The sequence below is a fragment of the Lonchura striata genome, chromosome 1 (assembly GCF_046129695.1).
Source record: "Lonchura striata isolate bLonStr1 chromosome 1, bLonStr1.mat, whole genome shotgun sequence".
Lineage (NCBI taxonomy): Eukaryota > Metazoa > Chordata > Aves > Passeriformes > Estrildidae > Lonchura > Lonchura striata.
Window position 1 is genome coordinate 118,765,622 of NC_134603.1, and position 487,587 is coordinate 119,253,208.

Below are 487,587 nucleotides of genomic sequence, written 5' to 3' on the forward strand. Positions count from 1 at the left end.
ACGTGCTGGCATTCCATTAACACAGATCTGGGAAGCGGTAACGCCTCAGGGGCACAAAGCAGGCGGCGAGCTGGCCGGGCGATCCAAGCGGCCCCAGGGACGCTGCGGCAGCAGGGGCTCCACGGCCAGCACCCCCGACACCGCCGACCTCCCCGGCTAACGAAGCGGGAAGGGAGCAGGGAGCGGGGAGCGCGGTCGCCGTGCCCGCGGCCGCCCTCCCGCCTCACCCCATTCCACCGCACCGGGGCTGCGGCTTTTCCCTGCCGCGGTCACGCGGCGCCGGGGCTGGAAGAGCCGGGCCCGCCCTGCGCTGCCCCCGGGCCGCCCCCTCCCCGTTACACAACACCGCCCCCGCGCACCGGGACGGGCCGCGTGCCGCCGCCGCCGCACACGGCCGCACCGCGTGTCCCCCCGCGACCCCGCGCGCTCCCCCGCAGCGCGCCGCGCCGCCGGCCGCCCGCCCGGGCCCCCCACCCCGCGCTCCGCCGCGGCGGGGGCGGAGCCGCGGGAGCCGCGGGGGCGGGGCCGCCCGGCGCCGCAGCTGCGGCGCGGCCCCACGTGTCCCCGGCGCGCCCCCGCCGCCGCCGCCGCCCCGAATGTAGGTCACCAAAACAGCGGCCGCCCGCGCGCCTCACGTGTCCGCGCCGCCCGCCGCCCCGCGCCGCCGCCCCGCCGGTATTATGCAATGCGCGCGTCACCGCCCCGCGCGGCCAATGAGCGGGCGCGCCGCGCGGAACGTAAACACAGCGCGCACATGGCTCGCCCGGCGGGTCCATGTGAGGCGGCGCGGGGCCGTCCCGGCCACCAGCGGGGCCGGGGCCGGGCAGCGCCGCCGCCCGCCGCGCTCCCCCCGCCCCGCCGCGCCCCGGCCGACCCCCGCCCGCACGCCCGCGCCCGCCCGGCCCCGCGGGACCGTTCCGCACTGCTGCCCCCCGCAGCGGCCGACCTCGCTTACCCGCACTGACTTCCATGGCGACCTCCTCCCGCAGGGGCACGGGCGGCGCCGCGCTGGGTTCCGCCGGGCCCGGCTCGGCTCCGGTCGGCGCGGCGCGGCTCCGCTCGGTCCTTGTCTTCCCAGCTCCGCGTCCCCGCCGCAGCCCTACATGCAGCCGGCGGAGGCAGGCAGGGAGCGAGGGAGGGAGGCGACCGCGCTGTCTCCTGTCAGAGCAGCGGGTGCGCGTCCCCGCCGCGGCGCCCTCCCCTTTACAACAAAAGCGCTCTCGGGGAGCCGCGCAGAGCGAGTGCGGCACCGCCGCCCGCCCCGCCCCGCCCCTGCCCCGCCCCGCCCCGGCGGCCGCCCCGCCCCGCCCCCGGCCGCCCCCCTCACCCAGTGACACACTTTCCGCGCCGGCGGCCCCGCTCACGTGCGGCGGGAGCGTGCGGGAGCGGGCGGCGCTGCGGCGGCGGGGCAGCGCGCCCGGCGGGGTCCCCCCGCCCCTCGCCGCCGGTGCGGCGCGGCAGCCCCGCCGCGGTCGCTGCCGCAACCGGAGTGGCGCTCGCCCACCGCGGCCGCGGGGCAAGGTGAGGGGCGGCGGTGTGTGTCAGCGGCTCCGGAGCCGAGCACCGGCAGGAAATGCCACCGCTGTGACTGCCGCAGCTGACGAGCTCTCTCCTATCCCGACACGAGCATCTGACAGCTCCCAATTCCAACTGTCAGCGCTCCGTGCCCTCTTAGCCGCGTGTTTGCTTACTGCCGGGAAAAGGGAATATCCGGGAGAGACCCCTCTCGGCAGCGCACACGCACCGCTGCAGCCATAAGTCTCTCCCTCTGCAGCCATAAGGAGAGGCCATCACATAGTTGATCCCAATCTCAGTCTCTCCTGTTTTCTGCCAGGACGGGATTTTGTCACTCCCGGAGCGATTCCGACCTCTAATACCTTATACCATGCAGTGATGTCTCTGGGAACAGATCTCCCGCAACGGGGGAGGCATGCGCCCCCAGAGGATCGAAAGCAGGGGTGTCCCAGTCGGGGTCCTCATACTCCGGCTCCCAGAGGGAAACCCACGAAAAAAAATGCACAACAAAAAAGTGAGCAGAAACCTGGATGAGACTCTCCATTAAGCGAATACAGAGCCCAAAATGAAGCTCTGTCCCCCCCGACCCCGGGATTCAGAGGCAGATGCGTAGCTTCATGGACTATATTGACCTCCAGACTGAGAACGAGGCAGTGGAGTTAAATGAGGTTAAAAAGTGGAGGTTAAACGCAGCTAAATGTAGTTTAATGCCTCCTAATTTGGGTGAGTTTCCTCTCAAATGAGGTAAACAGGTCAGTTTGTGTGAGCTTCATCGCTTCTCGAATAAGGTAAGAGGGTGAGTTTTCCCATTTTTCTGTGCATGGTCAGCAGATGGGAAGCATACAGCTTTCCTCTTGGTCCACACTCAATATCCATCACTATCTCCAGACCCTTCACCCCCCAGCTCCAATCTCCTACAGAAAAAGCTCCTCATATTCCCAGTTCTCCTCCTCATAACAATTTTAAACTACATTTCCTAAGGCTTGCCATGCTGCCCTCTGGGCTCCTGTTTAGTCCCTTCCTGCATGACTGGCAGCCAAGCAGTGCTGCCTGCTGTGGGCACGGTCAGGTACAGGGCACAATGGCCCACCCTCCCTTCTCGTGCTCAGGGCTCTGTCTTGCCCCTCTGCCTGGCTGCCAGTCCTTGTGGACAGAGCAAAAATAGAATGTATTTGATATCAGCCTATCATGGCTTCTCAAACCTCTCAACAGATTAAATTGACCTACAGAGTCAAAGGAGAAGGTAGTGAATATATCAAATTCTATTAGAAAACTAGTTTGAATGTCAGGAACAACAGTAGAGCAACTCCTCTCTGTCTGTATAGTCTGCGTCTCTGGGGTTTCTAATGTTGTATTTGAATTTTAACAAAACAGATGTTTGAGTAATGTTTATTAACTGGTGGGTCATCAACCCCAGGTATTCACTGGGTCTGCTAAAAAACCCCTACAGAACTCTTGCTTTTGGATAAAGCTTCAATTTGCAGGTGGTGGTGGAAGCACCCAAAGATGAGTATGGAGGCACTGGCACTCAGATCAAAGGTCCACCTGGCCTGCAGGCCTTTTGTGGTGCTCAAGGGAGGCTCCAGGTTTTTCAGGTGCATGGACTCCATTCCTGAGAGTGGTCAATAAAGGGAAGGACTGCTTGTTCACTTCCTTTGTGGGCAGGGATAAATGCTGCTGCTCCTGCCTGGCGGGACAAATGGGAAAGGCAATGTACGCAGGTTCGTAGGATGCCATAGGGAGAGGCCATCACATTATTACTCCCAATCTCAGTCTATCCTATTTACTGCCAGAATATGATTTTGTCACTCCCAGAGAGATTCCAACCTCTAATATCTTTTACCATCTACTTCTGAGACTCTCTGGGTTCATTATAGCAGTTTCAGCCTGCTCTTTCCTCTGGTGCTGCACCATCTGTCTTCAAGAATGTATTTATTTTGCTTCCCTCTCCTGTCTCAGAACAACCCATCCAGACCTAGGAGTGCTCTCCATGCTCCCATACTCCATCCTTTCTGATTCCTCCTCTGAGGTGGCTACACACACACACATGGTTTGCAAGAGCCAAGCACTTCTCTTAGGGATGTAGTATGGCAAAAAGCAAATAATGGGCCCACCACCCAGCCTCACAAGGATCCTTATCCACATTGAGGACACCAAAAGGTGTATTTCCTGAGAAGATCCAGCAGGTAGAGCTGGCTGTGGGTGGCCATGGGATGCAAACAGTGTGACTTCTGTCCTGGAGTTTCCAAAGGAGGTCTCAGAGATGGCCCATCCACTCCTATGCTCTAGTTCTGCTGTTCAGAACAAAGCTGTGGACCATGAGAGGCACTTCAATGTTTGGAGAAGAAAACTGTCTTAGAGAGCATCAAGATTTTTATTCTGCCCTCTAACCTGGAAGAAGACTCCACTCTGCCAGTGAAATAAGAGGGTCAAATTTTTCTTAGAGCCTCTTTCTGCCTACCTCTTCCAAACCCACACAAGCAAACACCTGGCTAATAACTTGTGGTTCTGGGTGCTGGCCAAGTCATGGTGCCTGGGCTGCTTCTTGAGAGGCTTCTCTTTGACTCTAGTTTGGCTGCTAAAGCTCTAGTGTTACTTGCTGAGCTGCAAATAACATTCCTTTAAAGATGTGATGCGCAGTGGCTATTCCCTGGTCCCCACAAGGGTCTGTGATTCAGCTTTCCATGAGGGGCAAAACAAATCCTAGCACTGTGGAGAGACAGTGTACTGCTGGCATTCACAGTGGCATGGTGCCTCTCCAACCTGAAGGCTGGGCAGGCTCTTGAATGATCAGTGGAGGAGTGATTGGGAATTTGTGTGTTTGGTCAGTCCTTAGAATCCTTCAGTCTCTGTTTACCGCTGCTGCCTGCAGAAGACTTGTGGTTCTGGGAACAGACTGAAGTGAGGCATTGAAACATGAAGGAGCAGAGAAGGGAAAAAGCACAGAAGGTGGGACAGAAAGCTTCTTCAAACCCCTTCCCACTTCTGGGAAGGAACACAAACATTTATCCCTCTTTTCTCCCAGCCCACACACATGGAGCAGCTCAAGCAGCACGTTTAAATTCCACAGGCTGCAGAGTGATTCCCATCTGTGTTACCTCTGGATAGGAGATGGCACAATGAATGTTGTTGCAGCAACTAATGCTGACTTAAATGTTAAGTGCAGCTGATAGCTGGTTGGTGGGACAGGATGCACTTTGGCCACCTCAGCAGAGGTATGTAGAGGCCAATGACTTTTTCCTCAGGCCTGAAATGCTGGTGGTTCCTCAGGTTGGAACTGAATGCCTGCACCTCTCTGTCCCCGTGGAGAGGCCCTCCTAATCCTAGTAAACATCCACACATCAGCCAGGGGTGCATGAGTTTCCATCAGCAGGCATTTGTTCTTTCGGATGAGTTTAATTTCTTCAGTACCTGGTATATTTACAATAATATTAGTTTGATCCCAAAACATAAACTTTGCTAAGAGAAAAAAATTGTTTGCTTGAAGAGTGCCAAGGAGCAGCATTTTTTCATGCCACAACAGTCCCTGAAGTTCTCTGTTTCTTTTTTCCTTATTACCTCAGGAAAAATCTTAACCTCATATTTGCCTTTTTGACTGATGCTCAGAACAGTGCTGACATTTGCACAGCTCCACAGTAAGTCCAAGTTCTCTTCCCTGGTTGTTTACAGCATGCAATGGTTTAAATAGAATAAAAGATATCTTCCCCCATATAGAATTCTTTGTCGTTCTTTTTCACTCTGGTCAGTCTGTGTGATAAGATCCTCCTGAAACCCTTAGTAATGTGTCTGTCTTGAATAATTTGTGCTCCACAACTGCAGATGGAACTAGTTCACACAAGTACACTTATGTGAGGCAACTGATACCAAAGCCATGCTTGCATTTCCAGTTTCTTTAAAGCAAAGATTCACTTGCTATCTACAGTTACTACCTTAAATACTGCCCTCTAAAAGTCTTTATAAAGATAGCTATAACTGTGACTTTCTTTCGTACATTAAATTATATAAATAGCCATAACTCATCTAACTAATCTTAGCCTCTGGAAGCCAGTGGAAACTTTTCTATCGATTAGAGTCAGCTTGGGTCAAGCCCTACACAGTGTTTTCTGACCCCCTGCCCTACTTTTTCTCCATTCCAATTTAACATATATATCTCTGACTCTTTCACTTGGTGCACTTTTTTCTCTCTGTCAAACAGAAATCCTGATAAGGAGGTCCCAAAGGTCTTTAGCTTGTCATCGCATCCCTTCATAGGCTGAATGTCTGCAGAATGCTTTAGGAAGAAGCAAAAGTTAAATATAGAATAATTTAAAGCTGCCCATTAAGGGCATGCCTACATGACACAAATGCAGCTAGCTTAGGTACTGGGAGTGGTGCAGTCACAGAGCTAAGTATAACCAAGCAGAGGATGTGGCTCACAAACCATCCCCTCACACTCACATCCTGTCTCTCGGTATCAGAGCCTTGGAGGAAGATATAAAAGCTCATAATAGACAGTCATATACTAACTTGCCCATAGGGTAACTCTCTTCCTGATTAAGCCCCTCAGCAGTCAGTTTATAGCCTGAAGCACATAACCCTGCCACTTTTTTCTCTTACCCAGCATTATTGCAAGCGTGCTTTTTCTTCACAGACTTTGGTAGTACAACTGGTTGCCTGGGCTGGTCAAATTGATGGGAAATAACTTCATGCAATAGTAATGTATTACCACTAGCCTCATCTGCCCCTGTAGATTTTAATGGAAGGTGGTGACTTGGACTTTTAGTCTAGAAGGATAAAGCATTAATTCTATGTTAATTAAGCCTGTCTTATATGGCAGTAATATCATTGCCTACCTTTTTATTCTTGTGCTAGAAGTTCCTTAATATGTCATTATATCATCTATTTGTCCAGAAATCAAATCATCACCTAATAAGAAAAAGATGAGGATATATACTGCTTGTTTGGGCCAAATGGGATTTTTGGGAGAGAAGCAGAATGGACAGTGCAAAGGATGTACAAGGATCTACCCTTTGTCTTCACTGAAAAAGACACACAATTTAGCTACAGGTGGTTTCTGACACATTGTACTGTCTTGGAGAAGTCATCAGCAGTGCTGTATTGAAGGCACAGTCAGAATACAGCTGCTGCCTTATACTCTGTCAGCTGCTAGTCCCTTCTCCCCACCACCCAAACCTCTCCAGGGGCAACTGCATTTTCCACTCTGGTGTCTTTTGTACTAAATACCCTTCTAAGTCTGGATTTTTGTATTTTCCTCTGGCTTTTCCCAACTCATTTATATCACAATGTCCTGAAGAGCACCTTATTTCAAAGCACTGATGCTCTCTAGGAAGTTAGCTAAGCTGGAGACTGGCAGCAATCATGTTGGCATTGCGTGACATGGTGCTGGCAAGGACATCTCTGGTGTGGTGTCACTGCTGTCACCAGATCAAAACCATTGTTTCAGAAGCCTTCTCATAGCTCAGCTCCACCATTTCCATTCTGAACCCTCCAGGCCACCAAAACATAAGCCCAGTTTGATTTTTCTCTTTGTAAGCTATGTTCATTCTTGGAGAGATATAGTGTAACACAAATATAAAGCTCAACCTGGGCAGAGCAGAGGTGCAAATGATGCCTTCTCCTTGTTTTGGGGAAATTCTGCATGTTGTATGAAGGGGACACATAGACAGAAATGATAGCCCCAGCTCCTGCAAAGTTTTATGTATCACTCTTTCTTCTCTCCTTTGCAGCAGCACAAACTTACTGTGATTACTGGTGTGTTTTACAAGGAAAATTCCAGCGAAAACTCAGCCCGGTCACCACCAGAGGCAAACACTACTTGCATCTGGGCCTTAAGTAGCACAAGTTTGTAGAAAATTAGTAGCTTTCATTTGTGCCATTTGTCACTGTGCATTGGCCCAGAGAGTGAGAACTGCCTTTTACATCCAAGTAAAACAAAAGCAACAATAGTCAAATCTGAAAATATTCTCTGAGAAATAAACCAAAATGGTTTATTTTGACCCTAAGACTTAGTACCTGTAACTACCCAAAAGATAGCTGGCAGCTCAAGAGCCAAGACAACTCCAGGCTCTACACAGCACAGTGTTTTTTCCCATGATCATTGTCTCACCCTGGCTAACTTGGAGGACAAAAGATGACTTACAGCTTCAAGGTGCTTAGCTGAATCAAGAGATGATGCATGGGACTCTGTATTGGACCTTGTATGCTGCTGGATTAGGCCCAGCTTGTCAAACGCTTATTCTGGCTTCTGTATTCTGCTAAGAGCCTAAAGAGTTAAAGTTATTAACTGGCTTCTGAATAAAATGCATTAGGAATAAATATGCTTTAGGATAAACCTATTAAATGGATAAAAATGCCATTACTAAGGGTGAAATATGATTGTGTGACCTTTTAAATAAATAAGCTGCTATGCACCAAATTATGTCAGATAATAAGCTTTATACATGATAAAGTCGTGCAGTAGGTCTCAATCTTCAGGCATTCAATGAAATATTGCTAGCCATAAAGGGCTCCTGAAATGTTACACTAAAGAAAATTGCTTCAAGCTATAAAAACTTAACTGTTAAGACAAATGGAGTTTCTCTCATGAAACCCTTTGCAAGGCATTGGTAGCAAGAGCAAACGCTTACTAGAAACAAACCTGAGGCTTTTGCAAGTACACAATGCTTCTTAAAATAACTCAGATTCCTGATAAATCTGGAATAACTCTATTGAAAGCAGAATGGTATAACCCCAAAACACCAGCATGAGATCCAAATTATATTTGTAGGGCCTTAGAAATATGTTGGTGGGATATCTCTGGGTACAAACATTGGTGTGTGTCCAAACTAATCTGCACTTGCAGTTTTGGCACTTGTACAAGCAGTGGAAATGCTGACCTCCCTGTCTGTCCTGAATCTTGGGTCTGGCTGTGTTATGCCTCAGCAACTTGCCCAGATTACTCCTGACACAATATTCCCACTAAAGGACCATTCGTATTTGATGGGATGGAAACAGAGCTGGATATTATCAGCCTTGTGAATAAAGGCAGATGTGCATCTAGCCAGATTCAGCTACCAGCTTCACATGCAGCAAAACTGGCTCTCTGCATTAAGTCAGAGTAAGAATTTTTTGCTCTAAACCATTACAAATAGGAGGGAAGGAAGCCAATTCTCTCGTTCCTTCTAGTAATCACAGGCAAACCAACAAAACCTCCTGGCGAGGCACTTGCAATTTTAATAAAATCATCATGTTCACTTAATCTCTTGTTACGTGAACATCAGCAAATAAACACAATTCCCAGCTTGGGGTTTGTGCTGGTTTTGGCTGAAGCAGAGTTAATTAGTTTCAAACATAGTTCCAAGGACTGGAAATACTCTTGGAATTCCCTGACACAATCAATTATCTTCTTAAAAAGTTGATATCAGACACTGACAAAAAGGACCGTTCCTGTTTCTTCTGGGTTTTCATTTTTTTGTTTGTTTTGTTTGTTTGTTTGCAGAGTATTCTTGTGTGGGGGTGTTTGTTGCTTTTTCCCCCTGAATTGGGAGAATGCATCCTTGAAAGGGTCTTCTTAATTTTCATCTACAAACGCTGATAATTTTTACCAAAGCTCAATCCAGTGCAATTTTTCCAGGAGGGGAAAGAGCCATTAAAAAGAGATAGCAAAGAGGCATAGCAAAATTCAAGCAGACAAACCAGCCTTGCTCCAATTCCCAAAGAGTTCATTCTCTGAACCTTAGCAAATAAAGAGGTACATTCTCCACAACTAGTTTTAGTGCTCCTGCTAAATTCAGAGAGGTACACTATGGCATTTTAGTGCTCCTGCTAAATTCAGAGAGGTACACTATGGCAAACACAACTGAAACAGGACCACTGCAAAGGAATGGGTGGCATCATGAGGCTAGCAGGGAAATTTTGTCATGTTTTTCTGAACTGGAACGCAACGTCTAGAAGCAAATAATAGGCAGGAGCTCAGCTGGATCCTGAAGATACCTTCAGGCACTTGCCATTTTGTTTTATTGCTGTTCTTCAACACTAGGGAATTGTAAGCATCAGTCTCACATAGAAGACACATTATCAGGGTGAAGGACAACTGCTTGTTATATAATCCTGCCAGATCCTTGATACAGCAGTTGTCAGCAAACAACCATCTTGCTCTGAGTCATCTGGAAAGTCTCTGGTTCAGTGAGCTTCCAGGAGTAGACCATCAAAACAGGTTGTATTTCCACTTCCCATTTCAAATTACAGGAGGCACTTATGAGTCAAGGCAATAATTTTCTCTTTATCTACTTTCAGATGCCATCCTGCATACGGATCCAGCCCGTGCACATGCTGAGCCAGAAGCTCTGTGGGAGTTCCCAGCCATTGCTGGATGTCACAGCTTGCAGCTGTCCTGGGTGGCTGCTGGCATGAGGGCCACCACAGTGTGAGGAAATCCTTACTCTGCTCTTCAGAGAACTGGAGATGCTACATGTGGGGCTGGACTTGCTCCACATTCACCAGCCTTTTTCCAAATGCCCATCACTGTTCCCTGTCAAAAGCAGGCACTGTGCCCATTAGATCTCTGGACTGGCCCTGCATGGCTATTCACATTTTTTTCTTGCTTTATTTCCCTTTGAGGCAATGCCAAGTCTTAATTCAGTGCTGGGTTACAGATCCCAGCAGGACACATTGCCCTGTGTCTATCTTGGAATTAGGAGGTTTCCCGCCTCAGAGCTGGCCAGCTCAGACCCACTGCTCTCCACCTCTGCTCCTCCCCGCCGTGCCTGACAGACAGAATCAGCTCTTGTGACAACAGCATTGGCACAAGAAGCTGAGCATCTCATCTTTTACAAACCAAACAACTACAGCTTTGGCAATCTCACTCCTACTGACTAACAACAACAACAAAAAGAACCTAGTCAGCAGCAAGCAGTAGCCTATTGCACAGAGCTGTAAATAAGCCCAGGAGAAACAAGATGGGTCAGCTTGGGTTGGCTGGTGGGTGCTGAAAGAGCTGGCCCAGGGTTACCACTTCAGTGTGGGCCAAAGTGGGGGAAGATGGAAGGCAATCAGTTCCCTGGTTCTCTGTCTGACTCCCTGCATAGAACAAAATTGCTTCAGCCTTTACTGCTATTACAAACTTCCTATGAAAGTACCATACAGTTCAATGCTCAAGCTGTAATGCAATTAATGTGATTTTAGGACAGTTTGCAGAATCTGCAAAAACCATCAAGTTTCATATCTGTGGTTCATTTCAATAGTCATAATTTGGCTAACAGAATTATTCATGCTCAAAACTTCTCTTTTTTTTTTTTCTTAAAACAGGTTAAAATTGCAGAATGTTGTCAGAATAGCACCTACTAGATGGTGAGATTGTTTGCTAGAGAAGAATTTTGAAGTTTTCAGTTCTAAACAGATGGGTCCATCACTGGAGAAAATAGAACTCATGTATGCCATATGCTTTACATAGTTTTATGACTCTTGTATTTTTTATTAAACTAGCCAATGAAAGTAATAACTATACTGGGAATTTTAATTTAGCCTCAGGAATCAGAACAGTGATTCAGTTTTTCATGGTGTTTTTATTTCTATTTTCCTTCTCAGCATCATAAATCATAAATCTAAGAATCGGGTTTTTAGTGCAACTTACAGTAATCAGCTTATTTTGTGCTTCCCATTGATATGGTATAACTATTGCTTTAAAATTGCTGTTTACAATGGACAGCAATCACTTTCCCAGCACAACTCATTGGTCTAAAATTAAAAACGTAGTATCTTACTATTAGCTCATATGGGCTTTTAGTCTCTGCCTCTTAAGAAAAGACTAACAGGCATCTATCAGAAATAAAACTACTTAAATTAAGATTGGGGATTAGATTCTACAGATTCAACAGAACCAATTGAATCAAGTATTTTCTATAATACTATTTTTAAAAAAGCAAACCTCAAGACAAGTCCTTTTACTTGCATGCTGACTTTCTGTGTGTAGTTGAATCTTATTTTGTGTCTTTTTCTGTATAAAAGATCTTAAGCAGATGCTCTCCACCAACATCCATAGCAGTAACTTGCAAAGTGAAAATAATACAAATGTTTCTGTTTTGCTTAAAAGGTTCACTATGACTATTTTAACTGTGCCTTGGCAAAACCGCTTTCCAAATAGTTGCAAACAAAGCAACTTATAAAACATTATTTTTATATATGGCTCTGAAAGAACTGAAAACACAAAGTTCAAAACACATAATTTATAAAGGTTGTGTAACTTGCTATCTAAATTTACCTGAGTAATCATGAAACCTGTGAGAGAGCAGGTGGATTGTAACAGCAGATGAGTTGAAGTGCCACGATTCTCATACAAGGAAAGGGTTCAAGTAATTGCTTGTTAGTCACAGAAAAACAATGCTGCAAGAAAACTGTATGAATAAATGAATGAGTGAACACTGGACTAATAAGCTACTTCCTCTGCTTGGTGGATGAGCTCTCTGGGGATGACAACTCATTTTCGTTACACTCCTGAACACAGTGCAGAGTTAACAGGGTTTTGGTTTCTGCCTGCTGCTCTATTGACACACAGCCTAGTGACAAGACCTGGGACAAGGAACGCTTGAGCACTGGACACAGGACATTTATTTCACAGCACCAATTGAGAACTGTCCTCCTGCTCTGGGTTTGGTGAAGTGCAGCCTCTGCCTGGTGTTTCAGGAAAGCAGATTGATACCAGAGACACGGTGGAGCTATTCTGATGAGCTGTAGGTTTGTTCAGCCAGGTGTATACTGTGGGCATTGCCCCACACAGCCCTGGCTGATGAGCCCTGAGGGACCCTGGCTAGCTGTAGCCTTGTCTACCAGGTGTTTCTGTCCCTGAGCAGCACCAGGGTACTAACAGTACTAACAAGCACAAGCCTCACTGAAAGCCAGCTTACTTGTTCTTTTTTTTTTTTTTTTTTTTTTTTTTTTTTTTTTTTTTTTTTACTTATCCTTAGGTTTTTTTTTTCAATCCTCATTTTCATGTGCCTCTCCATTCCTTTATTTCCAAGAGAACTCCTCAGCTTGCACAGGGACAGCCAGCTTGGGTCCAGAGGCACTCCTCTGCTGCTCTTGTGCAAGGAGATACAGACCGCAAAACCCCTATGGAGTCAGCTAGGGTCCAACATACTAACTAGCGAGGTTTTCCCAAAGCCTGGCATCACAAGTGCAGGGAGACCTGAGAAGGCTTGGAAGAGGGGTACCTGCCATTTGATAGAGCAGTGTCAGCCAGCATTGGTCTTATCAGAGCCAGGCTTAATTTAATCATTCATCTGCTCTCTGATCTCCAGGATACCCCTGCTCTCCATTTCCCTGAATGATGGAGAGATGACAGTATTTAACGAGATTGAATGTCATCTTCATTACAATAAGAGCCTTTAATTACATCATTGAACATCATTTGATACCAAAGAAAAGCATGCTATCTTAAATTTCAGGCAGTGATAAGGGGTCCAGAAGAACTGGGTTCCAGTCTTGGCTTTGCCAGAGGCCTCCTCTGGCCATTAGGTAAGAGCAGGATAGCCACTGAATTAAAGGTTGTGTAAGCAGTGTAGCTCAGACACTTCCTAACTGTAGGGAGCAAGGCTCTGCAACCTAAACACTCTGTGTGTAATTATTAAATTGAAGCTGATTCAGAACCTTGACACATAAAGAGAACAACCTACAGGCTCTCCATCTTTTTATATAGCTTTATGTTTCTAACAATTACTTTAAAAGGGTTGGATCAAAAACTTGGTGGTTGCTCAAAGCCCCAGAAAAGAGCATTCAATTCAAATCCAAATTGGATTTTTTTTTTTTTGTGGCTGCAGCAATGTTTCCATCACTCTGAGTATTTTGGCTTGATACTCTCCGAACGAGACTTGTGTCTGCTGGAAAAGAAAATGGATGTACAAAAATATGGTGTTTTTTCCCCAGCTTGGAGAGTGAGTAGATAATAGAGTAGGAATCAGGCTCTAATTTTAGAGCTTAGCTTTTTAATTCATTAGCTGTACAGAACTCTTCACAGGCAGTCACTTTTCTCTACTGGGTCAAGGCTAGGGAACAACTGCTGCATTACAAGGACAGAGATAAGTGAGAAAGTCGAGCTATAACTCTCCCCCATCGCTAATTACTTCATTCTAAGGCCCCCACAAAAATCACCAGTGAAATTCCATGACCTTCTGCTGCAAGGAAGGAGCCAGCTGCCTCCTCCACCAGCATCTGTGCCTTTCGCAGGCATCATGCCAGCATGCCTCTCCCAGCAGCACACAGCTGCCTCACAGAGATTCCCAATGCTTCCGAGACAAAGCAAGGAAACAATTGCACTCGCTGTTGATTAGTGAGTCCCTACTTTTCAACCTAGCTAGTGTTGCCAAGTAATGAGCACTTCTATTAGCTATGTGGAAGGGAGTTTCCTACTTGCTTATTTAAAGAACATCCTAAATCACACAATCTGTTTTTACACATCCCACCCTTCAGGACAGAAATAGTGCCCTTGCCAGGGCCTCACCTTGTACCAAAAGCTGAGTGATTAGCTAATCTAGGCAGCTGACACAAAAGTGAAATCCAGCCCAATAAAAGCTTACAGTCAACTATTTTCAACAGCACCTAAAACCAGGCTGAATCAGCCTGGTACTGTACAGCCCCACTCCTCTGCAGTTTAACTGTGGTATTCATTTTGTCTTGCCTAGAAACCAGACAGCTCTTTTAATTACATCCAAAACATGCCTGCTCAGACTGAGAAATGATCAGTCCTGCAAACAGAGCCAAGTAGATGGCTTGGAAACAGATGACGAGATTCCTCTGTCTTAATAGATTTGTCTAGTGAAATTCCTGAAGCTTCCTCTTCCCTCCCCCCACCCTCCTTCAGCTACAGCTTAGTGTCCCTGTCTCAGGCAGACCACCCTTGGTGTCTGGGGAGGGTTGAACTCATGTTACAGCCTCTCACTAGGACTGTCTCAGATGACTGGCTTCTACCACAATCTTCAGGAACACAGACTACCTGCGATCTCTTGAACTTGCACAACAGGTTCAAGAAGCAAGTAGGAAAGGCAGAGATAATAACCTCTCTCTACCTCTGATTTCTCAGGCCCACAAATTCAAACAAAAAAGCTCTTCCCCAATGCTTTTCCTTTTTAAAATGAAGATTTTAATAAAATATGTCTTTCTGCTTCACATAAATTCTTCACAGTGATGACCCAAAATCCTGTCTAAGAGCATGAGACACTTCCAGCGTGGAAAGACACAAAGGCAATCTGACTTCTTAAAGACTTGGAATGAGCTGTACATACCCAGAGCATCTTCTGAAGGCAACACCATCTGTTTCAAATTCCTTCACTGGTTTGCTAGATACCACGCCCTTTTAGATACACTGTCATCAGCAGTTTTCAGTAAACTTTGGAGGGGACAGTATTTTCTTTTAAATTTCAAAGAATTACAGGACCACAAGGGTCAATGTAAGGTAGATCTCACTGAAGACACCTGCCAGGTGCTGCAAGGTTTGAATGCAGGCAAACGACACAGCATTAATGCTGACTGCCCTGTCAACTGCTGTCACCCTCCCCCATCAATGCCAAGGGTCCCAAACAGCATAACAACCCCCAGTACAGTATCATCACTCTTGAAGTTGTCGCCTTAAAAAAAAAAATCCTAGATTTAGGTTGAAGGGACCTTGAAGATCATCTAGTTCCAAATCCCCTGCCATGGGCAGGGACACCTTTTTCTAGACCATGTTGCTCAAACATGCTCTGTACAGCTAATGAATTAAAAAGCTGGGCTCTAAAAATAGAGCCTGATTCCTGCTCCATTATCTAAAATAATTCCAAAGGAATTGACACACTGGCCACACTGGCTCTACCTGAAGCCGTTATATCTACAAACCAGACAGATCAGCCCCTCTCTGCAACAAACCCCTCCATGCTCAGGGGAGACCTCACTCATGAAATTTGCTCTGAGGAACTTCCACTTCTTGTCCTACAACATCACAGGACTATCTTTCCAGAACATCAGTGATCAGCTTTAAGGAGGCTAAAAAAAGTTCCCATATTTAGAGCAGATAGCTTTAATACTTTCTCACAATTATTTTGCATTTTTCTTGTTTGAACCAAACAAAACATGTAATCAAAGAATTGTCACCTTGAGCTATAGTTCCTGGCTTTGAGAACACACTGCCAAAATGCCTCTTCTTCAGACTACCACCCTCCTGTAAGAACTTAAACTTCAGTATGAAGTGCATTTCTCAGTTGAAGGGAAAAACATTCCACATCCCAAGATGAAGTTCCAGGAAGACACAGCTACTTCTTGGGCCTTCTATCAACCTCTTTTCCTATCATTACCTAATGGATATGATACAGAATCTGTGGAAGCTACAACAGCCATCCACCTAATTTACCAGGAACTGCATTTAATCTCCCAACCTTTATGTGCAAACTGACTTCATGCTGAAAAGGTCACACTGTTATTTCACAAAAAGTAGTCTAAATACATTAATCTATATAACTGTTCCTCAAATGTGTTCATTTCTACCTAACCATGCAGAGTAAATCAGAATGCAGATTTTAACAGACACAGGTTTTCTGTTCTGCTATCAAAAGGAAGGTTTAAGAAACTGTCCCCCCTCAATCTTGACAAATGGAAATACCTACTACTCTATAGTCAGTATTTCATTGTTCAGTCTAAAACCTTGTAATTCTTTGCAATGTGCTCACATTTTTAATTCTGTGCGCTGCAACGAACAGAGCAAGCTTTACGTTTCCGTTCTGTGCTTAGCTGATCTAGACAATGTTTGAGACGCCCAAGAGCTGGTTTGACACTGAAGAAGTACAAAAAAACAGAACTTGAAAAATAAGATATCCATTAGTATTTAATTATCCATAAAAAATAAATGAGTACTTTCAGTTTACATCTCATTGCACAAGATCAAAGCTGGCCTTCAGTCCAAGCACAGGACAAACAGAGACCCCAACCTACAAACAGTGACTAAATAAACTCAGACCAAGAATTTATGGACCAGCCCCTGACATGTGAATACACATTGCACACGTCCTTCCTTGCTATCAAAAGTGAAACCCATCACAGAACTCCATACGCAGGGCCTACAATCTCTGTAAGTATCAAATTTCATTTTCAAAAGCCTGTCAAAATATGGAAACACCTGAAGCCCCGGAGAATTCTACACTTATCCACATAACCCAAGAAGCAGCAGAAGCACTGTTAAATTGAAAACCTGCATGATCTTTATTAGATGGCCACGTGTACAAGAATTAGCGGTAGCGGTGCAGCTGCAGGGTGTTGCGCCTTCTCCAGGCCGCACGGCGCGAGCCACCGATGGTGTGGTGGAATTTGTGGCCCTTGCCGAGCCCACGGCTCTTGCGCCCGGCTGACGTCAGCCCACGCATCTCTCTGTGCTTGTGGACGGGCTTGGTGATCCATTGGGTGTCAGGGTTCCGCCTGATGGTCTTATGGAAGGGATCGATCAGGATCACTTCAAAGAACTTGTAAGTGGAATCTTCTCCCACCCAATATGAGTTCAAGACTCTGAGAGCCCCGCAGTGACGGCCAGCACGTTCCTAGAGGAAAAAAATAAATGCAACAGGCTGTAAAACCATGGGTGCAGGACACTCTTCATGCAGGAAGATTATTAACTCAAACATAAAATTTCAATTTTCCCTAGGAAAACCTCTTTTCTGGTAACAACTCATCCCCCTCCAGCTGCAAAGGTGCAAGAAAGTAACAGCTGAAAAAAAATGCTTTTACAATTAAAAAAAAGGCTGTTTGGATTCCTGCATGAAACAGGTTTTAAAGACCATGAGCAGGAAGGTGCTTGGTTGACAGAAGAAAGAATTTTGTGTACACAGAAGCACCCAGTCAGTAAAAACACAATGTTAAAAATAACTTCAACGTGAAGATGAAGAGCATGAGCTGCACTTGGGGTCATGGAACAATCTTTTATGGGAAGTTATGAAAGACTGATTGGTTTCCACATCCAAAGCTATAGGGGAGAAATAAATTTCTGCAGAGTGTAAGCCTGTACTGGTGGGAGTACAGGAATCGCTGATGCAACAGACCTTTGTAATTCACTGCTGGTGAATTAGTGTGTGCTATTCCTATCCTCACTTGTGGTTAGGAAGACACAATCTTAGTTCAGAAAACAAAACTAAGTAGCAAATAGCAATTCTACAACTCAATCTGCTTCTTCTGTCACGAATGTTCCTTATTTAAAATACACTAAGTGTGTTTAATTGTAGGACTTTATCATCATCATGGGGAAGCATGAACCAACGGACCCTATTCATCTTTTTCCCCAATGTAACCTTAACCTATTGTTACAGGCTGTCCTACACAGCTTGACTATTTTCTGCACATGGAATAACATTTTCTCAAGTCCTTTTATTCTAGTGTGAGAGCAACAGCTGTATGAAATATTAGAACACCAATCACCATCAACCAGCTTCTATTCAAGGATGGGAGCTCCAATGGAAGCTTTGCATTTCTGTAATCTGAAAAAATTAAATATTCTGGAAAGACTCTGTCAGATTCAGAAAATTTGAAGCTAAAGCTGAGGGCAAATAACCTCTTCCATAGCTATTCTAAATGAGCATGTGATTAGCCATTAGGTAGCTGGGAATAACACATATGAAGAGAATGCCATGAGCACTGATAACAGAATAACATTTTTAATTCAAACTCATCACCTGTGTTTCTTTTAAATAAACATGTCCCATTTATATTTTTACCCTGAAAAAAAACATTCCACCATATTCAACTTGCAGAAGTCACTCAGCAATATTTTCAAAGTCCTGAGAACAGAAAAGTCTTCTGCTTCAAGATGGAAAGGCAATGACACCCTTCCTCCACAACATCTAGTTTGAGAATGCAGCCTGGTATTAACTAACCCACTGAAAAAGGTTTTTTTTTGTAAAGGTGAGAAGTCTATCTCTTCCAGACTACAACTGTGATAGCAATGAAGCTTATAAGATCTCATCAAATCCAAGTTTACATTTTGAGTATTTCAGTAACAAGATCTCACCTAAAAATAAGTTAACCACCAAGCTGTGTGCTTGTGAGGTATCAGTTTTTTATAAAGCAGCAGAAGGTCTCTGGCACACAGCCTTCAGCTCCTGCAATACAGCTAAGCATGCTGCGCAGCACTACTACACAAACAGGTGCTACAGGCTTTAAGACAGGAACTCACGTGTACTTTGTGAAAGGACCATCACTAGCAGCTGGTGACCCACAGCACACAGCAGAGAACACAGGAGTGGGATTTATTGACATGTCAGACCTTAGCACATGCAAGTTCTTACTTCTCATGCCTAGCTATTTTAGTGTGGCTTGGACTAGTTATGTGTTTTTCATAACAAGCATTGTGGCATACTTGAGAAGTATGAACCTCACTAAACCACTCAAGTGGTTCCCATAGACCCCATTTTAAAAGTCTGAACAGTTTTTTTATTGTCTCAATAGAGCTTTTAAAGACATGCTGCTTTCCTGCCACCATTATTCAGAATCTTACTAAAAACTTTATTAACAAAACAGCTGGTTCGGCATTGTACTTTTTGTCTTTGAGTATTTTCAGCTTTTACAGACTAAAACTTTCCAACCCAAATTTGTGAGCAACAACCAAAACACTCACCTCTGCTACAGACTGAAGACTCCGGGCAAACTTGAGCTGGTTAACACCATGATGCACAGGTTTACCATAGGTTGCACCTTTGGGGACCGGGCGTTTGCGGCCACCACGGCGAACACGGACACGGTAAATAACGTAACCTAAAACAAACAGCGACTCAGGAACTAGAACAATTCTAGTAGCAATTGTACTGCATTTCCAATCCCCCAGAATTTACATGAAATGCCACAACAAAGTCATTTTACCAATTTTTACCAAAATTTACAGCTTGAGGTGGATAGTGCAAGGCAATTTTGTTATTTTCATTACAACTGAGTAAGAAAAGTGATATCCTGTTCCAAACCAGAGCTTACGGCACCCTTCCACTATCCAGTCCCAAACCAAATAAGATCAGCAAAACCACTAACCAAACTGCACAATTCAGAGGGCACCACTCAAAAAGCACAAGCCATCCACAAACCCTGCTGAAATCTGGTCACTGAGAAATGACAAAACTAGATAAACAGTAACAGAAGTGTCACATCTTAGCTTTTTATTATCTTTGTGAATAAATACATGGATTTCCACAAGTTAACATGGATAGCCACTTTTCCCATTTCTTCCCTGACCAGTAACTGTTTTTCAATGACAGTACAAATTCCATCATCTTGCTCAAGAGCATGCAGCTGTAATAGTTATAATATGGCTTGGGTTGGAAGGGACCTTAAAGATCACCCAGTTCCAGCCCCCCTGCCATGGACAGGGATACTTTCCACCAGACTAACTGGCTCAGAGCTCCATTCAACCTGGGCTTGGACATTGCCAGGGATGGGGTATTCATAACTCCTCTGGGCAATCTGTTCGTTCCAGTGCCTCACCACCCTCACAGTTTCTTCCCAGTATCTATTCTAAACCTGCTCTTTCAATTCAGAACCATTCCCCTTTCCTGTCACTCCATGCTCTTGTGCAAATCTCTATCCAGTTCTCTTGAAGCTTTTTTCAAGGTCACAGTTCAGTCACCTGAAAAAGTCAAAGTAACACATGACAAAACTTAGGTAGAGAAAGGACATCCCCCAAACCTAGGATACTAAAAACCCTTCTCAATTGGGTGGCACTAACATTGCACAAGAACAAAAATTGAGGCCAAAGCCCATTTGATCTTCACCTGCCAGAATGGCAACAGAAGGCCATGTGAAATTAAGTGAAGGTTCTTAGGCTGTGGGCACTGCTACCAACTGAGGACATTTAGGATACTCTGCTCATTTCATTCAGGACACACCAGTTTATCGGGGGATACTTCAGTTTCAGACTTTGTTAGTCTGCTGTCACCAAAGGAAGCCGATGTCACTGCATCGTGAGGCACACAGACGGCACCTGCCCGTGCCAGTACCTTGCTTGGCCTTGTATCCCAGCCTGCGGGCTTTGTCCGGCCGCGTGGGGCGCGGGGCGCGGTGCAGGGCCGACAGCTGGCGGTACTGCCAGCAGCGCACGCGCAGCAGGAACCGCATCACGTCCGACTGCTTCTTCCTCCACAGCTCCTGGATGTACTTGTAGGCACCCATGTCTGTCTACCTGCTGGACAGAGAGCTCGGTGAAAACACTGCACCAAAAACAACTCCCAGCAGGAACATCTTCCAACAGGGGCACTGCACCAAATCACACATGGAACAGCACTGGAAGACAGGGAGCTCTCGCGCTTCTCTGTACCATTGACACATCTGGGAACATGGATCACACCTGGCAGCCTTCAGCATGACACCCTGCAGTCATCATTCCCAGCAATTTTCTTCCTTTTGTACTTATTCTGAAGTGTTTAAACTCCTCAACTGAGAAATTTTCGGATGCGCTATGTCTGATACTACTGAACCCAATAATTAACACCTAAATCGAGTTTTACATACTACCAAGAACTACAGGGCTGTGAGAAGTCTGGCCTTTGTTGTTTACTCTGACTTTCCTATAAAGGTTTTACTTCTAAATGAAAGCTTAACAGTTTTATTAGCAAGTGGCAGTTTAACAGTTGCTTAAGAAATGAACTGGATTGGGACTTTTGCTTCCTTGGAGCTATTCACACAGTGTCTACCACATCTCAGAAGGACAAGGCCTTCCCCGATATCTGCTGGAACTGGGCTTTAAGTAAAATGAGGCGTACTGACTGTATCATACTAAAAAAGAAGTGTCATAGCTCAGTGTCCTACTGCTGCTGACATTTGTGTTTTACTTCATAGATGCACTGTGGGCTTTCTTAAGAGTTGTTTTTAAAAATCTTTTGTGCTGAGCATCATCGGGGGTAGTTTGTATTGACTTCAGCAGAGGAAAGGCTAAAGACAAAGTTTCTACAGGTCAAATTTTGTCCTTAAGAAAACAATGATTATTACAAACTCCTTCTTCCGAGCTGAGTATGTCTTAATAGTATAAATACAAATATGTGTTAAATGAGTATGTCTGAATAGTTGAAAGCGTTTCAAATATCACGTATTACTTTACTTTGTCATCACGTTTACTCTGTTTTCCTAAAAAGCTGAGGCCTCTGCAGCAATCAGCACATGTACCTGAGCTCCATCAAGTCCCCACCCAATTCACCATTAGCTACACGCAGCTCACTTTATTTACGTGTAAAAACACGCCATAAACAGTTCGTGTGTGATTTTGGATACCCCTCGCTGGAACCTGCCCAGCTGTAACTCATCCATTCCCATCCCAGCCACCCCACCTGTTCAGGGCCCAATTGCACAAAGCCCCGCGATCAAACCGCAGGCCCGAAGCAAGCCAGGGCGCGCCGTCTGTCACGGACCCGCGCCGGGCCCACCGCGGCTGCCCCGCTCCCCTCCCGGCGCAGCCCGCGGGCCCTGCTCCACCGGCCCGCCAGAGGCTCCGCGCCGCAGGAGCAGCCCCGTCCCACCCGGAGGCGGGCGGGCGCGGCGGCGGGCCGGCCGGATGGGCGCCGGGATCCCGGGATGGGCGCGGATTGAGGGAAAGGCCGCGCGCGGACCGGCCCTCACCTGATGGCGCCCAGACACGGAAAGGAAAGGCCCTACTTCCCACAAACCCTGGGGCCACACGCACTTCCGCCGGCGGCAGCGGCGCCTCATGGGTAACGTAGTCCTGAGGGGGTGCGCGCCGCGCGTCCCGCCCGGCCCGGCCCGGCCCGGCCCCCCGCGCCCGCCAATGGGCGGCGGGGGCGGGGCCGCGCGCTCCGGGGCAGGCCGGGACCGTGCAGGTGCGCGCTGGCGGCGGGGGCGCGCGCGGGGCCGGGGGCGCGCGCGGGGCCGGGGCACCGGGGCACGGCCCGCCCGGGGCCGCGCGCGGGGCCGGGGCTTGGCCAGATGCGGCGTCCCCCGAGACACCCCCTCTGCCCAGCCCCCGGGGCAGGGACGGGGGGGGGACTTTGCTTAAAACCCTGAAAAGCAGCCTTAAAAATATCTCTAGAATAGTAACTATTTTAAAAATCGTAAGAGAGAGAGCTGGGTTTGTTTAGTTTCGAGAAGAGGAGGCTCGGGGGGAGCGTCATCCCTCTCTGCAGCTCCCTGGAAGGAGAGTGTAGTGGACTGGGGGCCGGTCTCTTCACTGTGACTGCAGTGAGAGGACCAGCGGCCTTCAGCTGAGACAGGGGAGACTCAGATTAGGTATTAGGAGAAGATCTAACACTGTTAGGACAGTGAGACATTGGAATAGGTTGTCCAGGGAGGTTGTGGAGTCACCATCCCTGGAGGGGTTTTAGAGGCATCTGGATCTAATGCTGGATGATGTGGTCTGGGTTGATGTTTGGACTGGATGGTGTAAAAGGTCTCTTCCAACCTAATGATTCTATTCTATTCTAAATAATTAATGCTAAGGAAAAAAAAAAAAAAAACCAAAACACAACTAACCCTAAAACCAATCCTAAAGCATTTTCAGTGGAGGGTATGGAGAGGGCACCATGGACTCCCTGGTTCTGCAGTCCCTGGCTTTACTCGCTGACCTACTCCTATCCTTGCCCCGCTCCCTCCTGCATGTGGCACAGCACAGGTTGGATGGAGCATTGAGCGATCTGGTCTCATTGGTGGCATCCCTACCCATGGCAGGGGACTGGAAGGAGAGGATCTTTAACTTCCTCCCAACCCAAGCCATTCTATGATTCTATGAGTTAGGCTTTCCCAGCCTGCAAGTCCTTTCTGCCTCCCTGCCTGCGGCTGCAGGATGACCTTTCTGTTCTTCAGTGTATGCTTTTCAGAGCACCCTGGTTTGTGAAGCATTACCTGGTTGAACGGGAATTGAAGCAGGACAACGCCAGCCTCTCCTGGTCCAGAAAAGGTACTCTTCAGCCCTCTTTGTGGGAAATGGCTCCAAACAGCAAACTGAGTCAGGGCCTGCTTCCCTGCATGGCTCACTGGCATGCCCATGGAAGTGCTCACTGGAAGTGCCCCTAGCTGCTGGATGCCTCCTGCTAGAACCAACACACATCCATCAAACTGTTTTAAAGCAGACCAAAAAACCTGCTTTCTGCATTTGCTTTCCTGTGCTTCTGCCTTTAACGCTCCTGCTTTGTAGCTTCTGGTCCATCCTGGTACCATGAGAGACCATCAAACCCAGTGCAAACCCAGGAAGCCCGATAACGCCGTGCACACACACGCCAACACACACGGCCCCTGCCCCAGGGGTGTGCATGCTCCAGCGCTCCCAGTCTCCCCAAACCTGACAGGACAAGTGTCGAGGCAAGCACCAGCACCACTGGCAGCAGCCTAAAACCTGAAAAAATGGTGTGGGAGGAAACTCTAGTCCTAAAAATATCAGTCGCTGGCAAGCAGTGGGAGGGAGCTGTGCCCCCGCTGCTTCGCCTTGCGCCTTCTGTGGGCTCGGCTCCCGCCCGTGCCCATCCCTGTGCTGGGCTCACAGCCTCCCCTGTCTGCACAGGGCTCCGCCGTGGAACCGGCCCTCGGGAAGCATGGGAAAGGGCTACAAGGTGGTGGTTTGTGGAATGGCCTCAGTGGGAAAGACTGCGATTTTGGAGCAGCTTCTCTATGGAAAGCATACTGTCGGTGAGACATTTTTACTTCTGGGGGGAGGTTGTTTCCTTTTCTAGCATCTTGTTCAGTGTGGGCCCCAGAACACCAGTAATGGAGGACTGCGAACTGCGCTGAGGTGAAGGAGGAAATTAATATGATTTTGTGGCATCTCTGGGCTGTTCTTAAAATTCATAGTTCCTTGCTTATGGATTTTTAAAAGTCTTGGAGAAGAACCTGTTCCATGATGTTCCCAGTAATAAAACACAAGAATGTTTAAAAAGAAACAAAGACTGAAAGTAGGTGATGTGCCTGCTGCGTATTTACAAAAGAAATATCTTGTTCCCTGAAAGATGCTGTAGACGCCTGGAAAATAAATAGCTGTCACATGATGAGGGTAGACACTGTTTAGACTTTTGTTTCATCTTCTTAAAGCTTTATTTTGCTTGGTTTTGGCTAACATTTAATCAAAGCTCTGGAAAGAAAAACTGCTCAGCTTTAGGTTCCGCATTCTATGCTGAATTTCTAAGGCCAAGTGTCTTTGCTCTTTAAGAAATCCCCACGAGGAAAACAGACTTGACAGAGGAACAGGGGATGCCTGATATTTGCTGTGCACAAAAAGGGAACAAAGGCAGAGCCTGCACGTTTCCCTCTGTTTCCACATTTGGCTTTGAAAGGAAGGGCAATGATCATCAGGCTGACAAATTGTTCCTGCCTCACCTAGAAACGAGGGGTGGCACCAGGGCTTTGACAGAAGATGTTTAGTCACTTGGCATTTTTTTCTTGAGCCAGTAAATTAGACGCTGGGATAAGTTTTTAAATAAACAGAAGGATTTCTAGCATGGTGCTTTGCAGCATTGCACCTTTAAAATGTGTGGATGGGAGGAATTTGCTGGCAAAGCCTGATGCAGAACTGTGTGCTAATACCCGTGTTTAAAAGGAGGATTTCCTCTAATGTTGCAGCAACATCTGTTTCCAGCATCCTACTGAGCACAAGGCACGTAGCCCTGTGTAGCTTTCAACGTGAAGGTTGCAAAGCTGTGCAGGCTGAAGATTTTTCACTTTGCTACCGACCTGCCTCTCCCCTGTGCCAGGCTGGGTGACTGTCAGAGACACCCGAGCAGCATGAGCAAGGCCACGTTACTTAAATCGTATTGCCTTGCATTAATTCCTGCCTCCTATTAGCAACCCTGGCAGGAAGGATATTTGGGTGTTGCTGATCAGAAGAGCTATTTATGGAGCCAGCCATGTACATGATTATACAACGTCATGAACACTGGCTGACATAACCTGAGGGAGGCCTCGTGCCTGAGGTTTAGCCGTGGGTGTCCCTCTGTCACTCCCAAATGTCCTGCTGCAACTTGGCCATTGAGCAACGTAGACCTCCCCCCCCCCCCGCCCCCCCTGCACTTAAAAAGATCATTTTTCCTTGCCTGCAGCTCTGCTCTTATTTTTTGGAGTTACTAGTAAGGGAAGGAACAGCTGATAGCAGAGGGGGAGTGCAAGGGGAAAAGGTAGTTTCCTGTTTTCTGTGATTTTGTCAAATCATATTCCTAAGACATTCAGAGAAACAGGGCAAGTAGTAGAGACAAGATCAAGATATGGAAAGGGTCATTACGGAGCTGCTGCACCCCCAAGAGAAGAGTGGCCATGGCCCAGGAATTTTGATATCCCCCACACAGGCCACCAGGCACATTTGAGGGCACAGACCAATAAGCTGGTGCTTTTGGCAGTCCTGCTGAGTGGTCACCATCCTCCCTGCCCCTTCCTCAGCACATAGGCAGTTGTGGCAGGGGTTGCCTGGAGTATGGGTGGAAGTGGTTCTCAGAAGACCTTCAGCTGCTGTTCTACTCTGTATTGATTTAACTTCTGAATGCCATTGTGAGGATCTCACTACACAAGGACAGAGTTTGAGGAATGGCAAGCCTTTGACTGCTCCTTAGCTGAGCTGCTTTAAACTGCACAATAGTGCTACCATTGCAGGGATGGCCCTTCCACACCTGAAACATGATTACAGGTTCCTGATCCTTGCTTCCTGAAGTTTGTGAGAAACTTTAGGAATGTCTCCAGAAAGCAGACATGTACATCTTGGCTGTTGGCCTTTTTGGCCGGAGGCAAGAAGGGAGTAGTGTGTTTGCTGAAAGCCTGTCTGTTCAGAGCCAACCAGCAAGGCAGCTCACCAGGCATGGCAACATGGACACAAGCTGTTTCAAAACCTGTGCTTCCTGACTGACGTCAGGAGCAGCTCCAAGGTGGGGAGGATGGCCGAGCCAACACAGAGAGTCTTTCCGTTCTGATGGCAGGCACATCCTCCTCTCAGTGACAAGAGGCACACTAGAACTTGGTTGGAGGCTCAGAGCACAAGGTCTGCTGCCGTTCTCTGAGGTGTCGCAGCCACTGTCATGAGGGTCTCCTCCTGGTTGTAAATCAGCCGTGAGTCTGTCAGTGCTCACGTGTCTCCTGTTTCCTGTAAAAAGGAGTGGTGGCACAGCTGGTGTCAGGGAAATGATTAGAGTCCTTGGAGGTTTCATGCTGCTATGTAAAGCCCTTGGCTTTGAGCCTGTGCTCCTGGCTGTGTGCTTGGTGATGATGCTGTAAACCCAGTTGCACTGTTTCTTTTCCTAGAAAAACATGCACCTTCAGGTCTCCCTGGTTTGTCATGGATAAAGTCCCTAAGTGCCACTGTTACATGGTCAGCAGCTACACTCTTGCAAAGGCACTAAGATTGCTTGATGTCAAAGAGGAAAAAGTACCCAGGAAGGAGGAATACCCCAAAAAGGGACTATCTGTGTCTGTGTAGCATGTGATAAATGATGTCTGGTATTGGATTTTGTTCTAGGCTTTAAACTGCAAAGGAGTTTGCCTTGTGTCCCAAGATTGGAAAGGAGAGGACAAATAGATGAGAGATGCTCTCAGAGCCACGTGAAATAATGTAGCTATTGCAAGGCAGACACTCTTGCCAAACTAATACAAGGAATTAGAAAAAAACAAAACAAAAGGAAATGTTTGAAATGGGTGCAGATTTAACATTGAGTCATGTAGGGACTATATCACCATGGGTCAGGGCAAATAGTTGCTAAGGATTGCACCTCTGTCTGTGGTACATATGCAGGTACAGCAGTGTGCCAGCTGGTCAAGAAGGCTGATGGCAGCCTGGCCTGTATCAGAAATGGTGTGACCAGCAGGGCCAGGGCAGTGAACATCCCCCTGTGCTCACCACTGATGAGGCAGCACCTTGAATTCTCTGTTCAGTTTTGGGCTCCTCTCTACAAGAAAGACATTGTGGGGCTGGAGTGGGTCCAGAGAATGTCAATAAAGTTGGTGAAGGGAAGGGTCTGGTGCACTGCTGTGATGAGGAGCAGCTGAAAGAGCTGGGTTTGTTCAGCCCAGAGAAAAGGAGGCTCCAAAGGGGGACCTTATCACTCTCTGCAGATATCTGACAGGGGGGTGTAGCCAGATGGGGGTCAGTCTCTTCTCCCAAGTAACAAACATCAGGACAAGAGGAAATGACCTCAAGTTGTGCCAGGGCAGGTTTAGATAGGATATTAGGAAAAATTAGGGAAAGGGTGTTCAGACATTGGAGCAGGCTGCCCATGGAAGTGGTGGAATCACCATTCCTGGAAGTTTTCAAAAACTGCGTAGATATGGCACTTGGGGATGTGGTTGAGTGGTGGGCTTGGCAGTGCTGATTGAGCAGTTTGACTTGATGATCTTGGAAATGTTTTTCAGCCTTAACTAGTCTCTGATTTGGTGATTGCCTGGTACCTGGGATGATCTCTCGTTTTGTGACTTAAATGTTGTGTTCATCCAAATCCTCCACCTTGCTGTCCTGAAGAAAGAGGAGCCAGTCTTCTCTCCTGAGTTATGAAAAGGGTCCTAGCCTGGCAGGAGGAGATTGTCCCACTAAGTACCTGTGGTACCTGGCACTGCTTGGCCTGACCTCTCTTGACCTGGCTAGCAGCTGAGCTTTGGCACAGGACACGTCTGTAAAAAACATAAAGGAGTACTTTTCCTTAAACAGTGTTCCTGTTCAGTGATGGTGCAGAAAGGAATCTTTCTTCTGCCTTTAAAATATTTCTGGCCTCTCAGCCTATACTAAAGCTTATCAGTTCAAAAGCAGAAGATGAGGACTCTCCCTTGTAGAAAACTTAACTCTGCCTCCTGGCTGTGTAAATAGCTGGTATGGTCACGTTATTCATAAGCAGTTACTTCAGATCCTCTTACTAGCTAGGAATGAAAACACCATATATTACTGTGGTAGAAGCCATAATGAGAGAAATTGCCTCACTTGTTCCAGCTGGAGGGATTTGGGGTTTTGGCTTGTTCACTTTGGATGTGGAGGCCAATTAACCTAATTATGCATTCATAGAATCATAGAATGGTTTGTGTTGGAAGGGACCTTAAAGATCATCTCCTTCCAAGCCTCTTGCCATGGGCAGAGACCTTTTTCCATCTTCATTTTTTAAATTAAAGCTACCTGGTGATAGAGTTGCAGTTAGCTTTGCATTTTAGAAATAGATGAAAATGGAACTGAATGTGTGTAACTGAGTCTCACAACCTAGCTATTTGTTGGTGGGACTAGTACTTCCCTAGCAGCTAAATCTAAACAGATCAGCTCCTCTTGAGGTTTGTCCAGCTTTTTCCAAAGTCAGGGATCCTCTGATACACAGTCTTTTGAAATCTAAATAAGAAAAGCCTGTTATTCTGCAGCTTAGAAACATAAGGAATAGCAGGTTTCAGGAGCTCTTTGCTGAATTCCTCTGGAAAAAGAGAAGGAGATTACAAAAGAGATCTTCAAAAGTACCCAAGAAGACATGAAATTTATACTGCATTAATTTTCAAGATCCAGCTGGGATCTTCTGAAATTCCATCCTTCTTGAAATTTTGATTTACTTAGGTATTTGCAGTGTATCTGCTGAGCCTACCCTGAATGTGCAGTATTCATTAGTATATTGAGCTTTTTCTTTTCCTCATTGGGAAGCCACAAGGGGTTGGAACAACACCCAATTTATGACCAAGGCTTCCCGTTGCAGTTCCTCTGTGGCAGCAGTCGGTAAAAAATAAAAACCTTTCTGCCTCTCCTAAGATTTACACCGGCTAAGTAGGTACTAGAGAGTGGCATCACTTCTGTCTATTCCTCTTTTCCCACTCCCAATTTTTTATATCTTTAGTTTTAAAAGGAAGCGTGACATTGTGCACTATGTTCTTAGTTCCCCTTCACCCCTTCAACTTCTGAACCTGAAAGCTGGCCCACTGTAGTGCTCTGCTCCACAGAAAAACCAGTCAAGCTGGCAGCAGTCTGCAGGACAGTAACTTTCCAGCACAAGCTGCCCTTGCCCACCCAGGTAGAGGTGGAGGAAAGATGCCTGAGGATGCCAGTGACAGGAAAGAGAATCGGGATCTTTGTGGCAGGGAGGATGGGATGGTGCCAGCACCTTTCTAGGACACTGACTAGTGTTGCTTTTCTTACAACAACTTCCCGACCCATTTTGAATGCAGACCTAGGAAGTGTTTGAATGGGATGCTACTAACAAGAAGTGTAAACATCATTGTCAGCAAGATGTGGCTGGTACATGGTCTGGGCTTTAGGAGCAGGGCCTAGAATAAGGTGACACAGGTATTTCTAAAAATTATCTATGTTTGCTTAGGAAACTACTTGTATATACTCCCTCCCCCAGTGCTTGTAGGTGAAATTTCATCTCTGGAATCTGATACTTGTGCATAAATTTTAACTCCCTCCTAAGTGCCCCCCCCATTTCACATCAATATTTGCTGCTCTATTCTGCTAAATTAAGTCCTGGGTCTTAATTTTTTTGCTTCATTTTAAAATAGGATGTTAAAAGACATACTTTTCACTGCTGCTTTTAATGCCATTAGGAAGAGATTGTCACAGGATAACAAGGATATATTAGAGGTTGTTGGATTACAGTGTAGCATTTAGAGGATGAAAAACTGTACAATTTGTTGCTTTTAAAAAGAAAACTTAGATACTTATGGCTCCTTCTTGCCAAAGCTGTGTTTACCGATGCTAGATATTTCCTTGACCTGTCTGTACAATGCAGCAAGGCAGAGCAAGAATATAGTGCTGTGTCTAAACAACACTGCTATATCCAGAAAGGGCTTTGTTCCTACTTCAGTCTTTAAAAGTGACCCTTTAACACATTCTACAATCACACAGGATGCATTTGTTCTTCCTCTTTTCATTAACCTTTGCTTTGTCCTTAGTTTTGCTCCCACACATTAGTGTGGCTATATTTGGAGGCAACATAAATTAAATCTTTGGAAACCTAATGAGAGTTTGATCTATGAAGACTGCACAGAGAGGGGCAAAAAGAACAGCTTGTGCCACTTTCCTGCACAGGAATGCTGCATACATCACGGGAAACCATCAGCGTGGGTGGAATGCTTTAGCTTGTTTGTCAATGTGAAGTGTTTTGAATAGTGTCATTGAATATAGCAAAATCCTTATTTTCAGAGGCCAGATAATCCCTTGTGTTGTCTTAAACAATACACTAAAATGGTCCCTTTTTGGCAGACAAAGAGAATAAAGCAGGACTCATTATTGTAGTCATGCAGCAGCAAACAATTGTATATAGGAGTGCAGTGGAGGCAAAAATGTGGGTTGTAGAGGGCTTGTATGAATACTTAAAACCAACTCTGAAAGTGGCCCAGATACATTATACATAGATTGTTTCGACCTGTACCCTTATGCACCTGCATCCAGGAGGAACAGAAAGCTAAGGTGATTGATGTGTTTTCAGGTTTGGCTTAGGAAAAGAAAAAATTAATTAGTTCAAAGCAAGCTGCCTTGAATTACCTCACATTTACTGTGTGGAGAGGAGGAGGGAAAGAGGGCCAGTATGCTGATAGTCAGGGTGGAACAGGTGATATATATATGAAACCTTGTTACCTTGTACATGCTCTTGCCTTGCAGTAAATGAACTTGTTTCTATTAACAAATCTGAGTAATTTTAAAATCCCTACGGGATGGAAAAAGCTCACTGTGTATTTGAGTAAATATCGTATGCAACTTTGCCTGCAAACATCCCCTTCCCTTTCTGGCTTAATTTCACGTATTGGTTAGTTATACCACTAACACACATTCATTTCCAGAATTTGGCTCCTGCTTTTGCAGTATGATCCAGCTCATTATGAGGCAAAGAAGTAGGCTTAAGATTTAGTACCTGACTATCTGGTGTTCCCTGGCTGTTGTTCCAAAAGGGTATGTTTGGGCAGGCTCGTTTTGCGGCATGTTTGGCACAGAACTGGTACAACTGGGTGGTTGGAGTTTGGAAAACTTGGGAGGAGAGCATATATCTTATCCTATTCTGAATGTGCATGTTGCATAGATTATTTTTACAGGCATAATCATGTGCTTATGTATTAATATATTTACAGTGTCACTATTGGAAATAGCTAGTGCAGTCATCTAAGAATGCAGCCCTCCATGGAGATGCCAGGCAAAGTCAAGGCCTGGTCAAGTCACTCTGTAAAACACACACAGAAAGCTACTGTGGGGCAAAATTCTGCTGCACTGCAAAGAATTCTTATATTGAGGCTGTACTTAGAGCAGTGGGACATTCCTGTTTGTTTTCAAACAGGCTTAGAAGAGGGTGCCACAATGGAAGATGTGTATTTGGCATCAGTGGAGACAGACCGAGGCGTGAAGGAACAGTTACGGCTTTATGACACCAGGGGTCTGCAGGAGGGTGTGGAATTGCCCAAGCACTATTTCTCCGTGGCCGACGGCTTCGTCCTGGTGTATGCCGTGACCAGCCTCGAAGCATTCCAAAGAGTCGAACTGCTCAAAAAGGAGATCGATGTCTTCAGGGACAAAAAGGAGGTAAATGCATGCTTGGCTAAATGCTGTATCAGTGATAGGAAGTTGAGGTTGCAAAGCTCAACTTTTGTTTCTGTAAACATTGTTTATAAAGGAAAATGAATGTACCCACAGCCTTGGGCAACCCGGCAAAAAGGAGGCCTTTACATGCCAGGGAGCTTAATTCACATGCCATGCAGGTTGTGCAAAAGAATGTTTTTTTTCCCTCCTTATTTCCTCTACTACAGCTAAAATTCAGTCAGCTGAGTGCACCAGCCAGGACACTTATGACTAATAAAACATATGGTCTACACAGTGCAGCTCATGTTTTTTTAGATATTGTACAGGGGAAGTCAAGTGCATAGAATAATGTAACGAAGGGCATTATCTTTGTTTTGTATTCATGTACTTGATGGCTTACAAACTAGTGTAATTGACAATGGGTCTCTCAGACATTACTCAATTGGCAAAGCAGCTTTAATGTATCTTAACAACCATATTGAATCAATTCAATTGTGTGAAATGACTGCTCTATTTTCCCTTAGAAAGCAGCTAGTGTTTTCAGCTGACAGCGTTCCAGCTTAGCTAAACAAATATAACTTGCATGTGGCATTAGCATTATGGCTTTTCCTACAGTATCTATATTCTGGAGTAGTTTTCCCTGTTAAATGTCTTTAGCCTACAGCTTTCCAAATGCCTGTTTTATGCTGTTTAAAAGAAAAAAAAAAAGCATGAAGAATTAATTGGATAATGGTAGGGAGAGACTTTACAAAAATGTAACTTGTTTTGTACTGACAGCACACAGGGTGGTAGAAGAAGGCAGGCTCAAGTTTGACGGCAGATGAATGTGCAGTCACAGGAGAGGTATGTTAGGTGGTAGGGCTGGTGTGAGCTGCAGACTGTCATGTATATCAGGAATACAAGAGTCAAGCATAACTCCCCTGCAGGGCAAGGAAAGGTGGACAAGCAGGAAATTTTTCCCAGGCACTGTGTTTTGCGATGGCCCTGATTTGGTACTATACAGCATGTTGCAATGCAGAGAGGGTGTCACAGCCCCAACAGGATCTGTGTCCTGCTCATCTGTGTTACCTGTCAAAACTCTTCTCTCTCATTGCATGCAGGTATTTTAGAAAACAGCCAATTTGTTTATCCTTTTGGAGAGCTCAAAATTGTGATTCTGACTGAGGATAACATGGTTAAAAAAGTGGTGGCCACAGTAAGATGGATAAAATAGTTTTCATTCCTATGATAAAAAATAGGCTTTAAGGTGTACAAGGTGAGATCAGGAGTCCCACCTTAAGGCAAATCAGCAGATTAATGATTCTGTGACTTAAAGTCTAGATTCTACTAGAATAAATTCTTTACTGAATAGGGATATATCTACACACATGGTGCTTCTGAGCTGGCAGAACTTCAACTCGTTGAGTGGCACAGTCCCCTGTTGCGTGGCAGATGACAGAAAGCACTGATGGCTGGTTCCTTGCCTCTGCTGGCTGTGGGGGCTCTCCAGCACACACCTTAAAGCCTGGCCAAATTTTATACTAAATAGAGGTTTTGTTCTGTTATACTGACAGAGCTTTGCCATAGCAAAAATTCAGCTGGAGCATGCGGTAGATACACATGAAGATTATGGCTTCTTTCAAAGCCCTCAGAGAGGGGGAAAAAAAACCCTAAGCAGCATTTTTCCAAACACCCTGGACTGCTATAGAAAAGAAAGGAAGTCTCAGACCTCAGAGGAACAGGACAAACATCTCTAGCTGGAAAGAAGCATAAGGCATTCTGGAGTTAGCCTGATGAACAGGAAAGAGCAAGCAGGTGTGGCCACACCAAACCCCACAAATCATCATCAAGAGAGGACTTTATCACTTGATCTTTGTCAAACCACTAGTATAGAGATGAAAACAGAGTTTGACTAAGGACCTTGAACTAAAAATGACCTTGAACTAACTTAAAACAAGGAGGAGCAGTTGCTTCACGTAGCCAGCACTGCCTTTGGCACTTCCTAGAGCTGAAGCACTGGGAAGGCTTCATGTACCTACCAAGCTGAGCCACGCTGGACTGTCTGGGCAATAGTGAAACAAGTCACAACATGGATCCTTACAACTGCAGATCTGAGTTGATACAGCTGTGCTGCTCTTGAAACTGCTCCCCCGAAGATGCTGCTGGTGCTTATTTGCCCCTCTCAGCAGACTGCTCCCTTCAGCCCTTCGGGTGGTTGTTGGTGCCTGGGGCTGGGCAGCCAGCAGGGCTGAGCTGGGAGAGGGGCCCCATAGCCCAGCCTGCCTGACTGCTGGCACGGTTGCCTTTATACTGGGGGATGGGGCTTGGGAAAGAAACAAACAGGGCAAAATCCACCAGTGTGGGATCCAGGCTTTCTCTGCTGCTGTGCATTTTTTCATCTCTTGAGCATCTGCTGCTGTGACCTACTCAGATGTCATGCTCTTATCATTTGTCTAGGGCAGCTCAATTGCCAAGTAAGTGGAGAATAGTGTTGTTTAACTTTGGATCTCTTGGCTATTATTTCCCTTCAAGCAATCATAGAGGGAGGGGAGTCCTGCATATCCTATGATTAAAACAAGCTTCCAACCCATAAGTAGATAAATCTAATTCAAATCCCAGACCCAATCTATGTGCAACTTACCTTGTGCCAGTGCTAAGTTACAGAACAAGACTGAACTGTGTTGCTCCTTGCTCACTGTTTAAAAGGATGGTGACTGGTGGATAGTTTTGGTATAAAGCTCACCCTCTTGTTTGGTTTGTAGGTTGCAGTTATTGTCTTGGGAAACAAAACTGACCTCCTGGACCAAAGGCAAGTGGAAACAGAAGCAGCACAGCAATGGGCAAGGGCCGAGAAAGTGAGACTGTGGGAAGTGACTGTGACAGATCGGAAAACACTGCTTGAACCCTTCACCTTCTTAGCTAGCAAACTGTCCCAGTCCCAGAACAAATCAACATTTCCCTTACCTGGAAGGAAGAGCAAAGGGAATAACTGTGAAAACTAGACTAGCTTAGCATTGTCTCCTGCTGCCAGGTCACAGTCTAAGTCCTTTTTGTGCCATTTGCTCCTCACAGTTTCACTTAAAGCAATAATATCATTCAGCAATAAAATCAGCAAGCTTATAGCTAAGAGGTATCTTTCCTTCTCATAGACTTGGCTTGGAAAAGCTGCTGGTGGTAAAAGTCTCAAAAAGCACTTTATAAGAGCCATTATTTTGCAGCCAGGGTTACGGAGGAAGAAGGGATAGATGGATACCTCTCTAGCAGAGGCTTTTACTACACCTGGATAGAGCCATGTTGAGGGACAAATCAACAAGCTTACCAGTATATAATCCCCCTGCAGATCTATAGCCTGTAGTCACAAAAAGTATTAGCTGCAATAAAGCATTCAATTTGGAAAAGTGATATATTTGAAATGGCAACAGCTCTTTTGCCCTGACCTTAAACAGGGCCACAGGGCTTTTTGATGCTGCAAGAGGCTGAGATCAGTGTCTTGCTGTAGGAGAAGGATATGGAGCAGGAGGAACAATTACCAGATTTAGCCACCTATGTTTTGCTAGTGTCTGGAAGAAAAAAAAAACCCAACAAAATCATAAAAAACCCACCCCCCACATCTTCTGGGAAATACCCCATCATGAACCTTGTCAACAAAGTCTAGTAAGCAGTGCTTTCAGGGCAGGAATTAATTTGTAGAAACCAGAACAGCTCTCAGAGCACTCATTGATTGAACAACAACCTAAGGACAGCATAACTGTGGGTTTGTTCCAGCATGTACACTACAAATCAGTCACATTCCCATAGGTGGTAATTTTACTGAGAATTATATGGATCGATTTTGTATGCAGGAGGCATTGTTGGGCTCTGCTTAGGACACGCTTACCTGGCTGCTCAGGCAAGCTGCAGCAATCCAATCTCCCTAGGCCAGCTAGCAGCTGGTTCAAAGTGGTGTATGACTCTGCAGGTTGGGGCTAAGGAGGGTTGGAGGCTGCTTTTTTGGAGATATCCCTGGGCAAACACCCAGAAATACCTGTACAAATGGCCCTGGTCTTAATGTGCTGCACATGGTGTGGCTGCAGGAGCACAACTGCATGTGCAGTGTTTGACTCAACACTGGCAAACCTGTGTGCTGCAGGAATCTGCTGTCCCGGGCCAGCCTGGCAGTAAATTGGACAAAAGGGGATAGATATATAGAGCAACAGAATGAGCAACTTTTCAAAGAGATGGGCCAGTTTTTGTTATCTAACAACCTCTGGTACTAATTGATGCTAGCTTTTCTTTATATTTGAAGGCAAGAGCAGGAAGAGGGAGTGAAGTACCCAGTTTCTGCATTTTCCACTAAATTAATCCTCTTTTGAACAAATACTGAGAATTTCACTGTGAATCAGCAAAACCACAAGCAATATTTGCACTGTCATAGCATAACTGCTAAATAGTGTGCTTAATGATCACAATTAAGCTCATTGTATTGCTCTTCTTGAATACTGATTAATAAAGCCTGTCAGCATTACTAAAGTCTGTCAACATTATTAATGTCAGAGCAGCAGTACATTTCACTAAAAATTAAACAGGAATCCCTACCATTATAATGCAGGTAGACGAAACTGTTTATGTGCTTTGCTCAATATAGTTTGAATTGCTGTGGCCAAGGAGTAAGATAAGAGAGCAATTATGAATGAGCAAGCTCTTGTAATGCCCTGCTAGGAACATACAATTGTTTCCACACTGCAGCTGAGTAAGCACAATAGCACGACTTCCCCACACCTGGCCAGTAAGAGTCATTGTCCCCAGCCATGCTGCAGGACGACACTCCCTCCTCACTCATTTCCTACTGAACACACGTGTACTCCAGGCTTCTCCCTACCCTGAAGACTCTCCCTGTCTCCATGCTGCTTCACTTCTGAGCAGCAGTGGTTCACCTCCTCACTGCAACCTCTTACCAAGGAATGAGTTATGTTCCTCTTCTTCAGTCTGCACAACCCTTCTGGAAGGGACTTGCATCATCCTTGGATCAATCAAAATAAGTGAAGATGTCTACTAACAGCACAGTACTAAACCTACCCTTGAGCCAAGGGAGTGCAGGTTGACAAGTCAGAATTAACTTAAAATGCCTGGAGATGGAAAGAATGAGGATGACTAGTTCCTGTCCAGCTCTGCGTGCTGCACACTTGGTGCCAATTCTTCTGCCAAGACTGATGTCACCTGTAGGCTGCCAGAGCTGTGCAGTGCAAGTGTATCTTGCTCACTCGCTCCACTGGACTCCTAGGACTTGACAGTGTTTTAAGACAGGCAAAAGAAACAGTATCTTCTAAATTACTAAGGCCATTTTTCCAAATAGGCTACATAAAGGCAAACACATTTTCTTTGATTTGGCTAAATTTAGAGTTTAGATAATTTGAGGCATTCATATAAAAAAAATCACCACCCACTGTTTTCTTTCATAAACTTATTATGATGTTTTTCTAAATATCACAGTGTTTTCTGAGAAGTGATGCAAAATCTAGTGTCTCCTCTGCAAATGATATGCACATGGTGGTTGGTACTGAGTAAAAATGAAACTTGCTGTAGTAGAGTTTTACACAGGGTAAATAAGCAAAGTACAGAGTATAACATAGTAGCTAATGGGCAGAATACCTATTTTGTTCTTCCTGTTCCACTGACTCAAACCCTGTTCTAGGTCACTGGGATCACTTACCTTCTGCAAAACCAGAGTCCCTTCACAAGATAATGGAGAAAAAATACTATAAAGAAGAAAAACAAATTAGTAAACTAAACCATCTTTCTCTGCCTCTACCCTGCTGAATAAACACTGTACAAATCAGTCACCCCCACCAATTACAACAGTTTATCTGACATGTCCTGGTGGCATAAAGCAAGAAGCTGGCAAAAAAACTACTGAGATTAAGCCATTTATCTCTTTACTCAGTAGAGGAGAAAGAAAGATTACCAGAGGTGCTCTTAGTGTGATGTAGCTATGGACCAAACAGGTAAACAGCTGAGGGAGCTCATACACCAAACATGCACTGTGTCACATGTTGGCAGTTCAGCCGATGAGGGTACGGTGCTGCTACCCACCTAGCGAAGAAAAGGACACCTCTAATTAACAGATTACTTTGAACTAAGTTAGATTTGCTCTGTATCTAGATAGGAAGAGAAGTATGTAAATGAAATACATCCAGAATTTATTTTAAAGTACCAATCCAAGTCTGAGAGTACAGGTGACCACCCAGCACTCACAAGAATGTTGCAAGGTGAAGCACTCACCGTGAAAAATGAATCTGTGCTTCCGGCCTTTACCTTAAGGGAGTGGTCAGAAATGCCATATCCACAATTAACTGCCCTGTTGCTACACACCTCAATGCAAACACTATGTCTCTAGGAGATAATCTTTACAGGTAGTTAAAGGATGTACAGATACTCCTTTACGGTGTTGTCTGCTACCTTACCAGGACACGATTCCTTCTCTTCCAAGTGTGAATAGACTACTCCACCGGAAAAGCATCAAGACATTATTTTCTTCCTTTTACTTACTGTCTCTTTCCCTTCCAGATGGCTTATACTTTTCTAGTACTTTCAAATATGCCAGTCCTGCAGAGGCAAGGCTGTGAAAACTTAAGCTAAAAAGTAACCATCGTGGATGCTGTGGCAAGTTACCTCCTCATGGCCAGGTCCCTGCACAACACTTAATGAACAGTTGTGAAGGTCTTATGCTGACATTCATTGTATGTTTGTCTAGAATTGTCTTCCTAAAACAGCAGCAGCCTGTGCAGATCTCCCTTGTCCTTAACCACAGCATACATTCTCTAAAGCATACAGAGACACCATTCTGGGAAAATGACAAAGCAAGGGACTAAGCAGAAATCTTTTCTTCTTCACTTTTTTTTTTTTTTTTAAACATCTTTTTATTAGCACAGTAACAAATGCAGACTTAAGTAGCCCACAACATACAACCAATCCACTGAGTGACTCCTATTCCACACCTTACAGTTAACAGCTTAAGGTATTTCACTACAGGTTACCATAAGTCCTGATTAAACCCTTTATTATTTTCACAAAGATAGATTGGCTTATAAAATAATACATTAACTACTTCTCATTTCATATATGAGGCCATATATCCACCTCTCCATATCACAGATCATGAGATGACAGTCTTTAAAAAGGATTTGTTAAATACCAATGTGCCCTCCATAGGGAAAAACAATCCAAACATCTTTTTACAAAAAAAACCAAAAAACAAAACAAAACAAAACCAAAAAAAAAAAAACAAAAAAAAAAACCAACCTAGAACAAAATAAATCCCTCAAACCCAAACAAAAAGTGAAAACAGTGTGTAGAGTCTTGAAAGGACTTTTACATAAATGTCAACCTATGTACCTGTACAAAATTAAGCTGTTTTAATCTTTTACATATTGCAAGCAAACTGAAAACCAAAGAAGTCTAAGAAGTTTACATTCTTCTCGGTACTATATGTGAGCTAATATTGCTGAACTAATTACAGTCTTAAAGTATGCTATTCCAAATCCTAGCCGTCTACTGTAGCAAGATACCTTAAGTTACAACAACAAAATCTTAGGAAATAAAAGACTGAATAAAATCTGTTATAGAAATACCCTACTCTTTACCAGCACCCTCCCACCCCCCACCCCTTCAAAATCATAAGCAGCTCTTTCCATCACAGACAAATAATGTAAGAGTTTGATGAAAATCCAATTTATGTAGCGTATCTTTTGGTCCATTGTCTGGCCATTCTGTCATGCTCTGCTCTGTTAGTCATATACTGAGTGGCAATGCTTCCAACCAGGGGGTCAGCTGAAAAGGAAACACACCGCTTATTTCAGACAAGTTACCCAATAAAAGCTTTTAAATAAAGATGAAATGTGAATTTCATACAAGGCAAACACATGGGTAAGGTACACTGTAACAGTCTAAACATACTGAATTGATAAATCTGTGTCTTCTCTGATTTTGTGCATTTATGGCGATGTACTAATCTGTAATTTAATAGCGTGAAATGCCAATAAAGTTTTAAGAAGTTTAAGACACAACAATCAATCATATTTTGCATTACTGAGGGCTTTCACCAAGTCATGCATTTCAGGTTTATTTTATTCCTTCCAAGGGTGCCTGAGATACTCATGCTAAGTGTACTTGTAAAGCTGCCTTCTAGGAAAGATAAAATTTCAAAAAGGGGTTTAGTACAACAAGTTTAGTACACGGTGAAATCTGGCCTTTCTCTCCTCTTTAGACATATAAAAATGCAACCTGTAAAATGACTTTGGAAGCGAAAACATATTCCTCTTAACTTGTGTGGACATCAGGTGGGTTAGAGCAGCAGTGATGACCACTTGTGGCATAGTTGGCCCCTTGTTTTAAATGGATGATGGAAAGTAAAAGGTTTTCAGGCTGGGAAGGTCTATCTCCCTCCACCACCTCTGACTGCCCTGGAGAGGGAAATGCGCTCCACCGGAGGCATGAGCTGAGCTGGCCATACCAATGGAATGAGGAGCGCCACGTTATTTAGGTGCTGGGAGGAACTCAAGGCGGCAGGTGGACTTACCGGGGTTACAGTCTGTGAGGAGGGAGCAGATGGAGAGGAGAACTTTAGAAATGGTTAACGCTGGACTCCAGTTGTCCTTTAAGATGTCCAGGCAGATGACGCCTTGGCTGTTAATGTTACAGTGGTAGATCCTTGTCCGGAACGTGACCTGCAAGAGAGGGGTGTGAGCGGCGTGCCGGGTGCCGCCGGGAAGGGAAGGGAAGGGAAGGGAAGGGAAGGGAAGGGAAGGGAAGGGAAGGGAAGGGAAGGGAAGGGAAGGGAAGGGAAGGGAAGGGAAGGGAAGGGACGGGACGGGAAGGGACGGGAAGGGACGGGCGCGGGAGCGAAGCGGCGCCGGGCCGGGCTGACCCGCCGGGCTCCCCGGGCCGCCGCCGCCCTCTCGCGGCGGAAACGGGAAACAGCCGGACTTGGAACACGAACGAGTGACAGCCTCGGGAGCCAACTCCCACGGTCACGCAAAACCCAGCTCGTGGTGGGTTTAATTTCTTTTTCCCACTTTTTTCTTTTTTTTTTTTAAGTAATTTTTGTCTTTTTGTTCCCAGTGACGAAAGGGCCAGGGCCTTAACATCAGCATTTTTCTCCCTCTAGACTCCCAAGGATTTATAAAATCCTCCAGACAGGCGCTTGGAATCACAGCTTCCATCATTTCTAAGAGGCTCAGCAATGGGGGAAGTTAGATTTACTTATTTTCATGATATGACTGAGCTAGGCAGCTTGCCGCAGAAGTTATCCAAAAGGGAAACACAAGCACCAGGAGCTGTGCTCAGAACACCATGGGACCTGCACAGAGGCCTTACTCCGACTCACTGAGTGAACAGCAACCACTAATTTGGTGCAATTTGCATGGATTAGGATTATGAGCATGAATAAAGGCTGGTGAGTTCATGTCCTAAATCCTCAAAATCTGTCAGCTATCCACACCTAGAAATTTTATTGTCTATTTATAGGTCACAGAAATATTTGCAGAACACACTTGGTAAGTGTGTGGTATGACAAGAACACACCAGTGCTTTCTCTAGAGATGGGACCAGCCCACACATAAAACTTGCCAGTCAATCCTCATTTTTTCTACTGCCTTTCTGATGCAAAAAATTTTTCTGTGACCCTTGCTCTCACAGGCTTGGGGAGCAGGCACAGGGTGGGGTGACAGCTACAGAACTCTGGTGACTGGCATGTCCCTGTGTACTGAATCCATGCAGTGTTTCCAAGAATGCTCCCAATGCACAGAGCACATGGGCTATTTTTGGACTTCCAAAAGCGGTTACTTGTCACACAGGAGACACCCACACTGCATGCTTGGGGAGATTTTACGCTTATTTCTTGTGAGCTGCTTGGATTTTGGATTAAAACAGGAAGCAAACAAAGGAAACCCCAAATCCCTGCACGTTTGCACATTATGGGGGAAATAGCAAAATGACTGCAAGAGAGCAAAGACGTGTTACCCTCCCACACCTTCTGCAAAAAGCTGCCACTCCAAAACCAAGAACTCCTGATGCTTTCTACCTAGGGAGCCTTAGAGGTATAGCAGACAAGAAGCCTAAATGACCTTTGCTTCCCAGATCATCTAATCTTCGGAGGAAAGGCAGCAATTACTCTCTGCAGTCATGTGGAAGTCCACGTGCAGCAGCCTGAGCAGAGGGCGGATCTGCCTCTGCTGTACCTGCCCCAGCCCACACTGTTCAGGGCAAAACACATTTGTGGCATTTGCAGCTGCTGGCAATGGCTCTGCCTCGGGTTCCAGGCTCTCCCACAGCCCAGCCCTGCTCAGTATTTCTGTGTCTGACCTGCACCTTTGGTCTCCTTCCAAAAAGGTTTCTAACTGTAAGTGAGGTAACCATTTTGACAGTTTAAACACTTCCAGAAGGGAAAACATGGACTATTTCCAAGTTGATACAATAAGGACCAAACTAACATAGGTCAACAGTTCTAATTTGTAAACACAGAAAGTTGTTAATCCTGATTCGCAGCACAAAAGCTAAATACTCTATAGACAGTTTCTCAGTCCGGTTGACTAATAACTGATAACAAGGCATGAATGCTGTTTGCCTTTAAGAGTAAGATTTATTTTTAAATTACTTTTCATGAAGGAGGGGAAATTGAAAATGAAAGAAGACTCCCGTATACTTGCAGAACAGCCTGGTTCCTTAACACACCTTAAGATACAATCCTTAAGGGATATATCCATGGCACTAAGAGCAGTTTTCACCAGTGAGAGGAACTCTACCAAGCACTGTGGAAAAAAAAATCTAAATTTGTTTTCACTTTAGCAGCAACTCAGAACTAGGATGGTGTCTGACACTTACAGTCCAGCTGTTTGCCATTTATGATTTTAGCTGATGGCACAAAAGCCAGCAGTGCAGAGAAACCAAATGGAGCTGGAAGAGGGAGAAACTGGAAGCCCATTTGAAAACAAACAAAAATATTTAAAGAAAATGCTCATTACACCCTAAAGGAGAAAAAAAAAAATCTCACATCAACCTAGTACATTCAGACCAAAATCAAAAGAAACTGAGTTACTTGGAAGGTAGTGAAGAGAACAGCATGTGGAATAGCAGAAAAATATAGTGTAACTGAACAATTTGGAAATGTCCCACCTGAGATTACATTAATGCAGTAACTACATGAAGTTAAGCACAGCTTTTGAAAAGACATAAAAGAATCTAATCTCAACCTTACCCTGAAGTGATAGCAGAGGTTAATTTACACAAGCAGCAGAATAGGAGTGGGTGGAAGGAAGTGGTTAGAGGTTATTAATACAAATGATCAAAGCACACACACCAGGTCAACACAAGTTACTGTTTTCACCTCAGTAAATGAAATCTAACCCAGCTATAACGTAACTCTTGGGAAAATGTGCATTTTAATAGTACAAATACTGAACTCTTAAATTCTAATTATACTTGTTTGCTGGATTCTCCTAAATCCAGGCACACCCAGCACGTGCCTGACTCATTTGCTGTCTAAAACACAGACAAAACCAGAATGCAACACAAAAATGAAAAAACATAAAAAGCAGAAGACATTAACACCAACATTTTCAAGGTGTTGTATAGAATGCTCAATTAAATGCAAAAGAACTCCATTATACATATTTAGGAGATGAGAGTATCTGTCCCTGTATCAGATTTCTCCCACTGAAGTTCCTTGTACCATGCAACGCATTTCCAAGTCAAATTTTAAGATCTTTCATTTCTCCATCCTCAAGCACAGTAGTGCAGTCCCTCTTAATATCCTCACGGGAATCTAAATATTACTTCTAGCAGTCTTTTGGCTCTCCTACAGGAACATCCTCTCCAAAAGCATCTGCACCATACTGAATCAAGCCCTCAGCTGGAGCTAGACCCAGTCCTCAAAGGCTACACCTGTATATCACACATCTCTAAGGTGCTCATCAATCACACAGCATTTGTCAGTGTTTATGCCTCAACACCTCTCTCACACATACTCCTAAGGGCTTGGAAGCTTGCCAGGATGACCATTTTCACCTAATTTTATTTAAGAAAGTAAATCCTTTAATGACATTTCAGTTTCAGGTTATGAAATGTGTTCAACTATAAGCACTTCACCATTGGGCAGCCCACCACAGCAGGAACTGTCCTCAAAGGAGTTACCAAAGACTCACAGAGGTTTTCTTCCACTGGTCTTACAGGGCTTACCAAGGAAGATTCTAGGATTGCTAGTCCTTTTTCCTTACTGAGCTTCATCTTTTCAGAAATCAAATCTTTTAAAATGACATTCTAATCTATTTTAAAATGACTTTACTGTTCTGTTAGTGCTCATTATCAAAGTGATATACGCTGGATTTTGTTTCAACTAGCTGTTTCTTTATTTCTTGCCCTAAAAGGCACTTGCAGGAAGGCTACTGTAACTACATTAGCCTACCACTTAACCATGATCCACAGACAGTATTTACTCTCTACTGCAAGGAGTTGGAAAGTCTGAAATAAACAAAATAGCAGGAATAAAACAGGAGCAATATGATAATCATGTTTTCCACATTACCACTGATTAACACTAGATTTTAATACAGGAGCAGCTTTGATTCTCAAAGGATGGTTCTTCATTTCAACCTGAAGTGTCCAAGTAGAAAAAGTGTGTTCTATTATAGTACCACCATGCTTTCTCCTATATATCATCTCAATGAGCCTGAAGTTACCTGGATTTTATTTCCATGCCTACATGTGGTTTGTAAACTGACTTCGACTTTGCTAGAAAAAAGACTCCGTTTAAATTAAACTGCTCCAATACAGTGAATCACCACTAAACTCATCTTTTAAGGGCTCAGTAAGTGGTGCCTATCTGTTTGGTGCTTTAATTCCACCCTTCTCTTCATCTGGGTGAGGGTTTAGATGCAAAGATAAAGGCAAAGCGATCCCAGTCAGAAGCAAGGAGCAGAAAGCAGGGCTGAGCTGGAATGACATAACTGTGTACTTGGTTCTGCATGAGGGAACCTGGCATATAGGGCTGTCTATAGTTCTGGCAGTGTGGTCTTGCAAGGCATCCTACTTGAGCCTCGAAGCAGCATGGTGGGAACACATCTAAGAGGAAGGGCTGCAACTCTGGCTGGGGCATTTGCACCATCTACCCTGCCCATGCAGACACTTCTGCCTAGGTGGAGCTGCAGAAGGGAGAGGCTGCAGAGTGGATCTCAGACTGCAGGCAGTGTCAAGACCTTTCTCCTGAGCAGGACAGCCAGCAGGCCTACCTGCAAAAGGTGTTGCCCAGATGGAAAACCTCCTGCAGCAGCTGGCTGAGCTGTAGGAGGCAGTGAGAACATGTGTGGCATCAGGGCTGCGGAGAAGGAGATAGACAGCTGTTTCCAAACTACACTGGACCCACATCCTATAGCCATACAGCCAGAAACTCCCATCAGCACACAGGGAAGGGAGGGGGATCTGCAGGAAGAGATTTCCTCCCAAAGACTGAGGTGTCCCCTCAGAACCACTCTGCTGCTCTGAGACTGGAAACACCCATTGTATCAGAAAAGACACTAAAGCCAAATAAGGCAGTCCTGGGACTAACAGGAAAGGACTCTGGAGCATGGGCAGTTTTTTCATCAATCCTCCTGGGTCAAAGGGAAAGGGTTCAAATGGGCTAGTCAAATCTAGCAAACCAACAAATGGTTATGGGACTGGTGCCACAGACAGGGGTTTGGCTACTTAGACCATGGGACTTGCTTTGGGAAACCAGGTCTGCTGGGCACTGATGGGATCCATCTGTCAGAGGAGGGGAAGAGGCCTGCATGGATGAACAAGGAGCTCCTGGACAAACTCAAACACAAAGGAGCTGTACAGAAAGTGGAAGCAAGGACAGGTAGCCTAGGAGGAATAGAGAGAGGCGGGCCTGTGAACTCATGAAGTTCAATGAGCCATGTGCAAGGTCCTTACCCCTGTGTCTGGCAATCACAAGCACTTGTGAGACCCCACCTGAAGCACCGAATCCAGCTCTGGAGCCCCCAACATGAGAAAGACATGGACCTGTTGGAGGGAGGTCAGAAGAGGGCCATCAAGACAATCAAAAGGCTGGAGCACCTCTCCTATGAAGAGAGATTGAGAGAGTTTGGCTTGTTCAGCCTGGAGAAGAGAAGGTTCTAGAGAGACTTTAGAGCGGCCTTCCAATACCTAAAAGGGCCCACAGTAGAGCTAGAGAGGGACTTTTTACAAGGGCATGGACAAGGAGTCACGGTCTTAAAATGAAAAAGAGTTAATTTAGATGAGCTATGAAGAGGAAATCTAAGGGATTTCCTTAGATTGTGAGAATGGTGAGGCACTGGAACAGGTTGCTCAGAAGAGTTTGTGAATGCTCCATCCCTGGAAATGTTCAAGGCCATGTTAGATAGAGCTTCCAGCAACGTGGTCTAGTGGAAGGCATATCTTCCCACAGTAAGGAGGTTGGAACTAGATGATCTTTAAGGCCCCTTCCAACCCAAACCCTTCCAGGATTCTAAGATGAGTCTGAACAAGCCTGGATTGATAAATGCTCCTGACCTGTACCATAGAAAGCAAAGGTGTAACAAAGCACACATGGAAAAGCAAAAGATCCCTCTTTTAAATGCTTACTGGGCTCACAACATAATAAATTGCATGCAGTTGGCTGGACAACAAAATATTCAGCAAATAAAAGGAAAAAAACAAACCCCAAACTGAAATAAACAACAAACAAACAAACTACTCTAAAGTGAAGTAAATTCTGACATGAGAACCACCTGTTGCCAGAGAGTCTCCAAAAAGAGATGGAAAAATGTCAGCAGAAAAGCACTAGAGATGTCCTAAGGTAGACCATGCTGTATGTCAATCAGAGCCCTATCTTAGAGGTAGAATTTAAGGACCTGTTGGTACTACCAGAAACCCTGAAATTATGTGAACAAGAACAGGCAATCAGTTTCCTTAATTTGGCAAGCTTTTATTAATTTGTTTTGTGTAAACAATTAGCATTGCTCTGTTGAAATGGACTGATGGCCTGAAGAAGTCCTTTCTGCTGCAGACTACACCAAAGTCTGAAAGATGGAGCAGTCATTGGCATTTATCTCATTGATCAAACAACTTTTAAGTAGAAAGTTAAGCATGCACATAAATGCCTTCAGATACAAGACAAACACCAAGTGTATACAAGCTCCTCTTGTAACCCAACACTTTTCCTGTGGCCACATATTGGAACTACTGGATAACATTCACTTGCACATTTGCCTCAGAGCACTGGAACACAACAACACTGGAATGTAAGAGCTTCACAAATATAACACACCTACAGAAAGTTTGGTACTGTACAAATAGGTGAACAACACAAGTGTCCAACAAAACTGAAAAATTAAATACTACTTTGGTGGCCAAAACACATGTAGCTTATGCTTACAGTACCTGAGTTATTTTAGAAATAAGTGTGTAGCATTTCTCATCTTCTCAAGTTTACTTACTTTTCAGTTTCTCAGTCTTGTCTCAATGCTTGCACTAAATGCTTAGGACTTCTTATAAACAGAAGCAGGAAGAAAGAAAACAAGCTCTAGGATAATTATCAAGAGGACTGGAAGAGCTGTTAACATTAGCTAATAGAAAGTCCTGTAATGTTCAAACTGAGCTTAAGTTTTTTCTTAAGAAGAGTGGCTTTCAAATGGGCTGTGCTCCATTAACACTGCATGCTACCCATGTTTAGCACTCATGACTTAAGATGTTAGCTACAGGTCTCTTACCTTTGGAGGCTTGAAGGGATATTCTGGGGTAAATGTGATGTCAAGGAAGAAAACACCTCCCTCATAGACTGAACCTGGAGGTCCTAGAATGGTTGATCTCCATTCGTAGATGTTATCACCTTTGGGGCCAGCACTAAGAGATAAAAAACAAAATAATTTAGAAATACTACCAGAGCTCAAATAAATATGACTTCTAACATTTGCCAAGTATGATATGGAAGAAATATTTCAGTGTTACTATTCATACACCACCTGAAGTAGAGACAGGGTTTAAAACAATACTGAATGCTTTCAAACACTCAGACATCTTGCCTGAACTTATCAGTGTTCCAGACTGTTTAGCAAAGCTGAGAAACTAGAGGTGGGGTATGATTTCCATTTTCTCTCCCTTGACAGTTACAAGAGCAGCATTGCCCAGAACTACTCCTAAACATACTACACCATCAATACAATACAATAACTAAGTTTAAAATAACTATTTCCTACTGTATTTCAGAAATGTCTCTTCCATCTCAGTCTTATTAGAACTGTACCACATTAAAGACCATACAAAACAAATTAAGGATATACGTTAATTTTATTAATCTTATGTGTTCTTCAAAATTAAAATATATCCTGCATTATTGTTAAACAAAGGCTCATAGTATAATGGAAGGAAGCCAAATTAATGATGCTGCTATTAAATGTCAAAATTTTCTACACTTTTATCATTCTACTGCACTGATTTCTAAGATGAGGCCACATGATCTTACCCTGTTGATATTGCTTGCATTGTGGAACTGCATTTTTTTAGGGGGAATTAAAATCACTGTGCCAAGTTAAAACAGCACTTTCTCAAATTAGCCCTGCTTATTTGATATTCTGCCTAACCTGCCAGCAGCTCACTACAAGCAGTACAAACTAAAGGTGTTGCAGAGATCAAATGTCTATGTCAGTAGAGTGCCATATGTCACCAAGAATTCCTAAGTACAGCTCAACCTATAAAGCCATTAATGGTGTAGGACTCCTTTGCTGGCTCTTCCCTTCTGTACTGCTATGGCAGTATTTTGTTTGTAAGATGCCAGAGCTGGAAAAATATTTGCATAACAGGAGGTGCTGACACAGCTTTTTCAATCATGGATGTACCATGGTTTCAGAAATCTCTTCTCCCCTTGTTCTGAAGGGGATGGATCTTAACATTCCTAATACAATTAAATCTAGCCTTGCTCTTCTTTCCTCCTTCTTTTAACAAGGCTCCTCTAAGACAGAAGGCAAAAACCAGGCTCTTTTCATACTATTATAATCGCAGAGCAGTATCACTTGAGAGGGAAGGCAATACAATAAATTCAATATACATATGACAATGTGCATTTGATTAACATGCAGGGAACTAGAGTAATCACTAAGTGTTAATAACAATGTTACAAGCAGAAATACAATTGCAAGAACATAAATTGTAAACAGAGATCAGAGGCATTTTTTTCCCCCCTGCTCTTCCCAGTACTGGTGAACATATTCTTGACAGCAGGGGAATCAGGAGAGAGAAACAGAATTAATTCTGTTATCAAACCTAACATTTTTTTTCCAGATTAACCTAATAAAATTTCACAATATGTTGGTGCTAGATAATTCAACAATGGTGAAATTATGACAAAAAGCATGCTTCTAGGGAAAGGAAAGCATGTAAGAAAGCAGTAGATAGATTCTCTGCAAATGATGCACCAGCCACAAGGGAAAGATTTTTCTCTCCAGAACACAAAACCCCACACAGCTCAAGATCAGTATTAAATTAAAGTAAAAGCCATTCCATCCTGAACACTCCTGGTATCCCACTCCACCTTAATGACTTGTCCCTGTCTTATGCAGGTCCATATATTTGGGCACTCAGTATTCTCCAGCTACCACTTGTGCGTTAGACTGGAAAAGTGCTGTATTTTGAGGGAAGCTCTGGCTCTGGAAAGACACCAAATAACTGTGCAAACTTACTGAAAAGGACTCTCTGGAGCACCCTTAGTCTCTGTTCCAAGGAATCACATCTTTATGTACCTATTAGCAACCTACTGACACACTGTCATTACTGCAGGTTGTGCTGGCAATCATCCTCCCCCCCATCCCTCCCCTAAAGGTGGAGCTACTGAACGGGAACAGGTACTTGAACTTCGTTAGCACCGATTTACTGTTGGAATTTATATCACCAGAACTGCCAACAGAGAGCACTTCAGCACTCAAGAAATGTGATGTGCGATTAGCACTGAATACAGCCCTCTGAGGCACTGAGAAATATTTCAACATTTCGCATTTTATTTCCAGCTTCAGCCCAAGGGACTGTCAATAAAAAACTCCCACAGACTTAAAAAAATATATTATCATTAGTAATAGTCGTAGAAATCTCTTGTATCCTATTGGGTTTCCAATTAGAGCTATCACTGCAAACAAGTAATACTGCCATATTGAGAGTGCAACATCTTTGTAAGACATCAGTAGGCTTTAACAATGACGTGTTAAGCTTTCCTTTTAAGCTTTTCATAATTCAATTAACAAAGTAAAAGAGCTGTGCATGTCTAACTTTTACACATTAACATTGATTTACTATAAAAGGACTGAATGAGGATGATGCAAGTCAGCTTCAAGTATGATACTGCTTAGATTCAATTTAGGATTAGTAATATCAAACAGCTCACAAAGACCTAGTGCATAATAGAAAAGTGACAATACTTGACCACAGTGTAAGAACAGTGGCATTAACTTTTGGCAGAGGTATGGAAACTGTCAAAGGCTAAAGACTACATTGTTTGTTTAAAACCCTTGCCATTATCTGCCTCAAAAAGAAATTCACTGATGCATGGACACAGGGCTCACTGGCACAGCTGTCACCTTGCCTGATATGTGTCACCACTGCTCAAATGAAGTGTCTAGATCTACTAATACAACATTTTAAAGCTGTCCAACATATGACCACTAGAAAGACAATTTTAACCAATTAAATAGAAATTGTTTCCGCTCCAAGAAGAGAGTATGTGAGCAATAACTTTCTGTATTAACTCAGCAGCCCACAACCTCTTCACTTCCAAAGGAAGAAATGAATAAAAGACCAGCAATTCAGAGTGAAAAATGACTCCAAAAGAAAACTGAAAAGATCCCAACCCATTATTATCCTATCAAGCAGCATGTGTTACACTGCAGTGCAACTGAGATCTCTCTTGGAAAAACAGTGATATATTCAGTGAAGATGCACTGCATTCACTGTAACAACTGATCCCGATTGTTCCCAATGATGCTAGCTTATCCCCAGACTGATGTTATGTCAGAAACACTCTTTGGGAAACCTCCCAGAGCCAAGGTATTGTTCAATGAGTATTTAATTTTCCAAGTCTAGAAGCAGGAAAATGCAAGGCATTACCTCTTGGTAAACACAAGGCAGAGAGAAAGTGTCAGCACAAGTGAGACAAAGCTCAAAGTCCTGCACGGGCCAAGTCCTAACTAGCATTGTGCTGCTTTGGAAAAACCTGATCTTGCTCTGCCTCTCTTTGCTGGCAGGAGCCATATTCTTTCCCAACTTAAAAATCCAACAGGTAAATTAGAAATGCCCGGAGCAGAGGCTGGGGAGCAGAACTATGCCTAGGCAAATTAGCTGCAGATGCCTTGTAGTACCGAGCAACTGTTAACACAGACTCTGTCTCAGAGGTTCAGTCTTCATGGAGAAGACACACACACAATACACCCCCCCCTCCCCACACACACCCCCTTTCACAAATGGAAAAAGCTGAAATGACACAGTCTGCAAGAACATCCACCCTGTGGCTTTTTTGTATTAAGCCTGCCAGATACAACCTCCACCACAGGTCTGTAATACATAACCACCCTGATATTTTGCACACACAAACTCAGCTTCCTCCTCTGCCCTGGCATCCTGGGCAAATCACTCAAAACATGCCTATGCCACAAGGGAAGGCATGATTTTTTGGTGTTTACCACCTATAGCTAATGTATGAAAATTCCTGGGAACACAGTGATGGTACTTTCCAGGAGAATGACTCAGTAAGAGTCCATTGTTTATGTAAATGTGCTGTTCATTTAGAAACCACCTGGTCCTTTCTAGGAGTTGACCAAATGATAATGTAAGTGCTCCCTTTTGCGAAAATTCAGACTAGCAAATAGTTTCATTTCTATTCTTTGAGATGCAGAAGACACAATAGCAGATCACTGCAGTGATAAATCAAAATAGTTGATGCTACAGACACTAGGTCAATACCCTGATACACCAAAGCAGCACATATTCCTTTTAAAAGCTAACTAATTTAGCAGAGTAGTTTAGAAGTGCCACAGACTGCTATCCATGCTATCTTCTCAGCATGATGAGAAGAAGGGCGATTCCATGGTATGATGAACGAAATAACACCTAATGAAAACCTACAATATATATCAGTTAAAATTGCAAGTAAAAAACCCATGAACTCATACACCACCTACTCCATATCCCTAGGTGCTATTTTTGAGGCTATTTCCCCCTAAACACGAAGAGCCTGATGCTAGTAGCTAAGCTGCTTTGAAGTTGCACACCTGGGGAAAATAAACATAAATTCTAAAAACACTGCAGACATGACCTTTTCCAAGGGACATAGCTCAAATCAGAAAGCAAACAACATACTAACACCACATGGGAATTTCAAGGTGGCAGAGAATCTAATGATCTCCAAAGTAAATCTTCACTATTACAAACTGACAGCAACATCTATTTTTTTTTTTTTTCCTGTTGCTTTGTTTTCTAGTAAGAAACAGTTAATGTCTGAACTTGGAAGTGTGTCTTAGTAATGGACTTACTAGGCAGCTTTAGGAAACAGCTGACTGTTAGAAGGTCCCTTCCCCTCCCCCCCCCCCCTTTTTTTTTTTTTCCTCTATTTTCTTCTCCAAAGAGGTAAGCCCAAAACACATTAGAAGTTTTGGCTGCCAGGCAGGCAGCACATCATTCTCACATGAAGTTCTGCTGCACCTCGATTTTTCTGACCAACTCACCCCACTCCTGACCTCAGGGTAAATAAACTTTCTTTCCTCATAGCCCACCGGGCGGGTTCACCCCTGTACTTGCTCACTTCTGTTGTTAAGCTGAATCTGGTGAAGAGATGGGCAAAGCATACCAGAAATACTGGATCACTGAGGAAGGTAGGTGCCACCTTTACAAAGAAGCAGGACAGCTCATCCATTTTAGCCACTGAAAACAAACACCAAATCCCCCATTCAGAGAAATTTTGCTCTACAGATCCTTAAGCAAGCTGTCTTAAAATGGAAGTGTTGAAGGACAGAGTAAAAACCCACAAAACAAAATGCAGCTAATCCTTTGGCCCAAACATCACTTCAAAACCTTAATATTAATGCACAGTTCTAATTTTAGAAATAAATTGTCACCTTCTGCAAATGCATCAGCTACCAAAATCTATTATTATTATTTTGATTACTATAGTACCGAGACACTCCATTCACAGGCACGACCCCACTATGCCAAGCCTGCTACAATACAATCCAAAGACCTGTGTACACAATTTACAAAGGTTTTTCAATTATAAAATAAGCATTAAAACATTACACAGTTATTAGGAAGAAATCCAAATAGACAAAACAGAAGCAATTAAAAGGATACCCCAGGCCATCCATTTAATTGCTATTTTTTTGGCAAAGTAGTTTAAAAGTGAGATGCCTCTCATTTTTAAGTCAAAGAATGGAAATTAAAGGAAAATAAAGGAAAAAGAATAATCACAACACAAGAAAGCCACTCCTGGGCAACGGCAGCAAATTAAAGGTAACATACTGAATTACCACGTGCCTACGTAAATCAGCAGCAATTTTTGCCCACTTTTTTTTGTTTTTTTGTGTCATTACACACACCCAAGCTGCTCCTCTGTGTTAACATAAAAATGATGGATTGATATCTGGTGAAATTCCTGCAGGCTCAATGAGAGATAGAGGGAAAAGACAGCAAGAGAAAAAGTTGCAGCCAGCTTTAGTTAAAACATAAGAAGGGAGCAAAGGCAGTAGAGAGGTAAGTGAGCAAAGATAGAACTTAGTATTCCTACAGCAACCCAAACATGGAATTTTGAAAATAGAACTTAATTCTCCTTCTAGTTCATGTTCAGGGATACGATTCTCACGTACAAAGCTATAAATATTATTATTTTTCTTGTAAGTCATTGAAAGGATTGTGTTTTCTGTCTTCAATTTAAAATGCAGTCACAATATTATTGCACAGCATAAGTGCCTTACAAATCCCACCACATTTCCAACAGAGTTAGAGATAATATCATTCTTCTCTGCATTTTTATGCACAAAATTTCTGTTTTAACATCTGGGAAAGCTTTTCCCTTAAGTATCAGCCTAATGTAAAATTAGGAAGGTTTGAACAATTGCACAAAGCTTAAACTGGAGGATAAATGGTGCAGTGAATTACTTTCTTACTAGGTTCAAAAAGGAACTAAATAACTAAATAGCTCTGATAATAGAGCTGATAAGGTGTACTGCAGGGATTTATGGGACTTCAGGTAAAACTGATCAGGGGGATTTCTTTGTGGGAATAAAAAAAAAAGACTACGTTTTCCAATATATATAAAAAATACTTGGCAGTAAGATCACACAACAACCAAGAGTTACCACAGCCAAGATCTCATTCTTTTTCTATTACAATAGGAACAGAAATGCTATGCAGTACTTGGAAATTTAGGACTTTCACATGAAATATTTCAGTTTCTACCAAATATTACTGTGAAGTTACTACTAAGTTACCTGGTGATTTTTAAACCAGGCTTCAAAGAATCAAAATAAAATCTCAGTTTTGACCTCAGGGAGGTCAGGAGGAGTCTTATGATGTTCTCAGGAGTGTGCTGCAGCTCTATTTAGTTTAACAATAATCACTCCAATTTAGGAGCAATTCTTTATAAAAGGGTTCAAGAGAAATTAATCAATTTAGCATTGGTTCCAAAACTGAAAATAAATCCAGCCTGCTCAGTTCTCAAGGGTTTCAGTTTTTCTTTCCAGTGGCTTCTTTGTAGCCTTCTCTACTGCAAAGTACTGGAAGTTTGTCCCACTACATACACGTAGAAATATTTTGAGTATCATATGTAACTGCAGAAAGGCTATTTCTGTAAATCTGAGACTTTAGTATGTACAGTACAGAAATACAGAAAATGCCAGACTAAGTAATGAGTGAAATTATTTTCATTGTATGCAAATATTTTTCTTTTCTCCTCATATATTTAGTTTGAGGCTGTGAACAAAAAAATAAATTAATTAAAATGTCCTAGCTTATATGTGACCTTACACGTCCCATTAAATAATAATCTGTTTAAGAAACAATAAAACAAATTGGGAAATAGTAACACAGAATCTGACCCACCTAACAATAAGCAATTTCTCATTTAAAATGACAAGAAGTGATGGTAGAATCGGAGGTCTGCCAACATAACCTCATGTTATTTTTAAATCAGTTTCCTTCCTGCCATTTGTCTGTTGACTATCAACTACCAACATGGAGACAGAAATTATTACACATCATCAGACCTAATTTTCAAATTATTTATGTATTTATAGCACAGATGTGTAATTTACAGTTGGTAAGCAAAACCAGGCAGTTTCACAAATGCACTATTTCTGCAACTACACCATTTTTAGGGGGCCTCTTCATATTCCGTCAGGTTTTTGGAAAATGACGTAAAAGTATAACTAGTGAACCTATTGATTTCCATAACTTTAATGATTGCATAAAGCAAGCATACCCTAAACTGGTTGCCTAGAATCAAATTGACAGACCTATAATTAAAGACAAATAAAAGACAATCAATACTACTGATAAATATGAAAGTTCTTGTTTACTAATCTCAAATGTGGTATATTCCTGAAAAGAAAGCAAATCTACTTCCTCCTGGCATTTACTGGGATATGGTAGGTTCTTCATACGCGGAAAGGCAACTACCCCCTCTGACAACTAAACAGTTCAATAATATCCCCTTCCCCTCCATAAGCTCTAGAGGTGCTACACTGAATGATAACAGGACTCTTTCCTAAATACTGTGCTTTATCCATTAAGGAAAATAGAAATCTACAACAATTAACCTGCCATTCCAGAATCAAACTGGGGCCTACATCTGTGTTTCTGTCTATCATGCCCATCTCCTCTCCTGCTCTCACCAGTGTGAGAATACGGCAGGTGATCTCACTAAGCAGATAAAACTCTTCAGTACATCATAAATATTTAGGAACTCTATAGTACATCAATTGTAAAAGTAATAAATTTGAACCCACATGATATGGATACTTCTGTCTCTTCACAAGTTGCTTGTCCTGTCAAATCAAAGAAACCAAAAAAACAGAGAATCCCACCTATTTCATAAGCCTACCTATCCAGCACCAAGCTAACATAGTGCGCTGTTTATTTTGGACTTCATCATCCATTTACTCTATTGATTTCATTATAATTCTATAGAACAAGAAATACATGCCCTAAATAAATTAAACTGAAAGGGCAACAGCAGCTACAAACCAACTTGAAAAAAACCAGACCCAGAAAGTTAAAGATGCTAGGTAACAATTGCCAAGATACCTCTGCTATGCTGAAAATTGAAAGCAAACAAGACTCTTGAGCTTCCTCACACTAATAAGGACAAGGTTCTTGAGGCTTTACCCAACTGCCTCCTTGAACTAACTTTCTTACTTCCATGTGGGGGAAAAGTGCTATTTGAAAGAGAAGAGTCAATACATTTCCAGACTAGAGATACATTACCATCTCTCTTGCACTGAATGGAGGAATTCTGCTTAAAGTCTGTACTAGGAACAGATGAAATAGTATTTTAAGATTACTAGTCTATATGCAACTTCTAAGTTTTCAAGAGAACATAACCTAAGGGAAAAAAAACTGCTCCTGTACCACATGCTCCTAAACTGATTTACCTGTCCCATCATCTACCTACCAACAACTTGCTCTTAAAAATATGTTACAAATTAGAACAATCCATCAGCCAATCAACAAAGAGAGGCCCTTTCCCATTAGATGTAGGATAGGTAGAGTCAACATCACTTAACCAGAGAAACATCCCATTATCTTGGCTTCACATCTTTCTATTGCTTCCCATCAGCATGCCAATGATGATACTGATAATATTATGTTGCTGAACAAAATACAGTATGTCTTGAAGGACATATCTTAAAGATACATGAAAGATAGAAAGAAAAAAAGAGTCTAATCTTGATGTCTTCTCCTTTACCTACATTAAACCTCCTTTCATTGCCACTCACTAAATAAATGAAGATCACTGCATTTGAATGAACCTTTTTCACTGTGGGTGCTAACAGCAAAACTACACAAAACAGCCAGCAACAGCTCAAAATTTGGTTACTCTTCTCAAAACAACAACAAAATATTGTCAATTATGCTGTACTACCCAGAGAGAAAAATCTTTCCTGATTTTCACAGTTCTGAACTATCAAAATTACCTGGCAGAAAAGTAAAGTAATTTGAAAACACTGCCTTTGAGTTTTGAAACTCTGGCATGCACAGACTAGAAACAGAAATCTAATATGAAAGTTTGCTTTAAGTAAAACAAGATTACCTATACTGTAATATAGCACAGCTGCCAGCCAACTACACAGCAGCCACTAAAAATTGTTTGTATACCATTGCAAGTTGTTCCCATTAATAACACGAGACAGTCACAATAGCTAGGCAACATTTACTATAGTAGATACAAATATTTCTAAGCTGGTTAGAGGGAAAAACCTTCAAAACAAACCCCAAAATCTATCAAGAGATTTAATAAGAAAAATAGAACTTTGATTTTTGTACAGCAGATTCACATGCATAAAGGACAGCCTAAAGAGGTTCTTGCAGTGACTTTCCAAACTTTTGTTTATTTTTTTGTTTTCTAAGTATTAGGAATATTAAACTTAACCCTCATTAGGAGCCACAAGAGGCCAAATCAGTGCTCTTAAACAATGTATACAGTTTTGTGGCCAACTTCCATGCCTAAACTTGAAGAACATATATAGTCTTCACAAATAATCTTTTTTTCTTCAGAACCCTATTTGGCAATTGATGTAAAGCAACTTCCCGGTGCAATGCAAAAAACCTCATAGATTAATTTCAAACTTCCCAATACCTTTACTTTGTGAACCTTTTATTTGGAAATGTCAAAATATAAGGAAACATCAATGACAATGAAGAAATGAAGTGACAAGCAATAATAGTTTCAAATTAGGGCATTATGTCACTTACACCTTTTATGAAAAACATGTTACATTCACACAAGCCAACATTTGGTGTCTTCTCCCTGATTTCCACCAAAGAGGGATGACCTAGTAACAATTTAATAAGCTGAAAGACAGTTCCCATGTGTGGCAGTTTAGTTCTGCTAACAGAGAACAATGGCAGGCAGGGAACAGGCAATTGCTAGGGAGCACAAGAAATTCAGGTGTCCTCTTCAACATCAGTCCTGGTCCCACATGGCTAAGGAATTTGCTTCTTCAATTGACCACTGATATCCTTAGTTTAAAAGAAATTTAAACTTTTTGGTGCCACGAAGAAAACAAATCGTGCTAAACTCACACTTTAATTACCTTAAATCACTCACGTTAAATAATACCTCATGTATGTTGCCATGGAGGCTTTCATAGTCAAGACATTTTCCTCACAAACTTCTGGTACAGTCTAACAAATGTACAAAAAAGGGTCTAAAATACATATTTCTTCATTGGATGATGGTAACACTTGAAATGATAGTAGTTCTAGCGAGTGGTTTTCTATTGCAGAGGCAGAAGGAGGAGAGCACACCTCACAGAAACATGCAAGTGTCTTAGAGAACAGCATACATTTTCTAACCTTTTAACCTCAGCATTGTAACAAATTATAATTTGAAGCAAAAGTGACAAGATTAGGTGTATGTTTTGAGTGCTGAGCCTTGCTTTTGTTATGCTCTAACCATTTCCATAAATGCCGAGGAAACTGCAGAACTGACACAGAGATAGATGAGCAGTTTGCACCTAATATTACACTATTAAGTTTCTGAACACAAATTGAACACGTTGCTTCTAATTAGCCACAAATATGAAAACAGCATAATAGCACACAGTGGTATGGCAAAACACCTGGAAGAACTGCCAGCCTTAATACCCATGCTTGATGCAATTTTCCATACATAACAACATAAGATAAATAAATCTCTCACTAGCTACAAATCGCAGGGTTTTCAGATATGAAGGTAGGGAAAAATCTCTCTAAGCACAAAGAAAAGTGTTTTGTTTCCAGTCAATGCAGATTCATTCACTTTGATTTTTCTTACTAAAAGGCATTTAAAGTATTTCTTGTAATGAAATGAAGATTTTCAAACAGCAATATTTTTACAATGTAAATATATTTACACTGTGTTGGAAAATTTCTCATCCAGTCTAGACAACCCCACCTGAGCTTTCAAGATAAAATAACAAGCAAGTATTAGTGTATTTAAGTTTCTATGTCAAGACCTCAGTTCAAAAAGGCCAGTAAATAAAACTCTTAGAGTACACACAAACCGCCTTTGTAACAAATTTGTGAGAATAAACAATTTCCAAAGGCAGCTGACACTCCCATCATTAAAAGTGACTTAACCCATTATTAAAAAAAAAAAAATATATATTTGGTTTTTAATCAAATGTAGTTACAAATTATGATGAACCAAATTTTTTCCAATTAAGGCAAAATAGCTGAAACTAACACTCTTCTGCTGAGTTTGCAAGCATCAGAAGAGTAGAACACATCACTCACAAAAAATCATCCCAATGACAGTATCATTCACAGATTAGCAAACTAACCAATATTACTATGTTTTTTTAATTACATAATTAATACATATATTATTTATGTAATTATTACATAATTACATAAATATACACAAAACACATGCAACTTTCAAGCCAGGAGTTAATGATACTACAAACTTGAAATCTGATCAGGTAAAGTCAACCTTAAGTACTGAAGTGAAATACCAATGTGAGTCCCTGTTTTGTGCTTTAAGACTCAATTCTCTAAGACATACTAATCTGACAAAAATATAACAGAAAATACTTTTAGAAATCACTCTTAATAGTGATTTTGTTATATACACACACACACACACACATATATATATATGAGTGTGTTTCACACAGCACAGACCTTTTTACAATAACTTACAAAGATTCTTTTCTCTAAACACATTTTTCTCCTATAGAACAATGTTAAAATAAAGTTCAGTTCACACATTAGTATACTAGAGATAGTATTACTCCAAAGATTTTGATCACAGGTCAAGTGCAAATTTTATCTACTAGCTTATCAAATGGAATACAGATCTACCAGCCTGGATCTGATCTGAATCCACCTAGTTTAACACCTCATATCTCACTGGCTTTCAGTGTCATAAGGGTCAGAGAAGGGCATCACCAGGTTTCTGCCAAGTTTTCTGTTTTCCTCTACCATAACAACACCTTCAGTGGTTACTGCTTGAGCCTCAACACCAGGCATCCATGTTTTCCTTCTGAAATCAGTATTGTGAATCAGCTGCAGTAATTCTGTCTGATTTTGCCCTCCATAGGAGCCTAAGACTTCTTCAGGTTTGCTTAATTCCTGCTTTCAGTAATGTAATACAGCATGGAACCCCTGTACCCCATTTTGTTCTGTAAAAAGTGAACAAATTAAATTTCACTACCTTTTAATCTCATTCCATATGCCTTTGTTCTTGTCTTAGAAAAGGAAAAAAAACCTTTCCTCTCTATTTTCTCTCGAGGTTAAAAAAATGAGGAAAAGGCTCAGGCTCCCTAGGGAAGGAGTCACAGCACCAAGCCTGATAGAAGTGTTTGGACAATACTGTTGGACACATGGTGTCAGCCCCTGAGGATAGGACTTTGGAGGGCCAGCAGTTGGATTTGATGATCCTTGTAGGTCCCTTCCAACTCAGCATATTCTGTGATTCTGTAAATGCCACATTTGTTGGTTTGGTTTTTCAGGGTTTATTTTTAAGGAAACAATCCCTGTGTCTTCACATGACAAGTCCTCCAGCTCCTTTTTTAAATAAGTTCCATCTCTCCTCTCCAAAATCTGTTTACTTCTCCAATACACTCTTTTAGATAAAATGGACAGCATTCCACAGAAGCTGATAGATGAGCCATTACTTTGTATGTATTAGGCATATGTATTATGAATTAAGCCTTTTTCTCATTCACACAATCCTTTTTTTTAAATGGGAAAACTTATCACCATAGGTGATAATGCCCCTAGTGAGTGCAAGGCCAGTAAAGAGTAAGTTTCTTTCCCTACTTCAAAGTTTGTAGCAAACCACTCATTGTTAAAGGTCTATCCTGTAAACATACATTTGTATGCTTCTAAAAGCAAGTACATCTCTATCAGTCTGGACTAGCTGAAGTTAATGACAAAATTCCACCAAGTTCAACAGAACTAATTCATATGCAATGCAGGACACAGAAATCTCTTGGGAAACCAGCAAAACCCCTCCAACAAAACCAGCAACAACTGCAAAAGCCAGATCACTGCAGAGCACTTAGACTGGGAGGTTGCTTCATCACAGTTAGCCCAGTCAGGAATTATGGCATTCCTAGTTTCTACTGTCAGCCAAGAACACTTTTGAAAGCATCCTTGTTGCACCTGCATCCCATGAAAAGACAAAATACTGTATTTTTATGCAAGAATAAAGTCTAAAAGTTTGTTGTCGATCAATGCTGCTGCTCAACATCTTTAAAACAAGAAACAAGCTTTGTTTCTGTCATTAAACTGACAGTAGTTTATAGATAATTACAGAAGAGCAGACCTTATAAGGAAAGCACAGAGCTTTACAGAGAACTGAACTACGCTACAGGAGAAATTTTAAGGTTCTTTTGTTTAAAGCCACATGATTTATTGAAGTTACCTTTCCTACGCTCCCAATATGAGAATTTGGAGGCCAGGAATATTTTGACTAAAGCCTAGGTATTTATATTTTTTCTTTCAATTAGTTTTTGCTCAACAACCTTTTTCTTTTCTCTCTGAATCGACAGATGTGGGTTTGTGTTGGGTTTTTCTGTTATGTGGGTTTGGTTTTGTTTTTTTTTTTAAGGGGTTTGGTTGTTTTGTTTTTTTTTAATCTCCTCCTTAGCCCCAACATGTAGAAACTGTGTAGTTTAAAGTCCTGCTGAGATTTGCAGTCATAAATGTCAACTACAATAGTCTAGCTTTTTAACGTATTTCCTTCTTCACTCCTGGTATTTTAACACTCTGTGGAATTAGTTCTGTAACCTGAAGTGCCACTTATTAAAAAGGCAAGCCATGGTAAAGAGCTTGCTACCATCATCACTTCCTTTACAGAAATATAGCGATTTCACTCATTATAGCACACTCAAGTTTAATCAACACTCTGGCTTCCGCTCTGTGTAGGTATTAATAATTTATAAGTCTTTGGATTCTATTGCTCACTTTGTAGGTCATTTCTGTAGGCATTCCCTTGCAACCTGATCAGACATGGTGCATAAAATTAATTTCTGAGATGACCTGATATGTGAAGGGATGAAGTCAGTATAGGAGGAGGATTTCTGGTCCCAGAGATACAAGACAGGTGTGCACATGTGTATGTGGAAGGAGGGAAAAACACTCTTTGTGCAAGCTGGGACTGAACAAAGATTTTAACATAATGCTCAGAATTAAAGCAGATTTTAGTCTATAGGCCAGTTTAATTGGAAGAAACAAACAACTCCCCCCCAGCACCAAAAACCCCTCCACCATGCTCTTCTGGTACAATATCTCAAGGTATCTTGCTTAAATCTAGGATCTGAGTTTAATATTGCTCCCAAATCACCGTAATTAATAACGCTGACTTTGAATATTGATGATAGCCACATGCCTGCCCAAATTTATTTCAAATTCTGTTATGTTCTTGGCCTCAATAATTTCCTATGACAGTACGTTCGAGAGACTAATTATATGTGTGAAATACACACATAATACCTTCCTTTTATTGCTCTTCTATTTGCCATCTTTGATTTCAAGAGAACATCTCTCTTGGTTCTTCTGTTATGAGAAAAAGAAAACAGATGTTTCTAATTTATTTTCTCTTACACTAGAATTCAGTGCAGCATGAAGTTAGCAGTTAAATGACTGAAGTATTTCATCCTGATTGTGTTCTTCCAGACAGAGTAAATGTCTGTTCTTCCAGAGTAAACTTACCTACCTACTAGAAGAATTGGAGAAAGATGAGCAAGGAATAAAGAAATTCGAACCTATGAACTTTAGGTATACAGTTTATGAGAGAAAATGAGAAACCAAATACAAAAACATTTAGAAATGCTCCCCTACTCAATACTGGTATGTCTATATTTGGAAAAAAACCAAACCAAACCACCCCAACAGACCACAAACTAACCAAATGAAATACAATGTGTATGGCTGACAGTGCTAGTGAGGGAGAGGGACAATTAAAAAAGCAAAAGAGCAGACAGAACTTTATATGTAACATCACCCAAACCTCTGGCATCACACATACTCAGCATGCTATTTTAAATCTTATTGTAGAAGCAATTAGTCAACCATTGCAGCTTCTTCTGCGAGCATAAGCAAGTTCTCAGATGCCATCATCACGGCCATGGACGAGCAGCTTAATAAGGGTTCGATGCCACCATTTTGCAATAACATTTCTGGGCACTTGCATGAAGGGTGTACATCTGTATTTGCGTGTAACTACTATTATCTGGGTGTAAGCTGCATCAAACAAAAGCATGACTTCAACCAAAACACTTCATTAAATAGGTATGTCCATGCAGAGGCAAGGAATTTTTTAAAAGCGTGGAAGTAGATTTTAGAGGGAACATACCAGATTGAAGACTGATGGCATTGGTGTTAAAATTTCAGTGGAAACCTTGCCTCATTTAGTTATTGTAGGACAGGAAAGGACAATTCAGAGAAATGACAGAGCTTTTATGTTACTTCAGCTATAGGACTGATCGCTAAATACAAAGGTTGCCTGTCCTTACATCCACTACCAGCCCACACTGCATCTTACTATACCAAATTCCAACTTTCCTCATTTATTTTAATGGAAACAACATGGCAATTAAGGAAAAATACACACTTTGATGCTCCTTTCTGCAGGACAATGAGATCCTTGTTCTTTACACTAGATTTAATAGCATATATTTGATACACATGAAAAAGCTTCACCTATACTGCCCAGCTTTGAGGACTTGAGAACAAACTTATGGAGCAGAGAAACTCTTGTTGACAATATATATCATTTGGGTCAGATCTTTTTTAAAAAGTGTGTGTTTTCAACAATGAAACAGATACTAAATAAACAAAGTGTTCTCATACCATTAGGAAGTTCATTGTTCCAAGTTAAAACACTGCAAATACTAGAAGAAAGCCACTAGTCTGCTATGATTAGCCAAGGGTAGAAGGGCACAATTAGTTGTTACTTGATGACAGGATCAGATACAAAAAGGAAGCCCAGATGGGTGATACACAAAATGAGGCGTCCCGATTGAGTGAGACAACATTCAGATTGAATTTTCTAAAAATGCCATATATCTTTTAACAAACTTGTGTGATAATGGTCCTGTTATATCCTGATATATCGATCTATCCTGTTTGATCATACGAACACTATTTCATGTATAAAATTGGGGTACACAAAACCTCTACATCCCCTTAGCTGTACTCACAATGTTCAGTGACGTGATCATACACACTCCCATATGGTATTCCATTACAGCGAATCTAGAATTGTATTATCAGTTTTGCTACAAAATAACAACAAGAATATACATTATGGTAGCACTGATCCCCTCTCAATCAGGAAAAAAAAATTGACTTAACCCTTTATACCACTGATATTAACTGGCAAGTCAGTGTTACCCTTGGAGTCTGTTTTGCACATCCCTAAGAGACTTTCCTATGTGTGTTTCTTATCCTGAGAGATGCAATGTTTGCAGTTTTTATGAAAACACATACTCTGTAAACTTCTACAAGTCAAATTAAATGCCAAAAAAAGGAACCTTGATCTTACAGTGATTCTTTTCCACACAGCTACTTCTGCACACTTAAGAGGGAAAAAATAAAGAAAAAAAAATCTTCTCTACTTTCTCAAAACTTCCACTGCACTGTGGTAAGTGAATGGAAAATATGTGTTTGCACACACATACATGCTTTAAATACACTGCTGACAAAAAGCAGATCTGATTCAACACTGTTCCTTAGAGCTGTTGTCCCAGATAGCATCAAACAGTTTTAAAATGTACAAATTACTATGAATTGCCTCATAATTTGCAAAATGAAATGGCAGGCAAAATAAAAATCAAGCTAAAATCTACTTCATAATTTCAGAATTGAAGTCTGGTAGTGGTTCAGTCTTCTTGAACAATTCAACTACTGCAAAACACATATTGAGAGGCAGCATTTAGAGTCTTCCTTACTGTAAGGGATTTACTTTTAACTGCTGACAAAATCCAAGTACATGTTCCCCTCCTGAGCATCTTTTAATCTTTATAGTTTCTGGTTCTTTAATCCATGTAGAACAGACCCCCACCAAGTAGGTATGTCTCCCCAGGCCAGGTTACAGAGGGAAGGCAGCTCTGGTTCAGTATCAACTGAGTTCAGGTATATTTCTGAAAAGACTAGAAAGCAAGATCTAAGCTGTGCAAGCCCCAACTAAACCAGAAAAACAGCTTAAACTAGGAAAAAGTCTACCTATTAAAAACATCTTAGCAGCTGTGACCAGAATGGATGAGAAATGGTGAGAGAGGTTGCCCAGTGGCTGTTGTGCTGCTTTCACACACTTTTCTCACTAGGGCAAAGAATGATTAACAGACTCACCATCCCAGTGAATACTCCTATTGGAAACAGCTTTTGTGGAAAGTCAGACCCTTAAATGTATCCATGTCATAGTTTTATGAGACATAGTGTTCTACTACATACTTAAAGACATACAGAAAGAATCAAAAATATAGGATAATTTAACCCCTTGTTTTCTTCAGTACTACTTGTAAAGAGAAACCTGAACACATAAGGGAAATCACCTTTCATAACCGTGGGAGTGTGCTAAGGATGCACATAGGCCTGACTGCCCACAGGCATGCAAGTACTAAAGAAAAGTTAAATAGACCTTCCCTCATCCAGATCAATATTGAACTGCACATAAATTTATCTTCTTCCTTTGTCTGCTGTATGGCCACTAGGTCGACAACTCCTGAAGTCTCGTAAAATCAGAGGATTTAACATCAAAAGCAATGCAAAGAAAAGACAAAATCCCCAATCCTCCCACCAAAAATCACCCCAGCACTGCATTTGCTTCCTGTCTTTTCTTATACTGAGAAAGAGAATAGTAAATGAGTAAGGAAGCAATGTGAATCTGTGCATAGCATTACCTTTCTTTTTTAACAACCTATGTTTGCTTTTCATTAGCTCTCTGTGGTGGCAAAACTATAAATGTAAGAGTTAGAGACATAAAGGGAAAAAAAAAGTAGCCAATAGCAAAGATTTCAAATACATTTACACAACCACAGTTTGTTTTACAGCTGTTTTACATAACAATAAAAATGTAATATACCATGGGCTTTTGGCAGTGTGTAGAGAGGCAGCATCAAATGGCAATAATGGAGTAAGCACAAATGATCTCTTTGGAACAATTAAGCAATTTTAATAGGACCATTATGTCCAACAAGTAATGGGTCCAAAGAGACAGAAAGGTCAAAAGTGTGAGTTTCTCTGTACTGACCAGAGATCACATTTATAACCCTCTGGAAGAGAGGATAACTTCATAATCATATAACTCTTACTAGAAAACAACTCTGTTTAGCACACTAAACAAAATAGAGATCTTTCCTGATCTTTCCTTCAGATGCCAAAGGCAAGAATGCTTTCTCCCATCCAGTAGTATCAGCATAATTAATAAATAAATACTTAAGGACAAAAAGATGCTTACCCTCTTTGCATAACCAGCTGAGAAAATCATTGCCTATACGTAAAACAGTGCTTACACAGCTCAGTAAACAGTCTGGCACTTTAAAGAAAAAAAAATCGGTAAATAATACGTATTGTACATAAAACTCTGCAGAACTGTTTTAGTGACCTTGAACTCTAGTAATATAAGCAGGGACATGCAAACCCACTTATTTCTGGACACAGTTCATTCACTATCTCCAGCAAGGACTGAAATTTAACACTGGACCTAGTGTGTCATTAGGATATGACACATTATCTTTCAGGAAAGCCAATCTAAGCAAACATTATATTTTCATTACTTTAATACCAAAAAACTAGATTCTCCTTCTGAAAATAAATCATTTGCTAAAACAACAACTAAATGACTTTCCAGGTGTGACATTTAATGTGTACATGAGAGGAGGGTTAGTAAAAATACTGAGCAAAGAATCTTTCGTTTGCCTGGCATATAGTTGTCTGCTGTGTAAATGCTCATACAGGCTCACCTTCTGCACAGTCAAATGTCCTCATAACTCAGAACTGAAGTTTAGATGTATCATCTTGACTAGAAACGTTTCAAGCTAATAAAATACTTTTCCAATGACCAAGGAATAATACATAAAGAAAGATAGCAAATTTCAATTTCTATGTTACCTTGCACTCAGGATTATCCCATTTGCCCATTTAAGTACTTTAAAAACACTTTCCTCATTCCCTTTCATCAAGCCACTCTGATTTATGACCCAGATACTTTACCAATTTTAAAAAAAACAACCAAACTATATACACATTCAGTAGTGATCACTGCTACTTCATTTGCAAGTAAAGTAATAAAACAGGAATGGTTATGTCTGCTTATTTTTTAATTCCTAATATACATTTCCTTTCTGTCAACAGGACAACCTTTCCTCTTCAGTTCTCTGTAGGCATGGGCGTCAGACTTTGACAGATGCAATGGCTTAGTGCTGAAGGATCAGTGAGCCATCAGGAAAGAGAGGGCACCAGAACATGCTCAGCTTGGAAGGGTAAGGAGGCAGAAAACACTAGGACTGTTCTTTACAAGGCAGAGATGGCTTGCAGAAAGAGGCCCAACTCCAGGGGCCAGAACAGGCACTCTGGCTCTTTCTTCCAGAACTTGCACCACACTGGTGACTTGTATCACACTGGATTATGAAGGAAAGGAAAACCTAGAAGAGTAGCATAGAGATTGCTCGGAGTCTCTGGAAAAGACGGTAAGATTTACTACTGGAAAGGGATCTGGCAATATACTCTTCTTCTCTCTTGTTCCCTGATTTTAAAAGTTACATCTAATCCCACAGTATATTTTCATTCTTTCCTGGTATGTCATAGTTCAGCCATCAACTCTAGCTCCATCCTTTTTTTTCCTCATTTGTTCCAAATCATTGAAGACTGTTGCAAACAGAACAGACTTCAGTAGGCAAAAGATAGCTCTCCTTTCCAGATCCAAATCTAAATCAGCACTCCAATTTTACCTCTCTAAATTAAGCAGTGAATCTCACAAATCTCACCCAGCTGTTCAGCCAGCCACAAAAGAGGTCATGGCACATACTTACCCACAACATTTTACTCTGCTGCTACCACTTACAGCTGGACCCTGCCACCTTTTTGTATCCCCACTGCAAAATGTTACCACACAAGCCTCTACAATCCAATCCCTACTTTTCAGTCTTTCCTGATAAAATCCAGTACTAGTTAATAAACACATCCTAAATGGCTAGTTCTGTGGTACTCAGCATGCAGTGAAATGTGCACCTGAACAATCCCAATGCTAACAATGTCTGGACTTTACATTTTCTCATAAGTAAGACTCTTCTATGAAATACAAGGCAAAATCCTTGAAATGCAATGCAGAAACTAGAGACTGCATAGTCTACGGGATTAGAACATTTGCATTTTCTGTGGGAAAAACAATGTACAAGACATAGCTAATACATTACAGAACCTCATATGTATTTATAGTCATTAAGAGTATACACACTGAATACTAAGTACTTGAAACTGGAATGTCTCAACACATGTAATAGCTATGCATTTTAACTCATATTTCCCTAACAAATATTTGTAGTACTCCTAGATATCAAGGTAGAAGGTGAAGTAGGAACACAAAGACACCAAAGAAAGAGATTAGCTATTGGACAGCTTCATTATTTCTCTGCCACTATCCAGGAAGAAAAAAGTCCCCTACACTAATATATCTCAAAATACACTATCCTATTACAAAGTAGTAGTATCACAAAATAATAGCTGTGATAACCTTAGTGTGCATAAAAGCAGAAAATAATAAAATCACATATTCAAGATAATACAACAGCTGCTGAATAAAACAACTCGCTTATTTACCTCCATCAGATAAGGGGGGGAAAAAGGCACTTTTGCAACATAAGCAGAACTTTTCTGGGGAAGGGAGGATAGGGTGACACCTACAAGCCCAAAGACTAAACCTACTTTATTAACAAAGAACATTTAAACAGAGATGGAAATTTACATACCACTTTGCCAACACCAACAAAAATTAAGGAAGTGCTTTACTCTGAAATGCTTACAGTCTAAATTCAGCAACACAAATGCATGAAGGTTAATCCTTCACAAAAGCAAGGAGAAGTGGCTAAGTGACAGGAAACAAGAGCTTGCTTTAAATGGCCAAGCATAAAAAGAAGAGAGGCAAGAAGGGCAGAAGTTGAACATTTTCTGTGGCTAAAAGCCATGTCAATTCGAACAAGGAAAAAGAAAAGAGCCTGAAGTTAGTGGAGTGGAATGAAGGACAATGGGGTGAGGGAAGGAGGTCATTTTGTGGGTATGCCACATAGAACATAAAAAGACCATTTGGGGTCATTTAACTCGGCACCCTATTCCTGGCAGTGGTAAGAGCCTACTCCTCAGAATAGGTGACAGCAGACACTCTCTGTAGTCCATTCGCTTTGTACTCCCTCAGAATCCACAGCCACTGGATTAGGGGTGCTAAAGGGTACATGCCTGACTTTTCTCTTTGTAGCTGTTTATGGACCTGTTGCTCATGAATTTGTTCAACCCACCTTTGAATATGCTGATACTATCTACCTTCACAGCCTCCTGTAGAAGCATTTCCAGAACCTCACTACCTACTGGGCAGAAGAACTTTAACTGTTCTAAAATGACCTTTTAACAGTTTCTGTGGATATGTGCTTCCTGTATTATGGAATTTACTGAATAACAGCTTTTGTCGTACTTCTCTTCCAGTAGCTAAAAAAACCAGGTGTGCTCCTTTGGGAGATTCAAATTCACAGGGCCTTCAACAAAATTAATTTCCAACTTCCTATCTTTAATACTGGTCTATTTGATTGGGATTGACTGAGTCACTTGTTTCTCTCTCTGTTTTCTGCCCTCTTCCTCCATTTCTGTGCCTGCCTTTCACTCCCTCTGCTTACTATCACTTCCCCAGTTTTTTTTTTCTCCCACTCCTCACACTTCACTGATGTGCTTCTAGGAGGACATGGCTAAAGAGTCACAAGTGACTCAAGCAGCAGTTCAAGGAGGTCTGCAAAGATACAGTAGGGCACCTATTACATACATTCTTCAAGGTATAGCATATTGTTCTCATGATAAGGTCATATAAGTGCATTCACTTTATTACTAAATTAATATTTTATCTCCCAAGTGGGGGTGCAAAACAATCACCATAGCAAAACTATTGTTGCAGCTTGTATGCTTTACTGTTTCAAAAATCTACTCATGCCCAAGAAAAGGGTGGCCCACAGATGGTCCTCCCCATCCATCAAGAGAAAGATACCCTATGTCTTCTGTTCCTTACAGTCCAAGGAGCAGAAAGTAGAGCTAAACTGCTGAACCAGATAAAGCATCAGTCTTGTCTCTATTTCCACCTTTGCTACAACTATTCCAGCAACCAGTGCAAAATCACCTCAGCCACCCTGATGGGCCACGTCCCTGCTGTCCCTTATAGTCTCCATTAATGCCTTGTATCATCTTGTTTCCATTAATTGTTTTATGTCCTTTTCTGTTCCTCATCTGTAACTCATTCATCTCTTACAAATACCTGCAATCTGATTAACCTCACAAGAGGAGTGAGGGGATGGAAAAATTGGAAAGATGCTATTTAAAAGAAGACATTAAGATTTCACTAGAGATTTCAACCCTGGGATGCAGCTGAAAGACAAGCAGCAGGGCAGCTGAGGACCTGGCACTAGTTGTGTTCAAAATTTAGATTTCCTGGGTCACTCTTGTCACTACTGTATATCCTTCTGCCTGATTTCCTATGTTACAAAGGTGCTGTTGAAATTCAATTTAAAGTAGGAAGGAAAGCATTGCCACAACTTTAATGCAATGGAGAACTCAGTGAGATTAATGATATTTTGAGACTTAGCATAGCTATTTAAAGCCTTCAGTCTTTTCTCTCTCCCATAGACACCCAAGTGTAAGGAGGCATAAATACTTGTACCAGAACTCAAAGCACTACAAAATATAATGAGAATCTCAAATTAAGAATTATCCCATCAAAAAGAAAGCTAGACAATTCTCATTGATAAATAACTTATAAGGAAGACACGGAGGATACTAACTACAAAGGCTTGTATACATCACATAATTTACCTCCTTTAAAAAGGTTACAAAGACATACAGAAAACACTGTGGAATACAGTATTACAACAATCTGATTGATCAGAAACTTCTGATAAAATGACCTTTTGTGGAATCCTACAGTATTGATCTAATTACTTGAAACCTCTATTATTACAATTGCATACATTTTAGCCATCTTTCAAAACATTCAGCAGCAGCTAAACACTGCTTCAATGAAATAAATTGCACTTTCTCCACCATTTATATGTCACTTCTCAGAGCTGCTACACTCATTCAGAATATAAAATAACACTGAATTAAATATAAATAATATAAACAGAACACTGAGACTTTCTAGAAGTTGTCCACTTGAGAACTGCAAACATATGAAATCCATAACAGTCAAAACCTAAATTAGCACCTTAAAATGTTAGTGAATATATTCAAACTGCATCTAAAACCTTCGAGACAATTGCCCTGCCACTTTTCCTTGTAGAACAATCACTGTCTCAAATAAATCTGACAAAGTTCTTAGACTGTATCAGAAGTAGTTTTTTTCTTATCAATACACACAGCAATTGTGAAAAGACACTTCTGATTTCAGAATTAAATTTAATGTCTGGGGGCCTTTTCACTCCTGTGTGCAACTCCTGTATGATCCTAGGCATCAAAGAAAACACACCTCTCCTGATTTGTCCCAGCAAAACACTGAGATTAGCACGCTGACCAAAATATTGCTCAGATACCCACAGCAGAAAAAACATTAAATATTAGCAGTCCACCTGCTCCAGAAAGCTTGTCACCATTTTGCCTTTACAGTTCTCAGTACCAGAACAAAATTCTCTGTTTCCAGCAAGTCCAGCAGCTCCAGAGGGAGAGATGAGCAATCTTTTTAAACAGTCATTTAGAATGATACAAAGTACAAAACACATCTACTAACATGCTTATCTGATTAGGTCCACACTTCCTTTTGACTCTAAAAGTTGAAGCTACTGAAGGAATTGAGACCTAAATGCTACACTGATTCACAGAAACACAGAAGCAAAGAAATCTAACAGGACTCTACATCATTAATCGCACAGCCTCTTTAATCCAATTACTTTGTATTTTGTCTTAAACAAATGAACTGACAAAACTTGGCCTGGACACAGTTCTCAAAACAGCTCAATTTCATCTTATCTGACCCATATTTTCAGCTGTGAAACTATGGAAGAGACTGGAGGGAGTGAGGAGATTCAAACACCACATCTGCCCTGAGCTACAGTCTGCATGCCCCACTCTTCTTTTCTCCCCCAGCTTCCTTCCCCCAGAGTACAGGTTAATAAAGAGCAGTGCAGATTGGATATTGAAGTTAAGCATACAGCTCTACAGCAACTCCTTGTAATGTCAATTAGGCCCTTACACGCAGAAAATATGTATTAAATGCATGGTTGCAACCATTACACTTTCCCCAAATGCCTTGGAATTTTAACTGCATGTTGCAGAAATTTGCAAATTAGCAAAAGAAACAAGAAAACTCCTCTGAATTATTGAGTGCACAGTGCTTATTTTGACAATTGTAGTTTATTTATAGTACTTGACAATACATGTTCTCTCCTCAGTTTTGTAATATAATGAAGTGAGCACTTAAACCTCCACTGTTAAGCCTCAGAGGGAAAAATAAGTATAAATTTATTTCATTCAAATAAATGTACAGATTGGCAAGATTTTACTTATAATGACTAAATTGCATCATTAATTTAACTTAGTTTGAAGCACTTTGTTTTGTGGAGAAAGCATAGCCCTTAACTTTGAGCATAATGTGTGTCTGCACAGGTGTGCAATCTCTTAACCCATTCACATAAAATCATATCCTATTTTTTAGTACAATAAATGCTTCTGAAAAGGTGCTGCATGGAAGGCTGGTCTGTCATGTACAATTACAGAAGAGCACAGGCAGAGGCTGCAAAAGTTTCACTAGACACAAACTCACTGATAACCTTAATTCTCTAATGTACTGGCACAGTGAACTCTGTTTCCATCCCAACACAACCCCCTCCAACAGCGGGACCAAAGCAAACATCTGCCAGACACAATAAGACTGGCTCTCAAAACCAACCCGTTCTTCAGAAACCACAAGGGTCTGGCAACCTGCTCTTTTTGAAATCTTCAACACAAAACCATCCTCCTCGATCCCCTAGACAAGCCAGTTGTCCATGGGTAATTTTGTCTTCATATAAAAAGGCAAGCTAGATTCAGGCCCTGAAGTATAAACAGCACACATACATTGTTTCCCATTTACCTTTATGAAGTATCATACACATACAGTGTATGTTTATTAAAACAAAACCAGACATAAACTGCTGCTATACACATATCCAATCTAAAAATCTAGACCAGTAGCACTGGAATAAAACTGAAAAGCCAAACAAGACTGTGAAACCAAGAGGAAATATAAGAATTTGTCAGATAAAACATATATGCAGCATCATAAACACAGTTGCACAGTGCCCTCCAAGAGCAGCAAAACTGAAAGTCAAATAATAAAATTAAGTGGTATACAAGGGAGTGTGCACAGAAGGGATTTCAATCCTCTTTGTTCTTAGCCATGCTACAATTTCACAGCCGCTCTCAAGATACATCGTGTCCATGTTTGGCATGCAAGAGCACAGAATGCAGTTCATTTGGGAATTACTGAGCCAGGACGTGCAAAGCAAAATCTAACACAGCATAAGCCGGCTCCTGCCACAGTGTCTGAACAGCCTGGCCATCAAAACATTTCTGACAGTTAAAATAAAAACAGAAGTGGCTTCAGAAAAGTTAATTCCTGTAATATTAACTAATCGATCCTCAGCAAAGACACTGCTCCTGTGCAGCCTTTGTCTGAGTACATCGGACAGAGGACTTTGCCTGCAGGAGCTGCTACCTCCACATACTTAAATTCAGCCAGTGTAGAAATGTATTATTTTTATGGTTTGCAAGCTAGACCATACACAGCTGCAGAGGATTTCTAAATTAGTTAATACACCATTTCAAAAGGAAGAGTTATTTCTCCAGGGATCATGTGCCAAACAAAGCAAGAAAGGAATGGTGAACCACTGGTAGTTTATATGACAAAAGGTATTTTTCAACTACACACAGCACTAATTATGTAGGTCCTTCCTATCCTGCATCTGGAAACCTCTCACAGAAAACACTCAATTTTCAACACAGTATGAGATGAAAAAAGAAAAAAAGACTTCTAAAACCACTTTTGTAAGCTTTTAATTTCACCTTCCTTAAAGGTGATAGTATTTTTTTATTTCTACAAGGAAGCAAAAGCTGGCATTTGTGTCATTCTTGACCTAATAATTTAACTGGGCATACTAAGGAAAAAAGTCATAATGAAATTAAGCTCCTTACTTAGAAAATGTAAAACCGGAAAGTTTATGCTACAGAATACGATTGTGCTCAGGAAGGGCTATTTCACACATGAAAATATAATAAAAACAACACTGATATTAGAGTTTAACAGTGACAATCTATCCTTAAATAATATCCAAGCTTTAAAAGCAAAAGCACTTAAAGCATTATTGGAGTTGAAAGTATTGAAAAAAAAACACATTTGCAAAAAATTACAAGCACCATAAAAAACAAATGTAAGCAAGACAAATGCCAGACCTGCATGGTATGTAGACGAAATATATTAATTATAATATGAAGCTGTTGAGTTCAAAACTGCCTTTGAGCCACACATTTTATGCAGACTTCTCTCAAGCCAAGAAATCTTAATTCCACACTGCAAAGTTTTGAAAACTATTAATTAAACTATTAAACTATTAAATTCCATTAATATGAGAGAGCACTTCTCCCCACCATCTTTACTGAGACACGTATTTATTAAGTGCTGACAGTTAACTTTCACGAGACTCTCAAGGAGATCTGGTCCTTATTCTGCAAATTTACAAAAACTGGGCTGAAGGTGCCAAAAAACACAACTGTATTTTATTATTATTTAAATAATGAATTTGTGATAGCATTTTACTCTGAAGCAATGGAAAGCCCTGCAGGGAAATGCCTCCTTCAACAAAGGTTTGAAAATTATTTTTGTTTAAATAACAGCTGGTCTTGCCTATATGGACTTAAATGAGCCATGTGGAGACAAACTTGTTTCAGTTTGGCTAAGATAGATTAAAAAACATTAATTCTAGTTAATATCCATCTTGGTCCCTCTACACAGATGGGAAAGATAACATTAAATTACCATGCTTACATACAGTCAATACCAGACACCCAATAAAGCACAAATTCAAAGACCTGCTCATAATGCAACTGATGCACACAGTTCCAGCAGAACAGCTCAGCTGCAAGTTAGCTTGAAACAAAAGAAATTTACATGAATTTCTCCACTTTGCCAGAGACTTCCTGCATGACCTTAGACAAATCACTTGTTTTTTGTGTGCTATAACTCCTCACCCCTAAAAATGGGGAAAACCACTTGTTCCATAACCTCACATCAATAAGCAGATCTACCATCAGGAGATGCTTAGATACAGAGGTAGAATAAATTACACACAGTGAATAAAGAGTACTTAAAGTTTGAATTAATTTCTCTTAAAGCTTTGGACTTTTCATCACAGAGACAGAAGGAAAGCTTTTGCACAACACTCCAAAGTGTCACCAGCAAACAAAAGTCAGGTCTGCCTACAAAGCAAGATAGAAGCATATTTTGACATGTGCAGACTCAAAGCAAAGGCATGACACCTCCTCTGTTACCAGCATATACTAAAGAACAAAAGTAATAAATTTCTAGTTACTTTCTTTAATTCCTGTTTTAGAGTTCAAACTCTCTGATATAAAACCAAGTAGGAGATCATCAGATACACTCTCAAAAGAACTTAAACACTTTAGGTCCAAACAGTCATTGTCCAATTCATATTAACCACTAACTACCTTTTGAACTTGAAAGTCATATTTAACTTTCATAACTCAGTATTAATATTGGGAATCAAACAATCTTGCAAAAATTAAAGACCTCCAGAGCACTGGCCTACTGAAAATAATGAAGAGGACTAAAATCCATTCAGACGTAGTTGCCAAACACACATTACACCAGGACACTTATGAGGACAGCATTGCTCCCAGCAGGAACCCACGAATTTGCAACATGTATTAAATGTATATTTTTAGAAAATGTTTTCAAGTCCAAAAATCTACATTTTGAATGCAAGCCAAACAGAAACTGTTTCCATGCACGTATTCTGCACTGCTGCACAACTATTGTGCTAGCCTGTGAAAATCAAAATCACACCCTGAGGAAGGAGACACAAATGCACAGGGAGTATGATAAATGAAACAGCCAATGACACACAAGCCCAGGTAAACTTTTGGAGGATACAGGTAAGCTATGGAAAAACCAGAAGCAAGGAAAGTGCTGAGGAGAGAGGAAGTTTTGGAGTAAGCTTCCCCTCATATTACCCACATATGTGTAAAAACTACACAGCTGCTCAATCACAGCATATTGAGTGTGCTTGGGGTTTGGGTTTTTTTGGTTTTTGTTTTTTAAACAGATGCTCTGTGGGTTACATACATGAAAATACAGACACTAAAAGCTACAAAAATAAAAATGAAACATTTATTTTTAAGCTATTTTGTTTGAAATGTCAAATGGTTGTCATTATTTGTAATTGCATCTTGTATGTCATATTTTATAAGAAGAAAAATACCTCATGTAAGAGATGGTAAAACAGTTCTTACTAAAAATCATTCACAACCTGAACCTTTATTTTTCAATATGCAGAGCTGCTCTGGGATGTGTTAAATATCTTAAACTCCCATTACTCCCAATAAGACTGAAAGAAGTATTTTGCAGCGAGACCAAAAATTAAAGCACAGCCAACCATGAACTTATATCAAACACCAGACATAGAATAGGGGAAAAGACAAACATGGTGGTGGGGGGTGTAAGAATAGATGTCCAGAAAAAGAAAAAGGATTATGATGTTTCCAACATAAAACAGGATACAATTTTGGACAAACATTTTCAAATGTGACTTGAGGCTTTGGCAACCCCTAAAATTGACAGTACAACAGGTAATATGTGGCATCATACATAATGCTCTGAATATGTAAGTTCAAAGATTAAACTTGTAGGAAAGAGCAAGATGCCTAAAAGGAGAGGACTGGCCTCTCCTCCAGTGACACCTGAAAAAAGTCTGTAGAGGCACAAAGGCAGCAGAGTTATGAGGGGCAGGAGGTCAGTAGAAAGGTTAGAATAAGCAAAGTCATAAAGGCAGGAAATTGGAACTAAGTTCTCAAACTATGTATTTAATACCTCCTTCACAGCATGCCAGTAATGTTCATACGAAAGGAAAAAATATAAAGGAAAGCAGTGACACTGTTAGCAGGCTTTCCAAGAACAAATTCTGGCATCTTTAAATATCATGCAGCAACTAGAGTCTCTCATTTGCTTAATCTCCTCAGTCATAAATTGACTATTTCTGTTTGTTTTTTTTTTTTTTTTTTTTTAGGCTTTTTTTCACAAGAGGTGAAACTTCCCCACAACTGCAATACCTGAAACTCATCTCACTGTCGTGGCAATTGACACCTGCCTGCCTTTTTACAAACCAGCTGCTACAGAGGCAAACTCCCAGTGCTTGACTGCACAACTGGAACCTTGTTAACCATAAGCAGAGCTGCTCTTCTTGGCTCTCAGCAGCATGCCTACAGAAGTAGGATGACTTCTCTCCAAGATCAGCAATACCAAAACTCCTTTGGTCACACATATACACACAACAAACCCCTCCACTCACGTTTTCCTACCTATCAACATATTAAAAGGCAGTAACAACTACACCAGATTCATTAATTACTTGCAGGAGTTGCCAGCCTTCAGAGTCACTCATCTGGAAGTCAAAAGAAATGCAGAATACGTGTAACTCCACTATGGATGAAGATTAATTATCACTATTTGTACTACAAACTAATTTTTACTATTATAAATATTTGTAAAGGCTGAAATAACTCAAACTTACTATGTGGGCCTTGAAGCACATTATCCTCAATGGCCTATGTAATTAAAAAAGAAAAACCAAAACTATACTGTATTTTAACAAGTAGTCTGCTAGTTCATCTTTACCTGTGAATGAATCCAATTGAAACAAGGACAAATCAGGGTTCTAACATAATTTACACAAATCTTCAGAAGAAACACGCAATCTAACATACTCATACACTACCACAGCTTTTGGATAGACTTGGAAAGTTCAGTCTGAAGTCCCAGCACCTTGACCATCCAGAAAATTAGTGTTTCTGCCTAGTTTCAAACTAAAACTACCACACTCAGTTTTCTAGAGAGCAAGCAACAGTGCCTGAGATGTGTTTCTTTCCCATGAAAATCATGTTAAGGTAGGAGGAGGAAGGAAAAGCATGTGGACTTCATCCTGACACAGAGCTAGGATGTACATGGGATAGACATCTCCAGCCCAAGAACTGGAAATTTTGTAACATTCAGGTAAGTCATTACTGTCCCTAAAACAATATTGTCACAACTAAAATTTCAAAACTTATCATTCCAACAGCAAATCTTCTTAGTATCAGATTAGATGTCACACATCACATTTAATCTCTCCTTCAATTAATTATGATCCTAGGGACTGGTACTGAAAGCGTGGCTCTGGACGTGTCAGGCTAACTCTTGTGCTAATGCCTCCCCACAGAATAGCAATGACAAAAAGCTTCAATAAAAAGGTTCATGTACATTTATGGGTGGAAACTCAATATGAAAAAGACCAATTTAAACAGTTATTTATAAACATAATTTTCTCTGATTTCTGCTATTACCAACATCAAAACACATAAAACCTCAGCTACAGCAAGAAGATGGGAACAGAGTTATGCACTGGCAACTAAAGCAAACACAGACTAGATTGAAAGCCTCTTTCCTCTTGGATGAGGCAAGTATAACCAAAGATGTTACACTAGTACTGCCTCCTCTCCAAATACAAAGAGGTTCAGCAACACCATGCAATGAAAAAAATCAACCTGCCAGATGTTTTAGAAAAACAATATAAGTTTCTAAAACATACTTAAAAACAAGCTACTTTATAAAGGGCAACAGAATATCCCTGCTTTCTGTTTCATCAGGTAAGATGTACATTCCAGTGGGGCACCCACTGAGTGACAAATTTGCACTTCACTTCCACTGTCAGCTGCTGTTCACAACAGAACCCTGAGCTAAAAACCTCAGAGCATTCTCTGCTGCCTTGGCAGGACTCTTATTTATATAAGATTAGTGCAGTCAGGCATTAGATTTATAAACGAAAACCAAAAACAAACAAGGAGAAAGTTTTCACACTATTCTTTATAGACCAGTTTCTAAAACATACACACACAAAACAGTATAATATATTGAAATGCAATTGTTAAAAAAACAAAACAATCCCCAAAACAAACAGAAAACTGATCAAAATACATACAATCTCTGGAGGTACCCCCACCTGGAAACCATTTAAAATCAGGCAAGCATTCACAAAAGTACTGTTGGCCACCTAAACAGCCATTCCTCTGCTCCATCCAGAGCCTCTGAGTGCAGTTACAACACACAGGCACACTTCAGCCCCCCACCTTCTCCCACCCTCCTCAGGTAAGGAAAGGGCACCAACCTGCAGTTGGGAGGTGGATCTAAGGTGATGTCAGCCAATTCCTTCTGAATCCTGTGGTAATAAAGCAAGAAGGAACATAAGGTAAGACACTGTGTGGGATAGCAGTTAACACATTATCCTTGCAGACATACTGTCACTGTGAGCTTGCCACAGTGTACATAAGAGAGGCACTCTCAGATGTGGCCTCCCACCAGTCCAAACCCCCTAAGCAGGACAGGTGCCCTGCCCTGTTAAAGAGACAGGCAGAAAAGCAGACAGGCATCGTGCACTGAACCCAGACAGGTGCACTGCTCTGCCCTCCCACAAAGATGCCAGTCACACAGTGGAAAAGACTGTCCTCTTTGCTCTGCCAACCAGCCTGTAAATGAGGGGAAACCTCTGCAAATATGATGCACCAAGAAGCAACTGCAGTCTGAAAAGGAATTTTGTCTTACAGAATTGAGAGAAACAGCCATTGCCAAACTGGCTCCCTCCTCTCTCCCCCAGCTTCTCATCACCATCCTGAGAAAAAAAAATCCACAGCCCTGAGGGAGTCAATAACTGCGCCATTCTCAAGGACACTTTAAGGAAGGTGAATATCTATTTCCGAGGCTTCTGCACTTCCTACCACCTTCAGTTCTCCCTTCTCTTCACCCTCAAGAGCCACACATGTCCCCTCCCTAGGACTCCAGACGCTCCCTCTCTCCACTGTGCTCAGCCAACACCCTGTTCTCCCAGCCCAGACTATTCTGGGCTTATGCTGCTTTTGCCACAAAACGCCCAACCAGCTATCATCCCCTTCCCTGGAGTCCCATTACTGTCACTCAGGCTTCCCTTCCAGATTTCCCCACCCAGCACTCAGCCTGTCTCCCTTCTCCTTTAAACTCAGCCAGCATCTCCTGCCACTTGTCACACACAAGAACCGCAGCCTTTCAACAGGAGGCAGTTTAAAATCTTCTCCTTAAAAGAGTGAAGGGCACAACACGTAAACACTGCTTGCCACTATCTATGTCAGTTTGCCATGGAAACCTGCTGAGTGAAGATCTGGAATAACCAAACTGCCTAAATTCTACAAAGCCACAGAGAACTTAGTTGCTACGACAGGGCATTTGCATAAAACCCCAGTCACTTTAGACACCTACTGATACAACCTCTCTGCTGCTTGGCAAAGCTGTTCAGTGAGATGGTTTATTATTCTTACTGAAGTACTGCAAGTTTGCTTGAAAACCTCCATTTGTCAGCTTAGCTCCCTGGAGCAGGATGGTGCTGAATTCAGGTGACACACAGAATAAATAAAAAAGGGAAACTCTTTTTTATTTTTTTTAATTAGTAGCTCAAAAAAGTCTGTCTAAATGAAGAAAACTGACATAGCTGTTCTGGAATTCCTATTCTATGCAGGTGTCTCTCCCTACACATTATTCTGGAATAAAAATTACTTTATTCTCAAAAAAAGCCCAAACTCACTCTGTGCTTTGAGCAAAGACTATTTTAGAGCAGAATGTCCACAAGTGGGCCTGCTGTGGATTATTTATTCCAGTGAGCATCCAACCATACACAGAAAATTCAATATAAGTGATGAGCAGACAAAAGTAACAGTAATGTATTTGTTGGTAAAGATCTGGGGCTATATTACACTCCTCGCACTGCAGTGCACTCCTCCAAAGCAAGCAAGCTCAAAACTTCACAAACATTAATTAATCTCCAAATCAGTTCTGGAAAGAAAAAAAGACACTCTAGACTCCAACCCAGATGAGAGTGAAACAAATGTTGAAATGCAATGCCTTACTTGGGACCATATATTTTCCAGTATTTTTTCCAGTAGCAGAGAAAAAAATAAGGTCTAAATGTCAATCCTACACCATTCCCATAACAAATACTACTAAGGAAAAGGGAAAAGAGAGCAGAAAAAATTGAGGGTCAGAATAACAGCCCAGAAGAAAAAAAGCCAGGAAAATATTTGGAATAAGAAGGAAGATGGACCACAAAGCAGTGAAGTTGGTCAGACACTCACTGCAGCTACACTGAAAAAAGAGACAATAGCAGCTTCACGTAGAAAGGTTGAGCAAAGGGCTAGAGATGAGGAATGGGAGGAGCAGGGGAATAGTGCAAAATAAAATGAGGATGAAGGGAAGACGCAACAAATCAGTGAGAAAACTGACTGTAGCCTCACCTCTTGGCACTGGTAGACAGCAGTTTAGAGTTTTTACTCATGCTGACTTTGCTTTCCTTCTTCTTAGGCGTGCTTGTCTCTTTCTCTGTCTGTTGGTTGGAGGATGAAGATGAGGAGGAGCTGGTGCTGGCCCTCGAATCGTCATCCGACATAGCGACCCCCCCACCACACACCCCAACCTGGAGAGGAGACACCACGGGGCATGGGGAACAAACAGTGAACACAAACACACACAGAGAAAGGCTGCTGACAATCTCGCTCTGTGTTTGGATCATGCTCCTTTTAAAGGATCCTCGTGTCTCCCTCTCCTCTCTAGGCCCTACACCCATAGCAGGAGGGGCAGTAGCTTCCCCTGCATTAGTAACACTGAGGAGCAGGGGAAAAAGGGACTTTAAAAGCTTCCTCTCCAAAAAGCAAGTGTGGAATGAGAGGAGACTGGAACGGGGACAACTGCGAGGATCAGGGAAGCTCAAAGCAATTCTTTCTAATCTCCCCCAAACTGCACACACAAGAGGAGCCATCACCACCCACCACTATCGAGCCTAGGGGTGTAGGAGATAAAAATGGAACAGCTCCGGTCCCTTGGGTTCCCGGGAGGCACGTGGGGGAGGCAGGAAGGGATGGGGCCAGGGGGGTGCCCGTTGCCAGTTCTAAAATGGAAGTGGGGCATCACTGGCAACACAGGGAAGACCCTGGCAGATGTGTGACCTGTGGTGGGGAAACCCCTGCCTGTGGGATCGGGTGCTGGAAGCCGTGAGGGGAGGCGGGCAGGAAGGGAGCAAACCACAGGGAAGGGCTAAGCAGGGAGTGGGGTGCACTGCTGGCACCCCCCGAGGCCCTCCGCACCGAGGGGCATATGCCAGCGGAGGGGGAAGGGAGCAGAGGGTCTGTGCCCGGGGGGACGTGGGGGAAGCAGAGCCAGGGCCTAGAGGGGCGAGAGTGGAGGGCCGGGGAGGCCGGTGTCGGGGAGGGGGCAGCGGGGGCCAGGGCGGGCAGCCCGGGTCTGTGCGGGCACCCCGGGGGCACGGGAGAGGAGGGCGAGCACGGCGGGCTGCCGAGGGCAGGTCCGCACCCCAGAGGGGCGAGAAGCCGTCGGGAGGGATGGGGGGCTGGCAGGGTACCCCGGGAGAGTTCGGGGGAAGGGCTCGGGGTGCAGCCGCGGGCCCGGGGAGGGGGGGGTGCGACACACAGCCGCCTCCCTGCAGGGCTGCGGCCCCCGGGAGCCCCCTGTCCCCGCCGGCCGAGAGCCGGAGGGCGCCCGGCCGAGCTGCCCCGGCCGCGGGCCCTCAGGGCCGGGGGACAGCGGTACCTGACAGCCCCGGCGCGACCCCCCTGCCCCGCCGGCTGCCGCCCCATCGCCGGGCCGCGGCCGGCCCTGCCCCTCGCCTCTGCCCCCGGGGAGGGCGGCGGGGGGTGCCCCGTCCCCCTACCTCTCCCTTTGTGTCTGGCTGCTCCTCCTCGGTGCGGCTGGGCCTGGCCACTCGTGTCTCTCTCGCTGGGAGAGAAGCGGAAGTGCTGCAACAGCAACTATTAAACAGGCAATGGCTTCCCTGGCTGCCTCCCCCACCGCCGAGCGGGGCTGGGGGGCGGCGGGGCCGGGGCGCCACCCGGTGCGGAGCGGGGGGCGGCGAGGGCGGGCGGCGGAGCCCCAGCTCCGGGGATGGAGGGGGATCCCGGCCGCCACGGCCCCCTCCCTTTCCCTTCCCCCGGGGGAGGGGAGAAAGGGGCACACGGAGGGGAACGTGAGTTTTTAATGGAGACCCTCGGAAAAGTAACCTGCAGGGTGTCGGGGGGCAGAGGGACAGGCGCCCTCCCCGGCTCCACTGCTGCTTCCGTGCGAGACCCCCGCGGGGACGCGGTGGAAGCAGGTGGCTGGGAGAGGGGCAGCTCCCGGGGCTGCTTTTTTTAAGGCTCAGAGGGGGTATTAGGCTCGGCGCGGGGGCTGCTTGCTTTCCTCCTATTCTCACAACTGTTTTCAACCCCAAAGCTTCTCCCCTGCCTCACCTGCTTTGTCCCTCCGGCGGCAGCAGCAACTTGTCACCTGTCTCAGTTTGAAAGCAATAAGGGGAAAAAAGAAAGAAAGAAAAAAAAGCCTAGCCCAAAGCCCACTCGCCCCCACCAATCCAGGCAAAAGGAATCCCCGGCAGCTTTCCCATCTCTCACCTGTTTCAGCCCCAAAGCAGCAGCTGTGTCCTCCCTTCCTCCCCCGGCTCAGCCCTGAACCAGCAGCAGGAGCAGCCGCTTCCCACTCGCCCTCGCCCGGAGTTCAGGATTCCATTGTCCCCCACACTGCATTTGGTGACATCACTGACACACAAAGAAGGGGCACTTCGTGATGTCATCAACGCATGCTGGGAGAGAAAACAAAATTCTAGGCTTGGCAGCGACAGCACTAACACACAGACGCTCACAGAGACACACACAGACCTTTCAATTTTCCAAAGGTAAAAGTATTAGGGAATTTTTTTTTTCCCCCCAGTCCCCTGATGGGGAGCCCGTCTGCGGAAAAAGGCGTGTTGTATTCGCTAGCGTGTTGTAATCGCGAGGCGATTTACTCGTTTCTCCGAAACCTCTGCTGTCCAGCTCTGGCTCCCTGTCCACCCAACGGAGAAAAGTGATTTGGCTGGAGCGACCCACCGCCCCCGGCCCAGGCGCGGGCAGCAGCCCCGGTGGGCAGCTGCGGCTCTTCCTGGAGGTGCCGGACCCACTCGTGAAGGGACAATGGGGACCAGCATTCCCACCGACCTCACCCGGGGCACATTTGGCTCGCTGCCGCCAGTTTCCACAGCCTATCGAGGGATCGCCTATCGAGTTACTTGGTGTCTTCAGTGGCCGAAAATACACTGGACTGTCTCCACCACGCACCACGGAGTTTGCATGTCACCCTTTCTCCCACGGGAGGAGCTCGAGGTGATCCGCAGGCACACAGGACTGCTGGCTCCACAGGGCGCTGTTACGACACGACACATGGGAGTCCCGAGGGGTCAATTACAAAACCGAAGCCGCAGGAGCGGCGGGGGACGGGGGCGGGGGGACATCCCCGGGCTTGGCATCTCCGCTTCTCAGCGACCACGGGGGGGAGCGGGGGCAGCCGAAGCTGGCTCCTCCTGAAGCTCGGGCTTCCCGTCTGACGCTGCCAGGCACTGCCCGTTCCCGGGCAGCCAGCACGGCCCCGGCGGCGGGCCCGGGTCCGGCGCCCCATTCATTCCCCGCGGCGAGCGGCCGTGCCCAGCTGCTGCTCCCGTGGGACCCGGCCTGCCCGCCCGTGGGACCGAGGGTGTGAAGCTCCCCCCCAGGAAAGAGCCTGCCGCTTAGCTAGGGCGGAGGCTTGCATGGGGATGAAACCCTTCAGGCTAGGACCGGGTAGCGGGTGCCCGTGTCTTCTTTTGGGGTCAGCTGTCAGCCTGGGCATGCTGAGTCCTTCCTCCATGGAACAGCAGCTTCCCACTTTGTGACTCAACACAAGGGTCTGCTCATGGCACTGACCTTTCACCATTTATAACCTGTAATCTTTGAGCCGCTAGAGTGGAAATCCTTGCAGGGACAGTCTTTTCCTCTGTCACTCTCTCCTCTGCATCCTTGGACTTCTGCATCTGCTGTTTTTCACTCCTTACCCTTTCTCTTTCTCGTCCTACACCCATTTTCTGCACACATCTCAGCAGCACCTCATTTCCCCTGGGCCAGTCCCCTACACTCCTCAAACTTGCTGCCTAGTCTGCTGTTTGAGCCATTGGAGTGTGCTAGATATGTACACCCCAGTGACACTGCAAGTGTCACCCTGACAACAGAAGGAATTCCACTGCAGTGTCATGCTTAAATGGTCTTTGTGTGTGGGTTTTAATTTTAGGGCTTTTTTTTCCTGCTAACCATGCTCTTCAATCTTTATTACCTGTAGTACCAAGTATTAGGCTTCAGTGAACTTTTAAAACCAGTTTACTAGCAGAGACAGCCTGTCCAGTTTGACCTATGGGAATGACACTTGGGAAGCTATAGTTATCCTACCTTCTAGGAACTGTGGAGCTGTGGCATCTCCACCATTGACCATGGCCCTGAAGACATATAAAAATGTCATAAAATCTGGCGTTTAGATAAAGGTAGATGATCTGATTACTTCATGCTCCTCATTGAACAAACAGGGTCAGAATTCAGCTCCTGAAAACTGCTATGAGCTCCTCTGCCAGCATTTTCCTAACTGACCCAGAGGGCTGTGGAGGATGGAGCTGGCAGTGTGGTGCTGTGTCAGGTGACAAATGCAAAAGATGTGAGGACACAAAGCCCCCCCCAAAAAAACTCCAGCCCTTTCCTGTTGTCACAGGAAACCTTCAACAAAGTCAAGTGAGACAACTGATATTAATAATGAAAGCCCTCCATTTCTATAATAAGGGGCAAGGAAAATGTAAATATTGCTATAAAATCACACAGGCACTTTTGCTATATAATGTTAATAATCTTGGTGTAGGGGGTGTATCTGTCGATTAAACTTTTCTTTAGCACACAACCCTTGCTAACCCTATTCAAAGTAATAATATGATAACCAGCAGCAGCAAATATTTACTTCGAAGCCTACACAAAAAATGCTTTTCCTGAAAGCACCTGCTAATGTCAGCGCTTGAGCAGCTGTTACAGTGGCAACTCCCATTTTATGACTCACCTCCTAGGTCATGGCTAGGATCAGCAATGGGCTGTTCTGTGTTAGCCATGCCATACCCAGAGCCCTGGAGGGAGAGGGAGCCAAGAAGCTGACTTCTATGCCCAGAAATGTTTTTGCAGCTTGCCCTTCTTCCGTGCTTAGCCTCTCAGCTCTGCCTGGACACGGAAAAAATGGAAGAGAGTGTCGGACATGATTATTTTTCCACAAAATGGAAGAACTACCTCCTCTAATACATCTCATTCCACCTTGGGAATTTTGACAAAATGTCACTGATCTGCTTCTGTTTCTTTCGTGTAAAGTGTGTGCACTTTATTGGGTGAGCTTTCCTTGCTTTCCTTCTTATCAGTGCTTCCTCTTCCTGTTTCCTTAGTTTTGTTTTGGTTTATTTTTTTTTTATTTTCTTGGCTAAGTTGTGCAAAGGACTTGCAGAGGAAAACTAACCCAGATTATTCATTTTCCCTGTGCCCCAAGCTTTTTAAATTGATGGCACTAGTTCAGTGCAGCAACTGAATAGGATTAGTCACTTTTCCCTCTGGATTGAGTTTGGAAGAGGCTGAAAAGATAGATGACTGGAATCAAGTTGCCTTTGGGGCTTTGAGCTTAATTCACAACAGAAGGTAGCCAGTTCAAATCGCTCTGTGCCTTCTGCTAAGGGAAGGTGACTCAGATTAGTCCTTTTGTACCATCTCAGTTCCAAATACCTATTCAGCATTATTTCTGGCTGGTCTGTTTGGGTTTGAGCCAAAATGCCTTATATTTCCAGCAATTCCAGTGAGTTCTGCATCAGACCTTTTGTGGGGAGCAGAAAGAAATTATAATTTCTTTGGCTCTCCTAATGTCATCTTGGTGGTAATGTTATGCTTGCAAGTGACAGCGGCAAAGTGAGAAACATGCTGAAACCTCACACAGCCCTGTGATGACACACTTTGTCCTTTCTGTGTGACCCTGTGATACAAAGTGAGGTGGCAAGGAAAAGTTACAACAAGCTCAGGACTTACGATACAACTATTTTAATAAAACTAGACAGAAACTCTTCCAAAAGAGGAAGGAACTTCACTGAAATGAGACAAAACGTAACAGAGAAACTACAAGTGGCTTATGTATGTGACATAAGATGGTGAATTTACACATTGGTTTCCTGTTCACAACTATCTTGCCATAACTTAATAAAGCTGTCCATCTTCCCTTGCTGTAATTTTCTCACACAATACAGCTTGGGTTAGTCCTTAGAATTGTATTTTTTTCAGTTCCTTACAGAAAAATGAAAGGGTCCACAAGCAGAAAAATACTTGTTTCCTCTCCTTTTATTCCAACAAAAGAGGACTTAGTTGTGACAGACAAGTTTAAGTCTCATTGTCAGATTTTTGCTATTTACTACTTGGTTTTGGTTCTGTTTGAGGTTAGGCCTGGGATCTGTAGGCTTGTCTGGGAGACTCTCATTGTGAACAGAAATACCTGAGATCTGTTACATGTTTTTGCCATGTTAAAGCCCTGGCTGAATCCCTATAGATGCAGAGACTGGCTGGCAACTAATTCCAACAGCTTAAGCAGAGAAATATAGCTGCCTATAACTACACGTATCTGCTGCCTCTACTGTGCTCCTTTTGAGCATCTCTTGGTATATGGTCTGGTTCATTTTGGTAATTGAAAAACTGGAGATGCTTAGATCAATTCAATTTCACAGCCTCATAAGAAGTTTCACAAGATATATATCCAGGGGATTCTGCCTCACTTCCAGGTGATAAGATGGAGTCTTAGAATTGCTTTACCTTGAAGATACAATGATTCACTGCTTTCTCGATTTGCCCAATCTATAGCTATTATGTAGCAATCAAGACTGAGCTATGTGGTGCTTCCCTTGTCTGTGTTTCTGGCATTGACTCAGTATTTCTGATTTTCATTTTCCATCCTGTAAAAGAAAATAATTATATTTATCTGGAATTAGACTAAAAGTATAAATAGAGGTGCACATTCAGACTTTGCTCATAGCCACTCATTAGATTTTTTTTTGTCACTTCCTTTTTGTGCCTGATGGATTGATCTCCTTTTCTGCAGAATGCTGCCTCTCTGTGCTACCAGTGGTCTCTGTGCTTCCTTGGGCTTTGCAGTAGCTGGCTCTGCTTTCCTTCATGGAATCATAAAATATTATAGTTGGAAGGCACCTTAAAGATCACCTAGTTTCAACTCCCCTTCCATGGGAAGGGACACCTTCCACTAGACTAGGTTACTCAAAGGCCCATCTGAGTTCCCTGGATTTCTGTATTACAGACACTGACTTTTCTGTTCTGGCAGCGCATGCTCCCCTAGTTAAGATGTTTTCCCTGTATCTGCCTATTTTTCAGTTTACAGGAACTGTTACTTTATTGATCATCATCAGCTTTCCATTTCTACATACCCCTTTTCCTTGGTAGCAGTATTCAGGTTCTGAAGAAACTCAGAATAGTGGAGGGATTATACTAGCTTAAGCAGTAAATGGACTATCATCAAACAGTAGTGCCGCAGGTAAGATCCCAGGGTGATGGCATTCCTGTTGTCAAGCGCTCTGGAAGAGATGAAAGATGTGGGCCAACATGACCCAGACAAATGGATTCCTGGAAGTGATCAGGGTCAAACTGCATCAAATACACTGCTTTTGCTTCTCTTGCTAGCATGCAGGAAAGTAAAACTTGTAATTTAAACTTGCGTTTGCTTTTTATTTGTCACCATTAAGTGGCCAATGGCAATGTCCACTGCTGGAGCAAATCCACATATGATGTATGGTTAGGTTATAACATGCCTATGCTGGAATAACAGCAAGTGTAGCCCAGTAAAAGCCCATCTATAAGACTGGTTTGCCAGCACAGAGTGCACCTCCTGACACTGCATTTTGTCTGTATACAACTGTATTGCCTGCACAGCTATCCAAGAGATTTTTTTTCCTGGTGTAAGCTTCACCTCAGAGTGCTTCTGTCTTAAAACAAAATAGTCAGATAGGAGAACTACTGTAGATGGCTTATTAATAGTGTAGGCTCACAGTTTATGCTTCTGCCTCTGATTTTATCACTTTGATAAAATCAGATGAAAAAGGACAGTATTTATCATATAGTCATCAGAATGTTAGATTAATCATGGAATATATACCCTGGAAAATGACTCTGGAGATGCAGATCTGCAATAAGACATATGGAATGTCAGTCAGTTGTACTGAATAGTCTATTTAAGGACTCAGTAATAAGTGGTCAAAGTAATTTTCCTATTTTCCTATCTCAAAGTATTTGAGATAAAAGGTTTTCTTGTTTTATAAATAATATTTTTATTTTAAGTAAAAAGGACCTACAGTCCTTTCTTCCTGCACTTCAAATATTTCTCAGTGTCACAGTAAGTGTCTCTCTGGCTCAGATGGGTTAGTACAAGAAATTCTGCTTTGCTTGCTCATGCACTGAATTGGTAATATTCTAGTTTATTCTTTCTATTAAAAATGAGAGATTTCCCATCTGCTACATTTCTGTGGATTTCTAAATCCGTGTGAGAAAAAAAATCTACATGTCCTAACTTCTTAGAAAATGTATTTAGTGAGAATTTCAATTGAGTCTTTCAACCTCTGGCTCCTCATCTAACAAAGGTTCTTCTCAACAGAGAAGGATCAGGAGAGGTGTTCAGGGCTCAGTAATTTCACTCTGTGGCTTGACTACAGTTCAAGACTTCAATGGTCTTCAACTGTAATTTTTCTCCCTAGGACTTCTTATTATCAGAGCCTTCAAAAGGAAGCAATAGAATCACTCAGACTTTTACAGATCCCTGATGCTGCATTCTTGAGAAACCAGTGTATTGCAATTCTTTTCTTCTCTTTTTGTCTGACCAGTACACGAAAGCAAAGAATAGAACATGTATCTGATTGTTAACCAGTACTTATATTTAACACCTGAATAATATAGTTTTTAATCTTTATTGAGTGATTAAGTATTCTTCATTTTCCATGTAAATAATTGAAACAAAAAGTGTAAGCTGTTAAAGACTCAACTTTAGAGAGCCCTTCATTTTAAAATTTCTTAGAAGTTATTGTCTATTTTTTTTTCTTCCTGATGTAGACCATGGTAGCTCATAGATTATGCCAGAGGTTATAGATGTATTCACAGCATGGACTAAAACTTCACACATAATATATTTTCATTATCCCTTCTCTCATTCATGTTCATGAAAGCTCCACCTAGCATATTCAGCAATTACTGACATAGAAGTATAAGCTTAGGAAACTTAAATGTTTCTGAGTACCTGTAGAATATCTTTTCTGTTGTTGTTAAATAACCTTGTGCTGTTTTGTTCTGTTCCCATACCACAATAAAAGGTGTATTTGAAATGTGACTTCTTGCTAAGCTAAAGAACATTGTGTCTATGATGTTATGTCATCATTTATGGCCTGAAGGGCAGCTAGATATTTCAGACTTTATCCACACAGACACGTTTCACCCTTCACATCAATGCAACCATCCAGATACAGTTAAAAAAAGCATAACCCTAACTGTGAACTCCTGTCCCACCATGAAAAGGCTGTCTCTGGTTCAATTAATAGCCTTTCCAGAGCAATATAAGTCCAAATTGGAAAAGAGTTCACTTCTAGAGTGTTCACACAAGGTACTGTGTCATTATATAACATTATATAATATAACAACATCTTTGGTTGCACAGACATGTTTTGGAAAACCTTATCCATTGTGTAATGAAGTTTCCTCGCCAATCTCTTCATTCAACATTTCTGTTGAATTAGAACTGGAGCAGGATGAGCTTCCTTTAATGCTGTGTTTGCAACTCTTTCTCAAAGAATTTATTGTAGCTTTTCTACCCCTCTGTATTTTTCTTTTCTTTACCTCTCCTGATAGCCTGAAGCACTGGGCTTTCTCCATATTTGTATGACCACAATTCTCTGATTGTTTCTCACTTTTTCAATTTCTTTTTCCTTTTCTCTTTACTTAACTCTCTGCAAATGATTCCCTGAATTTTGGTCAGTATGTCCAGTCAGCCAGATTTTTCTCTCCCATTGTCTCCAAGCATACAAAATGGTCAATTAGTTCCTTTTCCTGTTCCTTCCCTAGTAAATGCCTCTACATGACGTCCTTCTCCATATTTCCTGTTTCTTCCAGGCTTCCAGGCTGCTATCTTGAAGGGCCTTGAGGCTGTCCATGGAAGCAGCTTTCTCTAGGTTGATCAGTAACACAAGAAATGCTCTACAGCCTCTCAAGTCCACAGAGGCCTGCAGTTTGAGAACCACCACCTTTTGTATCAGTTGATTTGGTACAAACAGGAGCCCTCTGGACATGAACTTTTCATTCCTACACCATAATTGGGCTTTAGGCTTTACCACAATATGAACAGGCCATAATAACATAATTGCAGAATTTTAAGTTATTTTTCAAGGGATTTGAATCCTTTATTTTTTTTAACCATACCCCAAGTCAATAGATATTTTCATATAAATGAATCTATTGGGGTAAGATGTCTCCTAGCCCAGAGACATGTCTGGTAAGACTCCAGTGATGTGTAAGCTTAGAACAAAGCAGAAGAACATGCCTCCTACAGAGAATACAATGTTTAAGGTGTCAGTGAAACTGCACAGCTCTGTGGCACTTTGGGTGGCAATTGTACCACACCCTAAAAGGATTTGTTTTCAAAACTGAGGTTGAAAAAAAACATATAAAAGACACTGAATAACAGATGTCAAGAGTACTTCCTCTGCTATGTATAGTCATAAGGAGAGTTGCTCTTTGAAGGTTTGCACATAAATTGTCGTGTCCTCAAAAATGAAATTTGCATTTCATATCTCAGAATTTATGTATTGAAACTACAGGCAGTCTTTACAGTGTAGGCTGATATGAAAGGCATATTAATATGATTTTTTTAAAAACAGCTAATAAGGAAATGGCGTATTACCATTTTTTCTAGGAATTTGTTGGCAAAGAACTTGGAGATTTTCCAAATAGCATAGTTAGCACTAACACCTTTCCAATGCCACTTCTAAATTCTGCCATTATTTTTGCTTTAAACATCTGCTAATCTCAGAAGATGCTTTTTTTTTTTTTTTTTTTTTTTTTTTTTTGTCTGTGCCACAGAGAGACAACATTCACCCTACTAAATATACAGCATCACACAGGACAAACAATGCAGTACAATCATCTGCAACCTGAGAAACTGTGGGTTTATTTAAAATGATGCTATTTCACCAGTTTGGATTTTATTTAAGTTCATCGAGCCTCATCTACTGACTGATGAAGACAACAAGATTCTTTTCATTAGTTAAATCTGTTTCAAATCAAGCCATTGGATAGGAACAGATTTTTAGAAGCAACTCATTAGTGGAAATGCTGCTGCTTTCTGCAACTCGAAGGTTGCCATTGGGGGAATCCTTTAGTTACAGCCTTAACCTCTGTGCTGTAGCTGTGTGTTTTGGATGTGTTACACAGGTATTGTGGGTCTCTTTAATTTACCTGGCTTAATACCCATTAAGTTATGTTTTTTTCCACTGCTGTGAAATATTATTTTCCCGTCTTCCAGTTTCTGTGCTTTTGGCAGCCCTTCCTCTGTACTTATCAAAAAAGCAAGATAGGGGACAGAGTCACACTTGAATGACTTTTTATAAGGTTGGGAAAATATATATACTGTGGGATATATATACTGTGGTTTCACAATAAGATAGCCTGGACAATGGAGTTTGTATATAGAGATTTTTCAGTTTTGTTACATCTGTGGGATTAAGCAGCACAGTAGAGGAACAAAAGGAAGAGAGGGATTCTGACTTTGCCTTGGCATAACTCTACTGAGTTCAGCAGGCTTACTCCAGTTTTACACTGGAATAAACGGAGCTCAGAGTCAAGCCCAACAGATCAGTTTACAGTGCTTTTGGAAGCATCAATTTACTCAGTCACTTGGAAAATCTTACTCCCTTACTGCCAAAGATCTGGGACAATTCACAATTCTAATATATTTGTAGGTCTGCTCTGTGGTGTGTAGATGTGTTTGCTTAGTAGAATTAGGAATCTGTTAAGCAAATTTCATACAGCAAGCCCTTCCCTCTCTTATGCTCAAGGGCAAAGTAGAAAATAAGATGCACAGGGAATTTCCCACCCCTGTAGGAAGACAAAAGACTAATGAGTGCTGCTGGCCTGTAGCAGAGGTGGATGTGGCCTTCTAGCCACTGTTTGCTTACACAGCTCTCAGAAGCAAACTCACACTCAGAGAGGTCTGAGTGCTGTTGTTCATGGGGAAAAGGATGCCAAGAGCCCGCTGTGAGGATCCCTGTCCTACTGATAGGATTTCTTGCATGCTCAACAGCAGCTTTTCTCCCCTTCATTGGATGGACAGTATTTTCATTTGTCTATTCAATAGCTTAATCTACTACATTTGTTCTGTAATTTAACAGGCTTAAGCAAACTTGGAGATGTGGGCAAAAAGGCTGTTTGCTTCCTGTGTCAATTCAGCTACATGAAGTAAGTTTTCCTGACAGATTCGGGCTTTTTTTTGTTGTTGTTGTTTTTGCTCCTCCCCAAGGTGTGAATTGCCACTTGGCAGAAAGTATCTGGACACTAGAAGGTGTAATTTGGTGACCTAAATGTTTATGTCCAAATCCCTGCCACTGATGACACAACATGCTGCAAGAACAAAAGTCTGTTGGCTGGAGTCCAAACTGGTTTTTTAATTCACACCTGTGCACTGGCAGACAAGCAGCCATCAATCACAGACTCTTGCATATCCTGGGTACGTTGTTATGGGTAGGGTTGAAAACATTTCTGAGTGCTGATTGTAGGGATTGGGTAAGAAAAAAAACAATAGAAGAAAAGGAAGAAAGCGAAAGTAATAGATTTGTAGGGAACAGGACTGTGAAGGATATTAGGAGACTGAATTGACAAGGCTGGTGTAATTCCTGACAGACTAGATTAGAAATTATCTCTTGGAAATGCATTATGGCCACAGAGCCACAGATAAAATTTGTTAGAAACAAATTACTCTCTACATCTGCTAAATCTTAAAACACCTTCCCACAGTGCAAGACAGGATTTTGAGTTGCTGTACAAAAGTTGTTATATCTTGTTTTATTTGAGTATGTATAAAGTATCTGCATAAAATATTTATCTACAGGATGGAAGAGTATAGGTGTGCATGATTTTTGTAACACTCTGACAAGAAATGGAATTTTCCTAGATTAGGGCTTGTGTAGCATGCTTGAAATTGGGCTCATAACCAGGTTGTATATCTTTCAGGTTTATGGATGGATTTTGTGTTTAAGAAGTAGAAGTAAATAAAAGCAGATAAAAAGAATGTGAATACCATGCAGCTAAATCATCTTTAGGGAGGTATCAAGGCCAGGTCTCCTCATTAGTTTCTTTCTTCATTAGTACTGGAAGAACAAAGAACAGCATTTACTCTATATTCTAAAGATTAATTGAAGTGGGGGATGGAGCAGTGAAATTGAATTAGTAAATTATTAACCAATTTCTAAGTAATAAGAAATAATCTATTACAGAGGCTATCCCTCCATCTAGAGATTTGTCTTAAGTATTTGTCTTTGGGAGAGATGGAAGGAATAAAGGGGTACGGACTAGAGACAATCCATCAAGTCAGCTATTGGAAAATGAATAATGAAGACCTTTGAACTTGGCAAATCTTCCAGATCTCTCTCTCTCTTAACTGTGACTTACAGATTGTTTCAGGCTTGCTGCTTAATCTAATAGCCTCTTTTTAATTTTTCCTCCTCCCCCCCCCTTCCCCCCCCCTCCCCCTCCCGTGACCTCCCGTTGTTAAAAATATTCCTGTTATAATCTCAGCATTTGACAGCCAAAGCAACAGTTAACGAGGCCCAAATCTGGCAGTGTGTCAGCTCAGGAACTCCCTCCAGCCTGCAAATACAACTCCACCCACTCACATTTTCAGAAGAGGAGCCTGGTGCCAAGGCAGTGCTGGCAAGGTGGCGGCTGGGGAAGTGGAGGTTCTGGCTTCTTTGATTTCTGAAGCTGCCTATGAACAACCGCCTTCTTTCTTCCTTTTTGAGTCAAGCCTCACTTTGATGGCTGGAAGGTTTCCTCATTGCCTGTTTCTAATATTAAAACTCTGATTTACTTTTAGAAACCAAAATAAGTAACATTAGTGTCCAACTGAAACCAGCAAATTTGCCTCATGTAAAGTTCTGACTAACAGGAAGGGTCTGACTCTCACTAAGAATATTTCTCATTAGCTCTTTGGTTTAAAGGTGCTTTGAAGCAGCTCATGGGGATGAGAATTTAATCTGTCCATCCCTCCTGGCTCCTGGCTTATCGGATGCACTTCCAGTATGCATGAAAATATTTGGAAGGAGGAGGGGAAAAGGCTTATGGGGTATTCACAAGCATCTTCACTCACCCCAGCTGCCCAGTGAAGGTTATGGCTGTTCTAAATCTACCTGGTCCCCTGGTTTGGGAAGGGTTAAAGCCTTTATATCAGGTGTAAAGCTCCTTTCCTCTCTGCCTGTACGGTGGTCTCCTTCTGCCCGTGTTCATAGATGCACCTCTCAGCTCACAGCTGCAGCCCACAATAAAAGCACAGTCTCTTCCCACAAGTACAGATGTGTTTTGTCCCAAGGTCTAACTGTGCTCCACAGTTTATAGGGCCCTATGAATGTCCTTGATGGATTTTAGAGATGGAAGTGGGAAGGACAGAAGTTGGATTTTTTTGGAAAACATCTAGCCAGTGGTACTTGAGCTGTGCCAGATTTCTCTGGCTGGGTTGCAAACTGTGCAAACACACATTGCTGTCTCTCAGGCCTTTGCTTAGGCTTCCGTGCAAGCCCACGAATGATGTACTGCATTCTTTACTCCCACCTCCAGTGTTAAATGAATAGCTGCTTGACTTGTACTCTATGCAGATTTTTAATTAATCACTTCAGTTCCAGGGGTGAGCCTCTCTCCCCAGCCTGCTTCCCCGTGTGTTAACACCCCTGGGTCCTCCTCACACTAGCCCAATGGCTGAAACCATCTTCCATTCATTTCCAGGGCCTGCCAGGAAGTTGCAAAGGGACACAGGTGAAATTGTTCTGTTCCTGGGGTTCTTTTTCACCTCAAATGGTGCTCCTCTTGTTCCCTATTAGCCTACAGCTCTCAGCTCATATTCAAGAGGGGCCTGGATTCAATTTCTCCCTTACTCCTCCCCACCCCACAATGATTGTTGGCTCTGGTTTGTAAACAAGAGAACAGCTACACCCCTCAAGTATCTGGTTCACAGTTTCTTCAGAATATGCCCTACCTCTGAAAAAGTGAGAAGAAGCTCTTGGTCTCGTTCAGTTCAGCTTCACTGTATAGTTGGGCTCTAAACCATATCAGACCCAAGGGTAGATCCACAGCGATTGCCTGTTGTCTGGCAACACTAACTGGTGATAATTTCTCAGCACAGCTTTCACTTGGAAAACTTAATTCCTTCTTAAAATGCTCTCACCACACTCTGAGCAAAGATGAGCTTCAGCAGCATCCACAGCAGATGCACTTCTGGATCCGGCTCCCCCATCCCTCATGTCTCATGCAAAGTTCTGCTCTTCTTCCTGCTGTACAGAGACACACTGCATCTAGAATGCGTAGATGGGGAGAGCCTGCACAAAATTTTTCTGAATACAGTGCATGTGGTGCCCTCTCTCAACACTAGTCTGCATTCCTCAGGGGCAGGCTTACAGTCTCTGAAAAATTCTGTTTTCTCCTTCTTATATCCCAAGCCCTTTGAGTTAAACCATGACAAAGGAAGATACAGAGATTGCAAAGAAACAAGGGATTTTCTTGTAATTTCAGCATTTATTTCCTTCTTAAATATGCAGTTGTATAAAATAAGTGATGTCCTGGCAAAGGCTAGTGTTATGCTGTGCCAGACAATTTTATCACCCTAGCCCATGAAGGCTCTAGTGTACGGCATAAAGCTGCTTTGCTTTCCAACATGCCAGTTTTTTTTTTTTTTTTCAGTGCCAGACCTCACTTGGCTGCTCCAAGGAGTTTTCCTTCAACATTAGCCCCTGTTCAGCATCCTTCTGCCCTGCCGCGGGTACCACGGGCGCCGCGCTGGAGCCGCCCCGGGCGGAGCTGGGCGGGACGGCACCGGCGGCGTCTCGGCGACAGGAGGGGGAGCTCGCAGCGCGCCGGCTTTAATCGGCGAATTCGTTCAGCAGCGCTGCAAAATCACCGCTGCGGCTGACATGTCCACAGGGCCTTTCTCCACACCTCCTCCCCCATCCCCCGCAAGAACAAACAGAAAAAAAAAAAAAAAAATGGAATCATGGGGCTTTGTTTTGGGGTTCAGGTTAGGATGGAGAATCAAACTAAATTCAAGGGGAGGTGAGAGCCAATGCAGCTCTCGGGAAGTGATGGAGAGGGTGGATCTTAATATTTATTTATGGTGCTAGCAGTAATGAGTTAGATGCTCCCAGCAGTCAATGACACCTCAGGTAGACTGGGACAGGTTCACAGCTGGTGTGGGCTCCTCAGCTCCTCTTCAGCTGAGTGATCGAGGGTTGTGCCCATTTACACTAACACTGAACTTACTTGTGTATGTGCTAGGAGACCTGTGAGGAGAGCAAAACCCATACCGGTGGAGAAGTCTTTGATTCCAGAAGTGAGACAGAAAAGCCTGAGCTACCAGTCTCAACAAAAAAATCACAAGACTCATCAAGCTCTCCTCTGGAGTATGAATTCAAGAAAGGGGTACTCAAGTTTGTACTGTTACATGGAGTAATAGGGGCAGAATTTGGGTTCATGTGCAAACTTCCTAACATATCTTTTGGCCTGACCCCAGGCTCAGCCCAAGTTAACATGAATCTTCTCAAAGCTAGGATGCGTTTCTGAAAAATTCCTCTCAAACTTGGGTGCACCACAGTTTACTTCTTTTGCTTTTGCTATTTTTACTCTTTTCTCTGAGTAGTCAGCTGAAGGCAGAATCTGGGAAAAATTTCCTAACCTGTCAAAGCACCTTCCTGAAGACATTTCACCCCAAGAATGCTGAGGAAATTGCAGCTTTCAGAGTGCATTTGTCCAGACAAGCCTAACACCTGTTGTTATGGATCTAGGCCATGAAGAAAACCTGTGTTGGTTTCACAGCAGTAGTGAGAGCAGGTTTTCATGGTGGTAGGACCAAGCCCTCCCTGCCATTGTGCAGAGCCTGCTGGTGCAGTACTGCAAATGAGCTCATCTCTAAAGTGGGCAGGGGTTTTCCTGATGCAGACAGCCCTGTAGAAAGTTAATTTCCAGATATTGTAATGATAAATTGGAGAGAGATTTCTTTTATACCCCCCCTTAAGTGTCTGCATAATTTTTCTGTATAAAATCCATGAAAATTCCCAAAGTTGATATTCGGCAATCTCTCATAAGATAGCTTTTTAAGGTAAAATATCCCCCTCCTTATCTATAAGCTCATGACCCTCATTATTAGAGCAAGCTGAGCCTGTGACTAGTAAAAAAGAGCTTACCTCTTGACCTAGAGGAGAAAGAATCTAGAGAGATCAAAATATATAGTGCCAAATTAAATAATTTCCTGATGAGCTCTCACAGATAGCGGGTTGCATCTTCCCTTGCTGTGGAAAAGGACTAGGTTCTCGGCAGGCACAGAAAGCTTTCTACAGACACAGCCCTGTGATACATTTAAACAGAATGAACCTCATTCTTAAACCCATCTAAAAATGTTAGTAGAATCATGAACACTGACCTTAAAATGAAAAATGATTTGCAACCTTTGCAGAGGTGTCTTTATCATAGTGCCATATTTTAAAGTATTTTATCCACTCAGCTACACAATCTTACCATTCATTTGCCATTGTCATTTTACCTACAAAAGAGTTCACTTAATATCCCCCAAAGCAAGAGAAATGTAACGAGTATTACAAGAGGAAAATTATTACTAGCATATTATATAGAAAGGCTGTAAAGTTCAAACAGAGGGAGTTGTGTGTGCACACCACGATTCATGCAAATTACACTTAATAGTTTAACGCTGCATTAAATTTTGCCTCCTGAATAAAATGCTACTTTAGTTATTTTTCTAATAATCTATGTAACTTTGGGGGAACTAATTAAGGCAAACCATTTCCAATGTGCCTGTTTAGCTGCCTATATCAAGTGGCCTGATTTTTAAAAGTGCTGACTACTGAAGCTATAGTAAATATTTTGCATCCCTCACTACCTTTATGTGGTCAGTGTAAATTTAGGAGCCCTATGTCAGCTACCTATGTGATACTTGTGGTTTAATTATTTACCTGTGAGACCATAGCTCCCAGTAAAAAAATTAAATCTAAGAAACCTTTTTAGTAAGCTTATTTCTCCTTTCCTTTTCCCCCTTCTGCACTAGGAAAAGATGCCAACCTATAAGATTTTCAATGTGAAGGTGCTTCTGTAGCTGCAGGAAAATGCTGATGTTACTTCTTGATTGCAAGAGGAGCATGTGACACATAATTAATCCACATATGGACAAGGATGTTTTCCAAGACTAGAAATGGAAAACTAATCAAGAGCACATATGACACACTGGATCCAACACACATGCTTCCCTAGGACTTCTTGGCTGCTTCACATCTGGCTGGCTCAGAGTGCAGGCAGAGCAGCACATGAGTGCCTGCCTGCTCTCATGGAGATGATTGCTGGTCTGAAGCCTGGCTTTGCCTGCAAGGCTTTAGATTCATCAGCTCAGTGAGTGCCACGGTGTGGTTTATCTTGCCTGGACTAGGGTTTTGAATGTATTCTTTTGCTTCCAGTGAACTAACACTATCCAAAATGAATGTTTTTAATCCTAAGCCTTTGACCTCAGGTTTTGTACTGATGTAACTAACACAAGTGCTAACATGATTTTAAAAACTTTTTAATGTTTTGTAAATCCAGGGACATATCCCAGGGAAGAAAATTCCTGCTGGCATCTGACTTGAAAACTGCATACAGAGACCTTATTTTGACTGCTGATACAGATACTGAATTCTCATTGACTTTAGCAGAGGAACTGCTTTACAAAGGATGGAGGTGTCATGTTTTATATCACTGTGTTGGCTACTGGAAGCAGCTGTGCTTTTCAGTCACAGGGAGAATCACTGAGGTCTCGAACAGGATGCTGAGGTTCCCATGCCTGAGCATCTCTGGAAAGGTTTAGATTTGGTTTCCCAGGAACTTACATCTTTCCTTAAAATGTAGATGAACAGGAAGACAAACTAATTCTTCATTCCTGGATGTCATATGTTATATAAAGATTTACAGAGCAGTTAGTAGCAAGTGCTTTGGCTGTGCTGTTTACTGCTTCAATGAGAGACCAAGTAAGATTTTTATATTCCTCTTCCATAATATTTAATGAGCAATATTTATGCTTGTGTCAGAGATATGCTTTGAGCCGTGATTACTGTCTGCAATTTTGCACTCTAATATGATGTCCAACTTCAATACTCACTGTTATGAGGCACCATTATGAGTCAGTGGTCCTTGTCGTCTGATCTTACAAAACATAGAGAGTGGTTATGGTTTAGGAGGCTGAAAAGGTCTGGGAATGTGAGTAGTGAATTATGAAACTGTTGAATTTTTGTATCCTGAATATGAAGAGCAGCCAGCCAAAGCAACATACCTACAATAAATACATACACACACATAAAAATGCACACATGCACACACGCAGAAACAGTACAGGTACAGGTACAGGTATGGAGACAAAACTTCAACTCCGTACGTGTGTCCTGAATCAAATATACTAAAATAAATCTCAACCACATTGTCTCAAAAGTATCCCATAAATAGAAAGGTGCTCAGACATGTTTGACCCTGCTAGCAGGATACCATGCTTCTGCTGCTTTGTAATACCTCACTTGAAGTATCTGACCCATCAGCCATGCTGCCTCCCTTGTACAGCGGGCCAAGGGGATGGGCACAATCTCCCATCTCATGGGAGGCTATTGCTGGGCCTTGTGTTGAAGGCAAGAGTCTGAGCTCTGTTTCGAAGGGAAAGAGATGACACAAGGCTAATTCAAAGAAAACGTAGGGGGCAAGACCTTGGTGTGACCAAAACACTGTAATTTTATTAAAGTGGAAATTTGCATCACCTCAAGACAAGGACTGATGTACTTTGAAAACTGAGAACCTTAATGAAACAGGGCATCTTTTCTCTTTATATATCTGTTATCTATTATCTCTTACAGGTCAGATTCCATCAGCATTTCAAAACGCAATTGATAGGAAATGATTGAAAAGGTACTTCAGGCTTCCCTCACATATTCATCTTACTTGAACTGTGTTCAAGGTACAAAATATCTTTGCACAGAGGCTTTTAATCCTTCTCATGGAAAGATGGAAGGAAAGGAAAGCAGAGAGTGAGCAACACTCTTGCACAGGTTTGTGAGAGGGGGAGGGAGGGGATTTAATGTCAAGGAAATTGTCAAATCCGGAAAAAACTATCAAAAAGGGCTTTCACAGTAGCTCTTTCGGCGAGAACAGTTTTTCAAGCAAGTTCTCTTGGGGCTGAATCACACAATTCATTAGAGACAATTGGTGGGTAAAATAGTACCAATGATCTTTGAAAAAGAAAGGTCCAATTTCCACTTCCCATTTTGTCATAAGCTGTCAGGAAGTGTTACACAGTGCTATTGAGCAGCTGTTGCTGTTCTTCTTAAAGATGGGTGATGTAATGCTGGTAGAGAGCCTTGCTTTCAGGAGATCTGTGAAATGGGATGGAAATACCTCTGACCCCTCCTCCATGCTGTGAAATCTTAATTGCCCTGTTTTTTTTTCTGAATTCAAGAAATTCCATTTTGTTCCCTGGGGCATTTCCCGGGTTGGAATGGGTTTTTTTGCAGGGTTCTGTCACCAGCAAATGTCACTTTGAATGGTTCCAGGTCTGTGTGAGGAGGCAGTGGAGAAACAGGAAAGAGGATGGTGGGAGAGAAGATGATGGTCATTCAACTAATCAAAGCAGGTTTTTTAATAGCTATGCCAAGGTACTACTTCAGCATGATTTTGTTTGACTGCTGTCAGGCAATTTCTGTAGTGACATCTACACTCTGTTAGGAGATTTGGAAAGGAATTAAGACTGCACTTTGAACATGGTCTCACTAGCTCTTGTTGACATCCTCCTGATTGACACCAGCCAGCATAGATGAGAAGAGAACCAGTCCTTAGGGATTATAAAAAGCCCCCACATTACTAAACTAATATTTTTCATGTAATTGTAAGCAGGCAGAGTGTTGCTGCTACCTCAGAGAGAACTGAATCAGTACCTAGTCACTTTAGTCCATATTCCTGCTGTTCTTTGGCAGCCAAATGACAGTGAGATGGAAGAGCTGTGATGTAGGGGGGAGAGGCAAGCAACTCCCTGCTTCAAAGCACCACCCAGCAAAGACTTCTAACTCAGTGGTGCAGCTGAGGCTGTTAGCCCACATCTGATGGAGATGGTTTGGATGGCTCCACTGAGTTGTTCAATGTTCATTCCACTAGATAAGCCCCGCTGATGCTGTGAGGCTTGTATACCTGTGTCACCGTCAGTCTGTCAGTCCACTGCTGAAGGGTCCCAGCTGGCAGAACGTTCCTCCCACTCGGGTTATCCCACCTGCAGCAGCTGTGGAATGTGTTTTACCAGGCATCACTAGGCACATGAGGAATGAATCTCCCACTGGAGATGGATCTTGGTGGAACCTCCAGTGGACAGCCTTGTTCTTTAACAAACTCAGCATCTCCCTGGTTCGTGTACAAAGAAGACATTTTTATGCCTGCATGCAGATAGTAGGTGTTACTTTTTGGGAGTTTATATTTTAAGGTCTCACAGCCATTGGTTTATATGAGCTGCCAATTCAGATTCTCCTTTTATCATGCAGCTGCAAAGGAGCTACTATTGGGACACCTTTACTGCTGATCCAGTCCAGCAGTCTCTTAAGAGGAAAGAGCTCACTCCCACTGCCACTGAAGACAACATTGATTTTCACAGTGTAAGGGATCAAATGCCAGCAGGAAGAGCCAAGAATTTTCAGGCTTCTCAGAGGAATATTATAAACAAAGCAGAGTAAAAGCAAAGGTGCATAAAATGCCTTGACAGTGCCTTTAAAGAAAGTTGCTATGTGTTATTTTAGCCAAGTCTTTATTTTTTTCTACTTAATGTTGTTTTCTAAAGTTCTCAAAGCTGCTGGCAATACTCAGTGGAATAATTTTAGAGCAACCTTAATAGAATGAGCAGAATAAAGGATTGTTCAAATATATTGTAGCAAGATAGCTTTTTAATAGAACAAGTTATTCAAAACACTGATGGCTAGGGCTTGTGAATGGAAAAAATCTCCCCTGTGTTTAATTACCCCAGCCTGTCTTTATTTCCTTTGTATATTCTAAACACTGCTTGCTTGGGCTGGATGTAGTCCAGTTGGAAACTTGGTATTTGTTCAATGATGTGTCCTATGCACAGGCTGGAGATCCGTGCTGGATGACTACAGCCAACCATCCTAGCTGACCTCCCACATAATGTAGGTTATGCCATTCCACCCTGCAAAGCCTGCAGTGGAAGGAGTTACTATTTGCCGCTATTCTGGATTCAGAAAAGAATTTCTATTTAGAGCAGTACTTAAACACACACTTAACTTTAATGATATGCTTAATTCCAATTTAAATATGCAGTGAAACACAATTTTTGAGTTTGCACCTTTGTGAGCAAGCATTATGGGGTCCAGTAACTTGGTCATACTGAAAAGTGTACTTCATGACTCCCAGAGCAATGTTAAATTTGAAGAGTTTATTCAGAGAAGTCAGATGGCTTGCTGATGTGACCTCCAGAGAGGTCAATTTTCTGGGGAGATTTTCAGGTCTGTGGAGATGCAGTGATGCTGCCATTTGCAGTATGAAGCTGCTCAGGAACTATAAGCGATATCCCTTTTCATTTCACTTAGTACAAAGGATATATGAATCAATAATATTTCATTAATTCAGTAACAACCTCTGTTAAACCTCTCAAAAGACAAGAAAGAAGAGAAGCTGATTTTGTCTTAATTTCCAAGGTTTTTTTCACTTGCTTGGGGAATGGAGAAAATCTCTGCTGCACCATAATACCCTACCTAATTGAGCTCTTAGATTAATGTTTAAACTTCATTTGCAAGTCCATTACCAAATCTAATCAGTTACAAAGGTACCATTAAGGAAAGGATTTTTTTCAAATCCACTCTAATTCACATTTCCCCTCACAACTGTCCAAGGCACTGGCAGTGGCTGCAAGTGCTGTGTTATAGATATTGTACTTATACCAGGAGGGAAAAAGAAATTACAGAATATTTTCAGTGGACATAATAATATATAAAATTACATGAAGTTCATATGCTGGTATGAGCCAAAAAGGGATTGGTTAAATGTTGAATCTACTGAAGAAAAGCAATACTCCTGTTCAGCCTCTTTTAAAGAGATGATACCACCTTTGAGAAGGTGTTAGATTGATTGCACTGAAGACTTTTCCCTAGATCTATTATCTACAAGAGATGTGCAGCATTATCCACAGCTTCTTCCTCTGAAATGAAATCCTGGCACAGCCCAGAATTTTCAGGTCTGCTTAATTTTCAATGCTTATATAGTCCTCAACCTTGTTGCTGATAAATGCTCTTGTTGCTGATGAATGCTCTTCACATTCAAAGTGAAATGTTCCTTTTGAGCTGCACATCAGAACAGGACCACCAACTTCTCAGTACTTGGGATAGCAGACAATATAAATGCTAACACAAGGCTGATCTGACCGAAGCTGAATGGGTGACTTCAAGCCAAAGACTGTCTCTCCCATTACCTAATCCCTGAGACATCTAGACTCTCATCCTCACCAGCACTTAAAAAAAAAAAAAAAATCTGGACTTTATTTTTATAACTGTTCTCAGAAGATAAACAAAGCAAGAAATGAGCAGTATGATATTATACAGACACCACTACTTTCAGGCAAATCAAAATTTTGCTGCTGTGTCTGTGTAACTGGGGAAAGCTCTGCCTACACAGGGTGGTTGGCCCTCAGCTTTGGAAGGCAGGGCTGTTTAGAGGTAGCTGCTAATAGTCAGGGGTTTAGTGACCTCTTCTAAATCTCCTGAAGCATATATTCATTTCCTAATCCCTATGCACTCTTTGCAGCCTGCTTACCATATCAGCCTAGCAATGTCTGCAGAAAGCAGTCATTGGGAAGGAGTTTTGCAGAGTGCTGAGAAGAAAGTAACCCTTTTGCTACAGTAAATATATTATTTGTGCTGTGCTGGCTTGTCCATTAAAACAAGGATATCTTCTGCTGGTCGAAAGTTCTCTGGTGATGGACAAGAGAGGCCTTTCCACCAGGCTTCTTGGCTTAAGAAGCACATAGCATAGAACTGAGGAAACTGTAAGGTCTCTCGCATGTTGTATCACTGACCTGCTGTGTGCCCTTCAGCTTCTCTCTTAGCATCACTCCTCTGGTTCGACAAAACCAGGAATGATAATTGTTGTATTAGCACTTACTTCTGTAGAGCACTTGGAGATCTGTGGATAAAAAAAGCGCTGTGTAAGTACTTCTGCAATGAAATGCTGCTGCCTTTCTGTCTCCATGTGCAGAAAAGAACAAGAGCAAAGAACAAAAAGAGAAACAGGTAAGAACGATCAATAAATATTCAGCCTACAATGGCCTCCCTCCCCAGATAAATGTAATAGTGACAATGAATGCAGAGGAGGAGAGGGGCCAGTGTATGGCAGAAATGAAAGTGTAGACAATGCCAGGATTATATCCACAGATCTTTGTCTCCATGGACTTCAGTCACCGCTGTGTGCTTGAAGCTGGTCAGAAGAATCCCCAGCAGAGGTATCTGACTACATGCCCTTAACATAGGATCACTTTGCCTGCTTTAAACATGAATTAAAAGGATGGAGGAAGAGCCCCAGGGTTAAACGTCAACAAGATCTAAACTACTTGACATTCTCATTCTGAAATGCCAGCTCTTAAATTATCAAGGCCTTTTTTCTTTTCTTTTTTTTTCCCCAAGAGCCCAAGAGCTCTGTATTTCCCCACATAACAGTGTGCAAACATTTTATCAGCAAATACCAAGGGGGTGGGGTGGGGTGGTGTGTGTGTGTGTGTGTGTGTGTGTGTGAAAAATCGGCTATCTAGAACTGATAAAGTAATTTGGCACCAACACAGCAGCTATCACTTCTAAATGGCTATGGGCTTTCTGAGGTTTAACAAGTTGCAGGGATAAAATTCCGGGGACTGTCTGCTCTGAGGGTGAACGGGAAGCTGTGCTCGCTCACCCTGTGACATTCCTACTTGCTCCACTGCCCCTGTTACTGGGACTGTGCTCTAATGAAAGGGGTTTTGCTGCCCTGCCATATAGCAACAGTCCGTGACACTGTGCTAACAGCATGCTTGGGACCATTACTTAAGTGATAATCTCACTGCTTCTTTGTTTTATGAGGCAATAATCTGATTCCCATGTGCATAAAATGAGGCCAAAGGGTAAATAGTTTGTTATAATGAGGGAACAACATTAAGACTGATGAAAACTAGAGGTCAATGTTATTATTTCTGTTATGACACCCATTCATTTAATAATCCTTCTGTTCATATCCTATCAGCAGGGATCCATGTCCTGGCTTTTCAAGGCAGTATCTGTCCCCTAATAAAAGCAGATATTATCCTGCTGTCTCTCGTATCTAACTCCGCTCGCTCTCGATGTGGTTCCTCATTACAATCACATCTGAGAGACTCCCAATACGGCTGTGTGGTGAAGGACTACTGGAGAAGGACCAGAGACACTAAAGAGACATTATCTGCATGGCCTCGAGGTATCAGCGGCAGGCTAGGGAAGAACTCAGCACAGCTTCTCTGTTTCACAGTGATCTTCCCACTTAGAGGATTCTCCTTCTTTTCTGCTGCATCTTCCCCTCCCCCCAAGGTATCTACTGTCTACTGACAGTTTACCATTTCCAGCTGGGAAAATATTCCCAGTATGTGTTAGTACATCAGTGAAGCATTTCTATAGAATTTTTTTTTTTTAAGAGAGAATAGTAGCATAGTTGGTCTACTTAGAATAGTAGATCTGAACATAGCAATATTACTGGGTGTTCTTAATCACAGAATAAAATAAATAATGTCAGGCTTTCTGAATGGGAAAAATTTCCATGTGTATGAAATATATATAAAGGTATGTATAATTTTGTAAACCATCTAAATAAATAAAATATTTTATATAGACACTTATTATAATATACAATCTGCAACTATCCTGGATCCACCTATCTTATTCTCTTGTCACCCAGTTAACCTCCTGTTAGGCAAATTTCTTCTTCATCTTACTACTGGCACATATTCTTGTGCCTTTGGAGTATTTATATATATATATATAAAATTATTATTACTATTGCTATCATAATTATTATTATTATTATTACTTATGATGCTGTGTGCTGTGCTGGCTAGCAGAGGCAATATACTGGAGAAATATACATGGAAGAGTATGTACATCTATTTTTTTTTTCACGTCAGCCATCTATTTTTTTTTTCACATCAGCTATGGGAAAGAACATTATTATAAAAACAGAGGGGTGATAGAAAATCCCAGTAGATGAATAGGGGCCTTATTGTATATTTTCTAATTCATTTAGTGTACAGAATTCGGTATTAATGCCACTTACACAAATATTAATAGTGACAAAATTTGACTTACAGTTCCAGTGAAATCAGCGGAAGTAGAGTTGGCTCTAATGGTCCACATCTAAGATATTTACTTTGCTTAAACACATTTTTTTCAGGTAGTCCTAAAGGCCAGGTTTTCAAGAGGTTTAGTGAAACAGGGGCAGGTAAGACAGACAAAAAATCATTTTAGAAAAGGGTATTTTTACTATAGGAGTTAAACAAAAACAGTTGGAATGAATTCCATTCAGATCTTCTAGAAAGTTTTCTCTTGCTTTTGGGAGAAATAAGAAAGTTGAAAACCAAATTTATTTCGTACTGGTATGGTGAAACTGATGGAAGCCGACAGCTTCCTAGTGGTGGAAAAGATACTGTATCTAGAGAATAATCCAAATCTTGGCTGCATGGTTAATTAAAAAAATAAAAAACCAAAACAAACCTACAGAGTGCAGGGTTTGAACCAGTGTAGATAGGCATCCATGATGTGCATCCAGATCTATGCCAAAGTAGCTGAAGGGTATTCTATTAAACAGATGTGGATACCAGACAACTGCATAATGGCTGACTGAATGTCAGTGAATCTGATAAAACTTCTATTCAAAACTTCCATGGAAAGTCCCTTTAATTTCAGTGGTCTTTGAACTGAGCTTAGTATTAGCTATTGGTCACAAATAATAATGGGAATCCCCAGATTGTTTCATTTGCTAAGCAAATTAAGACATCTGTTTAAGGAAAAATTCAAAGCATAAATTTTGGGTTAAGAAAATAAAGAAAATCTGTTTTTCAAGCCTGTTGGTAGGAAAGAATTTAACAATTAAATTCTCACCCCCCAAAAAAAAAAAATTTCTTGCCCTGTAATATTATCACTGAAGAGTAAAGTTAAAACTAAAGAATCAATCTTCTGGATTTTAGAAGCATCCTCCACTCCTTGCTAGAGGCCAAAAGCACCAGTTCATCCTTTTCCAGTTGGCAATATCCTGTAGTGCCAGAATCCATTCCTTTAATTTACTGATGCACAGAATTTAAGGTGAAAAGGGATCATTAGATATTTGGCATAGCCTCCTGTGCATCACAGACCATTAAATTCCTTGCAGTTATGCCTGTAATGAAGCTAATAATTTGCATTTGGCAAAGGCACAGCCTAAGTTGAAGATGCCATGGGACGAAGAATGACTTGTTCCTTTGGTCATGTACTCCAATGGTTGATCACTTTCACTACAAAAACAAACAAATAAACAAAACCCTTACTTATTTGATTTGAACTTGCCTGGCATTAGTTTCCAGCCATTAGTCCTTACTACAATCTTCTCCACTAGGCTGGAGAGCACTTCTATTTTCTGCCTACAACAAAGGTAGATACAAAGGTATTTCATCCTATAGTTCAGTGCCTTCAATACGCTTTAGAACCAGCTAAAACACTAAGCCCTTGCAACTCCTGCTGCAAAGATTTCTCTCCTTTCAGATTTGTTTCAAATACCCTTTAAACCCAAGGACACCAAAACCAGATGTTGTATTCCAATATAACTTGCCCCAGTGTTCTACCAAGAAAATCACTTCCTTAGTCCTACACAGTAATCATCAGTTTAGAAGTCTCAGAGTAAGACTGCTCATGTTTTATCACACAATTGCCTTTGGAGTCCATGCTGAATTGCTTTTCTGCTATAATCACTTTCAGATTCATTCTTCTACAAGATGAAGTCTATAACTTTGGCTTGATTCCATACTGCTAAATGAATTGCTTTGCATTTTACTGCATAAAGCCACATTCTGTCAGAAAGATCCAGGATTGCTAAGCTATTGGTCAGTTTGTCATGAGTGGTCTGTACTAATAATTGTCTTTATGTCATCTGCAAATTTTATTAGTAGTGATTTTATATTCACTTCCAGGGCATTAATTTAGGGATTTTAAATGCCGTGATCCTAATGCTGATGCTCACAAAAACCTGATAGAAGCCTCTCAATAACATGTTATACAGTTATTATTGCTTTTTGAACTCTTAGTAGTGTGTTTCCGAGTCCACTGTAGGCTATCTCTGTGGAAATTGGCAAAATTTAAACAAAAATGGCACAATTTAAATAATTTAAACAAAATGGCACAAAGCACTGTCAAACATATCAGCTGGTAAAAATAACTACATAGCTATAACACATTCAGTTTGCCTGACCTATTTTCCACAATGTCTCCTGGTTGGTGATTATTATATTTTGGCCCTCCAATTAATTATTAATTGAGTCTTGCAACATAATTTTCTTTTTTTTTTTTTTTTTTCCTTTTCTTTTTTTTCTTCCTGTGATTGAAACCAGCCCAACCAGTCTGCACATCATGTGATGACCCTGGAACCTTGGGGTAACATCTGCTGATGACCAACACAACACCTACGCAATTTATTGTCTGATATATATGCAAACTTAATACAGGGCAAATCTCATATATAAACTATAGTCATGAAACTTCTGTGAAAGCCAGCTTTGTAGCAATTGAACTCACAGGTGCTCCTGAAGATCAGGCATGGCTCACCATATAATATCTGAGGACACAAACTTCTGGGGAGCCAGCCAGGCTTGTGTGGTCTTGAGATGCTTGGAGCTGCCAGCATAGGCTCAAGCTGCAAAACTGGGACAGACTGTCCTGCATCACACCAGGACCCCTTCCAGCATCTGAAGCAGGCAGGACCATGAGAGCATTCAGGTAGCTCTCTCTTTCCAATGACAAGAACCTTTCTGCAACTCCTCTCAGTACATGTTTGGATGGGTTTTCTGCCTCTGTACTGCTTGACACAGATGTATATTAAGCACTTGCTGGCACTTTTCACAAGGCTAATGTGATGTTTGCTCTCTCTCTCTCACTAACCCCAAAAATATATTACACCAAAAATTAGCATTAAAAATAAAAAGGTACCTGAAGACATTAATGCTTTATTAAATTGTATATGCATCATAAGATATATGAGCAGTACTCACAGACAACTGATGGTATCTTTTGTTCCATCCTATCTACAAGTCATTGCAATTCCGAGTCTCAATTTCTCCAATTTTTATAGCCATTAGCACCTGGTGTATTTTTATTCTGTGCTTGAGAAAAAAAAAAATAGTGATAAAAATAGAAAATCCCCACTATAAAACACACACTAATACTATTTAGTATTCTGAATAAAATCAGAACTTGTTGGAACCCTCTAAGTATAGATAGCTGATATGCCTGCCAAGAGTACATCATGAGATTCCTTGAGCTCCGTCAAGGTTTCAAGGTTTTCCTGGTTTAGCTGGATAGTAGAGCAAAGGTTGTTTTGTTTTTTTTTGGTTTTTTTTTTTTTTTTGGCTTTTATTTTTTTTTTCCCTTATGACTTATATTTATTCAACATGAGTATCAAATTAAAATTGCCTGGATCAGGATTTGGATAATTTGTTTTCAGTGCCACTGGGGGAACAGCCCTAACATGAAATTAGGCCTGAAGTGTAGTGGTAGGAACACACCAAAAAGGTGCACATGGAACACCTCCTGAGGACACGTGCGGTAGGACATTTGCAAAATACTACATGTAGCTCCACTGATGAAGGAAAAGAAAGCCCAGTGGTTCCGTCCAGGGGATTAGGAAACCATGTGTCCAATGATGACGATGCTGTGCTGTGCTGTGGGCTTGTTTCTCCATTGCCAGTCTTGTTTGCATTAGGCAATACAGCTTTTTGTATTTTTAAAGAAAATAGAAGCAGCAATATGGTATTGCAAAGTCAGCTGCCATCATATATGTTATCGGTGTTTATCTGGAAACACATGAAACAACAATCTCTTTTCTCACACCGTCTCTTTGCTGCCTTCATGTGCAAAAAAGGCTTGAACATGAGGAGCTGAGAGTGGGTTTATTTTTCTTTCCCTCTGTGCAATTCTTTCATGACTTGTGCAGCTTTATGTCTTGAAGAGAAGCTCCTGCAAATTTGGTCCATTCCCATGAGCACTTCTGAAGGCAATGGAGGTGCCACTGTGGGAAGCACCATCCCTGCACCTTCTGCAGGTTTTAAAGGAGATGTTGCACCAACAGTTCAGAGGACAGAGAAATGAGTGGTGCTGGCCTTCTCCAGTTCTTTTGTGACTTGTCCAACTCACAGCAAGCACAGCAGCAGGAACATCTACCAGGTAAGATGTGGACTAGATCTATCTAGTGTTGGTCTTAATACAGGTTGTCTCCAAGCAGCAGAAATGCCCTCCTGCCTCTATTTCTCTGCCTCTGTGGGAATCAATTCTTTGCAACAGATGAAAAAAAAAGTTTTAAGGCAGGTTAGTCACCCTCCATTGATGGGTGGTACATGAAGCCTCACAGGTGTGAGAGGTGCAGCCCCTGCTGACCTGAATCTGTCCCCAGAGGTGAGGCAGGCAGAGGTGCTGGTTCTGCTGGCGTGGGCAGCCCACGGTTTCTGTAGGTGTGCAGCCTGTGCAGGGATGGCTGCCGCAAATTCCATTCATGGGAGGGACAGGAAACGCCGTCTCTAGTGCAGCGGAAAGCAAACCATTCACTGCTGTCAGGGTTTCATCTTCTCACAAATAAGATCTTTGTTTAGAAATGTGGCTTTGTAGTTCTGTGGGAACCAGTAGAGTTTCACTTCCAGGAAAATATTAATGATTAACAGTAAATGAGTAAAGAAGGATGAGACCTTTGTGGTATCTGCTGAGAGATAGCAGTTATTTTGTCATAACTGACAAAAATCCCAAACCTCTGGCCTGTGAATGCTTAGTTCAAACTTCCACTTACCCCAAATCAAAGCATATTTCACATCGTTACTCTCCAAATTTATGCAGAAAATTTCTTTCCTCACTCAATACATAATCCTGGGGATTCTTAGCCCAAACCTCCCCTAGTCCCCTGCAGCAGATCAAGGAGTAAAGACTCAGTGAAACTGGGCTACAAAGTTTACTAGTAATTTTTCCAAGGTAGGAGTTAGTACCTGTTCTTCCTCCTTATTCCTTCTCCATCAGCACCAGCTGCTACAATGTGTATTGCCCTATAAAACACTTTTTGTTGGATCCTGGTGCCCTCAGGTGCCCTCCTCCTCCCCCATCCTCCCAGAAGAACACCTGTGAGAGGCAGATGGTACAGCTAATCCAAAATATATTTCTTGAGTCCATGTAGAGATGCTGCCAAGCTGCTGATTTTTTGGCACCATGCCTTGTGGCATCCATGGCTGGTGAGAGACGCAGATGCTGCCTGAAAATAGCTGAAGAGGAAATTCTCCCAGTGTCTCTGGAGGTCCAGGAAAGGTGGCTGCTGCTGCTGCAGGGTTCATGGGCAGATGTCCCACCGGAGACCTTGCCGGGAATACCTTGTGAACAGAGCTTCTTCTCTCATGTCTTAATCATCCCTTCCTTCAGCTTGACTTCAATGGGCTCCATGGGCACTGCCTTTCCTTCTCCCACTGAATGGTGAGAGGCCATTTCTTGTTGGACATGGCCTGGCAAAAGAAGGAAATGTGTTTGCATAAAGCTGGGAGCTGTTGTTGGGAGCTGTTGTTTCTTCCTGCAGATTTTGTGTCCATGCACACTCAGAGACTCCAGCAACAGACATTTCTGTTAATTTGTTTTCAGAAAAGATAAGCAGTGGCACATATATATGTCTGCCAGGGGTAAATAATACCCTCTTAACCACTGTGCTTTGTCAGAGTGGTTGCACAGGCATGACAGGGCAACTCCTCAGCAGCCAGCACCCTCAGCCCTCTGAGCTGCAGTGACAGGGTCCCTGGCACAATCCACCACAAGTTGTGGTTCAGTTCCCTCCTGACAGGAAAAGTGCTTTTTCAACATGTGGTTGTGCCTGGGAAGTAGCCTGGTTCACACATGAAGAAATGAACCCTGTGGCAGGATTCATGCTCAGGCACAGTAACCCCCCTGACATTCAGATATTCATCAGGGCCTATCACAACAGAAGCTGGAGGACAGCAGTCTTCAGGAAAAGGAGCTGAGACCAGTGCACTAGCCCATAAGGCCAATAGAAAATATCAAAGAGTCAAGATACTGTGCTCTTCCTATTATGTGGGGCTTCAGGGAAACGCAAGTCCTTGCACTACCTGGCTGGTTCTGAGAGGTACATTCTTATTGCCCAGGACCTTCCAAATGCTTTGTGGACAGAAAGGAGATCACTCTCCTTGCCTGATGGGGATAATGGTCATTGGCAGGCTAACAGTAAAGGAAAAAGAACAATTAAGATGAAAAAGGCATGTCAGTGTTGGAAAGTGTGTGGTTTGCCCCAGTATATTTTGAGAAACTGGAAGAAAATGATAATTTTATTTTCACTATTTATTCTTCCCTAGTTCTATAGCCTTAAGACCTGTAACTAGGGCTCTTAGCTCCTTCATTTCCAGTATTCAGTTCTTTTATGCATATTTTGCAGGAAAATACCTCTTGCTTCTTGCCCCCTCTTTTTCCTGCTCCAAAACCAGAGCACTACACCCAGCTCCTTAAAAACACAGGGGTACCTAACCCCACTGAGATCAAATAGGCTTAACCTGATTTAGGTCTCTAAATACCTCTGAGGATCTAGGCGTTAGTCAGCTCATTTAATGAGCTCCTGTAGTCAAAATGCACAAACAAGATCTTAAAGCCAGTGGCTCTGAGACCCAGTCCAGAACAGGCTCCCCAAATCCAGATGCCAAGGCAAAGGGTCAGGGAAAGTCTCAAAGAGTAACGCTGAGATGGATACAGGTATCCCACTTCCAGAGCAGAAACTGTGTCTGCACTGGGTGACACAGTAACCATCAAACCAGAGCAGCATCTGCAGCAGACCTGCTTTCTGCATTCCCTGTAAGGCAGCCCCTCCAGAAGGAACCTGATTTTTTTTGATGAAAAGCAGGTGATCCAGAAGCAGGAAGGCACCATGGAGAGTTTCAGCTGTGCCAACACAGTTTTGGGAAAATCCTTCTTCCCAAATAACAAATTAGCATCAGCCATGAGCAATTTAGTGAAGGGACTCAAAGGAACTCACAGTGGTGGCTGCTCTTGCTGCCTTACCACAGAATGGAAAAGAAGCTCCTTCTTAAAAATAATAATGCTATTCTCATTACCACAGAGCTTGCACACTAAACCCACTCCACTACAGAATATAACTCAGACAGGTACTCTATGAACAGAAAACAAAACTAAAAAGGGGAAAAAAGGTGCCTTTTGGCTGGAGAAGTTTAAAAGAATAGATGGTGCTATAAGCAACAAGAGGCAGTATTGCTGCAGCAGCAGCTCAAATAGAAACAAATCTGGACTGTGGGTTTTGGTAAAGTGTCATAAGAAGAGACAGGGAGAAATTTTAGTAGGAAAACAAGATTGCTTTTTCAGTAGTTTATGGGCAGCCTGTGGGTATGAAAATGTAGATGGTAAGGACTAAATAGTGCTATGCTATGAACTGTGGCAGTGCCAGCCCCAAGGCTCAGTGAGGACTCTGCTCTCCTGAGCAGATGGCAGCTAAGCACGAGGGCACAGACATGCACAGCAGCACCCAGCCTCTCCAGGAAGCCACTTACCTGCTACCTTGCTCAGGAGATACACAACCATACACACATGATTCATACTTGGGGTGCTTTGCTGAAATGCAAACAAGTGTTATAAAAATATGAGCTAGTCCTCTATGTCTTTCACAGAGGATCTTGGCTTTGATCATATAAGAAATCAAAATTTTATATTATTTTATATTATTCAAAACAATGCCTCTGGATTGGCTGATGGGTCTCAGGAGTCTTTTCTAACAGTCATATCAGGCTGGGATACCATGGACCCATGACTTAAAATAGTCCTGCACCGTGATAACAATTTTCACTCTAAGTTCATCTAGAAAAAGCCTTTCTCGGTATTATTACATAGAAGGGTACACAGGTACTAAGTTGTGTGTGACCTTGGAAAATGAAGAGGTAATTTAACAAAATCTAATGCAGGAGCTGATTTCCACAATAATCAAGACAGGTGACAGTAACAGTTCACAGTAATGGTTAACCCTGGTGAGTCAAACTCCTGGATTTACTTTCTCAAAGAAACATTGAATGAGCTGGAGATATGAATTAGCCTCATGTCTGGCAGAGATGTCTGATGCTTCTCTCTGTTCCTCGGGCAGGACTGGGGTGCAGAAACTGTTTTATAAGGATTGCAGCATTTCATGAGGAAACAGAGTCCTTCTATCTAACCACAGCCCGGCCCTTCAGCGTTGCCTGCTGCACCTGAAGATGCTTCACTCATACACTTCAGTACGGGGCACAGTTCACCTGCTTTGGTTTATCTGGTTGCAAAGGGCCCTGCTACTGTAGCAGTGTCTGCAGGAGACATTAGAAGGGGCAGAGGGAGCTGGGGTAACCACAGCTTGAGTAATGGTAGTTCTTGGAAGAGTTGACCCTTTTGTTTTATTCAAGTGGCTGTTGCCAGGCATAACTTCACTAAGTTGCTGTGCTGGTCTCCTTCAAGGCAGCTGTTTTAGAAATCCTTGCATATTTCATAGATTACTCCCCATTTAAATCCAGTGCCCACTCCAGCCCTTTTCTTGCTTTAAGTGATGTGAGAATGCTCAGGCCAACAGATCTGGAAAAGAGTAAATGGCACTGAGCACCTTTCCCTAGGTACTTGTGGAAGCATCACTATACCTGACCCTACTCCAGGTTACTGCTCTCTGTAAAAGATCTCATTTTGGGGCTTCTAGCCCAAACCTCAACCCCTCTGACACAGCAGCCTGGATGAGAATCAGCTGTTCCTTCAGATGAAGTCAAATCCTGCTGGACAGCCTGATCCCCTGCATGCTGGTGGCAGGATTTCTCAAATTAGGAAGGTACCTGAAGACCGGTTTGGCACTTCCACAAATTCTGTGAACTATTGGTGCAGGAACAATGCCGAACTCTTGAAGCCAAGAAGAGCTGAGAACTAAACCTGAAGAGACATCTTTAGAGTGCATATATCTTAAAAACATGTCCCATCTGCATTTTCAGGAAAATATCCTCCTTTCAAGATCATCCTCCATGGTTTCTTTTTCATTCTAGCAGTGCTCAGGGTGTTAGGTAAATGTCACAGCACTTCCAGTGAAAAGAGGCATTAGTGCAAATCATAATCAGGCCTGAGGATTCAAATCCTCCCTCCAGGTACATCACTGTGACCCTGGCTCCAAGGAGGGGCACTGCTCCAAGCATAAAATGGGGAGTTCTCTGAGGTCAAGATGAATTAGAAATTCAACTCAAGCCCCACAGAGCTTCACTGCAACCAGTATGGGAATGCCTGCATACATATTCACCTTTTAGATTAGCTTTCACTGTAATTAATTTCCTTTCATAATCTCAATTTTATGTATACCAGCATCAGATTCTGAGCTGATGTAGATCAGCAGTGATCCATTGCCATTGAGTGGCATTATTTTATAACTGTTGAGGGGATGGCCCCTGGCTATTAATTTTGCCTTTCTCCTCTCTCTTGACAGGAATAATTTCTTTTAGAATTTGAGACTAAATAAAAAATCACTCCTTGGTTAACTGAATCCTGTAATTCCCTCCTGGCCTCCACTTCTGCTTGCTGCCAGTGGAAAAGAAGAGTGCTGAGCACCTGGCAGGATCAGGCCCTCAGGTGGCTCAGTGGCTGTGCCATCCCTCTCATTCTGTGGTAATGATAATAATCAGGCTTGCACCAAGTGTTGACACATATTTATTAATTGCAAGGTGCGGCTGGCTCTGCACTTAGTGCTAAGACAAACACTTGCAGAACAATGTGCACAGAGGATGCTGGAAGCCATCCAGCCATGTGTCAGCAGCAGCTGAGAGGGGAGGAAATTGCTAACTGTCCCACACAAGGAGGCAGGGAGCTCAAAATCTGTCTTGATATGGAAGGATCTCCTTTCCTCGGGTTCAGCTTTCCGTTTGGAGAAACTTTCCTGCTCCACCACAAAGCCCCTGACCTCGCTGCGGCCCCAGCAGCTTGTGACACAAGACCAGGATGACACAATTGGAGCCAGGCTTCGTGCCAGGGCTGGCAGTGATTTAATGGCATTCCTAGAGAGCAGGGGGAGGAAGGCCCTGGCCCACAAGCTCAAGGTTATTTGAGCAGAGGTAAGGTATGAATCACATGAATCCCAGAGCAGTAGAAAGGGAAGGGAACTTGCCTGCCTGCCTGCCTGTGGAGTGGCTAATCCTACAGAGATAAACTGCTGCATGCTCAGGGGAGAAACCAGCAATGAGACTGTGACAGAGAAGAGCTTTCATTCTTACTTTAGTACTAAAATAATAAGTAACAAGTGACTACACAGAATTTATTTACTGCCCTGTAAATGGGGCCCAGTGACTCACTCCTTTTAGTGCTTTCCTTTATCAGTGATGAAGTTACTCTCTCTTGTGAGCAACTACTTTCCTTCCATTTCCTTCAGCCTGAGGATTTACATACAGCAATACCAGATAAGCAAAGACAGTGCAAGACAGCTCACTGAGTTTATACTTCAGCTTTGGTTGAGTTATGCCTGGCAAAACTGCAGCTAGATTGAATGTGTCTGCGGGCTCTTCCTCACTATGCCTCTGCCTGCTTTCCCACACAGCTGAGACCTCTTAGAATCTGCACTTACTCATGTCACTTAGAGCAATTTTCAAAGTCCACTTAACTTATCTGCCCTGTCATAGCTGCGACCAGCCTGGCATTAATCCGGATGTTCAAGAAATATCAGCCAGTTACTCACAGCTGTCTGAATCAGCAAAGAGGAGAAACTTCCTTTCTCATTTTAAGTAGTTTCTATATGTCTAGAGATGTGTTACAGAAACAGAAACTATACCTGATAAAGTGCCAGCATTAATCCATTTGATGTATTTAAGTGCAGCTGTTTAACAGCAACATATCAAGTTAATGTGATACTGATGGAATAAGAAATGGCATCAGAGGGTTTCAAAAGATTTCTTATCACAAGGGAAAAAAATTGATTTTGACTTCCCATTTCATTTCTCAGTGAATGAGAACACCTTTGCTATTTACATTATTTACTGTTTACTGTAGTAGAGTCACTGCTGAAAATCAAAGTGATTTGCAGAGCCCTGCCAGTTCTTTTTATATCTCCTTTGCTGACTCAATAAACATCTGACACTCCAGTATTGTAACTAAGTGTACTGATTCTGCCCTCATTGAAAACATCTTTCTAAGAGAAAGGAATTGTTCTTCTTCTGCTTAAAAATGTGATTTGTCTGGTGAAGCATTTGTAAAAGCTTTTACCCTCCAGTGTTGCTGTGGCAATTCTAAGCAGTTAAGCATGTACAGTAACTTGAGAAGCTCTGTGAAATCTTCTGATATGCAAATACACTGCTGTATACATGGCAAAGAAGAGTTTTGGGCACATTTACATGAAAGAGAGTTACAATAACAAACTATTCCCTCATATGACACTTTGAACTAAAACTCGATCCTGAAAAATGATGCAAAGTAAATATTCCAAAAATCCTGTGGTACTAAGGAAATGGTTCTGAGTTCACACCAGTTCTGCCCCAGGCTAGTTCTGTTTCGCCTGATACAGCCATCTTTAAACAAAATAGAGCAGGACTGAAGCCAAGACCTTGAGCAAGGTGCAGCAAGTGAAGATATGCTGGTAGCAGCTGGCAAGGAAAGGGCCTTTCACGTCTCACCCATCACTTGGCAGAATCAAACTGGATGGATGCCCCAATGGGAAAAGGTGGCCTTACAGTCTGCAGAGGACACATTGCATCTGGTCTCTTACATGCAAATTCAGGCAGAGACAAGAAAATGGGAAACCAGAAAGAATAGTCTAACACAACACCACTATGGTGTTCTTGGATGGCAGCCACAGGCGAGTCTTCCAGGTAAGCATGGAACACAAAGGAATTTATAATCACATAAATCATAGGAGCTGAGGATGGGAAAGACCACTGGAGGACCAGTTAATGCAGGCCTGCTTTCTACTGGGAATTTCCCAATTGACAGTTTTAAGAATTTCAAACAATAGGGCTTTAACTTCCCTTTGGAAGCAGTTCAAGGTGGTTAGGGATCTATCTGAACCTTTCATCATCTATGTGTGTTTCATGACAGTAACACTATATAGATTCCTATAGGCTTTTAGATTCAGATTTTTTTTTTTTTTTTTTTTTTTTTTTTTTTTTTTGTTTATTTCAGGCTCATTCTGTAATGAAGCAAACCCAGAAGTGGAGGTAGTCACTTCAGGTTTGCCTATACTGCGGTTTTCCCCATATTTCCTCTCAGGTAAACTGAGTCAACAGGAAGCAGTGTTGTGAAAGGCCCTTGAGCGAACAACCTGGGTTACAGTGAGCTGGGGAAATGTATTAAAATAATGGAACAAGAAAGCCTGTATGTAGCATTATTGTGGCATGGCTGAGATGTGTTGCAGTTACCCTCTACTATAACGTAGTCTGTGCAGCAGGTCCCTAAGATTTGAGCCACTTCCACAAATTGCTCCTAGAAGCTAGGCTAGGCTGAGTTTCAATAAGGCAGATCACATCTTCAAAAGGCTGTACTAGGCAGGCTGTTCATCATAAGCTACTCCACAATAGATTCCCAAAGAAGAAAGAAAGGGCACGCAGAAAGATTGAGGAAACCACCTCTGCCCCTTGAATCTGAGAGTAAGACTGTTTGAACAGGAACAGAGACCTGCCTGAACTTAAATTCCACTTTGTGTTCTCTGTAGAGATGAATAGAGTCTGTTGGCATTTTGCAATGACTGTGAGGAATTTTAGTGGTTAATTATATCCTCCCTTTCTTGCCTTGCTATCTCTATGCACATTCACACAAGTCCTAAAAGGAGTTTACTGTTCAAGTGCCTAGGCTCAGGGCCAGGAGCAGTGCCTAGATAGAATACTGTGAAACATCTCCTCATGTGCTGCGATAAAATGCTTGGGGAGATACTATAAAGAGCTATGAGTATGCCTGCAAAGTCATGAAACGTTATGTCATCGGTCCTGCGAGCGCCACAAGGTTGTGATCTCAGAGCAGGCTCTCAGCCAGAGTGGGAGAGTAACAAATCTAGTCACCATTAAGCATTCAAGGGTTGTGTCGCCATTAGATGGTTGTACATTTGAACTGGCTGGGCCCAGCATGGGACAGAGGTGGTTGGCCAAAATGTGCAGGTTAGTGCAGTGGCAGAAGTGGGGACTAACTTAGTGGGTGAGAGGAAGGAAAAGGTGAAAAGCAGGTGACAGCAGTGCTGATATAGTGGCAGGACAGGGGGAAGCCAGCAGAAGATTTCCAAGGCAGTGATGTGCTTAACCATTTCTTATTGCCCTGGGTTGGTCATTTGCTAGTGACGTGTGAAAGGGAAGGCAGTGGTGTGCCACTGTGGTCTGCCACGTGAGAGTCAGGAAGTGGGAGAGGAAGGGGATTTGGGGTGTGATAAAGCCACAACTCCAGGAAGAGGGCTTGTGTTAGCCTAGGGTTTGTTTGACTTGATCACCACTCTTCACCTTCCCTTTCACATCAGTCTCACCACCATTTAAATTTAAATGAAATGTAAAGAAGGACAGACACTTTCTACTGAGGTTCCTTGCCCTGGACTGGCAGTCTGCACATCCATGCTTGTGCACAATCTGCCCTTTCCACATGTCTGTCCCTCCTGTGTTACAGGGACATCCTTGCTTGCAAGCAGGGATTCCCTTGGGGCCCAGCAATTGAGGCTGTCCCCTGAAACCCTGGAAAGGTGAGGAGAGAAAGACAATACAGTCAGCTAAGAGAGAAAGCAGTAAACATCCAGTGCTGAAATGGAAGAAGTGACTTACCTCTTAGCTTTCCTCAGTATACTACAATTCTCTGGCTAGGTCTCACCAGATACCCTGCCAGTCCCAAAATATTCAGCAGTCTTGACTAACCTGAGGCAATCATAGTACAATATAGTTTAGTAGGAATGATCCATGACAAAGGCACCTCTCACCCATCAGCATTTGGCAGGTAGCACAAACCCTGACAGAATCTGACTTATTTCTTTACAAAGCACTTCACCTCCAAGCTCCTGATTAAGAGTTACAAGGTGCCCTGACATGTTCTTGCTCCAACAGTTCATTAGCTGTGTCTTTCCACAATGATTGCTGTATTGCAGTATTTCTTCAGGGCTTCCTGGCTCTCCCCAGGAGACAAGGAGATGCAGGATCAGCGGTGGGGCGGTGCATCAGGCAGCACAGTTGTGTTCTTAGCAGAGCTCTGCTGCTGATTCCAGCAGATTGCAGCCATGAGAGAGCTGCACTTGAGTGCAAGCCGGCACACTGAAACACAGGCTTGGCCATCTGGCCAGCGTGACTGCAAATGGATGTGCAGGTACTGATGCATTTTGGCATGACACAAAAGAGAGCGGGAGGGCAGCTGGAGGCCAGTCAAACCAGCTGAGATGTGCTAATCCTCACTCACAGCGTGTTATTAGTGAGCAGAGCACCGACTCCAGTGTTCATACCCACCGGAAACTTCACTGTGTGGGTGCAGGGAATTTCAGCGGGGATAGAGCTGGGCTTGCTGGGAGTCTTGTGTCAATAGGTTCTGACAGTAATAGCAAGTGTGGGATATAGGGAGCATGCTGTTAATTACTGAGGGTTTCCTGAGACCAGGTCCTTCCTCTTGGCTTTTTGCCCTCCTCCCTGATACTGGATCTTTGTGACTCCTTTGGAGCATGTTCTGTCCTTTCAAATGGGTGTGAGCACAACAGCTTGAGGATCTGGTTTGGATAACTTCTTCTGCACACTAGGAAGCACAAATATTCAGAGCGAGGCCCTTTCTTGCTTAACTGCCAACCTGTACTAACCCCTCTGCCTGTGTATCTGTGTCACAGTGGCAGAGAAATATGTGGCAGGAAAGGGTTAACTTGGTGGGGGTGGTTTGCAGGCAGAAGGGAGGAGCAGGGTAGTATTTCTGTATTAACATGCAGCTGGTTAATGCAGCTGAATAGCCCTGGCTCAGCTGTTACCTTTCTCAAAGCCAATGGCAAATGATGAAAAACCGTGGTAATATCTATTAAAAGTTTGTGGAAGGGGCCTGCTCAGTGGGAGCTTTTCTATCTCACATACAAGTGATGATTTAGAACAGAGAAAGATCCCCTCGAGGGGATTTTGTGAACCATGCAATGCTAATTAACTCCATTGTTGTATTTTGTTTTGAACATAAGAGTCCCTCTGGGATTGCAGCACTCTTTCCTCCTGCAATAGATTTCCATTTTGCACCACTGTATAAAATCTTCTCCACATCCCATCAGCAAAAGGGATTAACAATAGGGAGAAGCATATGTGCATAGTTTTATGGGGTTCTAGGGAGGAATGTCTCTCCCTTCACCTCCCAGATGCATTCTCAATGGGGGTCATTTTGTACATCCTTGTTTTCGCTGTTTCTTTAACCTTGAATTAAGAACAAGTGTTCATCAGACCCTGGGTAGCATCTCCCTTTGATCTTTAGCATATTCAAACAACTTCCAAACATGCTGTGCTAGAGTTTGTTTTACTGGTTGTGCTGTTTGGGCAGAAATGCAAAAGTAAAAAAAAAAAGGAAAACCATAACCCAGCTCCACCAAAAAAAATCAACAAAAGCCATCAACGCCAAGAGTGGAAGCACTGATGAATGAGTGATTTGCTCATATACAGTACATTCTGAAAGGAAAGTAAGAGAATAAAAGCTCTTATCTGTTTAAAGCCATTATTGGCTTGTGCCAGCAATGTTCAGAAGAAATTTTACTCCCTCTGTGCTGGATCAGCTCTTCATTTTCTGGACTTCTGGTGTCCCACTTCAGTTTGCCCCAGTTTGCCCTAACCCTTTTCTCTCTGCTCACTCCTAAAGTGGATCCTGACTAGGCCTGGTGCTCTGGTTATTAAAATTTAGCAGCAACTTCAGTGAAGTCAGGACAAGGACAAGAACAAGATCTTTCAAGTGAATCAAACTGCTTCTTGATTTGTCAACTTCAGTCTCTGGCCTCCCTCCACTTTGAGAAAGCCCAGATCTTCATAGGGTGTCTTGGATATTCTCTTCTCTCCACGGCCTTAAGTTTCAGCTTTGTACAGCCCAAAATTTACAGTGTTGATTCCTCCTTTAAGCAATTTTGTTGTTTCATGGTAAGAAATACTTAGCAAGCTGTCCCAAGGGAGTTGCTATTAATGTACTGGAGTCTCACTGATGTCTTCTGGATGGTACTGGAACTGCACTGAGAGCTACCTGCCACCAGCTGTAATGGAAATTTTGCATGAATGCGACTAAGAGAAGAAGAGATTTGCAAATAAGACACTTTTTTGTGCACCTTATAACACTGTAAATTCTTAAGTCTTGATTCTTCATTCATCCTGGAAATTGGGCAATTTTTGAGTCCTCTGAATGAACAGCTGGACAGATATTTAACAGCATCTTCAGGAGAGTAAACACAAGTCATAGAGGAGCCCAAGTACTACTGCCTTTGCATTCAGGCCCTTGGGGGCATGACTGCTGCCTGCAGATCTGGGTGGAGCTGCTGTCCATCAGAGACTCAGCAGAGACCATCACCCTCCCATCACGTCTTCAGTCAGCTAAGCACAATCCTGTGTATTTTATACAGCTTTATCAGGGATCCTGTAAGGATGCTCATTGAGGCAACAGCCTCTGTGTCATTGGTACTAGACTGATGAAGTAAAATTTTTCATGTGAAACTTCCCTACTTCACTGCTAACTCCTGTTTTGCTTTCCAAAAGGAGGGGAATGAATTAAAACTATTTATACTGCCTCCACCCCAAACCTTCCAGCAGCACATAGCTGAATGTGTTTTCTCTTGGAGTGGTGCATTCAGTGAACCCTGTAGAAGGTGCTCCTGACACCCTTTTTGTTCAAATGTTATGACATTGTCATATGCTGTAGGCTCTTGAGGGCTATTACTACATCAGTTGTAGTTGTCTATCACTGTCTGCAGAGCATGCTAGTGTGTGTAAAGCAACATACTGAAAGGATACTGAGAGTCAATCTTTCTGAAATTGCTGCCTAACCTTTTCTGCTTGAGTGTTACAGGTCCATCTAAATGCATATTCTTCTCCTTTTCTTTGCAGTCCCTTTATTGACAGAATCAAAAAGGCAAAATTCAAGGGAAGAGTCTTACCATTCTAAATCCTTAGCTTACTTCAAACACACCTAGTGTTTTAATGACCTCAACTTCTTCTTACTCACATCTGTACAAAAGGTTTACCCCACTCAACATCCAGAGAAGGAATGCTAAGAGCCATCCTATTTTGGAGAAGCATTTCCACTGCAGTGTTCTCATTAGGATCCAATTTGTTAAATCCTGCTGGTTTTTTTTACCTCCTAGTTTATATAGCTACAAAGGAAATTTCATGAACAGAAAACAATCCCACAAATAATTTTTTTCTAGTCCAGTCTCTAACCTGGTCTTTATCTCTTGCTGGATGCTGGCTTGTTAATGAGCAGGAGGGGGGAGCAGTGAAGGTTCTGCCAGCATGGTTCTCATCATGCCAGCCTGACAAGTGTGCAATGGGAACACCAAATACCCTTTGGTGACTCCTGAGACACAATAAACCACAGAAGAGTGAAGGTTTTCCACAGATATAGGGAATGTACTGGCTGGAGCTGCTCCTGCCCCTGGCACCATGGAGGCATCACACCCCTCACCCTTTCTCTCCCAGGCTAAGTGTGGAAGACAGTTGAACTCCCAGAAGTTTCATTGCCCCTTGTAGTTTGGCAGCACAGCTCTCAATGAGAAATCACATCGACAGAAGTCCAGGGAGGTCTCCACCAGGTTCTCTGGGGCTCTGCAAGAGGCTGCACATCCCCAGTGTGCAACCCACAGCTGGGCCTGCCCACCTTTGGTTTCCTTCTTTCAGCAGCAACATGGAAATTTTTTTGTATTTTTCAAGGTATGGATGCATAATGCCAATGTCCATTCGTCCTCTGTAACATGATTTTCCACACTCTCCTAGAACGGGTAAGAAGCAACTCTACTGCTACTTGAGCAGCTTTTGCATACTGTTGGGAAGAAGTTGGATGCAGGGAAGGTTGGAGCTTATTTCACAGAGCCTGAGCTTTCTTCCAGGAAGTTTCTGAGCTCTGCATTTCCATGTGAACATTTTTCCCTGTCAGACAGAAAAGAGTAGAAGGGTAGCTAACCCTGAACATTACACCAAGCACAGGGTACTTGCAAATATTATTTTAACATGTGCCTGCTCTTCCCTGGCTTGCCCTAATATTTGCAGTAGATAATTTTTAAAGCCTAAATAACATAGGCTTGTGATTGAACATGCATTTTCTGAGCTAAACTCAACCCTGTCCCTGAGTAATTTCTTTGTCTCAGTTGCCCTTGTTAAATCCTCAGGAGAACAGGGCAGAGGTTCAACCTCCAAGCCTCACAGCCAAGACACAAAGCCCAGCGGTCACCCCATGTGCCTGGGGACTCTGGCTCCCCTGTGTCACACCTCAATACAGCCCTCTGCCTTTTGCTGTCCCTTTCCACTCCACTGCCATGAATCAAGCCCAGATTTATTTTTTTTTCCCAGGAGAATAGCAGCGCCCTGCCTGTGTTGGCAGCCCCACAGAACTCCCCCAGGTCAGGTCCCTGAAGTGCCCAAAGTCTCCCACTCAGCTGCCAACCAAGAGCCAGGAGGCAGAGGCGGGTGTCACGCCAGGATGCATTTCAAAGCAAAAGAACCCTTGTTTTAAGTCTGTGCAACAACCTTTCTCCCAGAAGAACGGCAAAAAAGCTTTTAAAATTAATTTGCATAATTGGATCTTTAATTCTCTTTAAATGAAAACCAAAATGGCACTGTTCTCAACAAAAAAGATTTTCACAAAAGCCAAAGGATTGGTTGCAAGGTGGAGATGTGTTACTGAGCTGAAACTAAGCCTAGATAAAAGATAATTAGGCAGAGTGAGCAAAATTCTGCTTACAGAGAGAGGGGAAAGTCTGAGGTAACAGCACAGACTTCAGTAAAATGACTTTGCATTCATGTCACTGTAGCTGAGCCTTGGTCTGCAGTAACTACTTCAAGTTTTCAGCTCTGTGGTTAATTATAAACTCTTTTCAATAATGTGGATTTTAAATTCAAGAATGTATTAGATTAGTAAACACTGCAGATATGTTTCTAACAGCAGGGCAGAAGTTCTGTTTGTGCAGAAGACCAAGACACCATTTGAGTCAATCTGACTGTAACCACTGAATTCAGTGGAAATTTTGGCCCACTGAGATACTATTAGGAGAGCTGTGCATAGAAAACCAGAAAGAGTTCAGCTAGTAAAAAGCTATTTTCATGTGCTTGTAAATGAAAAGCAACCTTCCTCATGAAGAGCAATGTATTTTATCTCCCATCCTTTCCTGAGTTACATGTGCAGCTTTATATGGGGATTTACCTTAAAATTTTTTTTAAAAAGAGGCAATTTTAGTGCATATAATCTACCCCACTTGTTTGTGAAGAGCTGTTTTCATTGTTAAAAATATCCAAATGGCAAGGTACAAACCTGTTCTACAAGAGAGCTTGGTTTTCACCCCCTGCTTGCAACAATTAATTCTTTAATCAAATACAAAGAAGCTCCATTGGTGTCCTCACCAGGTCTTTTAGTTACCCAAAGCCTGAGCACCAGCTGAAGGCATACAACCATAGCCTCCTTAGCCTTTGCTTTAAAATAATAGCAAAATAGAAACAGAGGAGCTGGGGCAAGCTGGCAGAATACAAATGGAAGAGCTCTGTGACTTGTCAATCCTCCTGGGTGTTCCATCACTGCCTGTGCCATGGAAACGCAACAGGAGCACACGGAAGCTCACAGCTAAATTCTGCTCATGAGTAGCCCAGTGTAAATCCAGAACACCACCAGAGCCATTGGACTTAACTGGGATTTTCATCTGGGCAACCACAATGCCTGAAGAAGTAAGACATAGCTGGACTGCTGCAGACACTGCCAGGAATAAAGCTGAGCTGTCAAGGTTAGTTATAACTAAGTACTGCTGCCTCGATAAATTTTAAATAGTTTACAGCTTTCACAGATATCAGTATTGCCTTTTGGGGGGGTGTACTGTAAAAAAAAATTGTGAGAATAAAAACTGTGCTGCTTTAAATTAGAAAATCCTCATGAAATACAGTGAGAGCAACACATACTACACTGTGGCAACAGGGATGCGATCTGTTTTAAGAAACACATGGCTTTATGCTTAATGAAGGGAGCCTGTTGAAAGATTTCAGACCAGGAGGGCACACTAGATTTGTTGTTTTATTAGGTTCTGGGTTATGTACTTCTCCTTTTTCTGCATATCTGACAACGTGTGCCAAACTGAATGTGCTGGGGGAAGCAGGGCAGAAACAAAATCATGTTACAGGGACATTTTCCCTGTAACATAATCATTTATGAAGGACTGGAGCACTTTATTTTCTACCTTTTGATAAAAGTGCTAAGGAAAATAATTTTTGTCATTTTGTCTAAACTAGAAACGGAAACAGATGGAAAGAAAATGGAATTTAAACAGATAGAGAAGAACAATTGCTCTCCACAAGGAAGGAATTGTTAGAAATACTTAAGTACACTCACCTGTTCATTGAAATCATAACCTTTGGATGCAGCAAAAATCCTCCATTATATCAGGGCCAGATCCTGAAAATACTTACTGAAGGATGAGTTGGATGCACTTTCCATCCCACATGGGACAATTTGCACTTTATGAGGCCAGAAACTGCATGGCTACGATCAGACTGCTTACAGCTATGTGTTCCATGCTCCATCTCTGGAACTGCCTGAAACTAGGGACTAAGGGGCACTGCTGGGGCCGGCCTGTGCTGCCCCTCCTCATCCAGCACCGTGGTAGGACACTGCCACAAGGGTCAGTCCTGAATTCCTCTCTAGCACTGGCTGTCTGCAGGGAGGTGTTCTCACCACACTATTTTGGATTTTGTGATCTGGCAACCAGTGCTACTCCATTGCAAGTTTGCCAAGGTCCCCTTTGTCAGAAAACTGCTCTTTCCAGACATACCTCAGAAACCTCTTGTCATCAGGTTAGCAAGTTTTGCTGGTTTGTCTACAGATGTGCAGGGGTGAGATTTGAGGCAAAAAGTGATGAATTGGAATCTGTGGCTGAGGAACAGGAAGGGCTGGATCATCCCTTCCAGGTCACATATGTGTAACATGAGGCCATATGTCTAAAATGTGATTCAAAACACCCCTCAAGACATCCAGGCCCCCTGTCTGTACACTAAGGAGCTGCCAGAATGATCCCACAGAAAATACAAACAAAACTGGGCTCCAGAATCCTTTCCCAATCCCTAACTTTACCATTGGAGGATGGATACAGGAAGGTTTGCTTCCACTTGTTTGAGCTTCATAATTCCAGGCTGACTCCTGAAAGATGTAGAAACCTCCTTCAGCTTTTAACATAACCTTGCACTTAAGACACTGATTTGAGATGTGTAGGCACTTGGGCTGATCTCCCTTCAAACTCAGAAAGGAGTTTGACCCATGCCTCTAGAAATTGAAGGAATAGGTGGGAGTGGGGAGAGGGTATCCTCCTCTTGATAGTCTAGCGCTGTGTGGCAATGAACACAAGCTCATAGAGCTGCAGCTAAGCAGAAAGGAGCATTAATCTCTTCTCCTAGGTCACTGATTAGGGTAATGAGTGTGAATGTAAATTGCTCTTCAGCTCTTCTCCTCAACCCCTGTCCACACCTGAGCCTGCTGATCTCTTCAGAGTATCACAGATTTCATGCCTTTGGTGGTTTGGTGTAGCAAAGCACTTAACACTGGCAGGACTTTGCTGAGTAATGGCTTTGGTTGGAGTGCTTTAAGCCTATTGCACAATTATGACACTCTGGTTCCACAACATCATCACCTCAGCTGGCAATTCTGCATGCTTCCTGCTCTCTCCTTGAGCCCCTTGCAGAACAGCTTTTAAACTGTTTGGTAAGAGTATTCTACACAGGCGCCAAGATATTAACAGTTGGGTTTTCTCACTCCCCCACAGTGCAAATATCCTTTTATTAGCTGCTAGAGCTACTGCATATGCTGATGACAATGTCATAACAAAGCTCCAGTACTAGTTCAACTAACAGACCCCGTATTTACAGCCCTTAGTCTTGGATATATAAATAGGTGAAGGCTCTGGAAATCAAAGATTTTCCCCTCACTGTTTCTGCCAAAGAATAGTCAATGAAGAAGTTGGCCAGGCAGAAGTGTGGGGGTTCCCTCTCTGGTGCCCCAGGCTTCTCTCTGGTAGGGAATGTGTGCATCTTTCTGCTAGAGATCTGCATGAAGCAACACTGCAGTGATGGGTGTCTATCCCCTGGGATCACCCCTGGGGGAACATCCTTCACTTTTAATGGTAGAGACAGATTTCAGTTTTAAATTCATGCCACTTTTTTTCTCATGAGCTCAGAATAATAAGCTGTGACTCTTCAGTGAGAAAACATTTTAACATTTCTCTATAGACATTCAGAGAAGTCCCAAGCCCATGGGGTCTTGTTTATAATTGCTGCTAGCCTGATAAATCCTGGTGACAGAGGCATCTACAGTAGCACAGGAAAACTGTGCAATACCAAGCTATCATCACCTTCTGATAGACAAAACATTTACAGTTTATTGTCAGGAGGACTCTGGCTACAAAGCCTTGCCTTGAGCCAGAGTGAACTGACCTTTTGCAGTATGCACAATAAGACAGCAAACACGGCTGAGCTGTCAGAACTTCTGCAATAACCCCAGATCCCTTTTGATAAGGGGAATCAAAAGCACACAGCACTCCACCACCTCCTAATAATGCCTATGACCTCAACAATGCCTTACAAATCTGCTACATAGTTTGAGAGCTAGGTGCAACACCTGCTTCCTGGCAGCAGCCATTTGGTTTCCTCTGGATTGGTTCTTGGGAATCTCACATCTATTTCTCCAAGCATCAAGTAAGAGAGTTTCCTTTGTCTGACATGCTATCCTAATGCAACCTGTCCAAGAAGCCTCATCCATATGACAGTGGTGAAGAGCTTGACAACTTCGTCCTAAATAACACCCTCCCACTCTGCTTTGTGATCTGTGGTTCATTCCTCACTGGGGACTGTAGGAATTCTGTACATGCAATTGAAAGTATGCAGTCTTTAAGAGTCCAGGTGCATTGCCCTTACTCCTCCCACCTTTTGAGGCACTTTTTAATAAAGAAACAACTCAGAGAAGGCACCAAACAAATCTGAAATGGGTATAATTGCTTTTCCCTCTGTAGTATGCACGTATATATATAGATATTTATATATGCATAATAGAAATATTTTGGTTGGAAAAGACCTTTAAGATCATTGAGTTCAACCCTTATCCCAGCACCAATGTGTTTACTACTAAACCATATCCCCAAGTGTCATATTCACATGCTATGCTTTTTGGACATTTCCAGGCTTTGTGATTCCACCACTTTCCTGGGATGCCTGTTTCAATGCCTGACCACCCTTTCAGTGAAGACCATTTTCCCTAATATATGTATGTTGCGCATGTATGTGTATATATATATACACACATATATATATATATACACACATATATGTATATGTATACATATATATATGTATATGTGTATATATATATATGTATATGTATATGTATATATGTATGTATATATATATCACACTAGGGAGTTTAGCAACTGGTCCCTGCAGCTACCTAGCATACCATAAAAGCAGCAATCCATTCAAACGTTTTGTTTGAGTTGCATCTAAAGAGACTTTTTTTTTATTTCACAGAAGTTCACTAATATGGGGAATGGAAAAAAAAGAAAAAAAAAAAAAAGAGAACTTAAGGAAAAAGTGAGAACAAGCCAGATAATGAATCATGTTGGGAAGTTACCAGCCTTGGGTGGTGGACATGAAATGCAAGTCCACGTTTAGAACTGGAGTACCATTACCTAAGCCACAGCACATGTGTTCAGCTGTCAGCTGTAGGGGAGTTTAAAACCAAAAGGGACTTTAGGCTTTTTGGGTTTGCTATTTAAATTGGTTTAAACTGTTATTTAGATATTTGAGTTCCACAGATCCCTAGAAGTCCCTAAGTGCTCACTACACCAGTTTGCTCAGTGTCTTCCTTACACCCAAACCCCTTCCTGTTCTTCAGTCATTCCTCTGCCTGTGTGGGGAGTCCTTTGCAAAATCATCCTGAGGTCAAATAATTAAATAACTGGATATGACTTCTCTCCTTAGAAAATAAATGCAAAGAGGGTAGGAGTTCTTCCATGTGTCTTTGATTCAGGAGTGAAATCCTAAGTAGAAGGCAGCCTTCTCTGTTTCACATTTTTTGTTGGCAAAGTAGAAAATTCTCCATTCAGCACGCAGATTTGCTGCAGTTTGCTTAGACACCAAGTCTCCATCTGCTCTACCAGGGCTGTAAACCTCTTGGCTTGGATTCTGCTAGTCCTTTACTTCCCTTGCCTTCTTCCCTTCTCTAAGAGTAAGAAACAAACCATAGAATCATTTAAGTTAGAAAAGACCTCTAAGATCATTGAGCCCAACTGTAAATCCATTACTGTCAAGTCCACCACTAAACCATGTCTGCAAAATGCACATTTAATATTCAGTTCCTGTCTGCAAAAGGAATTTCAATTAAAACAAACAAATTGCTGAACGAAAGTGAGGATAATAGTGTTTTATTGCTGCACAGCAGGGCTGTAAAGGTAAGTAAAGGTTCTGAGGTTGGAGTAAATGGAGATGTATATGTTACCTAGACAGATGAACTAATTTGTATTTAAAAATATAAACCCAAAAGATGACTGTGAGTGTACATGTTTCCCTCCTCAACCCTGGACAATTGAATCCGTTTACCTAGAGTTTGATCAAGTTACAGCACAAAAAAATTCCTATTTAAAAACAAGGCACTCCCCCTTTTTACTCACATCTTAATGCTTTACAAAGCAAAACTCCAGACACTTTGTGAGTCACATATCACTACCAAATAAGTTGCAGTCATTGAATGGTGCCTCATAAAGGAGGCAGGAAACAGGAAAAGCTCAAAATAAAGCTGTTTGTAAATTAAAGAACTGAGGGAAAGAATGGATAGGAAATGAGTCCCTTATTTCTTCAAAATTATTCTGATTAATGAGGAGAAAGATCAATAGCCTATCTGCAGCTGCCACGGGGAAGACAGGGTGAAGAGTGAATCCAGATCCAAGTATCCCCGTGGTGCCAGCACATCACATTCTGCACAAGCTCGATATAATGAGCTGCAGGGTGAGATCTCATGCCACTGCATTACTTTACCTGTCTGTCCATTCAGTTCCTCATTATAGCTCTATGTGCTCAGTTACAGGGTACCAAAAGGAGAAATGTATGGCATAGATTTGTGAGTAGTCAGAGAAAGGATTGCTTTCATTCCCGTAGCACTGCTTTCCTCCTGCTGTAACAAGAGCCCCAGACACACCAGGCTTCCTCCTGCACTGCTGCTGCATGCAGCTGGGAAGTCATGCATACAGCGTTTCCACAGCATGGGGCAACATCCAGGGCCACAGCACATTGAAAGCAGCAAAACATTCCCACTGACATTTCTGGATTTTGTTTTTAAACCAGCCCCTAAATGAAGCACCTCAGATATCGCTGCTTCCTTTATTAATGTTTGATTTGGGGACTTCGTAATTGTGTTTAGCAGCTTTTGTGGGCCAACAGATTCCAAGGCAAAATGACCTGGCAGGATGCTGAAGCCATTTCCACTGTTTTTGGAGCGCTGTGTAAGGACAGAATGACTGTTTTTTGGATGGAGACCCTGGGTGAAACAAGGCAAAGCATCATGCTTCCATCCACTTTGGCTTGCCCAAGAGACAGGGATAAAGTACCCAGCACTATTTCATTAAGGTTTTGGCATGTCCCTTAATGGCATTTGTGGTAGTTACAGGCACAAAGGAAGCATTTATCCCCGGTTGTTTTTCCCATCTGCAGCCATTCATTTGCAGATTTGCCCAGAGATCAATTCACACTGGCGAGAGAGATAAGAGGGACCTCTGACGCTGGATTTGAGAGATTACAGCAGCCAGGAGTCTCCTAGGGCAATTACAGAGCCGCAGAAGGGTGCTGTGTTTTTGAGCATCCCCTAAAACCAGCGTCCCCTAACCGGGCAGCCCAGGAACGCTGTCCCAGCCGATCTGCTTGCTCCAGGCTCTGCAGGGAGCTGACTACACAGCCCTCAGGTGCAGCTGGGGAGGGATTCCTCCCTTCTACAGCAACTGGCTACAGACGCGGCAACGCACAGAGAAAGGCTAGTGCCAAAAATTATTACCGAAACACATTTGTGAGGCAAAACTCGGTTTCCATTCCCAGCTCTCCAGAAGACACGGTCTCCTCTTTGGCAGAACTCTGCTCCAAACGGGGAGGCAAGCAAAGGGCTTTTAGTTGAAACCTCTTAGCAAGGAGCACTGCTCCCGCAGCCACAGGAGTGACTAGTACTCAATGGGACACAGTTCTTAAAGAGCTGCTATGAACACTTTCAACATTTAAAAATGCTCAATGTGTTTGTGAAATCAACGAAAACAGTTATACAACGCCCATATTTAGATTTACTGAAGAAAATATTTTAATTTGGTCCTTAACTCTAGCCTTACACTTGGGTTTAAGCCACCTCTAAAATTGGCTCAAGCTGCCACAAAACAACAGCTTAAACCAATTTAATTGCTGTCTGCTGCAATCCCACCCGACTTCCCACCCCTGGCTGCACATTCCCCATCTGCTTTCTTACGCCAACTCTCGTGCTTGTCCAACCCTGCTCTGAGCCATTTGGGCATACAAGCCACACACACACCCTCGACACCCTAAAACTCACCCTTTTCTACCGATTTAGCACGCTGGGGTGACTCAGCACCAGGTCAGATGCACACTAGAGCCGGTGGAAAGAAAAGCGTGGAATTGCTCAGCTGAGGCAGGGTGGGACCACGAGGGTCAAAAACATGACAGCTCATCCCCGTAGTCCTGCTGCCTCCACCTCTGCCCAGGCCCTTTAGTCCCATCCCGTGCTAAACTATCCAAATTTAACCTGACCCTCCTCCCTAGACACACACAGACCCACAGACACCCACACAGACACGGTTTCTGCAAGGTCAGTAAATTCACTCAGCTCAGCGGGAGTCCTCACCAGCATGGAAATGCATGGCTGGAGGTGAGAAGGGCTTCTCCCTTTCAACACCACGGAGCCATTAGGGCATCTAAGCGCTGCTGTCAAGCCACTTCCTCAGGCTTCTGCAGGCATTTGAATCCCTGATACCCTAAAATCCGGGCTAGAGAATTAGAGACAAAGCTTCCAGCTGAAGAGAATCGAGGAGCTGAGCAATAACCATGTTTCCTAGGGAAGGCTCCTGCAACCATAGCCTTATAGCAGCTGTTCTACCTGGTTATTCTAATAGCCTGTTCTGTTATAAGGATACCAAGGACTAAGTCACATCTTTCTGGAGGAGATGAATTTACAGGAAATTCAAATATGCTCAAGTAACCAGAACCTAGTAAAAATAAATGCAAAGGGAAGAAAAAAGGGAAAAGAAAAAAGAAAAGAAAAGAAAAGAAAAGAAAGAAAAGAAAAGAAAAGAAAAGAAAAGAAAAGAAAAGAAAAGAAAAGAAAAGAAAAGAAAAGAAAAGGCAACTAAAAGCAAAGCCCTACAGTAAGAAGACAGCTGAGATTTCTGACAGGATATCCTTCTCCCAGTCTGGATTTATCAGTGTTTTGTGACATAGACAGAGTCTTAAATATGAAGATAAGTGCTGAAGATAAGTGCTCCTCTGTAAAGAAGATTTCTCATTCATTATGCATCACTGTCTCTTCCACACTTCATATACATCTGTCTGTACCCATAAATAGAAATTACGTTTCATGTACATTATCATAATGTACATACAACCTCTGATGATGTGGTAAAAGAAAGGAAATAAGCAAAGTAAATAGTGTGCTTCACCAGATCATGCAAACTCCACAGAGCCTTGGTTAGTCAGCTTTGGGCAAACCAGTGCTGGAAATAGTACAAAAACATGTGGAAAAGCAAAGTACAATGTGGAAAAGCAAAAGCATGAGAAAAAAAGACAGTAAACCAATGGGTTTGTTGCATAACAAGCAAAAGACCAAGTAATCTTGTGGAGAGGCTAGAAGACCAAAAAGAAGCCTTGCATGCTTAAAACTGGATTATTGCACAAAGTGGTACAGCACAAGTAGGGAGAACAGGCCAGAACAGGTCTGTGGGCAGCACTGGGAGGAAGAAGACAGGATCCCTGCAATGCTGAGGCCAAATCCAGAGTCAAACCCCAGCTCTCAGTCAGAAAGATAGGTGCCTGAACTGCTGATTGCTTTCCTTTTTCAGAATGTGTCACCTCTGCATTGCTGGAGGGCTTTTTGTCCCTTCAAAAAAGAAGAAAAATCTTTGCCCTCATGCATTTTATGAACTGATGAAATATCTTCGCAACTTGTTCTCATCAGTGTTTACTTGTTTAGTATTTTAACTTGACCACAGTGCCTACGGGGCTAATGAGCCATGGCTGGCAATACAATTAAAGATAGATTTGATAGCATCCTGGCAGAAAAAAGTGTTTCAATTAAACTGAAAGAAAATTGTTGTTTATGGGCCAGGAGTCCATACTGAATAGACAAAAGTAAGCCTTTTGATAGGAAAAATCAGTGCCACTTCTAAGGGATGGGGAACTTGAGGATAATTCTTGGCTTTAGCAGACTTCCAGCAGAGCCCATAACTTTAGACCAAGGGCATGTTTTGACTTGCCTTTTGGAAAATGTGGAGAGCTCAGTCTCACCATCCCTGAAACTTTCTGGCTATTTGCACTAAGGAGGGCTGAGCAGAACCCAAAGGAAGCTCTACACTGGTTAGCAGCAGCACCACTTCCTAGTTCTTCCCACAACTTCATTTTACAGTAAAACTCAGAGCTCAGTTGTTTAAAGGCCAAGCTAAATCCGAACCAGCCAGGGTTACATTGAAAACCACAGGATTTATAAAAAGCAGTTCCCTCTCTCACCCTGTTAAGGCTCAAACAAATAGCAAAACTTGTTTTGACTTACCTAAAAGTAAAGTTAAAGCCTCCAAGTTTGTTTTGTTAATTAACTCCTGTTGCTCCTCATCACCTTTGAAAATAGCATTGTTTTGAGCATTGCTTGATTCATTGTGGAAGGAGATGGAAGGAGATTTTGGAAAGAGAAAGAATGGTAATGTATCAATTTCTCTAAGGCAGAATTACCACATATAGGAATTTTAAGGCCAGATAGGCAGCTTGCCCTATTGAAGTTGTGCAATACTTTGCACTTAAATACTATCACTTGCTTCACTTTATCAGCTTTTACTGCTTGGTCTGAAAGCTCTCACTGGATGCCACAAATTAATTACACATTTTCCTGGTTTTTTCTAAGGGATTCCTTATTTTTAGCTTTGCCAGAAAAGAAAACCAAACCAAAATCAAACCAAACCAAACAAAACCAAAACAAAACTAAAAAAAACAAACACACAACCCAAAACAAAGAAACAAAAAACCAGGGAAAAAAAGTGATATTAACAGTTTATAGACCTCCACAGGTATACATTAATGGTAATGGTATACATTATATCAGGAGTCTGACAAAACAATGACCTATGAAGTCTATGAAAGACATGAGGAAAGGAAAGTTACAAGACTGAAAGTGCAGCCCATCTGAGTTCACTCATGAGTAAGTGAGAAATGTAGAGTCTTCATTTACACAAGAAGTGATGTTGATTCAAGGGCACCATTACAGTGGGCATCTCTCTTTCAGTTCAGATTTAAAAGCTACAGGGCTTTGCAGGTCTCTCATACTTTCTCTGGGTGTCCTTTAAGCTGCAGGTAAATCCTTCCCTTTTACAGTAAGCTTTCACCTGAAACAGAAAATACATCCTATGGTTTTATCACCTGTCATCTAAGAACTGAGGCACCTCCTGTGGCTTCAGTTGCTGAAACAAAACAGTGTTTTATTTTGCAAAAAGGCTCATATATATAAATACTCATAATCCTTTCTCTTTTTTCCCCCTTATGTGACACAAAAGGTCAGAAGGTACCTATAGTCCACAACCTCAGATGACACTGTTGCCTAAATACACATTCAGAATACACGGTTTTAGTTGGAGTTAACTCAGGAAGAACAGGAATACATTTAAGCTCAGAGAACCAGTCTAAAAAAACCCAAAAGGAAACTAAAAACCATTGCAGCCAAATTTCAATAAACAGAAATGGAATCATGCCACTAGGCAGCTCTCTTTAACCTCAAGTAAAAGTCCTACTTACCCCGGCTCAGCAACCAGCTTTTTTCATAGTCTATGCATGAACTGGTCAGCATGGAAAGTCTTTACCCCTCACCCACTCCCCACCCAGCTTCCACCTCCAGCACCATCTGTGGTGGCCATCAGACCCCTGAGGAAAATCTCTGGAGTTCACTCCTCCACTTCCAGATCGCTTCCTCCTGGCAGAGTACAGCTGCTTAGAGCATCAGAGCCAGGCTGAACACAGCAAGTAGTACATCAACACCTCTCTTTGCTTATGCTGCTAATGACACCCCAGATTATCAGCACTTAACTGAATTTACTTTTCAGTGTGTTTTTTACACTTTGTTTTTATATTTTATTTATTTATAAATAAATAAATTTATTTATAAAAATAAATTTCTGTAGGGCAATTTAATTTAGGTTTACATGGTGTTTTATATTCAAATTTTCAGTGTTGCAACATTTGTGTGGCAAATCTGTGCAGGACTGTTTTTAAAGTACGTCTGTAAAATTAAAGTAAACCCATGCTTACGGTAGGCACCTTAATAACCAAAATACTTCAAAACAAGTAAATATTTAGGAAAACCAATAAAATGGAAAAAAGTTTTTTGGCCAACTGAAGCAGATTGGTTAGAGAGATCTTATACACATGCAAGAAATACAGTTACCTATATAAATATTTGGAGGACTGTTGACACAGATAAATAGTTAATAACTTTTTTCCTGATGTGTTTTATATTAGATTTGTTACAAAATACTGTTGAATTGGTTTCCCCCAGGCAAATCTACCTACCATATATAAGGTCTCATTTGTGCAAAACATCTTCACGTGCTGAGCTTTGTGGATCAAGGATGGCTGTGCAGATCTACAGGCTGGCTGTAACCCACAGCCCATGAATTTAACCATGGAGCAGGCTGGTTGGGATTGTGCATAGGTCTTGTGGTCTGTCCCTCCTGCTCAGGAAGGGTGAAGCACTGTGGTAGGTGCTGCAGGGGAAAGGGAAGTAATTTCAGCACTACTTTGCACCCTACCATTTCCCTGGAGAACAACTGACTCTAATATATTTTACTTTTTCCAAATGATTTAATAGGGACACGGAGATATTGAGATATTTGTAATTTTCTCCTAGCTGATGGGCTTTGCTGCTGTCTGGGAGCAGCAATGTTTATTTAGAGGAAAAGGTCTTTAAAAGACAAGTCTTTAGTGTTAGGAAGTTCAGCCTGAGGAGTGATTTTACTTTAGTAGATTTAAATGTTTCTAGTAACTTTAATCATTCTTATTCAACTGTGCAAAAGCATGTATGGATTAGGCAACTAGCATTTCAATATGTTTCTCTCTCACTGAACAAGGCAGCTCTGTACATTTCAGGGCTTTGTACTAGGTCTAGCAGAAGTGTCTTATTCCTGTTTTACCGTGGTTTAGGGCAATACTAGACAAGGAAAAGCTGATCTGTACTTTGAGATAATAATTTATGACTGGAAGGTGACATTTTGATCCTTAATTCACCTATTCAGACAAATTTACTTCTGTTAGACCTACAGATTTGTACTGACATTTCCCCCTTTTTGAATTTCTAAATGCCTCACCATTAGTTCCTGTTAGCATTGCTTTTTTAATTTCACTTTCTGTGTTCACAGAACCAGCCTTGTAGGCAGCACTGGAGGTAGTTGTGCTTTCACCCAACACCATTGGGGGCACTTGGAGGTTTAATCAAATCCTCTTTGGTCTTGGAGGTACCAGCAGGTGTCCAGAGCAGGGATATGTATATTAAAAATGCAACAATTCACACAGTTATCTACTCCTGGGGGCTTAACAGGGAAGAAGCAGAGGGAAGAAGAGAGGAAAGGATGTATATATATATTGCTGCAGGAAATTTGTAGTGCATGAGTGTAGTGTTTATTTCTCTAATTACTTTTTGTTTCTTCTTGGCGTTTGACTCCTGTTCTTCTGCCTCAAGAGTTTCAGTGCCTCCTCTGAAAATTAGACAGAGTGGTTACACCTAACAGCTCCAACCAGCACATTAGCAGGGCTCAATGTGTTTTCTTGGCATTTTTTGTTTGCAGATCTCACTCAATCTTTTATTCAAATTGAAAGGAAGAAGTTACAAATAGGATTATGTTTTTAAGACAAGTAAGTCTGCACATGCTACACTGCAAAAGAAATAAATATTCTTCTTCCACTAGAAAATTCTTGATCAAAGTTATTCCAATCTGCATTTATTTTAAGTAGATAAAATGACAAATGTACATGGTAATGAAATATAGTATTTCATTATGTATATTATGGAATAGAAGAGAATGAGATTATTTCTTTAAGCATATAAATTATTAAATTATCATTAAAATGTATGTATATAAATAATTCTATGAGACTTTCTGATTAGATTACTTTGCTATGAAAGAACACATTATGATTATTCTTTGATGCTTTGCAATAAGGATTTAAATTCTAAGTAGATTTCAGGAAGATTTTCTTTTGAAACAGCAGCAAGAGGTAATGGGTGGACAATACTTAATGAAGCAGAACAGGAAACAAGAGTGACTTTTAAATTTACTCAGTTTCCTGTGTAAAAGATGATGAAGTTACCATCACAGATTTTTCAGGGGAAGTTTCAGTCTATTAGATGTTCAACATTCAAGGCATTTAATATAAAGTCTTTTGCTACTACTTGCAATACTGGAAGACCAAAGGAGAGTGCTGTTATGAACTTCGAGATCAGGAGATATGCAGAGAGGATTTGTACCTTAATGGAAGTGCTGAGCAGCAGGAAGATTACATTCTCTTCTACATAAAGGAGAATTAAGCAGGTTTTCATCTCTCTTTTTGCAAAGATGGCAGCAATCTCTAGTGGTGGAGTTGACTTTTCCCTTCTTCAGTGAGATGTTGGAGCACCATACTGAGACAGCGCTGGGCTGTGAGCAGGCTGGAGCAGAGGTGACTGGTGTTTGCTGGGCTAAAGATGGGATTTGGGTGCCTGAAGCCTGAGAGAAGAAGCAGGTTTAGGAGATGAGGAGCAGCAGAGAGGAGGAGGGATGAAGGTTTCATGAGGTCCAAAGGACAAAGCAAGCAGGATTTTTGCAGATCCCTGGCACTGCACAGTGACTACTTGAGAAATGTTCATATAATTGAGAGGTGCCCAAGAAATGTGAAAGGAAGAGTTTGAAGGTGGGCAAGCACAGAGTTCAGCTGTGCTATCAGCAAGGTGTATCAAAAGCTGATGAGCAAAGCACTTCCTTTGCCTCATTTATGACAAGTGAGGAAAGGAGCAGGGCTGTATTGAAATATATGTGGTAGGAGCCCCATTCATGTGAAAAGGCTGCATTCAGGGCCTTACAAAGGCTATGAGTCAACTGCAAAGAAAAGAGGCATTTCACAGAAACTGAAGTGTGACCCTTTGTTTTGCCCAACCCCAAGGTCCTCAGTGACACAAAAGGGGACCCCAGCACTGATTCTGCAGCAACAAATGCCTGTTGTGAGTGAGTGTATATGAGGAGCAGTGACAAAAAGGAATGACCCGAGGTTCTTGTTTCCAGACCTTGTTTCCCAAGGGACTGTCAAGGGGGGAGTCCTCCGTGCAGCCTGACTGAGGTGGGGAGATGAAGGTGCTGGAAGGCTCTTCCTGGTGGATGCATTTCCCTTGAAAACCTCTCCTGAACTGCACGATCTGATCATCCACATGTATTACTCTTAGGACATCTGGATAATGAGGCTTTTGGACTTTGCTCTGCAAAGTGTATCGAAATTAATATGTCTTTTATTCAGCTGTTATGTGAAGTGGGGTTTTTCTAATCTAGCACTGGCAAGGTGTTAGTGTCTTACTAGCCCTGCCTTTCTTTTAACCTTCCATTACTCCATGACTACTTTCTTTCACAATCAAAGCAGACATGAAAGGGATGTTTTGCTTTGCTCTTTTCATTATTCCAGAGAGCTCTAAGTCCCTATTAAAATTCATGATGGAATCAGGGTGAAGAATGATGGATTTAAAGGTATCATAAAACTCTTCCTGGTAGTAGTAGTCCCCAAATATATTCCAGTTGTGACCTGAGAGAGGCTGCTGGAGGCATCCCAAGCAGCCATGCACTGGGTCTAGAGATCCTTTGAGCTGAGGAAATTCATTTGCATATGGATGCCATGCTAAGGAGGCTAGCCTGGATTTCATTACTGCTAATGATGTGTGTGGGAGAAGTGATTTAGTTTATAGCTGTGTCAGGCATGGCACAGTGAGGAAGTACTTAATTCTTACAAAGCTCTTTCTTGCTTCTAAGACCTAAAAATCAGGAGACTTCAAGCAGCTCCAGTGTTACAGATGCGGTGTCTTCATGATCATGAACAGGGCTGTGACTGAGGCAAGGGAAGGAGAAAGAAGGAAATATCAAGATGTTGTATTGATGTCATAGGGGAAAACATAGGAGGAGAAACGAAAGGGAATGAAAAGCAGAAGAAAAGAAAGACCAACAGGGGATGAAAAAAGTCAGCAGGAGAATTGGCTCTGCTGGAACTGTGGCTGCCAAGGCTGGATGTTTGGACTTTTGAGGTGACAGAATTTTCACTGGGTCTCTGCTATAGACTTCACAATTCAAAATGCAGGCTTGCGGTAAGATGCCCATCTTTAGAGATAAGTTTCTGAGAACTGGAAAGGAGAAAAGGGATCCCAGGATACCACTGGAGTTGGAGTAGTTGGGAGTTGCTGCACTGCCTGAAAGCATCTTCCTACTCCCCTGGAGCCACCTCTGCTTTTCTAACAGACATTGCCTCAGACAAAGGGGAAAGGAGAGAGGCCTGGGAGCAGGATCTTGGCATCTGCTTCAAGGGTCAAAGGGGCTACTATGCTCAGGCAGCTTCAGGAAGAGCTATTTGAACTGGGATCAGTGTCTTAGTAGTCTCTCAGCTGTGAGTGATAAATTCATCAAGCAGAAGAAATGATCCTGAAAGAAGGAATGGGTGAGGCAAATAAATCAGAGGGATTAAGGCACACCATACCAGCATGCTGAAAGTGTCTAGAGCATGCACTGTCCCCAGGACAGAATTTAAAAGGTTGAGAAGGCTTGGAGCAGGAACCCAGTTCTCAGGTTTATGGGTCCCAACCCCTCTGGTGTTTTATACTCCCCTGCTATCATTGCACAGGGTAGCAGGGAAGAAGGGCTGTGAGCTGCTATCCATTGCCTGGGCACGGGATCTGACCATCCGCCCGCAGCCCACAGTATAAAAACCTGAACAAAGATCTTTCAAGAGGAATTACTCCTGCCTTATTCATGGCACAGCAGCTGGTTGTAATGAATTTTAACTGTTTGGCTGCAATCACCCACAATGCATGCAATCAAAAGGGTTATGGCCCTGCTCACTCCTACAGCAGCCTGGAAATGCTGTCTCTGAAAATACAGGACAGTTTTGGGAACCTTGATTTAAGCATTGTTGTTCTGCAATTTTCTGAAGAGGGAAATCAGCTGGTCAGTTGGACAGGGGTATGTGAACACCACTTCAGTAATCTGTGAATGGGAAATGCAGTTTGGAGAGTTCCCTGATTTCTGCTTCATCTGAGTTGAACTCAAAGGGTATGGAACAGTGACATTTAGCTGGGGTTACTGGAAATTAAATATTGTTAACTTGATATTGCAATTGAATTCTGAACAGCTGTAAGATGTCCTTAAAGAACAAGTCCCAGCTTTAGCATTTGTATGTCCCTGAGAAAATACTGAGATTTGCTGAACTCGTGGCCTTTGCATGTGGTTTTAGGCCAAGTGTCACCTCCTGAATGTTTTAGTATGTGCAAGTCGTTTAAGATCTTCATACTCAGCTGTCTGAAAACAGCACACAGATTTCACCAACTAGAAGAAATGAGAAAGATGATTTCTCATAAAAGAAGAAGCAGGAATCAGCTACATTTAGAGATAATCTGAAGAGCAAAGGTGAGACAAAATAAAGTGCAGTTATTTCCTAGACCAAGGGAAAAAAAAGGAGAAAAAGAGATTATGCCAATGCATTATTTTTACTGGGCCTCTATTGGCAGACTGAATTGTATTGTGGATGGCTCATTTCTCCTCAGCAACAACAGCAGGTTTTAAATAATGCTTCATATTTCCCAGGTCTAGCAGATGAAGAAAAGTAATTGCTTGGAAGGCAAATAGAGCAGATTTGCAAACAGAGGAGAATGTTTTATGGCCAGACTTGCAAAGATTTGGCTCCTGCAGATGCCAGAAGACTCTGCATCTGCTTTAATCAATGTGGATTGGTCCTTGCTGATTATTTCTTTAAGATCATAATTGTTCTTAAGGCAGTAATTTTATTTTATCTAGGACAGTGTGACTGTACATCTTCACAGAAAGGGCAACTTACCTGCAAATTTAAAGTGCACAGCTTTTGAACTGTAAGAACTTCTGGTTCAGAGAAGTCTGAGTTTTGTGTTTTGTTTTGTTTTTGAAATGTCATTGTTCTTTCATGTCTGTATTTAGGACCCATTTGCCTTGAAATGTTGTGTGGCTGGGCTTGCAAACACTTGGCTTCTACAGCCAGCAGAAGACTCCCTATTTGCTCTGATCAAGAGAGTGTGATTACTTCTTTGAGATCCCCATGGTTCTTGGGGGGTTGTTATAGACCAGCTACAACGACATCAACATTCAGCTTTTCTTCACACAGAGGGCAGCTCACCAGCAGATTGAAGCTGAATGTCTTCTCAGTTTATTAGCAAATGACCAAGAGAAAACCAAAAGAGCCTGGAAGTGCTGAGCAATGCAGTGGTGGGTGTAGAGACACCCTGTGGTGTCACCTTGACTTTAGTTTTCATGAAGGCTGAATTGGGTTGGAGTGTGATGGGATTTGGTCTCCCTGCTTGTCCTCCCCGTCTCCCTGTTTGTAGTGACCCTGCTGTAATGTATCTTCTTTAAGATAAGATCTTCTTTAAACATAAGAGGCAAGGAGAGAGGGGAGAGGGCAAGCAAGCACTGTATGTAGCATCTGTAACATTTAATTATATGAGACAGGGGTTTTCCAATAGGCCTTGCAACACAAAGAACATTCAGCTATCAGCATCACAGTATATATTTTCTAAATCGCAACACCCACACATTTCCTTAGCCAAGTAGAAGTTTTTCCTCCATGGCTGCATATCTAAAATTAGCCTGAAGGTCAAATCTGAATAGAAATACCCTTATCATTGAATGTGCTGGGAATGATTGGTGCAGTGGGCTCAATTTTCCCATCGAAAACCTTCATTTATTTTTTTTAAATAACAGTTCCTTTTACAGTCAAAGAGCTTGGAGAAAAGCAAAATGAGGCCCGCTGTATAAAATCAACATCAATATTCTGCTTTCACTGCAAGGCTATTTTTATTGCCAACTATTTTAAATGTAACAAGATGGATATAGTGAAGCCACAGTGTAAAAGATGCAGCAAGAGGCTTCTGAATGGCAAATCTGAGCACAGACATATGAAAGAAAGGCCTTGAAATTTGGAATATGTTTGTATATGAAGAAAGACACAATGAAGAATTCTAAGTTAAGAAATGCATTGTTGAGAAGAAGTGAATAGTTCAGGCCTAAAGATAGTTTTTTAACCTGCAGTTGTATTATATGAGGACTAAGCAGCCTATGCTGCATAAACGCAAAAGCACTGTCCTGCAAGAAGTGCATTTATCAGCCACAGTGTTTTATTGAGTGCTTTAATAATACAAGTGTACATCAACTGATCCACAGTCAAAAGTGGCAGGTCCCTAAGAAATTTACAAGCACTTTTTTTTTTTGTTTTTTAAGTAAATCAAAATACATATTAATTTGTTCAATGCAATAGCCTTTTGTGTGGGAAACAGAAGGCTAGTGATAAACACAGTCTTAGTAATGCACAGTGATTCTTGATTTTAAGCTTTTATACAAAACTTGTTCCCAGTAGCATGCACCCACCATTAAAGACTTCAGTACAAAAAAATAACCCTAAACACTACATTTAAGTAGAAATGAGATATAATTCTGAATTTGTTTGTTTTCCCCAAAACCACATGAAAGAAAAAAAAAAAACCCACACATTAATACAAAGCTTTCTGATAAAGCTCTATACTATTACAGATCCAACATTCTTTGCACTGATAACCAAAATTCCCTTTCTACATTTGAGGGAAACAACTTTCAAGTTAACAGAACAAAAAAACCCAGAAACAATAAAAATAAACCAAAGTGAAACAAACAAACAAAAAAAGGAAGTAAGGACAACCTTTTGTCACAAAATGGTTCAAGATTTAATAAAAAATAAGAATGAAGGGAAGGGCTATTGATGCACTTAGTGAATGTGCTTGCACAGGTCCAGCAAATCCTAGAGAAGGTTCCTATGTGGCATATCGCTTGGTCCACTGTCTGGCCATTCTGTCGTGCTCTGCTCTGTTAGTCATGTACTGAGTGGCAATGCTTCCAACCAGGGGGTCAGCTGAAAAGGAAACACAAACCGTGAAACACACATCAGCCCCAGGAGGATGAAAAAGCTATTTTTAGACCCACATTCATTCAGTTCTCTTAGGTCTAACAAGGTGCCCACATATATCAGCCTTGTTTTCAAAGCAGGGAAGGAAGGAGATGAAGGTGGGATGGATGGCAATTAGCTGTACATGTCTCGTAAACATATAACTGAAACAATTTTCAAAAGTACTACCCCACAAAAAAAAAAAAAGTTCTGATAATTTTATTTTGAGCTAAAACTCACCTTCAGGTGATGTAATTTATTTATGGTATTAGACTCCCACAACTATTCATATTCTCACTTAAGAAGAGTATAAGCTCTAATTCTGTTATCAGGTTGAATATTACTTTGGTTTTTTTTTTAATACTTTAATTTTAAATCATAAAGAAATGTAAGAATTTAGGGCAGCAAGTACTATTTTCAAAGGAAGAGAAGTTAATTCCAGACTTTGGGATTTTTAATTTAATTTATGGGATTTTTCTGAGCGTTCGTATGAATAGAATGCTGCATTACATGGTCTGGATCTATGAATTTCTTAATAAATAATTAATCAAAACCAATCAGTCACCTAAAAAAAGCAATCCAATACAAGACATTCCCATAAGTGACTGTATTTCATCAACAGTTTTCTTTTGCAGACAACATTTTTTATAATTTTAAGCAGACAAAATTTATAGGTTCCCCTTTTTTTGAGGGGAACACATGCTCTTGATGTTTCTGCTGCGACAGTAAATGGTCTGAGGCTGTACTCTACAAGTCCAGAGACACTGATACCACACTTTTCCCTGACTTAGGACAGAGGAAGATAACTTCTTGTGAAAGCCAGGTATTAATCAGCTTTGTTGTCTGAAGATGGTGCCACTGAACAATCTGTGCATCAGCTTTCTCGGTACAGTTGAAATCTGAGTGTGGTGCTTGCACTGTTAACCACGGAAATTCCTGGGACAAGATGTCAGGCCTTATGTCAAGCAGAGGAAATCTGGGCTTTTTGTTTGGTTGTTGATGATAAGAGTTTATGATAGGGGAAACATACTGGCTTAGCCAAAAATGGTTTGATTGGCTGACTGCCAATCCCACCGAATATTAGTGAGTAATATCTAATAAAAAAAATTCTTTTGCTTTCCATGCATAACCTGCACTTTCAGGAAGAGCCTGTGATTTGAATGTTAAGTTTGCAACTCCTAAATTAGTAGGACAAGTAATCACTGTGACTCCAGTGTACTAAATCCCTGAGTCTCAGCCCTGCAAGCACTTACTGCATGTGCTTACCTTTAATATCTTAATATATCCAGAGGAGGTCACTAAGGCCTGGACTGGATTATTTTTACATGCATGTGAGTAAAAGAAGTATCTGGTCTATGATTAAATTTAAAAGCTGTAGACTGGAATGTATATCACTTTTGAATCCACAAACAGGGAGAAAAACTGCATAGGGGATTATCTGAGGGATTTTGTCCCGTGCAAGTAGGAGGTTAACGGGCTCTTAAGTAGCAAAAAGTTATTTGTGGCTGGAATGAGGTTTGAGAAGCACTGCAGGGTAAATGGGGAACCTGAGCTCCAGGAAAGGACAACATTTCTCTTCACAAAATATTTCCCTAAACAGCAACAGGGAAACCTTGTCATAGTGTAATGGCAGCTTGGGGATGAGTGTGAGAGCACTGCTGCAAATTCCAACATCCTCCTCAGACACAAGGTCCCTGTGCAAAGAAACAATTCCACAGACTCATGGAGAAATGGAGACTAATGGTTGAACTTGAAAGGAATCTTAGAAGCAAAATTTGAAGCATATCCTGGTTTTCATGCTTGTAGGGAAAGGTGGGGTTTGGCCTTTGAAGCCTCAGGCTGGGAAGGGTTGCAGGAATATCACAGTATCACCATCTGGAATGCGGCAAGTTCTTACTGAGCTTCAGCGTGTATTTAAAGTGATGCTTCTGAGATCTTTATAAAACCTTGTATGAGTCAGTGAACAGGGATGTGCTGTAGTAAAGGTTTATCTAGCTCAAATCTGGAAGTTTTTTTCATGTGCAGGATAAATGTTTCTGCGAAAGCATGTCTTTCACATTGAGAGCTGTAAATTGATTTTCTTGATACATTGCATGAATAGTGAGGATCACATCATCATTCCCAAACCTGGATGATAATTAGAACGTTTGGTTTCCTAGTGTGGGGTTTCATCTATATCTCCTTTTAGGTGCAAGAAAGTATTTCAAAACCATACATCTTTACAAGGCTTTGGAAGGTACAGGCTCTTCCCCCACCTCCTCTCAGCATGGGACAGTGTCTCCTTTCCTTTGCAGTGAGAGAATCAGTGAGAGGCATTCTTGGTAAGGTATGGAAATCTGTTCAAGTCCAGTAATGTACAGAACTGGGCTGTTTATTTATCCATGTGTTCAAGCCTTTGTCTCTGCAGTCTTTTGTTTGGCAGTTGAAAGAGTGAAGGTGATGGCCTGTAAGATGTCTGAGATCTACAAAGCTTTTATGTAAGTGTGTAAATTCCTGCTGAGAGACCTGAGAATCAACTATCAATCATCTCAGGTGCTTCTCCCAAGCCAGTGCCTCCCTCCACAGGTGTCTGCCTGTATGAAGCAGGATTGTGGAAGCAAAGAGAGGTCCTTGCTTGCTGTAGCAAGAGCAGAACCAGCTGCACCCACAGCCAGCTGCCAAGTGAATGCTACTAAAAGGTACTTTCAGCAATTACAGCAACAACATTGATTTTTTTTCAGTTTGCTGTGTATTTTGTTTGTTATAACAATACTGAATAAAAAACCAAACCCACAGTTTGGGAAAGCCACTTTCTCATTTGAGAGGAATGAGTTTATTTCAAGAACAGAAAAATAGTTACTGACAGCAAGGCTCAGCTATTTCACATCTCTGTCAGAGGGTCTGGAGCTGTGTCACATGTAAATATTTATGAGGACTGTAAAAAGGGCACTTTAATAGGTGCTTGAAGAACTGGCTTATTTTAGCAGTTGCTGTGAAGCCATAAAGCCATCAGGAGGCACAACTGCTTTGTTTGGGAAGCCAGGACAGTTGGCGAGGAGGGAAATTTAAACTTCAGACCAGAACTGCCCAATCAGGGGCACAGCAGCCAATTTGAAGCAGCACACTGCATTTGTGCCACAGGATGTAAGGACAGTGTGTGGGCTCCAGAAATGCCACTGGTCCCTCCCTGCAGCTGTGTGGGCAGCTCCAGCCAGCAAGTCCAAGGAGACACAGCTCTCAACACTTCATGAGTCACAAGTCACCACTTCTGCGTAATGCACCATGACAGGCCGTAACACAGAGATTGCAAGATAAATTGAAGCATCGTAATTAAAACAATTAAAATATTTAACTCCCAACATGCACAAGCTTTTGTTATAGTGCCCAAGTCCTACAAAATATCAAGTATGAGGAAGAAATCCTACAAGTATAAGGAAGAAACAATGGTCCCCATTTACCTCCCTGAGCACCACCTGGTGCTCAGCTGGTCTGCACTGTTTAAGGTTATTGTGAAATATCCATTAGTAGGGCCAAATATGTATTTATAAAACAACCACTGCATAAACTATCTGAGTAAGAGATGAAAAGGAAAATTTGATCTCAAAATTCATAACAACATTTTTCTTTTGTTTCCATTTCTCACTACCACAAAGCTTTATTTTCCATTTGTATATATATCTGCGGTTTTAATCTTGATGCTAGAAATTTGTTTCTATAACTACTCAACAGCTCTAATTTTTACTGTCTTTTTTCCTTAAAGAAGTAGCATGATTCATCAATGAATCAGGGTTAATTTCAGAATTTTACTCTAAACAGGACTGTGTCCAAATGACAACAATTACCAGGGGATAGGAGCTATGCCAGGAATATGTTGGTGAAACAATCTTGTGAAAGAAATTAAAATAAACCCACAATAAATTAATTAAAAAGCTTATCTATGCAACTCATGGCCTGGCAAGAGATCACTAGATGTGTGGTGGCTGGCTTGAGAGCTGGGATGGCACCCTCTGTGCACAGCTCCTTCCCTGTCCTGTGGGCAGGAATGGGCTTCCCAGCCTTTGGGGTGCTGGTGGCTGTGCCAGCCTGGAGGAGCTGCTGCAACTCTGTGGACCCAGAAACCTTTAGAACTTGTAATTTACTGTTCCTTCTAAAAACCCACCCTGGGATGCCCCCATAACCTTTAACTTGTGTGAAGGAAATTTTTTATCCTGTATTCTGATTAACTCCATGTGAAATATTAACACACCAGGAATTACAGGATCAAATTTCACATCAGAGGACAGTGCATCAGTAATGAAAATATATTAAAAAGGCACCATATTATACAGGCAAGAAAAGAAGCTATGGTTCAGCAATGTAGTTTACAAGTAAAATGTCAATCTAAAGAACTAGACTATGAAAAAAATCTTCTGGATGATTTACAGGAAGACTGCAGCTGCTAAATCCCTCCTCACCCCACCATAGGTAATCCTCATGTTATATTAGAATTCATGAAATTGCCCTGTATTTATGTGATTTTGAAAGCTGGGTGAACTGGAGCTTGTCCCTAGCTTAAAAAGGTTGTATGCACTGCTCCACAATACCTTGTCATCTTCTTTTGCAGCCACTTAATATGACTGTATAAGGAAGAACATTTGTGTCTCATGTCTATTGTAAGGCTAATCAAATTTACAGTTCAATTCCAGGGAGTTAATGCTATTGGGGATTTGGATGAGCTGAGGTTTGGTCATTACAAAATTTCAGCTGTGTTTAATGCTAGTTAAACTGCTTTATCATTCAGAAGGCAGACTATAATTCTTCTTTAAAAACTACTTTCCCCCCAAATAAATGAAAATATATTGCTGCACTGTATTTTTCTCAGCTTGTATTTTTACAGCTATTTCTATGTCAGCAAATAGCAATTTCAGAGCAGAATTCATCTCCTGGGCTTTGCAATGCTCTTTTAAAAATACAGCAAACATACTCTAGTGAAATAAAAAACAGAGATGGTGTGCTTAACAGCTTGATTTCAATGTGCCTTCCCCATCAACCACACAATATGCAATGAAATTCCAATCGGTAATGCCAACATGGTTAAAGAGACACACATTTAGACTTAAAATGTACATTACGGGTGTTTGAATGCATTTTATATATTTTTATGAGCATTTATAAAGTAGAATTTTATTTCCATTGCAGTATTTTGCAGTTTTAACAGAGAACAGCTGATAACAGAGAACAGTTATTACATCACCACAAGTGGGTTCTCAGAAGATTTCTGGAGTACCTTAAAACCTAAAAACCACAGCCCTATAAAAATCTCAAGTTTCTTCAGCCAAATATTTAGAACGTACTTTTTTTCTTGGTCCAATTTAGATTCAGATTTGTATCAAACTGTAAAGAGCTGGGCTCCACCTGAAGAGCAGAACTAAAAGTGGAAGAATTTCCAAAGGTTATGTAATTTGAAAGGTCTTATTCCTTCTCCTGAACTAAATGACTTCATGCTCACAGCTATGAGAGCACCCCATTGAGAGGCTGTACTGAAGCAGCAGTCAGCAAAAATTAAATGTTTCCTATTCTTTGGACAGGATGTGTGACATGAAACAAAGAAGTAATTTTCTAGTTATTTTAACTTCAGTTACACATTTAGAAGAATTTTTGGTTTGGGGAATACTACTGTTTTTTGTTCATTTCTTTTAGGACAGCCTCTCTTACCAGATATTATGTTGTATTTATTTTTCAATTAAAATGTGGAGTGCTTGAGCTTTTTAGGGAAAAGTCAGTGTGCTCTCTATGTTATACACAGGATACCTGCGTTGGAGTCATCTTTATGCAGCAGTACAGGCAGGATAGGTTACCCCAAAACCAAACCTCCCCATGAATAAAAGTTCACATTTTCAGTAACTACATTTTGTTTGGTGCTTTCATAGCAAACAGCAGTGCAGGACAGAATATATTCCCACACTGGCTTGCAGTGAAAACCAAGATTTTGGAATCCAATTTTTGTTGGTTTTAATATTGTACCAATGTTTAAGATTCAAAAGGCAAACTAAAGAAAAAAAAATTAAAGTTAGGACTGGGACAAGCACAGAAACTAACACTTCACCAAAACCACCTGTTTACTTAACAGCAAATGGTGACAGTTTGATTCAAACCAAAACCACTCTTAATTTAAAAATTATTTAATATGTAATTATACTTTCTTACTTGTTTTCAATGGTATCCAGGTTAGTGTTACAAAAAGACCAGTCAGTGAAAACTGCAAAGGCAGCAGTGAGACATGCTATACCAAACATGTCGCAGAACAATTTAGTACTCCAAGAGGAAGGGATTAAGAGAAGATGAATTGTTTGTGAGTAATTTTATTTATTGTGTCACTTTGCCTCAGGAAGTTTTCATAGTTAGCCACATATCACCTGCTTCTAACTCAGTGAACTCCTAGAAGACCATGTCAAGGATACTGTGAGTCTTGATGTAGAAAATGAGATATGTGAAATGCATCACAGCATCCTTCAGTGATCTTAGAGCAGCAGTGTTGCTCTCTTTTGCTATCATTAATAATAATGCACAGACTAAGTAATTCTTTGAGGGCAGAGACAGGTAAAGTGGTCCACTGAATTACTCCACTAACCCTTCACCTTTGAAAAGAGTGCTCAAACCCAGGGCACGAGTGAAAAGGAGCGCGGCAGTGCTAATCCCTGTTTGTGCAGCAATAAAACGAGCTCGCGGTTGGGAGCCTGATCAACACACGCGCACGAACTGGAACAACAGAGTGATTCAGGGCAGAACAAAGGGTGGTAGCAGGGCTCTGAATTGCTTTACACAGCCTACAAGCTGAACTGCAATTTATTCCTGACTTTCACAAAATCACAATTTCAACTATCCACATAGAACGTATTTAACCATCTGCGGGGCTCTTTGAAAGCAATACAGAAGAATGATAAAGTGATCAATGAACATTGTATTACAAAAAGAGAACAAATAAAATTAGTTTTTCCAGTAAAGAAAAATGGTTGGCACTAGAGAAAGGAGCAAATTCCAGAAAGATCAAATGTCTACTAGGAAAGAAGTCAGTGAAGCTAATATCAATTTTAGAAATTATAGTTCATGGTAGAAACATATAATGAAGTCTGCTTCTCATTTCAGGAACTAGTTTTACAGATTTATGTGCTCACTTCTCAACATTCAATAGAGACATTCTAATATATATAGAAAGAAAGTCAATTGGTCTTACAGTGGTGCCTTAGCTTCCCATCTGTGAAGCCGGACTAAAGCTCTTCCATCACCCAGGCAAGGTATCTACATAATTTCATAAATGTGGCTGTACAGATGTATATCACAAAAAAGGCTGCCACCCATGACTTGACTCTAAATTTTGAGCACTGTAGACTTGCCAGAAATACATTTGACTTCTGTTAAGTTTGCATAATCAACGTGAGTTGATTACAATGTCCAAACTGTTGTCTCAATAAAAAAAATGTTACCTATCTTCAAAAATAAAAGAACTCTGCAAATCTAGTTTAGGAAACATCCATTTACTAAAATATCCATTTTGTAAGCATGGAGGGAGAAATTCATTCCTCTCTCTAGACTTATGTTTGATTGCTGTCAGGCTACCTACCACACGCTGGTGTGAAATATGAGGCTGCCTAAGAAAAAGATGTTTCAGAAATAAGGAGTATTATCTGGCCCAATTTTATTAACGCAGTTCTTAAAGGAAAGTGTTGGCAGTGATTCATCTCTGTATCTTGCCAAGGGAAATCATTCTTGCTTAAAGAGAAAGATTTTTTTTTCAGTCTTCAGTTTTTAGCAGGATTTCTATAAACTTCACTGGCTGACTGGGAGTTAGCTGAGGCAATCAAAGATCAGCAAGGCACAGTGTACTGATCTTGAAGAGTTATCTTTAATTAAGGAAGAACATGCACCTATTAGATGTGCCAGTATGCTGGAACAATTAAAATTCTAAAATAACACACTTCACTTTGATGCTTGGATGCGTCTCAATATTAAAAGCACAGATACATTAGCAATGTGTCTGCTCATAATAACTTACTCAATTGAGAAGCAGTCGTTGCTATTAGAAAAAAATTAATAAAAAGGCGTTAGCAACTGTAGAACTTAATTTGAAAGACATTACATGGCATGTGGTTTGATAAAATTTGAAGAAGCTACAGCAATATGCATTTACCTTGTGGAAGATGGTTGTGAGTGGATAATAAGAAAATCACAGCGCTCGGATCTCAACATGTTGTCAAGCAACCAAAACACTAAGACCCATAATTAAACTGGCTTTTATCCATAGGGTCATAACTGTATTTTCAGAAAAGCACTGTGGATGTGATTTTTTTCATGTGTCTGAAGATTCTTTAAGAGAGGGATAGCTATTCTGTAGGAATGCTCATGTCTCTGGATTTTTCTCTCCTTATTTCCCATTAATCACCTCCTCCAGGCAAAGGATTGACCTATGGGTCTTACATATCCTGAGCAAACAGTTTAACCCCTAAGAAACTGAGGGTAAAGCTATTCTCTGTGACCATGCTTTGTGAGGGGTTAGACATCCTGTAATCACATGTACCAAAGGTAGACTGCTCTGAAAGAAAACCAGGAGCTCCTATAGGATCCACTTACCATGTGGACTCCCAGAAGACAGGAAGGGAGGAGGTGTTACTGCATGGTCTGGTCTTTTAGACACTGAGAGACTTCTAGACACTAAGAGAAAAATGAGTCCTGAAGATATTTGCACTCTTAGAAGAGTGTTTGAATGTGAGCAATATCAAAAATCTTGAAACCTGCTCTTGAATCCATCCATTTATACATTTATTGCAATTCATCCTTAGAAAATAGAAAAGCCTACATGTGCTTGAATGCTGCGTATTTTGGTTTAATCTGATTTTCCCCTTCTTGTCCAATTAAATCTCATCACTAATTTGTCAAATTTAAATCCAAACCTCATTATTAATTTGTCAAATTTAAATCCAAAACTGCTATTAAGAATCCTATAAAAATGTCAAAAGAATACAAGATGCCTTTATTTACAGGAGGTGGGGTTAGTGGAGAATTTTATCCCTTTTAAGGCTTACTAAATGAAACTCATTCATAGCCCAGGGCCTGAAATCCCTTGGCAGGTTGAACATCCATTGGAACAGGAATTGGAGCTTAAGTGTGCCTTGCATGAGCACACCTCCTACTGTTACCCAATAACACAAAAAGCAGTCGGGCCTCTCCATCCCCTACCTATACAGGTAATGACTGGGTAATCAGCACATGAGTGAGAAAATAACCCCATTTTAGCAACCAACTGGACTATCCACTTTTAGAGTAACTGCAGAACACTAATACAATTATGCCTAATTATGAACAGGTTCTAATAGGACTAGAAGGAAAAAACAGGTTAAACAAAATAAGTAGCACTCATCATGAAGGTAAATTCTACTCCTGGATTAGTTGCAATGAAACTACATGGCAACGCTGAAAAAAGATTGAATTTGTGATATTTTACAGCGATAATTTCTTATTTTGTAACTATATAAGTTAAAATAACTTTATTTGGAAATCTTATCTTTCCTGCCTGAGGGGTCACATTGACTCCAGTGGCATGCCTAACTAAATGGTAATCACTTTGCAAAATGATTTCAGACATTGGCATAAGGAGTTCTGATACTGAGCCGTAGAAAAAAGCTGCTCAAGGTAGAGATGGAAAAGACACAAAAGGTCATTCATTATGGAATTCCTTCTGCTAGTATAATATTATGTCTTACAATAAGTTCCACTTTCATGCCACTTTATGCAGCCACTTTATCTAACTGATATTATAAAAACCCAAGCAACAAGGATTCCAGCCCCTGAGAATTTTCAGAAATCAAATTCATCTTGGAGTTGTAAATGCTCAACTCCATAGAAGGGCCTTTTTCTAAGCCTTGTATAGATGGAAAATTCTACAAACAATTTACTAATCAAAGTTCTATTTCTGTATCCCACATGAATATGAAATTTTACAGTACAGCCTATCCTTAAATTTGGGACAATTGCACGATATATTTTGGTATTTAAGTAGCTGTCTACAAGTCCATCTAATGCACCTGAACTTAATTTGCTGTGAAAATAGGGATTCTGAAACACACACTGCATATAATTTGTTTTATTTGTTGCCTTTGATAGATCTGCAAAACTGTAAAAAACAAACAACCGTTTCCTCCTCCCCTGCTGAATAAAATAGAAAATTAGCCATGCAAAATACGAGAGACATGTCTTGCAGCAGTGTAAATCATCTCTGAAGGTAGAATCTGGATGACTCAGGAATACTAATTTCTGAAATCTTACACAAGAAAGTGAGAGACTAAATGATTTAATAGCTAACATATCCAAGCTTATAAATTTTGCTTTTCAGGACTGACTCAACATTCTTATTGTGAATCTGTTTGCCAAATGTAGCAGGCTTCCTTTCAGGAGCTTAAGGCACGCGAAGCAGTGTGATTTCTATGGTGAAACAAAAATTAATTGTATTTTAGGAACAGGAAAATCAGTCTTAAAAATAGTCATGCTAATTAGGTTCCTGATGGTGGTTCATAGGCAGTTAGAAATGTATGGCAAGAAATTTGAAAATCTGTCCTTGCCTTCATGTTAAAAAAGGTACACAGGGAAAAAAGAAAATCAACAAAAAACACAAAACAAACCCCCACTTAGAAAAATGGAACAAAGTCTAAATGAAAAATCTGGACTGTAAAAGCTCAGCAGGACTGATGCCAGTTTACTCCATCTGAGATTTGAGCTATTTTTATTGACTGGGAATAATTAATATTGGATTAAATTATTCTGAAATTAGAATGTGATGTCTAAATCTATTGATTTTCTAGTTTTATGTATTTTTCCTTTAAATGTATACAGTTATATTAGTGAGAAAAATACATTCAGTAGAATGGGTTAAGCCTGCAAGTGATGTATCTACTTCATAAAAAAAAATTCCAATGTGATTAAAGACGTCTCTATTGGCAGAAAAAACCTGCATGAAACAAATAAAATATATTTAATGACTGTAAAATATTAGAGTGTATTTTAAAATGCAGTTTACTTTTTATCTTGGAACTCACTGAAATTAAGCTGGAAATCTGTATTTAATATATAAGAAATAACAAATAACTTTATTTAAATACTTCACATTGTTAAACATTTAACGTTGCTGACTTATTTTGGTCTTGGTTCACACAAAGATTTATTACGTGTATTCACTAGAGTATCTGTCTTCGCTCTGAGCTAATGGGCATAGGAAACCTCCACTGGTAGTATTTTAAATTTCACGTGTTTATTGGAAAGAAAATGAATTGTAACCTTTTGTATTTGTAGCATCCATCACTCATGAATTTTCTCAACGACTTTTAATTTAATGATGGTTGAGCCTAAGTTTAAAGAAACTGTGCAGAAACTTCTTGAGCAGAAATCAACCAACTTTTAAAAGCCTGGTATGTATATTTAGCATAGAGCTTTTACAAGTTTCATGCAAAAAAAACCAAACCCAAAACTCAGGTGTATATTTTTCCAGTTTATTCTAGATGTTCTAGAAACTCTTTCTGAGGAATAAAAATGAGGAACAGTTAAGTGTTGTGACAAGACTCTTTTCTTATGAGTGCCAGTTACATCCCTTTACATTTATTTCTTGTCACAGATGTACAAAGCTTCTTTACTGATTTGAATGTTAGTCAATCCCTGATTCAATCAGATGACATTTAATAAACTGATGGTTAGGTATTATTATGTCTGAAGCTCAATTTTTCTCACATCTCCTAAAGCAAAAACAAATTAGGAGCAGAAACATTATTAAAAAGGACAAGAAATCATTAACAGTATGGTCAAAGCTTTTCCATTTAAAAATGGTTGAAATCTAAGGTGATTTCTTTGAGAAGGAAAAAAAAAAAAAAACCACAAAGTAAGATGTGACAGGTCATTTGGTAAATAAGATTAAAAAAAAAAAAAAAGTGGTCTTCTTTCTTTTCCATGGCAAGAGAAGAACACAAACAAAACCCCACCACATTTAGCAAAAGTTAAAAGGAGATGCTTCATATATCAAATTGTTAAGCACACACAAAACATAAAGTGTAGAAATACTAGAAAGTGATTTAGTAAACTCAAAAAAGAATTAGAAAATTTGGTAGCCATGCACCACCTGAGCTACCATTGCAAAGGCTGTACTGCTCATCCTTCAACACATAATTGATTCTTAGCTGTAGCTAGGAGGGAATTTCCTCTCCTGTGTATTAGTGTGTGAGTAAAGTACTTTGAAGGATTTTTAGACTTTTCTCTGAACCACTGAGGGATGAGCAGTTGCAGGCAATGTACCTGACTCAATGAGGAGCACTGGTCTTCTGCTAGAGAGTGACTGTGCTCCTTCTACTCATTATTCTTTGCAGAGTTCCAGATACATCAGAATAAAAAAAGAACAGGGTAAGTGTGTGTGTGTGACTGGCATCTGGAGCTACAGCTAATGACTTCATCATGCCTTGGATACCACAAAATCCAGATTTTTTTTTTTTTTAATAATTTCTACCATTCATTTTCTAAATTACATAAACCCACCAATTTTCTCATGTAAATATTTCTAGACACTTTTCAGAAAAAAAAGAATTAAACAGACTGTAGACTTCTGAAACCATAATGGGGGGGTTTAAAATGAAGTATTTCTAAGCAATTTTACCTCTATAGTTGTGTTAATCTTTTTAATGAAGTTTTGTGAGCTTTGAATAATCTAAATCTAAACACACGAAAAGCCTCTATGTTCACAAATAATGTTCTTCTACACATAAGGTGTTGTCAAAGTGCAACTGAAAAGAGCAATGATTTAGGCCAACATCAATAGTAATCCTGATCCAAGCCTCCTCCCCCTGCACACATAATTAGGAGATATTCCAAGACATATTTTCCTGAGAACTACTAAAGGGATGACAGTTCACAAATGTTTTCCCTGCTGTTATAATAATCCCCACAGCCATGAGTTCATGTTGAGGGGACTTAGTCAACTGATAAGAACAAATCTTGTAACAGTTTCATCAGCTTTTCATAGCAAAGCAAATTAATTCTATTTCAATGCATTTCTATATGCAATTTTCATAATGTGCTGCTGCATTTCTTGCATTTACATCTGTTTAATACCATGTTTATAGATCATGTCCAGAGTTGAAGATATATAGGTGTATGTGTCTGCAAATATTTAAAGACCAGATGTATAGCAAGTCTCTTCCTGGCAGTGCTGAGAGGCTCCTAGTGAGACTTCAGATGTGTAAATCCCATGGGAAGTACTGAAAACCCTGCCAGCTGACAGTCAGAAGCTTTAGGTGCCTAAATGCCTTTAACATATTGGTACTGTGTGTTCAGCTCAGAAAATGAGAAGCTGTAAGTGATTCAAACTATAGAAGTAAGTACTGTATACACACTACAGCATAAGTCATATAGTACAGTATCTTTTAAAAGGAATGGAAAGAGAAAGCACTGATGAGCTACCAAGAAATTGTAAATATCAGCTCCAGATTCTATGATACAATCAGTGCAAATATGTAAATTTACATATGTAGCAGGTTCTGCAGAACAGGGAGAGGAACATACAGTATTTATAGACACACAAGTACTTTATTGCAAAAAGAACTTCATCACAGTTGATGGGATCTCTTTTCTCATATTTTTCCCACCTTTGATGTAGTCATTCTACACTCACTGAGAGAACAAACTCCATCAGTTTTATGCTGGATTTTCCTTTCATGCTCCCTTAGGACAACTTCTTAGGATGGTCTTTATGCTGAACACACATTTGCTCTGCTCCCTGTCCAGCAGCACTGAGGCACCAGAGCAACCTCGCACTGAGCTTTGTCTTTGCTGAGCCAGAGCCTCCTGAGTGAGCTCATCCCATTTGGAGACAGCTCATGTCAGAGATGTAAAAAGGAACAGAAAGGTTATGTTGCAACTCAGAACAAACCAAAAAACATTACTCCCTGAATGGATTCCCGGCTACTTTAACTTTCATTTACTCTGTGTTACTAGTTGCCATGCTTGAGTGACATGGCATAGAGTATTTTCCTGCTTCAGATACAAAGAAAGTGTTTTCCATTGTGCTGAAACAGCCCAGAAACCTGCCCACTTCCTGACAGAGTACAGTATACATACTCTGAAGAAAAGGGAAAAAACAGCTCCAAGCTAAGGAATATAAATACTCTCAGACAACAGAGCAATTTCATTGTTTACATGACCCTCTGCCGCTTACAAAAAGGATATATGGGAAAATGAGATTGTTTTGTTTTATGTCTGATAGTACCGTGTTGTGACATTGCACCTGGTAGCCTGTGGGTGCCAGGAAAGAATCAAAGTAGCAGGGCTTAGCCAGCCTCACAAAATGGGACAAATTTATATTGTTTTACCAACTTAAAAGTATTTCAGTCATTTTCCAGAATATTCATCACAGTTGACAAACATAGTCAAATATGGATTATTAAAGAATGAGTATTTATAATTTTAATGAGTATTTATAATGAGGACTTATAATTTTCCTGTCTTCTATATGTCTTGACAAAAATGTTCCAAAAGGAAACAAAATTTCACTAGAAACCACAACAGCACATACTTGGGCACAGGAAAGCCTAAGAATCCTTTTTGATAAGCTGAACAAAGCTGATAAGATGTTAAATGAGAAACAAAAAAAATCAGATTGGATTCTGAAGCAGTTTCTGATCGTAGCAAAACATGCAGATTATTGCTTGAGGAAAAAAAAATACAAGAATGAAGAAAATGAGAAGTGGCTCATCCCTTGAACTTGCTGTCATCCAGAGTTTCTAAATTCACTTCACAACTGAGCGTGAAGGCAAAAGAAGGAATGATAATTGGGAAATCTAAAAAAACAGCAGAAGTTCACACCTGATGTGAACTGGCACTGACAGAAAGCCTCTGCTATGGGGAAGCACCAGATGAAGAGGAACATGGTACAGGCTTCCTGCTAGATTGAGATATATGGAATAATGGAGAGGAACATGCTGCTGAGTGGTGAGGAGCACGGACCTGTTCTTCATTACCTAGGGCTGGGTAGCTATTTTAAAAGTTGGAACATGGAAGCCAAATAGCAGAGCTGTGACCACAAGTCAGCCAAATTCCCACTCAGAGCCAAATGCTCCAGCATGGAACAGATTTTATTATTACAACTATGTTACATTTTCCTTTATTAAGCTGCCTTGGATTTATTTTAAACTTTTTTTTTTTTTTTTTTTTTTTGACAGGAAACCCTAAGTATCACAGTAATTCTGAAAATAGATCTTTTTTATTGATACAGTGGACATCTATTAGTGTATTAAAATGCACGCTGGTATGGCTGGGGCTTTTCTGGCTGCAGAAGCAGAGCTATTCCTGTGGAACCTGATGCATTGACACACACTTGGTTTTTAAGTGGCTGTGGCAATTCTGGCTCTTGGTGCCCCTGTGCCAGAGATGATCAGCCCAAAGCAGCGTCAGGAGCATGGAGAGTTCAGTGGGCAGCAAATTGCAGCAGCCTCACTCCAGCTCCTTTGGGAGATGCCTTTGAGAGAGCTTAAGTGAATCTACTCCCCTTTGTCTGGGGTGTGCAGAAGACAATTCCATGGGTATTGTATTGTAGATTGGGTAGTCCAGGTATTTCTGTCAATACCTTATGCAAATTTGTAGAGATTGTGGAATTGCTACGAACAAACATTCAGATGCAGCTTATGTTTCCCAAGTACCAACACAAATTCAAAATGTGGAGATGCTCAAAGCTTTCTAGATAGCAGATCTATCCATGTTGCACTTGGATATATGAACCCTGGCTGGAGCAATTCCAACAACTGGATTTGGGATGGCTGCTGAAGGATGGGACAGGGCAGTGGCATTGCAGCAGGACACCAACTTCTCTCCAAGAATGTATACTGCTGCCTAAAAGGCAAATGGGCTGAGAAATCACTAATTCAGTTCCTTCCCTTGCATGTTGTCTGACTTAAATCTCCCCACCTACTCGTGTTTTGCAGAGGTTCTGGTAACAGCAGCAATTCCAGCAGCTTTGTAGCAGGGCAAATACCATTCAGGTTTTTAGGGCTTTTAAGATTAGGTTGAAAAATCACACTCCAAAGTGCTGTTTTAGATTCCATTGAGGATCAAAGATATGCATTAAATTACACTATTGAATCCTTTTCTGCAAAAGATGACAGAACCAGGATTTTATACCCTCAGCAACAAGAGTACAGAACCTCGCACACCCTTAGAAAAATGATAAGAGAAAAAAAAAAAAACAAACAGGAAAAAGAAAAAATAAAAAAAGGAAAAAGAATAGTGTAATAACTGAATCCCATCTCTAAATTTTCTTAAATTTAGTACCTTCATGCAGCTGTATGTAAGGGTGTTAATATCTTTTGTCAGACCTAAACCATGACAAAACACATGGAAAACATGTAATTGTAACAGGAAAAGAACAATAGCATGTTATCAAAATTTGTCTGTTATACCTACTCTGTGATAAAAACAAGAGGTTTCTAGGGAAGATAAAGGCAAAATGTAAGAATGACTTTAATGAATAAAGCTTAAAAGTATGTCTTGTGTCCCTTATAGAGACGTAAAGATCCCCATAACTTTAGGATCTTTGACTTGGCTTACCTATGCTTAGATAAATATAAGTAATTAAAATGCACAGCCACAATATTTCATATAGGTTAACAAAGTATGAAGCCATCTAGTAAATTCATGATTCATGGCAGTACTTGTAAAAAACAGCACATCTACTTCTGACTGAGGTACAATATATTTGAAAGCCACAATGTATGTTGCAGAATTTTTTAACATAAACAGTCTGCTTTTCAGAAGTGCTGTGCAACTGCAATGACTATAAAAATGGATGGGTCTCACTTTGAAGTAACGTAGTGCTACTTGCCCAAAGTAATATAGTACTACTCATTTATTCTCATAAGTACATTTATTGTGAGGACACGCATGCTTCAGTCTCAAACTACATTCACAGCAAACTTTATGGGTAACACTAAACAAACTGCCTCACACTTTCTGTTGAGTTCAAAAGGTAACCAGACAAGCATCTCTACACTGATAATATGTTAGTCACTGAAATATCTGAGAGCAGAGCAACCAACTTGACTAGTGCTGACCCCAGTGAAGTGGGTACTGCAGGCAGTTTTTTGAGCATATCCTTTGCCAGAGGTTAATGCAGAGGTTTTGCCCTTACTAGCAAAAGCTTTTTCTTTCTTTTGCTCTTCCTTTCTTTTTTTTCATTTTTCCTTCTTCCTTTTCCTCTTTTTCTTTCTCCACCATTTCACTCAATTGGGTTAAAAAGCAGACAACGAGTGAAAATGACAGGGCTAAGACAAATAACCTTCAGTGGGGCTGCCAAGTGAGATAGGCACATCCAACAGGGAGCAGTAAATATTTCCACCTGGATGACGGTGATGATGAGCAGGTTAGTCTGTCTAGCTGTGCCTCATGCCCCAATGAACTCCAAGAGTCAGGAACATTCAGAAAAGATGAGTGCAGTGAGGATGAGCAGGGGAACAGAAAGTCTCTCTTACAGAAGGAGACTCATACACACAGGTCTAGTAGTGTGCATCAAATAAAGACAAGAAGGGAACAGGATGGTTCTTAATTAGAACACCAGGAGTGAAAACCAGAAAAATGGTCACTTAAGGTATAGGACAAGACTTGCTTAAAAACAAGTGGGTATAAAATTCCTGCGAGTCAGTCAGGTTAGGAACCAGGCAGAGGTTTCTAAAGAGCAAAGCAAGTAGGGCTCTGTAGAGCTCTTCAGCAGTTACTTTGGCTACAAATGTTGGATGCCTAATATATGTGGGAAAGGGGAAAGCAATATTGTGGCTGGCCGCCTCTCAGTGTGCCACTCATCCTCTGTATGCACACCCTGGCACATCCCCATCTCAGGAACACACAGAGGGGCATGGCTGCCTCGCAGGGAAGAGAGCCAGGAGCAGCAGCAGAGCATTTGGTTCCAGAACGTCAACTGGGGGATAAAATCACCACTGACTGTGGAACTTGCACGTGGGGAAAATGGTAAGGAGCCAGAGCTGAAGGATGATACCAGAAAGGAAGAGGCTGATGTGATGGAGAGATAGGCTTTGTTCTGATGTTCTAATCAAGGCTTAGCTGCATGTTTTTAAGCAGACACGATTCGATGTTAAGACTGTTCAGACATTGTGGATAATCAGGCCAGCCAAGTTCAGATTTTGAATGTGAAGAAGAAAACCATGCAAAGAAAAGTGTTGCAGTGTTACAATTTATTTTCTCTGAAGCATTTGCAAATGATATTTTTCCTGGGGCTCAAGAACCTTTGTCAAGGCCAGAATGGCAATGGTCAACTGAGAAAAATTAACATTCTAACCCAGATCAACATCACCAGCTCTGTAACTAGAAAAAATAATGAATTTGCTTAGCACTTCAGACTCAGTAAAACACAAAACCTCAGTGGCCATCTGCACTTAAAAGCTCTTTGGATTAAGGCAGTGTGGAAATTTACACTCTTCAGGCTGCGCTCAAACACTTAAAGTATAGTTGACTTTTGGTCCAAGCAAGACAGGTTTTTTGTAACTTAATATATTTTCAAAGCAGGGAGTATCCACACATGGAGTAACTCTGCAGTGACTAATTGCCCACACAGGCCAGCCCTAGCAGCTAACACTGGAAGCAGGCATTTTCAGCACTCAAGCATAAAGCCTATAAACATTCACTCAGTCACTCTGTCTCTCTGTCTCTCTCTCTTTCATGCAGGTAAAGGTATTTATCTGGTTTTGTGGGGCTGCTCATTCAAATGCCAAAGTATTTACAGGACTGGAGCCCTGATTTGCAGAAAGGGACGTGTGCTGTGGCCTCGAGTACCACCTCAAAGAAAAATATTAATGCCTGAAGTGGGCTAGTGTATCCCGCCATCTCTCCCATCCCTCTGATACCTTTGGCTCTCTTGCACTCGCAGACAATGCACATGGGTTCAGTCACACACAAACCCTACAACACTCCTTCCCCCCATGGAAAAGTCAGCCAGCTGTTACAAAATTCAGACCTTTCATTAACACAGTTTAGTGACTGATACTGCCAAGCAAAACAGAGACAATTAATAATAATCAGGACTGAAGGGTCTGCGACAGCTTATGAGTAAAGGATTGTATTAGTTGTTTAAAAAGGACAAACTTGCTCCTGCCTGGAGTGATAGGGAACAAAGGGCGGTGATGTATAACCAGGGAGGAAAGAGACTCTCCGTGGCTTTTGTAGATTACTGTGTGAATGACAGGAGCGGCAGGAGCAAACACCTCTTTTCATTTGCTCAGCCTGCTGGAGAAGAATAGCAGCGCTTGCCAAGGAAGCTGCAGCTGTGCTTCGGTGCTGTTTAATCACTGTGTATGACTGAGGGTAAATTAGCTACCATTCTTACTCCTATTTGTTGTTCTAATGAAGATTTGCATAAATGTAAGAGTAGGGGGTAACTGATATTTGATTCTTCGCTTCAGAGGGCAGGCAGGATGGAAGACTCACCCATCCTATGTGTTTATGTTTGTGGGAGAGTCAATGTTGCCTTTCCATTTGACCTGATCTGCTTCTGGCTGATGAATGGTGAAAAAAGAGTTCAAAATTGCTTATCAAATCGAGACCCCTGTTGTGTTTCTGCCTTTAGAAAGGGGCAGACTAGTAAAATGAAGAGAAGACTGAGAGATTAGAAAATTACTCCCAGCTGTAAAAAAAATATATGCATGTTTCTGCAATTACTTATTTGTCCATATATATATATGTGATATATTTCAATGGCATATATGTCAGTGACATATCCTTCTATCCATCCATCCATCCATCTGATGGTAAGTAATCAATAATTTTTTAACGATAAAATATCACAAAAAATAATAGGACAGGAAGTACACCTGCAACATATCAGGCAACATGACAAAAAGTAAGGACTTGTAAATTTCTGCAAGTGTTCTATTGTACATCACTAACATTCAAAGTTCACTTTTAAATGAAAGAATATCTATCATGAAACAGGCAATTTCCAAGGAAGAAGAAAACGACTCAGCACTTCAAAAATACCTGCTAACAGTGCCTTGTGAGACTGGGATGCAAATTAAGAAACTGTGTTAATTCATCAAAAAAAAAAGAAAAAGAGAAAATTTTACCATGAAGCAGTGACAAAATCCAAAACTACTTCATAATTAAAGAGAAGATTTGAAAATGAAACATCATAAAATTGTTTTATTTACTGTGGTTATGACAATGCTTATGGTTGCTAACTGAAAGAGACTAAATGGAAGAACTTCCCATTTTTGATGTGTTAACTTGTTCTACATCGTAATACGGTATGGATAACAGTTTTCAGTATTCCTCTTACATTTGATATACTAAAACTGTTGTTTGACAGCATCTGTAAGGATTTAAGATTGAGAAGGCAGAAGTAGTGAATTTCTAAATTTCAAATCACTGCTGGAAACTGTCCAGCTTTCAAGATGACTGTATCCCTCCAAAGAGTATCTGTATCCCTATGAGAGAGCATGTATTTACTGCCCTACACAGCTTCTCAATCCCTGCACAGCTTTTCAATATCTCTAGCTCTTTACCTGGTCTCTAAGACACATGAGCAAATATTAATTTGGTTTTTGTACACTTCTGTCATCTATCTGCCTGATTACCTACAGACACTTCTGCATATTTTTGGCCAAACACTAACAGAAATCAATCTTTCAGAGACATTAGTAGAGAGCGTCCAATCCACCTGAAATAAATGTGCCTAAAATGGTAACACTCACTCCACCTCTCCGCTGAAAGGAACACTACAGGTTTCAATGTTCTATACAGCAACAAACCTACATGAAAATAAAAGCAGTCAATCACATTTTTGCCTGCTCTCACCTTATTTTGAGTTTTGAAATATTTCAATATTCTATTACAGCTTTTGATTCAGCCCCCTGATTATGCCAGAATCTCACATTCTGCCTTTTTCAAAGCAATTCTTAGCCCTTTGGGCAAATTAAAAATACTATTGAAGTGTATAATAAAAAACAAACCAGCAACAACCCTCATGACATATAAAGAGATCACATAAATTTTCTTCAATGATTTTTTAGTAATTTTTATATGTTACGGTTTTCTAAGGCTACAGTCAGAATTATGTGTTGGTAAATAGGGTAAGAGAAAGTGGAAATTACAGATCTAGTGGTCAATGGCATAAAACAAATCTAAAAGAGCTGAGGGAATAGGTTAAGTGCTATGCTAGTTAATAATAAGAATGACAGCTTGCTTTGAATACTCATGCTGACTGTCCAAGATATTGAATAAACCTCATTTAAACCAATTTTCATTATTTGTAGAGTCTGCTGTAGGCATCTATCATTGTCAGTGCTATTAATATTCTTTTCAGAGACCACATTATCAGCATATTTAAACGAAAGCTTTCCTTTTCAATATTTATTAACTCATTAATATTTCTTGGTGGTAATATCCTGGTTGTAATATCCAAATTACGCATACTAAGGTGTTTTCTACTGATCAAACTTTCTGAATTAAAAAACAAAATTATTCTCCAGTACGAAAACTGCACTTGAGCTTCTGAAACTCTGCTTTCTTTTTATACTATTTATATGAAAAGCATTTAAAATTTACTTTTTTTTTTTTTTTTTAGTAGGAACCAGTAAACCAGAGCACTGACCAGATACTACTGAGCTGACCAAATGTGAATGATGAATGAATGAGGATATGAAAGTTAATTCTTCTTACCAGGGTTACAGTCTGTGAGGAGGGAGCAGATGGAGAGGAGAACTTTAGAAATGGTTAACGCTGGACTCCAGTTGTCCTTTAAGATGTCCAGGCAGATGACGCCTTGGCTGTTAATGTTACAGTGGTAGATCCTTGTCCGGAACGTGACCTGGAACGGAGAGTGTTTCAGTACAGCAGCGTTCAACCAGCAACTACACAACTATTAAGCAATGAAGAACCATAGGAACAAACACTCTGCTTTCCATGCTGAAATAATGGGACTCTGCTACTCTGGTTAAAGACTGGGCAAGGCAAAAGAAAGGAAATAAATTCTGCCTCTTGCAGCTGTGGCCAGCAGTGAAACCAGTTTGTGCAGGATGAGAATGGGACACGTTTCCTGAGCTTCCTCCTGCCTTGGTCTTATCAATCTCATTATTTTGTATATGGCCAAAAAAAAAAGCAGTTCCAGCTCCTGATCTTGACAATGTTCATAACTCAGGTCCACAGCTCTTTCACACTTTGAAGGAAGTCAGAACAAGATAGATTATTCTACTGTCTTCATCTGTCCATCATTTGACACAATAGATTAAGCTGTAAAAAAAATTGCAGAGGCATCACAGCAGTGACTCCTGGAAAAATTGAAGTGAAATATTTTTGAGAAAGGCTGCTCAAATAAAATTATTTTATTTCCAAATTTCAGGCTACATTTTTATCTGTAGAATTGTTTACATACACCTTTTGGGTTTTTTTGTAGTTTATTTTTGATGATTCCTGTATCTATTTTATATGGTCTTCCCAGTGATCCCATAGGTAACAAACCAAGGAGATTATTTTAGCCCAGAATAATGTCCTACTTCTTCAAGGTGAAGACCCAGGCTTTTTATTTTAAAAGAATAGGAAAGTTCACTTCATATTCAGAATGAATACTGGGGCTACTGGATAAGAAGGGACAATGTGAGAAAACCACCTCTTGGAGGTCATCAAGGACTAATTTCTCCATCAGTTCTACCCAAATGGCAAGTCACACCAAGATGGTTTCAATGACATGTTCCTAAAATCTAAAATTAAGACATACAACTTCAGACATCTACCTCAGCAGTAACAGCCCTGACAGGAGAGGGGCTGGGCAGGCAGGAGACAACAGCAGGCAAAGCAATCTCTGACTCAGGGAAGCTGTGCTCCTCACTCCACTGGGACAGTGCTAATGTATGCTGAGGGTGCCTACAAACCCAACCCTGCCCTACCACAGATAAACCCCTGTCTGGAGAATAATGCAAACTCTGACAGGCACTCTCCTCTTCTGATTTTCTTCAGTATCAGAGATCTCAGTGATCTGAGTGGGACTACCAGGCCACTCAGCAAGCAGAAAAGAGAATACAAGTGAAATAATCACTTGTATTTAGTATTATCACTAGTTTACTTCTATTAAAAAAATAATTATTCTCTAGCCCACTGAAAAATTCTGCCTCCTTGGATTAGATCAAGAAGCTTTGACAAAATAATGGAAAGAAAAGATAGTAGATTTATGGTATTAAAACATTTCATTCAACAGTAAATACTTTTCTCCTAAGTACTTTCCCATATAGATCTGGAAAAATGTTTTGGAACCCATTGTCATACACCAGTGAGTTCTATACCAAAGAACCCTACAAAGCAAGTTAATCAGTTTTTAAATGCTTCTATATCTAAAGGTATTGCTAATTAATTGGATAATTTGACAATTTGCCACTCCATACTTATAGATTCTTTCATTTTTCCCCCTTCACTTGCGGTTTTGCTTGCTGTTTTCCAGCCTATGTGCTTCACTTCTGGTACTTCTATGAGAATTTAAAATATTTCTGGCACAATGATCTCAATTAATCCAAATGCTATAGCCAGATGATATATTTTCTCCCCCTCATGAGAAACCCAAGCACATTCAGCATTTGGAGGGAAGGAAATCTTCTGTGAGATCAAGAAAGTTATTTAAATAATTTGATGATAAAATTAAATGTCTGTCTACAAAGGGAAGCTATTTTGAACAAGGAAGGTTACCAATGCACAAAAGCCATAAACTACCTTACACAAACTGCATGTCAAAAGTGCCCTGAAAGGAAGATGGTGTGGAGAACCATCCTGTGAATTGTAGGTGCTCATTCATTTCCCAGGTAGATTAACTCCAGGAACTCCTATACTCCAGTTAGAAGTGAATCAGTGACTGCTCCCTAGCAGGATGTCCCAGGACTCAGGCAAGCACCTGCTTAATTTTAAGTATTGTATGCTAAATTTTCAGTATACTGTTGAAATAAAGCTTATGCTTAAGTATTTTACCTCAACAAAGGTGCTGCCCTATACTTCCACAATGAAAAATTTGAGGACTTCATTTGGTGTCATCTCAATACACAGAGTAATAAGATATGTGTGGTCTCAATGAATGTGGGGGAAACACTGAATCCATTGCACAGATTAAATTATACCCTCTAAAATATTTATAGACAGGTCAGTCTGAGCTTGTAACCTGCTTCAGAGAAGGTCATCGATTTTAGTTTGTATTTTAAGTATAACTGTTTTGCTGCCAGCAGAGAGGACTGACACTGACACTGCCTCAGCTGCTTCTGAAGCACTGAAGCAAGGACACTGGGAATTTGGCAGGATTCCGAGCCACTGAGATGAATGGAGGTAGTCAAAGTCTTTCATGAACTGTTCAACACTCTATTGCCATCTCATGCTACCTGGTGGATAAATGTATGTGGGACTACACCTGTTTGCAGTTGGAAGGTTGTTTTTAGAAAATGCTCAGACCTGAAATGTTGCATTTTTTCACTATGAGTACATATTAAACCTGTGAGATTGAGAAAGGCAAGATAAGGCTTGCTGCTTACCACTGACAATGTCACCAACTCACCAAATACGCCACTGCACTTTAAAATGCCTGCCTAAGACAGACAGGCATTTAAATAATCAACCTATTAGTTAATTTATAATTAAAATATGTCATATTTATTAATTTTAATACTGAAAAATCAAGTCAATTAATGAATATAAAGAATCACAGTATTTAGAATTGCAGAAGAAGCTGTATTAATGACAGCCTTAATACACTGGAAACTGTGGCCTGAAGGTTGCAGGTAACAGAGTTCTCACCCCAAAGCAGCAGAGTACAAATGGGATGACACATTGCTTTCCTCATCCATGTATTGCCTCAAATTGCTGATAATGTGGGAAATGCTGAGATGTAACTTTCTGGATGTTGTGCTTACCATATCTACATTATAAGGTTATGCAGGGTCTTCCTATTCTATGTGTAAAGAGAAAACATGTGTTAATACCTTTTCAGGGGAACTGCATTTTCTTTATTGTGGTCTTATGTTTACCTTTGATGTCACTTAAATATGTCCTTTAAATGGTGGATTCTAATTCCATTTACCCCCTAATGAAAACACCTAAACAATCCCATGCAGGGGCTCAAAGGAGTATGTGGGTGTGCAGGTGAAGTCACCTTCAGACAATTAAATGGTAGAGGAGAAATTTATGGGTTTTCTTGAACAATAAGTGTTCTTTATGGATTTATTCTCTTTCATTCTGGAATTTAAAGAGCATATTTAACTTTTGTTGAATAAAAGTATAGGTCAGGAAAATGCAAATTACGGGAAATAGGGAAAAATGGGACTATTTTCTGAAAACTGTGAGTACTACAAACAAACTTCCAAAAGGTAATGATAAAGAACTTATATTCAATCACTTTTGAAAGTAAACAAGAATAAACTCATGTGTTATCTAGTGCTGAATGTCAAACATGCAAAGCTATGTCTGGCTGTTCACTGAGTAAGTTTTAGGACTGAAAAAAGACTGTTTATAGAACCTGGGAAGAGGAAACTAATATGGATTTCAGGTCAGTGATTGGAGACAACTAGTTGAAGGCAAAATAAGTAATTTCTTGATCTCAGAGTGATTTTCAACACCAGTTTTCCAGCATGAGAAAGTCTTAAAATAACTTACTATCTCTCTTTTCCACGGAGAAAACTCCTCTAAACACAGCAGTCACTATGGTGCCTAGTACACCATCTCACACTCTTTCAGACACCACTAAATTCAGTTGCAATCTTCTTCAAAATCATATCAGCAGGAAGAAATGATTCCCTAGTTTTACAAATTACATGCAAGGGCTTACAGTGTGCCCTTAGGGTTTGCTTTCATCAGCTTCTTTGGGCTCAAACTCTCACCTCCTGCTTCTCAGTCACTGGAGCCTGGTGACTGTAGGGAGAGAGGAAAAATCCCCAGAGCCAATGGGAAAATAAACAATCTCCTTTTGCTCAGCTAACACTGGAAGCAGAGTTAAGATCCCAGAGCTCTCATTCCCACGGTTTTGGGAAGTTGCTTTCAAGAATTTTCATTTCTGACAAGGATGGAATCCGGCATGCCTGCTTGAGATGAAATTTCTGCCTTCCTCAAATATACCCCAGGAGTTCTGCTTTAATAAAACTGCAGTGGCACTACCTGAAGTGGAAGAAGTTGTACTGCATACAGAAAAGGTTATATATATATATATAAAATATGATGCCATTTATGATGATGTTCATAGAGCTCAGGAGAGAGTAAGTTGTTCCCATCTCAGTTTGTCAGACTTTATGAGCAATACATTTGTCCACTCAGAGCAAATAAAAACAAGATCAGGCCTACATTCTTCAGTCATATGAGAAAAATAAAACAATCTAAGTGAAAAGTGCATATAGCTCTGAATGATACAACGTTCATGCAGTAACCTTTATATTAATTAGCACCCTTTAATTCCTTACAGAGTGCACTTCATTTATCTATGAGCACTCAGGCTGCCTTTCTAAGACAGGATGGACTATTTCCACTTTGTTAGTACATATTTGTAGCATGCACATGAACAATTGTTGAGATACTTAATGATTTATCACGAAAAGTGCACAAAAATTGACTGGCAATTTGAAGCTCACTATTTAAGTGTACTTTTTAAGTTTACAGCATGAAATGAACTTCATCCAACTCTCAAAACAATTGATTACAACTAATTTTGCTTGGTAAAAAACAGATATAATTTATTTTATTGAAGGAAAATGCATGGTAGCTTCATTAGCAGAAAATAATAAACTGTAATTACATTTGCTTGACCTACAGAGAATGCAAACTGTGCTGTGCTTCTTTGGCAAAATGCACCATGCAAGACAACAGCAACCAAAAGTGGTAACAATTTAAATGGATATAATAGCATCCACATGAGTTCATCTTTAATATTACTGAAAATGAATCAGTATGCAATGTGAGTAATTATTCATTATATTCATTGTAATTATGAAGCTGAGTAACTACTCATACTGTCTCATTGAACAGTGTTGCAGGGGAAAAAAAACTGAATTAGCACAGCAGCACTAAGCATCTATATTATATAAATGCACTCATTTTGCACACAGATTTAACAGCAGGAAAAGTAAAAAGGGACCATGATAATCTTTGATGTATCCAAGAAGTACAAAGTTTTCTGAAAACAAAGGAAGGGAAGGAAAGGACAAGGGAAATGGATTACTGTTTGGGTTAGGGATGTTCAGGATAGAAACAAGATGGTAATATGCTTAGCATCAAAAGCTTTCTCTGACAAAGTCACTATGAGTTTTTATAAAATTATTTTCATATAATCAGCATAATCTTTCTTACAATTAATAGTTCCTTATTGAAAGTCAGCAAAAAAATTATTTTATAGAGAGTTTTTTTTTAAGATTTACTGGCCGTTTAACTTTTATAGAATAAAAAATCCCTTTTGAAGTTAGAAGCATGCAGGCTGTACTGTCCTACATGTACGTCCCTCTCAGTTCACATTGCTCTTGCATGGTGCTCCAGGCATGAGACTTTATTCCTAGACTTTATTCTAAGAAACAGGGGCCTCTTCTTCCCCACCCAATTCCAACAGCCTTTGGGTAATTAGGTACTCCATACATGAGAAGTCCTAGGCAGACTGACTCAAAAAGTAGTAGTTTTTTGTCCTTATCAGTCCATCTGCTCTCCTTTTATAGTAATGGTGTGCAAAAAAGTCTTCCTCTCACATCTGTGTATATTTATCTGTGTGTGTGTAAAAGAGAACAAGAAACATCGACATATCATGAATTTTTAGATCACATGGATTTTATGCAGTAGTAAAACATGCTTGATACAGCAGAATTATGTAGCTTCTGAAATTTCCAACAGACAAATTGTCTTCTGTAAATATGACAAGCAATATGAAAACCAGCACTGTGAGGCAGAAGATATTCCCCATACAACACCTCTACAGGCCCTCTGAAAGAGTTTAGTGTATTGGCTATTCACAGGAAATTGGATGAAATGATAACCCACCTAAGTCTTGGTAAGGAAAACAGGAGGAGTTTAGCTAGATAGAGCTGTTTGCATCAAGATTAAATAAATCAATAGAAACTACTGATATAAATTAGAGTATTGTAAACAGAGTGCATAAAGAGGCTATTCATTAGAAGAATCATTGGCAATTCAATTTGCCAATTACTAGAAGAATTATCAAATAAATTAATTGAAAGGAAATCTCAGAGATTTCCATGGTGTTGCCTTATCAAATACACATTTTGCATTTATCCACAATAAAACATAGTTATTGATTCTCTCCTCAGTCTAACCTATTTCTGCTCACATCTATGTCCTCCACTTTAAAACTCTCATTCTGTCATTTTGAGAGACATCACACTTTCTTAAGCAGCCACCTGGGTTTGAGCTGCCCAGAGCCCTGTACCACTGCGTGCTGGTTCAGCATCACCTGAAGACATCACAGACTCACAGGCTGGTGTGGCTTGGAAGGGACCTTGAAGATCATCAGTGTGAACCCTCCTGCTGTGGGCAGAGACACCTCCTCTCTAGACCAGACTGCTCAAAGTTCCACCCAACCTGGCCTTCAGCACTTCTAGGGCTGGAACATCCTCGGGATGGGACCTGTGGAGAAACTGTTTCACTGCAGGTGGTGCAAGCATGGGAAGTGCACTCTGCAGCTCACACGCCTGGAAAGAGCTGCTCTGAGAAGAGCAGGATTGGGGCTGATCCTGCTGCCTCTGACAATGGCCTGCTGGTGGTAGGTTGTCCATTTCTCCCTCTCAAAGACTCCCCTGCATCTGATTTCTCCCTGCAAACACCCAAAGACTTTACTTGCTGGGAAAACCTGCCAACTCCATTTATTGTCATGGATGAAGGATTCCCAGGCTGCTCTAGCAAGAAGATACAAACAGAAAGACTGGGTGAGGAGAACAAGAGAGGGTGGAGGAACAGCAAAGAGGCAGCACAGTGGGAACGTGCTGGGTGAGGCTCTGACACACCATCAGGAGGAGGAGGCTGGGGAGGGCAGGAGGCAGCTGGAAAAAACTGTGAGCAGCACAGCATGATACTGAGAGCTAATAGGATGTGACAGGGGCTGTGAGAGAAGTATGATGAGGCAAATGAATGTAAAGGATAAGGCTGACAGGAGACCATTGCGTTTGAAGGCTACCCTTATGATGGCAATCTCTGGGAAAGGGGGGCTAGAGGAGGCAGACTGAAGCCCTGCTTGCATCAGGGTTGCAGAGATGGTAAAAAGGGCTCAGTCAAATAGGCTGTACTTAGGCAGTTTTAGAGCTTCAAGTGTAAATTGTGTTAGAAGTGATAAATGCAATTTAAAGTGCATATCTGCCTAGTAAGGTTCATTTTAACAACGTAGGTTAGAAATACCAAGGAATGTTTACTTTTTTGCATCTACTCTTGTAAGCACTGTTTTTCTATTACATTGCCGATAAAAGCATCCTTAACAGCTAATCACATATAAAAGAAGTATGAACATGTAAAGTAGGAGCCAGGAAGAAAAAGAATTGCCCCTCAGACATGAGGATGAACTTACAAAATAGGTTGAAAGTGTCTACCATAGAAGAAGAATTCTACAAAAGGATATTTAGTGCATTGAGATTTGTGCTATATTACAACTAGGTTGTAATTAAAAAAATCTGAAGAGATGTTTAATATTGCCATTAAGATCAGACTCCATAGACATTGTGAATTATGTTTAAAAAGGAAAAGAGCCTCCCTTGTAGTCCAACAGCTGATTTAAACCATCTAGGCTTCCAAGTGCTGGGAATAGTTTTTCAGTTAGTTGATAGGCATAGGAGACTTACATGCAGGAAACGGAGTTTTGTGTTATTTTAATTTTGATTTAAAGGTGATTTAGCATATTGCAGCTTTCAAGTCCTATAAACCATTTTTCAGTCAGCTGAGATTTAAGTCCCTAGCAAGATTAATTGTAGAATTGGGATTAAGAGATTCTATAAATCACTCAAATTCAAAAATACAGCTAGCTGAATACTAGGATGATAGATATATCCATATTGTATCAGCCACAGCTAAATTGAATTGACACTGTAACAGACTGAATGTAGTCAAATATGAGAGTAGAAGTTATTAATAAAGATTTTTCTTGAGGAAAATGCAGACTCCACTGCAGTGACAATTCCTAGGAGGAAAGTTCTCTTGAAGAGCATTCATTTTTCTACAAACATCTGGTGTAGCTTCCTGATTTGTCAAAGCTTCCTGCTCCAGAGGGAGAGTATGCAGAATAATGAAATTATTGCCTTTCCTTCAGTTGTGTAGTGTACCCAAAGTTGAGGTGTTTGTATTGTTGGCTAAATTTTAGAGGATCTCGGATCAAAGCCTTGCATACTTGGGGAATTCACTGATTTCTTGTGTGGACCGAGGACAGAAATTGAGGTGAAATTCTTTCTGTCAGACCAGGCTGACTAAAAGATGTGATATCCCCTACGCAAATACACTTGGACATATAATCACACATGTACACCCACAGATATGCACACACACATCCTCCCACAAGAGACATCAAGGCATGGCTAAATCCCATTCAATACCCCAAAGAAGAGCTTTGGGGTGCTGAATGGGATAGAGAGAGAGAGAGACCTTTAATCTGTTAAAGCCAAAGGGTGACCTGTCTGAATCCATTAAGGATGAAAGGAAGAGAGTTAGCAGGAAAATGAAATCTCAAAGGTATTTATAAAAAGGGTTGACGGGGTCATTAAGCCACTGAAAAAAAATGTAAGATTATTTCCTTGGCATATCACCTAAGCATTTTTATTCATTTCTGCTCTGAACAGGGCACAGCTTTGTCTATTTTTCAGTCCCTTACACTACAAGGCATGTGCTGTATTTTTGGGCTGAAGTGAAACCTCACCTTGTGACTGAGATTGAAGCCTCAGCAGCATCTGGCCTTCAGCAGAAAGTGAGCTCATCACCACATCTATGCCTCACTTTGTGTGTTCCATACCTTCCTTCTGCCTGGCAAGTCATAAAACCAATGTGACACTGAGGATGCAGCCAAGAGGAGAACAGTGATTGTGCAGCCTGCCTGCTTTCTTGCTGACTCAGCCACCGAGGTGCTCAGCTCATTTCTGCAGTGCTACAGCAGCTTCCTCACACTGGAGGCAAGGAAATATTTTTAATTGATTAGAGCCTCACAGAAAGCAAAAGCTAATTTGTTAGTTCTCAGAGAAGCTGTTCTAAAGATCTTGTTTTCTGGTTGTAGAGCTAAATCAGAGTTGCAGAGATGGGCTGGCCCTCCATCACTCCTATAAAGCTGCATTGGTCACACAGAGGTGAACTTTTTCGGGGAAGAGCAACTCCCTCTGCGTGAGTGTGCTGCAATTGTGAGTGAAGCCAAACGCCATTGATTATAAGGAAAGCAGAGCTGAAAAGGTCAATGACCTCTGGCTCAAAAAATTTGGAGTCCAGTTTCAAGGCATGTCACAAAGCTGAAATACTGAAATAGACCCACTTCAAAGAGGAAGAAATTAATAGTGTGAGAGCAAATTACACTCTACCTTACCACATGGTTTGTTCTGTGATGGTAAAGAGGAACTTAATTTGATTCTATGATTGTGGTGTAACTTTGGAAAAACACTGACAGGTAAGGACAGACAAAATGAAAACTATGGATCCATAGGGGAAAGACTTGGTGCAGACTGGAAGGGAAACCTGATGACAGTGACATGTTGTTCTACGAAACCTGAAATGTGAAGTGGATACCACAGGAGAATTAATGTGGAAAATGGAGATAAAACTTGAAACTCTTAAGAATGTTGGAGGCTACAAAGGTGCAAAAATGGAAGGTATACTTGAAAGTGAAAATTTGCATAGATACTTAAACAAAAACTGAATGAAAGAGTGATTCACTTTGTTTTATGTGGCAAAGGGAAACTAGAGAAGCAGATTAACTATCTAGAAGAGCAAATGAAAATTACTTTATAAATTTGTTAAAAAGAAAAAACAAAATATAAAACATCTTTACTTGTACAAATGTGGTCTCTGTTGTTTATTTAATTAATGTTTTCCAACATGCAACAGGGTGCCCAGTGATCAGAAGAGGCATCAACAGTGTTTATAGAAGTAATCTGGATCCCTCAAAAAATATCAAGAACTTTGTATAGCACAAATTGAACAGTGTTTACACCACAAACATATTTTAATGATGCTAATAAAAGTAAAAGACATACACCTAAAATAAATTTTCAATGCATTTTTCTTACTTGAAAAATTATTTTACCCTCCTCAAGATCCATGTGTGACATACACATAAATGGATGTGATAGTGGAGTGCACAACATCTGAGAAGAGATAAGGAAAAGGGATCTTTCTGCAGATTTTAACACACTATGGATTAGGCCCCTTAACAGTGAATGTGTTATGTGATGTGGGAATTTGGCTTTGGAAGCCCAGGCTGGGACAAGTAATTGCATCTGGGAAATAGAGTTTTTGTTTCTTCCCAGGTTTTTTGTGGTCACATTTTTGGAAGATCAATTTTGACAGTACTTGTTTAAATATTTCCTTACTTCATAGTGAATGAGGGACGAAAATGGCCCACAGAAATCTCAGGAGTAATTTATGAATTCAATCACAGTGAAAAATGTGAATTAGACCCTTTCTGCTGTTCTTAAAGGGAGGTAATCTTCCCAACACTCAGGATACATTTTATGTCTTTCTCAGTACATTTCACAGTCTTGTACTTTATCATTAGGTTTTTTAAGATGATAGAGCCATAAGGAGTTAGAAAAAATTAGAATATAACTACAAAGAAGTCTAAAATCATCTCTGCCCATAACCCTATAATATATGATTCTGAGAATAGCACAAAGTATCACAAATATCCTCAACCTGTGGAGAAGTAGAAGAGATGCCAACACCCAGTGACACAGATAGCAGCGTACTGTGAGGCCATGAGGTATGTTCCACGTACTCAGGACCTTTCTTTTGCTAGAGATCAGCTTGGGGAGAACATATTTAACTACCCTTTCCCAGCAGTGCTGACAGGCAGCTACCTTATGATAAGCAGTGGTTTTCCCATGCTACTTAATTAAAGGGATTTCCCTAACTATTTAATTATGAATAAATTTCATAAGGTCTGGAAATTATATATCTAATGAAATAGCAACAGTTTGCAAGGTCATACAGCAGGACTGAAAATAGGGGTCATTTAGAACTGTGGCTGAAGTGAATAGTAAGAATCCATGCGTTCAACACAGGCTTATGACACAGTTATATCTGACATTAGTCCCCTGTGCACACACACCCATTACTTTTTTACAGATGACAATTCCTGTCAACATAAAACTGGTCGTTTACTGAGACAATATGGCATCATCAATTCTCTTATTCTTTACCAAGCAATACATTTGCATATGATTTAGATGCACATATTTCTTACAGTGACAACTGGCATCAGGATAAAGGCAGACAATCAAATCTATTACGAAGCAGGACAAGAACCACCTCTTTGCTTGACATTTCATTAATAAGCAATGCACATCTGCATTACTCATGTCTCAAAATAACACAGTTGCCGAGCACAACTGAGTGCAGATTGAAAAAGACTTTACCTTGTGGTGAAATGGCAAACTGAACCTTCAATTTCTATTTTAAAAAGGTGTTTATTGCATACACTGCCTCAAGATTCAACAGGCTCAACAGAGAGAATGACAAAAGACCTCCCTGTAACTTGTCTGTCAGAGCTAGTTCTTCTGTATTAGCTCTCTGAGAGAACTTCAAGCTCTATTTTATATGTCATAAAGCCACTTTATCCCCTAAAAATTATGATTTTTAGTTTCTGGGGGGACTGAACCCTTCACAGGAGCTAGCACAAACAGACTAAGCCCAAGAAATAAGTAAATACACAGGACTTGCTAAAACAAGCCTTGTCCAGACAGTGGGCTGGACTGGGGGGAGGTAGGCAAAACAGGACGGGGAAGAACAGAACAGGATTGACCCCAGCTCAGCATGCCCAGAGCTTTAACAAACTGAAGGAGATATTATAAAATTTAAAATTCTTTCTTCACTGTGCAACAACATCTGCTTAAATCTGAAACTGTGCAGTCAGCAAGGTGTACAACTGCTCTAAGACCCCTCAGTGACATCAAGGCTTCTATAAACTGGAACACTAAAAATGGGAAACAAAGTTAGACTGCTATACTCACCCATCTTTAGGTTACTGGCTGGGAAAGTTCAATTTACAAAATGACAAGTGCTTTGCATTCACATCTCTCATTTGTTTTACAAAACCTTTCCTGGTAATATCAATGTTATCTACTACTGTAAACATTACTATTGTGGCATTAAAATTCTATCTATAGGTACTTACATTTCAATAATCTACTCAAGTAATCAAATAGGAATTGTCTTCTCTCCCTTTTAATGCAATATCCTTCTATAATAGATCAACATGGCACACCCATCCTTTCATAAATGCATCAGAAACAAGGTAAATATTTTTGATCTCATAGCTCTTTCCATGGGGGTCTTCCAGACACATTCTCCAGAGTGGCAAGGTGAACAATGCACCTCTTTTTACTCTGTTTAATGGAAAACAGCCCCATCAATTTATTTGATTCTATTAACAGCTCTGTGGGATAAATTTTCCTCTTTTCTGTTCCAATTATTGAGCATGTGTGCTAAGATTTGCCCTCAGTCTTCCAGATAAGGACTTCCAAGCATCATGCATCTCACATTGGTAATTCCTTCTCTCTGTAGACCAGAGGATGCATTTTAGGAGGATGTTTGCCTTTTTTATAAATTACACAGGTAGTTTGCAAAAATCCTGTGATCAAGCAATAATGTCCCATTCTGAGATCCTCCAGCAATTATTACTACTGGTTATAGATGATGCTCTGTATTGCCACATTCCACCCATTTTGGTTTTTGCAGTCTTACTAACCACTAGATTTTTCATGTTTGACATTTCAAGTTAATCATAGTAATGATCTGTCACCTATATGGTATTGATACAGCTCTCTGTTTCTGGCTGGTATCATTATAGACAGCATTATAAAAAGAATTCCTAAGGATTTTTGTAAATCTCTGTCACTCTAGTTTCTGGACTTCAGTGCCATATTTTTCCACATTCTTCCAAAAAACTGATGTAAAGCGATTACTTATAATATCTTTCACTTGCAAATACTATATGGGGTAGTGAAATAGGTGCATACCTTTGTCCAGACAGCCATACAAGCCTGGTGAATTATATGGGTGAACAGGAAAGATTAAGTACCTTCAGCTACATATAAAGGGTGCACCTCAAATATAAGCACTTTCATATTAGAAACAAATCCAAATTTAAAAAATAGCTACTGGAAATTATGCAACCTTTTGCTAAATAAATCCATATGGATTCAGCTATACTTGCAGCATGCAAACAAATTGTAGCCAGTTATTTAACTTCCTTATATCAAAAGAATCAAGTTTAAAAATTCATTATTGTTTTGAAAGTTTTATGTTTCATCCTAAAATGATATACCAACACACACATTAAAAAATATCAGCAGGAGAAGACTCCTATCAGACTTTGAATATCCTTCTACTAACCTTGGGTGGTTTAAAAGGATAGTCCGGTGAAAAGGTTATGTCAAGGAAGAAAACTCCACCTTCATATACAGACCCTGGAGGTCCCAGTATAGTTGACCTCCATTCATAAATGTTGTCTCCTTTGGGTCCAGCACTAAAATAGAAAACAAAAATATAATAACCACATACAATCAAGGATATACTGCATCAGTTATACTCTACCAGTAGTACTGCTGGTTTTGCTGTAACACCAGAAACTGAAATTGTGTATTACATTCATTAAGTTATATAGAACATGCATCTGATGTCCTAAGCTCTGTCAGAGAAGTGATATATTCAGCCAGGAAGAAGTATTAAATCACATCATAAATTATTCAAATAAGCACAGAAAAATTCTCAACTGTCTTATCTCAAATATTTTAGTGGGCAGATGTGAAGTATTTACAGTACAAGGATACAGAGAGTTTGCTGAGATGTCTTGTCACTGTCTTGCTTCATGAGCCATCCTATTTTCACCTACCTCCTCATCCACCTACCTCCCCAGTCAGTAGCAGTGTAATTACACATATTACACAGCACAGGCTGTACTAAAGAATGAGCAGGGTACAACCAACCTTGCAGCTGCACTTGTTCCTAACCTAAGGTCTCCAGTCACTACCACAGAAGGCTGCTTTGCTCTGCAATCATTCTCCTATCTTAAAAATAATATAAGCAGGAAGTGGGTTATGTTAATTTTTTAAAATCCAACAGGAAGTGTTGGATTATGTTAATTCGAAGTCCTTGGTTAAAAACATAGTACTGAAATATAGTTAAAAACATAGTACTGAAATAATATTCAAAATGTACAAAACAAAATCCTGTATGAAACAAGAAAAATCTCTCACATGTGCGGTGAATTCCTAAAAAAGATGAAATAAAATACTAACTAATAAAAGTTCTTGAGCATGACTCTTCTAAAAGCCAACACAGCCTCCTTTCATACAACATAATGCCTGTCCATACAAATATGTATTTTACTCAGGATGGCCTCTAAAAGCATATGAAGACTTCTTTTCTGTTCACAGACTGCTGATTACAGGACCTGAATTTTAATTAGGATCAGTTGGAATGGTGACTTCCAGATATCTGATTAATATTTTTTAGAGGAAGGCAGTGCTGGTAGATATCTCAAAAAATGATGTGGTATTGTCTGAAGGCATTTCTTGTGAAACAGTTCTTGTTATGTTTGCAGTGAAGGTTTCTGCAGCGTACAGGGGTTTGTGGAATCACTCAGTGTGTAGAACAGCTGAAAGCTCTTGGCTATGCTCCATGCCTCACAATGTACCCAAGGTATACAATTATTATACGACATCATGTCATGTTCACTGCTCAACTATTCGTTTTGTTCACTGGAAGTTAATAAAACCTGCTTTCACCTGCAATTCCTTGGGCTCCCTTCATTAAAACTTCTGACTGCATGATTCCCTGAATACAGCTGCACGACTCAGTCCTGTGCAGAGCACTTCATTAGTCATGGTACCTACATCCATTTTCTATAATAGCTGTTAATGCTTCTTGGCTTTCTAAACTACCTTGCCTTCTCAACAATAATGGGTTACAGAGACAATAACATTATGGAACGTTCATTTTCTATCAGCCATAGTAACAAAACTAGCAATTGTTTTAAAGATGAAATCTGGCTTTTTAAGTGGCACAATAGCAGAAGTGTTGCCATCCATATTTCACAGTGTCGATAATACATCAGGTTGCTAGCTGCCAAACAAATTTAATTTACCCAGTTCTCAGTTTGCATTAACCTTTGAATAATAAAGCACAGCTGAGACTGCTGTAAGAAACAACCCAGAGAATGAATAATTAAAACCACCTCCACTGCTTTTACAAAGACCAATCCTGAGTCAACAGGGAAGGTTTAATTGTGACTGAACTAGGCATTAAGGGGCTAATTGAACTCTTTATAAGCCCAAACAAATGCAATCCTGCATCAGTGGTATGGTATACAATGTTCACATAAAACTCCTAAAAAAAATGCAGGCAATTATTTTAAATAGAAAAGACAAGAAGCAAGGCAAGTTAAATTTTACACCAAAAAAGCCCCTAATATATGAAAGGAATCCCTTCTCATTTTCTGTAGGAAAATGTTCTAACACTTAAAGAAGCAATTTCTCAGTCGATGCCAGGAGGTTAAAATGGAAGTGATATAAATGTCATTCCCAGAGAAATGGTCAGAAATAAGGAACAAAAGCTAGCCCTAGCTCTTTTAGAATTAATTTAGCCAGGGGGGAATAGTTGGGACCTTTGTGGGTCTGAGTGAGGCTGACTTTCTTGATAAGAATTCTCTCTGATAGTAGCAGTTTCATACTGTATATTATTTTTATTTGTTTTGCCTATTTATTTAATTGCATTAACATTTGAAATGAGCAGTCATTAATTAGAATAGTTGGAAAATGCTCCATCTGCCAGTTGAACTGTTTCAGCACGTCCAGCTACAAGCCCAGCCTGATCACATTCTGAGGACGCTGATTAACATTAATTGATGGTTTTCTTTGCAAATGAGAGATGAAGCTTTATTAAGTATTATTATTAATTTGAAGAATAGCTTAAATTGTATAGAGTGTGGGAAGACTGCTGTTATTGATGCTGCCTGTTTGAGTGCTTGCTGGCAGCAGGGCTGTTCAGCCATGTGAAATACCAGCCCATGTGCACAGGCAACAGCTGGTATTAAGGGCAACAGCATGCACAGGCATCACAGTTTTTCATTTGTGCATTAATAATAAAAAAAGTTTGACAGATGTATTATCTTTGTTTTCCTTCTTTCTTAATTGTTAAGCCTTTTATTCGTCCACAGTACTGACAACACAAACAGGCTTCACCAGAGAAAATTCCCACATGTGCAAGACATAAGCCAGAGACTTATTCTATAAGGTTTAAAATGCAAGAGGATTTGATTACCCTTCTCTCTTCTACATGGATATCTGCCCAACACACTGAAGCCCAAATGTTTTACATTCAGTCTGATTTATATTCCAGCTCTATTAAAGTTACTGGCAACCAAACCACAGATCTCAAAGAAAGTGCACCAAACAGCTCAGTGCCTGAAGTTCTGTAATCTTTGGAAGGACAGATTCAGATGTGAACCCTCTCAGCAAAAGGCAAATCTGTCCTGAGCTCAGCTGACCCAGGGCCAGAGCACACACGTGCTGCCTGCGACAAGCCTGCTGCTACACGGTCAGCTCCAAGGGAGAGATAACAGTGGCTGGGCAGCTGCAGGTGGAAGTGGATGAACTGTAAGGTAGTTGGATGAACTCCTAGGAGGACAGATCTGCTGTCAGACCAGCAGTGCAGCTTCCCAGTGTGAGCCCAGATGCTGACAACCCAGTGACTCTGCAGGGTGGGGCAATCAAGGATCCAGCAGAGAGGTTGTAGTGTGGCTCTGGAAGTGGTGTTCTCTACGTTTCCAGTGTTACCTCCCAGGCGGAATATGTGACATGGGACCAAGGAGGTGCAGCTGAGCTCCTGGAGACTTGAAGTTATTCATGACTTGCCAAGGGACAGCTGTCTGCTGCTATTATTCTACAGCTGATGAGACCCTCCACAGAGTACTTCACCTCTGCAGAGGTTTGCTCACTGGAAGAGCTGAAATAGGTGGACGTGGAGCCAGTTTTCTTCCAGAACAACATTGGTATGAGTGTATGAAATTCAGGACAAAGGAGTGAAAACAACAACAACAATAAAATGGTCTTTTTATTCCACTCTCCTTTGCCTCTCCTCTATTTCAGTTCTGCCATGGCTTCCCATAGATACTTGAAGGTGAAATGTATGGACATCAGTTACAGTTCTTAGCAAAACACTTTAAATGCTACTAGAGCTGAATTAACTGTGCTTTAAAATATGCTGAATTAAATTTGCTTTAAAATATGCTTGCCACATGGAGTATTTTCTATTCCCTCAATATGTTTTAGGCAGGCATCCACTTGAAAGTAGTGCAGCTAAAAACTACGTGCCCAGTGCAATGCATTATAAACACCAAGCTTTCCTGCATTTAAAATATCCTAAAATATTAAATGCAAAATAATGTATTGAGAGAGTTTTATGAAAACAAAAGCACCCATGAGATATACCAGATGAAAACCTATCTGGAGAAGTTATTAAAGTACAGTTGATTTGTATCTGTCATTTGTATACAAATGTACATAACTTCCAGAGAATAATTTTAAAAAGTGAAAATAAAGAAGGTCAAAAAAATAAGCATGTCTACCTTGATTATCAAGTAGTCATACAAAACAGATTGGTCAAAATAATTTTATCATTGTTAATCTACCTTATATTTCTTGATGAGGTGGGGGTCACATGCTTTCCCAGTGTCTGTGACTGAGGTAGCATAAACTTGTAGTGTGTTTCTGATAAGGTGGAAAATGAGGACTATTTCAGTGTCTTCCCTTCTGTTCTTGGTCTCTGAATCCTGCTGGTATCCACCATTAAAGTGGACGCCCTTTAACACAAGGGAAAGGAAAGCCTGTAGCACAAAACATGTAGGATTTTAACTTCAATGGTTTTCTAGATCTGATACATGAACAGTGCATGGCAGGGAACTGGTCCGGCCAAATAAAATAGGAAAGCACATTGGCTGGAGGCCTTCCTATTCCTCAGGATTCAGAGAGAAATTGAAAGATTCTTGTGGAGAGAGTGAGCTTTTATAACAGTGAAGAATAAAGCAGAACCAGGATATCATACTAATACCCATGAATTCACTTTCCATGGCATTGTCTATAGCAATTCACTCCTATTATTGCATTATATAATCTGACTTGCCTCAGCACACAGAAACACACACCAGAACCAGGCTGCAGTCTGTGGAGGATGCAGTCCCTCTCAGCTATCTCCGCTAATTTATGACAATAGGAAAAAGAAGGACACATGGAAGGCTCTTTCTCTTCCTCATCTTTTATTGCGCAGAGCCTTGGCTTCAACGTTTAGGAGTTTTCCTTCTGAGGAGAGAAGCTCGTTACGGAATGATCTCCATTTCTATGTATTACAACAGTTTCTTGCAATCCCATTTTTTGCACATCTAACAGATATACAGGAGCAGATTCTGCCTCTAGCTGCTTTCTCTGAATGCTTCTGGGAAGCCTCTTGCCTAGAGGGCAAAGTGGATACAAAAGTACCAGAAGATTGGCAAAATAATTTAAGTGCACAGCTGGTGAGGGGAGAAGATGGATGTGGCAAACCAGAAGACTGCAGATTCAGCTTTCAATGAGACGCATCTCTTGAGAAGCAGATATGAAGCTTCATTAAAATAAACTTAGTATACTCCCTGCTCTCTGGTTTGAACACAGTGCCAATAATGAAACTAAGGTGATAATGATGAAACTGACTTCTAAGCAAAAGTCTTTGATTTGTCTGCACCACAGCTCAAGGTTGACCCTGTGCCTAGGGACAACCATGAGATGAGCAGTGGGGCTGTGCTGGGGAAGTGGTTGCTGGATAATCTCAGTCTGGGAAGAAGCAAATCAGCCGCAGCTATGCTGTACATCACCAGGTGATTCACACCCACTTCAACAACCCAGCCAGTCCTATTCAACAAAATGCAAAAAAAAGTGCCATTGAGAAGCAGTGGCATCACAGTCCTGTAAACCACTGCCATGTTTCTGTAGCTTTGCACTGGATACAGGCAGTGTTAGGATACAGATGGTGCCACCAGTACAGGTTATCTGCTGAATTTCTTCAGCTTTTGCCCCAATACTATCTCCTCTGCAACCTGGAAGCCCACCTGACCCACCACCCCTCGAGCCTTATTAATAACACCCTTGTCACTGGCTATTATTCTTTGTAGTGCATGTATTTTCTAGTTTCTGCCTGAGAGTGGTTTCTCCCCCACCCTCTCTCTGTGTGGTGACAAATCATTGCCCCTTCATCATGGTGGATCCTTCCTCACTTCAGGTACTCCTCCTAACACCCTGCTTCCTTTTCCCTCATCAAAGGCCATCAACACATTCTGCTATTTTTGCACCTTTTTCCAGAAGTGAGGAGGGGGTGAAAAATGCTACTGGGGTGGTTTATTACAGTACAGTAATTTTGTTTCCTTCCTTCCCTGGAAAATGAAGAGCCAGCAGAGTGGGAGCTGCAGCGACAGCGGCGTAGGGAAGGGAAAGGGAATCACAGCTGCCTACCCAGATGCTACAGTGATATCAGGAGGTACTTTGGTAAATGTATGTAATAAACAGTTGCCACAGCAGCCAAAAGAATACACTTCTACAAAACAAAAACAAAGAGATAGCAGCGAGCACTGAGACTGCCTGTGGCAATAGGCGCTGTTGTGTGGTTAATAATACCTCTGCTATGAATAAAATTAGCAAGCTGGTCTCCAGGGAGTAAAATCAAAGAACAATTAAAGAAATAAACCGTTTCAGAATTAGAGATAAATGCTTACTTGGGCTATAATATTGATGACTTAAATTTTCCTCAAGAAATAAAGCCACCAATTTTAGAATGCATAGTATTTTTTAAATGTATTTTTTCCCCCTGAAAATATGCTGAAAATCCCAAAACTCTTCCTTTTCAATTAATCAATCAAATAAATTATTAAAACTATCATCATCTCAATTCCTTCATCTAGACAGTGCAACGAAGTGTCACTATTAAAATGCTGGAAGATGCTCATTATTCTTACTAGCTATAATCTAGACCAAACCTGGAATTTTTTCAGCATTAAATTTGAGGCCCAAGAGATCTGCTCTAAGTCCTCTAAGTAAATTAGCTCTTTACTCTAAATGAATTACAATATATATTTACATTTTTGAAGAGTTGTTAATTTTACTTTAAATAAACTCAACAGGTACTGAAAAATCTTGCCTTACCATGACCTAACACTTGAATTTGCGTCTATGATAGATCCAGTATTTTTGGCCAACCTACAATATAAATGGGAATTTATGTCTCACATATGTTGTAATATCAATATTATTAGATGAGGTAAGTATGATTTTTGAGTAGGTATCCTTCCTTAGACTTAATTATTCACAATGGAAACAGGTTGAAGTGATTGGGCCACTTGTCACTCAGAAAGGCTTTGGTAGAGAGAGACACATCAGACAAATCACTTACACCACTTAGTTTCCATTGCAGTGAGAGAATTCAGCTGAAATTTTTGAATCAGACTTTCTTCCAGCTCTTTCAGTTTTCTGACTGAGACCATCTTTCATTAAGGACCATATTTTTCTTTTTAAAGTAGTTTTAGGCAAGCAGCAAGGGAAGGAGGATACAAAGACATTTTTCCAAGTCAGGCTGCAATTCTTTCAAAGTGGTTATATCTTGCTCTTATTATGGGCATTTTTTTGAAGCCAGTTACCGTTTTCATGTACACCTAGGAATCAGTATGTTTGTGGCATACCTGACTGGAAGAACATACAGGAAAACTGATCCCAGTGAGCTGCTAAAGGAGCAATAATGTATTACAGGGTATTGCTTGACATTGCTTCTTATGCTTATTGAGACCACTGGAATTCAGTATGGTACAGCATTTTTTAATTTTCAGTCTTCTGTAGTTTTAACAAGGTATTTCTAGAGGTTTATTTATCATCCAAAGTGAGACGCAGTTTACTTTAGGGTTTCCTGCCTCTTTCTTGCTTGCAACAAGCCTGCAGCACACCTGAACAATGTGCCCAAAGTCTGTATGAAGCAAATCCTTTTTTCTTGTAATAAATTTTATCCTATCACGGGAGTCATTAAAAATTATTGGCTGAAACTGTGAAGCTGTGTTGTCTTTAAAATTAGTAAGTCTGGGCCACATTATTAATATCAAATAGATTACCAATGTAAGTATCACTTAGTTGATTTTGTAATTTGCTTCTAAATAATATTGCTAAAAATTATTAAAAATATCCTCATGCTTTAGCAGACTGATATTATTCAAAGAGCACTTTGATGTTTTATTCTCCAAAGCCCTGTCCTCAGAGCATTCCTGAGATAGAAACCATCATGAAGAGAACTGCTTCTTAATGCACAAAATAGTTATTTATATTATACTATCTACAGCAATTTATTCACTGCAAACACCATTACACAGTGTATGATCACAGCATGCTGAGTATTCACAATGAGATTTTAAAAATGGCAATTTTGTTAAGTATTCTCCGCTTTGTTCAGCTGAAGAAAATTACATAAAACCCTCCACAGAAGGCTTGCCTTGCTCAGAGTAGGAAACAATCATTCGCCTCCTATTACACACCCATGGGCTCAATTCCCTTTTGCCACATCTTTTGTTTCTTTTTCTTTTAAAGTAATACCAGTATCTGAAGTTCTAGCTCTTTTAACCTACCAGAAATTGACTGTATAGTTTAAAAAAGATAAAATATTTTTCAGCCTGATTTGTCTCTATGGGAAATTATATCAAGCATGATTTGTAGCCCTATTTTAGTAAAAGAGAAAACCTCAAGTACCTAGGAATGAAAAACACTACAGAAGAATGAATAGGCTGGGACCTTCTAACATGACCTCCAACCTTGCAAGTTGCCAAGTGATATTATTTCCATGTTACTCCTAATTTGCTTTTCCTTGAGGTTTTTTTGTTTCCCAGGATTGTAATTTATTTTTCAAAACATAACTACCTTCTTAATTTCACAACATTTCCCTTTGCTGACAACAGTTGTAATTCACTATTATCTCTTCTCTAAGTTAATCAGAATCCATGACATGCAACAGTGGGGTGGCACCACCAGGCACTGTATTTTTAAATTTTAAATCTAATTTAAAAGGATGAGGTGAATAAGTGCAGACAGATAACACACAAACCCCAGAGCAGCTGGAAGATTTAAGAGGTGTAGTAGGGAAGAAAGCATTCTTTAAAACAGCACTGACTTTTTAGTTTCTGTGGAAACCTTAGAGGCAATGCAGGAGAGAGGGGTAGACAGGACTAAAGCAGACTCAAACATGCTAGAAAGCCTTCTCATGAATGTGTGGAACACACTGAAAGCTTTGGATTTGAAATGCATTTGATATATTGATTTGATCACTAATAAAAAAAAATGATGGCAAATTCTTGCTTTTTATCAGACATGATGAAAAATGACAAAAAAGCCACACACGATGTATTAGTGATGAATGGATCTACTGAACTTCAACTAACGTCTTTCACTTTGAGATAATGGACTGCTGATTTCATGACAGAAATTTTTTCAAGTGTTATCCAAAAAAGATCTTTACACTACTGTACTTTAAAAAATATTAGTGTAAAAATATACTGCCACAGTCAGACAGTTCAGTAACTGAGAATGATTTAGACAGATTATTTCTAATATGTGTACACCCACACTTTCTGATTATTATAAATGCTACAAGGCAAGGCAGTAGTATCATTCAAGGTCTGCATATTCTCTGTTCCTCAGAAAGCTGCTCTTCTAGGTGATCCACTAGTCATTGAATCCTTCCCCAACTTGCAAATGACTTATCCAATGTCCTCTAAAGTTTAATTTGTTCAAGACTGTAACTTTTAAGAGTCCTTAGGCAGTTGTCTAAATAAGAGCCTGGAAATTTTGAAACCTTATGCGACAAGATAATTTTGCAACTTTTTATTCTGAAGGGACTGATTCTGAGATTTCCATTTTGTGACACTTTATACAGACTTTAGTTTTTATACATAAGCTGGTTGTAAAACTGCTCCAAAATATTAATGAGGGGAAGCAATGAGAAGCAAATTTAAAGAACTATTTACAGTTTATCTCAAGTATATAATATAGCTGTGTAACCAAGTCTGCTCGTGTCCATTTTGTAAACAGAAGAACAGGCTTAGATACAGACCCCCCCTCATTTCAGTGTGAGATTCACACATGCTTACATGTGAAATGCTTGCTTACACAAGGAAACAACTCTTTATTATGCCAGAGATTAACTAACATGATGTTAAACACATTATAAAACAAGTCATTTCCTCCTGAGTAAACAAGCCTATAAAGCCAACAGGCACAGAAAAAGGAAATTTGATTCTGAAATCCATATACTTCAAAAGCAGATTCCTTTTATTTAGTCAATTTAGTTGAGAGGCTGTCTTATTTCTCCACATCTCTGGTAAACAGAAGAAAACACACTTGGAAATTACTGGCAAATGGACACATTTTCACAACCTTTTCCCCTTAATTTGAAATTATTTTCTTACTACAAATATGGAGACCAGCCACAGGTCCAAGGTGAAAGAAACCTTAAAATATCTCAACCCTTGGTTGAGACTGATTGCCTCCATTGCAGCCCACTCTCCGACTTCTTCTGTGAGAAAAAAAAATCACCATTTACAGGCAATTTTCTTAGCAATGTCCAAGGTGTGAACTTTACACCATTTGGCTTACCAGCCAAAATGAACGGCGACAAGCCAGAGTCAGACTGGGACCCAGTAATGTGGCTTCTTTTTAGTCAACAGAATATTGTTGAGACTTTTTAATGTCTCTGGGGTGAGGGGACTTATCTGGCTACATGGCAGGGTAAACTGAAAATTAAATATAAAGGAATTTCTTGTTTTTTCATCAGCGTCATTTTCTCCTAGGATCTTTTGGGAGAGTCTTTAGGGCTAATGTTAGGAGGTCTTCTGTTCTGAAGTGGCTAGAATCTTCTCAAAATCACACCTGGAGTACCAAGTGTTGCTACAGTAGTCCCAAAAATGGTGATGCCACAGACCTCACTATAAGAACAAGATTGTTCCAATGTGTTCTTTCGTAAAGTGGAGCTCACCTGGGACAACTACACGAGGCTACATTCTCCTCAGTACAAACACCTCCACGGTGCCTCATGGATAGAACTTCTGATTAGAAAACTGCTCCTATAAATGGCTTTGTTTCATTCTTGCCTGTATTTAAAAGCAGGATTGAAAAACACGAAGTGCTTCTGAGAAGAATAATGGCAAAATCAGTTTAAGAAAAGGATGCTTGTTTGTCACCTGAAGGTCACAATGAAAGGGAAAGGCCGGGGGGAGAAGAAGTACTCTGCCTCTGTTCTCATGATGGGAAGGCAAACAGCCAGGGTGCAGGTACCTGCTGGTGAAAGCAGTCTTCACCTTAGAGATGGAGTTGAGGAACTCAGAGCTCTGTAAAATTCCTCTCAAGATTTCAGGTGACACTTTCACTACTTTTAGGACCTCACACATGATCTACATAAGAAATGACACCTTATCTAATGAAGAATCAACATTTCTAATTAGTAAGAGGGAACCAGCATTCTGATCTGTAAGTCACAATTAATGACTGTCCTAGAAGAATTAAACATCACATTTTTAAGGTGAGTTTTTTTAGTCACTGCATAGGTTCCCTACATCAAGATAAAATACCAACAACAGTTGAAATGGCCATTATAATTTCTTTGGCAACAACAACTTGGAGTCCTTACTCACACAGATGTTTTTTTGCATGATGAAAATTACATTTGTGTTTTCTTTCCCATTTTCAGTTCCAGATCAACTCCTTGGCTCAGCTGCTGGTGATACCTGCTCTCATCATTGTTTATTTACTCGTAGTATTACAAGTTGTCTGCACTAAGTGACAAGCGGCTGGTCTTTGAGTCAGAGCTACCACCATGAGGAGAACCCCAGAACACAGTCATGCAAAAATTCACAGTGAAAAAATAACATGTGGTATAACCTATAAACATTAGAGCTGTATTACTTATCTTTATCATGTGCTATTGCTTATCTTTATTATCCTAATCAAGCTTGCTTAAATCTTGTGAATTCAAGGAAAACAGCTGGAGCAAATGACTATGAGCTACAGAAGTGTTCATCCTGTGGTCTGGTTCTGTTCTAGCCTATGTGGCTCCTGTCCAAGTTGTTTGTACTTGGAGAATCTTTGCTGGTCTGAATCTAACGAATAGTTTTTTTTACAAATCCACTTCTCAGTGGAAAAACACCCCAAGTCCCAAGATTATCACTGCTGATTCCAGCCCTGCTGGCAATGGATGGGAGGAAAATACTCTGGCTGCATGTGCCAGGTCTTGGTGGAGGCCCTGAGAATGCCATGGGAACACATGCCAGACAGCTGCCTGTCTTTACTGGTTATTCACCCATTAATTAGGGGTGTATCTCTACTAATTGCTGTAACCATTGGTAGGTACTCTTCAAAAGCCCCATGTTTGGTGTACGAGCTTTACATAAAAATGCCCTGGTCTCTAATTTCTAATGCAAAGGGAAGACATGGTGGAGAAAATTCAGGCCATATTACTATTTAAATTACTTGGATATGATCAAAGTCACCAATGGTTCACCTGTACTGCTTGTTATAATTTAGTAGAAACCCAGCTGCCTGAGAAAGACTTAAAATGTACCCCTTTCTGTATTAAGAGGAAAATGTGTTCCTCTGTCAGATCATAGTGAATCACAACAATGTGCATATGTATTCTTGTCACAGTTTCTGCACTTTTACTGTTTTTGATGCTTTCAAAATAATCTTTTTTTAAAATTAATGTACTTGCCAATTGTATATTCTGGAAGGGAGAGCAGCTGTTTCCTCACAACTGTATGCATGGCCCTTTGAAGAATATTTTGTTTATTAATAGTAATCTGTTTTTCATAGCTTCGCAATTTTGTAGATAATAGGGTAAAACACAATCTTCCTTTCATGTTCTCTGCATAGTGAAGAGACAGATGCAATTGCAACAGACTACTTATGCTGAGGGCAAAACTTAGTACTGCTTAATGTGACTTAATGACTAAAAAATGTGTATAATTTATAGATGACATCTACTACTCTGCTAAGTTGTTATTATTATGGTCAATGAGTATTCTTCCCTGCTGGTTAGTAAAAGGATTTGGAATTAAATCTGTTTTTATTTTGTTTGTTCAAGTAGACGCACTGAAAGCAACTGAGCTACCCACATAAGTAATGCAAATGGGTTTTAGTCTTTATTCACAATCTTTTTCTAAACAGAAGCTCACATATAACAAAATATATATTAACTTGAAACACTGGGAGAAAAGGAAAAAGACTTAGGACTGAAGAAAGACTATTTTACAGCTACATAGACATGTAAACACCTCCAGGAACTTTGCTTAATAAGGCCAGCTACTTTCAGCTATCACTTCACTGCCTGTGACAATTTTTGCATGAAAGAATTCCTTTCTCCCTGAGGCAACACTAGCAAGTTAGTGCAGCTCCCTCAAAATACATAAATGTTGTATTTAAAATTAAATGTATAGCATATGGAGGACTGGAGCTCTGCTCTGAAAAGCAACCCCTCACCCACCCAAAGGCACTCGGGTACACAAACATACATCCCTGTGAAACATGGGAAATGTGACTGGGAAAATGTCAGAATACAGAAATTTCCTGTAGATTTTAACTCCTATCAAGACACACTCTTGTGTAAAAGATACCACAGGCTCCACAACTGATCTTGAATAACCTCAGAGCATGATGTACACAATGAAGAAGTCAATTCAGCAGTGTTTAATACATGAGCACTCTTCCCCTTATGGAATACATTACTCGTCTGAATTGATTTCACAAGAATCACTGAGTTGAAAGAGACCTTCAAGATCATTGAGTCCAACCGAGCCCCAACACCTCAACTAAACCATGGCACTGAGTGCCACATCCAGACTTTTTTTAAATGCAATCCAGGGATGGTGACTCCACCTCTTTCCTGGGCAATTCCAGTACTTTGTCACCCTTCCAACCCCAATACAGAGAAGCTGTGACACACAGCTTTCTTGGGAAATGAAGGCTCAGTTCTGTGTACTCCAGTGTAGATATGGGTTTCAGTGATATCGGGACAAAACTCTCCTTGACTTCAGTACAGTGCACAAAAAAGAACATTTACGAACCACTTATAACATAAAATGTGCATGATGCTGTGCCTGCAAATTTAAAATCACCTATTTTAACGAGTCTTGTGGAATAAAAAAAAAAAAATCCTGTTTGTATAATTGTAGATTGAAATTTAAAGCAGTTGACCTACTTTAAATTGTTTTCAGTTTATCATGTTAGGAAAATGATTTGAAAACTGTAACCTCAGATGATCAAAAAAACCTGACCCCAAACCTTCAAAATAAAAAAGCAGGGTAAGGTGGTTTGGTCCCTGAAACCACCAAGCTTTGATCAAGGTTTCTTTGTTGCAGCAGTATTTCAGAATCACATGAAAATATGAACCACATTTGTTGGTTCACTTCCATTCCCATCACTTTAGAGGGAATCTGTTTTTGTGCAGAATGATTTAAATACAATTCTCTGACATGAAGAACTGAAATGTCTGTTCCTGTGTGAAATATGAGAACTCATTAACTTGGGAAGTCTATTAACCTGTTCGAAAAATCTAGATGTATTACATTTTTGGTGTACATTTCTTCATAAACGAATACCCCCTATTTAAAATAAGTTTTTATTTTCATTTGCATTTTTATACTTACTTTCAAATAATTTTATTGTTGGGTTCAGGATTCAAATCTTACTACAATAAAAAAAATTAAGCACTTTTACATGAATACTTTCTCTGCAGAGGTAACAGGTCAAACAGAGTAGCACTAGACAGGAGAAAATGAATTAGTAAACTGAAGGAAAGATAATCAGTCTGGTTTCAAGGTTAACTTTCTGTTCTTTACTGCAGTGAGGTTTTTTTCCTTCTTTTTTTGAACTTCTAAGAGCATGCCAATTCCATGTTCCAGCTTGCTATGCTACTGCAGCAGAAACTACACAAATAGACAAAATCTCTAAGAATTACACTACCTTACAGAACCCACCCCTGCCCCTCAGTCACTCCCTCTGAAAAAATCTAGAGCAAAGAACTACCCTTTCTGCTGAAAATCAGGAAACTGAGGTCCTGGCAAGTTGACAGGTAAAGTATATTTATCTTCCCCAAAACCATGACTGTGTGAATAAGAAGTACTCCCAAATGTGAGCAGTCAGCTGCCTCCCTGGATGTGACTGTAAATACTGTGTTTAAATACAGAATCATAATATTTACAAACAGAAATTACACACAGCATGTCCTTCAAAATCTCTCTGCCATTGTCTACAGGCTTTTGTGCTAAACAAAACTAGCATAAACAGTGGGCAGTAAAAGCGGTCTAAAAATAATTTTATTTTTTGCAAATTAAGCAGTATTAGCAACAGCCATTGCTCTTGTGTTGAGACTGCTGTCTTATTTCATTCCTTACTTTAACTTCATAAACCAAAAAAATATATTTTACTTCACAGATTGAGGAAAATCTGCAAATATTAACTCCTTTTTTTTTTCATTTTGCAAGCTTTGGAGAGCTTATCTAAAATGTCCCTACACCTTATTGTATGAATAACTTTATCTCTGAACTTTCACATATTTTGAAAAAATGTCAGGAGATATTTAATGTGGCAAGTGTCTCAAATACAATTTAAATTTATGTTTCTCAACTTAGGCAAATTAGGATTCCCCAACAATGTTATTTATACGTTTTGCATTGTCATACCTCAAAAAAGGCACATACATTTTTTCTTCCCTTTTCATTTCTGTTTTACTATAATAGCCTCAAGTATTTTTCATCTGTCAGCTATAAAACACCATAGTTATTTATTACATATGGCCTTGGCATACTTGTTATAGCTACCTAGAGTACATTTCAATACCAGAATACTTTTCCCAGTTTAATACACTACTAATGAATCAAATAAAATCCAAGTGGTTTGGGGCTTCAGCTGACAATAACTTATTACCCCTGTAATCACATCATGAGCAGAAGTTGCTCTGTACCTTTTGCTCCTTTTCTGGGATTTACAGTGAAACTCACCACAGTATTCTGCCTCTGTGGTTTATAATTACTTCCAAATCTCATAAAATGTATTTACATGTACATTGGAAATTATTTTTTTCAGGGAGGTCTTGTTATGCTAGCCACCACAGATGCCCAAAAATCAACATCCAAGAAATGCCTATTCGAATATACATCCACAATTATTTTTCTGGCATTTTAAAGACAGTAGTTTACTTCATTAAAATACTTCACACCAGTCCTCCTCACCAGAGACTGACCCAGAAGCAGAAACTCCTGACTGAGGAGTGGGGGTGGCCAGCTGTTCCCATGCCAAATATATTCTCAAATCCTTTAACAACCCACACTAAAGACATTCTTCATTCATTAAATAACATTTCTTATACAGCCACACAGAAGAAAAAAAAGAAAGGTTCAGAGCAATGCCTAGTACTTTCCTGTGGGCCATACAAAGAAAAAGACCTGGACTTGAGGGGTGAAGGAACAGATTTAGGAAGTTATTTCTCTGCAGTCACACATAGCACAGCTGCAAGTTGCTGCTCTACAACAACAAAAACTTAATAAAATGTTTCTATGGGGTGATGCCAAGGAAAATATTGACAGTACTACAAAGAGGAGTCATTAATTATCTGCAGGTCATTACCAAATGTTAGGACCTAGTACTAAAAATACATATGGAGGTAAACAACAGTGTTTTGTGTACATGAAGCTATTTAGGGACATAAGATTCTCACTATCCATGCTTCCAAGAAGCAGCTTACTGTTTTTGACAGCAAAGTGAGGAGTTATATTCTAGGAATTGAAATAAATTTATTTTATAGCATTATTTTTCAGTCAGTACACTACCAGAAGGCATTAATAAAGAAGGCCTATTTAGTTCTCAATTGCCCAAGGATGGCATATTTCATAATAGCCTTAAGAGTTTAATTTTGAATTTTCAGTGGGTATTTTTGCTTTTTGTGGTTATAGAGCATGTGATAAGTACCCACAGCAGGCACAGAATCCAAGACTTGTTATCAGCTCAAAGAAACATAATCAGGTTTTCATTTGTTCAGCAGAAGTTCAAAATCAGGATGTCTCGTGTTGAACATCTGTACCTGCTGTACCACAAAACAAAGTAGGAAACAGGTTTTAGAGCTTGAGGTGAAGAGACCAAACCTCCTCACACAACACCTTAGTGTGCTGGTGGCTGTCTGTTGTAATTTAATCTTTTTAATTACAGAAGTAAGTTCAGCCTCACTGCAATGCATCCTGCAGGGAGAGGAAAATGAGAAAGCTGACTGTGGTACCTCTAATCAGTAGAATACTTCAGCACATATTCAGATTCACTGTTTATAAGGGATCTATTTACTTTAAGATAGACAAGCAAAATCTCTGTCAATGGGCAGAATAAACAATATTTAGAGTGGAACCATTTATAACATACTTTAATTGGCAATTTTCCCTTGATGACTAATATAACATCTTTCATATGAGGATTCTACTGCTCTGTGATTTTCTGTCCCTGTATTAACAGATATGAAAACTGATGCACAAAACACATTCTCCCAATAAGAGAACTTAGAATAATACATCCATTATCACAGGGATCACACTTGTTTTCTGTAACCAGATGAATGCAACCAGAGTAAGAAAGTAAGGTAAAATACCACAAGAAAAAAAAAAATCAGCATATTTGCCACAGAGCAGATGGCAATACGAAATTATTTTCATTCTTTTTTATTTAAAAAAGGCTTTTATAGGCTCTGCTCTTCTCCCTTAAATTGGGCAGTACCTGTCTGCCCAAGGGTCTGCACTGGGACCAGTACTATTTGATATCTCCACTGGTGACACGGTGACACTGAGTGCACCCTCAGCAGGTGTGTGGATGGCGCCGAGCTGAGGGGTGTGCTTGGTATGCTCTGAGGGAAGGGGAGCTATCCTGAGGGACCTCAACAGGCTCCTTGACAGGCATCAGTTTTAAACTGGAAAAGGGTAGATATAGATTGGATATAAGGAAGAAGGCTTTTTAAGAGGATGCTGAGAACATCTTGTATAGGTTGTCCAGAGAAGCTGCTGATGTCCCATCTCTGAAGTATTCAAGGTCCGGCTGGATGGGGCACTCAGCAACCTTACCTGATGAAAGATGGCCCTGCCCATGCACCTATTTTGTCTAGATGATCTTTAAAGATCCCTTTAAACCCAAACTATTCAGTGGTTCTATGGGCCTATCACACTGTGTCATATTAAAAAATACGCTGGACAATCACAATACATCATACTCTATTGAGGACACACACATTTCCATGATTTTATTTTTACTAGAATAAACACTCTGCTTTTCTTTATGTTCCCCAGTGTGTTCTTATCAGAAGATATATCTTTCAAGAGTTTGTCAGTACCAACAGAACTGCTTGTAGCAGAATGAAAAAACACCCCCCTTTTCTAACACATGCATATATAAAAAACCTCTCATAAATGAAAGTAATGGGACAAACATTGTCATGATGCAATTCAGAGCTGTGCTGGCTTACAGAGGATTAAACTTGGCTGAGGAAGATCATTAGGAAAACAAAAGGCTACAGAAATAATTTTTAAAAATCATTGAAGTGGATTCTAGAAGCTCGCAATGGAATAAAAATTAAACAGCTGAATAAAGATAATTACACAAAATTCTCTCCCAAGATCAGCACCATCAGAATGTGATCCAGTGTAAAGAAATACACACTACCAGAGAAAAGCAGAGTAACATAAAAATTCTTCCAGGTTCAATGCATAAGATAATATTTTCCCCTTAGAGAAAACAACATAAAAAGCTTCCTCTCTTCAGAGGAGGCAACAGAATGGAAGGGAATGAAAAGAGGCAGGTAAAAGCTCTGCATTTCCAAACATTATTCAAGGTTAGAAAATGAAAATGTTTCATTACCAGGAAAAAGACAAATCTGATCAAAGTCAGTCAACTGGCTTATTTATATCTCAGCAAACACCTTGGGTCTGTGTTTTGTCAATCTGCAGAAAGCAAAAGATTTTTCTGACCTCATAAATTGGCAAGAAATGGCTTGTGTACTGATCTATTCAGCTCAGCAGATACTTGGCACCATTTATCCTGGCTCTCACAGAACCAAACACACCTACCATGAGGGCATTTGCTATGGAGTTTCTGAAAGTCAAGAGGAAAAAGTGTCCTTTAAGCCACTGGTACGTCCCAGTGGTGCCGTGCTTGCCCTGGTCTGACTGCCTGACACAGCTGAAGATAGTTCCACTGAACACTGAGAGGGTCTCAGCCCTGGACACAGCAGAGCTGGAGTACAGCAAGGCAGGACTACTAAAAAATTGTCAGCAATGTCACACTAAAAGATTATGGGGAGATGACGCATTGTCTACTGCCTGGAAGTTTCACTCAGCTTCCCAATCATTCGGTGTGCACATGTCACCACCAAAGAGTTGCAATATAGTGATGTATTGGCATAGAAACATCTAAAGAGAACATGTCTGAACATACAGGAGGGACTGAATTTGATCTGTTAGTCTATATTCACATTTGCCTTCCTTGGGAATAACTTACTGTATGAATAGGAAATAAAGAGTTTATTCATTAGGCTAAATGAGATTTTACAGCATCACATTCATTCACTCAGTTAAATGTGAATGCTGGCAAAGTCTATGTATGGATTATATACTTGGACTAGACTGCAGACAGTATTTACTATTTATTAAATTATGCTAGCTCCTTTAAAAGTATTTATCTAAAATAAACCTCTTCTAAAATTTTCATTCTAAAGTTTAAAATTGTGGAGTCTCTCTCCCATAATGGGTCTGGGTCACACACACACGCTGATCCTGAAGCAAACAGGTGGCTAAGGAGAGAGCTTCTCCCACACATATTTTCTAAAATCAGTACCACTTTGTATCTTCCATATGCATTACCTCTTCAGAGCACATCTAAATTCAGACTTCTTTTAACTTGGTTTTCTGTATCCTGATGTTTTCCTTTAAATAAATATTAGCATGGTCAATTGACTCCACTACATTACTGCAACCTCTGGAGTGAGCAGGACTGGCCACTGAGCACGTGCTGTGACAGCTACCCTTTAAAGCAAAAATAAAAGGCTGTCAGAGAAGATGCACCTGGTTTTTATTTAAGATTTTAAATTACCTCTTCAATAGTTTCTGCTTGCTGACAAGAATATGCATGACCTAGGAATCAGCAACTAGAATTACCTATTTGCTGAAAGTGTGTATTTGCTGACTTAATGTGTTTATCATTTATCACATACACAGAGGAGTTGACAAATACAATCTTCTTGTCCTTAGTAATTTTGTGGAGCAAGAAATAACTGTTCATTCTTCTTGCTTACTTTACTCATTCCTAACCATGGTACTGTGCCAAAAAACAGCTCACAGCTATTTCCCTTCTCTAACATACAAAGTCAAAGTAAATTTCCAGCTTGCAAATAAAATGCAATGTTGATTAGGAATGCAATATATTTGAAACATTTGACCTTTAAAGCACAAAAATCCTGTATCTGAAATATAGTTTGTCACATATCCACAAAGCCATATCAAATCAGGAAACACAGTTGTTAAAACTGATGAATGGTGACTTTGCAGTTTCATGATTTTTGGATATATATGTGATATACCTAACTTTGTGAAAAGAACACTGCAAAGTTCTTGATTTACAAATATGGTCTACTTTGAAACCTCTTACGGATTTATGTTATATATATACCAATTATGTTTAACAAAGATGTGGGATTTTACCTTCAAACTGATGAAGTGCATCAAAGAACACAACAGAGAGCATGACGTTGAAATACACTCTAAATCTTTCCAGTTTCATGCTATTAATAATTGTCATGCCACAAGTCATCAAACTCTGAATTTCCTTCATATTATTTAGAAACTCACCCCCTGACAAGTTCTAGAGTGATCTTACAATTCTTTTCCCATGTTGAAACAAACTGATTTGTGGGCTTAGATACTTTCTGTTGGGTGTCTAACAATAAGAAGCACAAAAATCCCAAAACACTGGATATGAAAAAACTTTCGTTATATACCATTCTGTGACTTAAATTCAACTCATATCCTCATTCTGCATAAGTGTGGACTCAAATTCTATCCATATGGTGAGGAAAGCTTATTCAGACCTTATGTTTCAGAGGTTACTGAAGCAGTTACCTCTACCCAGGACTTTCTCTGTGGTTCTTGGGGGGAAAAATAAAGGTGTGAAAAACGGGAAAATCTACAGATATGCACAAGTTCTTCAGTTCTTCCCCTTTTGTTACAGGATATATATGAAATTATGCCTATGATGGTAAAAAAAAAAGCAGGCAAATTCTTCTTACAAAGCCTATTATACCAACAATAGGCTGAATATTATTCCCACTAAACACAGGCAAGTTGGTAGCAGAGGCTCCCAGATAACTGTATGATATTTGGAACATATTCTGGGATCCAGATTCTCCTCTTAGAGAATAAAAACATTTACTGTTTTTACCAATCCTGCTATAACAAGACTGGAAAGAACTTTGTACTGATTCTAATAATAATAAAAAAAAGCTCCTTCCAAATCTAGTTTTGGATTTTGTTTAGTTGAATGCAGAAAATCACTCGCCAGTAGAGGGGGTATAGCTCAACCATTTCTCGAGCTAGAAGGGGCTGTCACAGTATGAAGGAGAGGACAACACAAAGAAGAGGCTGTGTAAATTTACATGCCTTTAGAAAGAGGAGCTGCGAGGGGAGAAGGGCTTCTGGAATGCCCCAGGAAAAAGCAGTAGGAAAACAAATATTAATTTCAAGCTTTTAGCATTTTAATAGAAGCCAACAAAAGACGGAAAACATCACGAGCACCTTCAACTGATTTCAGACTGAAACCTCTTCTGCTAAGTATTTTAGCTCAACAGTGTAAATATCCTACTTATTTTGAATGCAGAAACTCTGTGTGTCAAAAAAATCCAGGAATAGACCCAAGCATCATGTAATTCAATGAGTTTCAGCATTACAGCAAAATAAGATGTTGATGTATTCTCCTTGAGAAATCATGGGAAAAAGCCGTAATACCCTTATGTGAGTCCAATCTAGTTGAACTGGAACACTTGTATGACACTTTGCTATGTCCCCGTTAGTAACAGTGAGTCCTGGTGAGGAAAATTCTCTCTCAAAAAAGGAACACACCGCAAGGTCAGACAGGAGATGTGTTTTAATGCTGCAGAATTCCTGGCTGCCATCACACTAACTGCAACTAGCAAAAGGGAAATTTTTTGGATTTCCAAAAATATGCCTGAAGAATGTTGGCAAATATATGAGCTGTTATTGACAAGCAAGTTCAGGCTGAGACTACCAAACCAATCTCCTATTTAAGAGGTCTGGGGTTTTGAGAAACTATATTAGACATTTTTATATGAAGACCTCACAAATACCTTTGAGGCCAAGGTGTGGTTGCCCAGCACTTCCCAAATTAGACTCTCAGGTCATGATTCAAGTAAGCTCTTTAATAAGTGCTCAATTACTAACCCAAATGCATATGTGTTATTCTGAGCTTCAGACTCTGAAACTGGCAGCACCCAACACAGGAAATCCTTTTTGAGTTTGCTCCAGCCCAGTAAGTGAAGCATGCCTTGCAGAGCCTTTCTAGAATAATCCTCATCAGGTATGAATTCTGCTGAAGCTTTGTAATACTTCAGAGAAATACCCATCTTTTCTCAGACTTCAGCTGTACAGTAGTTTAAAATAAAAGAACAACCTTCTATGATGTCCTAGAAAGTTAAAAGCCTTTGTAACAGACCAAAGCAATTCATATTTAAAAAGCAAAATATACTGATGCTACAAGTCAAACTATTCCTGTATTTTAAAAGTGAAATAAATTCCCGTATTGAGTCTTAGAGTTCATGGCTTCAGGTGGATTTAATGGGGTGTAATTCAGGACAGAAGTAGCTCTGTTGTCATCACTCACTTTGAATAGCTAAAAGCAGTATGACATAGGCAACCATGTACATCTGCTCTATTCATGTAACTTGGGGGGGGGGGGCTTTATATACATAAATTTTGTGTAATATAGGTATCAATCAGTTAAAGAAGCAAAGTGTACCTATTCTACATAGTTCACTTTATCTGTTAATGATATTCAGGGCAACCCCAAGAGGTGATTCTTTGTGCAGGCCACATACACATTCGATGACTGCCAAGATGATCCAAACATATTTAGAAATAATTTTGCCCATAGGAGAGGCTCTTTGCCCAGACTACACTGCACAACCACTACTCAGCTAAAGGCTTATAAGTCTATTCTGTACTCAGAGAAAAGAGTAAGAAAAAAGATGGAGAAAGAAAGAAACAGAAGAAAATACTGCAGTAAATAACGGAATTATTTATTTTCTTGTACTAGGCTAAACAGACACAAGTTCTGCTTGAGAGTCTCTCTTAATCTCTTCAGTTGCTCAATTTTTCCCTTAATCTTTTGTAATTGCAATATTCTCAGATAGTCCTTGTGTCTAGTAAATTGCACCTTGCATCTCACGTGCAACCCAGAAGAGGGGCAAGAAAGACAAAGGCAGAAGGCCTCACTTCACCCAAAAAAAGGTTGCACAATTTTCTGGACTTAAAATGTGTATTCATATTAAATTTTTCTCAAGTGTCAGGAGGCTAATTATATAATTAATAGAAAATCTGACAGTAAATGAGTTAATTCTGTTCTCCTCAGTGTGGGTAGCATCTACACTTGAAATTTCCTCTCAAATTGTTAATTAAGTTTTCTAATACAGACCATAATTCTCCCAAGCGAGGGAAACTGAAGGGAAACATGTTTTGATCCCAGGAGCTCCACTGCCTAACAAATTTATGGGGTCAATACTGAATGGAGGAACACCTATTTCTTTTGTAATTAAAGCAATGGCCACTTTGCTGCAAAAGCTTTCCATGACAGTTCCTGGGAAAAGCTGGGAGTAATCTGTTCAAAGGATGCGTTGTGGCTTTAGGGTCTCTGCCTGTATTCATACCAGTCTGTATTGAAATCTGAGAGATCTGGGTTCAGTTCCCGACTGTCAGAGGCTCCTGGGTCATCAAACAGGGCAGAAGAGTCAATTAATTTCATTATGTCTCATTTCCAGTTGTAACATGAAGATATAAAGCTCCTTTATGAGGGGGGGAGGAGAGGGAGAACAATCAATTACAAAATGTTTAAGAATGAGTAACTGAAATCCTTCCCTATGAACAAATGAAAACAGACAAAAATACCTCATTTTAATTAATTAATTAAGAGAAAAAATATATCAGTGTATATATATATTTCTGGTAAAATAACTTGGTTTATTATAAAAAATATTTTGAGTTAAAATAGAAAAAAAAAAGATCAAATGTCAAATTTCACTCAGTTCTGCTCATTTTAGGATTACTCACAAGTACAAGGATTTGAAAGAAATAAATCTGTAATTATACTGAGACTTTGTTTCACACACAGGCTGCAGTTCCCTGAATAACTTCACCTTATTTACTGCTACTGAGAGCAGCAGTCCTGCCCTCCCTGTTGTCCATGATTGTGTGCTCCAGCTCTCTTGTTTGTGCTGGCATCAGTGCTCGGGCAGCTGCGCAGCTGGACTGAAAATTAATCTGACTACAGAAAAAAAGGTTTTTTATTTTAGCTAAAGCAGCTCTCTGAACCGACAAGCCGTGTGCTGATACAGAGAGAGGCAGCAATGAATGGCTGACGGATAAAGGAGAGTGAGGGACAAACTCGGTGACCCCAGGGACTTAAATAGGCTTAAATCCATCATGAAACCACTTCCTCAGCCTTATTCCCCACTGGCCAGAGGATCCTTTTCTATGTTTGGTGGGGGAGAGCATCTTTGCACAGACAGAAGGCTAAGGAGTTACTTCCCATAGATACCGCTCGCACACACATAGGAAATACAAAGACATTCAAGACAATTTGTCCTGGAATAAAACAAAGATAAATGGCATTTACCATGAGACAGACTCTGCCCATGGCCAGTCATCACCAGAGCATCACATGTGTTTGGCTTATGCCCCTTTTATAATACTCATTTTTATTTACCAGAAAATATACGGTAACACAATATAGTAAATGCCCAGATAATGTCAGGAAAAGATTTATTTGACTCAAATTAACCAAGTAAAAGGGATCATTCATCTGACTTAATGAGGGAAAAAAAAAAAGCGGTTTTGATCCATAAAAAAGAATTTGTCCAGGGATACATTCTAGAAATAACAATCTAAATATTCCTACAGGGGATCCTCAGTATTACAAATATAAAATTTGTAACATTTTCTTCTTCTGCATGCCTTTGACTAAGTACTGATTTTAATAAAAACAAAATTTGGATAATCTCACACTTAATTCTGAAGAGGCTTACTTTCCTAAAATTCAATTTTGACAATAAATGTTTAGTCCTAGTAAAAAATTTTACTTCTCTTCTTCTGGTGAGAACTTTAAAAAAGGTCCCTAGTGACATTAGCTGTATATTCCTTGCACACTTATAAAATATTTTGCAACAGAAGTGTTGTAGAAAGTAAAGTATCGTTTCACTGCATGTCAAAACATAACTTAGTAATACCCTTAACTTTAATTTTTAATGATGCAAATACCACATTGATACTTCATCCTTGTCTTGATTACATTTCTAATACTGTTTTATAAGCAGCTTAAAAACAGCAGAGTAAGAACCATGTCTTTATGTGATTTAAAAGCACCAACAACTGAAATGAATATTCTGTGTAGCCATGCTTAAATCAATTAAATAGATCCAGATCTAAGTAAAGTTCTCTAATTGTACTTCAATTACTACCCAAGCTTTAAAAAAAAATAAGAGAAAAAAAAGCTAGAAGTTATCAGATGCTTCATCTTCCTTGTTATTGCGTTGAATATTCAATTTTAAAAGGCATCGTATGTTAAAAGAAACCAATAAGGAGTTCTTCATTTATGCCAAGTGAGCTGATCATTTCTTAATGATGAAAGTATTTCTCTGAGCAGGAACACTTAAATAGAAATGTTCACAATCTCCTTCTCCAGCTAATTAAAAGCACTCGCTCTGATTAAACATAAGTCTGAACAATGTTTTCCACCCCTATCCTTCCCCGTTCCATAATAAATCAGTGCTCTTGAGTGAGCCGAGGCTCTTGGTTCAAGTACTGACCCTAAACTAATTTTATTTTTATTATTTAAGAGTTCTTAAAAAATATTAGCTCAAGTGAAAAAATGAAGGCACAAAGTCTTTGCAGAAAGGCCTAACAGATGCTGCCAGCACAACACTTGACTGAATGACCACTTCCAGAGAATGGGACAGATAACATTCTGTGCTGAGCGGCCGCGTGGGCCACTCAGCAACTGGAAGGGAACGAGCTGCTTCCCTCCACAAGATCTGTGCTTTTCCCCACCACTGCTCTGCTTCAGGCTAGGGCTGAGGTGAACATGGTTGAATTAACATACTATATACACTTTTCCTTCTTTTATTAAATTAACTTACCTGGTTAACTTTTTTAGTTGTAAAAAAATTAACCAAGGAACAATACTGCTATTTGTCACAAGGAACAATACTGCTATTTAAGCTATCGATAACCAGAGCTTTTAAAACAGTTTGGTTTCAGGTAATAGATGCTTGTAAAAATATGTCAGAGCTGTACTTCATTCTCCTAAAGTAAAAATAAAAATGTTTTTAAATATATTGTCTTAATTTTTTTAAAATGTTACCACTGTAAATATTAAAGAAGCCAGAGTTAGACTCTGGTCCACCCTTTAGTAATTACCATTTGCTGTTAAACTTTTAGTGCCCTGAAAAACCTTTTTGTTCAAAAGCTAAGAATTATGCATGCAGTATATTTTCAAAGGAAGTCCTAGTCCATATGAAGAAAACATCACACCACCAATTTAGCTCTCTGCAAAAATAGATGTCTTAAGATCATAGCCTGCTAATGAAATCTTTTCTTAATTTTGCCTGTGGAGTTCCATTCACATTATGCTGCCTGAGAGATAACTGAGACATAAGAAATATGATAATTATTACTTTTCATAGAAGGCAGAAAGCATAGCTGTAAGATTACCTTCTAACATGCCTCTAGCTATCTGAATTCAGAATAGCACCTTAACAAGGGCAGAAGGTAACACCTCATAGTATCAGAGGTTGGGAGGGAAAGACAGGAGTTTAAAGGAAAACAGCAGCTCCTCTTTCTTGAATTTTCAGCCTAAAAAGTTTGAGGTAATTTTACTACTAACAGACCATGTTTAGTCTTTGAAAGTACATTTGACAGATCAAACACAGAAGCTGTAAATTACCAGTAATGTCAGCAATCTTTCCATTTAACTATCAGTGTATCAAACCAAAAACTCAGAGAGCACAATAATAACTTGAAGACAGGAATCTAAGGAGATGCAGACTGTGTATTTATTTGGTTTTCAAGTACACGGTTAAGCTGCAAAAGACAAATATGTTTGGTTTTCTAAGCAATAACAGCGATATAAAAAGAGGCATATGCAAAAACTAGAACACCGAGTGCCAGAACAATTACACTTCCCAAACACTGCAGGTACAGAGCCAGATGCAATAGAGCATTTTGAGCTGGAACACCAGCATGAAGGGAATGACTGAGGGTTATTTCAGTGCAGCTACTGGAAAAAGGGGGAGTAGCTCAAAGGCTGATCTCACTTGTGCTCCAGTGCACTCTGTCTGGCTGATCATGACCTTGAGGGAAGAACAGAACCAAATGCAGTATGGAGATGAGTAGTGCTGGAACACCTGGCTAAATTTTCTGCACTTCAGAGGGAATTCATTGGTCTATTACTAGTATTAAAACATTGGGATGTGAGCTTAATATTTTTGAAAAAGTTTTGTGGAACTATTTGTAAGCCTGGGAGTCTGACCTGGTCAAAAACTGACAATTGCAATGAATTTACTCACATGTGGATTATTTTGGTGCCAAGACATTTCTACTTGGAAAAGGCTTCATAAGGGTTTAATGATAACTGTAGCAGTGTAGGTATTTCCTTTGCTAAAGCAAAAAAACCCCATGAACATGAGGAATCTCTGTATCAAAATAAATGAAGTACATGATGACAACTGTTTTAAATACATGTATGGATTTAATTAAAGTGATAACATTTTATAATGTAAATAACACACAAACAATCAATGATAACCAGACATAATTTAGGCTGTAACAAAAATAATAAAACCAGGCAGTAAAACCATGTGCTATTTCAATTACTATGACTTCTGGTTTCCCTGATGTTGAAGCACTTCATACAATACTGCATTTTCAGTGCTCAGTGTTGAAGTCTACACAGAAGAATCAAGACTATACACCAATGTATTATTATTTTTCTTTCTTTTAATCTCCCATGAAGTGTCTCTGTGAAACAGGATTCTTTAAAATTGTTTCTCATCAATCAGAGCCCATGGTTTGCAATCCATACATCACACCCTGTGTAAGGTTGTTACTTTAAATTTTTCACACCACACATCTGCAAAGTCTACAGTACTATCTAACCAAACACCATATCCATTTTTAATGGATGGGATAACATCTCTCTTGTCTGCTTTTCTTCTTACAACAGAACAGTGCCCCATACAACTTGAGGCCAGTTTATTACTGGATGACTGAGGATGTTTCCTGCAGCAGCAGGAGATGAGCTTGTGTTTTGGCATTATGGGTACAAAGGGATGTGGGTCCAGCAATGCTGAGGGTCATTACTTCTCATCCTTAATGCCTGGAGTCCACACTGAGCCTCTCAGGACTGGGCTAGGTGCCTGAGGTCCCTGCCTGTGGGAGAGTAGGATGCCTTGGAAAGGAATCCAGACCAGACAGTAAGGTTGAGCTGGGAGCTGTTGAAACTAGCCAAGAAAAACATTAAGGGAAGGGCGTGCCTCAAATTCTTCTTTTGCAGGTTTGCTTTTTTTTATGGCTTGTAAGGCAGTGCTTATGTCAGCTATGGTTTCAGAGCCCTAAATCCACCCTAACTTGTTCAGGTACCACAGTTCCCCCTTTACAATCATAACACAATAGGTGCTCACTTCTAAAATACTGCTGGAGGGTCAGAATACAGACAAGGTGGAATTAATTCCTGCTTTAATTGCTTCTCTAGCTTAACATAGTTTAAACCTACATTTCCCACTTCCTAGTAGAATATTCCAATCCTATCATGCTGGGGAAAACCTAGGGGTAGGAGAGAGAAAGGGGTTACTGGTCCCTTTCTGTCACTGCTGCAGTGAAAGCAATTTACTTAGTTACAGCAAAAGGTAAATTACAGTAGTCTCTTGCTTTTCAGACTAAAGTTTGCTTTTTATATTATCCATTACTCTCATACTCCTATTCCCTTGCTATATAACAGTCTCTTGGGATTCTTCACACTTCTATTTAAATTCCAGGGACACACTGCTTAGCACTGACATTCAATTAGTTCTCCACTTAATAAATAACCGTATATAATTGAATGTTTTTGCAAGTATTAAACATAGAACATATTCATTGTAAAAATTTAAAATGTTTCGTTATATGCTTGGAGCCAGTGAATGACATTGTTCACATTGAAATACAATGAAAGGATTACAACATGGAATGCTTATGTTTAGAAATGGGTCATTTGCAATTTCAGAAAATAGGTAATTTACAAAGTGTAAAATAAAATGCATGATTGCATTGTTCTAAGAATTAAGGGACTGAACAAAAGGCTTCTGCTTTTTTATCAGCATCAATTATGGCATGAGTGTGAATAATATGAATTGTGATTGAATCATTACTAACCATTTTTGCATAATTTTCCACTTTCACTTCACCAATAAAACATTCTTGTAAAAAATGAAATTATATTTCGTCTAAGAGCTGTAAAGAAAAACCACAGAGCTTGATCTGACAATTATCAAGAAGATAATCTCTCATCAAGAAGATGATCTCTCCATCCCTAACAATAATAACTAACAGCACTCCTGTATTTTATTTTCTAGTCATCATCCCTCATGCAAAGGTTTTCACCTCAGTCTTGATGCAGGTAGAGTTGGGAAAAAGTTTTTCTTCTGCAGCCTCTTAAGGTAGTCCTTCTTATGCTTTCAAGACAGAAACCAAGTCAGAATTCAGGGACCAGGTCTGACACACAAACTGGTTGCCAGCACTTTGCTTGCTCTTTAGATAAGCCATGGCAGTTGTGGAAAGAGAAGCTGGCTTGCTTTTGCCCTGTATTACAGGGTTATGCTGAGTTGCACAGAAAATTGGATAGCATCTGGTGGGAGGACAGAAATTGTGGCTCTACGTGTGTGAGAGACATAAGCAGGCTGGGCTCTGCAGCCTGTTAATGTAGGGGATGGGGGAAGAGTGATCAATCCTGTGTTAATTATGGAGCCAGCAGATCGTTCAGCAGCTAATATTTCTTTTGTCTGGAAGGTGACTTGAAACAGTGACAGCAAAGTATGATTACCATATAAACACTATACATTTCCATACCTTTCGAATATAAGCCTTAATTTGGACTAGGAAAAGAATGAGATTAAAAGAAACTTGCACTTAAAGTATGTGCTAATCAATCATCCAGAAAAAAAAAATGTTTGATTACATGTATTGTGTTACTTAAGTGCTCTTTGAAGGCAGATGAGATGAAATGTATGTTTAAATGTGTCAAACATGCTCAAGGAGTATTTTAAACAGCTCTTGTACAATGAGATGACATAAAGGATGGGCTCATGGCACTGTAGACTTAGGCCCTCATTTCAGTGTGGAATACACTGAGATACTGAACTTTGGGTCACATACATCACTCCACATATGGGGACCAGGGACTACAGGAGTTGCTATATCTTCAAGTAAAAATATTGCTTTTTCCAGAAGTTATTTTACACACTGAAAGAACCCACAGAATACACCATGAAGAAATGCAACACTGTGTTTGAAAAGGATTTCTTTCAATCTTTGTACAGATATGTCTCCAAGGATCATATTATGTGAAGTTTTTTTAGGAGTGCCTGGATTAGTAAAAAAGCTTTGAGTTTTTTTGTCCTCTGATGTTTATATCTTGTCACATATCAAAGGGACTACTGATGCATATAAATCATTAAACAAAATTTAATGAAGGACAATGCAGATGTTTAACTGTAAACACCTGCTATATATCTTTAAAGGAATCCTGAAATGTAGGGGACACTGAGATTTATCAGGTTCTGATTTGTGCCAACATCTTGATTTGAATGAAACTAAGTGAAGCATAAAGTAAAGATTTGTGAGACAAAAAACCTGTATTATTAATAGAAGAGTTTTTTCTATCACATAAAAAATGAGTGACAGGTATAAGCCAGTAAAAGAAAAAAAGAGGAATGAAAAAGCAAGTTGCATGGTTACTTAATCACATTTCAAAAGACATTTTATATGAAGGTTTAAAATCTCTTTACACCACACGAGAGGATAAATAAAGCAGCCTAGGTGAACAGTCACACTTTTGGCACTCCTTGTAAACATTAATGTGTTAAGATGAAACCAAAGCCCTGCCCAGTAATAATGCTTGAAAATACTGCATAGTCAATTCCAACATAACAAAAGAGAAAAAAAATCAGTCTCTAAGAAACTTGCAGAAGAATTGTATGTGTTCTACAATTCTGCTTTACCACTCAACAAAGATAGTAGAAGGAAGGCCTGACGATCAGAATAATTGCATTAAAAAAACCGACTAATTATCAGTCAAGTTTACAGATAAATCAGCATGGCTTTCCTAGGGAATTCAGTCACTTCAAAAGCTCAAATTATGGCAGATGGCTGTAGGATGCTCTCCTTTACCGACCTGTGCTACCAAATGTGCAGCTAAAATGAACTTCCTTATTCTACACCCTTCATTTAGGCGGGATCTACCCTAGGAGTGGGATGGAACACCCTTGAACCTCCAGGGAATGACACGGGGTCTTATTGGCCAGAGCACTGCCCCCACATATCTGGGCTCTGTGGTATTATTCAAAACAAAACAAACCCTTCCTCAGCTTCCCATGTTTAGTGTTTCTGTTTAGCATTTGATTCTGAGCATTGCTTCCCTGTTGTCTTACCATACTGGTGTGGCTCTGTGCAGACCTGCCCATCTGCAGTGTGGCATTCTGGCAGAACATTTTTCATAGGCTGGGATGAATGGCTGTGACACAAATTGGAAAGCTTTTTATGGAGGACACCCCTTGTGACACCGCTTTCCACTATTGTCTGAGTGTGCTTCTGATACCACAGCCAAGATGCATGAGAAGGTTTTTTCTGCTGTAAGGATTCACTCATTCCTTGAACTTGGCAGAGTATTTGTTTCTCTAAACCACATTTTTACAAACAATTACTTAAGGCAGACACTTTAGGTATTGCTGTGGCCATTATTAAACCTTTGCTTGACGATGCTGGCAAACAGCTTCATCTCTCCAACAACCCCATTAGCCCATGCAGCCAGAAATACTAATTTCATAAAGACACCTACAATACCAGTAGTCCATGAAGATCTCTCCATGGTGCAAAGGACTGCCATCACCCTCACAGGACTTGGGATGGGGAAGGCATGTATGTGCCATGACCCTTCATCCTCCATACTGCCAAGTAGTCCATGGGAACCCAGGGAGGCACAGCACAGGAAAGAAAGTCCATGCAGTCACTTGGTCTGTTCAGCCTGCAGAAGAGGAGACTGAGAGGGGATCTCATTGCAGTTACAACTTATTCACAGAGGGAAGTGGAAGGGCAAGGCACTGATCTCTCCTCTGTGGTGACCAGTGACAGGACCCGAGGAAATGGTATGAATCTGTGTCAGGGGACTTTGGATTGACTATTAGGAAGAGTTTTTTTCACCCAGAGTGTGGTTGGGCACTGAAACAGGCTCCCCAGGGATGCTGTCATAGCACCTGACAGAGTTCAAGAAGCACATAGACAACACTCTCAGACACATGCTGTAATTCTTGGGATATCTGGTGCAGGGCTAGGAGTTGGATTTAATGATGCTTGGGGGTCCATTCCTACTCAGCACCTTCTATCACTCTATGAAAGGTAGTGTAAAAAACATGACGTAAATATGTAATATTTCTTTTGGAAATGCATTTGATAATCTTAAAAACAACCTCCCAAACTTCCTCATCACTGTTTTCTTTTATGGACACCATGCCATACCAAGATGTAATGTGGGTTTTCTTGATATCCATTTTTTCCCCATAAGTTTTTAACGGTAATGCTCAATAAATACTTAAGTGCCAGCATGGAGTGGATTATTGCTAACATGTTGCAAGAAAATTGCACAGTGCTAAAGCTTGCAATAAAAATAAGCAGAACGCCCACTGTTAATACACTGTAGTTAACTGTATTAGCTGTTTTCAAAAGCATTAACTCCCACACAAATAGCAATGCTATTTTGTCCAATATATTATTATCAGACAGTGAAAATCAGTTGGGGACTATCTAAAGGCTTTATGCCCACATGTATTAAAATAAAATTGCTTCATGAAATTAGGAAATTGTGTGGGGACAGCACTTTAGATTTTACCAGGTGTAAACAAAATAATAGTAATAGTAATAATAATAAAAATAAATAATAATAATAAATTATGAAATTACACACTACTTGTACTGATGACTCTTCCCTTTTCCCACTTGATATTCAGAATCACTGAAAGGAAAATATTTGTTTCCCCACCTCTCATTTTTTATTGCATTTTCTGTCTCATCGGCTGATAAGATTTCATAATTTTTCAGCTCTTGTACTTTTCCTTCACCAGAGTGGGAAAACCAATATTGGATAATAATGATTCACAAGAAGAAGCAATTGTTAATGATCCTAGTGCGGCAATGTAAGCTCTTCACGAATCTACTGATTATCCTTTTGTTTCTACTTCCTGTTCATCTGTCTCAGTAGTGACATCATGAAAATAATAATAATTTGCACCCAGATTCTCAAAGTGGTTTGCAAATATTAATTAATTGTGAACCTAATTATGCCTCTGAGACAGATTTTATGTTCCTATTGTGCTCTGGAGACCCACGTGACTCTTTCCTTGAAGAATATTTCTTCTCCTTACAGGGCTATTCAAACCCCCCTGAAATTAAGGGGAGAAAAAAAGAAAAAAAAAATATTGGGCAGTAGAGGGGAGGGGGAGAAGAGGGTAGTGGAGGGTGGGGGAGAGAGAAAATAATAAAGACAGATGAAACAAAGCCCTCATATTTTACTTTGTGCTCTGCTGTGGTCTACCTGAATCAGGAAAATTTCTATATTTTCATGGCATTTTCTGTTAGCAATTTTATTAAAGATAACTATATTTTATCCTGAGGTACTGTTATGTAGCAAAAAGTAAAAAATACTAGTAAAATGCCAAAAAGGTGTGTTTCAATTTTACACCTTCTTAGATGACAACAGAGATGTGGCACCCAGCAAGCTCTGCTTCACACGTGGCTGTGGGTTTGGGTTTGGGCTGAGCTGCAGGGGTGCACTGTCACACCACTGGGGTGCTGTCACAGAACAGGAGTAAACGCTGCTGCCACATCCCCTTTCTGGGGTTTTACTGTCACAAGCTCACATAACAAGTTTTGAATGATAACAGAAAAACATTTGACAATGCATTTTGTAGGGAAGCTATCGACACATTTTCTTCCTTTTTGGGAAGCTTTCTTTGGTATAAAGCTAGAATGTGTTCCCCTTGTAATAAATATAAGAAGAAATTATTTTTCCACATCCCCTTTCACTATGGTAGTCCTATTTCTTTCTCTGAAAATCACTCATCACTCTGAGGGATAAAAATATGGAAAATACTGTGGGTTGCATTTTACCTTACTTTAGCATCACAGTCAGTCAGGTAATTCTTCCCTGCAAGCACTATTCTTTTGACTTCAAAAAATAAGGAAGAATTATGATAGTCGTAATAAAGCTGCCATTTAAGCAGCTCAACCCCTTAGAATAAGAGCAAGCAGAAGAATAGGCCAATTAGAGTCAATGAAACAATTACCTTCAAAACTGTGATTGTCAACAAATTATCTATTTGCCCTAATAAATAGAAATTTGCCCTTCAACAACACAGGTGCTGTACCAAAGAACAAAAATACTGTTCAGTTCTCCAAATACCTTACCAAAATTAAATGTTTCTCCTGTGAACAGCACACAGACTAGTGAAGGGAAACACAACATATAGAACTCAAGTGATGTTCAGGACATTGCAGGAGTGCATCGGGGATGATAAGTTTAAGATATTGTCTTTAAAATTCAAATAACTAAAAGTGTTTGAAATCACCTGCCCTGACTAGCAGAATGCAAATATATGAATATACTTTGAAAACCACAATCTTACTTATTCTTTTCTTCATCCAATAGCATTAAAATACACTGCATAGAGGTTAAAAAGATTTACAAATAATCTATTAAATTAATTATACCAAAAGGTACACTCTAAAGTTACTATCTGACTTTTAAAATGAAAACAACGTCTCCAAAATTTTGGCCAAACTTAGTACTCTAAGTACTCATTTTGTTTCTGAGAAGAGTAATTGAGCAGATGACAGTGGCTTTGATTCTTCTAGTATTTCTACACTTTGGAATATAAAACTATGGATATTTAAGAGGTTAAATTCATGTAAGAGGAAATAGAGTGCATTGAAGGAGTCAATAAAGCAAGAAGACAAAACAAAAGAACTTGTAGCTTTTTCACCCAATCATCTCACATACCTTCAAACCAATTTTTAAAATAAAAAACAATCTACAGACTGATAAGTCAGAATGTAATTCTAAGAAATTGAAAGCCTGAGATTTGAAGCTGTAGGAGAGCTGCAGAAAGGCAATGATCTCTGGAGCAGCAGATGGCGGGAGAAACTATCTCTTACCTTTATTCACCATATGCCATTTGACTGATTAAACTGTATTTATGTAACAAAAAAATATTATAAAACAACACACATAACTATAGCTCTTTAGTGCACATCATCACACTCATTTCTTTGGTGTTGTAGTAATTCATCTGCAATCTTCACACATTTTTGTCTAGGTGTCCTCCTCCTTGCATGCAGTTACTTTATGTTTATGCATCCCTACAAAATAACACAGACCCTGATGCCTTAAGTTTTTAGCTTTTATATTTTTTCAAATCCTGTACCTCATTAGTGTATAACTCTGAACTCCATACAGAGTGTTAGTTAACTCTCTTCACATTTTGGCCAGACATAACAGTCCTTCCAGGCCTGAGAACCAAGGACACCCTTTTCCTCAGGCCCTGAAAAATATAAACAAAAGTGGATTGGGGCAGGTGGAGCCAGCTGGGGGAATATGACTTCATTACCTGAAGCTCTAACTGGACAATTAACTTCTAATATGCAAACAGACCAAATTTATATCTGTTTGAAAAACTCGTGACCATCTTTCATCTTTTGCACTGCCCAAGGTGCATCTTTAATAAATACCTACTTTATTCTCTTAACTCTGTTTAGCCTTTGCTCTAGGAAGCCACTCCAAGGCATCACCCCAAACTCTAAAGCTGTTACTATCTGGCTGAGTAGAATCAGCTGATACTAGAAGAGGAGGGAAGACCTCAGGATTGGGGCACTTAAAAAGGTTTTGGTAATTCAACAAGCGTCAAATTTCTCTCTCAGCAAGAATTGGTAGTGCGTTTTCTTGTGAGAATGAGTCTTCTATTTTGCTTGATTTTATCACCACAATGACCAGTCAGGTGAGCACCAGATCACCTTTCCATGCACCTAACACATCCTTATGCAAGGGCTTGTCCTTTTGACCAGTATCCCACTCTTCCTGCCCCAGCCATGCAGGGCACCACAGCACGTGTCACAAGGACAGGAGCTGCTGAGAGTCAAGAGAGAAGTGGGCATCTGTCACTGCTTTGTGTTAACACTGCTGGTGATGTGCTCTAACTTGCCTTAATCAGCATGCAACCATTCATTTGTCCAAACTTTGCCAAGCCTTACAGCTAGTCCAGCACAGGACTGTGGCTGCTGCTTTTAAGCTTGGTCCTGGCACATGGGCTGGGCACAATGTCCCCTCTGCAGTTCTCCCCAGCAGGCCTTTTATGCATAGAAATGGCAATACTCTGTATAAAAACTGTGAATGGCCTGCAGATCAGAGGCTGAAGTTCAATCTGTTTTATTCTGATCTGATTTTCTCATTTTCCTGAGTGAGGCAAGGATCATTCCACCTTGCTGATGGAGGCTCTGCTGGTGCCAGGTGCAGCCTGGAGTCAACTGAGCCAGGCTTGGTAGGTAAAAGTGAATGTGGAAGACTCAGGGAAAACTCAACCCCATCAAGACTAACGCAGTTTGAGGAAGGCAGCGGGCCACAAGGAGTGTGAGAGAGTGGCATCAGCTATGCAAACAGCTGATTTTATTTAAATCAGGCAAAACCTCACTCTCAAATAAGTGGGCTAAAGCCTCTCTGCAAATGACAGAATCAGCAAACTGGAAATGACTGGTTCCAATGATTACACTGATGAAGAACTTCTCAGTCTGACTTCAGTGCAGATTTACCATCTGCATCAGTTGACAACTGTAGCCCATTGTTCAAAACTGTTTCTAATAGCTTTGAGCCATTATTCTTTATCTTGATATCTTCCCAGTCTGGGAATAATTCCTTGCTTCATCTACGCAGTTACTCTGAAAGTGTTTGTAGATGATAATTAGGTCCCTTCCTTCTATCCTACTGAGTTTCCTCAAGGCTGTAGGACTGATTTACTACTTGGTATATTATCTTATTCAATCCTAGTTCTACTTAGAACAAAAAAATCAGCTTCAGATATACAGACAATCAGAACCACTTCTGACATTGCAGGATCATTTATAAACATGGGAAAATAAGGTATAAAAAGAGAAAGTGAGGAAAATACCTCTTTTTCCATATTCAAAATATTTTCTTGATGGGATCTGTGAATATTCATCAGACAGGTTCAGATTTTTGTTACTTAACACCAGTAAAATACACAAAAGAAAAAATAATTAAGGTTTTAATAACATTCAGCAATTAACTCAGTGAAGCTTCTGCTAGCTATTAAATCAGATGTGGACTTTAAAAAAGCAAATCCAAATTACTTAAGACATACAATAAAATGGTGAATCATAATGTCTTGCTAAAATGTCTTCAATGATACAGATAATTTCAGCTACACACAGATCTGATTTCTTAATTCTAATGTTATTAATTCTCTTTCCTCTATGACTGCAAGTAATAAACCAGATTCCTATTTTACCTAGCTCTGGATTAAAAGTGAGGCATTACCCTTGAAAATAACAATGCTAAAAGATGCCCTAAAGTATCCCAATGGAAGTATTTTCAGTAGAACCATTTAATGGGTTTTTTTTACAGATTTGGAATCAAATAAAATTTTGACACCATACATAAAGCTTGAAAGAGGTGTACTAATATGAAACAGATACTTAAAAGCTGGATTAAAATTTTCCCAGTACACAGAAATGAACACAATGTAGCAAAGCTAATTAGAAAGTCTCTATAAAAATTTCCTCATTTTTATTTAACACTGCCAATTTTCAGGCTATTCATTTTTACCCTCCCTATTCCAACAAATGAAATTAGAACTCTTTTCATGCTGTCTACCAGTTAATTTGTTGATATTATTAACTATCTTCAAAAGCAGAAAACATTATTTTATTTGCACACATGTCGTAATGATATTCCTGGGTGAAATGACACTCCTGTAGTGAAATGAGAGTTAGACGAGATATGCTATTGAATTGAGTTATATATTTACAAATAATAATAAGCTAAAACTGGACAAAACTGATATTTTCTTACACTTAAAAACTCCCCAAAAGGCTACTAAAATGTTTTATTCAACCTTCTGGAAAGGGAAGTACAGTTTCTTGTGATCTCTAGTGATACAACAAAATAATAGCAAATTAAGCATTAAACTGAAACAACAAACTCATTCTAGCTGAATGAAGGAATAAATGATGAAAAATCTGTTTTGCTACAAAAACATGAGGAAAACCTTCATTGTCTTTTTTTCTTAGATCTAGCAAATATAACATCCTGCATTCAGGTTTGTTTCCCTGTCTTGGTGTTGAGAGAAATGAGATTATTTCCATGAGATTTACCCTGGACAGATCACAGACAGAATCCCAATCCATTTAAACTATAATCTCCATGGATTACATGTGTTAAATGAATAAAAACCCAAACCAAACCAAAACTAGCCCTTCTTGCATATAAATACAGTATAATTTTTAAAAGCCTCACACTGTTTTCTACCAACTGGGAGAAGAATAAGTCTTAGAGTAGATCAGTTTTGGATATAAGGGTCTCTTTCCCATATAATAACAAATACGTTAGAGGAAGGCAGTATTATTATTCTCCTTTCTAAAAATTATCAACAGCTTGTTTTTATACCTCTTGTAAACCAACCAACTATCCAACTAAGACCTTTCTTTTCACTATCTAAGTTTGGAATTAGTTTTTGATGACCTGTACAACATTTAATTGATTTCATTATTTTATACACACATATATATGGCTGTAACATAACATACACTGTAAATCTACTTAATCTGTATGACTTGATTATGAATTCAAGAAAAATTGTACTCTATTCAATGTAATTATAATGCAAATTGCTAATTTGATAACAAATTTATATAACATCCTAACTGCACTGAAATCAGGTAAATACTACTTAATTCCTCCCGTGACAGCAAAAACAGTGTGAAGACTCATCCAATATAAGTCTGTTCCCACCAGTTTCAAGTAGGTCACCTGAATAAAGCTCATTTCTTAGGATTTGCAAACACAACAAGGATTTTATCATAATATTTAGAATTAAACTGATTATCTTTAGAAATCTTCCCAAATCCTTCCAGCTAGTTACATGAGACTGTTGTTAGGTTGTCTTTCCTCCACAAAGGACCACAAGAACTTGTTTCTGTTTTTTTTTTGTTTTTTTTTTTTTTTTGTTTTTTTTTTTTTTTTTTACAGTTTAGAAAAACCTACAGTGCCTTAGTTAATTTACTTTGTGTTGCTTTAAATGGAACACTGCCTTGGGCTAAGGAACTTCCATTCATGACAACGCAAGGTTACAAAAATTAGTCCAGATAGTAGCAACCAGATTAAGCCTGTGTTAATCTAAACATCAGACCCCAGATTTCCACCATCACACATTTCTTTATGTATTTATCACAACGAACACAAATTATTATCTTTATCAATCATTTCCATTTTTCCTGGAGAACAGATGACACTCAGTGTAAATCAACACAAACTTGGTATTCACACAAATCCTTCTAGAACAATGATAACGCTGTCACTTCGAGTACAACTGAAACAGTATTGTTAATGGGTCCTGAAGTGAGCTATAACCACCAGGAAAGCACAGAGAATGTTGCTGAGAAGTTTGTATCACAGCGGAGACCAGGGATGAGGGCAGAAGTTGGAGCTGTAGCTTGAGTGGGGTTACTTGAGTATGGGTTTGCAGTCACTGAATGGAGCCAGGACACAGGTATGGATGGGAGAGGGGAGGAAGGCACAGGGAAAACCAGGGAGGACAGCTATTCCTCTGAAAGAATCTGGCTAGCAACTTGTGTAACTTGGATCACATGAGGCTCAAACATGTCTGGATGCAGTGAACAGTAAACGTCTGAGATAAAGAAAAAAGATAGAATTTCATTTGTCTGTGAAGTCAAAATTTCAACAGTAAGGTTCTAGACTCTTGCACCTGAAAACTAGGTAAAATTAATATTCCTAAGCCCAAAATACTGATTTGTAATAAACTGTATATGTTTTATATAGCTTTTATGGAAGATTTTCATATAAGCTGTTAGGTATAGAACTACTACTTCTCATTATTGTATTAATACAGAATAATAATTACTGGAAACCAAGTAATTAAAAACTGTGTCTGAAAATGTCTTATTTACATATCATTTTGATCCTTTTTCAATCCATTTGTTAAGCATTTTTTCCTAGCTTATATCCTTTATTTGTCCCCAAAATATTTTAAAATAAGCTAGGACTAAACAAACAAGAGAAAACTACATAGAAAAAAAAAAAGAAGCACATATTAAAAAATTTAGACTCATCATCAGCTAAGATCTGGGAAATTTCAAGTACTCAACAAACATTTGCAGCAAGAGGCCCATTGTTTAAGTTTCACTGAGGCCACTCTTTGCCACCAGCCACTTGATTGAGATCTCTTTTATCATTCCTAGCTTGAGTAAAAAATCTCTTCAGCACTGAAATATTTTTGCATGAAACAAAATTGCTCTCAATATTTAAGTTATGCAGTGTCATTTTCTTAAATGAATCAGCTTTAGTTTCTTTGTTCAACTAGTCTAACATAAAAAAAACCCCAACAAACCACTTCTTCCTTCATGAGGATAATGTTTTTATGTAGTACTATGGACATTACAACAAATGAAATATTCTGCTGCCTGATGATTACCTCTCCTTCAAAGATTAAATTATTTATTTGTACCTTCTATGATATCCTGCATTTTTTTCTCCTTAATACTTTAAGATCACCTAAAAAAGAAAGAATTTAAGATTATTGTGCTTATTTTCATTTGTAGCACAAACATGGAACTATTTTAGAGGTAGGTATTTAAATTTCCTTTCCGGCTATTTCAGTGGTATTATAAAAATAAAAAGCAGCTGACTTCTGTATTACTGTAATTGTGCCTGATTTCTTGTAATGCCAAATTGTGGTTAGTCTGAACTAGTGACACTGTTTCCTTCTGAACTCTGTACTAGAATTTGTTACAAAGTGTTTGTATTTTTCTCCTTTTCTCATTCTTAATGTATGTAACTGAAAAGGTAACAATTGCAATTAAATTGATCATGGTGTCTTCCATATGTGTGCATTAGTATGCTAGTAAGTTTTACATCCACACACATGAGCATGAGAACTACTTTAATTTCTTTAGTGATCAGAAGTGATAAAAATGTGTTGCAATCAATCTCAAAAATGAAACATACCATGGAAGATAAATTTTCCTAACAAAACATTAGGTTACGTGTAGCCCTGTTTTTGCTTGTATATGGTTTATTAGCTCATTGCCTGAACAATACAGATATTGTAAAATGAGGATCTGTCTCTAGGCAGGTGCTAACTCTTTAATCTCACTGGTATATTGTTAAGTATCTTTTAAAAATTGAAAAGCAAAATTTTTCAAAGTAATACTACTATTGATTTGAATAGGACCCAATCTGGCACTTGGAGACATTACCCGAGTCATTATATTATACAATTTTATGTTTGCTTTTAAAAATTAGACTAAGTTTGCTTTTCACTAGAGTGAGGCATAAATGAGCCAGCACTCAAAAATCCTTTCTTAGAGCATCATTCAGCACCGAGGCGTGCATGTGTAGGATACCTTGGGTAGGTCCTTGACTGCATTTCCATCTGACACAGTCAAAGAACTCAGAAGACAATTAACAAGGCTGAGTATTTAACCCATGGGACACGGGGCTAAAACATGCTCTTTTTCATCAAATGGCAGCTACGCTCTTGAAAATATTAAATCAGCATAAAGATTGAAAGATGTCAAAAATACTGACAGCTAAAACTGAAGTCATATAACTTTTATTTTGTTTTCACTTAATTGGGCAATAATTTTGAAGATTTAATTTTATCTTGGGAAATGGTCTTTATCTTTCCCTGTAATGATGGGAATATAATCAAACATAGTAAAAAAATACATCTAAGAAATTTAATTATTTTTTTCTGCAATATCTAACTGCAACAATTGAAATACTTCTGGTGTGAGAAACCAAAGCAATCACTTGTTCACAGAACAAAACACAGAGCTCTAGCTCTGTGTTTCTTATTGCATTTAGCACTTCTGGGTAAATTCATTCAATTAAATGGGTCAGAAAAGCAGAGCTCAGTATCAGTTTATTCTCTTTAAAAATTATTTACTTCAGCTGTTCTCTATATATTTCCTGGTTGCTCCTGTAAACACATCATCTTTACTCTCCTGATACTTAGAAACTTCTTTTCATGGTGATCCTTGTAAAAGTAAACAGTTATATTACTGATTTTCCTGCAAAAAGAAGCCTTATTAAATGAAATTGCTTCAAAATACCAGTGTGTCAGAAATGTAAAACTCAGTTTTGTGAAATTGAGGTACTTCACATCCTACTGATGAAGCCAGTAGCTTCCTGAATCTTTTAGTAGTAGTTGCAATTGAAGCAGAGCTTGCAGAGCAAAGTCTTCAGACTACTGAAGCAATAGGGCTCTCTGGTGTGGATTTTTTAAGATATTCAAGCATTGATGGCCAAGGTAATTTCAGTAACATTCTGTTAGAATTTCAGTAACATTCTGTTAAACATATTCTGTTTTCAAAAATGACACATGCAGAAGTGAAAAAGATGTAAAAAATTACACAAGCCAAACCTCAAAGAACACTACAAAGCTTTGCTGCTAAAATACTTTATAAAAAAATAGCAAGGGTAAAAAACCAGCAGGACTACAGATTTTTAAAACATGACATCTTACTTCAGAGAAGGGATTACAGTATCTGAACAGTTGAGTTCATCGTTTGGCTTAAGAAATTGTGTAGCCACAACAAGGAACAAGAAGAACAACTCTACAAAATAAAACATAGACATGGAAGTAAATAACTGTTTAAGATGCCTAGATTTAATGCCAATGTCTCTGTCTCCTTGATAATTTCTTTTGTATTGCTTTTTTTCAATACTTCTTAATGAACATAGCTGTTATGGAAGTCATAATTGCTATCTGCTTATATGTTCTTCCTTCTCACTGTAAGCAAGCACACAAAGCTACAGAGTCCTAGATCATCCCCTCAGCTTCCAAAATTCGTGCTGCTGAGAATGATTTTTTCTCAGAGCACCCAGCTAAGTAGGGTTGACTGACTTCTTCACAATTCTAACTCCAAATATTTGTAAGATGTATATCCTCTTGCTAACAACAACTCATCACAGGTTTAGTACCTCATCTGTCCAGTAACTAGAGCTTAACACACTCATCTCACTAAATCCACGAGAGCTGCTCATTACTTTTCATAGAGCAATGACAAGAGATCCAAATCAAAGGCCGAGGTTCCTTCAGGTAATACAGTCATAGCATTTAATGAAAACACGGTCCCAATCCAGAAAGGTAACCCAGTATTTTTCTAAACAAACAAGTAGTGAATTATACTAATCTGAATAAATCTCAGTGTAAATGAATCCAAAGAATCCAGGGCACTTATAGGCAAATAGAGTTTTAAGAAAGAAAGATTACAGAAATTGTATCAAATGCATTTTAACCACTGCTTTACACATGTCCATTAAACTGATGAAGGCAACACATGATGAAGTTACAGGATTGCTCCGACAATCTTTGAAGGATCTACACACATCATCCACAGAGGAAATACAATTATATACCTATCAAAGGAACTAGTTTTTCCTGACCATATTGTATTTCTCATACTCCTGTGCCTCTAAGGCTCCCATTATGGTAATTTCTTCCCTTTGGTAAAGAGGAGACAGGTTCTGGCAAACAGATGAAACATTACACTGCTACTTTAATTGAAACTAGTACTTCTGATATAACTGTGATTTCCTTTCTCCAATATATAACTGAAATTCAAAATCATAGGCATGGACTTTTTTCTCAAAATTTGAAGAACTCGACTTTTTGTGGTTTCCCTTGACCACGTGGTGGAATTTGATTCAGCACAAGCAGCTACCTCAAATTGTACTTTTATGAGTCCATGAAACTATGAAAATATTTCTCAGCCTGCTTCATGAAACAACTGTTAACAAGCAACAGAAGATAGTTGTTATGACACGACTGTGGTTGGAAGAATTACTAAGTCAAAACAATAGTTTTTCTCACGAGTTTTACTCTTGGAATGAGTTCACAATCGAGTTGTGCAGCAAGACTACAATCTTTTTACCACACTTTATTCATTGGCACTACAGCATCAGTACAGGCGAGAGAGACCATGAGCACAACTATTATCACTTCACGTTTTAACAAGTAGGTGGCAACCATCCTTCAATATGTCTTTGAACTAAACAACTTGAAGAAGATAGAGTGCTTTAAGGTATTATCTTCCCTGCTACATCCCACAGAAACACTTGAAATGAAATGAGGATCTCCACAGGAAGGGCGTAGTAAATATAAGAATTGTTTATAAACTCACTACACTATTTCCTAAAAAAGTCAAAGTTGGCCATTCTGAATTTTAGATTGGTTTTTATACATTTACAAATAATACTCTTGCTTCACTTCTTTCCTGCCTTTCCAGACTTTCTTTTACTAGGCTATCTTCAGTTGCCTTTCTCTTTTGGCCATCAAAACAGAGTGGTAGTCTAAACCTGGCATATGTTCTGGCTGCATGGGCAAGCTTTTAAAGATTGAGTTCTATAAATAACTTTTATAAGTTATAATAACTAATTTTTTATAAATGACACAAGAACATCACATCCAATGTAAGGAAAAACGAAAACACAAAAAATGGCAGATAAGTTCCTCAATTTTTTTTACACAAGGATTAACTTGCAGATCTGTTTTTCAGAGATCAAGGAAGTCTAATATTAGCTTTACAAGCTTAAAAAGTAAATGCACAGAGAAGAAGGGAAACATGATTAATCTGATATTCTTATTTTGCCTTTTTTCAATCATCTTTCAATGCAAAGCACTGTCCCCCCAGTAGAGCTGTTTATTTGCTTTCTAAACATGCAGGACTAGATATGCAGAGTAAGTGCCCTTAAATGTTTGAAATAATACCGTCATAGAGAAGGGCTCACAAAGTTTACAAATCTGCTTTATTTTCACTCAGCTTTTTACTGTGTGATAACATCTACAGATTGCCTTGGAAATCCACCATGGCAGATGCTATGCCCACAAGTAAGATGAATTGCTTCATCTTCCAAGGTTTATGGCTCGTTTTGAAGTTAATGGTTGGTCTTTCTGGTCCTTATGAAAAAGTTGAAGCACAAATGAAATAGGCATTAAAGTTTCAAGAGCTATGAAAATGAAAACATTCCTCCATAATATTTACTGTCACTGCTATATTATTTAAATCCTTTGTTTATTACTTGATTGGACTTCTAAGGCTTTACTGATTCTCTCAGGATTAAGAACTACACACATTTTCTCCCAACAGTTTGGGCTCAAAGCATTATGTTCCACCTGTCCATATGAATATTACATATCCATATGTGAGTTTCTTTCCTCCACTTCTGTTTCTCTCTATCCCTTGGGGCAGATAAGCTTAAATAAATCTGAATAGAAAACTGAGAATGAAAAATACTACTTCTCTTGAGTAGAGTACAACTTCCTTAAAAAAAAGGCAAAATAAACCACCTCCCAGTACTTTTCTCCTGTTGCTTCACAGTGAAGTCTGGACAAGGTCATGCTGGGATTTCTCCCTCTGCAAAGTGGCAGCAATAAGGTAATGACAGGCATAAGGAAAATAACAAAGCAGCCATCCAGATTTCCAGATTTTAGATGATCTGCCTACCCTGGCAGGATGGATCTTTCTCTTTTCTGCAGTAGCACAAATCTAAACCAAGTATATGAGGCATACATCTGAATATGAAAAGGGCAATTTCTGTATATAGCTGTAAAAAAAATATTAGCCAAATGCCTGTAAAAGCAGCAGGGGAGCTCAGTGTATTTAAAGATGATATAATATCTACAGTTTATAGCATCCTATAATCCAGTTCTTAAACTATGAAATATTTAGTCTTCTAATAAGATCTCAAGGCCATAGTTATCTATTAATTAATCCATTTTAATATCTTGATTTGTGAGATAGGAAAAAAAACCATTGCTTGCTTATGTCATGTGATACCACAAGCTTAATTAAAGCTGTTTAAAAATAAAATCCATTAAATGCCATAAAAGTGCCAGGTGTACAAGTCATTAACTCAGGAGAGAAAAACACATTTCACTGGCCATAAAAGCTTAATTTTTCTAATACCAGCACCAATAAACCTTTCAGTTAATCTGAAAATGCAGAGTGCTTGTAAAAGGTAAGCACAATGAAAGTATTATCTCGGACAATGTTTCTTCTAATGAACAAAAATGTAAAATGAACTGCAAGGGACCTCCCAGCACTCACTGAGCATAAACAACTGGAGAATGGCTACTGCAAACATCTGTACATTGTGGAGTCAGTTTAAATAACCCACCCATTTATTGGTTCTTCCAGAGCAATCTTACACACTTAACACATATTAAGGGGAAAATAGCGGTATACCAGCCTTTGCTGTAAAAAGCAACTTGGGATACTCAGTGAAGAATGATGGTAAGAACTCAAAGTCTGTTAGTATAGGTAATAAGTCTAAAGCAATTACTACCTGCTACGGAAACACTCTATTGATTTGGCCACTTAAGTTTGATAAATGGGTATCATATAGCAGAAACCATAAGAAGGAAGAAGCTCATAATCGTGGCACTGAATCTTAATTTATTGTAAGAATGTCAAAGTCAATATTAAAAAAATGAAAACCTGGTATTTGTGATAATGCAGGCTGCTTTCAAATGACACCCTCTCCTCCCCAGCATGGTAAAATGTCAAAGCATAAATGTTTCATTATAAACTGCTTTTTTCCATCAGAGAAGTTGCAATATACACCACACAATTGTCTGCAATCTGTAAATGAGAATAATATTTGTTATACTTACCAATTAAGATAATTTTAGAATCTTTCATATAATCTTCTGGCAACAGCCACATCCATGTGCCATTAGTATATTCACATCATCAGTTTACTTTTCCCTCTGTGATTTATTATATAGGATTCAGTTGGCTGAAGGACTGCACAACAGAAATGATAATGAAAATGCTCTGTATGTAGTAGAAATTTGTTTCAAACTTTAACACTCATTGAAGTACTCTGCCTTATTATTAGTTTAGCTACTTAATGCCTGCAGAATGTATGTATGTAAAATGCATGTACTCAAATCACTATTGGATACAGTTTCATTTAAAGAATTTCTGCAAATTCTGTTGAGAACTTTTAGCAGTAAGTAAAACCAGAATAAATAAAGAATTCCTAAACACTTATGAAAAAAAGATATTTAGTCCCCCAAAAGGCATTAAAACAGTTTATAGATCATCAGTAGGTAAGCTCAGGATGGAAATGATGTGAAAGTCCACTGAAACAGAATATTTGGGTGAATTGGCTAAACTTATGGGTCCTACATCTAAGCAAACTTCTGGTTCAATTGTTAATTTAATAACATCCCAAATATTTCCACCAAAGTTCTTGCATTCATATAATGGCCACGATTGAGGAATATATACTCATTGTTTAAATAGGTGGTTCCTATACTCTCTTCCACAAAACAGTTCTAGAATAAACACTATTCAATAACTTTCATTACTGAGCTAAAATGTGATTCCTGATAAAAACACAGAATGCCTCAAAGACTGGTGAAAAGTAAAATGTTTAGAGGAACAGTCAACAGGGCTTGTCCATAACATGCAGTAACATTAAGAGAGGAACCCAAAGCACGTGAAAACCCAGTGGGAATCACTAAGCATTTCCAGCATATTCCAGTGTATTTACAAAATATCTGCAGAGCTATAAGGAAAAGAAACAGAGTCAAGACCTAGAAACTTGTGAAAGAGAAACTGCTGAATACTGGACTCTAAAGGTAACTAATTTAGCAAATCAAAGTGCAATATGTATGTGAAAACTGAAGCCAGATGAATGAAAATCATAAATAAACCATGATTTTTTAGAACAGAAACTGGTAATTCATTGGAATAAATGTCCAGAGGAAGTGGCAGATTTTTCCAGTCATGAGAAGATCTCTTCCTGTAGGACCAAGCATGAGATCAATCCTGTGGTAAATGGTAGAAATGCGGGGCTGTGATTAACAGGAGGTATGAATCTTAAAAAGTGAAAACTAGAGAGCAACAGCATAAGATTCTCCTGTATCCTTTCATTTCACAGTTATAATTTAATGTATTGGCCCCATTTTCCTCTGGAGAGAAATGGATCAATAGAACAGGCTCACAACAAGAAAATGGAGTTTGGCTCTAGAATTGGTAACTAAATCTTCTAAAAGTAACGACCTGGATTCTGTGTTCTGATTGAGAATGTATTGTACAAACAATCATAAAGTTTGATACAACAGGAAGAGAGATGAAACTTGGGGCCTGATATTTTTAGGTAACTTGAAACAACCTCAGGGGATTTTATATTATTAATGCAGTGAAACTACTGTATGCAGCATTTACACTTGTTAGATCAGCAAAAAGAACCTAACTTCCAACTGGTCACAGAGCCAGGGAATTATTTCAGAGTGGTACCTCTTAACCAAACCAGCAGCAGTTTGGTACAGGCTCCAAAGGAAGTAAATGTTTGAGCTATAGAGAGGCCAAGAGCTCCTCTAGGACACCCACAGAGAAAGAGATGAAACAGCAAGCATCCATGTGAGCTTGGAGCACCCACTGTGCCATCAGCACATTAATAGTGTGTGGCTTTTCCAAGATTCATTTGTCAAGGAACAAATAAAGGGCACACTGAAGTACCACACATCTCTGGATAAGTCTAACTGGAGCATTCCTCTACATTGCAAGTGGACTCCATGCCAGCTGCCTCTCCTCTTGAGCTGGGACACCTCTCAAGGTGTGGGATTCCTTTCTTCTGAGACTAAGAGATCCTTCCTTACCCAAGCTGGTGAGTCATTTTATTCCAAGAGATCTTGACAAGTGACTAATAGCATGCTGAATTAATACTAATGGAACACATGTAGTTAAAATTCCATTAGATATAAACTGTTGTCCAAATCTGAGACTAAGACTGGAAGTAGGTGCACCAAATGCTAGTGGGAGTTTAGAAAGTCAGGGGGCATATTCTGAACCCTGTGATTTGTTGAGAGGGTCTCCCTCACCCTTTTGCATCTCTGAACTCTGTGCAAATAATTCTAGCTCAGTTCTAACTCGCTTTTCCTTTTTATGTTTCACCCATGCAGGAGAGTGAGCTTTGTCATCAAACCTTGCTAAGCTGCACTTCTACAACATCATATTAAAACTCCTTTTACTATAACCTTTAATGGTGATTCTTTAAGTGATCTAAACTGCTCAGTTGTGATAATGGTAAACAACATGAATGTTGCCCTAAGAACTGGTAAACAAGTACTCAAAATGAGTGAGAGAAAGAATGGCCAGACACAGCAGTGAGATATTTTTTCCACTGCTAGTCAAAGGTCAGTAATTACACAGAAAATCTGTGAGCAATGTCACACAGCAGGTGAGAGAGGAAATGCAATATGATTAAGAGTTCCATTTAGGCACACTGTTTGAAAGGCCTCTCTGTCATTTCAGATAAAGTTGTTGAGGATATCACACTATAGAAAAGTCCTTTTAGAAAAATATTCTTCTGATTTGCATCTAGTGTTCCATATGCCCATACTGAGAACATGATCATTAGAATTTCAGTCACATTATTGAGTCTTGTAAACTCATAATCTTATGCATCAATTTTACTGCTGCTCTTCCACACAGATTAGCAGGAGAGAGAGCACTGCACAACAGATTTTGGATGCAAAGTACCATTTTGACAAAGCCAGTGCATGGCACTTGGCAGCCACCAGTCTGCAACATCATGGGCCAGCCAGAGGAGTAAGTGGAACTCAAAGCTACCCTCCAGCAACAGTTCCATTTCATCCCAGAAGGGTATAAAAAATTCCTTACCAAGCTGCTTGATCAACCCTTATAATTATATATATATTCACAGTGAGATAAGCAGTGCATGTACCTTACCCTAAAGGTATGAAGGCTGATTTGAGTATCAGAAATGCTGATGTCCTAAAAGTACCTTATCTAGAACTGAAGGCACCAGATAAACAAAAATTTAGATGAGATTTTTTTACTGAAAGGGAGATTAATTTCCATACTAATTTCAGGACTTGAAAATAATTTTCAGTTTCAAAAAGAAAAAAAAATCCCACAACAACTTTATGAAATTTCTGTGATTTTTTTTTTTCTTACTAGTGTAACACTGAACAAATTCATCCATTAAGGTGCTTTAGCAAAGTACAAAAATGGACTGACTTTTGCCTAAACAGTTTGTCCATATTTTGAAGTGGTTTTCCTAGCAGGGTCACTGAAGCTCATCCTGTTCAGCACAAGGCAGTTTGAATCCAGCCTTTCTCAATATTGTTGGCTACTTTTGTTCTATAACATTCTTAACCGGAACACAAAGCATCGTTTAATTGTCATTTAGGTGATTTTCTTAGTAACACTCTGCCTTTTCTATTGAATATATTCTGGTATTTGGTGCAACTAATGCACTCTATGATATTTAAAGGATAGCTTTTGAAAGTTTATTGGAAGATTTCCTCATTCAGTTTCGCTTAGGATTTTTCTCTTTCTGCAGGACAAAGATTATATTCCTCATCGGAATTTGTTTATTTCCATTCCCTACCATGTCAGCAGTAGCTTTCAAAAATTATTTTTACATCAGTGCAGCTTCTCTCTTTGAACATATGATTTTCACTGTTAAATGGGAAAGGTGACTGAAATTACACAGGCTTACTCTCATGGATATTATACTGTTTTTCATGGTTGGAAGTATTGTAATGTTCAAGGGAGCAATTAAAATTGCTTCACTATGTAGTAATAAAGAATATGATTCTTAATTCAAGCGTCAGCCAAGAGAACACTGAATGTTTTGGTTTTAGTATGCTATGCAGATATTTACTCTGAAAATAATAAACTTCATTATAGTTTTGAAATTCTAGCAAAGAAAGTTAAAATAATTTAAACTTGGAAGGCAAAACATTTGAGCAGTAAGATTAAAAATCTATAATATAAATAATGTTGTTTTACAACTGATAAACATTTCCTTTCAGGAATACTTTAATTTTATATCACATACCATAAAATATATTTGGTTTCAGTGGCTTCACCAACCTCTTCAACACTGCATTTTTCTACTTAAAGAAACAAATTTAATCCTATTTCTCCTATTATATATTAATGTTTACAAAAATATTGAACCCATGAGAGTTTTATTTCTAGAATTAAATTTCAGTACTTGAAACAGCACTGATTCAAAGGCTTATACAAATAATATATGAAAGCATTTTGATGAAACATAACTGCTTTAGGTTCTCCCTTCAGTCCCTTCATGACACACTTAACAATGTTTCTTACACTTTCAAAGACATCTGGTCTCCTAAGGAAAATATAGACAAAAACTGTAAAAATAAAGAATTTTGAGAGGTATCAAAGAAAAGTGCAGTAACGTTAACACATGGCAAATGGTACCTCTTAACCATGCATAAATCCTTTTGCAAGAAACATGGTTAGAGGTTAATGTAACTTGTAACACCATCCTTTCCTCTTCACCTTTTAATTAGTCCCAAGTTCTCAATTTTATGCAACTGCTCAGCACACCGCCCTCCAGCTTGGTACTGCCTGCACACCTGAGACCAGGTATTCCAGAAAACTACCCTGGGCAGAGCCAGCAGGGCTGCAGAAGACCTTCATTCTCAACCATGCAACTTGTACACATTAAACACCAAACTTTTTCTAACTGCAATGTCAATGGGATGAAAGATGTCAGTGGACGCAGATAACAGGGAGGTTAAGGATACACCAAAAATTGCAGTGGCATTAGCTGCTGTAGTGTGGTTGGACTGCATCATATTTCTCCAGTACAACTCTTTTTGTCTCCTGTTTTACATATATGTTGCAACGACCTGCAAGTTACTGTTTCTTGTCCATAAATCTAGGAACATACTAAGAACACTGCTACTGTTAAGTCAGTGTTGACATAAAATCTACACAGGCTACCCTGGAAACATAGAGTCAAATAACTCACATATTACATTTTGCTCTGAAGAGATGAAGTAGCACTTTTCAGAGTTATCTCATTTAATTAAATCCTCCACCATTCTAATTTTGTCAGTTTTATAAAAGTAATTCTGTTCTTTGACGTAACTGTGTCTCAGAAGGAGCAGGGTGGGCTCTGAGCACACTTACACTGGGATCCTGGATCCTTTTTCTCATGGTAGATATTTCTTCAGCAAGGCACTCAGCATATGCCTTTATATAAATAAGCAAGTCCTCCAACATATACTGTACATCTATAAAGTTAATCTAAGCATCCTGCTCAAGGCACCCCCAGGCTGGGGCTGGAACAGAGATCCAAATCTCAGGCACCTCCACAGAACTGTACTTGAACTGGTCTCTCCCACTTTGACGATGGAGAAAAGAAGGGGACAGCCCAAGGAATGATTTGCTTTGTTGTCTTTAAATTTGTGGAGCAAGAACCCCTTGCAGTGAGTGTGCATTGAAATATGCAAAGGGATGGAGAAATATTACACAGCAAAGAAAAAACTTGAGACAATTTTCTTTCTTGTATTTTAGTACTATTATGCTTTGATATAATGTTACATAAATAAGACTTTTGGAGAAGTATCTTTCCATGTAAATAAGAGGTACCATCCTGAAGACATTAATTCCTATTAAAACATTTAAAAATAAATGTCAGAGTATCAACAGAAGGGTCTAAAGTCAGCCATAGCCCTACTGACAGACTACTACAGAGTCAGCACACTGCATTTTAGCTTTGGCAGAGAGCTCAGAATTCCTGAACCCTGGCCCAGGGGATCAAAAGGTGAAGGTCTGAACATCTGGCTGGTGGTGGGAGAGAAGACAGTTTAAGTTTCCATTCTCTTCAAGCTGGCTAATATGTCAAGCTGCATTTTCAGCACAGTAATGGATCTCTTGATTAAAACAGTGTTCCAGATTTAAAGGGGAAAAAAAGCACAAACCCACATATATAAAAGAGGAGACTATTTTTAAAAGGTTGGAACTCGCAACACATTCAATTCTTCTATATTTAACCATGTTCAATTTGAAAATTAAAATGAACTTTTCTGAGGTTGTGTGTAATTTTTTTATTTAAGGATTTGAGGTAAATTTTATAGGTATTCTTTGTTTCAAGACCGTTCAAGAACCATAGTATTTTTGCTTACTAAAGTAGCTTTTAGTGTTCATAAATGGCACAAAGCGAACTCAAACTGAATGTACAGTAGGGCAATTTCACACCATCTTTTTATCAATTTTTCAGTGGGTCAATTTAACAGTAGGGGAGCAAGTAACACCTATAATGAAAAAATCTAATGGTAATGAAATAACCATAGTCTTTCATGTTTTCCTTTATAATATGTTGTGTGCGTATACAGAAAGTGCTACTCTGTCATTTGAGAAATAACTGCAAGACAGAAGTGTCAAAATAGTCACTGCCTAAAACAAAATAATATCTAATTTTCATTCAAGCAAAATAGACAAGAGCTGTATGAAATAAAATGTCCTGTGCTGAGGATGAAGGCTAAAAAGGGATGGGGAAAAGAAAGTATTTAAAAATCTTTAACCATATAATAAGAATTAAAAATAGAAGAGACTTGGCATACAATAAAATCCAAGTGCTGGACTAATCACTAAGAGCAGAGTTGGAACAGCAAGGACAACAAAGATCTGTGTCTCTGACATTCTTCATAAAGCAATGCTGTCTAAAATTTTTTATACAAGGATCCCATGCTTTCTGAGAGATGCCTTACCATTATGCAGAGGGCAACCAAAGCAGTACAAGGTCCTTTGACTTCATGTAACCAACCAGCTTAAAAAAGGAAAAATCTTCTCATATCTCTTTTTGCCCACTCTTGTACTCTCAGGATGTGTGCCATTCTACCCCACCTTTCAACTCATTTCAGTTTGCTTAAACACCCCTGTCAGGGCAGCCAGTGTGAAATCTTTGCAGTATAGAACTCCTAAAAGTGAGCTTCAGAACCTCAAACACACATAAGCAGTTAAAGACAGTGTAAGTAATACAGAAAACTGAAAACAACAAAATAAATCCTAAATAATGGGCTAAATGAGGTACTGCTGCTAGAATTTTGATCCTTCTTGGACTCTTTCCTTACTGGCTGTTTCAGAGTTGATGGAAGTCTTGAAAAATCTACATTAATTTCTCACACTTAACAAAGCCAGAGAAACACAGCAATGAGAAGAAAATTATATTCTTTCAAAAAACTGCAGGGTTCAAATGCCATAGCAAATCCATGGGAGTTGGCTCTGCACTTCTCAGGCTTACTCAGGCTGGCAGCAAGGAAAGTTCCAAAGTGGGGATCAAAGGGATGATTTCATCTGATATGTGACAAAATGTAGAAAAGGGTATACCTACTGAAAGAAATGTTTTGGTTTTGTGTGCACTGTTCTGGACTAAGGGTGTCTCTGTTTTTCTTGGGTTTTTATTTCTATTTTTTAAGAAAGTGAAGCTCTCGTTCAGAGAGATGTTTTCTTACAGAAGTTTTTTTTAAGGGATAACTGTGATAAGAGGGCTTTCTGATTTCTAGATATTACTAAGACCTCTTGGTTTGATTTATTCAGGTATTTTATTCTAACCTTCAAGTGTCTTCTGCAGTCTCTTGCACAGCCTCGATACAAGAAATGGAAAGCCTCACAAATAAGAACAAACTGTCACAAGATGAAACTGAAAATTTGGAACTCAAGTTTCTTGGCCTGTGAATGGCATGAAAATTCAGCCTTCCTTATCCTCAGAGACTCATTTGTATAGCTATAAATTACAGGAAAAATCTTTCAAGATTAAATATAAAAATTATAACAGAAAAGAATTGCTTAACACATGCATAATAGTATGACCTGAGCATTAATGCTGTGATTTTATTACATTTACCACATTTTTATTACATTTACCACATTTTTATTACATTTACCACCTGAATAAGGGCTTGTCTTTGAGGAAAAGATATCCTCTCAGAAGACATTGCTATAATTACAACTCCTTTGAAATGAATGTTATATAAGTCCTTAGAAAGCGTTATACACAGTTAAAGAATTCCTTCAGCTAATATACACAGAGCCTGTAAGCCCCCTGGTAGATGCTGCATCAAAACACGAACTGCATGTTGCATCTCTTCATGAATTTCTCTTAAAATTTGGTATCTCTCTGGGAATGATCCTCTCTTTACTTTGCTCTTTCTACATGTATAAATACTAACTAGGGAGAGAGAAAGGTGGGTGGATGTCCTTGGAGTATATGAACATTGTTATCTATAGCTTTGGTAAAACATCTCTAATAATGACTTCAGTTATGTGAGAAAGTTTGCATCACTCTATCCTGTCTGTACAAACATGTCTTGGTAACTGATCTTTTACTACAAACTGTTACACTTCTGTTATTTTTCGCTGACTCTGAGCAGGATGCCCTCAGGAGCCATGAACTCCAGTTATAATTGCAGCTACAGTTTTGAATATATTCCCTCATCTGTACAATGGCTTACACGGACCATCACATAAAAGATATACATTGAGATTTGTCATAAGCTTCAAGAGAGCACTGTGACCTCAGTTAGTCCAGAGGGCCTGGAGTACCTCTCCTGTGAGAACAGAATGAGAGTCAGAGCTGTTCAGACTGGAGAAGTGAAGGCTCTGGGGAGACCTTAGAGCACTTTCCAGTATCTAAAGGGGCTACAAGAGAGCTGGAGATGTACTTTTCACAAAGACAAGGGGTAATGGATTTGAACTGGAAGAAGGTAGATTTAGATTACATATTAGGAGGAAATTCTTTACTGTGAGCGTGGTGAGGCACTGGAATAGGCTGCCCAGAGAAACTGTGGATACTTCTGTCACTACAGGACACGAGAAGACATGATGCACACCTCTGCCCTTGTGTAGGTAAAAAAGGGGGTTTATTTTCTGACTCCAACATTTATAGTTTTCCAAAGGTGACAGTGGATTGGAGAGTGAAAGTGCCACCTCTCCAATGACACTGGACTAACTACTAGTCCATCAAATTTCTCCTCCTCTATGAAGGAATGCAAAGCAGTAAGTTATTTACAGAAAGTTGTGTGAGAAAGTTTGCTACAAGAATGTAAACTCAGAAGGCTTTAGAAAATCTTAAAGAATTAGGGTGACAGATACTTCAGCTTCAGAAGTGCTCCCAGCCAGGTTGAAAGGGGCTTTCCACCTTGTCTAGTGGAAGGCGTCTCTGCTCATGGCAGGGGAAAACAGAATCTTTTAGGTCCCTTCCAACCCAAACCACTCTAGGTTCTACGGATATAATTCCATTTTTATTGTTGGCTTTGCTTTTTCTTTATTTAGTACTGTCCAGCTGCCAAGAAGATGCACACCCTCACATAACCCTTGTCTATCTTTGGGGAGTCCACCACCTCTTCTGGCCTTTCCCACTGAGTACCTTCCTGCTCCTTCAATGGGCAGCTGCACAGCTCTTGATTCTTGGCAAATGTGGCAAGAATTTGATTTTACATTATATAATGATCTAAAAATGTATCTTACTGGTTGCTTCAAATCAGCTGATACGTCACAAAATAAACTGTGGGTAGTCTTGAAGGAAAGAGCAGTAATTTGTGATAAATGCAGAGACAAGTTGCAATACTTCTGATTTTAAAGTACTTTTTGGGATTTTCAGTCTCTTCTCCCATCATTAAACTTTTTCATTATACTGTAGGTATTTTTTCAGTTCTTAAAAATGACACTAAATATGTGCACTTCTATTTTACACATGTAAAAAACTTTGCTATATTGATATATAGGGCATTAGCAGTGTTTTATGGCGCCCAGCCTATTTCAAACACTGGGAGGAGAATTGGTGCTTTCTGAAAAGACACTTGGGTCCAACACAGCCAAACCCTTCTGACATTTAGTCAGGATCTGTCACTTCTCTGGCACATGGCCAAATTCTCTCACATCCTTCTTTTAGCCTGGCATATACTTGTAAAGAAACCACTCCCCTTAATGAAAGGCACATAAAATGCAGAAGTGAAGCATTAAATAAGTGTTAAATATAAAGCTACTTCAAGCAAAATATTCCCAAATATAAACCAAATCCTACAATAGTTTAAGCTCTTTACTGCAACTACACACACTCTGCACTCTCTTTTATACCCTACATGTGGACCACCCAGAGTTTTTCAACAAGAAAGTTTCTATCTGAACCAGATACCACCTCTACAGATCTGGGGAAAATCATGCCTTGAAGGAATGCTTCAGAGGGAGCATTCTTCATCCACTTCAGCCCCAGTTTCTGCTGTGTCCTTATCGATACCGTGCTGCTGAAGAAATCCCTGGGAAAGTATGATCACAGGGGGAGAACATGTGCAACAGTGAGTTGTGCAGCACTAGACAACAAAGATAAATCACAGGTTCCAGGTGGATACAAGTATTTGCAGCCTCAGACAAAGGTAGCTAATGTTCTGGCTTGTAAACCTGATAATTCTGTGTATAAGCCCATTACTAGCTCCTACTATGTTGATTTATTTTCCATATTTGCCTACCACAGGATCCTAGCACTTTCTTTCAGAGGGCACAGTAGGAGACTAAAGAAAATGCCCACAAAGCAGGACCCAACACGATTAATTAATTCTAATTTCATTCCCTGCTGGAGAGTAGTAATTTGATTCATTTTGGGTTAAAGTCAAAATCAGAAGTATCTCTGACCCCCGAAATGTTATAGGGACAATTTTTGCTAAATTAGGACTCAAATCTCCATGAGTTGGACACACATTTTATGTGACAGGTCTCACAACTGATGCATTACTTAAAACACACGCAGTAAAAAATATGGTTAAGTATTTCAGTAAAGCTTAAATAACAACCACAAAACACCAGAAAAATACTGTAAAATACTCATAAGGGCTCGGTTCAAATAACAGAAACAAGAAATTAGGGTTGAGGCTTGGAACTATCAGAGAATCCCTTAAACCCACATGAATTTCAGGGGACTAAAAGATGGTTTCAGGCTATACTTTGAATTTGGGGACATCTATCATGATGAAACATGTAATGAGCATTATTTAATACTAATCACACATGAAGCTGTTGATGTTTTTAGTTTAGTCACATAAACAAAACCGACCGTGAGTAAACCTGATGTTTTAATTCATGAAATGGCAACTAGAAATCCCGCTTTGCTTATGCCCCTGACCTTGCTACGCTCACGCTGTGTCTTTGCAAAACTGCTGAATGCTAATTTTTTTTTCGCACGTTGTCCTTCAAGTGCTGCTTTAAGCCCCTCTGCTCCAGGAACAGACGAAGCGAGCTGCCGACAAGCTGCAGTGCTGGAGCCCACACAGTGTGGTTAACAAACAGCCTTCTGTGAAACCACAAAGCCCAGCTAAGTCTCTGATTAAGTCAAGCGAAATCAGTATTGTTACGCCAGGATTACATTTATATCCAACTTAAGTTTTAGGCATCTCTATCTATTGAAACACAGATGTCTTGAAAAAAATTTCTACTCTCACTATGAAAATATTAGACAAAGCTAAGCCTGGTCTTGGAGAAAATTTGCAGAAGGGGAACAAAGCAGCAATTAACCCCTAGGACTTGCACTTCCATTTTCTACCCTTCCACTGCTGACTTTGAAAATCTTTCTGTTATTAAAGTAATGACAAAGGTTCTAGGCCATTAACCACCAGCTTGTGGACACCAAGAGGCAGACAGGAGAAGGTGCATTAAAATTAGGCTTTGTTCAGGAAAGAAGAAATAGAAAAGGTGACACATAACTGTACAGAAAGGAAGCTGATACCAGAACAAATTAATAACCTGAAGCTTTTAAAAGTATTTACATATCTGTAACTTTAGAGGACTTGGGCATTGGAGACTTCCTGTTAACCAAGATTTCCTTCTGCAGTATTTCTTCCTTTTTTACCCCAACAAGATAAAACACATTACTTGAAATGTCTGAGAAATAATTGAGAACAATTTCTTAATATATGTTATAATAAAGCTGATAAAGGAAGCACTCAATTTTATAATTTAAATGCTATTCTAACACTTTACTGATTCAGTGTGGAACATGATGTATCTATCAATACTAAATATTACTATCGGATGTGGTAGAATATTTAATTTGTAAAAATGCTGTTCATTTTCATGGCTTGATTTTATATATTTAATTGGGGTTTCTGCATTGTAAAATACATTCTTAAGGGACAACATCTTACAAATAATCAGATTAATGCTCTACTGATTTAATATGCTCACTAAGAGCAGTAGTTTTCACAACAATCAAGTAGCTCTTTGAATCCTCTTTGGGAAGTTAAAAAGACATTATTTCCATTCCTAAGATCTTTGCTATTACTCTCTCCAGACATAGACTTGCTCATAATATTAGTTATCAGGAGATTAACATAATGTGCTAAAAGGCTAATAAAATATTTTACATGTTTTGTATTTATTATTTGAGAATTTCTACTTTCTCTCTTTATCAACAGAGTGCTGTGACAAGGATTTGGAGAGAGGTTCTAAGAATTGTCTTAAATTTTCAATGAAAGATTAAATTATATCTCTATTCACTTATAATCTGACACCAAGGAATCTTCTTGAGCTCTCTGTGTAGAAATAGAATTTTTCTTTTAGGTAATAAAGTTCATGATGTCTGATAGAGAACTGTTCTTCTGCCCCCCAAGCCAATTCACACAAGCACAGCCCTGAAATGCCCAAGCTCAATTTCCTGCTCCAATCAAGGAGGGATTATTTATACAAACCCAAGTGGTTCCCTGAGGACACAGCCAGAGTGCACCTCCCTGGAATATACCACAGCACAGGACTTCCCCAGACATCTTCACAGGAAAAGTGCAGATTCAAGCCTACTCAGGCCATAAAGGAAACTGCACGAGGCCTTCCTGCATCTGGATGCATTTCTCCCTATTAAGGGATGAAAATAATAATACCAGTTCTTCTTTTTACTCTTTTATACACATACTCCTTCATTTTTTGCTTTTTTTACTAATTCATGAGGGAAATTTTGAAAATGTTTGACATTTTAAAAGATAAAATAAAAGGAAATAAAAAGAAAATGAAAAAGAAAATAATCTGAAAATTTGCATTTCAAGCTTCTCCCTCTCTGCCTTCCCAAAATCTTCTCCAACTAACATTTTTTGTTTGAGTGGGAAATTACAGATTCCCAATGAGATTTCCCACTGTATGAACTTCTGCATCAAACATTTTTGAGTGGTTGCATTCCCTGCATGTCAGAGTATAAACACTACAAGCTTCATCTTAAAGTTCAAGTTTAGGACTATTTTTTTCGTCTAAATGACCAAATTTGGTATTGTCCCTCATTTACAAGAAAGCTGCACTCCGTATGTTTACATTTACACAAATCTACAAGAAGTCCAAGACTACAGCTTTCTGGATGCTAACTCCAAAGGTCAATGTTTAGAGAATCCAACTAGAGCACAAGACAGGAGATTAAATTCAAAAAACCCTATTACCTATAGCTGGAGATAAGTTTCAATTACTAAATTGGCTTTTACATGATTTCCTTTGCAGATTAACTGCTTATGGAATCCTGCTTTTTGTAAGAAGAACAGACTACTGCTCTATCAGATGCAAAGGCATCCTTGGCCACTCTCCCTGCCTTAAACATCAGGAGTCTCACAGTAGCTCTTGCATGATTAACAGAGCCATAAGCAACTGGCTTTCAGAACTGCCTTAATTAACCCTGACTCCCCTTGCCACATCTTTTACCTTTGTGATCCACAGACCAAGAAAGCACTTCCAATCCCCTTAAACACTTTCAGAAATATCTTTAAAAGGCGACAGCTGCTTAGTGTCCTTATCCTCAAAATAATCAAAGTAGCTTCGTGGGGATATGTACATTGCTTGTTCTTGTGATGCCAATGGTGTCGTTATTCCAGGACTGCAACTCCCACAGCAAAATGCTCTCAACATCTGCAGCATCTTTCTGTCACAAGGACACAAACCTGCCCAAGATGGAGAGAACCACCTTCCCTCTCTCCAGTCTTCATGGTAGTTGCTCGAATAGGAAAAAGCTCCCAGATTTCTTTCCCCTTGTCTTTATGAGAGCACAAGAGAACAGGAAACATTTTTTGCTCCTTGCCCATATTTGAATAGAGAAAAACCCATCAGCTAGACCCAGGCAGCTCAAACCCAGTGCTCACAGCAAGAATGTTGCCATTTTTCTTAAGATGAGACAAGCACAACCTGGCAGATTAATATTCAGACAATACTTATCCAGTGGAGCTACAGACCAAGGGGCACGTACCTTGGTGTCACTTAACAACATTTAAGTTGTTAAACTTCTCATCTTATATCAATAAACATCAGGAGTTGTACCTCAACAGAGCAGACAGATTTTTTTTTCCATGAAAATATTAATGTTACTAATTTAGTCACATTTTTCTTCAACTTGTTAAATTCTACAAGGCATTTACACAGATGCATACAAATATGCCATTTATACATCAAAAAAGAACCAAAGCAATTAGAGAGCATTTTTAAGTGTTATAGTACATACTGTATTATGCAAGTGAGGAACAATATATCAATCTCACTGTTCTCCTAGTTGAATATAAATGTAGTATCTGTTTAATCCAGCCATTCATATCTCAGACAAATATTGTAATTACTTACTGTTGCTCTGCAATATCTTATAGCAGGTTGGTATTCCTTACAACAAATGGTAAGCTATAAGCATTTGTTAACAGCCTTGATATATGTACATATATAGTATGGTTTGAGGAACAATTCTGAACTTAAACTGCAGGAGAAGAAGATCTTCTCAACTGTATGAGATCACCTGTCAGATTATTCCAGGGGGAAAAGAGCCTGGAGTACTGCAGATCATTAGATATGACATACTCATCAGTGCTGTGGCTGTGAAGAAAAAAGGGAACTGCCACAGAAGATGCTACTATAGAACTCAGTATCCCACATGAGCAAAAGTAAACAAAAAAAAAGAACCACCCAGTGTTCAAAGAATCCTAATTAAGTTAAAAAATCAAGTGCTTGGAAGATCATTAATGTCAGTTTTACTGTCTTCCATGCACTTGTATTTTCTACCCATTGTGTAGTTGTCTTCTGTACTGCATAAAGATAAACTACCCATCTCATCACTGTATTTACACAAACATACAAAAGAATTATCCCAAGTACTTATTTGTTCACATATTCAGTGTATGGTTATCAGAATTTATTCTGCATTTACCACTAATTGACATAAATGTCTCATATTCACCGACTTAATGATAATCTAAGGACTTTTAGAGATAAGGGCCACAAAGAAACAAACATAAAAAATACATGTACAACCCCATAACCATTTCTCACTATTTTCTTTTTTCTCTCGAGTGGATTGGGATTGAAGTAGAGTAAGGATTTACTAAAGACACTCACTGTTCTGCTAAAATGAATCATTTCACCTCACTCTCAAACCTAATTAGCAATATGTTAGCGAGTGGAGAGAACAGATAACAGGCATCTAATCTGCCAAAAGCTGCATCCACAGAGGCCCATTTATCTAACCTGCGTGGCGTTTGGTGAAAATCTGGACAGCTTGCTAGGCATTTAGAGAAAACGGCCTTTGTATCTGATGTGACCTTGCACTTTCTGAAGCACCAGGTTTTAGGTTTCAAGTAATGAGTATTTGGGTATAAAACACTGAGCACTGAGGCAACATGAAAAACTGATTCACAGCAATGCATACTCTATCTATTAAAAAAAATCACCATTTCGGAACCATTACCACCATTACTTTATGAAAGTGAGTAATCTCATTTAAAAATACTGCATTTGTAGTTTGGGACTTGCTTTATTTAATGTTCTAGGTAATGACCCTAGGTTAAAAATAAAGAGGCACTAATACATTTTCTTCAGGATACAAAGTCAGTATGTAGAGTTTTCCTAGAGAAGGGGCATTTGAATGTCCTGTGGAAAGAAAAGCATGATCCTGAAGGCCCCAGAAAGAGAGCTGGGTTGAAAGTAACAGTCCAAAGGGCACATGGGACTAGTAGCAAGAATTCCTGGTATATACTGGGAACTCATTAGCTGGAAACAGCAGCCTCTTTTAGGCAGTCAGAGGATGACTATGAGCCATTTAATTGAATCTGACCATGAAAAGGGCAAGAAAAGGTATTTCCATAAAGAACAGGGAGTATTCATACCATTGTATAGCCTGTACTGAGACCTCATTTGAAGTATTTTATATCATTTCAGTTACCCATTTTCAAAAAAAGACTTCAAATTTTAATTAGGTGCTGAACAGGACTGTTAGAGAGATAAAACATAAGCCTATCTTATAGGAGGATGCTGAAGGGGCTTGTTTTTTTCATGCTGAAAAATGCAGCCCAGGAAGAAAGATGATTGATTGCAGTAAAAGCACTGGGGACAAAAGATTTGCTAAATCTATGAGAGAATGTTGGTGTTAAAACAAATGTATATAAACTGGTTATTAACAAATTAAAGATGGAAACTCAGAGGTTTGTACATGCATGTGGCCCTACAACATTCTGGAAGGAGAGACTGGGGTAGAAACAACTGGGTGAAAAGGGGTGAAACCTAACCAGTCTAGGAAAAAAACTGTATGATGTTGCACCATGACCTCTAAAATGACTCAAAATCCAATGTTTCTATGGGCTTAGCTGAAAGACCCTCGTATCTCTAAAGAGCTGACTGCAGATACAAGTAGCACAGCCAAACAGAGACTGAAATTATTTTAAACAGCAGTTTTCATTCTGAACTATATTTATATTTCAAAACAGCCAACTGTAGAACCTTAATGAGGCACAATTTCCCAGTCATATTTTCAGTACCCACAGCAGAATTATGGTGATGCAGCTCAAGATCACATTCAGTGTCATAAGCTATCTGTGTCTAAGGAGAACAAGTTGGAAGTGCTCTGCATCCAGCGGGCATGTTTGGCTTTTAAATCTGATATCTTGTTTGAAGCAGCCAGCCCATCTCAGGAAAAATTAAGACCATAAAAAAGAAGTCATCTCAACCCATACAGCAGAGGATGCTAATAGCTAGGACAATGACCTCTGGATATTTATTCTGTATTTAATTAGTTGCCTACTAAATAAAGCCACTAAATAAACCAAATGTGAGAGAAAAAAGGAAGTCTCTCAGCATGATACATGATAAACAATGATTCCATATTAAATCATTATCATCCATTTACTCTTTCTTAAGCAGTTACAGCAAGGGCACTTACTGTCTCTCATAATCCAAGCTAAGCAATCCATGTATAATTAAAGCTTGATGAATGCAAATTTCCAGTATTATTTGGCTTTGTCTCACTAACATAGATTTTTTATGGTTTTCTGTGTTCTTCCTATATAAAAGTTGTTCCAGATAAAATATGATAGCTCAAGATAGAAATAGTTTCGCACAACTGTTGAATGGAGGAAATTGTTGAGTTAGGAGCTATAATATGGGAGAGAGAAAGAAGCCTCGTGACCTCCTGTAATAGTAGCCTCATGACTTCCTGAATCTTCTAACTATTTAAAGCTCTGAAGAATTACAATCACAATGGTGAAAAGGCATCAGCTGGTCAATGTTCAAATTCAGATACCATTAGGGAACCACCTCCTCATGTAGAAGAAGATTCATGGCATTCTAAGCAATTTCTCAATACACATTTCTGTACAAAAAGAGTTGTTCAAACTATTGTACTGTCTGTAGAATACTTACATGAACACAACAGGAGAAGATAAGCACTCAATAATTTAGTGTAACAATACAATTCCTTCTAAAACAGCACGTTGGAAACACTCTGATTTTAACTCTATGGAAAGAGCTTGTTATCTCATTATTAAGGCCTGCCAGAATAAAGTAAATAATGACACAAAAGCTAGAGTTCTTAATATTAATTCATATGTAAATTTTCAGCAAAATTAATCTCTACTCAAATACTGATTCCTCTTTGTTAGAAGAAGAGACAGCATTTTTCATACAGCACAAACCACTTTGATTCCTCCTATAAATGTGAAGTGAAGCTATTCTGGCAAAGTTAGTACCTCCAGAATGTAAAGTCAAATCACAGAGCTTCAGAACACGCTTTGAAGGCAGGAATATCTGGACCTTTACCCGGAACAGAACTGCATATACACAACCTGTGACACTCTTACTGAGAGACTAATGTTTTGATTCATCAGAACACAGAAAATCACTGCAAAATACAAAATTATTAAGCAAATATTAAAAACATAACTAAATAGTATGCAAGTTCTTCATAGATGAAACCTTCAAGGACTGTGTGAGCTAAAGGCATGTGTCTCTTAAAAAAGAAGGCAAATGATATCTAGGTAGTTTGTGTATACAACCCAGTGTCAAACATAATTATTTTTATATACTTAAAAATCAGTGATTCTGAAGCATTAGTTTTACTCATGCATAATGAGATCAAATTGTTACATTAGAAAAAATATTATTAAGTTTGCTAGATTTGCCTAACTAAGGAAACTACAGGATTGTGTTAAATACATTCCTGTCTATACAGAATTGAACTGTGAACTCACAGTAGTAGGGGCTCACTCTAAACTCCAAATTACTTTGCAATTGCAAGGGTCAAGTGATATCTTAGAATCATTACACTTTTGCCAAAATGTCTTGGCAACTTACTAACACAAACATGAAACACATTCACTTGACACAGTGAATGATGAAAATGTGAATAGTATTCAGCTTACTTACAAGAAAAATTACTCTGTCTATTCAGGCAAGCCAGAGATTCTTTTACGAAACTGAGTAATCTCAAAGGTTTTTTACAGGTTACAATGTACATCAAAGGATCTCTTTAAAACTACCCAAATCCCAAATATTATGTGAAACAATGAATAAAAGAAAACTTGCCTTTTCCTGGTATGTCCTCCAAAATTGTTGGCACAATAATCTAATGTCCTGTCAGATGTAGATATTCTCCACAACTGTCCTCTGCTTCAGTCAATACTGCCAGCATCTCCTCACTAATCCTCAACCTACCCAACTCACACCTTCCAGCTCTTGTTCAGTTTTCCTCCAAACAATTTTGGGCAGGAGTGCCCAAATGTGTGCACAGATTGGCTAAAATATTGAATGGGGCCAAATTAACTTGATTTTTTCCAGTTTATTCTGGGGACCTTCCCTAGGCAAAATAGTGGGGGGAGAAGTGATGAGAAAAGCTCATAAACAGCTCTGCTGAACTGTTGCTTTTCCTAAAACTTGAAAAACAGACTAGTCAATACACAGGGGGGCAGATAAAGAGTGAACATCTCATTTAGTGAGAAAAATACAATATACAGTTTACAATTATCCAGGCCAACTCAAAGAAGCAGAAGAATTTCTAAGAATGATAAACTGTGTTTATTTTGCCATTTGTGGTCAAAACTACTTAACCCTGCTAACTTTACATTTATTTCTTATCTGTGCTTATTTTTTTTCTTCTCCCACCTGAGCCTTTTTTCCCATTTTAATTTCAAGGCACAGCAGGGTTCCTGCCCTGTTCCTAATGGCTCTCACTGACAAAAGAATACACACCCATAATAAAATAGAGAAAAAAATTATAAGCAGAAAGCAACCAAACCAAAACAAACCAGCACCCAAACATGCTTGTATCTATCAGCTGGAGAATTCTCATTGACTTCATCTGCGGCTAGCTTTTTCTTTGGTAATTTTCTGTTCCCTTGAAAAGCACCAAGCTCATTTAAAACTAGTAATTCCACTTCATGCTAATAACAAGATGTTTCCATAGAGATACCAGGGAACTCTGCAGTGGTCCAAGGAATGGTGGTTGATTCACTTGAGGAATTGGTCCAAGAAAAGCCAAGTTGACTGTGGTGCTCCAAACAAATCGAGGCAAAAGGATAGTCCCTCATTATACCACAGGCAAGCAAGGCCCCTAAAAGAGCTTCCAGGTCAGCTGTGCTTCAGAAGAGAGGATTTCTTTGTACAGAAAGATTCTCTGCCTCCTCTAGAAACTTTCAACTCTGGTGTTGTGCATATGCAGCACAATATAAAAACCCCAAACCAACCAGAAAACAGACACTGCAGCACAAACTGGGATCAAGCAGAGCTGGGAGCAGCTGTGTGGAAGAGGGGCTGGGGGTGCTGGTGCCCAGGCTCATTGTGCTGCTGCAGCAGAGCCAGCGGCGCTGGGCTGCACTGCGAGGGCATCGCCAGCACACACAAAGAAGTTGCTGTCCCACTCTACTCAGCACGTGTCAGGCTACACCTGAAATTCTGTGTTCGGTTTTGGTCCCTGCCATAAAAAAGCAATGTAGGCAGGCTGGAAAAGGTCCAGTGAAAGGCCACAATTGAGCAAAGGACTGGGCAGGCTGCCATATGATGAAAGATTGAGAGAACTGTACTTTTTGAGAAAGAAGGCTTTGGGGAGATGGGGAGACCTTATTACCACGTTCCAGTGTTTAAAGAGTGGCAACAAAGAATATGGAGACTTCCTTTTTACAAGGAGTCACTTTGAAAAGACAAGGGGAGATTCCAATTACACACAAGAGGAAAATTTTTCACAATGAGAACAATCAGCCATTGCAATAATCTCTCCAGGGAAGAAGGGGTAAATTCCCCAACACTGGACAATTTTAAGATTCAGGTGAACGAAGTGCTGGGACAACTTGTCTAGACTGTGCTTTGGCCAAGAAAGGTTGGACAGGATGATCCTTGAGGTCTTTTCCACTCAGTGTTCTGCAATTCTATGACTACAGCTGATCAAATGGTTTAGTTTCTATGTTCTGCCACTAGACTACTATATATCCATACTACTCAAAGAGCTGGGAAGTTTATAATACAGTGCTACAGACTGACACACACACACACAAAGTATGTCTAAGTGAAATGTAGCTACCCTTCAAACGAATTCCATGGTGCACCATCTACATCAGCCATTTCTCAGTCAGCCATTATAAAACCACAAATTTCGATCAACTCGAAACACCTCCACTTGAAATTCCATGTTAGCAACAAGCTGATAACACAAGAGGAAAGGAGTAATTTGTATTAACAAACAATGTAATGGAGGTGATACAATATGTGGCTATTGTTCTTTCTAGTTGCTCTGCAAACAACTACATAAATTAAATGCTCCTTTTTTCATTATCAAATCTCTGAGGTTATGATGTGTTGTATTTTGTTAGTTTAGCAGTCTCCTTCAAATAGTAGCTATCTAACACAATCCTTCCAATTAGTACCTTATGTACATTCTTGAACCAAATTCTTCCTCTGAGATTTAAAGAAAACCCAGGGTCTCAGGAGTCTCTCTTGTAATTCAGCTACAACTACATTTTTACAGCTATGCAAATTAGCTGCAAGGAAAGCTGTGATGTACAGCAAAGCAAGAGATCTGAAAATTAAAATCCTGTAGGAGAGAAAATATTTAAAATTTCCTTTACATTTTTCCTTTTGTTTGGCTAATCCCTAAAGGCATTAGGGCAGCATGTTCCATCTTGAAAGTCTCTGTAGAATCATGTACTACTGAGCATAACTACAAATGCGATGCTTTGAGCAGCCAGATAATGGTTTTTAATTGGCTCATCATTGCAGCTTCAGCCCAAAAGCACAAAAATGAATTTAGAACCAATATTAACAGGTGATAATTAAATTATGGGGTCTGCATGCTTAATATATTGGAATAAGGCAGATGAGGCAACAAAGACCATTAAGTTTAATAATGGAAATCAGTATCTACCTCAAGTACTATTTTATAGCACATTAGCAATGGTTGATTAGTGTTAAATCATAAAGTAGATTTTGTTTTCTTACTAAAGCTTTGTTCATTTCTTTTTCTCTTTACCTGTGTATTAGCATACATGCTAAACTAAGGATGCCCATTTAAACCACTGCAAATGTGCAAAACACATAAATAAACCAAATTAATTATTTAATTGTGATGAATTGAGTACTTTGTTTCCTAAATAAGATATTTTCTTGAATAAGCTATTTAATACTTCTTAATATTAAAGCATACAAAGACTGTATGAGTACCGCGGGAAACTTTTGAATCAAACAGTCCTAGTGAAAATATTCATCATTAAGTCAGCAAGGTCCATAACCTAGATTTCCCATTCTCCCCTGGTGAAGCAGAACCACCTGGGTGCACTGTTCTTACCACTGTAAGAAACAATGCCATGTACAGAGTAACCCTGCACTTCATCAAAGCAACAAAAACAATGTCTCAGCATCTATTCAAAAAAGGAAAATGCTGGCTGAGTTTTTTTTTTTAATTAAATTTTATTTTTTGTATTATTTTATTTTATTTTCCATGCCCTTGCACCTCAGGAAAGAGGCAGACTTTGATTTTCCCCATCTTCTTTATACAGACTCCACAATATGCCTTTTTCTCCACCTCTGCTCTTTTCTCCATTCAATTTATCTTATCTAACGCAGCACTATCTCTTCAATCTTGCGAAACTCTGTGTCTCCAAATTAAAATTTTCATTCTGCTTGCCTTTCTGCTGCTTGCCATTTCTGCAGCCTATCCTGTAAACTTGTTCTCTCCCTTTACACCAGAGTGCCAGGGTTTCTTTCTCTACTTCTATGTCTGCCTCTTAGGCTTGAGCTCAGCAATCAGCTGCTCCTCTTTCTACTCACACTCAGTAAGAGCTATCAAGGGCTTTAGGAAGAAACTCATTTTTTCTGTGAGACTTTTCCCCATTTGTTAAGTCTCTCAATTCCACTTCTCTCTTCCTGCTTGAGCTTAGTTTTGATCAGCACTTGTACCTTTCATGTTCATGTACCTTTCCATGTTCAGCCTCCATCTGAAATACCTGTCTTCAAAACCTAGCCATTCATTCTCTGTTGCTTTGTTTTCTTGCCTTTTTACTTTTTCTAACATCTTTCATCTGGATGGACGTATATGAATTCTGTCCCTCTGTATAAAGAAAGCCCCACATCCTCACCAACCCATAAAAATGGTCTATGAATCTTTAGAGTGAAGCAGCCATAAAGTTAATACAAAGTTACCCATTCCTTCCAGTGAACCTGAGAGCATACATAAATTAAGCCATGGAGGAGAAATATGGAGGTGTAACCACATGTTTAGGCAGTTCTGCATGAAGCTATTCAGAAGCCTGGGTATCTGATTCTTTGAATGAAAGCACATCCTGAGCTTGAAGGATTGAAATTATCTGTGGACCATGAACCACAAGGTTATCACCGGCCCTCAGGGGATATATTCCATAACTCTTTTGAAAGGTGCATGGTTTATTAATACATACTTTTAATATCCTAAGTACTGAAGTCAGATTTCTTGTAAAATGCAGAAGCTGAAGGTAAGAAGTTGGAACTGGCACTTCAGAATATGAAAATCAAAGACTTTGAGAAATTGCCTACAAGTCAAACGTGATCTGCAGAAATTTCCTCTGACATCACTGCCACCCTGCTGTTGTTAATGTCAAATTCCCATGGAGTGCTATGAAGCAGTGAAGACTGTGAAAATATTAGAAAACTGAATCAAAGAAACATTTTGGTTTTTTCTTAAATGCCTAAGCCAATAAAACCTTCCAAAAAACCCCAAGACACAAAATCATTTAATACTGGCAGTCATATTTTATATCCGAACAATATGAAATTGTTGTGACACCTGGGATTTTGACCAAAGACAAAATAAAATAAATGCTTAAAGCGCTTGATAATGTTGTGGTGAAGGTTAAGGATTGAACAGACCTTCAATTAAAATTAAGTTTGTCAGCTGTATAAAAATGTTAGATAACACGTGATTGTAACACATCCTCATGGCTCTAAATTGTTACACTCACCCAATGAATTTTACAGCTAAGATTATACCATGTATGAGCCCAGTGATAAGCCTTATTTTAATATATATCAACTCAAGAGAGTGCTCATAATATTCTCTTTTGTACCATTTATCATACTTATAAGACATTTTTTGCAGACAATCTATTTTAGATCTGCTTTGAGATTTTTTTTATTGACAATATTTTTTATATATCAGCATGAAATGCCACTTGATTTTACTATCATGAGTTCAGCTTGATTTTATTATCATGAGTTCAACTTTATAGGCCTTAAAGGAAGAATAAAACAATAAGGAATATATCTCAATAATCTAAGAAAATTATTAAAATGTATTCCCTATAAGTCATGGTACTACAGTTTTAACATCCAGTAATTCAAAGTCTACCATGAACTGAAAGGAATGTCTTGCAATACCAAGAACCAGAATTTTCAACTTTACTGATTAAACTTTTACTGGCTCACAAAATATTGGCTCTTAGATTACAGAGTAAGGCAAAATAAGACAAAAGCATTTGGGATTTTTTTTTCTAAATGTGTATGGTGCAGGGGAAAATAAATTTCTATTTTGCAGGGTGATACTTCCACTTAACAGTGAGTCTAAATCAAAATGAATAGAGACGTGAATGAAGATGAGGCAGGCAAACAGGCATTGCAAATGAAATTTATCTGATGGTTCCACAGTCTGCCACAAAAATTCCACTATCAAACAAACAATTTATGCACAAAGCATATCCCATGTACTGAACATCCTTCAAAAACATGGTAATACTCAACACTGAGATGGCATTTGCATCCCACATGCAGAGAAATGGAGAAGAGAAAATTAATTCCAAAAAAAAGCATTTATGTATCTTTCAAAATGAACCAGTAAAAGCTGAGAAACAATGTTCATTAAAAAACCTTCAGCTACTGCTTAAGAAATTCCTTTGAACTTCCAGCAGTACAATGGAAAGGTCTTTCAATGAAACTACTCTGCAGCAATTGTGCCATTCATACGCAGAGTACCTTACATACCACTGTGGTCTTTTGTGACCCTCTAAGAATTAACAGCATTATGGGGCCACTAATACTTATGTGAAGTGACAGCAACACAGAACTCACTGAATTCTTCTGCAATTTTCATTGATTTTGACAGCAGTGTCATCTGTGCTACCAAGGGAGAAACCTATCTAGCTGCCCCATGGCTTTTCAAATGTACTTTTATTCTGTGTAGAAGTCTTAAACACACAAAAAATGTCAAATTAGCATTGCAAATTCCAAGTACTCAAATAAAAATGATAAAATAATAACATGTATCCATTTGTCACTTCTTTACTAACTTTTAGACACACACTTTTGGTTTTCTCCGAAACCATAGGAATTAGACATCTTATTCTTCTCAAACAAGTGCTGAGTTTTATAACATGCATGCACATCTCCTAAAGCACTGCCCATGCACACAAAAACACAAGAAGGATGAGAGTCCAAATAAAATGTTAAGATTTGTCAAAATTGGCTATACATGCACACATCTTCTCCAAAGGGAAACCTCTGGAGAAGCTAAAATAAATATAATAAAGCTAAATAGTAGTAGAACTTAAAAAAAAAAAAAAAAAAAAAAAGGTTGAAAAAACCAGGCCAGGAGTTGTAGCAAGCAGGATTAAATCAATAACAAGTCAAGTGTCAAATAGTGTGAAGTGCTGTCAGCTCTCAAGTCCAGCAAATGTGGTTCCTCTTAAATGCTGCGGCAAGTGTCTCAGGTTGTTCACAAATTCCTCTAATTGAATGCACTCTTTGGGCTTGCTATTCAGAAAATATGTTTTTAATTCAGAGTCAGATATGGTGAAACGCCACACTCGGAATTCCTGCTGCTTCTGTGTCTGGAGCTCACAGAAATGGAAAGACCCAGGCAGAGCTGAGTTTGCATGGAAGTACCAGTAAGCAGAGGCAACATTGGGCCACTCATGGAGACAGAATGTGGAATAACATATTTCACTTTTCAGGGGACAAGAGTGCTCCCAAAGCCCTTTAGTTCTGACCTCTTTACTGCAGACTTAGCTTCATAGGATCTTCCCTGCAACACTGCACAGAATCCAGAGAGATCCCAAACCTCCCCCAAAGCAGCAAATTCTGGAGCCAAGAGAACCTTGGAGGGGAGTGTGGGCAGCTACAAGGAGATGAAAGCAGCACAGAGAAGAGCTGAAGGATCTACTTAGATAGACAGTTTGCAGATGAAGCATCACAAACGAGACCTGAGGCCACATATCTCACTTGCTTTTTGTTTAATGCCCAGATATTGCTATATACTGCAAACCATTTCCTTTGTGCAGCTTGTTATTCCGTTATTAATAATCTGAAACTGAAATTCCTCTTCTATTTTGCCTAATATTACTGTTATTGATTTATATGACACTGCCAGACAGAGAATTTAACAGAGCTGATTTCAATATAAGTTTTTATCAGAATGACAGTATATAATTATAAAATAAAACAGAAGTTTTAATTTTAAAATATTAAACAGAATGGAAAATGATGTATTCATATTTATGAAAATAAAGAAGACTGCAGTTATTGCATCAAACCTTTAAAAGTCATTACACTTTTAAGTTTGGAAATGGAGAATCCCTGGCAGCAAAATGTGTGAAGACAGAATGTTTATTTATTAGTGTTATTTTTAAAAGGATGTTCCAAGTCAAACTCGACAGCTTGTTTACAGTGGGGTCCTGCCCAAGGGTGGCTTAAAAGATATTAAACAGCCACACACCAAGAATATCATGTTACTGTATAAGATACAAGTTTGCCTATGGCTTGATTTTACTGTGACTACTTTAATGATTTCTTATTTATTTTTCAGGAAGCACTAATCTGATTTACTTTACGTTTCCTCTTAAAAGAAAAAGAAATGCAAGGCAAAACCTTTCAGGTATAGAAATGTATCTAAAATTTACACACTTACTTATATTTCTAGTTGAATTAACCAGTGAAGTGATGAATAGAATCCATGTCAAGTCTCTGCTGATGTTTGTAGATGCTGAATTTATTAATAGAACATTAGCTTTTTTATATTTTTAATAATTTTAATGAAAGTCAAGAATTTTTGCAGATTTCTCAATTTTCAAAATGGGTCTTAAAAGGTTGGTGATTTTATTACAGAGTAGTGTTTGGTAGTCCTTCCTACCATACACTTGCCGAAGGGATAAATTCCTGCAGGCAGTGCTCTTGGTAATATAATTTAGAGGACAGTTATCTTGGAAACATGGCAGCTGTTTCTGATGCTAGGAACATCAAACTAGAAACTGAGAGTGGGCTAATGAGAAACTACCATGACAAACCTTATTTAATAATTATTTTAATTCATAAAAACTTGTCTTCAAGGAATATTTAAGTCATCAAATGAATATTTTCCATTTTACAAACACAGAGTTTAAAGAGTTTTAACACTAATTCTCAATAGGAAAAAGAAAAAAAAATATTTCAAAGAAGACAACCCCCTGACTCCAGGGCCTCCAGTCTAAAGTGGCCTCAACTTTAAGTAATATTAGAGCTTCAAGTTCTTAGCCATGTTTAGCTGAGCAGCATTTGGCTGAGCAGAGCTTACTTGAGGTTGATTACTAAAACCTCAAGTGGAATGAAGTGAATACTTCATTCCAACACGAAAGTACATCTGCTTGCTGAACCTTCAGAAAGAACACAGGCAAAATACCTCCTCAAATATCAAGTTGAATATTAGTACTTTCTAATTTTTTGAGGTGTGGTTATGTGAAACCAAAATTAAATTCATGTAGATGATGTTACATGTGACATATGCCAGGTGATTTTTGTGTCTCCATATGGTGCACACAGCTACAGAATTCAAAATGGGTGTCTACAGAAGAGAAAAAGTAAAAAGGAAATAATGTATTTGAACATGCTACCACACCAGAATTTCCTCTTTTACTGCTGCACGTCTGGAAATAATAGATGTGATGTGCAACAAAAACTCCTATAAAACTGAAAATAAAATACATATATGAAGCTACAGATGGTGCCAATTATATTAAAAGACGTACAACAATGAATGCTGTGCACATAAGGAGTAAGCAGATACTTTTCAGACAAAATTTAGCTCTAAATTACTTTTTAATCAGCGTCACTGACATAAATGGGAATCCACAGGTAAAAACTGAGGCATAATCCAGGCCCTTGTAGCTATGTTTGGGTTTTTCATTAGAAGCAGGATCTAATTTGCAGTATTAAAATAGCATTTCAGTCACTTAGGTAACATAGCAATCAATTTACCACCCCTCCCACTCCAATAATAATGTTTATCTAAGAATTACACAATTCAAGCTTAAAAAATGAGTTTTACATTCTAGATCAATTTGTCGAGATAGTAGTTTCTTCTTGGACAATAATAAAGAGGTTTCCTGAATTACTGTTAATGTTGGAATTTAGATGGAGCAATCTTTTACAATGCTCTGGAAGTTTACACTGAAAACATGGCCTGACATGCCTCCATTTCAATGGTATGCTGGCACTAGTTCTCATGTTTTCCCTGCTTTTTTTGTTCCTGCCTCCAGTTTGCTAATACAGGGAATTGATATAGCTCAAAAATAACCTAGTATGTTTTTTTACCCTGTAACTTGGCTTAGGTCCCTGATCTGGTTCACTGCATGGCTGCACAAATACTTCTACCAATACAACCTAGGAGCTACAAGGGCTGTATAAGCCTGAACTGCAGCCAAAACCAATTACATGTCAAACTAGGGTCTACATCTGAACAGACAATTTTAATGTACAAGATGTAAGGGATGTTGAGATGTCTGTAAATGTTATGATTACCAGCTAGCTAATAACATTGATTTATGATGGCTGTTGTGAGAAGAGTGTAATGGGTTAATTCAAGTGCTTTATTTAAAGAGGCTTGGTGCAACAGCTTTGTATGGGTACACTCAAGAAAACAGATGTCACTAAGTTTTAAATTTTACAACTGTAAATTTTTCATATATATTAACTTCTCAAATCTATGTGAGTTCTAATAGAGACTATGTCAGAAGCATCCCAGGATGAAGGACTTGTACAAAGACTTTGAGAATGAATAAATGTCCATACTTCAGAGACACTATTAGAAAACCGATGGTAAACAGTTCAGTTATTTGGAGAAAATTATGACACCTTTCCCAATGCTTTTTGCCTTTTCCACTGATCACAGATCCAAACTGCTGTCCCTAATATTTGGTGGGCAAGAAGACAGGAAAGAAAAATAACCTTTTACTAGACTAACAAAATCAAAACCAACCAAACAAACAAACTCTCAACACCAAAACGTCCACGCAACTGCAAAGCTTATGCCTTATTACCAGGTACCAAAGAAACCACACAAAAAGAGTTGGTTAATATCACTACTTTATTGTCTTTATTACATTAACTTCTCTGATTAAAAAAAACAAACAAACAACAAAACAAAACCATTGGGAAAGAAAGACCACAAAGCAAATTACATGTTCCTCTTGATTTCTTCTGGTGTGTGCCTACTGTTGGGTCTAAAATGCTGTTAGGTCTAAATATGGAGGAGTTTCATAAAGATTATCTTCAGTGTATAGAGACTAGTTTTCCTTTTCAATTAGTGGTTAAGGACATCATGAGAGAGAACAAATAATCTCTGTGAAATTGCCTCTTGGAAGTATCTTTCTTTTAATTTGTTCTAGAGAAAGACAAAAGCATAACCTGCCCAAGGAAGGTTATACACTAGTTCTACTCATCACCATGTCACCGTGTGCTCTGTTGAGGAGCAAATATGGCCAGTTAGAATCGTGTCACTTGAAAATCATCATAGAGCCACAAAATAATCCTAGGGCCCAAAATAAGGAAAAGAATCATGGGCTCCTTCCCCTTGAAATACAGAACAGCCCTTTCTCTGCAGAGAGAACAATGTACAGCTGCTCTGTGCATCTCAGGCCCTGAGCAAGTCCGTGCAGGTGGCTGTGAGCTGAGGGTGTGAAATTGCAGCGCTTGTACAATGCGAGGTGTCAGGAAATTTGCAAATTCACACAAATTCACAGCCCCAGCTCCTGTGCCTGGGGCCCAGAGCCCTGGGAAGCCAAGGGAGTGTCACCTCCCCAGCTCTGCCCTGGCAGCACAAGGCAGCACCCGCTCCATGCTGATGCTCCCAGACCCCAGGTATGGTTAACTGCAGCTGCTCTGCTGGCTGCGTATGACAGGAATGGATCTGAACAGAGTTTTTCCCCTTTTGTAAATTCTATCTCTAGTGTGCTTTTGAAAGATGGTATTTCCTTAATCTAAAATGATCAGAGGTAGTACATCTCTGTTAGTTTCAAACGTGAGAGCCAGGATTCATGACACCATGGTTTAATGCTGCTCTTATCAGAAACCTGCAGAGATTAGAAACCGTGAGAAAAACATTGATGGACGTTTTCAGGCTTTCTAGGTTAGTTTGGCATTAACTACCAGTGGCTTGCTTTCTTTGAGAACTCCTTTATAATTGGGCACAGATGGATGAAAATACACTACAAACAGTGAGATTTTCTTTAATCATTAATTTTCACTTAATTTGCCAGATGGCTTTGGTTTCTAGTGTACACTTTATTTGCTGTTGTGTCATTTGCAGGGTTTTACTTTTTTTTTGGTTCAAGTTTTATGTCTCCTGAAATCTTGATTTTGTTATTGTCTTTCAACCTCTTTCTAAAACCTAAAGAATATTTGATTATTTTAATTTCTTTTAAGCACTTATTTTAATTTCTTGTAAGCACTTCAGTTTTCCCTATCAGAAGCAGAAGACTTTTACACTACCAATAAAGTTTTAATACTTGAAATTAAAATTTTCTAAGCTCATATATAAAATGCTACCATAAAAGTAGCCTTTCCTAATGCTTGTGAGTTGTTCATGAAATTGGAGCATGTTCATTCACACATTTACATCACTTCTCCTACCTACTCTTCTCTCTGCCTCACCTCACACTGTAATGGTTGATTTCACACCTCTTTGAGAAATTATTTGAATGGAAAAATTAAACATTCTTTTCAGAAAAAAAAGTGTTTCTTAAACACTTTAACTACAGTTAGGAGTGGCTTCAGAAATCATTTGTGTTTCATGTCTGAGGCTGTTTATTCTTCAGGTATGACAAGATGCTCCTTTATAAGCTATTCATAAAAGTCCTTCTTTTGATGCTAGAGAAGGATGCTATTTGTATATGTTATATAACAAGATGCTATTGTTTTTGATTAAAAAAGGAGATGGCTGCTAAGTATGTGGAAAATTTTCTGATGTTGAATTAGGTGTACTGGAGTTTCTTGTCTTTTTATAGCCCAGGATTTACTCTGAGCTGTTACCATACTTCCCCAAGGACAACATTCTGTGAGAAATGTGTTGCATACCAGGGAGGGCAGCATATGAAGAGCTTCTCATCACAGGGAAAACCAGAAGAATATTTGAAGTGTCAAATCTCTGATAAACAAAAGGATTAAAGACAATGTTAAATTTGGACCTGAGAATTTTCCTGCCCTGGGGTTCTTTGCATTTATACAACCTTGGTTTGTTCTCAGTCAGTGTTCCTTCAATGAGGCACTGATGAGACTCTATCTGAAGGTCATGTTATGCTTTCTGCTGATGCATTGGATGTAACATTATGCTGAACTGATGAATGAAGGCAGAAAGAGGAATGGAGAAAGTGTTAAACGGATATGAAATGGAATATTCAGAAAACAGCCACAGGCAATCAGAACAGGGCAGGGATGAGTGAACAAAAGAACAAGGTTATCTACTCTCATGTGTTAAAAATTCTCAGGGGGCTCTGTGTCAACCTTTAAAAAAACAAACCAGAACAATGCAGCAACTGAAACAAAAATGAAGAAAGGAAAAAAAAAAAAATCCCCATTTATTTCCTGCCTGGAAATGTTACTTTATTTTCCATTGCAGCAATGGATGCCTTTACAAGAACAAAAGGGAATGAACAGGAGGTATAATAAGACTTTCCAACACTTAAACAGTTACAAAACTATTTTTTTCCCCCTGGAGAAAGATGATTCAAGTTTCTTAATACATGGTATTTAACTTAAATAATACAGGGAGCAATGATGCAACTACAGCAAAGGCTGAGAGCCAAGATCCTTTTTACTTTAAAACTTTAATACTTTTCTACTTTAAAACTGGTAGGCAAAGCCATTTTGTAGAGCAGTTTGCGTGCTTAGGGATACAGGCAGCTTTCAAAGTGAAGAAGCAATCTGAACAATATCAAAACATTGAGTGTGCATTTCCACTGAGATTCCCAAGACTTCTACTGAGAATTCCCCCTTGATGTGTACTCATCTTTATAATAAGAAAACAAACTCTCCTTTGATGAGTTAGAATTACATCTGTAATCCATGTTTATACTGAGTTTCACACAATTCCTATTTTTCCAGTTTCTTTTTGACAGAAAATAAAATCACACCAAGAAAAGACTCCTAATATAATAACTGTTATTAAAATTCCAGTAAAATGCTTCAGATCTTCAAACTAATGTTTCTGTAAAATTTAAATAATACATCAGAAGTTTCTAAATGGTATAAAGAAAAAAAAAAAAAAGAAAAAAAGTAAAACATTTCTATATAGAATCCAAATGGTACAGGCAGCTATATCAGTTTTACTATTCACACTATGTCCTGCAGAAAACACACTGGATCCTGTTGAAATCAATGGAAGCTCCACATGCAGAACTGAGAAGAGGCTTTGGAATCACAATGCAGCTGATGGCAAATGTTTACGTCGTTTTAATCCCGTCTCACACATTCAAGGCAGATATGGATTTCAAGGTAGGTATAAATCAGGAATAATGAGCACTAGGTGTGACACTTCAAAGAAGGGGGTTAATACCTACAAGAAATGCAGAACTTAAATTAAGTAGTTTGGTCTTTCTTTTTAATGAAGAGAGAAAATTTAAGGCTCAGCAAATTAAACAGATTTTTTATTTGACTAATATTAGCTTTAAATAGAATGTGTTGTTAGCAATGGCATTTAAGAAAAGGGAAAAAACAGAGTTAGTGAGGCTTAAAAACAGCAAGGGAGTAGAATATGTTCCAGTAAGAAAGCATATGAATCACAGAGAACTGCTTTCTGTTATAGCAACAAGATCAATTAGATCTGCAACAGCTGAAAACCATTAACTGCTGTTGGCTGCTGTTAGCATAATGGGTTTTTTTCTGCTCCTTATTCTGGTGTCAGTTTATCACTTTACTACCCAAACAGTTCTGCCTGAAGCCCTGGTAATCTTAAATATAGAATTGTTAGGAACAAAAGAAAATCTCCCAGCATACAAATTGAAGTATTAAATATTACTAACCTTTTTATAGATTAAACACAGCTTCAGCTGCCAAAATTGTTCAGTACAGTGTCAGAGATGTCTTTGTTTTGCGTTTCCATTTTTTTATTTTGTGAGAGGACGAGACAGTTGCCTAATGTTAGTCAAGGTAATTAATTTCTAGCCAGCCATATAAGGGGGGAAAAATTGGGGAAAGAAAAGCTTCTATAGAGCAGCCAGCAACAGCACTTCTTATTTCTTCTCCTACTTTATGAAAAACAAGCAAAATTTAGTGAGTCAGACCCATTCTTCTCATTGTCTTGGGGCTCCTGCCATGCCACATAGCATGTTCTCGCTGTCCACAAAGTTCTGTACCACCTGGGCTTGGTCCTTTCCTCTTTCAAATTAGCAAAACACCACCTTCTCTAAAACCATGCCATCTTTCTGCCCAATTTATCTATGGCACAATGTTCCTGATTTTGAGAAGAAAAAAAATGGTATGACTTTCACTATATTTTCATTTAAATATTCATAGCATAACACTCAAAGTGACAGGCGGTCTTCTAGATGAGGTTTGTTTTCTTCTGCTCATTAATGGCTCAACCTCGGGCAGCATTATTTCTGTAACTTGTCAACTCAGTTTTCTCAGCTCGGTGCTATTCCCTTTCTTCATCATCCTGGTGACTGCTTTTACAGGGTTTCAAATTGTTGAGTGGGAAATATCAGGAACACCACTGCTTACACCCTGGGCTAAATTAATGCCTTTTGTATGAGGAGCTGTGTAAGCATGTGTTAGATTTTTTTTTTTTTTTTTTGGTAGTGGGTGGTAGGGGAAATGAAATGCCAACACTGATTTGTGTTCTCAGAGTTCAACTGAGAGATAAGCCTGTCTGCTTCAAACAGTGAGGGGTGGTTAAGAGATTCACAAGATAGTACTAAACCAATGAAAAACATTTGCACAGGACATTCAGACACTAGGTTGACCTAGCCAGGGTCTTCAAAGTAAAACAGACCCCAGCTTTGATGAGGAGCTTAATAGCTGTGTCTGTTGGGATGTCACAGTTTAGATTCCTAGACTGCCTGCAGTTTTAGAGTAAGTCACCAGCAGTTTGCACACTTCTCTGGTGGCCAACAGCAGTGTGCTTGCATGACTGCCTGGTCAAAAGGGTCATGTTTAACACCCCTCTCTCTGTCCTGGGCACAGTTATATCATGACCCACACTGACGAGGGCAATAAAAACCTGCTTTTTTTATCATCTTAGTCAAAATTCTCTTCTTCCTATCCTTGTACTTTGGACAGAGGCCCCTCTGTGGCTAGGATGAGACTGAGAAGTACAAACATCTGAGATGTGCTTTCAAACACTTAATACATATATGTATATTTAAAGCAATATCCCACAGCCTTTCCTCCACTGCATCACTTGGCTGCTTGGCATTATCAGAGTATCTGAGCACCTGTAACTTAGCAGAAATGGTATGAAATTATAGGAAATAATGTTGCCAAGAGCCATCTGTAAGCATGAAGAGGAAACTGGTGATGATAGACTCTATCTTATTCTTTTGTGACATATGGATATTAAGAAAAAGAAAAATTGCAACATTTTATCATAATTTATATAGCAATTAATCCATATTTCTTTAGTTATCCTAACTTACATTCAAACTTACAATGCTATAGCTTTACAGTTCTAATATTTACTGGGGTCTTAGAGAGGAAAACACTTAGAGAAAGTACTTGTGCAGCTGAGGGAAAGGGATGGAGGGTAGAAAAGGCATAGATGGAGAACATGCAATTATTTCTATGCATCAGTTAAACAGCAAAATTCTGTTTTCACCTTAGATGTACAGTTGTGTTAATTATGAAGTGTACATTTACAATAACCAGCCTGGAGTGCAAACAATGTTATATTTTGTTTTTCTGAATGAGACGGATTTTCTAAAAGAACAGGAGAGTGCTTCAAAAACTTTATCTCTCAGATCTTGGTGTGCAAGCCAGTCCTGTAAAGAGGGATCTGTTCTTTCTCTTCCTTTCTGTTACCAGGATCAGAATAGAAGAATAAATTGGGCTATGAAGATGGTGAAGAATCTCGAGACGAAGCCATGAGGAGCAGCTGAAGTCACTTGGTCTGTTCAGCCTGGAGGAGACTTGAAGGGGGAGATCTGACTGCAATTAAACTTGTGAGGGAAAGAGTTGGGGCAGGCACTGATCTTTCCTCTCTGGTGACCAGTGACAGGATCTGGAATTGCCTGAAGCTGAGCCAGGGGAGGTTTAGGATGGATGTTAGGAAATGATTCTTCATGCAGTGGGTAGTTGGGCACTGGAATGGGCTCCCCAGGGAAGTGGTCACAGCACCAAGCCTTTCTGAGTTCAAGAAGCACATGGAAAACATTCTCATGCACATGGTGTGACTCTTGGGGCTGTCTGGTGAAGGGCTAGGAGTTAGGTTTTCAGTCATCCTTTTGAGTCCCTTCCAATTCAGGATAGTCTCTAATTCCATTAAGAATTTCATTTGGTAAAAACCATTTTAAAATTTACAATGGTTTAGCAAAAATATTTCTCAAGTCAAATATTTTGAAAGCATTTTGTTTGTGAAGCAGAGTGCAAGTAAGAAATAAAGCAGGTGCAAACAAAAAACATTTTCTCAGGAGAGAGTTTTTGAATTCAAGTGCTGACCTTAATCTCCCTGGCAGCTCATGGAATAATGCTGCCCACGTTAGAGTGGTGATGACTGTCAATTGCTCCCAGTACAAGGGAAGAGACAATAGAATGCTATTATGGACTTTTTACCCCCTCTTCCAGCCTCAAAGAACACCCTCTGATTGACTAATCTGGTAAACTATACAACTTGATCATATATTTTATATGATCACTAGCTTAGGGTGAAACCAGGACTGCTTTGGAACTTGCAGAGCTGGAATCCTTCCATGTATAGCCTTTCAAGGGCTGAAACAAACTGTGCTGCCAAGATAACAACAGTGTAGCCTGAATAATAAGAAAGTATTTTGGACATGAATTTAATTTCAAGTTCATAATTAAGCTTTAATGAAAGTTACTCTTCCGGGAGAAATCCAGGCTTTGGGCCACTACAACGTTGTCCTACCTCTATGCAAAGTTTTATATCACTATATACTTAGTATACAGTGTTGATACAGGGTCCGATTATAACCTGCACTGTGTATAAAAGAAAGAAGTCACTTAAGGTCTTTGCTAGCTGCTGATGTAACCAGCAATTTCTGTTAGAAATTTTTATGTGATGGCATTAATGGAAAATTATTTTATGTTTGCCACTTAAAAAAAAAAAAAAAATCTTGTATCTTCCCCCAAAGGCAGACAGTTTTTACCCTGAATGACATGTGAAATTTTACATTCCCATAGCAAAGAACATACTAAAAAGGCAGTAGAATCCACTGTGCAAAACATAATAAAGAGAGTTTTTCTTAAGTGAAGGATGGGAGAATTGACTCATTTGATTAAAGGGACATGATACTTGTATTTATCACTCTTTGGCAAAGGTAATTTTGCCATCCTATCTAGAAGAGCAGAGCAAAGGATCTACACAACAACTGAAATTTCTCTCCCTGCATCCAAAAGATTGTAATGTGAAAGTAAAAAGAGACAAGCTTGTTGAAGGGAGAAATTATAACTTAACAAGGAGGCAGCCCACAGCTGTCACTCAGGAACCAGACTGGAAAATATTCTGGTATATTATCATTTTCTAAAAGCTTTATTTTTGTAAAGATGAGAATAATCTCAATGTCTAAAATACCAGATACCAATAGCAGGAATAAAGGATTAAACACCAGTTAAAGCATGGGACCTAAATAAATACCATTTTCAGAAGTAAATTCACCTTGTTACATTCATCTACTTCTATGTTTGAAATTTATGCTTCAAACGTGAATGTAAATGGATTAAGCACAATGCTGAAGCTGTTCTAAGCATTTATAGGAAAGAAATCCTAATCTTAATCTTGGCTTTTAGCATGTTTATAGGATTTGAAAAGTCAACTGCAATCATAAAAGATTTTCTAAGCTGTACTCTGAGACAGTTGTGTGAAATACCTTCATTCATAACAATGGAACTTTTATTTCAAAACTTGATTGTATTTAGTTTTAGAATCTACTTCATGAGGTGCCTTGTGTTAAAAAAACCCTGTGGACTTTGTAAAATATCACCTGACATTTCTCTCCTTCTGTAAAAGAAGTAGCGTACCAGGAGTGTCCTTATGAACTCCCTCCTTTGCCTGTTAGACAGGCAGGAGGATGTCTTGAAGATAAGGATTAGGGGGTGTGGGGCCCCTGTTGTGAACACTATCTTTTCTATGAGATGAAGATTTTTTTTAAGAAAACGGTCTTGCAGACATTTTCTCTAACCTCATGTAGTCAGTCAGGGATGGGTTTTTTTTGCATGGAGAGTGTGTTGGTGGAGAACCTTCATCCCCACTTCTCACATGCTTTTTCTTGGATGTTGTCTGAGTGAAAATGAGTAATTTCACTGTTGGTCACTTTATTAAAGCTGCCATCTGAAATAAAGTAAATGCATAATTTCAAGGTTACATGTTTAAAGAGAGAAAGCTGTAAGGAGAGAAGGGAAGTGCTTGCTTGCCTTGGAGCTTACACCAGTATTTTGAATGGGACACAGCACCTCATCAGCAAGGGAGCTGCTTCCACACAGTCTTAACTCCTTCCTAACCAAGAGGTTTTGCCATTGGAGCTATGTCTGGTGGTGGCACAGTATTTTCCACCTTATAACTTAAACTATGACAGTGGCAGAGCCTGAAAGTATAAATCAGCCTGAGTCCCATGAATGAGATCAAAGTAATGTAATCTTTTCTCTCTCTCTTTTTTTTTTTTTAATTTTTTAAAAAATTGTCTCAAAGGCTTTGTTCTAATAGTAATAGCCATCAGAAAAGCAGAATAGCCTGATGATTACTCTGTTTTTTAACAGATGACTCATCCTTTGATGAATCTTGAGGGAAAAGAGCACTGGGTTTCTTGTCTTTCCTGGAGTAGCTTCAGGTCTTCATGAGTCAAGCCTCATGCACTGAGAAAGACAAATCTACAATGCTTACCACTGTGTTAGTAATGAGTGTACTGTGCATCAGCTAGCACACATTTCTTCTTGAGGCACACATTTAAAACATATTACCTCAGCAAACATCAGATAATTAGCAGCTCTTAATTGTAGTTTAATTTCTTACATTTTTCCTGTAACATTTAAAATGCTATCAGAAATAACAGTGGTTTCAGTGCTTCAGAGTTTTTCCACATTGCATCAATCCACCAAACAGATCTGTCAGAAACCCAGTTAAAATGTTTTACAGTTTCTTTACTGGGCTACAAAAAGGTTAAATAGCCTTTAATGAAAATGCTACAGTGACTTCACAATAGTTTCACAATAAACCTAGATATTTACAGATTTTCTGTGCACTAAGAGCATGACAGAAAGTTGGTCCATGTAACAAGTTTGGTTAAGATGACAGTTCAGTGGGCACACAACACAGAGTACAACTGCACTGCTGCTCTCTTGACAAAGTCTACAGAGGCTCAGATATATTTAATAAATGGGAACTCAGCTTTTTACAGTGAGGAGCTGCTTGTACTAATGAGGCTCTGACATATGCAAGCCACTTTTGTGATTCAGTACCGTTACACAAATGCTCCTTTTAAGATGTGTGCTACATGCATGATCACAGCAAAACAGATGCATGAGACGAAAAGTGAGGAAATGAGGGGGAAAAAAGCTTACTTGGTCATTTTAAGTTCCTGCCATTGCATTTGATTTTTCTGCCCCAATATCTTCAAGATTCCCAAATCCTTTTTTCTATATTATGCTTTACACCAATCTACTAAATTATTGAAACTTGATTACATTGCGTGCGTATTTCAGTTGTAATGGAATTTTTCCGCATATCTGCATGTACTAGTGATCATTAAAATCTGCTATATTCTCATAGAATTTTTCTTCTAGAATATTTCAGTTGCTATTTTGCTTGCTTGCCAACTCACTTCTTAAAGATGACAAATTAAAATATAGAAGCCACAGCCATCAATCTGTGACGATCTTATTGTTATCTGGTTTTAAAAACCAGACAGGGAAGTATTTGAAAATCTTTTTTCACATGAAATATTATTGGAAGAAAATATCTATGGCTTCCACTGTTCTAGCATCATTGCGTATGAAAAATTTCAGGAAATTTATCTTTACAACCACCCTGCAAGATAGGAAAACATACTATTTCTATTTTACACATAGGCAATTAAAACACACCAAGACTAAGTAACATGCCATATTATAAAAAGATGTGGAAGTGGACTTTTGTCTTCCAAATCCTACAGTAGCACTCATTTCACACAAACCTAATTGCTTCCTTGGCTAGAGATAAATAGCAGGCAGCTTACCCAAAGGTGTATATTAGTGTTTAAACATAGAAATCACATTTCACACAGATTTAACAATCCTGTAACTATGTCTCCCATCAACTTAACTCATTCCTGGCAAGTACTCAAACCTGTAAAAAAAGCCAATCAAAACTACCTCAGCTATGAATCAAAGGTACAAACTGATCACATACTAACTTGGAAGGAAGATATTAGCCTTTCCATATATTAACTTAAAACAAGGATGTTAACATTTCTAGATGACTGAAATGGGAGTTCAAGCTCAGAACACGTCCATTGCTTGTTCCCTCTACAATGATATAAGTGTGTAAGTATTACATTTGCTCACATTCAGTTATCTATGTTGTTCTGAGGAATAACCCTCGTTGGTCATTGTGACTCCTCCAATCACTTGTGTGAACCATGCACAGTCCAAGTAATTTTATTCCTACAGCTTACTGATTAAAATGTTATGCAGTACAGAGTGAAGAACTGACTCCTACAGGAGCCCAACAGAAAATGTGCCTGGTTTACAGTTGTATTGACATCCCTTTGTTTGCCAATTTCTAATTCAGTTAGAAAGCCAGATTGATCTCGTATCATTATTTTTATATAAAAATGCTAGACAGTGCTATGTCAAACCTTACAGAATTCTGTATATCTCATAGTAACAATATTAGCATTCATCAGCCAAAGTTTTAATCTAATAAAGATGGATGCACAGTTAAACAAATATTGATTGGTGTTACATCTCTCCTTTATTTCTGTATTAATGGAGACCTGCACTACATTACTTCACCTAGAAATAGTGTCAAGGACAGGCTATAATCACATCCATAATTTTTGTTAACTTTGCTTACAGACAAAGAGTAAGACACCAAATTCCAGTTAAATTAAAAAGAGAGGGAAAAGGAGTAAGAACTTAGGTTGGCTTCTAATTCTGACCTAGTTTCCTTGTTTCTCCAGGAATTTATGACACACCTCACACAAGGACAACGGGTCAAGATTTTAGTTGTTATCAGAGTAATTTCTGTATGCTGTACAGCTGTATTTGCCAAAACAGTGCAGGGAATTGTCTGAAGAGGGAGGAAAGCAAGAATAAAGGGGAGGACTGCAGAGGGAAGAGGGAGGACAAGAACTTATTTTAAATCCTCTCTCCCCACGGAAGCAGAACACCTCTAAGGTCAGGCTTCACGAGTTTTGGCTGTAGGCTGACTGGTCTCTTCATCTGTGACCTTGCAGAGCACTCCCATGGCATTAGCATTAAATGTTTACTGCAGTGGAGCAACTTCAAATGATTGAAAGTCATATGTGTATTTACTAATGTTAAGTGAATACAAAGTCTTATTTTCAACCTTGTTAATCTCAGACCTGAATCTTATTTCTTCACCTTTTTGAACATGGTTTCCAAATCAAGATTCATGTAGGAAGCAACCCAAAGCAAGTACTGTATTTACAATGTATTTTAATTCTCCCCATTCTGATATATACAATTCCCAGTTATGTTTTGGTTGCACCCAGGCCATGGAAGAGAGGACTCAGCTGCATATTCTGGAACAACTCTGTAGAATAATAGGGTAACACCTTGAAGAAACTTAAGACTTCCTTCAATTTAGCCATGTATGCTAAACACAAAATAGCTGCAAACTCCTCTACACAGGAGAAATAATCAGGCCTAGTTGTATTAAAAGAAGAAAAGGAAAATACTTACAGGGATAAGATTATAAGGAATGTGAGCAGATTGTCATCTTTCATTCAGTCTTATCACAGAAAAGAGGATATACTAGATGTAAAGTTGTATTTGGCTAGACTTAGACTGGCTGAATGAATATGAGCCACCATTTCAGTTTATTTGATTTAAAAAGCAGGTCAAAGTTCTGCTTTCAGCTACCTATTAATATTGAAAGGATCTTCTGTTTTTTAGTTATACTCCAAAATGTCTTCAAAGCAGTACCACTATACTAAATTGTATGCCTCACTGAACAAAAAGAATGATAATGAAACAATTTTTAAAAGACTTTGGAGTGCAAAAAGATCGTTAATAACAATAGACTAAAAAAACCCCAACTTATCCTTCTACAATAGTTTCACCCAAATGTATCTGAAAACACTACTTCAGACTACTACTACTGGGAAAGAAATATTTCCTTCAGAAATAAATTCTCCCTGATCCTCTGTCTTCCCTTCTACACTGGTTATGAACATCTTTTTCCTCTATATAGCAAGTCCTAACAAAATTAATAACCAAAGAGTAAAACACTGTGGAAACACAATTTAAATTATGTTCTAACAAAAATAATGACAGCATTAAATTTAACCTTACAAAATTAAAAAAGACTGATTTTTTTAAAATTTGAGAGATTGGAGATCAAAATAGGGAGCAACAAAAGTTAAATTCTAGCAAAATTATCTTTCCCATATTACACCACCTATTCTGTAATACCTTGAGCTCCTGCTATGTAATTTCATTACATCTTTCTGCCATTCATTCATACTTTATTTACAGCAATGTTAAAATGGGTATAAAAAGCTAGAAAAGAGGTTCCAAACATAGAGGTTGATGAACACTGTTGCAAATGGTGTAGGACAGACACTTTGCATTACAAGTTGGCATTAGGCTCCAGTTTTGAAAACTCGTACACACTGTGAAAAGTGAAGAGGACTAAGCAGAGTGAGCAAAGTTAACCAGGTGCCTAAGTTTTTGTGGGATTACAACCTTATTACTACATCAGGTGGGCTTTGCTTACTTCTAAGGACTAGAGGGTTACTACAAAATCAGCTTTGGCTTTCTCCAGACAAGATTTGCTATAATGAGATGTCCATAATGTTCCTCTTTACCACAGCAAAAAATGAGTTTGGGCTGGTTTTTGTGTTTGTTTTTTGTTTTTTTTTTTTTTTGTTTTTTTTTTTTGTGGGATTTTTTGTTTGTTTATTTGTTTTTGTTTTTTTTTTTTTTTTTTGAAAGAGAGAGAGAAGTGAGTATTATTTCGACTAATTATTATTAGCTAATCAAAACGGAAATTCCCAGGCTATTAGCCATATACATTATAAGCTGATTGCTTTGTGGACAGAAAAACTGACAATCATTCAATATTCTTGTAATAATACTCTAAGTATCTGTTTGATAACAGCAATAGTCTCATTTGTTCAATTTATAACTAATCAATAGCAATAATTTAATATTTTGCAGTAAGGAATTCAATTAAGAAAGCACTGTTTTGTGCAGGATGACAAAGGCTATCTGTTCACAAATTAATGCTTTGCTTCAGAATTAAACATCAAGAGTTGTCCTCTAAACAAGGACAGATTTGATGGGGAGGCTAAGGGGAGTACAATGCAGCCCACGTTCTCTAGGCAATTTCCCCATCTGCATTATAGATGCATCTAGCCCTGTCCAACCCCAAACACTCTGAAAAAAGAATTAAAACACTGAGCTAAGTGACTTCGAACTTATTTGCTCATTACAGGTGCAACAAAAATTCACAACATTAAAGTATGTCATTCTCAGAGAACAGAATGGGTGATAGTAATTGGTGAGTGATCTCTCCCTGCTCTTCATTATATTTTCTTTTCCTAGTCCAGTTGTGGAGCAAACTTGTAGAGCAGCTTGGTGGGGGTCTGGCATCCAGCCAGGTTCAATCCACCACAGACTGTTTATACATTGCTGCTTATAGTGGTAATTTTCAATATATCATCACAGTATCAAATAAACACAAAGAAAACTTTTTTTTTTTGCACTGACAAAACACTTAAATACATTATCTGAAGCGAGTTATTACTTAAGCATTAAACTAATGAGCCAGTCAAAATACTGGAAAATTATAATCTCATCACAAATCAGATCACAATGTATCTCAGCTAATTAGCAGAAGAAAAGCAGTAATAAATTACTCGTGTTTCTTCTTGGCCACTAAATTCCCTTTCAACATATTTTAAACAGTACTAAATATGAAACCACTGCTTCTTACTAACAAAGAGTTGGTAAAATATGAAATTTCTACTGGTTTGAAGTGTTTATTTTTTGAAAACCCTATAGAAAATAACAAAACTTCTTCTGAAGGGGAAGCGATGGATGTTTTCAGAACATATGGCATTAGCAGCATTTATCTAACATACCTAAAAATATGCACTGATATATAATGGCCAAAGTCATAAAGACACTACAGATAACACTTCCCAAGCACTTCAAGCCCAAACTGAGGGCAAGTCCCCAAGGCATCATGAATATTCACTGAAAGTTCAGGTCTAGGACAAGGCTGGTAGCTTGGCTATTCCCAGAGGAAGGAGTGTGTTTCTCATACCTCCCCAAACTGAAGGTTCTCAAATCAAATTATGACTAAACTTCTGCTCAGTCCAACATCTGGTGATAATCCAGGGAGTTCATTTTCACCAGCTGTCCTGTGTAAGTATTGGTCTCATTCCATGGTTGCAGATCAGTGCGATGACCTGATTACCTCCTTGTTATTCCATAATACAAATTTCCAGCCTTCCATTCTCATTTACTGCTTTTTATGTGATGGTGCAGAAAATGAGGCAGTAGTCTCTCAGCAGTTAAATAACCAGAGCAGGACTGTTCCTTTCTGTGACATTCACCCACTGCAGAACTGCACTGCTATGGATGAAAGCACTGATCAGCATCTTTTGGTGAATTCGGGGAAGGTGAATGTATAAAATCCTGATGCTGGGAACAAAAGTATCTGTGAATTTTATTCGCTCTACAGGGTAAATAAGCAGATCAGTGACACACACTTCTTACACAGAATGAATATCATTTGAGAACCAGAATGTTCAGAGGAAGGACATTAGTGTCTTAAAAAAACAAGTGAAAGTGCTGCGGTAGAGAAAGAGCAAGAGAAAAATGTTATCACGCTGCATCACTGTCACTTTTGCTGTTCAGCTTCACGTTGTTTTTCACGGGAGCAACTGCCACACTGAGCTGCACTCAGGAGAGGAAAGTCCCTAATCTGTGCATATCCCTTCCTCAGGACAAACTGAGACCGGTGAGAGAAGAACAAAGATGATGACTATTACTTTTAAGCAAAGGGAATGAAAGTGTTTACAAGTTGAGTCAGAGCACTGACACACTTTCAAATGCAGGCATGCTCCCTCCCCCACCACTTTCTACACAGACTCATTCACAAACCAACAATAAGTAAGTCAAAAGCAAACACAGAAAACCGTTCAGTTATCAATTCAGAGTTGCAACTGCTTCCTGAAATTAATTAAAATAACCAGACTTGCCACCTCATCCTTGTTGGCTTGGGTCTCCCTCCCCTGTACCACAGTATTCCCTCTATTTGCTTTCTTTTCAGTCACTTGCAGTCCAAGCATCCTCAAAAGTCTCCAAAGTGGGTTTATTTTCCTTTTCTTCTTGGAATAGAGCTGATATGCCCCAGAAGACTTTATTTGCATCTGTAAACCACAAAGACCCATCAGCAGCGCCTGGGGAATGAATGGTGGCTGGGGGACTCTGCAGAGGTGAGCGGCGCTGAAAGCAGAGAAGCCACTGGAACAGACGATTCAACAGCAGAGGAGAAAATACTTATTTTAGGCCTTTAAGGTGGGCTGGAAAGGGTATGGTTGCCCCCTGCAAAGGAGATCCCTGGGGAACAGCTCATTGTACTAGCAGTGCAGTGGGAAACATGAAGGCAGGGGAAGTATGAGCTCAGATGCAGAGACAATGAGCAAAAGGCTCCTTCCAGAGTGACTCATCCAGCCTCTGGGACAGAGGAAACCGATCACTCCATAAATCAGATTCTTTTGATAACTATCCAAGTAGTGGCATTTGGCAGTGGGCAAAGCAGCTATTCACTCCTCCTAACAGCTCATGGGATGGTGCTGGGAAATAGGAGTTAAATAGAGCTTCTGGGGACATGATATTTGGTGACAAGTGGAGGAAATAGTACAATAAGATAAAGGAACTCATTTGACTTTACATAAATAATAGGGAACAGGATCAAAGGATTGCAATAACACGAAAGTTCAGCTAGAGCAAAGGATTTATTTTTCAAACTTGTGGGCCACTCATGACTTTTTTTGTATGTAAGAGTTAATTTTTACATAATTTATGTGCCAGTAGTACAGTTTTCTCAAAAAAAAGCCATATCCAATATGTAATAGAAAGGAGAGAGCAATTTGGAAAAAAACATGTTGATTTGGGGGTTTTCCTCTCCACAAAGTTATTAGATTTGAGGTAGTAAAATTATATGCAAACTAATTGGGAAAAAGTCCAGTACGCATTTCTCATCTTTGTTACTTCTACATTTAGTGTATTAGCACTTAAGAGTCTGCAGGGAGGAATCCCTTTCTTGAGGAGCACTGGTGTCCCGCCCTGCCTTGAAAAACTAAAGAGCTTCTATTCTTATGGAAGGCAAGTTAACACACTAGACCATGGAATTAAGTGATGCACCAAATACTACATTACTTTCACTATTAATTAATCAGAACCAATGGTTTAAGAGTAAGATATTTTACTAGAACTTGCTGCTTTCAGTTTGTCTTATGGTCTAGTGTTAAGGAATGTCTCTTCTGAGGACTGTCTCTCAGCCCTGTCTAGCCCCAGAAGGATTTAGAGGGGAAAAAATAAAACCAACCAACTATTTTGTTTAGTTTTACTATTATCTTCTCAAAAATACCAAGGATACAATGTAAAGCACCAAAAGGGTTTTCAGTTCTATTTACCAAACAAATCTGATGCAGCTAGCTCAGCCATCAAAGCTCCCCCTTGATGATGAGAATCAGACTGGGTCCTCTCAAGCTGACCTACCACCTCCAGCTGCCTGTAGAGCCCTGCAGCTCAGCCACTTGTGCAACAGTGTTTGGGAAGGACTAGGGCTACCAGTATCTGGAGCTCACTGATTCTCCAACCATCAGGGGGCTGAGGTGCCAACTGGTCCTATTTGACCACCTTTGATCTCATGTTACACGTGGCAGCTGAAGCAAAGGACAAGTGGGTCTTGTAAGACTAACATTCATGATGAAAGTTTTGAAAATCAGAAATCCTCTCCTTCCCAGACTCCTAACAGGCAGCCATAAAAATAATTAAAGGAAAAGAAAGAAAAATAAAGAAAGAGAAGAGGTTAGGTTGCAAGCAATGTGCTCAGAGAAATGCATTCATCCATTCATCCAGAGGTGACTAAACATTCTGAAAACCATGTAACTATTGTTCTGTTGGAGTAAGGGAAAGAAAGGAAAAAGAAGAGATTCTCCTCTCCTCTCCTCTCCTCTCCTCCCCTCCCCTCCCCTCCCCTCCCCTCCCCTCCCCTCCCCTCCTCTCCTCTCCCCTCCCCTCCCCTCCCCTCCCCTCCCCTCCCCTCCCCTCCTCTCCTCTCCTCTCCTCTCCTCTCCTCTCCTCTCCTCTCCTCTCCTCTCCTCTCCTCTCCTCTCCTCTCCTCTCCTCTCCTCTCCTCTCCTCTCCTCTCCTCTCCTCTCCTCTCCTCTCCTCTCCTCTCCTCTCCTCTCCTCTCCTCTCCTCTCCTCTCCTCTCCTCTCCTCTCCTCTCCTCTCCTCTCCTCTCCTCTCCTCTCCTCTCCTCTCCTCTCCTCTCCTCTCCTCTCCTCTCCTCTCCTCTCCTCTCCTCTCCTCTCCTCTCCTCTCCTCTCCTCTCCTCTCCTCTCCTCGGAGAAGCCTATGGCTAACAATTTGAAGCCATTTCATTTTTGAATAACTGTATTTACAGATGAATAAGGAACAACTGACTGTTGATATCCCACCCCTGAAACCAAGAGAAGCACTCCTAATGTGAACATTGAAATATCTATTCTTTTTCCAGGGGAAAAAAATATCATAGGACTGCCTTTTGCAAGAAAGACATCTCATAAAATCATTGAGAAATCTTTCTTCTGCGGAATAAAATACTTCTTCAGCTTTAACAATCTGGAAGAACTCTAGCTGTTACAGTAAGCACAAAATAAAATGAAAAAAATTACCCTGAAACAAATAATCTTACTTTTAGCCTTTCACACATTCTCAATTTCTCCTACCAAGAGCAGAACAGACTTGAGAGGATGAGCAGCAGTGTCTGAAACCATGGAAACTGTAGTTTGCCTGTTTTTCTTAAGAGTTGGGCAACAGGCCCTGTCTGAAATCTAGTTTCCACAAGGTTTTGCAATTAGAGAATTCAAGTATGAATGCAGCAAGTTAGGGAACAAAAATAAACAGCATTTCATACTCCATTCTAAGAGTTTCTAAGTTATTATGAAAGTATTTTCAGAACCACCCTTTGAGACTCAGATTATTGGATGATCATCACATTTTCTGGCCAAGAATGCTTGCAATTTAAAGAAAAGCATGATAATGGGCTGCATCAATTGGGCACAGGTATTTTGCAAGATAGAATTTATATGCCATCTTTTTTGGTAGTTTCACTGTTCTCCCTTTACTCAGGATTTTTAGAGGATGGAACAATGTAGAGGACAGATCTTTTCATACTACATACACACCTTAGAGTCAGCTTAATATACCTTTTGGTCTGTTGGGATAGGTGCAATTTAGTAAAGATGCTAAGATTCACAGTTCATTTGCATTCCTTAGTTGACCAGACCTTAAGTGAAAAACCTTAAATTTTTTACTTTTACTCCCCAAAAGCTTACCAGGCATGATAAAGGACATGTTTGGTTTCTCTTTTCTTTTAAACAAAGTCCTATCTTCAGGTGAAAAACTGTTTCCAGACTCAAAATATGAGCAAAGACCCAGGACAAACAAGACAGGCTCACATTCAAACACTGACCTACTTCCTATTATAGCTTTTCCTCATAGCTGAAGAACACACAGTGCTTCCTTAGTAAAACTGAAATGGTGTGGCATATGCTTCTGTAGACAAATAAAATGCTGACAGGCAATGCAGTAAACTGAGCCACACCACTTTTTCCTCCTGTGAAAGCCCTTTAAACATCGGTATTACATTATTCACTGGAATAATGACTGAGTACTTTATAAATGGGACAGAAAGTCAATTATTCCACACAATGCACCATCACAAGCAAGACTGTAAGATCGATGTGCCCATAGCCTATTTTACAAATACTTAAACAAGAAACAAACAAGAGAATTAAGTTCATAGCTTCTTAACACTTTCCAGAGCTGGTAATGTATGTACTGTAACTCACAAAGGCTATTTATAGAGGCGAGTTTCTGCACAGCATTCCTAGAAAATTGTTTCTATTAACCCCCGGATACCATGTTTGTTGAAGCCCTGAGGATGTGTTACAATTAAAAATTGGTGTGAAATTTCAATTTCAACAGTGTTTTTTATTACCCAGACATAAAATGCCGGTTGACACTTTGTGATTAAGATGAAACATTGAGTATCATTTCATTAAAACCAACAAAAGAGCAATAAAAGCCATCAGTCCTACATACCCCAGTTTTAAACACACACTGGGAGACCCCATTCAGTGGGATAAGCAGCAGACATACCTGTTGAGAACCAGAACAGCATGGCTTTGACTTGCAAACATGCAAATTTAAAAGATCAGAATTAATTGTATAGCAAAGTAGTATAGGTTTAAGTGGTTTCTTTTTTTCAGCAGTTTGGAAATGAACACAATTACTAGCATTCATTGCCTCAAGTTTTTACAAATTAAATGTTTCGGGTGTTTTTCGTAAAGCAGAGCATACCTTAGCTGTGCTACAAAAAATAACATAAGTTCTGTGGGGATCCATTTGCTGGTTTATCCTAATTATTAGAGTAAAACATGTTTATTGTTTTGTTGCCTATATACAAAATACTAAATCTACTTAGAGTTGCTAAATTTAGGATTATACCTAGATGATTATATTAAGCCTGAAATGGAAATAATTCTAGAATATGCTACCAAGTATCTTTAAATAACTGAAATGTATATTAATTAAATATGCTGTTCCAATAGATTTCTCCTCTATTTTAAATAAATAAATAAATTAAATATATGCATGGTGTTTAGGGGTGCAACGACTACATCTAATTAGAGAAACCTTACCAATAGCTTCTTTCTACAAATTCACACCAGCCTTTTAAAGTTAGACACAGCATGGCTAATTGCATTTAGCAAAGAAACATGCCACAGGGAGATTTTCTGTTATCCTTCTAAAAATACTCTGTGCTAATTATTTTTGCCAGATACTTAAATTTCATTGTCTAAAAGTACAGTAGAAATACTGTCTGTTACATTTAGGAAATTTCATTGAATAGTTCAATTAAATAGTTTATAAAAATCTGCAATAACATTCTCTGCTCTAATGTGCTAAGCTTGCATTTAGTCTTGCATATTAAACAAAAGGTAGCACTGGATCAAATTCTTCCTCAATAATTAAGAAGAAATGAACAAATGCATTTGATAATAAAGGGTAATAAAAAAGACTATTATTAAAATATTATTCAAATTCTTGAATATGAAAAAGATTCCAACAATTCTGGGTATAGTATATTTTCTCCAGTATGAATACTTGTGCCAAATAATGGTGAGGCTACACCAAAGTTTCTTTTGCAAAGGTTACCAGAGTGGATTATTGATATACTAACTTTCTCATATGAAGGCCCAACTAGAATCCAAGAATGAAAATCATAAGATTTTTATAAGAGCATATGAAATCCTAGACTATATCACTGATTCAATACTCTGATACCTATAATTAAGAGTGAGACCTTGCAGAACGTGCTGCTTGATCAGCACAGGTAATGAATTATAATTAAAGTGGTATACTTAAAAAGCATTGATGACAATGACTAGGTAATTTCCATTTATACTCTTAGGAGTTTAATTAATAATTTGAACCTCAACCACATCCTCTTCAATATTCACAAGCTGCAGCCATTATGTGATAAGGCTGGGGAAGAGGAGCAGGCAGTTCACACCTGTAAATTTTAGCTCCCCTTTACACCATGCTGACCCGTATAGGAGTGAGCCCTGTTTTGCAGGAGAGTTAGCCCAGAAGAAATAGCCCTGGCTTAGCTGGTTATAAACATGCAAACTGGAACCCATAATAGGCAGGCCCAAGTGTCTAATCCATGTATTTGTTGCAGTATAGTGGTATTTGTAAAATATGCATCGAGACATAAATATGTAAATATGAGATAGAATCTGCTTTAGAAATTCAGTGTAGTTGTATAAATCAGAAGTTAAGATAAGCAGATAACTTATTGCATTCAGAAGAATTTCAGAAGGTGAAAATATAATCTGTTCAGGAAATACGTAGTTTAGCTTTAAAAACACCCACAGGGAAGCTGATGATAAAAAGCAAGAACAAGTTATAATTGAGTAGATGCAGATTTCATCAGAGAAACAGATTCACTATGCATAAATATTGTAGGTGGTTGCAGATTAGTATTTAGGAAATGTGCCTTTTTAGGGTTTGTGTTCCAAATGTTTTATGTCTTCTTTTTCCCACTAATCAATGTATTTGTAAAATAGATAATTTGCAATTAACTTAACATCTTATTGTTTCTTCATAACTAACAAATAATAACTGTTTGGGGAATAAAATTTGCACAGGCACACCTGGTAGTATGATTCATGTGAGAATCAGAGAATAACTTAAAATCACTGGCATCTGTAACTACTCTTGGTGGCCCTTGTGGGTTTGGAAACCATTCAGGAAAATTTAGAGTTGGGGAAGCCCATCAGCATCATGCTGTAAAAGAGCTGTAATTTCTGTAACAAAATCAGTCAGAGACCAATTCTAAGTAGAGCAGTTCCAACCCAAAATGAGTAAGGAGTCAAGTTGCAGGTGGTGCAATTAGTGATGGCAAGAACTGAATTTATGTCTGAAAACAAAAGATAACACTATGTTTACACACAGCATGAGAGTACTATTTATTTAGTTTTTATAAGTATGTAACTTGGACTTGACCCTGTTCTGAAATCAGAAAAGAAAAAAGAAATCTGTGCAATGATAATGAACTATTTGTAGATAGTCCTGACTCTAGAACTTCCATAGTCAAGGTTATATGATTATAAATCTCAATTAAATATGTATGACCATTTTTGTTGTTTCAAAGGAAATTAAACAAGTTATAGCCATGTGGAAGACCATGACTCAAAGAATAAAGTAAGAGAAACCGTCAATTTTATTTTTATATATTTGGCTTGAAATACTGTAGCCATGTTATAATATCTGACACCCTGTCCCATTGAAAGCACCTTTCTTTCTGAATTCTGATGACAGAAGATGAGACATTGTCTACTACACAGAATTCAACACCCCATCAGCAAAGAACTCTACTTTTCAGCTCCTGGGTTTTATGAAGCAGTAGTGAGAGCTTTGTAAAAAGGTTTTAAATGTTAAGCATCAGCATCCAGAAATAAATGCTCGTCTATTCAGAAACAATAACCAAAAAAAGCTTTAAGAAGAAAAATAATTTAAGGGTTTATTTTTAAACAGCTATTTTTAAAGTGAGCAGCCTTGACATTGAACATTCTTCTGTCATCATAAGAAAAGGGAGTTTAATTTTGAGGGATCAAGCTGCTTGCTTTACTTTGAGTTCATAATTCTTCCTTTCTAAACTTAAGAAAAGCTACCAGAGTGTAAATGCTCAGTAGCAATTGACTTAAACATCTAGAAAAAATAACAATTAAAAAGGTACAAAGGGTTCCTTGCTGTACAAATACATTAAAGTAGGTAAATATGAATTCTGAATAAATGAATTTTTAATACATTCAGTCTTTGAAAATATCTCTTTTATTCTGTGTACACAAGTGTCACAAACTGTTTATGAAAACAGCTGTTCTGAAAAGTAAATAAGACACTTGCAAAGACTGTGTTGTGTCCTATTTCTGTGGCTCATCTAATAGTCGATAATTCACTTCTGTACTTTGTGGTTTCACTGCTTCAGCTCAAGAACCACAGTGTGTGGATTGAAAAGTGACCTTCAGAAAGACAATGTATTCCAGTAGCTTATTTCAGTGTTCATAATATCCAAAGTCGGCATACTGATGGGACAATAGCATGTGATGACATATGTCAACCATAGGAGAGAAGTTTAATAAAGTAGGACATGCCGTGCCATGAGGAAATCTGGCTTCCATTTCTGGCTCTGATACAGCTTTTCTTTATGTGACAAATAATTTCATCTGCCTAAAATTGCTTTTCTCACAGTTTAAATGAGATAGTGTTTGTTTACTTTTCCAGATACTGTGAGAACTAATTTGTTCATAATTGGGAAAGCATTTCAAATTTCTTAAATGGGAGCTTTGACTGGACCTTAGCATAAAGCTGTCCTGTAGACTGGGAATAGTTCTTGTCTACAGCAAGCAGTCAGGTTCAGATTTGTTTACAGCAATTTGAAACTCCTTTCATGCAACTTTTGCCACACATAAGAGAAAATGTTTATTCCTGGTACTATGCCATTAGCAGTCTTAATTACATGTGAACACACAAAACCAGTAACCAAATTAAACATACTGCACTAAATTTATAGTGCCTTTGTGGTCACTAGGACAAATATAACAGGTTTTTATTACATTTAGAGAATTTCTCATTCTACCACCATTCCCTAATTCACTCCTACAGTCCCAGAGGTCCTTTTTTACCTTCTTAATGCTCAGGTATTACCACTCCAACAGTGTCCCCTCCCCCACAACGGCCTGAGTGTAAGCTATACTCATAGCTTAGTAGAATATAAAAATACACACAACATTTTAAAACTCAGCATATCAAGGCTAACAAGATTAAGGGGAATTTTTTTTTTTTTTTTTTTTTTTTTTTGGTGGCACATTGTGGAAACAGAATATAAGCTTGAATCATTGTCAGAAAAAACTGTCTCAGCACATTCACTGGGGACTGGGCAGACCACAAAGGTTCCTTACATGCATATTCTATCAGCCAAAAGGAAGATGGATATGCTCATTAAATCACAAGTAAGTTATCAGTAACTGAGCTCTCAGAAAAACTCACAAATTAAAATGACGACCTTTGAAACTCTGACTATGCCTAGTTTAACAGCTGCTGAAGAGTAAGAACCATACAAAGAGGCTTACTGTCACGGCAGCAATTTTACAGAATCTAATAGTGTGAATGGCCAAACCACTTCTCCTGATATCACAGTTAGATGCTGCTAAGAGAGACGGTTTAATCCTAGATTAATTTTTATTCCAAATAATTGGAAGAAAGCTCTTGATAACAGTCTTGCATTTCTGGCAAGACTCCAGATGGTCTCAGGTAAAGTATTTATCATTCACACAGCAATTCCACCATTAATTTAGCAGAAAGCATGACTATTTGAATCAGATGAGATTGTATTCCTATACCAGCAGTATTACATTCACTTATTTAGAAGCTGAAACTAATGTAAATTGGTATAATTTAATAAGGAACCATATGGTCTTGTAAAAATATAACTAAATATTTATATATACAGTCTTTAAGAAAACCAATTCATTTTGTAAAAAACAAACAAATGTACCTCAAACAAAATTTCAATTTTTTTTCTCTCCAATCAGGTGCTTTTAGAAGAACTGAGATAATTCAAATCAGTGCATTCATGTTTTCATGATCTTTAAAGGCCTTGGTTTTGCCAATGATTACCAGCACATACAGAGACAGATTGGTTTGTGTTCCTTATTTATCTGTCTAAATCCAAAATTAAGACTAAGGAAAAGAAATAGCTAGAGTTCTAGTGTACATGGGTTCTAGCCCAATAGCCATGAAATAGGTGCTTAAAATCATGCTGCAACTCACTAAAAAAAGGAAATAGCAAGAATTGTCAAAAGAATAAAGTGCTCACTGAAAAAGGCCTTCTCTGGTGCAAACCCAGTGCTGTTAAATTATGGAGTGGCAGTACTGAAGCACAGATTATCACCTCTCACAATTTTATTCTCAGAATCCAAAACCAACAATTAATTCTAAATTAAAAATGGATGTTAGAGTCACTGAAGAGTTACAAATACATACAGCACTGAAAACACAAAGAAAAACATCAGCACAAGATGACATCCTACATGTTGCTGCTGCTTTAGGAAAAAAAATGGTGCTTCTTCAGAAAGAAACAATGGCCACAAGCAACACAAGTGTCACAAGGTGTATTAGTGTAACTGCTGAAAAAGGACTGAGTGACCCAAAAAAAAAAAAAAAAAATCCTACACAGCCTTCCTTATGCTGTTGTTTGACTTGGTGAAAAAATATTTTGAATTCTGCATTATACTAATGGTGACATAGTTAGTGACACAAAGTCTTTTCAAATTCAGATAACCATGGAAGATGACCTCTGTGAAATGTCCTCCTTTGAAATATCACTAGATAAATCTACTACTCCCAAAATGAAAAGATAATTTCCCACATAATTATTTGCAGAGTACTTTTTAAAATGTTTATTTATCTTACTTAGCTAAGAGTATTAAAATTCTGAAGAAAATAAATATTTGGCTGTGTATTATTGACATTTACAGAATGTGAAGGGACAACTGTTATCTAAAGGATGATGTTGGACATCTTTCACTGTTTTGTGAAGAAGATAGCAGCAGAATAACTCCCCATGTACCTTGAATTTAACCTGCACACACTGATTCCATAGGGAAATAAACCCAAGGGATCCATGTAACAATGGAGGTGGCCAAGGGCTTGACCATAAAAGCTGGAGAGGATTCAGTTTAAGCAGCACACTCATTCACTCACTGTCCTTCCCTTCCATTATGTTTTCTATGGCTTTTCTCTACCATCAGTCTAAGTTATTGCCAGGAAATCATAAAATCAAAGAAGGGCCTAAAAATCCTGCAGTTGATGTTCTCTTGCCTTGGATTCTGAACAGAGCAGGATATTTTCATTTTAATTCACTGAAGCAGATTTTACATAAAACTTCAAACACATAGTTTAGAGTTATTTGACAACATCAAATGCTTAACCTGCGCTTAACAGAAAACGTCCATAGCACAGTCTTGTTGTTTCAAAGAAAATGGAGTAATTTAGAGAACTAGATGCCTGTTACATTCTGGAGTTTTATTACTATTATTATTATTATTATTATTATTATTATTATTATTATTATTATCATAATCATTAGGTAATGCTGGGTAGCAGGGATTAACCTGAAAATTTTCCTCACTAAATCTCCTGCTTTTGGAAATTACAGAGCTCTGTCACCTAGCAGCATCCTCCTCTCCTTCTCCCATCCAAAACACTGTATGCTCAAAATTAACTTCAGATGATTTAGATAATTTTAATTATTTCTAAAAATTTCCAGATCCTTATCTGCTCATTAATGGATACTAACTGTCCTTAATTTTAAGGGCTGTGCATGCTGGCGATTTATGTTTTATCACAATGAAGAAAAATAAGATAAATATATCATCATTTTCATGCTTTCTTTCCTAAGAGTGTATCCATCTGAAGAAAACCACATTGATGGATTTTTCCTTGTTTCTTAATGTAAAATACATCAGCCGCTTTCTGTGAAAAATACTAGTATATCAGCAGCCCAACTCTCACATACAACCTAGATGCAACAAATCCTTATAGAGGCAGTAGTGGTGAAGCAAAAAATCAGGGGGGACATTTCAGTTTTAAGCTTTTGTTGATTAGAAGAGATGACAAGGTTTTGAATCAGTACAAAAATAGTAACTATGTCTTGTTTTGTTAGAACAACAGACTCCTAAACAACAGTACATTTTCTGAGTGCTTGAGCCAGTGATAATATCAGATGAAAATATGACAACTCAGAACACTGTCTATTTTTTTTGCCGACATAGTTAAGCTCACTACCCTATGTCACAACATCTGAATAGCTTATCTACAGTAACCCCAAAGAATGCAAACTTTATTATTAAAAATTAATTGCTATGCCCAAATATTTAGGAAGAAACATCAAGTTTCAAACACACTGGAATATTTCTCATCACTGAAAGTCACCCTACAGCTGGTGGCAATATAAATTCACTACCTAAAGTAGAATTACTTGCATGAAAGACATCTTATGTCATAGACAAAGCAGTGGATCTGGGCTGACCTATCTGACTGCTGCCTTATCCCAGACTCAGCTGCTCAGGAGGTTTCTCTGGCTGCAGTGGAGGGAGGTAAAGGAGCCCAGCTGCTCCGCTGCCTCTCTGAGCTCCGCAGCTCCCGCTGGAAACTGCGGCATGTGCCCCCCTGCAAGGAGCTGAACTCACCTCAGCCACACAGCCAGCTTAGCAGAAGGCCAGTGCAGAACCTGGGAGCAAAACCACATTGCCTGCTCCTCTCTCCTAGCAAGCCAAAGAAGAAATTATTCTATCTTAGGTCATCAGAGAGTCGTGGATAAAAACAGGTGCCCTCCTCCGGCACCCTGAGCTCTGCCAGCCTCTGGGTTTCAGCTGTGTTGGCTCTGCCCTTACACCGTAGCTCTACGGTTGTGTCCTTGGTGTAACTTGAATTTCTTATATATCTTGAGCAAAAAGTAAGACTAAACATGGCAGAGAAAATATGTCAAAATTACTGCTGTGGTCTCTTAACCTTTCAGTAAGAGAAGTATGTTCAACTCTCAGGCTGCAAACCATGAGCATCACTGTAACTTAGGCTTCATTGATATATGTGATATTCTCCCTATGCATCACTTTTTATTGTAGCTGTGGAAGGGAAGAGGAGGAAGCTAAAGAAAACCATTTAAAAAAATTGCATATTTCTTTTAGCTGCTGATTTTTCTGACAATTACTAATTAAATACTTCATGGTCCTGTTCTTTCTATGTAAAATATACTCCCAAATACAACCTCCTTCTTCTGCAGCCTTCTCATTTATTTTATACACATGGACAATTGCACACTTACATTGTCCTGGTGCCTCACCAGTTTCTCTATCAGACCAATTTATGATGAATAGCAAGGCTGTTCAGATAACAGGGATGGGGAAGACTGACAGATGGGTATGAATTGTATATCTACTTTTTCACACTTGCCTTCATCTGCTCACTCCAATCTCTCTCTCCCTCTTCTGATTTTCATTTATCTTAAAAAAATAAATGTCACACATTTCTTATTAAGTAGTACAGAAAGAAACTTACCTTTACTCATCCACTGGTCTCAGAATACTCTCTTCTACAATGATAAACTGACAAATTATGAGCCTTACTTGTAAGGAATTTTCCTGCTACTTCTAGAGTATAGATTTTTGTCCTGTCTTTCATCACCTCTAGCCTCCACAAGTGTCAAAAATTATTGATTTGCTGTTGAAATATTAATATTTTCATATCCTTTTCCATTTTGGTATTTTGAACTGGTGCAAAATGAGATCACTGTCCAATACTGTAGGTGACACATGACACAAACTGTCACATCTTCTGTTTTCTTTCCTCTCTAATCAATTGTTCAAGCATGTAGATCTTCCATCTCGATTCAAGAACAGAAGCCCCCCTTCAGTTAGGGAGGACACATTCTACAACTCTTTTTCTAATTAATTCCTTTTATTCTTTGCAAATTTTTGCCAGATAAAGTCACCACCAAACAAACTCAACTACCACTTTTCAAAGACCACTCAGACACCCGACATTATTTTAGATATGCTGGATTCTCTAAAATCGAAAGATTTCAGATCAAAATATAAACCCATTTCTTTAAACACCTGCCAGCTCACATCTAGCAATCAGCCCTGCCTCCTTCCTTCTGCTCTCCAAGCACTATCCTCACCTTATCATTATGCAAATTGATAGTGAAAGCAATGTATTTTTATTTGGGTATCCTAGTTCTTCATCTTCGAATCATACCTAAATGCATTCTTTGTCACTGGCACATGGCTTACATTTTCCCACCATCCATGAATTATATTTCTATTTAGGATCATACTGAATCTTTTCATTGCACCTTCTGTTTCTCTGGCCTTTCCCCTTATCATTTCTTTAGCAAATAAAGTTTACTACATTCAAAACTGCTTAGAGTGTACCTGCAAGGATCAGTTTCCTAAGCTCTTTGACTTAGCATATAACCTCCTTTATAAATTCCCCCAATTAACATCAGATCGTCCATCTTACTTGAATACAAACTATTTGTCTTTGCTTCATGCGCTATTTCCACCTGACCTTTCTTACTCATCTTATCAGCTCTTATCTTCAAATAGTCAATATTACTTCCCTCCATAATCCAATTGTAAAATTCCAAATTGTCACTGTCTAGGGTGCTGGTCCATGCTCACATGTACCTGATGCTGTGGTAAAGAATGTTAATTCTACAGCATCCATTGAGGATTACCAATCAAATGTAGGAGAACAGATCTCACTCTAATTAAAAAACAAACAAACAAACAAACAAAAAACCAAACAAACAAAAAACAAACAAAAAAAAAAACCAAAAAACCCAAAACAAAACCAAAAAACCCAAAGCAAAACCAAAAAACCCAAAGAAACCATTTGTGCCCATTTCCTGGCTGATCAGTCCTACTCTTTTTTCTCAGATTTAGCATTCCAATCACTGCTGGCAGTCATCACTGATCATTTAAGCCTTTCCATGTTCTTTTGCATCATAGGCAGGTATGCTGTCATTGATCAGATGACAGCTGTGTTTACATGAGTATGAGTTAATGAAATCTTACCCATTCACTGACATCAACACTAGTTACTTTTATTATGAAGCCTTTTCAATTGAAAATAAGACAAGCTATTTTCACTTAAGAATTTGAAACTTACATTGTAACTGAGAGCACATTTTTGAACCACTTTTAAATCTTGCATATAACACTCTACAACATTCTAGAGGGTTATGTTCACAATAGACTATTACTGTATCTGCAGTCTATTATTTTGAAATATTTTTTTGAAAAAATTTTTCATAACATATTCTACAGTACTGCCTGCAGCAGTATCTCAAAATCCCTTCTTCTTTCAATCTTGACTTACTTTTTTATTACAATTCCTACTCAGACTTATACTTTTGCATAAGGAAATGGTTTCAATGATCTTTTCATTTGTTACCTCCAGTCTGGATTATTTCAATTCACATAAGCAAAGGCAGCAGAGACCTGCATGGATAAACATGCAACTTCTGGCAAAACTAAAGCACAAAAAGGAAGTATTCAAGAAGTGGAAGCAGAGTTGAGACGACCCAGGAGGAATATGGGGCTTGCAGGAATGGAGTCAGAAAAGCCAAAGCAACCCAGAGTTGACTTTGGTGCAGGTATGTGGAAGGTGGGAAGGGATTCTACATGAGCAGCAAAGGGAAGACAAAGGAACACATGCACCTGCTGCTGAGTGGACACAGTCCCTGGTCACAAAGGGTATGGGAAGGGCTGAGGTACTCAATGTCTTCTTTCGCCTCAGTAAGGCACATAAAACCTGCCTTCAGGAATCTGAAGCTCCTGCAACTGGGGAAAAGTGTAAAGCAATGAAGATTTCCTCAGTGGACAATGATGGGGTTAAGGAAAACCTAAGATGGACACACACAGGTATATGGGACCAAACAGGATGCGACAGAGAGTGCTGAGGGAGCTGGTTGATGTTCTTGCAAGGCCACTCTCAAAATTGTCTTTAAAAAGTCACAGCAAACTGTAAGAGGTTCCTGACTGGAAGAAAGCAAGGTGAACTCTGACCTCTACGTGTCAGGAAGGCCAAGAAGCAGAATCCAGGGAACCACAAGCAGGTCAGCCTCGCCTCGATCCCACCTAAACACAAGACAACACTTTTCTATTACCATGAGGGTGGTCTGACACTGCAACAACTTGTACAGAGGCATTGGAGAAGCCCCATCTTTGGAGACATTCAACTAATTGGACACAACCTGCCCTAGCTGATCCTGCTTAGAGCAGAAAAGTTGGAGTAGATGATCTTCAGAGTCACAAACACTAAAACTACGCTTCCAGACCAGCTTTCTATATACTTTTCCTGAGCTCTGTATCTACTGGTAGATGCTACTGGGTTTCATTTGTCAAGTCTTATGCCAAGTGTACTTCCTTCTAAAGCTCTCAGTGGACCTGACACTGGCTTCAAAGGAATCTACTTCTACCAGAGGAAAATGTGCTTGGTCCAGCAAATGCAGCACAAAACATGCAACAGCAAATAAACACATATACAGTGAAGGGAATCTGGAACAAACTTGCAAATTAAGTCATATTAAAAATGTCTTGTTAGTTTTAAAACATAGTTGATAACTACTCCTCAGGCTGCATTTTTCCTAACATAAAGAATTTATACAAAATAATACTTTTACTTACAAATGTACCTCAAAAAGGTAATGAAAAAACACCACTCCATGAGAAAACCTGCTGGTATTCCAAAACTACTTAAACTGCAGTATGGAAGCAGCCAGGAGGTACTTTAAGGGATTTGATGCTGCCTGCTGGCAAACAAGTATCATGGTGGAACAGAAGCCATCATGGGCTTCAGAGCCGGCAGCCCTGAAATTATCACTGCAAGATTCTGTCTTCTTCATCAGAGCACGTTTTGGCTGACTCAGAAATCTGGGATTGTTTTCAATTAAAGCATTAAAAAACGAAGGCAAAAATTTAAATCAAGAAACTTGAATCCCATGGCCAAAGAATACTATGAGGATTAATCATTTCTGTTCCCATGCTTCTGTTGTTTCTGTCAGGGCAGGAGAGTTAACAGCTTATTTGGGCAAATACAGTGAGCATGTGACGGTTGTGATGCTCTAAGAGACAACTCACGTATGGCCTTGTTTCAGATTAAGCCTTGGATCCACATAGCTGATTTAACACTGCTACAATAAACAACATGGATAATTTCCTGCTTTGTCTTAGGTTGCAGAAACTGGAAGCTATCTGCAGCGTTAATCACAGATTTTACAGCATTACAATCTGGGGGCATAACAACTGCAGGAGTATGACTGAGATTCTTTTGCCTTTTATAAAGCCCTGAGAATTACAGTAAATATTTTTCAGTAAATAGATAACTAACACTATTGTTATTTAATAGGTCTCTTTTCAGACAGTTATTTTTGTTTTGTATACCTACATTTTTCTTTAGAGTTAAATCAGATGTACAAAAGAAATCATTATTGAAATCCTGTAACATAACAGAGCCAACATAAAGCCAATGAGAACAGACACAGTGAGATTACACTTCAGCAGCGGACAAAATAACAGCCTCCATAAGAATGATTTAGAAGTCTAAAAGGATGTGGTATTTCTTAAAAACAAAACAAACACCCTAGTTCCCTGAGAGAAAAACCTATTAATATTTAATGCAATATTCTCCAGGCTTCTCTTCTGTTGAACTGCTAAACTTGAAGAAAACCAAATTAGTATTTTTAGTGAAATAAAAGTTACCTCCTATACCCTCTCCACAACACTTAAAAAAAGTCTAAATGAAATTGGAAGCTGTAAAAAAAACCTCATTTAATTTTCACAAAAGCTTTTAAGTACTGTTGCAGTGAGAGATCAATATTACCTAGCTGACATAATGGTGAAATAGTTCAGTACAAAGTAAAAATATATAAGTGCAATCAAAGTAAATGAACTGTGATCATAACAGCAGGCCTAACAAAATTTGCTTTAATCTTGAGAATATTTATGAAGTGTATGTGCAATTTTTCATTATAAACTTTCACTTACGGTTCAAGGCATACCAACACAACACTATTTGATAGGTACACAAAACAGTTTGATTGAAATTATCTCCCAAGTGAACTCGCAATAGAAAGCAGATGAACTTCACAACTGAACAGAATGCTTTTGTCTAAAATTCTCGTTTCACATCTGCTAATTAGGACTATCTCCTGACTGAATTAATTAGCATTAAGGAACTACACACATTGTATCCAGTCCCACTAAAATATCTTTTAAAATAACCCTTCAGGTATCTTGGCAGACATGGAAAAATTAGTATTTAATACTTCTCCATTCAACTAATTAGCATGAACAAAAAATATGAAATGCAGGATTTGTAAAAATATTTTCTTATGAAATTATATGCAATTATATGTAATTTTCAGGTATGTGTGCCTTTTAAAATGGTACTTAATTTCTCTTCTCATATATGAAAAATGGGAAATAACAGCAGGACTTATAAGATCAGCTGCAGAAAATGCATCTGTATTTAATGCAAAATTTCCTTTGCATTGTGAACATATTAATTGTACAGAGGTTGTAAGGAAATAGAGATTGTGTAAGTATTTTCTATGCATTATTCACTACCGTTTCCATGTGTCAGTAATTTGAACTGTCACCAAATAATTTTGTGTCTGTTAGAATCAAACCAACCTTTTTGATTCCACCTTTTACTAATTTGCAACATAACATAATCATGTTGGCTAGCTACCTTGCCGTTATATTAATGCTTTGAATAAAATTATTTATTTGCTTAAGACTAATGATAGGCATTAATTCTCCTACAAAGTAGAGTGATTGTGACAGCAACAAAACCCACCACAGCCCTGTGCATATTCTTTGATTTTTTGACTCTCCACTTTGCCCACATGATGAGCCACCTGCCAGCAGAGCTCTCTAGTGGAGCACCTATAGTTGTCAAGACCATCAGACAAGAAACCAGTTTCCTCCTTTATAAATGTTCCTACTTCAGTAGGGACTGTATAAATCGTCAGGAAAACATCTGTTGAGAGCAAGATCCACTTTGAAAAAGAGATTTTGGCAATGGAAGTAGGAAATATGTTACCACGCACAATAAAGAGCACCACAGGGAGTAAAGTGATGAGAAAAAAGGGACAGACAAAAATAGGAAATATTTGGAACTTCCTTGAAAAAGGTTCTTTGCAAGCAAGGTGACACATATCTTGGAATAAGTATCTGCTAGTTATAAATGCCAGTAAAAGAGAAAATGGAGCAATTAAGGGAGCCACAAACAGAATACTGAATAAATGTGGGAAAACATGACTTTTTCTGGTATTGGAAGTAATAATTGGTGTTTGTTAAATACAATATTTCACCTGGAGTAAATGTAAAATGGAAAGTAGAAAGACATCTAACATGAAAAACAAATGTTGCCTTGCAGGGCAGAGGAGATAAAAACCTACTGTATTTGCAGAAGGTGTTGTTCTGGTGTTTATGTAATGTAATATAACTGGGAAGCAGAACATGGGATGAAGAATGAAAATTCCAAACTCTCAAAAAAAAAATTTGTATCTTCTGATTACTCTCTACTTCTGATTACTCTCTACTCTTCTGATTAGTGCTCTAATTTCTGTAAAACTTTTACTTTGAGAAGGTGAGGGGTAGGAACAAAAAGGAAGACAAAAAAAAAAAAAAAAAAAAAGAAAAGCAGCACAACAAAATAACTATTTAAATTCCAAAAATTGCAAAATCATCTAATTTTCATTTTTGCAACAGATTCTGCAAACATAGCCAAATCCTGTGCTTAGTTAAAAACAGAATAAGCTAAAATAGATGCTGGAAACCAGACAAGATAGCACAAAAGTGAAGCCAAACAATTAATTTATATAAAATCATGGGATATGTTTTGTGAACTGTGGAGTAACTCAGGATGATTTATCACCAAAATAAAGTTAGTCTTCCTAGAACACACTGAACAGTAGCGGTTCAGTGGTGGTGGAATTGAACTTCCTCAATGGTTATCTGTTGTGGTTAAGGGAAAATGTTTGCATTCCCTACCAGCAGTTCATGCAGTCTATCAAGTACCTCATTGTACTCTGATATTCCATGACAGCAGATTTTAAACTAATCCTCATGAGTGTGCTTGATGTTAAATTTTATTACTGCTATCAACCTGACATTAGCATTGCCACGAGGCTCTTTGAGATTTTGTGGACTATGTGCACAAAAATTTTGTGGACTATGTGCTATGTGTAGCTAATCCAAGATGTTATATTGAAACGTTCCAATTTTTTTGGCAATAAATTATAATAGAAAATAAATTCGACAGTCCAAGTAAGCTTAAGGTATGAGACACTTTCTGTGTTTTACTTCCTCTTTTGCCATTTTTGCTCCCACACTAACTTAAAGGTTTGGGTTTCTTTGGCAAACTGAGCTTGTGTCTCCAAAAAGAATGAAAAGCAAATCGAAAAAGAGATGCCTCTTTGCACAGACTTGTGTAAGTACTGGTAACCTCGGAAGCCCCATTCACGTGGGCAGTCACGAAGAGCTCTGCACTGGGTCATTCCACTGCGGTGGTTCAAACCTGCCTCGGCTGCCCTGCCTGTTTGCAGGTGGTTAAGAAAGGAGCTTGCAGAAGTACGCTGGAGAGAAGGAAACCTCAAACACGAAGTGCTGTACAATACAGCCTAGACATGCCTCTGCATTCGCATGCACAAAATACCTCCTGGTCAATTTTAGCATTTGTTGTACACTGGGATTTAAATAAGATGCTTTGTGGGCGCTGTCAGGATTTTGCTCTATTGCAACGCAAGCCAACAAAGTGAAGACTTAGGCCTCAATTAAGTAAATGCCTTCTACAACTTCTATTTTAACTGCATGGCCAAAGTTAACAATTTGTTTCGTGCTGAAGGACTTAGTACTTGATGCTGTGCAAGGCAACACAAAAAAGCAGAAAGATTTGTAGATATAAGCAATCCACCAATGACATTCAAAAATCAAACATAGGTCTCAAGTTGTAGAATACCGCTAGGGTCAGTAGTACTCTATTTTATCAATTAGTCCACAGAACTTCCACTCTGGTGTTAATATGATCAGAGCAATATTGAATGTACTCTCATTTTTGCCTATGAGTATACCTGAGCCAGCCTAGGTCACAGTCTTGTTTCTGACAGTGGCCTAAAGGGACATGCACAGAAAAAATCCCAGCAGGGTCACTATATAAAGTCAATTTTCCAGCGCTTTCCAGCGCTTTCCATTCTGTAACTGAGGGACCTTCTGCAGCAAAGGAAAACATGGCTTCTACATGCATCATGGATGCAGCAAAAACTTATCTTTTGGGCACTTTTCCAGTCTCTCCTCAATTCCATGTGAAGTTTCAGCATCCACAGCAACTGCCAGAAAGGACTCCCCCAGCTTAAGTAGGTATTCTGTGAAAACCTCCTTAAATAAGTCAGCTGCTAATTTCACAAGCCTGTCTCTTTGAATTAATTTAATTCCAGAAGACAGGGGGCAACAGGCTTCTTCAAATCTAACCACAGTTCTCATTATGAAACCCACTTCAAATGGCCCTAAAACCCCATATATTAACATAAAAAAATAATTTATCTTTTCTTGGGTCTTGATCTCTAATGTGGATCTCAGATCTCAGTCTGAGGAATATGGAAATCATGAAGGAAAGTTTTAAACTTGGAGACTGCCACAAAAAGAAGACTGTATTGGGTTAATACTTTGGTGTAGACAGCAGCCAGTGGGTGAATAGTTTTGCAAAAAGCTGAGAATACAGCCAAAGCATGAGTAATTGCATAATGGCTTCACTATTTACCTTATTCATTTATTTATTCACTCTGCACTGAAAGCATGAATGTTGCCTAATTATTAAGAAAACGAGGAGACAAGCAGTACACAACATCAGTTGATTATATTTTATATATCCAGTTGCATTCTTTACATAAATATAAATTGCTTAATTTGTTAATGCAGTAGACCTTAATGTGCCATTGCTGCAAAGGTGATCAACAGGAACCTTCTTGGCAATTATCTGACAGAAAAACAAAACAGGCTGCAGATGCAACATTAATCACTTCAGTTTATCCTTTTGTCCTGTCTGTGTTGGAGGGAAAGCACCAGGAAGTTACATGCAATGCTCTAACTTTAAAATGCCTTTCTTCACATTAGGCTTTGAAATGTTCAGGTACATTCTTGCCAACTCTGCAGAACAGCTTCTCTCTTCTCCAAAGCTGCACTTACATATGCAGAGGAGAATGTGTATGAGGGAAAAATTAGCAAGACTATCTTATGTATTTAAAAAATTAGGTTTAAAAAGACCCCAGACTAATAGTATTTTATGACAGCAGATGGTCTGATGACATAGCCTGGCTGTGGGCACCAAGTGTAGCAAAGGATCAAGAACTGAACATAGCAGAGAAATTATGCATTTTCCCATCAGGGCAAAATGAGGAAGGAAGTCGTCCATAAAGCAGTAGTAGACTGCCTGAACAATTTTAGCCTTGTGTTAATAGTTTATGAAATCTTTTTGCTTATTTATCATTATAGATAAAGGAACAATGCAATGATGCAGCCAACCAGGAGCAGTGAAGTTGAGAATGTGTATGCCTGAACATCAAGACCATGGCATGACAGCAACATTTTCAGAGCAAATGGAACAATGCAATTTATCCACTTTTCCCCTATTTTGATTAGTAACCTTCTGCCATGTTTGTTGTGAACCAGAATGGCTTTGCAATCTCTGAGGGATGCCGATATTCTCCTTACATTTCTCTTCTTGGAAAAAGTCAGTATTCTAGCAAAGGCACATACATTTTCTAACTCATATTCATTTTTTCTGCAAATATGAGGTTAGGACTTGGGCCTAATGATATAAAATGGCTAAAGGTCAGGAAATTAGATGTGTCATTTTGTGTAAATGCATGTTGTCAAGTAAGTACCCACCTCTAGTAGAGTATAGAGGTAAATTCCTAGTGAAGGTATAGCTGTCTATCTTTAGCAAACAAGCTTAGACTTATTTATTAGAAAGAGCCTGAGACAAACTCATCCACAGCTGTCTGTCCACCTATCAATGCCAGAGGAAAACAGGGCATATGTCCACATGCTGACTTCTGCATTTTACAGCAGAGCATCATAGCGAACAAATAATTTTTATCAAAGGGGAGCTCTGTCCCAGGTAGCAAGTGCCAACAGAGAGATCAGAAGCATCTGGGGATGGCAACACCTTAAGCTGTTGCACTACAAGCTGCCAGAACTCATTTGTCAGAGTCCAGAGGAAGCAGGAAGCTGCCATCATCTCCCCAGATGCGAGTCAGGCAACGTGTGCACAATTCCATGGGCCTGAGGGATGCAGCGTCCTTTTCAAGGCTTTTCCCCCTTCAACCTCTTGGCTTTCAATGTCACTTGTGACTAAAAGCAAAAGTTAAAGATTAAGTCCTAGTAAAAGGGTTTTTCACAGCCAGATTGCTACCTCCATCCATAAGATAGAAAAGAAAATCTAAGGCAGTCCATAATAAGTCACTCATCTCTTCCCTCTGAGCTCTTTTAATTAATTCTCATGAAGCAGAGCTGGTTTTAAGGAACCAGCTGGGAGCAGACTGCTGCCCAGCAGCAGGGCACCTCCTCCCTGTCCCTGTCACCGTGCTGGGGAAGGGACCAGCCCTGCAGCACTGCTGGAGCCCAGGAGCTGCCAGTGGGCCAGGCAGCTCCAACAGAAAACACCTACCATCAGCTTGCAGCAGTCCACCAAACTGTCTAAAACAGCTTCTTAAATGTCCTCAAATACATTGATGAAAATGCAATATAAAGGTGTGAATATTTCAGAGAAACTAAAGTCAAAATCTCAATAAATGTTCTATTTTTTGATTGGTTTGGTACACCTTTTTTTAAGAGAAATCAATACCTTTTTAGAATTCACTGAGAAAAGCAGAGGAATTACAGCAGATTTATTGTGAGAATTCAGAGGACGTCCAGATTCAGAATGACTGTCTGTCATGCTACCAGTCAAGTACGATAGATTTGCTTATCATAAATAGAACAGTAAATTAAAATGACACTATTTTAAATGTGAATTTCAAAAAACTCGCTTTAAATTATAGAGAGCATTCAAAAGCTCTATTCTGAAGTTAAACCCATGTAAGCAAAGATGTAAGGAAGAGAACATAAAGTATTTCCACTCTGTCATATTTTTTAAACCATTTGCCCTATAAATCCATACCCTTAAATCAGTAGAATTTGCACATTAGATATTTGGCAAGTATAAGATGTTTAAAAGTGTGTTTCAGTAGCACTGTGAGACACATAAACAGAGATGTTCCCTGCTTTTGCTACCCTAATACCTTCATGAAAAACAAGATGAAGCAACTGAATGAATGATTGCAGGTCTGGCAAAAATACATCATCTTTAAATTACACCACTTCACATCATTGTATTTTTATTTGACAAAGGGCACCTACTGCTAAAATAGCATCTTCAGAGATGATTGTGCAGAGACAGTAACTGAACAAATACCTGACAAATGATAAGAAGTTCAGTTGTTTGATGTAATAAAGCTGCCAACTACAATTTGGTAATATAAAGCCAAGAGAAAAAACCTGAAACTTGCAACAGAGCAGACTAATATGGAAGTGAATCAACAAAGCCAGTTTTGCAACAAAATACAGCTAACAGCTAGAGTTAACTAGCATAACAAGTACGGATAATACTTTTATTTTCTATGTGCAATAAATACACCCAGAAATGAGCTGCTGAGATACGGTGGATACATGTCTACAAATACACACATGCACACAGTTATCAGCCCTAAGAATGGACCTGTGAAAGCAAGCACACCATTCTTGGCTCCCTGCTCCAATGGATGACTTTAATGTCACCCAGAAGTGACAGCACTGCCAGTGTCCAGGTACTCTGCTCAGGGCAGCAGAGTAGCAGCACAAAGGAACAGTGCCTTTTTTATTCTACATCTCTCCATTCCAAAAAACATGTCTGGAATCTACTCTGACCTACAAGAGGTGTCAAGCCCCTGTCCTGGCCTTCTTTTTCTACAAAGCAGCTAAAATCAGAGGTCAAAAGCATTATAGATACATTTTTACCACAGGGACCACTGGGTAGGAGAACAGCTTTATAGTCAATAATAAGCCTTTTTCCTCTAAAAAGCTGGGCAGAATTTGCAGCCACACAACACAAGCCCTATCTTTTGTGTCATGGGCAATAGTTTTGCTTAATTTAAAAAAAAAAAAAAAGGAAAAATTTAATAGGAAGAAAAATAAATGTCTGAAAAAGGTTGGAACCAAGAAACTTTGGTGAGAATTTGTGAAGTGTAACTGGAGGTTTAAAGAAAAAAGCCCAGTTATTTTTAATGAATTCAATACTTGTGGGACTGAAGAATGCATGCACATTCATGCAGTGCACCACTACAGAATGATGCATATATATCACTACAGCAGATATAGCTATACAGGCTACTGACTGTATAGTGAAATGATGCAAACATACTACATTTCATGTGAAGTAATTTTTTTTTGTTATTTTTGTTTACTACTTGAGGAATGATTCCAGACAGAGTTAAAATTTGGTGTATTACCTGACATATGTGACTGATATCAGAAACAGTAAAATCTTCATGGATTAGTTAAGCAAAAAGCCAGCAGCCTGGAGTAGCAAATGGTATCATATTGAAGCTAAACAAACACATGATTTATCAGGTGAGCCATCTCTTTCTTATTTCTAATCCAATCCAACTCCAATTTAGCTTGTGAAAAACAGGCGAAGTTAGAAAGACCTGAAAGGTGTAATAATCTGAAAAATTGCAACAAATTTAGGAGAGAAAGGATTATGCAAATAGCACTTCCATAGAGCTGGATGGTTTTACTTGGGAATGAGAGAGCACAGAAAACTACACCCCCCAGGCTAGGTGCATGTCTGCAGACTCTCCTGGTCTGTGTTACTCCTCTGCGTGCTGTGCTTTGTTTACATCTATTAATTCCATGGTTCAGTCTGGTGCTGTGAAAGCTGTAGGTTTGGTGAGAAGAAGCAACAAAAGCCACTGCACGCAGAATGCTCTTGTGCATGGAATCTTCTTTCAGGTAAGAAAGGAGAACTATTTTATACCAGTGTTATAAAAATTCCTTTCCCTAACTATAATAGAGTCATAGAGTGGTCTGGGTCAGAAGAGACCTTAAAGATCATCCAGTTCTAATTCCCCTGCCATGGACAGGAACATCTTCCACTAGACCAAGTTGCTCTTCAACCCTTTCGAACCATCCAGGAATGTGGCATCTACCACCTCTATGGGCAACTTGCTCCAGTGTTTCACCAACCCCATCATAACAATTTCTTCCTTACACACAATCTGAATCAGCACTCCTTTCATGTAAAACTATTGCCCCTTTAAGCCCCCTGTATGTACTGAAAGGCCACAATAAAACCTTCACTTTCTTTTCTCCAGGCTAAAGAACCCCACTCCCAATGGTCCACATGGGAGAGGTGTTTCAACCCCCCTGGACACATTCCACACTCCTTGTCTTTCCCATGTGCAGCACTCTAGTACATCCTATGTACATTTTTCCATTTTTGTTACATTGCAGTAACATGCAATGATACTGGGTAATTCAAAATGACATTCCCACTTGTCTGCATCAGTTCTCACTGAATGAAATCTAAGTGCTACTATAAATACGTAATTATGTTTTTAATATTGTCTCAGAAAGTATGACAGAATCCAATTACCTAAGTGTGGCAGCAGGGGCTTTAGTCTTTTGGTTAGATCACTTCTCTCAAAAACACTAATTCTGCAACCCCTATTTGTTCAGGCAGTCAGTTTTCAATCCATTCATTTAGAGAATATACATACATATAGGTTGAGTTCAGCCATAAAAATTGCTACACAAAATATGAAATTGCTGCATCACATTTTGAAGCTAAGTGCATAAATGTGGTCTTTGACACAATATAATTATTCAGTTACTCACCATATTGAGTTTGAACAATCCTTTACAAAACTGGCACTGCAATTTTAACGTCTGCATTTGTTGACTATTACCTTGTTTGATTTTTGTGATAGACTTAATTCAAGACAGTTATAAAATGAATTCCACTTTACAAGGGTGCTTAAACCCCTACCTGAGACTAAGCTTAACAAGAAGCGAGAAAAATAATGGTATGTTCAATAGAATAATTCCAATTATTGATTGTAAGAACACAGCTCTAAGAAATTGTATATTTAACACATTAACTAAGATGCTATTACTACTATCTTGAAATCCAGTTGAATCATTAGCAGTATGACTTGCACGAAGATTAAATTTAACACTTCACTTTTGAAACAACTGCTTTTAGTGTGGTTAGCATATGTAAAAAAAGAAGTTGATGTAATAAGGAGGAACTTGTTCCATGTGAAGGCACTGCTGCATCACTCGACAGACACATTTGTCTAGTGATGCAGCAGTTTGTTGCCTTCTACTACAATACCTATGTTAATTATTTTACTCCCAAGACATCTGGTATGATGCAAATTGGATAGAATCTTGTATGGACTGGTGGGCAAGGCACAATTTCTTTATCTGGAAGAAGTGTAAGAGACTGTGAAGTTTCTTGAAGTGGGTGATGTAAGAATAATATCACTGGTTCAAGCACAGCCTGTACAAACCTGCCTAGAGATGGAGCAGTGTGGGCTTTTAGTGGAGGTTGAATGCTACCTTAGGGACCCTGGCATGGCTTGATATTCCTCTGATATTGTGGTCATGGGCAGAGAGAAATGCTGGGATGCTAAGAATACTCTGAGAAAAGAACAGATAATGTACTTCATCATCCTGATAGAACTTCATTGCTTGCAGCTGGGACTGTGCGCTGGCCTTTGGCATTGATTCATCCTCTCTGGCATGTCTCCTGTTGACACCAGCTCTATCTGATAATCCTTCAAGGAAAGACAATCTTAGGTGATGTTTCACAGATGCTTCAGCAGCCCTTAGCACATTTTCCCAGACCTTCATCCTTGTGGATGCTGCATTTATGGCTCATCTCTCGAGATAAGCACACAAATAAGGTAAACAAATTGGTATTTTGGGCACTACACGAAGCCTTCTGCCCATATTTTAAGCAGGACAGGATATGCACAGCTCTATACATAAGAGTGAAAACATTCTGTTCACCAGTTCACCACTTCCCTGCTAGTTTTACACTATTTACTAATTGAGTAATTTTAAGGTTCAGAAAACAGAATCCCATTCTATGTAACACATTGTTTTTTCACTTTCCTTCTCTTCTTGCTGTCAGTTTTTGTGGAGATTTGCCACGCAATTACAAGCATTCATCTGCAAAGAAAACATTCCTATCTGTTCCTTTCTTTTGTCCATGCTTTTTCTGTCTCCTGTTTCTTCCAAGATCTGTTTTTGTAGAAGAATCCCTTGACTGGCCTAACTCAGCAATCAATACTTGCTTTTGTTACTTCTCCCCTAGGATCTAACTTGAAAAGTTGATTTGTACAAGATAACTGACATCCTTTTGTCTACTGATAATCTGTCTGAAATGGGATCAAAATTTTTAGGCTAAACTAAGGCAACTTCACCTTCCTGCAAAGCTTAATAAGAGTATCCATCACAAAAAATTGTCCTGGCACTGTCCTGCAGTTTTTAGCTGAACTGAGAGGAAAAATGTACCCTGTTCTCATACAAATTTGTTAGTGAAAGTCGCATGCTGACCCAGAGAGGACTGTCAACCCTCAGTACTGAGCAGAATAACAACTCCCCAAAGTTGGGTTCCCAGCTGTAGCATAGAAAGTCAAAGCAGGACAATATTGTGGGAAAAGAATTAAATAGAGGGAAACTTTAAATTACTGAAAATGTTTTTTTTCATTGTTGACATATTTATTTGTAAGATTCGTAAATAACATGGTATCAAAGAAACATGAATTTTTGATAAAAGGCATCTTGGCAACCTTGAATATTGTGAATGGTTTGAGCAAAAATACCATAAAGAATAATTATATGACTGATAAGGAACTCCTAACATTCAAAGCCTCAAACAATACTATTTTGGTATTTAAAATATTTAATTGAAAAAGTACTTGAATTTGGCTAAAATATATTATGTAGCTGCTCTATTTGAAACATTCTTTAAGCATCTGTAGAGGTCACTTTTGGTTAGTGTCTTTTAGTGTCCAAGACACTTTTTTAGTGTCTTGGTTAGTAACTTTTTGTATACTTTTGGTTACTTTTTTTATTAGTGTCACTTTCAGTGTATAAAAAATCAAATTATTAAGATCTTCAGGTGATTATTTAAATTTTTGTTTATTTTTTTCAGAATTTAAAACAATTGCATGAGCACCATACTTTTGAAAGTAAAATAGCTGCAATATTAAATTACATAATAACTGTATTACATACAGTAGGCTGCTTAAAATTGTCCATGACTGAATATGCTCATTTAATATAAATGGTTGATTAAAATAGGATCCCACTCAAGAATTCTAGATCTCTGACCTGGAAGTTCCCAGAGCTGCGAGTTAAATAGAGGTACACAAAATAAACAGAAGTGATGCATGTAGTAGACATGCTGCTACAGTGTTAGTCCTGCTTAGTAGTTTAAAGTCCTATAGCACTTTTTAGTCCAACTATAGTTTTCCTTCTCTTAAAACACTTTGCTGGCATAAATTTGAAACAACTGACATCGATACGACAATCAGTCACCCATGCCTATCTCTCCCTGAATCCTTGCCTAGCTCCATCACAATGGTGACAGCTTCCTGGATGGACACATTTTTTAGTTTCATGAGAACTCTCAGAAAGTCCAGCTGGTTAAGAAAAACACACAAAGAAAAGTCCTCACTCACTCCTAAGCATTTACAGCCATCTTCTCACCTCCCCCCTCCTGTCAGCTGTTTGTTCAGTGCCACAGCTGCAATCTTTCCGACAAGAAGCTCTGTGCAGCGCTAAGAGCAGATCTTACCTCTTGACCCTCTCTGAGAGTCGGCTACCCAAGCAAGTGTCCTGGCCACTGAAGGGAGGAATTAATTATTCAGCTGAGGTAAAATGGCACCAAACTCTTGATACATTTTCCCAGGAGCAGAACAATTTAGGACCTTTTACAATAATACAGCGTAACTCCAATGTCCTTCTTGCAAAGTTAATGGATATAAGCAGCACACCTTCACTGACATTGCAAGCCATTTCTCTGTTCTTTTTTTAATAAAGCTTGAAAAATACAAATTTAGATCCCAAGACAGAACTCTTCTAATCTGCAGTGACATTTTTCCCAAGGATCCGTAAAACTGTGAACAGATGCACAATCGATTTTGCTTTCCTGTACATTAATGGATTTTCAATAGAATTCTACAAAACAATTAACAGCTTCTTTATTCCAAATAAAAATTAGCATTTTAGCTTCGAGACTGCCACACTACTAAATTAAAAGTAATACCCTCCCACTCTGAAAGCAGAAACTTATTTTCACTTTTGTTCAGTGCCCCAAGTTGAGGAACAATTCTTGACACAGTAATGAGCGCATCTTTGTTTCACAATTTAAACATGGATTATATAGTATATTTAAAAGAATATTTAAAATAATATTTCTGATACAATGATATTACTCAAATTATTACATTCTAGTTATTTTACAGTTATAGTTCATAGCAAAAACCTTTTCTTTTGATGCACAATCTACTCCCACAAGAAGCAGATTGTCAGTGTATCTCTAATTGTATTTCTTCAATATTACAGTGAAAATATAACTTTCTTTAGAGGAGTGATGATCCATTCTACACATCTCCAGCATGCTGAGTTCACTATAACATATCTATTGATGACAGCTGTTTGCTCTCGTCCTTTGTCCTTTCATATTCAGTTATTTTTTTCCCCTGGATCTTATAGAAGAGATAAATATTGCTTTCTCTGACAATTAAAAGCTTTGTCATCAGATATAAAATTCTGCTATTTCTAAGACACTAAATAAATTGAGCCCACCATCCCACTAGAAAGTGTATGATCTTTTATTTGGAATTACATTTCCAGGATTTATTTGTCCTATCTTTGAGTCCCAACTCAATTGACTAGAACAAAATTTGATGGTCCATGGCAACAGGGCTGTAAAAACCCACTCTTCTGAATAGCAGTGACAAGTGGAAAATGGTTTATAACCACTTTGTCATCTAACTCAGTAACATTTTCATGAAAAATAATTATGTTTTGCAGCAAAAGTAGCTTCTTCTCTTTCTAGGGTAGAAATGCAATTTTCCAATTATGAACTTAATAACCAACTGTAAACCAGTAAGGCTATATTCCGAAGCCTAAAGAAAATTCTATCTGGCTGCACACAGGAGCAGAATGAAAATTACCTTTTTTTTTAAATTGCGATTCTTTTCTTCAGCCGTATGTCCAAACCACAGGAGCAATAAGTATGTGAATCTCACTCTACCAGTGGAAAAAAAAAATCAAACAGAAAAGCTTATCATGAGTAGTAGCAATGACTCATTGGAAAAAGAAAACTCAGGATAACCCAGATAACCCTGGGGAATTGTGTGAAAGACTTTAAAAATCCCTTTTTAAAGCGACAGCAGGCAGGCTGCAAAAGAAGCAAGCGATCTAATCCTAGCATTCAGCCTCACAAGCTCCAAAATACTTTGGACAGCCTGTTCCTTCCAGCTGCTAGAGGCAAGTGGAGCTTCAAATTCATAAGATACTTGGTATTCAAAGACTGATACAGAAGGCAAAAACCCTTTTGCAAAAATCTAAGCAGTAAGGAAGGAAAATCTTTAGCTGTGCAGTTCACTAAAATTCCTTTTTGATAATGCATTACATGTAATGCATTATCTTTCAGTAATTTTAAGAAGTAGGCTAGTTATTAGCATACATTAAGTTCTTTCTTGCAACAACGGAATTCACTGTTCTAACAGTGACTTTTTTTTTTCCTAATTTATCCTTGCTGGCAAAGCAGTTCATTTTTTTTTTTCTCCAGAGGAGTTGATACTCATGGGGATATGGAGCAAAACATCTGCCAGCAAGTAAAGAACCTGATTAACCCATCTTTGCATCCCATACAACACTTTTTGGAGTCCTTCCAGAGAATATATTCTTTCTTCTGCCTTACCAATAACAACCAAGCCTGCATAAAAACATGTTGGACTATCTGAACCCCTTCAATGTACCTTCCTGTGTGAAAATGAGTAAGTCTTATGTGACAAAAATATCACACAGATTCTTGCTGAGGAGTTCATAAACAGTCAGGGCTATTCAAGTCTATCCTGAACAAGGAAAAACTTGGAAATACATATTTGGGTATAGCATCACATGAGACTATGTGAGATATATATGCCTGCAAAAGGTTTGTTTACCTCACTACTGTTATTTTTATGGGGTATTTTTTTTTTTGTTTTTTGTAAATTTGGAGACTCAGTTTGATTCACAAACCAATTTAATTAGGCCTTAAGATATGGAATGACAAATAAGAATTGTAAATAACACATTTTCAAATAAATACATACAAATATATCCCATAGGGCTCCCAGAACATCAGACTGGTAGCAATTTTATCTATCATAACAGTGACACAGAACACCTTCTGTCACATGGAAGGAAAGTAATCTGTAAAACTATGTCATTCAAATGCAGTTTCAAAACACCTGAATGATCTGCAAGGTGGCCCCAGAGGTACTAGACTTACAAAGGATGGCTGTGAAATGAAAAAAAATCTCAATAACAGAAGCACAACGAGAATAAAACAATTATTATGTTTTTATAATCTGCTGCCTTTCTGGGCAATTGCTGCTTAAATATACACTGTCATAAATTACATGACTGCCAGATGCCAGTGTCTACTGCAATGTTAGTAACATTCTGCTTAAACACTTGCTTGTTCTCAGAAGCATTTCCTCTTCATACCTGACATATTCATCAACTTACTATCTTTCTCACCTCCCTCCCCCTCAAGTATGCAGAAATCCTGGAGAACTATCAACACTTTTGATGGTTCTTATTGCATCTTATTGAAATGACAGTATTTTTGAACTGCTAAAATGCTACTTTGATTTGTTTCAATGTATGTTATTATTGACTCTCTTCCACCTCTGCTATAGTGACCAATGCTCATCTAACTTACAGGTCTCCAACAGCACTTTCCTGTGCAATTACAAATACATTTAAAATAACATCACTTTGCTTGCTTACACTGTATAAATGAAATTCTCAGTCATACACATAATGAAGTGCACACAGTTGTCACTGCCTGACATGTTTCCATTATAAACTCAGCAAAGCAGCAGAAATATTGCAGCAGTTGTAATATCAGCTCAGTAATCACCACTACCATTTGGAGCAAGAAGCTTGGTTTTCTGGGGGAAAAAAATTAGATTTCTATAAAGTAATTCACATATTTCATTACTATTTTATTATTCATGATCACTTTTAATAATTTCCTCACCTAACTTCCTGCCAATGATTTTATTCTGTTTTAGCAATGATCACAGAATCATAGAATGGCTTGGGGTTTGAGGGGACCTCAAAGATCATCTAGTTCCAGCCTCCCTGCTGTGGGTAGAGACACCTCCCACTGAACCAGGTTGTTCATCGAACCTCACCCTGAAGAGATGGACATTAAACTCTATGAATCTGAAGATATGTCAGACCACTGAAACATAAATAAGGATTTTTCCAAGCTGTAGTAAACTGCATCATTACCTCTTCTGCAAAGCTCACCCGTGTAGCACCACTTACCAGAGTCTGAGATGGAAACAAGAAATACCAGACAGGACACTAAAGATGCCACAAATTAGACACTATCTTACTCTTCCAATTACAAATTAGGCAATGTGAAAGACTATTTATAAAGAATTTTCCACAAAATTGGAAAGAATTGTTCTGATGAAGAAATTATTGTTTAAGCACAGCTCAATGTACTGTACCAGCTATGGGATGTCAGTCATCTAAGACTGAAGAGGAAGAGGAGGAGAGAAGGCCACACTCTTCCAATCTGCTTGCAACATAAGACAGAAAATAAAATGGCAGGGCTTTAGGCTCAGTTGAAAAAGGAGGAGCTGAAACAGTCTAATAGTAACCTGTATAATCAAGTCTTGGTGCTCTGCAGCTTCACATTTATATTCACACCCTGAAGTAAACTAAATCATCACTGATAACAATTATAGCTTCAATGGAGATGGGAGAAATGGAAAAACCCTGAACTGCCTAGGTCAAACAACCCAAACTTCTTGATAAGATCAATACACGCAAATAGCAGCTTTGGAATATCAAGAAACACAAACTCTTACATGCAAAACACAAAAGTGCAGATAGTACATTCAGAATAACAACAAAATTTGATTTGGGAAAAGACTCAATAATGTGCCAAAAAGCCCAGCTGAACATGGGCACTTTACACAACAGTAGTCAAAACCTAAAAAGCTTACTGTAGAACAAGAATACGCCAACAACTGGAATTATTTTGCTTTCAAATAGGAAGTTATGGAGGAATATAAAGCAAGGAAAGTTAATGAAAAACACAATGTAGCAACAACAGAATCAGCATTTAATTACACTTAAAAACCCCCAAAAACCAACCCAGACTGCAATTTACCCAAAGTAAGATAACTGAGATAAATAGTCAAGGACCATGCTTGTCCCCTTCATTAATTTGTTTCAATCAGAAGTCAGTCTTTTCAAGAAGACATGCTCTAGTTCAAATGAGAATAAACTTGGAAAATCTTAATGTCATGCGATAGGCAGAAGGTCACACTTGATGATCACAGTTGTCCCTTCTGACCTATTGATCTATGAACGAATGTTACATTAACATCTTTGAAGGCTGCATTTTATTTATTAATGCTGAGAGTATTCTGCATGAAATAAAACTGAAGCAATGTGTCATAATATGGCATTTAACTTGAAAAGGACAAAGCAGAAAACCCAACTATCATTACTTTGTCACACACAGAAATGCTTAAGACTGTAGCTACAAAACATTTTCATTATTTATTCTGCTTAAGATATTGAGTCCCAAATTATTTAATGGTCTTTTATATTTAACATACACACCTATTAACTACCAAAGGACAATCCGAAGATCATCCGTATTTGGCACTAGTGAAAACAGAAAATTGGGTAAAGCACAATCCAAAAGAGATCTGAGATTGTGTGAGCAATGTGTAAGCTTCACTTCTCTTTGCATTAGTACTAGTAATAATGATAATTTTTATCGTACATTTTTTAGTTTCAAGATTAATATAGCTTATAAAAGAAGTTCAATATTACTCCCTGATGTGTTACTATTCTGCCAGTGTACAGCTGCCAACAGTAGTTAAATCTGATTAAAGCCCCCTGCTGAGTTAATCAATCTGATAATGTCAGACATTATTAAGGAAGCATACATGATACGGTCACACTGTCTATTATCAGTGGCATGTACACCAGTGCCTTTGTCTTCACAGAGCACTGAAACTATTTAAAACAGATAAGCATAAAAAGGATAAAAGGCATTATAAACTTTCAGTCTCAAGCATTTGTATGGCAATTCCTGGTAAAATACAGCTATTTAATACAAGATACCTTTATTTATTTTATGGGTTTGAGGAATAACCAAAAACCTGTAAATTTAAAAGCAATGAAGTGCAGCTTAAGAACATTTTCCATCATTCTAAACAATGCAAACACATTTCTGTGTAAGTCAGTCTTTTTGTATTAGAATCAATTCATTTTACAGAAGGTGTTATCTCAGTTTGAGCTATATTATGCTCTTATGGTCTTCCAAACACTACACGCTACTTGACCTACTCAGAAGTCAGCAGACATTACTTCAATGCTGTCATTACACTAATACATCCTAATGCTGAAATCATTTGCGTTTCAAAAGGAGCTGCTTCTTTTCTGTTTACATTACATTGAACCGCAAAGCCATATCTATTTACATTGAGCGGCATTAAGTCTCTGGATTTCAGCACTATCAGCAGAAGTATCTATCATTAGCTCTAATGCTAATCAGCTTCTCAACAGATGAAGGTGTAACACCTGACCCAGCAAAGTCCCTTTGCAAAGCACGTGAAATTTTTCACAGGACAGAAGGACGCCCCATGTTGTTTCTGAATGACACGCAGCACACACGCAGGGACCTGGGGGAAAATAAAGGCAAAAGAAACGTGGCCAATGAAACACAAGTTGCAACTCTAAGGGATCAGTAATTATAGTCAGCATAAAAGACAGGTTGAGACAAACTCGTCTCCTAGGACGGGTGGAAAAGCAATTTCTACAGTGGCTTAGGCTCCAAGAAAAGTTGGACGGTGATCCAAATTCTAACCAACAGATGATTTCCTAGGAATCCAGTGATAGAGTCCCAGATAAATACATGTAATGAAATCCTTTTGACTGTTCCTGACTTGGTGCAGCACTGTAACATCAGTTATCCACTCTACACTGCTATATCTTTTATTTGCGTCCCCTATCAAGCTAATATTCAGTCCAGAATGAAATAATCAGTAGCTTGCAGGACACTTACACCTGAGAATCATAAATGTAAGCCAGATCTACATCTCCTAGCCAAGAAACAGACTGCCTAAATTGTTATTTGTTTTGGTGGGTGGTTTTTTTCAGTTGTTTTTTGATTTTTTTTTTTGTTTTGTTTTGTACTGCACCAGAAACCTGAAGACCAAATACACACAGTTTTGTAAAAATTCTACATAGTATCTTTCTACCCCTCTAGAAGTATAAATTCTTTAAACTGTTAAGTAAATGTACATGCAGTAGTATGTGTATTTGGTGGATCCAAGTTCCCTGCAATTTAAATCCACAGCTTGTCTAGGAAGAAGCACTCAGTTTTGATCCAGGGTGACACAGTCTCTACAGACCATGCTATAATATATCCATATCGTTATGAATATGAGGCACTTCTCATAATTGTAAATCACAAAAATAGAATTGAACAGCATAATGTTTCTTTTTCCACTACTTTTCCTTTTACAAGGCTTCTCTGTCCCACATTTGTTTAGTAATATTTAGAGGACTTTAAGTATTTTCTCCCCATTTAAGAATTAAAGAGAAATAAACCAAAATGCTGCTTAATTGATGGATTAACTCGAGTTCAAGAACTGAGATGAAACAGGTATTTCCAGCTACAACTGTCAGAGAAAGGCTAAAGCATAAGACTATTGAAAGACTGCAACTCATGTTCAGTCAAGGACATCTAACCCTCTTCACACCGTCTTTTGAAAGAAAAGGCAGATTTAACCAAAGTTACTTCTTTGAAGAATAGTAACAAAATTTTCAAAACTTGCTACAATTTAAAAAGAACCAGAAGTGAACCAGTCTTTTAGTTTTATAGAGAATCCTATTTTTCTCTTTCTCCCCTGCTCTCACAACCCCAAAAAGCCCCAAACTGGAGATCAACTGGTAAAAACAGGAAACAAAAAGAGAGTGCCAGTAAGCAACAGTTTATTATGGGTTTGTGCCTCAGGGCTGAGTTCCTATGGGGATTCTCCAATGTCTAATATGGGTTGTATTTGCATATTAATATTCCCACAGGGCAAAAGAATCTTCCTTATTAGTCATCTGATTTTTCAGGAACTTCATATGAATTCAGTGTCTCTGAAACCTCCTTTGTTCTGTCAGCATTGGCTGAAATTTGGCCACTGAGGGTAGGAGACAGTACTGAGAAAGAAAAAGCAGCAGACAGGATCAAGACACATACATAAGCAAACTGCATGTCATAAGAACACTTACCAAAAATCATATCATCTGAGCAAGACAATAAAACTTCACACCTCTACACAGACCAAAAGTAAAGAAATCTGGAATTGAGAAAACTCCTAAGTTTGACACCAGTAAAACTGTCCCACTCACAATAGAGAGACTTAAATAGCAAGCGCAATCTGAAATTACAATTTCCTTAATAATAATAAACACCTTGCTTTCCCATCTTCCTTCTCCAGAATGCACCAACCCCTGCAATATAATCCAGTTTTGTTTTGATTCTCTGTTTTACCTTTAAATGTGGTCCATGCTAACGTCATACAGCTGTATGACTTGGAAGGTGAATATTAATTCAGCACACCTGACAGCTAAATTATCAACAACTGTAGACTTGCACATATGCTCAGACATAGGGGAAGTAAGCTATTCATTCCAGACAAGCTTTCAGGAAAGTATTAGAATTGTGACAGAGGGCACTTTTATCTCCTTGGCTACAGCATACTAAAAGGTACGTAATTTATCTGTTGATCCAGAAAGATACTGCACTGTCAAAAAGATAGCTGAAGAACTTAGGGAGTGATCACAGTTCTGCAGGAGTTAATATCCTCCCATCCTTTGACCAAAGAAATCTTGAATCTTGCCTGAATCTTGTCAGGTACCTCGCTGACAGTCAACTGCTTTACCAGGAACCAGCCCGAGACTACAGCCCCTCACACCTTTCCTTAAAATTACTGCCTGCATAACAACAGCTCTATCAGATGTCTGAAGGCTGAAGTTTAAAGACAAACTCCGTATCACTTAAAGAATGCCAGTCAGCTCACTGTCCACCCACAGCACCTGGTATTTGGCAGCCTGAGGCACAGAGCAAGAGAGAAAGTACCATGAAAACTGTCTGCTCTTGCTCTTTCCAAAACAGCAGATCCCTTAATATTGGAGGTACTTCCAAAACTCAGCTCCTTAATATTAAATAGGGACTTCAGCCTATCCAAATGAAGTTAAAAAGTGTGCTTTGACCCTTTGTGCTGCTTGTGAGCTTATTCACTAGAGAAACTGTTGGGAGAATTTGGCTCTCCTGTTTTCCAGACGATCCGTTGAATATGTGATGAAAGGGAACATGTTGCCCCCGGCCACTGGCACACGAAAGGAATAGCTACAAGGATTGCAAGTGGGCTTTGGGCCATATGGTGTGTAGGCTTATTGTAGGAATTTAGCATTTTTTAGACTCCTACTTTCCTGTCAAACTGGTTGAAATTAGCCACTGAGCTTCCTCTCTGAAGACTTTGGAAACAACACGGTGATTGTATAATTTTTTGCCATTGAAAAACCAGATTTAAAAAATACATAAAAATAATATAAAAACTACATATCTGCTCATCATAAAGGAAAGAAGAAGTAGCTATAGGAGGTGCTTTCATAAACTGGAACATTTATTGGAAGCTGTAGCTTTGATAAATGTGAGTTTAGCATTACAGAAATGAGCATACATTATAGCATACAAGCTTACTGCTGTGAAGGTTTAAAATAGAGTTCAGAAGCTAAACCAGTTTAAATATATAGTAGTACTCCATTATCCTTCTAGAGAATGGTACAGAGTACATATGACTGTCATACAAAAACATAATCTTATTTGCTATTTAGCTATTTCTAGAGACTAAATATTATGTTGAGATATCTGTAAATATTACAAATGCTGTTCTGTGAATGAAACAATACATCACATCAAGTAAAATAATACATATAATATATAACATATAACATATAATATATAACATATAATATATAATATTAAGGTCTATACCTGATGAAAGGCTTCTAGCCTCCAGAGAGTCATACCAGAAATTAATTTATTTTAAATGTATAATGACTATATCTACTCAATATGTTGATGTTTTATTGATACTCAGTCCAGAAAGGATATAAATTGTAAATCGGGATTGTAGACCAAGCTGAATGAGCATAGTCAGGTGTGGAGGGGGGCATTAAACATGGCACAGTTCCTCATCCACTGATGCCAACATCACAGGTTTTACATTTCATTTCAGTTGAAAAAGTTTCATGTAGCAGTCAGCTTAGCAATATTAGCTATTCATCTGTATTAGTGCTCTGAATTATTTTATTGGACCTTCAATTATCTACCAAAATACCTTCCCACATTGTTCCCCATCAAAAGGTGAAGTTCAACTCCACAGATCCTAAAATAAAGCTTGTTTTGGCTTTAACAGGGGTTTTGCAGTATGCCCTAGTACTCTGCATCTCTCATGGTGAAGGGAGGTAATCAAGCCATCAATTCATTCAGACTACAAAAGGTATGTACTGGCTGTGCACCAACCTTCTGGCCTCTACTGGAACACACACAGTCACAAGTTTAAAGCTATGAACATGAATAATTTCTGGAGCATGCTATGACCTTATACAATTATTTAAGACCAACTTGGCAACTGAAGATTCCTTGATTAATGTAGGATGTATAACAACTTCAGCATGTATGTATTTGTTGCAGGCAGCTTATAGATGCCAGGCATAAAGAATACTCTCCTTTGAACAGAGTTTGGCTTAAAAAAACAAACAAACAAACCTCCAAACAACAACAACACCAACCACAAAACAGATAAACACCGCCCTCCACAAACCTAACAAAGGAAAAAAAAAAAGCCCCAAAGAAAATGAAACCATCCCAAAAATAAACACACATAAGTAGAGGCATACGTCAACATAAGGGACAGCACAGATCAATTGAAAATCATTATATCATTCCCTATTATTGATTGCTGGGAGATGCTCAGGAGAAAAAAAAAAGTCATACAGTGGGAAGGGAAGTGGACAGTGATTTAATATCAGACACATAGTTTGATTATACCAGGGAAGACTGTATCATGTCCTGATCTGTAAGCCCAAAGCAGCAGACCTGACTTGCCAGCTGTATGACATCCCAGAGGGGGTTTGAGGAAAACAGGTGCCCATGGCTCCTAAGAGTGCTGACAGTGAAGGAAAGACTGGGAGAAATCAGGAAGCAAATTTTATGAGTTAGGCTGAAGCTTTGGGCTCAAAGTGCCAATCTGTATGCTCTGGAGTGTAAAGAGTGAAGAAGCTGGTGTAGGGAAGAGCTCAGATTTATTTTGAGAGGGATAATCTCTGGATTGAATAGAGTTGATACTGGTACAGAAGTCATGGGGCAAGAGACCAGGGGGGAATAATCAACCCATATGCAACCTTTTGGGATATGGAAGAAGCTAAGCTTGCCATGTTTTTATGCAGTGCTTCTCTTTATGTGAAAATAACCCTAAAAGAATGTTGGGATTCTTCTATAGACTGTGATCTAATCAGTTTCTGAAGGTAGTAATAATATATTCTCTCTCAAAGAAAAGAAAAGTTTATTTGACTTACAATTACATTGTATTATCACTGACTCATCTGTTTTAGGTTAGGGGAAAGGCTGGTATGGCAGTGATATTTACCATGTTCCAACAATATTCAAGGGTTTGGTGAACCCTGAAACAAAAGTGACAAAGAAAAACAGAAATCTGCAAGGAAAAAACAAGAAAGAAATACGGTAGATAGAAAGGGTCTATTGCTCTCCCTATACACATTTTAAGAGACAACTAGAAAAAAAAAAAGAGACATGCCTACAACTGAGGCAATAAAGAAAAAAAAATCAAAATGGGCAGCTAGGCAGAATCAGCCAAAGACAGTTGTCCTTATGTCAAGTGCAGACACAGATAAGAACAAATGTTATCAGAATACCTTAATTTATTGCATAGCTTTTAACTACAGAGCATTCATCATAATTATCAGAGTCAAATAAGCCCTTTCTCATAACATGAAATGATTAAATAGTTTGATTTCACAATGGTAAATACAAGTGTAAATTTCTTTCAAAGCTCAACGACAAGAAAATTAGGCTCAATGAAATTAAGAAATTAACAAGAGATTCACACACTCTCCATGGAGCAAATAATTAAATAAAATCAGGAATGTTGACACTGGGGCTATGTAACTAGTACTGGTTATTTCAGCATACAAAGTTTAATAATTGCCTTCTGAGCGAGCTTTTGGTCCACACACAGTGAAAGGACAAATATGCTGAGTGATGGTCAATAGCTCAAATTCAATTTTAACCTGTGGTAAAAAAGTTACAAGATTGATAGTAATGTGCCATCCATTCTCATCAGTCACACTTAGTCCTCAGACTTCTATTATCCACAAATCCTGCTATACAATCAAAGAGAGAGAACTACTGAATTATTTATTAAAAACTGACACCATCAATTATGATCCATATAAAAAGTCACCAAGCAGCCATTTAAAGAATTAAAGTGTACATTTTGGTAACTTTTAACCAGGTTAACAACCACTCTGGTTTGGGACCGGGTTGGAAGCTCTTCTTATGTGTTTTATGTCTGGGAAGTTAAACTTGAAAAAGCATCACTTTCTGTCAGTACAAATTGAAGTCTTGTATTTCTGGCCAACAAAATCCTCCCATAATTCCTTTTCCTTTTTTTCTTCCCCTCCCCCATATCACTTTTTGATATAATCTGACAAATTTGCAGAGGCATACCTAAAGCAACAGCCCTGGAATAGTGTTTCCACATTGGAAGGCCAGCAACAGTGACCATCATCAATGCCAAAAGCCCCAGAGAAATAAATGGGGTACAGGTGCTATATTTTGAGAACCAGCTGGCCTCTTACACTAAACTTCTTGGTACAAGCAAGCCATGCAGTTGCCTTGTTCTGTTTCAGCACATGAGAAGTCCCTTTCAATTTACACATGATTTTCATGAAATTTCTATCACCTTTTAACACCAGTGTTATTAAGTTCGTGTTTTAAGAGACGTGAATAGCTATACTACCGCTGTGCAGAAATTCCAAAATACTAACACAACACTACATTTAGAAGAGTGGGCTACATTCCCAAAACATCCTGTCTAGACAATTATGCAAAACCGTGGCCCACTGAAGTATTTCCCAGCATAACTTGGTGGCCCTTTGCTCTGAGTAAATACAACCCAAACACAGCTATGAAAGTCACTCTTTCAATAGCACCCAGCAATCTATTGCTGGAAGCAATCTAATAGAAAAATTATATATAACCCCTCATATATGCCCAGCATGGAAAGGTGCCTAGATTCATGCAGTTTCTGTTTGGGATGGTGTATAAGACAAAGACTGTACCTATAATAGGAAATTAAACATGCCAGCACTGTCTGCTGGCACTAAGGCCAGCTGGCTCAGAACAGCCTGTCCATACTCCCTCATCCTTCAACCTTTGGACGGGAATCTCCTTCAGTCTCCCTTCTCCCAGGGCTTGCTCAGAATTTGTTCAGGAGAATCCTGGTGGATGATGTGCAAAGCCTTGCCAGATGGTTCCAATAAGTTAGTAGTATTAATAATAGTCCAAAAATGCATTCAGGAGTTGATAATTTTATCCATATAAACCTGGGTGACAAGTCCAGAGGGCCCATCTTCCCCTTGTACCAAGAAGGGGAAGAACATGAACAAATAAACAAAGAGAGGTAACTAGAGTGTCTAGAACAAACCAGGAAACACCACAAGGGATGGACATCTTGTTACCAAAAATATGAAATAGCTAGTTTTCATAGTACTTAAGAATAAGGAACAGAAGCTATCAGAACAAGAAAGATGCTCTCAGCTTCAAGTACCCAAAATACTTTTGTTTGTCTTAATACTATTGCTATTTTAGGTAATTACCATTACAAGGAGTACTTTTCCCAAATTCTTGCCACTTATAACCCAGTGAAGTTCCCATGAATAAACTCGGTTTTCTCCCTAATTTTCAACATTTATTGTCAACAAGATTACATGGTTAATATAGTCCCTTTTACTTTCTGTGGTATGAAAAGGCCACTCCTACATCACATGCCCTATTACTGGCATTTTTAATGATGAACAGGTTCACTAACCACAAGGTGTAAATAAAGTTTTTGCTTAAACATATGACTATTTACAACATGAATGTTTATACAAGAACAAAGTGGCTGCTGAGGTGCTCTTGTTAAATTTATCCTCTGGATTGGTTACTTAAAATTGGATAACAATTTAAAAGCTATTTTTAAAAGGGTTTTCAGCAATATTTATTTCTTACATGAGGAATCATGTGGCTGCTTAGGAAGGAAAGTATCTCTTTTAAACAGTACTTGGATCATCATCAGCAGGACATCCCTCTCCTACTGTTACCCTTACCTAAAACAATGTTAAAGTTTCTCTGCCTGCTCTCTGTAGTTAAATAATAAAATTCCAACTGTAATAATAAAATTACTGGAGCAAACCACTCAAAATCAGAAGCATTAACTCTTAAGGCTTCAATTTAAGAGAAGCAAAGCTGCACAGTATGGAATGGACCAAATTGTCCACAAATTAACTTAAAATGTTTTCTAAAGTTAATGGACTGCAAGGAACAACTAGGGGTTTTTTTACATATATATATTTGATCAAATTGAAGCAAGAAAAACATAACGCAACAAAATTATATAAAAAGTGTATTCCAGATTGATCAATATACTTAGACTTAATGCAAAAACCTTCAAAGAATCTCTTTGAGATTTGAGGTTAGGTTTTGTTTGGTTTTTTTTAAACAAAAAGTTCTGAAACAGAAGAAACATTGTTTTTAAAAAATGCTCATAAATTTTAAAACTTTATTCCTAAACTTCATAAACTTGAAATTTCAACACCAAATTACATGTATATGGTATTGACCCACATGCACTTATTTGACAGACTTGCAGATTATTTGTCAAGCAAAAAATCATAATATAAATATTTTTTTAATGTGTTCTACATACTGAATTAATATATCCCAACCTTTTAGCCATACATCCTGAGATAAATCCTTCTTTGGTGAAAGATGCTTCTATTTTCCATCTCAGGAAAGCCACTCCTGCCTCTCAAGAGCCATCCTCTGAAACTTAGTAAATTTGATACTTAGTGCATGTAACTTGAGTGCAATGAGCCAATACAGGTCCAGACGTTTTATTAGTGTATTCAATGTTAGTTCTTTATGTAACCTATAAAGTGCTCAATGTGCCATCAGCAAGGCCTTTTTTTGAGGATTGAATACCACATAAGGCAATTAAAGTTACTGCTTTTAGAAGAAAATGAAGGAACCAAAATGCTTACTGCTATGATATAAAAGAATATTTTGAGTAATAAGTGTGGGGGTTATTTAACTTATATACTACCATCCTGGCATGCCAGGGAGAGAGTGCCAGTGCAGTCAGGGATCCTCCTTCATGGAGAGCAGGAGCCACACCACTGCTAATAACAGAGGGTTGGCAATTCTGCAGGATGTCTCTGAGGTTAATGCCAATCAATCTTTTCCTGTATTTGGGGCTGGATGTGTCCGAGTATGTTAAATGGGTTATAAGTTTAGGAGGGGTTTCAGCTGCATCTATTTAGAAAGTCTTAAGGTGCTGGCTGGCTCTTGGTTTTCAGTCAAAAGAACATAGAATAAATCCGAAAGAGTCCAGTAACTTTCAAGTGTGTAAAAAAAATCCAACTAAATTGTTCAGTATAAACAAGAGTTCTTCAAGGCTGTGTACACACTTCAGTAAAACAAGCAAGTGGAAGCACTTAACAGTATTAAACTTCACTGTTATTAAAAGACAACAGTCAGCCAATTTCATTTTTAAGAAGCCTAAATATAAAACAGTGCAATCCAGGTGATAAAAGTAGTTGCGTGCTGCTCAAATGAAGTGGTTCTGTAAAATTTTCAATCAAAGATTTAATTACTGAATTTAAATGTCAGGCCAAAAATTAACTCATTTCAAAAAGGGCAAAAGTTGTGCACATCCCTTCCATGGCTTCTCTTAAGTTCAACCTTTAGTTTCAATCAATTATCTGCAAACACAAGGCATTTTCTAATCCAAATAGAAACACAGCACCTGGTTCATTACAGTATAACAAAAGCAAAGTTAGCAATGGATGTGTTTATATGTTACACACAGATAAACTCACAGAATGTGAGCCAATCACCACATACTGTCTCTTTTTAAACTGCATCTCACCTTCATTGCTTCAGCCCACAAAAAGGACAGAAACTGAAACTTAGGTTCTATTAATGACCAGCTCAAAAAAATACTGGACTATTTATGCTTTTCAACAAGAAAAAGGAAACAAACAACCCAACCTCAAAAACAACAAACAAATTACAATTTAATTATCACAGAATTCCAGAAACAGCAGAGGCTGACAAGGTCCTATGGCCCAAACCTCCCCCTTAAGCAGGGACACCTCCAGCCAGTGGCCCAGGACTGTGTCCAGAATTCTTTTGAATATCTCTGAGGATGGAGACTCCATAACCTCTGTGCATGAGCTGTGGCAATACTTGGTCAACCTCACAGTGAAACAAGGTGTTTTCTGATGTTCAAACAGAGCCTCCTATGCTTCTCTTTGTGCTTTTTGCTTCTTGCCCTGTCACTGGGCACATGTGAAAAGAGCCTGGCTTTACCTTCTTTACACCTTTTTGGTATTTATACTTCACTTGCCTAAGATCTCCCTGAATTTTCTCTTCTTTAGAGAATTTCATTTTATAGAAGCTGTACAGCAGATGCCATCAAAAATGAGGTTGTACAACATATGTTTATCTTGCCTCCAGAAATATCTTTCTGGTTAAACTAGGTTTCCTGTCCAACAAAATCAGTGAAACCAATAATATTTGTAGAGGTGAAGATTTAGCTACAACTAGTTGATATTGCCCAAACACACTACTTAGATTTTGGACTTTCTGGGGTATTTTTCTTCAAGAACTAAGGAATAAAGAAGTAAAATGGACACCTAGCTGAAGGCTTGCCTATGTATAAACTTTCACTGTTCAAGAAAATCATATAATTTAAGACAATTTTTAGCTGAAGTGGTCAAAAAGTTGAAAAGAACATTTTGAAACAAGTTTTACATTGATTCAGTTTAAACATCAATAGACACAATATAACCCTAAGACAGAAACGAAAGAATTAAAATCTGGACACATTTTAATTAAAATCACTTTAAAACTAATTCAACCAATTCATCAGCTTTTGTAGCCTGCATATCTAGAAAACGTTGATGATTCAAGTCACTGTGTCAGGGGTATGAAAGAACACATAGTAGAAGCTGGAAGAGCATAAGACTTGCAAGGCAACTGTTTTGCTAAAGGGTGAGTGAAATGGTGAGCAAAATTAATCTGCAAACTCAGTGGAAATTTTAAGACTGAATGGTATTTACGCTTGAAAAGCAGATACTAATATACTTTCCACATATAAGCAGCAAATATAGCTTCTTCTATTTAATGGACGAGCATTTTTTTTGTTCCTTTTTAGTTTTGTTTTTTGTTTTAAAACTTGCTTCCAACAAACTCAGCAAAGTAAGATTGAAGAGCAGTAACAGCAACTATTATGCAATTGAGTCTTCTCCCCATTACTTATCACACTGCTCTGCTATTTCCAATTCCATTTTGTGTCAATCGATACACAGCCAGAAAGAATGCCTATTTTGTAGCCTTTGTAATTGCTACAATATAAATGCTGAAGTTACTTACCTATATCTTTGATAACCATCTGATTAAACATTTTATTGTCCAAAAACAATTGTCTTTCTGCCAGATTTTTTTTCCTCTTTTCATATTTGCATTCAGCAAGCTCTAATCAGTTTGGTAGCTTGTACAACATGTAGCATTCACCACACTTCTGCAACACATCCATTCACACCAGAAAAAAAATCCTTTCATGTATTTTTTTCTTAGTAACTCAGTGTAAATGGCTACTAAAATCTGACATTATCAGTGCCCCTTATGATAAGAAAATGAAAGCATATCCTGAAGTAAATTAATAACCCAGCTAGAACACTTCTGTAGTTGGACAGTCCCACATCACCGTGCTGCTTACTAATCATGTCCGCGTGTTTTCTCTTTGAAACATTCTTCTATTGCTGAGCTATAATAAACAAACCATGTATGGGTGATTATGCCACTGCACTAACAATTACGAGTTGGCCCTTTTCCATTTTGCTTGTTAAAATCTGCATTAGTCATGTGGAAAGCTACTAAGCCATAGAGACTCTAAAAATGTTACAGGAACGTATGGAAGTGTTTAGGACTGAAAACAAGTCATTTAAGCACTTATGTTTCTTAGCCACAGGACTACAATGCATATGAAATAACAGAATTAGCAAACAAGTGGTCTCTTGCCAGTTAAGTAATAAACCATCTTCCTGTAATAATATGCAAACACCTTAGCCATGAATTTATGAATTGTCACCAAAAAAAATCATTCCCTTGATATAAATCATTAAGGCAAGTTTATTTTTACTTCTTAAAGTCTTGAAAGTAACAACTCTATCATTTTGCTGTGCTTGGTACAAATTCTTGGCATATTTATAATATAGTCTGTCCAGTAGAGTTACATCAGTTATTAATTTAGTCCAGAAATTGTATAAAATTAACATTCTAAATTACTAAAAAAAACCAAACAAACAGAACCCACCAACTTCACTGGAATATTAGCAACAAACAAATTGCTAAACATAGATTGGAAGTTTTCATATAAATTAGGAAAATGCCAGTTTGACAGTGGAGAAAAGAACAGCTATAAAGATATATACTGCTGTATCAAAATTACCTAAAAGTTCTCAAGGCTAAGAAACTCCTGCAGCCAATAATTTTCAAACAGCACAGGAGGAAAAAACAAATCCTCTCGAGGGGTAGCATGTGGAATGAAGTGCATGCATTCTACTCAATTGAAATCTTTTGAAATCCACAGTAAAACCTTAATCTTGAAGACCCTAGGATGAAAGGGGTTATATAAATTGAATAAAGTCAGTCCCAGTTTTTGGGACAGCTCCATTGCCTTCTGGAATATAGAACTCTATTGTTGCATACAGCTGATCATCTCCCTTAAAAAGCTGTGAAGCTACCAAGAATACCAAAAAGTCCAGCCTTCTAATTTATAGTAATATTTGCATGTTTCTGCACTGTTTCTTTGGGCGCTGAGCTACTTGCAATTCCCCAAGCCCAGAGGGAAAAAATTGAAGTTCTCTTTAAAACTACCATGAGATACATGGAGCAGGGAATACCCCCTAGAAGTCACAAGTCCTGGTGCAGATTTTAAATGTCTCAGGTGCTCCAGTTAGGTCAGGTCACAGTGCATATGCAGTCATATATATGGTAACAGTGCAACTGCTACCAGCAACCAGCCACATAGAAGAATTAGGATGTGTTGACAAGAGGAACTCAAGTTTAAAGTATTTCCCTTCAGCCCACACATGGGGGAGGAGGAACCCACTCATTGCAGGTTCTGTATATACTCAGCATGTCGTTACTACAGTGACCATTAGTGGTATTTCTACATACCAATGACCTCATTCTTTAGCACAGTGAATAAACATGAAAGGAAAAAAAGAAAGTATTTTGGTTGTGTGTTTATCAGCATTTGAGCTCATTTAAATACTACTTGAATAACAATTATCTTTCTCAGCTGAGCACAGCATCAGGTTGGCAGACTGTGCTTCACTTCTTCTCAAAGTGACAATTAACCTTGATATCCATCTGCAAAGTGCTCTGTACTGGCAGCAGAATAAAATTATCATTATCATATAAATCATAAAGATTCTACTGAAACTGAGATAGCTGTCATCCCTCAGTTATTTGTATTCAGTAAGGAGCAAGCAGGTTGTTGTAGAACATCTTCAGAATGCGTCATCCTACAGCCACCACATTGTGGGCTTTTGAGGCTGCATTTGTACCAACCTGAAAATGCCAGCCCCACACATATGCCCAAAGAGTCATGGTTAATATATGTTATTAATTAAATATCACTTAGAAAGTTTTGTGATGCAGAAGGCCATTATACTTGAATCATGAATTTAAATCTGATTTACACCACAGTAATTCCAGATACAAATGAGATTTTTGAGTTATGTGATGTCTATCAGCTAGACAGTATTACATAGCAATGATACTTTTTATAACCTGACCTTATTATTCAAACTCTACTGCTTACAAACAAACAAAAAGAAGTAGCAACAAAAAAAACCACCCCAAAATTAACTTTGTTAATGCTGGATCAAAATTCAAAATAGACCTCTTGCATCGATACTTAATCACCATGTTGACAGATTGCTGAGGAATGTACTCAGACAGCTAGAATTGTAGTAGTTGTGTCCACAACAGCCCACTGAAATCCCATTCTAAGTAAATACATCTTCCCTTCCAGGAAGCCTGGACATGCAGGGAAAGAAGAAGATTGAGTTGTCTTCTCTAAAAATTTCCCACCTTCAAACATGTAATGACAAGCGACTGTGAAAATGTTTACAGCCATTTTTAATATGACACTTCATTTTTGTAATGTGCACACAGTGTGTCAAAGTGTTTTACTGTTCTTACTGCTACCAACAGGACATTGCAGTGAATAAGACATGGCAGTGAAGCAAATCCTCTTTTAGAAATAGTTTTATAGACTGACAGGTCTTATTTTATGTGTAACAGAACACAAATAAACAAACAGCCAATTACAAGGAAGGGCACCTTGAGTGTTGGGTTTTCACCCTCCACTACAGCCGATCTCACCAAGTACCTTGAAAGGGAGACAAAGAACCTGCTCTTTGTACCCGAGACACAGTGACTCCAGGGACTGTTTTTGCCAGGCAATGTGGCAGATTGTATGCAGGAGATACAGGAAGCTACAGCTGTTTTGACCCAGCCAGCAGTATGAGTTCTCTGAAGAGGTGCAGTGCCAAGAAGTGCACTCCCATTAAATATTTTGAATGAGCAAACCCAAGTGTGCCCCATGATCCCTGCTGCAGAAGAAGGAATATGCTCCAGTGTAACATGAAGCAAAGCTAACTTTTCTCCTGTAATCAAAAGCCAGACACTCTTCCAAGAAAGGCTCAGTCATGAATGCCCTGCTTTTCAAGCTATCCAACAAAATCTGAAATAATGGGAAGGTCCATTTTAACACTAGGGTCTTTCTCAAAATTCCTGTGGAACGCTCAAGCCCAGTTAACTCCAGCCAACAGTTTAACCTAGAATGCTTAATGAATCCCTTCCATGGTTACTTCATGCTGCTGCAAAACCTGGCACTGTGTTTACTGCAGTGATTCTGAAACCAATATTCCTACGAATCCACCCTGGCTCCAAGCCCCAATTTTAGAAGATTTTTTTAAATCCCTGGTTTGCAACCCTAAATGCCATAGCTATGAGCTTAGCAATCAATTATTTATATCAACAAATCTGAAACTGCATACTAGGCAGACATCTAATTTTTCAGTCTTAAACTTCTCTGAAAATTAAATGTGTTACATTCTATCCATGTTCTTTGGAACAGTTATAACATGCCTAATTTTGTAGGCAATATGTATATTTATCCCATTTAGGCTAAGGTAACAAATAATGAGACTGTACCGAATTTTAAAATTCTCTGGATCCCATCTATGGTAAAATGACCATACAATTGACACCATATAGTTATCCCAAGCATAATTTAATTTTGTTTAAAAAATATTTATCTGTGTAGCTTAGAAGTATAAAATCCTAAATACTGCCTTCTTATGTGTAAACAGACTAATCATAAACTAGTGTAATAACATATTTAAACCTAAAAGCTACTTTAGAATTAAAAGACCTTAAAGTGTAAAATCTAGTTTGTTACCATAGGTTTTGTACATTACCCATAGAATTATGATATATGCAGAAGATACTGCACTGCTGTCATAGAAAGAATGGAATTTCCTTTGACAATTTTAAAGTTATAATAAAAAGGATAAAAATCCCTATTAGATTCATGATATGAGTATTCAGTGGTATTTACTGTCAATACCTCCCAAATGAAAGTTAAATCAAACATCAGCTAATCTGGCAGAAATAAAAAGCCCTCCTCCCTCAAAAAACCAATGTGTACTAAAAATGAGACAATCATTTTGAAAGAATGGAATTATTCACTGTTTCTCCACCGCATAACAACATCATTTTCTGGTAAAGAAATTTTACTATGAAATCACTGCTGAATTTTATACAAAAAGACTGACTACAGCAAGATAATCTAGAATAAATGCCTTTAAAAGTTTTAAAATTCTTAGAGGCTATACTAAACTCCAAATTCCAGAAAAGTTACAGTAAGACATAATTAAAAAAACAATGTAACAATAACACCCAAACCAGAAAAAAACCCTTAGAAATTCAAGATTTAAGTTGTCAGCTGTGTCATTACTCTAAGAGTAATTGCTGTAACTGTGTACAGCTTATTCTTTAAATGTAACTCAATCTACTAAACTGAACACAAACCCTTGTATTTCAGTCTTACTTACAGAATCATCATCTTGGCCTCCACAATATTTACAACATTAAAAGGCTACAAGTGTTATGAAAGCATATTGTCACTCACCTATAGCCCTCTTTAGGCACAGTATGCATCTCAAGTTAATTAAGGCCACATAAATATGGCTTTTGTGCCAAGCAGACAGTAAATTATGTATTTGACTACACATTTCTCCCTAAAAAACCCCAGAATGTTAACATTAATCAGAGGAAACTTCAGATTCTGGCATAAATTTGACTATCACATAAAAGGTAATATTTAAAATACATAATGCCTTACCACACAAACACGAGCTGCCATATGTGAGGCACTGCTAAGCATGGTTTCTATTAAGCCAATACACAGTAACTGGCTTCTTTCCAAGCAACATGGAAGTATTTAAAAACCCTGTTTAATCCAATTCCACAGCCTTGAAACAAAAATAAATTAAAGTGTTGCAAGAACTGCTAAAATGAAAAATTAAAGGCATGTAAATAAGTGAAAAAAAATTGCCAGAGAAAATGAAAACAAAGATTATTTCAAGTAGATATCTTAATTGTAATTAGTAACATTTGGCATGTTTATATGATTCAAAGCTGCAGCCAATTAGATACCCCAAAAAGCTTGTAACAAAGCTGCAAATGTGTAAGTACAGCATAAATAAGTTTTATTGCTCACCAAGAAAACAGCAACCAGATCAATTTAATAGTTTGTTACCAAAGTATTGCAAAGCATGCTCCATTAGTAGTTCATGACTTTTTAGTCCTAAACTGCAGCTTTTCTGTCAGGAGATTATGGAAAACAATTTCATTAAATTCAATCTATTAATTGTTAATCTGTACACATTCCATATATACCAAGAGCAAAAGAAAAATTACAACATTGCCCTAGACTGTCACAACTATGCATTAAAAAATCAAAACAAAACCAGCAACAACAAAAAGCCAAAACAAACAAACAACACCCCCCAAAAAATAAAGTGCACTAAAAGTTAATAGCTGTTAAAAAGCTGTACAATTGTGGTATTGCAACTGAGAAAGACTGTTTTTTTAAAAATAGATTTCCAAAGGGAGGGGATTTAAGTATTACAGGGAAGAGCAGAATTCAAATCTACTCAAATGTGGTTTACTGAAGACAACAGTGTTAGGCAGTTAGGAGATTGTGCCATTTACTGAAGAAAACAAATACTTCATTATGCTGTCAGTCCCAACCAACAGACAAAATATCTTCCATTTCCCTCATTTATTCAATAATGAGTAAATTACTAAAGGGTAATGAGCTGCTAATAAAAGCATGTTTTTTACATGATTATCATGAAATGGCAGTGTCTGCTTGTTCAGTGCAGTAGTAGCTGCTACAGTCAGACTTTCAAATAATTTCCCTCTACCAAATTTCTGTAAAGAAATTGACCCTTACATAGTTTTCATACTAGAAATTAATTTACATTTAAGGAAAAAAAAAATAAGAAAACCCCCACAAAAATAGCTAATTATATATAAAATCTACACATTCAGGTATTTCTTTGCAAAGTCTTCTAGCAATGATGTAAAGTCTCAGTCAAGGTGATTTTGCTTCCCTTGCTGGCAAGCAATGATTGTTTACTTAATGCACTTATATTTTAGGGGTTGGGTTTTTTTTTGTGTGTGTGTGTTTTTTGAGGGCTTTAAGAGGCGGTTACAAAAACACGCATATAAAATACCAGTTTTATAATAAAATCAAATTCTGGCCCATAGGAAAAACAAAAAACAAACTAAAAAAATCTCCCATCTAAACCAACACCTTCGTTTAGCTATTTAGGACAAGGCAAAAGAAATGTCTATGAAAGGTGGTCTAAAAAATTCTAGAGCTGAAAGCATTGGGGACTGCTCTTGTACACCGTAGGAGACTGACTTACAAAGACCAGCTGTAACTCAATATGAAACTGCTGGAAAAGAATTTCTCTGTTCAGATTTCCCCACACTAAAAGCATCAAAGTGTTGCGTTTTACCCTTGTAACAGTTCTTCACACCACCTTCCCCAACTTACAATTTAAACCAGAGATTTAGTTACCTTCTACACTAAGCATATTGCAAAAATCAAGGAACCCTCCCATATCCATCCCAGGTTGCTTTTTGAGCATTTTTTTGCCCTTTCCTGCTTCAAGGAACAAGTGATCTTCAAGACCCCTCCTTATGCCCCAGTCTCATTTCCCTGCTTCAGCTGTGCCATAGAATGTGCTCTGGCATCTCCCTGACCTTCCAGGTCTGCTCTCACAGGGTGCTTGCTAAAGTACTTTTATTCTTCTCTAACACTAGTTTCTCTTTTCTTCTCCTCCTGGGAGAGAAGTTGTCATCATTCAAAAACTGGGAGAACAGGCATGAATCATGTGGAGGTATTGTTAAGCTGGGAGGTATTAATGGGTGTTGTCAGACAGTTCCTTACATCCTCGTCACTGAGTGAAGTTGCCAGACCTGGCAGGCAGCCAGTGGCAGGTTCCCTTTACTGCCTTTCTTTCTTTCTTTCATTTCCTCTCCTGCCTTCATCAAAGCTGCTAGCATTTCAAGCCACCAATGACCACAACACGTCCTGAAGTTTGAGCATTGCATGTAACCAATCCTAAAAATCACCCCACAACCACAAGCAATAATGCAAGCAAGCAGATATCGAAAACTTTGTTTATTCAATAACAAGAAAAATGTTCAGTGCTCTCTAATAATTTTTCATATAAAACATAGATTTTCAAAGATATCAGATCACTAAAATAAACAGCTATATTTCTGATGTACTTCCAAGTACACTGCATCTTGACACATGGAAGACCCATGAAAAGAAACATCTGTGTTATTTTTAAAAAACAGATGCTTTGTAGACCATATGACATTGAAAGGTCACTTTTACAGTGAAAATAAACAGATATTTTAAAAGAAATGTTTTAATATAGTTACATACTTCAGAGCTCAAAGCATGAATTATGGTTCTTCACTGTCTAAAAGAAAATAACTAAAAGAAAGAAAAGTTTACATATTAAAAGGTAACCTGACACTTTTCATCCAAGGTACTTCAAGGTACCATGTTAATACAAACTAAAAATCTCACCAGTTAAAAAACCCAGCAATCTAATTCAAGTGATAAAATGCAGTATGATTGCTATTATAAAATATAATCCCTGTGTGATTGTTAACTTGCATATCTTTGGGACATGTTTCTTGCTGCTTTTGGAGCAGAAAGGGACTCAAAAGTAAAACATAAAGCAGTTGCAGTGAGTACTGAAATTTTTCACCCATCCCTATCCTTGGTGATACAACATGGATTTAAAACCAACAGGATCCTGCACCCTAGTATAAACCACTTCCATGCTTCTGTTTTTGACTAAGTTTTGCTATTTGCTGTATATTCTAAAGAAACCAGGCTAAGGTATATACAAAGTTCTGTGTCACATGTTCTCAAGAAGGTGACTAGCAGCAGATCAAAATAAGGCTATACAGGCAGACAGGAAACTCCATGAGTAACACAGTGGGAAGGGAGCCTGAATTCAGGCTGGAAATGTTTGCAAAGAAAAGCATTCAGAGAAAGCTTTTTTTTCTCCACTTTTTCATCCTGCTCACACATTAGCATCACATGCATCACAGCAGTGTGCCTGTGGCAACAGACTGATGCCTCCCCAAGTCAAACAATCAAAATCACTGAGCACAATTGCAGGATAGACACTTGCTGTACCTGCTGCTCCTGGCCCCTCCACTTCTCTTCCTCTGCATTTTAGAGCAAAGCTGATCATCTTCTCCCTCCCAGTCTTTCCCTGATAACTGTGCTCCCTTTTGTTTTCTGCTCCTGACACTTCTGCCATCCCTTAGCTTTAAAGTAGCACTAGGTAGGAGTTTAAACATGACCCCAAGAACAATAACTCAAATTGTTGGAATTCACATAATCACATGGAGTTGTGAAGATGCCAGCCTCAACATTTCATCGAAAACATAGTCAAAGCAGTATTAAACAGAAATGTCAGGCTCCATACAGTCAATAATAATACAGGAGACATCCATAAGGCACATTAACCTCTTTCCCTAAGTCAAACTGAAAATTTTGCCATTCCACCTGGCTGTTCTCAACATCACCCCAAAAAGAACTGTTTTAAGCATTATCAATGTGATTAGTTTTCAAAAGCAAAATACTAAAATCACATACACTGGTTGCTTATCAATTTTGCAGACAGTATATAAAGAAAGGAATTAACATAATGATTCCAAACAAATTGAAGAGATAGGAGTACACACAGGATTTTAAACTATTGTTTTGGAATGAGAGTAATTCTGCCCACTAAGCTGCACAGTCCTTAACAGTATATTTATGAGCCCCAAGTATTTACCTATATTGCTAGAGCGTAAAAGAAATGAAATGTAAAGAACATAATAGGAATTGCAGTAAATACAAAGAAAAGAGAAGAATTATGAAAAGTACACTAGAGAACACCAAAAGAATACATGAGGGGGAAGATAGGTAATATTAGTGACTTAATAGGAAAATTTTGAGCAGTTGCTCCAAGTGGTGTCCACAGAGAGCTGCTATTCACTTCAGGCTGGCTCTCCTTGTTTCCAGCTGCTAAGTTCACATTGAAAGAAGCTAAAAATACATTAAATACTTTCCAAATATTATTTTCCCATGTAAGCAATTGGTATAAGTTGTCACAGAGATGTTGTCCTCTTGCCAGTGAGAAGGGAAATAGTATACAAGAAGTATTCTGTGAAATCTTTTGTCTTATGCACAATGCAGCTGAAAATATGGGGAAGCTTGAAAAGGCATTATTTTAGCTACAAGTATTTCCAACTGTTCCCCTCTTTCAGCAAGGCAATATAGGAAAATGACACTTAAATATGAGGACCTTATTGCCTGTGAGAAAAGCTATAGTCTGCACTACTCAGGAGCATAATATGTATGCCATTTCTAGCAATCAAATTTGATATTTCAATGAGAGAGAAAAAAAAAAAAAGGAGTGGCAAATGTCTACAATTTAGGTATACTATATCCTGACAAACTGAAATTTCACAATGCTGCAGATTTAAAACATAAATGTACAGCTTTGCATTCAAGACTGTTCTTGCCAGTAAATTCAGCTCAATACAAAAGTAAAATAGGGGAAGGGATGGGACAACACATACTGAAAACCATCCAGTTCTTTCTGTTAAATGTGAAGTATAACAGGCTTTTTTATGACATGCCTTCCTCCAAAAATAGCAATGATTACACTGCTCAACTCCCACACCCCCACCGCCCCAGCTTGGCTTTTTTACACATAGAACATTTTACATTCTCAGTCTTGAGGAAGGAGCCAAAGTCTGTGGAGCCAAGAGGACTCGCTCTATCACCCAGTACCCAAACTACAGGAAAGGAAGTAGGGAGGCAGGCAACTCTAATTTCTTATAATATTACATCTTCTTTTAAAAGCCGAAGTGCCAAATTTTTTAGGGACTCTGAAAACCACAACTTTGCACAGTTTTGGAAAGATGCTGCAAGTCCCAGCAGTGATAATCTGCCAATTCCAAAGCACATTTGTGAGCAAGATTTTTTTGTCTTCCAAACAAATACAAAGATTATACAGTCTATTCTCTTCACAGGGATGAGGTGGGGGAAATGTTAAGATCACAGCTGCTGCAGCAGTGGAAGCTGCAGCTGCCTTCGAGCTTGTAGTGACTGTGTAGCCTACCATGCATTTGAGGGATGCTACTGTGCTACAAATACTATCCCATTTGGGGCTTTTTTTCATGAATGGAAGAAACCTGAAGCTTTGGCCTGCTGTAGTTAATGAAAAGCCTTGCAAATTGTTTTGCAATACTCCACCTAAGTTTGAATTCAGCTAAACAGCCTTCCTATCAGAACTTCCTAAGTAGCTACTTAAGATAGCTGTATTCTTAAATAACACTTTCTTCACACCTCCTATGACATTTAGTTTTCAGAATTATCACATTCCTGTTGCCCAGGGATTTATTTTATATATGAAGCAGTACATACAGTGAAGATAAGATGGAATCACAACCATTTCAAGCACCCTACATCTGGAATGAACTTACCTTTATGAAATATGGTTAGGCTTTTTAATAGAAAAAGGTAACATGTCTTTTAACAGTGACCTAAATTTCACTAAAACCAAGAAAGGATGTATCAATACTTTAGGGTAAGTACAATAGCTCGGTTTTCCTCATTATTCTGAAGAATCATGCCTGGCTGATGTATTTATTTTGCACCGTTTAACTATAACAGAAAATAGATGAAGTTCAAATGAAAACACTGTTTAGACTATGTCAACAAAGCATAAACTAAATGAAGTGATTCTGCATTGACTATAAAAACATATTTGCTAATATTAAAGTTACTAATGGTTATCTATCAATCTATCTATCACAACATGAAGTGATTCTGCATCTTAAGAACTGTGCTAAAGCAGCAGACACATGAAGTTAGATGTGATTTTGCAAAACAGCATCAGGGAGTGCACTTTATTGCTGTTTTATCATTAGAGTAAATAATTCAACAAATGCAGGAAACCTCCAGATTACTTGGGGTTTTTTTTCGTAAATTGCAAGTCACTAAAGGGCTTTCCACTCAGACAGTCAATGCTTACTTTATACTTGCTAGCAAAAAAGAAATCAAATATAATAGTATCTTGTATACTGAAACAACTGCTTTGTTATAAAGAGAAGGTTTCAGAAAACCAGAAAAAATGACACTGCTGTAAAAACCTGTAAGTCTTTTACTCTCAGTTCAAAGACTTAACCATTCTTCTACAACAGACTGAAGTTTCATATTCATCTCAGCAAATCAATCCGCTAATAGGCATCAGTCATCAACACCGAAGTAAAATCTGCCACATGAAACAGCTTTGATGTGATTGAAGACTCACACATAGTCGTAAGCATGACAGAACAGCTTAGCTATTAAAATGTTTTATCCAGCAAAAAACTGTTCATCCTAATTGACTGAAATACTCTTTGAATGCTATTACTGCAAGGCTACTTCACTAAGCAGCACCTTGGTACATAGCCACTTGACTTATATCTTGAGATCCAGCACAACCACATCAAATCTTGTTAGAGTATTTTCTTACACTTACTTTTGTCAAGAGACCAAAACAATAAAGCTGACTGTCATTTTTACTACCAGTTGCTTAGTTAATTCGATACTGAAACATACTGGGATTCATTATAAACGCTGCATGCAATCAGCCATTTCTATCAATCTTTCTTTTTAGTGCAGTAACAGAATGAAACCAACTAACCACATCAGTTGAAATGGGTTGGCAGGACTGGGTGGAAGCTATACTTCTGCACTGAGCCCAACCTCTCACCACAAGAGGTGCAGTAGCTTTAAACAGCAATGTGCAGCCCTGGCCCAGCTCCAACACTGACCATATGTCACAAGCTGACAGATAAGAAGCCTGAGACAGCCATCTGAAAACAACTGTACACAGCCCCAGACACCAGACAGTGAGGGTTTCAAGGTCTACATCATCATTCATTTAAAAGCCAATTTTAAACATACCAGAAGGAAACATACTGACAAAAAAACCACAATCTGTACCCCCACCACCCCCACCCCCAACAAAACCAAATCAAACCACAACAAAATAAAAAACCCAAACCAAACAAGCACACAGTCATTGTCAGAAAGTCCATATGATGCTATACTCCAATTCAGGAAGTGTCCATCAAATATCTCAATTGATTGCAAGAAACACAGTCAGAAAATTACTAACAGTTTGTGCCTATAACATTTTCCTTTCTTCATTATATTCACAGTGTGTTAACAAGTTGAGGAAACAACTTGAGAAAGGAATCAAATATACCAAGCAACTGCCAGCAAGATTACAGAATCAAACAAAATATTATTGATTTAATATCTGAAATGAAGGATGATTTGATATTTGTCCCGTATCTATTAATACATCACAGAGTTCATCCATGTATGCCACTACATTGGTTATCAGAATGTATGTCATATCAATTCTTAATATATAAGCAACATATAATCTATCAGGTCTTATTCCAAAATTACTAAATAATCAGCACAACTTCACTCTCCTATGCAGTTTCCACAGCTCCATACATTTCATTTCCGTATTCCAAATTAATAAAATCCAGGTGAACTTACCTACAGTTCGGAGGAGGGTCTAATGTAATTTCTGCAAGTTCTTTCTGAATTCTTAAAAGAAAAAAAAAATACTATCAGGACTTTTTTTCAGTCTGTTTCTTTCAACTTTATGAACATTTCTACATCAATCAATAGTAACAAAATATAATTCTTAGAATTCCTGGTTGAAAGTTGATATATAATGTTTCATGAAACTTTGCAAGAACATGTAGAAGTAAAAACCAAATATTTTCTGAAAAATGAACATCCAATATGGAACAAATACCATGAGCAGCCACCTAGAAAATCACACTTTTTCCATAGGTCAGGAATCTCAGCTCCTTGGCTCACTTACACAGTTACTAAATATCTCATATACCCTCCTTCTCTATTTCCCTTTCAACTATATGACTTACAGTTCTTGCCCTCCAGAGTATTTAGCTTCTTTATGTATATTGTACTGGCAGGGAAAAACCCCCCAACTCAAAGGATAATTGCCCAGAATAACCCCACCCAGGACTTCACAACCTCATGCATACTGAGGGGGCTGATACTGGCTTCCCCCAAAGGGGAAAGCTTCCCTGGTCAGCCTGGGGACCTGCTGCTGGACTTGCTATGATATCTGCATTCATTTTACAGAGGGGACAAAATTGGGTAAATGTGATCCCAGATACAGTCTAATGAGAGCTGAGTAAAGGCAGATAAATCTCTTTCATTTGTCTATGGACTATGCTTCTGTTAATACCTCCCAGGAGGCAGCCCAGCCTTTGTCTCTGCCTCACACTGAGCCTGCTGTCTGCCAAGGCCCCCACATACTTCAGAACAGAGATGATCCCCAGTGTATCTGAGCAAGGGGTAAGTCCTCCCCATGTACATGGTGTTCATTTGTCCTTGTCAAATTTCATGAGTTCTCTGTCAACTCTCTCCTGCAGCCTGGCCTGATCCCTCTGAGCTGAAGCCTTGCCCGTATGTACAAACTGCTTGTCATCTGAAAACTTCTCAGTGCACTCTGCCATGTCCTCCAGGTCACCAATAAAGACATTACAGGCATCCTGCCAAAGTTCTTCCTCCAGGGAGAGCAACTTCATTGTTAAGGATTTCTGGGTATTCCCAGGCTGATGCTTCCCAGCCAAGTCCTTAAATACCTGATCTCTGCCACAGCTGGCACTGGGGGCTCTTTTCCCTTGCACCAGCAACTGCATGAGAGCCAGTATCTTGACCTCTGAAGAAATTTAAGTATGCAGAATACGATACAGAGCTCCCAAAGGAACTCGTAGGAGTTTACAGTTCCCAAAGACTTGCCAGATTACAATGCCATAAAGCAGGACTGCAAATGCCAACTTCCCTATTAACTATGTCCAAGGCTTTTTTCATAGGCTACTTCAGTGCAAAAACATAAACATTTAGAATGAGGAAGGAAAAGAAAAACAATTCAATACATCCTCAGTGGTTTCTTCTTGCCTTCTCCTTCATAAGATTTCATGCACAGAGCTATTCCTGTTACTCCATACACTAAAAAAGAAATAATAACACAATAATACCACTCAAATTCCTGAGACAGGTGCTCAAGCCACAAGCCAAAGGTTCAGGCCTGACCTACACATACCTTGTTTAAAACAACTGTTACCCATTTTGCATATAAATACAGGTAAAGAAAATGGGTTATCACAATAAGCATTCAGGTATATTGGCATATATAAAGTAAAAAAAGAGCAGTTTAATTATTTATATAATGCTACAATCCAAACACAATCTTGCATGCTAAGGAGTCTCACAGACATTATCAAAATTCCCCTTGTGCCACTATGAATTGATTTTATGGCTCTAATGAATAAATAGACCAACAGCAGTAGAACTGGCCTGAACCAGGAACTCAAGCCTTTATCATTCACATTCTGAAATAATTAGGACATACATGGTCAAGATTTGTAGGCAGAGGTAATAATCATTTATTAAGACCTGATGAGATCACTGAAAAGATAAAAATACTCCTCCAGATGCTTGGCTTGTCTTTAACTTCTATGCATATAAATACAGGCAAAGTAAATGGCTTATCAAAACAAGCATTCAGGTATGTTGGCATATATAATATAGAATGCCTCTGCATGTACCAAATGCTCACACCCAACTTGGTGCCATCTGAAAACTTTAGAGTGGATTCTGACATATCCTCCAGGTCACCCATAAAGACATGACAGGCATCCTGCCAGAGTTTGAACTCCAGGCAGGGCAGCTTCGTTGTTAATGATGTCTGCACACTCCCAGGCTGATGCTTCCGAGTGAAGTCCTTGAATAGCTGCCCAGCTGTGTGTATATACCCTACATACAGAGCTGGTGTATACCCTACGTACACACAAACACACCAAGTTATTTCTGTAGAGGGAAAGCAATTTGATCTTTACTTGCTTTTTCTACTCATTGAGATGTTTGTACATCCAGCATACAGAATTCCTCCAATAAATATCATAACTTTCTTATAAAAATACAGGCACAATCTGCTTAATCAAGCACAAAATCATTATAGTAACACTGAAAGTCATCCCATTTTTAGTGAATTTTAAACACAACAAAAATGTTGTTTTAAAAGTTAGCCCATTTTAGACAATCCTAACAAATCACAACTTTTAGAAGGGGGATCTTATAACTGTGGGAATGCTTAAAATATGTCTTCTGTATATTACAAAATTCTGCCATTATTTTGAAATTTATAGTACTACAAATTCAAATTACAGAAAACCTAAACTGCACGAAAACTTCAGTTTTGTGGTTTATGAGTTGTTTAGCTTTCTCAGCCTTGTTTGAAGTTACAGAATCATGGCATTGCACTTGTTTTTGAAGTCAGAGATCATTCCTTTGTTTTACATGTAGTAGTAAAAATAGTTAATATTTGATGGCATTAGAGTGAGAATGAGGCACATCAAGAATGGACTGACAGCTTCAGTCCTAGATCAAAAACTTTACATTCTTCCTCCTAAATCCTAACCCACGTTCCTTACATTCTGAAAACAAAATGGTTTCTCATTTTCTCCATCTGTTCTAGTACAACCCAAAACTTCTAATGCAAATAGCACTAAAATGGCCCTTTATCAAGGTAATCTGTGATTAGCAGACATAGACAAACCACCTTTCTGCTTCAAGATGTAAAAATTTATCAGATAGTACTGTCTATTAATATTCAAAAGACATCATTGCCCTTGCAAACATCTAAGACAAAGATGTTTAATTCATGATTATTTTTATACAAACAAGATAAACATATTAATACAATGCTGTCCATCAATTGCTCCTCAGCAAGCTGTCCATGTTTATTCTCCTGCTCTGTGGTGTCCCAAACTAAAATTAATTTATACACCTTATATTTCTTTTGTCGCAACCTTAATTTACCTTGTATTCATGCTGAGAGCTCATTCATAAACAGTTTCTGTAGAACAGCTGACACGTAGCTGGTTCACATGTCACAGCATTCAAAGTTACAATTAAATCATCGGACAGCATCCCAGAGAGCCGTGCACTGATAGAGACCTCCAGTGTGTAAGCTGCCCTTTGTCTGCACGTGCTCTGGCACTCGCCTCTATCCCCATTGAGCTGCCCTCAGAAGCTGCCATACGAGAGGACGTGCCTCATTTCCTTCACTGACCACAGAGGCTTCACCACGAGAATATGCAGCCTCTGGCAACAAAACATTTTTTTAGGGTCCTTTCTGGCATCTGCCTCAATAACAGGTATGTTTAGAAATGTTAGAGAGGGAAAACCCTCTAAATTAAAATCGCTACATATATCCAGTTTATATTTAAACTAATGACATTATGGTTTATTACATATTGGACAATGGGGATGATGGCAGGGGGTGAGGCCCTTGCTGGTAATCAAAGCCCTGGGCTGCACGCATAAGACAATTTATTTGCATTGTCAGATCTGATACTTTGTTTGGTCTTAGAGAAGTCATCTAACTCTTCTCTCTCATATAAATACAGACATATAAAAAAATTTCTCTCCACTTAACTAATGGAAAAGAACAAACACAGTTGCCTTCCAGTAATGGTGCAAAGGTTAATCTACTTGTAAATTCAGAAGCATGAAAGTACATTGCGGATTTCAAATATTATTAATTCTCAGAGACACATATTTATTGCTGTACCATGCCAAAAGGGACTGAGTTGTTTCCTTCATGAAATAGTTCTCTAAAGCTAAGAAAGATGTGAACACATTAGAGAATTTCCCCAAGATTATTAATAGGAAAAGAAATAAAATAAAGGATTACATGACAGTAAACTATTTTTACCACATCCACTTTTCTAAACTACATGTCTCTCTACTTATAAAAGCCAGATGAATCAATACCCTATACCAGAGAATATACTGCTTAGAACATACTTAAAAATGCAGTCACTGGTATGTATTTCAATACTAAATAAATTGTGACTGAGCAGGAAATTGATCTAAAGATGGTTAGGTTCATACTGGAGAAAAAGAAATATTCTCACCTACTTACTAAATTATGGATAAATGACAAGGATATTTCTTGTAAGAAAAAGCACTCCATATTTTGCCATCATATTCAACATGCTAATTATAATTTCCAGATTCTGTGATAAACCCCTCAGGAAAACAAAAAAAAGAGGAGATAGTGGGAAATGCTCAATTTTGTTTAATTTTGAACCAATTTCATCTATCACTTATTTGCTCCTCCTTAGGGCTGCAACTGCTTTGAATGATGAAAATATCACAACTAAAGTTGTACAGTTCACAATTCCTTGTAGGCACAGATATTTATTTTAAAAAGTCATGATTGGACATAAAAGTTTACAGATTTTCAACCAGCAACTTCAGGAGCCAAGCAAAACAATACATTTATTTGTTGAGCTACTACTATGTCAGCCAAGAATGGTTACACTTCTCTCAATCCAAAGGTCATGCTAAGATTTTCTACTTAAGAGGTAACAAGATGCCTGCTGTTTTCAAGGACAGCAATTCAATTCCATGTCTGAACTGTAATTGTGATATGCAGCAGGTTTCTCAATCTTGACATGTTGGGTAAGAAAGGTTGCTATTTAAGGTGATGCCCTCTGGGTGAGGAAAATTGAAGGACCGGTACACTACACAACATATGCTGTAAGCTATTACACCTGTACAGCAGCTAGTCCTGAAGTATTAACAGAGAAGGACAGCATGTGATGGCATTCTACCTTCTTGGTGCCATCCACAGCAATGCTAACAGAAAAAACTTCGTATCTCAATACCAAAAATCTTACTCAAATAGAAATATGAGTGGTTTCACATAGTCTCTGTAATCAGATCACTTTGGAAAGCAGTTAAGCTGCATGAATGTATATTCATACATAAGACATGGGAGCAGTTTACTGTTACACAACCAAAAGTCAGCACACTGCTAAATCTTGATTTATACAAACCCTCATGCTACTGAAGATTCTTTAAATCTGACTACCTTAGCATAAAAATCAAAAGCAAAACAAAGAGTCTTCCAAACAGAGATACACAAACCTCTCTCCATATTCAGTAGGTATAATGCAATCCAAAAAAACTGTGCCTACAATTCCATGTGCACAAAAAAACTTTCCAAGTGAGAAAATCTGATTTCCAAACTCAGGTTAGAATGAAGCATGTAGTCTGTGACTTTAGCTCCAGTGACCTTGCTGGTGTTAGATGCTTCTAACAGGAATTAAGGAATCTTGACGAAAGACACAACTGCACTACACTCTGTTGTTTGAGTGTTTTACTGATTTTTTAGCAATGTTGACTCCTCTCACTGTAATAAAGGTATGAGAGAAAGGCCTTATTAATCCTACACTATTCCTCATTCAAAATGAACTAAAATAACAATACTACTATGAAGATATTTTATACAGACTGTTTATGGAATACCTAGCACATATTGAGGGTATTAAGACATTTTTCCTTCCTTTATGCTACTCCCCTCCTTTTTAACCTCTACTTTAATTTCAGATTTAGCTTTCTTGAGACACCACTAATTTTAATTAAAAAGCACAGAAACAAAACCTGTAATATGAAAACCTGGCCAGATTAGAGAAGGTGCAATCCCAATTCTAACAAAATTACAATCTACTGAATATTCAAAAACAAAATAAAAAAAGAAAAAAAAAAAAAGAAAAAATACAATGATACAGAAAAACCCCCATTACTACAACAACTGTTTCTGAAATCCTCACAGAAAGGGCTACTCCTAAATTACATTTCTCTTCAAAAATACTGTACACATATCTACAGAACTATTGTAAGTCATGTCAGCTTTAAAAATGTATAATCAAATGTATATTTCTAAAATATATAATCAATATTACTACACATGTGAAATTAGCTTTAGATTCTAACTGGCAAATGTACTGAAGTCAGCAACTGATGGCATAATTAGTTTCAGCAGAACCATAAGCAGATATGATTAAACTTTAAAAGGTTTAAGTAATTTTATCGCTGTAAAATGCTTGTTGATAAAAGCTCTAAGCTTTGAAGATACAAAGCTAAGATTAATAGACCAATTTCTGACATATCATTATTAATTTTTTAATAGGATAGTGTCCACAGGCCCTTGTCAGAATTGTAGCATCATTACACCAGGCATTGTACAAAGTTCAGAATACACAGACTGCTTTCTAAAGATGCTTGAAACTGTTTTTATGACCTTGAAATTCATATCTAATCCAATATTCCTAATATTTTAAAAATAATAATAGCAGGAAGCAGACAAAAGAGAAGACCAGAAACCATTATGGCTGTGAGGATTAACTACATGAATAATATCATGATTTGTAGTGAAAGTTGGGTGGGGTTCTTTGCCCTTCTTGTCGTAAAAGGAAACATGGGCAAGTTTTGCTGGCCATTCTGGGGCAAGTTTTGCTGGCCATTCTGTAAGTGATATGACCAGGTAATTTCCTAATAGTGACATAGTAGGAATGTGTGTCCAGAAAGTATTTCTCCATGGAATTAAAAATGAAGAAAAACTAGCTGTAAGAAAGGAATCTACAGCAGAAGAAAAGCATGACATAGCTGTACCTCATTGGAAAGACAAAGATACTTTAGTATCTTTATTAAAGTATCTAAAGATACTTTAGAAAAGTACTTTAGATACTTTAGAAACTTTCCCTGTCTAATTGATTAGGGACAGATTAAGGCAAAACAAAGACTTGAATCCTGACTAGATATACACACATGTTTATATAGTATTACATACAGATTCTGACTACATGCATACGTTATAAATTATGGCAGAAGGGGCTTGATGCTTCTCCTTTACCACAGTGGTACAATTTCAGTGTTTTCTCTTGTAGTTTACACTGCCTTGGACTAGCAGAGAAATGAGATCTGGGAATTCTGCATCAGGACAGTCTGCAGAATTGGTCTCTTGTCAGATTATTTTATGAGTGCTTTTTAACTTCAATCACTATAATCCCACTTGCCCAGAGTAACAACCTTACATGTACTAGCAAAGAAACACTAAACTGTAAATTCCTTCTGTCTGGTCCAAGCAAGACAACCGTTATCTGGAGATGGACATGATAGCATAGAATAAGTTAAACAGCTATTGTACAAACCAACCTTTCATCTCAGTCAGAAAAGGGAGGGAAAATAAATGGATATTAAAACAGATCACAGTTTAAAGTAATGAAACCAACATACATTTGTTGTTCACTCAAGTATTTCTGACCTGCTCATCTGGGAAAAGAAAAGGCAGTACTTCATGGCAATAGGTATTACGGTAGTCCTAACATGCTGAGTTACAGAACTGTCTGAAATGTTTATGGCTAATTAACTGTAAGTTACACTGACAAGTTTCAACATCAGTCATACATACATATACAGAGATATATTTTATAAGGCTACAAAACTGTCTGAGTTTTATTAGCAATAAAAAAATGTCAGCTTTTATCATGCAAGCAACTATTAAAACCATGTGAAAGAGGCAAACGGACAAAGAAAGGGAAAAGTATACAGGTCTCATTATTGTGACCAGTCTCAAAAGGTTATTACACTGATACAGTAGTGTTATAATAAAACAATCAGAAAATTAATATACTGAGTCAATACATGGATCTGATGACCAGCTGAAAGAAAGAAACAGTCAGGAAGAACACCGTACCTTTTAGCGCTAGTTGACAATTTAGCAGCTGTTTTGCTTGATATTTTCCCCTCTTTTTTCTTTGGTTGAACTTGCTCCCTTTCTTGTTCCTGCTGAGCACCTTCACGCTGATCTCCATCAGAGCTACCTCCACTAGTGCTTGGGCTATCATCCACTCTCTGCCCCTCTGTAGACATGGCAGATGCTGCACTGAACAAAGACAAACAACTGAAGTTAGTTTTTTGAGGAGCAACTGCCTCATTGTATTTCTTACATGCTTAAGGAAAGAACACATGGGATATATGTCTCTGTCCTAACAAAATAATGTTTATATCACAGTAGTTCAATAATCCTCATACTGAAGAGTTTTTGCCACAAACATCTTAACAATAATTCAGGAACTGGCAATTTTAAACCCTATACCACTGCCACCCCCCCAAAAATCCCAACCAACCCACAAACAAATAATACAAACAAACACACAAACCAATCCCCCTGCCAAACTCTTCACAAACACATATATATATGTATGAAAACCAGAAGTTACTGAAGTTAAGTGGGAAACATAATCCTGAAAGTGTAAAACCATTCACTGTGAATTATGTTTTTCAACCACTCAGCAGTGGCATGAGTTAGCTGTCCCATCAACTATGCCACCAGTTCATATCTACCACAGCTAGCTAAAAACGGAGAGTTATTAGTATCTTAGGACTCTCTGTTATCCCATATGAAATAAATTTGTGGGCTCATTCCAAGTGTACAATGTGGGTTTCCACATTACAAAATCCACATCTTGGCATGCTTGATGGAAACACAGAACTAAAAAGCTTTAACACAGGACTGTTTGTATTTACTAAAATAGTGAGCACATTGGTAGAGGATATAACAAAGTTTTTCCTGACATTTCATTCAGGCAACATGAGGCAACAAACTTGTCAGAGAATATGAGCCGTAAGAAATCTCAGCATATTTCAGAAGTCAAGTTGATGCTTTATTTGCACACTTCTGATACTAGTTAGCTATTTTAATTTCTTCCTTCATTTTAAATAGTATAACAATACGCCAACAGATGAGGAATTACAAGCCCGCTGTTACAGCTGTCATGACATCTCAAACTCTCAAACTGTTCTAATGAAGGGCAGATGTCCATGAAAAACTCTTACTGAATTAGCATATCTGGTGGCACTAACTGATTAAAAAAAAAAAAACCAAAACAAACAAACAAACAAACAAAAAAAAAAAAAAAAAAAAAAAACAAAAAAAAAAACCCAAAAACCTAAACCAACAAAGCCAAAACCAAATTAAAACCAAAGTGAAACCCAGGTCTTTCCTTTAACACCAAATCTGTACCTTATACACCTGTGTTACATATCCTTCTCTAGAGATTTTTAATAAAAAGTAGACAGGCCCAAATGTTAACTTGCTTACACCCACACAATCCCTGTATATCTGGGTGGTTTTCTGATCAAATCTGTCTGAACTAAGAATTTGCTCTTTCATACACAAAGAGTTTCAAATTGCTGTGAACTTCGACTCGCTTTTCCTCTTACCTATGTACAGACATCATCACAATTAAGAACAAACCTATTCACCTTGACTATTATGTGTTTTAAGACTCGCTCAAGGGAGAATAATGAGATTTCAGGCTCAGATTCAACCATGCTTGTTCTATGTATTAAACAAAGTTCATCTCCCTGTACATATTTATGGAAAGAGACAGCAAAGGAAAAGTAAATTAATATCAATGCTAATAGGGTTATGTTGAAAAGGATGCTTTTTAAAAAGGCCTAAGTGTTCTTGTTACAAAATAGAAATAAATTTACTCCTATACTAAAAAACCTTGCCAAGATCTAATTCTATCAAATAATACACACTATGGAGCAGAAGAAATAATCTCTTCAGGCATTATTGACACATCCAACTAACTTCAGGAGGAATTAGGTCTTTTTCATCTATCTTGTGAAGCTATACTGAAAAAGAATTCTGGAAGTATGGCACCCCTTCAAAATGTTTATGCATTAAAAGAAACAGCAAGCAATACCAAGTGATGAATATGTGACTAAAGTTTCCCTTCATCGCTTAAGCTGCATTTTTGATTTTATAACAGAAAATAGTATTTTTGCATCTAAATATATATAAACACACAAGACCTAACCTGCTCATTAAAGTAACTGAAATAATCTAGAATTTCTGCCCTAAAATTAAAACATAAGAATTGTCCACTCCTAGAGAACAATTTCTCCTACAGTACAGCTGTAACAATACATTTAACATAGTCCATAAATTTACGCAGACTGATGTTCAGATATTTAAATCCTATTGTGTGATTTCAAGGTAAAGCAGCAGAATGCTTAGAGGTAATAAACAACAAAAGTGTCACATTCTGACAAGTCAAAATATGCAACTTTAATGCAATTTTGGTAGTAAGTACCCATTTTCCTGACTTCTACATAAACCTCATCTCTTTTTATAACACTTATGTTGGCCTTTATTTGCCCTAGATTTTACTTCTGACCTTGCTTAATACATCTAATTTTAAAGAGAAAATTTCTCTCTTCACAATGTACATAGGCTTCAACACTGCAGGCCAGAAAGTTAAAAGCATATTTAATAATACTTATATGCATAGGACATCTGCTATGAATAATCTTGGCTACAAATATTACTATTATCCAAAAAACAACTGTATTCACTTCCTAAGTTCAGGTTACTATCCAGCAGATAAATACTGTAACAGTAGCCCAGAGCATATAATTACTGTAACATGTAACACCAGCATTTACAAGAGGAAAATGTTTAAATCTGTCATTTGATGTCTGGCTAGTTTCTGGCAGGGGTGGGGGGGAGATTTGGGTTTTGGATGTTTTTTTCCCCCCTTTCTCCTTCTGTCTCTGTTCCCCCTTCTGACATCCAGGCAATTATTTCTATTCACTCTCCTCAAAATACCTGCAATTTTAGGGAGTTTTGCTCAAAGGATGCTCAAAATTGCATTAAAACCATGCTTTAAGGGGCCTGAAATTAAACATTTCTAATGGGGTCAAACTTAAAAGACACATAAACATATGACCAAGTAAGAGACTGGGGTAAAAAAAGTCAACTGAGAGGATGACACTGTGAAGAAAACATTTCACTGCCACCAACACAGACAGAAATACAAGATAATCCTTGAATCTGAAGAGCCATAAGTGTGTTTGCAACTGTCACACAGGGCAAGAGGAAAGACACACGATGTCCAGGTTCCTGGCTGCCAGGCTATTCTACATTCAGACAAGGGTTGCTAACCTCCCTGCTGTTGTGCAGAGAAAAATGAGCAGAGGGGACAGAGGAAGGAATGAAAGGGGACTTAAAAGTCTCTCCCTTAACGTGAGATGAATCAGCACCGAGACAGATTACAAGTGTAACTACAACTATCAATTCAAAGTGAAGGGCATCCAAAATATTTTGCTTTTGTCAAATATATCCACGGGCACCTTCCCTTTCCTCCTCAAACTAAAAAAAAAAAAAAAAAAAAAAACAACAATAAAAACAGACAAACCAACAACAATAACAAACCAACAATAAAAACAAACAAACCAAAAACAACAACAAAAAAGAAAAGACAAAAATACCCCAAACCACCAGTCATTATCAGATATCACACGCCAGGAAAAAAAAAAAAAAATCCACCAGTCGGGAACAGCAAGATCCTGGCAACGTGCAGATGGGTCCCAAGGGCGGCAGAGCTAGTGATGATGTCTTTCTAAAGCGCTCGTAATTTCCTATAAGCCAAGATAAATTGAGTATTTCTGCAGGGTCCACCACGAGCAGCAATGGCAGCAGCCGCCTTACTTCATCTTCATTAGAAACCATAAAGGGCAAGACCACAGCATCGCGGGACGGGAGGCAGAAAGAGCCCGGTGTGTTCGCCGCTGAGAAGGGCACCCGGAAGGATGGGATGGGACAGGACGGCAGCTCCGGGCTCCCACGGCCGCGCGTGGGCACGGGAGCGACTCTCCCGTCGGGAATCCCCCGCCGTAGGCAGCGGGTGGGGGCCGCGAGCATCCCCAGAACCACGCACCCCCCGCACTCCCACGGCCGCGCGGGCGGCGGCCGGGCTAGGGTGAGAAGTAGGAGACAACCGAGGAGAGGAGGAGGAGGAGACTGCGAGAGGAAGACGTCGGGGGCACATGCGAGAAGGGAGAGGGCTGGGCTGCGGGGCTCCTTGGGGCGCGGGGGTGGGGGGGGTAGTGCCCTTCCCGGGGGGCTCCAGCCCGGGGTGCCCACCGCTGCGGCGGGGGGCGTGGGGGTAGCGCATCCCAGGAGGCTCGATCGTGGTGGGGGGCAGGGGGTACCCCGGCCCCCCAGGGGCGCAGAGAGTGCCGCGGGGACCATGCGGAGCGGGGCCGGAGGGGTGGTGGGGAGCGGGGGTGGTCGCCGCTCCCGCCCGCAGCAGGGCGAGCAGGACAAATGGACACGGAAGAGTTGCTGAAAGGGTGTGGGGGTGCTGAGGAGCAATGGAGGCTGGATGGAGCCTGGGGGAGCGAGGAGCGCCTCCAGAGATGCCGAGGTGGCCGGGGGCGGCGGGGGGGGCGGCCGGGACGGTTGCTAGGAAAGGGCACAGCCGAGGATGACAAGGGGGGCAAGGGGGTACCAGGCAGCACCAGGGGGATGCGGAGAAGGGAGGGAAGATGAAGGATAAAGGTAGAGACCGAGGATCGCAGATAAATGCGGGGGAGAGGGTGCTGCCGTGGGGGAGGGATGGCGAGCGACATGGGGGTAGGAGCCCGGCGGGGGGAGGGGAGGAGGACGGGGAGCTCAGGCGGGGCAGAGGTAGGTGTACCCCGGCAGAGACGGGGGGGAAGCCGCTGCTACCTGCAGGCGAGCGCAGGTCTCTCTCTCGCTGGTGCCGGGCACAGGCTGCGGGACAATCCGTCGCGGGCGCCCCGACTCCGGCCGGGCGCGGGGCTGGAAAGGGGCTGCAGCCGCTCAGTGAGTCATGAGCCCGCTGCCCCGCGCTCCTCGCTCTCGGCTTCCTCTCCCCTTTGCCGTCTCTCCCGAGCAGCAGCGACGGCCGCGGCTGCTTCTCCCTCCGCCGCCGCTCCTGCCCCCGCTGCCCGGAGAGAAGTGAAGCCGCTGCCGCGCGCGCGCGCGCACCCCCGCCGCCGCCTCCGCGCGCGCGCGCGCCCCCACCCGTCCGCCCGGCGCCGCGCGCGCGCGCGCCCGCCAGCCAATTATTCCGGGCGCTCGCGGGCCGCCGAGGGAGGGGCGGGAGGGCGGGGGCGCGCGCGGCCTCGGCGGGGGAGCGGGGGGGGAAGTGACGGGATGGGCGCGCGGGCGGGCGCGCGTCCGCGGGGGCCGGCGGAGGCCGCGCGCCGCCGGGCAGGGGGGAGGGGCAAGAGGCGGCGGCGGGAGCGCGCGTTAAAGGGAAGCACCGGGGGCTGGGCGGGGTCAGCGGGGCAGAGGAAGAAGGAGGAGGAGGCGGCGGGAGGGGATGGGGTGAGCCGGGACCTTTGGCCAGGGATTCGGGGGGGATGGAGGTGAGGGTACCCGGCCTTTTTCCCTGCCGCCGCCGGGCTGCCGTGGGCCCCCACGCGAAAGTCCGGGAGGTGGAAGGGGCAGGCCGGGACAGGGCAGGGAGCGGCGGAGGCCGGCATCAACTTTCTCGGCTCTTCTCGTCTTTTTCGGCTCCTTTGTTCCCCTCGGCCCCCTCCGCCGCCCCCTCCCCGGTCCCGGCGGCCCGCAGCTCCCCAGCGCCTTTGTCTCGGCGGAGCCGGAGGGAGCCGCCGGCGGGACGCGGCGCTGCCCCGGGCGGGGAGCGGCGCGGTACCTGGGGAGGGGCGGTGCGGGGCACGCGGTGCCTCGGCCGGCCTGCGGGAGGGCCCGGGCCTCGGCACTTGGTGGCCACACTCTGTGTTACCGCGCTAGTTTTGTCCGCCGTGGCATCAGCACAGCCCGGGGCACAAACCGCCCCGGGCCGCCGGCGGCCCCGGTGACGTGCGGTATCCCGGCTGGAGATAGGCGCTGTCGCCCGATTGTGGCCAGGTAAATGAACCTCACCTCCCACGCAGGCGGGCATTGCCTCTGTGGAAAGCATCGCGGTCAGGAATGGGAGAGGCCAAGGCAGAGCCGCACTTAAATGTTAGTTGTTTAGTGCGAATATTAACCTGGAACAAAACAAACCTCCAGCAGAACTGATTGTCAGGTAACCCGGACTGCGCTGGGCGAGTGAGACACTTCTGTCCCTGTGCCGACCCTGCTGCTTTAATCTTTACATAATATGCTTAGGTATGTTATGTAAACTATCACCTCAAACCTTTCTTCCTTAAACAGGGAAATCTACCAGCCAAGGGTAAAGAGGTATTGCCAAGTCAAAATGTTTTCCCTTTTTTAATAACTGCTATAGATAAAAAATTAATCCAGCCGAATTAAAAATAAAAATTGATTTTATTTAGCAATTGAAATCTGTCTGAGCCAGCCACAAAGAAACGGACAGTGCCGAGCCCGGGATCGGCGCTGGGTCAGACAGCTGGGAAGTGGTGCTGACCGCTACAGCAGAGGATCCCCCTATGTTTCGCACCACCTGTTCTGTGCGAGCAACTTTTATATGGTTTATTTTGCTCGAGGCCAGGATTTCAGTGATCAGCCTTTTCTTTCCATTCAAAGTCCCACATATTCATAAAGTCTCTTTTCTCTATGCTGAGTTGAACAATTCGGTGTCCAGGAAGGGAACATGGTATTGAGATGTATCCTTTTGGGTGGTTCCAGTGATTGCAGTCTTGGGTTGTTGTTGGGACCATCATCACTCGGGATTTCCTGGATTACGTTGAGAAACAACCCATCTCCAGATGAACTACATGTATTAACTTGTAATGAGGTCTTATCAGAGACAGATTCAACATATGTGAGGCAAACCCCCTAGTACCGGCTGGTATGCTTTTTTAAATAATACAAAACATTACATCATTATCATTCTACAGGCACAAATTATCTATGTTACACATAACAACAACTAAAGGGGATTAAAAAAATAAAATGTGTTCTCACCATTCCACATGTAGGAGGAAAAGTTTTTCCCTGCTTGAACTGCGAAGCGTTGTATTTTTATTGACTTATGCTTGAGGTGTAGGTGGAGCCTGTGCCACCAAACATACAGAAGTTGAGAACTTGAAGCATTACTGAGATATATTAGGGTTAGAAACATCATTGATACCTGCTCTCGTATTATATCCAGATAACTGAAGTGATTTCTGCAGTTACCCTGAACATCAACAATTTTCTTTGTTGAGAAATTGTTTTTAAATTATTTGGTTTATTTCCTCTTCCTATTTCTTTGCTAAATAATCCCAGTGTTATTTTCACCTAAACCTAAAAATACCACAGTCAGCTAGTTCTTCCTATTCCGTGTGCATTTACAAGATATTTTCTTGCTTGTGATGGAGAAAAGCTCCTAATGTCATCTAGGTGGGTTTCTATCTGCTAAGCATACATTGACTTCTCGGAAGAATTAATAATTAAGTAATTAATAGAATATGAAGTGCAAAAGTCCTTCAAAAAATGCAAACCTCCAGCAAGTAATGTTACTCATTGTGCTGAAAGGTGCATTGTACACTTTTGACATCATGGTTCCCTTTTCTAAAATCACTTAAACCATGCTTTCTCCTTTCAGTCATTTGAAAACAGACCCCCTGAAAGCTATCCAGGAAGTGATAAAATTCAATTCTAAATGATTCTTCTAACCATACTTCCTTAATGTTGCTCTGATGGCTTAAGGGTGCCTTAAAAGGAGGCATACATTGATCTGTCTTAACTCCTCAGCCCATCTCAGGAGGTCTCTCTTTGGTGGCAGTTCATGGTGCTTCATTACAGATCTTTTCTGCTAGGATTTGCAGGAAGCACAGAGAGAAAAGCTGAGTGAATAGCCTAATTGAGACAGGGGCAGGATGGGGCCATACAGTGTCCCAGAATCTGGGTCATAATTTCCCAATGCCAAAATAATCAAGGGAGCGCTGGAGTGTTTGAGCACCGAGTGAGAGGTTTGAGTCATCACGAGTCAGGCCCTGATTTCTTCTTTTGGTGTTTGACCTCTGGCCCAGAGCCCTGAATGGTAGGGCTTAATTTAAGGACAACTAAACTAGGCAGGTTTGTACTGCCTTATGAATAGAAAATACACACTGAGGTGTGCCCTGTTTTAAAAGCAGAGGTTTTGAATGAGCCCTACCTATGTAGTGTAAAGAGAGTAGGGCAGGGTAGTCAGCTGCTCCCGCTTTTATCCTTTTGACCTTTCAAAATAACGTGTTTTGCCCTCAGATGTTAAAGGTGGCATAATATTGCTCAAAATCTTTTGAAGACTTTTCTAAATTTGGATTCTATAGGTTGAATTCTGGCCCTTTTGAAGTGAGTGGCAATACTTCAGTGTTAGATTTCACCCATGCTGGAGTGCTAAGGCACACAGTTACACTTTTTTTTTTTTTCCCTCCATGTTTGGCTTTGTCTGGTTTCTAAAAGCTGACACTATTTACACCACCAGACACATCTAAAGCAAGCAACATGAGTTCTTTACTCTCATAGAGACTGGGAGCTTCCTTGTGGAGACACGCCAGAGTTCATCTCACCTAGCACAGGCAGTCATGCTTTAAAACTATTATGGTTAAGGACACTTTTGTTAAGGGTTCTTGATTTGAGTGTCTGTTACAAGGGCAGATATGTCAGTCAAAATCTATGAAGTTGGAGAAACCTGAGCAAAGTTTCCATTTAGAAGTGTTTAATTTAAAGAAGTAATAGATCTATTTAAATTTTTCAGGTTTTTAAACTTTTTTTTGCTATACTGAGAGCTGTACTCAGTTACAGTGAGTCTTATCCATTTCTGTTTAGTTAAAAAAACAGGGAAATATCGTTCCATGTCAAGAAAAGAAATAGGAAAATGCAACTTTTGAGTTTTTTCTGCATTTCTATTTATGCATTACTGTTCATTCCCATTTAAAAGGACATGTTTTTATATCACTGTTAAAGTCATTGAATGAACGCTATTGTCAAGTAGTAACTAGAAAAAAGGGTTTGATTTTCTAAGGTAGAGAAAAGATGAGAAATCATCTCAGCTGTGGTATAGGTGAAGACATAACTATCTCTCTTGTGACAGCATATCTCTCTTTCAAAACTTTATTATTTTATATTAAAAAGTGAGATGATAATATTAACTTGTCCATGATGTGTCTGATTGTTACATCAATCTTTTTCAGCCAAGTCCTAATGAGCCAGTTTGTTTAATCCATCTGAACTATTATCAGCAGAAGTTTGGAGGAATGGGGACAAAGGTGCCTTTATTCATTTCTTACCTGATTCCAGCTCCAGCTGTTGAAGCCTGTGTTGTTCCCCCCATCCCTCCCCTGCTAGGAGTTGGGCCCTGTGGGGCTGTTTGGATAGTGGACAGCAGGCAGCTCTCAGCAGCAGGTCCTCTCTTTCCCAGTCTGGTTCTCCATCCTGAGCACAGAATGAGGAGTTTCTGCAGTAGCTTCATGCTGTTCCAGGATTCTTCTCCCATAGCTGGTTTTCCTTAAACTACTATGATGACATAAATCTGTGAGGACCATTCAGAGGATCTAGCCTGTTGTCTATTTTTCCCTCTTTGGTAATTCTCTTTCTCCTATTTGTAGATAGTTTATTCTCACACTATATCTATTTTTTTTTTTTTCTACAATTGTACTTTGCTTTTGTTGCTGCATGGATGAATCCTACTCTGTCTGTTGGCAAATGTAAACTGAAATTCACAGGTACCCTGATCTCTGAAGTGCCAGCTGTGTTTGAAAATGCAGTTTCTGAGTGATTCAGAGATAAGGATTCTTCTTTTTGTTTCTCTTCTATCAGCGTGTAGAATAAAGTGGCATAGCAAGGAAGATATCTGCAGCAGAAATTTACTTAAGAGTTTTCAGTTAATTGTGTATGTCCTCATCATATAAAAAATGGCATCCTATATCAAGGAAAACATTGATTGAATCCTGAAAACTAAGTAAGCCTATTGTTCAAACAATGCCTTGACAGAAGTCTGTTTAAATTATTTTCATGGCATTCTGAAGTAAAATGATTGTGTGAACACAGAGGCAAGTTACTGCTAGCCTGACTTCTTTATTTGCTCTACAATACTGCAAACCCCCAAATCATTAGCATTTATTCACTCTAATATTTCCAGGCCATTAAATACAAAAGGAGTTGTAAGTTGTGTGGCAAACAGCTTTTAAGGTCTCTTTCATTCCAGCCTAAAAAACGAAGAATTTGCAGCTCCTCCTCCCCTTTGCTCAGAAGCAGAACAGCTCCCACTATCATTCGGCTGGAACCAGAACAAACAACTGAGACAATAACCGTGTGGCATCAGAAATCCTGGTGGCTCTCAGCTGCTTTGCTATCCAGGATTGTAAAGAATAAAGATAAAACATATTAGGAGTGGGTAGGAGGGAGGTAATAACCTGCTTCCGTGTCCTTAATGAAAGCCTGTATTTTTGTTTAAGGTAGGGAGGGAATAAATTAACTGCATAATGTCCTGAACAGAGGTTCGTTTCTATGTGCTGGTTTAGAGCCTCAGTTAGAGCCTAAGTGCAAGTAATTGCATAGGATAATTCTGTGATAGTTTCTACACAGAAATTGTTGACAACTAAATCCTAGACATAGCCACTGCTTTAAAAATCTCATATTGCATGTACTGAAGGGAAAAATCTTTATTTCCAGAGCTATTGTAATGCACTGACCTGTAACTGGAAGAATTCCCTGCATTGCCTGTCTTAATTCATCACCATATGTGGGAGAGAATGTTGAAAAGTGAAGATAGGTTAGAAAAGAAAATTGGGGTGTTTTAGTTGTTACTTCCACACTCTCTTCAGCACCTCCGCGTTCCTATTATTTTCTGTTGGTTTCGTAATATCTTAATTCACAGAATCAGAGCTTGGTTTTCTGATTAAAGATGGGTAAAATTCTGAGGATCTCTTGTGGTTCTGTTGGGAAAGTTACATCTTTACACTGAAAAAGAAGCCGTGGGCACTCATGTTCCCTTTTAATAAAGTTAAGGTTCCAGAAGAATGTGGGCTAATGTTCTCTATGTTTAATGCATTATTAATGCATGCCTAGGGAGTAGGCTCTGCATCCTCCACAGCAAACCAAACCCCATAAGCAGGCTTGTTCAGTCCCTTCAATAAGAGTGACCAAATAAATTTCAGGAACCCAGAGGACCACAATCAATCTGAAGCAGATTGTCTGCCTCGTATACGGTGGAAAATACCCGCATGTTCTCTACCGGGGATTCCCCCAGTGAAGTGGAAGTCCCCTGAACTAATAAGTCAGACTAGTCACATTTTGTACTTGCTTCCTGAAAATCCCAGCCAAAGAGCCTGATCTCTGCTGTAATTGGAAGGGATGAAGGGGAATGTCTGCAGCTTGATAAACCTAAATTATTCCTTCTGCTTTATGGACTCTTATACACAACTGGTGCCAATAAAGCAGCTGCCAGGGCCTAAGTCTGAGGATGAAGAAAAGAAGAAAAAGTCAAATATCTTTAGTCTCATCCTTGGTGGTAACTATGGCAGGGAATAAATGGAATATCTTGCCCATAGGTCTAGGCAGAACCTGGCAAACTTCTGTCTACTCTTCCGTAAGCTACATCTGTAGAACTTCAGGGAGCAGGAATCAAAAGAGCAAGTGCTCATCTTCCTCAACTGCATGAAACAAAGCAAGCAGTGGGTGCAGCAACTTCAGGGTAGGGACATACTCTCTTAATTACCTCAGAACTGTTCCCATGACTGCAAAGTTATGGAGATGCAGTGAAGAGGACACAGGTGAAGCAAACATTTATTTTAGGAAGCCGGAAAGCACAAGACAGGAACACATATCTACTCCCTAAGGAAGCAGACTTTCTTCCTGTGTCCTTACCACGGTTCAGAGCCCTGAGCTGCACAAAAGTGGACTCTCAGATATCTTTATCTTGTCATAATGGGTATTTGAAGGAATTTTGCTTGACGTCATAACTCAGTTGAGAGCCTCTATAGCTGTATTTATTCCTATATTTTAATCCAAGTGAACCCTTATTTAGACCAGCTTTGCATCTTACATAGGCATTTCTACCTTTGCAAAGTGCATGTTTCTTGTGTTTTCCAGGTAATTTGAAAAAGTGGAAAGTAATTAGAGAATCCAGCACAGTTTCTCTTTGTCTCTTTTTCCTGTGTTTGACAAATTTTTGGAACTGGAACTCATAGCATGGCTGAGGACTAGGCCCACCAAGGCAATTTGATATCTGTTGCAATTTCTATCTATTGATGCTGTAAAAGCTAGTGAAGTACACAGTTCTCAGGGAAGGCCACACATTTCAAGGGAGATAGATAAGCAGAGCTAGATATTTAGGGAGAGGAGGTCCTCAAATATTTGGCTGAGTAGTTATCCACTTAACCTAGTCATCAGGAAGTGGCAGGGAGAGATGACAATGACATAGAGTCTTCCACAACTGTGGGTACACACCTCTCATTGGGGCTTTAACTACAGGTACATTAGTTGAGTTCGTTGGATCATGGTGTCAGTGTCACCAATGAGTTAATGATCTCCTCTTTCTAGCCTGCCCAACCTGCTGACAGAGGCATCACTGATAATGTGGGAAGTAGAAATTTAATTCTGTCTGCTGCCTGAAAGGACAAAACCCCTGCAGTTTATAACTCATAATTGTGTCCTAAACACTACAGCATTTTGGTGCTTGGCTTATTTGTTATCTCTCATTGTGTCTCTTCTCTCTAAAATGTACCTACATCTTCACTGGGTTGGAACGGAAAACGTGAGATGCCTAACAAACAGGCTAAAAGTCATTCTCTATCTTTTGATCTTTCACTCTTTTAATATTTAATGATCCCGTTCAAAATGGAACAGCATTAGCAAGAGAGATTGGAAGTCCCCTGTCCCCTTCCCACACCACTGCATGTTTTGAAGGTAGCAATATGAGATTAAGAGTCCCTCCAGGAAAACAAGTGTCTTTTGCTTGTGTCTCTGACATCCACAGTCAAAGCTCTAACCACTTCACATTTTGTAGAGGTACTTCTTCCCGTGCTTTGGTGAAAATGGGAATGCTTGCTCTGCTGGGACAACATCTGCAGGCAAAATTACAGGATCTTTAGCTTGTGAATCATGGTTGTTGGGATCACAAATAGGTGTTAAATTGCTTGATGACAACAAGGCTGGCTTTCTACTCTTGAGATCAAAGGTATGACTTATTTAAACCGAGGAAACACCACAATCCACCACTAACTGGAAAAATACATTAAAATAACTAATTGTGTGTTACTGATTCAAACATGCCCTGCAATTGTGTGCTGATGCACTAGTGAGGTTTTCAAGTATCCAGTTCAGACAAAGTGGGACAAACAGATGGGTGAATGATCAGTCTCAATGAAGACATTTTTGTTTGAAATTCCTTCTAATACAGTGCGCTATGCTCTGTCCTGGATACTGGGAACCTCCCTTGGGATGAAGCTGACAGTCCTAGGAATCTCACATGGACCACATGGCAGGGTGGGGAATCCCCAGGGAAGGCTGAATAAGGAGAATTGGGCTGGCAGGTGCCCTGATGCTATGTCAGTAAAACCACTTTCAACAGCCATGTATTTCTGCTAAGAGCACTTTATTTTTTGTGGACACATGAGGAGTATGATTCTGAGCATAACATTTCTAATTTTTTTTAATTTAGTTTCTATATATTATGTATACATAAATCCTGTTTTCCTGAGAAGAATTATTATCTTTAAAAAAAAGAATAACGTTCTCGGGAAAATGCAGAAATCAGTCACTCCCAGGAATGCCCACTAATTCAGCTAGATTATTATTATATTCCACAATCAGCCAGCCAGGGTTTATTATTCCTTTGAGACAATGGGAGATATAATTTGGTTTTGGAAGGGATTCAATAATAGCTTTTCCCTCCTGCATGTCACAGCTTGGATTGCACTGTGTTACCGGACCAAAGTTCCCGGTGGCGGGGGATGCCAGCTAAATGGCTTGCTGTGCTACATCTCTCTTGAGGTGAAATGCCATGGAAGCTCTGAGCTGCACAGCTGCCTCGGCATCTGCTCACAGAGCCCACAGATCTGAAACAATGGACCAGAAATTGGATGGTAATTTAAATATAATGGTCTGCCCATTACTGGTAATTAAAAATCCATTGGTAACAGCCCAGAAGGTAAGGGAGGCATGTGAATCAGACACAGGTTTCCTCTCACCTGGGTGAACTAGGATAGACTAAGAGACCAGTGTACTTTTTTTCATGTGGACCTACTGCAAACTCCTTGAAAATAAATGGAAACATTTCTATTGCCATTAATGGACTTTGGATAAAATCCTAATTGCCACTATAAAACCCTCTTTAGTGTTGCCATACATTATTTGCCGTGTATGTATTTTAATAAAACGGTCCTAAATGTACCATAGGGAATGTGCTCCTTAAAACCTGTCTCTGTTTTGAAAGTCTAACAAGGGCACGCTTTCTGACAGGAGACTTCAGCTTTACTCTATTTCTGAAGGAAGGCTTAAAGCGCTCTTTAATTTTATAGAGAAAATAGAAAACTGTGCCATGAGCATTTTCTTTATTCTGATTCATAACAGTTCTTTCCCTCAACTGTGGCTTTGGTCTGGAACTCAAAATGCAAACCAAAACTGACTTAGAAGCGTCAAAGCTTGGATGATGTGGTTTAATTAACTTAATGTAGTTTGATCACCAAAACATATCTATAGGCAAGTTTGCTCCAAACAGTATATAGATTAAGTGAAAATTTAATGAATGTCACAGTAAGGCTTTTTCTAAAAATGAACTAGTTTTAAACTTACAATGAAACTCTAAACTGGTGTTTTATGTGGCATCAGATTTTGTTATGAATGTCGTGGAGTAAGAATGGTCTTTTCTGTTAAAACATAGAATCTAAAGCAAGAAGAGCTAAGCAAACTTGTGTAGCTACACAAATGAGCAACTTTTCCTCAGTTCCTCTCACAAAATGTGCATAATAGTTACATGGATGTTAAAATCTCAGCCCCCTCTCCCCCTGATATTTGTATAGATTTATGAATCCTTCGGGTCAAGATGCCAAATTTTGCTAAAACTCTTGGAAGCATCAAAGGTTTAATTTTCCACAGAATAGGTGTAGAGGCAATTTGAATACCATTTTCACTCCAGGAACAGAAAAAAAACATACTTTTGACATCTCAGTTTGCAGCTGTTTTCTTGGTAGCAACAATAATGTACAGTTTTAACCATGATCTGGGAAGACAGAGATTCTAAGCAAAATAAAGTGACTATTATCAGAGTTTCAGACTAAGCTGGGAGATTCTTTTAGGTTGTTTGTTTTGTGGTCTTCTCCACAGTGAACTTCCCATAAAGGTATTTGTTCATAGCTAATGGCAGGTGAAAGTGCAGTGGCTGAAGCAACAAAAAGTGCCCCCATCTCTGCTGTCTTCCATAGGCATCTACCTTGCAGCAGGGGAGACTGAATGGCTTGCAAGTCAGCTTCTGAACCTTGCAGTTCAGCATAAACCAAAATCAATGTTAGGCCAATAGGCTGTGGTGGTTCAGAGCTGATTTGTGTACTGTTCACCTCCCTGCTGTTAGGAGCAACCTCAGGGAGAAATCTGGTAACCTCTTTAAGAATTCCTGGGAGAAGAGCAGCCAACACTTCAACACCTTCTGTTTAGTTTGTCACTATTTACTGCAATCTGTAGACCTCTACCTATCATTCTTTTAGGTGGGATCAAGACTGGAACTTGATCACTTTACTCCCTACTTGTAGCAAAGATTTAGGGCTGTATGCCTCGATGTGCTACCCCAGGAATCTCAGTTTAGATCCTCATCTAGCCTTGTATCTCAGGGACATAGAAGAAATCAACCAACTAACTTTACTGCAAAGAAAAATATTACTGAAAATATTTACTTCAAAACAGTAATCAGTCAACAACACGTTTTATTTGCCAGGAGTTTCCCTTCTGCATGAATACTTGTCATCTTTGTCCCTAGTGGCCAAGATGAAGTCTATTTCAGTTTTCTCTTTATTAACAGTTTTTAATATAAATACAGTAGGTTTTGAAACCTTTTTTTTCTCCAAACCACACTTCTGTCACAGTGTATGTTCTTAAGCCACAAACTCTTGCAAAGAGTCATGGAACCAAAAGCACCCTGGCAGGAGATGTGCCTCAGCAAAACCTTCCTCTTCTTTTGCTTACAATCTTTTTCAGATTTTCCATGTACACAAAGTACTAGGTAGCCTTCTGTCTACTTCAGAGGATTCTTCACATAGATACTCTATGTGACAGTGAAAAAACACTGCCCCTCTCACTCCCCTGTGCTTTCCCCTATGCTTCATTCTTCATCATCTGAAGACAGGGATTACTTTCATAGCTCGCCATTGGCAGCCACTGTGACTGTTAGGACAGCTCTGTATAATGCCTGCTTTCCACATGATGTTGCCCTAAAAGGCTGTGATCCAAGGCAAAATGTGTCTTTCCATGCATAAGCTCTTTTATCCCTCCTATCCCTTCAGGGAACATATGATAATGTGTTATAAATTTGACTTGTCTGTCAGCTTATGGCCTTATTCATTAATTTATTTAGTAGCAAACAGGTTTTGGCATCTGGAATGAAGTCCGCTTTCATTAACTACCTTGAGATAATGAAGATAGAGCTGACTATTTTAAGCTTTAAAAATCCACAAAACCAAAGTAAGAAAAAGGCCCCTACAGCAAATGAGAAGAGGTGAATTAGGGAGAAAAAAATATGGTGAGCATCTCACTTTTAGTTCTGTTTGGGTAAGCCTCCCATTGTCCTTTCTCTTTCTCTGCCTTTGTATTTGCTTTTTTGCCTTTTTGTCACTTACCTTCTACTTTTTCTCTTTTCTTCTTCCCTTCTTTCATCCTGAACAGCTTGCTATTTTCTGTCTTTCTTCTTTCCTTCTTCAATACTACTTTTTCCCATTGCCTCTTTACACACATTCTTTTTCTTGACTTTGTCCCTGGATAATCTTCGCTCCCCCAATCCAATCTGTTGTGAATTTATTTTCTTTCAGATGTGTGAACTTGTACCTTAGTCCCTCACTTCACAAACTGTAACCCACAGACTGTTGGTTGATGACAAATTGGGAGGCTGTTAATCAGAGAGCTGTTCTCTTCCAGATATTGAGTATCTGAGCCACTTCAAAGACAAAGCCAGTCAGAAACCTATCTAGTATTATTTCCTGCATAACTGCAGATGTAATTATAACATCATGAGGGTAGCGGTCTATGGAGTTGTAAGTAAAAGCAGCTATTTATGCTCCCTGCATGAAATCTGCAAAGATACAATCTACACTAAAAGTCAGAATTGCTAAAAATCTGAGGCAGTCATTGATATTGCAGCCCTCTCTATAGTGGGACATATATTAGTCTGGTAATGCCCCTAACCTCTTACAATATAGCATTTATTACTTGATGATCTTCCTTTTTAGTTTGAACACCTTATGGTGGCTTTAATACTTTTAGCATACCTGGAAGACTCTAGATGGAATTCAAATGCACAGTAGTAGCTGTCTTATTAATGACTGATTTCAGAAGTGGAAAATATTTCCAGATTAGCAGCAACTCCTAAATATATTAGAAGTACTGTAAGGGGGAGATTTTGATTAAAATAGAAATTGTACTGGCAGAAGACAATCTTCTTTAACTATGATATTGTGGGGTTATATGAGTAATGGGCCAGACATAAACTGTACATTAGATCTGAGCTGTGTGGATTTGAAGGGCCAAAACTAAAGTAACTGCCTTAGCTTTTTAATACTTTCTGCCGAAGGAAAGAAGGGCCTCACCTCCTAGGAGACTCTATTTCCTTCGATGTACTGATCAGCAAACTGATCAGGTTGGCAGTATTAGAGCATCGACATTAACAAGGACACTTGTCTCTTTGGGGCCTTTTTTCTGCTGCTCTCTGTACAATACCTGTGTGTTCTGCCTTGACCAGGCTGTCATTTTACAGTTTAGCACAAATGCTTTGGTCCAAGGTGCTATTTAAGTGACAAAAATGAATGCTTTGATAAGTCAGTCTTAGTATGGAGGAAGTCGCTTAAATAGTGAGTAAGAGTTTCCCTTAACTTTCAGCCATAAAAAAATTATTTCTTGGAGTAATTTTACATGCAGAACAAATACAATCTGACTAAACACAAAATGCCAACCATATTTCCAGAATCAATGCCTTGGAATGTTCTTGAATTACATTTCAGTGAGATTCACAGAGATCAAGAGGAGAATTGTTTGAAAAAGCTAGCCCCAAGTATCTTACTGGTATTGATTAATCAGTACTCCTCCAAAACGTTTTCAAGGGAGGACTCTCTCTGTTCTGTAAAAGAAATATTTTTAGGTTTAAAAATGATATATACAAATAAAGAGCATAACTTATTTCAAGCTGAAATAGACCAGCTTTGGAAATGTGATATTATAGCAGGACTTAACCATGCTTGATTCAGCTGGGTAGTATGCCATTCCTTAGGGAATACTTCAAAGAATGACGCAGAGCAGCAGCAACTGGGAGGATACAGACAATTCACACAGACTGTATGCTTTCACACCCTTGCCTCAGATCAGCAAGCCCAGATGGCGATCACCCAGAAGAGTCTCAATCTTTCTACATGCAATACTCTGCAGTCACAAAGTGGTTTAACGCATAAACTCAGTAAACTCAGATGAGATTGATGTTGCCTTCAGTAGGCTGAGCACTCTTCTACATCCATTTACTGAAGAGAATAAGCATGATCACTTCAGGGACAGTTCATACCTCTGTAATTAACAATAGTACAAAGTGGCTAGAAGGACACATTCCTAAACATTGTTGAGGGAGGGATCTGGCCCTAGGAAAATAATATGCATCTCAACATCTGGAAGGTCAGCAAATGTAATTATCAATTACACCAGTGTAAATCTGTGAGGTACATGTTATCATAGGTATGGTGCTCTCAGTAAAGAAAATAGCAGAGTGATTTTGGCATCTCCTCTACCAGAATAAAGTACTCAGCTTTGCTCCCAGTGGGCATCAGTTACCAATATTTATTACTTCATGGAGGTTAAGCCTTTGATTTTTTTTATCCCAAACTCACCTCAAACCTCTTGAGAATGTATTATGACAGCAGAAATAGATGCAAATGAGTGTCTAGTCTGACTATTTTGGGAGGTAAGTTGTGGAAGCAGTAAGAGTAGAAAGGATATGAAAAAGAAGAAGGTAATATTTCTTATTTTCTATCCCTTATATACAAACAAAAATTAAAAAACTTTTTGCTCTACCTGTTCAACCTGGCCATTATAGATTTGGTCATCTCCATTAATGTGCAATGGGATTCCACATGATTTTCTACCCTGGTGAAAAATCCATTTGTCCATTTCTTATGGAGGGTAGTGTTTGCCTGGCATGGGTGATCCCGTTGGTGTAGAGACTGAATCTCCGAGCTAAAGCGCTCCTTGGCAGAAGTCACCATTCACAGCACCATGATAGTATGAATCTGTTCCTCACAGCTGTGGAGCAGGTATGGCTTCCTCTACATCAAACATCTATACACCATCCTCCACTACATCTTTACTTCCACTGAGAGGCCTCTGAAGCACAATAATTCCTGATAATGGAATGCACATGTTAAACAGACTATTAATTAAAACAAATCTCATTATCAAAAAAGGTTATTACTAAAGCACCACATTTTTCACAAGAAAACACTAGAATTCTTCCACTGCTCTCTGGTCCTTCTAGAAAGCCTCGCCATCCCATATCCTGTCCTTTAAAAATAATTTTGCAGTGAAAATGCATTTTCTCTAATAACTCATAACCTTTTATAAAATGATTCCATTTAAAATTCTATTTTAATCATTTTTCCACAGCAAAGAAGAGATACTAAACCATGTAATTTGTATTCAAGACAGCAGGCATCATTGCATCCAGACAATGCTGGGAAAATTTTGTGAGACAGAGATAGGCAAATCAATTATAACGAAACTTTTGTTTACTGGATTCTTCTTGTTGGATTTTAATGTCAGGACATACAACATGCATGTATAAGCTATTTTGGAATTATTTAAAATATTTTGTGGGATTCATCAAAAAATAAATTAGTCTGACATTTGCACTTTTGGGATTAGATTAAGCTGTCTGCTCTGCCCCCCTTGTGAAGTACAAAAGAGAAGACTTTGGCTAGAAATTAGCAGTTTAAGGAAAGCCAACGTGTATGAGTGTGGACAGATCCACTTTAAAATTTTAGCAAATGTCACAAGTATTCTTCTATTCAGACTCTGAGAGGCTTTGGAGGAAAAAAATAACAGGCATTAGAAAAAAGAGCAAGGAAAACAGAAGTAATTTCCAACTTTCTGTAAGGCAGTTATTATTGTGGCTCCTAGATATTACATTATTTAGACCTTCCTTCTCCTTCTGTGTGCATTGGATTTATTTTCTTCCACCCATGCAAATAGTTTTGGGGTCATATTTGAGCTCATATTTGTATACTGTAAACATTAGTTGCACTGTTTTAAAACAAAGATCTTCAATCAGCCAGACCAGGTATAGTTACAGCTGGGAATCCTGAACTGCTTATCTTAAGTAGATAGTTTTCTTCTGTTCTAAAGCCTGTATTCACTTGTGTGTTCTGGGAGGAAGAGAATTAAAGGCAGAGATGTAAAAGGCCAAATCAGATATCTTTACTAACTCAACATTTGGACAAACACACTTCACCAGTAGTAAGGATTTGAAAATCTGGCCCATAACAATTCTTACAATAGTAGACAGTATTTTGTTCTTGGCAGAACACCAAATCTAATTTACTCTGAGTTTACAGGAGAAAAAAATACAAAAGTGTTCTGCCTCCCATTTGTTACACTAGCATAATCAACAGTGAACTGTCACTCTGAACAGCAGCAAAAGAAGCAAAAGAGGAATGCTGGGGCTCTGCCCATGCTGGTGGGTGATGTCAGGAAATCACTGCTGGGTGATGTCAGGACATAAGTCTCTTGAGGAAAAACAGCCAGCAAGCAACCAGCCTTTGTTCTACTCTTTTCCCTCCTCTTCTGGCACAATAGCTTTAGCAGACAGATTAAATGTTAACAAAATACTGATGTTTTCATGTGTGACAGTGGTTCCCCATACTTAGGGTTCACAGGTAGGGAAGAAGGGCTCTATGGGAAGTGCAGAAATGCAAGGAGCCAAAGCCAAAGGCAGTATAATGCCAGTGAAAATCTGCCCAACTCTCCATGGGGAGGCTCAGGGGGCCACTGCTTTTCCAAGCAGTAATAATTTGCATGTAATAGCCCAGGCACCTACATATCTCTCAGGAGCAGAGGATCAGGGACTGATCACTGGCATAAAACTCATGGAACTGGTGTGAGAGTTCGAGCACCATAAATATGCAGATGTCCTGTGCTTGAAGAGAGTGATATGCCTCCATTCCTTTATTTTTAATAACACTGAGTGCCATTTTTGAAGGCAGATGTCTGGTTTCTAAAAGTCTGCCTGCAGGAGCTCAGCCTGAGGCAGGATGCAGCTGATCAGCTGCCTCCAGCAAGGCAATAGCTTAAGTTCCAGCTAAATTTCTGCAGGCAGTGTGGAACAGCCTGCTTTGACAGATACCATGGAGGTCCAGCACCATTGTCCTTACTGAAGCACCTCCCCTTCACTTTACTTTCTCTAAAAACAAAGTAAAAACCCCATAGAATTCAGCCATGTTTCTCTAGTTTTATGTCAGCATCATCAATTCCAAAGTCTGGCACACTGCCCTTTCACTGTTATGCTTTTTATGATGATTAAGCACATATATTTTTAAGGTAAGGCTCTCTATTGTCTCCCCTATGATTACCAATATTGGCTAGCATAAGTCTTCTTGTATGTCCAGCTACTCATCTCAAAGGATAAATTACCAAGGAAGAAAGAATTGTTGAAGGAATGTACATCACAAATCAATTTGAGGAGGCAGAGTTTAAAAAGACAGTAATGGAGGAGAAGCTTCTTCACAAACAAAACTAATGAGGTGATGAAGGGTCTCATCATCTGGGGCTGTTCCCACAGGAGATTTCTTTAATTTTCCTCCAGATAAATCAATATCTTAAAAAAGAGGAAAAACTTCTATCCTGGCCCACTGTGTTCAAATCAGATTAGCTCAGCTGTGGTTTGGAGATTTGTGAATCTCTTTGCCATTTGTATGGGATACAGTTAGCCCAGGATGAAGATATCTAATACAGAAGAGATGAACATCTGCTAAACCATAACAGATTTGCAATTCCCTGCTGTACAGCTCTGTTTTCCTTTTTGGCCTTTTACTATATAATTTTGACTGTGCAGATTTTTAAATTTTTATTGCTATGAAAAAGATAGGAGGTTCCACTGAAACAACTCTGACCGTGTGTTCAGAATCTTTATGTCTGGTGGCCTTTGAAGCACCACTATCACCTGTAGAAATTTCACACTGCTTTGGGGTTCTTGGACTTGAGGTTTTTCACCTTGTTGTTGGCTTGAGTTTTTTGGGGGTTTTTTTGCTAAATTTTGTGGGAAATTCATTAAGGCCAGCACTGTTTAATATCTTTATTAATGATTTGAATGATGGCACTGCGTGCCCTTTCAGTAAGACACTAAGCTGGGCAGAAATGTTCATCTGCTGGAGGGTAAGAAGGCTTTGCAGAGGGATCTGGACAGTCTGGGTTGATGGGCTGAGGCCTTTTGTGAGAGGTTCAACAAGGCCAAGTGCTGAGTCCTGCACTTAAGTCACAACAATACCCTGCAGTGTATGGGGCAGAGTGGCTGGAAACCTGCCCAGTGGAAAAGAGCCTGGGAGTGCTGGTTGATAGCAGCTGAACATGAGCCAATGTGTGTCCAGGTGGCCAAGAAGGTCAATGGCATCCTGGCCTGTATCAGCAATAGTGTGGCTAGCAGGACCAGGGCAGTGATCGTCCCCCTGTGCTTAGCACTGGTGAGGGCACACCTCAAATCCTGTGTTGAGTTCTGGGCCTTTCCCTTCAAGAAAGACATTGAGGGGCTGGAGGGTGTCCAGAGGAGGGCAGTGAGACTGGTGAAGGGCCTGGACCACAGGTGCTATGGGGAACAGCTGAGGAAGCTGGGGGTGTTTAGCCTGGAGAAAAGGAGGCTCAGGTTGACCTTATCAGAAAGGAGGATGTAGTGAGATGGAGGTCGATCTCTTCTTCCAGGCAGCCAGAACAAGAGGAAATGGCTTTAAGTTGTGCTAGGGGAGGTTCAGTTTGGATATCAGGAAGAATTTTTTTCACTGAAAGGGTGGTTAAGCATTGGAATGAGCTGTCCAGGGAGTTGGTGGAGTCACCATCCCTGAAAGTGTTCAAGGAATGACTAGACATGGCTCTTAGTGATAAGGTTTAGTTGGCAGGGTGGAGTTCAGTCAAAGGTTGGACTTGATACAGCCCTTTTGCAATCTTAATGATTCTATGATTCTAAATGCAGTTTTTTCTTAGCTGCCAAAGGGAACAAAAATTCTGTCTTATAAACTAACTTGATAAATTCTGAACACCTAAATTGATGAATTTTGTTCCTTAGTACTTCCCGCTATCAGATGTAGACTGAATAGTTCCCACCGTTACATTTTACTCACATAAGGTTCTCATTTGACACTACTCATGTATTTATATTAATGCAATCTTGCTGTGTGACTTTGTGTATCTTTGCATTTTGAAGTCTTCAAATGAAATAGAAAAAAAAAATTGCATTCACTAGCTTTATTAGCACAGTAATCAGATTTTCAGAATTTCACAATAACAGGACAAGCTTGAAAAGTAATTAAGAGATTCTCAACACAGCAGGAGTTTTTGTTAAAGGAGAAAACTAATTCAGACTGTAGTTTGCAGATACAAGAGAAGCTGGGGCTGGAGTCCAAGAGACTCCTAATCTTCAAGAAAAGTGACTGCTCTGAAAGCCGTGGGGAGGTAGAGGTCATTCATATACTTTCACTTTCCTTTAAAAGAAAGCAAACCATTAGGAGCTTATCTAACAATTAAAACATCTGCTTCACAAAGGAAAAACACGTCCATTTGCATTGCCTTGATTGAAAGGATGCATTTTATTATATAAGAACTTGGAAATATAAAAAGTACTACATGAATTTGCATTTTTAAGGAACAAAGTTGATTTCCAAAGATTAATAACAGACTGTATATATGCCTTTGAGGAAGCATCCAACCACATGAATGACTGTTTCCAAATGCATGTTTATTTAGATGCAACCAGATCCTGTAAATAATGTGTGTGTAAATCAAACCAGAGATTTTGGTTATCAACTTTGATATTACCATAACATTCTGGTGTTTTCAAAACTGTGATTCTTCTAAACTTCATTTTTCCCTGATGTAGATATTGATGGTAATGAATGGCAACAAGTAACTAATTTGTAAATCTTTGCTGTCTCCTACTATTTAATATCTCCCTTGTAAGTCTTTCCCTATCTCATCTTCCCTTTTCGTGTCTAGCTGACACCTCTCCTACCGCTTTGGTTCTGCAGTGCAGACACAGGTTTCATTAATACTTTTCAGCAGCTGTACTTGACTTTAAGCTTTTATTTTCTAAGAAAGTAGGAATTAATAGAAAAAAAATTGGTGGCGCCTCGTGCTAAATAATGTACTGATACAATTCATAATGTGGTTTCATTTCTTTAAATGTAATAATTACCTTTTAAAATGTGCATGTGACTTAATCTTTTTATGGTGTGTGATAATGGAGGAGTTTTATATGACTCACAAGTGATGATAAGGATGTACATTGTAAACTACTGCTCTATCACCATGCATTTGAGGAGAGCTTCCTTATGGCAGTAAAATAGTAATAGGACTGATTGCCTTGTCCTAAACCCCTCTGAAAAGCACCACTCTGGGTTATTTTAGAACATAATACAGAGATTTTTTTCTCCTGTGGGCTTCTCTTAGGTGGTAAGGACATCCAGCTGACCTGTGGAAGGCACGGTGCTCAGCAGTTTGTCTAGTTCTTGTAATCCATACCAGAATCCTTTCATCCAAAAGCTGTGGCTTGGCTCTTACTTTCCCATGTTCTCCAGGACTGGAGGGAAGGAGAAACATATGGGAAGAAACAGAAAATTAAAATGCATCCTAAGAGGTCAGTGGGAATTCTTGCTTCTGTCCCCTCCCATGTCTCTCTACTTTCAGAGAAAAATGCTCTTCAGGCATGCAGCATTTCCTACAGGAATGAGTGTGTCTTGAGCCAACTCCATTGGAGTTTTGTGGACTGAAACATCTAGATTTGAGGGAGTTTCTTACACTGACCAAGTGCCATGTAATTTTTAACCTGAAATAGCCAGAAAATCTGTATTGAGGAAGTAAATTTTAAAAGGCTAATAGAAACTGAAGAACAGGCAATGATTTTGTCAGAAACTTTATTTTAAAAGTGATACAAATGAGACAGTGACTGTTGCCAAACCTCTTTCAGGAGACTTGTTGCAGATACTGACCCACAGTAGGAATCAGTCATGAGGACTGGGACAGAAAATATGACCAAATGTGATTCAGCACATCAGCACTGTATTTACATGTGTAATTCTCTTAATATCCATTTCAGTTACCACTATAAACCTGTACCCAGCCCATCTTTATCTCAGCTGTCTCAGCCTTCTATAGTTACCCTAGTCTAGTGATATCTGTTTGAGTTGTAAATCAGAAAATAAATATTTTTGTCACCTAAATTTGACAGGGTGCTCAGTTAATCCAGATTTGACACACTGAATCTTTTCAAGCCAGAAACACAAATTGATGGAAAATGCACAAAATTAAGACGCCATCCTTTGTCCCACAGGCAATGACAAAACAATGTGTGCGCTTTTCTAGGAGGTGCTAAGCGGAGATCCAATTCTCATCACTTCTTCTTTTTCCTCTCTTGCTTATAGGAATTCCTGCCATGCTGCTCTGTTGCTGAAATGAGTTTTCCTGCAGCCCCAAAAGAAGATTTCTGCTGGCAGTACTGCAGAGGCAAGCTGGCAGTCTGCATATTAATATTTTTAGTGATGTGGAATGCTCTCCTGAAATCATCATATTCAGATGTTTTGAGACCATGGGGAGAGTCTCAGGTTTATATAAACCATGTAAACATTTTTGAAAAAGTGAATCCAGTGGTTTCAAAAATTTAGTAAAAGCACTCACCCCTCAGTGTCAAGCTTTTCAAGCCAAAGTAGCGATTTTTGCCTCACTATTTTTGAATGCTTGTGGGTAGCAAGTTTTGTCACTACTGCTGCTGCCTTAGGCCTGTTTAGGAGGATTTGGGTTTAAGGTTAAATCAAAGTTTGAGGTTAAATCAAGGTTTGTAGGCAAAAATCTGTTTCTTCTTTTGTGGTGTCTTTCACTTAGCTCTGGTTCTCATCTGTTCAAGGAAACCCCTTATTGCTGATGTGATTTAGGGTGAATCTTCACTAAAGGCTGTTTTACATGACAGAGAGAAGTGCTGGAAAGTGGTCAGTGTTTCATTGACATAATCCTCTCTCAGGGTTTGGAAAAATTTACCGTTGCTGGAGTTCAGTTGATATCCATGACTTTGCTTTGAGGAGGCTGCTATTCCAACACATTGGTTCACCAAAAAAATTTATGAAAATTTGGAACTCATTCCAGCCAGGAGTTCAGAGTATCTCTTGAGTTCTCAGGAATCACTGTAGGTTTTCAAGTGGCTGGTTCAGAGGTTTTCACCTTTCCTACCTTCAGATGTCTACTAGTTCTTCCAGAAAGACCTAGAAGTTTTGCAATAATACTTCTTCCATGCTGTCAAAAACCACATACCTGAGAAACTGTGATATCTTCATTCTGGCTATTTAAAAAAATGCACATATTCCTTACATGAAAAAGGTAGAATCACAAAAAGGATTGCTTTCAGTTGAGTGGTTTTTATTTCCCACCTGTAAATTTATGACATAGCTCAGAGATGATAGAAGTCAATAGCTGGTAACATAGTTAGAGACTATGGAAAGAGACGTGGCAGAGAATAGTCATATGCAGCTATTACACATGGAACTGAACTACCTTGTGCAGAAATGACTCACATGTGTAGGGGAGAGGAGTCTTGGAGAAAAGGTACCAGCATCCTACAAGTGATGGTTTGTAGAAACAGTGCAGCAGTCTTTAAAATATCCTGTTAATTGATTGTGCTCTCTAGCACTAGCAAGAACACTTGGTGCATAGTGAAATTATATTGGAATTGAGAGTGGCAAATCTTCCTATTCTCTGCTGTTTCTTTCTTTTTTTTACCCTGTAACTGGTTTATACATGGTTGCCTTCTTCTACTGTCCTACCTCTCAGCCTCCAGGGCTACATTTCTGGTTGGTGTATGAGCAGGGGATGAGGAATTGCACATAGGCTTCCTGCAGGTGATAAGAGCAACAAGCACTTCACACAAATGTCTTTTGATGATATCTGGATGGTAGCTCACCTAGGGAAAATGCATATAAGGTAGATTTAGATTGTGTATTAGGAAGAAATTCTGTGCTGTGAGGGTGGTGAGGCACTGGAGCAGGTTGCCCAGTTATGGGTGACCCATTCCTGGAAGTGTTCAAGGCCAGGTTGGATGGGGCTTTGAGCAACCTGGTCTAGGGAAAGATGTCCTTAATTGTTTTTCTTATAAAAAAGTTTAATGAATGGCAGTATTCAAATTCATTAAGAATAAGATTTTCCCCTATTGCTTCAATACCTTAATGTTAAGCATTATAATATGCATAACAGCATGGTACATATTAAACAAAGAAGTTCATACTGAGTCAAATAATTTACATAATTATTAGCAAGTCTCTTTGCTAGTTGTACAACCTTTAAAAAAAAATACAAACTAAAAAATCTGAAGTGTCATCTCATCTTTTAAATGCTGCAGAGGCCATTTTATATTTCTGAGACTTGGGAAATCCCACTGTCTCTTTACGAGATATATCTAGGGATAATCTAAAACTGGAGTTAATTAGTGCAATGTTTATTCTGATGTTAATATTATTTTTCCACTCATAGCTCCTGTTTGGGTATATATATTAAAGTGTTATGTGTTACTGCACATCAGTTTAGACCTAATCCACCACGTTCCTATTTATCCTTTTGTTTTCTGTGTGGGTGTAGCTTCCTTGGTTTAAATAGAAGTAGGCTTAATCAAATGTTTAAATGTTTACAGGATACAATAAAGGTATCATACATTAATACTGTTTTTGCTAAAATGTGCTTCTAACATTGCTCCTTTTCCCAAGCTGTCAGCCACATACTTGATTTTCTTATCACTTTATCTCAAATTATTTCAGCATAGCTATCCCAAATATTTCACAGATCATATGTAAACAAAAACATATTTTAAGTAACCTTTTTAAATTGTTGAATAAACACATCACTAAATGGAGAACAATAAATAAATAAAAGGAAAACCCAGTCAAACACACTTTTACAAAACCCAGCCAACTCCAGTATAGATATAAGGTTCCAAAGTGAGTTGAGGAGGTGGATAATGAGGGACTGAAGGGCCTCTGTCCCTGTCTTTGTGCTTTTGAGGATAGCTTTGCCAAGTATGTTTCCTTGGGCACTGGGGATGTTTGTAGGCACTGAATTCTTGCTTACTCCAGAAGCCAGGCAGTGAGCTATTGGTAACTGAAAGCTGTTTTGCCCCATTCCCTCCCATCCTGGTTAAAAATAATTTTTGTTTACAAGGTTATATTTGTTCCTGGTCAGTCCATGGTCTAATTCACTACACAACCAGACAGACCTTTGCATACCCAACTGAGACATTGCTAAAGGAACAAGAAGCAAGAATTACCTAAGCTGCCAAAAGAAGTGAGCTTCAGGAACAAAATAGCATCCTTACTACGGACAGCCACACCATGGCCTTGCTCCAAACCAGCATGACAGGGGCAAGGGGGACCCGCTTCACTTTTGTAGAGCAGGAGGAGCAAGAGGCTACTTTCACAGCTCTCTGCTGTAGCAGCAGGGTTTTCCCTGGAGAAAAGCACCTGGAAGGAGGGGTGGTTGTAGATAAGCCTTCCAGTCCTTACACTCTCTTGAGTGACTGTCTGGGACCTGCCACTGTGCTTGTCACATCCATGCTCATCCCAGGGGCTGTTGACAGGATCCCGAGAGCGCTTTGTTCACACACTATTGACATTCATGGGGCGCTTCATGTTTCCCAAAGTTAATGATCCGGACTGTCTGCAGATGCAGGCAGACATCACTGCTCAGACCTGTGGTGCTGATGAGCTAGTTGCAAAAATCATGTTTTACCTAGAGTGACTAAATACATACAAGGTTTGTGAAAATTGACCTTTCTCGTTGGCTGAGTTTCAGGAAACAATTTTTCACTTAATGACTGGCTTGAACCTGGGCCAAATTGGTAAGTCTGTAGGTCTGGACTAAGCAAGTAATTTTGAACAAATTATTTATTCAGTGAAGATAGCTACTTTTCCTCACTAGTACATAGTTCATGGACTGACTGTGAAACTCTTTAACTTGTAATTTAAAGTTATTCATACATTTCTTCACATAATAATTCTCAGTCTAAAACTATTTATGAAAAGATTATCAGTGCCTGCCATGAAGAGACATGAAGGAATGGAAATTATGTCTGGTTCAGAATCAGCTTGAAAATGTAGATGGATATGCTCTAATATGAAGAAACTCTTCACTGTTCAGTGAATGTGGCTGGTTTTCCTCAAATCATTTATTTGACAGACCAGTTTTTCTGGCATTTGACCAACTCCATAATTCATAGAGAATTTCCCTCCCCCCGCCCATCATTTTCCCAGCTCTGCTGAAAGCCTTGCAGCCAGACAGCTGTTCTGAATGAAGTGTATATATGGCCTCATATTGGTTCCTAGTAAATAGATACACTGGTGTGAAACCACACGTACTACCTTGGGGCCATCTTTGCAGAGGACAAAAGGACATGGACACTTGCCTGCCCACTTTGTAATAGAATTGGCCCCTCTGGTATGAGCTGCAGTTAATAAACATTAGTATAGCAGCATGAACTTTCTGGTGTGAAGGGCAACACCTGTACCTGCTGTGCTGTCAGAACGAAGCTAGCGTGCTGTACCTTTTAGCATCCCTTAACTGCTCACAAAAAGAAAGGTGAGGAGGGAGACCTGCTCTTTCCAAACCTAATTCTCTCCTGCATGTGGGCAGAGCTCATTTGGGCATTGCTCACTGTTTCCTTCAACTCTTCTGCAGAAAAGCTGGCACTGCCTGGGGTTTCTCCTTGGAGTCCCAGACCAGGACATTCATTTAAACCTTCAAGCCTCTTTCCTCCAGTGGTATCATAATTCCTTTGGTTAACCTCAAACCAAAGAGACTGATTCCTTTCAACTCTGTAATCTTTCCTCCCTTCACTCTCCACTATTCCCCTCTTGCAACCCTCACCTTTTTCTTTTGCCTGCTTCACTTCTTTTTTGATTTTCTGATTCATATCTTTTCTCTTTAGTCTTTGTTATTTTGGGGAGGAGGATGTCTTTCCTGGCCCCAGTTAGTGCTCTTTCAAGGTCTGCCTTATTCTTTATAATATATCCCATTTTTTTCTTTATTTTATACTGCAATGAAGCCTCTAGCTGCTATTAATAATCACAGCGAGTTTCTATCCAAAGAATTTAGAATGAAAATTAATTAATTCCACAGGTTAAAGAGACACATCCTTTTATAAACATACAGTGTGCAAAAACAGTAATTAAAATTATTAAAAACCAGATTTGGTTGTATCAGGATTATAAGTACGAATATAAATACTAATTTAGGGAATAGACAATTTTAAAGATTCTTGCTTGCCTGTAGGTTGTTTTTATTCTGGCCTTGCAAGATTTTTAATCTTCAAGTGTTTCAGAGAGGTAATAAAGTCAGCTATCCTGGATCTTATCTTTGATTTAAAAATACTTATTCTTTCTCACTTAGCTCTGCTCTTTTGGTTCTGGTAGCCCTCTGCAAAATAGAATAAGTATTTTCATTCAGTTCTGCAGGTGGTGAAAGACATAAAACATTAAAATGGGTCCTTTAAAACAGCTGTAAACTAAAATGATGCTTGTAAACTGAAATACTGCAGTTTTGTTCACCCTGAATTTTAAAATAGTTTCATGAGGTAATTGAGCCTTAAAGGATCTGGTTTTTTTAACTCTATAATGTTATTATGCAGTTGCCACAGGGGGAGCATATGCTTGCTGCCAAAATCTAAAACTGGAATCTTGGATGTTAAACAGATAAGATTAAGTCATAGACTTCAGCTGTACTAGAAGCAAGCACAACATTCATCTGAAGCATGTGACAGCTATGTCCTGGAAAACTGTTTCTAGACAGACATTCTTGCCTGCTTACATAGACTGAAATAGGCCATTCTCATTCATTCAGTCTACTGAGTTTTAAGCACCTCTGTAGAACTATTTGCTTGAATGTTTTCCCCATTTTCCTGAAGTGTGGCATTGCTTCTTTAAGGAGCCTTGTAAATGAGGCCTTTCACCTAAGATGGTTATCCTGTTAAAGATTTCTGCTGTTTTTATTGGTCACTGAAAACACATTTGGGTTTTAAGACTTTTTCTGAATTGTATAAATGGGTTTGAGTCTATGTTGGATTTCAGGTATCAGTCTGCGCACATTCTGTGTTAGATTTTATTGTGCCCTAAAACATGACAGGCATTGCACTGAACAAAAGAATGATATAATCACTTCCCTGAAGAATTTACTATCTGACTTTAGATTAAAATCGGAGTAATAAACAGCAGGAGGAGATGTAGTGAGAAACTACCTCACACATTACAGCAGTAAGATCAAGCTGTTAAGCTGTTGGTGCTTGTAAACACCTCAATTGCTTAACTAAATGGTTTATTTAAAATAATTATGATCAGTGAGCCACTAATTGTAGGCACCACTAAAATGAACTCAAAAGGAGGGATTTGAATGAAAAGTTCAAACTCGCTGAACCAGAATCAACATTGCATCTCACAAACCAGGCAGCATGAGGTGGAAAAGCTTGCTGGAGAGGTAGGTAAGTGGGACATCAAGCCTGGTGTCACTGTTAAGTGGAGAGAGCAAACCTCTATACACAGAAAGCGTGCAGTTGTGCAGGGCACTAAAGGTGAGAGCAGACAGTTTAAAACTAATGTGGTGGATAAAGGAGAGGTAGTGGACTGATTTAGAATGGATTTAAACGTCTAAAGTGTTCCAGCTGACTTAGCAAGGTCGGCACCAGTGTGTTAGGGAAGGCGTGGACCTGTTGCCAGGTGGAGCAGACTGACAGGAGAGGAGGCATGTAGCTTTCAGGGATCGACCTGAAAGCTACGTGAGTGCTTATCTACTGAAGCAGAATAAAAGTCTGGGAGATTAGTCCATAAGCACTGCAGAACGTTTTTTACCTAGACCCCAGTCACATGTCCCTCATCACTAGAGTAGCCCACCTCTCTTCTTATCATGGCTGCACATTAATAGCCCTCCTGAGTCTCCTTCCAACAGTGTCTATCCTGAAATATATATTGGAATGGTGTTCAAGTGCTGTCTTCTGGGTTATATGTGGTTTGGTGGCACTAGTGCACTTCATACCAGGTAAATGTACATTGCAGTAAGTACTATGTTTGCTCAACAGAGAGGCCAAACACTGCCCAAAAATGTGGCTTAAACTGATCTTCATGTAAAGATAAGGCCCAGTGACAGAACTGCACTTGCACGTCTTTGTTGTTGCTGTCCACAGTCTGTATAACAATAATATAAAAACTCAAGCAGTATTAAAATGCAAACATGCAGTTGCCCCATCTAAATAAAACCCTCTTCAAACCCACTTCTTGTTAAAGAAGAAACTTGGATGTCCCAGATGACTTGGTTTTTGTGTTATTGCAAATCCCAAGTCGTCTGTACCTCTCTCTTTGATGGTCTCAAATGGTTAACATCTAGACTTTATTATGTTACTGAATATTGTATGTTGTCAGGCAGCACCACATCTATTAAATCACACTCAGGAGAGAGCTAACCACAAAGCCATAAGCATTCTTGACAGGTCATTCTTGTTCAAGCCTGGTTTCTTCTGTATAAAGATTAAAAATCTTGTCACTGATGGTGAAGAATGAAGTACATACAAAACAATGGAGCATCAATATCTCATAAAAAGCACTTAACAGAAGTGGCAGAATTTGAATGAGATGCTTTATACATTAAACAAAATAACACTAGTAGTAATATTGAAGATTGAGGGTACTGTAAAATAATTCCACTAAATATTGAATGCAAGTACTAATTGACAGTGATTGTTCATTTTGGTGATGCATTAGTAAGAATTTTATTTTTATTCTGCATTGTACCAAACCCAGAAAAATAAATCCTTTGAATTTTTCCATTACTTTTTTCCTGAATATTCCCTATTAACAATATTTGAAATTAATGGATTCTCATTCTGTATTCTGCTGGGTCTGATTTTCTCTGCTCTTTTAGAATAAAGCAACCCTAAAAGAGGCAATCTACCTAGTAGATTCTTGTCTTCCATTGTGGCATCTACTTTTTTCCTTTTTCTTGGTTCCTGGTGTAAGAATTTTGGCTTTGGAAGGAAGGCTGTGACCAATATACATTTGCATTACAGTTTATTTCTACCTTCTGGCCTGCTATGAGAAGCTGGTGTAAACTAGAGCTACATTCTCAAGCAATGAGGAAGCCAGTTGGCAGAGTTATTACTTGTTCAGAGGCCCATCCTGGTAGCCAGGTAATCCTGGGGAAGAGAGTAGAAGCAGCCCAATATTTTTACCTACCTTCTATCTCTGCAGGCTTCCATCAGGTGAACAGAAACCTTGAACAGGGGAACCACTTGGAATCTGCCTTTTTCCTCCTTCTAGTGCTTTTGATTCTAAACTCTCAGAAATGGCAGTCCTGATGGTTGAAAGGCAGCATGTACTGGGGATCTACTTTGGGAAATAAACAGCAGTAGTTTCACTGGACTTAATAATACTATCCTATCCCATAACACACATGATGAGGGAAAAGAACCCAGGATTTTATCGACAGCTCCTGAAGTTTATATTTTTAAGGTGTAGTCTTCAGCAGCTGGATTTGAATCAGGTGCCAAGATTGAAAAGAAGAGTGGCAAACACAAGTGGCTTGAAAAGGTATTTTTTTTGAGGGACCTTCCAGTCCAGAAATACCTTTGTTTTTATGGAATGCTAACATAACTGTGAAGCTGACCTAGCAAGTCTTTTGTCTTTAGTTTTCCATTCATTACAGGGAGCTGTACACCTCCACAGGAAAAAAAAAAATAGTGGAGCCACAAAATTGAAAACATGGAGGCCTACAGCTTCTTGATAATCTTTATCTGACAAGCAGGGCTGTTGCTCAAGGTATGTGGGAGAACTCTTACAAATACAAAGAGAAAATTGTTCTTTCTGTAATTGAATAATCTAAATGACTACTATGGCCTCCCTGTGGATTTCCTATCCAAATGCCAACTCAGCCTGTTCATGATTACCCTGTGAGAGCCAAAGAGTTCACAACCTGCAGTGGGAAGACTGTAGAACATGGTAAAAATGAACCTAGGAAAACTGAGACTGCTTTGCCACATTATTATTATTTAATAAATCATTAAATTGCAGCAGTCTGAGTGAAGATGCTCATAAGGTTATGCTTTGTGTGTAGTTTTTAAATTGTCAAAGGATTCAAGCCACTTTAAAAAAAAAATGGGTGGAACAAAGTGTGCTACAGAAGATTTACCACTAACACTTAGACATTCTTGCTGTATTTCAGACAGGCCACCCCTCAGGCAAATTTATGTAATCTACACAACACGCAATTTCCATAGGCATGAACACTTGCAAGGCAGGATTCAGGTGAAGATTTACACTTGCTGGAGAGCAGACAGGCTGCTTCTTCTAGTCATGGTTTCTAGAGCTCTTTGGTGTATTTAGTATTTTTGGAGGATAGAGAAGCAGTTTTAACTGTTTAGCCTAAAGTTTAGAGTAACAGGGGTTGTAAGTAGTCCCAGATGGTCTCAGCGCTCAGTTGCTGCAGGCAGGATGGTGATTTCAGGGAATGCTCATGGGCTGATACGGGAACGCAGGATGCAAAGGCATAAGTGTTCTAGTCCCTCTAAGTTTGCAAGCCAGAGAAGAAAGAAGTGCTGCAGGGCCTTCAGAGGGATTTGCAATATCTCACTTGCAGGATGTCTGATTTTTGTCTTATCCTTAGCAGAAGAGCACACAGACCCATACTATCATAAGAGATGATATTCTGTGGAGTTGCTATTCAACTGCTCCTAATTCTCCCAGCTCTGCACTACTGGGGTTTACAGGTGCAGCAACCATCCTCTGAGGAACACAGACAGTGAGGCTCTAGCCCAAAGCTGCAGCTGCTGCTGCAGATGAGGCTGAGCAGTGAAGAGCATGAGCAGGCAAGGAGCTGCCATTACCTTCTCAAAGTGCAGCAGATCCCTGATCATTTATTCCAGCCCAGCAGGCAAGGCAATACTGCCTATCCCAGTGCAATGGGAACAACCTGTGTGCTAAATGTGGCCCAGCTGGACCAGACCCGGCTTGTTCAGCATAAATAGTGCTGGTTTGAAGCTCTAATTAAAACAAAGTGAGGATAATAGCCTTCTGAAACTATGGAGGGGAAGCAAAACTTCAAACAAGCCCTTTCAGTAAGAAGTAAAATTTGGTTTTTGTTTTTGTCCAAGCTTTTAGAAGGTGTTTGTTAGATCAAGATAGCTATTGTGATCTAATATTATGCCTTAAAATGCCCATACAAATAAATCCCTGGTGAATTTTAAGGTCAGGAAAGACTTTTGTGACTATGAAGAAATAGATCAGCTCCAGTTCAAAGAAATGCCTTGGAGTCAGAAAAGCAGTTTTCTGCCCCTTAAAGAAAAAAGGGTTATGTTTGATATATTATCTAGGAAAGACTATTTGGGACAGACACCTCTGACCCAGAGGTGGGTGGGAAGAGAGGGTTTGCAAACACAACTGAGTCATGTATGTTGGGTGTTTGCATTGTGCTAACAAAGAACCCAAATACCTGTAGCTCTGTCAGCTCCCCTCTGACTGGTATGCTTATGCATTTGGTGTTTTAGCAAGTGATAGGATGCAGAAGGGTTGGCTGCAGAGGTTTGGGCAGGTGCTAGAATGAAGTGGGCTGACATTGTAGTCTCATTCATGGCCGTGTTGATAAGCAAATAAAGCACAGCAAGTAATGAAATGTATATGTTGTTTCACACTGAGCCAGGTAAATCCAGTTAAAAAAAAGTTTGGTGGCATATTAGATTGCTTGTAGGAATAAAGTACCTACTTTGTAGTCTCACTTTCACACTGGTAATTAGCGTAAAATTCCTGTTTTGGAAAACGGTTGGGTTCCGCTGAGTTTTTTTTGGAAACAAAATGAAAAGTTTCTGTGCTCCTGAGTGCTAACTTATTTATTCTGTTCTTTGCATGCAATAACTGGAAAAGGCTTTCTGCTTCATGCTGAATTTGGCTCAGGTTTAAATGTGCTTTTGCATATTTTCTTATCCTGTAATTGTAATTGCTTTCAGTGAGCCTTGATTACTGTCATCTACTGTCATGCCCTAGTGCATCTGACCAGTTACAATTGCATAGTAAAATAGCACTTTGTGTGATTTTGTGTGACTTTTATATGTGTCTACAATTTTTATGTTGCAGCTGTATAATACCCTGATTGTACCTCTGATATTTTAATGCTTACTCCCTTAAAATGGATCTTGAAATGATCCACTAAAATCCTGTTCCTTAGTATATTACCTGGAACGGATAAGCAAGTCGAGCACATTTACGGGACCTCTTTTGTTTTCTTGCTTATGCCAAATCCACTTATTTTTTCTTGGCCAGATGTCTGAGACATAATTATCCAGAATTGCAACTATCAGACCTAGGTGAAGCTTTTATGTGAAGATCAAATGCCTTCTATTTCATAGGAAAGCTTACACTACAGAACAGAAGAGCTCACTGGGAGGCTTTGACTTACGTCTCTGCTTCCTTGCAGGCAGGATGATGCTTTGTCAGTTGCAGAGGGCTCTCCTAGGGCTCCACCTTTACTATTTTTCAAAATTTTTTTGTTCAACCAACCACTTACTCTTACCACGGCCCCACCTCAATAATAGCTTTTAACTGTCTTGTCTCTTCCTGTGCCTGTTTCTAGATCTGTTTTACTCTCCTATTTGGTTGTTCAATATCCTCCCTCTCCCTCCACTATCTCCCCTAGGGCAACTTTGGATCCTGCACATGATCCACCACTATGATTTTCTCTCCTCCACAGAGCTGTGTCCCTGCCACTGCCATTATTCCTAACACAGCACTCACCATCTGTTCTTCCTCTTCCTCTCATGGCCTCTCTAATGCCTAGAGTTTCAAAAATGTTTGTACCCTTCCAGCCTCTCCTCACACCTTCCACACTTAAGCCCTTTGATCCCTTTTTCTATGACATGGTGGTTGGCCCCTTGAGGGTTCCTTGCTACCTTTGCCCTATTTCGCTTTATTCCCAAGGGGGATAAAGTGGACTAAGACATATAACAGGGTAGGTCATGTAGCTAGATCAAACCCGGAGCTGCAGGTACAAATATGGGAAGATCTAGTTAGGAGGCCTTTAATTAACAATTTTTTCTGTGGAGGTTCAAAGGAGCAGAATGGCTCTGTGAGCTTTTATATTCAAATGAATTCTTCTCTACTGCCAGGTAAAGGATCTAATGATTTAAGGCTGGAGTATGAAGGCCAGCCCTCTTAGTAGAAGCTCAACCAGATAATAACATAAAATCTGCACTCACTGTTGTTTGGCTTCACTTGGAACATTCGTGTCTCCTTAAGTCATGTCTCTTCCTTGATGTTTCTTCTTGGTTTTCACTTTCATTTGGTTTTCCCCTCAAATTTCAAAGACCCCTTCATTGTAAAATGTTAGCAACCTCTCCTCACAGGTGTCTATTGCTAAATGAACTACATTTTTTAATTAGAAATTGTCTTGTAAATAACTGAATTGAGTCATACATAGATTTCAGTCTAAGGTACTATTCAGCTTGGTGTTAATTAAGGTGACTAATAAAAGAGATAAGAAAACATGAATAATGAAGTCAGTCTCTGCCACATCACCCACAACCCTTACATGGCCTTGGTTACCTGGAGATGCAAAATGAAAAGCTCTTTTTCTCAGCCAAGGGAATCTCTGGCTGTGTTTTCCCTGGATCTGTATTTTAAGCTATCCGGGTCACACTGACCCACGGTTACATTGTGGTACTGAGGGCAATTAGATTTACTTAGCTGTCCTTTTATTTGAGACAAACTAGAATATGATTATGTAGCTTTTTAATGAATTTTTAAGCACTGTTTCAATCAAGCTTGTATAAGCAAGAGGTTTATTTTTTAATTTTTTTTTTTGGTTGTTTTTTTTTTTTTATGTGAGAAAGAACTGCTAGATTTTGAAAGGTTTTTATGGGTTTCACATCAACTTCTAAAATTCTACTTGTTTTAAAGGAGCTGCCAAATGCTGGAAAGCTTGCTTGTCTTGCTTTCTAGTTATCCTGGCATAATACCAGAAGTAAGTCTCAAATGCTGATTAAATCTCAAAGAGAACAGAGATCCAGAATTAGTTACTTGCAGGATATCATACCTCATAAACACCAGAGGAGAAATAAATTAACAAATCTCAAGTTGGATTATGGTAAAGGTCTAGAATACATAAATAATTGTTTAATGATGTGACATATACACTTCCTGTATTAAACTATATCAGCTGAATCATTAATGGAATAATTAGCTGAACCAATACAGATAATAAGAAGTTGTTGCCCTGGTGAGGCAGGAACAAGATATAGAGCAATAGATCAGGCAACAGGGCAAAATCTAAAGATCACTTTCATTCCCTGTGGTAAAACTTGAAAGCTCTGCAAAACAGGCACTGAGCCTGCTTTCAAGGATGGTCTCCATAGCAGCACTCTAGACTTCGGAGAAACCTTCGACAAGAGCTTGTCTTGTCAGTTTTTACTATTCTGTCACAACACTGCTTTACCTACATCTGAAAAGTCGTATCTGAAACCAGGCCTTGCTCTCTGCTTGAATGGGCGACTTGGCATGTTTCTACTGGACCCTTGGGTGACAATATACTGCTGTGACCCCTGGGTGAGAATATATTGCTGTGACCACGGCATCTCTGCTTCATAAGGTAGGGCCATGGCACGGGTTGACAGATCTGAAATCTTCTGAGCTACTGGTCATGCTAAGGACAGTGTGTCAGGAGATAGAACAAATTTGTCGGTTTACCATGTGTTTTATTCCTGAGAAGTCTAATGCTTTGATAGCTGAAAAAGAAAAAAAATCACCCCCCAAATCAAACCAACCACTTCCCCCTACCAAACCTCTTCTCACTGATAGAGGTCATAGCGTGTGAGGGGGAAGGCTTTGCCACTGTTGATATTCCTTATGGAGTCGCTCAAAGCTCCTGGCTGAAGTCTGATCTTCTAGCTGAATTTTGGGCAATCAAAAGCTAGAGTTTCACTGCCTGGGCAATAAAACAGAAAAGCCCATGAACGCAAGGAAAGGCATTAGAAACCCCTCAGCTGGGGGTCCCCAGTATCTCCCATATCTTTCCGCCAAGTATATTTCATTTTAAACAGCTCTTAATCCTGCCCAAGGGAGCAATAGGTCATTGTATCTTGCTGGATTAGCCTTCAGACTGGTTAAAGGCTTGTGTGCTGAGCCACTTCAGCTGGGACAACACCAGCTCACTCACCTCTTCAGACAAAACCACAAAAGCAAAGCTAGACACCAAAGCACCTACACTGTTTATAGCTGCCATCCTTGCTCAGCAGGTTTCCAGCGTTTCAGGTCTGGTATGAGTCCACAGCTGGCTTTAGAAATGGTCCTGAGCAGGCCTGGGAAGACCTTTTCCAGACATATTTCTGGAATATCTGCAACTAATAGTTTTATTGGTCATACCCAAAGCCTCTGAACTCTTCTGACCCCAGGGTGAAGAAATGAAGCCACCAGATTCTTCTCTGAATACTTCTTAGAGCTTCTTCTTGCCCTCGAGGGCCTCCATTCTTCCTGGCCACAAAGTCCCAGTGATTTCTTCACAGTCTGACAAGTCTGAAGAGGTCATGGAATTGAAGAGGTTTAGATTGGCATTATGGGCAGTGCTTAAGGGACCTAGCCTGGTTACTCTTCAAGATGTGGAAGAGAGGAATTGTGAGTTAAAATCAGTAGGCAGAGCACACTGGCCACTTGCAGAGGCTTAGTCAGGTTGAGAGCTCTCTGCTTGCTTTTCTCTGTGATGCCAGCCAGCTGCAGCAGCAGGGAAAGGGGGAAAGAGGAGCTGTCACAAAGCACTGGCTCCTACAGCAGGCTGTGCTTGCCTGGCATCACTCCTGGATCTGAGTCAACTGATAGCTGAGTAAAATTAGGTCACCTGCCACCATGTTCTTGCCTTTTAACATGATATTTGAGGTTAGGTAAATAGATTAGTGAGAGAAAGCTGGCTCTGAGAATGGAGTGCTCAATGGAAGAATATGTGGGTTTATACAAGTCCGAATGGTCCCGAAGAAGTCCTGGCTGTGATCACAGCTGCAGATTCAGTCCTTTTGCTGTGGGAGTAACAGACCCCATGGGACTGCTGTAGAGTGGAAGCTGGTACCTTGGGAAAAGAGGGGGTAGAGGTGCTGCCTCCAGGGGAGAGACTGGTGGGGCTGGGTGTTTGGTGATCTGTCAGCCTGGCCACATGACAAGATGCTCTGTGAGGAGTGAAGTTTTCCTGCTCCCATGGCTCCCTAAGCCCTCCCCAACAGCCAGAGAGAAAGGGTGCTTGGGGGAGCACGTTGGTTGGTTCCCCCCACTCCCCCAGTCCCGAGCTAATAGTACAGCTGTTCTGCCAAAAGTGAATGTTTTTTCAAATAGGCACTAGCTGCTGTGTGAGGAGCAGATGAGAGGTTTCAGGAAAGAAGCAGAATTTTAATTCAGAACAAATGTAGAAGACTGCAATATCTGTGGTATGTTCAGCACAGCTTTAAGGCTTTGCTGTCTTGTTTTTAATTCTATCCTAATATGATAGCATGCCACATTATTCATGTTCTTAATAATGGCTTGCATTGTTTAAGGAGATGCAAACAAAGAGACCCTGGGGATATACAAAGCTCAGACATTTTAAAACTAGTAATATTCAACTACTTCAAGTGCTTGTTTATTTTAAAGGGGTATATCTTTATCTTCAGCAAACCCTGCATCTCTCAGTCCAGGCCAAGAGAGACTTCAGTGGGACTGCATGATTCTTAGCTCAAAATTGGGACTCCATCACTGATTTTTTTTGTGTAGATTGCTACAAGATATTTTACAAAATGTTTCTGCATCATGTTTAAGCAGAAAACTTGCTTGAGTATTACTCTCTATGAATAAAAATTATTTACCCTGGCAGGTTTGATATAATTACTTTACATATCAACCAAGGGACTGACAGTCACATTTATGTGAGAAAAATATCTGGTGATAGAACACAATGATCTTAATGGCATTTGGTGAGGAAAGCTTTATCTGCAAACTGACTTTTTTCCTTTTTCAAAATTAATTAATTAGTTTTAAAAACACCTTTATTTAATTTAACTGCTAGCATTAATGAATTCCTGGAGTTCTAATGTTCTACTGCCAGGCTGCAGGAAAAGGGCCAGTTCTGTGATGTTTCTATGATGCTGAAGGATGGGGATAGCCTCACATAACAGCATGGAAATTAATCTGAAAAAAAAAGATTATATGTGCCAGGATTTAGAAAAGAATAGCAGATGAGAAAAAATTGGATTAGAAGGGAAGTCACAAAGCAATTAGCTGAGCTAGGTGATACAGAAGGAAATGTTAAAAAGGCAGTGGAGATAACTAGGTGAAAAAATCTAAACTTAGTGGGAGAGGACATCCAGTAAACTGGGAAAAAAGAGTGTCAAGGGAGAATGCTATCAGTGTGCACATCCAGTGATAGCAAAATGACACATTTTCATACCTCGCTGCTCTGAGCTCTTTTTAGTGACTGCATACAAAAGCCTTACCCTGTTAAGATAGGCACAATCCAGGATCAATAAGTACTCACATCTAGGACCATATCTTGTTTGCCTTGCTTTCCTAAATAGTGACATTATGTTCTGCTTAATAATGGCAGATACATACTAGGATAACAGTGTGTATCATCTAAATTGGTCTTTAAAAGAAATGGGTTTTTTTATGATTAGCATCTTAGCATAATTTCAGGGTCTAGTTTCCTGAAAATCAAAAGAAATTACCTTAGTCAAAGTACAGATTTGGGATTTACACAACTTTCCTTTACCGGAAATGGTTTTAAAATAATAAATTTATACTAAATCTGGTTTATAATTAACAGTTTGCTGTTTCTTCCCAAGTCTGAATATTAGTTTGGCTATAAGGAATGAGATCTCAGAAAATACCTTGATAGATGATGCCTGTTATCTGTAACTATTTTTCCCTTTAAATTTAAATATTGAAGTACCTGATTCTACTTATAAAAGATCTATACCTGCAATGACCTAATTTTGTAGAGATAACTTGCTTCTACTTTTTTTTTTTCAGAAAGATTGCAAATGAAAATAAGTCCATGCTTTAAAATTTTGCCTGAAATAGTGTAAAAGTTATTTAATCTGCTAATAATGGAAAATATTACAATGCCACCACAGTAACACAGTATCAGCACTGTGTATTAACATGGTGCTTACACAGAACACCAAAATTCTTTCCAGCTCCTTGCAAAACATCCTGGAAGAGTGGAAGGGCATATATCTTCCAGTTGGTCCTGGCATGAAATCCAAGACGAGACAAATTGGGAATGAATCACAGTCTGTGTTATAAATACAGGCCTAGAAATGACTCAACCAGAACTCAGTTTTATGCTGAAGGAAGAGCAAGTATTGCTGAGTTGACCACTGGTGCTGAGTCACTTTACAGAGGGGGTGGTGCGACCATGGTTTTGGCTTGAGACAGGCGGGGTCTCCAGTGTTATGAAAATAGATCCATTTTGCAAGGCAGGAGGTTCTAATCCTCTTGCATCATCTTTTGGAAGCTGATCCAGTTTATTATTCTGCAGATACTGTTTTTTTCTGTTGTTGTTGTTGTTTTTTATATTTCCTCCTTGTCTTATAAGAAAATACGACTTTTTCTTTGGAATGTGATGGGGATAAAGATCTGCACTTCTGGAGCTACCTGTGATTGAAGCGGGGGGAAGTACTAAAAAAAAAAAGTTTTTTTATTTTTCCTCTATTTTGGTCTAAGAAAGCTTCTGTAATTCTGTTAGAGGAGTAGGAGTTGCAGAAATGAACATGTATGCAGGCTAAAGGGAAACTGAGGGGAAAACAACCTTGATTCAAGTGCTATTATTATTGCTAAAATGTCAGACATTTATTTATATTATGTAACACAGCTATAGTATTTTAGGAAATAGGATTTCGTGTGAAGACAGGGAATGCCCTCTCCCTGGTAAATTTGCATGAATTGATAAACTGAATGATTAATGAAATCAGAGTCTGGGTATTTAACTATGTATAAAAATGATAATGTGCCAGCTTGTGTCTTGGGATAATGGAGGCAGACTAGTCCTGACAGTCATCCAAAGGGATTTAATTTCCCAGACATTTAATCCAAGCTGTTTTGTGCCCTGGTCTGCACAACAATATATTTCAATGCAATCTTATATAGCAAAGACATTAGCTTCTTAGAAATTCTATCATATGTGATAAGTTTTTCATTCAGGAGAGTCGTAGGACAGCACCAAAATATCATGTTGTAGAGTTTGTCTGTCATGATCAATTTGTAGAATGAAATAAATACCTGTTTTATTACTTGCAAATCAAAATCAACAGTGAAACCTATTTATTGCCATAGGGACCCCATTCAAAATTCCAGAAGATTCTCAGTTGATTAATTTGATCTGAGAAGTTTACAGATTGTTTAAATAGTAAAATCATCTTAGTAAAAAAAATAATTAAATCCAGATTTGGTAAGGATATATTATATAAAAAGCTTCAACAAAATCAAGATCCTGAGATGTGATCAAAATTACATCAGTGAGAAGATGAATGAAATAAAATGAAGATCTTACACTGAAAATAACATTACTTTCTATGGCTCCTCACTGTGTCTTTCTACCTAGATAAGGACTCTAAATAGCACGTAATTATAATGTATAAGTGTTTCTCAAGATTATTATTCTGTATAGCATTTCAAAGATAATGTATTCACTCAATCTTACACCCCATTCCTGTATTCAGGGGAGGCCTTCTTAGAAGCATGAGAAGACACTCATAGTCTCCATACAAATTGATCAGCATATTAAAAAAACCCATTTTTTTCTATCATAATCTTAAAAAACTTTATTTAAAAATATGTTTTCTGATAAAGGAGCTCAATAATGTGTAATTTCATTCTAGTAATGTTTTACGAGAATAGATATTGTCCCTTTTAAATTCTGTTACTCAAGACTGCTATCTGAAGCCTCCAGTAGAAGGTTACAAAATCAGCAAAGCTATGGAAAAGGCCAACAGCAGTATACTTAGAAAACACAGTCCCATCCAAAATAGAAGTGATTTTACCAAAACATCAGAGCTCAGGCTTCTGTTACTCATGTTTTGCTTACTTCTCTTATTTCCCATCGGGAAAGACACATACTCATTTTTTTTTTTCATTTGTGTGGCTTTTACCTTTTTCTTGATGCCTCAGTGAGATGTGGAAAACAGGAAGGAGACCCTAACTCCCCCTTCTTTAAAAAAAATACACCTCTTTGGCTTCCAAATATCTACCACAGCTCTGGTGGATTAACCTTGTCTGGATGCCAGATGCCCACAAAATCTCTCTATCATTCCCCTCATCAAGTGGACAAGGTAGAGAAAATATATTAAAAGATTAATGAGCTGATATAAGGATAGAGATCATTCACTGATTAGAATCATGGGCAAATCAGACTGAATTTGGGGATATCAATTGAATTTATTACCATCAAAACCAGAGCAGGATAATGAGAGAAGGGAAACAAACCTTGAAAACAACTTCCCCTCACCCTCTATCTACCTGTGCTCTACTTCTTTCCCCACAGCAGCTCAGGGAGATGTGGAATGAGGGTTTTGGTCAGCTCATCACATGTTACTCCTGCCACTGCTCAGGGAGAAGAGTCTTTCCCTTGCTGCACCATGGGGTCTTTCCCACAGGAGACAATTCTCCATGAACTTCTCCAGTGTTGGTTCATCCCACAGGCAGCAGCTCTCCACAAAAAGGCTAAAAACATGGCCAGAGGCGTGTCTATCCTGGAGGCATCTGGCATTGGCTCTGCTGGATGTGGTGAGCAGCTTCTCACAGAAGCCATCCCTGTTGCCAGTATTGCCCTACTACCAAAACTTTGCCCTGCAAACTCAATAAAGCAGCTCAGCCCTTCCCTCACCCCGTCCCCTGTCATTTCCCACATGAGGTGAGAAGACTAACTCTAAAGTAATTCTCCTTTTTGCACAAGCTTCAAATATGAGGGGAAAAAAACCCCGGAGCTGTATCAGCTTTCCCTTGAAAGAAAAAGGAAAATAAACCCAAAATCTCCAAGGGCATTCACAGTCAGTTCTTTTTCCCCCTTTGTTGGGTAGCTGAATTTGGTTTCACCCTTCCCTTTTCTGATTGAAGGTGGGATGAAGGCTATCAGGCATCTTCTGTGGCCTCTTCCCTGGGCCACAAAAGCAGGATCACTTAGCAGTGAGAGTATCACAAACTGATCTGGATAAAATTAGGGTAGCTCATCTCTGAGAACCACAGCAAGGCAAGTGGCTGGATTAGACTTTGCTTCACAGTGCAAACTATGGCATGGGGTTATGCCTTGGATTTGTGCTGAAAACATTGTTGCAAACACAGGGATGTTTTTGATATTGCTGATCAGGGTTTACAGAGGGCCAAGGCCTTTTCTGCTAGATACATCCACGCCAACAAGGGGCTGAGGTTCTCAAGGCATTGTAAGGGGACACAGTTGAGACAGTGTTAGTCTTCATGAGTGTGTTTAAAACATGTGCGTTTTATGCCAAGAGAAAACCTCAAGCTGCTTGTGAGTTTTATTTATTTGTGTACAGCCTCGCTCCATCCCTCGCTCCAGATCTGTGTTGCTGGTCGCAGGGGTGGTGTTTTCATCTCTCATCACACCCAACTCTGTGTTTAGAGTGGCTCAGGTGCCCCTTATGGCTTGGCACAGCACCAAGTGCAGGCACAACAGGGTGTTGGGTCTTGACATATTTAAAATAAGGAACAGCCCTGTCAAATATTATATCACAGAATAAAGGTGTGATAAATAGTGTTTAAGTGTTGGAATTTTTTCATCTGCATATCATATCTTTGAATTTCAGGGTACTTAGAGTCTGTAGGGATAGGTGCCATTTTGTGAAAGTAGCTTTGATGCTGCATGTTATGAAAGCAACCCAGAATGATTTACTTTTCCCCCAACATTCTTCCCCCTTTCTCCAAAATGAGCAATTCAGGATGCAAGTATAAGATTGCCATTTGCATACAGAAGTGTGTGTGTGTGCCATCAGGGTATTACTGAAACACTCGGCAGCCCAAGCAGAGAGATGTGTTAATTGATGGTTGTGACATAGTAACCTGCACTGCTGAGAGATAGCCCAGCAGCACTTCTGCTGGCTGAAGAGAAACCTCAACCCTGGGAGCAGCGGGTACTCTGCTACTGTCTGAAAAAGGAGAACAAAACAACTGCTATTTACTTTGGGATTAGGAAAAAACCTTTCTGAGATGGTTCATTCTTTTTTCATTTCAAAAGAAGGAAAACATAATTGTTCAATAAATTAAATTCTTATTTCTGTAATTTCTTGCTAGAATTGCTGGGTCTAAAGCCAGCAATAAGCCCTCATTCATTTTCTCCTTTACATGGAGTCTGTGCTTTATCATTTTTTAGGGTTCCCAAACACTTGTCACATTTTTTAAAGTCAAGATATGTTTATTCTCCTGTTGACAATATAGAAACTATTAAATCCCTCCCCTCCCAATATTTAATGTCCTGGAAGATTTTCCAATTAATAAGTACAATCAAAATATTCCTAAGGGATCTTGATTGCTTTCCAGAATTCAGTTAGTTGGTTCTTTATGTTTTTTGGGGTTTTCTGTTGTTTTTTTTGTGGTTGGTTGTGGTTTTGTTTTTTTTTTTTTTTGGGTATGTGTTTTTTGTGTTGTTCCCCTCCCACCCCACCTCCCACCCCACCCCCCACCCCCCCCTTTTATTTATTTATTGATTTGGTCTTTATGAATGGTTTTGGAAGGAGTCTAGGTGAAGAAATAAATATGGCAATTCCCTGTGTGGCTATGTGTGGCACAGGTCACAGTGTGCTACATCCTTGTCCATTTTGAGAATTAATCTGTCATCTAAATGATTCTTCATCTGTGTTTATTGCAATAAATTTAGTTAAGCAACTTTTGCTCTGAAAACCAGAACATCCAGAAAACTTCAAGTTAGAGGTCGGAATTTAGGTGGGAACAATCAAATGATGATGGAGAAATGAATGACTTGTGTGCCTTAGCTCTTACGTATGTTCTAAGTCAGCATAGAAATATGACCTCAGGAAGGTTTTGAAATGTCTGAAATCTGAAAGAACTGAGACTGAGATTAAAAAGACTTGATTTTGTAAACTTTTTCTTCCTCCCTCATATTATGTGATTGTAGGTTAGAAGTTTTTTTGTTGTTGTTATTGTTTTGGGTTTTTAAATAAGTGGTGTTAGAAAACCACATAGGTTTAATGCTGTTAGGATCTCTCCCTTCACTTAGAGGGGACACCTTGCAAACAGTGTAATTTCCTTTGCCTGAGTTGCAAGACAGCAATTAATCATAACTATCACATTGATTTTCATGCAAGTTTCAAACACCTTGGAACAGGTTTAAAACCCAAAGGCTGTTTTGCATATTGTATTGATCAAGCAGCCACAGCCTGCAATAAATTTCAGTAGCTGTAAGGTGGGAGTTGAACAACTTAATGATGTCATCACTTATTGTTACTAAACTCTCAGCTACTTAGCTTTTCCTTCTGTTAGCTAAATGACTGAATGTCTGATTAAGCTGTTTTTACAAGTAGGCCTTTCCCCCAGTAAATATAATTTTCTTCTCAGTGAACTAAAGTATGGCTCTGGTTTGCTTTTGTTCAGGGGTTCATTATATTGCAGAATATGAAAAAAACTTCATAAAGTGTGGCCAAAATGTTGCCTAAAAATTAATTGCAAGATACTTCTAATTATTGTAGGGTTACAGTTATTCTTCCAGATACTTATATGAAATGGTTATCAAATCCTAGATATTGGCAATAAAAAATGGGCTGAAAATTGGAAATATAACTGGAAATATACAGCAAATCTGAGATTGAGAGGGATTAGTGAGAGTCAAGACTGACTAGCAAACTGTTTGCTAAAAGATAAGAAGATAATCCATGTACATAGTGTAATATTTAACTGAACCATCCTACAAGAATTAGTCCTACCAGTGCCTCATTTTTCTCAGTTCAGTTTCTGAGTTCCTGGCTGCTCACATTTCTGAAGAGAAGTAAATAAGTTAGTGATAATTTTTCTTTGTATGAAGCGAGAAAGGATCTTTTTTAAATAAATAAAATCACAGAAAATTTTTGACTTGAAACTTCAACTCTCTTGCAAAGTCTGTAAAACTTTGTTGTGTAATTTTTTTTAAATATTGCTACATTCTCTAGTGCAGATTGCCTAGCAGTGATTTGAGAAATTTCTTTTTAATCTATGTGAAATTGTCAATAGCCAAAACCAAGTAAAGCTTCCCCCCTCATTTTTTATTCTGCAAAGCAGAATTCAATTTATGCTGAACAGTGTTTAAAGACTGAGCTCCTGTTTTTGGATCAGACATCCCCTTAAATATCTACAGCCCCCTTACCAAGTGAAATAACAGAGTAAAAATAAATTCATGACTCTGAAAGGGTTGATGGCTGCAGGAAGACTTTTAGCCCTTTAAATTGCAGGTTGCAGAAACGTTACACTGAATAATTTGATCCTTAAACTGCTTTCTAAATTCTGGTTGTCTTGCATGGAACTACCTAGCTACTGAAGAGATCTTGATGTAAAGCATCATGGCTAGCTAATTACAACTGGGTTTGGTATGAAGTAATAGCAAATCATTCCATTGAGAGAGCAGGAAGAAAATCTGACTGCAAGAAAACATCTGTGAAGTGTCTATTCTTCTGTAATTAGCAGTTTAGCTTTTTTTTTTCTTTGTAAGTTGTTGCACTGAATCTCTGATTTTGTAAAGGCAGTGTCAGATCTGGCACATCTACCAGCACACTTAATAAATACAATCCATATTTATATGTAATTCCCTGAAGCCTTGCTCACTCTATAATATTTAGTGTGCTTTGCAGTGCAAAAAAATCTAGGGATCACCATGGTCAGCTGTGCCCTGAGTGGACCAGATCAGTGTTTTGGGTGGGGAAAACCTCATTTTGAGTATTCAGTCAGAAGCATTAGAATAGCTTAGGAGCCGGGGATATGTCATGTAAATGAACTCAAGCAGCTCTACTCCCTATTATGCTCACAGTTTGCTTCTGTTCTAAGGGGCCTCATTGGGTCTAGGAATTAGTACAGCCCTAGGGCTTCTCTATTTGATTAACCAGAGCCTGGATTTATTAAATGCCCAGACATGCTGCAAAGTCCTTTTTCCTTCTTGGAAGCTTTTGAGTAAGGATTCAAAGGTGAAAGGGTTGGAGGTTAAAGTTCTGACCTTCTCTCCTCCAAAGCCCTTCCCTTCAAGAAGGAAACAAAACAAATCACTTAAGCATGTGCCTACCTAAGTCAGCATTGCCATCTCTCATCTGTTTTGTGTTGATCCTAAGGCTTCAGTTGTGTTAACTGAGATTTAAATCTTCAACTTTAAATTTAAAAGTCAGTTTTGTAGTCCTTGTGGTTCTGGACTACAGTTTGAAAATGAGTGCAAGTAAAAATAATATCTTTACGAAAATAATAGCCAATTAGTTTAGAACATAGTGCTTTACTCAAGACTTCTGCATACCTGCATTTGGCCATGGCGCTAGCTGAAAACATGGGATTCCTTCCAGTAAAATAAATGGGACTTAATATGTGTTTTATAAACTTTAGTGAGTTGGGAGCTGAGAATGGCTTATGGAAAATTTTCCAAAAATGTGATATACTGCTTACAGTACAGTTTGCTAAGTAGAAAAAACTACCTGTATTTTTGTATTGTGAGCACAGTCCTTTCAGCTATGTTCTGCTGCTGGGGGGCTGAGATTGTCTGAAGACTTTGTTACACAGAAGATCAAATTCCTCATTGCCTTCATGAAGCTGCTGAGTGATGGAGTGTCCTGTGGTCAGTGGTGGTCATGGGGAATGTGTCACATATTTGTTGACTGGGAACAACCTAATTATCAAAACCCATCCATAGCTACCTATTTAGGGAAAGAAGTCTTGGGATGATGATTCAGATTTAAGCTGTGGATTTCAATATTCCTCCAAGGATTTTTCATTCTCCTCTGCCTGTGAGGAGGCAGTAGAGAATTGGACAAGGTGGAATAATGGATGAGTGGAGTGCTTTGTACTTGGCAGGGTTTACAGTCCGGGTGTTTTTCCTTTCTGCAGCACTCCCCCTAGGGAAGGTGCCTGTATGCAGTATTCAATTATCTAAGCTGTCAAAAACATGAATATTGTCAAAATGTAGGCTTGCAGCAGATTCTCAGTTATCTTTACAGATGGCCCAGGTCTCTCATACCTTCAACTTATGCACTGGATTTATCATTTTAATCATCCACCCTAAGTGAGGTGAGTTTTGGATGTGTGTGCACAGGAAAGAGTCAGCTATGGCAGAGGTAGGATTCCTTTTTTGGTTTTGGTTACTTTGGGTTTTGTCTGCCAGCCAATTAGGTACAGAAAATAAACATAGAAGATTGCTTATCTCATTCCAGAAGGTGCCAAAGACATTAAGGATGTAAATATCACCTTCAGAAAGAGAAGAATCAAGACATAGTGAATAAAAGAGCAGGAAGTACCTTAGACATGTGGATGAAAAAATGTCATAGAAAATCTCCTGACTAGAAAAATGACCATCTGCTCAGCTTGAGTTATCATTGTCAGTTTGAGACAAAGATGGACCAAGATATTCTGTAGCTTCAGTAGGAGGTCACTGGCAGGATTCAGGAAAATATGTGATTTGAATTAGATAGCTGTGAATTTGCTCAGCAGGGCTGTCTGGCTCACAGAAACTAGGTTACCTCATAGTTCACTTTATTTTAGCATGAATAAAAATAAGCAGTGTAAGTACTGGGGCTACTTTGGGGTAGAAGAGTGGAGATTTGCTGTACTCCCTGCTTGTTTCCATCCAGAAGTTCTTACTACCAGCCTCCAGTATTCCTTGGAGGAAAAACTGAAAGAGATGGGCAGCACAGAGAGCAATTTGTTCTAAGCTTTCAGGAAAATTGGCAACACTCAAACTGCATCAGCATTCAAAAGTGTGGAGCTGTGGATGACCTGTATCTAAGAACAGAGGTCATAGCTCAGAGAGAAAGAGTCTAAATTTGGCCACTTTCAGGTAGATGATACAGTGAACAGTGAACTTTGTGGAAGATATGTGTGTCTGTGTGGCAGCCTTTGCTGTCCTCCATCAGACATTAAATAAAATAAGAGAGCAAATACTTGCTTTACCCTCTGACTTGGCAAGACAGGATACATTGCATTGTTTTTGATTCCTCCTATGCTGGAAGATAATCTCTTGCTTAAATGCTTTGTAGACTTGAACTTGTGTATTTTTTTTAAATTTCAGTGTAAGTTTCTTGTAATATTTTTCAAGTCATCCATTGAGTACACAAGTAAGAAACCCTGGCTGCACAACCCACACACAAGGCAGAGAATTCCACACAATTTTTCACTGGTGAGATTGATTCCTTTGACAGAGTGAACTTTTCTACCTGAATTTGTGTACAGCTCTGCCTGTGACATGCCTTTTTCTCTGCTTTCCAGGAGCAGTGCAAGGTGAAAGCCAGGATGGAGAGCTGTGGTGGGAGCTCAGAGGCTTTTGACTATTAAATGCCTCCTTTTATCAGTATATGAAAGTATACTAGGTACAGACATAATAATCTTTTCCCATCTTCCACACTGATTTTGGAGGCTGTTAAATATTTGGTTACATTTGGAAAACATTTTGACATTCTTTGCAGAATGACACCATAGAGAAGCAAAGTACCCATATTATTGCTTTATAAAGGAACCTTTAAACTAATGAGGCATTAATGAATAGACTTGTATGCTGAATCTTTCCCATGTAGGAAGGGTACAAAGTAATTTCACATAAATTGCAGCCCATTATTATAAATAGTTTGGCATGGGTTTCCCTAGAGGTGGAACTTCAAGCCAAATATACAGCAGCAGCTGTGGTGACACTTTGTGCAGAAATGATTCCAGGCATTGTGCTGGAGGAGCTGGTATTGCAGGATAACAGCACAGCAGCACATATTTAGAGCCATCTTACAGCAGCAGTTCTACTGGTTTGTACTGAAGGTATGAAAAATATCTGCGTGTGCCTGAGATGAGCAAGATGAGTCTTCTTCCCTTGCATTGTTTCCCATTGATTTTGTACCCAGATTAACCAACTACAATCACTGTACATAAGATTTTAATGATTGAGGAGTCTTCCTGAATTATACTTTCTAATTTTTGTAGGGAATTGTAAATAATTGCTGCAATACTCCCAGAAATATGCCTTTCTTCTCCTACATTTGACATTTAAGGTCTGTGCAACACTGGAAGCCATACCAGGTATTATCTGATAACTGGTGTCCAAATTCATCCCCAAGGCATATAATTATATTTAGGTCCCTAGGAATTTTAGAAAAACTACACAAATGATGACAAAACTAGGGAAAAGGACAGACTTTTTTTTTTTTTTTTTGTGTATGTGTGTGTTTGCAGTGACCATTTTTGCTTACATGGCTTAAAACATCCTACTCCACTTTTCCAACCAGCCAACAAATTACCAGCCTTTGTTTGGCATGCTAACAAATCCCTGTAAATCAGTGTGTCATAGATTTGCCTGGCTTATACATGTCAGTGGTCCCATCCTTTTAAAATCCCTACTAGCTTTATCCCTTGGTGCTCTGCTTGTCCTCAGCAGGATTCCACAGTGGAAAGTGATTTGGGTACCTTCAGACATTTGTGACTGGGAATGATGCCAATCAAATGCAGTACTGGGCCTCATCTGTCACTGGCAAGCCCCTGGTATGCATTCCTCAAAGCAGAGGTTTTTTCCCCTCCCTTGTTTCCACAACTGAATCCCATAAAGCACAAGTGTGGAAAGCGTGCCTGTAGGTGTGATGTAGCGGGCTCAGGAGAGCAGTAGTCAAGGTGGAGACTGTGCATCTTGCAAAGGTGAAGAAGGATATTTTCTTTCATTGCATTTTCTGCCTTATAAAAAGGGGCTTGTATATTCTTGGAACAGGACATCCTTCCTTTTGTCTGCTTTGCAGAATAGTAACTGTGTTTTTCCTTTCCTTCATCAACTTCCCAAGACTCGTGTGTGTGTTGGTGTGAATATAAGTGTTATTGGTGTGAATTTAAGTGTTATTTCACAAGCAGGATTTGGACAAACAGTAGAGATAATAGTTACTTTTTCTTTTGACTTTCTAGTTTTTGAGAGTATCTGAGAGCATTTGTTTTCTTTTTTTTCCCCTGAAATTCAGTGTTATCTTTTCTTACCCCAAAACTCGTTCCATGGTTATTGTCTAATAATTGCTTAGTGCATTTTATTGCATAGTTTTTTTAATGCCTACCACAGGCTTTTAATAGTAACATAAACATATTAGTTACATTTGATGGTAATGGGTACAACATCTGATTTCCAATTAGCCTTAGTTTTGGTTTATTTTCAGCCTTTAATTTGGTACTTTAAACAAATATATGCAATTTGTGGACTTTTCTTTGAGTTTTGTGCTCTTACAACTGAGTTTGACTCTAAGGTGTTTCTGTGATATTTTCCCAAAATCCAGTGAGACTTTTTTATTTGGAGAAGAGTAGAGAATTCAGTCACCAGACCCTATTAACTGTTTTCCTTAACTCTTTTGAGAAGATTAATCTCTTTAAATTTGTTGCTTGAATAACACCTTGGGTCTTCTTTGGTGAAGTGACATCACCTGTCATTACTGGAGATTAATGTTAACATTTTTTTTAGCTTAAACATTTTACTTTTCAATAGATAGATTTAATGTATCAACACCATGAGCAACTAACTACCAGCTCTGCAAGATGAGTTTATCTGCTGCTTTCAGCTGCTTTCAGCTAGGACTGTCTGGGTGTCAGAGCTCTTAGGCCACCAGCAGCCTGAATGTCCCTGACAAGTTCCTTGTCTTCCTTACCCTTAGTTTTTTCATGTAGCAGGGGGAATTTCACTGATGATTAAGGGTATTGCACCAACATTAGCTTAGATAACTGAAATTTGATGTCAGGGAGTCTGGCATGTACTACAGGTTGCATGTAACAATGCTTGTTTTTCCAGTGACAGATTTTTTGATTTTTTTTTTTTTAAGGGATGGCCCTGCAGCTTGTAAATGATAAATCCTGGTGATGAAGCCTAAATTACAGTTCTCTGTAATTACCTGGGGATTATTTTTCTCCTCTGTTTTCTATTTTCTCCTCAGATATCTCCCTTTCCAGTGATGCAGAAGTGATTTTAAAAGTAACAGTGTGAACTAATTATCTGGAAATGTGATTGCAAATATTTACTTGTAGTATCTTCCTTCAGTCATTTCTCATTATTTTGCAGACAGGAGAGGAGAGTTTATGGCTTTTGATGACTAGGCATTGATCAAATGTGTAGTTGACACAGATCTCATCCTCATAACTGTTGAATAAATTGTTATTTTATTTCTTCTCACTCAAATAGATATTTTAAAGATGGTGTTTGGTTTAAGAGGTTGGAAATAATTTTGCCTAGTGTTGTCCTTTGTCTTTTTTTAATTCTTGTTATTTGTAGGACTTTGAACATAAGTTCCAAAGTGTATATCACAAATCCAGGAGGGATTCCCAAGCCACCTGAATGCCCAGGTTGAAATATTAGCAGGAATTCCTCCCTGCTTTTGTCTTGTCTTTGAAAAGCAAAATCCTACTGTTCATTTGTGCATCTATGAATACACAGAAAATGCCTTAGAAAAACCCTGATGGTATTTGTACAAACTTCTGGGACAGCTTTTGGTTTGAGCTGCAAAGCCAGGGTTTCACTCTCCACAGCTACAGAGGACAAGCTGCAGCACTGCACCTCCTGTCTGTCGCCTGTTTGTTATGGCTTTAACCCATACAACTGTGCAAGCAAAAACAGAATTTTGGGCTTGAAAAGGCATGGTGTAATTACGTGGGAGGGGTTTTGCTGGACTGGGGGGTGAATGCCTGTGAGTGATGATAATGCTGGGCACTGTGTTGGGTGGCCCTGGGTGCCCTGTGAGGTGGCCCCAGCTGCAGCAGTGTGCCCCAGCACCATGGCCTCCCATGCCACAGTGTGGGGGACAGACTGGGAAAGAGGGGTAAGAGATTAGGGACAAAATTAAGTGCACAGCCCTGAGGAGACAGCACTGAGTCCAGTGCTACTGAGGTTGTGCTAGGGAGAAAGACAGCTTGGAGCAGAACATCCTATCCTCCTTGCTGAACATCCTATCACCTATCCTGAACATCCCTATTACTCCACAGCTCTAATGAGCTACATGCTCTGCCTGTGTGAAATAACTGCCTTCCTTTGGTCTTGCTGCACTTATAAACCTCAAGCTTTTGTTCCAAACAAAGGTTGCCACTGAAAATAATTTGGGGAGGAAGACTAATTTCTTGCCTGTCACCCTGATCATGCTCTTGGCTCTAAGATAGAGGGGGAAAAAATGCTGAATTAAGAGCAAAATATTCACTTAGATATTTTTAAGGCAGACAAGAAAAGGGAATGTGAGTTTTTGGAAACTCCTGCTTCTGTTAGCATTGCATCCTGTGGGAAGAGGGGTTTGAGATGTGAGTCACAACAGGGGTGAGAAGGATGGGCAGTGAGCTGCCTTTCTGGGCTGTGCTCTGTGGGAGGGAGCCAGGAGGCATCCTCTGAGGCACCAGCTCAGCTGGAAGGCTGGGGAACAGAGCTGGGAACAAAGGAGCATCAGCCTGTGCAGACAGGGAGACAGCCAGCCCATCAGTGAAGGGATTGATTTTTCCCACCAAAAGGTCTTCTTTGTTTTTCTCTTTGCAAAAAAAAAAAAAAACAAAAAAAAAACAACAAACCCACAAACCAAAAAAAACCAACAGAAAAAAGAAAAAGTAAAAAAACCAACCTCACCCCCACTTATTTAAATGTGATCTGTTTATGTTTTTTTCTTATCTCACTGAAAATGCTGAAAATGTTTCATTTGTATTTTGAGGAAAAATATAGACATTTTCAGACAAAATATTTCTTTACATGCTTTTATTTTGCTAAAACCATTTTCTGTAAGAGAGGATGTTTCTGTGCAGGGTGTGTGCATTTTAATGCATGTGAGGGAGCTTCATCTGCCTAATAAGTATGAAGGGCTGAGTGGTGTTCAGCTGGCCTCTCTGTCCTTCTGCAAAACAGGTAGAAATCATCAATAAAAGGAAGGCTGGCTAGTGCTGCTCTGGGATGACATATGTATGCAATACTTATTGGAATTGCATGGGACTGACCCTTACTCAAATTTGATGCTATTATTAGTTTTTCAGAGTGTCATTTGTCCTCCTGTTTTGTTTTGTTTTGTTTTGGGTTTTTTTTTGTGTGTGTTGTGTATCCTTCCCTTCCCTTCCCTTCCCTTCCCTTCCCTTCCCTTCCCTTCCCTTCCCTTCCCTTCCCTTCCCTTCCCTTCCCTTCCCTTCCCTTCCCTTCCCTTCCCTTCCCTTCCCTTCCCTTCCCTTCCCTTCCCTTCCCTTCCCTTCCCTTCCCTTCCCTTCCCTTCCCTTCCCTTCCCTTCCCTTCCCTTCCCTTCCCTTCCCTCCTGTCCTTCCCCCTCAGACATCCTATATTCCCAATAAATCATAACACACAGACTTGTCACAGAATGCTGACCACCTTTACTTCCTTGAAGTCAAGCACAAAAGTGTTCAGGATCTGCTGGAAATTGCTGCCTCTCACAAAAGGAATTTCTTTTGCCCCAAATGTAGCCATGGCATTTTGCTTCGCTTCATTACAAGAAAGTGTGATAAAGATGCAACTGCAGCCTTCAAGAGCGAGACCAGTAAAATATTGCTTTGAAGAAACTGGTACTTGATGGATTGTGCTGAAAGGCTGCAAAGCCTTCTCCTTTTAGTTCCCTACACACAAACACAAAATCTTTTTGATTTCAAGATTTCTAAATTACTAAAGAAGAAATGATTTACCTGATCTTTATTTTCTATTTCAAGAATATATGTCATTAAAACAACCAAACAAAAATCAACTGAATTATAACTATGTCAGCTCTTCCTCTTGACATGCTTCAGAAGCCCCCAAAGACTGGCTGATGTGTAGATACATTTTTAGCAAAGACATGGTTAAAAATAGAAGAGAAGCATTAATGACTGTTGCTCAGAAACAATACGACTAATTAATTGTAAATAAGGTGACAAGGCACTACCTTGATACGTGAAGGTACAGCCATGGATCATGGAACTTCTACCAGTTTGCCTGAGACAGACATGACTGAGCCAGTCCCTATGACACCCAGACTGTGAGAGAGAGCTTGGTGCCCCTAAAATTAGGGACAAGTGGCTGACTGAAGCCATAGCAACCCCTAGAGAAGAGACTTGGTTGGAATCTGGACTTGTCATTTAGCTTTCCTGTGGATCAGTCTCCCATCTGTAAAAAGGTATGATTTGAGCTCTTAACTAGAGTTCCTTTCTCTGTTCTGCATCGCAGGATGATGCCTTGTACAAAAAGCTCCTCCTCTTGTTTGGTACCACTCATTATTACCATAATATTAAAAAAAAAAAAAAAAAAAAGTGAAAGTGAGATTACAACCTCAAGGTCAGCTTCTGCTGTAGTGCTCTCACCCTTTTGCACTGAAGTCTGCCAGGATTTGGCCTTTAAGGTTTTGGTGTACAATATGCACATCTTGTGCTGAGATTAAATATGAATATGTTTAAAAGTCTGCTTTCAATCCAAATTTTGAGGGCTTGCCAAAGTAGCAGAGATTGAGATAGGATCTTTTGTACTATTAATTGAAGGCTATGCTTTTATTTCCTTTAAATATTTTTTAAAGCCTCCCTTCTGTGGTGGAAGATATCTTGCTGCTGCTTGGATTGATTCCAAATACTGTTTTCCCCTTTAGCTAGAGCTGCAGAATGTAGTCAGTTTGATTCCTTGCTAAGTATCTTTTGTTAAATACTGGCAATTCAGAGTTGCAGTTACCTTAAGGTGAAAGGGAAACCAGATCAAGATGCTATTAACTGCCACTAGAAAGAAAACATGCCATAATGTCATATGAGTTAATAACTCTAAGTAGCCTGTAAGATGCTGCTGTGGAATTAAATGCTTAACAATAATTCAAGAACGGCTTACAGAAATTTAAGAATGTGGATCATTTAGTATAGCCGAAATTATGCTCCTGGCATATATGTATGACACATGAGAGCACTTACCTGGAAATTTATTACCCAGCTCTGAGCAAACAAAGCATGACCTACATTTGACTAAAGTCAGCTGTCTCTGGCTAATCCTATGGGCTTCTTTTTTATTAATGTCACAATTGCTAATGTGGTATAACATTGTCATTACTGAATAGCACAGCGGGATAAGCTGCAGCTGTTATTTCTCTTTCTATACCTACTAACTCATTAAATTTGAGTTTTGGGGAATACAAATTATAAAGATTATTCAAATTCTGATTGAGAAATAGGGCTACTGGGAAATTGGTGGCATATAAAGTAACACTTTGATTCAAGGATTTTGGTGCTTTTGTTATTAGGAAGATTGGAATGTTCACTGTGTTTTTTTTTCTTCCTAGTATCTCAGCATTAAGGTCCAAATTAAGCCACAGGTAGAACATCAAGAAAAGTAATAGATATAGGGAAATTATTGCACAGTGGAAACTATTCTTTCTGATGGAAAGGTAAAATTCGAAGCTTGTATAGTGAGATCATAGAACAAGTGAGTTTTATTCCGAGAGATCAGTAATACACTAATCATCCCATTGTTATTTTAAATAGCATAATTTCCTCATTTAAAATACATAAAAAGTACTGGAGTTTAAAGACTTTTTATCTTTAAACAGATTTTTACACGATTGTATAGTGTACATAGAGGCAGGTCCTTGGACTTGGTATTTCCAGAAAACACACAAGGCAGCAAGAACTGACTTCTTCAAGAGGGAAACTTTCCAATTTGTCTGCTCCAGGGCTGACACATTGGTGTTCCTTTTTCCTTTAATTATAGTTGATTTTTCTGGGAGCCTTACCTCATGCTTACTCTCCTCACACTGAGACCTGGTTGAAAGCTTTTTTTTTTTTTCAATTGGTGTGGAAGCAGAATGAAGCTCCTCTTTTTTGAGCTGCTCCCCCAAATCGTGACTGCTTGTACAACTGCTTGTACAGCAGGAAAGAGTTCCAGGCTGGCCGCATGATGTCCTGGTGATGTCTGTCTGGGAGGAGCACCCAGGTCCAGGGGCCAGGGCGTGGGGGGCAGCCAGATGTGCAGCCCCCCAAAGGCTCCGTGGGAGCCCGGAGCGGGTAGGAGGAGGCATGGCTGGGGCTTTCCCACACCCCAGCTATTTCCTGCTCTCTCCAAAGCCCATGGAAACTGTGTCAGCCAGCAGAGAGTTAGGTCAGTGCTCAGGGGTCAGGCCGCAGGGTGGATTTTAATGGAGCTAAGCTGATGGTTGCAGCTGAGGATGTGGCCATTAATTTCCACTCTATTGTTACAGTGAATAGTTTTACAAGCTAAATTCGGTGCATGATCTATTGCTGTATTTCAAGGGGTGTAAATCCCTTGACTTTCATAGATGGACCTGGGGAAAGGCAATGGTGTTGAAGGATTAAATAAATGAAAGAGTTGAGGCAGGGGGAAAGGGGAGCTGGAGTACCCAAATATTGGTGGATGATCATGTAATTGTGGTGAGAAACATGTAGTAGTTGGGCTAGTCTGGAAGCACGGATGAATCTGAATTCCTCAAATCAAGATAAAAACCTCCTGTGTTCTTCAGATAAATTTGAGACGAAATTATCTCTTAGGCATTCATGCTCTTAATTACTTTCTCTTCCTCCCTCCTCTGCCAACAGAAAAAAAATAATTGTGAACTTCTACATTCTTGTTTAAAGGGTGATGTCAGCTGTTAGGCTGTGGCTGACTACTCCTGGGGATAACTGGTCAGCCTCCAGTGGGTGCTTTACACTCAGTACAGTAAGGAGATGAGTACTCAGTAGTGTTAATGAACCTAAAACATTGGGAAGCACTATGGAGAGGATTTGAAGTGGGATGTTATAGCTACAGAGGAGGGATAATGTATTGAGCAATATTTACAGATGATGGATAGAATTTGTTCATGGGAATTCTGTGGAATGTAATGTTTGTGATCTCTATGATCATTGTAAATACTGTTCTCTAGCCTCCTTAACTTTCCCTTTCTGAAACAGTATTTTCTCTTGTCTTGCTCTCATGTCTTGATTGAATAGTTTTCAGATTTCCCAAAAGTGGAGTCTTTCTCCCCACTTTTTTCTTTTACAAATTTGGCCTTGTGCAAGCCCACCCTCTCCCCTTCAGAAAGCTTGATCCCAGTTGCCTTCTTGATCTGCCTGTCAACTAGTTTCACAACCTGTGACTACTACTGCAGCACGCTAGCTTTTAAAAATTGTGCTTTACGAGGGAGCCTGGGGATGGTAGAGGACAGCATGGAGTGTAGGGGAGGAGGTGCTGAGGGCTCTGGTAGAACAAGGTTGGCTCACTTCTCCACACATTCCAGTGTGAGGAATGCAGTGTGCTCCTCTGTGTGTGCAGGATAGGAGGGGAGGCTGCGCAGAATGATTCATATGGGAAATATGCCATGACCACACTGAAAACAAAATGACATCAGCTCAAATTCTGGTGGTGTTTGTAGTGAGAAAAAATGCTTTTTACTTTTTATTTGGTGGTTTGTGGTCTATATGAATAGGCTTGAGGATTCAGATTAGTGCTCTGGAGCTGGTGCCCACCACAGGCATGGTCATTCCTGCAGGAGAGGGACTTGATGAGCTTAAAAATCCCTCCAGGGTATGACTTGGGAATGGGATAGCATGTGGAAGTTCTCACTGCTCTGCTTCTGAGTAAAATGAGAACTTCGGCAACATAAACATAGGATTTTTAATGTGTAATTCAAATAAGCGTACTCAAAATTTGTGTTAAATATACTTAAAATGAAAGTTAATTATTGGATATTTTTAAGCAGCAAATGCCATAGAAATTTTATTATTTAGCCACATGGCTGTGAGAATCAGCTTAAATGATGCTTAAATGATACATGAATGTTCCTTTTTTTCTGCTTTGTTTTTGTTGTTATTTTAACTCTCCCTGTTTCTCCCATTTCCTGCCTCTTATTTTTATCAAAAATTGAACAAGACCATTCCCATGCATCAAAAAAAGCAATTCACAGAGGGTGCTTCAACATAGAAACACACTCTGCCTCTGGATTTCCATGCGAGTCATGATATGAGTGGGTGTTCTGCCGTCCTTTCCCCACCCGGACTATCTCTACTAGAGTTTCTTCTCTAAAGGAGTCCTTTCTGATTAGCAGTTTGCTCCCTCTGTCTGTGAGAGATGATAAAGCAAGGGCAGCAGAAGAGCCAATCTGAAACCATTATTTATCCTTATTGTGGTTTTAGGGGGATGTGTGACTGCTTGTGAGCTGCAGATAAGATTAAAGTTACTGAGAACAGAAATCTCTATGAGCTTTTCTTCATATTCTAGATAGCCAATGAGCTGACTGATGAGCTTGTTTCTAGTTTGTGCTGTTCAGACTTAAGAAAATTTGTAGATAATCAAAGAATTGTTTGGAAAAGGCATGGAGTTCAATGAGCATAAAGCTCTTGAGGAGATTGCATTCTGTTTGAATAAACAAAGAGTGAAGGTTTTTTATTTTTTTTATTTTTAATTTTTTTGAACAAGGTTTTCTAAGGTCTTGCTGTTTAGGGGGAGGAGGTAAGTTTAGTTCTCTTCCCTGCTGCTGCTATCCACTCTGTTACACTTTTACAAAGCCTGTGTGATAAAAGAGAACCAATGGGCCAAATGAGGAACTTTGGAAATGGGCTATCCAGGCAACACTGGGAAAGAGGCTGGAGGCAGATAACTCTGTGTGCCTGCCCCCAGAAATATGGTTCTTCTAGGTTCCAAGAAGGTATTTTTTATACCATCTCTCCTTCCTTTCATGTAGCCTGGTTGCCACTGAAACAACTCAGATGTTCATCCTCTACTTGCTGATTTTCTCATGATAGTATGGAGTAATCACCTCCAACAATTCACTAACAAGCAACTAAACCATGCAGAAACTAAGCTTTCCATTAAGAAAAAACCACTTCAAAACAAGGTCTCAGCTCTTCTCATAATCAGCCAAAATATTTACTGAGGATACACAGTAAAGAACTTAATTTATGGCATGAATAGTGACAGTGTATACAAAACCAAAGTGAACTGAGAAGTGAGCAGTTTCACCAGTGTTTGTTAGAGTGTCAATGCAAAAACAAGTGTGTGAACTAATTAAGTCATGTATTAGTAAATGGCGTTGCTGTGTAGGCACAGGAAAACTGGCCTTCAGGACAGAATTAAATCTGACTGAACAATATTCTGCAGCATGCAAAACAACTTGAAATGTTAAATGGTTGGGAAAAACAAACTTTCTTTGTATCTTTCTTGTACTGATGTACAAGAATCATAAGCCTTTCTCTTTTAAACAAATGCTATCTTTAATTTCCAGATACTCCTTAAAAAAGGCAGATGGATTCTCCCTTGGCTGCAGTTAAATATAAAAAACCACTTTATCAATTTTTCAAGGAATAAGCCTGCACTATATCTTGTTATTTCTAGCCTGACAAAGCAGAAGTTGTATATTTTCAATGTAATAAGATCCATTTTGCTAGATATTTCACCACAGGAAGGGCACTACTTTAATCAAGAGGTTAGTTGCATTCATGTATGATTTTTTCTAAAGCTGAGTGTCTAAAACTGATGATCTATATCTGAACTTTGAGCAGGTTTTTTGGTGAACATGCAAATTAACTACATCGTGTTATGAAAGTATGCATTCGTGACTGATAGAAATTACCAGGGTAATGCTGCCTTTGTTCTCCTTTCATTATCCTCTTGTCCCGTAGTGTAATATTGTATCTTTGGTAGTGTTTAATTTTATGTAAGAAGAATAATGAGAGGAAAAATGCTGTGAAGAATAAAGACGTTCTTTGTTACACACGGGAACGATTAGCGCTGCTGCTTTCCACGTGGAGGAGCTCGAGTATCATGTTAGGAATTACCATGCGCCTGGAGTGCCCCGGCAAAACTGGTCTGGAAAAGTAACTCCTGGGATTACCTTGGCCTCATATCTGCCCCTGGGTGTGTGAATAAGGTTGCTGCAACCCTGTAGCAGTAAGGCATAAGAGCATAATTTGTTCTGTAGTAGTCCTAATACTTTATCCTTCTGGTATCATGAAGATCTCAAACCTACTTAAACTGGTGCGAACCCTGGCTATGGCTTTTCTGTGGTTTTCTAGATGTTTCCACAACTCCTCCTCCTGCTACAACATGTAGGACTAACTAAGAGAAGAGAAAAAAAAAAAAAAAAAAAAAAAAAAAAAAAAGAGGTAAAAGTCCTTCCTACCTTACTGTGCCATACGGAACTGTAGATTTAAATAACATAAATTCAGCTTCAAAATCTGGCTGCACCAACAAAAGGACCATTGACCTGTTGCTATTTTTGTCTCTTTCTGACCTACAAAGAGACTTTTTTTTTTTTTTTTCTCTAGTACATTACCAGTGGAGAAGTTTATGTGAAAATGCCCTAGATAGGTTCAGGAAAATCTGTCTGTGCTAGGTAGCATAACCAGCATCAGTCCCATGGCAGGCAGAGACCCTGGGCTGGCAGTGGAGATCAGGGAACTTAATTAGATTAAAAGATTAATTCTTTTGTTGTCTTAGTGGATGGACCTGGGAGTGGGGCTTTGGGCTGTGCATGTTCAGTCTGACCAGTTGGACCATTTTGATATGCACTGGATGGGTAGGGTGTCCCTGGTTTTGCTCCCCATGGTCATGCTCTTTTATGTAGGCTGGACAGTGCATGTAAACTAAAAGCATCAGCTCTGATGAACTAAAAAAATAAGGAAAATGAGATGCACCCCAGCAGGAGGGAGTGGAAGAGAGGCTAGAGGCCTCCCATGCCATTAATTTCTTAAGGTCGGGTTTTCACAACCTATTGGTCATTAAACATGTCAGCCCTCAGTTTGAAGCACCAGTTTTAGGTGATCTGTGAGACTCTGCCTGAGGTGTGTGAGGAAGTGCCTGTGGGAGATGCTCACCTGGCAGCTCTTGAGGGACAGAAATGCCACAGCAAGGTGCTGGGTTAGAGGCAGGGATGGGAATGGAAAAGCAATCTAAGGACTTCATCTTCCAAAACTGCAGTCTTGTGCTGATTATTTCTGGTTAAAAAAAGGATTTCACTCCTTTCACAGTAATAAAATCACAACTCATGGCTTTTTTTCAGATTAATTATTTTGTTGTCAGACTTCTCTTTACTGATTAATTATTGTCAGAGTATTACTGCTCCTCTCCTTCCCAGGAAATACAATAACTTTTTCTCACAGTGCTACCTGTGCTGTTGATGGGGTCAGGAGTGAAACTGGCACAGCTGTAGCACCTGTCCTGTGTTGCAGGCACACATAAGCTTCTGATGAAAAGAGGAACCACCTCAGAGTCTGTGGTGCTGCTGAACTTCTGCATTTTCCTTTTTATTGCTCCCATTGGTGGTCTCAGTTGCAGCAGTATGTGTTGAAATAGCAGAAGCCTGAAGAACTTTGGGGTTCTCCAGCCGCTATTGCTTCCTGCAGCCAGCTCCTGAGGAAAGCAGCAGCCTGGTGTGTCTTGCAGGAGGAAAAGGTAGTTTAAAGTAGCCATTGCTGCTGCTTATCAGTTTATTTTAAGTTACTGTGCAGTTTTTTGCTGCATGATATGCTAAAACTACAAGTGTCAGTCTTCTGAAGTAGATGATTAATGTGCATTCCTCTCGTGTCAGATCAATGAAAAAAAACCCTGAGGAAAAGGTAGTTTAAAGTAGCCATTGCTGCTGCTTATCAGTTTATTTTAAGTTACTGTGCAGTTTTTTGCTGCATGATATGCTAAAACTACAAGTGTCAGTCTTCTGAAGTAGATGATTAATGTGCATTCCTCTCGTGTCAGATCAATGAAAAAAAAACCCTAAGTTTTAGCTTTTTAAATAGCCCTGAAAGACTTCATGTTATTGAAAATCTGAAAATCTTTGTTGGAAAGGTTAAGATAAATAATATGGGTTGCCACCAGCCTTAATTATACAAACAGTTTCATTTTTACATTTGCCTCTGAAGCATGTTAAATTTCTCAGCTTATTTGATAGGGATGTCTCACCTTATTTCCTGAGATTTAAGGCACAGAAAAAAAAAGCTCATGACATTACTGTCTGAAGCAATTCAGAAATGTGACACACTTGATGACTGCAAGGATGGCTGCAAGGATAGCTGCTGCAGGTTCAGCTGGAAGAGTGGCAGTAGGAAACACTTCTAGAAATCCAAGATTCTTTTGTGAGCTAAAAGATCTTTCTGGCCATGTGTATGAGTAAGTAAAATTCTCTAATAATAAGTTAATTATGATTCAAGTGTTTGGATTTGAAATAGGTTTTAGAACATGAATCCTGCAAAATCTATGTTTGTACTCTCGCCTTCATTTTTCTTACCTGCTGCAGTATTAGCAAATACATTGAGTAAGTTCATTGGGTTAAAGGGGTGGTAAATGCAGTAACACGGCACAGAACTAGTTCTAAATTAGCAATTATGGGTGACAAACTATCTATTTCTGATTTGATGAGGGTAGAACATAAGAATGTGCAGTACCAGCAGTTGTACACTGCTGTACATTTAAGAAATAAATAGTATGCCATTAACTTTGTTGCTGGGTTCCAGTGAAATAATAAAAAACTATGGAAAATGTACACCTTCTTTCAATTGAATACATGCTCTTTGTATTAAGTTGCAGCAATACACAAAGTAATATGTACTGTCCAAGACAAGCAAGGTAGTCCTAATTCCATAGATTAGGAATCTTATCTGAGATTTGAGGTTTCCCTTACAGAAACTGGAAGAGATCAAAGTGTGCAGCTGAGTAAACAGAGGGCTCCACTTCACTTGGTAGGAATTTGCATTGGTGGAACTGTGTGGTGAATAGGAAAGAGGGGATTTTGGTTAGGAAAGTGCCTTTTGCTTCTGTTTCTTGGAATTTTAATCTAAATAAAAGAAATAAAGCTTTCCCAATATAAGTCTCTCATAAAAATGTAAGAACTTCATAAACTCCTTCTCTCCTTAGTTCAGTCATTTAAGCAGCCCATAATGATGCTGAGGTTAAAGAAGGTCTTCAGTTCCATGCTGAAGTCTTCAGCTGTTACAATTCTTGAGGGATCTTTCAGCGAGCAGAATTGTGCTGACCCTCTTGAGCAAGTGATTAATGAAGCAGCTTTGATAAATAGTAATGTGCTAATGACCTGCAGAGGGGGTGTATAGAGAAAGCCAGTGGTCTCTTGAGGTCAGTATAGCTGGTATTGCATTTTTAAGAAGAAAAAAGGTGTTAATACTGCAGTTACCAGACACAATCCGTCTCAAGAAGTTAAGTCTCTACTGAAATCCCCACAGGGTCAATAACTTCTTTACACTTAACTTATGCCTCCTTTCTGAGTGCTGGATAGAACTGCAGCTGTGTGCAACAGCCACTGAGCTCATGACTGTTAAAAGCCATCCTTCTGCTTCTGGAAGGATTTACAAAGGCTTTTTTTATTTATTTATTTTTAGTTAATGTTTACAAAGGCTTTTTGTGCTCCTCAGAGGGGAGTGTTAATTCAAGGCTTTCAGTTCCTACTGTGCCAAATCTGGAGTTTTCCCTCAGGCCTCCATTCTCTAGGAGTCAAGTAGTGCTGAAGAAGGGCTGTAGTGCAGCCAGGGAGCCTGGCATACCTGCCACTGCACTGTGCCTGCTGCAAACCTTGAACTCCAGACCTTTCAGTGACTTTGAGAGCATTTCAGGGAAAATTCCTTCCAGCAGGTGCTGTGTGTCCATGGTACTTTCTAATTTCCCACTGATCTTGGAAATACAGCAGAAAAAAGAGAATCTTACTTATATTTTTTCTCTTGAAGTTGGCTTTTTTTTTTTTTTTTTTTTAATTTTCTCTTTTACCCCACTTTTTCACATTTGAAAAATAAGGCTTTTCTGCTATTCTTCAGAATGTTGGCTGTAGAAACTGAAGAAATATAAATGTCATTAGGACTTGCCCCCTTTTTCATTTCACCTAGCAACATCTTTGCACCCCCTCTTCTCCATCTCCAGTCTAGGACATCCCCCAGCAAAACAACACATTTGCAAACTATTGCTGTTTCAGCTGTTTCAAAGGCAATGATAATTAAAATACCCACACTCTGCCCAGAGGAAAGAAACACAAGGAACTGGAGACTCTGAAGGCAGCAGTACTTTCTGTTTTTATGGCCTGGCAGTGCTCTGGGAAGAAACAGTTGCAATACTGAAATGGCTGAGAACTTGATGGCCTCTTTTGGTGAAAACAATTTTTGTCTCTGTAGTTAAGTCATCCTCCTTTCCGTATAATTCATGTCTAATGTTTGACGTGGGAGAAAGAAAATACTGGGAGATTTTGAAGATAACTATATTTATTCATACAACTCCATGAAACAGCAGGAGCAGTCCATTTATAAGACAAAAAATTTTAAAATTTAAGTGTCTAAATATGGATCCTAGATAACTTATCTCTCTTCAGAAGTGAATGGTGGTCTCTAGATCCTGTGGGCAGGAACTTTTAGGACCTTTTCAAATACATATTTTTTTCCTGATGCCCTATTCTACAAATTCATGTGCCTAAGGACAGAGGGGGAAAATCCAGAAATTTAGAACTGTTTTAAAGTGTTTTAAATGTCCATTCCCTAACAGACTTTCATAAAGTGTACAGTGCAAGAATGAGGAGGATATAGCTTCTCTATTTGTAAAGCACCAGAAATGTATTTGAGGAGTTACCACACTATCTCCTAGGCTAGATGAGATAATGCATAATTGGAATATTTATGATCACTGGTGACAAGTAGGAATGATAATATTCACTAGCTGCAGTATTCAACCTCCCTGCAGGCTGAAATGTGTATAAAAGTGGTTGTAGTATGTGCAGTGCTAATACAATACATGTGGATCATTGTGAGGCAAAAAGGCTTTAAAATAACTTCTCAGTCTGCAATTTTTCTCTTTGTCTGGGAACAAGATCCTGCTTTGCTCCCAGAAGTAAATCCTGTTTTAATGAAATGCCTTAGGAAAGCTAACTTTCAAGATAGTGTTCTCTGTCTCCTTATAGTGTTTATACATACTTAGAAGTCTTTCTGAAAAGTAATGCAGAGGAATTTTTAAACATTAACAAGACTCACTTTCTTTACTAATTTCTAGTGGCTTTTTGTTAAACTTGTACTTTTCCACTTCAAATACATGCAGCCTTTCTTTGAGCTGAGGGAAGGTATTTGCACTTTTCTAACATGTGGCCGAGTTCCAGCTGCCCCTTTGAAGTGCTGTTTGAGGCTGTAATCCTCTGAGCAGTCTGAGCAGTCTGACACAAAGCTCAGATAGAACTGCACCAGCACGATTTGCAAGGTGGAAGCCACTATAGCACTTTGGTTCAGTCTAGCAGAGAAATGGGAAAAGTCTCACAGATCCAACCGAGAGCTCATAAATTGGGAAAGTTTTCAGTCTCCCTAGCTCCTTCCAGCCATTATCAAGAACCTCCTTTGTGAGTTTTCTTCAGCTAAATTCTTTTTCAAAACTTAGCCTCTTGTGTCTTTTCTGGAATCAGAGTTTTCAAGTAAAACATTGTGTAGACTGAAGGACATGCCAAAATTAGGAGGCAACAATGCTGTATTATAGCCATTATGACTCTGCTCTTCAAATACTTCCTGCCAACCCTTGTTCAGTCAGCTTTAGTTTTTGTGTGATTCCAGTTTCCAGAAATCCAGCTTTGTATTCCTTAGATACTCTATCAAAATCTCCCCCTCTCCTGTCTTTTCCACTTGCTGCCTCTGTGGGTTTAGTCCTGCAAGATGTTGAATGTACTAGATATAATTAGAGTCAGGAGAAACTCTTGTGTGCTTCATTTGTTGCTCACACCAACTACTTATCATACCCCAAGCACTTCACAGGCACATAAGGTAGAGAAGCCATTCCAGGTGTTTCTCCACACACTTCACAGTCAGTGGTTATTTCTCATTCCTGAAATTACACACATCTTTACAGCATGAGGATTGAAATGCTCATTATTTTGCAGAATCACAATCTTGAAGAACATACATGGTTTGAAGTTTGCTGTGCCTACCCAGAAAACATTTTGTATGCTGATTATACAAAACAGAAAGCAAGCCAAGCATGCTCACAGTGGAGTAAGGGATTGCAGACAGGCCTATGGTTGTAAGCTGTGCTGCAGCTCCCAGTTCCTGCCCTCAACAAATTACCCCTACACTGAAAAGCAGAGTTCTGGGGATAGCCTGACTCTTAGGACAAGAAGGCTTTAGCTGATGGCATAAGCAGCTATTTTTCCTGTGGAAGAAACAGGTCTGACAAACCCAATGCTTGGTAAATATGACAAATGAACAGACTTTTACAGAGCAACAATATGTTGTCATGTTAGCTTGCTCACTGTTTGTCAGAGCTGTCCCAGGGAACCAGATGATTGCACGTGAGCTTCACCTCACTGGCTCAAAACGACTGTAATGCTCTTTAATATATGGAATACTTTTGTTACATGCTGCTCCTTCAGATTTCCAGTAGAAAATAATTTTTAGCGTTTCTGTGTCTACAACTTTTATAACAAGTGGTCCATAAATCCCCTCTCTAATATTGTGTAGCTCTGTAGTACTGGTGGTTTATCACAGGGATAATTTTATAACTTGTGTCACATAGGCACTCAGGTTGTAAACTGTATGCTTGTTCTAAATCTTCAGCAGTTTGTTCTGATCCAGCTCACTGCTGCACTTCTAATCCCCTCCTGAATATGCTTTAGAGAAAGTTGTGCAATGAAATTTTTGTATTTACCTTTAAGGAAGTAAAATTTGTCTGCTGAACACATGTATAGAGAAATATTATGTTGTGCTTTTATGATTTTATTCCTGATAAGACTTTATTCTTAACCAATATTTCTGCTTATTGACACAACTAATTTTGATTAAAACACTGAGGTTTGCCTATCAAGAATTTGTATGTATTTACCCTGCAAGCCCAAGAACTTTTTGGTATTGTTAGTTTTTTGGGTTTTTTTTTTAATATTTTATTTTACAACTACACTATGAGCTGATACAAGAAAAAATGCTTTCTGAAGAAAGCAAGCTTACAACTACACAGTTTCATGGATAAGAAATACTTAATTTTTCTAAGACCTTGTCATAATGCTAGCTTGTTAAGATAAAGAATATGTGTTAAGGAATGAACATTTATGGCTAGTCCAGTGGATGTGGGGTCCTTTAGCTGTCTCTCTTCACACTACCCAAGCATAATGCAGATCCTTGTTTGCATTACATGACAATAGGACAAAGTGCCAATCTTTTAATACAGGTTTGCATCCTTTCTGGTAACAGGAAGAGAAGATAACTTTCCTTCCAAAGCATTTTGTATCTCTACACCAGTCATTTGCAAAGCTTCTCAAGGGACATCTCTTTTGTAGTCTTAATGCACTCCTTGTACATCACAGACTCTTGATACATAATCTTTTAAACTGCACAAAGAGCTCTGCTCAGTGATACTAAGTCTTCTACAAAGATGAGTCATGTTTATTCCATTGGGCATATTTAAACTATTTATTCTATATATCTGTCTAAACTGATATAGGTAAAATAGGCAGTTACTACACATAGTCTGTAAATCTGTAATTCTTTCAAGGCCTGGAGCAATCAGTTATTGCTGGTGCAGAGTCATGGAATGAATTTTAAAGTAATCAGTTTATGCCAAGTCTTTCTTAATGTACTTGCAGGTCTAGTGGCAACAGGGAAGAAAAAGATACTGATAGCTCATCTGGGAATGATTCTGGCTTGTTGAATAATCTGCAGCTATACAGCAAAATGTACTGTGAGCAGGAGAGGTCTCTAGAGGTTTGCTGTGTTTTTTTAAATCTTGAAAGGCACAACTTTCTTGTCACTGACAAGGCTTTACATCAGAGTATTGATTGAAAAAAGTGTGGCATTTATCTTAATTTTGCTCTTTTTAACTTCAGTGACACCATTTTGGCACTGAGTGGGAGTAAGATTAGAATAGTGCTGAACATCTTTGACAGATATTTTCAAGTTGGCAATTTTCTGGAATTGCAAGGAACTTTACCTTTTCTATGCTTGGTGCATAGAAATCATACACTTCAGAATAAGTCTTGGATGTTTAATGCAGACAAAGGAAATTTCAGAAAATCCGGAGCAAAGACTGTACATGCATTTCTCTTCCCCAGCTGTAGCAAAAAAAAAATCCTTTTTTATGTATGCATATGTGACATTCACATTTTCTGGACAGAGAGACATAATTCTGTCTCTCAGGATTACATACAGAGAAGAAGAGAAAACAATCTTTATCTCTGCTCCTTTGTTTTCCCCATGTGGAATGTGGTATGGAGATTGTTTACCTGAAGTGATTGCTTGATTGGATTCTGCTGAAGGTGGTTTGGGTTCAATGACCAATTGGATCCAGCTTGGACTCTCAGCAGAGTCATGAGTTTGTAGTTAGATAGGTAAGTAAGAAGTATGTATGTAGATAGGATAGTCTCTCTTTAAATAGTATATTAATGTAATATAGTATAATTTTAATGAAGCAGATCCTTCAGCCTTCTGATCTGGAACCAGGCATCATAATTTCTTCCCCGCATCCAGGGTTCATCTGCATTTTTACTATAAGCATGTGTGTGTGCTCTTTAGATAAATATATACAGAGGTAGAACTTAGCTGAGGTTATGATGTGTTGAAAATTTTGGAGTATTGTTTTGTTGTTTTTTCTCTGATGAACCTGTACATAGACATTTAACCCTGTTTGGGGATCACTGATCTAGAGCTATTGCTTCCTCTAAATATAAAAACCAAAACCCATTCATTTAGAGACAGCGTCACTAGGCAGACTTTTAAAAATATTTTTTTAGTAAAGCTGCCTACATCCTAACTTCTGATTTAGAGGCAAGATTGTCTTTTGACACTGGAGTACTTAGTGTGCTGTCACAGGTCACAGTATATTGGTTTTTGTTTTCTCTGTCTCTGCGGCTGCCATTTCTTTTCCTTTCTGCCCCTTAATTGAGATCCACAGGCTATTAAGCAAGAATGGGTCTAGATTAACCTTTCTGTCAGTCTGAAAGTCCTGGGTCTGGTACTCTGATTTCTCTGGGTCTGACAGTCACTTCTGGTGCCCCCTGTTAACATGGCACAGGCCCCAGGGCTTCTTGCCAAGGCTATCTCTGAAGATATTTAGCAAATTCTATGAGAAACTGATGAAAGTTTAATGATTTTCTGTTATTTGACTTGGATGGAATGAGTTGCTAAGATCAGGTATGGCCCTTTCCCAGAGGTTTTAAGCCACAAGGATTTCAGGGTTGAGCAGCAAACCCTGAGCACCAAGTGATGCTCTTGTTTGGGCTGCGCTGACCAACCCTTATGTTCCTGCAGCTTTGCGGGGAAGGGAAAAGGAGAAAATATTCTCTGAGCATAACCCCCTTCTCTACAACACCTGAAAATAGAACTGGGGGAAGTACTGAGGGTTTCCTTCTATCCTCTGTGAAGGAAGGTTTTAAAATCTGATTCCAAAGATACAGTATTGGAAGTCTGGGGGACTGCTGTTTGCTACCTCTAAGAAGAGATCTGTAAAGCAAGTGAGTTAACTGGAGCCTAATCTCCCAGTAGGAGCCTAATCTCACTTTAATAGGGCTCTGTGCCCACAAAACAGGGTTTTTCTCTCTTCTGTAAAAGTTTATATGTGACTGTGAGCTTATGCAAGTCCTAATACCAGAGATGTTGAAAGTTCAGCAGTTTTGGGATTTAGGTTCTTTAGGTAATACCTCCAACACCATCTAAATTTGTAACAGTGTTTGTCTCTTTGTGTTTACTAGCAGATAATGAAAAACTCATCAAACAAACAAAACCCTTGCCCCATAGGAAACAAAAAACCCCAAATCCACAAATTCAGAGACTGATTTTTCTTAGGAAAAAAAAAAGTGAAAGAGAGGAAGGAATTCAAACTGCAATTAAGAACTGTTTAAATAATCCTGAAACATAAAGTTTTCTGTCAAAGTAGCAGATGTTATAACATACTACCCGTCCCCCATTTTTTAATGGAATGTGAAAGTGTGGGACTCTCTCATTTGAAGGAACTAGACACAGGAGTATAGATCTTTGTTTCAGGGAATTTGAGAATGTGTCAGACATCTCTAAGAGGTCTTTGAAGTATACTACTAAGCTTTGTACTTGAAAGAATTAAAGGATGCTATATAGCTTTGTGTGAAAGAGAACTTCAAAGCACACTAAGAAGTAGTGAAAGATCTGCAGTTACTAAATTTACAGTAAAGAACCATAGTAAGTCTTCTTTTTTATGTATAATAGCAACATGATATTTATGGAGAAGGCACAAAAGGTGGTGACTGAAGGGATCAGTCAATGAGATATATGGAATTTTGTATCACTTAGTGAGTGAAATTCATCAAAAGGTGATGAAACAGCCATGACTGCTCAAGGTGCTGAGTTAAGTGTGTTGCTATGGTCTTTCACATTAAATGGTTTCTGCTCTTTAAAATTTCTGTGTATTTAGTTGAGCCTTGATTTTCCACAATGACAGCTGTATTTTCATGTTAAGCTATTAGAAGCTTGCTAGACTGTTGGGCACTGATCATACTACTGAGCTGCAGCCTACACTAAGTTTTTTAGTGTTAAGGATATTTTTGTTTTATTTCAAGAAAATTTCTCAAAAGATGAGGTAAGAGAGAAATTCAAGAGATTTTGTGTTTTAGGAAGAAGCTGAGAAGTGTACAAGAATGCAGGACATTAGTGTATAAGTTAAAACCCTTAACACCTCTAAGTCTGGCACAGATCATCAGTCATATGTTGCTGCCAGTAGCATGCAGCAGTTGGATTCTTTAGCTTTTTCTCATTTTTTTTCTCTCTTTAGGATCTGTACAAGGATGAATGGAATGATATTGTTTGAAGGGAATGAAAAATTATCTTCTGTTTAGAGGACCAGGAATCCCTTGAGACAGGAGCAGGTGGGATGATGACCTTTGATTGCTTTGGCTGAATTTGGATTCTGAAAGCTGTGTCTGACAGGTAGACTTGCACAAAATAAGCTTGATTGTGAATTTATAGTGTACTATGTGCTCCATGCTAATTGCTTTTTTAAGCATTTTGGTATATTTGAGGGAAGTGATGCCTTCTGGAGGGACCTTGACAAACTTGAGAAATGGCCCAATGTGAGCATCATGAAGTTCAACAAAGCCAGGTCCTGCACTTGGGCTGGGATAATCCTCAATATCAGTAGAGTAGAGAGGGGTGAATGGACTGGGAGCAGCTGTGAGGAGGACTTGGGAATATTCGTGCATTCACAGGCACACATTGTATATGAGGTGTCAGTGTGTGTTTGCAGCCCAGAACTCCAGCTGTGCCATGGGCTGCCTCAAAAGCAGCGGGATCAGCTGGGTCAGGGAGGTGAGGTGATTCTCCCCCTCTGCTCTCTCATCAGGCCCCACCTGGAGCACTGCATCAGCTCTGGGGCCCCCCACAGAAGGAGGATGTGGACATCTTAGAGGGCCATAAAAATGATCCAAGGACTGGAACACCTCTCCTATGCAGACAGACTGAGAAAGCTGGGGCTCTTAGACCAGGAGAGGAGAAGGCTCCAGGGAGATTTTGTTGTGACACTGAAAAATGTTGCCCAGAGAAACTGTGAATTCCTGGAAATGCTTCGGTTGGATGGGGCTAGTGGTCTGGTGGAAGGTATCTATCTCTGCCCATGGCAGGGGATTTGGACAAGACAATCTCTAAAGGACCCTTTCAACCCAAAGTATTCTACAACTCTGTATTCCTAGTACATATTAGGTGCATCTTTGTTTTGTTAGAAGTGGGATGATCCATGTTGCACAGAAGAATCCTGTGTTTCCATGTAAGTAACAACTAATGCATGCTAGTTGTATCCATGGCTTTTAAGCTTATCCTAAGAAAGACAATGCTTGAAAGTATTTGGAAAAAAGTGAGTGTAGCCAGGAGAGGTTGGCTGATGCAAGGACTGGATTAGGGAATGGGGCAGATAGGGCCAGCACAGCTGCCACTGATAAAAGACACTGATCATGACTGAGCCTGGTCACTGGATCAGTGACCAGGAGCAGACGAAAGCCATGACTTGTGGGGGCTGACAGCTGACCCAGGGAGAGAAATTTGGTACACCAACTTACTATGCATTAACTTTACCATCTAAAGAAGCCTTAAATGACTGAAAGAAAACCATGTACCCAGAGAAACTGTTTAGAGCATCATTCTTTCAGATTATAAATTGGAAGAGCTAGTTTTATAATTTAGATTTTTGAAAAACTAAAATAAATGAAATCACCCCCATTTTTGCTACTTCTCCAAATGACAGCAGTATGTCATCAACTAAATCAATGGCAATGAGTGCTGACTCCAGGTTTATTTCTCACTTAGCTATGAAAAATATTGAATGTTTCTTCAGTGATGTTTTATGCAAAATTTATTCAAAACCAGCTGGAAAGAAGAGGTAGAAACTGTGGCTCCAGAGATTCACTGTCAGCTGTGCAATACATCTCCAGAGACTGCTACAACTTGCTTTGGGATCTTTGTTCTATACATAGCTTCTGAGGGCTGCCTACTCGCTAATTATTCTACTGCCTTGATCCTTCTGTGTGTTCATGAGATGAATGAATGGCTGAGGTCAGTCTTGGACTCAGTGATTTGTCAGGTGGCAGTGCTAAAACTTGGCAAAAGATCACACTTCCTTTTTTGAAGATAAGCTAATCCGGCAGTGCTGATGTCTCTTTAAATATAGAAAGAAAGATGAGGACTCTGTAAGATCTTATATTGTCTCCTCTTCTGATATCTTGTAATAAATACCATACCAAAACCACTGAGTGGGGCACAGCTGTAATTCTAATACACTTGTACAGAGCAAGTACTTTCAAAAGTATCCATTGGAGGACAGTAGAACACTATGAATCAAGGGAGTATAGTGATTCTACTTTAAAAAAGGCCACATTCCTCTGTTAAAAAGAATAATTAAAATAGAACTTTTTTTTTTTTGTTTACATAACACGGTTTGAAAATCCATTATTACTTGACAGTTTTTCTCTGTCTGACACGCTTTCTATTGCTCCATTACTTCTTTGGTTTTGCTTTGGAAAGTGGTGGCATGTACTCACTCTCTGGATGCTTGTATAATCACTTGTTCAAATTTTAAATAATTCTCAGATGGGCTTGAGCTTTTCTGTTAATTTTTTAAAAATAATTTTTATTAGTTTTAGTTTATCAGCTTTTAGTCATTTGCAAATCTTACATTAGCTTTTGTACCTCATTTATATTTAAAATTATTACTATCTTTGCATCTTTTTGCTTACATCTCACAGAAAAGGTTTAATGAGAGGCCAGTCATTAGTAATGTAACTGAGATATAATTCAGAGACCTTAGTGCTGGATTGAAGAACACTTTTGACTCAACATGGTTCTCTGGGAATTGAAGAAAAAAGACTTCAGGTTTTGATTCAATCTAACACAAATAAACTCTCACCTAGCCTCTCAATGACAGTATTCTACTCCTTTCTGCTCACTTCCATTTCACTCAAAATTGCAGCTGCTGAAATTATTTTTGTCCTCTGTCATTCAGAGGTTAGAAGATAATTGTGTTGTATTTAAGATTTTCTTCTCTTTCTTTTTTTCCCCCTCTCCTTACTTCTAAGGTCTCTCACAGCCTTGAAATTTTCTATAAGTTATATCCACACCTGTGATAGTGAACTCAAATTTCTTCCCAACTTCCATGCCAGACCATCCTCTCCTTTTAAAGCAATGTTTCCTTTCCACTTGAAACATGCTGGTAGTAGGATGTGAAGGATTGCCTTGAGATTTTCTCTTGGGCTTGGTGTTTGAACAGAAACTCCTTATTTATATCTTGCTTAATATCTGACCTCTATGTGAGGATATTTGGAAGACTAGTGTCCAAATAAAAGTTCAGTGGGAGTAGTGGAAGAGCGAGGAAGAGAGATGGGAGTTGTGGAGGGCATGGCACCAGCTTTCTGGTTCTGCCACTGTGGTAACTTGGTGGTCCCTTTGCTTGGTGGTCCCATTTTTATGTTTCCTGTTTGCAGTATGTGTAAAGTACATTGTGCTGTTGCTTTTCCATTCATTCCATAAAAAGTGCATAAAGTATTTATTCAGTGGATGATGATGTAATAGTAATTTCCAAAGAGAAAAATAGTACATTAAATGCTTTTTGCAAATAATTCAGCTGAATTTGGCTTTTCACTCCTTATTTTTACATAGCGTCAAACTCTAGAGTGGTAAGAATCTTTACACTTTGGTGACCTTTATACAACTCCAGCTTTAGTTCTCAGTTTAGTTTAAAGGAAAAAATTAATGCTTTGCAAAGTTCAGAAATCAGTGTATGTACACACAGAGAAACCATGATCACACATGACATTTCCATTTTATTGCACCCAAATTTAACTGTGGATAATGAGCTTGAGTTAATATTTTGTTTCCCTTTGCCTGTTACATTGCATGTGGTGTTGTCTCTCTACATTTGTGTGCAAAGCTCATCCATTTATTTAATTGCTTTAAATTGTAATATAATGGTTAAAAATAAGCACTTATGGGGGGATTTTCTAAGAAGGTGGCTTCACAGTGATGTCTGATTAATTTATTCCTATCCCCTACTGTTACTATCCTCAATTTATTTCCAGATGCCTACTCTAGGCATCAAAACATGTAATAATAAATGGGATTGGATAATAAGTCAGTCTGCTATATTTAGTAAGAGGGACTATCTCTACCTTATTCTAGACAGTGTGGTGCCACACCATCTCCTGCAATCTTAGAGGGATAGCCTGCTAGGAAAGCTGCTTGTCAGAAGTTGTTTGCATAATGTTTATTGTGCAAAGGGGGAGTGTGAATGGATTGCCTTTGTGCTATTGAGCCCCTCTGTGTGTAAGCAAAGCAGGAAAATCCCTAAGACTTAACCTACAGTTCTGCCTATAATGGGCCAGGCTGCTCCCCTGCTACTTGCATCACGGGTTGCCTTTCTTGTCTGATTGCCTTGCTGGTTTCCCTGCCCTCAGCAATGTCTAACATTGTTCAGGTGTATCAGCACAGCCCAATGCTTCCAGTTAAGCAGTTCACATTTAAGAAGAAATATGAATTGGATAATATCAAATTGAAGCCCAAAAATTCAAAATTAATCATGTCTGAAGTGGTTAGAAGTCCCTAAAATTCTCCTATAATGTGGTATTTGAGATTTAAAAATTTAGCATGGTTCCAAGTTTGTCTGACTGTTTTCTCTGAGGAGTTACTTAAGATTTACCTTTGATGATTATAATTATTATCAAAATTGTATGTCATGCAATTGTTGCAGCTTTCAGAGGCCTTTAACCTCTATTATGGCAGCTCTAGTTCTTGCTTAACTGCAATTCATCAGGTACAAGTCTTATATGTGTGGAATTTAATTTTGTCTTTACATTGATGATAAATTGCTAATGAATCCAATATAAGCAGCCTGAAGAAATGTGGTGACTGTCCCTGGTTTGCCACTTCTAGCCATGGACATTAATATTCAATATGACCAAGGACTTTTGTTAAAATTAAAGGCTATTTGATTCTAATGAATGTCAGGAACATTTCCCTGCATTTGTGGTTAATGTTGTGATTGGTTTGAATCTATTCTAATCTACCATAACCAAATTTCTTTTGCTTATGCATCAGGGGTTCCTGACGTGGGTGTTTTTTCAAATCAGATATCATTAGATTAATATGAAGAGCCATACTGTAATTTGCAGAAGATCAGGTGAGTACCCAGAGCTAAATTGAATGAATCTCCAGGACAGTATTGTGAGGGTTAGTTGGCAAGAACCTACTTAAATAAGACAAGAAATCTATTTCACTGGAACATTTTACAGATTAGAGTGGCCAAAATTTACAAAGATCCTTGGAAAGGTGGGGTGTTCTTTTCTCTTTGCTGTTATTTTCCCACCCCTAAAATATGAGTGATGTGTTTTATATAACAATCTCTTGTTTCAAAGTACAACCACACAGTCTAGGATGAGTGACTTAGAATTGTCCAGAGGATAAACAACTTCCAGAGGATAAACAACTTCCAGAGGATAAACAACTTTGAGTTTTATCAAATCAATGGGAAATTAGAAAAGCTTCTGAATTTTTGAAAGAAATTCCTGCTCCATTAACAGTTCCGCCACATAATCAGAAAGAGATTGAGTCTTTTGTGCCCCCTATGCTCTCTGGGAGGCTAGACACTGTTCTGGCTAAAGACCCACCTTCTAACTTTCATCCCAAATTTATTTACAGCTAGTTTCCTGCCTACTTGCTCTTGCTCCACTTTAAACTTGGATTTGGACACACAGTTTCTCCCCTAGGGGTTTCTCTACCACTATACTCCAGGATAGCAATGCAGTCCTGTTCCTCAGTCTGTTTTGCCAGGTGTTATCTCAGAAAAAGAAAGAGGGCTACTTCAACTTCTGACTGTGTGTCCCATCTGAGGAGACGTGCACGCAGCAAAATCCCTGTCATGGGTGGTTCCTGTCAGGGTCAGGGTGACCTTTTCTCTCTGCTGTCACCTTTGGAGCTCAGCTCTTTAGTGTTAGTCCTCAGAAGAAACACTCAGTTGGGGAGTAAATTAAATGGCCCTGGAGTGAATTGAAGCACTTCTGAGGAATGGGCTTCTGGAAATCTGTAAACTGAATGGTCATGAATTTTTTTTGCTGCAGACTTTGTACTGATTTTTAGCTGCAATGAGCCATCAGGTAATTGAAGGTGACTGAATCAAGCATGTGGAATTTGAACCAGGCTTTACTGATGAATGATGAATGTAAAATCTAATGAAATGTACAAAGCTGCTTGTCAGATAGGAGAAAAGAGGAACCCAGCCTTCCAGAAAAGGGACAGAGAAAGTGTTGGGGGATGGGATTAGTTGATGAAATGCTTATTATGAGAGTTATGGGTAGTTAGATAAAGCTATCCCAAGTACAAAAACACAACCCAAAAAGAAGTCCATGGCAATTCCTTAAGAGGCAATTTTGCCACATTTTCCTGCCTTCCTTGAGTTACAGTTTAACAATACAACCTTGTCTTCACTATAGAACTAATTCAGAGGAAGAGAATGATTGGGTTCAGAGTTCTGACTGGACTTCTAGGTAACTTCAGGCATGGGCCTTTCAGTTTTATTCCAAATTGAAGGTCTGTGGTCTGGAAATACTTATTCTGAATTCACTTCTAACTCCTTTCTGTGTAAGCAAACTTCACTGCTGTCAGATACTTTTTGCATCTGGAGTATTTGTATCAGGATAATCAATAATTCAAACTATTTTATAATTTATTATAATAAGTAATTAATTAACTAGGAGCAAATCCTATTGTTTCATGCAGTGATGATGAAAGTGGCTTAATGGTTGTGAAATGGACTCCTTCTGGTCTTAAACAAATGGACAATGGAAAAGTGGACTCAGAAAGCAAGTAGGCATGAGGTGTTGCTATTATCCCCAGACAGCATACTTTGATACAAGAAGACAGTGAGGAAAATAGATTTATTGTTACTTACTGTTTACCACAAAATCTTACCAACTGTGCTTTGGGCATGTCAGAGCTGGATTTCATAATTTTCCCTATTTTCTGCAGAGTGTTTTGCTCTCCTCTTGCCTGGACACCTGTTCCTTTGCTCCTCTGTTCTTTCTACAGGAGCCAGGGGCACGGGGAAACTGGTGATTTGCTGCCCTGCTGCTGCTACAGTGGGTGAGGCTGAGCTTCCCTTTTGTGACAGGCTGACAAAATCCAAAAAATATTGATTGTCATAGGTAACTGCAGTCAAAGATAGGTATCTAGAGAGGTTATTTTTGTTTTGTTTTTTTTGGGGGGGAGGGGCTTAGCTGAGGCATGCTGGAAGACTTTGTTTGGATAGGAATAAAAAATCCCACTTCAAAGGTAACTTCGTGCTTACAAGGGACTGCACCTGGTGCCACTCCATTGCCACCACCACTATCCTTATAATTTTTTGCTGCTGAGACTTGTTGCTTAAAATTTCTACTCAAAGATCAGTGCCTTAATCAAAAACATGACAAGTTTTAAATGGTAATAGTAAATCTTCTCTTCAATTATAGTTTTTATTCTGATAGTGTGTTTCTTGCTATTATTGTATTTGCCAATGGCCAACATTAGGTGATATAAAGTCATGGTCTAACTTTGTGGATTTCCATCTTGACTGAAGAAATTTCAATTTAACCTTTCAGGCTGAATTCTCCTTCATTAGTCTGGAGTCTCTTATTAACTTACAGACTTTCCTCCATTCAATTTCCTTTAATTAAACTTGTTTCTATTATATGAACACGAATAGATTTTGATTTATGGCAAGCTTTGTGCAATGAGGAGTTAATATTCCCATTGTCCTTTCCTACCACTTGCAATCCCAGTGTGAATCAGTGGTTAGGAAGTGAAGATGATAACCTGAATGCACTATGCTGGTAGTTTTGTGGAAGTAGTCAGGTACAGTTTAAAGTTGCTTTGAAATTATTCACAATAGACCTTAAAACTTTCAGAGTTATTGCAATGCATTTAATTAGTATTTAAAACAAGATCTACATTTGCATGTTTTCTTTTGGTATGTAAGTGTGCACACCATCTGATAAGCTAGAATTGTGGAAGGTCGTCTAGAGGAAGAATAGAATAAAATTTTCCCTGTCTGTGAAAACATCTGCAGATCTAAAATAAAAAATGGGAGGAGGGGAGAAGAGAGTGGAATGAACTAGAAGTTCTAACAGGGACATGGGCTGCTTACAAATAAGTATAAAAGCAGAACTGGGGAGCTGCATAACTGCAGCTGATGATCAATGACTTAGGGCAGATTCATTTGGGGATGAAAATATCTGCTCTTAACTGGCAGTGAAACTACAAGACGTCAGTGTGCACTTCTTTCAGACCTTGTGACCCTGCTGAGGCACATTTTTTTAGTCCGAGATGGTTGTGATGGGGTGGGGAATAAGTTTCAAACCAATTAATTTTGTGACTGAGTATTGTAGGAGCAATTTGGCTCTTAGAGAAGCTGCCAGTTCATCCTGGGTGATTTTGATGGTGAATTCTCTGACCCTGGTGTTCATGCTGCCTGTGCCAGTGCAGTCTGAGAATGATGGTGCCATAGAAAATGAGCCTCAGTTTGAGGCATCTTATTTGTGGTTGGTTTGGACCACGTGGTACAAAAAATATCCTTATTTTAAGGACCCCTTTCCTTATTTTTATCGTCTGGGACTTTTGAAGACCATTATTTGAAGCAACGATTCTCCATGAAGCTTTGCTTGGCCATAATGCCACCGAAAAATTGAATGGGTAGGAGACACTCTCACATTATTTCCAAATACAGCACTATTGGGAGTCTGAGACAGGGAATTTCTGTGGGTATCCTTGTGTAAACCAGTAATATGAATCCAAAACCTGTTAAATTTTCTGGAGCCAAGAAAAATACCAGGAAAAGAAATCCTGTTCACTGAAGGCCCAGCAGAGAGCTGTGCTGAGCATTTGCTGTTCCCCTGAGCATGAGGGTCAGCATCTCTCAGAAACAGAGGCTGAGCTGCCACCCTCACTGGTGTTTTGCTCAGGTTTATTTTCCATCCTTGTAATTAGGACCTTCTGATCCCTTTGAGAATGCATAATTGAAAGTGTGTTAGCAGAATATTTGTGATGGACGTGTATTTTGGCCAGCTTCCTCAAATCCTTTTTTCTTCTCATACCAGGAAGAGATTAAATACAGCCATATACTCCCACTGCATAGTGTCCTTATTTTCCTGTTTTTTGTGAAGACCAGAGATCAATATACACCCAGTCTAAATGTCTAAATGCATTTAATGTAAGTAAACTGATAATATTTGTTTGAATAATTTGAATCAAGTAAATATGAGTACATCTATTAAAATCTTTCACTTAGGTTTATATTGACCAACTTGCACTCAGTTTATATTTTCTTTTCACTATAACTATATTGCATGGATTAGTTTCCTCTAAATTTGACTAAGCTAAGTGCTAGATTATACTATGAGCTTGAACTTTGCTTTCTGTAAACAGCTTGTAAAACATTTAGGAATAGTATCATTATGGTGACATTAAAAAACAAAAATGTAGATCAGCCAATTTCATATAGACAGCCCTCTTTGTCTAATAAAAATTCATGAATAGTCATAAATTGCCTATACCCTTGCTTTGATGGGGAAATAACAATGGTGTTTGCATGTTTATCTCTGAAATAGCATCTGCAGCATGTTTGTCATTAATATAAGAAAACAAGAAAAGAAGCAAAGCTGGCATGCATTTGCAAAGATGATGTTTTTATATTCATGTCCTAATGCTGTTATTGACATTGGGTATCAATAGCAGAAGCTCTGTCACAGAGACAATTTTAAATATATGTAAAGAGGCTAACATTCATCTTTCTTTAATTAACTTCATTTTGCATCCTGGAACAGTAGGATATAATAGACCGTGTGGACTCTGCTGAAGGAGACAGAAGACATGGCAGAAGTCCCTTTAACAATATCTATTTTAATACAAATCTAACTATTGTAAATGCAGGCGAACCCAATGGGAAGAAATGACAACGTCTGACTCAATTTAGAAGGCTGAATTATTTCTTTATTATAACTATGCTAAAATACACTAATATACTATATAAAAGGAGGATACTAAAACTACATACTACTTTCTCTGACTCCGTCTCTAACACAACTCATGACCCTCTCTCTCGAGTCCAGACACAGGTGGATTGGATTGGCCATCACGCTCAAACAATCCTCACCAGAATCCAATCAATCACTCACTCCAGGTAAACAATTCTCCAAACACATTCCACAACAAGGAGCAGAAATATAAATTGTTTTCTCTTTCATTTCTCTCTGTGCACCTCTATGAAAAATCCTGAGAGGGAGAGAAATGTGCTTGCCACATCTAATGGTATTTAAAACTGAAGACAAGTCTCCTCAGGACAAACACCTGTGGGACTATGGATTATATAGATCACCACCACCGTGGGCTCCCAACTGGCTCTTTGTGGGCAGGTGCCATGGTGTGGTATAGCAATGGGGTGTGCTCCAAGCCCCTCTTTCCTTCACCCTGCCTCTTGCTTTTGCTGCTTCCTTGTCTTTTGAGGAGTGCTGCAGCTGCTGCTGTGCTGCTGCCATTGCACCTCCCCTGCAGGCCTTGCTCGATCTGCTAGACTGAGCCTGAAAGGATCCAGGGCCAGTTGTGGCTGAGATGTGGGCAAGCATCCCTTATCCTCTCGGACCTCCCTGTGGTTTCAGGAGCAGGCTGGGAGGACAATGGAGCTGACCCTACCCAGATTGCACATGAGACTGTCAGCACTGGTAGGGCAGTGTGTCCTGCAAGGTTGCCTTGGGTAGGTGTCCTCCAGGAGATCAGCTGCCCTGTTTAAGCTCTGCAGCTTCAGTGAGAACAGCCTTCCTCACAACACCACATGAATCATGATGTATTGTAGTGGGTTTTTTTTTTGGGGAGGCATGCCAGTGCATGGTGAGCTGGACCTTCAGGAAAAGTTTGCTGTTGCTTCAGATACACTATCTAGCCCTCTCTGTCAGTCTGCTGATAATAATGCTTACATATACATAAGATACTTACAATAATGGCCAAATTGATGTTTTGCTTGATGGTGTATAAGTAAAGCTCATATAATTAAAGTGTACATAATTTATGTACACTTGTGGGATTATAGCATGGGGTTTGTTCAGGAGATCTCAGGAAATTCGCTGTATTTGAACACAGTTGATTGGTGATGTTTTGTGAAGCCATGATGCTTAGACATACTGACAGCCATGCTGAGGGCATAGCTGCTTGCTCAGGAGACATCTTGTATAGAGTAAACATCCTTGTGGGTTAGACCTTCCTCTTGAGCACAAGAGACCAGAGCATTGGGGAAGACCTCTGTGAAATTTCTATATCTATCTCTTTTGTTTTCAGATATATCCTAAAAGGTGATTCGTATGTCTATAGGGACTACTTTGGTGTAGTGATGCTCTTTCTTAGCCTTGGTGTGTCAGTACCTCCCTCACATTATCCCCTTTCATTGTACACACAAAAGTGTCAACCTTAAAGTACTCATCTTGAGCGTGTACAAAGACAGCTGTAATTTGTCAACAGTTTTAAAATCTCCAAGCAACTGCCTCCCTTTCCATCACATTCACTGTAGTTGTTCTGCAGGATGACTTGAGATTTTGCATACAGAGGTGTGTGAATGAAATTCTTACAATTAGTTATCTTGGCTTGCTTTCTGCATGGAGAAGGAATTAATTGCTAATTGTAAAATGAAGTGTTTGTATAAGATGTGTAATATATGCTATGGAATAATTCATGCTTATGTAAAATACATATATGTAATAAACAGTGCTTGTATAAAAAATCCTTAAAGTTTTAACCACAAGCCACAGCTAAGGAAAGGTTGTGAAACCACAGATGGCAGCAAGCAGAAAGACCACATTTACAAATGAAAAAGCGGCAGCAATGGGCCCTTTCCTGGACCATCTAGGAGACACCTAGTGAATACAGGGGAGATACCTACAATCAAGATAGGCAGAGTCATCAGGAGCATTGTCAGGAACATGCATCCAAATACCGAGTTCCTGTAACTCAACATCAGCATTCATTGCTTCCCAGAAATGGCTTTGTTCAGCCCAGCACAGAGAAAAGGAGACCTCATGAATATGTGAAGCAACGAGAAGAATAGGAGAACTTCTGCCCCAGGTGAAAAAAAGCTGTATAAAAACTGACTGGACAGAGGCAGCACTGGTGAACAGAGGAGATCCAATGCTGTAGAGGTTGGACCTGTGTTCACCCAGTGCCAGTTCCAGGCTTGGCACTGCCTTTTTTATTATGTCTATCTAAGACCAAATCTCAGTAGCGAAATAAAAACCTATTTTATTAATTATTAATTTGTCTTGATAATTTTTACCTATAACAGATGAAAAAAAAAAAGGAAGTAAGTTTTATTTCTTTATTGTACCAGGCTATCCCCACTCAGCTATCACTCATGTGCATTTAAGTTTATGTTGGTGTGGTTGGTGGCTGTATGACACTATTAGTCTTACACTGCTTGATTCCTAAGAAGTCAGTTCAATAACCACAACGAGGATGGATTTTTTTGTTTGTGTTACAAACCTGTCAAGTAAAGGGATATTTTTCTAAGCAATTGCTCCCCAGGAGAAGCAGAGAGGCGGAAAAACGGCATTCGGTCTGACCTTGTGCTATTGAGCCAGGCCAATATACTGCAGAAGAAAAGCTGTCAGCAGCCTATTGTGGCAAATCTTTGCTGGTCCTCAGGGCCTCACACCAATGAAAATCTGTGCCAAACAGATAACTTGCTTTCTAATCTCCCTGTTTGGCTTATTTGTATCTGTAGCCTACTATAAAATATATTTTGCTTGAAAAGACTCAGAGTGGGTGTGCTTAGACCTGTCCATGAGCCCTTCATCCATAACATGAGTCAGACTACAGCTAAGATAAAACTATTCGTATGTCTGTTCTTTGTGACAGAGGCCACATTTCCCTTCCTGCTACATTGCACCTGGCTGAAGATCATGTTGAGTTATTCTGGAAGGACCCTGACATGTGGTTCCAGAAGAATTTGGCCCTTTAGTACTTGTTTACTCTGCTTGTACCTTCTGTTGCTCTGAAATACTAAACTGGTAAGGGCAGCTTGATTAACTACTTGCTCCTCCATGCCAATCTTGGGCAGCAATTGTTGCTACAAATACAAATTTCTATTACTTTGGCAGATGCTTCTGCTATGTAGCCCAGAGGAGATTTTTCTTGTCATTTCTTCTCCTTTCTTCTGCATTCCCAGGCTTTTATAAGCAAATACCCTAAGAGCTTAACTCCAGCACTTCATCCTTCAATAGCAGTGAGCTTGCTGTCTGATTAGGTGATGGGGGATTTTTTTCCCTCCAAAATGAAGACTTTGGAAAATTAAACTTCTCAATATTTCATGTCGAAGTTTTTCATGTGTTTGAGTGGTCTTTGGATAGATGGTTATGTTTACACTGTTTTATTCCTCATTGTGTGTGTAAGTCATTATGTAGGCAGTCATTTGGTAGACAAAAAAATTCTGGGAAGGCAATGTACTATTTCAAGTCTATTAGAGTTCTTACTAGAGTTTCTGATGCTGTTCTGTTTAAAACCTGATGGTTATGCTTCTCTACATAATAATTTTTTTGTGTTGTTAACCCAGTGCAGTTCAAAACAACTAGGAACTGTGAAAAAGGCTTTTCTTTACCACACCTCCCTCACACACTGTTTCCAAAATATCCTAAAGATAATGTTTATTTTCACTTCCTCTACATAAAGTTAAACATGTGTTTGTGCTCTGCTGAATTAAAGATTTTAAGGGACTGAACCTGGTATACATGAAGTAGCACCTCTAGTACATTAACTTTTGAAAGAGTACTTAGTATTTATCAGGAAAGATTTACTGGTATGTTGGGAATGAGGTGAAAAAGTTGACAAAGTTACTTGGCACGGAGAAGCTATATAAGCATATGTATGCAGAGTTTTTCTGAAATAAATCTCCCTTCCAAACTCAAATCAACCTGCTGTAGTTTCTTCCCAGAGCTATATGCATATCTTGGTGACAAAAAATGCACATGTACCTGTGACCGGTTGTTGGAACTCAAAATGTCTCTCAGACATTTTTAGAGATTCCAGGCCTTGGTCAGAAGCATTTTAGACCCTGACAGGCAGCTGGAAACAGCTGTTATTTTGAGTTTGAGCCATGGAATGAGTTACTAACTTTGGAGGTGGAGGAAGCAGTCACAAAGGGTTAGATAGTATAGTAAAAGTAGTTACAAAATAGAGGGGAAGATTTTTTAGTATTGTACAGGGGGGTTTAACACCTGTACAGGGGGGTTTTTACTTTGTACATGCGGGTCAGAAGTTTTAAGATGGAGGAAAGTGGACTGATCCTGTTCTTCCTCCTTCTTCTTCCTTGCCTCCATGTTCTTGGTGATGCTGGCACTTATGGATTGGTTTAGAGTAGAAAAGCACCTTGTAATATAGGTAGTAGGTATTGGGGGAAAACTATAAACATGGAACACGTAATATATCATATAAAAGATAGCAGCAGCCCTGGGTGGGGGGAGAGAAGAAGAAGACAGCAGACAGAGAGGATGTCAGTGTGTGTGTGTCTCTGCCTGGGCCGCTGACCAAACAGCCGCACCCCGCGAAGACAATCTTTTAGATAACTGACAGTAAACTGCCTTGAGACCGAACAACAAGAGGCTGCAGAGTTTTACTTTGGAAGCACGGGTTGGAGGAGAGACTTTACCACCACACGAGACCCCAGACCAAGCCCGGGGTTCTCACAACCGGTCTCCACACAAAAGCCACAACATAATGAAGTTGTGGCCCCTGTGGCTCTATTAGTCTCAGTTCTGTTGGAAAATTAGGCACATGGCTGATCACTAATTCTATTCCTAATTATTTTTCATGTTTTCCTAATCATTTTTTCTCTTCTCCTCTTCCATATTTTTTTTCTTATTAAAAAAAATGTACATTTTATAAAGTAAGTGTTTCTGTGTATTATCTCTCAAGGGAGTGCCCATCTGTTTAATAAGTTTTATCAGATACATTGTTCAATACTCCTTACTACTTGGGCAAAGATGATTAGTTAGCATGTACATGAGATAAAAATCAAAGTGTTTAGGACATGAGCTAGAAGAAACAGAGAAAAATGTAGCATGAGGGGTTAATTTTTTTTCTTAATCTCAACATTAATGAGCATTTAATGTGACTATATTATCTCTAAAGAATAGGAACATAATGAGATAGTAAATTGGTGTGTCATGAATTTTCTGAAGCAGAGCAATCCTTGTAACCAACTTGACTTCAGGCAAAATAGCCAAATTGCTGCCTTTTGACAGTGTATTATATATCAACCAGTGGTATAAAATATCTTAGGCCCTGGGAAATGTCTGTATGGGATAGGTGCAAATGCAATCTTGAGCTAGGGAACAGGGAAAGAACTGAGGGCCATTTAGTGCTGTGAAGATCTTGTGCCTGGACCAAACTTAGTGTTTCCAAGTCAACACACAGCCTAGTTCTGCCCCATCATTTACACAGTGGAGCTGAAAAGAAAAATCCAGATAGTACCTGCCCACAGGAGATTCTGCCAGCTCATGCGAATGGAGCAGATAATGGAGGAAAAGCCTGTGCATAATTTTGTTGAAAGTTCTCATAGCCAGCTTTCCTCACCTCCTCCAGGGAGGAACATATGTTTCTATTCCTGATAATAGCCATAGTCCATAATAGCTCCTGTTATGAAGGTCTAGGCAGAATTATTAAAGTAAAAGGTGTCCAAAAGTCACTTTGGGTGACTACCAAAAAGAAAAAATTATTTAGATCAGTCTTCAAGCATTCATATAAAGAAGCAACACTGATAGTGACACTTCACTTTAGCTGATTAAAGACTGAGATTTAATGGTTAGAATACAAGCTAACACTTCTAAGTCAGTCAGGGGGCTACACTGATGCAGGGTGGAACTGATTGTCACAACTGGGGTTATCTACAGGTCTGGATGGGGAGATTATGTTCCAGCAGGAGACAGATGTACTTACAACATCACTCAGGCCAGACCTGGCTGCTGTCTTTGAGTCTAAATGGAGCCCTGGGGAGTGGGCAGGACGTGCGCAGGTGGTGGCTTCAGCTGAGGCCTCTCAGGGCAATCAGAGCCTACAGACATCCTCAGGTGCTTGGATTTAAATTGTATTTAGTGGCAGGGAGGTTTAAGTTGTGGAGAGATTCTGGCTGGATGGTTTTCTGCTCCTGTGAGTGCTGTAGACGTGGGGAAATGTAGGGAGTGGCTATAGTTCCCCGTGGGTTTGTTCCAGTTCTCTTCAAAGGCAGAATGTGGTGGAGCCAGCTGCTTGAGTTCCTCAGGTAATAATAACAACCTTGCTTGTGTTTTAAGTGTAGCACTGCCTGGCAAAAACCTGTCCCCCTATATGTCCTTGGGGACAGTGGCGAGTCAAGCTTGGGAGTGACCTTGTGAAACAGCTTTGCTCTGATAATTCCTTGCCTGGCACAGAAAAGCCAGGAATACATATGAGGGAAGTTGTGCTTGATTGTACAAGTAGGAGCTTTCAAAACTCATCCAGAACTTTCACCTTGCTGAGTAGCTCCAATAAGGGCACCGAAGCAGAGCACATAAATTTCAGTGAACGTGATGTAGTCAAGCTGAAAAAGTAATTTTTCTTTAAGTCAATAGTGTAATATCCAGGATTTAGCACGTGCAGATACAGTATTAAAGTTCAGCAAAAGTAGTTTCAGTGACCTTGAAAATGGGCCTTTCTATGGTAAAGATATAAGCAGTGCTGTCTAAAATGACCTGCGGAGTCAGCAAATGTGTGGAAGCTGTTTGGTACAGCTTTTAGCTCTATAATGTACTTAGAAATCTAATCAATAAGCCTGAGTTTGTGAAATACAATCTTTTTCTCCTCCCTTTGCAACAATTATGATTTATATTCCCTTTCAAATTAGCTGAAAAATACCTTTCCTATTTTCCAAAACTTTGAATTGGTAGGGACAAGGCAACTATTTTCTTATTATTCCACTATTGAAAACTTTCTGATAAATAATTTCAGTATCGGTACATCTGTGCTAACCTCCCCCCCCCGCCACCTTCCAAGTATTTCCTCAGAGCTTGATTTAAGAAGGTTCTAAGGAGAAAAGAAAAATAAATCCCAACACATGATGAGGTCTTGTTCAAAATGTGATGTTTGCAAACAGACCGAGGATAAAAGACATGTCAGAGGCTAACTTCTGTAATGCTGATATAGGTGAAAAGAGGCATGGGGAAACTTGGGTTTGCATGAGGTCTCTTAAAGGTAATGAGAGCCTCTTGGTAATTGCTTGCAGCTAGTGCATTGGAGGTTAATGTGTTTCAAGTTTGCTCCTCGTGGTGCTTTAACAGGCCAGCTCAGGTGCTATGCAGCTTTGTAGGGATTCCTAGCCAGGAGCTGCGCACAATCACAGCATTATGAGTGACTTGGAAAGCTTTCAAGCTTTTCCAAAGCTTTCTACTAATGACTGCAATCGCATTGTGTTCCTGTGGGCAAATAAGCTGTTGCACGACCCCATTGCAGGCTGATTACTACCATTCCCACTGTGTTAATTGCTGAAAAGCCTCCTGAGGTTTTAATGGGAATCCTTGCAGAGTAAAGTGCTAGCTAGGTGAAGAAAGGAGGCAGCCCTCTGGTAGGATCCATCGTTTTCAGGCACAGGATAGAGAAATCCTGTGTTCTCCTCGTTTTGCAAAAGGTTGAGTCATGAGAGGAGGAAGAGGAGAAACAACTCACACAGGGCTTGGGGGTTTGGCAGACCCTGGGTGCTGCTGCAGTTGTTCATGCAGTTATCGTATGTCTGGTCCTATGTCAGAGTCTCAGTTATTAATATTTTATCTCAAGAAAGTTTCTGATCAGGACAATGTAATATTTCCTCTGTTTTGAGATTACTTAGCCATTTTAACCTTAAAAAAAGAAAAAAGAAGGGAACAAACAGATCTACGTGGGAGAAAATCTTCAATGTGTGAAGGTTAAATTTTATGTGGGAAATCTTAACAGAAGTCTCGGCTTTTCATGGTCTCCCTTTTGTTTTTCTTTGAAAGTTCTTCAAAATGCTATGTATTTGGTGACTACATCTTTCCATTCTACTGTGCTGGGTCTTTGGGTTTTTTTCCCCTGAATTTACTTTTTTGATGACCATTTATTAATATATAATTTAATGCACATATAGATCAATGTCTGGCTTCTCAAAGTGATAAAATTGGCCTTTGTACCTATTCTAAACTTAGACAGTTCTTGGATATGTTTTCCTCTTTCATTTTAAACAAACAAAATTATTAATATCATACAATTTTTTTTTCCTTAACAGACCATAAGGGATTTTCTGTTTATTAATGCAAACATCTGGAAAACACTTCAAAAGTTCTTTATGTTAATTTCCTTAACAAGTTTCATATTTTAAGAACAATTATGTATTGTGAAACAATTTCTGAGTGAGTTTACCCACAGCACACAGATTGTTATCTTCTGAGTGCTCATTGCTAGTCTCTTGGTGGTAGCTGGAAAACAATAATCTTGGAAATGTCACGGTCTTGATACAGATTCCTAAACTTTCTGGAACAAATTCTGCACTCTGTTTTAAGTATGTCTGGAGTCATTGGATTTGTGCAGTTATAGCAACCAGATATGACTGTCTCTGAGGGCCAGCTGGAACTTGTGTGCAGCCTGATTTATTGGAGGTCACATTAGTAGTAGATTTCATTATGGGTCAAACCATAAGATATTTCTAAACTATTTTGCACATGATTTTGTTAGTGTGCAGCTTGAATTTTCCCAGAGAGTGTGGACGTGGAGATTAAACTACAAAGTTCCAGTGTTATCATTGGAGACATTTATTTTGGCTCAGCAGCCTTACTTCAGAGCAGTGATACAAAATGCTGCATGTGTATGTCTGAAGCTCAGGGTTGGCCATCTGCAACTTATATAAATCCTGTTCACAGGCGATTTGAAAACTTTTCAAATTTAAACTTTTTTGATCTGATTTTTCTGTGGCTGCTGTCAGCTTGTTTTAGATGGTAATTTTCCTTGGAGAAGAGGACTATGTCTTTTCATGTCTAAGTCAGGGCTCTGAGAGCAGTGACTCTCAACTGTACCCTACTCTTTCTTCTCAAGAGTCATGCAGTTTTGGTGACTCAGGATAATGGTTTCTTTCCTTCAGGATCTAAGGAGGATGGAGTGATGCAGTGACCTGTGGTCCTATTTGTCTTTTGGATTTATTTCTGCATAAATATAAGGGTTTCTATTAAGTTCTATGATATTTATTAACTGGTCATTTTTGCATGTAGATTTGAGGGTGTCTGGAAAGACTTACTGGTGTGTTGCTACTTGGATGCTGAAGAGGGGATCTTGTGAGAGCCTGCCAGATGTGCTGCTGGAGTCTGCAGCTGTATTCTTGTATTCTGCAGGATTTTTTTTTTTTTTTTTTTGCTACATTCACGAATATGGATGGCTGAACCTCAAACCTAGTAATGAGATGCAGAGCCTTTCAGTATGAGAACATTGCTTTAGAGATTTGGTTATGAAGCTAGTTATTACCTAGTGTAAGCTTTGCTGCTGTGAAGGGACCTTCCTCAACACATTTTCAGAAATAAGCACCTTCTTTGGTCCTGTATGGCTTTGTGTTCAAGCTACAGTTATTCATGTTTGAAAATGATGATGTGTTCAGCAGGAAATAAATCTGTCTCTGGAGATAGCCATCCTTATCATCTAATATGAGAGGGATCATAACTACTGGGGTCTGGAAGGCAAAAGAGGAAATGAACTTTTAATGTGAGTGGTGTTAAATTTTACAGGGGAACTTTGGCAAGTTATTTTTTAAAAAGAAAGCCAAATCTCCTTTTGAGTTTTGTTTCTTGTACATGCTGAAATATCACTGCTGAGTTACGACCAAGTCCCATTTTACTGTGGTTTGACAAGATTGAAATCCAAGAAAAGATGAGTAGTTATTTTAAAATCAGTATTTAAAACAAATCTGATGCATATAGCTTGCACTTTAAAAAGAACCTACTTAAATTTCTTCCTTAAAATGTTGCTGTATTCTTACATACTACTTTTCTGTCAACAGCTCTCAGTAATTTATAGTGGAGGCAAATGTCATAATTCTGTTTTACAAATGGGAATCCCAAGGTGCGTGGAAGAAAAAGTGTTTTCCTTTATGCCAATAAGGAGGGCAGTATCTAGTGTGATTGCAGGATCTAAAGCTGTCCCATCCATGTGAAATGCTCTGCTAGGATTTTGTGCTGGAAGTGTAAGAATGAGATCTTAAAATCAAGTGTATTCCATCTATTGTGAAGAAAAAAATAACAGAGCTTAGAGCTTAATTGCCTCTTGCCTTCCCCTGAAACCTGTATTAGTTTTTAATAGACATTATCTCAACTGGTATTTAACAGTATAAAGTGCTATAACTGTGATTACCTGACTTACAGAGCATAAGCATTTGCTTAGTTGGATTGGCATAAAATATATTGATTTGTGCAAAACAGGTTTATCACAAGCTTTGGACTAAAAGTCTGCAGGTGAACTCCTCTGGTTTGAAAATGCTTGAGGAAGGCATTACATAATAGGTAGACAAAGTGCTACCTTTTTTTTAATGGCTGTAGAAGGTGTCCTATCTCATCAGATCAACAGGATCATTTCAAGAAATCTAGCCGAAGTATTTTAACTCTGAAGAATCTCTACTGGCTTAATGTTATTTGGCAGTGTTTTCCTGACACTTGTGAATTCCAGAGTCTTACATTTTTAATGGATTTCTGAAGGCTACATGACTGTGTATTTCTAGCAGGGCATTTTGCTACTAAATATTTTCTAAGTTCTCTGCACAGAAATATTAGTCAAGGCATAAACTTAGATAACTTTGTCAATAAAATATCCTTTGAACCTATAAATACTTAGTGGTAGATATACTTTTTATAGGTAAATAATATTGATGGTTGCTTCAGGGATCCTGGCAAGATTATGGAGTTATTTTACAGAACTAAATTTAAAAGGGCCATGGAGGAATCTAGGGGTTGGTCTAATTTTAGACCTGAGATTATTTCTATGAATTCCCTAACCTGGAAATGCAAGGGTCTTGCTTTCAACTGAGCCAGGAAAATCACTTTTTTTCCAGAGCTAGAATGAGGATGGTAGCCTGAGCTTTACCCAAGATCCAGGTATAGCTCTTGATGTGTTTCTCCCATTCTATCTGGTAGGCCAGTGTGAAAGGCTGTTGAGAAGGCTGGTGTAGATCAGAAGGAATGGGAATGCTCTTATTGTTTAGATCATGCCAGTAGTGCACAGTATTATAAGGAGAGGAAATTTGAAAGGCTGGTCAGGTTTGATGTTTGACTACTGAGTCAGCTTTAGAGTCAAACTAGTGTTGTCTCCATTTGGTGTTGGGTAGGTTCTTTAACAAGCAAACCCTGTGTAGTACAGGTGTGAAAGGCTGGAGGCATGCTCTTAAAGAGATCTGTTTGCTTTTGGAACAACAGAATGGGAAACATCAGCAGAAAAAGAGTGCATAACTAAGGATTTATTTCCTCCACCATGCGGGCTGTAATATATCTCTTTTTGATCCACCTTTGAGACACTGAGGCATTCGGGAGTCCTCCTTTGCATGACTATTCATTTGCAGAGAATAAGTGCTTAAGTCCTTTGTACTTTATTGCAAATATGGATATTAGGTCATGAAAAATAATGGCCTGCTTATAATTAATTTACTGCCATTCATCAGAACCTTGAAACTTTTATGGCACAGAACAGTAGTTGGCCACAACACTGCTGAAACTTATGTGAAGAGAGGATCTGGCTCAGTGCCCCCAGCTGCCTGTGAATAAAAAATTAGATTAATATTGTCCAACCCTTTCCTTCTGCATGCTATTCAAGATAAATATTTTGGCACTATTGTAATTAAGCCAATTTGCCAAATGCTTGATTTTTAGCATAGTGTTATTGGAGTATATATGAGGTTTTTGTTTTCTTAATTCTTTCAAAATAGTCCATGTTATTCCACTCAGTTAAAGAGGGTTCAGTTTTCCATATTCTAGTGTTCTGTCAGTGAAAGGCTAGAAACTCCTGATTTGAACAAAAAAGACTCTAAAGAGAAGTGAAAGCAATCTCTGTTTTGTTGAGGGTGTTTTGTTCTAGCAGGCCATGTAAAATGTGTTCATTTTCATGCATTGCTTTTTGTCTAAGATATCTAATCTCACAGTTTTGATTTCAGTAATTGAAAGATGCTCAAAAATCTTATTTGCAAACCTCTGACTTTGCTGCTTTTGAGATCATTCTCTCTGAACTGCTTTTGCTTTGTGGTGGCAAATACCCTTTAACTGAACTCTGCTGTATGTTCTCTGCATCAAGCCACCACTGCTGAGCTTCCTATCTATTGATCTTGTGCAGCTGCCAGGCAGTAAAACACCTTCTCCCACTGAGAGCTACCCAGCAGCTTCTCTCTGCCACTTCAGTGACTCTGGTGAAGCCTTCAGGTGCATCTTTTGCATCTCTGCAGTAGCTGGGAAACAGCAAGCAGCAGTTTCATTTGCCTCTATCACCACTGACTACAGCACTGGTCCTCAGACTTTCTTGGCTGCTGTTTTGCTGTCACATTTTATTGCTTAACATTATTTTTAAAAAATACACTTGCATTGGGAAAAATAGAGTAGTAAGGCAGCAAGAAAAACGGATAAATGTGTGGAGGGTCAAGGCGTGCAAGAAAAATAGGAAAATTATTAGATGAGTTCAGAAAAAGAGATGTGTGTGTGAATGACTAACATTTCATGGTGCTTCATGATCTCCTTTCTCATCCTAAATATGTCAAAGGGCTGACTATAATTAGATACAGTCTCTTCCTGGGTGGCTGAGTGAGCCTTGTAAATATGAAGATATCTCCTTTAGTTACATGTTCCTTTCTAAATGACTGATTAGACAGAATTATTTAATGCTGAATGAGGAAGATGTCATAGCTTTAAAAAACAAAAATGCTTCACCTTACTTGCTCCATTCTACAATAAGACCATGATTCCTTTCATCTTATATCTTATATCTTATATATATGTATTCATGCAAGTTAATCATGTTGCATGATTAACAGACCCAGGGGACAAAGTTAGTTCTGCATAGGAAAAACTTGGGTGTTTTCTTGTGTCAAGTCACTGGCTGATGTTTTTAAAAAATTATTAAATGACATTTTAATTGATCTAATAGTGTAGATCCAGTTGGACAACACTTACAATGGTCACCCAGTCCAATGGCCTGACCATTTCAGGGCTGACTAGAAGTTAAAGCATAATATTACTGTAATTTTCCCAGTGCCTCTTAAACACTGACTGGCATGGGGCATCACTAGAAAACCTATTCCAGTGTTTGACCACCCTCTCAGTAAATGACTGCTTCCTCATATTCAGTCTGAACTTCTGGTGCAGATTTGAGTCATTCCCATGTGTCCTATCAGCTACTCTCTCCCCACTTCCCCTCCTCGGGAAGCTGCAGAGAGCAATGGGGTTGTCCCTCAGCCTCCAGCTCTCCAAACCAGACAATCCCAAAGTCCTCAGCTGCTCCTCACAGGACATCCCTTCCAGCCCTGTCAACAGCTTTGTTGCCCTCTGGATGCATCTAAAGACCTTTAAATCCTTCTTTAGTTGTAGGGCCCAGGGCTCCATGGTGAGGCACAGCAATGCTGAATGCAGTGGGGTGGTCACCTCTGACTGGCTGGTGATGCTGTGTCTGTGACACATCAGGATGGGGTTTGCCTGCTGGGCTGACAGGGCTCATGCCAACCAGCATTCCCAGACCATTTCCTACAGGGCTACCCTCCAGCCACTCATCTCCCAGTTTATACTTCTGCCCTGTGCTACTGTCCCATGTGCAGAATCCAGAATTTGCACTTGTTAAAATTCATACTATTAATGATTGTCCAAATCTCTCTATATCCCTCTACAAGGCATGTTCCTCCAGGGACTCAACAGCATCTTCCCGTTTAGTATCACAGCAGTGTCGCCAAGCGTGCACTGTGTCCTTAGTCATAGTTTGGAATACATACAGCTGAGGAAAGGAAGTGCACTTGTGAAATGTAACTATAAATATAGTACTTGCATTTTTTGATGCAAGACTTTGGTCTTAGTTTGCCATATTTTGAGATTTTTTTCAGTAATTTTCCAGTACTCTAGCTTTAAGATTATCTACTTGAAACTGGAAATACTTAAACATTGTAAGGAATCACGTTACCCAGAGATTGGCTTCCTCACTCTTTGCTGAAATTGCCAAAACATGAAGTTTACAGTCTGGTGCACAACTGTTTATTAATTTAGTTTGAAGCCTATAGGTAAATGTGAAGTACTTCTACCTGTTGAATTCAAAGAGTCATCAAACATGGCTGAAATAAGTCTGATGCAAAAGTTTTTTTCCCACAGTTGTCTCACTGAACATCACTGAGGGGATGGGGAGGAATAAAGTTGATATCATCAAGTCCTTGCTGGAAAAATCTCTTATTTCTATGAGGAGAAACTGTGCATACTTGAAAAATGTTCAGAAGAAAATCCAGTAGCATTCCTTGTTTCATTTGGAGAACACTGGAACCATTTCTTAAAAAATTGTGTTTTCATAATATGTTGCACAAAATATTTTGTATTATGTAATAATCTTCAGTTGAACTAATTATGGGAATTTGCATGCTTTCTTGACTAAAATGTAAAAAAAAGAAATTTGGTAATTCCTCTGATTAAAACATGTATATTTTAATTATTTCTTCTTTGAAGAGGGATAAGTGGATTAATTGTGGGTTTTGTACCTGCTATACTCAGTTTAAAACAAAGATTTCAATTAAATTTGAGGGGATTTACTGGCAGTGAGAGTGGCAATAGGGCTGTCTCACTCAGTTTGGCATTACTGGTTTTTGGTTTGTATAATGAATAAAAGATAATTGAAAAGATGAATTGTTCTTCTTCAGCAGCAGCATCAAACATCTACAAGCTTGCTGCTTTGCTTTAGATGAGCTTAACAATTCCTTTTCTTACTTCCTATTAATTTGCTCTTCTATTAATTTGCTAATGAACAAAATTGCTAATGATATAGCCAAGATCATAGCATGTACTAAAATAGGATTTTTAGTTGACTTTGAGTTTTTTGATTTTTATTGTATAACTTCTAATATTTGAGGTCATGAGTTTCACTGACTCCGATTTACTTGTTCATTAAAGAAAGACAGTAAAGCTGTCTGTAATGTAATTTGTAGCTTGCTGTTCAGGAAGATGTTCTTCTGAAGATCTTGTATCTTGAGTTTAGCTGTAGCTCTGTTCTGCTTCTTGAAGAGAGGAGGGACTTTTTGTCCCTCCTAGACTGCCTATGGCCTTTCTGGGACCATCTGTCAAATATTTTCATTTTTTAATATCCTGAACTCTTGCAGATTTGAGGCATAAGTGGAAGGGATTGGCAAGTATATTGTAAGGGGCAGGGTGTTAAAGGATAACAGATCTTTTCCTCATACATACTTTCTAGATTTGGGCAAAATGGATTTTGTAGCACACAGTTCCTCAAGGTTAATGGCCCTTCAACAAGGTTTCTCTGCTCTTGCTAGACTGATGGCAGGTGCTTCTCCTTCCCTGGAGAAGGGATTTAGCTGAAAGTCAGAGATGCAAGATGCCATTTTGCAAGATGCAAGACTCTTTTGCCATCTTTCTGTTGTCCCAACCATGTAATGAGGCTAATGCTGCAATAAAAGCTCAAGGAATGTCTCCCAGCAGTCCCGTTCTGTTTGTGAAAAGAAAAAGCTTCCCAACACAAGGCTGTTCCTCCTCTTGATACAAGTTCATGAGAACCTGTCTGACTTGGACTCGACTCACCTAGAAAGGCATCCATAACAAACCCATAACAGCCAGCGTTAGCTGAGCCAGGGCAGATGTGTTGGAGCTCAAAGCCTGGACTCTCTTGAAACAAGGGCTTCTCCTTTTCACTGCCTCCACTTCACTAACGAGCTCCCTTCCCAATGGAATATGGTTTCTTCTGTGTAACTTTTCCCAAGAGCTAGTTTTCTTTTGGAAATATGTAATTCTCAAACCTGCAAAAGGTTCTAGAAAGAGATGGATTTTTGTTGCTTGCCCCAGATAATCTGAGCTTTATAATTTAGCTGATATTTCTTCTTATTGGCTTTATTTTGGATTTCTCATTAAAAACAAAGAGTAGAAGTCAAAAATAGAAAAATGCAGACAGGTTTAATCCTGTCTATGCATTGCTAAACATCTTGTTCCAGGAAGAAGGCACATGTGTTCTTGATAGATATGTGCTTGCTCTAGAACTCTTTATCTATTTCAGGTATTAGAAAGTATAGAAACACATAATAGGTAGTTTTCCTTGAGAGTGACTGCAGTTAAAATGAAGAACAGCTTCAGTTTCTTTTATTCTGGAAATCTAGATTTGATTCTGGATGTTGTGCTCAAGACATGTAGCTAATTTTATGTCATACAAGCCATTAAACATTCTAATATAAATGGAATTACAAAGAGCTATTTCTGACCTGCATGCTGACAAATATTTGCTTAATTCCTTGAATGGTAAGATTTTTTTCCCAAATTTATCTTACAGAATAAACAAAAATCCTTTATGAAGTTGCTCTTCAGACAGAGTCTGTGCCTTACATAAAGCAAAATTGGCCATTTCTTGGGAGCTGGCTTATTAACAAAGTAAAACATCTCAGATATTCTTTTGGCTACAACTGGGATTACCTCTGCTGGAACTCCTATGCTTCTGCTAGGAATAAATTACTAACAGTTGAAACATGCAGGAACTTAAACTGCCCAAGAGAAGTCTTCAACATTTTCCAGTTATACAGATATACTTTTTGCACAAAAACAAAACCAAAAAAAAAAAAAAAAGAAAAAAACCCACCAAAAAAGCAAAAAAACCAACCCATCTGAAGATTTGTAGTCCAAAGACAGCCATATATTTAGGGAGGGGAAGGAAGGATTTTGTTTTTAAAAGTAATGGGTTCTTTGAAAACTCTTTAATTTTCTTATTTCTTTGGTAATGTGTCTCTGAAACAGTACTTTTCTGAAGTGACTTGACTATCTTACCTGAGGGTGTGGACTGGTTTTCATGTAAATGATCAGTACTCTCAAGGACAATAAATACTCCATAGTGATGAGCCCTAGAGAAAAGTAGGAAGTATTTTTATTTTTTAACTCCTAAAAAAACCTGCCTATTGTAACAGCTATTTCCACATACGATTTTTTTTCCATCTGAGCAACCTAAATGCAATGAAGGAAACCCTTCATTGTATTTAGGGAAAAAGGAATTAATTTAATGGCTGATAAAATATAAGAAACAGTGAAATTTAAAATGTTTTACTTTGAAAATATGCTGCAGAAATGTTCATTGGTGTAGAGCTTTAACTTATACATTACCTTGAAAAATCATGATTTTATTGATTTGGCATGCTTGATAGCATAAAATACTTGAATTAAGAAATATGAAAGTGAAAGAAGATATCAAAGGTGTATATATCTTGCTTTAGCAGGCCAAACTTCTTGTGGATTGGAGGACTTCCAGTTCTTGAGGCTTGGGGAAAGAATATGAGACTAGGCAGGCATAAAGTGAATCTTTTCCCACTACATCAACTGCTTTCAGCAGTCTGTGGCTTAGGGACTCGCCAAGTCAAAGGTTGTATCCATTTCTCCACATTTAATAGTTCTTGTAGGACTTTCTAACTTGAAGCTATCTTAAAGGAAAGCTGCCCTAAAACTAACCCAAAGGCAAACAGCAGATAGCAGCAGGCTTAACTCTTCTTTTTTTTTTTTTTTTTTTATTTTTTTAAAAGCATGATATTCTATTTTGTTACTGGATGATTTTTGCAGCCAAAGCAGGATTGACATTTCCCTCAAAGAGGAGTTGCAAAACTGCATCATCCAGACCATGAAAAATGGCCAGTCTGAGATTCAGGGATGAGATGCTTTTGCTCAGACAGGCTACTATTATTTGCAGAATAGCTCTTGCTGCTCAGTGCAAGAAAATGGGTGTTCTCAGATGAGAGAATTGGTGTGAAAGTGTTGCTTATTGCCTTTCTAAGGAATTTATCATCTCTGCCTCTCTAACTGAAGTTCATGGCAAGCTCTACTTAATCTTGTTTATAATTTTGTCCCTCTAGATCTCTGGTTATGTACATTTTATTGTATTAGTGCTTCTTGTGGGAAATACTGTCTGTTTAATAGGCTTAATAAATTTTCTTGACAAAAATAGCGCTCAAGCAATCTTATAAACTCTGTAAGGCAAGTGTGCATAGTTGCACACTTATCCTCTAATGTAGGATGATGACTCTGTTAAAGGTTTTTCTGGGAAGTATATTCAAATTCCCACTGTTTAATTCAAAGTGCTTTCTACTAACAGCTGCTAACTTAAAATGCACTTTAAAAAATATTAAATTTCAAAATGAAAATGAAGTCAATGATGACTAAGGGGAATTAGGTATTTAGATCCACTAAAACTTAATAAGATTTAATTTGTTGAGAATTCTTAGCCCTGTTTCTTAAGATCAGGCTTTTATCAAGGAATGGGCAAGATTTCCCAGAAGTACTCCTTATAGATGGAATTTCTCTTGATAACTTACAAGCAAGAGAGAGAAAATCTAGTTTGTGAAACCCTGAAACTGCATTTTTACCTATTTTAGCAAAACAAATCATTGGTAAAGAAAAAAAAAAGCCAGATGATAGACATTTGTGTAACTATCCTAGTTTATAACCAAGGGATGATTAATTGGGTAGACAAATCAGGAAGCCAAGCCCCTGGAAAAGCAACATCAACCGAGAGTACCATGCTGCAGAGTATGTGTGAAGTGCTTAGAAGTAATGTAAGTGGAGTCTCAGTTTCTGGTTTCTTTCCTTCAAGGCCACCCTGGTCATTATGTCCCTGCCAAATGCCATTTCTCCATTTACTTGATTTCCAGTCTGTGAAGTCTTTAAGACCAGATGCTCCAGGTCATGAATTGGGAACAAAAATCTCTCCTGGCAGCTGTTCAGTGACTTTATCCAAATCACCTCAGAGACAACTCCTTATATTACCTTCTGCTTTTCTGCTCTGTTCCATCCCTGCCCAATGCGAGTGGTCATGGTCATGTGGCATTGGGTGATGGGCACTGCTCTTCCCCTGCCTTCCTGTAATCAAGAACTGTGGCTCATAAGCTGGATGTAGAAAAACATTGTCACAGTTTTGCAAGGATTCTGTTTTGAGCAAAGAGGATTTGATTTTCATTATGAAAAGTAACTATAAGCAAGAAGCACAGACCTGGTGTTGCTTAATGTGTTATGGGTAACACTAATTTCTTCCCCTTCTAAGTGAAATTTTTTTCAATTGATTTTTTTTATTTCACAACAATTTCATACTATTGTCCTATTCTGTAAACACTTCAGTGAAGCATTTCAGTGGACTCAATATTTTTTTTTTTAATTTGTTTTCTCTAAGTTTGTATTATCGGATTAATGAGTGAGACCTGTAATGTTATTACTTGTAGGATAAGGCAAACAAACTTAGACATCAAAGGCCAATTTTCCCTTTCTTTTACTGTGAAAATTTCCACTACCCTCATATGTGTAAATATGTTTGAGTAACACCTAAAGGGGAAATTTAACTTTGTTGTGGTTTACATCCTTTCCTTCCATCCAGTAGCACTCATTATGCAGGGTCTCCCCCGAGTTTCTATTAAACTATCAACAGTTCAGTCATGAGAAACTTTTTTAGCTTTCTGCACTGGAGATAGTGTCCAGGGCAGTATTTCAGGTCAAGTGATTTATCTGATCTATTCCACCAGCAACCTTATCTGGCAGAGCTTTATCTTCCTTCAGTGTTGCCTTTAGAGTCAGATACTCAATACAGAGAATGAATAGGAACTCTCAGGTTCTTATACAAAAAGTCTCACTTTTCCCCACCACCTAATTAATAACCTGCTTCTGAGTGTTTGAATCTTAAACATGAGGCACAGATGAAAAGAATGCCAGTAGATATAGGAAAAATCTAGTGGTAAGTGTTATAGATAATTAAACTTACAATGCAATTAAGTGCTTTGACCTAAAATATCGAGTTCTTATTCTAGGAGAGATGGGATTTTTTAAGTCCCAAAAAAGCTCTCAACTTTTGACCCAGATATATGGGCTGACCTGACTTAAGAAGGAAGTTTTAAATTAAATACATTGCTTTTAAAAACTTTATAGGTAGGGAAATTAAGTTTAATAGTTTACTGATATAGTATTTTTAATTAAAGACAAAATATGCAAAGGGCAGACTTTCTGAGTGAACTTAATGGCAGAATGAGACTCTAACAGAGAAGATAAGATTTTTCTTTTATTAAAAGTGCTGTTCTGAAGGAATGGTTATACATACCTACTAAAATTCAGCAGCTGTATGTCAGTCTTATGATTAATACCTAATGAAGGTATATGGACAAACTGGAGAAATAAAGCCCCAAATAAATATATTAGCCACTGAAAAGTAGTTTCTGCAAATGTGAGACAATCTTTGTTTAAATTACTCTGGATTGCGGCACAATTTTGTTTGCATCTTACTGTATTGCCTTAAAACAGTCTCAGGAGGAGAGTTTAGCTGCTTCAGTATAGATTCCTAAAGAGAAGTAGTTATCCCTTAATAGGTGATATTCTTGCATGGCACAAAATATGGTACTTAATTTGCATGGTTATATGATTTGATCCTTTGAAATACTGGAAAATTTGCATGGTTATATGATTTGATCCTTTGAAATACTGGAACATTAATTGTCATATATGCTCTATAGCACTGTATTGGTCATTGAAATAGACATCATTAAAAATCTTTGCTCTCTGTCTTTTCCTAACTAGCGTAACAGCCCATGGCTTGCTTATTTCTATTGGCTCTGCTTCTTCCCTCCAAGAATACCATGGGACTCTTGGAGGCTCTGCTGGTGTCATTAGGTACTGGGTTAGAGCATGCCCAATGGCACACTCTGAACCTGGATGCAGACCTGGCTATGGAACAAAGATTATCCACATAAAATAAACGCTCTAGTATTTTCTAACCAATTTTAAAGTGCTCTAGCTCTTTAGACACACTACAGGACTTTGCTATGAAACTTTTCCCAAGCTTTTCAGGGAAACCTTCTGAAATAATTTTGTATTCCTTTGCCTCTAGGCTAAGTGCTTTGCTATCTACAGAATGCCAGGAAAGACTGTTGGTTTCGTACTTTCACATCTCAAACATGCACTGTATCTAGTTTTGAAACATCTATGCATCAAATTCTGAATACTTCTAGATATTACACATGTGTATTAAAACAAATAAAACATCCTGGCTTCTAGATTTGCCATGTATATGATTTCCACAGTGGATTAACCCAATTTCAATTTAATTTTTTATAATTTGAGTCCTGATGGTCCAAACATGTGTAACTATGTCATGTGTTCTGTGACAAAGTTTTTTATTTCTACGTATGTGGTTATGGGACTTCTGGCCAAAACATGATACTGGGAAATTTTACTCCATGGAAATTCCCCAGAGGGATTACTTGGTTTCTGGGAAAACAAACAAACAAACCTGTTAAAAATGGGACAAATTGTTCTGCTCTAACTCTGCTTTGCCTGTCTGAGCTCACAGATAAAGACAGAAAGGATGAAGAAAGAGCTTGCCATGAATTGTGTGAGCTTTTTAAAACCAAAAACATTTTAGTACCACTGCATCAGTTTATTTTCACAGTAGTCTGAAGATGGATTTTTAAAATATTTTTGTTTTCCTTAATATGCTTTCAATTAAGTCCTCCAATTAGTATTACCTTGGGTTATGTTCTTGATCTTTAGTTAGTGACTAGTGCAAAGACACAATCTCTTCCACAGTAAAATCTCTTCTTAAGTTTTTTCCTTATTTGTTTGTCGCTATAGGACATGTGAAAGCACGACGCGAGCTACCTGCTATTTGCAAGGTAAAGAAGAAAGTTTATTCTCTGACTCCAACTTTTATACTTTCCCAAAGATGACATTGGATTGGAGAGTGAATGGGCCACCTCTCCAAAGACATTGGACAAACCACTAGTACATCAAGTTTCTCCACCCCCATAAAAGAATGCAAAACAATATATTGTTTATAGAAATTGTGTGGGAAAGTTCTCCAATAGAATGTAAACTCAGAAGGCTTTAGAAAATCTTAAGAATCAGGGTGACATTTGTTCTTCTGATTATGGGTTGGAGGGCTATTAGGAGGATTAATTTGTTTTCCATTAAGTCACTTGATCATCAATCTTTATCTCTAGTATTTTTGGTAATTTAAAATTTTCTTTGTTTCCATTCCCACAAAAACTTGGGAAAGATTTCTTCTCCCCCTGACCCTGTTTCCTGTTGAGCATTTATCTCTGAAATAATAAGGTTTTTCTCTAGGCTGCAGTAAATTATTAAGTCTTCATTATCAACCTCCCTTCAAAATTTTAAAATAAAATGTGGACAACTTAAAATCATTGGTCCAGTAATTGTTTCTGCTTAGTACTGGTCATGACAATTGGCCTGCCATACCATATATCCTGCTCAGTCTGCACACTGCCTGGTTAGCATTGTGTCCATGACCAGTAATTCAAGGAACAAAGTGGTAGTGTTGAGGCCAGAGTCTACAGACATCAAGTTTGGCCAGTGGAACATGGTTTAGTGAACTTTAGTTTTAGTGTAATAAACAGCAGTTTTCACATATGAAAATAGCACTGTGTATCCCATTGTTGATAACAGACATAAATAAAACCCCCAAATGGGAGGCAATTTTACATCCTTTTCCCATCTCCACACTCCCCTGTAAAGAGCAGATATCGTTTGTATTTCTGGAAAATTTGTGACCTTGAATTCTGGTTACAAATGCATGGATAACCTTCTCTGCCCATTAATGGAGCATTATGTCTGCTTTACTGCTCCCATAACAGTGTCCCTTTGCATAAACAGTGCATGTGCTGTACACAATGACTTTTTAAACTTGCTACTTGATGTATGTACTCATGATCAAAATGAAATCTTTGTCATAGGTACATTGAAATTGTCCCATTTATATAACCTTTGATCATTGTTGCATTATCTGAGTGCCAGAGTAACTACCCAGAGTAACTTTTTTTTATTATTATTTGGTAGTATTTGGGTTTGATTTATTTGGGCAGATTTTTGGAGAGATTGTAGTGCCTCACTTTCTTCTCTTAACCAAAATCCCTGAATGCAGTCTGGCGCTTTTTACTCTTCAGGTTTTCTTAGATTTTTTAAAATGCAGTTTATAATAGTATATTACTGTTTAAAATGTTGAAGGGCAGCCTTTTTAATAAAATATTGAGCAACTTATCTCAGCACTTTTTGCAACCTTTCATCAGAATAGCTAAAATATTGGGAGCTGTTTTGTATGTCATTTTCATTGTTGTTTTCCACTTACAAATTCTACTTAGTTTGAAATGGACTGTCCCTGTATTTTGCAGCTGTGACCTTGCAAATGTCACTTTTATGGACATATGCCCTGTATATCACAATATGTGCTCTACTGACGTTCTGGCCTTTAGGGCTATGTCTGGATTAATAAACTATGCTCTGTGGAGCTGTCCTGCTGAAAAGGGAGTGAAGTTTAACTGTGTGGATGCAAGCTGCGCTGAAACTTCTCCTCAAGTACAGAGCAGGATGTGTTCCATCTGGCTCACTAGAGCAAGCATAGCTTCTGTTTGCTCCCTGAAAGTGGGCACACAGATCACTCCTTGTGCAACCTTAATTTGGTAGTGGTTGTAGTGCCCTGTGTGGTGTTTTCTTTTATTACATTAACATGCCACTGTACAGGACACTTGCTTTGCTACTGTGGTCCTGGAATTTAATGCTGCTCTCTCTGGACTTGGTACCTGCAGACCTCCCTCATGACAGAAAGATAGAAAAAGATCTCAGAAAATGTTTTGGTTTGGAAAGGAGAAGTAAGGCTTCAAGGAGTCTCAGAGAATTTGTGGTTTCATACCTGTTTAACCTGAGAGAGGCAATTGGAAATTGCTGCATCGCTGTGGGAAGTCTTGAGATAAGATATATGGAAGAAATAGATATGACTGTGACAGGTGGGTCAGGAATGTTCCCTTTATTAATTCTGAAAAGAGAAGTAGTCTCTGCAGAGGTAGAAACAGGAATTTAAATATAGATTTTAGCTGGTTTCTTTTTACTGTTGCTCAGACCATGTGATAAGTACCCATTTCTCTATATGGGTATGGCTTTGAGGGTTTTATGCCAAGATCTTATTTCCATAGTACTGTATCTCCTTGGCTCAGTGGAATCATTACAGATTAATTTTACATATGAAATCTCTAATAATCTAAGAGAGCACTCTCCCTTAAGTAAGGGAGAAAAATGCTCCATAATGCAGAAAGCTATTACTGCCTTTGCTGTTTTGATACAGCATTAATGTATTGCCTTCTCTATAGTTATTAATGCCCTTAAAATAGATTCTATCCTCCTTGACATCTTCCATTCTGAATTTAATAGACACTTTAATGAAATTTTCATGGTAAAACAACTTGCCAGAAGGTCAAGAAAGCCAAAAATAAAGCTGGGAATGTAAGTCATCTAAATGTCCTATTCTTTTTCATTTGTGATGATAGCACTTCAGGCTGCAAAATGAGCTAGAAGCTGATTACCAAAGATGGGGAAGGGAGGATAGGGATGGTAGGGGTTAAAGATAATGGAACATAGTATAAAGTGTTGAGAAACCAGTTTATTTTGCTACTTCTGAGAAGTTTCTATTCAATAGCTTGACAGTAATAAATGTTGTTCTTCCTTAAATGCTTTCTGAATGACTTACACATAACCTTGTTATTGCTTATTACACAGTCCCTTGAATCTGTGTTTTTGGCTGGTGATTTTTTTTTTCTATAGTACATTTTTCTTTCTTTAGAAAACAAAAATTTTAAGGGACTCTGTGAAATGTGCAGCACTAATCAGTAAACATAGCCACTCAGCTTATGCACAAATAGTTCTGTATGAAGCACCCAAATTTAGTTGGCTAATTGAGAGCTGTGTGGCATAGTTAATTTCTTGGCATTCTCTTGAGTCTTTCCAAAATATCTAGATCTATTAAGGACTTGTTCCTGTGCTCACTGGGAGATGAGGTTGTACACTACTCTTAAGCCCTGGGACTCTGATTGCAGAAATACAGTTTCTAAAGCATAAACCACGAAGATAAAGAGTATATGTTTCATAAGACATAATTAAGAGAAAAACATGTACCTGTTACACTAGCCACTAAGAAGGAGTAAGTGCCTGTTTTCCTAAGGAATTATATTACTGATTATTAAGGGCAAGATGGTGGTATAGGCCTTTAGAAGCTGAAAGAAGAAATTATATTCTGTAGCCTAAGTGTCTTGCATTAGCATGAGCATAGCAGGCCCATGTGGAAAATCTGTGCCTCAGGCTGAGATTTGTTCTGCCTATGTAGACTATCTATAGAAAATGAAGTGTTGTGATGAGGAAGACTAATCCACTTCCTTCTGATAGGTCTTGAGGGGATCAGCTATGGTGCTTGTAAAGTCTGTCTCAAACTGGAGTTCTGAATTGTTTGAAAAGTCTGTGTTTTCCTTGATGTTGGCCACCACTGGATTTCAGAAGCATGAAGACATATTTTGTTTTCAAAACCAAACTTCAAGTGGTGGGAAAGTAAATGGGTGTATTCCTTGCTTACACAGACCAGGTGACAATCTTGGGGATACCCTGTGGTAATTTGGGGAGCACTGGTAGCGGTCAGGAGGGAAGGCAAAGCAGATGGAGAAAGTTGTCAGCTACCAGCAGTCTTCTGTTCAGAAGCAGCATAGATGTGTAATCAAATCTCTGCACTCAAACCTTGCAGAGGAGCCTTACACAAACACCTCTATTGTTCTAGGACATCTACAAGTTCAAAAAGCAGAGACCAAATGACATTACCTGTTCCTAGTCCATAGTATGGTGCCTGTTCTAAGATTTAGGTGTGAAGGTTAAGTGGTAAACAAAGCACTCCTACCTCGCAGACAGTGTCTGCATAGAGTATTTGCATAAAGAGCTTGAGTAGTTAACATAGCTTATTAGTCTTCAACGTGTTCATTAAAGAAGGCTTATGTACTTTTTCTGTATTGAATCTTAACAGCGTTGGACATTTTTTCTGTTGCTAATGCTATCTTATTTAAAAAAACAAACCCAAATCATCAATGACTTGGACAGATGTCCACACAGTTCAACCTTTGTTCAGACTGTTCCTCATCTAAGTATAAGCTTTGCTGGAATCTGTTTATGACTGTATACATTGTTAACAAAGAGTTACAGTCCTTGCACAGTAGGACTATTTAAAAAATAAATGCCATTTACTCTGTTGTTGAGTTAGTAGGGGTAAGAGTGCAGTAGGAGTATCTTAGGACCAAGTGATGGGAAGGGATTCCATCTGAAAAAATAGCCTGGACATCATCCTGTCTGCTAAGATGTAGTGGGATCCAGAAGTAGATCTTCATCTAAATGAACTATGAGATGGAAATCCTTATAATCTAAAATAACACCTTTTTTAACAGCAATATGCAAAATATACAATGTTTGAGTGCAGGAATGATCACAGATTACTGGGCAGAATCACAGATGATCCAAAGCACAGAACCACATGTAATTTTAAAAATGGATTTCTGCTTTGGAAGGGGAAAAAATTCACATTTTTATAAAAAATTGGTACAGCTGCAGACTTGATTAACTTGCTGTAAAATATTCTTTTACTGCCTGGAGGGCAATAATTGCAATAATAATCTTGTTTCTGGAAAAATTCTATTCCTCAGAGTAAGGATCTTTAACTGCAAATGAAGACCGGAAGAGAAGGATATGTAATATAACCTAAAAGATTAAAACCCTAGAAAGGCACGTTGTACAACAAACCTTTCAAAGCGAGTTTGATTGGGAGATTATTTAATATTTCATTGGATAGAGAATATCTGTGAGGTCAAACACTCAGCCAAGATTTATCCCTATGGTGTTAGTTAGCCGGTAAAGCAATTATGCAATGAAAATCCCTAACTACTACCTCTTCCTCCTTTTTGGACTTTTAAGACTTCTCACATGCATAAGTTATTGGAGAAGCAGGCCTTCCTTTTTTTTTTTTTTCATTTGCAAGTATTAATAATAAGAAATACTTTCAGGATGAAGCATTCTGGTTTGAACTTGGTTTAGCAATTTTATTTTTGAGTGTGTGAATAAAGCACTTGGCAGATATAGGAGAGTGGGATAGAATGTCTCTATTACAAATCTTCTTTATAGTGCCTGAGGAGAGGTCAGTTTTGTGATGCCCTTTGCCAAGAGCTGCAGAGGAATGTTCCTGGACTGAGCCTAGGAATTAAGGCCTATGGCCACTGTATGTTTGTTTATACATGTTCTGCTGTCTGGCAAGAGGGTTATCCACTTTTATCCTCTTCCCTCCCAGAATTACTTTTTATTCCTGGCTGCAGTAATCTGTGCCGATGTGACAGAGAAAATTGGAGCTCTGATAGTCAGAATAGTGGGTACCGAGCAGTACAGATCATTAAGACAAGATCATCATGTACCAGAGTAGTTGTGCTTTTGATATACTTGAAATCCTTGTAATTGATATTTTGCCAATATGCTGAAAAAAGTTACTGTAATCTATAAAATTTAATAAATTATTAATTTTTAGTAGCAGAGGGTACTGAGGTGTATGATGGTCATATTATATCTGATATAATGTGTCTCAAGACATCTGAAATAATAAAAACCACATATTTTGGTGTCTTGAAAGAGACAGAAAGAGAAAATGTTTTATGCTCCATAAATGGAGTAAGTGAAAGTGCAGACAAATGAAAGTTTTTGTTTTGCTTCAAGAAAATTCATAGAGTTAATGCCTGTTTTGGTTCAAGGAAAGTATATAAAGTAAAAAACCCTTGCCCAGGAAACCCTGAACCAAATGAAGCTATGCTTCATAATGAATAAAATTCAAGGAGAAATAAGGATTTCATGACTGCCATTTAATAATAAGTGAGCAACATTACAGATCCAGTGATCAGAATCACTTTCAATATGTTAAGACATATTCAGCTACTCCAGTTCCTGTCACAGAAAGCTTAATGTTGTATTACTTTGTCAAAACCACATTTGCACCTTTTGTTCTGTAGCTGCAAATTATTTTAGCAGCAGTAAGCCCAGCAGAAATAATTTGGTCCAAGAAGTATATATTGGGTTATGCCTAATGGCAAATATAGTGAGTACCCTGCATTAATACAACTGCATGGCACATGAAATATTATCACTGCTTTTTGTTTTTGTTTAAATGTCTCTTAAACAATAGCTGTCCAGTGGATGCACTTTACTTTGGAACACTCAAAATCTGTTCACATGCGATACAAGTTTCCTGCTCTCAGCTGCTGAGTGATGTCAACTGCTTCAAATGCCCTTCACACAATGCACTATATGGATGCTGCATTCTGGTCTTATCTTTCTTTGCAGTATGTGCAATTGAGAACAGGCAAGCTGACATTTAATACTTAGTCTTCCATATTTGTTTAGTGCATGAAAGTTTGAATTATGTGTCTTTGAAATAATTCTTTAGAGGCCACTCAGGATTATTAAGAATAAATTAAACAATATAATATCAACTGAAGATGTGTGACTTCAGCTTCCAGCAAAGTCAGTCTTTAAAGTCAAATCTGTATTCTGCATCTTTCCATGAGGTGTACAGCTGGGCAGTTCAGAACGTCCAAGAGGGACTGAGGAACAGGGCCTTATCAGAAATCTACTTTCATCTGTTTGGCACTTCAGTCTGTGAGACTATATATACAGAAAGCAGATTGGTGTTTAAGCTCCCTATGGGCCACAAAATATTGCTTTTTGCTATCTTCAAGGACCTCAATAAGAAAAATCTGCCAGTCTTTCTTTAGAATGATTCTTTGGAAAATAGTGTTTGAAAAGTGTGGAAGGATGACATTTTAATTCGAGGAAACGCTTCACTTCCACTTACCTATCTAATCAGTTGACTGTGCTGACTTTAGCACTGCAGTGTGTGCCAAGGAAAAGGGAATATTTGGCTTCTCCTTGAAGTCATATTCTTTATAGTCTTGTATCTGAGAATTTTCTTTCTGAAGATGCCTTGCTGCATGAGTGCTGTGCAAGTTGTGAAGCAGTTCAATCACATGTAGATTGTGTGCATATGTGAGGGGCATTGCTAGGGACCCAGAACTGCTGCATAATTTGCAACAGTAATTAAGTTCATTTAATCCACAGTTTTGGCAATGCTGGTCCAGGCTTCAGGCAACATCATGGCGGGTATGAAAGGTATTTTAGAACAGCAATGGGTTTACTTCTCTGCTAACAAAACATGGGTTGTGTACCTGAACTCCGAATGTTTTATGTGAAACAAAAAAAAGCATTGGGAGGACTGGTGGCTGGTCTCATCGAGTAATCTTCCAAAATACCTAAGGTTTCTACTTAAAACTCTGATTTCAGTTCAGTGTCATTTAGCTTTCCAAAAACAAGAAGAAAGTATTTCTTTTATATTCAACTCTTAATGAACATGTTGAGATGTACACTTTGCCCAGGTTTATTTTAGCAAGACTGTTATGAGAAGACATGAGATAGCATGAGAATCTATCCCAAGGTTCTGGCTGGCCCTCCAGTGGCCATTGCAACTTGCCTTTCTTCCTCTGAAATAGGGAGCAGGAAAGGATGCCTTCTGCACACAAGCCTAAACTCAAATGCCTGCCTCTCCTGTCCAGATTTGATTAATGTAATACACATGCTGTGCTCTGGACTAAATCTTTTAAATCAGCCTCAAGCTGATGAAAAATTAATACCTGTGGAGCCTGAGATTTCTGGAGGCAATTCAAGATTCTGGGTTTTACCTACAGGTCCATAAATGTCCCTGGAACTTTTTCAGTTAGGAGAAGAATTTAGTTTTTCTTATCCTCAATATGAAGAAGTAGAGGCAAATGATCTGAATCAGACTTTGTTTAATGTTGTGAAATGCTGTTAGCCCCTTTTTTTGTGAGGCTAATTCTTTGTGGAGAATTGGGGGGAAATAGTAGGGAGAAGAGGAATAAGATATTACATTTTGTGATGAATTATTGCTGCTTATTTCCTGGTTTGATGCAATCTCTCGGCTTTTTTTATGTTGTATCTTAAATGTACAGATGTGCTCAAAAGACCAGATTAGTGCCAGTCTCCACATCTCCCACATCTCTTCTGCTGCAGCTCCATGCAGTGATTTGAAATAAAATATCATGCCTGCAAACTGGCGCACTAAGCAAGTTACTTTCAATCTTTTTCTATTTCAAATTGAGGTGTCTGAAGAGCTCAGGTAGGTTTAAAATTCAATATAATTTTATATCATTCTATGTGGGGTTATAAATTACAGCAGAAAAACTGTATCTATGTTCATTTTACAAGTCTAACCTGTCCATGACTTTATAGGATTATGGATGGGATAGGAAGGAAATCTTCTCAGAAACCTCATTAGTGGTGGAGGATCTAGTTAGTATGTTTGAACTAGTTGGGGGATTCTTGTGCCCTGATCAGAGTTTTTCTACAGAAGTCAGTGACTTGACTGCTTTAAATATGTTACCAGCTGCAGGTTAATTAGTGCATATGAGGATTTGTTGCAGTGAGGTAGAAAAATCATAAAGAAAGGCTTAATAAAACCAAACCTGCTCTCCTGGAATCAGTGGCTGGCTTTGTCAAAGCTAGCACTTTGCAAGTTCCCATGTGGAAGCAATCCCGTTGTGAGCAGTTTGTTAGCGTAATAATCTATTCCTGGGTAAAAAGCAACTAGCACCTGCATAAACTGTTTTCACACCATTAGATAGAAAAATGAAATCTATCTCTCACAAAGAACTTTTCCTGCATACACACTCTGGGGGTTTGAGTGACCAATCAACAGAGAATAACAACTTGTTATCAACCAATAAATAAATTGGCAAGAAAGCTACTAACCAATTGGAGTCACACACGTAGTCTGTAAAACTGTATAAAAAGGAATTATGTGAATAAAGAAAAGGCTTTTTCCACCATGAAGAAAATGGAGTCCGTGAGATTTATTCCCATTAGGATTTGTCTCTTCCAAGCATTTCTTTTAACTGAGCTGTTGCCTTGTGGTGTGTGAGTGGCACTGTTGCTCTACAGGTGGATGGTCCTCTCTCCTCAAGAGCAGTTTCACCAGCCAGCACATTCCTTGTTTAGTTGCTGATGCAGTCTTTCATGTGGAAGAAAATCAGTGTAAATTTAGTAATTCTAGTAAAATCATTTGACAGAAGCTGGTTAGTTAATAACAGAGAGTTGTCTTGAGCATTTTGTGGTTGATGAATGGGCTTAGTAGTAATGTATTAGTTGACAGAAGCGGACCATCTGCTTTTATGTATTGTTGAATGATGAGCACAGTGGGTATGGAGTGAGGGGAAAGGAGAAAAAAAAAAAAATACTGGTGCTCCAACATGTCTTTCTCCCTCACTTTCCCGAAAAATATAAATGAAAGAGCAAAGTGCATCTAAAAATCCAAGTACAGATATAAAGTAAAATTATCTAAAACTGGCTATATAGACAATATTTGGATTTTCTGGTCATATGTCATTTTCTGTGCTAAAATTTGGCAGTGATCTTACAGAAAGAAATTTGTGTTGGTTGTGATATTTCTTTCCTATAAGTTTTTTCTGTACATCTTGTGTCCATATTTTTGAGAACACTTTCCTAACATCTGTGCACTGTGGTATTTGGAGACTCTAGTGGCAATTTCTACCCTGGAACTTAAGGGAACCTTCAGCTAAGGTAAGTGCATAATTTTTTTTTTTTTTTTTTTGCGTGTTTTTCTCTAAGACTCTGCTGCCAGTCTGAGCAATTCAATCACCAGTTCTGACCAAGAGCATGTTTTCCTTTTGCAGAGAGATACCAAGAGCATGTTTTCCTTTTGCAGAGAGATAGTAGTGCAGACACTTCATCATTCCTGTGTTCAAGTTTGCCTATCTTACCAGTATTAAGTGTGTTCAGCAGCTTACTTGTCCAGTATTTTTCTTGCTGCCTTTGCAGGGTAAGTGACTCTCCACCCACTGCTGAAGAATCCATCATGATTGTGGCAATTGTGGATTATGCCTGGTTGTACTTGTAGAAAATTATAAAAATTGAATATAAAGACTATTTAATATATTTTCTCTTGTCTCTCTCTATAAAGCATTTTTCTTACTCAAATATTTTCTGTATCTCATAGTTTTGTTTGTTTTTTTGGTTTTTTCTTTGTTTTTAGTAATCAAATGTGAAATTTTTTCCCGCCAAAAGGATGCTGTGAGAAAAGTGACCTTCATATAAACCTTGCTTGCTGTTGTACATCTTTTAACAGAAGCACCTGCTATTGCTCTGGCCTTGCAGTGGCTGCCAGATAGTTAAAAGGGCTGTACCCTTTATAACTATGATTTTTGCAGTAGTCATCTAATCCGTATTAACTGGAATTTAATGTGTCCTGCAGGGGTTGACAGTACTTATCTCATATATTGTCATTAGCTTGGGATAGTAACCTTGAGGGAGGAAAAGCTTAATAAGACTTTATTTGCTTCTAACTCTTGCTACAATAATGTTTGCCTTTCTTGTGGGTGTGACATCCACTGCTTAATGGAGCAGGCACTGGTGTAGTGGCTGGGGAGGTCTCCAAGAGTACTTCTGGCATATTGTCCCATGCCAAGAGGCTCAGTACAGGGAACAGTATAAATCTGAAGAGAAAATTGAGGCAAATCAGCAGCCCAATCCTCCTTAAAGCATAGAAGGGCAGCAGAAACCATAGGGAGAAGGAAGGTGCTCCTGTCCAGGCAGCTGTTTTTCTCTTATGCTCCCTATCCCAAGTCTTCCTCTTCCTTCCTCTTCCTAATCCTAAACCTTCCTGTTCCTCCACAAATTAATTTTGTATTCAGCAAACATAAATTGTTTATATAAGGGTTCATTCAGGAACACAAATGCACATTCACATTAACTTTGCAAAATATGCCCAAAGTGTTTCTATGTATTCTTTGATTATTTTTTTAAGAGAGATTTTGAACAGGAAACCAAAACTAGTGAACACTTGATTTTAATGCAGTATAGTAACAGATGGTCAGAAACAGCCCATGGACTCAATGCCTCTTTTGAAGTCAAATATGATACTAAGTAGCAGAAGTAAAGATAATGAGGTGAGCATTTTGGTTTATGACAAGCAGGGAAAGAAAGTTTTCAATTAACCTACCAACATATGAGACCAAGGTTAAGGATTTTAGGGATGTAGCACCATTTGGGTTTTAGTGCTGTTCAAAGTCTCATCATATTTTGCCACCAAAAAAAAAAAAAAAAAAAAAAAAAAAAAATTAGAAATAAGTGTTTTGAGGCTAGATTTGTAGATGAGGATCATGGGAAGAGTTCCAGTAAAAAGCACTGAGGGCAGATGAGTTACTCTGGGTTTATAGGCTGGTACACTACATGGTGTTTCTCCCATTGTCTTCAATTACTGGCAAAGTGAAGCTCTCAGATGCTTTTTCAAATATACTGAATATTTATTTTCCTAGGAAAAGGTAAAATTTATTCTAAGAATTATTTCATCTCCCATTACTTAACCATCTGCACATAACCTAAACTGCTCAAAAATAGAAGTACTTGAGTTACTGAGTGTCCTGGTGTGTGTGGAGGTACCCATGATGGTTTGATACTTGAATTTATGCTTTTATTAATACATTACTCCTTTTAAAGGATGTCTTATTTACTTATGGGTGTCTTATACTTACTAGCATTTCCTGGTCCTAAAAGAGGATGGACAGGATGAGGTGTGGAATTCGCCCTGGAATTTAGGGCTGGGGCACTGTTCATCACCTTGGCTGGCAACTGTCCCAGACTCGTTGTGGCAGGGAAGGTGTGTGTGTTCCACCATTCACTCTACAGTGACATACCAGGCCTGAGGATGTGCATGACACATATGATGTGTCCTACAGCCCCTTTCACCTCAAACTGTAGTGTTTCCCCCTTGAATTAACTAAATAATAATAAAAGAATCTAGATATTCTGAGTAACACTAAATAGAGGTCTCCACTGTGGTGTTCATCTATACACAATACTTCTTAACCTTTTAATATAAGTTTCACTTTGCCCAGCATGTAACGTTCTGTCATGCACAAATACCACTGAACCTGGCGTAGGAATCGCAGAGGATGAGATCTTGCTACAATGACCAGTTGCTTAATATCTTGGAAGGTAAATGTCACAAAAAAAACCAAAACCCTATATGTTTAGGGTAGGGTATTTGAAGATTTCTTTTGTACTGTGCCATGTGCTTGTAAACTTCTGGAAGCACTGAAGAGTAATTCAGGTTATCTCTTCAGTGCTTACCTCTTGCTCCAAGGCCAATACTATTACTGGTTACAGACTTTTTAATGTCCTGGAGGCTGTAGCTTCCAGGCTTTGATAACTCCATCTCCATTTCCATATGAAATGCTGTTCCTGCAGTCCCTTTGTAGGACTAATGAGTCCAGTAACCTTATTAAAGGTACGTAAAGACTTTTCCTCCAGTTCAAAAGAGTTAATGTGGAAAAAATTAGCACTCCTCATGCTTGTTAAAGTTAACCTTATGATTTTTTATTGGAAGATTCTAAAAAAATCACCTTCCTGCCACTGCTGTATCATAGGAAGTAAAAATCCACCTCCTTGATTGTACAGGTGCAAGCAATGGATGAAACAAACCTTTTAAACAGTTGTAAAGGGTACTGTATAACTTGTTTCTTCATTAGTTGAAGTAGGGATGTGATGGGATGCTAGGTCAGGCATCTTCTCCACATGGTTTCTCATGAGATTTCCTCTGCACCTGTGTCTTCCCAGCCATGTGACTTCAATTTGGCTTCTAAGTCTTCAGAGAGATGTTAATAACACACATAATATCACTGTTTCTTATGTTCTTCCTTCCGTGTCTGCTACTTTTATTGTTTTTTGAACCTTCTATTGCTGCAAAAATTAGATTCTCAAAACTTTGACACTACAGTTGAGGCAATGCTTTGTTACCGTTACATTAGGGCTGTAAATAAGCCATTTGCTGTCAGTCTTTGTGCATCTTACTGTTTTTGAAGGGTATATCCACCATAATAAAATCAGTGCCTATATTTCTAACAGAATTTGAATCCTTCTTGTATGCAAAGATGTTTTGTGCCAGTGAGTTGGCTTTTCTGGTAATCTGTAGCCTTGAAATGTATGAGTGACTATGGTTCAGGGAGGAATCACAGAAATAGTGTCTTCTGAAGTAGAGGAAAATAACTGAAAGTATGGTATTTGGGCCTTTTCTTTTGCATTTTATATTTGGAGAGATGTTATTCTCTGAAGAAAAAAGTATTCCCTTCCACTAGGCACATGGGGCTCTTACAAGAGGAAAGCCATACTAGATTTTGAAAATACATATGATGTTTACTTCAGTGATTGTCATTATAGTCAAATAACAGATTAACAAAAGCCCATTAAAAATAATTCGATATGGTTTTCTTTTCCTAAAAATATATCCACTAGCCTAAATCTTCTGTGTTAAGTTAAATGCTTTCTTCAACAGCATTTTACCTGTATAGTGCTAAATTTTGCAAAAATAAAAGATGGAAACATGAACTGTGCTTGGTCATGAAACAATGAGTTATGCTTGGTCTTGTCATAACTTAGTCATGAAAGATCTTGTCTTACATATATGTAAATGTTTATTTGTTGAGATTTGTTACAGCATATCTGCTCTCAGTTCTCAGTCCTGTAAAGGTCTTACAGAACTTTGATTTTTTTTTTTTATTATCTATGGAATTATATATTTCAATAATTACACTTAGTATTTTACAATCCATTGAAGTAGCAGCTCTTTCCATGTGTGAAAAATGTGCTGAGTAGAAGTGGCCCACTTATACTTCCAGACAAGCCCTGTGTGATTTCTTTCTGTGTAACTGGACGAATCTGTGCAACTTTCAGTCTAGTCTAATAAGCTACTTTTGACTGCAGGAGTCAAACTTGCTTGCTACCTCTTCTGTTGTGTAGATGTACTAATATTTACATCTGCCTGATGCAGCTTGTTAGGATGAAAGGTAAACCTAGTTTTCTGCCCTTTTTTTAACTAAGAAGGGATTAATTTGTAATCCCATGTGTGTTTTCAATAGCAGTTGAATAATGAGACTGAGGGAAAGTAATGAGAGGGAGAATAGTTTATCCAAGATATTTTTACATATCTGAAGCAAAAGGTTCCCATATTGAGGGATGCATATAAAATGGAATTCCTCCAGTGATAAATGGGACTATTCCCCAAAATAAGAACATTTCTGGGCCTAGTGATATGTCTGCCAGCTAATTTTGCATTATTTTTGTTTACAGTGTTTTCTGTATGCACTGTTTAGAAACTATACTCTTTAACTCCTAGAAAATAAACATTGTTAACAGAACTGGTTTTCATGTACTTAAATTTTGAGATCTCATTTGCAACAGCTGATTAAAAACAAAAGATGGTGATAGTTCTGAAAAGAGCTTTTAAAAACTCAAAGGTAACCTGGAAAGTCTGCATATCTTCTAAAATAATGATTAAAAATAGTATATTGCTATTTAAGGAATACTGCACAGCATTGTTGTCTAACAGGAGCAAAGCTACTAAATGGATATTAGTACATCTGTCTTCAAATGGTAAAGCCAGTTTATAGTCCATCTTCTAGATCAGAGGAAATCTACCTCTCAATTGTACTTTGTCACTTGTGTGTGTGAAAAATGTTTGTGCTAGTAAGCATTTACTTGCAATGCTGATGCTTGAAGTTGATCTTCTATCAGTCTTCACATTATTTTATGATAGTGCAGCCCTTTGTAGCTCCAAATTCTGCTCTTGCATTTTTTCCACATAAGCTTTGTGCTCCTAGAGAATATAAAGGGAATGATGGGTATAAGCAAGCCCCCTGTGAGTTGAGTTCTAATACTGTGATGGGATTAGATTAATTTTGCACAATTCTGATTCTCATTATGAGTTCTGTCAGAAAGCTGAATTCATATTGTGCCATTTTCTATCCTCATTACTACTTTTGTCACAAAAATGAAATTTTTCATCTGTCATATAGGCTGGAAAAGACAGAAGCTGGCAACAGCAGTGTGATAACTTTTCTAGTGCTGTGCAGTTTGACAGGCTGTGCCTTTCTGCTTTGTTCTCTTTAATGATTTCTCAACCTGTGTGAAGGAGGAAGGGATGGATATCCATCTCAAGGTACAATATATGATTAATAGTGTTGTCTGTATTTAGAAGACTTCAACTTTCCAAACTGAGCTGGTTGCAAAAAGAATGGCAAATATTAGAAACATTGGTACTGCTAACTGGGCTCTGTTTTCATTTTCATGTGCTCTAAGAATTGAGATTATTCTAAAAATATTAAATAATATAATTAATATCTGTTTCCAAAAATTCTTATTAGCTTTGGTATGCTAGTTTGCATGTCCCAAATGACAAAGTTCTGCTGTAAAATAGATATGACCAACTGCCAGTGTTTTACAATATTTAACCTAAAATTTCCTACTTTTAATTTATTTTCATTAACATAGTTTAATGCCCTGCAAATTTCCCTGCTATATAAAATTTCTATCCTTCTTCACTGTTTATGTCAGTAGACCAAAGAAATATAGCTGTCTTTTCATTATTCCTCACATGTTCTCTAATGAAAACTGCAACAAAGGGGTTTTGGGTAGGTATCCTTCATTTTTATATCCCACATTTGTAACACCTCCTGACCTCCTCTATCTGGAAGAAAAAATAATTTATGGTTCTGTGTCTATAGCCTCCCTGTTGATGATATTCTGACCAAACTACCTGTGTGATGAGAGAGTGTGATAGTACTGCTCCTGTAAGGACTAGCAGAGAGATGCTAGGAAGCTGCATGCTGAAGTTAATAAATTTTTGCCTGAGTGAAAGTTGCTGAAGTGTGGATGCCCAAAGGCCTCAGTTGTTAATAAATAAAGGGCTCATAAGTGTTAGTACACAGCAGTGTTTTGTAAGAATAAGGCAGGAACCACCACCTGTGCCTCTGAGACAGTATGTTTGGGAGAACTTTCTTGGTATGCACCCTTGTAAATAATACTATTTGACCATTTCTCGCCCATTTTTTCCCTTCTCAAATGTATTGACTGACCAAATATCACAAAAGTGCTTATTCCATCTGCAGTACCTTGTAAGAATGAAATTAATCGTACAGGGCATTATGCAAAGGACATCAGGCTTCAAAAGTTTTGGTATTTTTCAAACTGATTTGTGTAACTAACCTTTTGTCAGCATAATGGGTTCTTGGAAATAAACCCAGTTTTCTTGAATTTTGATGTAACAGGTGTGCCTTCTTATTGAATAAATATGTCTAAGAATAATTCTACAACAAATGTGAAAACATGGAAAAAATCTTTATTGTGCTTAAATCCTTTAGTGCAAGGGCCTTTACAGAAACACAGGGGTTATAAAACGTGTCTGTCACAGCTCCTAAGTGTTACAGGAGTGCACCTTTACATGAAGACATCTGGAACATAAAGTTCAACTATATCACTGAAGATTCCATCTCAAATGCAATATATTTCAATGTGACCTTACATCAGTGAGCACTTGAACTTTGCCTGCTGGCAAGCAAGGTCTAATTCTAGCTCTCTCTTATCCTTTCACAGAGCATAGTTTGCCTAAAGTGGTGTCTGGGATTTTTTTTTTGTTTTGTTTTTTCCTCTACTTTTGTTTTGTTTTGTCATAATGGGATGCAGCTTCTTTTCCTGGTGCCCTGAAGGCTTTCAGCATCACTTGGTATGTCTTTGACCTTCCTCTTCCCACACAGGAAAATATAGTTAATTCAGATTTTTTCAATAGTTTTCTTAATTCAGTAAATTGTATTACGGTAAATGCAGGTATATAATACCAACAACAAGAACAGAATTTAGAGAAATTTAACCCCAGCATTAAAACCAATTAACCTAATGTCACCTATGCTCAAAGGAAGCAAGCCAGACTGCTACTCTTGTAATATATATTATTTACTCTTTACTGTGTCCTATTTAAATCGTGAAGTTGAGACAGAGGAATGTGCTTTAAAAAAGGAATTATTCTGATATATTTCATCATAATATATGACATCTCCTGAAAGTCCTTATGCTTTATTTGCTTCAGAGGTGCTACGTATAAAGCAGGCAGTAAAAGCTGAGTCCATGAAGTAATGAGGTTATACCAGGAATGACTTTGGGTCCATTTTACTTGTAGCTATTCTTGAACTATTAATCTTTTATTTTGTTTGTTTGTTCAGTAAATGAAAAGGTCTTATGAAGGATCCTAATCTATCCTGTGGAGTAGCTAAAATGACAAATCAGTTTTAAATGTATGCTTAAAATTAGAGAATATATAGCAGGTTAGGGGGTGGGAAAGCAGAGAAAGGAATGATTAGTAACAGCTTGTCCAAGTGCCTCAGAGTGCCTGTAGAAACAAATTTATTTATTTTTACTATCTCTTCCCCTGCAACAAAATAAAAGCTAGTTCAAGTGTACAGTCATTTGCATCTGATGTGTGATGTGCTGTATCTCAGACATGTCAGGATTTGCAGATTATTTTCATTCCTTTTTTATTTAGCTCCTTTGTAGTCTGTAAAGTGCCCTGGGCATACTGGGAGGCACCGACAGCCTTGTTACCCTGATAATTTCCCTTTAGGAAAGGCACATCTACTTGAAACAGTAACAGAAACACCATCCCAAAGAGAAGGGTAAAATCAAGCCAACACAGCAAAAATTGTTTAAGTGGGAAAATTAGAAGGATCTTTGTCTTCTGGGGTAGACAAATGGATAGGTTTTAATTTTTTTTAGAGCTTATAGGGAAGATGTGTATTACTAAGAACTTGTTTATTGATCCATTGGGAGAAAATCTTCAAGTACCTATTGTGTGTTACTGCACTACAATTTTTGGCCTTGTTTCTTCAGTTTCCTCGGAGTGTTTCTCTCCTTTACCCTATGGCAGATTTCATGATGGAGAGAACCCTTAGGTAAGAAAATAAGTGGTCTTTGCAACATCCTATTTTCTAGCAGGATGAAGGTGAAAAGTGGAGTATACCGTTTTCATCTTCTTTCTTTTCCTTGTCCAGTTTACTGTGAGTCTGTTATGAGGGCATGGTGCACTGCAGATGTTCTGTAGGTTGTAAAACAAAACACAAAAAAAAAGCACAACCAAACAGAAATTGAATCTACTATCTAACCAACTCTAAATAGTGTGTGACTGTAGAAATATCAACAATGTGCTGCTGGTCAGGCATGTTCTTAATAGTCAGCTCCTACACTTCAGAATCGTAATACCATGAGACTTCCTGCTTTTAAAACCATGGATGAAAGTCTGTGGCTTGCTTTGAGAATGTTTAGGAGCTCAATTTTATAATCAAATATGTTACTGGTAAGTGAACAGGTTACTGAATTGAAAATCACTTTTAGAAATGAATAATGTAGGTAAATGTCTATGCAGAATGAGAGGGTTTTTTAAGCTATTAAATTTGACCCAAGAAATAATGTTATTGCAATTTTAAAAAATCGCTGAACTCTTACACTAGGCAGGGTTAAAATATTAACTGGTTTTGCTTGTTTTTTTCAACTTACGAGTCATTATTTAAGTATTATGATTTGCAAATTTTGTGTCTATATTAAACAGCTGCTAAGTACCCACACTAATGGTTTTTTGTTGTTGTTGTTTTTTTATTTAAGCAAATCTGTTGTTACTGCATTAAGCGATGGGTTTTGCCTGCTGTACTTAATTCTCAAAGCCAGTAACATTGTCTAATTCAAACTTCATGGAAAAAGTTAAAGCAGAGTCAGACCTTCAGACTATATACCTTCAGACTTTCTAAGATTATCCTGCACACTATTTCAGAGGCATAAGGAGCACATGGTTACTTACAGTCAGGGAATGCATAATTCTCTTTGTTTTGCTGTATGTTATAAACTAGTAAAATATATTCTAGTTTGTAAAATATGCATTAGCTGTGCAAGGCTCAAGATGGTGATGCTAAAAGCCTCTACAGGAACATCCATCATCACAATTTGTGACAATTGTTTTGGATGCTACTGCCAAAAGCTCTTCAGCAATTGATATGAGGTGGGGTTTATCTTGATTAACTATTTGCGATCAGAGACTTTTGTTAGTAAATCAAGGTGTATCCAAGTGTCTTTCTATATCTGTAGAACAGCTTTTTTTAGATTTTGTTGTATATTTTCTTTGTTTTCCATTCCTAATAAAAAACAGAGTTGGAAAACTCTGTGATTTAGGTTAATGAAGAAAGAAATATTTTTGTAATTCCCAACAATTTAACACATAAAGGATTTGTACTGGTTTCAACTTAAGAAAGTCACTGGTTTTGGGAGCAGGCTGCAGTTCCCTTCGGTTTCACTCCATGTTTCCCAAGATGTGGGCCCTTTGTTTTGAAATTGTGTTAGAACAATACCAGAAAGTGTTTGGTTCTTTGATTTTTGCCTTTGAATATGGGCATGTGACCCTGTGTTGTCTGTGTGTAGAGGAAAAAACCAGCAGTGTGAAGGCAACAAACTGCATTGAAGCACTTTTTAAATGATACCAAATCTTTTCATAATTCCAAGTCTTTCAGAGTAAAGATGATCTTTGGTTGGTGTAACATGATAGTTTAGATACTGCTAGAGAGAAATTGATGAAATCCATCATGTGGAAAAAGAATTTCATAGTGTAATACCTCTGGTTGTCAGAGTATATGAGCCAAGAGGTAATAATCACAGCTAAGAAATAGCCCTCATTCTTCAAGATGATTTTTTTAATAGTAAAGAATAAATTGTTGCTTTGAACAGAGATATGCAGTAGTTGGAAGAATTATCTGCTGTGTCCTGGTCAACATTCCATGCCAGTTTTAAATTAGATAAGTACTGTTGGTTGAGACAGCTGGTTTTTGTTTTTTTATTTATTTTTCAATTAGAATTAATTTTTCAAAGTTGGTATTAGGAGCCCCATAGTGTGTACAGAAACACACTGTGTATTACAGATGATATGAATTCAGTTCAATTTTTTAAAAATAAGTAATTCATGTGGTTTAGATTGGAAGGGGTCTTAAAAATAATCCATCTTCAACCACTCTGCTGTGGCCGATGATCCCTTCCACTGGACCAGGTTGTTCAGACCCCCATCCAACCTGGCCTTAACTCTTCCAGAGATGGGGCATCCACAATTTCTCTGGGCAAGCTGTTCCAGTACCTCATCAGCCACACAATAAAGAATTTCTTCCTAAACTCTAATCCAAACCTACTCTCATTTTAAAGTCATCACTGCATATCCTATTACTACATGCCCATAAAAAAATGGGCAATTAAAATTGCTTTTAGTTACAAGAAGCTGGTGTGCATTTTGTTAATTTTTGTAAGAAAATGTCAAAATCCTTTTTCTGACATGTGTAAGAAGTTTGGCCTCTTTGAATAGTGGCCAAACCACAGTATCTTTCACTGAGTTAGCAAAGAATTTGGAAGTTTTGGATCAATGAACATATGTCGTCACCAATTGTAGTTCTTTCTCAAAGAAAAAGCACAACCAGGAATATCTACCATTGTAAAATGTCAGTTTTAAATAAAAATATTCAATTATGCAAGGAAATAAACTAGTTTTTATGAATCTAGAACTATAAAACTAATTGTAAGAACTTTTTTTTTAACTTTCTTGATATATGGGACATGAGCACTTGCACAGGCATTTGCATGCAAATGCTAGAAATTAACTTGAATTAAGAAAATACAATGCTGCTGTTTTATGGTATGGGAGAAGGATTCCTTGTCAAGAATGGGTTGGTTATGAGGTAAGTGCAGGATGCTCCCTGCTGCTGTATGTTCTTACCATCAATATTCATCCACGTTGCAATTTCCATTTCAATTCCAAACCTCAAAATTGCTGTGCTTTTGTGTAATACACTGCTGGCACTAAATCATGCTACCTACTGATGTTTAGTGACCTGAATGAAATTGTTTCGATGTAATTGACTGACATCCTTTGTGTGTAGAAATAAGTCTGCTCAGCAAAGGCTAAATTATGTTTTTAAGCCATAAAAAAAAGGGACTTGTCTACTTCAGATTTTGAAAAACAGTGCAGGCCCATTGATTTCATCCACAAGAGGTAAAATATACTAAAAAAGTACACAACCTTAAAAGCTACTGCTCTAGAATTGCACTCTACTGTTTCTCTCTGTTTTCGTATTATAACTATATTTTTTCCTCTTGTGATAGGCTTCTCTGATCAACACTGCGCTGCTCTTGACTGGGTGTACAGCCTTAGTTCTCTTTTGGAAGTAGGTTAGGTGTGGTTGCCAAAAGGAAACACAGCATACAGCAATAGGAGCAAAGTGGGTGAGTATAGGCTGTGTGCTGAGTATGTTAAAAGTCCATCCTGCACCAAAGGCTTACTGTTTAGAGGTGCAACAGAACAGTATTTAAATCTTGTTTGGAAGTGTTTGTTAGGTTAGACTTAAACGTGGTCTCTGTTTGTCTTCCTGCATTGCACCTGTACTCTGTGTTAGTGAAATGTGATATAGTTATCGCATAATATTTTGCCTTCATGAAAAAAAAATATAATCAGTTGTGTGTGTTTTCTTAGCTTTAGGAGGGAACATGTATGATCTGGCCTGAGAGAAAAACACCAGAGTTAGGGGAGATGATGAAGTTATCTAGTTATTTTTATTGACTTACTTGAGAACTAGCTAATAGTTCTGTCTAAAATTTATTTGCCCTTTGGTAATTGTGTGAGCTCCTGCAGAAAATCCCAAAGTCAGTCCTTACTTGCTTTGCGTCCTTGGATTTTCATCATCTTTGAGGAACAGCTATAAACTGTTCTCAGACCTGGCTGTCCCCACCTGGGCTTTATTACCCACATGGCTAAACATTAACTCTCCTGACCTGACCCCTTTGTCTTTGTTGTATGCCACTGGACAACTTAAATGACTTTTACTGCTTGACACAGATCAAAGACAAAATTATGTCTTCTTCATTAACTCCCTTTACTGACAAGAGAAATACCAATCAGGTCTCTGTCCCTTTGGCTTACTACATCCTCTGGATGAAGTCACAACCTGTGTGATTTCCTTTGCCTTCACTTTCCTTGCACTCTCTGGGTTTTTATGTAACCTGTAAGGTTTTGATTTGGGATATGTGGGGGATTTGAACAATGTCAGGTGTCAAATCTGTGTTCCTAGTTGTAGGTTCAGATTTTTTCCTGGCTAGGGTGAGAAAATATAGCCTTAAAGGCACTTTCTTTCTACCCACCGCTAGCTTTGAGGATGGCCTTCAGACTTAAAAAAAAAAATCTTAAAAAGGAATGCTGTGAGAAATGCATATCAAAACTACCATGCATACGTATTTTAAAATTTTAATGATGCATCATGGTACCTCTTTATGGTTATAAACCTTTCCATCAGAACAATAATTTGTCCTGGGAATATCTTGGAATAACAATGCTAACTTGATGATTCCAACCCATATTATTTTAAATAAATGTAAGCTGCTAAGTGTATGCAGTGCTGGGCAGTTCAGCTGGCAAAAATGTGATAACCATCTGACTGAAGTGTGTTAAAACAAGCATTTTGAAGAAAGGTAAGCCTTTATGTTGCATGAGCCTTGGCTGAGGGAAGTGACATATATTTCATGCCCTGAAGGCTGGCTCCAAAGGAAGAGATATCTGTCAGGAACTCAAAGGCCCTGAGGAGCATTTTGGGCTTCAGCTTTATAACTTCTGTTCACTAAACAGGAATCTGCTGGAAAATGCTGTACATTTTGGACCTGATATCTGCAATGTTCTGTGGAGATAGAACACCTAATCAATGATTTGAGAGAAAGGGCAGGTCTGTAGCCTTGTAGGTGATGTGGAGCACGTGGCACAAGGACAGCATTCATGGAGCAGAGAGGGAAGGAGACACAGCCTCACACTCTGCACCATAAATCTTCCACTTCTCTGCATTTCTCTCCACTGTCCTTGGTAATGTCTGGTTTGATTGAAGAAGCCCTCCTCTCTGTAGCCAGAGACACATGGAACTATCATGCTGAAAGAAAGCCAGAAGAGTCACTGGATCTGCTCCCAAGAGCTCTGCATTAAAGTGAGACATAGTGCCTGCTGTAAAGACAATGCCCTGGTTTATTGATGCATAGAGACAGTGGCTAAAATGATGACCTGCAGTATTTTAAAGGAAGCTGATGATGTGAAAGCCTTCTGAAAGATACCTTATGTTAGATATTAATAAACTTACAATATAAGTCAATCTATTTTCTAAGTATTCCTTTTAATCCTCACTACTGTTCTTCTACGGAACAGTTTTTACAGGCTTTGACTGTTACTAGGTTCTTAGAAAGTAATCTCAATTGCTTTTGCATGCCCTTTGTATTCATTTAAATTGTCCCCTTAACTTTGAATAAGTACCTTGTATCACAGTATACTTCTTACAATATAAGTGGAAGATCTGGTTTGTGTTTCTTGTCAAATTTTTGCTAATGATTTTGCACAAGTGTGCAAAAATCTAAACACAACCCCATCATTCAGTCAGAAAATAATCTCCTGGTAAGGTGACATGTGAGGCTATGGTTAGCTGAAATGAATCCAACTTAGAATAATTTTTCTTCTTTCTCCTCCCTCCCTGAAAATAGGAGCTGTGCCTGTGTCTTCAACTAACTAAAGCCTTGCAGACCATAGCTACCAAGGGTGCTGGGTCAGTAGGTTTCTCTTTAAACATCTCATTATACTTTAACTGCAACTAAATATTGAGGGAGTTGTTTGGTTTGTGGGTTTTTGATTGTACAGTACCTAATTGTATATGTATTCCTATCTGTCTCCTCTTAAATGGGACTGGAAGTCTACATTTGTACTGTTTTCTCCAGTTGCCTATTTGTGTCTCTTAGGTGTGTCTCATATTTGTATCTCTGCTATGACCTTTTCAGGAGATGGTTTTCTGACTTTTTTTGAATGAAATATAGTTTACATTCTTCAGGCCTATTTATACATTTTGTCTTCTACAGCATTTCTGCTGCTGTGCAATTATAGGCACATTTTCTTTTCCTCCATTTAGAGACTATGCAAAAGAAAAACGTATAAATTTCCCTCATTCCATCTTTCCTTGCCAGCTCCTACATAAATTTAGGCTGTGCTTTTCCTAGTCTTATTAATGTTTATTGATTAATTATTAATGTTTATTTATTTAACCCTTTCATTTCTGTACCTCTTGCTTTGTTTGATTGCTTTACTGTTACTTCACTGTGATTAAAGCTAAAAGTACCACCCTTGTACTGCTGAGTGAAATTAGCTTGTCTTCACAATTCTCTATTCCCATCAACTGCAAGCACACACATCACTAAGAAATTCACATGTCCCAGGGAAAGCAGGATATGTTCCTTATTTGCTGAATATAGGTTTCTACAAAAATTTAGATTGACAATGTGTTATTTATTACTCAGATAAAGCTTGTGCAGATTGTGCACAGGTCCAGTGGCCTCTTCTATACAGGTATTAACAGCTACATTTGGTGTGCATGACACAAGAATGCTCAAATTGTGTTCACCTTTTTTCCCTCTTTTAACTTTCTTCTCTTTCTATATCTCAAAGAAAAAGGATTATTCTACTCTGGTAGGTCTTTGGCTGTCTTTTTTGTGATTTGTGTCACCTAGATAGAGCAGTGGATGGACATCCTGAAGCATGGCCAGTTAGGAGATGACAAAATCGAGCTTGCCATAGATAAATGCCTAACAGAATAAGTAATTAAAAGCCAATTTTTTTCCTGGCTCCCAGGTATGTTTTTGGTCTTTTGTACATCAAACCAAGTTATAAACATGATTTTGTATGTTTTTCATGTGCATCCAGCTTGCGGATGGGGACTTGAAAAGGAACTTTCTTATTCACTTTCCTGCTGAGAGCTGCCTCAGATGCCAGGGAGACATGTCAAATGTACAGCTTTCCTTTATTAGAAACCTTGTTGTATTTTTTCTTGTTTTGGACCTTTTGCTTGTCTTGAAGAAAAGCAGAGTCATAGAGAACCACTTTTGCAGTTAGTTTCTAGTCCCATACCTGCAAAAATGCAAATGTTTGCTTTCACCCATAAGTTGTTCTGTTACCTTGGTTCATCAGCTTCCAAATATGGGGTATTTGCAAGATTTGCACTGTAGATTTTTCGTTTTCTGACCTATTTTAGTTTACTGTATCACTTGGACACTATTGAAAAATATACAGAACAATTACTGTCCTAAGAAAAAAATGTCTTGGAATTGAGCTTACAGGTAGAGGGTATAGCAGAACAGTGGAGAACCTAAAAATATATTCTTGGGGCAAGCATTAAAGAGAAATGAATAATTTTTTGAATGATCTTGAGGAAAGAATTTTTATGAAAATTAACCAAATCAAAGATCCTTTATCCCTCTTTGTAAATGGTTTTGTATGGTAACAAGATCCTTTCCTTGTTCAAGATGATCTCATTCTTCTCAAATGAAAGTAAATGAGAGGACAGAGAAAAAAACTGATTATAGCCAAAAGAAATTCCAAAATGCCAGACAAATGAGGATCACTTCAAGGCGATAATGAATGAAAATACTTGTCTGTCTCCTAACATTCTCCCTCTTAATCTATACCTGCGTTTAGTGGAAAAAAAAAATCCTCATAAAATTAAATACCGTGTGGTAAGAATCATACAAAAATATGATTTATAAGAAATAATAACCTCATAAGTTATTACTTAACTTCTTTTCTTCCCTGAAAGCTGGGATTAAAAAGTAGGTCAACAAGCCCATTTAAATAGCTTATTCCACAGTGTGGTTTAAATTAGTGCTAGTGACAAGTGTATGAAGTGCTGTGCATTTTATTCTTATGGCATATTGGTTAAATTTAGAATTGTGCAAAGTGGCTGTTATATACAAGCCTGTAGGCAAATCCTCAGATCTTTCAGTCAGTGGGCTTTGTACTTGCTTTTAAACACATACAATGTGTTGTCATTGTGTTTGTAAACTAGGTGTTTTATCTGAACGTGCAATTACTGTAATGACAATTAATGTTAATCCAGTGGTAGAGACTCTTGCATTGAGGAGCTACAATTCCAGCTCAAAGGGTAAGGCATTTATAATCTCTGGGCACGTGATTCCTGTTCCTAGTTTTGTTCACAAATCCTTCCAGAAGAGTGATTTTAATCTAGAGACAAACTGAAACCGTTAAGTCTCACTGAACAGAACTGCCCTTGTAATGTTATTTAGTATTGATAGGTCAGGCAGCTTCCATCAGACAGATGGCCCGAGATGAAAGAGTGATTGTAGGCAAGGAAATGGCTTTTGCAGGAGCTCTGTTCTTGTTTCAAAAAGCCATTCTTTGGCTTGCAATCTCCTTCTCTGCTGCTTGAGAGCTGCCAGAAACAATTCTGGCCCTGAATTTCAGACATACCTAGTGCCAAGGTGAGGAGAGAGGTTTCCAGCCTAGCTAGATAATTTTCTCTCCCTCCTGCCTTTTTTACTTTGCAGCATAGGGTTCTCATCTGCACCCTGACTGGGAAGATACCAGCAGAGATGAGTGAATAATGAGGAAATCTACTCACTAGTGTTTTGACAATTGCTAAATAGAGTTTTGCTTAGATCATGTTTGTACTTATTTTATCAGCTATGGAGCTTTTTCTGAAAAGCTGTGGGAGTGAAGTGTTTACTCAAAAGAATACTTGCAGGGAACTATTTCTGGGCTGTATTAATGATTAAATTAATCAAAACCCAGTTTTTTCTCACTGTAAAAATAGCTGATTAATGATTACGTCATAAGTGAGGAAAACAGAAACGGCGAATAAATCTGTGTGTTAAATTTGAGCTTGTTCTGTTTCAGAGCTCTACATCAATCAGCTGCAGCAGCATGTCTTCAGTAGCTTTTTTTGTATCCTGCTCTCCCAGTAATGATACTCTCGTCAGTCTCTTCCTGCCCTGCTCCTGTATGCCATTCTATTTCATGTAGGTTCTTATTCTGCTTTCATTGTCAAGTATATGAGCACCTAGCAAGTTTACAGTATGTGAGGTGCCTAGCATCTGTCGTGTTTGTCTCATCCCTTCCCTGTGTAAAGCAGGGAGACTTCGAAGTGCTTTGTTTTGGTAAGATCGTTATCTGTGTATGGGAAGCAAGATAGACAGAAAAAGTGTGATTTGCATTTGGAGTGAGAATTGATGCCATTTTTAATAGTCCTCTGCCCCTGTAGGAATTTGTTTTGTAGCCTTGGCTGGCTGCTGGCAATGCTGCGTTTTAAGCCTGTAATAGCTGATAGTTACATTTTTGTACTTGCAGGCTCCAACAAAATTTTTTTGTCAAGTCTCTGTCCTCACTTTACTCCTGATCATCCTGTAATTGTCTCCTAATTGCAATGGACAACAGAAGATCCTGAGAATCCAAGGTACAAAAAAGCTGCCAATGCAATGTGGTGCATTTCTGCCCTTGCTGGCTTTTTTTTCCTTTTATAATTTTGCAGTTATTGGAGAGACTTTCTTTGTGCTCTGAAAGCTGTCACACTGACCAAGATAAGGAAATAATAAGGAAAATTACTGCATATTTTCAAAGTAATTTATCAAGCATTGTTAACTATCTCATATTGAGCACTGTCCAGTCAAGGCAATATACTTAAGCCACAGCAAACTTTGCTTGGCAATGACTTAAGGTAAGTTTTAGCTAACAGTCCACCTCCATTTGGGAAAGCACTTAAAGCACATATTTGTGTTCCCTTGACTGCAGCAAATTGAAGAAAATGATTAAGCACATTTCCAATCAGGATGGATTTCCTGTATTTGACCTCTGTTGCAGACATATCTTAATAGGAACTGTCACATAAATGTTTCTCTTTGCTTCTTACATGAACAGTGAGAGAAATTAGGTACAATAGAGTAGGGTTCCATCATGTCACAACTTGTTACTTATATAAAAAGAAATTTGAACATGTATTTTCTGGAGTGAATTGGTCTGACAAATCCTCACAAATTTCTGTAATAAACTAAGAAGTACCTCTCTAAGGTCTATTCATAAGTTATGATGCCATATTCAAGTTCAAAGGACCCTTTAGGAGGCAGTTAAGTTTGAAGAGCTTGAGAGGCTTAAGAGCAGAAGGAATAAGCCTTTATTTGAAACAGTATCGATTCTTATTAAATTTGATGAATCTGAAGGACATTCAGGAATACCTCCTGTTTAGCATTGTAAGAGGAACTCTAAAGATGCTCTGAGAAGTTACTGCTACAAAAATATTGACAAATCACTCTTGTCTCAGCACTAATAGACTACTTATTCATGAGCTGAAGATGAATGTCTTGTTTTCCTGTGCAAAGAAGCAGCACGCAGACAGGTAAGAAAGCCCAGAAATAATAGATTCCACAACAATATATGAAGGTTGACAAAAAACTCATAACTTCCCAGCACACCAATGACCACTGAAATGATGAGACTCCATGAGGAAGCTGAATCAAAATTTTTACGTATTACTGTAAGTGAAAATTCAAAAGTGATTATACCTTGTAGCAGTGGTAAACCCTGTATAAAGTACATTTGCTTAAAACATAACCCTATAGAGATGTTGTAGTTCAAACCAAGAGTTTGGACCAATAGTAAGACTTGATTGGAGTGTAATAAGTTTTATTACTGGATGGCTGTCACTCCCATAAATTCAGATGCATATTTATTTATCTGATGCCATAGGACTCATGTATCATCAGGTACCACTCACATACACCACAGATATTTGCTATTTATAATTTATTAGGCTTTCTATTAGAAATGTAAACATGTTCACAGGTTAGTGAGATTTCATTTCCTATCTCTAAAAGCTTATTTACCTAAGATACACCCTAAAACGTGTTTCAATTTGAAGAACTAAAAGCCTAGGGGCTGATATTAATTGCATTGTGAGAAGTCTCATTTGTGACTAAAAGTTTCCTTAGGAAAAAAGATCTAAATTAGCTAGCTGTTATTTTTTAGATGCTATTTGGGTTTTTTAGAAGTACCACAACAATCATATTTAATCACTGTTGAGCTGATAATTTTTCTTCCTTTTAATTGTGTAATTTTCTGAGTTGTACAACCAAATTCCATGATGATCCCATCCAAGAGTTTTTCTTGAGAGACAATCATTAACACTTGTTCAGCTGTGTCTCATTTCTTTAGGCACTTCTTGATAATCTGGACACAATGTCTTGATGCTTGTTTATATGAACCTAATTCTGTTCACATCAGAGCTCATCTAGAAAACCAAATTAAGTAATGCTCAGTGTAAATCCTTAGGAAAGTATTTCTCTGTGAGCAGACTGAGTGAGCAGGACTCAGGTAATCAAACTTCATCTGCAATGGTGTTACCATACATGATCCATATAGCTTTGAAATATTGAGATCTCTAAACTGATCTATTGCTGTTCATTTTGCCTCTGTTGTGTCAAAGCTTGCTTTTTGTCTCTCACAGTAAGAGGAAACAAATACAGTCATGCTTTAATAAAGAATGATGAACTTTTTGTTTTGCCATCATTATTAGTCTTTCAACAGAAGCAAGGCAAACTGGGCCAACCAAACAACTGGTTATTGCTACTTTTGCTGCACTGACATGGATCTGGGTAAAACACACTTTGGTTTTGTTTCAGCTGCTCTTTACATATGCTCCCTATCTTAATCTGCAGCTCTGGAAAGAACCAAAATCTCATGGAGCTTGATTCTAGTTACTAACGGGATAACGAGGTAACTTCTCTGATTTTTTTTTTTTTTTTTTTTTTATTAATTCACTCTTGTTACTCTGTTTTGATAGTGGGTAGACACAGCAAAACTTTGTGGCACCTGGCTTGGAATGTCAAACAGCTTGGACTTTTCCTCATGAAGCAATTTCAGCTAGATATGTACAGATGTACTTCAAGATACATCATGTAATATTCTCATGTTCTGTGACTCTCAAAACAGTACAACTAAAACATACAGTTTTCATCTGGGCAAATGTGTTCTCTCACAGCATTGACATGACATTTTGCACAAGGATTGTCCTTTTGTACTAAAACAGAGGGACAAAAAGTAGTACCCAAAAATTTTGAAGTGGAGCATAGGAATTAATTTCTTGGTGACTCTCTTGAGAATCTAGGTATGATTCAGTCAATCTCTGAAAAATCTGGGAGATGATTCCCAAAGTCCTATTCCTAAATGTTGTTTTTAAATCCTGGTGGTATGACCTAGCATTGGCTAAACTGCCTGTTGTGAGCAGTCATCTGTGTGTTTGTGGTGATTTGGAAACTGTGTTTGGAGGCACTTTTTTGCCATTGCTTCCATCTGTCAGAACTAAGGTCAGTGCAGGTGGCACACTTAATACTCTGAATTCTCTGTAAAATCGTAAGGTTTTTTTCTGGTGTAGCTGAGGCTGTGTCCCCCTAGAGATAGAGGCCTGGGCTTAATTTGACTCATCTCAAATGGCCTTGCTGTTCTAAATGGAACTTCCCATGCATAAGAGTAAGGTTATACCCAAATTGCCACAACAAACTAGCCAAAGTTTGACCTGACAATATTCTGCAAGCAACAAGTTTCTCACTTATCCATTCCCTGAGTATTATGTTTATTTATGGTTTCCTTTATTGTTATTTATTTATTTTAAAATAAAATTGCTTTTTCTCTTTAGAAATATTCTTGGCATATAAAAAGTGTCACCAACCGACTTGATAATGAATTCTTGGAGGCCAAACTTTTGACAAAACTCTGTAAATTAAAAGGACTGCAACATTTCAAAATTCCTTTGTCAGACACTGTCTTTATTTTTTTTTTTTTTTAAATTTTCCCTACATTATTACTGTCTGTACAGGAATGATGGATGACAGAGAATGAAGTTCCCATTAACTTAAGCTGTTACCATAAATCCTCCAGAGATGTCTAATTAACATGAAAGTTTAGTAGTTTGGGTTCATTGTGAGAGTCTGCTCCTGGTGCTCTGTATTTCTACCAGTGCAGTCCAGAGGTCCATAAATCTTCATTGCTCTGGGATTCCCAGTATGTCCCATTGTTGCCCATTACCATGAAAAAGTGACATCTGATGCAAGAAGTGTAAATACTGTGTAGAAGTTCAATAAAGTGTTCCATTCTTCACTGCTGAATTACAGTTTTATGGTCCATAAATAAAGGCAAACAAGGAAAACTAAAATATGAGGAATGGTTGTATATCACACATGTTATCTGGAATTAAATTGTTTCTGCTCTGGTGACAAATGTCTCACCTTCAATTTGCATTCATGTCTTGTGTTATGCCACTCTGAGGGCAGATTGTTGATGTTATAAATTACCTCAAAGAATAAAATGATAGATTTTGATATCATTCAGCTTTTCATGGAAGGAGTATTAGACAGGCTTAGAGACCAAGGGATAAATTTTATCAGACTGGTAAAGTTTGAGTAAACCCAGTATTTTTAGGGGCCAACTTTATATAGTTTAAAAAAAATAAGATCTTTGGACACACAAAGCAACCCTTTCCTCCCAGCAAAACAGTATAAACATTCTGAAATTATCTGCTTTGTTCAGCAGCAGCCCATGATGGGTTTTGTTGTAGTGATGCATGAATTTTCATAATTCAATCACTACAATAATCGCTTAGCAAAAGATGCGATGACAGAAGTGAAAAGGATTTAATAGATTATCAAATCCAAGCTGCTGTGCTAAGCATTTTGGCATATCAACCTGTTTATAAATGCACCAGCTCCACTGAAATTGCTTCAGATGTCTTCTCTTACCTGCATGAGCAGATGATTCTGGATATGCATTTCTCTTATGGAGGGTCCACTCTGTGCTTATTTAAAGTCTGATTATATGCATTGACTCTTCAGTCTGCACTGCATTTCAACAGCTGCTTTCTCCCACCAGTGTTCTTAACCCAGTGAATTCATGTACAGCTCTCCAAAGACGGCTGGCATTTTTGGATTTTGTGCTTTTTATGTAAAATAACATTCATTCCTCTGATCACCTTGTCCCTCCTCTGCATTGTAGTAGTCCTAATGCATCATAAAACATGTAAATGAAATTTGTAAGCTTAATTCCAAACAAGGTCTTACAGAGGTGATACGTGATGCTTTGACTTCTTCTACCATGTGTGGTGCAATAGCATTGCATTTATTTTTTTATGTCTATATTTATGGTTCATTGTCATTGAAATCTGTGTTAGCAGCCATTTCCAGCTGCTGAACTCTGGGATTAACTCTATAATCCACATCCCTTTGTGGACTTTGGTAGAAAGTTTTGTTATGTGCTAAGACTTTGTCTGTCTGATGAGACCTAAGGTTGCCTTTCCTTTCCCAGCTGAAGGGGGAGCAAGCCCTAGTGGATAGGTAGGAAGAGATGCAGTAACTTCTCGTCATGTTCTTGACTGTCACAGGTCAGGGCTGTAGGCTGCAGAGCCTGGAATGCCTATGCTTATTTTGTGAATTATTTTATCAATTATATTGAATTTATCCCACATTCTCTATGTTTTTTATGTTGCCCTATTGTGTCAGCAGTACAATTTCTTATGTTCCCAACAGTAAGCAGCTTGATATGATTTAGATAGGTGGTCCCATCTTCACAAACCAGAGGTATGGGTGAAACACTGAGTGGGGTAGTTCTCTATTATTGCTGGCTTGATATGAAATTATTTTAAATCTGCCTCAGTCAATGTGTTTTCATTTTTTTTTTTCTTTGTGTTTCTGAGCTCAATTGGAGCAATAGAAGATAGTACAGATGGCATTTTTGGAGGTGTCTGTTTACATCTGGAATAAAGATTCAGAATTAAGATTACTTCATTTGAACAAACTGACTTCTTCCTTGGAGATTATACTTAGTATTTCCTGTATAACTGTGGAAAGAGCTGCTCCAAATATCCAATGTGTTAGTGGTCTTGGTTAACAGGAGATAACATAACACTCACAGCTGTCTCTTTACTAAATTTACAGGTTAAATCAAGAGACAGTGCACTTGGCTCGCACGCAAGATTGAGGTCAAGGCATATGTGCTCTGTTCTCATTCCTGCCACAGATCTGCAGGATAAGTGTGAGTCAGATTCTGCCCTTTAGTTCTTTTGTCTATAAAACTTACATACACATAATCAATTTAACAGTCCCTGACAACTTACAATTTGAGCTCAGCCATGGTCTCTGCCTCAGGGGTTTCAAACAAAGTGTCATATTCAGGTATATTTGGCAATGTTGCAGAAATGTGGTAACTACTATACAAAGTTAGTGAAAGATAAAATAAATTAAATATATTCTGTATGTTCTGTCAAGTTCAGCATCTGAGTGTCAGTGAAAATGGGTTTTTTATGGTTATTTGCAGAAAGTCTTATCTTGTGGCAGACATATTAGCTGTACCTCAACTGAAAGACTATAACCAGGTGTCTGGGGTTTAAGAATCAGAAGGGGTGGGAGCAGGTGCATATTCCACTTTTGCTGAGCATCTCATTCCTTTCTTCTCTCAAGAGTTTTTCAGCTTCCCTCTAAGAGCAGCAGCAGTGATGTGCCACCTTCTCCTCATTGCTCAGTGCCAGGAGGGTAACGAGGCCTGACTTGGAAATGCTGTGTGAGTGGCGAGCAGCTGAGCAGTGTGACTCAGGGGATCGCTGCATTACAGCACTGCAAATCTGGCAAACCTAATTGCGCTCACAGGGATAATGACAACTCCATATGGGATGGAAAATTGTTTGCATGTAGGTTTTACTTCTTAACTCTTCTGGTCTTCCTGTAGTTAGAAGGCAGGCAGCAGTCTCCAAAGCTAACAGCAATGCTGCTGCTGGTCCAGCTGGCACAGAAGATTTAACTTCACACGAGCCAGCTGGCTATCTCCTTGCCTCTTTTCACCTAAGAGACTGAAATATGTCATCCTTGAGATATGACCAGACTTCTGGAACTCACAGCTCTTTCTGGGAAAGAAACAGCATTATTAGTACTCTGTATATGCTTTCCTTCAGAAAGATATAAAATGTTAAATATGGATATATATGTATTTATATGCTTTATCTATCTATGTTAATCCACAGATGTCAAAACTAAAATGCATACAAAGGAAACTGCAAGCTTACAAATAGATATACAAAAAAAGAACCAGGAAATGAAGAAACAAGGTACTCTGTTTGCATTTTGATTGACTGATTTACTTCCACTACCCTGTGTATGTGGTAGCCTTAATTTTCAGTTGGATTGTTTAAATATGCAGCCAATATTTTTCTGTACTCAGAGTCATTGATACTAGGAGGATTACAGTATTTTCATTTCCTGTGTTTTAGGATCTAATTTATTACTCCTCAAAATGGCACTAGTGGCTTTCATAGTTTTTTTTCCTTTCCCTAGTAAACACAAATATATGGAGAAAGATAAAAATGGCTTTTTTAATATCATTGTTTTATAAGTAGCCCTGCTCGGCTTTGAAAGTCATATCTGGAAGAATGAATTGAATGGGACATTACATTTACTGATGCTGCTGTTATGCTGAATTGCAATTTTGCAGAAGCAGCAATGTATCACACTGAGCCATGAATCTTCCCCAAGAGAATGTAGGATTTGTAAATTACTGAAAGTGATAAAAACACAGAGAATTCCATCTAGTTGGGTGTGGTGCTAGGGCAATAGTGGTAATATCTCATTAAGATACAGACGTTTCTTTTAATGTAAATTGCTCCAGCCAATCCTGACAAGCTGCTTTTTAATAGCATGAAAATTAAAGGGACTTATTTTGCATCTCCCCTTTTGGCTGCTCAAAACTTAAGAAATGCTCAAATGAAACAATTTTAAAATTACCTAAGCTTACAGAAATGAAATTAAAAGCATAACATAAGAGCACCTTAAAAAGTTCTAATTATGGATTCTTGTCTTATATCTCATGGAGAGCAGATGTGGCAGAAAGCTGTAGCAATAGTCTGAGATGCCTCCAATGCAGAAGTTTATTAAAAGCAGCAAAGGAAAACCTTTACCTCACATAAGTAACAGATGCTGTTTATCCACTGAATGCCTACTCATGGTGGCAGTGAATGACTTAGTTTATATTAGCTAAACCAAGAAGGCCTGTATTCAATAAGCCTGTAAATAAGGCTAAATATTTAGTTGATGCAACTTTCTTCTAGAAGATTTGGCGATGAAAGTGCTGAAATGCACTTATTGAAAATTAACATAAATTAAATTAGGATTTAGAGTAATTAAAATGGATGGGCTACAGATTATAGGTTATTATATTATTAGGTTATTATAGTCTGAACTAGTGAACTGCAACCTTTCTTGCTCCATCAGTTTTATTAGAGCAATGTTTAGCCTAAGGGCTATAACTAGGTAACTACTCATGGCCTCTAGTCAAAGGAGAGGGCTCTCAAAAAGGATCTCAAAGATTATCAGAGGCTTCTTGTGCCAAGGCTGCTCATCACTCATTGCTCAGAGCTCTCACCTGTTCTGAACATTTGTTATCTGCTCTGCCATTTGAGATCTGGGGTCCATGGTTTGGAGTTCTTGAGGATTACACAACATACCATTCTATGGATGGCATCCAAACATGAGGCATCTTACTTAGCATCGAAGATCTAGTGTTATGAATAATATATGTTTAGGAGGCTGAAAATCAAGCAAAATAGATCACATGTAATTCCAGGAAAATATCTCAAAGGCCATAGTATAAGACTGTTTTATAAGATGAATTTGGAAACTCTTGTCTACTTTGCCAAACCTATAAAGATAAGCTGAAGTAAATAAATAGTGAAATAGCCTATTTAAGGTCTTTGCATCTTTTGCAAGTTTTAAATGCTTTCACTGGAGGCAATGCTTAAAGTTGCTTAGCACTCAAATTATTTGCAGTAGTTTTTCAACTACAGCATCCTTCAAAGGCATCTGCAGTGATACATCCAGGAACGCATCCAGCCATTCCAAGTGCTTAGATGTCTCATGTTTGGATGCCATCCATAAGAAGGGATGTTGTGCAATTCCTAAGTTCTAAGAATTCCAAACCGTGGGTTGCATTGTGAAAGTTCTCTTTAAACTTTGTAAGTGAAATATGTTGTTAGAGGTATCTTCCCTGAGGATTACTGGCAAACACCTTGTGTTTAGGGGGATACCACACAATTTAGACAGCACAGACAGGATGTCTCTTTCATTCTAATTTGTCTTTGTACATGGTTTATAACATGCCCCCAAATTACTTCTTGTTGCGCAATTCTTCATGCTTGTTCTACTCTCAGAAGTGAGTCTTTTTCAAAGGATTTCAAAGAAGACCATTTTAGCTCCAAGTGTGCTGGGCGTGAAAAAGGATTGTTTTGACATACTTTTATGCTCTGGTTGCTCCAGAAGCATTTAAATCTGAAAACTGAAATTGTGATGGGAAAGTCTCAGGCTCTGAGATAAGGTGTTACAAGCACTCAAAAACAACATTAAAAGGACATGAAGGCTGTAAAGTTAAGCACCTGCCAAAAAACAAATTAGGCAATGATAGAACGAACATTGATAGTGAATCCTTAGTCCAGTTCTGCTCTGTGTATAGGTTATGACAATTTTGAAGGGATAGGGTACTATTTTTTTCATGTACTTTTTCTCTCCTTGTATTGTCTTTCCTTTTTGCATCTGTATTATCACATTTTTGTTTCCAGATACTGTTTTCTCACTCAGTCATTCCTTGCTTTATCCTTCCAGCTTTATCCTTCTAATTTCCACCCCATCCTTAACATTTCCTTGCCCCTCACATTCTTACTTCACCTTCACTCCCGAATGTCTCTGTCATCTTTTTTTTTTTTTCATTCTGCTGTCTTATATATTTTTCCTGCGGTTGGCCGAGAAAAAATAAAGCTCTAAGGCATGACAATGACAAAATCCACATCATATTTTATACGTACTTTTCTTAAGGTGCAGAGAAGTGATTTCTATGAGAATATGTTTGGAAGTAAACTTTTGGAGGAGGAGCTAAGTGGAACTCTTCCAGACTGTTGCCAAAGTCAGCTGTCTCCTATACGTTTCTCTTGTAGCTCCTTTTGCAATGCCATGTGTTTGGGAATTTCCAGCAGGGATTCAGCTTCTTTATTTCAATTAAAGTTATGCTAAGTTTTTTAAGACTCTGTTAATAGATGAAGTTAAGATGTTAGAAAGGTCTTTTGGAGGATGCTATCTAGAAAAAAAATCAAAGATAAAAAATATAGTTAGTATTCCTCACATATTTGTATTTCACATGTGAGCATGCCAATTTTCTGTGCTACTCCTCTGTGAAACAAAGTGTTCCTTTCAATCTTACTTGCCTCATGTGTTCTCCATCCTTTCCCTCTATTTTTTTAATAAACTGACTTTTTCTGTGGTCTCTTAAATTAGTTTATGCCTTTGGGAAAGGTTACTATGTTTATGTGGCATCAACTGGAACAAACATGCAGATTCAAGGGGCATCACTGGTCTGTGCTCTGTAATCCTGCTATGCCAAGAGATCAATATGCTGGGAGGTGTGAACATACTGAGCAAACCAGTGAATCTGACTGGGTGAATTTTAATTTAATTTGAGAACTTCCAGAGATTTCTCACTGATACTGCAAAAATCTGACTTGCGTTCCTAATTTTCTACACTGTAAGTAGATCTAGCTAATTTGTTCCACAGCTGTTTCATTTGCAAAGGGGGCTGTCATTCTGTGTTAAATAAAACTGGTAAAGATGGAGCCCAAGGAAGATCTGTGTAATGATGAAAGTTTGTTCCAGTTCAAAGCTGCTGTTGATATTGTGTGTGATCCAAAAACCCTTGATGCCAGATGCAATGCTTCCATTAATGTAATCAGATTTCAAATCAGGGCTGGTGTGTTCAGCCCACTACTCTTTTAACTACTGCTCTGGTTCTTGATTCTCTGGGAACTGGAATGAGTTGTGCCAACAGCATTTAGAAAAACACCATTCCTGATTGCCCTCTGCCTAGTACTATATGCAACAGATGCTCACTCCCAGTTGTATAATTCACTCTGTTTCTCCCCCTAGAATGTAATATGAGATTTTTTTTTTTCTTCTCCAGTGTAGCCTTCCTTTTAATTTGTTTTCCCCAGGACAGATGTGCACTGTTTTGTGTAATCTACAGGTGTTGTGGACCTGATCTGGGTGACCTTCACTGCCCCTAAATCTGAGCTGCTGGCTCATTCAGCCAGGAACTGATTTCTGGATGGTTTCTTGGGACTCATTAGTAGAGCCTAGCTTGGTGGGCTCATCATTGGCACCTTCTGTACTTCTAAAAAAAAAAGATAAAAGGGAATGTTTTGAAAATCCAGGCAGTTGTATGAAAGATAATGGTTAAATCAGGTTTAATAGTGATCTGCTCTGGCATTATTGTATGTTAGAGACTCAAGGACCAAATCATGGTCTTGGCAAGCCCCACCAGAGAGTGACTGACCCTGGGGCTGAGAGCAGTTCCCTGGGAAAAGTCTGGAATTGGAGGTCTTCTGTTTGATTCCACTTGTCAGGGAAATGTGCCTCATTGGACAGTCTCACAGCTGAATTGTTTTCTCGGTTGCCTTATGATTAATATTAACCTTTGTTGTTGCTGATCATACTGGGGTTTGTTTTTTTTTTTTTTTTTTTTTTGCCTCATCTGCCTGTTTTTTCCTGGCTTTATCTGTCTCTGTACTGCTAAAAGTTCCCGTTTTCTCTTCCAATTTACTTTTAGAGGGAGCAGTATGGAGACCCCTGTCAGCTAATCTGTCTGCTGGTTAAAAAATGCTGCTGCCCTTAGCTAGGCAAAGTCTTACATCAACTTGGTGGGCAAAGATACAAAAATACTTCTCCTGCTGTCAGAAAAGAGCAAGTATTTCATTCTTTCCAATATGCAAGTGTTTCTTCTATGATTTTTACCAATTGTTGATAGCAGTTAAGCAGTTATGGTAAAACTTTGCTTTATGGACTGTGTACTATTTTGGGCTCTGTGCTGGTGGGTGAATAATCCTGGTATAAGTCACTTTTCTATTCTGAAACTCTTCTCCTACATATAAAAGGAAAATAAAAATTCTGGCTGGCTTTCTGATATGCTTTGAAATCCACTGCTAAAAAATGTTACTTAGAAGTTGGACATTATGATCTATAATTATAATCAAACCCATATGAGCATTATGCATGAGAAGACAGCATGATAACATATATGGTTGTGAGTGTAAAAAACCCAGGAAATTCCTCCTTCTGCTGTAGACAAGTGACAGTGGAGGCATTTTTAAGTACAGATTCATTATGCCAGTAATGCAGAGAACCTGGAGAGGTGCATTGCTACTTGTTAAAATTCCTTCCCATATTAAATTTCTCTGCCATGATTTTGATTAGCATAATCCTTTGATCTAAATATGAAAATATCAGCAAAGACATGAAAACTGAAATCAGGTTTCAGAGTTGACTGTCCTGCTGTACTTTGTGAATGGCATTAGTTGGTGGAAGTGAGTGGGACAGTAGGAATTATTACCTCCAGAAATCTAGAATGGTACATTAGAGCCCAACTTATTTTTTGGAGATTCAGCTTTCTGTTATTTATGCAATTTTTATTTGTTTTGAAGAATTCTCTCCTGGACTATAAGAACCTTGGAAGTTTTTCTGGGCATTAAGTTACTTCAGGAAATCCTATCTAAACCATCAGCTTCTTACCGGCTTACAAAAGTAAAAATGGTTTTGTTATCTCAAACAAATGCACATTGTTACAGTTGATTTTAAAAATATTTTTAGCTTGTGAACATACCCAAGTCATGAAGTGGGAACTATGAATCTTGGTTGTTTTATGATTTCAGGTGTGTGAATTGCATAGATCTGCACGCAAATCTATAGATGAATAGTTTCAGATCTACATCCAAAACTCCAGGTGCTCCTTTTGCTATTTTCACTTTCCTTGCTGATATTGCCTGGCCACCTCAAGACACTCCAAGGACAAGCTGCTGTATGAGAGACCTGCATTATAAAAGTAGGTTCATCAAAATGAATGTCTTCTCCCTTACTAGATTTTTATTTTGGTATTAATTGATTTCAACTCTTGGCATCAGTGCAGTACATTTAAAACTCCTCAAATCTCTTGACTTAATTTAATACCTCTTACAAAGGATACCCCCATATGATTTTTTAAATGGAAACAAAGTAACTGTAATGATTCCAGCTCCTTGGTTAAAGGAGCAATAGGGTTGCAAATTGCACAATTCATCAATCTGGAAATGCTTGTTCA

The 487,587-nt window shown here is 39.2% G+C and overlaps 5 protein-coding genes and 1 long non-coding RNA gene across 9 annotated transcripts in view; 2 read left to right on the forward strand and 4 right to left on the reverse strand.

Annotated features, from left to right (window-relative positions):
- Positions 1-1,257, reverse strand: part of NR1D2 (nuclear receptor subfamily 1 group D member 2) — a 23,923-nt gene extending 22,666 nt beyond the window's left edge. The window contains exon 1 of one of the 2 annotated variants that reach the window (XM_021538094.2): positions 947-1,257. In XM_021538094.2, coding sequence (XP_021393769.1) covers positions 947-971 — 25 coding nt within the window. In that variant the 5' untranslated portion in view covers positions 972-1,257. The remainder of the gene's footprint in view (positions 1-946) is intronic. The other variant, XM_021538095.3, reaches the window with a different exon arrangement.
- Positions 1,258-16,326: 15,069 nt separating this feature from the next.
- Positions 16,327-22,151, reverse strand: RPL15 (ribosomal protein L15). Of its 2 annotated transcripts, none has more exons than XM_021538096.3 (4): positions 22,090-22,151; positions 20,478-20,662; positions 19,112-19,248; positions 16,327-17,045 (listed from the first exon to the last, which is right to left on the reverse strand). In XM_021538096.3, the coding sequence occupies exons 2-4, from the start codon at positions 20,647-20,649 to the stop codon at positions 16,740-16,742; spliced, it is 615 nt and encodes a 204-aa protein (XP_021393771.1). In that variant the 5' UTR covers positions 20,650-20,662; positions 22,090-22,151; the 3' UTR covers positions 16,327-16,739. The 2 variants fall into 2 exon arrangements, with proteins under 2 accessions (XP_021393771.1, XP_021393772.1); XM_021538097.2 differs by having other exon boundaries at positions 20,478-20,659; positions 22,090-22,143.
- A 90-nt stretch (positions 22,152-22,241) lies between these two features.
- NKIRAS1 (NFKB inhibitor interacting Ras like 1) lies at positions 22,242-36,397 on the forward strand. Its single transcript, XM_021538103.3, has 5 exons — positions 22,242-22,307; positions 23,287-23,380; positions 23,981-24,105; positions 31,671-31,912; positions 34,651-36,397. The coding sequence occupies exons 3-5, from the start codon at positions 24,012-24,014 to the stop codon at positions 34,888-34,890; spliced, it is 576 nt and encodes a 191-aa protein (XP_021393778.1). The 5' UTR covers positions 22,242-22,307; positions 23,287-23,380; positions 23,981-24,011; the 3' UTR covers positions 34,891-36,397.
- A 2,859-nt stretch (positions 36,398-39,256) lies between these two features.
- Positions 39,257-84,243, reverse strand: LOC110474598 (ubiquitin-conjugating enzyme E2 E1). The gene is given in 9 exon segments (XM_077787140.1): positions 39,257-39,694; positions 40,443-40,590; positions 47,629-47,761; positions 79,753-79,803; positions 81,902-82,080; positions 83,332-83,396; positions 83,906-83,942; positions 84,065-84,105; positions 84,108-84,243. Coding segments are annotated over 9 exon segments (888 nt in total). The 3' UTR covers positions 39,257-39,596.
- A 61,628-nt stretch (positions 84,244-145,871) lies between these two features.
- LOC110474601 (ubiquitin-conjugating enzyme E2 E2) lies at positions 145,872-346,655 on the reverse strand. Of its 2 annotated transcripts, none has more exons than XM_021538108.3 (6): positions 346,367-346,655; positions 341,537-341,720; positions 333,445-333,495; positions 182,250-182,382; positions 168,393-168,540; positions 145,872-146,660 (listed from the first exon to the last, which is right to left on the reverse strand). In XM_021538108.3, the coding sequence occupies exons 2-6, from the start codon at positions 341,710-341,712 to the stop codon at positions 146,563-146,565; spliced, it is 606 nt and encodes a 201-aa protein (XP_021393783.1). In that variant the 5' UTR covers positions 341,713-341,720; positions 346,367-346,655; the 3' UTR covers positions 145,872-146,562. The 2 variants fall into 2 exon arrangements, with proteins under 2 accessions (XP_021393783.1, XP_021393780.1); XM_021538105.3 differs by having other exon boundaries at positions 341,537-341,725; positions 346,367-346,488.
- Positions 346,656-346,962: 307 nt separating this feature from the next.
- On the forward strand, positions 346,963-487,177 carry LOC110474558 (uncharacterized). Its single transcript, XR_013342122.1, has 3 exons — positions 346,963-346,990; positions 367,396-367,477; positions 487,163-487,177. It is a non-coding gene; the product is annotated as an uncharacterized LOC110474558 (long non-coding RNA).
- Positions 487,178-487,587: the final 410 nt, after the last annotated feature.

Excerpts from the sequence above, each read along its gene's own strand:
- LOC110474601 (XM_021538108.3), bottom strand. The coding sequence starts at position 341,712 with ATGTCTACAGAGGGGCAGAGAGTGGATGATAGCCCAAGCACTAGTGGA. Across the intron at positions 333,496-341,536 it reads TTGTCAACTAGCGCTAAAAG|AATTCAGAAAGAACTTGCAG; the intron begins GTACGGTGTTCT and ends TTTTCTTTTAAG. Across the intron at positions 168,541-182,249 it reads ATCCTTTTAAACCACCCAAG|GTCACGTTCCGGACAAGGAT; the intron begins GTTAGTAGAAGG and ends TCTCCGTTCCAG.
- RPL15 (XM_021538096.3), bottom strand. The coding sequence starts at position 20,649 with ATGGGTGCCTACAAGTACATCCAGGAGCTGTGGAGGAAGAAGCAGTCG. Across the intron at positions 19,249-20,477 it reads GGGATACAAGGCCAAGCAAG|GTTACGTTATTTACCGTGTC; the intron begins GTACTGGCACGG and ends TGTTTGTTTTAG. Across the intron at positions 17,046-19,111 it reads GTCTTCAGTCTGTAGCAGAG|GAACGTGCTGGCCGTCACTG; the intron begins GTGAGTGTTTTG and ends TTTTTCCTCTAG.
- NKIRAS1 (XM_021538103.3), top strand. The coding sequence starts at position 24,012 with ATGGGAAAGGGCTACAAGGTGGTGGTTTGTGGAATGGCCTCAGTGGGA. Across the intron at positions 24,106-31,670 it reads CTATGGAAAGCATACTGTCG|GCTTAGAAGAGGGTGCCACA; the intron begins GTGAGACATTTT and ends GTTTTCAAACAG. Across the intron at positions 31,913-34,650 it reads TCTTCAGGGACAAAAAGGAG|GTTGCAGTTATTGTCTTGGG; the intron begins GTAAATGCATGC and ends TTTGGTTTGTAG.